This window comes from Sorex fumeus, unplaced genomic scaffold (assembly GCF_029834395.1).
Source record: "Sorex fumeus unplaced genomic scaffold, SorFum_2.1 ptg000041l, whole genome shotgun sequence".
Classification (NCBI taxonomy): Eukaryota; Metazoa; Chordata; class Mammalia; order Eulipotyphla; family Soricidae; genus Sorex; species Sorex fumeus.
In genome coordinates, this window is record NW_026606098.1 from 4,162 (window position 1) to 580,877 (window position 576,716).

The 576,716-nt window shown below is 41.9% G+C and overlaps 8 protein-coding genes across 9 annotated transcripts in view; 6 read left to right on the top strand and 2 right to left on the bottom strand.

Annotated features, from left to right (window-relative positions):
• Positions 1–38,777: 38,777 nt before the first annotated feature.
• On the bottom strand, positions 38,778–250,908 carry LOC130028783 (filamin A-interacting protein 1-like; the record flags this gene model as incomplete). Its single annotated transcript, XM_056119631.1, has 4 exons — positions 250,742–250,908; positions 49,158–49,413; positions 48,008–48,181; positions 38,778–38,956 (listed from the first exon to the last, which is right to left on the bottom strand). Coding segments are annotated over exons 2-4 (599 nt in total), but the record flags the coding sequence as incomplete, so codon positions are not given.
• A 143-nt stretch (positions 250,909–251,051) lies between these two features.
• CMSS1 (cms1 ribosomal small subunit homolog) lies at positions 251,052–332,143 on the top strand. The gene is made up of 10 exons (XM_056119477.1): positions 251,052–251,164; positions 289,098–289,204; positions 305,514–305,585; positions 309,086–309,215; positions 314,339–314,398; positions 315,501–315,603; positions 321,175–321,235; positions 321,664–321,751; positions 330,258–330,346; positions 331,650–332,143. The coding sequence occupies exons 1-10, from the start codon at positions 251,110–251,112 to the stop codon at positions 331,731–331,733; spliced, it is 849 nt and encodes a 282-aa protein (XP_055975452.1). The 5' UTR covers positions 251,052–251,109; the 3' UTR covers positions 331,734–332,143.
• Positions 332,144–340,826: 8,683 nt separating this feature from the next.
• Positions 340,827–370,315, top strand: LOC130028784 (cell cycle control protein 50C-like). The gene is made up of 7 exons (XM_056119632.1): positions 340,827–341,006; positions 343,226–343,336; positions 357,073–357,174; positions 358,623–358,710; positions 359,723–359,863; positions 366,071–366,280; positions 370,074–370,315. Exons 1-7 carry the CDS (start codon positions 340,827–340,829, stop codon positions 370,313–370,315), a joined length of 1,074 nt encoding a protein of 357 aa, XP_055975607.1.
• Positions 370,316–425,721: 55,406 nt separating this feature from the next.
• On the top strand, positions 425,722–506,876 carry TBC1D23 (TBC1 domain family member 23). Its single transcript, XM_056119305.1, has 19 exons — positions 425,722–425,886; positions 451,485–451,596; positions 455,074–455,179; positions 456,384–456,588; positions 461,643–461,766; positions 465,011–465,135; positions 465,220–465,266; positions 466,144–466,247; positions 466,711–466,833; positions 470,493–470,585; positions 472,392–472,562; positions 476,251–476,293; positions 479,007–479,113; positions 479,992–480,131; positions 481,116–481,160; positions 486,280–486,368; positions 491,876–492,011; positions 493,331–493,525; positions 505,083–506,876. Exons 1-19 carry the CDS (start codon positions 425,834–425,836, stop codon positions 505,162–505,164), a joined length of 2,100 nt encoding a protein of 699 aa, XP_055975280.1. The 5' UTR covers positions 425,722–425,833; the 3' UTR covers positions 505,165–506,876.
• A 5,263-nt stretch (positions 506,877–512,139) lies between these two features.
• On the bottom strand, positions 512,140–529,713 carry SETD4 (SET domain containing 4). Its single transcript, XM_056119633.1, has 10 exons — positions 529,635–529,713; positions 528,407–528,502; positions 526,057–526,094; positions 524,679–524,767; positions 520,184–520,595; positions 519,085–519,259; positions 516,714–516,795; positions 515,844–515,924; positions 513,431–513,554; positions 512,140–512,274 (listed from the first exon to the last, which is right to left on the bottom strand). Exons 1-10 carry the CDS (start codon positions 529,705–529,707, stop codon positions 512,140–512,142), a joined length of 1,305 nt encoding a protein of 434 aa, XP_055975608.1. The 5' UTR covers positions 529,708–529,713.
• A 10,960-nt stretch (positions 529,714–540,673) lies between these two features.
• On the top strand, positions 540,674–548,504 carry LOC130028699 (carbonyl reductase [NADPH] 1). 2 transcript variants are annotated; one of them, XM_056119528.1, is made up of 3 exons: positions 540,674–541,019; positions 541,687–541,794; positions 547,801–548,504. In XM_056119528.1, the coding sequence occupies exons 1-3, from the start codon at positions 540,731–540,733 to the stop codon at positions 548,235–548,237; spliced, it is 834 nt and encodes a 277-aa protein (XP_055975503.1). In that variant the 5' UTR covers positions 540,674–540,730; the 3' UTR covers positions 548,238–548,504. The 2 variants fall into 2 exon arrangements, with proteins under 2 accessions (XP_055975503.1, XP_055975501.1); XM_056119526.1 differs by lacking the exon at positions 547,801–548,504 and adding an exon at positions 543,982–544,685.
• Positions 548,505–551,543: 3,039 nt separating this feature from the next.
• LOC130028786 (carbonyl reductase [NADPH] 1-like) lies at positions 551,544–552,300 on the top strand. The gene has a single exon (XM_056119634.1). The coding sequence runs from the start codon at positions 551,544–551,546 to the stop codon at positions 552,054–552,056; it is 513 nt and encodes a 170-aa protein (XP_055975609.1). The 3' UTR covers positions 552,057–552,300.
• A 20,828-nt stretch (positions 552,301–573,128) lies between these two features.
• Positions 573,129–576,716, top strand: part of CBR3 (carbonyl reductase 3) — a 7,709-nt gene continuing 4,121 nt past the window's right edge. The window contains exons 1-2 of the mRNA XM_056119529.1: positions 573,129–573,598; positions 574,829–574,936. Coding sequence (XP_055975504.1) covers positions 573,310–573,598; positions 574,829–574,936 — 397 coding nt within the window. The 5' untranslated portion in view covers positions 573,129–573,309. The remainder of the gene's footprint in view (positions 573,599–574,828; positions 574,937–576,716) is intronic.

Sequence of the window (576,716 nt, forward strand, 5' to 3'; positions counted from 1 at the left end):
AGAAGATGGAACTTAGGAGTTCAAATAAAATTCTGTCCCATTTGCACCTCTATTGTAAATATGTAAATAATTAAATATATTATTTAAATGATAGCATAGCACGTAGAGCGTTTGCCATGCATGCAGCCGACCCGGGTATTCGATATTCCAAATCTCCCACTACTTGATGGTCAGACTTCTTCGTCAAGACCCTGAACCCTGGAGTGATAGCACAGCGGGTAGAGTGTTTGCCTTGCATGCGGCTGACCCAGGTTCGATTCCCAGCATCCCATATGGTCCCCTGATCACCGCCAGGGATAATTCCTGAGTGCAGAGCCAGGAATGACCCCTGTGCATCGCCGGGTATGACCCAAAAAGATAAAAAGACCCTGAATGAACGGTTTGAGGCTCTTTGTGTTCCTGGAGCGAGCAGACGCCATTGGGCTACACTAGCATGTGACAAAGATGAATGGAGATGTTACTGGCGCCCATGTGAGCAAACTGATGAGTAATGGGATGTCAAGTGATCAAGTGATTGTGAATATGTAAGATATTTAGCAACTGATGAGCTTGTCTGATGCTGTATCCGCTCAGGGTGTAGTCACTGGTCATATCAGTCTTGTAAACTTTTCTCTAATAACTATTGTTTGTATGTGTTTTCTTGTATTTCATATCTGATATGTATAGACTTTGATTATGGTTTCTTTTGCTCTAGGATAAACAGGAGATGATGCAGAATTTATGTAACTCATAGGCTATTTTTATATTCTTACAGCAAGAGGAAGTGAATAACCTTTCACATGTAGAAGTTTCCCATCTCGCGAAGTCTGTTTCAGCATTTCATTTAAAAGTTAATTTCCCGTTAAAATGTTGTTATTATATACCAAGCATATTCTCAAACTAGCATAAGGAGGTTTAAATGAGCAATCAAACCTAGCTCTAATTAGGTAAATACATTAGTATAGTGATATACTAAAGCACAATATTTAGCTCAAGATTTATACATAAACTAATTATTACAGCATTAAGTAGTATAGAACAACAAAATAGTATAGTATAGTACAGTTTATAAATGCAAACATTTAGTGGTTTTGTTTGTTTGGTTTCTTGGGACCACACTTGGCAGTGCCTAGGGCTTACTCCTGACTTTGCTTTTAAGGATCACTCCTGGTGGGGTTTGGGGACCACATGGGGTTTTGGGGATTGGCTTCATGCAAGGCCAATGCCTACTAGCTGAAATACTACTCTGGCCCAAATGTACAGAGTTTAAACTCCATCTTGGATCAGCTCTTTATGAACTGATTGTGACTGCACTTTGCTGTACTATCATTCTGGCACCAATGGATAGAATTTAAACTCAGTCTCAGATCAGCTCTCTATGAGCTGGCTGGAAACCTGTGTTTTACACAACACATGGTATGTATGTTTAGAGTTCCATGTTTCCCATATGGATTCCAGGTGAGTGCCTCCCTGCCATATCCATGACAGTCCTGGTCAACTTGCCCTAAAAACATACAGCAGAAATACCATCTTCACTCCATTGTTCATTGTAGTACTATTCATAAAAGCCAGAATCTGGAAATAACCTGAATGCCCAAGAACAGATGACTAGATAAAGAAACTATGGCATATCTATACAGTGTAATACTATGCAGCTGTTAGGAAAAAGGAAGTCATGAAATTTGCCTATAAATGGATGGATATGGAGAGTATCATGCTGAGTCAATTAAGTCGGAAGGAGAGGGACAGATAAAGAATCAATGCATTCATTTGTGGTGCATATTTATTTTATATACCACAATTATATATGTACATATACATATATATACATATATATGTATATAAGAAGACTAATATCCAAGGCCAGGGAAAACAGAAGCCAGGAGGACTGGTCAAAGATTGGAATCTACCACAAGTATGTGTAGGGCAGAGGTAGATAAGATAGAGAAAGGAGCAGTATGACAATAGTTGGAAATGATCACGATGGACAAGAACTGAGTGTTAAAAGTAGGTAAAAGGATACACAAAATAACCTTTCAGAATCTGTATGGCCACAATGCCCAAATGGAGAGAGAGAGAGAGAGAGAGAGAGAGAGAGAGAGAGAGAGAGAGAGAGGTTGATTCAGGTTTGGGGGGTGATGGAGGGAAACTGAGGACACTGGTTCTGGAAATGTACACTGGTGGAGGAATGGGTGTTAGAACACTGTGTGACTGAAATCTAATCATGAACAGCTTTGTAAGGGTCTATCTTACAGTGATTCAATAAAAAACAATTTTTTTTCATTTTTAAAGGAAAGAAAAAGAAAATTCAGTACTCTGGAAATACTTTTGCCCTCCAGGTGTCATCCTTTTGAGCAGAATGTGGGCTGGTTTTTATGCAGAAGGAGCATTTACAAGTCAGGTGTTCATTACCCAAAGAATGCCAGCATATATTTTATGTGTCCATGACAGTTAAACTTAATCTATTTCATCCCTAGCCCTCCTAGGTTCAAGCATGACAGCATGCTCTTTTAGGCAACTTCAGTCACCCGTACATATGACTGGAAAAGTTGAAAACATCCCTCTTGAAGGGATGAATCATAATTAAATTGCCTTTGCACTTGACTCCTTGCATTTTGATGGGCTGTTGCTCCGTAGGACTGTTATTTTTGCCACTTCTATAATATATGGTGGGTAATAGAGGCGGGTTCTCTGAACTTTTGTACTGTCTTGCTGTGTGCATGGGCCAGAACTTTGCATTGAATTCATTAACTAATTAATGTTGCCCATCTTTTCCAGAACTAAGTTCCTGGTAATGTTTGCCAGATATAGTTCAAGGAACTCAGTTCAGCGTTGACCTAACTGGATTTGATGCCAATGCCTTTTGACGTTGAGGTTGGTTTCAGCTAAAAGAGAATAATAATGCAAACCAATAGGAGCCTTCATTTCTTGCTACTGCACCTTAACACCAGACTTCAATGTTTATCCCATAAATCCCCTTCATCTTCGGTGGAAAACCCCTTCATATTAACTAATCTCTATCATGTTTTCCCCTCTTTACCTGGGCAATCAATCCCCTAGCAACCTGATCCCATGGAACAGGTGCCTTATTAGAAGGCTGTGACTAAATGCTGGGTAAACTTTTGCAGCGATAGCTAGACAGGAAAAGAATGTTGATATTTGGTGAGGGTTTTACAAAGGAGCCCCTCACCTATGTTTGATCTTGCCTGGATCTACCCAGATAATCTTGGTGTAGAGGAGGCATGTGGGTCGCTCTGGAAAAGGGAGCTGTTTGCTTCTACAGGGAACTTCTGTGGTTCCATATTCTAAAGCATGAGTCACGGATGTCTTTATGATTACACATCCCTCCTAGCATATGAGGAATAAACTTTAGAGAAAAGGAAGTTAAGAGAAAACAGAAGTGTGAATAACTGCTAATGGTTCTCTCTCCGGCTCCATTCCGTCTGCCATTTCATCATACATAAAGGGGGTAGTTCAGAGGTTTCTTTCCTGGCCAATAAGTGGCAACATATGTTTGAAACAGTAAATGGAAACTATAGGGAGAAAATGACTGGCATATGGCAAGAGCAAAGCAGGGGAAAATTTGTTGCCCTAATGTTAGCCACATAATTGTTATGTTTCTCAATAGAGGGGCTGTTTTGCTTTTAAATGTCTGTGTGCCCCTTCAGGATGGTGTCTGTGAATGGAATTTGTATATTTCCTTGAGGGTGTTTTTTTTTTTGTTTTGTTTTCTTTTGAATGGCACCTTCAGCCATTGTCACCCTGCAGAGCTGCAGAGGTGTTTTTGAGACATGTCCTCCAAAGGGAAAAATAGACCCTTATCTGGAAAGAAAGTCCCCTAGTAAAGTTGTAAAAACAAAAAGCAGGGAAGCACTAAAGAACAGGTATTTTGAAGGGTTAAAACAGTAATAGCTCTCACACCCTTCAGGGGTGTGTCTTAAAATGACAATACTGCAGTGACAGTGTTTGTGATTGTCATGGCAACTAGACCTTTGCTTAGGCAGTTGGAAATCCTACATTTAATCTTAAAGGGTGGGGCTTTGGTGTTTCCCCTTACCCCCCAAACTATGGGCTAATGCTTGTCTTCTTACAAATTAAAAATCTCCATTTTATTTTCAAAAAAATGTGTCTTAGTTATATTTTACTTTTAATTACTCATTACTTTTTTTTTTTTTTTTGCTTTCTGGGTCATACCCGGCAATACACAAGGGTTACTCCTGGCTTTGCATTCAGGAATTACTCCTGGCAGTGCTGGAGGATCCTATGGGATGCTGGGAATCGAACACAGGTCAGCCGTGTGCAAGGCAAACGCCCTACCTGCTGTGCTATCACTCCAGCCCCTACTCATTACTTCTTATTGATATATCATTGGCCTTAAGGAGTATAAAAGTTAATATTTTAGGGGATCCCATGTTTCTTTACTGCACCCACCAATCGTAGTACCAATTTCCCTTCCCCAGTGTCTGGAGGACCTTCCTTTTAACCCTCCCTTTATGAGTTTTTTTTTTTTAATTATTTCTGTGGGTCCATTCCCTGTGTGGACAGTGCGTGGCCCTGTAGTGGGTGCCTGGGGAGGGGGAACACTGAATCACATGGTGCTGAGGACATTGGGTGGGACTAGATCCTTGTATTTAAGCCCCATCCTTAGCCTCTAGACAATCATTTTTAGGCCTTGTAGACTGAGTTATAACCTGTATTAGAGAAGAGTAGTAGAGGAAAGAAACATGACTTGCTTTTTAAATTTTTATTATTGGTGGTGTATTTTTGGTGGAGAGTATGGATCACACCTGACAGTGCTCAGAGCTGACTCTTGACTCTGTGCTCAAAGATCACTCCTGTTAGGGCCTGGGAACCATAAGGGGTGCCAGAGATAGAACCCACTTTGGCCACATTCACAGCAAAAGCCCTACCAACTGTATTATCACTGCAACCCCATGATCGGCATTTTAATCAGCATTTTACTTCGTTTGCTTTATGTGTAAAGAAGATGATCAGCCTTTGTGGTTCTAAGATATAATGAACTGCTTATATAGGAATTAACTTTAGTTGTTCAGGTCACGAGGGGTAAAAATCAGTTGGTGTTCATACAGTTTGGACCACGATAATGTATAAAACTAGACTAAATGCAGAATTGATTCATATGAATATATCTGTAGACATAATTTAGACACATAAGTGCTTTAAGCCTATCTACCTTCCCTGCCAATAACCTGTTCTATTGTGATTGTCATATGGTATGATTGTTCAAATATCTGGTCTCATGCTTTAAAATTGGTAATCTGGAACCTTCCTCCGCCCCTCTCGGAGAGCCCGACAAGCTACCGAGAGTACCTCGCCCGCACGGCAAAGCCTGGCAAGCTACCCGTCATGTATTTAATATGCCAAACACAGTAACAACAAGTCTCACGATGGAGATGTTACTGGGCCCGCTCAAGCAAATCGATGAACAACGGGAAGACAGTGACAGTGACAATCTGGAACCAGAGCAGTGGTGTAGCAGGTAGGGCACTTTCTTTGCAGAGTCAGTCAGAGTCAATCCCTGGCACCCCAAATGGTCTCTGGAGACTACCAGGAGTGATCTCTAAGCACAGAGCAGTAGTAAACTCTGAGCATCACCAAATGTGCCCTCCTCCCCCACCAAAAAAAAAAAAAGTGGGGGGAGAAATATTTTGATCATCTGGCAGCTAGAATGTAGTACTAACCCTGGTTCAGATTTCTGGCATTACATATGGGTCCCCAAACATTTACCAGGGAACACAGAGCACAGTGTCAGGAATAGACCTTGAGAACTTCTGGATGTGACTCCAGAACACAAATAAATAATGATAACCTAAACGAAGTTCTTAGTTTTATACTTTTACTTGGCTGTAATAAAGTAATAAAGCGGGACAGGGTGGAGAGAAGACATGAATTTTATAATCTTCCAACTATGAACTTTTGTCTGTTCCACCGTTAAGAATGGTTTTTACATTTTTTTACAAAAGAAGACCATTTAAAGAATATTCTGTGATATACAAACATTATGCAAAATTTAAATGTTAGCATCCAGAAGGTTTTTTTTGGGGGGCGGGGTATACAGCACAGCCGTTTTTCTACACATCACCGGAGGCTGCTCTTCGCCACAACAGCGGAGATGTGTAATGGAAACAGGACAGACTGTCCTGGTCCCCAAGCTCTAGCAAATCTACTATTTAGTTCTTAATAGTTAAGGTTTACTGACTACTCTCTTTGCCAGTAGATAGAGCTCAAACTCAAGTCCCTCCTTCCAGAAAAAAGAGGTGAAGGAGAGACAACTAGAATGCCACTCTTAAATATCTCAATTCATTTGTGCTCATTTGGCTAAAACACAATTTTGAAATGTTGAATTTTCTCTATTCCTTTTTTTTTTTATGGGTTGGAGTGGTAGCACAGTGGGTAGGGTGTTTTCCTTGCACCCAGGCCAACCCAGGTTCAATTCCTTCGTCCCTCTCAGGGAGCCCGGAAAGCTACCAAGAGTATCCCTCCTGCACGGCAGAGTCTGGCAAGCTACCATGGCATATCCAGTATGCCAAAAACAGTAACAACAAGTCTCACAATAGAGACGTTACTGGTGCCCGCTTGAGCAAATTGATGAACAACGGGAGGACAGTGCTACAATACATTTTTTCTCTAGTTCCTTTTTGAACAGATGCTGGTCATTGAGTAGAAAACAGTTGGGTGACTTTTGATTGAGTACTGAAGTGATGTAGCTTCCACGAGGAGAATCTAGAATGGTTAAAATAGAAAAACACTGTTTCGTTCCTGAGACAAATGGGATTGCATGAGATCTGACCTATTTGTGGTTTTTATATCTGACCACTTAGAATTATAGGGGGGACTTAGGAAGGGAACCCTGTATAGTATCTCGTAGCTTTCTGCTAAAGAGCATTTATGGTTGTGGGGGACGGGGAAAGAGCAATGGAAGTATTCAGTTCATTTATGACCAAATAAAGTCTTGCTTGTCTTTAATTACTGAGGACTAGTCAGAACAGATAGCCTATGTTCAGTTTACATTCCTCATGGTAACATTAAACTTAGTATTCTGACTTTTTTTAACTCTCTTTTTTTGGTGGGGTTGGGCCACTGCCCCACACAGTGCTCAGGAGCCAGGGGCCATTGCTGTGACTCTCCGTCAACTGGGCCAACGGTGCAATGTAAGGGTGGGAGGAATCAGTGCTCCTCAGTTTCTGTGGTGTTGGGTATCACAGGGCCACCGGGCAGTTCTTGAGGGACTTCCTGGACTACTCCCAATGGCACTCAGTGGCCTCCAGGGCTGTATCTGGGGCCATGTGATTCTGGGGATTGAACTTAAGTTGGCCACATGCAAAATAATAGACTTAAATCCTGCATCTATATATCCTTGAATCCTTAGGTTTCTACAGACCAAAATGCCATTGCAAATTGAATGTGTTATTAAAACCATAGCATTCACATTTCACAGCCTACTTAACCAGTGGTAAAAGTTGTGAAATACTGATGCAAAGGAGTTCTGTGAGATTTTTGGAGATGGAAAAGACTTTCGGGCAAGGGGCAAAATAACAAATGACCTGAACCAGTGAATGTCAGGATGGTAACATCGGTTTTCAGAGTTTCTTTTCACTTGTTACTGTACTCGCCCTCACGTACAGTGACTATTTTGTGGTACGCATGATAGTCAGCAGAGGGGAAGGAGTAAGGAGCATTGAGCAGTGAAATGAGTCTTGCTTAGTCAGGCATTCTTCCTGGGGTTCTTTGGAAATTCATCCCATAACTTCTTCCTGAGTAAAGAGCCCATGAATAGTTTGGCACCCTCAGAAAAAGAAAAGTCAATGAAAGCTTTTGATTTTTACATTATTTATCCCCTCTTGCCCTCAATAAACAATATCCTTTTTATTTTATTTATTTATTTATTTTGCTTTTTTTGGGTCACACCTGGCGATGCTCAGGGGTCACTCCTGGCTCATGCGCTCAGGAATTGCTCCTGGTGGTGCTCGGGGAGCCATATGGGACGCTGGGAATTGAACCTGTGTTTGCCATGTTGGCTGCGTGCAAGGCAAATGCCCTACCCGCTGTGCTATCGCTCCAGCCCCAACAATATCCTTTTTAGGTTCCTGAAAAGAAGTTTTTCAAAGGCAGATTATATTTTCTGTTACCAATTTAGTATACTTCGCAGATGCTTTGATTATTTCTTTGCCATGATACATATTCTTTTAGACTTGAACATTACTAGTGTATTAGATTTGCAAATGGAAGTGACATATTTTAGGATCATGTGGGAAAATATTTCAGATTCTTTCTCTAAAGTTTTTTTAATCAGTTTTATTAATTAAGATATTAAGATGATCAAAGTCACTGTGTATAAAGGTTTTATTCAGTTGTTTTTGTGTGTGAAATCTGTTTGGTAGTAATTGTGATTATATTGTTTGTTTTTCCTAGAAGTTTTTCCTAACCCTTTTGGCCTTCTTCAACAAAAGACACTGAGCTAAAGTAAGAGGAATAATGTATATGTTCATGAAACTGCTATAATGAAGTTGAGACTTTCACCACATTTTGATTATGAATCCATTGTGATCACTTTACGACATCTTTGCTGCATACCCATTAGCATCCAGTGAGGAGGAGAAAGGTCCTGGAGCCAGAGTACGCTTTTTTTCTTTTCCTTTTTTTCCTTTTGCCCTTTTTGGCTTTTCGGGTCACACCCAGCGATGCACAGGGGTTACTCCTGGCTCTGCGCTCAGGAATTACTCCTGGCAGTGCTCAGGGGACCATATGGGATGCTGGGAATCGAACCCAGGTCAGCCATGTGCAAGGCAAACGCCCTACCCGCTGTACTGTCACTCCAGCCCCCAAACTATGTTTTTGATCTTGACCTTTCCGCTAGTCCTTCACCTCTCTATGTCTGTTTCCTGATGTACAAAGTGGATATAGAGTATCTTCCTTATAGCACTGTATTAAATGAGTTACAGCCTTTAATTGCTTAAAGTAGCACCCTCACGCAATAAGTATTCAACTAATTCATCTTACATATTCCTAACTCTTAACTGTGCTGTTCTCATTATATTAGATCTTTGAAATCCAGTGTTGTTCAGAATCAGTGTGGATGGTATTTTAGGACGAAATGAACACCAGTGTGTAAAAGTTTTTTGTGAAGTTAGGATGTAGCATGCATGTAGAACAGTGTTTAGTATAGAGCAGGTGCTTGGTAAATGTAGCATGAATTAAAAAATCAAATGCCATAGAAACATGGTGGTACCATTCTTAAGATTCATAGTGATTGAATTCTGGTCACCAAAGCCGTTCAACTTTCTTAGACTTAAGGGAGCTTGTTTCATTTGCAGGATATTGATAACATAGCACAGTGGGTAAGGCATTTGCCTTGCACGCAGCAGACATGGTCGACCCGAGTTCGATTTGTCTTACCCTCTTGGAGAGCCCAGCAAGCTACTGAAAGTATCTGACCCGCACGGCAAAGCCTGGCAAGCTACCCGTGACGTATTCAATATGCCAAACACAGTAACGACAAGTCTCACAATGTTACTGGGCCCTCTCAAGCAAATTGATGACCAATGGGAGGACAGTGATAGTGTCAGTGACAGTGACTTGGGTTCCAGCCATGGTATCCCAGATGGCCCCCAGATCATTTCCAGGTGTGGCCCAAAAACCAAAACACCACAAAAAAAAAAACAGAAACAAAACAAACAAGCACACACACACAAAACCCCAAGCGACAAGATACTGTCTTAAACACTTATTAAAATATTGATCGATTCATTTAACCTTTTCAGCAGCAATGGGTAAATAATATCCTGCTAAGCAGAAGAATAAGAATAAATGAAGAAACTGAATTTTGGAAGTTATTTTAAAGAAGTCAGGATTCAAACTCAGGAAGTTTTACTCTAGGGTTTGTGATTTTTACTCTGTTATAAATATTCTAGAATTCTTGTTATTTAGTTTGATCTTTATTTTATTCTTCTGATGTTATCTTGCCCGCACAGCAAAGCCTGGCAAGCTACCTGTGATGTATTTGATATGCCAAATACAGTAACAATTGTCATAATGGAGACGTTACTGGGCCCGCTCGAGCAAATTGATGAACAACGGGAGGACAGTGACAGTGACAGTGATGTTTATCCCCATCACCATAAAGTACCATTTGTGTTAGTTATTTCCTAGCCCTGCCTTTTTTCTTCTCCCACACTTAAACTGGGCTTTTTTTTTTTTTTTTTTGCTTTGGAATTAACCAAAAAAAGTTTAGCCTATTGATGCTTAGTGTTTAGAGATCCTGCTGTAATTGGGACACCTTAGACATTAGGCTTTTTCAAGGTTTTCTGATAATCTACTCTCTAGCTTTCAAAAATTAGATATGAAAGTTTTAGAACCACTGATAAGAGGGAAATGAAACTGATGCAGGTTCTAGAACATGCCTGATGATTCCAGGAGTTGATCAAACAAGTTGGCATTGCTTCTGATTGAGAATTATGGCGGCATATTAGCACTGCTGGGTGACAGTAGCATTGGAATTTAATTGTAATACTATTCTTTAAAGTTGTTTTGAAAAAAAATCAAGCAAACATTAACAATACCATAGTCATGGTGGCCTTCCATGCCCGTGACCATTTAAACTATTCAAGAAACTTGTTTGGATCAATGGCTGCAAGTGACAATAGGATAATACCTTCCTTTAGAGTGGCCAGCTTACTGCTCTAAGGAAAAGAGTAACCTGGCTTTATTCAACAGTTTAGCAAAATTTATATATATATATTTCAAATGTTTATGGTTTATCATCTCAAGATTAATGCCAAATCCTCAAAAATGTAGTGATGAGCAATGACTCATTTTAGCTCATGTCAAAACAATGTGCTTTTGTAATTTTCCTGTCCCTGGAGAAGCTATTAAACACCAAACAAAGTGCCTCAGAATGAAACTGATTGAGTGTTTTAAATTATGTAATTTTGCTTGGCTATTAGCCAGATGTTCATTGGGAAAACTGACTGCACATCGAGACCTGTGACTTGTATTCACAATGATCCTACACAGTTTACTGAGCTTAAATTATAGTGGTGCGTATTCTAAAGCTCAATAGCCAAAGCCGAGCTTCTTTGCATAAACAATTTGTGTAACTCCACTCTCAGCCAAATGGGTTTTCTTTGTTAAACTCTAGACAGGATGTACCTAATGGATAAGGTATTTTCCGCTGTATTATCTCCTTGATAAATAGCACAGATTCCAACAAGCTTAAAAGTTTAAGATTGGTTACATAGTACATAGGTAGGTAAAGAGATGACAGATAGGTAGAAAATTTTATAAAGATTTCTGTATAAGTAGTATCATGTATCTTGTCCCCTGTAGAGCATATTGTGCAGTATAGTAGGGATACACAAAGTATGTGTTGCTGATAAGAATGATAACAATAAACAAAACAAAAGTATGAAGAATGTGTTTTGATTTATTTCCTGAGGGTTTTCTGCCAACTCTAGATGAGATCTTTTTTTTTCTTTCTTTTTTTGTAATTTCTTTTAGATAAGATCTTTTGAGTCATTGTTACACTATGTTTTATTTTTTAGGAGCAAATATCTTCATTATTGGCTTACATTTACCAACTTACCTAATAAGAAAATTTACCATGTTAAATTCAACATTTTTCAGGCACACTTTTTTATCAGTATAATTGACTCTTAATATTAATAGCCAATACATTTTCAATATCATGTGGCATCTTTTTGAGTGGACCTTTGGGGTCATGTTCTGACAAACAAAAATATCCCATACTTATAATAGCTTCTGAGTACTCAATTAGTTCTTAGTATTTGATGGACTTGAACTGTCTGCTCATTCTCATTTCTTATGCAGTATGGAATGAGTTTTGTTTGGTTTTGAAAGCAGTTCCGTGAGAAGAACTGATAGTGAAAACTGAACACCTCAGGTTGATTCTCCAATATGGCGGTAGAACAAATTTTTTAATCTTCCTCTTTTTATAGGATATACATTTAAAAACTAACAGTATGAACAATTCTATGATAATTTAATAGTTAACATGAAATAGCGATAGCACAGCGGTAGGGCGTTTGCCTTGCACGCAGCCAACATGGCCAACCCGAGTTCGATTCCTTCGCCCCTCTTGGAGAGCCCGGCAAGCTACCGAGAGTATCTCACCCGCACGGCAGAGCCTGGCAAGCTCCCCGTGACGTATTCGATATGCCAGACACAGTAACAACAAAGTCTCCAATGGAGATGTTACTGGGCCCGCTCGAGCAAATCGATGAACAATGGGAGGGCCTTTACTTACTTACTTTACTATGAAATAGATAAATTCTATAAAACATACAGTTTAGTAAGCATGAGGAGAGGAAAATTAAGAAAAATTTAAGAGAAAATTTAATAGACCTACAAAATACAGAAATGTGTTTTATCCTAAACATGGGAATACTCGCTTTATGTTAAGAAAGTATTATAAGATAATGCTTAAGTATTTGCATAAATAATTCATATGACTACTAAATCTATAGATTTAGTAGTCATATGAATTGACATAGAACATTCCATATATATTAAACACTAAGTCATTATTGAAAGTGAATAAAATCCCTTAGTAAGGTAAGAATAAGCCAACCTTAATCTAGTAGAAGACCACCATAATCTCCATGAGTGAATGCCATACTCAATCAACCATTATTCTTGAAGAAGTTACTCTCACGAATGAGGACATCAGCAGTCAGTCCATTGTAAGACAGAAAAAACTCTTCACAGTGTCAAGAGTGGTAATGCAAACCACCTGGATGATGCAGTTTTGATCCAGTGTAAAAATCTTTGGATTATAATCAATGATTTCTACTAGGCACCAGACAGACAGAAGGATTAACAGATCAACAGAGGAGTCTTTGGCAAAAAGGGGTTCACACTTGATCAACGGCACACTTGTTGATGAGAAACTTAGCATATCCACATGTTAGGTTTACTGACATTTTAGTTACTTGTTTAAAAAAAATTAACCTGTATTACGTTTCATGCTAATACAAACATAATGATGAGGGAAGTTCTATATGAAGATAATCTAAAATTTAGATTTTCAAACTGCAAAGAAAAGTGTATTGTTACCAGCTGAATGGTAAGTCATGTGTCAAAGCACACTCTCACTCAACTCAACCTAGAGCTGTTAAAAGGAGTGGTCTCGAACAAAGAACCTTTACCCAAGACCAGTTCACTGAGGTGATATTGCCTCATACTTAGGAATATAGACAAAAGGTCACACTGCTAGATTCTGTTGGCCTCACTGCTTTTAGCTCTGTATCCTTAGGTACCTTATTTATCTTCTTAGGCCTTAGTTACTTCATCTGTAAAATATGCTGCTAATAATAGTACCGATCTCAGAGGGTTGTTATGAGGATTAAGGGTTAAAAGGACTTAGAATAGTGACTGGTAAATAGTAATTCAAATTTGACTATTAAGTGTAATTTATCATCTAAGTTTGCAAACCCACAGGCCTCTGCACAGCTTTCTGGCACCTAGCATCAGAAGTAGAGACCCTGATTGGTGAGATCCGTGACCTGACCTCCCCAAAGTCTTTGTTTCTGTTTTCACTAAGATACTTCACCTCTAAACCTATTCGAGGCCCTTTTTTTTTGTTCTCCAGACTGAAATAAAGATGAAGCTTTTGTCCCCTCGTAGTACAAGTTAAATCTACTTGTACCAATTTGTGTTTAATGAAAAACTCTTCATTCGTAATAGAAAAGTATGACTCTAAGTAATAGAAACAAGCCCCAGCTAATTGAGTTAAAGAAGATCTTTGGCCAGGAAAACTTAACTATTGAGATATGCATCTTGTTTTTTCCAAGCAAATGCTTCTGCCTCAGAATCTGAGTGGGCCTTAATCCGCTTACCTGATTTGAGCTGCCCAATTTTCAGACAAGCACTTTGCATTTCTGGCAGCGGTGAGTATGATGAATGTTTTTGTTATTGTTGCTCTTAATGGTAAGTGTGTGGTTTTTCTTTTCACTATAAACAAAGGTCTGTAAGAACCATAGGTCAGATTGTTTGGCCCATATAGTAATATTTTGTTATTTACATCGTTTGTTAGTGGTTCTGTCCCTAGTCTTGTAATAGCTCTTTAGTGGGGACAGAAAAATCATTGCCTTGGAATTTGGTGGAAATCCATTCATTTTCTGTCAGAGCAGATTTTTTGGCATTGGTATTTTCAATGACTAAATTAAAATAGAACCTTTTAAAATTTCGTGTGGTCCTTTAAAATAGGATATTCCAATTAAAGGAGGTCAAAGAGTCTTCCAAACAGTACCTTTTATTAGTCTGACATCTTCCTATTACATTTTTCCCCTTTTCTTTATGGCTGCTCCTTGCTTTCCAGGCAACCTGCCACTTCCTCTTATTTCACTCACTACCTGTATTGACTCCCTAAGCCTTGTCTTCCTGTGCCTTTTTTGTTTTTCCTTTCTCGGTCACACCCGGCCATGCACAGGGGTTACTCCTGGCTCATGCACTCAGGAATCACTCCTGGCGGTGCTCGGGCAAATGCCCTACCCACTGTGCTATCGCTCCAGCCCTCCCCGTGCCTTCTTGCTTCTTGGGATTTGCACACTCCGTCCTCACACTTCTGTCCATTTTCCTGAGCATCAGTTGGCTCTTTCCCCTCAATTTCACTGTTTCTACAAGTGACCATCCACTCTGTTCCCTTCTAGTCTCTGACGAACTTACCAAGAGGATATTATTAAACTCGGTGTCTTCACATCCTTCCCACTCTCTTTGGATCCTTGAAGTCTGGTTTCCCACTTGCTGGTCTATTGAAATTATTCTTCCCAGCAGCATTGGTGTTTGCATTATTAGATACAAAAAGGCTTCCTCCTCTGCTTTTCTACACAAGTTAACCAAGTTAAATACCTACCTATGGGGGCTGGAGTGATAGCACAGCAGGTAGGGTGTTTGTCTCGCACGTGGCTGACCCGGGTTCCATTCCCAGCATCTCATGGTTCCCTGAGCACCGTCAGGATAATTCCTGAGTATACAGCCAGGAGTAACCCCAGTGCATCACCAGTTGTGACCCAAAAATAAATAAATAAATAAATAAATAAATAAATAAATAAATCTCCGCCAGTGCCTTGAAATTCTTCTTTTTGCATCCAAGAGTCTGGGCTTTCGAAATTCTCCTTGTGTATTATAGACTACCTTTCTTGATAAGTTCCCTCTCCTCCCCTCCACACCTGGCAAGGCCCAGGAATTACTCCTGGTTCTATGCTCAGGATACTCCTGGCTCTCCACTTAGGATACTCCTGCCAGTGTTTAGGGGACCGTTTGGTATGCTGGGAATTAAACCCAGTGATCAAGGCAAGTACTCTACATGCTCTGCTATCATTCTGACTCCCTCTTACTTTCTGTGTTTTATTTATTTTTTAATTGGATCACTATGACACACACAATTGCAAAGTTTTTTTTTTAATTTTTTTTAAACATACAATGTTTCAACACCTGTCCCTTCACTAGCGGGCATTTCTTACCACCTGTGTTCTCATTTTCCCTCCCTGCATAATCCAGCCCTTTATTTTGCATATTACTACTCCCTTGGTTTTGCATTTTACTACTCCCTCTACTCTTGTTTCAATCTTTCCCTCCTCCTTTAATACTCATCTTTATCTTTAGTCATTTCTTACCTGAGTTCTATGTATTCCACAAGTACATTTCCAACTAGATATTGACCCATTTCTCAAGTGTAATATTCCAAAGCCAAACTTGTCTTCCAATGCCAATTGCTGTCATTATGCTGTCACGTAAGTGCTGTCTCTTATCACTGAGACTCCGTAGAGTAGCTGAGTTTAATCATTTCTACCTCTCACATCTTCAGAATGCAGAGTATGCTTCATTTCACAACTTCCAAGTATTTTTGTTCCTTTTTGCTGTCTTATTGAAATACAAATTAATCTTTGATTATGTACACAAATGAGCTGGAGCGATGGCACAGCAGGTAGGGCATTTGCCTTGCACGCGACCGACCCTGCCGACCCAGCTGACCAGGCCAACCCGGGTTCGATTCCTCCACCCCTCTCAGAGAGCCCGACAAGCTACCGAGAGTATCTCACCCGCACAGCAAAGCCTGGAAAGCTACCCGGGACGTATTCCATATGCCAAACACAATAACAATAAAGTCTCACAATTGAGACGTTACTGGGCCCGCTCAAGTAAATCAATGAACAACAGGAGGACAGTGCAGTGTTATGTACACAAATATCCAACATACAAGTTAGTGCATTTTAACATATGTCTTTAACAGATGAAAATACAGAACATTTCCAACTTTGTAGCAGGGTTTTTTGGTGTATGTGGGTGTGTGCCACCTTCAGTTGATACCCACTTTCTTTGCAGAGAGAAGAAAATGGAGATAGCCGCCATTTCTTTATCACTATATCATTATCATTAATTTTATGTATTACCATGAATCATTTTATTTATTTATTTATTTACTTTTACTTTTTTTGGATCACATCTGGTGATGCACGGGGGTTACTCCTGGCTCTGCACTCAGGAATTACCCCTGGTGGTGCTCAGGGGACCATATGGGATGCTGGGAATCGAACCTGGGTTGGCCGCGTGCTATCTGCTGTGCTATTGCTCCAGCCCCTTGATTTTGTCTTTTTATTTATTTGGGGGATGGTTGGACCACACTCAGCTATGCTCAGGGCTCACACCTGACTCTGTGCTCAGGGATCACTCTAAGCAGGCTTGAGAACCGTATGTAGTCCTAGGAATTCCCGAAGTCCCTACCCAGTATCCAGTAAGTCCCCTGCCCACTGTTCTAGCTCTCCGGCCTTGATGTCCTCTTTTTAATTTTGCTTTTCAAGCAGAATTTCAGTGTTATCTTATTATAGTTTTAATTTATGTTTCCCTATTATCAATAATGTTAAATTCCTTTGAGATAAAGGCCAGGAGGGTGGCCCACGGCTTGGAAGCCAATCTCATGTGCTGGGGGAAAAGGTGAGTGAGATGGAGAAGAGACCATTAAGCAAACGATGATTGGAGGGCTCACTCAGGATGGTCGATGCGTGCTGAAAGTAGGCTTTGGACCAGATATGATGACTGCTTGGTGCCTGTGTTACAAACCATAATACCCAAAAGGAAAAAGAGAGTAAGAGGGAATGTGTCTGCCACAGAGGCAGGGGATGGGTAAGGGTCGGGGTGGTGGGAGGGACACTGGGAACATTGGTCGTGGAAAATGGACACTGGTGGAGGGATGGGTACTCAAACATTGTTTGATTGAACCTTGCACTGTAGCACTGTCTTCCCATTGTTCATCAGTTTGCTTGAGCGGGCACCAGTAATGTCTCCATTGTGAGATTTGTTACTGTTTTTGGAATATCGAATATACCACGGGGAGCTTTCCAGGCTCTGCTGTGTGGACGGGATACTCTTGGTAGCTTGCGGGGCTCTCTGAGAGGAATGGAGAATCGAACCTGGGTTGGCCCCGTGAAAAGCACACGCCGTACACAATGTGCTGTTGCTCCAGCCCTATTTAAATATATTCAAATTATATTTGAATTACATTAAAATATAAAAATAAAGTATTTATATATAATTGAAACTTAATCACAAAAATTTTTAGACTGTAACTGTATCTCATGATGATTCATTAAAATAAAAAATAGGTGCTTTAGATCCTCTTTCATGGAACATCTAATAAGTCTTTGCCTTTTGAGTGCGGGGGGCACACTGGCTGTACTCAGAGTTTACTTCCCACCATTTGCTCTGGAATCACTTCTGGCAGTGCTCAGAGAACCATGTCCCATGGATAGAACTGGGTCAGCCATGGGTAAGGGAAACACCTGACCCCTGTATTATCTTTCAGACCCAGTCTCTGCCTTTTAAAATTGGTTAGTTTTCTTTATTTAATTGACTTTTATGTGTCATAAAACATATATATGTGTATATTATATATATACATATATATATATACTTGATACTGGTTTTTGTTGGTTGTATATATGGCAGATGTCTTTTCCCAATATGTAACTTGACCTTTCATCCAATTTATGCATGATCTCATGGAACAGAACTTATTTGAGTTTATTTTTAAAATATTTCAAAATATTTTTTGATACCTTAAATAATAAAGGTAGCTCAAATTCTCCCCTGACCTTGAACTTGTTCCTGACTCCCTATTTAGTACTTAACCCTATTTCTACCACCTGAAAAGTAGGTTTCAGCTCCTGAGATCCTGTGCTGGCTTTGTCACCTAGCACCTGGTAGGCACTCAGGGAGTATTTTGAAGTAATGAATAAATAATCTAGGCAGTGTGTTTCTCAGGAGCTAAGACTGTAAGTCTAATATTAAGAAATATTGATGTCGATTTGGTCATGCTATAACTATAGCCTAGCTAGGAACTGAAGCTTTTCCATTGTGAGGTTCAAACTCAGCAGTTATGAATCAGCAGATTTGCTGTGGTGTAACACTTTGGTCTTCCACAGTACAGCCCAAGGAAGGTACCTTGTACTAATTGCTGACAAAGTGAGATCATGACCTCATTTGACCATTGAGCAACAAGACTTTCTGCCTGCTATAGAGTGAGAAGAGGTTCACGTGGAAAAGGAGAAGCTATTTTCTATTCAAGGCAGATGACTTGGCTTGGACAACTATGTGACAACTGGCTTCCCTCAGGTTCTTTGGCATCTCAAAAGAACATTCGAACCATATTTGAGATGCCATTGTGTTCCTACCTCCAAATGCCACACTTGACGATTCTGATTCAGTGTATTTGAAGTTGGGCTCAGAAATCTTTTAATAGTTCCCTCCCCTGGCACTGTTGTAGGCACTTACTTAGGTTTGGAAATGCTGGCGGAGAAGGGTTAAGAGCTTTTATTCATGAGTCAGATAGACCTGAGTCCTAACACCTCTCTGTAATTATTAGCATTCTAATTTTGGTGTCTTTATATTTTAGTCTGATTATTGAGTATTAAGTGGAAAGTCACAATATCCACTTTAAAGATTATTATGAGGATTAAATGTGATAATCCATCTCATACTAAACAGTGTGTAACAATAAACACTAGTAAAATGAACTATTGTTATTATTACTAATTAGTAAGTTATTTTATGGGATCTTTGTTGGTATTGGTTTTCGTATAGAAGGCAAAATAAAATCTCCTGTGTCAATGAAAATCGGCTGTGTCGTATAAGGAGCTCATCTTTTCCTTACTGTCATTCTTATTTAATTTCAAGGGTTTAATGCAAACTGTATGTGGGATTATTCTAACAGTCCATTCCTTCTTCATGAATTATTTGCCAGTGAATATATTCTCTTTCTGTGTTTATCTGTATATGTAAAGTAGTATGGCAGAGAAATACCTAGAAATTTTAAGAATTGGGGCATGGATGTTGGAACACTGTCTGACTGAAACCCACACATGAACAGCTTTGTAACTCTGTATCTCATGGCGATTCAATAAAAGGGAAAAATATGAGAAAACAACAACAACAAAAAAGAATTGAATGTTGTATTGCAGTATCTCTTAAAAATTTAATATTAATGTGCCATCATTTATTTATATTATTATTATTATTATTATTATTTGCTTTTTGGGTCACATCCGGCGATGCTCAGGGCTGACTCCTGGCTCTGCACTCAGGAATCACTCCTGGCGGTGCTCAAGGGACCATATGGGATGCTGGGAATCGAACCTGGATTGGCTGCATGCAAGGCAAATGCCCTACCCACTGTGCTATTGCTCCAGCCCCAAATGTGCCATCTAAAGTCTAGAAGCTGAAGCCATGAGTTAAAGAAGATACTGAAGGACCAGGGGTGTGGGTCAATTATAGAACATGAGCACGACCCTGGTTTTGATCCCTAACTGGCTAGTAGTGACCCTAGGAGGAGAGGAAAGTGGAGAGGAGGGAAGAGGAAGAGGTGGGAGGGGAGGGAAGGAGATGGGGGAAAGGGAAAGGAAGAGAATTAGAGAAGTCTGGAAAGAGTACAGGGTTAAGGTACTTGCATTGCCTGTAGACAGCCCTTGTTCGATCCCTTGCCCTCCATATGGCCCCTGAATACTGCCACGTTTGGCCTCCCAAACTCCAAAGAAAGAGAATTGCAGCCAGTCACCTATTTCTGGTAACCTAAAATCTTGTCTTTTGGAAAATTTAAAAAATCTTATCTCTATAAAATTTTTAATCTACTTTCTTTTTTTTTTTTCTTTTTCTTTTTTGGGTCATACCCGGCGATACACAGGGGTTACTCTGCGCTCAGGAATTACCCCTGGCGGTGCTCAGGGGACCATATGGGATGCTGGAAATTGAACTCGGGTTGGCCGCGTGCAAGGCAAACGCCCTACCCGCTGTGCTATTGCTCCAGCCCCGAATTTACTTTCTTAATCAAAGAGAGAATTAAGCAGAGGTACCCTGAACTTGGGTTTGGTGATACTGCTTCCAAAATACCTTGAGGCTTGACACTGCTGTCTCCGTCAATAGGAAAAAGCCTATATTGTGTGCCAGAAGCAAGAAATATTGACATGATTGTGAAAAATAAAGAACACTCAAAACTTTGTGGGGATGCAAACTGGTCCAGCTCTTTTGCAAATATGGAAATTTCTCAAGATGCTAAAAATAGACTTATCACCTAATTCATTAACTCTATTCATAGGTATCCAAATAATATTATAAAAAAACACATGCAAATGATAAATGCTTACTTAATGTTCAGTAATACTTTTTTTACAGTATCACTTATGTGATAATTAAGTGATAACTAATAGTGATATCTAATAGTTATCTAATAGTTAACTAATAGTGATAACTAGTAGTTATCACTAATAGTGATATCAGTTCCAATTCATTTGATAATTTTCATTTGTATTTTGCCATATTTTGATTCAGGTTACTTTCAACTGCCCATTGAATTCTCAAATTGCCTAGAAAGCAGGTGAAATTTCTTATCTACAGACACTTTCACGTTAGTGAACCTTTTATAGTCAGACTTCATTTATCATCAGTAACAAAGGGCTGTCTCCATCTAACCAGAAGAGATGAGAAATGACAGTTCTTGAGGCAAGAAGTGTACTAAGGGCTGAAATTTAATTAAAAATAAGTTTGATTAGTTAACAATTATGGGCTTCATATGGGGTTCAGATTACTCTTGTTGCTCTTTCAAGTGTTCAATATCCTTAGTTATCAAGAACCCAGGAATTTGTAATAGAGTTGGTTTATATATCATTTCAACTCTGTGACTCATATGAACCTAAATCTTGTCTAAAAACCCGTATGGATTTCAGAGGCTTAAAAAGGATTAAAAGGCTATAAAATTTTAAATAACTTCAGCCAGTGAGCATGTTTACCTATATGTGTCATCAAACTTCTCAATTTTCTGGTTAGAAAACCGGTTTGGAGCAGCCTGACTCACACTGGGCCCTGATAGAATGCAAACACCTTCAGAATTCTCTTGGTGAGAGTAATGTAACAAAAACAGAGTACTGTCAGCTTTGAAAGCCGAAGTGTTTTATTTCTTTAATAAATCTTCCTATCACTATGAGTTTTCAAAATAAACAAACACCTGTCTTCACAGTTGTTAGGTGCTGGATGAGGTGGCCAAGGCAGACTCCAGTTCGAAGTACCCACTTGCTTCTCTTAAAGAAAATAATTTTTGAAGGTAGTCTTGGAAATCTTAGTCATTAACCCTTGGGTTGAAGTAATGCTCTGAGGTTCGAAGCATTATTCTTACGAGTACTTTACATTATTTATAATTCACACTTTTCTCACGCAGCTCAAATTGGTTGCCCAAATAGCTATCGATATTTTCTCAGGTAGCTCTTATGCAAAAAAAATAGATCGCAAAAGTATCTTTCCACTTTGCAGATGGAAACATCAGCAAATAATTCCACACACTCCTCCCTTTCATTTCTTTCTGCTGTAGGTGCAATTTTTACTACCTGTATTTTTCACTAGAGACACAGGTAGTGTCCAAAGACAGGATCCATAACTTATTTTTAATGTTTTCCCTTGTTGCATTCAGTGTTAGGTTAAATGAATATCAACAGAATGAATGGATGGATGACAGATGTCCCCATATCCTTGCTTTTGATATACAACAACAACAATCTTTCTCCCTTTTGTTCTCAGCAAATAGTCATAGAAATTATTAGCCAATTTCTAGCTACCTTTTTGTATGTGTCTGAGTATGATCTAGCATTAGGAAAAGCTTTCCTTATAAAGTTTTAAAATAGCTCACCATATTTGATGAGAAATATCCATTATCATTAATGGTGTTTTGGGCCAGGGAAGTGGTACTGCTCAGACCAGAAGTGTTGGAGTCCACCAGGCCACATCTAGAAGTCCTGGGCCATGCGATGTCAGAAATCTCAGGCACATGACATGTCCTCCAACCCTTTGAACTATCTCCATGTCCCTTTCTGGACAAATTTTAAATTGGATTGTTTTTATTTTTTTAATTGTTGAGTTGTTGGAGGTCTTCATTCTAGATACAAGGCCATTACCAAATATTTAATTTGAAAATAGTCCTCCCATTCTGTGTGCTGAATTTTCCCTTTCCTAGTTTTGTTCGTTGATTAACCTTGATTCTTAATTTTTATGAAGCCCATACAGTTTTTTTTTTTTGGTTTTCTGTCATTTTAGTGCCATACCTAAGGGACCATGTGTATAAAGAAGCTTACCTAAGTAGGATTGTAGAGATTTGTGTCTGTTTCCTCACAGAAATTTGTAATGTTAGACTTTATATTTAGATCTTTACCCCATTTTGAGCTAATTTTTTTATATGAGGTGTGAACTATAAGGGTCCAATTTTACTATTGTCAAGTATTCTGTTGTCCCAGACTCCATTTGTTGAAGACATTTTTTCTCTCTGCTAAATTTTCTTGGCACACTTATTGAAAATCAGTTAACCTTCTGCATGATAGGTGTTTTTGAGCTTTTAATTTATTCATTGATCTTTTTGTATATCCTTAGGCCAGTATCAATTGGTCATGATTTCTGTAGCACTGTAGTAAATTTTGAAATTGCTCAAGATTAATATTAAATCTTATTGGGCCTTTTTGTGTAAACTGTTTTGACTATCCTGTATCCCTCACATTTCTTATGAATTAGGATCCAAATATCAATTTCTGTAAAGAACTCACCTGGGATGTTGATAAGGATTATGTTAAATCTCAAGATCATTTAGGGAGAAATTATATTAACCTAGTTTTATCGTCAGATTTTCTCTTAACACTATTTTGATATTTTCAGAGAGTAAATCTTAAACTCGGGCGGGAGGGATGGAGTAGAGGGACAAGCATTCCCAGCCATGTTGAGTATTATGGGGCCACAGCCAGAAGTTCTGATGTCCCACGTATGCTATACCTAGCAATTATCAAAACATTATGTCGTGTGAATGGAACACAGGGCCACATCCGAGGCCTCCATATACATCTTTGTGTGTGTGTGTGTGTGTGTGTGTGTGTGAGTGAATATATATTTTTGGTCACATCTGGCAGTGCTCAGGAATTACTCCCGGCTCTGCACTCAGGAATCACTCCTGATAGTGCACAAGTGGACCATATGGGATGCCAGGGATCAAACTCAGGTTGGCTGCGTGCAAGGCAAACGCCCTACCCACTGTGCTGTCACTCTGGCCCGTCCATATACATCATTTGTTTTATCTTATTTCCAACTATTTTATTCCTGTTTCATGGTATTATAAGTTGAATGCTCTTAATTTCGAATTGGTTGTTCATTGCTGCTGTATAGAAATATACCGTATAGAAATACAATTGATTTTTCTAAGATTATCTTGTATCCTGTAATCTTACTGAGTTCATTTATTACTTCTAATGTAATCTTACTGAGCTCATTTATTAGTTCTAATGGATTTCTTAGGGTCTAATTATAGTCACTATTATTATCATTCTATTTGTTTAACTTAGAAAATAAAAATGTTCTGACATTGTTCATCTTTCAGCAATGGTTTTAATAGCAGGAAGGAAGGATGAGTGAACCAGAGAGAATTGTCTTAGTGCAGAAAGTGCTGTCTTAAATCGACGTAACAAGCCTTACCCTTGCTCTTTTTTTTTGATAATGTCTCATAATTGCGCCCCTTCAATCTCCCTTCTTTGGCATTAGCCGGAGATGTTATTTGAGATAGTAGCTGAGGTTTTCTCAGAAGAATTGCTCCTTTTTCATTTTTGCTGGGTGGTTCCCATGTGTTCCTTGAGGCATACTTGCTAATGTTTCATGTCAGCCTGTCTTTTATTACAGGCTACAAGTCTCAGCCCAAATCTCAGAGGGTAGAGGGAAAATTATTTTTCTTTGCTTATCCTGTACTTCTTGAGATCACTGCTGACATATAAAAATACAGTTGGTTTTATAATCATTGTATTTGTAAATCCTGACTATTTATTTGTATTTGCAAATCCTAAATATCCTTCATTGAAACATATTTCATAATGTAGCACTGTCCTCCCATTGCTCATAGATTTGCTCGAGCGGGCACTAGTAACGTCTCCATTGTGAGACTTGTTACTGTTTTTGGCATATCAAATATGCCACGGGGAGCTTGACAGGCTCTGCTGTGCTGGCGGGATTCTCTCGGTAGCTTGCTGGGCTCTCCAAGAGGGACAGAAGAATTGAACCCGGGTTGCCCACGTGCAAGGCAAACGCCCTACCTGCTGTGCTATCGCTTTAGCCCATTTCAGAATGTATTTCTGAAAATAAAGATTTTTAAATATATATATATATATCTCAATACCATTATAACACTGTATATCACTATCCTCCTGTTGTTCATCGATTTGCTCGAGCGGGTCCAGTAAGTCTCCATTGGAGACTTTGTTGTTACTGTGTTTGGCATATCGAATACATCATGGGTAGCTTGCCAGGCTCTGCCGTGCCGGCGAGATACTCTCGGTAGCTTGCCGGGCTCTCCGAGAGGGGCGGAGGAATCGAACTCGGGTCGGCCATGTTGGCTGCATGCAAGGCAAACGCCCTACCGCTGTGCTATCGCTCCAGCCCTTTAACACACTTAATCAGTAGGGATAATAGCTGAAATATTTCAGACAGTGTTCAGAGTTCTCCGGTAATCTCCCAAGTCAAGATTCAGGGCCAGAGAGATTGTACAAGGTTTGAACTGTTTGCCTTGCCCCTGGCATAGCAGAAGTGATCCCTGAGCACAGAGCCAGTAGTAAACCCTGAACATTGCAGACTAGGATCTCCATCTCTCCCCATAGAAAGATTGAAATATGATCATGCATTTTACTTTCTAGGACTCTCTAGATTTTTGACTTATAGATGCTTATGTTATAAAGTGTTGACATTTATAATTTTTAACTTTTAAATTTCTCTTTTCTGTTTTTTCCCCATCTGTTATTAATGAAGCCAGCTTATTTGTCATAGAGAGTTCTTGCAAAGTTCATTTCTCTGGTTGTAATCATATATCAGCATTTAAATCTTTAGTTTATTATATATATTCAAATTTGAAGAAATTTACTATTTCTTCACTAAAGTGTTAGAAAAGAGATGTTCACATCTATAGGTCTGTGTAAAAAATATTTAGAAGTGCAAATAAAATATAGCATGTTTTTATTCTTTTTTTAAATTTTTTTTTCTTTTTGGGTAACACCCAGTGATGCTAAGGGGTTATTCCTGGCTTTGCACTCAGGAATCACTCCTGGTGGTGCTCGGGGGGGGCCACATGGGATGCTGGGAATAGAACCTCGGTCAGCCGGGTGCAAGGCAGATGCCCGTCCCGCTATGCTATTGCTCCAGCCCCGCGTGTTTTTATACTTTTCATCAAGAGCAGGAGTCTTTTGGGGAGAGACCTTTCCACTAAATCCAGAAAAGGGCTACTGCAATTACCAATTATAATGCCCAATTATAACCTTGGAGAGATTTATACATTAATCTTTTTTTTTTTCTACAAATGTATGTTGGCAACTCTGCACTAAGCCAGGGGATCACAGAGGTAAAAACAACATGCCACTGCCCTTGAAGAGTCTCTAGAGCAAGTAGGGAAGACACAAAAGGTTTGCCCATCTTACTATCACTTCTTCGGCTTGGTGCCCGTGTTTATCCTTCTGACTCTGTACATATCTTCTATTATAAGTTTCTGAGGACCAGATGTCCTGTTTTCACCAATTCACGTGCTGTTCTTCAGAGCCATTCTCAGTCTGGCTTCTTCATTTTTGGATCAACTGTTTTGGATCAATTTTGGATCGTTTGAAACGATGTCTGATTCATGGGCAACTTGGAATTATTCAGAAAACTTAATGGCTGAACATTAACTTTGCAGGTCATTGGACTCTTCACTCTTTCTTCTCCGTGTTCCTGCACTCCTATCAGCCTGGTCCTGTCATTTACCTTACCCACATGATCCTTGAGGGCACTTGAGGCTGATAATCCCTCCCTATAGCCTTTTAGGTTCTGAATATGTTTTAAAAGAAAATGATGGCTATAGTGCATTTTAGAGATATTTTGAATAGGCTATGGTTTAATGAAAGCAGGATATGAGTATTGTTTCTGAAGTGTGTTTGAATGGGAGCTTATCTACATTATCTGTGCCTGTATCTTTCTGTATGTTATTTAATCCTCCCTGCTCCCATCCTTGTGTGCTATATATAGGAATATCTGAAATCGAAAGAGACTCACCATTGTTCTTTGAATCCTTTTGGTTGGTTTGGTGAGTTGTTGTGGCCCAGCCATGGGGCAAGAAAAGTTCATTATGAAACCACAAATCTCTTAGGATTTCAGAGATGCCTTTCTGGAACTGAAAGTGGGAATGAGTTTCCCTAACAAAATAAATCAGTCTGATAGAAATACACTCCGTTTTGAAGGAGTCAGGGAGACAACATTTAGAAATTAACTCTTCCAGTCTAGGAGAGAATTTAATTCTTGACATTTAGAGACTTTTGAGGGTGAAACTGGATCTCATTTCCTCTGCTTAGTTATAACTAAGGTATGCCTCACCTACAATTCAACGTAGATTAAAATGGACTACTTTTTCCACTTATAATATTTTTGTTACTTTGTTCTTCTCGGTTAATTAAAATCTTAGCTCTCAAAGTACGGCTGAGAATATGCCACTGAATTCCTCTGCTTAGAGAAGCATTGGGATTTCTGTGTGTCTCCACAAATAAGCAAACCTTCATTTGATCTGGGTACTAGATTGTGGTTGATTGCTATCATGTTTGAAAGGATGGTTAGAGAACAACCTGGGTGTTCTTGAGTAGATTATTAGCAGAGGTATAAATGGTGAACAAGTCTTTTTAATATAAGGTTATATGAAATAAAGCCCATGATTGCTGTGCCCTAGAGAGCAAAGTTTTTTTCTTTTTCATTGGCTCATATACTTGTTCCTCACTCTTGGTACTACTAGTAACTGTTCAGTTTTTGAAATTCCTCTGATACTTTAAAGAAAATGTTCACTAAACATTAAATGTTCTGTCAGCCATGTGTGATTCTGTGTTTTTCTCCTGTGTATACCCCAGCATATGTTACTAACGAACATTTGTTTGAATTCATATCTTTTAGAAATTTTTATTCTTAAAGCATAAAAAAAGTGATAGGGTAGTATAGGGATTAGCAAGTATCATTTAACTAGAATGAAGATGCATAATATAAAATGATGACTATGAATTAACATTTTTAAGAAGTGAAAATACACACTCAGTCTTATAAATGTGGCTAGTGTGTTTCTCTGAAACATTGCAAGATCTAAATTGCCTTTTTGCTGGGCATCAGCTGAATTCTTAATGGAGGAATTTGACAGAACGGACCTTGGATTCCCCAGAGTTAAACAAATCAAACTGGTTGGGACCATATAAGGCCAGTGTTAGGAACATGGGAGCTATTGACAGATTTTTCATGCAGCAGGATGGAAGAGCTAGAGTCTTGGATTTGGATGCTAAGACTTGATAAATTGTCTAGAGGGGGGAAGGCAATTTTAGGCCTTCAGAAAAAGAGCAACAAAAGCAGTGTTTTAGAAAAACCAGTGATTTAGGTCGTAAGAACTTGAATTACTGGAAAGGAAACTAGACTAAATTTATACTGATGAGAATAAAATATTCTTTTCAAGAACTGTTACATTTAAATATGATTTTGACAATATGCTTTTAAAGAATTTCTTTGAAAATAATTGCAATTATTACAATTAGCTTGGTCCTCCCATTGTTCATCGATTTGCCCGAGCAGGCCCAGTAACGTCTCCAATGTGAGACTTGTTGTTACTGTGCTTGGCATATCAAATGCATCACAGGTAGCTTGCCAGGCTTTGCAATGCGGGTGAGATAATCTTGGTAGCTTGCCGGGCTCTCCAAGAGGGGCGGAGGAATCGAACCCAGGTCGGCCAGGTCGGCTGTGTGTAAGGCAAACACCCTACCCACTGTGCTATTGTTCCAGCCCTTGAAAAATAATACATGTCTAAAATTTAAATTTAAATTAGCAGGGAAAATCTAATTCACATTACCACCACTCAGTTTACACATTTTCCAAAACATCATGTTAATTTGTCATGTTTGAATGCAAAATTAATCCCAAGCAAAGCTATGAAGAAAGAGTTGGGAACCTTCCTTCATTGTTCCCAGTGTTATTTGCTCAAGTGGGCCCAGTAACGTCTCCATTTTTTTTGAGACTTCTTGTTACTGTGTTTGGCATATTGAATACGTCACGGTAGCTTGCCAGGTTTTGCGGTGTGGGCAAGATACTTTCGGTAGCTTGCCAGGCTCTCGGAGAGGGGCAGAAGAATCGAACCCGGCTCGACCAGGCTGGCTGTGTGCAAGGCAAACACCCTACTGCTGTGCTATCGCTCCAGCCCAGTGTTATATGTGTGTATAAAACAAAATTTAGCTAGAGGCTTTAAAATCTTAAGGTTCGTAAGATTTGGGTGGGAGGGCAGGGAGCTGCCAGTCATCAAATAAGGTTATACATATATTGTATATAGTCTCTAGTTTAACTACTTCCCGCACCCAGGGTTCATTAGTTTTGACTAAGCAGTTCCATGTCTAAGAATTTAAAAAGAACAATCATGAAGGCATAAAAAATTTATTGAAGTAGGAGGCTATTCATCATAACAGTCTTTGTAAAAGATGAAAAAGTGGGAGGAATCTAAATGCCCATAGGAGGAAATTTGTAACTAAATTACAAATTTAGTTTGACACAATAGTCTTTGTGTGTTTTAAAATTATGGTGTCGAAAGTAGTTGATGATTTAGGAGCATGTTCATAATGTTTTGGTCATGAAGAAATCTTTTCAAAGTATGAATGAGAGAGGATTTTTGTTTTGCTTTGTTTTCTATCTTTTTTTGGGAGGGGGGCGAGGGTAGTAATGTTTCTTATTTTTTAAGCTTTAGAATCTTCTTTTGGAGTCATTCTTTACTCCTGTGCCTTGAAAAGAACCCAACCTGTATTAATATCTGCTCTCCCTGAGGACAGCCCCAAAGCTCTCAAGGTTATTTGGCTAACTCGAACAAAATTGGCCTGTAATATCCCATTCTCCCAAAATGAGCTAAGTGGCGAAAACTATTCCAGAAATTAATTTGTTATTAAACATGAATGGAAAATAAGAGATTCGAATATAGCAATTTTTCCTACATTTTAGTCGCTCAATCAACAAATATTTATTGAACTTCTTCGTGACCTTGGCCCTATGGTAAGAACTATAAAAACAGATCAGAAGTAATCTTTCTTATGTAAGAATATTTGATTTTTTCACAGTCAATGTAGGCCAGAAGATAAATGTGGGGGCCAGTGTGTGGGTCATTGGGAAGGCCACAGGAGCAGTGGACACTTAGTGCAGTTCAAAACCATCACAGGGGGTGGGAGATGTTAACTTTGTATGTGTGGTGAGCTGTGTTCCTAATAAAACTATCACTTAACATTTTTGCATTTCTAAGTATGATGGTTTCTAAAAGGGGGACATTGGTTTCCATGGTTTAAAAACATGTTTGTTGATCACTTTGGTGCCAGGCTTAGTTTTAGTGTGTTAGATCATTAGAACAGTGAATAAAATCCTTCTTCTGAAGAAAACAAGATAAAACCAGTCCTAGTGGTGATCCTTCATTTGTTACTCTGTATTCTCTGTTGTCATAGCACCTGCAACATTTAACCTGTTTATATCTGTTACTGCCATACTGAATGTTTTGCCTGTTGAAAGCCCTTCTGTATCAGCACATTTTAGCACCTAACAAAGAATCTAATTCTGGCCATCAAGATGTCCACTGATGGGACACAAAGTATTTAAATAAACTGCTTTGGGGGGAATAATGGCAAATTTTAAGAAAGAGGCAAATGCTTTCTGAGTGTTTCCTGTGAGCCAAGGCACATGTGAGCACTTTCTTTGCCATGTCTGACTTTATGATTGCAGTGATGTATATGTATATATTTTGAGTGCAGATGGTACCAGAACCGCACACATGCATGACATGCACTCTACAACTGACCCACATCCTACCTGCCTACCTGAGATCTGTGTTGCTTTTTTAAAGCAGATGGTGAAACTGAGACTTCCAGAGATGAAGTCAGATAGCTAGTGTGACCATATGAGAAGACAGTGGTTCATACTCGTGTTCTAACTCAAGTCTGTGTATTAACTTGAATCTACAAAAGGCCTTTCCCTGCAGTCATTTTCTTGTTATTTGCTTATTATTTCTGTGTGTCTTATGTGTCATCATAGCTGGCCAATGCTGTCTAGCTTTATCTTCTTTCTCAACTAAGGGAAGAGTACGTTTGCCAGCAAAGTTTATCTGTAAGTTGTAATTTCAGGATATAGTTTAATTCTCATATTCATCTTGATTTCCATTCGTATGGCAAACAAGTTCTCCTTGAGGTTCTCTTCTTCCTCTTTTTATTTTATAGTCCAGAGGGAAGTGAAACTTGAGATTGCCTTTGCACATTCTCTCTTTGGCTTCCCATTTAATAGGGTTGTTAAGTAGTAGCTTAGCACCAGTTAGTAGATGGATTAATCAAGTGTTCACTGTATGTCTCGCATTCTTCTAGGACTATGCTGGGACGCTGAATAGTTACAGTCTATAATACCCCTTTTGCCTGACCTTCCATGGTGATGTAATAATGGTGTCAGTATCACAGAATAAATAGCGAATTCCTGTCTGAATCATCTGCAAGTTATTTTGTGAGTACTTGTCTTTTCAACTATACTCTATTTGTGTCTTAAATCTCTCTGTCTCTGTCTCTCTCTGCGTCTCTGTCTCTGTCTCTGTCTCTCTCTCTGTCTCTCTCTTTCTCTCTCTCTGGCCATGCCTGACATCAGTGCTCAGGACTTACTCCTGCAGGGATTACTCCTGGTGGTGCTCAGTGGACCATATGGGGTTCCAAGTACCCAACCCAGGTTGGCCTTGTGCAAGGCAATGCCCTACCCACTGTACTATTGCTCTGACTCCATGTGCCTTAATTTTTTTTTTTTGTGGACCTTCAATTTTGCCAAGAAAAAAAAGCTTGAGAACCTAGTAGTAATTATAAGGAAGAATAATATCAACCATGATATCAAGAAGCTAACGTCTTGATTTTTAGGGGCTGATATTAATTGTGCTTAGGGTCCCTGGAGACCACTGTTACTGCATTATCTTTTCTGTAGTGTGAGCCTCACAGCTTACATGCTCAGGTCTTAGTGGTACTTAAAGGACATCAGGGCCACACTCAGAGGTAATTTGGCAGAGTGAAACATTGTTTGCTTGGGTTTGAACTCAGGACCTCACCCATGCTAGATGTGTTAAGAATGAAAATAGAAACTCAGATTTGAAGTGGTACTATCATTCTAACTGACCTGTTTCAATAGTTTGGGTTATGATCATGCATCACATATTCATTATTTTTATATCTGTAAGAGATAAGTCATATATCCCATTTGTTTTATATGTAAGATCGGAGAAATGAAATTTGTCCATAATGGTGTACTCACTGCAGATAAGATTTTCACATTAATGTTTCCCATTTCCAAGTCCCTGGATTGTTAAGTTTTCTTATAGATTACATTTATTTATTTGTTTATTTTTAGTGAAACTGAATAGTTTTTATTGAGTAAAATTTACTTAGATATAAAGGGAGAGAAGAGAGGAAATAGGTGTTTAAGTGAAAACATGGGCTTCCCCAGAGGCAAAGCGACACAGAGACGATCAAGCCAAGTATGTGTTCAGGGGGAATACAGGCTTGAGGGACAAGTCTAGGCTACTTTAAAATATTTGTATTATTATCTCGTGAGTAACAAATTACCTGATTATATATTAAATGCCCACAATTATTTGTAAAAGTCTAGCTTTCTAGGAAGAAGTAATCAAGTAGTGCCAGCACTGTGTCTGAATCATGATGTAGGAGAATGATTTAGTGATGTCTGCTGAAAGTGAAGTGATAGTGTATAGTCTTGAGTGGTTTGGGGTCTGCTTGTGAGTTAGTGTCTCTGCATCCTTGCCCAGATTCTGTGTTACGTCTGGCATGTATGACCATTGAACTGATCACCTTGTTACCCTGTGTAAAATGATGACACTAAACATGTTTTAGATGGAGGTCTTCATTTTGTTCTGAGAAAATAAAACTGAATACCCATGACAAAGGTCAAATGGACCCACAATCCATTTCCCTACTCACAAGACATAGTCTCTCGAATGTGTAATACATTTAACTCCTTGCCAGAAAACTGAAAGGAAATGATTGCATTTGAGTACAATGTATTCAACAATCGTTTAGTGTGCATGAAATTTAAAACTCCTGGCTTTCCAAATATGGTTTTCAGAAAGTAGATTCAGTTTATTTTATGGCATTATACCCATTATGTTTTGCTTTATGGGATATGCTTAAAAGCTGAGATTAAGACCAAAGAAACTAAAAATCCTAATGGTAATAGTCACAAGGTATTGAATTCTGTAGTAAAGTACTCTAGTTTAATATGTTTATTGATTTCTCCAGAGTGGTCTATTTTCATGAGCATTTTATATTATTATACTATTCATAACCATAACATCCTACCTTCTCTCTTACCCATCATTATCTCAAAATGCTTAAGGAACATAAAGAAGCATCTAAGAGTCCAGAGCAACTTAGTATAGTGGATAGGCTGCAAGACACACTAATTTATATATATGTATATATATATGTGTGTGTGTATATATATATGTATGCATATATATAAATTAGTATACATATGTATACATACTCTCGGTAGCTTGCCGGGCTCTCCGAGAGGGGTGGTGGAATCGAACCTGGGTCAGCTGGGTTGGCAAACGCCTACCCGCTGTGCTATCGCTCCAGCCCGGCAAGGTACCAAGAGTATCTTGCCCACACGGCAAAGCCTGGCAAGCTACCCGTGACGTATTCGATATGCCAAACACAGTAACAAGTGTCACAATGGTGATGTTACTGGTCCTGCTCGAGCAAATCGATGAACAATGGGAGGACAGTGACAGTGACAATGACAGTGATGTATACATACATATGTATACATACATATAAATTAGTGTATCTTTACTTGCAACCTACCCACTATATATATATGGGCTGGAGCGATAGCACAGCGGGTAGAGCATTTGCCTTGCACGAGGCCGACCCTGGGTTCGATTCCAACGCCTCTCTCGGAGAGCCCAGCAAGCTACCAAGAGTATCCCGCCTGCACGGCAAAGCCTGGCAAGCTCCCTGTGAGATATTCAATATGCCAAAAACAGTAACAACAAATCTCACAGTGGAAAAGTTACTGGTGCCCGCTCAAGCAAATCAATGAACAACAGAAGGACAGTGCTACGATATATATGTATATATATATATATATATATATATATTGTTATTGTTGTTTGTTTGTTTGTTTTTTAAGAGAGTATTCACAGCCTCCAGAAAGACTTACCATGTTTCAAAAAATCCTTTGGAAGTAAGTACTCTAAATATTTGCAAGGAGGGTAAAAAATGGTGACTTTTAGTCACTTTGATATCAATTTGAATAATTTGGCCTATCACAGCAGAAAAGTTGATCATGGAAATCTTTCTTCATAATGGTGCTTTATCCAAAAAGCCAAGGTGGATGTATCTTATTGTTTACAAACAACCTGAACAGCAAAGGACTTAGCACAAAGTATGCCATGGCAATAATTCTTAGAGTGTCCTAGTACCTTCACTCAAAGATTCCTCTTCTGAGAAAGCAATCAATTTAGTCTTACTTGTCAGAAAATAAAAGAAATTAATTTTTCCTGGGGCTTCCTTCTCAAAGTGTGGCTTTTGAGAAATTACCATTTAACCTTTTTCTTTATAAAATGGAAATATCAGTGCTAATATACTGGCCAAGATACTATGAAAAGGTATTTAATGTTTTCTAGAATCCCAGGGCTTAGCTATATTTTTGCACAGTTGACATAACATTTTTTGTTTTTCACTTTAGAGGTTACTTCAAGGCCAAAAATGTAGTACTATGTATGTTTGGTATTGATTGTTTTCTAAAAAAGGAAATTATAGCTTAGGGAAAAGGTTTTTTTTTTCATAGCCCTTTTCCATATTGAAATAGAAAAAGAAAGAACAGCTATGATATAAGCCTTTTTTTTTTCAGTAAAGACAAAATTCACGTTTCATTTATGGGAAAGTTTTGCAGAATCACACTGACGAAAAGTGATTTTTGCTTTGGCTTTTCTGTGAAGTTGTTGAGAAACGCCAAAAATTACTGGCAGTGCTTTTGTATAAAAACTTCACATGGATTGCATTTGTAGTTTTGCCAAGTACGTAACTCAGGTCATCAGTGACACACATATCCATGCATTGGACTTGGTCAGTGAACAGAAATCTGTCATGAACACTAGATATAATATTACATTATAGATAGACCAAACCACACAGATTACAGTGAGGTAAGCCTTGAATTGACATGCTTTGGAGTAGGGGCTCCTAATCCCTACTCCCATAGATGGGAAAGCCAGTTGTTTACTGATTTTGACAGCGACATCACTTGGCAAACGTTTTGGCGTACATTCAGTCTGTGACATCACTCGCCTTTAGGTTTTTCCACATGAAAAATGAATTCTCTGAAGAAAACATGGAAATTGAGCCTTAATTAGAAATCCATTATTATACCCTCTAAGAGGCCATTAATTACCTCACTCACATAAAATAAAAATTTTTGTTAATTTTTTGTTAAGTAAATATTATCTAACATTTGTAAGTGCAGTGCTAAATGTGCAGTGACTTTTAAAGTTTCAGTAAGATAATACTTCAAAGTTATCCTTACCCAAACTCCTTTTATGGAGCTTGTAATATTTTCTTTCTTTGTACTTTTGGAATCACTGATTGGAGGGTGGTTTACAGAACTATGATGAAGGAAGTAAATTCCTTATTACAAACTAGCTTTGGTTTTATGAGGGGGGAGTAGTTTTGTGCTTGAGAAGAAGTATTCAATAAAGTTGGAAGGACTCAATAAATGGTGTGTGTGTTGTCTGAGAATGACATGAATAGTATTTCCATCCTGTGTAAGCACCTCTTCTGTGTATATTGCCCTAAAGTTATTTGTTTCCTCCACTTCCTACTTAGATTAATGGTGTTTATTAATTCCTTTGATGCCCAAAGTCAGCTATGCCTTATGATGCCTGCAAATCTTTTACCTAAGGGAGAGGACTCAGGAGGACCCATGTCCCAATAATGCCAAGATAAGGGAATCATGATGTTGTACAGACAGAGCAGAAGAATGATCTGTACCATGTTGAGAATAAATAGGATTAACATTCTCATACTCAAAGTGCTCCATCTGGAAGCTGTTCTTTGGCAAAGAGAAAAGGGTGACTATTCTCGGATCCCTAGAATTATTGAATAGGGAATGGGAGTATTCATCACTTTTCCCTATTTTTTGGTAAGGGTTGTTCTCTTTCATTATTCTGCAGGATAAAAATGTTTTCTGTCCTTAATAATTGAAAAATACTTTTATTCAAGTTCTTTCTCTTAACCCTCTTGGATATATGCAGAAATACCGTTCTTAATGTAGCGATTCCATGGTTTATAATTTGCATTCATTACACTGTTTTTCTTTTCCTCAAATCTATGCCCTTATCCCAGTTGATCTCTTGTTCTCAATGTACATTTCATTGTACTTAACTCTCTTTTGCCTCTTGACATTGCATTGTTACTTGTGGATAATTCTCAGACTTCCTTCAGAAGAAGCAGGAGTATAGCAGTGACTATTAAACTGTGCCACCATCAGACCGATATATTATCACCTTAAATCTGTGTCATCTTGCATCATTGTTTATGTGGTACATTTCTTGATCAGGGATAGTCCACTCCTCTGTTCTGTGGTATGGAGCACTCACCATGGTTCAGTAATGAGAGATGATAGGAAGTGTCTGTTCCACAAAGGAGTGCCAAGAAAGTATGAAGGCCAAACTGTGGCTATGGGTGCCAAACCATTGGTTTTCAAAATAGTATTTTATATAACATTGACTCATTGAATAACAAATCTTATACTGCAATAGCTGAGTCAAACTTTCCTTGGGTGCCAGACTTCTTGTGTCCCTTTAATTTGCCTTGGAAGATATTTTCAAGTCCATGAGGGGCAGAGTAACTAAATCCTCATCTCTGTAGTGAGTAGAAAACATCATTATGAGTGTAGAGTAAAAAAACTGGATGTGAGGAACATGGATTTTTTGGCCTCCTGGCCCAGAGTATAGCATGAGGTGCACTGAAAAGAAATGCCCTGTTGGTGATCTAGATAAGATGCAAATTGTAAGCAATTACATAAAGCAGTTGAAACTACTAGTATTTTAGAAAAAGGAAAATCACAAATAAATTTTTTGGAATTTGTTGGAATATAGCATCATTAATTCTGTGAAAAGAGTAGGAATGGAATAACAGAATTGGTATGAAGATTCAGTATTCTTGAACATTGCCATAATTGGTTATTTTCTATTTTTTGCAGTATTGATATAGAAAGCTAATTGTTCTTTCATTAATATGGATATGCATATTTTTGTTTATAACAGAGGATGATTAAAGTAGAAACAAATAAGCTACTATGCATATAGTTATAAAATATTTACTAATTGATCTTTCCTTTTCTTCAGCCAAATTTCTCATATTGTAAGTTTACATTTTGAGCTTCTGTGTTCTCATTTCTTATTTAATCTTTAAAGTGCTATGATTTGGCTTTTCCCAACACTGTTTTTTTTTTTTGAAAGGACATTCCCCACTGTCTTTTTGGTTGCCAAATACTGGGACATTTTCTCGTCCTTTTCTGAATTATTTGGTGCTACTTGACTGCTCTATATTGCCTGAAGTTCTCTTCTTGTTTGGTTTCTTTTTTTCCTTTCTCTTCTGTTTCTTTCAGCTCTCTACCATTCTGCCTTTAACTCTAAAAAACTGCCACACATTAATTTTTTTTAAATTTTATCTCAAACTTCTCTCTCATCACCATACCAACACCTATAGCTTCAGTTTATACTAACTGCAACTCATATTCCCTGCCTACTGTTTTACAGACCTATTTTTCCAACTAGGTATTGTCTTCAGATATAGCTTTCTTTCCACTGGATCTTGGAAAATACAAGGAAATATCTTATATCAATATGTCTGAAACAGAATCGCCTCCTTTTAAATCATTCTTTCATACCCAAATCCTGCTACAACAAAATGCTGTCCCCATTCTTATTATTTTGTTCCTTGGCAAGTAATCAGAAGGGCATAATAAAAGATTCTTGTTTTCCTCACTCACTTTATAAGCAGTTCAGCTATACCATCTCAACTGGATAATATTGACCATACAACAATATTTTTTTTCTTATTTCCATTCCAAGCTTTCTCATCCTACAGACATTGAAATCATTGAATTTAAAGCATCTGATGTCTTCTTTGTTGTCTTACTGATTTTTTTTTGGTGGATTGAGGGTGTCTAGACACCACTCGAGGTGGTAATCTAGAGGCAGTCTCAAGGGCTCTAGAAGGCACTCCCCAGCGACTCTTTGTGGTTCATTGTGATGGACCAAAAGGTTGTAGGGCTGCTCGCATCTTCCAGAGCTGTGACAGCAACGCTTGGAAGACCCCGTGGTGCTGGGGATCAAACTGGCATTGTCTGCATGCAAGACATGCACCCTCACCCCTGTACTATCTCTCTGGCCTGCATCATGATTCTTCAATAAAGCATACTTGGGAACTGGGGTGATATTAGAGGATATCGGGTGTTTCAGTGGCGCACATGGGTTCAATTCCCAGCATCCTCTGTAGTCTGAGATCCCTGACAGGAGTGATCAGTAAGTGCAGACAGAGTCAGTAAGTCCTGAGCACTGCTAGTTGTTGCCAAAAAATTGAGAGAGAGAGAGAGAGAGAGAGAGAGACAGACAGACAGACAGACAGACAGAGACAGAGACACAGAAACAGAGAGATTCCCCTTCTTGCTTCTTTCCATTTGTCACTTGTTCCTTCTTGTCAACAATATAAAGTCCAACTACTTGTAGCTAGTCTTTGCTTTTCTCATTCTTCATTCACACCTAGTGTTGCAACCACCGGAAAAGCTTGGGTTCCTTTAGTGTACCTACTGCTTTCTTACCTCCATCCTATAAGGCTTATTTCTGTCCCTGCACTAGCTATAATTTCCTTGCCTTTGTGCATAGGGACTGGATCTCCATTTATTTCCTCGTTTGTTGCCTTTCACAAGGCTTTCCCATGAAGAGTTGGGTACCCAGCTAGATTATTCCCATGGTCCTATCACACTTTGTTATTTTTGCATTGTGCTAATAGTCTTAAAAGTCTCATTTTCCTCACTATAAGATTTTGGTGAACAGAGACTGTGTTATATTTGTCCTTGTGTCACTGTATTCCATAATGAGGAGTTAATAAGAGTATGCAGAATAAGTAATGTATTGTCTAAGGCAGTCTTACCTTTCATATTCCTGTTCTAGTAAACTTATGAACGCATCATTCTTCTCCATGTATTCTTTGTGTTTTCTCCTTTCTTCCTCCAACTCCAGTATGGTTTGTCTGTGAGAATTTTCTGCCATTAAAAGCTGGTCCAGGATTCGTCTGTATGATTCCTTATATCTTCCCATGACTTTGTCCAACTACAAAAGAACATGTGGTTATGTTATGTTAAGTAAAAATTCACACAATAAAAATTACTCATAGTGCTGCCACCTTTTACTCAGCTAAACATGTGTAGGTTTTTTCTTTCTTTCTTTTTACTAAGTCAGCAGTGGGTTTTAGACCTTATTTAGCCTCTATTACTTATTTTCCTAATTGAAAACCTTTTGATGCATTTCAACACCAATGTAATATTTTTAATGTAATATATTTAACTATCCTTACAATTTTCCTAGAGTGAATAATTGGTGCTTGTGGAGGTATCAAAACAATTTCCACATACCTCTTTGCTGACAGTTTCTCTCCACAGAAACCATAAAACCATAAAATAGGAATGATGGTAAGGGAGGGAATCCCTGTATAAATGTTTGATTCTGCCTGAGTTGAGCTATCTTAGATATTTCTCCTTCCCAACCCTCCATATATTACTCACCTGTATGTGCCTCTTGACTCGCATCTGCGGTCTGTTTCGCTATATTATGCATCAAGGTGTGTGTGTGTGTATGTGTGTGTGTGTGTGTGTGTGTGTGTGTGTGTGTTTAATCAATAATCAATTCTGATTGGGTATGTAGTGTGACTGTGACCAAATATAAGTGTCAATCCTTCCTGATTTCCATTTCCTTTTTATGTTTCTGTTATAAAATAACAGTGTGTGTATATATATATGTATGTATATATGTGTATATATGTATACATATATATATATATATATATATAAATGGCGCGCTTCTAATAAGATTTACTTGACAAAGAATCTAAGGCATAAAATGGCCAAGCCATTTCATAAAATGAGCATAACAAAGATAGCCCCACATCTGAAACCCAACTAATTCTCACTTCTCTAAATATTTAGGCTGATTGTCGAGTTTTCTAGTGTGGTTTGTAAAAGTGATTTAACACGCTTTTGAAAAAAACTTTATAATATCACTTTATAATATTGCCTGTTTCAATAAATGCAGTCAGTGCTTTGGTGGAAATGAAGAGTGCTTCAACAAAGCAACACAGTTGAACAGCCCCTGTGCTTTTGCATTGCTTGTTGGTAGTAGCTGTTAACTCATGATCATTTTCTGAGGGGGAAATTGTAAGTTAATTTCCTGGATTTCAAGTCCTCCAAAATAGTCAGAGAAATTCAAATCAGCCACTTTTTGAATTTGAGAATGACGTAGTGGCAGAATAAATATTAATTTTAAAAATTGCTAATTGGGACCAGAGAGATAGTACAGTGGTAGGTCCTTTGCTTTATTTCACCGTTTCAATTCCTAGCACCCCATAGCAGCTCCTGAACTCTGCCAAGTGGTGATCTTTCAGTGTAGAGCTAAGAGTCCTTGAGCACTACTGGGTGTGGCCCCAAACCAAATATTTAAATAAATAAATTGGCAGTTGACTTAGAAAGACATTTAATTTTTCACACATTCTGTCCAAATTAATAGGTTAGTAATTATTACAGTTTAGTAATCATTACAGGATTACAGTAATCATTACAGATATGTAACGAATTAGAAATGAAAAACTAAAGGAGGCTTGAATGAAAAAAAAAAAAGATTTTTATACTTGATCACTTTTTGTAACTATATGGGCATGGGCCCAGAGAGAGAAAACTCAAATCTTATTTAATCCACTATTGATTTTCATTGTTCTTTTTCACCCTTAGTTGTTTGCTTGATGGGTCTCTGGGTCAGGAAGTTGGAAAAGCTCCTTTCCCTTTATTAGTTCTGTGACTAATGGTCTCTGCTACTTCAGCCTCATCTCTTCCATCCTACTCTCTGCAGTGACAACCTGGTCTTCCATTTGTAGGTTTATGCTACTTTCCTCTTCAGAGCTAAAATTGTCTTTCACCCTCTAACCTTTTGACATTCAGCCCTATTCCTATTGAGACCTTCCTGTCTTTTTTGTTTTGTTTTGCTTTGTTGTGTGTGTGTGTGTGGGGGGGGGGGGGGGGCGGAGGGCATGTTTGGCAGTGCTCAGGTTTCCTGCTGGCTCTGACTCTGTGCTCAGGGATCATTCCTGTTCGGGCTTGGGGGACCTTTTGGGTTAGTGGGATTGAACCTGCAAATGGTCTTTCTACTATACTAACCCTCCAGCCCCCAGAACTGCCCTTCTTTCTCACCAAACTTGCAGCCATAATGGACTCGGGAAGTCTGTCAAACATTCTACGGTGCTTCACTCAGTTCTGAGAACTAGAAATCTTTCTCCTTTTCTACACCAAACTTACCCTGTTCTTTGTAGCTTTTTCTGATCGTTCTTGTTTTGTTTTATCAGTAGCATGCCTAATTTCCTAAGCTTTCCGTTTATCATATTCCAATACCCTTGAAAAATATCTTGAATTTACTGTTCGCTTTTTGGTGCAACCACAGAGAAACTCATGCTTGTCAGCAGCAGTAAAATTTAATTTAAAACAATTTTTTGGTGTAGGGAGAGCGTCTTCAGTGACTGTCAGGGGTCCAAGGCCACCCGGATGATGGAGAGGTGGCAGGAGAAGGCGGGGCAGCCTGTGTTACCAGGAATTGAACTTGGGCCCTGTCTCTTTCCAGGCCTGTGCTCTATCTCCCCAACTCAGCAGCAATGATTCTAAAACTTGAACAGTGATGGGAAAAGTTTAGTTGTTACCTTGCAAAGGGAAAGTTCCCAAAGAGTCACTAATTGTAGTTATTTCAGCAGATAATTGAAATTTTGGAGCACTTTTATTTCTCTATAATCATAAAGAATGCCTTCTGGAAAATATGCAAGTCATTCTCAATTCACTGTCTTCTCATTTCTGATCAACCAAACGAGGGCCCTGGTGCTTCCGGAACTAGCTGTATTTTCCACTCCCTATGTGCCTGAGCTTGGTCAGCCACTTCAGTATTTTATCCTTCAGGCATTTCCTTCATAAATTAAGTGCTTGGATTTGATTTCTACAATCAGTTCTAATACCACAGTTCTTTCAAGGCTACAGCTATGGGTTAACTGCTGTGCTGCATATACTTAGCACTGTGATGGGTTCCTTGAGGAATACGAGATAATTTGAAGTTTTGATGCCTCCACCCTGACCAGGAAGATAATATACCTGCACATGACACCATTAGGGACAGTTTAGGGGGAGTAGGGGGAGGGTATCATGTAGTGTTTAGGGACTATATGAACCACTCTTTTCTTTTTTTTTTTAATCTATTTTACTTGCAAAATGGATCAAGCTAGAAAAGATGAAATTTCTTGAGTGTTTCAGAGGGTGTTAAGGACAGAAAAATTTTGAAAGATGTCTTTTTCATGTTAGCTGTGCAATCACTTCTGCTCATTAATCCAGTCCTTAATGTCCTGTGTCCTGACCCTATTTCCAGACACAACTGAAATCCGTACCCAGGACAAAGCACAATGTGTTCCTTAGGTTAGATCCCTGGAGGTTCTTCTCTGATCCAAGTGCATAAAGAATCAAGGCTCTTTCCATTTTTTTGCTTTCAGTTACTTAACGTGTGTTTAGAAAAAAAAAATAATTACCTTTGTTTTATTACCTTCTGAATCACAAACCACCCTCATTTTTTGAGTTGAATCTTTGCACTGTTATTTTCTTTCTCTTTCTTCTTTACCATCGGCTCTTAGAAGATTGACCTCTTTTTTGTTTTTGTTTTTTGTATTACCATGAATATATGGATAGAGATTAAACTAATACAGAAGACAGAGAAATTATCCATTTTAGCGGACCCAAATAATAGAAACGATATTCACAAAATGCCTGTTCTTCCTTCACTTTTCTGAACCCTGTGTATGTTTGATTATAATACTGGAGTCCTAAAATAGACTTCCATCATCTCATTGCTTTGGTATCTTAGATTCAGGGCGGATGTTGAGGAGGGGGGAGTCGGAGGGGGAAGAGGCATGATTTCTTTACACTGTAGAGCAGTTGTAGACCCTCTGAAAGTTCTTGTGTGTCTTCATTGTCACTCTGAACAGTGATAGTCTTCTCTCCTTTTGGTCATCTACTAAGCCACAAGTCACTGGCTTCCAGTCTATCTTTCCACCCCTAGACAGGGTAACATACTGGGTGATTTGCCGGTTTAGCTGATCTCTCATAGGGCTCTTATGCTTCAGCAGCATCTTCCCTCTGCCCTCAAGGCACATGTTTGAAGCTCATGCTTTTTTGTTTGTTTGTTTGTTTGTTTGCATTTGAGACCATATCTGGCACTGATCAGGGATGACAACTGGCTCTGCATTCAGGGATCACTCCTGACATCCTGCCAGGGATCAATCCCAGTTTCACTGTATGCAAGGCAAATGCCTTACCTACTGTACTGTCTCTTTGGTCCCATCCCAGTGGTGTTTTGGAGGTTGGGGGTGGGGGCAGGAGGTGCAATATCTGGTAGTACTCAGAGCCTACTCTGGCTCTGCACTCCAAGATCACACCTGGCAGTTGGACCATAATGGTATGGCCAGTTCTCATGTTTCTTCTGCATTTTTTTTCCTTTTTGGGTCACACCCAGCAATGCTCAGGGGTTACTCCTGGCTTTTCACTCAGTAATTACTCCTGCTGGTGCTTAGGGGAACCATATGGGATGCTAGGGATTGAACCCGGGTCACTGCGTACAAGGCAAATGCCCTACCTGCTGTACTATCGCTCCAGCCCTTCTTCTGCATTCTTAACCCCCTCTACACACACACACACACACACACACACACACACACACACACAGTTTTTCCCCCATCCCTTTTTAGACCCGTACCCAGCAATCTTCGGGACTTACTCCTGCCTCTTTGCTTGGGGATCACTCTTGGAGGGCTCAAGTAATGTGGTACTGGGGATTGAACTTGGGTCAGCCAGCCTCCAGCCCCTCCAGCCCTTTTTGTCTTCTTCCAGACTTTAGCCCATTATGGTCCTCTCTCTCTCTCTTAATATTTGAAGCCCCCTCTCTCATCAAAGACATGGTCAATCCTGCATTTGAAAAAAGCACATGCATGCAACATATGCAAAACAGGAGGAGGAGTGTTTTCCATATGGCTTAATTTTTAGGGTTCTTCATCTCACAGTATCTTCCTAGGCCATACCTCAGCCCCAGCAGTGTGTTAGCTTTGTCTGATTGTGGCAGGAAGCTGCAGGGACATTGGCTGAACTGCAGAGACTCATGTCGACCTAGCCACATCTAGAGACAGTTTCCTCCATTTCCTGTTGTCTCTAAGAAATGCTAAGCTTGCCACCCTGGGTGAGAAACCTCAGCTGAGCCCAGGAGTGAGTGAAGAGATCACGATCCCCAAAGAGATCATGGCCACCCGTAGGAGCAGGTGTCTTTCTACCTGTGAAGTACTAGAGTACCGTTAACTTTGTTCTCACCTCCGCATGTTTGCTTAGGGTATAAAAAGAGAAATGAGCCCTCATTTGGTGCTCAATACTTTGGATGTGAATCCTGCTGAGCCTGTGCCTGTACTTCATAAAACTTTTTCCTGAAGCCTTTAGTGTCCTGAAACTCCATTCAGGATTCCCAGTACATAGTATTTTGTAAAATTTGTATTAGTAATGCATTTTTCACTTGTAATCTCACAAGACTGCCTTAAAAAAAAAAAAAACCAACAACCTCATCCTACTTTCCTTGCTAGGTAGTTTTGGAGAGCCTGTGAACCTTTCCAGTAGAGGGAAGTTTATGTGGTTCCACACTTATTTCCATAGTTAAGTTATTGCTAGCCATCTTGGTATAGGAAATGAGTCCAGAAATGTTTTACTGACTGCTGTACCATTTTGTCAAAGGTGGCAGACCAGAGATTTTATTGCAAAATGAATATGTCTTCTCATTCCCAATACTGGACACTTGTGGATAGCAGAAAAGTTTTAAAACATATGCAGCCAAAAGCTCTGGAACTTTCCCTTTAAGTTTCTGGCTTCAGGATTTCTCCATGTGAATTGCTTCCATTTCTCCATGCAGTTAAGAGTTCCATCTGCCTGTGCACTTAAGAGTGTGCTCACTATTTTCTCTAATGTTTCAAGTACTTTTAGTGATGTGATTTCATGACATGCAGCCCACCATGTTGCTGGAACTGGAATGGTGATGTTCTACCTGACTAATCCTGCTCATCCTGTGGATCTGACTTTCCTGATACTTCACCATAAGACGCCTGGGGCTTTGTGATTTTTAATCATGGAAGTGAAAAGAAGAGTAATTGTATGCTCCTGTGATCATATTTTATCCTTCATTCAGACATTGGGTGCTCTGAAGACAGGAACCATAAGATTTTTATACAGTAGAAATTACCAAATAATGTTTAAAACTTAAAGTATACAGTTGCAGAAATTATGAACTTGAAGAATAACACTGGACCAGAGAAATAGCTTGAGGTTCAGGGGTACATGACTTGCATGCACAAGACCCAGAGTTCTATCCCTGGCACCATCTGACCCACCAAACACCTTTGAATGTGGCCCTTGTGACCCACAGCACTGTTGCATCGCAGACCACAGCATTGAACTCTCTGACCCTTTTGTTTGAGTATCAGCAGCAGTGACCCTGGATCACTCTGAGGATTGCTTGGGAGGTGTTTATACACACACACACACACACACACACACACACACACACACACACACACATATATCATCATCATCATCATCATCATCAACATCAAGAGAAAACTTCCTTGTTTTTTATAGTACCTTTATAAATTCAAGGTCCAAGGTATTCTATTTTCCTTGATATCCTATTTTGAATAATAAAACTATATTAGAAATATATGAGAATTAAGACTACCTCTTTACTAAGATGAACTGGGTTAGTCAGGAATAGGTGATTGAAGCTGTAGTAGACTCAGCTTTCCTCTCAACAAACCCACTATACCAGTCCCCAACCCCAGCCCCATCCTTTGTTCTAGCTCACAGGCCTCCACCAGTTTTATTTTTATCTGAAGTCAGTTTTTCTACTATCTGATGTAAGTCAGAAGAGTTTGCTTTTCTAAGTTGTTCTCCTTAAAGTAGATAAATTCACTCTAGTTTGTCCGAGACATTGTGGGAATGTTTTACATTTTTCAAAAAGAACATTATGAGCTAAATAAAAGGAGGAAGAATAGAACAAAACAGAAGAAAAATAAACTTTTAGTCTTCAGATCTTTATTCTGATCTCTGTTGCTGCCACAAATGTTCTTCATGGGAATATTGTCCTCTCTTTTCTCCAGCCTTATCTAGGGAATCTTAATCAAATTTCTCCTGCACTCTTTATTCTCCTTTCACATGTTCCTTCCTGGCCAGAAGAGTGTAGGTCACTGGTTCATTAGATAGATAGAGTTAATGGCACTCACAGAATTGGACAGAATCGTGCCGTGAAAAGTAAAATCTATAAGGGGGGAATAAAAGTTGAAAGAAAGTGGACAAATCATATAGCTGAGAAAATTGAGAAGAGCCACCAAAGAAGGATGGATTTGTAAAGGAGCACCCCTATTTTGAGTACTTTCAGGGTGCATTTTGCAGAGTTTGGATTGCCAGCTTTGGCAGAGAGTCGGAGTATTTCCAATTTTTAACAAGTGTCATAGAACTATTTTGTAACTAAAACTTGTTCCGACTGATTTCAGCATAAGTCTGGGATCACTCTGTTCCGTTTCATACTAATGTGCCAAGCAGTTGTACCATTTATGGCATTTTGTTAGTATAGTCGCAGTGATTATTAATTTGCTTTTGTGCCTATGTGGGCTGGGAAGTTGTGTCTAGTGAGTGCTTTTTCAGTCACCGTGAGGGGAGCCAGGATATGGTTTTAACACTATTGACTTGAGTGCAGCTTCAGTTTCTCTTGTTTAAAATTTGGATTAAAACACAAGTCAACAGACTTTGGGTGGTCTCATCCTCACCCCTCTGAGAAACAGATCCATATAACCAAACTCTGTCACAGTTTGGCAAGACAGTAGTCTCCTCATGAGACACCCAAGATGAGAATAGTAAGGATAATAGAGGTCGATTCTGAGGTAGGTTGCCAGAACTTATGTGGGGGAGATTTGTCCAAAATTTGCTTTCATTCTCTCCAGCCTTAACTCAGGCTCCGAGTTGTTTCCTTTTAATAAAAATGAAAAATTATGAAATTTTCCATTGAGGCCTCAAAGGAAAATAGAAGAATAAAATAGGGATGCCAAAAAGTTTCAGAAAAAGTCTGCAAATAAAGAAGCAATCTGTGCCACATCTCGGGATAGTGGTGTCCATGTTGGACTGCTCATCTTTGCCATATTCATTCTTTGGCATTTGGTGGGGAAAGGTCTTTGCTGTCATTAAAATTTGGAAGGAAAAAGAGGGTATGTACTCATCTAAAATATATGCTTTGTAAAACTCTTGGATAGTGCTTCAGATCATTTCCATTCATGCTCAAAATTTCTATGACATAATACTTTAGTGTTTTCAAAGAAATTAACCTCTGTGGTTGAACTTTATCTGTTTTTTATTATAGCCTGAATAGTCTGAATAATCTTCAAGTCCCCCCAAAGTAGTGCAGGTTTGTGGTTAAGGGGAGGAGGAGGAGAAGGGTTTATCATGCATTCGGTAGGTCTTGGTCTAAAGTCAAGATATAAACCAAGAAGCAGAGAGATAGTACACTGGTTAAGGCCTTACATGTAGCCATTTTAATCTCCAGCATCACAAACAGTCCCCCAGGCACCATCAGCAGTGACCCCTGAGCACAGAGCCTGGAATAACCCCTGAGCACTGGTTAAGCCTACTGGAAAAAAAGGTAAACTAGTAAGGAACATCCTGTTCATGATTTGATTGGCCTTCTTTTCTTTTTCAGAGGATGTGTAATATTTTTCTCCTTTCAGTAAATATTAAATGACTTCAAGCGTAAAACTGTGAAGAATAAAGAAAATCTGTATATGCTGTGCTCATCTACCAGGTCCAGAGCTTGCCTGATTAAGTAGTTTTTTTCTTCCTTTCTTTTTTTTTTTTTTAATTTTATTGAATCGCCTTGAGATAGCGCAGATACTGTGAGCTTATCATGTTTGGTCCATTATCTACTTTCAGCACACATCTCCCATCCCGAACGATTCCTTGACTACGAAGGAGTCATTCCCTTTCTCCTCCCACGTGCATGCATTGATGGGATACATACCTCATTCATTGGTTTTTCATAGACGTCCTCTTTCCATTGGGCAGATTTTGCTTGAATAGCATCTCTCTGGAGAGCCTCCAGCACCTTCTTTGGAGTGACAAACCCATATTGAGCTTCCAAGGAAGCCAAGTCCACTTTTTCAGCCTTTAGAATGGTTATGATTTCATCTCGAGCCTGGAAGAATGAAAATCATTTCAGAAAGGTGACTATCTACCAACAATCTTGCAAGTACATCTTTTTTTTTTCTTTTTTTCTATTTGGGTCATACCCGGCGATATACAGGGGCTGTCATGGCTCTGCATTCAGGAATTACTCCTGGCAGTTCTCAGGGGACCATATGGGATTAGCCATTTTAATCTCCATTTTAATCTCTCTGGGAATCGATCCCCAGGTTGGCCACGTGCACCCTACCCGCTGTGCTATCGCTCCAGCCCTTAAAGTGCCTTTTAGTGATATTTAACTGTTTTTTCCCCTTCCCTTTCAAATATAAACAAATAATATCTGATTATAACAATTTTCATAAATGTGACAAAATCATTATTCCTCCTTTTTACACTTTAATTACACAATAAAATCTAAAAAAAGCATTCACTATACAACTTGGATAACTGTATTTTTCATTGTGTTTGACATGTAGATAATATGTACCTCTCAATGGACTGACATTTGCATTTTCAGGAGTAAGAAATACAGTTCTCCCATATAGGTAGCAATGGCTTTTGATTTTTTAACAGTTATTGGTGCCAGGACAAGTCTAAAAACTCATTGGCATGATGCGTGCAAAAGCCCCCGTACTATTTAAGCCAACCCAGAAATCATCTGGTACTATTGTGAGCCATACATGCTATGCACTGAAGCTCATGAACAGTAAGGGTAGAGGGTGTGACCTTTCACAATGTGCATGCCAGTCTCATGTCATAATGACAGCCTTCTTAGTTGTGATTAATTGCTCTTTGAGTTGGCAGACGAGAATTCTTTATATGTGTACTTATACTTTGTTTTCATGTACAGACAAGTATGAACCACAGGTGTCCATTTCTCTGGCCCCCCTACACACACACACACACACACACACACACACACACACACACCACATTCACGAGCAGCCTTTCCCTTGAAGTCTGCAGGAGAGAATTCCAACTCAGCCAACCTGCAGTTCTCCTTCCAGAATGCTGAGAAGAAACAATAAGTCGTCTCTTGAAAGATCTTCTTGTTGGTGACCGTTACCACCGTGTGGCTTGGGACTAGGAAGGATTGCGTCTGGCTCCCGCTGGGGGTCTTTGTTGGGCTGTGTCTGCTTTCTGTCTTCACATCTTTGGGAACTGTGCTCTTTAATTCGTCTGGGAAATGCCTCGTGAGCCGAGCTCTTCTCCCTGACACTGCTTCTAGAACGCATTCTTTAAGATCTGGAAGGAAGGAAGGAAGGAAGGAAGACATTTGTAACTCTTAATGGAAGTGGAGCTTTAATAACAGCTCCTATAACTTTTTTTTTAACAAGTCTGCACACTTGTTATATTTATGGCAGCCAAAGACTGCATCTCTCTGATGTCTAGAGTAAAAAAGGAGCATTAGCAGATTCATAAATCACAGACTTGTGTACACTTCTGTTTTAAAAATCAACATTAAAAAAATCGTTTTGCTTTGATTAAGATCATTTGTGGCTATGGGTAAACAAACAGTATTTGAAATCATCCACCAGTCATTTCACTTGGAGACTCCAGGTAGACCTCCAGACTGTTTATTTAACATCATTGTAATCTTAAATGTTTTTTGATATAATCGCAAAGTGGCAAAATTGGGAACGGTTTGAAGTTTTTTCAGATTCACATTTTAAAGTTTTCAAAATTTTCTTAGCCTTTGATGACTTTCAATAGAAGTGTCAGAACTCTTGGGTTATTTTGTTATGTCTTATTTGTTTGTTTTGGGGCCACACCAGGCGATGTTCAGGGGTTGCTCCTGGCTCTGTATTCAGGAATTATTCCTGGCAGTGCTCAAGGAACCGTATGGAATTCTGGGGATCAAACCCAGGTCAGTTGCGTGCAAGGCAAGTGTCCTACCCACTGTACCCTCTCCAGCTCCTGCATTATTTTGTTATGATAACAGAAATTTTCACTACACTTGATCTTAGCCAAAAACTGGAGCGATAGCACAGCGGGTAGGGCGTTCGCCTTACAAGCGGCCAACATGGCCGACCCGAGTTCGATTCCTCCGCCCCTCTCGGAGAGCCCGGCAAGCTACCGAGAGTATTCGATATGCCAGACACAGTAACAACAAAGTCTCCAATGGAGACGTTACTGGGCCCGCTCGAGCAAATCGACGATCAACGGGAGGGCCTTTAATTTAATTTAATTAATTTTAATTTAACAGAAATTTTCATCTGTTTCTTGGGTTTTGAGGATTTCATTTTTGTTTTTATTTTGTTTGGGGTTTGGTTTGAGGGCTGCGCCTGGTAATACTCAGAGGCTATTCTCAGATTTGTGCCCAGAGCTTGCTCCCAGAGGTGCGTGGGACGGGGCGGGGGAGCGGGGGGGGGGGGGGGGGTGTTAAACTCAGGTGTTCCATCGGCCAAACATGCATTCAGCCTCTTGACTCATCTCTCCAGAGTCTAGTTTTCAAGGAATGAAGACTGGGTCTCTGGCTATATGCCAAGCACTCTGCTAAAATTCCACACTCATTCTTTGGTAAGACTAACACTTACGTTTAGAACCTTCACCTCTAAAACAGGGACATTATTGACTATTATAATTGACCATTATGGAAACAATATAAAATAAATATCTTAGGGACACTTAACTCCACTTCTGATAATGTAATTGTACAGATTAATTTAAAATAGCAAGAAAAATGGTTACCACCATTGAGGTTCCTAATCTCAAGATCAAGTAACTGGGTGGCTGGAGAAGTGACAAGGAGGTAAGGTGCTTTCTTTGTGTGTGGCTGACTCGGGTTGAATTCCGGGAACCATATATGGTCCCTGAGCTTCCATAGGAGTGACACTTGAGCACAAAGCCAGGAGAGTAAGCCCAAAACACTGCTGGCCCCCAAACAAAACAAACAAACCAAACAATGGTCAAATAACTGTTTAGCTAAGAGTCTATTTCAAAAGTTTCCAAACTTTTTTGGCATATTGCCTCCTTTTCAGAAGCACAGTTACTCAGCACCTCCCTGGAAATCTACGGACTTTAAGTGAACAAAGTAAAAGTACCTCTGGATTGTGCCTGAAACTACCTTTGCCCTCCCTGTCCCCCTCCTCATTCGCGGGCTCCCTGAGAGAGAGAGTATCACTCACTGATTTACTTCAGTGATATGTTGGTGTAGTGCTGACTGGGGTTGCACACATGGTTTTGGTGTGCTAGAAATTACACACTTAGCTGTAACACTGGAATCACCAATATAAATGTCATTGAGATGGAACGTGGTATGTGGTGTGGTACTTGCTATCAGTCTTGCATATAACTCTGAGCTATCCCTTGTGTTCAGATATCCATGTTTTAATGATTGGGGTTATTTGCTTTATGATTTGCACTGGAGACCAAACAGAGAGTTGCAATATAAAAGAGTAGTTAGAAATATAAATTCTGGAACCACATTGCCTGTATTCAAATCTGAACTCATTACTCACTGGTTGTAAATTTTGGGAAAGCCACTTAAGATGGCGGTGCCTCTGTTTTTTCATCTCTAAAATGGGGTTGATAAGAGTAGTATATTTGTCGTTAAAGTTACTGTGAGAATTAAATCATCATGTGTCAGACATTTACATTATACCCAATACGTACCCTTTAAATATCAGCTTTTATTAGTAGTAGTTATAAATCTTTATTGCTCTCTTTAAAAATAATCAAAGTGTGGAGAATAGAAAGTATAGTGCAGCAGGTTGGGCACTTGCCTTGTACATGTCCAACCCAGGTCTGATCTCCACACCCCATATAGTTCTCTGAACCCTGAGCAGAGCCAGGAGTAAGCCCTGAGCACTAACAGGTAATTTGTAATTTAACATTTGAAGAAAAAAAGTCAGTTCCTCAGTTACCAAACAAGATATTTACCTGATATGATGTGAGCATAAATTTGGACAGAGAGCTATAGAGGGACTTGAAAGTATTTGTATTTGCTAGATATTCTGTTTAAAAAGTGAAAGTAGACTATAGACCAAACATGATTGCCACTCAATGCCTCTTTTGCAAACCACAACACCCAAAAGGAGAGCGAGAACAAAAGGGTATGCCCTGCCACAGAGGCAGGGTGGGATGGGGGGGATGGGGGTGGGAGGGATACTGGGATCCGTGGTGGTGGGAAATGGGCACTGGTGGAGGGATGGGTATTTGATCATTGCATAATCGAAACCCAAGCACAAAAATTTGTAAGTCTACAACTGTGCCTCATGGTGTCTCACTAATAAAAAAAAGTGAAGTGATTCTTACTTGAGCACTTTGCTGAGGTAGAGGTAAGGTAACTGTACATCAAAATCATAAGCATTAATGCATTTTTAACATATGACCCAAACTGTAATAATTAAATTTTTAAAGAGTTTGCCAAGGGGTAAAGTCAGAGGAATGAAGGTGACTTTGAGATAGTGGTAGATGAACACTGACAGTACACATAGGTGTGGAGTTGTAGCTATTTTCTGGAGACTGTCATTTCAAGCACCGAGTCAGAAGGAGAGGGACAGACATAGAATGATTGCACTCGTTTGTGAAAAATATATATAGATATATTTTTTTAAGTATGAGACTAATATCCAAGGGCAGTAGAAATACAGACCAGGAGGACTGGTTCATGGTTGGAAGCTTGCCACAAATGTCTGGGGGTCATAGGGCAGTTGGGATAGAGAAAGAACCACTATGACAATATTCGTTAGGAATGATCACTCTGGATAAGAACTGATTGCTAAGGTGTGATAAAGAGATATTCATGAAAACTTTTTAGTACCTATATTGCAAATCATAAGGCCCAAAAGAGGAGAGAGAGAGAGAGAGAGAGAGAGAGAGAGAGAGAGAGAGAGAGTGTGTGTATTCCATAGAGGCAGCAGGCTGGGGGGTGGTGTCAGAAGGGAAGCTGGGGACATTGGTGGTGGGAAATGTGATGGGTGTTGGAACATTGTATGACTGAAACCCAATCATGAACAGCTTTGTAGCTGCGGAGCTCATGGTGATTAAATACAAATAAATGTATAAAGAATAAAATCATCTTTGCAAACAACCCCTCCACTATTATAAATCATAGTGCTACATAAAACCCACTAATAAAGAACCTTAATAGGGTTTGCTTACATCCATAAGACATGCTTAAATCCATGCATTTTCTTGCATGAAACTTATACACCAGTAATAGAAACATCAACATTGTTTTAATTTTAAAATTAATTGAACTCATTTCCCCAGTTTTAGCTTGTTGTTATCACTTAGATGACCAGAGAATCAGAACAACTGAGAAACCTTGAAGGTTTAATAACCTTTGCTTCATCAAATCATTCATCTCCAACCAGCATTTATTTAAGACACAAAGTGCCTTCTAGGTTGCCTTCTGATGGTGTGACTTCCTGACTTTCTTTGGTATAAGTGCTATGCTTTTGCTCAAAAGGTTTATGGGAATACTTCCTAAAACTGGGGTCAAAAAGTTGCACTGAACTGGGCAAGTAAAAATATTTCTGTCATAAATCAGCTATGGGACTTAAGACACTTTAGACTTAGTACCTCAGTGTGTGACGTGAGGAGACGAGAAGGAGGCGATCTCAGCAACTGCCTTTCCCTGTCCTCTCACAGAAACTAGTATGACATGAGAGATTTGTGAGTTGCATCTTACAGGAAATTAACACAAGTCTAAATGCTATGTGTGGAGTTGCAGTAATTCTCTAATGATTTCTACAGGGGAGAGGTGACAATTAAAATTCACATATGGCGGTATTATTATTTTAGTGCTAGGGATTGAACACAGAACTGCATACATATGAGTTATGTACTCTACCACTACCACTGAATTATAAGGAGACTGATAGTCTCCAAGGACAGTCTTCCTTCCCTCCCTCCCTCCCTCCCTCCCTCCCTCCCTCCCTCCCTCCCTCCCTAGCTCCTTCCTTCCTTCCTTCCTTCCTTCCTTCCTTCCTTCCTTCCTTCCTTCCTTCCTTCCTCCCTCCCTCCCTCCCTCCCTCCCTCCCTCCTTCCTTCCTTCCTTCCTTCCTTCCTTCCTTCCTTCCTTCCTTCCGCCCTCCATCTCTCCCTCCCTCCCTCCTTCCCTTCTTCCCTCCCTCCTTCCCTTCTTCCCTCCCGCCTTCCCTTCTTTACCATACAAGATCATTTAGACCTTTTTTTTCCTTTCAGACATTCCCTCCCTTCCACCCTCTCTCTCTCTCCCTCCCTTCCTCCTTTCCTTCTTCCCTCCCTCCTTCCCGCCTTCCTTACCACACAAGACCACTTTAGACCTTTTTTCTTCTTTTCAAACATTCTCTCCCTCCCTCCCTCCCTCCCTCCTTCCCTCCCTCCCTCCCTTCCTTCCTTCTTTCCTTCCTTCCTTCCTATGGTTTTGGTAACTACGTCAGTTTTATAACAGTTTAGCTGCAGTGCCCTACCAACTCATAGTGCCCAAGGCCCTCCACCACTGTCCTTATGCCACCTCTCTCGTCCACCTCTTTCTTCACTCCCACAAGCACCCGCCCCCCTGCATAGTAATTTGTTTTGTAATACCAGGCCAAGAGTTTGTCATTGTTCAGTGCTGTCTATATACCACAGACTAATGAGCTCATGAGATCATCCAATATTTGTACTTCTCTTTCTGACTTATTTTGCTAAACATGACACTTTCCAGTTCCATCCACATTGCAGCAGGCTGTTCGGAGTTCATCAAAGACAGCAAAGGAAATAATTCTGGTAATAATTTTCAGCTGAGAATTGTTTTCTACCCTTGGCAAATCAATCGGTCTTGAAAGGAAAAATTTGAAGGTGTTTATTGTCCATATGTTTATTATTTACCTGGTTTGTCAGTAACACAACACCAACTGATGTTAGTGGCATCCTGCTTTGAAATTAGAGCAGCTTTTTAGAAACAATTTAAATAGTCACCTTCACAATTTTAGCAAGTTGTGTGATTTGTTTTCTCTGTTGCTTATTCTCTTTCTCGCTTTTCCACAGTACACACTTACTGATTATATATAAGGGTCATGCTGAGTATGGTAGTGATGATGATAATGATAGTTTATATGTATTGAGCACTTACTGCACATCTGACATTCTTCTAAGAATTTCACATATATCAACTCATCTGATTCTTACAGATCATCCCATGCAATAAGGAATATTATTTTCTTCATTTAGAGCAAGAATAACAGATAACTTAATAAAGGTTTATTTGCTGATAAGTGACAGAAATGGGATTTAAATCCAGGTAACCCAGCTATAGAACCTGCATTCTTCAAAATCACTTTGCTATGCCTCTATTCTGTGCCACCAGATACATTATAGATAGTGATGCAGACACATCTTCAAATTCTCATAGCCTTACTGAAGAAACTATTGACAAGTAGTTACCTCTCTCTTCCTTCAGGGACCATGGAAGAAGTTATTTATTTGAGAAATACAAAGGCATTCAAGAAAAATCTATTTTTGTAGGGATGTAACTTTGAAGATGGGGGAGAACTGTGGTTGGAATAGCCCAGTCATAAATGAACATATACTGTACATATAATTAGCATCTTAAATATTATGTTTACATACTTAAAAATAATGTCCATATTCTAGTATTTAATAAACTTGAGAAAACTAGATATGCCTTGCGAAAATCATATATTCTGTGCCCCATGAAAATAGTCAGTTATCTTTGATACACACTTGAAGAAAAAGATAGTTGCTTTGGCAATGGGAATATAGAATAATACATTTAATCTGTAATTGTAAAGTCATTAACAGAGTAGGTATATTTAAAACAGGTAAATAGTACATGCTACCGTATAGACATGCTATTATATACAGATAAGTTACCATGTGAGGGGATTATCCATGCATTCTAATTTTGCTAATCTCTATGACTCTTTTGGGATCTCTTGCCTGGTGTTTCTTGTCTGCATAATATATCATTCAACAAGGTGACTGGCTTACTCCTTCCACTTTAGTCTAACATAGAAAACAGGAAATAACTAAACTCAAATAAAAGGAACGAGGAGAGGTCACTGTGGAATTAAGATGTAGTTCTTCATCTTGTAGAACTCTAGACCCACCACAACCCCCATCTTCAAATTTCCATGAAAGTCAAATGCAAGTCTTTTTTTTAAAGGGGGCTAAAATATCCGCTGGTTCTTTACTTCTTGCAATTGCCTGAAAGTCTAAGGTTGTTTTTCTGAGCCCTGTGATACACTCCTGTGCTTATTCCACATACCCAAATATTCATAAGAGGAACAATAGTCTCCTGATAAGAATCATCTATTGATAAGCTACAGAAACGTGTTTACTGCTGCTTATCAATAGAAATTCCTCTGCCGCCATTCATTTTCAGTGAGGTATGTTTTGTAGAATTCCAGGATAATGTAAGCTTCCCTTTAAGAAGGTAATTTGCTGAGCACTGCTCATAAGTGATTGTGAGTTTAGGCAATACTTAATTGCTGCAGAAAACTAAATAGAGTTTTATACAAATCCTCGCTTCTCTTACCTTACTCTTTATGTAAGTTGGGCGAATTCTGCCAGAAGAATGTAAGCCATTTGCTAATGATGATATCTCTAAGCAATCATTTTCTTTTAAAAAGGACCAGGACCTGGAACTTTTCATACTGTTCATTCCTTTTAAGATAATTAGGGTTTTCTTGACCTTCTTGTCCTCTGTGGGTGCTGGTGCTACTGCACTGACATTCTTGCTGGCACTCACTTCTGATCTGTGGACAGACCCATCGTGTGCAGACTTCTGGTCTATGAGGAACGTGTGTTTCCATGTGTTTACAGTGGTGGAGTTTCCTTGCCTTTGTGCCAACAACCACAAAATGATCAGTAATGAGAAGTAATTAAGTATCGAGAGGAAGAAAACAAAGACCTGAATTTCATGATACTCTCATGCTTTGTATTATCAGTGACTTCATTGTTTCTCTTGGCAAATTTTTAATACATCTGTGCTTGGCCCAGGGGTGTGTACTGAGGAAAGAAAAATTTTGTAATAGCAACAGTGGCTTGGGATATTCAGGTTACTCAAAAATAAGAGGGACGGTGGCGGGGTGAGGGGGGTAGGGGTGAAAAGTTGCTTTTATTTATACTAAATAATGATGTCTCACTGTTTCATGAGGTGCCGACAGTGACATAATGCCCAATAGTTTTGCAGAGAGAAAACCTGCTTAGTTATCAATTTAACACAACCCAGTGCATTGTTATCCATTATTATTATTATAGTCATGGCAGAATGGCAGCCTTCAGGAGTGTAAAAGAGAGATAGACTGAGAATCAGGAAACCTGGCTTCTGATACCAGCTCTGCTTTTAATTAACTGGGATCTAGGTTGTCGTTTATAAAATAAGGCTATTAGTCTAGATTGCACCCATGAGATCATTCAGGATGAAACAAGGACCGGGGTTCTTCTCCTTGATCTCTACCCTGTACCTCACCCACCAACACATCCCCTTTCAGCAGGGTTTGGACCTGAGATTAGATGATCTCTGAAGCCCCGGGACTTCCCACTTTAGAATTCTGTGATTCTCTGTTGTCTTGTCTCTATGGAGACAAATACAGTGTACTTGGCCCTGAGAAGCCCATCCTGCTTTGTTTTCCTATGTGGTGACCTCTCTCAATTTTTTTTTTCTTGGGTTTTCAGCCGCTTGAAATCACGGTGGATCTTGGTAAGGATGGAATGATGCGGGAATAGGACAAGCAGAGAACATGTAATTATTTACTTACTTTAGTTACAGGAAATGGCCAGATGTAAATAGAGGTCTGTTTTATCACCTCTCACTAATGTATACACACACACTCCTTGTCAACTCTTACTACAAAAATTAAATGTGGGACCAGGAATATAGTTACCAGATGTTAGGGCCATGCCTTGCATGTCCCTGCCCTTGTTCAGTCCCCTGCACCTCATGTCCTTCCTCTCCCAGAATTGCTCTGGTTGCCCCCACTCAATACTGGGGTGGTCCTGATGGTCCCCTAAACTTGAGCATTCAAGCAGCTCCATACTGTCTGGCCCTTACATTGAACCACTTATCTAGTGGAATTAGAATTATCAGGATTGCCCCCCACCCCCACCCCCAGGTCCCCTGAGTACTGCCTTGGAAACCTCTAAAGAAATTGATTTGGTAGCCAAAAAAAAAAAGTGCGCTTTTCAAGCCTGCGGCTATGAGTTTAATCCCTGATGGTATCCCCTTTGTACCAAACACTGGTTTACTGATTTATCTGAAACACCTCCTGTGCCATAACAGAGTGTGATCGCCCATATACAACCAGAAGGCCCTAATGAGCACTGTCACGAAAGATGTGCAAGCACTGTGACCAGGTGTGCAACCCCTAGAGAGAATGTGTATAAGCAGCATAAGGACTGTGGGCAAGCACTACAACCAGAATGTGTGCTAATAACACAGCTAAATAGTGAGCGTGACCTGATGGTTAGCTGTGTAAACACCGCAGCTAAAGCATGCCTTGCCCAGTGAGTACTGCAACTGAATGCTGAGTAGCCACAGCCGGGCATGTGAGCTGCCCCTGTTCACTGCAGCAATAGATGCAGTGGAAGAGGAGAGGGCTAGAGGGATTGTACAAGAGGTAGTGCACTTCTCTGGCATGCAGCTGACCCAGTTTGATCCCTGGCATCACATGTGATGCCTTGAGCACCGCCATGAGTGACCCCTGACCACAGAGCTAGGAGTAAGCCCTGAGCACCACCAAAGGAGGCCCAAACTCCCCAACCCCAATAAAAAACAGTGGGAAGGGAGAAGGAAGAAGGTAAAAGTGAAATGTCCTTGATCGTTAACTTTTCTTTATCTTATAAAGATGAAGAAATAGGACAAGCAGAGAACATGTATCAGTATTGCTTATTCTACATAATATGTGTTGTTTAGATGTAAGGTTATCTCTACATACCTAGTTATTTTTATGTTTGAGAATAGAAAGAATATTTTGCGTATATAAAGGAACATCAAATACCCCAGTGGAAAAACTGATTTTGGTATGATCATTTGTTGTAATGTTGAAGTCGCCAATCAAAAATACCCATTAGAAAAAGGAAAATAATATTAATAATGTTAGTATATACTTGTTTAGTACTTATCAAATATAGATCTGTTCTAAATGTTTTCCTATGATTAACTCATTTAGTTCTAACCCAAACTTTTATCATCATTTGCAGAGGAGAAAACTGAAACTCATAGCTATTAAGTAACTTGATATAGGTTACGTTGCAAGAACATTACAGAACCAGGTTCTGTCTGGGAAGTCTGGCTTCAGAGTCCAGCAAAGTCCTATTATGAAAACCTATATAGTAAAGAAAAATCCCTGTAATAGTATTCAACAAACATTCATGAAGTGCCTCTGGTGTCAGGTTGTTTTTATGTTAGACTATTTTCATGCTTGAAATCATGTTCTAATTTTTGATATGGATGTAGTAAATTCTGGATATCCAGAATTAGATAAAAATCTGGATAAGCTATATTTACAATACCCTGGCCCACTTCTGCAATTGTTCCATTCAGTAAAGATGAACTTTTTCATACATTTCTTATCTACAGAATTTTGTTTGATTTTTTTTCTTTCTTACCTTTTTTTTTTTTTTTGCTTTTTGGGTCACACCTGGCTTGCTGAGGGGTTACTCCTGGCTCTGCAATCAGAAATTACTCCTGATGGTGCTCGGGGGACCATATGGGATACTGGGATTGAACCCGTGTCAGCAATGTGCAAGGCAAATGCCCTACCTGCTGTACTGTCGCACTGGCTCAGAAACTCGTTTGAATATACAGTTATTTTTCAGCTAAAATTTGCTTTTCCCAACCTCTTTACTGGCATCTTGGGATGCATCTTGGACTCCCAAGATGCCATTAAAAGAGTAGCACATCATGGAAAGAGTTTGAGATTATGGAATCATATGGGTGGACTTAAATCACAGTTCTAAAGGTTAGCTTTTAGACCTTGAATGAGTAACTAAACTTCACTTGGCCTTCCTATGTAAAAATGGAGATAATAGTAGTTGGTACTAAATTTATTTGTCATGAATTTATTGTTTTGGCAATGGGACCTATTCCTTCCTTCACCCCCAGTATTCCACAGAATTGGCTCTCAGTAGTGAATCATTGGCTCATGGGATCATGCATTCTTCAGAAGAGCTGATTGAGTCTGGGTGGAAGCTGCTTTGTGGTAGATTTATCTGTGAACCACTGACTAGAAATTTTGGGAAAGAATGGTTTTAAGAATATAATTATAAAAGTAACTAACATGAGTAGAACCCTTACCACACAATACTTGGTGTTAACTATTTAATTTAAAGAATTATAGCTTGAAGTGAAGGATGGAAAGGCCTTGATAAAGGTAAATTAAGAGTGGAGACTCTCAAGAAAATATTAAAGACAAATTAATATCAGCATCACAGTAGTGCTGCGCGTGTGTGTGTGTGTGTGTGTGTGTGTGTGTGTGTGTGTAGATGTAACACTAGGTTCCCAAGACTTATTGGAAACCTTCAGTAATGTCAGTAAGCTTTAAAAATGTTTGAGCATATGTAGACAAATCTTCTCTTCCTTCTTATTTCTCGACTTAAGTCCTCACACGCAGAAAATGAGCTGTGCTACTCTTATTTGACAATACCTTTAAAAATCATTTGACCTGTTATGTCTGTGACATCTTATACAACAGTGTCATTAAAACTCCATTTGGCAGGAAATTTGGGATGAATTGTTTTGTTGCAACATGGCGCGTAATGCAAGGCAAGTCTGCATTATCTATAGGCCACTCATCATCCAGGAGCAAAGCTGGGCGAGGTTAAGAACCTCAAATGTGAATGCATCTTGCTCCCATATTTTGCTGAATGTATGAAACAGTCCATCTGCTAGCTTTACATTTCCACTTGGATTTCCCTCTCTCTACATGGAACCTTTAAGCTATTACTTGCTTCCCTCCAGGGGGAATGGAAAGAGATGTAGTAAGATTATGGGGTTTTTAGCAGAGCTGGTTGAGCCCTTAATGTTAACTGTCTCATGGTAAATGTGATTCATCTATGAAAATACTGACTATAAATAGATGTTAATAGTGCCCAGTTGCAAAACAGCCAGATTGTGCTTGCATGGCCACATTAGGGAAAAAAATCTCGTTGAGTGTTTTATTTGGTTTCTCTTAAAATTAAAAAAAAAATTTAATGTTTCCTTTTATTACTCTAGTCATCCATATTTGAAGACACTAAATTCAGCCAGCTGCAGTAAAGCTAATCTGATGGCTAAAAAAAGACACTTGAAAAACCAGATAACCTAATTTAGTCATTGGCATGCTTTATATTTTTCTTCCATTTTCAGTAAAAGTCCATTGGACATTCCCTTAGTGGCGTTTTTTCCTTGTAGGGAGGACATAAGGCTTCAGAGAGGGGATTGGGAATGTAGGATTCAGATCCAGATTTCAGGGTTTCGGAATCCAAAGAGAAAGCCAAGTTACAGAAAGAATAAAGTCAGGTATGAGGGTTAGAGGGCTGTGTTGTCATCATGTCATCCCTCTCCTGTAGAACCAAACACACAGAATCTTTTTTCTTTTAATTGAATCACTGTGAGATAGTTACAAAGCTTTCATGATTGAGTTTTAGTTATAAAATGATCAAACACCCATCCCACCACCAGTGTACATTTTCCATGACCAATGTCCCCAGTATCCCCTCCCACTACCCCCACCTGACCCCACCCCCTGCCTCTATGGCAGACACTTTCCTTCTTACTCTCTCTCTTCTTTTGGGCATCATGGTTTGCAATACAGATACTGAGAGCCATCATATTTGGTCCTTTATCTACTTCAGCACACATCTCCCATCCCAAGCAATCCCTCCAACCATCATTGACTTAGCAAACACACAGAATCTCCAGATCACCTGCTCAGTTGTTCCAGAGCTCTATCCTCTGGATGTAGTTTCTTTTTTTTTTTTTTTTCTGCTTTTTGAGTCACAACCGCCATGCTCAGGGGTTACTCCTGGCTCTGCTCTCAACAGTTACTCCTGGCGGTGCTCGGGGGAACATATGGGATTCTGGGAATTCAACCGGGTCGGCTGCGTGCAAGGCAAATGCCCTACCTGCTGTGCTATCGCTCCAGTTCCAAGATGTGGTTTCTTTGCAAGCTGATATTCAACTCTCTTACCCTTCATTTATGCAGCTGCTGCCTCCAGAATTAATTCAACCAGGTCCTCTCCTCCTTACCACACTAGTGGGAAGTGCCCTGTTCTTTATTCCAGATAAAATAGTCTCACTTTCTTCTTCAGCTTCTTACACCATGTAGTTTTATCTTTTGTACCCAACATACAACTACACACACACAGACACACACACACACACACACACACACACACACACATACACACACACACACGGTTATTCCCCTACACCTCAAACCCACTTTTTGTTATACTAGTTTTTTTCTTAAAGAAATGCGTAGAATCTAGCATAAATTTCTGCCTATTAAACACAACTGATACCATGTTAGAGCATACAGGGACAATCTTGGCAGTCCTTAGGCATATTGACTGTTGGTTGGAATTTAATTTTAAATCCAGAAGTTTTAAAGGAGGTTTTTAAATGAAGATTTATTCATGTTTAGCTTAATGGGTAGTACTTATAGTACTTTTTAAACATTACTTGTTACATCAGTACATAGGCCATTGTTTTGCAAGAGAAGGAATCTGAAATTCACAAAGCTGAACTTTGGCTAGAAAACCTTGGGTCAGAGATGAAAACTTAGGTATTCTGATGTCTCTTTCTAACCTCAACTAGTTTAATCAAAATGGGCACTTTTAAAAAGTTTGAATGTTTAGTTTCTTGTTCACTTAGCTGCTTTGGTCAGAGACACTGCTAGGCTGTAGATACAGAATAAACAACCTGCTGATGAAGTCTAATAGAGCACACTTACATCATGGCTTTTCTTAGCTGTATGCGCTGAAGAAAGGACAAAAAGAAATATAAAAATCTCAGCATATAAATAGTTGACTTATCCAAGTTTTCCATTACAAATGAATGGCTCTTTAAGGATTCTTTTCTCATTTAAGGTTGACACAGGGCTGAGAATGTTTTCCAGATCTTTGTGGAATAGAACGTAAAAAAGAAATTTATTTTCGTGTAGTCCAAGTCAGCCTTAAATGCATTTTTAAGTGCCATGCTCCCAGCACTAGTTCAGAGCTCTTAAAAACCATATGATTCTTTTAACAGTTTTCAGAGTACATCATCGTTCATATTTCTTTCAACTCTGCTCCTTCTGGTTTTTCTTAGAAGTATGCTAATACTGAGGGAGTCAGTCTTCCTATTATTTTGAATTTTTGTTCCATCTCCTCTTGGAACTAGTTTCATCTGACCCTTTTGTTCTGCAGCTGAGGCCCAGTGAGGTTAACTGATTTGCCCACATCAAGTTGCCCCAACACCGGAACCCAGAACTGCCTACTGCTCTGTTGCTCTTTCTCCAGCACTACTGATTTCACAGGCAAACCCTTCTGTCTTCCAGTTCTAGAAAGAGGTACATCCTAAAAGATAGAGATCCGCTTTTCAGAGTGCACTTTCTTTGCAGGGGGAGAGGAGGCTGGGGGCCATACCGGCTATCCTCAGGGCTTCCTCTTGGCTCTACTCGGAGAAGCACTCCAGGCAGGCTTGGGGGACCATGTTTGGTACCAAGGATCAAACTCAGGTTGCCTGTGTGCAGGGCAACTACCTGCCCAGTGTTGAAGCACTTCAGCCCAGAGTACACATATTTTTATTAGGTTTCTCAACCTCTTAAGTGACAGCAGGTCATTCTGAGTGCCTTTGGCCTCCTCTTGACTAAACCAACCCATAAAATAAAGATGCTTCGAGTGACCTATTGTCACCTAATGGATTAGAGCTCAGATGTGAGCAGGAGATTGAGCAGGAAGGAGGTTTAGAGATCCAGCGTTCTCATCTTACACTCTAGCACGGCCTCTTTCCTTTCTCTTCTCTTATCTAGGGATTTATGGTGAGAATAGAGAGATTGCAAGTTAAAGAGAAAGTGTAGCAATCAATAAAGTCTTGGGGGCAGTAACACTTTATCAATTGAAAGTGACCTTTCAACCATGTCTCTTCTCCTTCCTACCATCTCAGGTTTACTGTTTCTCTTTGAAAAAAGTGTAACTCATATCTTCCTGTGCATATATGATTGACACATTGATTGACACATTGACTCTTCTAGTGGGGGAAAAGAATAAAACTAACTTTATAAAATACTATGCTCCCTGCTTTTTATTGTAAACATCTTTTGTTAAAATTCAGGCACAGGGGCTGGAGCAATAGCACAGCAGGTAGGGTATTTGCCTTGCACGCAACCAACCCAGGTTCGATTCCCGGCATGCCATATGGTTCCCCCAAGCACCACCAGAATTCCTGAGTGCAGAGCCAGGAGTAACCCCTGTGTGTTGCCAGGTGTGACCGAAAAGGCAAAAAAATAAAAAAATAAAAACCCTTAGACACAAGTGCTGGAGACATAGGAGAGGAGGTAAGGTTCTGTCTTGTGGCTGCAGTGGCCACAACCCTGGTTCATCTCCCTGGCATATAGTCCCTGAGAAGTTATTAAAATAAAATAGAACTTGGATACAGGACTTAGTAGTATTCTCCTTATTTTATAGGTAAAATAAAAATGGGAAACTCATAACTTAGTGTGGCAGAAATATAATATCAAGAGTGATTGCAGGGCTGGAGTGACAGTACAGTGGGGAGGGAGTTTGCCTTGCATGTGGCTGACCCAAGTTCAATTCTTAGCATCCCATATGGTCCCCTGAGCACCGCCAGGAGTGATTCCTGAGTGCAGAGCCAGGAGCAACCCCTGAGCATTGTTGGGTGTGACAAGACAAGAAAAGAAAAGAAAAAAGAAAAGAAAAGAAAAGAAAAAAGAAAAGAAAAGAGTGATTGCAAACACTTTAACTAATGTCCAGTGTGTTTGGGGGTACATTTGAGAGTGAAAGACTTAGGGACTTGGTGAAGCACATTAGATAAGTTGGAGCTTAGATTATAAGAAAAAGGTCATATGGACAAGTTGAAGGTAGATGGAAAATGTAGTCTGTGATGGATAGCAAATCATGACTGACACATGATTATGACTGAAGGAAATGTATTTACTGGTGAAAGATGATCAGAAAAAGGCAAATGATTGGTGTAAGCAGTCTGTTCACTACATAGCTCATATAATAGTGAAGATGATATAACCAGCTATTCTATATGTAACAGGGAATAATTAAGCAAATCATACAATATCTGCAGTCATTACCAATCAAACAACCAATAAAAATCAAGTTTCAGAGAGAAATAATATAAGAAAATACTTTCTAATGAAGCTAATAAATGGAAAATTATTTTACATATTCATTCACATTGCTTTTCTGTTGTCAAAACAATGGAAAGTTAACAGCTGGTGTGGTTGTTAGAGTGTGAGAAAAGACCAAGTGAATTTGATGGTGAACTATGTACTAGATGAACATAAGAAGTTACTACTTATTCCATCAGATGTAATAGAATGTGCTTTCTGTTTTTCTAGTTACACTGTGAAGTATGTAAATATGAAATGACATAATGCCCTGGGCACTTTCATTTATTTATTTATAAAGTGTTTGTTTCGGGGGTCATACATGGCAGTGCTCAGAGCTAGTCCTGGCTTTGTGCTCAGATATTACTCCTGTCTATGGCCATACCACCCTGAACACACCCAATCTCGTCAGATATCACTCCTGGTGGAGTACCATGTATCGTGCCAGGGATTTGAACCCAGGTTACTGTGCAAAGTGACCACCTCACCTCCTGTACTACCTTTTGTTCGAGCTCTGGGTTATGCTTTTAAATATTCCATCAAAATAAAGGTAGAGTCGGGGAGATCGCTCAGGTTATAGTGCGCATGTATGAGGCCTTGAGTTCACTTCCCATCACCACCCCCACACCATCACCACCCCAGGCCGGCACTGCCATGGATGGCTCAGTGGCTCTGAAGCACCACTAAGGCCCAAGTTCTGCACTGCTGGTCCCAAACATCAGCTCCACTATGCTACCTATACTGTCAGGCTGATAATCACTGGGATTAGCCCCTGTAAAATAAATAATTTTTAGAAATTAAATAAGGTCATCAGTAAAAGCAGATTCAGTGTGGGAAAGTAGGTTATTAAAAGAAGGTTATTCCCAGCAGGTTTTGACAGAAATTCCTCCAGATTTAAGTGTTAAAATTTTGGAATTTCAAAATCGCGAGGACACTACTCCAGCCACGTGACATATGTTATTCATAACCAGCAATAGAAAACAAATTGTCTACTGTTGCCTTTTCAGCAGATCTCAGTGTTGGGGTAAAATCCCAAATATTAATAGTGGGTCTGGTGTCAAAATATTGAATGTAATCAAAGTAGAGAGAGAGAGTAATGTGGAAATCATCTGCCCCACAGGTAGGAGGAGAGTGTGGGATGAGGGTATACTGGGGTTTTTGGTGGTAGAGAATGGGCACTTGGGAAGGTATGGGTGTTTCATTGTATGACCGAGTCTTAAACCCAAAAGCTTTGTAACTGCTCTCACGGTGATTCAATAAATAAAATTATAAAAAAGTAAGGTGGAGTTCATGCACCATTCAATCAGCAAATCAGTGGCTAAATAAATAGCAGTACTCCTATACATAAAAAAAATAAGGTTATTGAAGATATGTAATTGTTTCTTTGTGACACTAGGGATGGAAAACAGGCTCTTACATGAAGATTGAAGATGGGAAATAGCGTCACATGCTTTATGATATAGTCTTCTACTTTCCTGTATAGTTGTAAATGTTTACAGTAAAATATTTAAAAAGAAAGAACCAGGGACAACGATTTGGATATTCAAATTTTTAAAGAAGTGGTTCTCTTAAAAAAGGGAAAAAAAATGTCTGGGACCTGAGAAAAGAAAGTGCTAGTATTTGTGTCAGGCCAAGACAAAGAAGCAGAAGAATGAGCTATCTTTCAGGAACCAAATAAGAAGATGATTTCAAGGAGCACTGACCTGTTCATACTTTGATTTCACAACATTGCCAATGCACAGAACAGTTTACTATTTTATGTTGGGACATTCTCTATTCTGGAATATCTCTCAGCTGTAGCAAAGTCTGGTCTTCTGAAGGTGACTTTGACTTCTGATAACAGGGAAAAGTTCCTTGGAACCAAATCTATTGAATTTAATTAGAGTTTTGGTCAGCTACTAGTGTTTTTGGTTAGAGAACAAATTGTGACGTTTACTTGATAAGATTGGCCATTATATGGGGAAATTAAGACATTTCCAAAATATGATACTATTATGATATTTTTTCAGAATAAGCTTTATTAGAGAAACCTTCAGTAAAATTATACACTTGGACTTCCAACTCAGTAGTTCATCTACTTCAATTATTTATCAATTATTTGTGTCCTAAAGCTTTTGATTGTGTTCTAGAATCCCAATGAAAGCAAATCAATGAGAAATAGCATGGCATATGACTGGGAGAGAGCACAGCCTCTTGAAATATGACTGGGAAAGAGGCCAGCCAAGCTTTCACAGTCCTGTTTTCATTATTACATTCTATCTAGTTTAGGGTGAGTTACTCATTTCTTCAGGGCTCTTCAGAGGTTTTGAGATCATAAGCACAAAGTACTGTTCCCGTTGCCTGGCATATGACAGCATCACTGATTCATCCTGATGGAGATAGAATGATACAGTTTTATCTCTTGGTTCATCAGACATACCTTCCATCCTGGGACGTCAAATCAGATAAGTAAATAACTAATTGAATTTTGCTTTTTAGCATCATGAGGCAAGTATATTACTCATTCTTACCTTGCCAAAGGGGCCAGTTTTTTTAGTCATTGCTCAGCCTGTATCTTTAGAATGTTACTCTGTGCCTTGCCAAGGCAGGAGATTGGAAAGCCCAAGATAACAGAATTTGGCCAGAAATCAATGCCTGATGTTGAGAAGAGAGATGATAGAGGAACTCTGATTCCTGCCAGTTTGGAAGGATTTAATATGAAGTGATTGGCTTACTCGTCCAAACTGGCCATAGCTGTTGAGAATAGGTTGACCAAAGTTGCAGATTCAAAGGGATGTTTACCCATGCTGTGACTAGCCTATGCCCCCTCCACCAGCCAAGTGTTTTTACACCATTCTGTAACACAGTAGCAAAACAAAATTTACTCTCTGCCTGGTCAGGCACTCTACTAAGGTATTTTATACACACACTTGCCTTTAATCACTTAATCACTTAACTTCCCGTTAGTCGTCGATTTGCTCGAGCGGGCGCCAGTAACGTCTCCATTTGTCCCTGTCGCGTGCTAGTGTAGCCCAATGGCATCTCTTCGCTCCGGGAACATGGAGGGCCTCAAACCGATCGTTCATGATCTTCACGAAGAAGTCTGACCATCTGGTAGGTGGGCGGCCACACGGTCTCTTGACATCCCGTGGAATCCAATCAGTAACAGCTCTAGTCCAACGGTCGTCTTTAAATCTCATTACGTGACCAGCCCATCTGATTTTCGACACCTTGGCATATGAGACAGCGTCCCTGATCCTTGATCGTCGACGGATGTCAGAACTCCGTATTCGTTCTCTCATTTGAGTGAAACGTGTTATTCCAAGCATAGCTCTTTCTATTCTTCTTTGGGAGACCTGAATGGCGTTCTCATCTTGTTTGCGTAAGGCCCAGGTCTCTGAGGCATATGTTAATGCAGGAAGAACAGTGGAATCAAAGAGATGTGCCCGGAGCCGGAGGTTCTTCGTCCTCTTAGCTATTTCTTCGACGTTCTTGAAGGCGTTCCAAGCCGCTCTCTTCCTCCTGCGCAGCTCGGGTGCCAGGTCATTTCTCATGTTGACCTCTCGACCTAGGTACACATAGCTGTTGCATTCGGAGATGGTCGTTCCATTGAGAGCGAATGGGGCGTCAGGAACAAAGCTGTTTCTCATAAACATTGTCTTCGTGAGATTCAGCTGTAGTCCTACCTTTCCACACTCACGGTCAAAGTCGGCCAGCATTTGTGCCGCTTGGCTGATGTTTGGTGTTATTAAAACAATGTCATCAGCAAAGCGGAGGTGGTGTAGTTGCCGACCATCTATCTTCACTCCCATTCCTTCCCATTCCAGTCGTCGCATGATGTTCTCGAGGGTGGCACTGAAGAGTTTCGGTGAAATGGTATCACCCTGCCGCACCCCTCTCTTATATTAATATTAAAAAAAAAAGCCTTATCGGTTAGATGCTGCTATTAAGCTGTAGCTTATGGAAACCAAAGTTTCAGGAGTCAAGCTGCTTTCAACCACAGAACCTATAAGTGATAGCCAGGAATTCCCCTGCTAACTTTAGAGTCCATCTGTTTTTGCCAGCCTACTTTCTAATGCATGCAATTCTTTGTCATCAGTAACAGTGATTGGCTCTAAAAAAATGGGAAAGACTCTCAGCACTCAGGATTTAGCATTGACATTAGCAGAATCAAAAAGGTTAATGCCGTTTCACCAGTGAAGAGCACAGAGAGCATGGGGAAGAAAGAAAGAGCTCTCGAATGAGTTAAGTTTGGGATGAGGCTAAAAGTTAAGGTCATGCTGTTTATTGCTATCTACATTTTCAGCTCATTGTAGATGGCAAGGAAAGAACTTTAAAAAAGAAAAGAAAAGAAAAAATCGGTCTCAAGTCAAAAAGCAACAAGAAATCCAGATGTAGAAGTATGAACACTTATCTTTGGTAGTGTGGCTCTGCCTCGCCCCCCTGAGTTGGGGTCAAACTAGTATCAGGAAGAATAATCTGACTCATCTGTGGGACTTAAAGATACACGGCAAGCCAAACAAGGTGGCAGCAAAGTGCCAAAGGCAGCAGCACCATGGAAGGACTGAGCCACTCAACTCAGTTGAGGGCTAGAGCCATAACACAGCGGGTAGGACATTTGCCTTGCATGTGGCCAACCCGGGTTCAATCCCTGGCATCCCATATGGTCCCCAAGCACCATTAGGAGTAATTTCTGTGTGCAGAGCCAAGAGTAACCCTTGAGCATCGCTGGGTGTGACCCAAGAACAAAACAGTCAGTCAACTCAATTGAGGGAGTCTGTTGAAAAGGAGATTTGCTGGAGTCCTTGGGGGGAGGGAAGTGGGTTCACTGGGACTGAGCGTGGTGTTGGATTCATGTGTATGAGAAACTAGCGATAGCACAGTGGTAGGGTGTTTGCCTTGCATGCAGCCAGCCCGGCCGAGCCGAGTTAGATTCCTCCGCCCCTCTCAGAGAGCCCGGCAAGCTACCGAGAGTATCTCGCCCGCATGGCAAAGCCTGGCAAGCTACCCGTGACGTATTCAATATGCCAAACACAGTAACAAGTCTCACAATGGAGATGTTACTGGGCCCGCTCGAGCAAATCGATGAACAACAGGAGGACAGTGACAGTGACAGATTATAAACCCCTAAATCTTGATCAAGAAAATGCAACAATCAAACAGAACTGGCATCACGGTTCTGTGCATGGTGGCTTCTTCATCTCTTTCTACTCTTAATCTTTTCATGTGAGAAATTTTTACATGACCCGATGTACACGCATCATACATTGATAGTAATCATAACTTTATTCCGAAATGAACTTTCTGTGTATTCAAGACACTTAGTTCCAGAAGGTAGTCTTGAAAGGACCACCAAACCCTTTCTGGGGCGCTGTCTCCATTCTTTTCAGGGACTGGGAAAGATTGAGCTTGGGGTTTCTACCACTGTGTGTTAGAAAGTGCCTAAGGCAGCCAGGAGTGCTCCTTGACCAGGAGGGTGGCTTCTGCTAAGAGCAGTAGGTAAATAAATGGATGTCAGTAGCGTACAGTTAAGGGGAGGGAACAAGGAGTCATTCCCCCTCCCTTGAGCACAGTGTTGCTTTGGATGTTTTGGTAGTGATTGTGAAGCATTTACACACAGACTAAACTAAGCTCTTTGTGTTCTTTGCTAGGTGGAGAGCTTGCCAAGTCCATTTCAGCAGTTAGAGCCCAGCCAATTATTCTCTTGGCATTTAGGGGCTGACCCTGTTTTTGCCAGGGTTGGGGGCGAGCAGCCTGTTGACACAGGAAGGCTTTATAAGGAAGGAAAAGGAAACTTTCCCCTCGTACTTTACAAAATAGACGAACTGCTGGAGCCTGCGTCCCTACCTCCTGTGCGCTACCTCTTTTGGAGAGGCAAGAGAAGACTCCCTCATCCCTTGGGCTCCAAAGTATCACACGGTTGGGTCCCCACAGCCTGTGACTCATTCATGGCTCTCTTTACTTCTGCCTTGTTTCAACCCACCATGAAATTATGCGTTTCTTTTGTGAGTGTGTTCACGCGTATGGTCGACAGCTCTATTTTTAGCAATTACCTTTAGAATGATAAAGATCTCGAGATTATTTGCCCAATCTGTGATATAATCTATGTAAACTTTACCCTGTGATTCTCAGCCAAAACTTGAAAGAACTGAGAACTTTTAAAGTTGTTAAAGGGGGTCTTTCACTCCTTACCCAGAAGCTTTGGAGAAATTGAGTATGTGACTTGTCTCCAGACTAGCTGTAGGTACTGTTGTAATTGCTAGCATACTAGCCATTTAAGTGTTTTTTTGAATTTGTTAGTTTTTTTTTTTTCTCTATTAGAGGAAAAGTTACAACGACTATCAAGGGGGAGTTTGGAAACATTTTGCTGTGGAAAAGAGTTCTCAATCCTGGCGGAGTAAACAGTATTTTAAGGTCTTTATAGTAGTAGCTAAATGTAAGACTTCTGTTTTCTTGTTATTGAAACTTTCACTGGTGTTTCCTGATCCCCATGGTTTCATGTCTGCATCAGAATTCCCAGTTGGTTGCAGTTACAGCTGAGAAATTGGCTTAAGGCAATTGGCCTTGTAGCTTGTTGATCTTAAAAACTAAAGGATACTTTTTTTTTTTAAATGTCTTAAGAGACTTCATCATAGGCGACATACACTGGACTCTCTTCAGTTCAAGTTACTGTATACATCGTAATTACTTTCAGGTGAGAAGTGCTTATAGTTTAACTCCGTTGCAACTACATGCTGAGATCTGGAGTCAGTATTCTTATTTTTAGCCTTTAACAGGGACTGCTACTTCCAGTATGTTGGCTGTAGATTTTTAAGGTATTGTTTTAAAATATTTTTTTAACTTCATTTTTCTCTGGAGGGACTGGGGGAGGCATACTTTAATTTTTTAACTTAAATTTTTTAAAAATTATTTTTGTTTTTGTGCTGGATTATGTTATTGAGTATCAATAGATATCATTTGTTTTCTTGTTCCTTTAAAAAAAATTTTATTTTGGGGGCTATAGCCAGCTGTACTCAGGACTCACTCCTGGCAGTGCTTGGAGGACCATTTGTGGTGCCTGAGATCGACTTGGGTTAGCTTCATGCAAGGCAAGAACCTTATCCACTGTACAATCTCTCTGGCCCTGAGGCCCTGTTTTTGGAGTTTTACTACATCTCTAAGATACCAAGTTCCCAAGTGCAGGCATTTTCTTCCACAGAGGATGCAATGGGTTGGTACACAGGTACTAATAACCTATTTCTAATTTCTGATTTCCACTCTGAAGAACTTTTTTTCCTTCCTGCTTTTCTTTCTCCTTTTCTGTGAACATTTCCCTTTTTGCTTAAAAAAAAATCCTAACAAAAATTAACATACTTTATGTTTTGGAAATGGAGAGGTAAATTCTAAGAAGGAAAGCATTCTTAACTCGCCTAGGCGAAGATTTCTGCACTTAACCTTTCCTGTATAGCTGCATCCAGGCTTCTGTGTCTGATAACATCGCCATATAACATATATGGAGAATGTTCCCCAAGCTGTGTTGCTTGAGGAACATTCTCCAATGTCATTAGTCATTAGACTATAATCTTTAATGGCAGCATAGAATTCCATTGTATAAAGGGACCCTCTTGGGATACCTATTCCCCTGTAATGCAGTTTAGTTACCTCTCTTGAATTTTTTCTTATTGATATCCCTCCACTCTAATCTTAGAGGCCTGGACCCAGACTGGACCCTGTGGGTCCAGAAGGCATCCAGAGCTCATGAGAAACCTTGACCACTTGTCTGGACTGTAAGAAACTGGCTGGAGTCCATGAGAACTGTCCTTGGCTCAGAAAAATATCTATTTGTTGTTTTAAACTTGAAACTTTGGCCTCTGCAGAATTTAATCACAACTCATAATCGTTTTTCTACCTCCTCTCTAAATTCTTTCCCTATTACCAAACCAAAAATATGAAGTTGTTTTGAAAACATTTAAGGATATATATATATATATATATATATATATCCTGATCTGATAATGGTTTTTGTATAAATCATTAGACACTTTTAGTGGAGACAACTGTACCACCTTTTTCCCTGTCCTCAAATTTGAGATAGTTAGAAATGATACAAGAATTGGAATACGTATCTAAGTAACCCATACCAAACTGTGGAAGGATGTTTATTTTCAGAAATTTTCCACTTCATGGAAGAGAGGCTGCTATTTCGTTTATGGATTACTTCATTATGTAGCATTCAATTCAAAAAAGATAAGACTTGGATTTGGGGAGAATATTTCACAAAAAATGTAAAAGCAAAGCTGTATAGACAATATAGTGGTAAGACGCGAAATAACTTTTCCTGTTGGAGCATTGTGTTTCCGCCTCTGGAGTGAGTGTCTTGTCGTTTTAATAATACTTCTGTGTTACCCAAAGACCATGTGTGTGTAAAAGGACGGTTGCGGAGCAATAGGTCAAAAAGCAAATTGTTATATGGCTTAGGATTTGCAGAGAAGGATCAGATTGGCTTAGAAAGAGCTTCAGGGTCAGGAAAGCTTGGAGAGAGGTTTCCCCAGCTCCTTTCGGGCAGGCACTGCATGTGAGGTGGAGAGCAACACTACCTTTGACGCCGCCACATCTGCTCCGTGAGTACTCGTTTCTCACAACTGAGTGCTCTTAAGAGCCTGCCAAGTCTCTGATGATGTGTTGAGAAATTTTTAGCCATTATATTTTCCATAGCAATATAGTTTGTTGAATACTACCAGATAATATAAACGATGATGATTTTTACACTGTAAAAAGTGGGAGGAAGATTTCCTCAATGGTAAGGAAAGTCAGTTCCTCCTAAACTGAACCAAGTTCTGAACCTGTGACCAAAGTGATATGTCTTTAAGGGTATATACGACTAAAGAAAATTTTGCTGTTGTGAATTTTCTCATTCAGAACACGGTAAAACGAACAAGCAAGCACAGACACCTTAGGCTACCCCTCTCCCCAAGTTCTATTTTGACATTTGTGATAGCACAGCGGTAGGGCGTTTGCCTTGCACGCAGCCAACATGGCCGACCCGAGTTCGATTCCTCCGCCCCTCTCGGAGAGCCTGCAAGCTACCGAGAGTATCTCGCCCGCACGCCAGAGCCTGGCAAGCTCCCCGTGACGTATTCGATATGCCAAACACAGGAACAACTAAGTCTCCAATGGAGACGTTACTGGGCCCGCTCAAGCAAATCGATGAACAATGGGAGGACAGTGACAGTATTATTTAATTTGTTTTTAATAAGATGAACTTAAATAAAACCAGCTAATTGACAACTTTTGTTTTTATTTAAATATGCTTTTGATTTTGTCTAACTGCTCAGTTGCATAGCAGCACAGTTTAATTCTTTATTTGGGAAAGCCAAGAATTCATTCCTATGCCTGCTTCCACCTTAAATAGCCACTTCACACTTCATTCTTGGTGCCTTTCATCAGCTTAAAGAAAGAAAAACAAACAATCCAATAGCAGCCTTGGTTTCCTTCTCAGAGCACTAATATGGCTAAGGCTAGGTTTCAAAGTACTTAATGTTTTCTAAAAAGGTACAAAGAAGTACTCAGTGCTTATGTTAGCATTTCCTAATCAGAAAGGTATAACATAACTTAAAAGGTGATTAGAGTTACACAACCAAACATTCGTAGAGGTGCTTTCAGCCCTTCTGTCTTTAACGTCTGATTTTTTTACTTTTCAGTACTTTGGAGTTCTAAGAATCAGGGTAAGACTGGTTTCATAGGTAGAAATAATTATTTCCTTTGATAGCACTAATTTTTCCTTTCACAGTGATTGCCAGTGACTTTCTTAGCTGCAGGGTGTGTCCCTAGAATATGCAGGCTGGGAGGTGGGGAAGGTGCCAGGCTGATTTGTGTTGTTTGTTGCTATGTGTTGCCATGTTTTAACTTATAACTGTCTGTAAATATGCCATTAAATATTGTTCAGAATACCTTTGAATTCCATAATCACAGGTTTATCTCTCCACCTTTGACTTTATGAATTATTACCTGCATGGGAGGAGTGGTTATACGTTCATTTCAAGGTGTAAGTCATTTTGAGTCATCAGGTTAAAGAACAAAAGTCTGTATGAAGTACTCCAGCCACTAAGAAGCCACCTTTTATAATTGTAGATAAGACTTTTTCCATGTTCACTTCCTTATCTTGTTCTCTTGCCACTTGCCCTGGTTTCCTTGTCCCGTGACATACATCAGAAATAGACTGTTATTGAGAAAGGAAGAAAGTAATTTCAAATATCCTACTAGATGTCAGGAACTTGCACAGTGTTTTATTTAATCCTGATGGCAGCTCTTGATGGAAATCTGATCATTCTCATGCTTTTTGTTGTTAATGAGACCACAGCCAGCAGCTTGGGCCTGACGCCTTCTGGCCCCAGTAATTATCCCCAAAGCTAAGATGCCCAGGGTTTGGAGTCAAGAAGGCAATCCCAGTGGGGCCTTCATGGGCGGGACACAGGGTGCGAGGGATCAAACTTGGGACCTCAAATATGCCAGGCATGTGTTGACTCTGCTTTGAATTGTATCTCTGGCTTTGTTATCATTTTTATGAATGTGGAGGTCAGACTCAGAAAAATAAAATAACTTGCCCAAGGTCACATAGTTAATAAGTGGCTGACTCAGGGCTCACATGTCCTGTTTCTGGGGTTTTTTTTTTCTTTTCACTTTTCTGTTTTGCCTCCTGTTTTCACTAGTTTTTCCAGGTGCCTCTCCTTACCTTTCAGTATAAAATGTTGTTTCTGAAATGTTATCATTGAAGCTTAATATATTATCATTCCCAGAAAAAATTGAGTCTTGGTGAATAGAACTATCTACAAACTTTGTCTATCTCTACCTCCCCAGAAAGAGTGACAGAGCAAAGCATGAAATTCCCTTTATACATGTTTAATATATTACCATAAGCTGTTTAGTAAGTTCTTTTTTACGAATTTAAATTTATTTTTAAAAATTTCCCCTAGGCTTATTGAGATATAATCCACAAATAGCACTGTATTAAATGTATAAGTAATTTTTTTTCATTTTTGTTGATTCATCACTCATTTACAGTATCACAGAAATTCAGAGGTATAACTTAACACCTGTATATGTGTATAGGATTTGCTACACCCACCATCACAAACCAGCCCTCTATCCATTCCTCTAACCCAGCTCCTTTTCCCTCCCATAAGTACCATAGTTTCACCATGTCTTGGATTTAATTTTATTGGGTTCTACCTGTTTCTTGCTTGAGTTACTTCTATTCCATCTAGATGAAGCCATCCAGTAATTGTCTTTTGCTTCTTTATATACTTCACTTAGCATTATCATTTCATGAAATACCCATTTTGTTCCAAAGGGTGAACCATTTCATCTTTTTAATTTGTTGAGCAGTAGTAAGGTCACCCAGTGATGAATATTGTATTGATTCTATGTTTTGACTATTGTGAGTTATAATACTACTATGACCTTCAGAGTATATCTAGGAATGGTATAGCTGGAATGGCATTACCATTTTTAGAATATTTTTTATGAAATCTCAGTGGTATGGATTTATATCTCATTGTGGTTTTAATCTGCATTTCCCAAAAAGTAGGTATGTTGAGCATTTCTTCATGTGTGTATAGATCATCTGTATGCCTTTTTTGCAGAAGCTTTTAGCAGAACTTTTTGCTCCTGTGTTTGACTTACTTGCTTTTTCCTTGTGAAGTTCTGTGAGTTCTTTATATAATTTTGGGTTGTTTGTTTTTTTTTTTCAGTGCGTGAATTTTTTTATTTTATATATATTTTTATTGAATCACCATGAAATACATTTAAAAAGTTGTTTAAGATTGACTGTCAGTTATACAGTGTTCCTTCAATATACATTTCGGTTATACCTATCCCTACATTTCTCACCATCAATGTCCCCAGTTTCCTTCCTGCCCCTTCATATATTTTGGATGTCAACACCAGGCCAAGATATAAGATACACAAGTATCTTCGTTTTCCCTAAATCTTACTTCTTTTTCCTTTTCCACTTGAGTCATTGCTAGAATTTTATCTTCAATGTCATCACTCAAGTCTTTAGGAGATTAAGCTTAATTGTTGTGTTTCCCTGGAGGTTTGGGGATTTTTCATTGTGTTTTTCATATCTATTATCTCTGTTTCAATTTTTCTTTTGTATCTTCATTCTCTTTGGTGAAGAACTCCCTCTCCTGCATTTTCTTTCTTATTTCATTGGTACTGTGTTCTATGTCTGTGTACATTTGGTGTATTTCATTGATTTGCTTCAAAATAGTTCTTATCTTTTAAACTCCCTGTTTCTGGAGGAAGTTTAAAGATAATGTTATCTTTCAAACATTCAATTTTAAAATATCTTTAAATTATATGGCATATATAGTTCATTTTGGGGTATTTTAAGGGATATTTCCCTATTGAGATCTACTTCTTCATGTTTCATGGGGCCCACAAGTTATTCCTGGGTTTTGGTTTTTGGGTTTTTTTTTTTTTTTTTTGGCAAGGGTACAGGGAAGGGAGTTTGGGGCCAGCTAGCAATATTCAGGGGTTATACTGAAGTGCTTGGGTGGTTCTCTGGGTGAGACCATGGGATACCAATGATAGAACCTAGATCTCCCTCATGGAAACATGTACTTAGCCCATTGAGCCGTCTCTCCAGCCCCACAAATAATTTTTTTCCCCCTGTCCATTTCTATTAAGGTGCTGTGATTTATAATGTTAGTGATAGTTTCATGCATAAGCTGTCCCAACACCACACCCACCACCCACAAGTAAATTCTTTATTTTGTTTTGGTTTTTTTTGTTTGTTTGTTTTGGTTTTGGGTTTTTTTGCTCATTGAAAAACATGGTTAATGTTCAGAATAAAGCTATGGCTTTGGCTGAGGAAGGAAAGAAGAAAGGAAGGAACCAGGAAAACACAGAGGAAACTATTTCAGACAATAGTGGCTTGAGGGTGGGAACAATAGTCTCTTGTGAATTGTTAGGTCTGATGCTGTCTATAGTGTAACTGAGAACTTATTTTAAAAATAGGACTTTCAAAACGCTACTTGATCTGGCCTGCAATCTCACCGCATCTTCCTTCATCACCCTTCCTGTCGCTTCCCCCTCTGAATCCTAGGGCTTTGCTTACATTGTGTACTCTGCCTCAGGTCCCTAACCTCCTCAAGTTTCAGTCTTTCCACTCAGCCCTCAGCATTCTGTGCTAATGATGATTCCTCAAGAAGCCCTCCCTGACCTTTTAAGTAGGTCATTAGCCCCTTTATACTTGCTAGTAATAGCTTCACAACCTCCTTCTTAAACCCGGTGCAGTAGCAGTTTGAGATCCATCCATCCCAGCCTACCTCACTGGAACCTACTGTAGGATGTTCCCTGTTTGTCTGTGTCCCGTGTTTGGTACTCGCAGATGCTAAGCACTCAGTCTGTGGAAGAATGAATAAAATAATGTTTGTCTTCATCACCAAACGAAAAGGTATTGTTTTAGTGCAGTCTCCCTGATAAAACTCAGATGAATTTAGTCTCACAGAACTCATGAATTTACAAAACTCTACTATATTAAAAGGGAAAGATGGGGAGTTAGGAAAGGAAGAAAGTGATTGTGTGTCATTATTCCCTCCTGACCCTTCTCCCACCACACAGTTCCCACCAGGTTGGACTTAGCTATAGTATAAGTGTTTCTTAATGACATTTGGTGAGTAATTTTATTTACCAGGTACCATTACTTGTTGTGGAATCAGCAAACCTTTTCTGGTACACTACCAGATTACCAGAAAGTAAATATTTGAGGCTTTGTGCGCCATGCCACCACCACTCAGTTCTGTCTTGGCAGAAAGTAATTATAGAAAAATGCACAAGTGAATTGTCATGACCTGATTCCAAAAAAACTTCATTTACCAAGACAGCCATATTTGTCTGATCCCTGCCTTAGATGATGAGAAAGAATACTGAGGAAACCTATGAATAAGTCAGTCTGAATAGTGAGTCCCTTTCCTCTTATAAGGAATTTATTCACAGAACCATTATTACTCCAGTGAGATATGCATAACTGCTTAAAACCCGGGGTCTTCTACTTTGAAATTGCAAAGTAGAAGATATAGATATGGCACCAATACCAGCAGATTCAGAGAGAGTCATTTTGTTACATAGACCATGATCTCTGTGAATTCTCCATTGACTTTTCAGGCAATAAAAGGACAACTTCTCTTGGAGATAAATGTTGTGGTATCTGATCACAAAATTTGTGTCCTAAACCAAACTAATCACGGGGTAATTTCAGTGAAGTGTTTATCTTGAGTACTTTTATAATGAGGAAGTTACAGCGTGGCACTACAGAATTCACACATTTTTCTCAGCTCTTCATCAGTGTTTTATCTGTTCAAATTCAGGAAATAAAAGAACACTGGTGGATCCTACTTCCAGACCAGAAGTTTCCTATCACTTTTGTGTCAGGTTATAGCTAATCATTTATTTGTTCCTCTAACCTTGGTAATGCATCTACATTTCCCATGGACTTAGAAATCAGGTGAAAAATGAGGAAGTTTCCTAAAATGTGAAGTAAAGGGTTTTTGAGAGTCATTGGCAGTAAACATGACTTTATATTCATTTTTGTCAACATTGGTGTTGCATGAACATTGAATCCCACCAAGCAGCAGTTCTATTTCTATCTCATGACATACTTGATCATTTACCTTCAAATGGGCATAATCAAATTAAATCACTCTCATAGAAGGTGGCTTTAATCAGACCTGGTAAAGTACTCTCCTCTAAATAGGAAAATGCTATAAATAATACTGAAATATCTCTTACTCATAATTTCTACTAAAGGGTGCTTTTTGTAGGTATGATCCACAGTAATAACATTTTTAGGAATTCAGCTAATATTGATGGAGAATTGTCTCAGAAATGCACATTAACTAGATAACACCCTTTTATGGAAACCCTTGTTCTTTTCTTAATGCCCAAGTAATGTGCCCTTGCTGGAATCAGAAATCAACAAGGCACACCTTCCACACTGACTTAACCCTGTGGTTAACCAGTGCTTCCTTTCCCACATAGTAGGTTTCTTAAACTTCCCCGTTGTCTGCTTTCAAGTTCTATTCTTATTTCTGTTGCTTCTGAAGGACTACAATGTATATATCACAAAGAGGAAAAGGAAACAGCACCTGGTTTGTAGCAGCCCTAAGCTAAATAAAATCTTCATGAAGCATCATTTCATTTAAATGTTTAGTGACTAGGAGGTGCCTTTACTGCTCATAATATTTCATAGATGAGCACAGTGAAGTTCAGAAAGGTGAACGACTTGCCCTCTGTCACAACGCACAAGTAACAGAACTGGACTTTGAGCTCAGGCCATTGACTCTGTAGCCCAAGTGCCATCTAGTATCCTAGATGGTCTATCCTACCATGCCTCTAAGAAGGAACAGCAGCTTTATGTCAGATAGATTTTGGACAAGTCTCTCAAATATTTTTCTGTTTTGCCCCCAGACATACCCCATGAAGTAGCTACCATGTATATTTATATATAGACATGTAATGATGGTCACATATCAGTCCATGGAGAGTCAGCAGGAACTCAAGCCTCAGTTTCCTCATCATGAAATAGTAATTGCACTAATATTTTAGGATTATTTTAAGAACAAAATGAGATCATCTTTGTAGAGTGCTTACTTACCATAGTGCCCAGCACATAAACCATCAATAAATTTTAGCTAGAATGAGCACAACAAAGAAAGATCCTACTATTCCTCTACTTGACTATTGCAAAGATTCTGTTATAGCAATGGTGAACCTGTATGTCCTTCCTCACTTAAAGCAAAAAAGTGAGATGAAGTGCAGGATCACCTGTCCTTCATCACCCAAACAACGCCTCATATAATATTGAGGTCTCTTCTAACTCTGACAGTGCCATTTCAGGAGTGGAGTTTTTCTCCTTGAGGAATCTTGGGTCAGAACTCAAGTCCCCTCTACGATAATGAAGCGGTATGTTTACATGGAGGAAGGACAAACCATTAGCAAAGCTGAGGGCAGACTTTGACTTTTTGAGCTGTACATGACAAGTGTATAAACAATAAGGTTGATGAAGTATTTGCTTTTCTCAGAAAGATAAGATACAGTATTTTTCAAAGGTGGAAACAAAGCCTGGATAATTGATTTTTCTTTTTTTTTTTAACGAAGGTATTTAAGAAAATATTTGTTTTATGTTTGATGCCAGAATGCAGGTAATTATTAAACCAGAATTTTGTGGCTCAAATGGAATCAGAAAGCCATTTCCCCTAGAATAGTTTCCAGCAATTCTTGAAGACTCTAAGAAGACAAGATAGTCACAGTCAAACACTTGGTTACTTCTGAAAGTCTGTGAAAGATTTGTTTCTCTCAGATTATTGTGGAGTTCTCTCAGTCCTGCCTTTCGTGAAAACTACATCCTCAAATACTGATGGTAAAGATTTCCTGGTGCTCATATGTGGAATTACTTGGGTTCTTGTGGGATATTTTCATACACTTTCCTCCTTGTTGTGTCTTGGCAGGGTAGTAAATGGAATGCCAGTGGACTATTCTTCAAACTTGCTGTTTAAAATAGGAAAATGGCAAGTACTTTAATAACTCCCACTGGGAAATTGTACTAGTACTAACACTTGGATTAAATACACTATGTATACTCTTACATGTGTCCTTATGTTGACCTCTAACCTGGACCCGGCTCCATTACCTGATGGTATATTACTTGACCAACTTCCATACTGCACCCTGCAGTCTTTGGCAAGGATTGCACAGTACCTGGAATTTAAGAGTTGCTCCGTACATGTTCAGTGATCCGTTGAATAACTGACTTGGTGTGTTTTTAACATGTTTCTAGCTTCAATAAGAGTTTTGTTTCTTCTTGTTGCCTCTGGTTCCTAAACGATGATTCCAGCCTTTTCTACTCTCCTCATTTAGTATTGCCACCATTTCCTTGTCCTCAACCCATCCTCCACCCAGAAAATCTCTCTTTTACACACATTTTCTCTTCCTTCTATCATAATAAGAATGTTCCTCTCTGGGTTTCTGCATCTTTTCCTTCATGTGAGCATTTTTGGTGATGGGCAGCCCTTCTGGAATCTTCTCCATCATTTTACTCCTTTCCTATGTACAACTAAAGTTACTTCCTCCCTCGTGACTGCTTCTTTTTCTTTAGCAATATAGCATATCCAGTGATTTGCTACTAAAATCATCACTTCACCTGCTTTCCCTCTCGAGCTACCAAGTTTTCTACCATCTTCACATTCCCCGGACTCATTTTATTAGTCCTTTACCTTCCCACTCACCTGCTAACAGCCCAGCTTCTGCACTCAGCAGTAGCATCCTCTACTCAAAACTAGAAATTTCTTCATCTTCCTATCTTGACTTCTGCTAAACTTAATAATACTCCCCCCCCCACCTCCAGCTATTCAGGCTTGAAATCTTGTAATATTATTTTTCACTTCTCCCTTCCCAATTTTGTCCTTCTGTAAGTATAAAAGCATTTGCGTTTATATCTCTAAGGTTAGTGTTGTATGTGGCATGCAACAAAAGATATTGTTTACAACAGAGGAATGATGAGGGCAGAAAAATAGCCCAAAAGACTGAGTACATGCTTCCCTTACACGAGGCCTGGGTTCAGTCCCCAGCACCAAATGGTTCCCCTAACCATTTGGTTCCCCTAAGCACAACTGGGAGCAACTGCTGAGCAGAGAGCCACGAGTAGCTTCTCAGGACTACTGGGTATATCTCAACAAAAACACAGAAGAGTGGCTTGAAAACATTGATCAGGAAGCCAGGGATATGGCTCAGCAGCAGAGGGCTTGCCTCGCATATGACAGACTCTGGGTTTAATTCCCAGTAAAACACACACACACACACACACACACACACACACACACACACACACACACTCATCCAGGCATTTTGATTTGCAGGTTGCATTGAAACAACCAAAAGGTCCCAGTACGAAAACATGGAAAGTAGGAACAAAATAATTACATGAATTATATGCTTAATAACGTACATTTTAGAGTTCTGACTTCCACACATTCTCAACACTAACCGAGAATGCTTTACAAAGTCCTTATTTGAAGAAAGGCCAAGCAAGACATGGAATCAGAATGTTCTGGTTTTTCACAAATAATTTTTTTTAAATGCTAACATAAAATATGTATGTATGAGTGTGTCATCCTGTTTTTTTCTCCTAGCTAACACCATCAGAATTCTTTTAGGGATTTAATCAGTACTTTTAATCACTTCTTAAATTGGAATTTCCTCCCATATGAACCTCTGCTTAGAGGGTCAGCTTTGACTGGAAATTAAGCTTCTATAGTCAGCTTGCCTTCACTTTTCCTTTTCCCAAACTGAGCCACTATTCCCTGATCTCATTGTTCCTCTAAATTGTGACTCTGACTTTGGTCTTTTCTAAGAAAAAAAAATAATAAATCAGGTCTTAAAGAAAGTTTGATTTCAGTATTAGCGAATAGTAATACAGAATACTCAGTTCTCAAAGTCTGACTTCACTGCCCCTCTCTCAGCCATGATATCTGGAATCCTGCCTGTCAGACAGCTTATGAAGAAGTTACCAAGAATCTTCAGGAAAAGTGTTTGCTTTGAAGGGACTTGACCTTACCTGTTACTGAATTTACAGATAAAAGGAGACTTTTGGCCTAAGAGCTGTATCGTGTTATATATGTCACAGAAGGTTAGGACAGACCCCAGTAGGGAGTGTTCAGGCAGTGATATGTTCTCAACAACTCACAGGAACAGAGAGCATTTCAGAAAAGGCTTACATGGGTGACTAGAGTGATAGTACAGCAGGTAGGGGCTTGCCTTGCACATGGTCGATCTGAGGCCAATCTGCTTTGTAGTAGAGCTTGAGGTTGGGGAAGGTGATTCCTCCCATCTTCTTTTCCCCAAGAATTGCTTTAGCTTTTCGTGGGCGTTTGTTGTTCCATATGAACATTTCAGGAATGTTTGATCCATATCTTTGAAGAATTTCATGGGTATCCTTATAGGGATCACGTTGAATCTGTATAATGCTTTGGGGAGTATTGCCATTTTGACAATGCTAATTCTCCCCATGTTAGTTTCTCCCCATTGAGGATAATGCTTGCCATAGGCTTGTGGTAGATGGCTTTGACTATATTGAGGAAAGTTCCTTCAGTACCCATTTTGGTGAGAGTTTTCATCATAAACAGGTGCTGGATCTTGTCAAATGCTTCCTCTGCATCTATTGATATGATCATATGTTTTTTATCTTTTCTTTTTTTGATATGATGGATTATGCTGATTGATTTCCAAATGTTAAACCATCCTTGCATCCCCACTTGGTCGAGCTGTATGATCTTTTTGATAAGTTGTTGGATTCTATTCGCTATGTTATACCCTGAAGATTTCCAGGGCCATCCCTGAACATTGCTGGGTGTGGAGAGAGAGGTGAAGAGAGAGGGAGGGAGGGAGGAGAGAGAGACGGGAGGAAGGGGAGGGGAGGAAGGAAGGAAGGAAAATAGGTTGGTTTAAGTGACGCTTGACTTGGGTTCTTGTAAGAGAGCTGAAGGCAAGGGGGGTTGTGAGGCATAGAGGCTTGAGCCAGTGTGGGGTATTCAGGTAACTGCAGAGTAGATGGTGTGGCTAGAGCTTGGGTGGGGGTGAGGCTTGTGATATAGTGGAGTAGAGGCCTTGAGGCTCAGGGCACATCTAATGAACCAGAGAACGAATCTGCACTAGAATTCATCTAGCATTTTGAGGAAGTTTGATTTTATTTCAGGGCAGTAGAGAACCATCAGATCAGATGTTTATAAACAACTTGTTTTGTTTTATTTTATCGTTCTTTTAATTGGTAAGCTGGGGATAATATGTCTCCTATTACCAAGTCCTCGTGAATAAAGGTAAAGGTAAAGGCCCTCCCATTGATCATCGATTTGCTCGAGCGGGCCCAGTAACTTCTCCATTGGAGATTTTGTTGTTACTGTGTTTGGCATATCGAATACGTCACGGGGAGCTTGCCAGGCTCTGCTGTGCGGGCAAGGTACTCTCGGCAGCTTGCCGGGCTCTCCGAGAGGGGCGGAGGAATCAAACTCGGGTTGGCCATGTTGGCTGCGTGCAAGGTAAACGCCCTACCACTGTGCTATCGCTCCAGCCCGTGAATAATAATAACAAATTGTCATGCCCTGGTAAATATATGATCCTTCCCCCCCACATCAGGACAATTGTATTATAGATATTTGAATTAAACAAATGGAATAAGAAAGCATATTAGGGAGATGCGTGCTGAAAGTAGAGAAAGGACCAAACGTGATGGCTTCTCATTATCTGTATTGCAAACCATAATGTCTATAAGTAGAGGGAGAGAAAGAGGGAAATTGCCATAAAGGCAGGGGGAGGGATGGGATGGGGCGGGGGTGGGGGGTGGAGGGATACTAGGGACATTGGTGGTGGAAAATGTGCACTGGTGAAGAGATGGGTGTTTCGATCATTATATGACTGAAACTCAAACGTGGAAGTTTTGTAAGCTCATGGTGATTCAATTCTTTTAAAAAAGAAGAAAGCATATTAGGACATGACCTTAATTTTTTTAATGTGAGTTGATAAAACTTAAGAGAATTTTCACTCTCGGCTCTGCTAAATCATCCCAGGTAGCCCATCTGGACTGCTTCGGGGTATATGTGTGTGTGGGGGGGGGGGGGGCGAGTCCCCACAAGGCTGAAAGGCCCAGTGCCCCACCCAATATGCTCCAGCACGTAAAAGGCCCAGCATCACAACACCACAACTAATATCGAGAGACTCCAGTATGCTGAATAGTTCCAGTTCCAAGCTCCTGGCACGTGTGGCTGAGACTTCACAGCACTGAGAGCCCACTAGGAGCACAGCAAATTAGCTGAGAAAGCTGTGTAGACACCCCCTAAGCTCAGTGAATGAAAACAATAACAACTGAGCCTAGCTAGCACCAAACAGCTCAGTACCTCCTCAGACAATGACTTTAGTAACACCATTATCAGATACATGTTGTAACAAGCAAGCACTGTCCTCCCATTGTTCATCAGTTTGCTCCAGCGGGCCCAGTAATGTCTCCATTGTGAGACTTGTTGTTACTGTGTTTGGCTATTGAATAGGTAAGGGGTAGCTTGCCAGGCTTTGCCAAGTGGGAGAGATACTCCTGGTAGCTTGCAGGGCTCCCCAAGAGGGGCGGAGGAATCGCGGAGGAATCGAAGCCAGCTCGGCCAGGTTGGCCGCGTTCAAGGCAAACGCCCTACCACTGTGCTGTCACTCTAGCCCTGTAACAAGCAATATAAAGTAAATTATTTTGTCCCTGTTAAAGGGACAGGCATTGTGGGGGGTGGGGCAGGAAGGGGACATTGGTGGAGGGAAGGTCACACTGGGGGTAAAATTGGGGATGGGACATTGAATGCCTGAAACAACTCTCTTATGAACAACTTTGTAAACTATGGGATTTGAATAAAGTTTCAAACAATAAAACTCCAAAACTTTAGATAGTTCTCATTCCCCCGTAAATGTAAAGATTCTGGGTTTTTAATTTAAAAAAAAAAATCAAACAAATTTAGAGAAATTAGGTGACTTGGTTCTTATTTGGATTACTGTGTCTCATTTTTCTAGGTGTTAAGTCTTTTTGGGTCGGGGTCAGTCTTGTGATATAGTCGGATAAGGGCTTTGGACTCTTTTAAAGACACTTTAGAAATTTAGAGGAGGGGCTGGAGTGATAGCACAGCGGGTAAGGCGTTTGCCTTGCACGCATCCGACCCGGGTTCAATTCCCCGTTTCCCATGTGGTCCCCCGAGCACCGCCAGGAGTAATTCCTGAGTGCATGAGCCAGGAGTAAGCCCTGTGCATAGCTGGGTGTCACCCAAAAAGAAAAAAAAAAGAAAGAAATTTAGAGGACACATGTATGAGGAAGGGACATTATTTCTAACAGACTCAAAGATAGAACTGCTGGGGGCTGGAGGGTGGTGCTGGTGGTGGAATCTTGAGATGGGGTGGGGATGAATCACTTTCACATTTTGTGCTGTTGTGCATGCTTCCTTTTGGATGATGTCGTAGTTTCTGTTACTCATGTTATGTTTACTTACTGTCTAAATCCATGTCAATTTATGTGCCCTGGGCTCCGAACCACCGTTTATATATTTTTGTGTTGTTAATGTTTTTAATTGGTGTTTTTAAAGTAGATGTACTCTGTGTGTTTGGCAGTCCAACAAAGTGGAATGTGAAGAGGGAGATGATTTTTTAAAGTCACCATATAAGGTGAAAAATCCCTTTCTGTGTGGGTGCATGCGTGTGTGGATCGCAGGTTTTATCGGGCACGGTCTTCGTTAACATTTATTGTAACAGTTTACAGGGTGGCCCCTTGGGTCCCTCTGGATCATGCATAGCCTGAATGACGTAACCTTGGAAAATGCAATAAATCTAAAGTTGAAAGCACTTCTAATGGGAAGTTTCTTGAAAGTTGTAAAGTTAAATTGCCTCCTGCAGGATGAGGGTGGCAGAGGAAAGAAAGTCTGGGGCCCTGGATTTGCTTCTGGCCAGTCCTGTCCCCTGTATGGAAATGCTGGGCTTGGAGTTGAATTACTTTTTTTTATTTATTTGCTTGATATCAAATCCTCTTGTATTCCATGCCCTATTACCCATCCTATGGCAGTGCCCAGGGGGACATTAGTATGTAACCTTTGATCTTTTACATATCCACATTGACTGTTATCCTACAGATGAATACCCAGGTGCCCAGAAGCAGAATTTTATGAGTCACAGAATTTTAACTTTGCAAGGAAACAAGGCACCATCCAGTTCATTTCTCCCAGGCGTGTTAATCACTCCAATTATGTGTAGTTGAATATGGCTTAGACTTTCTCATGCTTTACAGTGTTTATCTCCCCCCCAACTCCGCCCCGTAACCCCCCTTGGCTATTGATGCTGTGGTTGAGATGGCCAGGGATCACACATGTTTCTGGCTGCGGTGCTCATAAAGGGTCACAGTTGCCTGACATACAGGATTGGAGCACTCCCTGAGGTTTGCATTCCTTTACTTGTGGTACTGTGGAGAGCTCGCGAGGGCTCGCATTCTTCAGCTGAGTTATGGGTGTCTGTAGTGCTCACACACAGACACACCAAGGGCCCTTTCTGGCCATGGCACTTGCACTGCTTATTAATTGGAGTCACTTAAGAGCTGCCAGATGCAAGCAGGGAAGCTGCTGTGGTCACGGCTGGAGCATATGGTGTGGGAAATTGTCCCCCTATAAGTAATAACCCTAAGGTTGGGACAGACCTCTGGGAAAAACTGTTTATTTAGATGTTTTAGAATATAGCAGGGCAAACGAAAATGTATCCAGGAAGCAATAGAACAAAACAGTGGATGGGTTGGAGCAATAGCACAATGGGTAGGTCATTTGCCTTGCAAGTGGCGGACCCAGGTTTGATCCTTGGCATCCCACAGAGTCCCCTGAGCATCACCGGAAGAGATTCCAGAGTGCTGAGCCAGGAGTAACCCCTGAGCATCACTGGGTGTGTCCCCAAAATGAACAAACAAGCGAACAAAAAAATATCAGTTTAGGATCTATTAGATGTAGAGGTCAACATGGGCAACAATAGAACAGGAAATAGTCATGATTTTTTGCTTTAAGGGTGCCTGCTGATCGGCTGTGTGAAATGTCCCAGCCTCTGCTCTCAATGTAAACACTGAATTTTGATGTGCTTCCTAATGTCTCTCACGATAAACAACGGCTTGTGTGTTGGGAACCAGGGTTGTAGAGCAATAATGTATTGAGTAAAAGGTCAGCCTTTGAGCTCACTGGGGGCTGCTCAGGGGACCCCAAAGTTTGGACAGCCTTTCTATGTTTGTTTGTCTCTTTAAGTGCCTGTTCCATTCTCTGCAGCCAACTCCCACTGGATGGAAGTTGAAGGAGCCTGTCTCATTGATTTTAGACATGTGACAGTGCTGAGGATTCAAACTCAGATACAGATTGCCAAGGGAAGTGCTATAAGCCACTCTGCTGGTCTTCCAGGCCCCTAAGCCCTCCAGAATCTTGGTCTGGGCATCATTTTCTGACTACCTAAACAGTCTTCTTGCTGCTCCTTACTAAGAGATTGTGTGTGTGTGTGTGTGTGTGTGTGTGTGTGTGTGTGTTGTGTGTGACTGTTTGGGTCATCCTCAGTGATGCTCAATAGTTACTTCCACCTCTGCACTGAGGAATTGCTCCTAATTGTGCTCAGGGGGACCATACGGCATGCCAGGGATTGAACCTGGGTCTGCTGCGTGCAAGGCAATTAATAATGCCCTTCCCACTATACTGTCACTCTGCCTCCTTCCCTGTTCCCTCCCACTGAGAGATCTTTGAAGACAATGGAAGTGATCGCACTTTTAGGTGTCAAACATGTGGAGGTGTATCTGTTTATTTTCTCATATCATATTTCATTTGCCTTCCTGTAGAACTCAAACTGTATATATAAGACCACTAGAAGGTAGGGACAGAGTGAGGATGAAAGCCTGCGCCCTCAGGGAACTTCTAGACTAGTAATAGTGACAAAGATTCTTTCAGGCATTCCAAGTTTGGTTTTGATGTTCGAAGACTGAGGGTGTCAAGAAAATTTTTAAAGGGCTGGAGCGATAAGCACAGAGGGTAGGGCGTTTGCCTAGCACGCAGCTGACCCAGCTTCAATTCCCAGCATCCTGTATAGTCCCCCGAGCACTGCCAGGAGTAATTCCTCAGTACAGAGCCAGGAGTAACCCCTGAGCATCACCGGTGTGACCCAAAAAGAAAAAAAAAAAGAAAAGAAAAAGAAAAAAGAAAAATTTTTTAGAGGATGCACCATAGAATAGAAGTCCACCAGTGTGCTATGAGTTACCCAAAGGAGTGTGATGCATGAGGAGCAGAGAGATTTCCGGCGGGGAGGACCAGCTGGTTGATAAGGTTAAAGGTAGGAGCATGTATGGAGTCAGGGACATAAAGGTGGCCCCGTCTGGGCACTCAATGGGGTGGTGGTGTGTGGGAATGATGATACCAAAGTGCAGGAGCAGAATTAGGCGGAAGGTGGGATGGGGAAATGAGGTCAAACATGGAAAGTGATGGATAGTCCTGATAGGAGTAATCTTTATTGTTCTTCTAGCTACACAGTAACTATGGGAAACGACAGACTTCATATGAAGTCAGGGTTTGGAAATGTTTTGCATTTTATGCTTGACTGGCAGAGAAAGGAAGAATTCAATCATTAGAATTGAGTAGGTGTGGCTCATTCAGTAGCATTTCTCTATCAACAACATACTTGGAGACAGGAGCAAAAAGATGTAATACCATGGCATGATACATTCTTATATGACATATCTCTGGTACTTAAGCTAATCTTTTGTTTTTCTGTTTGTTTGGTTTGAGTTTTTTTTATTTCCGAGGCCATGCTTGGCAATACTCTAAGGTTATTCCTGGCTTCAGGATCACTCCCAGCAATGCTCAGGGGACCATGTGCAGTATCTGAGATCAAACCAGGATTGGCCTCATGTGATGCCAGCACCTTAACCCCTAAATATAGCTTCCGGTTCCCATAAGCTAAATATTCTTATAGCTGAGAAAATATAGGGTACTTCTATTCATAGGACCCCAACTAATATAACACAATAGGCCTGACCCTACCTAGTACACTCACAAATTTAGTGTCCGTATTAACTCTTCATCCTATTATCCTGGATATATAGAATTTAAGTAATTTAACATGTGAAGATGTTAAAGGTGTACTTCTAAAGTTTTTATAATATTGCAGACCAACCTACATCAATGTAGTTTGTATAAAAAGACAGTTAACTTATTAGAAGTTAAGAGACTATCTGGCAAGAGGTAGAATTTGATTCCAGACCCTGAGAACATGAGGTCAGATTATTTTATAGATGAGAGAAATACACTAAGTCTGCACAATTAAAGACATCTTTAGGCATGGCTTATGATTCCTGCTCATCAGAACTGCATACAGCTAGTGTCGTCATGAGTAGTGTACATAAGCCAAGAATCCATGAATCCACATTTCATGCTTTAACCACTGGGATTAATTTGTGGAGGAAGTCACTCTCCTGACTGCCCTCAGTGGTTGGCCTCATTTTTACTAGTAGCTGTGACTGCCTGCAGCCTTATTTGTTTCTTTGTGTTTTATAAGTTTCTTCTCCCTGATTCCTTTTATTGTCAAGAGAACTTAAGCCCCTAAAAAGGTAGGGAGCACCAAATAAAGGGTTTTGGGAGGATCCTCCCAGGAATGGAGAAGCATGCTGAAAGTAGACTATAGACCAAACATGATTGCCAGTCAGTGCCTCTTTTGCAAACCACAACACCCAAAAGGAGAGAGAGAGAACAAAAGGGAATGCCCTGCCACAGAGGCAGGGTGGGATGGGGATGATGGGGGGTGGGAGGGATACTGGGACCCATGGTGGTGGAAAATGGGCACTGGTGGAGGAATGGGTACTTGATCATTATATAACTGAAACCCAAGCACAAAAATTTGTAAGTCTTAAAAAAAAAGTTAGGGAAGATAAATAGGGTAACAGTGAATCCGAGAAGATTTGAACTCTCCTTGCTTGCTTAGGCGTTGGTCTCATTCACGCTATTTAATGTCCCAACTATGAATATAAAGTGGCTCCAAATTTCTAACGTGTAGATTTTTTCTCTAAGGCCGACTGTACTCTTGGGTGTGGCTACACAGTGCTTCTTAGGAACAAAAGGGGCAAAGATCTGTGACAGGAGGAATGAAGTCATGAGGAAAGAAGTGAGAAGAGTGAGTGGATGCTTAAGAATTTAGCAGAGAACAGCACTCTTTACAATAGCCAGAATCTGGAAAAAACCTGAATGCCCAAGAACAGATGACTGGTTAAAGAAACTTTGGTACATTTACACAATGGAGTACTATGTAGCTATAAGAAAAGATGAGGTCATGAAATTTACATACAAGTGGTACTACATGAAAAGTATCATGTTAAGTGAAATGAGTCAGAGAGGGATAGACATAGAAACATTGCATTCATCTGGGGAACATAAGTAACAAAATAGGCAACTAACACCCAAGAGTGGCTGAGATTAGTACCAGGAATTTTGCTCCATAGCTTGGAGGCCAGCGATGCATGCTAGGGGAAAAGGGAGCTCAGATAGAGAAGGGAGCACCAAATAAAGGGTGTCGGGAGGATCCTCCCAGGATGAGAGAAGCATGCTGAAAGTAGACTATAGACCAAACATGATTGCCACCCGTTGCCTCTTTTGCAAACCACAACACCCAATAGGAGAGAGAGAACAAAAGGGAATACCCTGCCACAGAGGCAGGGTGGAGTGGGGGAATGGGGGGTGGGAGGGATACTGGGATCCATGGTGGTGGGAAATGGGCACTGGTGGAGGGATGGGTATTTGATCATTGTATAATTGAAACCCAAGCACAAAAATTTGTAAGTCTACAACTGTACCTCATGGTGACTTACTAATAAAAATAAATTTAAAAAAAAAAGCTTTGGAAAAATAGCAGAGAAAGTTGAATGTGGAAAGTAGAATTTGGGGGGGAACAAAAAAATCCCTTTGTTTGTGGGACGTGGCATGGGGATGGGGGGTGTAGCACACTTGGCTATGTTTGGAGCTTTCTCCTGGCTCTGTGCTTGGGGATCAGGTGGGGTTCAAGGAACCATGTTCAGTATGAAGGATCAAATACATATCAGCTGTGTGCAAGGCATGTGCCTTATCCACGGTACCTCTCTCCAAACCTGAATTGTTTGTTTGTTTGTTTGTTTTAGAGGAAGATTCTTAGTTCATTTCCTTCTCTCAGTCTTTGTTACCTGAACATGCAGCCATTTTGTAAATGACTTAAAATAATAAAAATGGTAAATGGTTGAATCTGAGCAACTAGGCATAACCAAGGTGAACCTGATCTCTTCATTTCACATGACTTGATTATTACCTAGCCCATAGTTAGTAGTTGAATGTGATCATTGTTCTGTTCAACTGATTAAATAAAAGCAGAGGTCATAGACTAGATCTGTAATACCAATATTCCAAGTATGAAATGTCACTGCAGTATTAAATCTGATGCTAATTCAACTTATTACAATTCAGTTCGGTGTTATATTTTGTTCATTACTGTTTATCTGGATTAGTGCTCTCTTTTGAAATTTGTATTTGGTTTTGTTGGGCCATCTGTAACTATGGTCAGGACTTACTCATGACTCCATGCTCAGGGATCATTCCTGAAAACCCTATGGGTACCCTATGTGGTGCTGAGGAGCAAATCTGGATTAGCCACATGCAAGGCAAGTGCCCTACATTCTCTACCATCTCTCTGGCCCATGGATTGGTTATCTCTTGCTGGATTGCCTGTTTCTTGGAAACTGAGGTCTTCTATTTCCCCTAAGGGCTTATTCACGTACTGGGCATATGATAACCACAGACTGAGAGGTTCTAAGTTAAACAGGCCCTTTCAAGGCAATTGGAAATCAGCCCATTTATTTTGACAAGTGAGTCAGTTCCTAGGTAAAGGAATCTGTGCATGGTTCAAAGTTGATGAGGATGTCTGAGCCACAAAATCTTGAGCTCTTGGTGCTTTATCAACGCTGACACATCACATGGAATGAGTGTGATCTATGCATCAGGCAGCAAAAGGAAATTGCTGTTCCCTAAACTAATATTTTCAAATTTATACTTCGCAGTATGATGTACGAGAGAAATTGGCATTGTTTGTTTAGGGCATGAAGGTAATTAGAGGAAGGTTCTGGAGGGCAGCTGAAGCGAGTAGTCTGCAAATCACAGGGATTGATCAGGCCCTACCGAAATGCCTTGTTAGTAAGATCTCCATGTGCCTCTCCTCCGCCACTTCCAGCAAGGAATGGAAAATGCTTTCCTAAGTTAAAGTCGAGTCACTAGGGCCCCTGTCCCACACAGCCACAGTGACTTCCCAATCTTTGAATGATATTATGCATGAAAACTGATTTTTTTTTTACAATAAAGAACCATGATTCTTTTCTGTATATTTTTCAGGGGATTGAAGTTACTTAGAAAATGTCTTCAATGTCTATAAACTAATTGTGGTGAATTAAATGTATAAAATAAATGTATACATAAAAGTACCTTTTAATCATTACTTTTAAAGTTTAATTTGATTCAGTAGAAAGAATATAATTTCTTAAGAAATCTTAGTTCTCTTAGCCAAGTACACTGTTTAGCCCCCATCCTATGAAAAATAACGTATACGTGGGCAGCAAATGGATTGTCACTGTCACTGTCCTCCCGTTGTGCATCAATTTGCTCTAGCGGGCCCAGTAACGTCTCCATTGTGAGACTTGTTGTTACTGTGTTTGGCATGTTGAATATGTCACGGGTAGCTTGCCAGGATTTGCTGTTCGGGCGAGATACTCTCGGTAGCTTGCTGGGCTCTCCAAGAGGGGCGGAGGTACCGAACCTGACTTGGCCAGGCCAGCTGCACACAAGGCAGACGCCCTACCGCTGTGCTATCACTCTAGCCCCAACAAATGGATTAAGGTTTTTGTTTGTTTTTTATTTTTTTTGAGTGACTCATGAATTTTTCTTATGTTTCTTAAATACTCCCTATATATGGTAGTGGTTTTATCCTTCCAATCAAGAAAGAAAGAATGAATTAAGGGTTTTTTTTTGGTGACTTTGGGAGGGGCACTGCTTCTTAAGCAGTGATCAGAGCTGGGAGCTGGGCAAGGTCCAAAGGATGCTGTATTGCTCTGGCTCTACAGTGTCAGATTACCAGGGCCACCCTGGTGATGCTCAAGGGCCTCCCGGACAACAGCCAGGGGGATTTAGGGGGTCTCCAGGGCAACCATCAGGGGACCATGTAATGCCAAAGATGGAACCCAGGCCTGCTGCCCAAACTCACTTTACTTTCGCCCAAGTGAGTTTTGATGGGGGCAGACTGCTGCCATGCCCAGCTGGGTTCAGTGCCACGTGCCCTGTGCTCCTTCTATCAGTGTAGCACAATGTTCTCTCACGGTCAGATCCGATTTACAGAACGATTCATGAAGTTAAGCTCCAGGTTTTTCCCAGACATTCTTTTCATTTAATCTTAACAGAGGGATTGATGTTTTTTAATAGTATCTTTCGCAGTATCTTTTAAAGCTGATAAACCATATTTTTTACAATTTTAAGTTCTTAGGAAAACTGTGTCTTGTGATTTTGGCTTAGCCAAATCCAGCAGCGTTCAGGGGCTACTCTTGGCACTGGTGTCCATGTGTTGCTTCCAGCATGGCTCAGGGGACCATATGGTGTCCAGGATCAAACCCAGGCCTCCTGCATGCGAAGCATGGCCTTCAGCCCTAGGCATTATTTTCCCAGCCAGAGAACTTGTTGCTTAGCGCAGAGGTCCATTAGGAAGACATGAAGGCAGGCTGCATAGGCTGGTGTGCTTAAAAGAGTTGGGAATTGGGGTGGTCAACACGCCCTGGGTATATCAGACTCCCAGCCAGGGACCCTACGTCTGTAACTTCCTTCCTACCTGAGGTTGCTGATGCTACAAATATTTCAAACTCTGAAAATGCCAGTGGCATGGTCTGCCTTGTTGAGTCTGTCACCCTATAAGGGAGCTCTCTGAGTAATCATAATAGCAATAATTTCATTTTATCAGATGTTTGTTAAGATGATAATTCACTTCTATTTATCTTGTGTAATTGGTGCATAGAATACAATTAGTGCTTCATCGACTCTCAGAGTGTCTAAAGTACACAAGTGATCATTTCAAATAAACTTTGGTCCCACTGCTTAAACATAGGAAATGACCTTGTTGTTCTTTTTTCAAACAAAGGAACTTTTGTTTGAAAACCCTTAATTTTCCTTCTCTCTTTTGGTGTTTGGGTCCCACCCCGCACTGCTCAGGAGCTCTTCTGCTGAGGTGCTCACGGGGGTCACTCCTGGCAGTGCTTAGGGCAACATGTGGTGTCAGGGATCGAATCGGGGGCTTCAACATCCAGCTTCAGTTCTTTGAGCTAGCTCTCCATCTCTTACTCTCTGATCTCCTTTAATTTTCTTACTTTCCTCTCTCTTTCCCTTCTTCTCAAACTAAGACCAGAATTCTTCCAGAGAATTGTGCTTGCTTGCCTGCCTGCTTCTTCCTCTCTCCCTCCTTCCCTCCCTCCCTCCCTCCCTCCCTCCCTCCCTCCCTCCCTCCCTCCCTCCCTCCCTCTCTTTCCCTTCCTTCCTTCCTTCCTTCCTTCCTTCCTTCCTTCCTTCCTTCTTTCCTTCCTTCCTTCTTTCCTTCCTTCCTTTCTTCCTTCCTTTCTTCCTTTCATCCTTTTTCTCTCTCTCTCTACCTCCCTCCCTTCCCCGCTCCCTGCCTCCCTCTTTTCCTTCCTCCCTTCCATGGTTATATAGAGCTTTAGGGCCTAGAAATAAATATAATTCAGTCCAGCAGAATCCTCCTTCTCCATAAAGGATTGCTATTGCACAAGACCCACCAAAATTGTTTAGAGACTTAGTCAGCCTCATCCTAATACATGTAGTGTGTCAAATGTGAAAAACGGTGTGGAGAGTGGAATCTTTGTTAAGTTACATGGGCCACCTGTACCAGAAGTAGCTGAAGAGAATGAATCCAGTGGAGCATACTGTGCTTGGACAACACAGCGATTTCCTTGGACTAAATGAAGTCAAGCTGGCAGGGCTGTGCGCTGCCTTGACCGGGAGCCCTAGACAGCAGTAAGGCAGAGTCTGCCTGGCTACACCTCTGCTCTGCCCCAGATGCTGCATAGGTGGAGCTTGGATCACTGCTCAGTGGCCACTGGATTCTCTTTTCATTTCCTTTTTGAGGAGGAAAAATTGATACACAGGACAGAGGGACAGAGCAGTAATGAGTCCCCCCCCCACCAAAAAAGGGGTTGGGGGGGAGCTACAGTATTCTGACTTTGTTCACATCCTTAGAGAAACTTGTTTAAAAATCTTGGATTAAGTTTGGCAATGGATACAAGCACGGGACTCTTGGACTGTGTTCTTGGCTCTTACTACTACCTCTGACTCGGGGCAAATCAGCTGACTTCTCTGCCTGTAAAATAATATTCCCTCTGACATTAATACTTACCTCATGAGGTTATCTAGGGGATAATGTTAGTAATAATGTCTTGTGTTTACATCATTCACTTCACAGAGAACGCAAAGCATTTTTATATACATTGGGAGTGAAGCTTCTTGTGAGAAATGAATGTGTTCATTTTTCCAATGTGAACTTGGGTCATGAGTTCCTGAATTTCACACACTGCCAGAGGACAGACATATGGTGCGTAGTGATCCAGTGTGGCAAATGAGACTTTGGGAATTCAGGAAACACAGTGAGTCCCCAGCAGGGGTAGGAAATCCTGTGTATGCCATCAGATTGGTCTCTTGGCATAGTGGAGGTTGAAGAACAGTCAGAAAAATTTTCAGAACACTCTTTTGGACCTTGTTTGTGAGAGAATGATACTGTACAAACCTTAGTCTTGAACCAGACAATTCTACCAAAGGATTCTAGAGAAAATTTCTCTATCATTAGCAAGGAGCAGGGAATGAGCTTTAAGACTGGCCCACATCCAAAAGAACAAAAGTAACCGGTGCTGGCGCAGATGTGGCGAGAAAGGGACCCTCCTTCACTGCTGGTGGGAATGCTGACTGGTCCAATCCTTTTGGAAAACAGTATGGACGATTCTCAAAAAATTAGAATTTGATCTCCCATTTAACCCAGCAATACCACTCCTGGGAATATATCCCAGAGAGGCAAAAAAGTATAGTCGAAGTGACATCTGCACTTGTTTGTTCATTGCAGCACTCTTTACAATAGCCAGAATCTGGAAAAAACCTGGTGCCCCAGAACAGATGACTGGTTAAAGAAACTTTGGTACATTTCCACAATGGAGTACTATGTAGCTGTTAGAAAAGATGAAGTCATGAAATTTACATACAAATGGTACTACATGGAAAGTATCATGTTAAGCGAAATGAGTCAGAAAGAATGGGATAGATACAGAAAGATTGCATTCATCTGGGGAACATAAAGTAACAAAATGGGAGACAAACACCCAGGAGTGGCTGAGATTAGTACCAGGAATTTTGCTCCATGGCTTGGAGGCCAGCCACATGTGCTAGGGGAAAAGGAAGCTCAGATAGAGAAGGGAGCACCAAATAAAAGGTGTTGGGAGGATCCTCCCAGGACGGGAGAAGCATGCTGAAAGTAGACTATAGACCAAACATGATTGCCACTCAGTGCCTCTCTTTCAAACCACAGGACCCAAAAGGAGAGAGAGAGAGAGATAACAAAAGGGAATGCCCTGCCACAGAGACAGGGTGGGATGGGGGGACGGGAGGTGGGAGGGATGCTGGGACCCTTGGTGGTGAAGGATGGGCACTGGTGGAGGGATGGGTACTTGATCATTGTATAACTGAAACCCAAATACAAAAATTTGTAAGTATATGACTGTACCTCATGGTGTTTCACTAATATAATTAATTAATTAATTTTTTTTTAAAAAGTAAATATAAGCACCAGTGCTGGGGAGACTTAGATATGCACTCCAACTTTTGGGGTATTTCAAAAAGGAAAAGGACTTGGAATGTGGCTCATTGGCAAAGTGCATGCTTTGCATGCACAACTATTGGGTTTAATTTCCAACTCTGCAAAAATGAACTGTGTCTCACTTGAAAGTGGGTAATTTTAGTGGATGGCAAGATGGTGGAGGGTGGTTTCCTTTCCTTTTTTTTTTTTTTTTTTTTTTTTGCTTTTTGGGTCACACCCAGGAATGCACAGGGGTCACTCCTGGCTCTGTGCTCAGGAATTATCCCTGGCAGTGCTCAGGGGACCATATGGGATGCTGGGAATCGAACCCGGGTCGGCCCCGTGCAAGGCAAACGCCCTACCTGCTGTGCTATCGCTCCAGCCCAGGGTGGTTTCTTTTGTGTATCACCACCACTGGTTTAATTCTCAGCACTGCATGACCCTCTGAGAATAGAAAGAATAGCCCTCACGCACAGCTAGATATGGCCTCAGCCCCCCATTCCCCACAAAAGGGGAAAGGGTACATCTAGCTGAGTAATACCTTTTTTTAAAAAAAATCTATGTACCATACAGTCTTTTCTTCAGTGGAGACATATAACTCTTGCCATGGTGATCCACAGAGGATGATGTACAAATAGACATTGTAGCACATCCCGTTCAGTGCGGGGATCAAGATCACTTTGCCTTTCTGGGAATTTAGAGCAGACAAAACTTCTAAAGTCTTAAAATTTGCAAAGAGCATGGGAAAGGAATTTGGGCTGGAAGATTAGAATGTTCAAAGGTCCCCAGTGTGTTTAGTCTTCTTCCAGCAGAAAGTGGCAAATTACAGAAAGTTTGGCATCATTATAGTCTCAAGCTTCATTTGGGGTCATAACAAGAAGTAAGGATTAAGGTGAAAGCATGCATTGGTAATGCTTTTTGCGGGGGACTGGGGATTGTTTGGTTGGGTTTTGAACTGTTGAATATTATTATAAAGTAGGGGCCATTAATGCATATTTTATGAACAGAAGCTAAATGGTCCGTTGCATTTATGTCCCTGTGAGCTATCGAAGTGCTAAAATGTGGCAGGCGTTCATGGTGTGAAAATAAGGGCCGGCAATGCAGATTCGAAAACTCACCCTGTATCAGTGGCGTTTGACATAAAAAAAAAAAAAGGATGAAATAGCACAAGTCAAGTATCTAGAATAATACTTGACTTGTCAGAGGTGAAGCCCTGAAGAATTCAAAGGAACAGAACTGAAGACATGAAACCCACTAGGGAGTCTGAACTAAAAAAGAGAGAAAAAAATTTTTTAATGAGACATTTACTAAGTCACCATCTTTTGGGCATTCAAGGGTTCATTGGTGATTTCCTCAAAGAAGTGTTTAATGCAGGGACCAGGGCAAAATCCAGAAGCTGGTTGTTGAGGAAATAAAGGGAGAAAGTGGAGACAGAAAACTTAGACCTCTCTGAAGGGGTGGTGGGGACATCTCAAAGACAAGCGTGCCTACCTTGCCAGCATTCATTCCCCGGTGCTGGGCAACAGAATATTCCATCTCTGGAGCACCACATGAAAGGCGTGTGAAAGTGCCACTTCTCTGGGGCACCACCAGAGCATGAAAGTGTCACAATGTGCAGTGTAAAAAGAATGTGCAGTGTATGTGAGTACAAATAAGCTGTGCGGCCAAGGGTGTGCATCACAACCCAGTATATGATTTCTCCCCACTCCATCCCCCTCAAGCAGCAATAGAAGCTGCAAAGGGGAATGGAGGCGGGGGCGGGTGGGAGAGGGGGGAGAGAGAGAACATGAACATGAACATGAACATGAAGATGATAGCTAGTTCCCAAAAGACAATTCAAGCTCAAGAGGTGGAACATTTAGATCTATAAAGGAGATGATCAGGGGCTGGAGCAATAGCACAGCGGGTACGGCGTTTGCCTTGCACGCAGCCGACCTAGGTTCAATTCCCAGCATCCCATATGGTCCCCTGAGCACCACCAGGAGTAACTCCTGAGTGCATGAACCAGGAGTAACTCCTGTGCATCGCCGGGTGTGACCCAAAAAGCAAAAAAAAAAAAAAAAAAAAGGAGATGATCAAGGGAGCTAGGTCATAGGAGAGAGGAAAGTTTGGAGCCCTGAGCAATGGACTGAGCCCTGCCCCAGAGAAGGGCTAGCGTATACTGCAAATTGGGGTTGAGTGCAAGGATTGTTCTAGAAATACCTTACAAGGGAAGTTGAAATATTATAGATGTGTTTCATTGAAGTACAGGATGATCTCATCTGCTGGGATGGCTTTTACTGGCATCTTGAGCTGTTGGCAGTTTGGAAACATAGCTTGGGAAAATAAGACCATGGAGGAGGAGCGGAGATGGAGTAACGCTGATGGCCTGATTGAGATTGAACCTTGCACAGTTTCTATCATGGTGCCAGACTTGGAACTTATTTTATGCAACTCTGCTCAGCAGCTGGATCACAGATATATAGAAAACATTTTTTTTTAATTTTATTGTCTGGGACTTGGGTACACTCTTGGTCCCTCGTATATGCTCAAAAGTGGCCCCTGGCAGTGCTTAGGAGACCATAGGCCATGTCAGAGATTAAACTGGGGTCAGCAGCATGCAAGGCAAACACCTTACCTCCTAAACCATCTCTCAAGGCTGAGAAGGTTTATTTTTGAATTGACCCTGTGTTGAGGATTTGTTAAAGAAATAAAGCAAACATGTGGAAGTCCCGTGTAGTTGAAGATGCCAGTGAAGTTTCATGAGTGATAAGTTCATTCTACCCCAGCATGGCAGAGGAGTGAAACAAAGATAGCGGAATTCAGAAACTGGTTTTTCTAAAATTATACGATAGAGATGGTGAGAGCAAAGGGAGGAGAAGAGGGGAAGAAGCAGGGTTTGTGGTCATTTGTGAATAGTAGATTGGAAGCAGCCCTTCTTAAGGATCATTTCTTGGATACAGCCTTGGATATTGGTGACTTAAAGGTGAAGAAGGTGAGGAATTGGATGGTCTGTCTAGATCAGTACTGAGGTCAGCCAGGTTGATGAGAGAATAAAGGATCTGTTAGGATCTGATTTTTAGGATCTGTTAGGCACTGTAGCCAAGTAACTTGCCCTACTTATGTACTAAATTGTGAGCCCAGATTCAGCTTCCGGAGGCTGCACTCACTGCCTCTCTCTCCTTCTCTGTTTCTCCTTCTTTGTCTCTCTGTCTCTCTGTCTCTCTCTCTCTCTTTCTCTCTCTCTCTTCCTCACGCCCCCCACCCCGTCCCCCTCCACTACCCTCTAAGTCTTTTGGTGTGAAGGTAAAGACTGAACTTGGCTCCACTGTAAATGAACCTGAAATGTAAAGGAGAGTAGTTCCCCAGCCATTCCTAAAGTCTCATTCCTCTTCTCTCTGCTTCTCCATCATCCTTTTCACGTGTAGTTTATCACTCCCAAACTTCCCAGGGGGCAATTACTTTCTCTTCTTCCTTACTTTATACCAGTGTTCCTGGCTTCCTTTTAGGCAGATTACTAGTTGACAAATGAGGGAGATGATGCTAAACATTACTTGTACAAGGTCATAGGAATCTGGAAAAAGCAAGAAACTCTGTCTATCCTGAAAATACTTGGGGGTTCTGCATTTGGACTATGTATTGGTGTTGTATGAGAAGTAGACTTTGAGAGAGAGAGAGAGAGAGAGAGAGAGAGAGAGAGAGAGAGAGAGAGAGAGAGAGAGAGAGAGGTAGTAGAAAGAAAGTCAGAAACTGGGATGGGTCTTGAAAGATTTTTTTTTTTTTTGCCATTTTCTTTGCTGTAGTCAGCTACCAAAAAATCCTAAGCAAAAATGCCACGAACTAACTATAGATAATGTTGATGAGTACGCAGTTAAACGGGGGGGAGATTAGGGGCAGGAATGAGCTCAGAAGCTATTCCAAACATCCAGGCACAGGAATTGGGCTCAGTAATGCTCATTTTTAGATATGTGATTAAGGTGGGGCAAGTATTTATAGGATACTTAATATCAAGAATTTTCAGTTTTGGGTGTGTTAGAGAATATGTGTTCTGGAACCTGTAACGGAGATCACATAAGAATTGACTCGGGAGAGACACACAAATGGATCTCGGAACCGCGTGGCTCTTGGCAGAAATGCCTCCAGACTTTACATTAGGCCACCTTTTCTGGGATACCCCAGATGGGAAAAGGTGTCATCCCTCTGCCTATTCCCTGGAAAGCCAGGTGGCCGCCATCTTCCAAAGCTCATTGGAAAATCCAGATACTGGCCAGCAGTGATGACACACACCAGACCTCACAGGATAAGGGAGGATCCAGTCCTTCTCCCCCACCATGAGGGGACCCTGAGATACTGCTCACGAATGGCCCAAGGCTATTTATTAAGCTCCATAATGGTCATGATCCCAGAGACACACAAAAAAAATCTCGGAATGAAGCAACTCTTGGCATAAATCTCTCCAGATCTAATTATTAAAGTTTTAGAATTCCAAGATCATGCAGCCGATCTTATGCTGTTCATAACCAGCAGTAGAAAGCAAATTGTCTTTTCGTTAGGTCTGAGTTTGGGGGAAAATTCCAAATGATAATGGTGGGACTGGTGTCGAAACATTGAATGTAATCAAAGTAAAGAGAGAGTAATGTGGACATTTATCTGCCACACAGGTAGGGGTAGGAGTGGAATGGGGGAATATACTGGGGTTTTTGGTGGTGGAAAATGTGCACTGGTGAAGGGATGGGTGTTTGATTATTGTATGATCAAGACTCAAACATGAAAACTTTGTAACTGTTCTCACAATGATTCAGTAAACAAATTTTAAATAAAAAGAAGTAAACAAGTTTACTTCTAAGTTATTTAGAAGGTTAACAAAAAATTGACTTGGAAAGAGACAAGAACCCCTTTTAATGTGTGTTGCATAAGAGATGTCTAGAAACATGTAGTATAGGGCTGGAGAGACAGTAAGGAGCTTAGGCGTGTGCCCTGCATGTGGCTGACCCCAGTTTGATACCTGATCCTACAGATGATGCTTGAGCGCCTCCCGGGTGAACCCTGAGCCTAGAATCAAGAGTAAGTGCTGAGCATTATTGGTTATGGTCCCCAAACAAACAATAGCAATAAAAATTCAGTGAAAATGTTGGTTTGGGATTCAGGAATCCAGCCTTACAGAGGCTGCAAGTGAATATCTGTTAGCGCTTGATTTTCCCGATCATTACTTCCCAAATTGCCACACTCAATATCAGTATCATGCCTGTAGCTACATTTTAATATGTTAGTACCTGAGGACTGGGACAGAGACCTACATGGACTGTGACTTTGGGCACAAGGCCTTTATTTAGCAAGGCCTCACCCTGTGGAATCAGAAGAAGGACACTGGGCTCAGTCAGGTGTACCCACTCCAGGAAATACTGCATTGCTCTTTTCTGAGAGCTTTATTTTATAGTCTCTGGATCTTGGCCATTGATGAGATTACATGGTACTGGGGGCATTTTGTGGCTGTGACTACCAAGCTACTGGAGAACTGGGGATCTGGGATCTTGGTGCAGTCCCAATCCAAGCAGGCTTGGAGATCTCAGCCATGGGTCCCACAGAATTTACTTTCCTAACTTAAATATGTGTAGTCCAGCCTGAAAATGTAAATTCGGTAAGTAATTAAGAGTATATTCAATAGATGGATAAAACGGTGAAATATAGGTAATAGCCTAGTTAGCGGTGAATCAACTACAGGCATTAAGAATATGGTGAACAAGTGAACTGGTTTTGACAGGAACAAAATAATAATTAAGCAGAGACCCCAAAACAAGTCTGCAATGTCGAGGAAAAACGTGTCAGAAAGGTCTTTTTATGGAGTAGAAGACATGGCTTTCACTGAGATGAAATGAACTTGACTGAGTTAAGTACCCTAGTACTGTTCATTTGCTGAATCACTTCAATTCCAGGGATTTGCTTGTGGAAAACTAATGCCATGGCAGGATTACCAGACTGTAAATTCATCCAGAAGTTTGATGATATCATAAACTGTGAGAAACCAATGTCCTCTGCAGCAGCAGCAGAACCCTCCCAGTTGGATTTAACACTGTTAATCCGTGCTAGGCCTTTCCATTAGTTATTACAATAATAATAGATTGGCGACCCTGCCCCAGTTTCTACCTCGAGTGCTGGCTACTGCTGGGCACAGCTGCTCTTGGTCTTTCTTTCCAGGGTAAATAATGGTTCATGTTTCATGAGATATTTCTATGCGTATGAAATAAGCCCATGTCACCACTCTGTTGGGAAAGATTGAAGTTTTGGGTGAAGCCAAGGAACGGCAATAAGAAAGCCAGAGGTGCCTGCTGGCTCCCATTGGTTTTCTTGCTCTTGAGGACAGTTAGATTGACTAAGTGTTAATGATGTGAATTTCCATGAGTGTAAGGGGAGGAAATTCTATCACTTGCATCTGTCTGATGCAGGTTTTTTGCTTCAGAACTTTCTCTTTCATGTTGAAGGTAAATATTGAGATCCTTTGTTGTGAAAGGGTAGATTACAAGGCAGTAAACACGAGTAAAGAGCAACTTTTGATCTTCACGTCCTTGGCAGTAAAAACTTAGACCCAGAGCAAGCTGGAGAATGTGAGGCAGCAACCATTAAAAGCTTCCCTTCTGTGGATCACAAAATTAGGTGCAGAACTATAGGGCTAATGAGTGGAATGCCACTTCTGAAGAAAAACATGGGAAAATGAGACCACCGGAATTAATAAATGTTTAGGATCGAATTTCAAGATCAGTAAATTGAGATTTAGGACAATTTTGTCTTAGATAGAATATGAAGGAAATATGAATGAGACTATGTCTGCTGGGTCAGGAGATAGCTCAGAGAGCTGGAAATCACACCTGGCATGCATAAGGTATTGGGTTTGGTCCCCCACACTATAAGGCTAACTGAGCACTGCTGGGTATGGCCCAGACACTACCAAGTCCAAGCAACACTGTAGCACCGCATTAACTGGCATGAGCATTTAACCATTAGGTCCACACAGTGAGGCCGATTATCACAGGGAGTGGACTCAATCCCCCCTGAGCACTCTTCTCAAAAAAAAAAAAGTTTCTTGCTTACTCTTCCTGTGAGCTCCATGAGGAATTCTAGTGTTTGAATTCTAATTTTGTAATTCAGGTTTCATACAAGGTCCATGAATAAATACCAGGGGTTTTCGTTATATACATTTTGAATAATGGTATGTTTTAGTACCTTAATTCTGCAAATACCATCTCAACATGAGTGTTAATTTAGTCTTTGAAGAATTAAGTCGTGGGGCTGGAGCAATAGCACAGCAGGTAGGGTGTTTGCCTTGCATGTGGCCAACCCAGGTTCAATTCCCAGCATCCCATATGGTCCCCCAAGCACCTCCAGGAGCAATTCCTGAGTGCAGAGCCAGGAGTAACCCCTGACCCAACCCCAGGTGTGCCCCCTCCCGAAAAAAAAGCAAAAAATAAAATTAAGTCTTATTTTTATATAAAAATATAAAATATACAGATATAATTACATATGCAGTATTTCCTTTTTTTATCCTGTGTATTTTCATTTGTGGTGTACAACCAGTGGTCCTTGGGGGCCTACTCTGTGCTTTGAGTCCTGTCCCATCCGTACTCAGCAGATCATATGGTGCTGGCAATCGAACCCAAGCTCCTGCATGCAACACATGTGCTCAGCCCATTGAGCTAACTCTCTGGCCCCATATTTTGATATTTGTAATTATATTGCCAGATTTTATTGGTAGACCTCTAAGGCCAGTCAGCTCTATTATGTGGAGTTTATCAATATTTCTGCCTCAGTTCTTTTAGAATTTATAATGCTGTCTTCCTTTACTTAGTAATGGACTTCCTCCTCCACACCCTAGTAAATGACTATATATATATATATATATATATATATATATATATATATATAATAAGCAGTAAATAAACTTGCACTTAAATCCCTTTTCAAGAACACAGCTTTCCCCAGTTTGGACAGTGGTGAGTTCTGACATCCTATAGAAGGTTCTGTTCCACTTTATCTAGGCCTGGTGCCTGGTGCCTGCGGTCTAGGGTGGGGTTTTCAGGGGAAGATATGCTAAAGTTCAGCTGTTCTTGACTGGTAATATATAATAGATAACTTATTAAAAAGATTCTGCATAGTTTTCAATCTTGTTTTATCCCACAGTTTATTATAGTCTACAGTTCCAAATACCTGGCCAAGTTGCTCTGTGATAAAAGGAAATGTGAAACTGCACACCATATTCCTTCCAAGCTTTAAGACCAGGAAGTGTCTCTGAATGTTTTTCAGATGGATGAAGGGACTGTGCTCCATTTTAATAGCCTTTTAATTTGAAAGTTGAACAGAATCCTTCTAATTGCTTGTAGGTATTGGACAATATGAATATTTCCATTGGATAATATGGCGAGGACAATTTATCACTGAAGGACTTGTCATTTTTATCTAAGCTGAGTAGAGTGCCAGTATATACAGTTTGTACTTTCAAGTACAGGTTGATTTATTATGGTGTGGACCTTCAGTTTTTAGAGAAGTTTATGAAACTAGATATTTTTGGTAACTTTAGTAAAGCCCATCCTCAACCCCCTTTTTACCTTTAAGACTATCACTGTTAGGTCAAAAAAATTATAAAAGTAGAATAAAAACCCCAAGTTTGGAGAAAAGAACATTCCCCTTCACGACATATAATAAAAGTGTATCTTTTTATTCAACTAAATATTTTCTCTCTCTCTCTCTCTCTCTCTCTCTCTCTCTCTCTCTCTCTCTCTGTGTGTGTGTGTGTAGTGCCAGGAATCAAACCCAGATCTTCACTTATGCCAGTGAAGTTCTCCTCAGGAAGCAAAAATAACTAAGAATGGGTGGAGATAGATAACAAGTTTGTCAGTTCTCTTTCTTCCTCTGGGCATTGAATCTGGTGTCTGCCACACATTGGTGGATTTAACCCCCATTTCTTGCAAACTCTGTTAACATAGAGGTTTACCTTTTAAAAAGTAAAAAACTGGAAAATGGTTCCATCCTCACGTATTGGTTAAAGCAAGTTCAAGATGATGGGAACATCAACTGGTCCAACCTTTCTGTGAAACAGTATAGGTACTTCTTTTTTTTTTAAGGGAAAAAAAAAGACTTGAGCTTCTATATGACCCAACAGTTCTGTTTCTTGGCAACTACCCCATGAGCTCAAAACCTCTATTTAGAAAAACATTTGCATGCCTCTGTTCATTGCAGCACTGTTCAAAATAGCCAAAATCTGGAAAGAACCAACGTATTCAAAATACTGTAGTACATATACAGGTACATATACACAGTGGAATACTACTCAGCTATTAAGAAAACATATGATCATGCAACTTGCTACTATGCGGATGGATCTGAAGAGTATCATGTTGAGGGAAGCCAGCAAGGAGAGAGACAGATATACAATGTGGTACATAAGAAAACATAGTAAGGAAATAATTTGTAAGAAAATTGTAAAGAAACACAGTAAGGACACATAGCAAGGAAATAAATGCCCAAAGCAACAGAAACTGACAACTGGTCTTTATGGAAAACTTACCACATCAAGAAGGCTGGGGTGGGGCTGGAGCAATAGTACAGCACTTAGGGCATTTGCCTTGCATGCGGCCGACCCAGATTCGATTCCCAGTATTCCATATGGTCCCCTGAGCATCACCAGAAGTAAGTCCTGAGTGCAAAGCCAGGAGTAACCCCTGTGCAATGCTGGGTGTGACCCCCCAAAAAAAAGGAAAAAGAAGGCTGGGGACCATAACCATACCACCGGACTCTGCCCCAGGCTGTTTCATTGGGGTGCCCCAGAGGGGGGTGGGTGAGACCCCTCCTCACCCCAAGGAACCCAGCCCCGGCAGCCAAAAACCTCCAGAACCCAACCGCCTCCACTCTGAAGGTGTTCCTTACATGCTCGGGCTGAGCCTCAAGTATGAGTGAACATATCCCTGGACCGCACGGCTGCATTTGTGGCCATACGACACATCATAAGACACTCCCTAACCATTCTCCATAAGTATCACACCACATTTGATGGGGTTCAGATAGTAGACAACAAGTGATAGAGGAAAAAATATATAATATGTGCATATATACATAGTTTCAGATATGTGTGTGTGTGTGTGTGTATATGAAAGCTCACATCACTCAACCTTTAACAACATGTTAGTGATATTCTAAATAATGTCTTAATGGCCCCTGCCAAAGTAGAACAATCTTCACCCTGTCTCCTCTATGCATACTTTTTTGTAGCATTTTCAGCGGTTTTTCCATAACAGACAATACAAAAGATATCATTTCGGTTGTGCTTTGGGGCAGGGATTGGGGCTTGGGGTGGAAACATCCCAAATTTGGTGGTGGGAAGGTGTCATGGTGGTGGGATTAGTATTTGAATATTAACTGTAATCAGATATTGTGAGCCACCTTATAAAATTTTTAAAAATTAAAAAAAAGAGAGAAGGCTGGGGGAAGTGGGAGCTAGTAGGGGTGGTGGAGTGGAACACTGGGTCAGTGGTGGAGGGAAGCAGATGCTGGTGAAGGGCATGGTGCTGGAAATGAATGTATGAAACCCTACCATTAGCGATAACTGCAAATCACAGTGCCGAAAATAAAATAAAAACAGGTTCTTGAGACGCAAACTATAACCATTCATTATAATCAGTACATATTAGTGCCTCTTCATGTTACAGTGATTGGGCAGGCCATCTTAGCTCTGTTGAGACAGTGTTACGCCTTTCGCGTTGTAGGATTTCAACTTCATCTGCTTGCACCCATTCAGGTTCTTCTACCAGATTTTTCAGGTGAAAGAGATTTCTCTGATTTGCCTGTGTATTATTTCATCCATTTGTGTGTGCGTATGTGCAGCAAATCAAAAAACAGGCTCTTTCAAAGTTCCAGGACCAATTCTAAAGCGCTAGAAATAAAGCAGTGAATGACTAAGACAGACAAAGAGCCTGGAATTATATATTCCTAGTGCAGGAAACTGACAGCAGACCGGCAAATAAATGCTGTAATATTTCAGATAATAATAATAAGTGTGGGGGGACAGGGTGACTAGGGTAAATACAAAGTAACCATAGTCTTTTGGGGGAGATGGAGGACTTAAGAGTTGGATAATCAAGGAAAGAGGCACTTCAGCAGCCCTGTCAATGACTCATGGCAAAGCCCATTCCAAGAGTAACATTCCTACTCAATTGTGGAAGTCAAATTCACGGTGAGTTGTAGGAGGAATTTAGGAAAACCAACACCATGTATTGTTCCAGCTAACAGTAATACAGTGTCTCTTTTAATAATAGTAATATAGTTTCTCTTTTAAAAGTGCTTAGAAAGTGGAGCATAGTAAAGCCACATAATCATGAGTTATTGTGCTCTTGGGAGAAAGTAGCACTGTCCTCTGCACTGTCCTCTAGTTGTTCATCGATTTGCTCCAGCAGGCACCAGTAACATCTCTCAACAAATTGTGAGACTTGTTACTGTTTTTGGCATATCGAATATGTCACGTTGAGCTTGCCAGGCTTTGCTGGGCGGGCGAGATACTCAGTAGCTTTCCGGGCTCTCCGAGAGAAGCGGAGGAATCGAACCCAGGTCTGCCGCGTGCAAGGCAGACGCCCTACCCTCTGTGCTATCGCCCTGGGAAGAAAGTGAAAAGATGAAAATGACTTGTTCTTTAGGGGGAGCAATAGCGCAACAGGTAGGGCATTTGCCCTGCACACATCTGACCCTGGTTCAGTCCGTGGCATCCCAAATGGTCCCCAAGCCCTGCCAAAAGTAATTTCTGAGTGTAACAGCAGGATTAACTCCTGAGCATCGCCAAGTGTGGCCCAAACCACCCCCTCTCAAAAAAAAAAAAAAAAGACTCGGTTTTGCTTATATAACAACACACCAGTTATACATAAAGAATAAAATAAATAGTAATGTGATGGGGTCCAGGTATTGAATGTGTTGGATAAATTATTATGCCGTGTTCAGAGCACATGTAGAGACACCAAGAATTTAAGAATGGAAACTTCAGACAGATTACTTCTTGCTGCATCTAAGCTTAATTACAAAAATGTGCAGTCTAACCTGGTGACTATTTTATCACTTTAAGAGAAGTCCTTTCATTGTCTTCATGGCCAAACTTAGTTTGCTGCAAGAAGCTTGCATTTATTTTTATTATTTTCTGTATAAAGTGTCTGGCGGGGGGCGGGGGGGGGGGGGGGGGGCCACATCGCAGGGATAGACCAGTGGTAAAGCACTCTCCTTCTTTGTATGAGGTCCTGGGTTTGATTCAATCACCACCAAAAGGGGGAAAAAAGAAATTTTTTTTAAAAAGATGAATTAAGTGCTTTTTCTGGTTGCCTTCATGATTTCACTCAGCAATTCGAATATAATGTGATTTTGTTGTTACTGTTGTTTACCCTAAGAGTTCTCTGGGTTTCTTGGAATAGTGATTTGATGTCTTTGATTACTTTTTAACATTTTTTTTTTTACTTTTGTCCCTTCAAACATTTTTCCCTACCTTTATCTCTCTTCTTTTGTGATGTCCTCTAGTTTCTGACCCGAACCACATCTTTCTCCTCGGACACATGGCCTGGCAATATGTTCTCTGTGTTCCGTGAGAGAGCTATGGAGATCAGTCTGTGTGTGGCCTTGAATACACCTGTGGGCATAATACTCAAGAGTCCTTTCAACTGGAGTCATAACTGTCTTTTGGAAATTCCATTAAACGTATAGTTGAATAATTCTGCTCCTGAGTTGTTCAGGAGAGAATATATGTTGCTGGAAAACAAACCTGGGTCAGACACATGCAGGGCAAGATCCCTACCCACTGTACTATCACTCCAGCTCATCTTTTTTTTTTCAATTTTTTTATTGAAGTACTGTAATTTACAAAGTTATTCATAGCACCCAACTTTAAAATCAGCCATAATCAAATTCCATGTGATTCCAAATTCCATTTCCCAACCTCAGCCCCATTACACCAGTATCAGAGATCACTCCTGCCTGGGCTCTGGGGCCATTGGGGTGCCAGGAACCCGGATCAGCCAGCCGCATTGCAAGGCAAACAACGTTAACTGCTGTTCTATCCCACTGGCTCCAGCTCATCTTCTTAACTACGTTTAATGTCCGGTGTCTCGAACTGTGTTGTAGCCCAGGTCAGCAAGTCAACATGTTTTGTTTCCCTGTCTTGGATCTCAGGCTGTTTGATCTGTGACCTTTGCTCTCCGTGTTCAAATAGCTTTTCGTCAGTTTTTCCCACCCCCCCCCCTTAAATTTTTCTTCTTTGGAGAACGAGTATGACATTCTTTACAGGCTTTCTATATGCTAAGTGGAATCATAACTTTTACTCCTGTGGTTTTTAAATTGTTCTATAGATATTCTTTAGGAATTCCACATTCATGCCATTGACATTTAATTTTTAAAAATAGTTGAATTGTCTAAATGTTGTAATAAAAATAGATCACAATAAAAGTCTTATGTGCCAGAATTAGGTTGGAAAACAATCAATTTATGTGAATTTCCCCACTTTCATTTTTTTCAGACTTTGTTTTTTTCGGGGGGTCCACTCTGGAGGCACTTAGGAGACCACATGTGTTGCCAGGGTACTCACCCAGGTCAACCATCATCGATACAAGTTCCTACCCTAAGTACTATTATTCCAGCTCTTTCAGACTTTGTGATATCTCCTGTCACTGGTGTACTTGAGTTTCTGGTAGCTATTACATTGAGTTGAAAGGATGTGGTTCTGTGTACCCCAGTCCAGTCCACACTTGTCTATATGTGCAGCATTGTAAAAGCAGGGGTCGCCGTTGCCAGGTGCGTTCGTGATACCTGTCCACTCTGCACACCAGTGAATTATTCAGTACCCAGTGAACAGCCCACATGCTGCCTCACAATGTTATGTCATTAGCACTATTAGTCTTGTGCTGGTTTATGCTTAAAAGGAATGTAAATGGTTTTTAAATGTATCCTCTTTTGATTTTTTGTCTTCATTTTTAAATTTGTGGTGTCATAGTTTATAATAGTATTGAAGTTGTTATTTTAGAGTTGTACATAGGTATTTAAATACCTACCAATCCTACTCTGAGGTTAAAAAAAAAACAACTTCTATTTCTGTTGTAAATCTTTGGATAATATCCTTAAAGGTTTAAGGGGAGCAAAGGAAGCTTGAGGGTGGGCAGAATGTGATACCGCCGGGAGTAGAATGCTTGATTTGAGCATGGCTGACCCGGGTTTGATCCCTGCACCCCAGTAAGGTCCCCTGAGCCCCACCAGGAGTAAGCCCAGTGTCAGGTGTGATCCTAAAACCAAAGAGAAAAGAGAAGAGAGCTTTTGTAATTTATCTGTATAAATGAAAATCTTCTCTAGTTTGTGCAACTACGATGAACTAAATAGAAATATGGAAATGTAGAAATAAGTGAAATAGAGGACAAATTGGAGTTAAATATCACTGTCATTGTCCTCTTATTGTTCATCGATTTGCTCGAGCGGGCCCAGTAACGTCTCCATTGTGAGACTTGTTGTTACTATGTTTGGCATATCGAATACGTCACGGGTAGCTTGCCAGGCTTTTCCATGCGGGCAAGATAGTCTTGGTAGCTTACCAGACTCTCCGAGCGGGGCGGAGGAATCGAACTTGGGTCGGCCAGGTAGAATCATCATCTCCCAATTATAAAAGTTCCTGTTATGGTGTGTTTATCATTAAACTCTTTATTTAAAACTATATCATATATTTATATTGTGAAATAAATGTTTAATCTAATTTAATCTATTTGGATACTGCATGATACTTGGTTGTCTTTTGGGGGGGGGAAAGTGGGGAAGGAATGATGACTCACACCAGTGGTCTTGCTCAGCGGCTGTTCTTTGCTCTGAATGATCCCTGGTGGTACTTGGGAACCATATATGGCACTGGGGGGATTTGAACCAGGGTCAGCAATGCATAAGACAAGTGACCTAACCATTATACTACCTCTCCTGCCCCATGGTACTTGGATTTTAAGAAGAAATTCCGCTGCCAAAATAGGACCCTCTACCCTCAACCCTAAAATAATTGTAATTGTGTCTGGTTTGGTGGAATAAATAATAATGATGATGAACACTTAAGTAGAACTTATGATGAGCCTCATACTTTACTAAACATTGTACATACTATTTTATTTAATCCTTTAGAAACCCTATGAAACAGGTGTTATTGTCATTCCCACCAGTCAGTTAAGTATTTAGGTAATAATACATGTGGTATATATGCCATCAGATTATAGATAGCAGAATCAGGATTCCAACCTCAATAGTCAGATTCCAGAATATTGCTTTCAAACCGTGAACCATGAATTACACTGGTAGTGTAATTCATAACTGTTAATGTGGGAGATTGAATTCATGTGAAATTTTATTTCTTTTTCCTAAGTGATATACGTGCCTTTCCATCTCTGTCTCTGCCACTCAATTTCTTTCTCTACCTCTATTTCCACTTTTCCCATTGTAGATTCAGTTTTGAATGTGTTAATTGCCTCAGGATTACTTATGTAAGTTAAAATGCTTTTCAGAATGTTGTAAAGTCCGAAAGTAAATGCCAAGGGACTGCAGCGCAGTTATTGAAAGCAGCAGGGTTTGAACTATTCTATTTTATTTTAGAAAGAATTTGATTAATATATATATATGTGTGTACATATATCAACTAAGTCCTATTCATTCCAATGCTTTCACTTGTTATTATGATCATTTCCATGCATTCTTCTTTGAACAGCTTTTTACTGGACACCCACTGTGTGCCAAGAGCACTAAGCAGATCAAGGGCTTTAAAATATGATCTCTTAGGAGTGTGCCCAGGCCACGGGTCTTGGTGCCCACATTTGAGACATATGTGCTTTTTTATTTATTTAATTTTTATTAGTGAGACACCATGAGGTACAGTTGTAGACTTAAAAATTTTTGTGCTTGGGTTTCAGTTATACAGTGATCGAATACCCATCCCTCCACCAGTGCCCATTTCCCACCACCACGGATCCCAGTATCCCTCCCACCCCTCATCTCCCCCATCCCACCTGCCTCTGTGGCGAGGCATTCCCTTTTGTTCTCTCTCTCCTTTTGGGTGTTGTGGTTTGCAAAAGAGGCAATGGGTGGCAATCATGTTCAGTCTGTAGTCTACTTTCAGCATGCATCTCCCATCCTGGGAGGATCCTCCCAACACCTTTATTTGGTGTTCTCTTCTCTATCTGAGCTCCCTTTTCCCCTAGCATGTGTGGCTGGCCTCCAAGCCATGGAGCAAAATTCCTGGTACTAATCTTAGCCACTCTTGGGTGTTCGTCTCCTATTTTGTTACTTTATGTTCCCCCAGATGAATGCAATCTTTCTATGTCTATCCCTCTCTTTCTGACTCATTTCACTTAACATACTTTCCATGTAGTACCACTTGTATGTAAATTTCATGACTTCATCTTTTCTGACAGCTACATAGTACTCCATTGTGTAAATATACCAAAGTTTCTTTTCTTTAACCAGTCATCTGTTCTCGGGCACTCAGGTTTTTTCCAGATTCTGGCTATTGTAAAGAGTGCTGCAATGACCAAACAAGTGAGATGTCTGAGATATTATATGTGCTTATTTAAGCAACATTCAAAATCTTTGCTGTGGAAGAAAAGTCCTAAAGAATAGCATTGATTTTAATAGTTAAACTTTGGGTATTAAGCTTTTAAAATGGATATATAAAGACCATGGATAAAGTCTTAAATTATAGAGAATATGCCCAATATGTGTGAGGTCCTGAGTTTGATCCCTGATATGCCATGGCCCCTCGGGCATTACTCTGCATAGTTCTGGTGGCCTCTGAGCATTGTCCAGCCAAGCAGCACTTGTGAGTTACTAAGAGCCTCCCATATTGCTGAATAGCAATGATAAAAAGGAAAAATATGATTAGCATGAAGAAATAAATCAAATTTTAATTTTTTTATGTAAAGCAGCATATCAGCAAAGTCCAGATCACTGAGACTTTTATTTAATCAAATGCTTGAATGGCTGGAACTCACAAGAACTTTAATTTTTTAATTAAATTAAAATTATACATTAAAAGTATATTGGCTCTATTTTTGCAAATATGATAGCATGGGAATGAGGGAAGACTACTTATAAGGTTGTCATGTTTTCTCTTTGTAGTTGGCAAGCATCATTCTGAAAGCCAACTGATGGTTGATCCTAGCTATAATTTCACAAAGGGTCAAAAGTAAATATTTCTCTAGAAATCTTTATTTTGCATAAAGATTTGAAATTCGAAATTTTCATATTTTAGAAAACTGGCTTTATAGCTTGAAATTCATACATGTTGAATAGTAACATTAAACATAGTATATATAAAAATAATTTCTTTCAAAGACTGTCTCTCTTTGGCATATGCTACATAAATTAAGGGCATTCTTTATACATACTCAGGCTCTCCCTATATTTATAGTTTGACCATGTCTTTTATAAAGTATACTTTGGTGATTAATGTTTTCCATTGGAAATTTTTTGCTGAAATTCTCTTCTCTAAATAGTGATAGTTATTTAATTACATTGTAAAAACCTTGTTGAAATTTTAAAAAACAAGTATCTTTATGGTAGCTGAGATATTTACTATATACAGCAATTCAAAATGCAGAGATGAAGTAACCTGGCATGAATTATACGTAGTTTTGTTGAAAGGGGCAGAGGGCTGCTGGTTTGTTCAGCAGCACAGCATGGATAAAAAATTCTGCTCCACACTACAGTTAACACTGCATTCCAAAGGAAAGAAGAAGCCAGTGAGGAGATTTAATCTAAGAATAGTATTAATGGCTTTATATGTTTAAACGTTTGTACTAACAGGGGCTGGAGTGATAGCCTAGCAGGTAGGGCGTTTGCCTTGCACACGGCCGACCCGGGTTTGATTCCCGGCATCCCATATGGTCCTCTGAGCACCGCCAGGGGTAATTTCTGAGTGCAGAAGCCAGGAGTAACCCCTGTGTATCGCCAGGTGTGACCCAAAGAACAAATAAATAAATAAAATAAATAAATAAAAGTTTTTACTAACAGCTGAATGGAAGGCAAATTAAGAGAATACAGAGATCTGAGATAGGAGAGACAATTTAAAGGTATATTATGGTTATGTTGCTTGATATGATAGACTGGTATAAACAAGAGTAGTAAAGTTGGAGAGGAGTAGATGATTGAACATGATGATGGTAGGGAAGATAATATTTATACAGCTAAATATTTGTGTATACATAGAATTTCGCATTTAAAGTCCTTGTTATCCCCATAAAATACATTTCAACAATAGTAGGTATTTGATTTCAGCATAAAACTTAAATGTATGGCATCAATAATAAAAAATGTTTCAACTCAAGAGTTTTTTATTTGCTCTATTCATTTTCCCATTTATTGAGATCGTATCAAGTTGCAAGAGTACAAATACTCATGTTTTTAATGTTGCAAAACTCACCCATCACCAAAAAGTCCGTATCCCTTTATCACAATCTACATGAAATAGGTTCATCACATTGTTAGATTAGAGTAATTAAATGGTTCTAAATATATGCATCTGTATATAGTTATAAAATTGAGTGTATTAGGCTAGTTTCTTTAACATTTTGATTTGATTTTTATTGCTGTTTACAAAATATGATTACACTAGTGTTAACTTATTATTTTGATGAACAAAGTTGTTGCACCTTCACCACTACCAAAGTGCCCAAGACATTCATTAACTTATTCACCTCTAATCCATCTCCTTCCTCTCATCCCCAAACTCCTTAGTAATCTCTTGCAAGTAAATGCTAAGTGTTTGTTCTCATTTGTTTTGGTTCGGATTGCTTGGTTTGGGGAGCACACCCAGTGATGCTCAAGAGTTACTCTTGGCTCTGCACTTGATAATTACTCCTAGAGCTGCTTTGGAGACAACATGGGATCAAACCCAGGTCAGCTGCATACAAGGAAAATGCCCTACCTGCTGTAGTATCACTCCAGCCTTGTCATTTGTGTTGTCTCTTCCCTGGTTCTGTTTCTCTACATTATACAGATGAGTGAAGTTATCCAGTATTGTTTTTCTCCTTCTGACTTGTTCAACTTAACCAACCATATCACAACAAGCTGCCAGGTTTCATCTTTTCTTAGAGCTGCATAGTATCCCATTGTGTAGTATTCAACAATTTCTTTATCATTCTTCTTTGATTGGACAATTGAGTTGTTTCTTTATCCTGGCAATTGTACTAAGGACAGCAAAGAACATTTTGTGCTTAAATACTTTTGAATTCTTGTTTTTGTAATTGTGGGATATATACCAAGAAGTGGGATTGCTGGATCATATGGAAGCTGTATCTTTTATTTTTTATGAAGTCTCTATTCTGTTTTCTATAAATGCTGAACCAAAAAATATTTCCACTTACAGGGAATAAAGATTTTTTTTTATCCATGCCAGCACTGGTTTTTTTTTTTTCTAGTCTTTTTGATATATGCCGTTTTCACTGGTGTGAGATACCTCATTGTCATTTTGATTTTTTTTTTAATTTTTATTAGTGAGACACCACGAGATAAAAAGTGATGATGAACATTTTTCATGAATCTATTAGTGGGTTGCATATAGTTTTCAGACACATGTCTGTTTATTTTTTGATGGATTTATTGGGGTTTTTTGGGGGGGTTGTGGAGGTTTTTTTGGTGTTGATGTTTGTATGTGCTTTCTGTATTTTGGACACAGCCTTTTATTGGATTATGTAAGGTTTTTATCCCATTTGGTGAGAGTCTTTAAATTTTGGCCCATGATTCTTTTGCCATACAAAAACTTTTAGTTTTATGGTCCCAGTTATTTGTTTTTATTGTCTTAGCCAGTGAAGTGAATCATTGAAGACACACGCATCTGAGGTCTGTATCCTGAAAAGTGCCAGTGTTTTCTTTAATTGGATTCTGATCTAACCTTAAACTCTTTAATCTGCTTTGATTGAATTCTTGAGTATGGTGTGAGATATGGATCCAGTTTCATTCTTTTTTGCATGTGGGTATCCAGTTGTACATGCACTATTTGTTGAAGAAGGTTTACTTGTATGTTTAACTCTTTGTTATAGATTAATAGGCTCTGTATCTGAGGGTTTATCTCCAAGCACTTAATTCTATTTCATTGGTCTGAAAATCTGTCCTGATTCCAAACCACTCTGTTTTGAATCAATAACATAACATCTTAACCAAGCTTATTTATCTTTCAAATTTTATCAGAAAATAATATAGCATTGTTGTTGTTGGAAATAGAAAGCTTCATTGGAAAGTAAGAGGGAAAGGAAAAGAAGCTCCCTAGCCAGGGAGAAACTTAGTTTAGGATTAAATTGGAGAATGTCATTTTTTTTTCTTTTTTGGGTCACACCTGGCAATCCACAGGGGTTACTCCTGGCTCTGCACTCAGGAATTACCCCTGGCGGCGGTGCTCAGGGAACCATATGGGATGCTGGGAATCGAACCCCGGTCTGCCGCGTGCAAGGCAAATGCCTTACCCACTGTGCTATTATTCCAGCCCCAGAATGTCATTTTTTTAATAGAGTTTAACACTGTTCCAGTGTAGTGGACTGGTGGGTGGGTTTCATTATTTACCAGTTAACTTACACTGTTTGATGGCCTAACCCTAGTCACTTATTTACAAGTGTGGGAATGGAGGGCTGGAAGGATAGCACAGTGGGTATTTGCCTTGCATGTGGCCAACCCGGCTGACCCGGATTCCATTCCTCCACCCCTCTCGGAGGGTCTAGCAAGCTACCGAGAATATCTCACCCCCAGGGCAAAACCTGGCAAGCTACCCGTGATGTATTCGATATGCCAAACACAGTAACAACAAGTCTCACAATGGAGACTTTACTGGGCTCACTTGAACAAATCGATGAACAAACGGGAGGACAGTGCTACAGTGCTATGGAATGGGAAGTATTCGTAACCTATCTTTTACTAGAATGCCAGTTGAAAGTCATTGACCTAAAAGATAAAGCTGTAGGAACTGTAAAAATGGCCAAATTTTGCATATGTAAAATCAGTCAAGTGATCCTCTTTGAGATTTTGTTTTGCCATTCGTCCTAATTCCAGCAAAGTCATCCTTTACATAAAAGAAGAATAGACATTTCAAAAAAAAAAAATCCTGTTTTAAAACCCTAGAAAAGGGGCCAGAGCAATAGTATAGTGGGTAGGGTGTTTGCTTGCACGTGATGGACCTGGGTTCAATTCCTGGCATCCCATATGATCCCCAAGTGCTGCCAGCAGTAATTCCTGGGTACAGAGCCAGGAGTAACCCCTGAGCACCCCTGGGTGTGACCCAAAAAGAAAAAAAAACTAGAAAAAGTTAGAAATAAATAGCATTCAGGGGCTGGAGCCATTAGTACAGCGGGTAGGGTGTTTGCCTTGCATGTGGTCGATCCGGGTTGAATTCCCAGCATCCCATATGGTCCTCTGAGCACTGCCAGGAGTAATTCCTGAGTGCAAAGCCAGGAGTAACCCCTGTGGATCGCTGGTGTGACCCAAAAAGCCATAAATGAAAATGAAAAATAGCATTCAAAGTTATAAGTTGCTACCAGATTTACCAGAGTGAAAAGACCCTAAAGATGCTGTGTGTCAGTAATTTGCAACCTCTAGTCCACAAACCCAAACTGGTCCACAATAGTTTCCTGCCGGTCCTTGAAAAACTTATTTCTGGTTAACTCACAGGGTTTTCAGCCAATCACCAGCTGTGGACTGGTGCTGATCCTCAGGTATAAAAAATGGTTGAAATTCACTGTGTTATATATCATGTTCACTTTTCTAATACATTGATTTCTATGTGATAGCTTATTTTCATGGTGATGAGCCAGCCTTTGAGACTTAATTACTCATAAGTGAGTATGGCTGATTTTTTCCTATTATTTATGTTTTTTTAAGACTCAGTCTCCTGTGAAACAGGAGAAAAATCCTTTATGAAAATTACTTGAAATTGGTAATGTTTTTGAAAGAAAACAAACCTGCCATAAAAATATTAAAGATCACCTGTATACATCAATACAAAAATAATTAAAATGTTAGCATTTCATCCTTGCAGCTAAACATTTATGAAGCACGAACAGTATTCATAAGCATGGTTTTTGTTAGTCCTTATTAGGATGTAAAGGTGAATGAAGCCTGGACCTTCCCAGCCCCCTAAAAGAAGGACAATTCAGGTAGTAGACAATGCAGGCTTACAAAGAGCTATAATGTAAAGGTTGAATTTGTCTAGGGCCCTAAAACATAGAGACAAGGAACTGTGAACTAACTTATTTTTAGCACTGTAGCACTGTCCTCCCATTGTTCATTGATTTGCTCGAGCGGGCCCAGTAACGTCTCCATTTTGAGACTTGTTGTTACTCTGTTTGGCATATGGAATACATCATCGGTAGCTTGTCAGGTTTTGCCATGTGGGCAAGGTACTCTCAGTAGCTTGCCGGGCTCTCCGAGAGGGGAGGAAGAATCGAAACCAGCTCGGCCACACCGGCCGCCCTACCACTGTGCTACTGCTCCAGCCCAACTTATTTTTAGTTGAGAAAATTCAGACCACTGTCTTAATAAGTTAAAGAATGGATAAGGTAATAATTAAGCAGCACTGGAGAAGAAAAAATTCTGAGCAAAGTTTACTTAGATTAAAAATGAGAAAGAAATACATCTTGAAAATGATGAAAATGCACACCAGTTGAAACATTAAGTAACAATGGTAAAGTAAAACAGTGAGTCTCACAGTACCTTAGAACTGTAGAGGTCTTAGAGATTATTGGAATTGGTTGAACACCGAGAGCAAGTGTCCCTAAAGGATTCTCAGTCAGTGGGCTAGCGCTAAATTGCCTGGATTTGAGACCTGAAGCTGGTAAAACTGTGACTTTGAACAAGTTATTTAAGTTTTGTGTGTTTTGCTTTGCATACCCATGTTATCTGAAACTCTTGCAGCAGATGTTTTGAAACTCAGGATTTTTAATTTTTAGAAAATTAACTATAGTGCATCAGCCATGTTAAATAATCCCCAAAAAGTTTGAGAAAGTGCCTCATAATCAGTACATTCGTATGTCTGTAGAAAGTAGTATGGTAAATTTATAATAAGTGAAATAAAGATTATCTGTACTCCTATACAGTTGGTTCACAGGCTTTATCCCAGTGAGTTTTTTCAAACATACATAATAAGTGAGAAAAAAAAACTTTCCTATTTTATAATTGTGGAGAAGGGATTAGTGGCCTTGTAGTAGGACCATTCTATGAGGCTGTTGAGAAGCAACTGTGACAATATATTTACAGGTCTTGCAGCTGGCCTTGCACTTGGTCCATGTCCATTGCTTCTCTTTCTGCCTTATTAGTTCCAAGTAGAGAGAGTGAGTGACTTGCCTGAGGACTCCAGCTATACCTCAGCCGACCTCAGGTGCTGCTTAAACTGATGCTTCCTCAGCCACGCTCAGCTGGAGCTGGGTAGCTGAAAGCATTTAAGACTTGCTGAGTCATGTGTTTCCTGAACATCTGGCATCTTTGTACTAGCAAGGCATGATGAAGGCATCAACTTCCATAGGATAGTGAGAGCAGAGAGATATTGGTTTTGCTAATGAGTTGTTGGGTTGAGGGAGGAGACAAGGATGATTTCAAGGTTTGTGGAACGAATGATCTGTGTTTATTTGGATGCTTTCTCCCAACAAAATCAAAACAGTGTCCTGTGCATTATTGCACTGAGCCTTGCAAGCTTCCAGTACCTGAGTGCGGTGCTTATAGTTGTTTAACACATACCCCTAGTTTCTACCTCTGTACTTACGTTTAACTGTGCTGCTCCACTGCCTCAAAGCCAACACTGCCCTAGCCTCATGGCAAAGTAATGTACCTTCATTTGTGGAATACAGAGTAGCATAATATGAGACTAACACTAAGGACAGTAGAGATAAGGGCTAGGAAGATCACACCATGATTTGGAAGTCGGCCCCATGTGCTGGTGGAAAAGGCAGTTAGGATGGAGAGGGGACCATTAAGTAAATGATGATTGGAGGGATTGCCCAGGTTGGGAGATATGTGCTGAAAGTAGACCAAGGACCAAACACGATGACCTCTTAGTATCTGTATCGCAAATCACAGTGCCCAAAATTGAAAGAGAATACGAAAGACTGTACCTGCCACAGAGGCAGGGAGTGGGGTAGGCTGGGGGTGGCATGGGGGGACATTGGGAACAATGGTGGTGGAAAATGTGCACTGGTGGAGGGAGGGATGGGTGCTCAATCATTATTCTAGAAACACAATCGTGCAAGTTTGTAACTGTATCTCATGTTGATCCAATAAATTTTTTATTTAATATAGTAAAAAGCTTATACATTAAATGTGAAAAAAAATAATGTCCTTGGTCTTTAGGATTAGGATAGGGTGTCACCTCTTCAGTGAAGCTTTTAAAAATTATTTTGGAGCATCCGAGCACTCTTCCTTCTGGTTTTGATGGCCCCTGTCACAGCATTTTGGCACACTGCTCTAGTTCCTTATCTGTATGTTCTGCCTCCCCAGTTACGTTGTTCTCATTAATCTTCCCGGCACCCTCAGTGGAGCATGGTAGGCACCCAATCCAGACTTAATGAATGTATAAGTTCCTGTTTTTACAAGTGGAAATTTATACTGTTTCAGTTATTTGTCTAAGATTCTGCAGATTACTTGGAACTGAGGCTTAACAACTTGACCCTGGCACCATAATTTGTGTTCATTAAGTCCCATCCAAGTGTGAACCACCAGCAGGACATGCTGGCATCAGCTGTTTAAATCAGATCTGCCTGAATCCAAAATCCATGCAATTTTCTCTCATATAGGTGGGAAAAAATGTGTACATAGCGGGCAGAGTGATAGCACAGCAGGTATGGTGCTTGCCTTGCACATGGCCAACACAGGTTCGATTCTCACCCCTAGCACTACCAGGAGTGGCCCCAAAACCAAAACAAGCAAACAAGCAAAAAGTATGCATAGGTGTTTTTTCACACATGGACAGCTGTAAATACCCTCATGTATATGAGAAGACATTGAAAAGCCAAGAATAATCTTCTGTTATGCTTTCTGACAATGTTTTTATTCTTTACAAATATTACCAAAATACAGTGGGTACGGCTTATACACGGCCCATGCGGCTGACCCGAGTTCGATTTCTCCACCCCTCTCGGAGAGCCAGGCAAGCTTCCAAGAGTATCTCGCCCACACAGCAAAGCCTGACAAGCTACCCATGGCGTATTCAATATGCCAAACACAGTAACAATAAGTCAAGATGGAGACAGCACTGGGCCCGCTTGAGCAAATCGATAAACAGCGGGAGGACAGTGCTTCAGTGCTACAGTGCTATTGTTAAATCATCCTATTTCTATATAGTTAACATAATCCTTAGTTTAAAACACTAAACCAATAATGTTTATCGATGATAAAATAAATTGGAGATTTGAACAGAAGTTGCAAAAAATCATCTTCAACTCACAGAAGTGCAGACAAGCTTAATTCTAGAAATTTTATAAGATATGATGCTGTTTCTAAAGTGTGCAGCGGTTTTGTTGTTCTTTTTAACCTATAATACTTTTTTTATGTTATCATTTTATCTTAAAATATCTCAAGGATTCCAGGTCTATTTTTACTTGAAGCCTATGAACTAGTTATTTCCAACTTCATTAGGACTCTATTCCCAAAGTCTCTGTGCTAATATTCTAGATTCTCCTCAGCTTTTCACAGAGCTAGCTTTTTCATGCTGTCTACCTGGCCTTCCTACTCTTAAATTTACTTGTCTTTTCAGTCTTCATGCAGTCCTTTTTCTTTCAACAACACTTAATGTTTTGTTCTAATACTAGTTGTCAATGCTTATTTACTGAATTGGAAAGAATCTATTCGTATGAATAAATTTGGGCTTAAATTCCTTAGGGTACTTTGATAATGTCCTTTAATAATATTATTTACAATTATATGATATATAATTATATTTCCCTCTCTTTGTTGTACCATAAAACCTTCTATCAGTCAAGCTTATAAATTCCTATCCTCCATTTAAATCTGGGGCTGTGTATTTATAAGTGCAACATTCTAATCAGGTGGTTTCCATGTTGTGTGCGGTCACATTCGACAGTGCTAAGGCCACGATGCTCAGCCTGTTGGTGCCTGATTGTGCTCAGGGCCGTATGACTATGCTTGAGGAAGGTATTTGGTGCTAGGGGTCAAACTCAGGGCCCTCACACCTGTAACGCATATGCTCTACCACTTGAGCCGCACCTCTGACCCAGTTCAGGTAACTTTTAAATCACTGAAGCATTTAACCCAAAATAAATAGGCCACCTTCTATGTCGATGACACTGTAAATGCCATATGGCATATTTCACAGAATCATTCTTCCTCATAAAAAAAAATTTTGCTTATAAATTCTGTGATGACAACTGAACAGCCCAACCCTATGAAATGATCATTAATTTAGAAATTAAAAATAAATCATGTAAAGTGGGCTTTCAGCTGAAAGCAGCTGTGTTAAGCATGTTTTATTTTCTCACATCAAAGTTACACATATACAGTGTTGTCTGAGAATGTGTAGCGCGGGTTTCTTTGAAGTGTGTTAGCTGTGCTCTTGCCACCAGTCTGAACATAAGGGAAGTCAGTGTTCTGTATCCATAATTGACATATCAAAAATAGCTTTCTGTGAAAGTGTTCAAAGCCTCGCCAAAGCCATTTTCTCACTTGCATTTGTGCCTTTTGAAAATAATTTCTCAAGGGAATTTTCCTCTGATTATCTGAATTATTGAGGTAACCATAAAAATATGACCTAACATTGAAATGGAAAAACTGAAACATCACTTTGTACATCTAGAATCTCTGTTCTCACTGGTTCAAAATAATATTCCTTATGACTTTACAGTAGTTACTAAGAAAAATGAAACTACTTTCACTTTACATAGTGAGAAGAACACAGAGGAGAGTAAACCATCTCTTGGAATATTAAGGTAAAGGTAAAGGCCCTCCCGTTGATCATCGATTTGCTCGAGCGGGCCCAGTAACGTCTCCATTGGAGACTTTGTTGTTACTGTGTCTGGCATATCGAATACTCTCGGTAGCTTGCCGGGCTCCCCGAGAGGGGCGGAAGAATCGAACTCGGGTTGGCCATGTTGGCCGCTTGTAAGGCGAACGCCCCATTATCAATGACAAAATGTAGAATAGTTTACCTCCTTTCGTTTCATCAGAAAACATGCTAGGAACAATGGATTAGAATTGAGTACCCATATGTAGCTGTTAGAAAAGATGAAGTTATGAAATTTACATACAATTACATGGAATTACATGGAAAGTATCACGTTAAGCGAAATGAGTCAGAAAGAGCGGGATAGACACAGAAAGATTGCATTCATCTGGAGAACATAAAGCAACAAAATGGGAGACTAACACCCAGGAGTGGCCGAGATTAGTACCAGGAATTTTGCTCCATGACTTGGAGGCCAGCCACACGTGCTAGGGGAAAAGGAAGCTCAGATAGAGAAGAGAGCACCAAATAAAGGGTGTTGTGAGAATCCTCCCAGGGTGGGAGAAGCATGCTGAAAGTAGACTATAGACCAAACATGATTGCCACTCAGTACCTCTCTTGCAAAACACAGGACCCAAAAGAAGAGAGAGAGAACAAGGGGGAATGTCCTGCCACAGAGACAGGGTGGGATGAGGGGGATGGGGTGTGGGAGGGATGCTGGGATCTGTGGTGGTGGAGGATGGGCACTGGTGGAGGGATGGGTACTTGATCATTGTATAAATGAAACCCAAGCACAAAAATTTATAAGTCTATAACTGTACCTCATAGTGTTTCACTAATAAAAAAAATTAAATTAAATTAAAATAAATAAATAAATAAAAGAATTGAGTACCCAAAGACAAATCCGCAAATCTATGGTCAAATAATTTCCGGCAAAGGAGCTGGGTACATGAAATGGAGTAAAGATAGTCTTTTCAACTAATGGTGTTGGGAAAACTGGATAACCTTAAGGAAGAAAAGAAATTGAGAGAACTAAGAAGAGGTCAGTGAGAGATTACAGGGGAGGGGTCAAGGACCTTGGGCATACACCTGGTGTAGAGGTGTGATGGATGTATGATATTGAAGCCACAGGACCAACAACACTGAAATCATGAGATCCGGACTACAACAACCAAACTTTAAAATGTACCTATCAAGGAGGCAGGCTGGGGATTGGGAAGTAACCCAGGGACATTGGTGTAGGGAACTTGACACTGGTGGTGGGATTGGTGTTGGAACATTTCATGCCTGAAACTCAACTATGAATAACTTTGAAAATCAGTGTGCCTTAATATAATTTTTTTAAAGTCAAGAAAAAGGAAAAAACCTTATATAGCATTATGTTCAGTCACCTAATATATTTCCTTTTGTTTCATGAATTAAGCTCAAATACTGTGATGTTAATTGGCATTTAAAAGGGGTATATAATAGACCAGAAAATATAGTACAGAGATTGAGGCACTGCCTTACATGTAGAAGCCTTGGTTTGGTCTTGGCACCTCAAGTTTTCCCAAGCAGAGCTAGGAATGATCCTTAAGCACAGGAGTACAGGAATACACCCTAAGTATTATCAGGTGTGACCCAAAAACAAAGGAAAAGGGTGGTGTCAGTGGGAAGAGGGTTTGAATACTCAGACATAAAGCACAGAGTAAAATAACCCTGAGTCCTACCAAATTCTCGGATAGTAAATAATTGATCCATTTTTCTGCAAGTTCATCAAGACTGGCATAGGGTGTTTTTTTTTAAGTGAATTTGGAATGTGATTGTCTCACATCCAAAAAATTCATTCATCTGTGAGTACCATTTTACTAGTAGCTATTCACTTATTTTTTTATGTAGGGTGCCCTGTCAAAGCAAATTAAAAGTTATATTTTGTCTTCCCCACAAGTAACCTCGAGCCAGAAATGAAAACCACATAATTTATTTTTAAGATTAGACCATTTATTACTGATAGATAATGGCAGGGCAGAAACAGAAGGCACCAGCTAGTCTGCATTAGTTCACGAGCCCTGCTTAACGTTTTCTGTGAAGTCTAAAGAATTGTGTGAGTCTGTCACTTAAACAGTTGATGAGTTTCTGATGTTGTTTGTGGTCTTGTATCCCTGGTCACTGTAATTCATTCTGTGCACTCCAAAGGGTCTTCTGCTCTTAGAGAGTCTTTGCCATCAATATTCCCTTTGAGTGCTCTTTAGGAAAACCTGGGCACCTTTGCCAATTAAACTAAGCCTCCTCTCTGACCAACTATTGAAGCCAATATGGGAGACAGGGGAGAGATGTATTATTGACATATGACAGATTTTTTTTTAAATCCTATTTTTTAAAATTCAAAATCCAGTGTGATTGAGTAGCTAAGTGAAGTATATGATAAGACTGTGAGTCATAATCAGCTAATACTTATTGAAAACATTCTGTGTTTCCAAACACCAGCACAAAGTACAGTGTTACAGAATAAAACTTGAACCATTCCTGTAGTCTATGCATATATGAGATAATGCATTTAGATCTCAGTGCCATACTTTAAGAGGGATATTAACAAATGACTGCAGCAATAAGGAATTTGAACAACTGGATTTCGGGGTTAAATAAACCTGAGGATATTGCTTTTGGAAGAAAAGATTTAGTGGGAACAAGATAACTTGTTAAATATAAATATTTAAAAGTTTTGCCACAAGGAAGGCCTGTGTAGTTAGAAATGACATAGCTAGGTTGGTAAGATAATGTCTTAAGGACGGAAATAGCCAAATCATCCTTTCTTTTTTTTAATAAAGTCTAAAATTTTTCTTCAACCTAATGAGTCTGAGGATCTTAAGAAACACTTCGTTTTGAAGACTTTTTCTAAAGTTCTATTGCCTGTATCTGTAAAACACGTTGAAGGCGAAAGCCATGTTAGCCACACACTCTCTTGTATCACAGTGCTTTGACATTAATCAAATCTTACGAAATAAAATTTATGCATAAACCAGTCAAGAGATAGCAATGTATTCACAAAGGATTCAGTTGCTGTTAAGACATCAAAGCTGCTTTCACGTGGTTTTGAAGTGTTATAAGAGAGCAGTAGATAGAAAATGAAATCATTTTCATTTAATGAGAGATAACTATCCTAATTATGTTGAAATTGTAGGTTATAAAGATAGATCTCAGTAGGATGAATGACAGATGGTACATACACATCAGTATGAAATCTGAATGTCATGTGAGAGCGAAGGGTCTTTTGTGAAGCTTGCTATAATGGCTTCATCAGTGCCTCTGCATTCATGGCTGAAAAATGTATTGTTAAAAAATAAAGAAAGGGGCTGGAGCAATAGCACAGCAGGTAGGGTGTTTGCCTTGCACGCGGCCAACCTGGGTTCGATTCCCAGCATCCCATATGGTCCCCTGAGCACTGCCAGGAATAATTCCTGAGTGCATGAGCCAAGAGTAATCCCTGTGCATCGCAGGGTGTGACCCAAAAAGCAAAAAAATAAAAAATAGAGAAAATAATGATGAATATTTGCTTGATAGATTTTTGTACCCTGAAAAAATAAGGGGAGAGCTGTAGAGATAGTATAAGAGGTAAAGTACTTGCCTTGCATGCGGTTGCTATGGCCACCATCCTGTTTCTATCCCTGTCACCACAAATCGTCCCCCAAGCACGGCCAGAAACGACCCCTTAGCACAGAACCAAGAGTAAGCTCTGAGCACCAACTGGGTTTGGCTCAAAACCAAAGAAGTAAAATAGTGGCAAAGTATATCGCTGGCCTAGATTATGTTTAAAATACAATTTGAGTAGTACTGAGAAAGGTTAGTCTTTCTGAACATTAACGAGGAAGATGAACAAAGAACAGCTACTGCTGTTGAAAGAGACGTTACTGGGGCCTGCTCAAGGCAATCGACGAAGTTGCAGCAATGACTGGAAATTGATTTGTATTTTTGCATTTTTTCGTGGGGAGAATTGCGATAATAGTTTGTAGAGGGGTAGAATCACGGGTTGCGGATTGGAAGACAGACACAGAGAGAGAAGAGAAAGTGTGAGTAATTGAGTCGAGTTGTCATGGGAATGGACCCAAGGACACAAAAAGTGGGGAACTAGTAATTCCTCTAGTCTAGTTTTTGTCAACAAGGGAGATGTGCACTCAAGGGACATTTGGCAATGCCTGATGGCAGTTTTGATGGTCAAAACTGGTGCTGGATGGTATTACAGCATCCAGTGAGTAATGTTGTTAAGCATAGTTGCCCTGGAAAGCTCCCATGACAAAGAATTATCCAGCCAAAATGTCTAATTCCAAGATTGAGGACCTTGATCATGTTCCATCAAGACAATATTGAAGGACTGTTCAAAGAAACACTTAGGTGTTAGAAATTTAAAGAATCTTAAATCCTTTGCCCTTAGTCTCAGTAAAATAGAAAGCCACATGCCTAACAAAACTCTTGGTTCTGTTATTAACACGAACCAAAAGTTAGAATTACTTTAACAAAATAGTCTTGAGATTTGGGTCATTTTTCTCATGGGTTTATGTTTTAAAATTTTTTTGAAATTCCATTTTAAATTGTGTGCATATGTCCTCTGAGCAAGTCAGCAAAAATGCTTTTATTAATATAAAAATAACACTGTAACAGTAAACATTTCATTAACTTGATCTGAAAAACAATAGGGCACATAGTTTTAAGACAACGTTTGCTCATCTCCTGTTAGACTCTAAAAATTTCAAGGATCCATTGTATAACTGAAACCCAAGCACAAAAATTCTCTACCTCATGGTGTTTCACTAATAAAAATTAAAATAAATAAATAAATAAAAATTTCAAGTGTCCAGAGAAGTGCCTCAGCAGTAGAGCATATACCTTGCTTGTGAGATCCTTGGTTTCATCCCTGGTACCACCAAAAAAAAAAAAAATTGACAATTGTGTTCTTTCAGGACATGAGTCTGTTTCTGAAGGATCACTATATTTTGTCGATCAAGTTCAAAGGTATACAAAGTGGCAACTAAAGTACAAAAGCAACATAACTAGAGAACTGATCCCACAGTTGAGTTGGTGGAATGCAGGGGGTGAAAGGGAGGAGCTTTGAGCTTCTTGGGGGAGGGAGGTGAATACTCTGGTGATGGTTGGGTTGTTGAAATTGTGTGCATGTCATTGTCACTGTCCTCCCGTTGTTCATCGATTTGCTCAAGTGGGCCCAGTAACATCTCCATTGTGAGACGTGTTGTTACTGTGTTTGGCCAAACAAATACCTCACGGGGAGCTTGCCAGGCTTTGCCATGCGGGCGAAATACTCTCAGTAGCTTGCAGGGCTCTTGGAAAGAGGCGGAGGAATCGAACTCTGGTCGGCTGTGTTGGCTGCGTGCAAGGCAAACGCCCTCTGCGATACCTGCTGTGCTATCGCTGAGAAACTATTATGAACAATAGTGTGAACCACAAAATCTCAATTAAAAAATGTAAAAGAAGAGCAGATTGTAAACATAAGCCATAATTGTCAACGCATACTGCATAGTAATACTGAATGTAGTATTATTCTATTTCAAAAACTTTTAATTTCTATGATAAAATGAAAAAGAATTGAGGGTTTTTTATTTTATCTCAATCCCAACCACACTTTTTTTTATAGAAAGCCGGGATTTTTTTCTTTAATATAAGAAAAGCTCTGTGTAGGAAAAGCTTTGATTTTGAAGCCATTTCTAAATCTTATTGGATATATTAAATTCATTTTTGACTTATAAGTAGGTGGTACAAATAAAATATAACATTTTATTTTTTTCCCTTAAACATGGAAAAGTAGAATAATATAAATTACCTCTGTAGTTTTTACAGAAGTAGTTTCTGCCATCATAACTACTTTAATGAGTCACTTGTTCTTGAAATTACATCTTCCATTTTGTAATTTGTATTATTGTTCTTTGTTCTTGAAACTACATCTTCCATTTTGTAATTTTTACTATTGTTCTAATTCTGTCAGGTGCCCTTTTTTTCTCCTGGCTTCTACTTTTTTTCCTAATAAAACTTTCAGAGTTCTAAGAAATTTTGTAACTTTATCTGTTTCTAAATTTTTATATAAACTTTGTTAGGAGTGTTGTATAACTTTGCTCATACCTTTAGAGCAAGTACATTTTCTAAAGGACTGACTTTAAAGTAACACTAGGTTTTCATTTTCTAAAATTGTTCAGTCTAATAGCAAGAGCAAACAAACTTGTCTATAACCCTCTTAAATATCTTTTTGATTCAACCTATAGTTATTAGATGCCTTCTTTATCACGAAGTACATTTAGTATTGTGAATAAAGAGTGAGAGAGTCTTAAAGTATCTCTAGTTGAGAGATCATCACATTTAGGCAAATTGTAGAAAGTATGATTACTTCTACATGATAGAATACAGCTCATGGTACCTAGATAACAGAGAGGAAAGGTAGCACTATCTGTCAGCACATCCCACCTCTGATTTAACTGTAATTGTATTTCTCTCCCTTTGGAAAGGAGGCCTGTACGTATCATGCTCCAGCGGCAAGTTCAGGGTAGGTGTGCAGTGGTATGTTGGATAGATAAATGAGTATATGAAAGAAAATTTCAGCAAACTGCCTGAACTTACTTAGAAGATCATCAATAAATTACAGTGATTCTTCAAGTGGTGGCAGTAGTGGAAAGGGCAGTTAGGATAGAGAAGGGACCACTGTGACAGTGATAGTTGGAACTGATCGCTCTGGACAAGAAGTAAGAGTTGAAAGTAGGTAAAGAGACAAACATGACAATTTTTTAGTATCTGTTTTCAAACCATTATGCCCAAAAGGAGGGAGGGAGAGAGAGAGAGAGAGAGAGAGAGAGAGAGAGAGAGAGAGAGAGAGAGAGAAGTGATGGCCATAAGACAGGCTGGGGTGGAGGTGGAGGGTGGTAGGAGGGAAACTGGGACATTGGTGGTGAGAAACATACATTGGTGAAAGGATGAGTATTGGAACATTGTGTGACTGAAACCCAACCATGAGCAACTTTGTAACTGTATAACTCATGGTGATTCAGTTAAAAATTAATAAAAATAATTACAGATTTTTGATTGCCTTAGCATCAGTTATCAACTTTATTTAGAGTTGGGTGAATAGGACTAGGAGGGGTGCAGATATGAATATATATGAATATGAGAGAAGGTATAATAACTGTACACCATTTAGGGTGACCTTTCCTTGCCTTAGGGATGTATTTTTGGTTCAACTGATTTTAACTGTGTTTTTCTGCAGCGGAGAGCTTGGGGCCTTTACTCAGTCCTTTGCTAAATACATGAAATAAGTCTGTCAACTTGATGGTTCACTTGCTTTACAATTGCCAGATGTTTGGTGGTGATGGTGGTGGAGGGAAGCAGACGGATTAGAAGATCCGTGTGTAACTCTGCTCAGCACTGAGTGGGAAATCCCCATAGTTTCATCACATCCCCCAAGCAATGCATCCAGTTAATCTCTATAAATTAAAATTTTAAAAGCCCCACACCATTTGAAAACTTTGTAAATCTCTTTCACTTCCAGACCAATTCCCTCTTAAAGGCTCCGTTCATCCTGACATCCATGTGTCTAGACTCTAGAACAGTGGTTCTTGGTCCTTGTTTTTGAAGAAAGAAAATGGAATATCAGGCAGCAGCTCCAAAGCCTTAGTAAAGAGTTCAAAACGGAAAACCACGTCATAGGACAGCCTGTAGGGCGAGTGCATACAGCCAACCCAGGTTTGATTCCTGGCATCCCAAATGGTCCCCCCCCTAGCACGACCAAGAGTAATCCCTGACTGCAGAGCCAGGAGAAACCCCTGAGTACAACATGTGTCCCCCCGCCCCCACAAAAAAAAAGAAAACTTAAAACTTCACACAGTGCTTGGGTTTTGTTTCCGGTTCACTGCCCTCTTTGTATCTCTCATGCTTTTAGCTAAACATCACCAACATCACCATCTCAGTGATATTCACCTAATCACTGTTTCAGAGCATTTCCTCTCTATCGAAATAGTTTGTATATTAATTTGTCTTTCTTATTTTTAAAATTTTGTTTCTCCCATGGGATTAAGAACTCATTACTGCATTATCCACATCTAGTGTGGAGTGATGTACGCTGATTATATGTGTGATTACTGATTGACTGAATCAATGGAACAGAGGGAGGCTAGCGGGGGAAAAACCAGCAGGTGAAAGTTTGACAAGAAGATGTAAAGAGAACATTTTTAAAGAAGTTAAAAGAGAAATCCTTCAGTGGATGATTTAAGTCAATGAGTAGTTCTAAATTTCAGCTGTGATTTTATAGATATGTGTGTATACACACTATGTATATATATATAAAGTATATATATAATAAAATTCAAGTAACAGGTCAGAGAGATCATACAAGGGGTAAGGTGCTTGCTTTGCATGTTGCCAGCCCCGGTTCAATCCCCAGCACTAAATATGGTCCCCAAGCACCGTGAAAAGTAAATCCTGAGCAAAAAGTGAGGAGGAAACTCTAAGCACAGCTGGATGTGGCCTAACACCCACTCCCCCTTCAAAAAATTTTCAAATAAGGGCCAGGTAGATACCTCAGTAAGATGGAGCATGTACGATTTCACATCTCCATTCCTGGCACCATTTGGTACCAGAAACTACCCATGAGCACTGAGCCAGGAATAGCCCCTGAGCACTAGAGGGTGTAAACCATCCCTCCAACAAATAAATAAATAAATAAATAAAATCTCTAAAAATAAACCTTTCTAACTCATTTTCTAAGAGCAACTATTTGTTTACAGTTTCATATTTATCAGATAAGATAATAATGTGCATACAAGTAATATACAGATTAGTTTTAAGAGAATTCAGCACTTTCAAAACTATTGCTCAGGTACAATTGTATATGAACAAGAAGACAAAATCTTTAGTTGCCCTATAGCAAGATACCTGAGGGTAACCTGATGACTTAGTGCAAACTACATTCTCTTAGGATTGCATATTAATGAGCAATAGATTTTTCCTCTCTTTTGAATTGTCTTACATTTCACGTACCCATATGTTTTCCTCATCTTATTATGCCTTACTATGACGTAATGAATGAAGATTAGTTATTCTAGAAGTTCTTCTCCCAAAACTGTGGCTTAGATAAGTTGTTTCAAGTAATAATGCATTTGTCACCTCCTTGCTTTACCTGCTTTCAGTTATTTGGAAACATACTAGATATGGAGTTAGCAGACCAAAATGGCCAGATCTCACTCTTGATTTGTTTTTAAGCAGTAAAGTTTCATTGCGACACATTAATAATTCATTTGCATTCTGCCAGTAACTGCTTCTGTGCTTTAATGGTAGAGGTGGGTATTTACAGCAGAGATATCTAGAATATTTAGATATATCTGTGGTTAAAATATTTAGAGATATCTAAAATATTTCCTCACAGTCCCTCTAGGGGAAAATTTTCTTTCCCTAGTTGATCAAAATGGTTATATATTATCATCAGAACAAACCTGTTGAGAATAAGAGGATGTGTTGATGGTCCTGAGTACTTTTACACTGCTAGCTAAAGAGAGTGCAGCAGAGAGCTGGAGTGATAGCAAAGCCGGTAGAGTGTTTGCCTTGCATGCAGCCGACCCAGGTTCTATTCCCAGCATCTCTTATGGTCTCCTGAGCACCGCCAGGAGTAATTTCTGAGTGCATGAGCCAGGAGTAACACCTGTACATCACCAGGTGTGACCCAAAAAAGGGGAGAGAGAGATAGAGAGAGAGAGAGAGAGAGAGAGAGAGAGAGAGAGAGAGAGAGAGACAGAGAGAGCATCTGCTTCTGTAAGAAGGAAGCTGGTAAGAGATTGGGTGCTGCAAGAGTGGGAAACTTTCCCCACATAGCCCCATCCTGTCTTCCTGATAGGTCACATGCTCTCCTTTTCTATTTGCTTCCCTCCCAAGGGGTGCAGTGCTTCTTACACAGGTGGCCAGGGTTTTCAGAGTACCTGTGGAGTTGGAGCCTGTGAATTTAAACCTGTCTGCTCTGTCTCAGCTGCCAAACTTCATGAATCATGTGTCTGAACAGATAAAGGGTGGGGTACCTTGCTGAATGCTGCCCCAGGTGCAGTGGAGTGACCTCCCTGCCTGCAGCCAACTCAGCATACGGCAGGAGACCCCACACACTGCCAGCCGCCACAGACTACAGTGTACTAGGTAGCATATGGTTTTCATCTCCCCGGGGCTTGTATCTTTCCCCCAGATCCCAAATATCCCCAATCTCTTCTCTGTGGATTCGAAACATATCTTCTAGTGATAGGTCTCCGAGTGTTCGTATTGGTCAGCGTGGCAAAGGGGTGGTGTTGTGACAGGCATAAAGTATGATGGCAGAACTGGCTCACCCACCCTCTCCTCCTTGCACTATTGGTCTCTAATGAGTGTCTCCTTCCTGTGGTGTGGTGGTGTATGAACTCACAAACTGGCATCACTTAGGTAAATCATGTGCAGTCTAGCCCTCGTGTGGTTTCGAGTCAGAGTTATAGCATTCCTCTTAAGTTATGAATTATTTGGAGCTTAGACTTCCCTTCTGCCTGCCCTCCCCCACCCCACATTGCTTTTTTTGCCCCCCTTGGAGATTCCTGTGGTTCACTAACTGCCCCTATAGAAAATAGGTTCGATATATTATATTCCCCGATGAGCGTTCTTTTATATCCCTCTCAGACTGAAGTATCTTTATAATCCCAGGTGTGGACATTCATGATTTTTTAAAGTCACCATACCTTCCATACCTTTTATTTTTCCTCTTGCTTTTACAGATTTATACCTACTTATACTCCCTAAAATCTCAGGGCTAGGACGAATGGATATGTTCCTGGGGCCCACTCGAGTAAATTGATGAACAACGGGATGACAGTGATACAGTGACAGTGATACTCTCTCATAATTTGGAAGGCAGATAGATGGAAGTAGCCAAAATTTAAATGACCTACATAGCTGAGAATAAAGAAAGCTGATTTTGTACCCCATTTGTACAAATAAATGTGTCCACTCCTTGGATGTGATGCGCATGATCCTTCCATGGTCGAACTGTAGAATTAGGAAGGACTTTGAAGATAAATTTAATTTTGAAGATGCAGATTGGCCTACAGACCTGGCTTGCCTCGTCCTTAATGAGGAACTTTGTTCTTTCGATCTTCAGAACAGATGTGTCTTAATCTACCATTACATTTCCCATTCCTAAGAATTCCCCCTTTGACACATGATTTAGAAAGAAATGCCTAAAACTTCAGTTTGGGCTCATGTTGCTTCCTCTGATGGTGTGTGTGTGTGTTCTGGGCTCTCTCTGCTGTCTGCAAATCAGACATTCTTTCTGGGTTGCATCACAGTCCAGGCTACATGATTGATGAAGAAAGGGCAGAGGAGAGTGATGTAATGGTTCTCGCAGCGTTTACCTGTGAATTATCTCTAGCTGTGTGCCGCTCAGTGTCTGTGTGACTCACGCACGGAGGCACTTGCCATCCCTCTTATGAGGCACTTGCTGTACCTCACACTTACCTCACCCTGTGTTTCTCTCCTTTTCTCCCCAAATCTGATTGAAAACACTTTTCTTTTAAGCCCATGTTTGTGAAGCTCTGAGTGGATTTTGTACCAATGACCATGTGGAGAAAAGAATGTTAGGACTGATTACATATTGACTAGGTTAATCAGCTTGATATCTCTCTCAGTTTAGATCAGTCAAGACTGGCACCTGCTAAAGAGCCAGCAGTATCAGTGCTGATAGGTAGTTTTCTTAGGCGGCTGTTTTATCTCTCACCTTTCAACACATTCACAGCAAACAAACCTGAAGTCAGTGCCTATCTTTGTCATTGATTCTGGTACTTGCTCTTACATGCTACTTTTTTTTCCTTTGTGGGTCACACCCAGCAATAGACAGGGGTTACTCCTGGCTCTGCACTCAGGAATTACTCCAGACGGTGGTCAGAGGATCATATGGGATGCTGGGAATCGAACCCGGGTCAGCCGCGTGAAAGGCAAACGCCCTACCCACTGTGCTATCACTCCAGCCCCCTACTTTTTCTTTTAAACCTCAAGGCTGTTACTATTTTTCACCATTTTACAGGGACCCTGATCTAGTTCACTTAGCTAGTACATATCAGAATTCAGACTAAAATTTAGTCTCGACACCAAGTACTATATTTACTTCTGTTACACAAAGTTCTTTGATTTTTGACTAAAAAAAATTTTTTTTACAAGAAACCTATTCTCTTTCTGTCGGTCACAGAAGCATGGCTGGGGCTGGTACTGCTTTGACCTATCACAGTGGTGGAACTCCCATGGGGACATGGGGTGCTTCCCAGGGAGCAAGCTGGGTGGAAGGCCTGAGTGGGTGCAGTCAAGACACAGGGTCTAGAGTCCTCTTTGCCAAAGGGGCTTCAGAGGTCTCCCTGCTGAGGTAAGGGACGTAACATTTGCATCGGGGGTGAACCCGCTGTGGTACAGCTGGTGGGGATCAGTGCTTTGTTCTTACTGTACACCCTGTTCACTGTCATGCCAGAACAGAACAAAAATAATAATAATAATGATAATGATAAAAATAAATCTATTCTCTCAAGTTGGTGTAGTATCTGTCTCTGTTCTCTGATACCAGAAATACTAGGTATCAAAGGAATAGGCATATAGGTTATTTTTCGCATCACAACATTGAAATACTGTGCTGGACTTATATCAAACAAACATGGGATCTGTCTGAATTCAACGGTACCTGCTTAGAAAATTAATTTTGAAAAGAGAAGAAATCATCATTTCCACCGTGCAGAAAAGTCTACTGAGATTTAGTGAGTCTGAACCTAGGATCTGTCTGAGATAGGAAATGTGTATTGATTTTTCTCTGTGTCAGTTCCCACATTCTCTCTCTCAGTGAGTCATCTTGCTTGCTTAGTATGCTTTGCATAGCATCCATCACAATGCAACCTAAGCATTCCACCTTTCATTCAACCAGAGACATGGTAATCTATACCATTGCCAGAGGAAAAACCCATCGAGTTTGGGCATACTGAGAGAGAGTTTGCAATTCTATAATGGGGAATTCTTGGGGATTTTCTGGGTAATTTTAATGCAACTTATTTTTTTCTCTTTACACATTCTTTTAAAATCTGACCTTCATCATGGAGAGTATCATGCTAAGGGAAATGAGTCAGAAAGAGAGACAGACACAGAAGGACTGCACTCATTTGTGGAATATAAAATAACATAATATGAGACGACACCCAAGGACAATAGACACAAGGGCCAGGAATACTGCTCCATAGTTGGAAGCCTGCCTCGGGAGCTAGGGGGAAAGACAGCTGAAATAGAGAAGGGATCACTAAGTCAATGATTGAAGTTCAAGGGATCGCTCGGGATGGGAGATGTGTGCTGAAAGTAGATAAAGGACCAAACTGATAGCCTCTCATTATATACAATGCAGACCATAATGCCCAAAAATAGAGAAAGAGTATGGGGAAAATTGTCTGCCATAGAGGCAGGGGGAGAGTTGAGAAGGTGGCGTGGGGGGGGGGGGGGGAATACTGGGGACATTGGGGGTGGAAAATATGCACTGGTGGAGGGATGGGTTCAATCATTGTATGACTGAAACCCATACATGAAAGCTTTATAACTGTATATCATGGTGATTCAATTAAGAAAAAAAAGAAATTAAAAAAAAAACTGACCTCCATGTGAAATACAGTTTTGTAGATTGGTATAGGCTTGTCCATGAGCAGTAAGGCAATTTTTTTCTAGATTAAAATGAAATTGTCTTGGGCTCAAAATCATAGTATATACTTGGTGACTAAGTAACTGTGCCATTTTCTGTGTTGTGCTGAATTAAAGGATTAAAACTCAGCATATTAAATGTGTTTGAAAGAATTGTGGAATATCTGAGACCAAGGGGCCAGAGCCATAGTACCACCACGGGAAGGGCAATTTCCTTGCAGGCTCTACTGTCCCAATGAGAAACACTAACTCATTCATAATATCAAACTCATCACATTCAAGGAAGTGGAATTACAACCCCCTTTCCCTCCCTTTCTTTCCTGTATTTGTGTAGCTAATTGCACCTAGCATTGTTGAAAGTAAAATCTTGTTGGTGATTTTTTTTTTCCTCTGAGATTATTCACTTTGTAATTGCAATTCAACAATTCACCATAAGCTACAGGAAGCTGTTTTACTTCTGTCCCCAAGACTCTTGGAGAGGTTGAAGATGAAAGGATAGAGTACTCGGTAGGATGGGGTTAGGGTTGGGGGTGATCTCTCTACCCAACTACACATGTATAAGAATCCCCTTAACTTAAAAATGTGTATTCCATTCTGCCCTAAATGACTAAATACAAACATATTATCAGCAGTAGCTCAAGAAATGAAAATATACATAAAAATATTAGCTCCCCTATGGATACTTTGTGACTCCTAAAACTTGAAAACTCTTATGAAGTTAAAAATTTAAGAGCCACTGACTGACTAAGAAATGTGTACATAGTGTAAAAAGAAAAGTCCTAGAAGAGTAACTTTCAACACATTGAATTTTGATTATTCTAAAATTTAATTTTATAACACATGGCCAGGCATGTTTATTTTAATGTAAATTTATAACCCCTGTGAAACTCTTCGAAGAAAAATTTCAATACAAGTTTCTTGCAGAATGTTAGCAGTAGTAATAAATTAAACACACTTGAGGATGAGGAAAGGAGATTGTTGTGAATTCAGAAAGGCTGTGTGTTTTGTGAAATTTCTGCAACTTTCCAAAAAGGGGAAGAGGTGAAAGGAGGGAAGAACAGAGAGATGCTTTTCCTTGCCTTTGAAGATCCGAATACTTTGTTCTTGCCTCCAACATGCAGCTGCTTCCGACTCACAGTCCTTTTGCCCCGGGCCAGCTGTGTCCCATTCAGTCCCAGCTCTATCACTGCTTTTTTTCAACCCTTACACACCATAACTAGAATAAAGAATAGTTGAGGGGAGTCGGGGGAGGGGAGGTTAGGAGGAACAATTTTATGAAAAATAGAACGATAGCTTTATAGAAAAGAGGAAGGCAAAATGATCGGGGATCTAAACAGACACGTTGGAATGGGGCAAGAACCAAGAGATCATATAAAGGTGAAGGCATTTGCCTGACACAGGGCAGACCTCATTTCAATCCCCAGCATCACATATGATCCCCTGAGCACTGCCAAGGAGTTATCCTGAGCACAGCTGGGTGTGACCCCCAAAACCAAAAATAAATAGATAAGACATTTAGGACCTTAGGCCAGGAAGCCCTGAGCAGTTGGCTGTTATACTTCCCAACTCTGAGATGTTGGTGCCTTTGAGAGTTCTCGGGATAGGAGCAGTCAGTCAGAGAGACTGACTGAGTACCATTGTCCCTTCCTTTTGAGAGAACCTTAGAAATGAATGCAAATCAATCTGTCCCCAGACCTTACCTGATCTTTCACTGTTTCCATTGTTATTATTGGGGATGGATGGGGAACACTCCACGTGTTACTCAGGGGACCATGTGTAGGTTCTACTCATAGAACCCAGGATTCCCAGATGCAAAGCATGCACACTAGCCTTTGAGCTATCTTAACGGCCCCTCCTAAAGACTCCTTTGTAAAAGTATTTCCTGCTTAGGAACTGCAATAGCCAAAATCTGGAAACAACCCAAGTGCCCTAGAACAGATGACTGGTTAAAGAAACTTTGGTATATCTACACAATGGAATACTATGCAGCTGGTAGGAGAGATGAAGTCATGAAATTTGCTTATAAGTAGATAGACATGAAGAGTATCATGCTAAGTGAAATGAGTCAGAAAGAGAAAGACAGACATAGAAGGACTGCACTCATTTGTGGAGTATAGAATAACATAACATGAGGCTGACACCCAAGTACAGTAGATACAAGGGCCAGGAGGATTGCCCCATAGCTGGAAGCCTGCCTCAGGAGAGGAGGGGAGAAGGCAGATGGAATAGAGAAGGGATCACTAAGAAAATGATGGCTGGAGGAATCAGTTAGGATGGGAGATGTGTGCCGAAAGTAGATAATGAACCAAACATGATGACCTCTCAGTGTCTGTATTGCAAACCATAATGCCCAAAAGTAGAGAGAGAGCATGGGGAATATTGTCTGCCATAGAGGCAGGGGGAGGGGGGGGAAGGGGGTATACTGGGGAGATTGGTGGTAGGGAATGTGCACTGGTGGATGCATGGGTGTTTGATCATTGTGTGATTGTAACCCCAACATGAAAGCTTTTAAATTTCTCATGGTGATTCAGTAAAATTTTAAAAAGAAAAGAAAAAAGAAAAAATATTTCCTTTACAAAGTCATGGGAGCCATTGTTCATTTTACTCTTCGTTTTATATTATTAAAACTCAGTTTGGAATGATGGGAATCCAGCTTGTTTAGCTTATGTCTTCTCTTCCCGTAAGAAAATTTCAATATGGAATGCTTAGTCCCAAGCAGAGCAGCTCCTTAAACTGCTACATAACGAGTTAAGAAATTTAACCAAGAGCAAATGTTTTTGATTATAGTGGGAATCAGATAGCCAAATTAATAGTTGCATCTTATTCACCAGGCATTCTTTATAGTAGACACCATAAAAACTTGCCTGAGTCACTTGGTTACTAACCTCTTTTAAGCACTTAAAATGGAGCTTTCTCCAATGCCTATTGTCAGGAATTAAAAATGAGGGAAAAAATGTTATTTTGAAAGTGTAGGTTTCTTTTTTATTCTTTGGTTTTGTTTTACACACTATTGGTCCCATACATCAGCATATTCATCTTCATAATGCTTTTGTATTTACTGATTTTTTTTACTGCCTTAATTGGTATTTTTTAGATAAGGTTGTTACCTTCTTGTGGCTCAAATTTTCCCTAACTCTGTTTCTTCTGTCCTTGGCATTTGTTCTCCTGTTGGGAGATGTTTGGAATGGGTAGAAAAAGTGATATCACCTATTACTTTCTGCTTTAAAAGCCTTATTTTTTCCTCTTCTTGACTAGGAAATATGATAACTTGAGTCCATCAGCTTTATTCTTTTTTTTAAATAAAACTAATATCAAAATACTTCATTGGCTAAAATTTCAATTTAACTAGAAGTATAAGACAGAGCTATGTCCACAAAGCTAATTTTTCATATGTTCACTAATCTATTTTGTATGAATTCACAAATTCTGGAATTCAGAATTATATATCTCCCCCTAAGAAAGTGTGTTGCAGTGAGAAAAACCAAATATGTAAGATTTAAAAGAAGGAGGAGGAGAAACTATAATTCTATAAGAGAATTGTTTTGCAATCAAGAAGGGATTTGAGGGCAGAAGAAGAGAGAAAGAGGACATGGAGGAGGAAACTTAAAGACAAAATACTCTCTTGTTCAGTGACTAAAGCACAGGGAGGCCTAAAATTGTAATTCAGGGGTAACCTCTAAAGTGATTGGAGGGGCTGGAGCAATAGCACAGCGGGTAGGGTGTTTGCCTTGCACGCAGCCAACCCGGGTTCGATTCCCAGCATCCCATATGGTCCCCTGAGCACCGCCAGGGGTAATTTCTGAGTACAGAGCCAGGAATAACCCCTGTGCATCGCCGGGTGTGACCCAAAAAGCAAAAAATTAAAAAATGAAAAAAAAATAAAGTGATTGGAGTCGAGGTGTTATATTGTATGATTAATTGTCTTTTGGCTGACTCTTGTGAACTATACTATAGGACTGACAGGAATCATTGGGGAAAAAAACATTTTATTTGGGGGCCACACATGGTGTTGCTTCGGGCTTACTCCTACCTCAGAGTTCAGGGTTTATTCCTAGCAGGCTTGAGGACTCATATGGGGTGTCAGTGATCAAACCCAGATCAGCCTCATGCAAGTTAGGCATCCTACCCACTGCTATACTAGTCTCTGGTCCCATTTTGAGGCAACAGGAATTAGTAAAATCTGGTCCCTGAAGGTTAGCAACAGATATCTGGTGATATCTATTGGTGAGTATATTCCCATTGCCTGGTACCCAGCTGCAGAGTGGGGTTATTGGTTTTCCAGTAAGTAGGCTGTATTCTAATTTTCTGGCACTTGGGGGAACCGAGGCCTTTCCAGGAATTAGAAGTTGAGGTTGGTATCCTCAGCACAATCTTGCCTCTATAAGGTGTTGTTTTTTTCACCTATTAAATTGGCATAGCATTGTCTACTTCCCTGATTGTTGAACTAATGTAATTACAGTAAATGGCTTCTGCTGCTAAAGATAATCTCTTTTCTCACATTTGGGGTTAAGTCTTTCAGTTAGACTGCTTAAGCAGTGAGAGGAAAGCGCCTTTCCCTGAAGTTAAGGTCTTTCCTGATAAAGGTAACCGCTCCACCCATTCTTCCCAATTAGATCCCATGCCAGCCATAGCTTAGACTTGAGATGATGCCAAAGTTTTTATGCCTTAAGGACTTGCTTGATAAAGGCTATGTGTGGAGAAAGGGGAAAACTTCCCAAACTGAAGTTCTAAAACTAAAATTTTCCAGGATTTCCATATGAGATGCAGCCAGGGCACCCTTCAATCTAATTGTTACCATGTGTTGCTGCCGTCATTGGTACCCTGCAATTCTCATTCTCCCACACTTCTAGAGATTAGAAATTACGGGCATTGCAAACTTGGTCAAGAAGGAAATTGACTCTAGCTGCAGCGAGTTTCATTTTTGACAAAAAGTACAATAGCAAAGTCGGGGAACTACTGTGGGATTAATATTGTGGTCTTTCCAAATTACTTCTAAGTAATCATTAGCCTGCTTGTCAGCGATATTCAGTGTTATACTTCATTGTTCCCTTAATATTTTGCATGTGTTTGCTAGTTTTGTTTTCCTTCTTGTTATAAGCGCTAGGTAAGAAAACAGTTGTTGTGTTGCTCTAAGTGGCTATACTGAGTAGTGCTTAGATGTCTAACTGAATGAATCAAAATGAATTCATAGATCTCTGGACATAGACAAGATTGATTCATAATTCTATAATTACATATTATTCAGATAATTTAGAAACTTGGGACACTTGTATGAACAGAAGGAATAAATATTTTTCTCTAGGTTAACAGTGATTTTCAAAACTTATGATATATTAGGCCTTTACCTTTATCATAAGTGCTAGTGAATTTAAAAAAAATTCACTGAATTCCAGTAGATTCAAAAAGAAAAATAAATTATCGTTGACCAATAAATGTTGAATTGTCTTATATTGAGTCCAAGTGACTGAATGTATCAAGACCTATCTTAATTTGACTGCTGAAGACAACTAGAGTGACAGGACTTTCACCAAACCTGCGATATGACTTTAAAATATAAGATTAATCTTCGGTTTATTTTCCTGTTGTCCTGAAACTAAATGGCTGCTAATATAAATTTTCATATAATTTCTCAGGGGAGAAATTAGGGTTCACAGAATTCATATTAATAACGATTAGCATTAAAAGCAGGAACAAGATTGCCTGTTTCTGCTAGCAACCCAAACAGCAGTCAGAGACATTAATGAACCATGAAACCAGAGAGCCGGGGTGATCGTGGGTCAGAGCTAGCGTACGTAGGCAAGCACAGTGGAAGGGAAACTTTCGTCACCTCCTGTACACCCGAGCCTGTTCTCTTGATAGCAAGCTCTTAATTTTCTCAGGTTGTTAATCTGGCACCTTTCACGAACATCAGTGTTCACTTTGAAAATAAAAACACTGAAACATCTAAGCGTCAAAAAGGAAAGAAAACTAACAGGGGAAATTACAGTAGGACTCGATATAATCACACCTTTTTCCGGAATCACATGAATGGAAGATATTAGAAAGTTTGCAGTTTTGACACTTTCTCTTTAAGGCAGTAATCAGAGGCCTTGGAAGAAGGAGGAGCATTCTATACTGACACAGTTTAGTTATAGTCTTTGTAGATACATGTACCCACATTTTCAAAATTGGCCTCTTAAGATATATTTGACAGTCAAATGATGTGAAAGTAAATACCACTTCCTTTCTCCATTGCCTTTGCTTCTTATTTGCCATTTCCCTCCTAACATTAATTACCTTTGCTAAAGGAATTGGTGTTTCCTGACCCAGTATAAATTCTGTTTATTTTGGACATTCTAATAGTTATAAAGATCATCCTTTAAAAAAAATAAAATCTAGTGTAGGGAAGAGTGTATATAATACCAAAATCTCACTTTCTCCTCTCTCTCATTTACAGGTAAGTCATCTGACTGGAGTGACATTTTATTGGATGGAATTTTCCATTTGGTAAAGTATTGCTATTTTTATCAAATGATGTATGCTTTTACTTTTACAATTTGTTAGTATGTATTTTCCACCAAAAACTCTATGTGAGTTTCTGTATAATCAGAGAATTTTTTGTTTGAATCATAATTGATAAGTTTTGCGGTATTTGTTCATTTTAAAAATACTATTAATAAATAGAGTGGACAAAAGATACCATTTTGGAAGTGCTTAAGCCAGGATTCTGATATATTTGGATGGTACTAAACCATATAGTTCATCAAAATATGATTGAAGCTTTCAAAAATGTGCACTATGAGGGAAGAAAACAAATGCATCAAATAGTTTTCTGATGTTTTGGTTGTTTCCAGAAGTAAAAAAAGTATGCATTTATGGTACTCTGACTACATGGTTAAGGGAATTGTGAGTCCAGCAATTCTTATCCTTGAGGATTGTTTCCTATTCTATAAAACTGGGCACAAACCAATCTACTATTGAGTAATAAGCAACCAGAGCCTATAAACCCTACTCTTTGTATCATGTCTTTTCTAGTATCTCTTACCTGTGAATTTTATTGTATGCTTTCTTTTGGGGATAAATATGATGAAAAATATAATTCAACCAGAAATATGGCTCAGTGGTAAAGCATTTGCCTTGCATGTTTGAAGCCTTTGGTTCAGTTTCCAACACCTCCTCTTCTCCCAGACACTTCTCCAAGTGACCTTCAAGCACCAAAGAGAGAGTATCCTCTGAACTACCAAAGAGGGAATATCCTCTGAACCCAGCTGGATGTGGCTGAAAACATACGTTTAAAATGTTATATCATAAAATACCCAGAGAAGGGTCCAAAAAAACAGTACGGAGTGCAGGCATACTCTTAGAATGCAGGCAACTTTGTTTAATCCCCAGGACTTCAGGATCCCCTGAGCATGACCAGGTATACCTGCAAGGCCCCTGAGCACTGCAGGGTATGCCCCTGCACCCCAAGACCAACTGGGTGGCCCAAGTCACCCCTGGTACTGCAATACTTGAACAGCAGTGCATCCTGGGGCCCTGATTGGATGATCACCTGGTTGACCCAGTATCATCAGGAAGGGCCTCCTGACCCCCTCTGGAAAACCAAAAAAGTTTCAAAAAAAAAAAAAAAGAAGATAGCTAGGGAATCAGTTCGACATACTATAACTTTGACTTTATTTCTCTATCATCTGTTCCCTTTCTCCAGTTCCAATTTTTCTATTTTATCAGTAGTGTTTTGAAGAATCCATGTAACTGAGTAAAGAGAAGGAGCATCTCAGAAGAAGAATCCTCCCTAATCTTATGAAGGCTGTGAGGAATTCGTGTTTCTCCACCCATGTCACATTAGACCCATTTCATCTCCATTAGATCCAAATCAGATCCATTTCCACTCAGCGAAACTGCCATCAGAAAGGATAGGGACAAATTATTTCACCAATCATAAAATGAGTCAGTATCAACACAAAGTCACCAGTGGTGAATTGATTTCTGGATTTACTAAACATACCCTCTGTGAGTCCCCTCAATTCAATAAGTTGTATATGCAGAGAATGTTTTGAATTGATTAGAAAACAGAGTGGAGACATTACTGGGCCCGCACGAGCAAAACGATGAACAGCGGGAGGACAGTGACAGTGACAGAAAATAGAGTGCTCAGATTCAGGGCAGGGAGCTCATTCAGTGATACTCAGGGCTTACTTCCCACTCTGAACTCAGGGATAATTCCGGGGTGGGGGTAGTGGAGCACAGGGAATGGTATGGGCTGCTGGGGATCAAACCCAGGTCAGTTGCATGCAAGGGTTGCACCTTACCTTCTGTATTATCTCTCTGGTTCTTTTTATTATTATTATTATTGAATCACTATGAGTTCAAAAATTACAAAGATATTCATGATTGAGTTTCAGGCATGCAGTGTTCCAACACCAGTCCCTTCACTAGTGTCCACTTCCCTACACTGATGTCACCAGTTTCTTTTACACCCCACTTTGGCCCTCCAAAATTGTCCTAGTGTTCCCTACCCTAGCTTAACCCTTTCACCCACACCCCAATGGCAAGCTTCCTACTGAAGACCAGGTCTCCTGCTCCTAATTTCAATTGCCTTTGGGCATTTGATGTTCCCCTATAAAGTTTCTTTATATCCCACATCAGATAGAGATCATTCAGTATCTATCCTTCACCCTCTGACTAACTCCACTTGGCATAATACTGTCTAGATCCTTCCATGTAGCAGCAAATTACATGCCTTCATCTTTTCTTATTGCTAAGTAGTATTCCACATACACACACACACACACACACACACACACACACACACACACACACACACATATCCAGTCATCTGTTCTTAGACACTTGAGTTATTTTCAGATTTTGGCTATTGCAGGTAGTGCTGCATTGAACATAAGTGCAGATGTCTCTTCTACATTGTGTTTTTGGGCCGTTGGGATATGTTCCCGGGAATGGAATTGTTGGATCATATGAAAGTTCAATTCCTAGTTTTTTGAGGAATGTCCATATCATTTTCCAAAAAGGCTGGCCCTGTTGACATTTCCACCAGTGGTGAATGAGGTTCCCTTTTTCCTTACATCCTTGCCAACACTGGTTGTTGTTCTTTTTTTACTTGTTTGTTTTTGTTTGTTTCTTTGTTTAGGGGCCACATCTGGTGGCACTCAGGACTTACTCTTGACTGTGCTTAAGGATCACTCCTGGGGGGCTCAGAAATTATATGGGGTTCCAGGGATCAAACCTGGGCTGGCAGCATGCAAGATAAACACCCTATTTGATGTACTATCACTCCAGCCCCTGTTCTTTAATAAGTCCCAGTTTCTGTGATGTGAGGTGATATCTCATTGTTTTAATTTACATTTCCCTGATGATTTGTGACACAAAGCATTGTTTCATATGTCTTTGGGCGTTTGTGTATTTTTCTTTGAAGAAGTTTCTGTTCATCTCTTCTTCATTTTTTGATGGGATTGGATTATCATTTTTTTTTTGTAGAGTTCTACTAATGCTTTATATATCTTGGATATTAACCCTTTATCAGATTAGTGGTGAGCAAATAGTTTCTCTCAGTCTGTGTATTCTTTGTATCCCAGTCATCATTTCCTTTGAGCTGCAGAAGGTTTTTAATTTAATGTAGTCCCACTTGTTTATCTTTGCTTCCACTTGCTTAATCAGCGGTGTTTCATCCTAAAAGATGCCTCTACTTTCAATGTTATGGGAGCTCTGTATCTTCTTCTACATACCTTATGGATTTAGGTCTGATATTGAGGCTTTTAATCCAGTTATTTTAATTTGACTTTTGTGCATGATGTTAGGAAGAAGTTTGAGTTGGATTTTTTGTTAAGTTTTTTTTTTGGGGGGGGGCGAGGGAATGTGGTCGACCAGCTTTTCCAACTCTACTTGTTGCAGAAGATTTTCATGCTCCACTTCGTAGTTCTGGCTCCTTTATCTAAGAGTAACTGAGAAACTGTCTCTGAATTTTTTTATTCTATTACATTGACCTGGGCTGGAGTGATAGCACAGTGGGTAGGGCTGCCTTGCACGTAGTCGACTTGGGTTGATTCCTCCACCCCTCTTGGAGAGCCTGGCGAGCTACTGTGAGTATCCTGGCAAGCTACCCGTGGCATATTCAGTATGCCAAAAACAGTAACAACAAGTCTCACAATTTGTTGTGAGACGTTACTGGTGCCCGCTCGAGCAAATCGATGAACAACAGGAGGACAGTACTACAGTGCTACATTGATCTGAGGGTCTGTCCTTACTCTAGTACCATGCTGTTTTAATTACTACTACTTTATAGTACAGTTTGAGTTTGGAAAAAATGATACTTCCCATCTTCTTTTTCTCAAGGATTGCTTTGACTGTGGGGGGTGTGTGTGGACGGGGAGTAGTATTGCTCCATATGAATTTCAGGAGTTGTTTAATCTATTTCTTTGAAAAATGTCATGGGTATCCTTCTAGAAATAAGGATAATCGCTGGTTCTTTGAGTTCTTTTCTAAAATAAACTACTTCTAAATAGCTGAACAATCTATTTTTTAATATCCTCAAATCTGAATCTCATCGCTTCTAGAAATTTGATGGCCCTTGAATGCTTATGTTAATAAAATAAAGGTTGTTACAGTTGTAACTGAGACTATAAAAATTATTCTCTGTCCTTCAGTGTCCCAACTCATCTGCCTTCCTTGAGCTGAAAGTCCCATGAAGTTAGGGGCGGTGTCTGCTTTTACTTATTGCTGCATCTCTAGCACTTGTCATATTCCCTGATACACAGCGGGCACTCATGGATATCCAATACTGAGAAAAGCTATCATCAAATGTGAAATTATCTGAACCACAAATTAACTTGTAAAAATTAGGCAATAATGAATATGTAATAATTGGTATAAAATTCTACTTTAAAAATAGGAGCTGGAGCGATAGCACAGTGGTAGGGCGTTTGCCTTACAAGCGGCCAATGTGGCCAACCCGAGTTCAATTCCTCCGCCCCTCTTGGAGAGCCCGGCAAGCTGCCGAAAGTATCTCGCCCGCACGGCAGAGCCTGGCAAGCTCTGAGGTATTCGATATGCCAAACACAGTAACAACAGGTCTCATGATGGAGACGTTACTGGGCCCGCTCGAGCAAATCGATGAACAACGGGAGGACCGTGACCGTGACCGTGACCATATTTTCTAACAAAATTTACACAGAAAATTCTCTGTCTTTCAAACAAGCATGCTCCTATTTATTTACAGTGTATGACATCATAAATCTTATTTGTAGACTAGAGTTGCTTGTATTCCTATTAACATCCTATTATTGATTAAAGCTGTGTAAAATAGCTGATTATTACTCAGAAATCACTGAACATGACCAGTCTTATTTTGTGGAAAATAGCACCCTTGGTGGTAAAGAAAAATCAACAGGAAGGATAATGTGATACTTTTCCTAATTCTGTTTTGATGAATATGTATTCAATGCCTGGTGTGTGGGTATCCAGGATTGTGATTCAATGGCAAGTAATATGGATCAGGGCTTTATAAGAATTACAAAACTGAAGTTATATGTTTCTCTATGGTCTGAAATTCAGTGTCTACAAAAAGAAGACAGAAAAATAAAGGCTTTGAAAACCCTTTCGGAGTATATATTTATTAGTGTTTTGCAAAGTGTGCTCTGTGGAACACAGTCCTTTGAGACATACTACCAAAAATCAAGTAAATTTTGAAAACATTGGGTCTGGAGAGATAGTACAATAGGAAGGGCACTTGCCTTGCACATAACAGACCTGAATTTGATTCCTAGTTCTTCGTACAAACCCCCAAGCACCGCCTGATTGACCTCTGAGCACAGAGCCAGGAGTAATCCCAATACTCCAGGTATGGCCTCAAAGCCAGAAATTTAAAAAAAAAAAAAAAAGATAGAAAAGGAAAGAAAAGAAAAATAATTGAATGTTCTGAAAAGGTACATATGTTTCATAAAAGCTCTAAAATGTCAAACACCGAAAGAAAAAAATAATAAGTTTTAGCTTTTTGAACCCATTTTACTAGGACTGCATTTTAAAGAAAACTAGAAACACCTTTCAAAGTTTGAAATTCAGTTATTTTAAAATGCTGTTTCCATTTCCTTTTTCTGGGGCTAGAGAGATAATTCAGTGCACTGATCTCATGCTTTTCATGCAGGAGGCCTGAATTTGATCCCCAGCACTGTATGGTCCTCAAAGTACTTCAATGGTTCTGTTTTTCAGTTACAGGAAGTCACTAGTGTGAGATTAGGGGCCAGAGGAGTGTGGTACAGGAAACTGTCTTGAAAACTCTTTGTATTATATGCAACGTTATTTTCTGAGTAATATCTCTGATTCAGTAATCACTCGGGGTAGTAGCCACACAAGCTTTTCTTATTCCCTGGAAAGCCTTACCATAATTGAGAATTTTGCTAGCATATCATGTACCTTGTAATTTTATTTTCTAAAATTATGTGGCATATAATGTCTTCATTTTTCTCATCTCAACTTTCTAAAGCGTTGTATCTTCATGGATTTTATTGTTCCAAAACTCTTTTCCTATTTCAGATAATTCTTTGAAAAGTAAATTCTTCAGTTCACTTTGCTGTGCTCCAAATTTACAATTTTTTTTAAAGCTAAATTTTCTCACTTATAGTCTGGTGCTGTGGTTTTCCAGTAGAATACAAATTTACAGCTGGAAGCTATAACTTCCCTAGGTTCAGAATTAAAAGAAGATAGATGCCTTCAGCATAGAAGCAGAATCGATTTGGTAAGCTCCGGGTATTTTGAAGCCCTAAATTGAAGCATATGAAACCCAGCATTGCTTTGCACATTCTTTTTTGAGAACTGTATTTGAGTTGGTTTTTTTTTACAAGACCTAAAACATGGGGGCCGGAGCGATAGTACAGCGGGTAGGGTGTTTGCCTTGCATGCGCCTGGCCTGGGTACAATCCCCATCATCCTATATGGTCCCCTGAGCACCGCCAGGAGTAACTCCTATGTGTAGAGCCAGGAGTATCTCCTGAGCGTCACTGGTTGTAACCAAAACAAACAAAAAAAAAAAAGACCTAAAACATGTAAAAATAAAGAATGGCAAAAGGTACAGCAGGGAAAAATAGAATGATAGGTAACATATTTTCAAGTAGTGTTAAATGTATAAGCATTTATTTTTAACGATTTTACTTTAAATTCACCAAGTCAGAATACATATTACCACTTACATAATAAGAGCTATTTTACTAGGAGGTAATTAATAACCTTAAGCTTCCTTCTTGCTAAAGGGCCCTCCTTTTCTTTTTACGGTCTGTTCAGTTGCCTAGACCACAAATCCCAAAGCAGAAATTTCCCCATTTACTGTTCTTCTCTAGAAAATTAGAGAACAGTCTTCCCAATGTCATGTCTTTCCTGGGCATTAAACAAAACTGGAGTTTCTAGTGACGTGCCCTAGATCTCTCATTATGTACAATAAGTTCATTCTTTGCTTTTCTTTTTAAGAGTTGATGCTTAACGTTTTTATTCCCTCGACTATATCCTTCCTGGTTCATTCTTTCCTTCCCAGCTAAGCATCTTTTTATGACCTGTGCTCCAGGAAATAAGCTAATAGTGCAAAGGATTAGGCAGGAAGTTTCCAGGGAGATGGAAGGTCTTCTCAAATTTCAAAATTGACTTGTAGGAGATAAACTACCTGTAGCATGTGTTTTACTTTGAAAATTTTAAGCATTAGAATAGCGGTCAGAGAGAAGTTGTTTTAAAGTCTCAATTTTGATGCATGATCTGCATTATGACATGAGTTTAGAAAAATACACTCTATAAAGCAGTCCTTTGAATAAGTTAGATGATTTTATATCGAGTGTCTTGTTGCCTGTGTTTAGTGGAGGAGCAGGCTGTACACAAGGGCTACTCTGGCTCTGAGCTTAGGGGTCACTCCTGGCAGTGAGGAGGGTAAGTATGAGTGCTGAGAATTGAACCAGGGTCTGCCGCAGGCAAGGCAAGCACCTTATCACTGGTACTATCTCTACAATCCAGTTCCCTATATTTATAGTATCTCAGAGTAAATATCAGAGTCAATCAATATAAATGACTTGCCAGTTAGAGAAATGATATGTGATGCTATGTGAAATCTTGTCTTTTGAATGGAGAAATAATAGCTTAGATATTATATATGTATGTGGAGGGGGTATCAGTCTGTCTGATTAGTAACAGAAAGGGAACAAAAAAGATAGATATGGTTATACTTGTCTTCTTTTTCTTTTTCATAAAGCACGTGCAGTAAACAAAAACATAGTAACTTTTGCATAGGGGTTTTAAATTTCAATGGAGAGGAAAGGAAAAAAATGGTATTAAGATAATTTTGGATCTCTCAGAAACCATCTAGTTCTTTGGACCGAGGTACAGGTGAGAGAATGATTGAGGACACAATTCTGTTTTGAAGAGAAGAGCAGATCTTTCCACTGGTTCTTCTACCCTTTACTAGACCTTGTTGATCCATTACCAAGTAAACACCAGAGCTTTGGCCTGTGCATTTTGCTAGTTCTTTTAGCTCTGCCCTCCTGCTTGACATGGTATGGCCCTACTCATATAATCATTCATTCAGAATGACCAGTAATTCCAGTAGTTATAAATCCAGTTATAGGGTCACTATGGGCTGGAGCAATAGCCTTGCGTGCAGCCGGCCCGGCTGAGCCGGGTTTGATTCCTCTGCCCCTCTCGGAGAGCCCGGCAAGCTACCGAGAATATCTCGCCCACATGGCAAAGCCTGGCAAGATACCTGTGATGTATTCAATATGCCAAACACAGTAACAAGAAGTCTCACGATGGAGACGTTACTGGGCCCATTCGAGCAAATTGATGAACAATGGAAGGACCATGACCATGACTGATAGGGTCACTGATTTGGGGAAATTCTCATTCATCATCTTTTTGACCTGACAATTCAAAAATGTCGCTCTCGGTTTATAGCTTTGTTGTCTTCACGAGTACTTCCATAGCATGAACATACTTGAGGAATAGTCAGAAACTTGTCAAGCACAGGAGAAAGGAAAGTCAGAGGGATTCCATTCTGTATGAATCAGCTGCAATAGGTAGAAAATCCAAGAATCTTTTTCTTCAGTGATCATTATTTATTTCCATCATTTGTTCCCATAGTTATTTTCCACTGGCCAGTCTCATTTTAAAAGCTCTTTAAAAAACATCAGCGAGTGAACCTTAAGAGACAAAGAGAATTGAGGTGCTACACCAGAATCTGAGATAATTTAAAGTTTTGGACTGTGGTCCCACCTCTGAGATCATGCTTTTTTTTTATTACACAGAATTTGGCCCAAGATCTGACATGTGATGCTTTGTAACCATTGTAAAGGCAGTGCAATCTCTTGCTTTCCAGTGTTTTCCTTGCATTTTTACTGTTGTTAGAGTAAGCACACCTTCTTGTGGGTTTTGGATTTTTATCAGTTTTGAAAAAAGGGGAGATGAAGAAAAAGGCATTGGTGGCAAAGAGAAGGTAGGTGAAAATGGAATCGTGGCAGGTGAAAGTGGAGTCTGTACTGCTTTTTAGCTTAGGCTAGGTGGTTGGTTGTGGATGTCCCTGTTGTGCTGGTAATTCTCCAGGTTAAGTCGTATTCCTTATTTTTCTATAGTGCTTGTGAAAATGCTATGACAACTGGCTGTTTTTTTTTGCAAACAGAGCCTGGCTCTCTAGAGACAGAGTGTCCAAAAATCAAACATGGATGGCAGCCATTGGCATGCTAAGGAGGCAGAGACCACAGATTGTTTTCTCAGTGGATGAACAAGCTTAAAGCAACGTAAAGTTAATTGAAGAATTCCTTGAAAGTGAAGTCAGACTAAAAGAAATGCTCTGAGTCTGTAATTTACTAAATGTGAGCAATCTATAACTGGTGGTAGTGAGACTAAAAGACTTTGAGGGGGGGGAAAAGAACATTTTTGTAAACAGATCTGGCTTGTATTATTGCCTCGGCAGTTTTAATTATTTGCTCTAATAATGTCGATCTGCACAACAATCTCTAATTAGGTAAAGCTTGATTTATGGAGTTGGCCTCAAATAAACCATGATGTCATGGGTGGCTCCAGAAAATTGCAGGCCTGGTCTTGCCATTGAAAACTATTATTTCTACCTAGGACTTCTAACAACCTGCCTGTCTTATTACTCAAATGAAATCAAAGCCAAATCCTATGTTCTCACTTGTGGTGTCCATTGCCCGGGTAAATTCAACACATATTATTATTTATTAAAGTATTTTTCAAATGTATGTTTTCAGAATGAGGTGACAAGGGCAGAATTTCACTACTAGCACTAGGAAAGAGCAGTTTTCTTCTCGGGGACCTTAGTAAAGATGCTGCAAGCCTTTGCAGAAGTGAATTCATTCACTTTTCAGTTAACAAGCTTCCAGGTCCAGGCCGGACTGTCAAAAGTAGGATCCATGTGTATCAGTCCCTCCCTCTTTCCCTTCTTCCCTTCCACAACCCTCCTTTCCATCTCCTCTTTCCCTCCCCCTCCTTAACCACTTCCTTGGGAAGCTGTTTCCTAGTCATCATTGCCAGTTTCATCTGGTTTTAAATAAGAGCACAACGTTTCACGTGGTTCTAACTCCCTTTACAGTTGCCGTGGAAGCCTTGATGTACGGCCAAGGTCTTTTCTTTGATTATAGGTCTGCTGATTATAATTTTCTAATTTTTTCTTGCATTAATTATACCTAATGATCACATTTTCTCTGGTGCCCCATTTAAGTTTTGTTCGAGTATAAAAAGGACTTTAGAAGTCCTAGCATTTTAGAATGTGTTTTTCATTCTTTTCGAATGGTCTTACCTACGTTGGCCTTGATAGCCATTCCAAATTATTTACCCCTATTGAGTCTTTTCGGACTGTTCCAGGTACTTGTAAAATAGGCAACTCTTACTTTTCACTCTTGTGGTTATTCACTTGATTAAATATATCGTTATAATAACCAGGCCAGCAGGCATAAACAGGATTAGAAACAAATGCATTTCTTCTGACAATTGGAGATATGTTGGAATAAAGTCTTCTAGCTTTATTCATTCAGCATTCATCCTACATGGCTCCTTCCTGAATTAAAGAAAAGTGACAGAACTGGATAAGATGAACTTATTTAAAGGAAATACTGAGTCTACTCTCCTCATCCTCTTTATTTTAATGAGACCTAAGGTGTTCACATGACTTGCCCAAGATCCTGAAACCAGTCTGTAGCCAAGTTGATTGTCTCTATTCCTGTTGTATCACAGCTTCCCTATGCCACCAGAGGAGCCAATATTGTAGTTCTCCCTGTGTTTGTCTTGCTGCAGACTAAATTTGATGCCGCTGCTTTATTAGAGTGCACTTTGGACTTGTTACCATCAAGTCTCTGCTTGACCTTACTTTGCCCATATTTTTTGTTGTACTAGTGAACACATCCTGCTTTAAATTCTTCTCAATCTCAAAACTTATCTTTATCTATAATAGGTATGTATCATTGTGATTTCAAATGACCAACCATGATTAGATAAAAGAGAAAAAGATTTTATGGAAGAATAGTTCTATACCTACAGCCGAACTTGTTCTCCTCAACAGTCCTTACTCTTTGCGTTGTTCTCCCCAACAGCCCATTTCTGTGCTTCTAACGGATATGTGAAAGGGGAGAGACCATGCCTTGAAACTAGGGGGAGAATCCTTAGAAGTCATTTTAAGTGTACCTTTTCACCAAAGTATCAAAGTATAGATAGATAGATAGATAGATAGATAGATAGATAGATAGATATGCATACACACATACACATATGTATTGCACATGCATATTCTTTACACACATATGTGATGTTTGTCAAGCAAGTTAGAAATTGTCACCAGCCACTGCAACATATGGACTCCCTTCCTTTTGTTTGAAAGTCCTTGTGTCTTACTATGACCACTAACTGTATTTATTTGTACCAGAAATAAGCTTTGGGTTACCTAATATTGTCATTATCAGTCGATGACTGTTTAATAAATTTTCTCAGGTCCGTTCATCTTTTAAAATATATATTTTAGGTATAGAAATAAAATGCCAAATACTCATTCATTTCGCTTTTGCCTTTGCAGCCTTGCCAAGTTACTATCACATTAAAATGTACAGTGTTTTTCATTTCAAAAAATTAGTCCGTACACTAATTGCCATTTTTATAAAAGCTAGTTTTTTACTTGCGCCTCTATGTTCTAATCATAAAAAAATTAAAATATTGAACAATTTACAATATCCCATAAGTTATTGAATAGAGCTTTTTTTGGTTCGATGTCTGAGAGCAACTAAAACATTTTTCAGGGTTTGTTTTTGATTTGCCTTAACTTCAGAAATCTACAAGCCAGGGATTTATTTCCTTAAAAAGATTATAAAAAAAAAAAGACAAATGACAAACCTGGAGGAAAACCAGACAAAATATTAATAAAGCTTTAATTTAAAAAAAACTTTAAAGTACAAAAAAATGAAAGGATTATATACTTAATGTTGGCTATATAGAGGCTGAAAGGGAATGTTCTGAGTCTTGAGAACATTTGAGAAAGCAACAGCAAAGCAAAATCAAACTATAGCCATAAGTAATCTGGAAAGCTGAAGTAAAGACCAAGTGTTGGAATGACATTTAAGTCTTGGAACATTCAGAGACAACCCAGGTATGACATAAGTGAAACTGTAAGATGAAAAACTTCGCTTTTTTTTAAGTAGTTTTCTCACAACTGATTTTCATTTCAGTAGCATGAAATGGACGTTATAGACATAGAGAAATTTAAACTGGAAAGGATCTCAGAGACTCTATTCTGGTGAGGAAACTTAGACCCAGAGAGTGCTAAAGATTTAGTATCTTACATCTACAGCCATTGTAGAAATGAAATTGGGATTTGGTACTCCTATTCTTCTTAGTGTCCTTCCCTCCTCTCCTCCCTCCCCCCCATAATTCTGGGCATTATATGACTGTATAGTTATTGGAGTTGTACCAAATGGAATGAGCTGACTTGGGAAAAGAAAGGCGTTTTCTGCCACCAGAAGTGAGTGATTGGGAAGAAACTGAACAATGGCTGTGACCTGCATATGGAAATGAAACTTTTCCAACAAATTTCAATAAATTTAGATAATTTTCATATCATTTTAATAGGATAGTTAAAATAATGACAACTCAATTATTTGTCATCTGCACTAGTCTTTTTGCAAAATGTATTTTCCCTTTGGAAGAATCAATAACCTCTTCCATAACTGCTTAGTAGTAAGTAAAGTATGACCAAAATATATGCCAGGGCTCCCAAGTTTTGTTCTTCAGTGGAGTGGTAGATAAATATTGTACCCACAACCAATTTAACCTTCTCTATAACAGCTGTGTAGTGAGCAATGGGGAGATCCATGGCAATAAAATGATTAGCTTTCCTGTCCTGCAACAAGGACTTGGAGTGTCAAAAGTTTTGGCCAATTATAACCAAATATAATTTGGTTATAACATATATATATATATATATATATATATATATGGCTGGAGCGATAGCACAGCGGTAGGGCGTTTGCCTTGCACGCAGCCAATATGGCCGACCCGAGTTCGATTCCTCCATCCCTCTCGGAGAGCCCGGCAAGATACCGAGAGTATCTCGCCCGCACGGCTAAGTCTGGCAAGCTACCCGTGATGTATTCAGTATGCCAAACACAGTAACAACTAGTCTCACGATGGAGACATTACTGGGCCCACTCGAGCAAATCGATGAACAATGGGAGGACCGTGACCGTCACTTAGCTGTGCTGAGCATCACATGTCTGTCAAGTAATAATAATATGTATATTAAAGCCTGGCAAGCAACCCACGACGTATTCAATATGCCAAACACAGTAACAAGTCCACAATGTTACTAGGCCCACTCGAGCAAATCAATGAACAATGGGAGGACAGTGACAGTGATGGTGAATAAGAAGAGGCTGCTAAAATCTCAGGGCTGAGATGAATGGAGACATTACTGGCACCCGTTCAAATATATTGATGAACAATGGGATGAGAATGATACAGTGATACAGTGATAACCAAATAAAGTATGATTTTTAAAGTGAAATTTACTGTACAACTATAGATATTCTTATAAATAGGAATACATAATTGCATAAAATATAAAATTCTTGAGCTATGGAAGTTATATATATTTATATCTCAAGTGATGATTAACTATGAATTTAAAGTGATCTGACTGTCTTGTCTCCATTTCTTAGTCCAGTAATAGATTGTTTAGGTCTTTTTCATTGAATCACAATGAGATACACAGTTGCAATGTCGTTCATGGTTAGGTTTCAGCCATGTAATGCTCCAACACCCATCCCTTCACCAGTGCACATTTCCCACAACCGATGTCCCCAGTTTCCCAACGCCCTTCCTTTATGGCAGTCACCTCTCTCTCTCTCTCTCTCTCTCTCTCTCTCTCTCTCTCTCTCTCTCTCTCTCTCTTCCCTCCCACCTTTTGGGCATTATGGTTTATAATACAGTTTCGAAAGGTTATCAAGTATATATAGCTTATTCTACTTTCAATACTCAGTTGCTGTCTAAAAAAGATCATAGAAGTTATTTTTCCCAGACATAACTGTTTCTAATTATATACATAATAGAAAATTTTTTTTAAAAAAACAGGTGATTCAGTCTCATATACCCTTACTACCTCCATCCCCCCCCCTTAAAATTGAGGGTGAATTATTCATTGTATTAGATATGTGGTCACATGGGGATGTGCTCGTCTTCATAGTATTTAAACTGTAGCACTGTGGCACTGTAGCACCATCCTCCCGTTCATTGATTTGCTCGAGCGGGCCCAGTAACGACTCCATTGTGAGACTTATTGTTACTGTGTTTGGTATATCAAATACATCACAGGTAGCTTGCCAGGCTTTGCCGTGCAGGCGAGATACTCTTGGTAGCTTGCTGGGCTCTCCGAGAGGGGCAGAGGAATCCAACCCAGGTCGCCCGGATCGGCCACGAGAGCCACGTGCAAGGCAAACGCCCTGCCCACTGTGCTATCGCTCCAGCCCGTATTTAAACTAAGTTTTTTTCATTTATTTTTAATGAAATTTTTGTTATTGTTGTTGTTGTTGTTGGACAGGAGAGGTAGTACAGCAAATAGGTCATTTGTCTTGCATGCGACCAACACCGTTTGATCTCCAGCACCCCATATGGTCCACCTGCCCAGCAAATAATTCAAGGTTCTGAGTACCACCAGGTGTGGACCAAAAACAAAACTAAACTAAATGTTATTGTTGTTCGGGGCCATGTGCAGTGGTGTTCAGGAGTTGCTCTTGGTGGTGCTCAGAGGACCATTTCATGTGCTAGGGATTGAACCCAGGCCACCCACATCTAGCCCTTTGTGCTATCTCTCCAGCCCTAAAACTGGATTTTATACTTTCCCTGTAGTCCTGTCAGAAGATTTCCAATATTTTTATTTCCCATACTCCTACTGACCCTGGATTAATTTTGAAGTTAGGGTGAAGGAGGTGGTAGAGTTTCCATTTTTATCAGAGTGATCCATCCAGTGATGCAGTGAGGAACTGACTCTTTTTTCCAAACCAACAAGGGAGAGCTGGTTTGATAGGACTGGAGGAGTTGAGTACATTAATTGTCAAGAACCCACAAAGCAAAATGTGAGGCCCACAATTCTTTTCTTTCTCTCTTTCTCTCTCTCTTTCTTTCTTTCTTTCTTTTTTTCTTTATTTTCTTTCTTTATGTTTTTATTAAATCATAAACAGTTTCAGAGTTATTCATGATTGGGTTTCAGTCATACAATGTTCCATCACCCATTCCTCCACCAGTGTACATTTCCCACCACCAATAATGAGTTTCCCACTTTCTACTCCTCATCACCAGCCTGCCTCTACCTCCATAACAGGCTCTCTCTCTCTCTCTCTCTCTCTCTCTCTCTGTCTTTCTCTTGCTCTCTCTCTTTCTCTAGCTCTTCCCCACCTTTTCCTTTGGGGCATTATGGTTTGCGATACAGGTATGTTAAGGTTATCATGTATATCCCTTTACATTCTTTCTGTACTCAGTTCTTATCCGGAGTCATCACTTCCAATGGTCATTGTCATTGTGGTTTTTTTCTCTATCCTAACTGCCCTCTCCCCTGCCCACCACTTATGGCAAGCTTCCAACCATGGACCCATCTTCCCAGTCCCCATTTCTATTGTCTGTGGGTACATTCTGTTAGGCCCACATTTCTTGACTGTAGTGTCAATTCAGTCTTTGGCTATTTGGATCCACCGCAGTTGAAGAGTGAAGCTCAGTGCTATTCCTTTCTGTGTCTGACCAGACAGAACACGCAGTGTATTTCACATGCATTGCCTCATCGCCTCTCAAGAGAAATACCTTCTAGGGGAGTATTGGCATACTTTTCTTGTAAGAAGTCAACTAGTAAATACTTTAGGCTTTGCCAGCCATGTGACCTCTGTCACAACTACTCAGCTTTATCATTATGTATACATAATGTATGCCAAAGGTGTGACCAGAAAACTTCTCAGTGTAGCACAACCCCTCCACCCCCTATTCCTGACCACCCCTCCCCCCAGAAAACAGTTATGGAAGCTAGTATAGGCATTAAGATTCCAACCTTGCATGCTTCCAACCCTGTCCAATCCCCAGCACTGCATGCTTCCCGGTTCCACCAGAAATGACCCTCAACCTGCACACAACTGGAAATAGCACTTGAGCACCACCAGGTATGGCCCCAAACTTGCCCGTGCCTCCCAAAAAAAGGGAATTAAAGGATTTCCGAAAGATTTTAGTTGACCTTTGAGAAGAAACGTGGAAAGAAGAAGAGGACATGTGCATTAGAGTTTGTCATAAACTATGTAGACACAGGGGCGAAAAAGTGGGGTGAGAGACAGTGGTTCTCTGCTAGGGTCTGAAGTCGTGATACTGTCTGGGCCCTGCAGTGCTGGGGATCATCAGGATCACCCCAGCAGTGCTCAGCAGTCCATGTGGAGCTGGGGATTAAGCCCTAATCAAGCACGCACCCAGACCTCTGTACAGAAGAACTTTGTGTTCGGAATGGCAGCTAGTGGTTTGTTATCGGTGTTACTGTGCCCCCGTCTGAGAAGGGGCGGAGGGACCAAGCGGATTCCTCTTCAGCATAAGCTCATTCATGACATGAAGTACTCAGCGAACATGCTTTTTCACATGCTGAGTATAACCATAAAAATCTCTATTTTTAGGCATTAAGGCTCTATTGATAAAGTGTAAAAACCTTATAAATTCAAAATCCATAAGGAACTCTTTTATTTTTTAATGGTAGGAATGATTTACATGTAGTTGAATACAACTTTTGTTTCTCTGTAGGTCAGCCACCTACCACAGTGATATAAGGGACAATGTGGTTATTGATAACGAAGGGCATTATTGTTGTTCTTCAGTTCCTGTCTATTGCCATCTACCTTGCATTATCTCATTTATTCAGTGCACAACAAGACTGCATGTATATGTGACTCTTCTATCAGGAGGACAAACACACACACACACACACACACACACACACACACACACACACACACCCCAAATAGCAGCAACAAATCCGAGGCTTCCTGACAGAAAGGTGTCTTTTTTTCCTGTTTCCATTATACCATGGGCAGGAGATAAAAATGGTGATCAAAACAAATAAGGAAATAAAGCAAAACCAAACAGCAGCATTTGGGCAGGGCGGGGGTCGAGGCGGGAATCTTAACTCTAGTGCTGCCTCTGTATGTTTTGTTACTTTTACTCTGCAGGGTTATTGTCCAATAAATATATATATGTCTATAATATATATATATATATGTATATATAAGTTTGCCCCTTAAGCCCTTAAAAAACCAAACCCATCATGTGGCTTCTGTGTCCGTTCATTGTTCCCAGTTTCTAGGCAGGCTGCAGTCTTGAACTATTCACTGTCTGAACTTGCCCTCAAAGAATTTTTCCCCACACCCTACCTCTATCAAATGACAACCAATGAAAAACCCACAAGCCCTGCAGCTGCAGCTCTGGAAAGCGTCCATCAAAACCCTCATTCCCTCATCCCCTTTGAAAATCCCAGTTCCTAGAGCTCACTGTTATTTTCTGGACCGTCATGACTAATGCTGGTAACGTTGTAAAACGTCAACAACAAACGCTGCCTGTAACAGCTAGATTCCTTAGCGGGAGCTATGTGTTAACTTACCTCCACAAAGACATTGAATGTCCCTCAACTGCTCGATCCTGAAGTCTTGCCCAGTAACCCGGGAAGTAATATTGGAGTGAGAGCACTGTAAGAATCAGTATTAAAACCGAACACTTGAATGAATTTCATAAACTACCTCTTTGACGAATTAGAAATGATTAAAAAAAAAAAACACCTTAGGGTACCAAGTACATGGAGTGACTTATTCCTGTCCCCTAAATTTTCTTCCTTCCATGTGTGGTTTGTAGGATTCCAAGGTCAAGTATCCAGTATATCTATCTCAGAGGAAACAGTTTCATTTCTCCTAGATGTGGAAATAAGTGCAAAAATGGCTGTTTTATGTAGGACTGATGATACCAAAGTCCAGGTTTTTGGAGTCTTTTCCTATGTGAATCATATTATTTAATCCAGATTTCTTTGAAACCACAAGCAGACACACAGTGTGGATATTTGATTGAAGAAATATGTTGGTATTATTCATCCTGCCATGCTTTATTTTATTTACATTAATGGCCCATTAATGCATTGAAGAAAAAAAGTATATTTGCATTATCATCCATTGAAATTGTCAAGATTCATTGTTGGTAATTCTGAACAAAACATTCCATCAAGAGATAATCTCAGCACAAATGAATCTTGGAAGAGAGCAACACGCTGCAGAGAAGTCTCCCCACCCCGTGCCAGGCTGATTTGACCAGGGCACCTCGAAGGGGGTAGGTGTGTCCTTCCACTTGCCCCAAAAGAGCCCCAGCAGCTGCAGACCTCCAAAACTCATTTTAACTCCATTTCTAGCACCCAATGAAAAAATTTTAGAATCCCAGGAGTGTGGCTGCACAACATCTCATGTAATTATGCCACTGATATACCCAGAGTAGCACATCACATTTGATGGGGTATAAGGCAGAAGGCAACCAGTCTTTATTATATATAGGCACACGAGACTCAAACTCTAACATGCTAATGGTGTCTATTACAGGGACTTAATGACTCCAAAATGAGATACAACAATTTTTACACACTGTCCTCTAAGGAAACCTTTTTGAATGATTTTTAGTCAATTATTCATAACAAGCAATACAAAATAAATTATTTAGCATCTGCCTTTAGTGCAGACTTGGGTGGTGCTGGGAAACTCAAAATAATGGTGGTGGGTAGGTGTAATGGTGGTGGGATTGGTGTTGAAATATTGAATGTAATCAATTTATGTGAACAACTTTTTGAAAATAAAATTTTTTAAAAAGACACTCTTATGGTCTGTAAATATCACAGTATTTAGTTTTACAAATTATCTCACAAACATGACATGGAACTTGGGGGGGTGAGGGGAAAAAACTATAGCCAGGAAACAAATAATGTGGTAACGTACCCCTTACTGGAGAAAATATTTCCTCATGGTAATATTTAGTCTGTATTTATTTACAATATGTAAGTTATAGAATGTTAGCATCCTGGTCATGCCTGTATATATGTAATGGAAAAATTTACTAGCATTTTTGTGCTAGCTTTAGTGAGGAATGCACCTTTTGATTCAACAGTTCTTTGGGGGGTGGGGGAGAAAGGTTTCATTTAATTAGAATACCGCAAAAGATTCTTTGCTAAAATTCTATAGAAAATTATCTGCGACTTCAAATCCCATCTGAATTGCCTGGATTTTATCTACTTAAGTATATTTTCTTATTGGTAAAACTGAGCATCACCTTTTTATTTGTAATTTGAGAAAATGCCTGTTATTTAAGCAAGATCTCTCAGGTTTATTATGGGATTCATTGCGGGAACGCCCTCACGATTTAAGAGATTTTGCTTGAAATACGTTAAGAATATGGTGTTAAGGATATCAGTGTCAGTTTTCCTAGCAAGAAAAAAAAAAAGAGAGAAGAGTGGAGAAGCTGATCACTTCATTAAGGTAGTAGCACTGTAGCCCTGTCCTCCTGTTGTTCATCGATTTGCTCGAGCAGACACCAGTAACGTCTCCATTGTGAGACTTGTTTTTGGCATATCGAATATGTCACGGGTAGCTTGCCAGGCTTTGCTGTGCGGGCAGGATACTCTGGGTAGCTTGCGGGGCTCTCCTAGAGGGGCAGAGGAATCGAACCCGGGTTGGCTATATGCAAGGCAAACACTCTACCCGCTGTGCTATCGTTCCTTCCTGATCAAAATCCCCATCACAAAATAGAACATCATGAGCCTATTGCTGCTATGTATTCAGAAAGTCAGTGATATGCCTGTGTCCCAAAATGCATGATCAATTTAATGTGAAAAAATATATAGCAGCCCAACTTAATGATACTTTTCAAAAATGTCAGTGCTCTAAAATGCAAAAGGACCTATTTCAACTTCAAGAAAATTAGAGATTTGATGTGCAATCCTGGCTTGAATCCTAACTGGGAGTAAAGACTAGCATAGGCTTTATGCATTAATAGGAAAGATTTCTAGGTGGGTTAAATCTATAAGGCATCAATATGTCCTGGGAGATGGCTCTGAGGGCCTGGAGGACCCCTGAGCTCAATCCCCTGCCCTTTGTGGTTCCCAGCATTACCTAAATTCCCCCCCATCACCCCTACCAGCACCATCACAGGATAGCCCATGAACACCACCGGATGTACCCCCACTATAAGGAAAATAAGATAAAAGCAGGTTTTTCTTTAAGGATAAGGATATTTTAAAGATAAGGATAGGATAATTTTTATTGAATACCACCATTTGCACAGAATAAAAGAAGGAAAGAAAATATGTGCTGTATAAAATTTAATTACCTGCATATGTCTACAGTATCTCTGAAAAGAAACATATGCCCTTAAAAATACCTTCGGAGATACAAATCTGGTGTTGGGGTACAAGTGTCTCAACTTTGGCATTAATGGATATTGAAAAAAAATACCTAAACTTTATATAATTACATTTGTAATAGAAAATACTTTCCACACTGTTTTAGTGATACTTCCACACCTTTTGCTATAATCATGGGAACAATTATGCATTTTAGTTTGAGTTAGTCTGGTTCATTTACTAATTAGATCTCCAAAAACATGGCTAACATATTTTCTTAAGTATTCTTGGGCATAGGAATATGAATGGATACACATCTTGCCTACTGAGGGAACATTAAAGAGATGGAAAGGATAATGTGCTTTCAGCAGAGTGCCATCAAAATATCAGAATGGTTTACAACCCCATAAGAAATAGGAAATTAAATCTTACTTCAAATTAAATAGTATAAGATTCAATGATGTGATCAGATGTGGAATACAAAGAGAATCTCAGGAGTGTCAGAAACCAAATAACACCTAATAATTTAGAAATCCAATAAAAATTTTAGGAATCCAATAGAATCCTTCCCAAAGGTGATATTTTAATGTATCACCAATTTCTTAACCAAGATCTCAGTACTTCCCTTAAACAGGATATTAAATGTCTCGAGTAAATTTTTCCCTTAATGTTCTCCTTGTAATTAACAGCTTTTATCATCAGTCCACCTGCATTTCATAAACGGACAAATAGAACCATTCAGAATATTCCCTTTTTCCTTCCCTGCACCTGCCAAAGTCGTATGCAAACCTAATCCTAAAACAGACGCCGACACAGGTCACCCCTAACACTGTAGGTTTTCATTTGCAACATAAAATTAAAGCAAAGTTCTCTTTTGCATATTTCATGGTCATTCTGTTTAACTCCCTCTTTTTAAAAAACCGTGATTGTTTCCTTTAATAAAAAGACTTGTTCATTCATTCCATACTTAATGCATACTTAAGCTCTTTCCACTACAAATTATTTGTATAATTCCAGTAAATAACAGTTCATTTTAATAGAGAAACATAGACAGATGTTACAGTGGTTTGGGAAACAACTTAGGTAGTATCCAGAAACATCTGCAGATTTTTCCAGCAGTCTGAGTAACTAAATTGTGATTTGTACAGTCTACTCTGCATCTGCTCTTTTCTCACTTCCTTTCTCCAGCACATCTAGATGATTTATAAACTGAGGGTTCTCTAGGCATATTCTGACAGTCATGGAGGACTATCAGGGCTGACTGTACATTCGTTACCCAGCGCTGTCATAAAACACCTCATCAGATGCTCAGTACTAAGAGAATAGCACTTGGAGAGCATGTGCTGGGAACTGCGTGGAATTCGTTCCTCTTCTTGGCCGATTTTGATCACTTCTCAGGTGATAGGACTGCTAGATTGCAGAGAGGAATTTTGTGGACATCCACATTGGTAGACATTCTTTCAAGCCTGAGTTATGCATTTAAAGAATGATGTATATGCTTGAGGAAAGAGAGTGTAGCTCTGTCTTTTAAAAATGAAATCTCATTCTCCCCAGTGAGAAAGTTTTCATAATCATTCTATTCAGTTCACTATGAATTTTTGCTGAAATATACTGTCATAAAGCATGCCAGAGCTCAAGGTTCACCAAAGTTTTCTTCATGTGACCTGTTTCATTTTCCATAGACACTTGGATGGGATCAGAGAAAGGTGATTCCCCAGGTTTTATTTCAGCTCAGATATAACTAAAGGCAGGTCATCATTTGCTGCCACCTTTATTCTGTCTGCTTCTCCTCCCCAAATGGCCATTTGGGGAAAAGTTATAGGACATACAAAATGATCTGCCTACATTGCAAGTTCATTTTGAAAATGGCTTTTTATGTGTGGTTGACAGTTTCTTTGGAGAAGCAGAATTATGATGGAAACAGTGTGACATCCTAAGCTGTAACAAATGAGCTGTTCTTGAAGATCTATGTAACTTCCCGTCCATGAAGCTAAATATTTACTTTCCACATGATTTAGTGAGCCTTTGTTCCTTTCCACACTGGGCTTTTTCTTTCAGTGCATCTCTTCATCCCCAGGCTACTTTCTTGTAGCCTTGTTATATCAGTGTTTTCTGATGGTACAAAAAAGCAGAGAGTGTGAGGTCAAATTTTCCATTACATACCTCAACAGGAATGCCAGGGAACCTAGCCAAACTAAGTCTACAAAAAAAATCAAAATTACAGGAAAGATGATTCATTAATCAACAATTGCTCTACCAAAAAAATAGAATTCATTGTATGTATTTGCTTTGGGGGAGATTGGAATGAGGGAAAACAGCCGGGCTTTGGGGGTGAAGGGGTATTTTTGTATGTATGCAGCATGGTGTAGGTCTACGAGGGCTCTTTTAAGCTGAAAAATATCAGAGCAAGAATAACTCACTTTGGGCCTTGATTTCTCTCGATTTCTTTTTTATTTATTTATTTATTTTGGAAATGAAAATACATTATCGGCTACCCCCAACTACAGTTTGGTTTGGAAACCAGTGGCAATTGAAAGATACTGTAGAAGAACACAGCCTGCAGCTCCAGAACTGGGAGAACATGAGTCACTGCTTCCTTTGTTGTCTCTGCTACCTGGTCTTTGTCATTCCCATTTCCCCACCATAGGTCTGTTTGAGCCTTAGTTCTTTCTCTTTTGCCACAGTTCAGGGTCGCAGTCTTTCCCTAAACTTGTAACAGCCCGGTAAAATGCTCAGCTTCAGTCTTTAAAGTTAATAAATATTGAAAGGAGCTTAAAAGGACAAAAATGCATAATACTGGAAAAAAGCAATTGCAAAAGTTAGAAAGCGCCCCCAAGCTTAAACCAAAAGAATTTGTGCATCTCCGAATTTATACCGCTAGGTCTAGCCCCAAAACAAAAGCAAACAGACTACTAAAAGTTAATACCATAAATATCAAACTGCAAATGAATTTCTTTAGTATTTTAATATGAAGACCGTCCAGTATTCTTTATGACTGATCACTAATAGGTAGGGTAAACTCTATTACCTGTTTTTCTTTTGAGGAGGGACCTTTTTTGGAGGGAGAGGTTGTACCCTGTGGTTGTACCCTGTGGTACTCAGGACTGGACTTACTCCTGGATCTGCACTCAGAGATCAGTCCTGGTCAGCTCAGGGGACCTTATCGCCTTGTCCACTGTGCTATCACTCCGGTCTCTATTATGTTTTCTTATCCAGACCCCCAGCACCATTGTACAATAAAACATTTACAACAGTGACCTACTAGATCCTTGTGCATCTTCTAACTTGTCAAAGAAAGGTGATGTTTAGGTACTGCTTCATATTACTACTAGTAGTAGTTTTATTTTATTTTGATTCTTAGAGTATTAGTGCTCCATGTTTGATTCAGATGGTGTTAACCAGAGTAAATAATCAGAACAATCCCAACCATAATGGATGATGGCAGATTTTCAAAAATAATAATAATAATCTTTGATCCTTTATGAAGAACATAGGATTAAGTAGAAAAGTAAAAGTGGTGCCCCCCACACACACACACACATGCACACTTTTTTTTGGTGAAAGCACTGATAACCGAGTTGTTACTGTTATTTCATCTACATAAATGCACAGCAACATAAGAAACTGTAAACATTTTTTTCAAGGATGATTTTTTTTACTGTGAGAAGCTAGGTTCAGTTCAAGAAAAGAAATGAATTGAAGGAGTAGGAAAGACATTCCTAGTCAACAATTAGGACAAATGTGATGCATCCACACTCATTATAAGAAAATGCGAAGTCCTGTGTTTTTGAGAAGGAAGCTGGAATGCATGAACAGAACCAAAAAGATACAGGCCTAATATGGCCTTGTGCTGCTCAAATACCTCTGTGTTCATCTCTCCCCACCTCTTCCGAGGGTCAGTCACAGACCACCCACTAGAGAATGTTTTTTGGATCATCCTAATGAAGGGAAACATCCTAAGTCTCAGATGAAAAGGAATTACTCCCCAGTCATCAACCCAGAGAAGCTTTTTCCAGGCATTTCCAGTAGTCCATTCTTTATTCTGCTCTATTTACTCTGTCCTCTCCACACCCATATACATACACAGGAGTAAGGGAAGGAAAAATGACACAGGCAGACTTCCACATCTGGTAAGTTTTTCCTCCTTAAAAGACTTGTATCTTTTCCATGTCTGCTTTTGCTCTTTTCAACGGAATGAAAAGAGTGATTCCTTGCCTTTTGAATATCATTTTGTTTAAGCTTACAGCAATTTAATCTCTAATAGCTCTTTCTCTCATCCGTACACTCATTTCTCTGTTATGACTATTCCTCCAGACCAGTAAATGTTTCTTATATCACATAGGCTATAGGAGACTATCCCTTCCCATCCCCCATGCTTGCAGACTCAGCCTTCGCTATTCAACCAAACATCCAGTCATTCATTTGAGTCAGTTTGGACTTTGAGAGTTGGGAAATTTATGTCTTGAAACTCATGATGTCTGGAATTTATTTAAAAAAGAAAAAACCAGAACCTCCTGCTTTTCAAGATTTTTAAAAGTAACATGCTCTGGGACAAGATCAATTTGAGTTCAAATCCTGTGACCTTGAGCAAGTTACTTGCCTCATATGCTCATATAACAGAAACTGATTAAATGTCTTCTGTAAACCAGGAATTATGTTGTACATGATGGATGCAGTTGTTTACCAGACAGACTTGGTTTTTCTCCTCATCAAGTTTATACCCCAATTAGGGAAGCCAAAGAAAAACAAACATTTGAGTAAATTTTCCATTACCATAAGTATAAGGGAGAAAAAATATGAAGACTCTAATAGTTAAAGGAGCAGGAAAGGTTATTTTGTCGAATAATTTTTAAGCTGAGGTTCAGAGAATAGATTGGAGTTAGCCAAAGAGAAAGTATGAGAACAACACAAACTGATAGCCAAGACCCAAAGACACTAAGGAACTGAGTATAAAAGAAGAATAAGAGCATCCCATTCAGATTGAAGGCAAGTGGATGAGTATCCAGTCAGATTGGAGGCCAGTGAATGAGAGGAAAGTGCTCTTGTACACATTGACTACCCACAAGAGTTCTGATCTCTTCTGATAGGAGTGAGAAGCCACTAGGGGAAAAAAAAAATTAATGGGAGAAAAATAATCACATTTTGTCTCAAGCAGCCGAAATGGGTTTTTTTTGTTTGTTTGTTTGTTTGTTTGTTTTTGTCACACAGTGGTTTCCGGGAATTCTTGAAACCTGTGACAGAAATGTAGTTTTCCAAGTGAAATGTCATTGAGGAATCCATGGAGAAATTGATAGGATTCAAGAAAGACTTTGAGGATAGAATTTGTAAGAGTTTGGGACCCTGGAGTGGTGACATTACAGAAGAGAGCAGTGTCACAGATGAACTCCCAATCTCTAGACACCAGGTGCTATTTCCTGATGTGAGGGAAAACTTTGGAGGCTTAGCCCAGGCTGTGTGGTGGGATGGGGAGTCAGTATAAATCCCAAGTTCAGTTTGGGGCACATTTGATCTGTGACAATTTCTCTTACTACTGTGTCTGGTAAAACCTCACACCCGTTTCTCTGTGGTGGCTTGGCACTGAGTGCCAGAGAGGAGAGTAAAAATAGAGTGTAGTGAAACCTGCAGGAATTAACAAATATATAACGGCACATCTATGTCAACAACAAAGCACTAGCTTTTATTAGTACACTCAATTTAGAATTTAGTACCCTCAATTTAGAATTCCTGTCCTAATTTTTACTTTCTAGGCAGCCCTCCTATTGGAAATAATACCGGCTCCCTGGGGGTGGAATTGTGTTGGGCGGGGGGATTGGTCTGCATTTTTTATTTCAAAAGTGGGACGTTTGTGGCCAGCTGCCTTGTGAGACTGCCATCAGGCTCATCTTCGCGGCAGGTCCCACTCATTGTTGCCCAGGTCCCTGCGGGGTTGGGTAAGACACACATAAGTGTTTGGGTAACGTTATTTTGAGGAAGGCAAAGCCTTTACATTTCCAGACAGCCCCTTTGCTTAGAGTGTGGGGCGACCACAGAACTGTTAACGCGTTGCACATGTCAACCAGGCATCCTGGGCTTCTTGGCGTTACTAAGATGATAATGACCCTGCCTGCGTGGGGGTGCCGGCCCTCCCTGCAGCTGGTGTCCTCTGTGCAGGGATGAGGTCATTTCGTTGGGTGGGGGGAGACGGAACTGCAAAAGATGAGAGAAGAGTAGGGGAAGAAGCCGTCATGTCTGCATTCTTGATGGAAAAACAGAAACATATTTGCCACATGCTTGCTTGATTTTTTTTTTTTAAGCAGAGGGAACAGAGCAGAGAGATGATGAGAAGCTGGAAGAACTGGGTCCCCCCCAAAAAACTGTACGGTTATCAGCATTTGCAGTAACTGTCTAATCAGATGTTTAGAGAATGATAAGCTCATGAATCTCATCTCTAGCATATTCAAAACTTCTCAGGGAACTCTGCCAGCAATTCAGAGCTCTGTGTATCTACTTTAGGGTTGTATTTAAGAACCTAAGGCAAGACCTACTGCCCCTCCTTCTGCTGCCTCAAGTGCATCTGAAAAAGAGAGACTTAGAATGACTGTTCCTTTAACAATGTCGTTTAAGGCATCAGATCATTCTTCATGAGCTTTTTTCACTGTCATCATCCCAAAACAAATAGCATTTTTTTTCTTTTCTTTTCTTTTTCTTTAAATTCTAACAGCAGGAATCTAGCCAGCACACCAAAGGAAGATTTCTAAAAGCTTGTATGTGCAAGGACTATACATTCCCAGGGTTTGGGCTTGTTGTTACAGTTGGTTGTTGTTGCAAGTGGTTGTTATTAAGGTTATTTTGAGGGAAAGGAGTAGTAAAAGACAGCTCACTTTGGCGAAAGATGCAGACAGTCATTAGCCAGGCACTGTCAATGATTTGGCTATCAAGAATGGAGTCAACTCTGAGGAAAATAAGAATACTAAAAATGCTCTCATGATGTTTGGGAACCCTTCAAAGGCCAGGCTGAGTCTGATAAACCTTTACATCGCCAGTGCCTTCAGGAGGGCCTGACACAGTGTAAGTGCTCAGGGAGTCTCTGGTGAGTGTGTAGTGGCATTCTGTCCAGGAGGAGCTTAACTCTGTTAGTGGGTCCATGCGTACTTAGTTTTTCCTAACAGCTGGACAAAGAGGCTGCTTTTTTTTTTTTAAGCATAATCTTGAACTCTTCTGACCTCAGTTTTCAAGATGCAGTATAAAGAATATTGATCTAGAGGCCCCCAGATCTGACCCTTTGACAGAGCCACTGAAACTGCTTGGCCTTGATTTTTCTCATCCATGAAATGGGGCTGCAAATCTTTTTACTTCCTACCTCCTGAGATAGATCTGGTCATGAATCCTGTCAAGAAAGCAACTAGTAAGAACTGTACAAAGTGAGATGTTGTTGTTGGCTTTTTGTTTGTTTGGAGAATATTATATCCTAAAACATTTTTTTGAGAAAAATATTTTTCAGAAGCATGTTTATTGATGCCGTTGTTATTTGGTCATTAACCCATTTTTTAAACTTACTCCTACAAGCATTTTAACCCCTGTCCTATCTCAGCTAGCCTTTAACTCTGAATTTTCTATGTTAAAAACCCAAAACATGAGATTTCTCTTCAAAAATCCCATTATTATAAATATCTTCTGAAATGAGCAAGTGTTAGGATGCTACAGACTGTGTGTGATTCAAGGTCAAGAATCAAAAAACTTACAGGTAGCACCTGTAAGTTTTTTGCCTGCAATTTGACCTCTGCAAAAAGCGATTCAACAGCAGGTATTTGTCAGAGGATAGGAGAATTTTTTTCCTGGGAAAGAAGCAACTTGTCCATGGAGTCAGGAAAGAAGGCCTTAGCCACTTTGGAGCCAGGGCCGCAATCACATCCTTTCACGCCTCTCAAACATCCACTTCTTTGTTGCTAAAGTGACAGACCAGGGCTGGAATGATAGCACAGCAGGTAGGGCGTTTGCCTTGCACACAGCCAACATGGCCGACCCGGGTTAGATTCCCAGCATCACCATATGGTCCCCCGAGCACCGCCAGGAGTAATTCCTGAGTGCATGAGCCAGGGGTAACCCCTGAGCATCACCGGGTGTGACCCAAAAAGCAAAAACACTAAAATAAAGTGGTGGAGCATGCACTCTGCAGCTCTGTGGCTCAGCTTTGCTGCTCTCCCTAAAAGATATGTCGAAAGAAGGGGAACATTTTTATTTATTTATTTTGATTTATTTATTATTTTTTGGGTCACACCCAGCAAGGCACAGGGGTTACTCCTGGCTCATGCACTCAGGAATTACTCCTGGCAGTGCTTGGAGGTCCATATGGGATGCTGGAAATTCAACCCAGGTCCTCTGCATGCAAGGCAAATGCCCTACCTGCTGTGCTATCGCTCCAGCCCTGAGGGCATTTTTTATTGAATCACTGAGAGATAGACCCTTTCAAAGCTGTTCATGGTAAGGTTTCAGTCAGACAGTGTTCCAGCACCCATCCCTCCACCAGTGTACTTTTCCCAGCACCAGTGTCCCCAGTTTCAAGGAGGGCAGTTTGGATTGTGAAAATGACGGGGTGAGTGGAGAACGGTCAGGTAGAGATAGACTGCTGGTGGTTAGTGGATGCAGGGAGAGCTGCAAGTGAGTGTCTCATGAAAGGAAAAATCTCCCTTTACCATAAAAAACATATTGTCATTCATCCCACTTCCAACCCAAGAACACTGGGCTGAAACTGTTTGTTTTTTTAATCACTGTGCGGTACAGTTTTAAAAAATTCATATTTGAGTCTCCGTCATACAATGATCAAACACCCATCCCTCCACCAGTGCACATTTTCCATACCAGTGTCCCAGTATACCTCCTCCCCCACACCGTCTGCCATAGAGGCAGGGGGAGGGATGGAACTTTTTTTTTTTTTTTTTGCTTTTTGTGTCACACCCGGCGATGCTCTGGGGTTACTCCTGGCTCATGCACTCAGGAATTGTTCCTGGCGGTGCTCAGGGGACCACATGGGGTGCTGGGAATCGAACCTGTGTCAGCCATGTTGGCTGCGTGCAAGGCAAACGCCCTACCCGCTGTGCTATTGCTCCAGCCCCTGCGGATGGAAAAGGAAAGGGGCTGAAGCGACAGCACAGCGGGTAGGGTGTTTGCTTTGCTCGCGGCCAACCCAGATTTGATTCCTGGCATCCCATATGGTCCCGCAAGCATCGCCAGGAGTAATTCCTGAGTCCATGAGCCAGGAGTGATCCCTGTGCATCTTCGGGTGTGACCCAAAAAAGCAAGCAAAAAAAAAGTGAAAAGGAAAAATTAATACTTGACTGCCTAGGACAAACTGGAAGATATGGCCCAACTAGCCCACTTTTGCTGCCCTTGTCTCTTCTAGCCCCGCCCAGCGTCATCAATGGCAAGATCTCTAGTTGTAGTGAGCAGACCCTGGGGAAGGAGATAAGCCCGGATCACATCCATTCCGTGGCCTCTGTTTTACCAGGAAAATCTGCGGTGCTGTTTAAGTGACCTCATTTATCCATTCCTGAATTGGGTTAAAATTTAGCCCCCCAAGTCCCCTCCCCCGTTTCTCCCCTTACCTGCACCCCCAAGACCTCTAATCATTTGCTTTACCAGATAAAACTGTGGGTCGTGCAAGAGTGCCAGCTGTCTTGAAGGAAACTTCGGAGGGAACCAGCTACTAGATGGTTCGATTAGTGTTTCACCCCTATACTCGGGTTTGATTCCTCCGTCCCTCTCGGAGAGCCCGGCAAGCTACAGAGAGTATCCTGCCCGCACGGCAGAGCCTGGCAAGCTCCCCGTGGCGTATTTAATATGCCAAACTCAGTAACAACAAGTCTCAACAATGGAGACGTTACTGGTGCCCGCTCGAGCAAATCGATGAACAATGGGAGGACAGTGCGACAGTGCAGTGCTACCTGTAGCCCCAGCACCTCAGGTGCTGCCAACATCCAAGTGTGAAAGCTGCCTGCAGCATTTGTTCAGGGCTGGTGAGGCGAGAGGCCGGGAGAGTGGAGCCAGCCCCTACTGCAGCTGCAGCTAACCAAAGCAAGCTGCCCACACAGACCGCTCACTCTATTCCAGGGGCCACCCTGAAGCCAGAGCTGCGGGTGCGAAGTTATTGTGACACATCCCACCACAGGGCGTGAGAGGAGAAAGAAACTGCCTCTAGTGGAGCAAGGGCCACGGGATTCTTAGCCAACTTCCTTAGAACGTCCATGTCCAAAGCTAGAGCAAAATCCGACTCAGGAACTCTTCCCACTCAGCTGACGCCCAGGAGCGCTGGCATCCACGGGGGTTTTGTCTCCGAGCTCCCAGACAATGACCCAAACTGGGTTCCCAGAGTTTCCTGTCTCATCCTAGGTTATCTTCTCCCAAGATCCGTGTATTGCTGCTTCCTAACTGCCTTTTACTCTTGAAGGAAGAATCTGTTGTGCAGAATTGTATAAGGCTTGACATGATGGGTTAGACTAATTGCTTAAATATGAACTTGGACAATTGTTGAAAAGCATCTTTGTTTGTGTCATGGAATGAACGTTACCACAGACACAATGGTCTATTTTCAATTATGCCTTGAAGAGAATAAAAGAGCAAAGCGAAGTAATAAATAAATAAATGAGTCAGGCCTAAATATATAAGGCCAAAACAAAATTTGATGTCTAAATTCAACTGAAAAGAACTGTAGAAATTTACCTCTATTGTTGACAGTTCTCTTTCCGCTTTTGTTTCCTTACCTTTTCATCTTCTCATTTGAAATTTAGCCTTTGGAAACATGCGACTTACTCTTTGTTATAGGAAAATGGCAACTATAAGCTTCGGTAGCAAACATGCTAAGCTCTTGTCTTATTTACTATTGCTAAAACAGGCCTCTGTCTTTATACAGTTGTCTTCCTGCAATGCATTTGTGTCTAAATTCCCTCTCGTAAGGACAGTCATTAATCACTGAATTATGCACACCCTATGGCCTCATCTTGTTTCCAAATTTCTAAGTAGAGCCATCATTAAACAAAGCATTCTCGAATTTGTTTGCTTGGAATATGGATATTTGTTTTTATTATAATAGCTCTCTTACCTGGAAGTCTAGCCAGAGACACCAAAACCCTAGCTCATCAATTCTTTGGACACTGTAGCACTGTAGCACTGTCCTCCTGTTCATCGTTTTCTCGAGCAGGCATCGGTAACGTCTCCATTGTGAGACTTGTTGTTACTTTTTTTGGCATTTCGAATATGCCACAGGGAGCTTGCCAGGCTCTACTGTGCAGGCGGGATACTCTCAGTAGCTTGCTGGGCTCTCCAAGAGGGACAGAGGAATCGAACCGGGGTCAGCCGTGTACAAGGCAAACGCCCTACCCGCTGTGCTATTGCTCCAGCCCTCTTTGGTCACTACCATAGTATATGATGCATATATATAATTTTATAAATTGATCCTTTAGGTCAGGTTTGTTCTTTAGAATTTATATGTAGATGCCGGAATCAAAGCAATCACATATCAGTGGCTTCAAGCTTTTGACTCTGGCTAACACTTGACTTCGTCCCAAATTTTATTCTTTGTTTTTTGTACATCTGGACGTTGGACTTAAATTTGTGTGATATTTTCCCCAAGGCATTAGCTATGAAGAGTTATATTATCCGATTTCCTAAAAACATTTGAGCCTTTCTGGTATTCTAAAGCTTGCCAAAGATCATATATTTCTATGCTTTCAAGCTAGTACATGGTTTTGTGTGTGTGTGTGTGTGTGTGTGTGTGTGTTGGGAGGGTGGGAGTGTTCTTTGTCTTTGTTTTGGGGACTCACGTGGTGGTGCTCAGGGGTTACTCCTGGCTCTGGACTCAAGAATTACTCCTGGCAGTGCTCGGGGGACCATCTGGGATGCTGGGGATTGAACCCAGTTCAGCCACTTGCAAGGCAAAGGCCCTACCCATTGCACTGTTGCTGTGATCCTCAAGAAAGCACATAGTTTTAATCAGAAGTTGCACTTGTTCTAAGAAGGGGGCCCAAAATAAAATCACAAATTACCCTAAGCACCATGTGCCTGCCAGAAATCATTTCCTTTGGTCTTAGATATTTGGATTTGTTTGTTTTTTAACCCTTCCTTCCTTTGTTGTCATGACTGGGGCCCTCACTCTTTAACTGTAGTATTCATGTACTCCTGGCCGCGTGCTAGAGATCACACCCTCTGTTTTCGGGCTAGAGCTTCACCCCAGGACTGTGCTTAGTACATGTAGGTACAATGGGATGCCTCATTCACTTGTGTTACTTGTCTGACCCTGGCTGGCCTTTGCACTAGCCCTGTACTTAGGTACATATTTTAATTTTCTTCCTAACATGGTTCACAGATTTTTTTTGGTCTTTTTGGATCACACCCGGCGATGCTCAGGGTTGACTTCTGGCTCTGCACTCAGGAATCACTCCTAGTGGAGCTCAGGGGACCATGTGGGATACTGGAAATCAAACCCAGATCAGCCATGTGCAAGACAAATGCCCTACCCGCTGTATTATTGCTCCAGCCCCATTTCACAAAAATCATATGAAGCACACTGGGGCAAATGACGTCTGAGTTATGGTTTTCCTTCCCACTGCTTTTGGCAACTTACCCCAATTACCTGCTAAGGTCAGGGGAAAAATACACACCTTTAATCACACTTTTAATGCTTCTGGATTCCATGGCTTCTGCCCATCCCATTTTTCTTTTTATCTAATTTGAATTCAAGAGTTTTCAAAATTTCAAGGGAGGTCATTGGAAATTCAGTCTCATGTTACTCTCTCTCTCTCTCTCTCTCTTTCTCTCTCTTTTTTTTAATTGAATCACCATGAGATAGAGCGTGACAAAATTGATCATGATTGAGTTTCAGTCATACAATGTTCCAACACCCATCCCCTCACCAGTGTAATTTCCCAGCATCAGTGTCCCCAATTTCCCTCCCACCCCTTTAAACCAGTCTACACCCCAGCCTGCTTTTATGGCAGGCACCCTTCTTCTCTTTCTCTCTTTCTCTTTCTGTCTCACATTTTAGACATTATGGTTTGCGATACAGATGCTGAAAGGTTATCATGGATATCCCTTCACCTACTTTCAACACTCAGTTCTTGTCCAGAGTGATCATTTCCAACTAGTATTGTCATAATGGATCTTTCTAACTACCATTCATCTCCCACACCATTGACCCACCATTGACCAGTCCTCCTGGCCCATTTTCTCTGGCCTTCGATATTAGTTTCATAAAGGTAAAGGTAAAGACCCTCCCGTTGTTCGTCGATTTGCTCGAGCGGGCCCAGTAACGTCTCCATCGCGAGACTTTGTTGTTACTGTGTTTGGCATATCGAATACTTCACGGGGAGCTTGCCAGGCTCTGCCGTGTGGGCGAGATACTCTCGGTAGCTTGCCGGGCTCTCAGAGAGGGGTAGAGGAATCGAACTCGGGCCGGCCATGTTGGCTGCGTGCAAGTTTCATACTTTTTTTTTAATCCCACAAATAAATGCAGTCATTCTATGTCTGTTCCTCTCCTTCTGACTCCTTTTATTCAGCATGATACTCTCCAAGACTATCCATTTATAGACAAATTTTGTGGCCTCATTTTTCCTAACAACTCTGCAGTATTCCATTGTGTAGATGTACCAAAGCTTCTTTATCAATATGTCTGTTTGCGGGCACTTGGGTTGTTTCCAGATTCTGGCTATTGTGAATTGTGCTGCAGTAATCATGTTACTCTCTTAAGTTTGGATTCCTTTAATATATCATTGAGCCTTTCCAGAAACTCTTGAATGCCCTTTTCTAGCTTCTGAAGCCCCTTTTTGTCCTTCTTACTCAGCATTTCTATTTCCATGTTCTGTCTGGCCCACAGTTTTTAACTTTCAAGAGGAAATTTTTTGGAAATCTTCGATTCTTACTAGGTCTTACCAGACCTTGCCTTCTAAAGCATCTCTGGACAGCCTCTATAAGAGACTTAGGGTTTCCCAGGGGAAAATTATATTCATACTGACTCATGTGGCAGCATGTTCTCAGCAATTCGTGGAGCATGCAATCATGCCATGGCCATTACCATTGAGGCTAAGAGCCTCTAATTTGTCTTACTTCAAATATTTGTAAACCCTAAAGACCCCAACTTATCTTGATTTTAAAACTTCTTGAATAATCTTTCTGATTATAGCAGCAACATGTTTATTGTAAGGAATGTGGAAAATACACAGAGGCAAAAATAAGAAAAGTTTTCCATAACTTCACCACCTAGAGATAACCATTGCTAGCATTTTTTTTACGTTTTAATGCATTCCTTTCCTGGTTTCTTAGTTCTCAAGCACTCTTGAGACAAAGATAGTGTTGTGATTATCCCAAATGTTAGAGAAAAAAAAGGAGTTACATAACTCAAGAAAACTTTAGCCTTAAACATTTCAGACTGTTTTCAATATAATACACATTCTTGTTTGCTTTAGATTAAATCACTTTACCCTCCATAGTATGATGGATTTATATTTGTTATGATTACTCCCAAGGAGTACAAGATTCTCTTTTCAGTTTCCTCATGTATCTGGTTGGATAGATTATATCATAGACAACCCCTGTGTGCAAAGCCCTGACTTCGTTCTAGGTGTTTGTTACAGATAGATTCGTGTCTCTCCCGCCATACCACCATTGAATGCATACTTGAAACCTTACCTCCCTTTTCATAATATTAGGTGATGGGATCCCTTTCTAGAGGTAAGGGAAATTATATGAGGTCCTCTTGCTGCCCTCTACTTGTAAGTGTAGAAGTCAGCAGTCCGCGTTCAGAAGAAGGATCTCATCAGAACTTGGCCATTCTGGCTGGAACTACGATTTAAAGTTTCCTAAACAGTGAGGGGAAAAGTTTCTATTATTTATATGCCACTCAACTGTAAGGTATTCTGTTACAGCAGCCTGGCCTAAATAAGACTGTATGCAAGAAAGGAGATCATGACTGATCTGTAGCACTGTCCTCCTGTTGTTCATCGACTTGCTCGAGCAGACACCAGTAACATCTCCATTGTGAGACTTGTGGTTACTGTTTTTGGCATATCGAATACGTCATGGGTTGCTTGCCAGGCTCTGCCATGTGGGCAGATATTCTCAGTAGCTTGCTGGGCTCTCTGAGAGGGATGCAGGAATCAAACCCTGGTTGACCACATGCAAGGCAAACGGCCTACCCGCTGTGCTATCACTCCAGCCCTGGTATAGCTAAATGCTATGGATAGCATTTTTTTTTTTAAGATTTATATTTGCTCAAATAGTATGTGGATTCCAGTTAAGTGATAGATCATAAATGTTGTTTATGGACCAAGGCCTTAAGTTAGAACTTGAAGAGGGAAAAAATGAGATTATAGAGGAAAGCTGTTTTATGTATTTTACAATGGAAAAATATTAGTGTATCAAGGATTATTAATCACTGAAAATGTAGCAGTACTCTGACTAGAAGCAAAATCTCATTCTCATTTCTGGGACTTCTCACATTTCCAGTTGATGAGCTGACAAATCTCCAGTGAATCATTCAGTATGTTAAGCATTCTAAACCTCACACCTACTTTAAAAAATTGTATGAAACACAATGAAATACTACTCAGCTATAAGAAAAGATAAAATCGAGCAATTTGCTGCTACTGCTACTGCTGCTGCTGCTTGGATGGAACTGGAGGGTACATGCTGAGTGAAGTCAGCCAGAAGGCGAGGGAGAGATGCAGAATAACCCCTCTGATATGTATGTAGGTGCAAAGAAACACAATGAGGAAATAATAAATGACCAAAAGCAATTGAATCTGAGAACTGATATACAGAACTGACCTTACCATGGCAGGGCAAAGGGCAGGGTGGTGAGATCTCTGGAAGTGAAAAACTGAGGTATCATGAAAGGAAACTCTGGTGGGGGTACAGTGGTGGAATATCGTATACATAAAACGTTATCATTGACAGCATTGTAAATCACCGTGACGGAAATTTCTTTAACTTTTAGTTTAAGAAATGTTTTTTCAAAAATTTTGCTTAGTAAATAACTTAGAAATATCTATTTTAAATAATGTTTAAATTTTAAATAATGCTAGCTAATTAATAATGAGCACTGTCTTCCCGTTGTTCATCGATTTGCTCAAGCGGGCCCAGTAACGTCTCCATAGTGAGACTTGTTGTTACTGTGTTTGGCATATCGAATTTGTCACGGGTGCGGGCGAGATACTCTCGGTAGCTTGCGGGGCTCTCTGAGAGGGGGAATCGAACCTGGGCTGACCAGGTCGGCTGCGTGCAAGGCAAACGCCCTACCCGCTGTGCTGACATTCAATATTAAAATAAGCAAATTACAGTTACTGAATGCTTACTAGTTGGTACAAAAAAATAAGTAAAGTTCCTAATATATTCTCGTTGAGCTAAATAAAGATATTCTGACCTTTTTGCATCTAGGTAAAAGGTGCTTTTAATACATATTGGCTTATGTGTTAGAAATTAATAAATGTGTGATAATATAATTAGCAAAGCAAAAGTTGAGATTATAGTCATCTGTAACAAATGTTTCATTGCATTTGAACATCGATACAACCAGGTGGCAAGTTTCTACCAAAACATGAGCACGTGTTCTGTCCCCCACAGTTTGGGGTCACTCTGTGAGAGAAACTGGTGATTGGGTGACACAGAGTGGCAGGTTGTTAGGGCAAGCTCTGGAACTGGAGTCTGAAAAACTCTGGTGCTGCAGACCCTACATTTATTTCTCTCATCTTTGCCTGTCACGTGGTCTCTTTGCTTCTCCAGTTGACAAGATGAACTCTGAAGACTCTTCCAGTTCTAATATTCTGAAACCCTGTATTCTGCAATTGTCTGTCCTTTTGCAAGAAACTATAAATTTGGTGAGATGTTACTTGAAGTCAGATGCTAGTTTAAAGAAAGATGATACATTGCTAGGTCTGAGTTTCTTGTTTAGCTTTAGTTAGGCATGTCTATTTCAGATACTCCTTACATCATCAGAGAGTAGAGCCAATAAAAGCCCAGACCTCTTAGACTGTAGAATTGGCTTATAAATTGGAGTGGACGGAGTAGCTGCAGTTTTTTCAAACTCTGAAACCTTACATGTACTTGGGTATTACTAAAATGCCTTCATTTTTTGTTCTGCATGTTGTTCAAGTTTTCGTGATATATCCCTATAAAAGTTTTCTGGCCTCCTGCAGGCAGAGAGCATGCCTTTGGTTATCTGTTACCAGTTAGCTCAGTTGATCAAAATCCAAGAGTGTGGGATTGGACCCCAGATGGGACCGTTGGCTTCATACTGAGCAGCCCCCGCCCTCTTAGCTAGTTCAGAAATGCATGCATTGGATCACAGAAGGGAGAGATGTGTGCAGGACTTGCTCCCCATATCCCATCCAACCTGCTGAGAAAATCACTCAGAACCATTGTTCTTCTGACAGGAGTCACTGACCCCACCTTTGTTTAACATTGTCAACTGTGAGCACAATGCCAAGTCCATTTATTTAGTCCTTAAAGATCTTGATGACCTTTCTTCCAGCTGAACATCTTAATCTTTCTACATTGTGAACGACTCCTGTTATTAGGAGCTGACTCTCAGCACAAAATTGTGTGGGGTCTTGGTTGCCTTGTCTCACTCAGGCTTCAGAGTAACCTCACACAGTATGGACTGTTTTTAATCTTCCTGATGCAGGTGAGAAAACTGTGGATGGAAGAATCTGACTGCCCAAGAATCTCAAATGCACAGACTGGCAGTGCCAGTACTCAAATCTAAGTCTGCCTGACCTCAGACAGAACCTGTGAGCCCTACAATTCTACAGCCTTCCTTAGGATCTGACTTTCTTAGGATACTACAGAACTGGGGATTTTCAAAACTTTGATAAGCCTCTCCTTACGAAAACAAAGTTTGCATAATCTTCTCCTGACAAGGGTATATGGATTTTTAAGTGACAATTTCTAAAAATAAAGAATAAGGTCACCTCTTCAGAGAGAGAAAATCTGAGTAGTCGTCAAGTGAGACACGTGTCTGTTCTTGGCTCTTTCTCCGGGTTTCCCGTTAGTGACCTCCTTTCTGTCCAGTGACTAGAGATCACCATAAGCTACACTTAAACCTTTGCGCCGCTTTACCTCCATTAAGACAAATCCGCAGAGAAAACAAGTTCCAGAGTAGAGGCCCCTTCTCAGCTCATCACCAGCACAGTTCACTGTATGTCATCATAACCTGGCGGCATTCGCAGAGTAGTGAGACGAAATTTTCCTGGCCTGCTCTGCAGTGAAATTACAACGACTTTCAGAAGGAAGAAATTTTACCTCTAACCCCCCGTGAGTTAAACCCCTGGCATCTCCAGAGCCACAGTTTCATCTTTAAAGTTTAAAGTTGAGCCATTGAATGGTGTGCTACAGCTTTCCTCCGCTCTCTGAAAGTAGAATGTTCTTAGTTGGTGCGATTTCATAGCTTATTTGGAGGGGTGTGGAAATGATGTTGCCCTTAATGTATATGGAGTTGTTCTGAGCCTTTCCAGATCCTGATCTTCCTGATCTGCTCAACTCCATTTCTGTTCTAGTGCAGAGGTTCAGTTTGGATGGCATGCCAATGGCATGAGTCCGATTTAGGAAAAGGCCCTACCTTGAAAATACTCATCTCTTCCAGTGGGTTTCTTTTAAGATTTTGCATACAGAAATGAAAACAAGACTGACTTGAGGGTAATTTTTCTTCTATCTTGTCAGCAATACCAACTAAGTCTTCTAGCTTCATGGCTTTCCTTGAAATAAAAGCTTGATCGGCTCACTTCATAATTGGCATAATCACACATTTATTAATTTCTAACACATAAGCCAATATGTATTAAAAGCACCTTTTACCTAGATGCAAAAAGGTCAGAATATCTTTATTTAGCTCAACGAGAATATATTAGGAACTTTACTTATTTTTTTGTACCAACTAGTAAGCATTCAGTAACTGTAATTTGCTTATTTTAATATTCCTTCGATCGCCATATTTCTCTGTTCTAGCTTATGAGATAGTGTTAAAGGCAGAATACCTCTTAGAATTTTCTTTGGGAATCATTGGAAATCATTGTTCTTTGAAGTTATGAAAGAACAAGATCTTTCATTTCACATCCTTTCAAAGACACTGAAAAAATATCACACTCTTGTGTTTTATTTTCTGTGTGTTTGTTTGGGGATGGGTGGGTGAGGCCATATTCAATGATGATATTCAATGATGCTGTCTTATTGCTCTGTGCTTGAGTCATTCCTGGCAGTGCTCAGGGGACCATATGTAGTACCAAGAATAGAATCAGGGTTAGGGACACACGTGGTAAGTGCCTTACTCCATACTATCTTTCCGGCTCCTAACTCTTACGTACTACCCTTGACCTCTTTTGATTCACAGCTCTTTGATGCATCACTTTCATCTGTTTTATTGCTGGCTTTCTTCTTTCCATTCAGGACTCCTTATTCTTAGTGCCTATTTGGAAAGAGTAGTGTGCTAGACCCGGAGAAAGTGAGGAGATAAGACCAAGAAGGGGGTCAGGAGGGGGATCTTCTCCATGTGTAGAGTGTAGTCAAGGGATGCACATTAATAGCTCCAAAAGACAGGAAGTTCCAGGAGGAAGTAGGAAGGGTCAGACACAGGAGCATCTGTGACTGCCAGCATTAAAGTATGACTCTAAAGGGACCAGTCTTTCTGCTGCTCTACCTGATTGGGACTGCCCTGGATTCCTGACGCAGCATTTTAAGGCATCCAGTTTTTCAGAAAGGGAAGTCAGAAATCCAGCTCTTAATTTTGTACTATCTTCTGACTTGAGAAATGCCGGCAACTAGTTCATATTCTTCAAAAACATTATCTGTGCCAAATGAAACGTGTTATATGAACTGCGTTCAACTCATAGGCCTCCAATTTGGGAAACTCTGGTCTAGTTAGTCAATGAAGTAAACTAGACATGCATGAAAGCACTAATTTGTTTTGGTTTTGGTTTTGATTTGGGTACCCCCAGTGGTGCTGAAGGGTCTTCAGGGCTACACCCAGTGGTGCTTAGGAACTTAGGTGGTACAAGGAGATTAAATCGGGTCCCTGTACAGTATATGGGCACACACTCCAGCCCTTGAAGCTATCTCCCTGGCCCTGAAAACTTATTTTTAGATGTGACCCACCTGAATGAGAGTGAGCCCTCCTAAATGACACAAAGAGTTTGTGCTAGAGGAGTTCAAAGAAAGGAGAAGGCAGAGGATTAGAGAGATGGTGGGGGGGCGGGGGGGAGATGACAACCAGGAACTGTGACCCTAGGTGTGCCATACATGTCGAGGGGATATGAGGAAACTGGAGTAGGTGTGGATTGAGCATCTTGGAGATTGATTGAGGCTAGACAATATCAGAGACAGCATTTGAACTCAAAGGACTAACTCGGGAACCCTTCAAAACCTTGTATTTTTCATTTTATTGTGGTCAAATATAGAGAACAAGGGTCGAACCAATAGTAGAACAGGTAGGGCACTTGCCTTGCATGCAACCAACCCAGGTGTGATCCCCTAGCATCCCACAAGGTCCCCGGAGCCTGCCAGGAATGATCCCTGAGCACAGAGCCAGGAATAAGCCATGAGCACTGCTGGGTGTGGCCCAACAGCCAACAATTTTTTTTTAATAATAGAAAACAAACACTCAGTTCTAACCACTTGGAGCTATACAATTCAGTAAAATTAAGTATATTCACATTGTTGTACAACCAAAATCACTGTTTCATCCTCACAAATTGAATACCTTCATTTTTTTAACTTCCTTTTATTTATTTTTTTTATTAGTGAAACACCATGAGGTACAGTTATAGGCTTACAAATTTTGTGCTTGGGTTTCAGTTATACAATGATCAAGTGCCCATCCCTCCACCAGTGCCCGTCATCCATCACCACGGGTCCCAGCATCCCCCCCCCCATTCCATCCCCCCTGTCCCATCCTGCCTCTGTGGCAGGGTATTCCCCCTTGTTCTCTCTCTCTTCTTTTGGGTACTGTGTTTTGCAAGAGAGGCATTGAGTGGCAATCATGTTTGGTCTATAGACTACTTTTAACATGCTTCTCCCACCCTGGGAGGATCCTCACAACACCCTTCATTTGGTGCTCTCTTCTCTATCTGAGCTTCCTTTTCACCTAGAACGTGTGGCTGGCCTTCCATTCATGGAGCAAAATTCCTGGTACTAATCTCAGCCATTCCTGGGTGTTAGTCTCCCTTTCTGTTGCTTTATGTTCCCCAGATGAATGCAATCTTTCTGTGTCTATCCTGCTCTTTCTGACTCATTTCGCTTAACATGATACTTTCCATGTAGTACCACTTGTATGTAAATTTCATAACTTCATCTTTTCTAACAGCTACATACTACTCCATTGTGTAGATGTACCAAAGTTTCTTTAACCAGTCCTCTGTTCTTGGGCACTCAGGTTTCTTCCAGATTCTGGCTATTGTAAAGAGTGCTGCAATGAACAAACAATTGCAGATGTCATTTCGACTATACCTTTTTGCCTCTCTGGGATATATTCCCAGGAGTGGTATTGCTGGGTCAAATGGCAGATCAAATTCTAATTTTTTGAGAGTCGTCCATACTGTTTTCCAAAAGGGTTGGACCAGCCGGCATTCCCACCAGCAGTGAAGGAGGGTCCCTTTCTCGCCACATCCGCGCCAGCATTGGTTGCTTTTGTTCTTGTGGATGTGGGCCAGTCTCTGTGGTGTGAAATGATATCTCATTGTGGTTTTGATCTGCATCTCTCTGATGATTAATGATGTAGAGCATTTTCTCATGTGCCTTTTTGCCATTCGAATTTCTTCTTTGCGAAAGTTTCTGTTCATTTTCTCACCCCATTTTTTGATGGGGTTGGGTGATTTCTTCTTGTGGAGTTTAACCAGTACCTTGTATACCTTCATTTTTTAAAACTTTTTTATTGAATCACCATGAGATAGATCCTTACAAAGCTGTTCATGATTGGATTTCAGTCATATAGAAATACCTTCATTTTTAACCATCACTCTATGTTATTTTTCTAGTAAGCTTAAGAGATCTCTAAACACCTACTATTTGAGATTACCCTGTTGTCACAAACTACTTATACCTTTTAAATCTTACAGGTGTATTAAGACTATACTCACCACCTAGCTTCTGCCACTGGCTCTGTCATGATCAGCCCTTAGCGGGCCACACTCAGCTCAGTAATGCAACTATCTCTCCCCAGAGATGTGTGGTGGCTGATAGCTACCTCACTTATCTCTGCTGCCTTCCTTTGATTTTGATTCTCTGTTGCGTCTTGGTTTAAAAAATACCTTAAAAGGAAATTCAAAGGCAGATAGCATAGCCCTGAGGAAATCTCCCATCTCTTTACCACCAGAAGAGGTTGTATCCTCGACCTTGGCATTCACCCTACCTAACCCCAGCTTGGTGCAAGTCTCATGCCTTCAATCTAGATTCTTGGCACAACTTTCTTCCCAACTCTCAGTTGCTGGTTATACTGGACATCAGGTGATATGACCCCTATTGCTCTAACTTTAAACTTCTTCTAAATGGATAGATAGACCTTTTGTTTCAGCAGGAGAGGAAAACATAGAAATAGGTGCTTTCTTTGAGTCAAAAAAACAAAGAAATTCAAGCTAGAGTAAGTGTTTCTTTATTATTATCTTCCTTCTTGGCTGGCATCCTATTAGCTGCTAATGTGTGTTTCATTACCTGCAACTGTTAACTATTAAAAATTTGAATCCTTGCACCTGAGAAATAGTACAACACCTCATATAGTCCCTTGAGTGTCACCCAGAGAGATCCCTGAGCACGGAGACAAGAGTAAGCCCTAAGCACCACAGGATGCAACTCAAAAAAGAAAATCTGTTAATCCCAAGACTCCACTTCTTTTCTGCTGGTTCACACATAACCCCAGTATTTCTTCATCTTTTTTCCATTTTCCTAGTTAAAAAAATGTTTTACAGAAAATATGAAAGTCTGCTTTGTCCTTAATGATTTCAACGAGGCATTATGTATCTGAATGGTTTATTATTGTATGTTTGAGTAGCTGTATTATACTATTCAGATAATTAGCATCACATACTGTATTACTATATATTATATACACATTATTATGTGTATCACTATTTCATAATATATTTTTATAAATTATCTGTAGCATATTGCTATAATTCAAAGAGTGATGTCCCTTAACTTTCTCATGGTAAATTTATATATTTATTGGCAATCTCCCCGTGGCATACCCAATATGCCAAATACCAGTAACAATGATGGGTTTCATTCTCCTAAGCTTGAAACAGCCTTGAATATGGTACTTTTTAAAAATCTCAGGGCTAGGTCGAAGGAGACATTACTGGGGCCTGCTCGAGGCAATCGACGAACAATAGGATGGTCGTGATCTGATTTATATATTCTATATAATATATGTATGTAATATGTGTGATATTTATATGATACACATATCTTTAAAGGAACTTTCTAAACCGAACTTAAAGCTCCTGGACTCAGCCTTCCAGAAACATATTTCTTCTTTCTCGTTTTCTATGCCAGTCAAATTTATTGGGAGTGGGGGGGTGTATACCCACTTCAGTGATATTAATGTTAAAAAGTTCTAATAAACCCCTACATTCGATAGCCTGCAAGTTGTAGGCTATCGAATGTAGCCTGCCCACAGGGCAGAGTCTGGCAAACTCCCCGTGGCGTACCAAATATGCCAAATACCAGTAACAATGATGGGTCTCATTCTCCTAAATAGCCTTGAATATAATCTCAGGGCTAGGATGAAAGAGACGTTACTGGGGCCTGCTCGAGGCAATCGACAAATAACAGGATGATGAAATAAACCCCTACCATCGGACCAGCCCCATAATCACATTTCTAATGTTCAGAGATGGATTCAGTACTCTTTTGTGCACTTTGACAATCTTTTTTTTTTTTTTTTCAAAAATCTCACTAGCTAGCTGTGTTCTTTGTTTTGTTTTGTTTTTCAATTGATATGGTCATAGGAGAAGAATTCAGCCTGCATGAATCTTCATCCTAACTCTGGACTTCAGAGCACAGTGAACTAATTTTCAAACAGCACCTTATTTCTTCTGTCTGTAATACAGCTCCAGTTAAACAAAGGAACTGACTTGTTCTGTTCATTGAAGTATGGAGAAGAAACTTCATCAAATATTCAAATCTCACCCTGAGTCCTTTTCATCTCTGTCTCAAACACTGTCAGCTATATTGTTGCCAGGACTTTATGCTCTTGTCCCCATTTGGAAAAGTTGCTTCTACTCCTCCTCTCAAATCTCAGTTTTCTTTTAGAGCAGATAGAAGATCCTTGTTCTGATTTGGCTTTATTTGGTTTTAATCTCTTTTTATTTTAAGAGATCTCTGACGGATGGGGATTTGGGAAATGAGTTTAAGTCGGCTCTGTGCTTTTAAGGGCTATCTTTCCTTCTAAAGTTATTTGGTTTTCTTCTGAGAGTACTTGGGAGTTGGTGTATTGGGAAGATAGAGGATGTATCAGAGTAAACATTTCATGAGCTTCTGCTTTGCAGTTTAACTTACTAAGTAGGCAAAACCTCTGAGTATTTCCTGTGTATCTTTAAAAAAGACAAATTTATCACCAGCTACTCAGCTCTATTGCGTCTTTTTCCAACCAATGCCTCCCTCCCCCAACACACACAAACTGAGAAAAACATATATCCAGTGTAGGTGTTTGCTAACATCATGCTATTTAGATGTGCTATAACCTATTGGGAAAATGGTTTTCATGTATGCTTTGACAAATGCAGTCCAATATTTAATGCCAAGGACTTAATTAGAGACCTTTTGGTTCTCCAGGGAATGGAAACCCCTGAAATGGAGGAAGGAGGGTTCTGGCAAAGAGCTTGGAAGATGCATAAGGCCCTAATGGAACTTGTGATTTACAGTTGCTGATTTTCTTCAGCCTCGGATTCATTGAGGGCATGTTGGCAAATCGTACTCATACATGGAAATACTTTTAATAAGTTTTGTGATACCATCTACCCCTAAGACTAATCTTGGCAAACAGCTCTTGTTTTTTTTTTTTTTTCAAGAAATTCAACAGTTAGGATTACATGTTATTGGTAAATTATAGGGGGCAGAGTTGAACCAGAAGAAGCCTAAATAAACACACATGTATTCCTGCTGCTGCCCTGTGCACCATCCATCTACTAACGTATATTGGGGTGTGTGTGTGTGTGTGTGTGTGTGTGTGTGTGTGTGTGTGTAGGAAAACATCTCTAGACATTGTGTAATACAAGGGAGAACAAGACAGTTTGCACATGGGGTCAGTGTAAGAGGGTTGAAAGCCGTGAGCAAAAAATGACATAAGGTAGGGCATGGAAAGTTACATCATGGAGATCTAGGTTGGGAAATCGACATGGTGTGTTTCATATATATGAAATATTTTATATATATATATTATAAAATTACTCATTACTCGTCTTGTAAAGAGTACAAGTTGAGTAAGGAGAGGCTGCTAAAATCTCAGGGCTGGGACGAATGGAGACGTTACTGGTGCCCGCACAAGTAAATCGATGAACAATGGGATGACAGTGATACCGTGATATATATACATATATATATATTTTTTATAATTCTATTCTCTTTCCCTTTTGGTTGCTCTTATAACTTCTGGCACTGCAATGGCCTGGAGTCACCTACACACACTTGGCAGGGGTCTCGCTGGTGGCCCTACTTTAGTTTGGGTGCTTGCTCAGTGCTCACCATAGGCTGTGTCCCTGGCTGCAGTTGCTCCCTCGGGGGGTCAAGGGAGCGCACACCTGGCTCTGGCGCTCACACTTCTGTAGTCACAGGACTTGCCAGGAATCACACACTTTTGTCATGGTGCTTACACACCCCTGAGTCAGAGATCACACATTTTGTTTCGGGGTCACAGAGTAAAGAGCAAAGCTGGCAGGATCATAATCACTGCGTGGAGGTGGCTCAGGGGATCAGACTTAGGTGCCCTGCCTGCAAGGCAGGCATTTTTGCCACTGGGCTGTCCCCATGCTGCGGGTGTGATTTTTTTTCAGTGGCACTTAGGGACTTCTCCAGTACTCAACATGTAGTCTGAGAACTGATTCTGTGGGTATCAGAAATGCAGAATCTGTTAGACCAAACATAATGGCCACTTCCTACCTATATTGCAAACCATAACACCCAAAAGAAGAGAAAGAGTGAAAGGGAATGTGCCTGCCACAGAGGAGGGGCCAGAAGGAGGGGTACAGGGAAGGTGGGGGGAGGGATACTGGGAACATTGGTGGTGGAAAATGGGCACTGGTGGAGGGATGGGTACTCGATCATTGTATGACTGAAATGTAATCATGAAAGTCTGAAACTCTGTAACTGTATCCCCCGGTGATTCATTAAAAAAAAAAAGTTTTAAATTTAAAAAAATAAAGTAAGGAGGAAAAAATGCAGAATCTAAAGTCCCACTCCAGACCTACTTAATCCATATTTTCAGGGGAGAAGGGAGTCTTGGCAAGATGCATATCCCTAGGCTTTTGGATTTTAAGAAAGATTTCCAGGTACTTCTTGTGACCTTTCAAGTTTGAGGGGGATTGTTCTAAACTTCTGTTCCTCGGGTATCTATTCCTGAGGGGTGGGCATCATCATCCAAGTCCGGGGTGAGGAGAAAAGTCTGTGAGATTAAGTAGCTTGAGCAGAAGTTGTGCTGCTAACATTATAGTGGTCTAGATTCAATCCCAGTTATTTTCTCTATTAATAGTTTCTCTATGTTGCCATTTGCCAAAAGTCATTCTTCTAAAGATTTTTTTGTTTGTTTGTTTACTGGGATGGGAAAGGAGGTTGAATTGGGCCACTTCTAGTGGATCTTGGACTATTCCTGGCTCTGTGGTCTGGAGCGGTCCCCGATTGTGCTTGGAGGACCATATGTGTGGTGCAGAGATTCAAGCTGGGGTCCACGTCATGCAACGCAAGTGACTTTACCTCTTGAACTATCTCTCTGGCCTCTCGTCACTGCCATAGAGCCCCATAGTTGTCATCATTGTGTTTTACAAATGATACTTTCATTTGGTTTTTCTTGCCATATTCACTATATCACTGGTCATCCCATTGTTCATCTATTTGCTCAAGCGGGTGCCAGTAACGTCTCCATTCATCCCCACCCTGAGATTTTAGCAGCCTCTCCTTACTCGTCTTTCCCAACGGTGCCATATTGGAGGCTCTTTCAGGGTCAGGGGAATGAGACCCATTTATTGTTACTGTTTTGGGCATATCGAATATGCCATGGGGAGCTTGCCAGGCTCTGCTGTGCCTTGCCATATTAATTATCATCAAAGTACTACATTCTTCAATCTGGTCTAAGTCCACTAGCATTTCAGCACATGTTCACATTTAGAATAAGGAAGAAGACGTGGGGAGGGGCACATCCTTTGTGCTGTTAGGGGTCATTCCTGCCAGTGTGCTGGGGACCATCTGTGGTGTTGATGATTGACCTAGGGTCAGCCACATGCAAGGCAAACGCCTTACCTCCTGTACTATCTTTCTGACCCCAAATACCTTGTTTTTGAGAATGAATTTATCTTGATCAAATACCTGTTTATTGTCTAGCTACCATTTGCCTCACACTGTGCTTGGCACTGTAAGATATAGATGCTCAGAATTGAGTTCCTGGACCAAAAGGATCACCTGGAAACTTGTAAATTTGCAAATTTAGGTTCCCCACCCTGGGTTTTCTAAGTCAGAAACTAGGTGTGGCCCAGTTGTCTGTTTTTGTTTTGATTTTTTTGTTTGTTTGTTGGAGGAAGGGGGGGCCACAGTTGATGGTGCTCAGGGCTTACTCCTGGCTCTGTGTTCAGGGATCACTCCTTGTGGGAATCAGGGGACCATATATGGTACCAGGGATTAAACCTGGGTCCATTGCGTGCAAGGCATGCACCCTGCCTGTCTCCCTGGCCCCCAGTATTGTGTTTTTAAAAGTAATTCAGATGACAATTGTACAGTTTGAGAACTATCTTTATAGGAGCTAAAGTGATCACCTTTACTCTCAAGGAGATGGTATGAATGTTATCTTGCCCACCTGTCTGCCGGTGGTTAGTTTCCTATGGGGTTTTCTGACGAGACGGTCATGATTTTGCTTTACTGTATCTGCAAGATTCAAAAATGCTTTCTGCAGGTTCCTCTGGGCCCCCCTCCTCCCATTTCCTCTTTTAATGAGAGCCAATCATTCATATATAAAACCACTTACAGAAATTTTAGTGTGTTTCAGATGGCAATTACACTTTTTCTCTCTCTCTCCAGGGGTCTCAAGTGCACAGAATCCTTACAAAACTGAATTGTTTTGTTTATGTAGGCAGTCATTTGCCATGTGGTAAACTTGAAAATAGACTAAATAAAGGGTTCGGATGGTGATGTCATGGGGAGGGATGATTAAAGCAAGGATAACGCAAAAGGCTGTGTGCTTCTCAGGCAGCCCCAGACCAGGCTCGCTCTTGAAATCCTAGGGCACGGTTTAAAGATTTTTGAGCAATTCTATTTATAGCCAGTCGTTCCTTGGTTTCTCTCAGGATATTCTGTTTCAAGAGAGATCTGTTGGTCTTCTTCAGACAGATGCCTGAGAATGTGTGTGCCACGCACATGGCCTGCTCTAGCATGCCATATGTGTAGCAGAGCGGGCCTGCACTGCAGTGGGTTAAGTGTCCCGGGTAGCAGTCACCTAAACTACAGGAGTCTTATCCCTCTGCTTCACACTCAGATCTCACTTTTCAAAGCAGGCACAATTCCCGTGCCCACAATTAGCCTACATTAGAGAATCCCTACACAGAATTATTCTGACCTTCCTGCCCTTTCCACATTTGCATATCTGTTACTCAAATACAGATGTATTTCATGTCAAGTAAGCCCTAACAGGGAAGGAGTGCACATGACTTTCTTACCTGTCGGTGTCTATTTTGCAGGGGTTTTTGTGAGGGCGGGGGAGGGGGGAGCGGAGGTTTTTTGGGTTTTGGGTTTTGGTTTGTTTTTTGTTTGGGTTTTTTGTTTGTTTGCTTTGGACCACACCCAGCAGTGCTCAAGGTTTACTCCTGGCTCTGCACTCAGAGATCACTCCTGGCTGGGAGACCATACATGAAGCCAGGCATCAAACCTAGAAGAGTATGCTGGTTTTGATAATGAGCTCATTAGCTAACTTTGAAATTGTGTATGGTGCACTACTTGGTGTTGAATGGCGACTTAAAATACAATCCTTGTATTGGACTATTGAATGCCTGTAACAGATCATCATGAACAACTTTGTAAGCCATACTGTTCATATAAAGTGTAGAGGGGTGGGATTTACATATGTAGGCCTTAACGTATGTCATGTAAACTCCAAAATATATTTGCACAGAATTTCTTTAAAAGTTTCATTAATGACAGGTAGCACTGTGTCACTGTAGCACTGTCCTCTCGTTGTTCATCGATTTGCTCGAGCAGGCCCAGTAACGTCTCCATTGTGAGACTTGTTGTTACTGTGTTTGGCATATCGAATACGTCGGAGGGAGCTTACCAGGCTTTGCCGTGCGGGCGAGATAGTCTCAGTAGCTTGCCAGGCTCTCAGAGAGGCGGAGGAATCAAACTCGGGTCGGCCTGGCCTACCGCTGTGCTATTGATGCAGCCCTAGTGACGGGTAAGAACTGATTATTACCATTTCAGGCTCATTACCATAATGAGATCCAAGTATAAAATAAAATTTAATGCAATGTACTTTAGATTCCAGAGTTGAAATTTTATGTAAATGAGAATAGTCATTTTTTAGTATATTGTATTAAATGGTTTTAATTTCCTTATTTGCATAGGTTAAAATTAGACAGCAATCACAAATTGGCTCTTACTGACTGATCATTGGCTCTTTCTGACTGATCATTCTATTTGCTGTTTCTTAAAGTTTTGTTGGAACAAGTAAAATACGGTAAATTTGTTATGTGCCTAAGGGTGCGTGTTGGGATTTGTAAGGAAACTGGGAGGACAGGTGAAGGGAAGGTCACACTGGTGTTACTGAAACACCAAATGCTTGAAACAGCTGTATAATGAACAACTTTGTAAATCACGGTGTTTTCAACAAAAATGAATCAAATGAAATACAGTCTTCATGTGTCTACTCAGGCTGCTATTTCAAAAATTATCCAAGATGGCCACTATGAAAATCCCAGCATCCCATATGGATCCCAAGTAGTTCCTGAGTACAGAGCCAGGAATAATTCCTGAGCTCCCCAGGTGTGCCCAAAAACAACCAAAAAAGAAGTTGCTTTTATGCAATTCCACAATGTTACCATAAACACAACTGGATGGATGGATGGATGGACTGGACAGATAAAATTTTAAGATAATTTTTGACACAGCAATGGCATTTTTTGAAATATTTATACCAAATAATTTGTAAGGGATATGCTCAAGGATTTAGTTACCAGATTGCTTTTGAAAATATTGTTTATAATGTTGAAGAACTAGAAACAGCTGCGTAACACTGCATGAGTATGACTACCTCCCACCACTCCACTCACCCTGGAAACCCCATCCACTTTCACTCCTCTCCACTCTATACAACAACTCACCCCATAAGAAAATCAAGACTAGCGATGTTTACTAACGTGCGCAAAATTTAAAAGAAAAAAAAACACAAATATTTCAATCTTTTAAAGCATCTGTACCACTCAGAGTTTGCCTCTTTTTCATTCAAGACTGATTTCTGTGGGTTTACATCCTTATCCTTCATTCTGAAATACAGAAGGCTCCCAATAGAAAGGATTGTTAAGAAGTTTTATACAAACTCATTTGACAACATAACCTGATGTGAATTGACATAAGTCCATTTAGTCTTCAGCCATTTAATGTGACAATTTGCATATATTAGTGCTAGAACAGAGATTTGACTAGCTGGTGTCCCGCCAAGAGCCTGCTGTGCTCTACATACAGTAGTGGTACCGTTTTTTCTTTCCAAAATTTGAAAATTTTTAAAATGCAAATACTTCAAAAGTTTCAGATGCGGAATTTTGGGTCGATAGCTTTCTTCTCCAGCAAGAACTCATCAACCTAGGTGAACAATAGTTAGGATACAGATGAATTTATTTTTTAACACTTTAGGTTTGGGGCTTAGTGTTTTAAGTGACAGTAGCTATTTCTTAGCTGCAAGAATTTCTTAGGTGAATGTTTACTATGTTGGTGACCTTACTAATGTTCTTCTAAAAGCGTTAACCCTAAGTGCCTTCACTTGGAATGCCCTTGCTGTGCCCTAACGAGAAAATAGTCCAGCTCTCAAGGACTGACCTATTTTAACAGGCATGTAGCCAGTCAGCACAGTCAGCATGCAAGGCCCGTATTTTATGTTCTTAGTCCTAATGCTCTTTCTTTCCTGTTGGACATTTGAACGGAAACGCTTATCAGTGGACTGCGGGATGGCTTGCACTGCAGCTAAGATGAGCAGGGTTGTCTACCTCTCTGCGAATTTGCCACCAAAAAAAAAAAAAAAGGCCTGTTAGCGTTCTCTATATAGTGAACATTTCTTTGAATTTATAGATTAAGACTCAGTTCTGCAAGACCAAGTTTCCGCTCTCTGATCCTCTGATCCCGTCCAGCAGGTGGCGCTGTGAAATAGAGCTATGACGCCGGGAGCTGCCTTTCCGCTCCACACACCCATTTAGAACCTTAGCGACTTTGACGCTTTAGAGTGTATCAGTTGAAATACTTAAAATTCTCCTAAGTGTCCACGCTCTTAATTTAGTTCCACGTCTGCTGCTAAGTTCCTGCTTCCTTTAAGATCAGCGGTGTCAAGAACTTACTCGATCTGTAACGTTTGCTAGAATCCTGCTAGAATTTGCTAACCTCACAGAGGCCCTTTACAAAGGATGCAGTTCTCTTTCTGCACCTGGATATTAGAATGGATCCTTTCTTCCCGTGTGAGGGGACGTCAGACTCTCCACTTACGAAGGCTTATTAAGCCGCCTGCTTGGGAAAGGATCCATTAACCACTTGGGTGAATTAACTAATATGTGTGACAGCCTTCTCTAAGCCACTACATTAAATCTAAGTTACTGCATCCTGGGCAAGTAAGTAGTTAAGAGAACTGGAGGAAATAACGAATTGTCTCTACAGACCTTCCTTTTTGGAAAGAAATTGCTTTTGTCTTTGGTGCTTTGTAGTTCTGTGAGCACGGCCCATTGATTCCATGTCACCATCAAAAGACCCACGTCTCCTTCAGGGTTGCGGTCTCCTGGGGTACCAGACAGTTTATGCTCATAAGAACTTTCACTTCTTTTTCATAGACATTAATAGTTTCCTGGCACTGCCTTTCAGGAAATGTCGTCATAGTCTAGAGGAACCAATAAAAATACAAGTAACCTGTTCTGACAGATCTCTTCTCTGCCAGAAGTTGCAGGATTGGGAAGGCAAGCCTGGCAGACCAGTCCACTTGTGAGGGTGTAAGGAGAATTGATGGATTTGCCATTATAGCTGGTTATATGCCCTGGATATAAGATGCAAAGAGTCTCAGGGCTGGGATGAAAATACAGCAGATTTACCTTGCACATGGCAGACCCAGTTTCCATAGCACTGGGTCATGGGGTCCCCCTGAGCCCACCCAGAGTGATCCATGAGTACAGAACCAGGAGGAAGCCTTGTACACCAGTGGATGTGTGCCTCCCCCACCACCACCACCACCGCTACAAAAATAAAAAACTCAACAGGCTTTGCATGTGAAAGACTATTTAATCCCCAGCACTGCCTGGTCCTACAGCTCCCCTTTGCCCCCAAGAGAAATTCCCAAGCATAGACCCAGGAGGAAGTCCCCAGGAACACACTGAGTGTGGCCCCCAAATCAAAAATATCAGATGAGATTATAAAGAGGTTTGACTTGCACTGATCTTGTTTTGAATCTCAGCATCACATGTGGATTCAGAGGCTTCCTGGATCCTTTCAGAAATCGCTTCTGAGCACAGAGCCTGGAATAGCCCCTGGCATTGTTTGGTTGTAGCCTAAAACACCCTCTAATTCTCCCGCCCCACACCCCCGCCCCTACCCACACACAACTCAAAGTAATTCTACCTCAATGCAACAGACATTTCAAAACAAAACAAACCAAAAAATCCTTTGATAGAACATGGTACATGGAGATGTTTTTCCTTCTTGTTTTCCTCATTTCTTCACAGGATTTTCCTTCTAATTTTAAATGTAATATTGGGGAGGGGGGTGATACCCACGGTGATTTGGGGACCGTGTAGTCAGGATCCAACTGAAACTCCCACCTGCAAAACATGAGCTCCAACCCTTGGAGCCATCTCCCGGCCCTCAAACACAACCCCTAACTCTTTTGATCCTTGAATCGAAAACTCATGCATTACAAATTAACAGTGTGTGATTATTCTTGCACACATGGCATTGCCATAATGTATGCAGAAAAGAGCCATGGATTTAGATAATTATTACCAAATGCTTAACACTAGATGCTCTTTACTCACCCCTGGTATGACCAGAGCCTGGTTCTGAATCCCATTAATGTGAAAAACATTTCATATTACACTGGGGTATGAATTGAAATCAGGGTGGGGTATTGTTTTGGAGAGAACAGTCGATTGTTTCTTCTTTGCAAGTGTTTGAGAGAAGTTGATCACCCTAATACTAAAACAATGTGTTAAGTGTAAAACTGATAAGAGATATCAGATATTATTGTCTCACCTCTTCTGACCAGTGAATTCAAAAGAAATTTTCTCATGAATGCTAATTTTAAATACTCTGCTTTTTCCGTTTAGGCCTAGAGTTTAAAATCATATTCCTTTACTCTCCTAGTCAGTTTAAGTTATAACTAAGTATAGTGCAAAGCTTGATCTTAAAGCTTAACTTTGGACCAGTTTAAGAGAATGTGTAGGGACCGGCCAGAGTGATAGTACAGTGGGTAGGACATTTGCCTTGCACATGGCCAACCTGGGATCAATCCCCAGCATCCCATTTGACCCATCCAAGCACCACCAGGAGTAATCCCTAAGGCTGAGTCAGGAGTAACGCCTGAGCATCACCAGGTGTGACCCAAAAAGTTTTGTTTTGTTTTTTTTTAAAGGCACTGCACTGTCCTCCCATTGTTCATCGATTTGCTCTAGCGAGCCCAGTAATACCTCCATTGTGAGACTTGTTGTTACTGTGTTTGGCATATCGAATATGTCACAGGGAGCTTGCCAGGCTTTGCCATGCAGGCGAGATACTCTTGGTAGCTTGCCAGGCTCTCCGAGAGGGGCAGAGGAATTGAACCCAGGTTGGCCTGGTCGGCAGCATGTAAGGCAAACGCCCTACCCGCTGTGCTAAGAATAATAATTAATAATAATAATAATAATAATACTCTATCCAAGCTTATAATACGTGCCTGAGGGAATAGGGGAATTAGAGAGCTATTATAGGGATTAAGGTGCATACCACAGCATTGTCACTTGAGCAGGGGTCATCACTGGGTACAGCAGGGGTCTCAACATAGACATTAATAGTTTCCTGGCATTGCCTGGCACTGGCTTTAATATGACAGGGCCTGAGTGGTGCCGCATTCTTGATCCTCACTCCTTGGGCCTCATGTTGTACTTCCAGCTCAGTTGGTATAGAATTGGCCAGAGAGCCTCCTGAGCACTGCTTGAAAGACACCCCACCCCAAACCTCCCCCCATAAAAAGAAATATGAATCAAGATTTAATGCCAGCAATGTTGTCTTTTTTCCTCTGTGCACTTTTCCTTATGAAACATCCACCTAAAGAAATCCCATTATTTAGAAGAATTTTTGTTTTTCAAGTTAAATTACCCTTTACTAAATGGAATAGTATTTCCATTTTTCCTTTGTAATGTCACGTCCTGAGTGTTATCCCTATTTTATTTTATTTTTTTAATGTAGGAGTACTGCTATTTATTCAGCCACTGATTAGCTGACTGAATTGGGCATGAACTCCACCTTACTCTTTTTTTTTTCATAATTTTATTTATTTATTTTTCTTCTTGTATTTATTTATTGAATCACTGTGAGAAAAGTTACAAGGTTTTCAGGTTTAAGTCCCGGTCATACAATAATCAAACACCTTTCCCTTCACCGGTACTCATTTTTCATCACCAAGAACCCCAATATACCTCCCTCCCATCCCTCCCAATGCCTGTGAGGCAGATGATTTCTACTTAACTCTTCTCTACATTGATTACACTTATTATTTCGACAAAATATACACCATTATTGTTTAGAATTCCTCCCCCCCAACAATCAGAATTGCTGAAAAGGCATTGTGAAATACCTTTTTTTCTATAGCTAGTTATGAGAATCATATAATGTTGTGTGGCCACAATAGCGGCCGCACGATTTTGGTTTTCTGCAAAGAGCCAGATAATTACGAGATTGGTTTCTGTACGTCTGGTGTTATGGCTGTGCCAGAGAGCCGCTCATGGAGGGGCAACTCATGACCTCAGTAGGGTGTGAAGGACGAGCTGGTACCGCCCCCCTTTCCATGAGACTGCAGTTGCCCCATCACTGCGGGCTCATACCTGGCTTTCCTATAAGCTCTGAGGCGGCAGCCACCCTGCTGCTGGCTGGGGGGGGGGGGGGGGGGGGGCAGGGGGGGGAGGGAGCAACACCCTTTCCCTCCCAGGGAAGCATGGCACCATAGTTTAATGCATGATCCATTTACTTTTCTGCTGCAAGCTGCCGGGCTCTGGACTAAGTCCAGGCTCATACCTGGTTTTCCAATAAGCTCTGAGGTGGTGGCCACCTTGCGGGGCGGGATGGGGGGCGGAATATCCCTATTTTAGACACACCGCTATTTATAGTGAAGAAGTAAGGGGAAATGGGTTTTATTCTGATTTTCTCTTTTGCCCATCCATTTAAAAAAAGAAGTGTTTCCTCCTCCTGTGCCTTTGTTACTGTTCATAGATATAAGTGGGGTCACGCATGCTTGGTTGTGGTGCTTACAGGGTGTCATGATGCTTATACAACTTTAGTCTCAGTGCTTTTTTTTTTCTGTCTGCTCCATTTCATTAGGAGTCTGCTTTTGTAACACACCTTACTAGACATGATGGAGAAAATGTTACTGTCAGGAAGAAAATTGGGAATAGGGACCGTGACTTCCTGTTCCCCAGGGAACAACAGCCTCAGTGAATATTCAGTCTTGCCATCTTCCTACATCCTGACCTGAGATAAGAAGCCAATGTGGGTATTGTTTTCTCTCTAAGTCCACCCTGGTCTCAATATGTCCACAAAAGTTAGCTTTGAAAAAAAAGGATGAAGAAAGTTCTGGAAAACCCAAGGAAGGCTGTGAATCTTCCCTACTCCTGCTTCCTTCCTGTCAGAGCTACATTTGATGCCCAGAAGCTGACCCTTTCTTGGGCTTTCTTGCTCCATGTTCCAGCATTCTCTCACCCAGACTCCAAATCCCATTTCCTTGCAAAAATTACCTTTCTACAAATAGTCCATGTCTAGCTTCTTTTCCTGAATTTCATTCCTGTCTCCTTTGCCTGACTGTTTCTTGTCAGCTAGTGCTGACATTTCCTCCTGAATAGCCTCTATAAACTGATACCTTTCACCCCACTCCAGGTAACCTAAGCTCACTGGGTCAACGAAACTATTTCCCAGATGTGAATCATTTGTCTATCAATCACATAGCTTTGCCAGAAAAATTCATTATATTTGTTAATTGATTTCTTGATCCAGGGGCTGAAACAAATTCAGAGAACTCTTACCGGCAGAATTTCCTTGGACCATTCTCGTCTATGGCAAGTTAAATTTGTAGGTGTCGGCATGAAACTGTCATTGCCGATGGCCTTAAAACTATAATTATTCTATGTGAGGAAGTCAGACTTACCACTATATTGAAGACAGTGCCCCTATGTAGTGAGTGCTGAATTAAAGATCATCTCTAATCATAGCCACTCCATGTGTTAAGATCTAATAACACAGATTTATTTTCCCAAACACGGATTATTCATATGGGAATGGAATGAGCCTAACATTAATGGGATATAACGTTCTTAATGATTACCTGCTCCACTTCGCAATCTATATTTTAAATTCAGACACAAATTCAAACCTGGGTATGTGAGCTCCAGTTGAAGCGAGCTTAGGACTCAAATGACCACTGGCTCCTGCTGGCTGCCTGGCATCTCCTCTCCCTGTGAGCCTAACTCGTTCCTAGTTTTCTCTGTGATTCTGCTTTTATCAATTCATCATTTTGAATGAGGTGGGGAAAAAAAAAGTTTTACTGAGCCCTACCTGATAACAAAATGGAACAAACTTCCATTTCACTAAAGTACACATTTAAATAGAATAACTTATTCTGCAGCTTCCCAGAAAATGTTAGAATGGGAAGATTAGGGTTTGGGAGAGAGTCATAGGACCTTAAGTCAAAAAAAAAAAGTTTTTTTAAAGTTTTAGACACTTAGTTCAAATAAAATGCCCACAGGAATTAGGACCCACGTGGAAAGTGAATTCAGATAGCAACTATCTTCAATTGGTATGTTTTGTTCAGCTTCTTAAGGTCCAGGAAGCTTTCAGTGCCTCTCACTGACTTCAGGGGATGGATCCTGCAAAATAAGTTGAGTCAGTGTTCACTGCAGTATTCAAAAGGAAAAGAGGAACCCTTGCCTCCCATTTGACACCCCTAAGATTTGGAGCCAGAAAAATTTGATAACAAAGCTTTTCTATCCTTTAATTCTTCTTATTGATTCTTGCGTCTCTTTTTTTTTTTTTTTTTCAAAAACTCAACTTCAGCATTACCTTTCCCCACCTTGGTTGCCCACCAGTGTTCTCACAAACAGAGGAAGTCATGGTTTCCTTGTTTCATTTCTTGGGAGATTTTACGTGCTGTGGGTTCCACTTTACTTTTTTCAGTTTTACGTGCAAGTAAAACCAAGTCAAGTCATCTTCCACAGTTCACAGAGAAGGGGATTTTGGTCCCTCCGGCCCCCTGCCTATTTTTTTTTTTGACTTCCATCTTCCACAACTGGAAAATATGAGGCAGATCCTGTTTATGTATGCTGTAACCTCAAAAGGAGCTGATATGCTGTTGTCATTAAAGAAGAATCCAGAGCTGTTTATCCTGCAGTGAAGTCACAGAGCTCTAAATCAGAAAGACCCCCTGGGTCTTCCAGGCTGATTGTGAGAACTCTTTGCTGTTCTCCTAAGGGGTTTCCAACATCACCAAGCTATATACATGTCTTTTGAGTTTTCGTGAACTACAAGACAAATTCTTCTATAAAGTGAATATAAACATCACTTCAAATGCAGAGGAAGAATATAAGGAACTTCAAATGTAATGGTTAGAGTCTATTCTTTGCTCTGTGCTCAGGGGACTGACCATAAGCAGTAATGGGGACCGAACCAAGGTCACAGCCAAAATTCCTCATGCAAAATAGTTTCTTACCTTCTTTATTATATTTCCAGGCGCCCTTTATGTCTTCATCTTACAGGAGCAGAAGATTTAGGATAATGAGGCAGAGGTTCTGCATTTTCAGAAAGCTCTTTAGAGATTAAAAAGGTGCAGATTTTATTCTTTGAACTTCTCTTCTTTTCTTAAACTCTGTCTCAATGGGGGCTTTATTCTACTTTATGAAAATTCATTGTTTTCCTAATAATTGAAGTAAAATAATTTATGGGCCCTTATAAACCAAGGAGTCAAAATGGTGGTAGAATTCGAAAACTGTCATGCAGGTAAAGGGTTAGAATAATGGTAAGGTCACGTTAATTTCTTTAAAATTCAGACTGGGGATTTTTGAATTAGTGAAGCAATAAATATGAGGCCTGAGAAATTTCCAGAAAACCTTTTGAATATAGAATATCATGTGGTTTTGTCTTTTTTCTGTTTGGCAGTGTACTTGGTATTTTAGAAACTAGTTAGGATTGGAGCATTATATTCTCTCAGTAGTATCATTTATACAGAGGGGACATTTCCATCTTCCCATCTCTTGGTTCTTTCTTCCAATACGCAAATTCTGAGAAGCAGACCCAAAGGAGGCAGAGTGAATCCTAAAACGATCTCCCTCAAGATGAATTCAGACAAGGCCCAGGGGATTAAGTTAAACTCGCTGAATAATTTAGGATTTCTTTGGGGGTAGGTGGGAAAATGGACTCAAGGGCTTTCTGTTCAGATTATGATTTAAGTTCATTAAGTTCATGTAGCTGTTCTATCATCTCAACCAGAGGCTAATTAGTCATTTATGACTCCTATTCCTGTCTGAGTATTTTCTTTCAGCTTCCTGCCCCAGTCTTTGTTCTCCATTCTCTTATATCTCCCCTCCTTTACTACCAAAGAAATGAAGCAACGTCTAGCATTAGAATTCCGTTCTCAGGAAAACTGTGACTTATGAGAATCAGGCAATTTATAGATTTGCGGAGCTTTTCATCCCAGAAAGACAGTGGCTTCACCCCAAGAACCAGAATTTATTACTGCAACTTATCACTCTAGACTTTAAATAGAAAGAGGCCCAGAACCCTGTCAGCTTCTCAGGCTAATCCTTGAATGCTAGGGATTCAGGAGCTGAGTAAGAGCTGAGAAATCATCATTTTTAACAAGCTCTACAGGCAATTCGGAGTTCAGTGACCTCCACATCCCACTCCGAAAGCTAGACCATCTCTAACATTCCTCTTCTAAAATTCTGTGATCATCAGTCTTCTTTCAACTATGTGGCTTTGTATAGATGGATACTTAATATAAATTCACTTTTTTTTGGTGTGGATTATGTGTAAGGAAAAAATGTGTTTCTTAATTATCTTTCCTGGAACAAGTAAGAATGTAAACAATAATTTTGATCAGGGTCACATTCCTCATTTTTGTCATTGCTCACCAGAGTTTTATCTGTTTCATTCTTTAAATCTCTCATCATATGCCTATTTTTGTGGTGGTGGGGGGGGGGAAGTCTTCCCTCCAGAGCTTCTCAGATGCTTTTCATCATTCTGATGGAATGTTTGAATTTAAAGCAGAAGTTCAGATTCTTACACTCACCATTTTAATTACCTCCTGTGTTTGCCGATGACCTCCCAAGCAAGGTGACATAGATTTGAATCTTTTTTCTTTCTATGCATTTCAAAATCCCATCTATTCCATGTGTCACAATGTCCAACCAGTTCTTGGTTTGAGAAGTTTGTTTGTTGGACTTTTTTGTTTGGTTGGTTTTTGTACCACACCCAGCAATGCTTAGGGGTTATCCTACTTCTGCACTAAAGAATCACTCCTGGTGGTGCTCAGGGGACCATATGGGATGCCAGCATCAAACCTGGGTTAGCCGCATGCAAGGCAAACTCTCTCTCTAATGGACTATCTCTCCAGCCCCAGTTGATTTCTGTTTGTAATCTTGTTTTAGCCACTATGATGTACATTACTGTCAATCAGACGGTGTGTCATATTTCAACCCCACAACCCCTACCAGAATGTTTGCTTTTCTCCACTATTCTATCTCATTCAGTAGATTTTGACCTCATTTTGACATTGTATCCATCCAGAGAATGTCAGTCTTCTGAGTTATTTCCCCCTGGATATTTGTACTTAATTATATTTTGCCAGACTGAACTTGTGGTGTACTTTGCTCTGTTTCTAATCTCCTCATATCCATGAATATTATTGAACCTCACCTCTGTCTCTCCTACCACTTCCTCACTTAGTACCCTCTGGCGAACTTATTACTGTAATGTCCATTAGTTTCCAAGTCATTGAAAAAAGTGTTTAATGAGATGGTAGACAGTCTGGGCACTGGGGAGGTCTAGCGTTTGCAGTTATACCAATTTTCTTCATGACTTCATGACTTAAAATTGTTAAAGATATAATCAGAACAAAGGGTACTTTTCAAAGTCAGGGTCAGACAGGAGATGCCTCTTTGTGGAAGATTCTTTTGCTGTTTAGTATGAAAAATAAAAATTTCTCATTTACTTAAAGAGACCTTTCAATACCAGAGTACACTTACATAAGCTTGTTTGCAAATTCCGGCTCGCTCGGTCTCCCAAGGTAACAAGACAGCTGTGTTTTAAAATTTGCATCCTTTAAAAGAAGAGCGGATAGACCTTATCTGACATGCAAAGACCTTGAGGAAACTAGACTTTCATACTTTGTTCACAGGCTCTTAGATAATGACTGAAATATCCTCATACAGAGAGTCTCTCTGCCCTTACTTGTGTGAGTTCTTTAATAGTGATGCATAGTCTTTTTAAGACACAAGCAGAGGTAAAACCAAAGTCATCTATCTGAGAAGTAAAGGAGAAAATGCTTTACTTCACTGAAGTGTTTCAAGGTAGCAATCAGATTGAGAACTAATAGCAGTTAAATAGCAGGTAATTATTTAGCTGCATGGTCTTTTTTTTTTTTTTTTTTTTTTTAGTGACTCACCGTGAGGTGCAGTTACAGACTTACAAACTTTCGTGCTTGTGTTTCAGTCATACAATGCTCCGGTACCCATCCCTCCACCAGTGCCCATTCTGCACCACCGATGATCCCAGCATCCCTCCCACTCCTCCCTCACCTCATCCCCCCCACCCCATCCTGCCTCTGTGGCAGGGCATTCCCTTTTGTTCTCTCTCTCCTTTTGGGTGCTGTGGTTTGCAGTAGAGGTATTGGGTGGCCATCGTGTTCGATCCATGGTCTACTTTCTTAGCTCTTTCTTAGCTGCTTGGTCTTGGTTGGGTTCAACCTTCAAGGAGTTTATAATATAAGAGGTTAATGCAAGGCCATGTGTATTTAAGATAAGGAGGATTTAGGTAAATGAAGAGGGAGAAGAGTAACATTCCAGGTAGAGGATAACCTTCATCCTGAGGATTAACTTGGAATGTAAATAACACAAACTAAAGTTCACTAAGAGTAATAAGAAAAAAAATTTCTAAGGAGTTGTTAAAACAGAGGTTCGAAAACCCACTTTTATTTATGTACACCCCAAACTATGATGTCAGTAGAAAAAAAGGCAATCAAAAGATTACTAATTGTATTAACAGTATTGAGTTCATCTATTTATTATTTTAATAACTTTATAAATTGAGCATTTAAATACACGCTGGCTTGATAACAATTTTATCTCCGCATTTTAGGAGACAAACATTTTAGCAGTGTTGGGAGTAAATTAAGCTCTGTTTCTCTGTTGGAAATACTAAGGAAACAGAAAAGGAGTGAACTTTTCAAACTCTCGGAGTATAGAAGAAAGCAAATAATGGTTCCCTGTTGTTGAAAACCCTACCAGAAACACAGCCTGTGATATCTAATTACTTGTTTTTTAGCCAACAGTTGATCGATCTTGAGCGAATCTAGAGAACTTGTCTTCATTCTTCTATTAGTTGGAGAATTTAGAAGAGAGATTACCGGTTCCCAGGGTCTGCCTAGCAAACTCCTCCCAAACCGCTCAGTCCGCTCAAGTGTTTTGAAGCTGCAGTTCATTGACTGGGCTCAGCTTAGTAGTGGCTCTTCTCCACTGCCGTGGCTAAGGTCACTTGCAGCAGAATTCAGCTGTGAGTTTAGCTGAGTATTAAGTGACCCCTCGTTTGGAAGACCTCTCTCCCCAGCCCCCTCAGAATCCAGTTTGTGCAGATTTCTTTGCAGCATGGGGACTGGCTTCCAAGAATGCAAGTGAAACTGTCAGTTTTTATTTAAGACAAACTTATACCTGAAAGTGGCTGGGGTCATTTTTGACTCTGTTAGAGAAGTCACAGAACTAGTCAAGATCCAAAGAGGAGAGGAAATAGATAATACCTTTTGACAGGGTGACTAGTAAAGAATTTGTGACTCTCTTTTAAACAGTTCCTTAGTAAATATTTGTTGACTGATTGTGTGACTATTGCGTTTGAAGTTCTTTTTAGCTTCATTGCATTTAAAGTGTTTATATTAACTTTGCAGAAGAATTTATCTTTTAGCTCATAGAAAAATAAAAGATCTATATATAGAATTATTACTATATAATTATAACTAATATATTACTTGCTCTATATATACAGTTATATATATATATATATAGAGAGAGAGAGAGAGTGTGTGTGGGAGGGTCCCAAGAATTAAACCCAGGACCTCAAACAAGGCAAATTTTTAAGGGTGCGAAATAAGAGCAGTCTTTGAAGCCTTATTTTCTCTTTATTGTGGTATCCTATTATTTTATATGAAATTATGTGAATTCCCAAAATATTATCTAATTGGGGATGGGGGCAGAGAGATAACTTAGGGTAGGATGCTTACCTTGCATGTGGTAAACCCTAGTTTGATATCTGGCACTGCATGTGGTTCCATGTGATACCTAAGTGATACCTGAGCACAGAGCCAGGAGTAAGCCCTAAGCACTGTTGGGTGTCCACCAAAAGTGGAAAAATAGAACAACAATTACATACCTATGTTCACATTGTAGAATAAATGTTAATTCCATAATAAAGCCCATATTAAGAGTGGGGATGGTTTCTGCCTTTTAAAATTTCTGTGGCACTCTATTCTTATGGTAATCTAAGATACATCAAGTCTTATTGCTCCATTATTTTAAAAGAATTCTCAAAGAATAAAATAGACATGAATTTGCATGTGTGAGTCCCTGGGTTTGTTCCCCAACACGGGTGTCCTGCGACCACCACCACCAGAAAAGTAGATGTAGATGTTAGTGTTCTTTTTCTACTTTTATTAACGTATAATGGTATCTGGTATATTATATTTACAAAGATCCTGGGCCATGTTGAAAAACATCAGAAATGCAAAGGAAATGGATCCAGTAACTCAGAAATCACTATGAAAAATTCAATGCACCCATAAAAAATAGCACTAAATTGCCTTGCTTGCAGCCTGCCCAGGTTCAATCCCCAGTACCATATATGGTTCCCCCAAGCCCTGCCAGGAGTGATCCTTGAGCACAGAACCAGGAGTAAGCCCTGAGGTGTGTGGCCCAAAAAATATTTGGGGAAAAAAATTGTAACACTGTCTCAACTTTGGTCTTCCACGGCCACCTTCAATCTTTTCTCCACCCTTTTCTGGATTAAGCCGGCCACTTTTCATAAACCTCTACTAAGCTATTTTTTTTGGGGGGGGGGATATTTTGTATAACTCAAGGACTAGAGTTCTCCCTAAACCAATTATCTCTTTGTAGAAGATTTTTCCATCGTCATGTAGGAAATATCAAGTGCAGATTCCTATAGTATCCCTGTATGATTTCAGTTCTATGGTGAGTAATGGAGTCCAGAATCTGAATTTGCCGTGAGGTGAGGCAGATATGGGGTGATCTTTGGGCCACGTTTTGAGAAATCCTAATGGGAGATACTTGTCGCCTTTTTCTCCCACTGGCAACAAGAAACAGTTGAGATGGCAAGGAGACAGTTTATGAGTTCGTGAACAATTTGAAACCAACTCATTTCTTGGGCATTATCAGCTAATTCTTTGTTTGCATTGGAGAGCTGGGAGGCATGTGAGAATAGAAATGGAATGTTATCACTTTTCACAAGTCAGTTCTTACCCAAATAAGGCATGAGTTGAAGTTGAATTTTCTTACTTGATCCTATTTTCGGATACTTGTGTATGCTTTCCTGCCATGGTTACCAAAGCAGTCCATCTGAAACTCACTCTCATTCCTATCCCAAAGTATGAATTTATAACGTAAATTGGTTTGGGGGTCTGTGTTTGCAAAAGATAGAGTCACATTTTTCTGTCATTATTTATTTAACCACTGTCTGCTGAGCAACTTGGTATGAAGAAAACATTGTTCTAGAAACTGTCACCAGCCAATGTTATATGCACTAGACTTGTTGATATTCCAAGCCTCATTTGATGCTTCCTCAGAAAAAGTGCTCAGGTCTTGCATGATCTATAATCCTCTAAAGATGGGTCTTCATGTACACCTCCAAAAGTCTTTTTCTGGTCTTTATTCTTTTTTTTTTTAAATGAAAACCCTTTAGTACAATTTACATTTTTCACAGTCTTTGCCTCTGTCTTCTAACAATCTGAACCCATCCTGGTTGCAAATACAAAAACTCTTTTATTTCAGCAGTGGAAATGGAGACCAATATATCACTGTTCATTTAAAGCAATTTATGTGTCACCATTTATTATTATGCAGCAGATATACTAATAGTTTATGTCCTTGGAAATATAAAACAGTATTCTTCAAAAGCATGTATCATACTCTTGGTCAAATTTTAATCTTTTCTCTCAGTACCAGCCTCTTTAAAGGTCTGGATGAACTTTGCAGCCCTTCTCTTGCATGTATTTGTCTAGACAGATCTCTCTGTAAGTAGCTCCAGGATTAACAGCTCATGTAGATCCCTGGTTTGAGGTAAGATCTTATAGCCTAGCTCTGGACTCTAATTGTTGCCTCCCTGAAACTTAAATACCAGGATAATTTGATTTTAGGAATTTAAAAAATAAAAATTTTTGTGACCACCACAAAACATTCTCTTAAGTAGTAAACTCTTAATATACACTAATACAAAACCACAGAATGTTTACCAGGACAGCCAGGCCAACTGTTTCTATTTATGTCTTTTTGTTTATTTGTTTGTTTAATTACCAACAACTTCTCTTAGCTGTTTTAGAGAAAGGTTTATCAGTAGCCACACTACTGACATTTTGTGCTAGATTGATATTAATAATATAGGCCGGGAAGAGCTGTCTGTGAATTATAGAGCCTTAAGATCATCACTGCCTGACTCTACTAGATGCCAGTAGTACCCTTCCATTGTCAAGGTCAAATGTCTCTAGATATTGCCAGATATCTCCCCGGAAAGCATCCCACTGGTGAAGAGCCAGCTTCTGGCTTAGATGACACTTCATGCCGTATGAACATATTGAGACTTCCTGCTATTCCCTTTCCCATCTCTGAAGAATATTACTCATTTACTCATTTCTGAAAGGATAATGATGTAAGGATTACATACTTCTGGACATTTTGGGTCCCACTAAATCCTTAGAATGAAGTTGGACAATCTGAGAGCCTCTTGATTCATTATTTTGCTTATAACAAGTCACGATGATTATTATTAAACTAAAATCATATATCAGAATGTTGCGTAGATATATCATATAAACATATGATATTATCATGTATAGATAAATACAGGATAGTAATATATCTTATTGTGGTATATAATTCATAAAATATGATGTATCCTATTTAACCTGCTGGCTAAACTGGGCATATGAAAAGTAAATGCTGAGACCACTCTCCGCACACCTGAAGGTACCAGCAGAGGAACAAAGGCAAGCGGGTCCCAGAGCTGAGATCTCCAAGCCTACTTGGATCGGGGCTGAGCATCCTCCACCCAGATCCTCCGAATTCCAGTAGGCGGGGGTCACACCCACCAACTGGCCCCCTGGCGCCGTGTAATCCCATCAACGGCCAAGACTCAGAGAATATAAAAACCAGCTCTCGGAACCGCGCGGCTGTGAATGCGGCCGTGCGACATCTTATTATGACTTCTTATTATCTCATTCCTACTTTGGACAAACTGGCAGGCTACCGAATGTAAACTGCCCACACGGCAGAGTCTGGCAAACTCCCCGTGGCATACCCAATATGACAAATACCAGTAACAATGATGGGTCTCATTCTCCTAAAGAGCCTTGAATATAGCACTTTCTTAAAAATCTCAGGGCTAGGATGAAGGAGACGTTAACTTATAGAGACTCCTGAAGGTCCAGAGAGATAGTACAGGTGGTGAAGCACTTTCCATCCACCAACCTTCGTTAGATCCCTGGCAGCACATATCCTTCCATGATCATCTCCAGAGGTCTCTCCTGAGCACAGAGCAGGAATAGCCCCAGAGCACTGCTGAGTATGGCCCCTACCCAGCTAAAAAAAGAAACTTGTACTCTTGGGAGGAAAAATGTCATCATTGCAAATGATAAAACTCACTGTCATTGAACATTTAGCTTAGTTACCCTAGTAATAGTTGCTGGTTTTCACTTTCTTCTATCAGTGAGATGGTCATTTCAAAATACCTTGGTTATGTCCCTAGTATCCAAGCGAGGTATGAGCCAACTACAAAAGCCAACTACAGAAGCAAGAGCAACATAGCATCTATATTTCTCTTGAGAAGAATGCAGCTTGGGGGGGGGGGGGGACAAAAAAGATCTCCCGAGAGTAACTTTTTTTTTATAGTCAAGTTACTACAAATTCTTTTTCTTTGGAAAGACTTTATAGATGCCACACAAACACCACCATTTTTTCCTCATTAATTTATTGTTACGTGTCCTGTTTCTGTGAGGTCCATAAATGTCACCAAATCTGCTTGTCAGCATGAGTCAAACGCTCAACCTTGTTGAATTAAGACACCGCCGAGTTTGAAGATTTAATTCACCCGTTGGGGTCTATTGAGTATTGCACATTCCACAATCCATAGAATTAGCTTGCCTGTGGTTTTATAAGAAGAATAAATGGAGATCTCTTGTCCTTCGGGTTTTATTTAATGTTTAGAAAGGTTCAAGTTGGATCTCCTAGCTAGATTTATGAAAATGACATTTCTTTACCAAAAATTTAGAAATCTCAATGGTTCTGCATGATTCTTACTGTTTTTAAGGAAAGACAAATTGGCAGTTGGTACCTAACAGAGTCAAGGTTATCTATAAAATGATTCAAAGAGAATTTTTACTTCACCTTAAAATGCTTGAACCTGTGGATACCTTTTTAGAAATTTTTTTCTAAATAGATAATGGTCAATTAATGACCATTGACCAGGGCTGGAGCGATAGCACAGCGGTAGGGCGTTTGCCTTGCATGCAGCCAACATGGCCGACCGGAGTTCGATTCCTCCGCCCCTCTTGGAGAGCCCAGCAAGCTACCAAGAGTATCTCGCCCATGACGTATTTGATATGCCAAACACAGTAACAACAAAGTCTCCAATGGAGACGTTACTGGACCCACTCGAGCAAAATCAATGAACAACAGGAGGACAGTGATTGACAGTGATTGACAGATAATGGTCAAAGGATTAATTTAAATAAGCAGTTCTCTTAATGCTTAAAATCTGGAGCAGCAATATAAACATTATCTTTAAAGTCAAATTCTCAACAATCCCAGAAAATTTTCCTTAGAAGCATGCTTCAGCTCCTGTGAAACGTTTAGTCTACACTTGCTGTCACATTTGTAAAAGGTGTCCTAGAATAATGAATCTTAATTGCTGTTTCAACTTAAAAAAATAGATATAAACATTGTCTTTTCTTTTTGCCATAGATAGATGTCCTATAGTATCTTCTGGCTAATCATATTAAGGTGTTAGAGCATTGATATCTAAATAAAAAGGATCTGCTTTAAACCTGCTTTACAGACAATATACACCCAAGTCTTAGGTAACTTGTTTCTTTCTTTAACAAAAATTATAATAGGGGTAATGTTTACATACAGTTCCTAGTTACTCTGCTACTTTCATGCCAATGTTCAGCTTTAAAAGAAAACCCTAGGTAGATCCTGAATCCCACGTTAATTGCTACATGTCTGGACATCTCAATTCCACAGTATACCCCACTTAACTAAAAGCTCCTTGCTGTGATTTCATGCCTTTAGCTGTATTTTTTATTTTTTTGGTGTTTAATTGAGATAGCATCAGTTTACAAGAGTGTGTTATTGGGGTACCGTTTCATGGCTCTTCGGGGTATGTATCATCACACCACAATCATCATTAAATTACAGTATCCTTAACCACTGTTCATTGGACCTCGACCTTCTCTGCCCCATATCAAAACCATAGCTCAGAGGACTGACTCTACATATCTATTCCCTTGATTTGTCTATTACTTGCCTTTCTTATTTTATAGCTCATCTCTGAGTGAGATCATTGATACTTCTCTTTTCCTTCTAACATATTTTACCTAATGATTTCTCCCCAGTCTATATATATATTGGATAACTTTAAATATTTTACTTTTTTTCTTTTGGCTGTGTGGTATTTCATTTGTTATTCATAATTTTAATGCTAACCATTTGAAATTATTTGCCAACACTTAAAATGGTTCTTTTAGTCTCTTTCAACTTTTTCCCTACTTCAATAGATAGAGTTGAGTTATTGTTTTATTTTTAATGCTACACACATAAAGCTTTGCAAGTATAAGCTCAGCTCAACCTAACTGATTAATTTGGTCCAAAATATGAATATTGATCAAGATGAATATTGCAAATTCACCTTCTGAATATGATTATTGATCAAAGTTCCTTGCAAGTTCACATTTTTGGATCTACTTTTCAGATATGTAGAAAACTCAAAGAAAATTGTTAAAGCTGTTCAAAAATTCAGAAATTTTCATTGCGGTTTTTACACTTAGGCCTTGCAAATTTTATAAGATTTTATGTCCCCAACCTAACAGTGGAAGCTGTAACTGTTTCGAGTATTTGTATGTTAGAACTCTGAATCTATAACAAGATGTTAGAGTTTCTCATGCTGCAGGGCTTATGAAATCTAACTTCTTGTGGTCATGTGACTTTTCTGAACTGTTACTTTTCATGATAATACAGTGAGGAGGGGGGAAAAACACATAGATTTTCTTAAAAGGGAGCATCCACTGAAAAAATTGGAAGACATCATTTGGGAAGTAAGAACCATATGTGTCTATTCAGAGAAGCTTTATAAACAGGAACTGCTGTGGTTTTACTCTGTGTAAGGGATTCGACCTCAAACATTGTCAGTTAGAGAAATCATCACTTATACATAAACACAAGCATATGGGCACACAAAAGGAGCTCACTCTTCCTATTTAGAGATGCTCCTAAGGATGAAAACAGAATATATATACATCAAAACTTAATGCTCAGTTGGCTCATGTTAACATCCCACAGGAGCTTACATTGTCTATTTTTACTAGACTTGACAGAAAACAAATTTAAAGGATGACTTTTTTAAAGACATTATTATCCTGCTTAGATTGGTAACTTAATCACTTATATTTGTTTATAATTAAGAAGGTAATCCCAGTAAATATGGATTATAGGAAAACTTTTATTTCCTGTACTATAAAGATGTCATTGTTTTTTCTAGCTTGCATAATATTTTATGAGCTATAATTAAAGTTCTTTTCCTTTTTAGGTGTGATAAAACTAATTTACCATTGGGTGAGAGAGAGATAGTATAGAGAGTAAGTTGTTTGTCTTGCATGCAGTCTGAGTTTGGGTCCCCCAAGCCTGAACAGGAGTGAGCACAGAGCTCAGAGTAAGTCCCTGAGCACAGAGCTCAGAGTAAGTCCCTGAGCACAAAGCTCAGAGTAAGCCCCGAACACTGCCAGGCAAGACTCAAAAACAAAAACAAAAAAAATGAATTTATACAGCTGTATATATTTTAGGGTTGCATCTTCATACTTCTTCAAAATTTATATTACCAGACCACAGCCACCACTGAATTCTCCTTCAGTACAGTTCTTTAGACACGTCCTCTTTCTACCCATCCTCCCATTCTGCAGTCCCCGTTGACAGGTTTGTTTTTATTGGATTTTTATTCTGTTTTCCTGCATCCCTTCTCTACATCCAACATCTGAGTGAGTTTATCAAGATTTACCTTTCTTCTGGCTTACTTCATTTAACACCCCCCTGCTCCCACTCAATTCCAGTGATATTGCAGCAAAAGGACAGATTTCGCCTTAATAGCTGAGTGGTTTTTGATTGTGTATATACAGTTTCTTTGTCCATTCTTTTATCTTGGTTATTTGCCTATGCTGGCTATTATAAATAGTGCTACAGTGAACATAAGTGGGATTTATATTTTTGAACTTATGTTTTTATGTTCTTTGGATAGATGCCTTGGAGCGGAATTGCTGGATCATGTGGTAAATCTATTTTTTATATTTTGAAAAAAACTCCACATACTTTTTCATAACTGCATCATTTTACATTCCCAACAGCAGAATGTCTACAGCCTTGACCATGCTTGTTTTCTTGGGCCTTTTTGATATAGATTATTCTTATAGGTGTGAGGTGATTTCTCATTGTCAGTTTGATTATAGTGACTTAATATATACATGGTAATGAACAGTAAAGCAATGATTCACAACCCTGGCTAATCAAAAGAATTACAATAGGAACTTTCAGAAAACTATTGATGCCTGGTCAATGGAACTAGAGGTGATTCTGCTATCCTCTAGAGTTGATAATCATGTACCAGAGAATATTAATATTCAGGAGAACTTATTTTCAGTATGTTATATAACTATAAATTACTGAGAATATTTCACAACAGGCCTTATAGTGCTTTTTATCTTCTTTAGAATTTCATTTCTTGCTATATTTCTTCATGTAACAGAAGTAGGGGATGAATGAATATAACTGCATGCAGGTTATGTGGCCCATTTGAGGCGATGCCTTTTATTATTATTATTATTATTATTTATTAGTGAAACACCATGAGGTACAGTTGTAGACTTACAAATTTTTGTGCTTGGGTTTCAGTTATACAATGATCAAGTACCCATCCCTCCACCAGCGCCCATCCTCCACCACCACGGGTCCCAGCATCCCTCCCACCCCACATTCCCCCCATCCCACCCTGCCTCTGTAGCAGGACATTCCCTTTTGTTCTCTCTCTCTCCTTTTGGGTCCTGTGGTTTGCAAGAGAGGCATTGAGTGGCAGTCATGTTTGGTCTATAGTCTACTTTCAGCATGCTTCTCCCATCCTGGGAGGATCCTCCCAACACCCTTTATCGATGCCTTTTTAAAGAAATTATAACTGCTCAAAACTGTACAGCAAAGTTGCTTCCCGCCTTTCTCTCAGAAGCAAATATGTTTCCCTTCCTTTCTTATCACCAAGCCCCCCTGAGTGATTTTCTTTTCACATGTCAGCACAACCCTACGATGTGGACAAATAATATCTTTATACAGAGACGATCCAGGTCTCGTGAGGGAACTAAGCAAGCACCTTTCATCCAGCTGAAATGTTTCTGAAGTATTCTCCAGTCAAATATAGCTCCACATTTTGTCGTTTTTGTTAGTCACTTGGGAATCAGAGGTATGCATGTTGATGACCTCTTTCTAAGTGGTCAAATAAAAGAAATTGCATGTGTCTTTTATTTATTAGTCTTTCTCTGGAGATCTCCGCTAGCAGGAAAGGGGGTGAATTTTTCTTTCTTCCTTTCTTTTCATTTTCTTTTTTTTTTCTTTCATGAAGAGTCATAAACTCCCACGTTAGATTTTAATGGATAATTTAGCTCCAGGTTAGATTCTTTGGCTTAAATGTCATTACTTTTAATAGAAAAGGTTGAGTGTTTAGTCATTGAATAAGTTAATCAAATGATTGCTATAGTTCAAAAGTACATCTGCAATTGGATAAAATATGATTCGTATTAGAGAGCTAAACTTGACATTTGGTTTCCCCCAGGTTATAAAGTGGCTTTTAATGAAATAAATGTGTACCTTTCTGCAGCAAACCTGTGTTAAGCACGTAGTTTTGTTGTGTTTCCTTGCTGGCAGTGGAAAGAAATCTTTGACCTTCGCAGTTTTCTTTGGCTGCTTCCTTTTATTTGGTCCAAGGTAATTAACCTGTTGAGCTGATTAGCAAAACAATTTGGAACCATTGTCAGCAAGACAGATGAAAGGGACAGACATTCTGTTGTGCTTATTTTCAGTTGAGCATCATTGAGTATATTATTTCAAGTGTTGTTACTGAGAAATGCCTTTGACTCAACTTGCTATATGTAAGTTTCTGTGTAGCTCTATGAGTAACTTTGTGTAAGGCCAAAAAGCCCTACGCATGTATAGTTTTCTCACTAATAACAGTACTTGATACCACGTTGATATGAATGATTTCTTAAAGATTTTAAATAATTCATACCCACTAGGCTAAAGTCTAAAATAGAACATCTGTTCCTTTGAATCATTACAGTCTGTTAATTTAGAACTTTAAAAACATTAGTAAAAATAACCACAGGACTGAAAACAATGGCAACCCTTTTGTTTGTTTTACTGACATAAAACTTATATATCATAAAATTCACTTTCAGCAGTGCTCAGGGGTTAGTTCTAGCTCTGTACTCAGAGATCACTCCTGGTGGAGCTCAGAAAACTATATGTTGTAGGGGAAGTGGGTCAGTCTCCTGCAAGATAAGCACCTTATCCATTGTATTATCTCTCCAGCCCCTAAAATTCACTTATGCAAAGTTCTATGATTTCGGGAAATGTGTACAATGATATAGTCTCTGCAGTCAACATTCAAAACACTTCCATCATGAGAAAAAGTGCTTTTTTCATGCTTTCTTTTAATCAACCTCTCTGTCCACTGTCTACTCCTGGCAGTCACTTTGTTTTCTCCTTGAATTACACTTTTCCCTGAATGTCATGTCAATATACTCATAGCCTGGTGTGCGTGTGTGTGTGTGTGTGTGTGTGTGTGTGTGTGTGTGTGTGTGTGTGTGTTGGAGGGCACAGGGAAGCTTATTCCCAAGCTGCTTTCAAGGGGATTGGGATCTGTTCTGGCTATTCTTAGCTAACCTGGACGTTCTCTTGAATTCCTAAGACCAAAGATGCTGCGATCCCAGGCTCTCTGGTGCTAAAGGCCACCAGAGCAACCCAATTCTGAGACTCTCCAGGGCTTTACCTGGTCAACCACTTGCTTTTTTTTTTTTTTTCTTTTCTTGAGCCATAATGTTCTTGAGAGTCTGCTGTAAGCAACAGTAGTTTGTTTCTTTTTGCCATTTGTGTAATGTTTCATCATTCAGGTGTAGTAGTTTTGATTTAGGGTTTCATCAGTTTCATCATTCTGGTGGTTGTACAGGAGGATCTAGGTCTTCCTCCTGACACAGAGCAGTCTGTAGAGGGGATTAAAACAAGTGCCTTACACATGCAAGGACTGTTGTTTTACCACTAGAGTCACAGGCCTGACCTTGTTTGTTATTATTGAAATTCGAGATTTATTTGTATATTCTGCGTATGTCTTTTTCACTTATGTCATTTGCATAGTTTTTCATCTCTTGGCCTGAAACCTTCCTTTTCTTAGCAGTATCCACCGCATGAGGTGTGTGTATGTGTGTGTGTGTTTTTTTCCAAGTGTCAAGTCCACTTTGTCAATGTTTTTATATTTTTATTTTTTTGAAGTAAAACAGATTTTCTTTGGAGGTCTTGAAGGGAAGCAGGGAGAGAAAGTGGGAGAGAGTGGAGAGTAATGTGCTCAAGAGAGACAGGCCTTCTCCCAGGGCAGAGAGAGCCCCTACACACATCCCAGCATTAGACATGAAAGCATGAAAGTCCACATCTCAGGAGGGGAGATTCGGGCGACACATGTGCTCAGGTACCACATGTGCTCGGCCACATGGGCACAAGCGGCACATGGGCTCTGGCAGCATATGCACACGTGTTTTCACTTTTTGATTGGACTTTTGGAATCAGTCCTAAGAAGTTTTTAGTGAACCCATGGTTACAAAGATTTTTTTTCCCCCCACTTGGAAATATTTTTAGATTTTTAAAGTAAAATTCTCAGAACATTTTTAGTTTTATTTTTGCGAGTTTATTGAATGGAGGAGAAGTTTCCATTTTGTCTCTGAACATCCCTTAGCTAAATCAAAACCCTGATTTGACATAGGCAAAATAGCTTCTTATCTGAAAATAACAGGGTTTGTAGTATAGCCTGCAGCTGTAATAGAAAACATCACACTATTGACAGAGGGTACTCAAAGTTAAAGTAATATGGTAGAATAAGTTCTTATTGTCAAAGGAAACATATTAAGAAATAGCTAAAACATAGGTAGATACTTTCTGGTAGAGAATTAAATTCTAAAATCTAGATCATCCCCTTATATGATATGTGTCCTAAATATTGATACTTAGAGAAAACAAACACTTTACATATTATTCATAATAAATAGCCCCCCAAATGATTATATTTTTCAATCTTGGAACATAACAGTTTCTACAGAATCTCATGTGAACACCTAGTTCTTGCTCTTCTCTCCCTTCTCGTGTTTTTTTCTGCTTTTTTTTATTTGTACCCCTTACTCTTCTGTTCCCTTTCTCATTCTGTCTTGTCTTCCTGTCTTTTTTGCCCAGAATTACTTTTCTTTCTATGTTTTCTTTGTCTGCTTCACTTTTGAAGCCCCTTAATTCATTACAATGTGAAATGTTTCTTTTCTCTAGGTAGTAGTTATAAGTCGAGTGTTTTATTTCCCTTTTGTCACTTAAAGTTTATTTTTATTTATTTTCATACCTGTAACTCAGAAATGTTTTTAAAGCCCCAATTAAGTCACTACTCATATGCGTGTGAGTAAATCCTAGTTGACGCTCCCCTGAACGTCTTTGATGAAATTGGAACGTTTCTCACTTCTGCTCTATAAAGCACCAGTATGAGAAAAGCACATCGAGTTCTTTTATCCATTTTCCTGTCAGCATAGTATCCCAGATTAAAAATATATTTAATAAACGTTATGTGGAGCGATAGCACAGCGGTAGGGCGTTTGCCTTGTGCGCAGCCAGCCCGGCCCAGCTGGATTCGATTCCTCCGCCCCTCTCGGAGAGCCCAGCAAGCTACCAAGGGTATCTCACCCACATGGCAAAGCCTGGCAAGCTACCCGTGACATATTCAACATGCCAAACACAGTAACAACAAGTCTCAAAATGGAGACTTTACTGGCCCCGCTCGAGCAAATCGATGAACAACGGAAGAACAGTGTTTGTTTGACAGTGTTGTGATGTTTAGAGAAGATGATTGTGTTGATAATTTAGCCCTTGTTCTTAACAGCTAAAGGAAATGTTGTGGTATTCTTGACTTGCTTTCCAATTTTATGACCTTATTTGATCCATGGGAATTACACATTTATTAGGCTTTTCTTACGTTTACCTAAAACTACTATATGCATATCCACAAATTTAACCATTAAGGAAGTTTGTGAGGTTTTCAGTTCTTTCTACTCAAAATGACAGATTCTGAAAAATAAATTTCTTCTTTAGTTTTACTAACTTTGTACAGACACTCAATTAACTTAGTTAAAAGCTCTAAGAGGCAGGGATGGAGGTATGAGGAATTTTCTGCACTCACCTATATCAGGTGAAAGCCTTGTCAAGCAAATAAACATATGAAGTGGGAAACATTTCTAAAATAATAATTTTATACGGGTTGGGAGGAATACTGGGATCAGTGGTGGTGGAGAATGGGCACTGGTGGAGAGATGGGTATTTGATCTTTGTATGGCTGAAACCCAAGCACGAAAATTTGTAAGTCTACAACTGTACCTCTTGGTGTTTCACTAATAAAATTTTAAGAAAAAAAAACAAATAAAATAATAATTTTAAGTATAATTAAGCATTATTTACTATAATTCTTTATATGGTAGTCTGTGACTGAATTGTTTTATTTTTGTCTTACCTTTGTAGGGAAAGATATCTTAGCCATAATTTCAATTATGCAGAGTTAACTGTAGTTCACAAATATTATGTACAGCAAGACATTTTCCTCCTGGGTGATTTTTTAAAAATGCATGATTAACAAAGTTTCTCATAGTTGAGTTTAAGACATATAGTGTTCCAGCACCAGATCAATGAATGTCCCTTCACCAGTGTCCCCAGGTTCTCTCCCACCTCCTTGGCATGCACATTTTTTAGGTTTGATAGTATTAAGTTGGATCTCGTATTTCCAATGTTGCTGGTTTTGTTTATATAGCTATACCACTTCTCTGGGCTGGAGCGTTAGCACAGCGGGTAGGGTGTTTGCCTTACACACAGCTGACCCGGCCAACTGGAGATCAATTCCTCTGCCCCTCTCAGAGAGCCTGGCAAGCTACTAAGAGTATCTTGCCCACATGGCAAAGCCTGTCAAGTTCCCTGGGACGTATTTGATATGCCAAACACAGTAACAACAAGTCTTACAATGGAGACAATACTGGGCCCGCTCGAGCAAATCGATGAACAATGGGAGGACAGTGGACAGTGGACATCTACATCCTAGATGTATTTAAGACTCTTGACCCTGGCCCCATTGCTTCTGTTCAGCTTCTTATTTCCCTCCTCAATTTCTATTCGTCTCTCCTTCTCCCTGTACTCTAGGATTACGGGTGATCCAAGCAATCCCCCTTTCATATATTACATTTCCTCACCTATTATTCCATATACCACAGATAAGTGAAATCATCCTGTGTTTGTAACTTCTTAATTTATTTAACATGATATCTCTGAATTCCATCCATGTCGCAGTGAATTCCATGATTTCATCATTCCTCACAGCTGCATAGTATCCCATTGTGTATATATACCACATCTTTATAATTCATTCACCTATCATTGGACACCTACGTTGATTCCATATTTAGCTGTAATTCCAAGTGCTGCAGTGAATAGTGGTATGCCTATATTCTTTTAAATGGATGTTTTTGTATTTGGGGGAATGTTTCTGCATCCTGGATGTTTTGTATTATGTACCCAGAAGTGGGATTGTCGGGTCATATGGCCATCCATCTCTTAGTTTAGTGAGAAATCTCTATATTGTTTTCTATGGAGGTTGAACAGAACTGCATTTTCACCACAGTGAAGAATTCCTTTCCACCATATCCCCGCCAACACAAGTTGTTTCCCATGTTTTTGACATGTGCCATTCTTACTGGTGTGAGATGATATTTTATTGTCTTCTTGATTTGGATTTCCCTAATTATAAGTGATGACATTTTTTTATTTGCCTATTTGCCACCTGTTAGTCTTCCTCAGAAGTGCCTGCTCATTCCCTCTCCCCATTTTTTGATAGGGTTTTTGAATTTCTTTTTGATGATTTTTTAAGTACTTTGTATGTCCTAGATATTGAGTGCGAATATTTTCTCCCATTTGGTTAGCTGTCTTTTAGTTTTTTAACACATGTTTATTTTGCCATGCAGAAGCTCTTTAATTTGATGTGTCCCGCTTATTTATTTTTGATTCTGTTGCCTTTGCCAGTGTTATTCTATCAGCAAAGATAACTTTAAGGCCCAAATCTTGGAGCATTTGGCCTATTTTGTCTCTCAGTGTACTTGATAGATTCTGTTCTGATTTCCAGTTCGTTGACCCAATCAGTTCAGCATACTTATGGGGATTTGTCATTGGATATTTTATTCTGATCCATTGGTCTCACAATCTAATCTTATTTCAATACCGGGGTGTTTTGAACACTATAGCTTTATAGTAGTACAGTTTCTAGTTAGGTAATGAGATTCTGGCCAGTTTCTTATTTTTCAGTATTGCTTTGGTTACTACGGGTTTTTTAATGATTCCATACAAACTTTATTATTGACTGTTCTAATTCCTTGAAGAAAATTGTCTGAATATGGATAGAATTGGGTTGGGTCTTTGTAGTGGTTTTGGTAGAATAGTCATTTTAACAATATTTATTCTTTCAATTCATGAGCATGAAAAACGTTTCTATTTCTGAAGGTCTTTTTATGTCACTTTCTTGAGTGATTCAGTGTTTTTGAAGTATAGATCTCTCACCTTTTTTTGTTAGATTGATTCCCAGATACTTGATGCTTTGGGACAGTATTTTAAATAGAATAAATTCTTTCTACTCTGATTCACTCTTTGTGTCTAGAAATGATATCAATTTTTGTGTGCTAACTTTGTAGCCAGACATTTTGCTGTCTTATTTTTGGTGAACTCTAGGATATTCTATGTGTATTATCATGGCATCCACAAACAATGATAATTTGACTTCTTCTCTTCCAATTTGGATTTCTTTTATTTCTTTTTCTTGCCTGATGACTGTTGCTAGGAGTTCTAATACTATATTCAACAGAAATGGAGATAGTGGACATTTTATAGCAAAACATTTTTGAAACACCATTTTCAAATAATTTTTATTACAGCGTATTTTTATAATTGTGATATTTTATTGTTATTTTCCCCCTTGCTGTGCCTGATTTATAAATTAAATTAGGTACTATCAACAGTTTCAGTCATCCATTGGCCATACTGGAATATATCCCTACAGACAAGATAGGTTTATTGTAATGTATTTACAAATTTCATTAGAGGATCATATCAAGTAAGAATTTGTTGTTCATGGAGCTGGAAAGACAGCACAGCAGATAGAGTGCTAGCCTTGCACTCGGTCTACCCAAGTTCAATCCCCAGAATCCATATGGTGCCCCAAGTATTGTCAGAATTCCTGAGTGCAGAGCAAGCCGTAACCCCTGAGTATCAGTAAGTGTGTAACCCAAAAACCACCCTCCCCCCTCAAAAAAAAAAGTTTATTGTTCCTTAATATTTGGCAAGAAAAGACACCCAGTGGATAACTGAAGATCTGGATAGATTGTTTAAATATCAGATGCGGTAGAAAAAGTTGGTTCAAAGGCTGAGCAAAGGCTTTGCACATCAAAGGACTAGGTTTGATCCATGACACCACATGGTCCCCTGAGCACTGCTACAGGAATATAGCCCCTGAACAGGTGTGAGCACAAAACTAAAACCAATGAGTCAACAAGTTCTTCACTTGTTCCAAATAAAACTCGAGTGTGGAAGGCACACTTACCTTTCCTATCCCATCCCTACCCCAAAACCAGCCAGTTTTTCTCACTACAAGCAAGACTGGGTGTGGCTGCAGAAAACCTTATTCCTGTTTTCAAAGCTCATTACTCCACCGCTGATCCCATCTTTGTGGTCGCCGCACTTGAGTGCCTTTCCACAGGGCCTGCTCGAAACAGTCACTCCCTGGACTTGGGGACACTCTGCGGGTGCCACTTCCAGTAAAGCCCCGGGCTCCTGTGGCCACAGGAGACCCCACCGCACAGCTGTTTGCTATTGTTCAACTCAAGATCCAGATTTAATTGTCCTGCTCTTCTAAGCCTTTAAGATAGTCAAGGGAACATTAGCTCACTGAAAATAATTAAAAACACCTTTGGAACAGTGCGGCTGGAAATGCAAACATGAGAGTCAGTCATGCTGATCGCGGTTTTTCGGGGAAGAGGTTATGTCTCTCTACCTTGTAACATCATCTAATAATTTTTGAGAAAGCCATTCCACCTCAGATTTTCTGAATCATTGACTTTCAGAGCGAAATAAGGCCATGGAGATGTGTAATTTTCCCAGGGCCTCCTGGATGGCGGGTTGTAAAGCGTTTCAGGATCTTGTCTGGGCTCTGGGCGCCGACAGCCTGGACTTTTCCAAAGCCCAGCACCCGCTGGGGACTGCAGCCCTCGGCACCTTCCCTGCCTCACTCCAAGTGTGAGTTTTCATCAAAGGAAGAATGGAGTTGACATGACCTGCCCTTTTACTCAGAGAACCTTGGAGGAGTTACACAAGTTGTCTCATCCCCATACTCTCTCAGGAACCTCTCCTGGTTCTGAGAAGCAAGCTTCGCCAGGAATATGGTATCTCTCATCATCCCCAGAGCTCATCTGCGTCATTCCATGCTCTGTTGTCTAAAGCTTATTTCACAGAAATGTCAGCTAGTTGTAAAGATGCAAAGCATCTTGGGCTTCAGAGTGAGATATTTGGAGACTGTCATCCTTGGGGCCCAACCTTTAAAGGGAAGGCAGATATGGTGGGAGAGACAAATATAGAGGTGTTTGTATACCCGTTGCAGTGATTAAATTTTTCCAAAGCAAAGTGCTTTAATACCCAAGAATAGCTGAGATCAGCACCAGGAGGATTACTCCATAACTTAGAGGCCAGCCGGGTATCCTAGAGGAAAGGGCTATTCAGATAGAGAAGGGAGCACCAAATAAAGGATGTTTGGAGGATCCTCCCAGGAGGGGAGATGCATGTCGAAAGTAGACTATGGACTGAACATGTTTGCCACTCAATGCCTCTTTTGCAGACCACAACACCCAAAAGGAGAGAGAGAACACAGGGGATTGCCCTGCCACAGAGACGGGGGGATGGGGGGATGGGGGTGGGAGGGATATTATCCATGGTGGTGGAAAATGGGCACTGGTGGAGGGATGGGTATCTGATCATTGTATAATTGAAACCAAAGCACAAAAAATTGTAAATCTACAACTTTAAAAAAAAATAAAATAAAATAAAGGGGAAAAAAAAATTCTAAAAAAAAAAAAATAAAATAAAATAAAATTTGTAGAATGTGATTGGAGAGACCTTATATGCATCATAGGATTGCAAATGATGTCATGAGATTAGAGCATCTAGTTTTGAAGATAGGAGCACGTGGCATGACTTCTAGTCGCAGACTATTGGGTACAGGATTAACATGCCTTGACTTAAGTTCCTACTATTTTTTTTTAATATTGGCACCTTAATTTTACAGGTGATCATTGAATTTACGACTTTTGTTTTTTTATTTAAATAGTTAAAATTTTTTAATTAAAAAATGAATAAATCCTGTCCAGATTTGAAGATATCAAAATTCCTGTTTGAAACAGAAATTTTGATATCTTCAAATAAACTTGCCTTTTATTAAATAAATAAAATAAACTTGCCTTTTATTAGGTAAATGACCTCTCTAAAATGGAGGAAATTTAATACCAGAAAACTATTGATTTTATGCCATTATTTCTACACACAAGCTATGTTCCTCTTTGTGACCATTTTCCAACATTTTCTTAAAATAGTATTCTAGGGACCAGGGATATTACTCATTGGCTGAGCATATGTTTGCAAGAAGATAGCGTGGGTTCAATCCCTTGCACTTCATGGTCCCTTAGTATCTCCAGGATGGCCCCTGAGTACTGCCAGGTGTGGCCCCCCAAAACAGCAGATAATATTCTATGTCCAGAATCTTTTCTCATTAATCAGAGATAAATTGTTCCGAATCCATATCAGATCTAAGAAATATTGAGATTTAAACTATATAAAATGTGGTGTTTAGTATCTAGGGCCAGATTCCTTAGCTTAGATTCTTAACTGTAACAATTGTGTTCTAAAGCTAGTGGCTTGATCTCTTGGGTTTGCTAGCACATATGTAAAGTGAAGATTAAGATATTAATATCTACCTCACAGATAGGTAGTCTTTACAGTATACTTTGAGCCAAAGTGGTTCTATAGGGTTGTAGGCCACACCTGGCACTTGCCTTGGGTTGGCACTATAGGGTTGGCACTAGCCAACCCCAGTTTGATCCCTGGCACCACATATGTCCTCTGAACACTTCCAGGAGGATTCCTGAGCAGAGAGCTAGGAGTAAGCCCTGAGCATCTCTGGATCTCACCACAAAACCTACAAAACAACAGCAACCAAAAAATAGTAATAATTAGAAAAAAAATTTTATTTCACACTTTAAATTTGAAATCTGAAATTTTCATCTTGTTTCTAAGCTTACTCTTGGTAATGAGAGATAGAAAAGAAGTGATAGTTGTTTATAATAGACCTTGGGTAATGTAAGTAGAGCTATTTTTAAATGATACCAGAGGGGCCAGAGCTATAGCCTGCCTGGGTTAGATTTCCAGAATCTCATATGGTCCCCTGAGCACCTCCAGGAGTGATCTCTGAGCTTAGAGGCAGGAGTAACCTCTGAGCATTGCCAGGTATGGCCCAAAAATGGAGGGGGGAGGAAGAGTTGGGGGAGTGATGGTACCAAAGACACTACAGTTGGAAAAAAGTACCTTCGTATACGTACTGAACCAAGCAGCAATATAAACCCTGGAGAAATTGCAAGGTAATGGACGTCCTGATTGCAAGGGATGAATACTGGGAATTTTTTGTTGTTGGAATCAATTATTGTGTATAAGTAACAGGAGTTTAGGCTTAGCACTGCGCAGACCTTTTCTTTAGCCACTTACCTTATCTTCCTCTTTTCCTACCATAAAATTCCACACTTGTTTTTTTTCACTCACTAGTGACACTTTTTTTAAAGCTGAATCTGTTCGCTACATATTGCAATTATTTTATCTCAAATAAATGCCTTTTTACTTTGCCTTTTTAATGGTCACCTGAATCTTTATTTTACTATATGATTTGGTAAAAATAAGTTTAACCTACCTCATTGAATAACTCAGTGAGAACTCGAACAAAATGACAAAATAAAAGTTTTAAGTAAGGGCTGAGTAATTTGTCATTCTCAGAAAACTTATAGCCAACATGTGAAAGAGTCATCATTCAACTATTCAACTATTCATCATTCAACTATTCAGCTCTGCTGTTAAGAGTTCAGAACTGAGGGGCTGGGGTGGAGAGATAATGCAGCGAGTAGGGCATTTGCCTTGCTTGCAGCCAACCTGGGTTCGATCCCCAGCACCCCAGATGTTCCCCTGAACACACCAGAAGTGATCCCTGAGTGCAGAGCCAGGAGTAAGCCCTAAGCATTGCCAATATAGACCAAAAAGAAAAAAGGAATTTAGAACTGAATTCACCATTCAGCTCTCAGCACTAATTTCATTAAAGTGGATATGAGACAAAGAAAATAGGATGTTTTTGTTGGTTTTTGGGCCACATCCAGTGGTGCTCATTATTTCCGCACTGCTCTGCGCTCAGAGATCACTCCTAGCAGACTCTAGGGACCATATGGGATGCTGGGATCAAACCTGGGTCTACCATGTGCAAGGCAAACATCCTGCCCACTGTACTCTCTCTCTTGGCCCCCAAAATAGGACTCATGCTACTTGAAAATGTCCCAGTGAAAACACATGTCCCTAAAACCTGTAGTGTTTCTAATTATTATAATATCTTTCAGATCTAGCAAATTTAGCTCAAGACAAGCTATTATAACAGTTTGTCTTGGGCAGCAGTGTGCCTTTTCTTAAGGTAAAAGGGCTTTATTATGAATGTAAGTGGGTTCTCAACCTATTTAAAAATATGTAAAAATTAACATGTACATAAAGTTAAGACTAAGTTCTATAAAATATCCTTGAATGTGCACATCTTGCAATACATATTTGCATATCCAGTTCATATAATCAAATTTGTATAGCAAAAGTTACAAAGATTAAATAAGTGAACATATGGTAAGCTCTTAGAACAATGTCTTGGTATCTCATAAGCACTATGCAAAAGTAAGTCATTACTTTTAATATTTTTAGACTCATTCAGAGAGAATTGTGAATAAATACTTTTGAGTTCCTACCCCGTCTTCAAGACTTATATTTCTGCAAACAGAATTCAATGACTGATTATCAGGAAAATTTGTTCCTTCAATACTAGAATCCCAATTTCATTCTTTTCATGAATCCAACTTCAATCTAAGTATAACCGCTAGGACATTTTGGTCAGTTTCAAGAAAAAAAATGGACCTTTTTTTCCATTTAGTTTGGTTATCCACATATATGTTATTAGGATGCACATAACTTTTTTTTTAAATTTTTATTAGTGAAACACCATGAGGTATATTGTAGACTTACAAATTTGTGTGCTTGGGTTTCAATTATACAATGATCCCGTACCCATCCCTCCACCAGTGCCCATTTTCCACCACCACAGATCCCGGTATCCTTCCCACCCCCATTCCCCCATCCTTCCCCCTTCCTCTGTGACAGGGCATTCCCTTTTGTTCTCTCTCTCCTTTTGGGTGCTGTGGTTTGCAAAAGAGGCATTGAGTGGCAATCATGTTCGGTCTAGAGTCTACTTTCAGCATGCTTCTCCCATCCTGGGAGGATCCTCCCAACACCCTTTACTAATACAAATAATTTTCTTTACTTGTGGGCCTAGCCTGATAGTAAAGACCCCTTAAATTGTAGAATCCTGCAATTTCCTAAGTACCATGAGAATTATTGGATAGCTGAGGAAATAGAATACAGAATAGAAAATACTGTATGTGCTAGGTTGCTATTTGAAAAATCTAATAAAAATATAATAGCAACAAGTATATAGACAAATGACTGCCTCTTGACTTTGCAGTAGTTTGTTATTGACAGGTCATTATCCTTTTCTCTGCTGCTTGAAACACAGTTTACTAAAAGTGTACCTGTATGTCTCCTGGCTGTTAGCAGATCAATACCAATGATAGGTAACAAAAATAAAGTACGTATTAGTAATGAGATTCTTCAGTGAGAGATATTGAGGTAGATGTAAACAAATTTCTCTCTCTCTCTCTCTCTCTCTCTCTCTCTCTCTCTCTCTCTCTCTCTCTCCCTCCCTCCCTCCCTCCCTCTCTCTCTCCCCTTCTCTATCCAGAAAATCCTATTTATGGGGGGCCAGAAGTCAGAGCCAGGAGTAAGCCCTGAGCACTGTTGACTGTGGCCCAAAAAACAAAACAAACAGAAAGAAATCAAAACAAAAAATCCTGCGTATGGACTGGAATAATGTTACAGCAGATAGAGCGCTTGCCTTGCACATGGCCTACCTGGGTTCAACCCCTAGCACCAAATATGGTCTCCTAAACCCTGCCAGTAGTGATCCCTGAGTGCAGAACCAGAAGTAAGCTCTGAGCACTGCCAGATATAGTCCCAAAACAAAATAAAACAAAAACTCTGTATACGATTCCCAACTTTACCATATTTCCTAATCTTTGAATTTAGGTAAATTATGGAACCTCCCAGGGAATTTTTAATATATAATATAGTATGGATTTTATAGCCTCTGAGTCTTGGCCGCTGATGGGATTACACGGCGCCAGGGGGCCAGGTGGTGGGTGTGACTATAAAATCCAGATCCCGGACGAGAACAGTGCAGTCTTTTGCCCCTGCGCCTAGGTGTCCCTCGCCGGGACCCCTTGGAGGGGAGCGGGTTGAGCTTTCCTCCCCGCCCCGACCAGGGCTCCGGCAGCCGAAGACCTCCAGGACCAGCCACCACCATGCTGAGACCACTCTCTGCACACATGAAGGTACTGGCAGAGGGACAAAGCCACGCGGGTTCCGGGGCTGAGACCTCCAAGCCTACTCGGATTGGAGTCGAGCATCTTCCATCCAGATCCTCCAAATTCCAGCAGGCGGGGGTCACACCCACCACCTGGCCCCCTGGAGCCGTGTAATCCCATCAGCGGCCAAGACTCACAGACTATAAAATCCAGATCCCGGATGAGAACAGTGCAGTCTTTTGCCCCTGTGCCTGGGTGTCCCTCGCCGGGACCCCTTGGAGGGGAGCGGGTTGAGCTTTCCTCCCCGCCCCGACCAGGGCTCTGGCAGCCGAAGACCTCCAGGACCAGCCACCACCATGCTGAGACCACTCTCCGCACACATGAAGGTACTGGCAGAGGGACAAAGCCACGCGGGTTCCGGGGCCGAGACCTCCAAGCCTACTCGATTGGAGTCGAGCATCTTCCATCCAGATCCTCCAAATTCCAGCAGGCGGGGGTCAAACCCACCACCTGGCCCCCTGGCGCCGTGTAATCCCATCAGCGGCCAAGACTCAGAGACTATAAAATCCAGATCCCGGATTATCAAGAGTTTTTTATTATGACATCTTATTATCTCATTCCTACTTTGGACAAACTTGCAGGCTATGGAATGTAGCCTGCCCACAGGGCAGAGTCTGGCAAACTTTCCGTGGCGTACCAAATATGCCAAATACCAGTAACAATGATGGGTCTCATTCTCCTAAAGAGCCGTGAATATAATCTCAGGGCTAGGATGAAAGAGACGTTACTGGGGCCTGCTCGAGGCAATCGACGATTAACAGGATGATGAAATGAAAAAATGAAATGAAATATAGTATGTAAACTCACACAGGAGCACACACACTGCGGCGGTGGCTCTATCTCTCCCACCGCCCGCGTTCAGTAGTCTCACCCTTCTCCCACCCCGGGGAGGTCGATGGCAATGGTCAGGCGGAGGAAGGAAAGAGAGCCAAGCTGGTTGGTATTAGTCGCAGTTTATTCCAATCCTCTCTCCATCCACACCAGTCTCCCTTCTCTGCCTCTGCTGCTGCTTCTCCTTCCTCCCCCATGCTACTTCATTCTCCTTCTCCATCCCCCTTCATCCTCCTTCTGTTCCTTCTGATCCTCTGCTTCTTCCTACTGAACCCCTTCTGAACCCCTTCTTCACCCCAGCCCACTCCTACAGTCTAGTTAAATCCCAAAGCATGAGGGATTGGGGTAATAATTACACATAGGTGTGGTCACAATCAATAGGGGTAGAAATCTTAGCCTCAGGGAAGGCTGCTCCTAGGACAGATCCTTTCTCAGCTGGAGGACCCACCCTAGAGCAGAATCCCATGGGTGTGCCTCTCCTCTCCTTGTCCGACAAGCATATAAGCATATATAATATAAATCATTTTGTATGGATACAGTAAGAAATATCTTAAACTTATAGAATTGCTCTCCTAGGGCCATCTCGATCTCAGACTACAGTGCTCAGGCCAGATAGTCTTTCCCACCCCTAGCAGGATCCTAGTCTCATCGTTACTTTTGGATCATGACAGCATTTGTCTATGATCAAACTCTTAACTTATAGTTAAGAATCATGGCACTTTGGCCTGGCCCATTTCGATGCCAGGGTAGCTCACCACTTGCCCTGGGTCCATTCAGTCCCTCGTCGGGACCCTGCTTTTGGGGTGTTAGGAACTAAGGGCAACTGAGGCTTAAGTCGAGAAAGCAGATGCCTGGGAGTGAATAATATTCAAGGCCAATTAAATCCTAAGTTACAAAGCATAATGTTAACAGTCTTCCTGTATCTATACAAAAAGGATATTGCTTTAAAATAAACTGTTCATAAGGCATAAGGAGAGGAGAAAGGCAATATTTCACTCATACATATAAATCATAGATTTCTGGGAAATCTAACCTTACAAATTAATAGAGTCTGATTAGGGGGAAAGCTGATTAACTGGGTGGGGAGGAGAGCATAGGGAAGACTGTTTACAGATAAACACAATGGAATGGGAAGTGCCTCAGGAGCACTGTGATGGGTGTAACCAGATAAACCTAAGCTTCTTGTGGAAGAACAAAGCAATGTCACCCTACAATATAGTGATTATATTACTTCATAACATTTTTAGAATTAGATAATTATGTGTAAATATTGAGCATAGCACCTGGCACATAGTAAAAACGAGTAAATATTTTACAACTGTCACTTCTTTTTATCAATAATCACTGAACTTTGCCTCTTAATGCATATCCTCTTGTTACAGGCAAAGGGAACTTTCCCATAATATGGAAACTTCTGTATGTGTCTCTCTTTAATATTGGAGTATAAGCCCCTAAAACCTTGAAAATGTAATATTTGTCAGTGTCTACTAGAGCCATTCTTTTCTAAAGAATGTTGAATTTCACAAAAATCACTTTTTATACAGAGGTGGAAATTTATCATGAGAAGAAACCATTAGCTATAATATTTTATTTAAAAATTACTTTCTTAAACTAGCAAAACATTTTAAAGATTGCAAATGGCCCAGATAAGAAAGATTTTTCATTTACTACCTGAAACCAGATACTTGGCAGTTTGTCGTTGTAAATCAGTTAAGAAATGATTCCAGTTACGCACTTACTGGATTCAGTCATTTATGGGACGTGACATAGAGTGGTTCAGGAAGCAGATTTTTGCTTTGCCAATTTCAGGGCTCTACTTGATAGATCAAAAGGGGATTTTCAAGTTTCTGCCAATATCATTTTTCATTGGTAACCCAGAGGAATTTTGAATTATCATTTTATGGGATTTATCAGGATGCTTAATTCCAAGATTGAATTAATCAGAGAACACAAGATTGAGTTTCTGTGTTTTCCAGGTTTGAAACGTATTTAATGTGGGTAATAGACTGAACATTTGTCATATGAGTGTTCACACTGGGGGTAATGAAATACAGCATTACATAATTCTTTTAAGAAGATCCTGCAAGTTTAATATACAGTCTCATAACAGGAAACCCTTGAAGCACGGGGATGCATAATCCTCTCAAATCTGTTCACATGTACATACGATGAATAAGCTGTCATCTTTCCAAATGGTCTAGAAAGTTCTCGCAGAAAGCAAATATATCAAAGAAAGGAAGCTAAGGAAGGAAGGAGGCTGGTTGGTTTGTTTGTTATTTTTTTTGTAGTGTGGTGGATATGAAGTGCCTCGATGCCCTCTAGGTGTTAGAACATAGGTGTTTGTTGTGGTCTAACCAATATGTCACCTTATATAAGTCACTCAATTTTTCATATTTATACAGAACAATTATACATATGTTTCTATCTTTCTAAGGTGATGGTTAAATAACACAATGGATGGAGAAGCATACTGGAACTTATTTTTTTAAAAAAACTATAAATAAAGAGATAGTGCAGTGGGTAAGGTGCTTGCCTTGCACACATCTGCCTTGGATTCAATTTCTAGCACCCCGTACAGTCTCCCTAAACCCACTAGGAGAGATCCCCAAGGGCAGAGCCAGGAGTAAGCTCTGAGCACTGCTGGGTGTGGCCCCAAAATAAAAGAAAAAAGTCCTATAAGTATATCGTGCTATTCATTCTGTCAGAATTTATTAAACATCTGGTGTCCCTTAGGGACAAGAATAAAACTTCAAATAAGATATAGTCACTGGAGAGAGAAGAAAATTGCCAACCATACAGGCAGACTAGTGGTGGGGGTGGAAGGAGGGAAACAGGGGGCATTGGGTGGCGAAAAATGTACACTGGTGAAGGGATGGGTGTTGGAACCAAACCATAGTCTGACCAAAACCCAGTCATGAACATAACTTTATAACTGTGTATCTTACAATGATTTAATTAAAATAGAGAGAGATAGTCACAAATAAACTAATAGTTGGCCAAGTAGAGATAAACACATGAACCACTTACATATTATACAGGTTCCCAAGATAGAGTCTTCCTACTCGTACAACTGAATGACTGAGGTGAGATGTGTTTAGTTTTTGAGTCATCTTGTGTACAAAGATCATCCCTGTTTAAGTTGAGGCTACCCACAATGGGGAAGGAATTTGGAGGGAAGGAATGGTTTGACTCATTTGCCAAAGTGCTTATGGAATAGGTGGAATGAAGAGGAGCACAGTTGGTGACAGAGCTGGGCTGAGACTTGAGGGAGAAAGGATTTTGATCTGATGATGGGAAGACTGGGCCTCAAAGAGACGCTCCTCCAGGCTTCATGCTTGGGTCTTAGGAACAGTCTTCTCTCAGAGACTTAATATGTTAGTATGTCCCAGAGGAAAGGCTAGACTACAGTTGGACAGGAGAGGGGGAAGGAGTCTGTGAGATGAGTAAGGATGTATAAGTTCCAGTAACCTTAGCGTTTGTCACACATTCACAGAGTACTGGATATGCCAGGTACTGCATATGTATTGCATTTAACTCTGTGTGTGTGTGTGTATGATTAACCTCAGAGGAGCATACAGACTTACCATTATCATATGGATTTAAGGGATAAGAACTTGAGGCACAGATAGGCCTCACATGTCATTCAGGGCCACACACAGGTCCACATTCAGATCACTGAACTCAAATCTAACTACGAAGCTGTACTTTTGCTTGTGTCTTCAATGAGCACTGTTGTAATGATTTGGAGGGAAGAGAACAAAGGGAAGAATGCAAGAGAGAAAGCAAGCTTGTTTATGAATCTATATGTAGTCAGTGATTGGTCAGAGCTGTTAGAGTTTTTTTGCTGTTGGCTAGGAAAGCCAGTACCATGTAGAGGAGTCACTGAGACCTCTGGTAGGGTTCAAAACCTGGTGAAGTTAGTGATTGCCTTACAGGTTAAGGTAGAATGCTGCTATTGAAAAGCACTATCCCAGGTAGTTACAAAGTAGATATCTTTCTTGATTTTGCTTCCTGGAGGTGTTTGTGGTTAGTCTTTAAGCCTCAAGCAGAGATGACTCTGGCCTCTTGGTTACATATAGGATGGGAGCGAATCAGATTTGAGGTACCATGCCTATAGTTCCTCTGGATCTCTGTGATTTGGTGCAAACTAGAATCTTCATTAAATAATGGTGAAAAAGCAAACATATAGATGAGGGAAGAAATATATTTTTGCTTCCTTGCCATCCAGGCCTGGATGAAAGTAAGGTACCACTTTACTTTCTGAAGGAGTTAAAACAACAGCTGAAATGCCAACACCCCAGGACACGTGAGGAGAGGTTGTGTGCTGACTGTGTGTGCACAAGCTAGGACCAGAGATTTTTCTGGTAGCTACATTTAATATTTGGGGGGAAGAATCAACCCGGTTCTGCAGCCACATCAGTAATCTCCGGCCCTAAAGATCTCCCAAAGTTATGACCTTGTTTTCAGTCAAGTGCTTCCATTGGAATTTTTGATTGTGCTGAAAACAAATAGGGTCTTGAAAGTAGCATATGTGCCATCTGATCCATCATAGAAGGATTAGGGGTGGTGAGAGGAGACATAAATGTTCCCAGCATGGGACTAATGTGGAAAGAGAAGCAGAAACAGCCTCTCAAGCCTTCAGTCAGGGCTGCCTGCATAAGAGATTGTTGTAAATTTATTTTCTTTTGCTTTGACTCACACCAGGTCGGAACCTCCTAAGCCTCTCTTCATGTTCTACCCTATTGAGCAGTTTTTGTTTTTCTACCTTCTACTAGACCATTAACTTCCTCAAGGGCAAGAACAGTGCCAGTTTCCAGTCTGTCTTCTCTATGATTTTTTTTTCCTTTTTGGGTCACACCCAGCGATGCTCCGGGGTTACTCCTGGCTCATGCACTCAGGAATTAATCCTGGTGGTGCTCAGGGGACCATATGGGATGCTGGGAATTGAATCGAGCTGGCTGCATGCAAGGCAAACACCCTACCCGCTGTGCTATCGCTCTAGCCCTTCTATGATGTTTTCTATTCTTCAACTACTTAGTGTTTGATGCAAGGAACAAACCCAAGACTGCTGATTCCACTGAATTATTAGCACTTAATTGGCTACCAAAGACAGCACCTTACAGAGCCGGATTGCTCTGTTTTTTTGCAACCAGGGATTGTAATATTTAGTGTATATTAAAAGTTTTCTACAATGACTGGTATTAGTAGTGAGATATCTTCTGTTTGGGGAATGTTACTAAGCCATCTCATTAAAAATAGCCCTTCCCTCTCCCTCCAAGGTCTGCCAGGGTCGAGTAGATTGGCAAGGGCAGTTCAGAGGGAAAAGCTGTGTAATGCCTTTAGCTTGTTGCCATGAAGGTGCCAATGGGGGAGGGAAAATGTGGGTGGTTGGAGTTTGGGATGCTGAGTGCTGTGAAACCAGAATAACAAACTGATGGGGGCTGGGGGGAGGGAGGAGCCCATAGACTTTCTTAAATGCCTCCCCCAATTTTGGTATATTCTTGGGCACTTAGTGACCCTAGGCTAGAAGATTGCTTTTAAGCCAAGCAGTCTATCACGTGAGTAGAGGAACTGTCAAACTCAAGAGAAGGTTCCTGTGACAATAGCAGTGGGAATGCTGAGAGGACAAGAAAGACACCTGGATCCAGAGGCCTGAAGATCCAGAGGGAGGAGGTGGATGAACACCATTGGTTCTTTGAAGGCTATTGTTGGCCCTTTGGGGACTGCCTGCTACCTGCACAGTAAAATTGGGTTTGTTTAGTTTTTTTTATTGTCTTTTGTTGTTGTTGTTGTTGCTGCTTTTTTATTATTACTATTGAATCACTGTGAGATGGATTCGTACAAAGCTGTTCAGGATTAGGTTTCAGTTATACAGTATTTCAACACCCATCCCAACACCAGTGTACATTTCTAAGCACCAGTGTCCCCAGGTTCCCTCCCATCAACCCCCATCCCACTCTTAGCCTGCTTCTATGGCAGGTACACCTCTCTCTCTCTCTCTCTCTCTCTCTCTCTCTCCCTCCCTCTCTCTCTCTCTCTCTCCTCTCTCTCTCTCCTTCTCTCCCTCCTTTTGTGCCTTGTGGTTTGCAATACAGATAAATGAAAGTTTGTTGTGTATATCCCTTCATCCACTTCTAACACTCAGTTCTGTCCAGCAAGATCATTGCCAACTATTATTTCATCCTTGTCTCATCTCTAACTTACCTACCTTCCGCCCCACACACACTTGTGGTAGATTCCAACCATTGACAATCCTCCTAGCCCTTGTTTTTCCTGGAAGTGAAATCGTTTTTATTCTTTAACTTTTGTAATAGCTAGACATGACTACACAGTTTTACCAAAGATGTGAGTTCTTTAGGGGGGGGGGGGGTTCCCATAAATCTTGAATCGGGATTTTTTAGGAAAGCTGGAAGCACCGATCTGGCAGGTTCTGTCCATTATTGGGCAGAGTGCTGAAGGACCAAAGCTGGGCTGGATGGAGGGTGGGGTGTTGATTGCTGACAGGTCTTAGAAGCCCTCAGATGGATACTCCCAGCAACAGATACACATGATGCTTGGAGAAATGTACCTTGGATGACATCAGAGTTTGATCTTACTGGCTTCGCAGTAAGTATTTTGTTCCAATAAAGATGGCTCTGTCTCCCTTCACGCCCTACCGAGGCCACCAGTTGCCCCCCACTAGCGGCTCTCCAGCACGGCCACGACTCCAGAGCACAGAAACCAATTTCTTAACTATCTGACTTTCAGTAGAAATACTTCCAGGGTCAATAAGTAAAATAGCAGAAATCCAAAACCAACATATAATTCTTGAACCCAGCTGTAGAAAGCAAATCACTTCACAATGCTTTGTCAGCATGTCTGATTTGGGGGGGGGGGGGGGTAAACTCTAAATAATAGTGGTGAATCTTTTATTGAAACAGTGAATCTAATCAAAGCAGATAGAGTGTTAACTAGAATTCATCTGCCCCACAGGGACTGGGAGGGGTGGGGGGTGGGGTTTTATTGGGGTTCTTCATGGTAAAAAATAAGTTTTGGTGAAGGGAAATGTGCTTGATATTTGCGTGACTGAGACCTAAACCTGAAAGCTTTGTAACCTTTCCCATGGTGATTCAATAAATAAATAAATAAATAAATTAAATTAAAAAAAAAAAAGATGGCTCTGACTCAAGGGCAGGAGGGGATAGATGACAAGGGTCTGGGATACTCTGCATTCTCAAGGTCCCAGCTTCTATCCCCAGTGCTGTACCGAACCATCCTGCCTGCTCCCAAACAGCTGCAGTGTTAACACAGAAGTTTTCAGTGCATACAAGTATCAGTTTGCACCCCTATTTGCTTATAGGCCAAGTCATCAAGTTCAGCCTCCGTCATGATCTGAGATGTGACTGTTCATTTCCCTAGAAATGAGTGCAGCTTCTCTGGGTGTGATTGCGCTGGGGCAGGCTGGCCTTCTCCACTCAGCCCTGCACCCACCAGGCCCTTCGGCGGGATGAGGACTGCAGAGAAGTTTGCTCAGTCATTCTGACCCTTGCCTGAAGCAAGAAACAAGACCAAATGGACATAGTTTTGGTCGCACAGAGCCTGTTCACTCCATTGGTTGTCTTTGTTTATTCAAGAACTCTGAGCACTCCCCCACCCACCCACCCAACAAGAAATACGAACCACATTTTGTTTGAGATACTCCAGAGAGATGTAGCGATGTGGTTACCATTTTATAAACTTTTAAACAAAACTGTGAGCAGTTCACAACTTTGTTTAAAGAACAATGGCTTAGTTCACAGGCTTCTCTTCTCACCACCCCAGCCTAGACCACAGCGAGGAAGAACCAGGTTCAGAGGGCAGAGCTGGTCTTGACCCGGGACGGCTTTTGCAAATCCCAGGAATGACCAAGCTAGGGGTATGGGGCCTCTTTCCATTTTGCAAGCATGCCACGAATTTGTCCCACTGCTCTGGTGAATTGCCCCATTGTTCTGGTGATTTGCAAGACTATCTGCTTGCTAGCTAGTGAAAGAGAAATTCAGGAAATGGGAATCAACAGTTACCTCCATTTTTTTTTTCTATACTCAGAACTGAGAATCACCATTAGCATAGCTGGTTTTCTGCCAAACTCTTGCCATCCTTATTTCTGTCTCTATAGCCACTTTTCTCTGTCATTACCACAGACTCACCTGTGCTTTCATTCTAATGGGTTGGGTTTTGTTTTGTTTTGTTTTGTTTTATTGCTTTGGGTGCCACCATGGCCGCACCCAGTGGCAGTGGGGACTTAGGGGGTGCTTTGTGGTACCAGGGACCAAAGTCAGGGCTTTGCACATGCAAGGGATGTGCTTTTCCACTTCAGCCACATCCTGGTCCCTTATAATCATTCTATTAAAATATTTGCCTTAATTTAACATTCTTCTTATAAAGTGACTCATGCTTATAGGAAATTTCACTTATGAATTGTTTATACTTATAGCTATAGCTATTGTTCTTTGGCCTTATCTTGGAAAATGTTCATGGAAACACTTAACAGGAAGTACTGTTTAAATCTCCTAAACATTCTCTGAAAGCATATAAATATTTATCCATTTTTCCAGCTTATTCACAAAGCAGTTTAGTAGATCATTGTTCTATCAAATATTAAAATCAAAAAAACCTACTGGAGCTGAGAAATTGTAACTTTGGAGGTGGAAAGGCTTTGGTTTCCAAATATATTTTTAAGAAAGTGAAAATTGTAGAATTTTAGATTGATAGAATCCTTTTGGGCATATATATTTGAAAACAATTTCAGAACACCTCCAGGAAGAACTTTCTTTTGGATCAATTACAATTCCCATCCTACAGCTTCTTAGCTTAAAAGACTGATTAAAATATTAGCCAATTCTGGGGGGAGAGGGAATTCCAGGAAGACTCAGTAATCATTGCAAAGGGCAGTTAGAGGGCTATAAGATTAACCGTTTTAACCTAAAACACACCATTTCTTCTGTTTACTTAAAGCAATACTGACAAGCTACTTCCTGGAGATTAATGACAGACTGAGTTAATGGGCTGAAGGGAGGTCATTAATCCTTACACAAAGGTAGTCTGGAAAGTAGGAATGAAACACAACTTCTAGGTCAAGGTGCTGCCTTCCCAGGAGACATTTCAGGGGATTGGTTCCCTTTTCAGAAGCCCATCTGTACTGCTTGTTGTCACCCTCCCTTCTCTCAAGGTATACTTGAGCCTGAGAAATGCAATTAGGTCTTTAGAAGTGGCTTGTAAACTCTCCTCGCACCAAACCAACCTCTATCAATGAGTTTCCTCTTCTTCCTCTTTCTCACTTAAACCCATCGTAGACATCATTCATTTCAAGTGACTTCTCACCATGATACACATTTATTTGGTGTGAAAAGAGAATTATGCCTGAGAACTGTACTTGGGCAGTCGAAACATTCTCTCCTATGGGGTTTCGACTGGTTACAAGTTGTGTAATATCGATGGGTTATGCGGAAAATAGGAAACTACTGTCGGTGGTATGATAGTACCTCAGTAAATCAGAAAAAGGTCAGCTCATCAAAGGACACAGGTACCAATCAGGAAAGCTAAGTCCATGTGCAAGTTTCGAAACAGCAAAAATCCCCCAGAGATGTGCACTTGCAGGTGACAGTGTCAGACTTTGTCGAAGCTCAGTCCTCCCCCAGGTCTTGGATGTGATGTAGGCAGGTAGATTAGGGAAGCCCCCACTCCCCCCAACACACACACACACACACACACACACACACACACACACACACACACACATCATGGCAATGAAATTTCAGGAAGTAATAAAGCCACTCCTAAATCTGACCCACCTTGTGGATACACAAAGCAAGACCTAATTAAGACCTTCTCCAGCAACAGACCCTGAGGAGACCTGAGCCCTTGCTACAGAAAGAACCTGAAATGCCTGAAGGGAATTTCTTGAGAATGCTCAATTCCTTCCATTAATCCAATTAACCCTCAGCTAGCCCAGACCAGAGAAGGCTGGACCCATCCTCCAAGAGAAGATCCAGCAGGATCAAAGGTCAACAAAAGGAGTTTCAAAGACCACACCCAATTCTACCCCCTTGGCAGCAGCTCTAGCAACTCTTACTTAGTTAGAAAGCCCCACAGGGGAGTGGCTTGGAAAAACCCTATAAAAGCCACCTGGAACAAAGGGAGGGCAAGCTTACGCTGCCCGAGCCCTTGTGCTTATTACGCCCCTGTGCCTGAGCACATGTGGCGCCAAGCACATGTAGCACCTGCATCCCCTTCTTGAAATGTGTTCTTTCTTGTCTAATGCTGGGGTGTGTGTAGGGGTTTCTCTGTCTTTGGGGAAGCCGGGTTCTGTCTTAATCTCTCTCTCTCTCTCTCTCTCTCTCTCTCTCTCTCTCTCTCTCTCTCTCTCTCTCTCTCTCTCTCTCTCTCTCTCTCCCCCCACTTTTCTCTTCCCCCTCCCCTTCAAAACCTTCAAATAAAATCTGTTTTACTTCACTGCTCATCTACTCCTGAAATTCTTTTCTGCAAGGCGAACCCAGTAACCCTTGGTCACTGGTGGCAGAGGCGGATAGGGAGAAAGTGACCGTCTTCCTTCTTCCTGCTTCACATAAGCCACCCAAGCAGTCCACCGACATCAGGTGGAACCCATTCTGCAAGCTCACCCAACTGGAGCTCTTGCAATGGTCTTCCTAATTGGCTCGATTGATTAAACTCAAAATCAGGCAGAATACAGTGTGGGACCAGAAAGACTCGGAGAGGGACTAGAGCTATAGCACAGCAGGTAGGGCGTTTGCCTTGCACGCAGCCAACATGGCCGACCGAGGTTCGATTCCCAGCATCCCATATGGTCCCCCAAGCACCGCCAGGAGTAATTCCTGAGTGCATGAGCCAGGAGTAACCCCTGAGCATCGCTGGGTGTGATCCAAAAAGAAAAAAAAAAAAAAGGACTCAGAGAGAGTGAGAAACGTGGCTGATGATCTGGAGCCACCCACTGAGGGACTATACCAAAAACTATTCTTTGGCCAAAGATTAGTTAAGGGCTAGAGTACGTACCTGGGCAGCATCTTCTGTAAGACAGTGTCTTTGGGGAGGACTTTAGGATCCAGAAGCTTGCACATCATCCTGTACTAGAGTCCGTTTCACCCTTCTTGCTTCTGTGAATGCCTGCTTCACTTGAAACTTACTAGATAAATTACATCTCAGTTGATTCACTCAAATGATATATCACTGATACTTCCAGCAGTTCAAGGCCAATACTCTGAATTGTGTTTTCGAGACTTTTGGAAAAGTTCTCCAGAGATCATTTTTGCTGATTTTGTTTTTAATGCTAAAAGAAACTTAGGGAGCAGAAATGCTTTCTGCTCAGAATAAAGGGTCGAAATGCGAAGCCCTTTCAAATGGCAACCGGCATTTTATCAGGTGCATATATCTAATTTAATTTTGAAAGCATTCCATCCTTGTGGATTTTGTGACAAAGCCCAAAGATGGAAATTTGTAGCTACCAGTTCAAACTTAACTACTGTTTTAGGGCTCCACGTGAAGATGAAAAGCTTTACTTTCTTTAATAGTCTTTTTGAAAATCCTTATGTATTTAGAGATTAGTTCCAGTAGATCGTGCTGGACCTTTCCAATTATCTTTTCACCTGAAATTGCCTTGTACAAATGAACTATCCAGATGTGAAAGGAAACGTAATAATAGAATTATGTGCTGAAATAGCTAGATTATTTCAGTCGTGATTGCAATTTTATGATACCATCTGGGAAAATTGCTAAATAGTATGAATTGGGGATAAGCCTATTTTTCTCCCCTCAGCAAGCATTGGCAGGAGCGATAGCACACCCGGTAGGGCATTTGCCTTGCATGCGGCCAACCCAGGTTCGATTCCTTCGACCCTCTCGGAGAGCCCAGCATGCTACCAAGAGTATTCCGCCCGCACAGCAGAGCCTGGCAAGCTCCCCGTGGCGTATTGGATATGCCAGACACAGTAATAACAAGTCTCACCATGGGGGCGTTACTGGTGCCCGCTTGAGCAAATCAATGAACAACAGGAGGACAGTGCTACAGCAAGCATTATGGCCTCCGTTGGTAGTAATTTAAGAGCAGTAGGACAGGGAAATGTCCTCCATGGTAGACCACTTGCCTTGCATTAAGAGACACTGGGTTTGAACCTCTGAACCACAAAAAGAGAGAATGAGAGAGAGCAAAAGGGAAGAGGAGCAGTGGAACCCCCGATTATGTGAGAGCTTAAACTGAGGTTTTCTTTTACACATTTGGTATATAGTACATACAATTTCTAAGAAACCTGAGTTAACAATGGATTATAGTAAAACTTGCTATTTTTGTATACAAATGCTATCTTTGCAAATTAAGAAAGAACAAATAAACCCTTTAAAGTTCCTTGTCTTTAAAAAAAAACTAATCTACTGTTAAAATTCATCAAAAGTACTGTTCCCTAAATAATCACTGCCATACCAGAAATATTCTGTTACCCATTCTAGAGTAATTTGTACACATTTGGGAATTTTATTGTCTTCTCAGAAATCTCAGGGCTATGGAGCCATAGATAGTTAGATTTTGAATATAGAAATTGCTGGATAATTTCAGGGAAGGCAAGGAGATATTTCTTTTTTTTTTTTCTGCTTTTTGGGTCACACCCGGCTATGCACAAGGGTTACTCCTGGCTCATGCACTCAGGAATTACTCCTGACAGTGCTCAGGGGACCTATGGGATGCTGGGAATCAAACCCGGGTCAGCCACATGCAAGGCAAACGCCCTACCCGCTGTGCTTTCACTCCAGCCCCCAAAGAGATATTTGTAATTTTACATAAATTGAGGAAATTTTATGGTTAAATTCATTTTTTATTTTGGTTTATTTGATAGTTAAATTTTAATAATCCATTTTTTTGACTTTTTCTCTAATGCCCAATTTTTTAAAAATTGACATTTTAAAACTCAGAGCTATGTATGAGCATGTAGTATCTAAATCAGTGATTCTTAAGGTACCAAAGAAAATATATTATTCAAATTTTAATTTCCTTAGTTTCTGGATGACATTTCTAGCCCAAACCTTCTTCATTTGTTCTACGGACTCCAAAGTTTTATGTCTGTATCTTGTAGAATTTATCAACTTTGGAGTCTTTGTAACATTTATCAGCTTATCAGAAAACTTGGAGTACTACGTATTTTTTTAGGCCCAAACTAACAAAATACGTAGTGGAGGGATTTTTCTGCATTCATAACAGTAATAGTATTAGTGCCTGGTTCTTGTACACTTCCTATATACCACTAACTATAGTTCCCTAGTTTTATATTTCTCCTTTATTGAACCTAACAAGCCAATGCAAGTATCATCTCCCTTTGGTGACTGAAGGTTTTGAAGAGGTTCGATGGCAATCATTTGCTTTTCTTCTTTAATATAAAGTTATTTTTGCATCGGTTGGAAGGAAATACAGTAACAGGTTTTTACATTCTGAGCTACTAACTGCACCTGCTTCGGATCTAAAACTGAAGTAGAAAACACAAGGCATAACCCCACATGCTCCCTGATCAAATGCAAAGATTCCTAAAATAGGTTTGTAGAAAAGATGTTCCAGGCAGCTGGAAACCAAGGACTTGGTGTCACTACGCGCAACCTGGCAGTTTAATAACATGGCTCAGATGCAGCTGCCTCCTTTTCTCTGTTACAAGGCCAGGAACGGTCGGGAGGAGGGGGGTAGTGGAAAGGGGGGAAAGTGTTGGGGGTGGGGGTAGGGAGGGATTATGCTTTTTTCTCCAAATTTGACTCTTCCGATAAAGGGTTCTCAGATCCATCCTGAAGATCTACAATGAACTTGAATCACCAAACAATGACAACCAAATTTAGATATGTGCAAAATGAATTCAATGGAAAACTGGAAGAGTGAAATGAAGACTTTTAGTATCTGTTCGCAGCAGGCCAGGTCACTCTTTCAAACTCCACCAGAAAGACTGCTCTGTCCCATCTGCCTTTTTGTTTGTTTGCCTGTTTATATGTGTTATTTGCAGTGCCAACACTGAACCAAGGTCTCTTGCATGCCACGCATGCATTTTTGCAACCAAGTTACATCAGTCTGCTAGTCTGCCTGTCTTGTTACCCTCTCAGTTAACCATTCTTACATCTTTTGCAAAGGGATTTTTTTTTCATAATGTTCTCTCTTACTCGTGATCAGCTGCCCTCTCAAGGGTCCATTTATGTTTCTACCAGAAGGTGGATTGACTAAATAATTGGTTTGATTTAATATGGCAGATTTTTTTTTTTTACTGCCAGTTTGGCATTCATCAGCCAGCAGTTTAAAATTTCTTCTGCATTCACATGAAGGTAAACATACTAATATGTAATACTGTTCTTGTCTTTCAAAGACAAGAACAGGAGGTGGAGTGATAGAATAGTGGGTAGGGCATTTGCCTTGCATGAGGCTGACCCAAGTTCTATCCCCGGCACCAGATCTGGTACCCCAAGCACTTCCAGGAGTAACTCCTGAATGCAGAACCAAGGGTAGTCCCTGAGCACCACCAGATGAGCTCCAAAACCAAAAAGAAAGGGAAACATAAAACAAAACAGTAGATTATGTCTCTTTCAGCAACTCTGATGCTCTTTAGAGATCCAGAGGAAAGAAGTGTAAAGTGAGTACTTAGGAGGAAAATGGGGACTGGAGTGAGGGGAGGGGAGTAGGTATGAGCAGGGTGGGGGCAGTACAGAAACTTTTCAGTTAGCTGCTGCCACTTCTAAAAGTAGGTTGGAGCTACGAAAACTCAATACTCACTTTGAACACTCATTGCCTCTAGTTTGATATTTGAGAAATTACTGAATGAGATTGTGCATCAGAGAGAAAATTAGCTAACTTCTAAAGTCTAGTTTGGTCTTCTGAACATGAAATGATGTCTTTCTGGGATTAAGGTCACCTTGGGATCAACTATCTGAGTTTCCTTTTTTTTTTCTTTTTGGGTCACACCCGGCTATGCACAGGGGTTACTTCTGACTCATGCGCTCAGGAATTACTCCTGGCAGTGCTCAGGGAAACCATATGGGATACTGGGAATCGAACCCGGGTCGGCTGCATGCAAAGCAAATGCCCTACCCGCCATACTATTGCTCGAGCCCCTATCTGTGTTTCCTAAACCACGTAAAATACTTGAAAACTACCAAATGACATTTGTGTTACAATTAATGCCATCAGACAAAGTTTCCTCCACCAAGGTCAAAACACATGAGTTATGGCTATTCTTTGACTTTTCCTCCAACTGTTAAATTGTCTCTACAGTCAGATATTATAGATGCATATTCAACTTCCATCTGCTTTGAACTTCAACTGGCTATGAGAACATATTCAGATTGTGTGCCAGTGTTTCCTTAGGGACTTTCTGTCTGACCCACTTCTCAAGAAGCAAGCATGAGACTTTTGATATCATGTTTACTTGATACCAAAAGGTATATGACGTTTTTGTCCAACATCTGTACCTTAGAACAGAAATGTTAGCATTCCTCAAAGTAGGTCAGAGTGTTGCAATACAATGTATATTCTCATCTGATTATTTGATTTTTGAAACTATCTCCACATATTGCAGGCAAAGAATAATTCATTTCAAAATAGAAATTTTAAAAAATTGGATTAAACTTTTTATCAGAAATGAGAGGAAAAACACTCACTGTGGTAAACATAAACAATATACAAATTCAGATAACTAGTAATTGACTCCCCTATGAATAGTCCTACAATCCGGGTTTGTAGAAATCATGTTTGTCTTATTCACTGCTGGGTCCCTAATAACCTAACACTTGGGTACACACACAGTAGGACTTGGCAGATAGTAGGCACTCTAAAATATTTGCTGAATGAATGAATAAATGGGCAAACAAACTAAGCCCTTTACTATAAAAGTGTTCCCCATTATTACAGTGGATCAAAAAATATTGTGCTCAGCATGACCATTTTTTTCTTTAAATGTTTTTACCATGACATTTTTGAGAGATGACAAAAGTATTATAGTGATAACAAAAAGTTTGCTTTAGATTGACATGAAGAATAATATGGACCCTTCTAAAAGAAAAATTATAAGCCCCTGTATTTTTCTTTTCTTGGATTTATAAGAAACTCTTAGCAAGCTGCAATATCAGTTTCCTACTATGTTTTATCAATTGCACCATCATGATTTAGACCACAATGAAGTAGCTCTATATCCAAAAAATAGTCTCACTTACCTAAGACCAGTTCTTAGCAAACAAATTCATTACTTCAGTAAGTTTACATTTTTTAAAAAGACAATTATTTTAGCAGAAGCTGAACCTAAAAAAATTTTTTCCTTCCCTTTGTTAATGCTTAAGAATTTCTTTGCCCCAGAATTTTTATAAAGCGTTTTCTTAAGAACCCAAACCCTCCATTCTTTGAGGAAATCAGATTAGACCTGTCTTTATTTTATTTCATTTTGTTTTGTGGGTTTGTCTGGCAATGCTCAGGGATTACTCCTCGCTCTGTGCTCAAGGGTCACTTCTGACAGTCCTCAGGTGATCATATGGGGTGCTGGGAATTGAACCAGGTCAACTGAGTACAGGCAGGCACCGTACCCACTGTATTATCTATCTCTCCAACCCAAGAATAGACCTGGCTTAACTGGCCAGTCTGTTTAAGTAAGTGGAGACAGCTATGAAAATTATTATTGCCTTTAGATTCACAAAAGTCATCAGCTCTTATGCTTTTTTTAATTCAGCATACTTGTAATTTCATACTAATATCCACTGACAACATATTATAGAGTTATGTTTGCTTGGGATATTTGTTTTGCATAGATAGAAGATTAGTATATTAGATAGTATCATCACCATGTGACCTTTTCACTTGAAGTTGCAGAAATATTACCGTTGTTCAAAAGAGTTCTCTCTCTCAAGTAGTATGGTAGTCCATGAGCCCATTACACAAATTACTACACACATGTCATATGGTGAGTGTAATTTAGCAATATTTGTATTGTACCTCTTGAAATTCTTCCTGAGCCTTGCACAGATATTTTAAAACTACATTGTGAACACCAATTATTATGAAGAGTTAAAAAAGCATGATAACCCAGTCATTTTTCTAAATTTGTTTCTCCTTTGAATGGGATGCCGAGTTCAAAACTGTGCCATCACGCTGAACATTGAATAATACTCACTTCCAGTGAGCATGTACAGTGAGTAAAACAATCTTCGATAAGATTAACACCAATCTAGCACTATTCCCATGAACATGGAGATGTGATGCACCCATGAATACCAAATCATGATAAGAAGTTTTTAGAGATATGAAGTGTTTCTTAAAACCATTCAGGTGCTGGAGAGGTAGTAAGTATAGTGGGTAGTACACTTGCCCTTAACATGGCTGACCCGGGTTTGATCTCTGGCATCCCATATGGTTCCCCGAGTACCACCAGGAGTGATTCCTGAGTGCAGAGCCAGGAGTAACCCCTGAGCATCACCAGGTGTGGTCCCAAAAATAAAAAAATAAAAAGTAAGCATTCAGAAGCACCTCTCAATAATCAACTTCTATTTTATGGCCCCCATTCATCAGTCTTAGCATAAAAGAATTAGAAACGAATTAGGATCAAAGGTTTTTTGCTTTCTTTCGAAGACTGCAATCTAGTTGCCCTTCGTAGATGCTGGTTTCTTCCCTCTTTCTATGAGAAGATAATTATTCCTCTCCAAAGTAATATATCTGGTATTCATATCCATTTTCATCACATGGTAAAAAATCTTGAAGTTACATATTGATCATCCACAAAATGAAATTATTAGCAAAGAACAGCATTTCTACAAGAATTTGTTTTACTTTGAGAGTAGCAATTTAAATTTCCATCATGTTTTTTTCTTGCCTATGAATTTAGCAACTTGCCAGTTGTACTTCTCTGTTCCAAGTGGCTCTTACACATGTTAGTTATGTCACCATCTATCATAAATTCTTAATCAAGCCTGAGGTTGACTGCCTCCCCTTGTAGACTGTCCAGGTGACCTGGAAAGTGGTGTTAGCAACTTTGGATGTTCCATAACACATCCCCAAGCTTCTTCTCAACAATGACAGGGACACTTACCTTACTGCTCAGCTAAACTTTGCTCGACCACACCCCGCGGTTCCCTCTTCTCATCCCCACCAAAATCCAATAGTGGAATCCAGGGACCAACAGCAATGTTTTCTTCGTTTCTTTTTGGACACTCTCTCAGTTTCTGTTTTGTGGGCTTCAAAGTCACGAAGGGTTTGCAACCAGGGACCACTCACAGTTCTGCACTGGCAAGGAAGTGGGGAGCCCAACAATGATTGGGCCCAAACACTAAATAAAACCCTCCTCCCTCTGCGGACAGTGTCCTTCATACTCTGAAGACAGGCGACTTTGCTGAATGCCTCAGTCCACAGCTTGCCAGTCTCCACAGAAGAAAGGGTCTCACTCCACCAGGCCGCGTGATGAGACAACTCAAAAGCCGGGATCCATCTGTCCAGTGCAAACAGATAGAGACAGGTATAGACTTTGTGAGTGTGACTCTGTGTGTGTGTGTGTGCGTGTGTGTGTGTGTGCATGTGTGAGTGTGCGCATGCGTGCTTGCATGCCAGTGCCCAGCAGCTGTTGTCCAGATTAGAGGACATCACTCTTTGGCAGGCGTTTCTGAAACACTCTCTGGGGTCATTTTAAATTCATGTGCACCTCTGAGGTGAAAGAAGAAACTTCCCAGACATAACCTAAGTCTCCTCAAGTCGGGGCCTTGTCACTGCCCCAACTACATGCTGTCTGAGCTACAAGCAGCTAATGTCAACATTTAATTTTTTTTATGGTTAGTTCTTTTATTCTGGGCACTGTTCTTTACAGACTGTTGTTAGTAGGGTTTCAGACATGAGCTATTCCAGCACTGCCCATGTGTCCCCTCCCTCTGTTATCGGCCCAAGGGCCCTCACGCACCCTCCCCACCCCAGTGGTAAACTTCCTACTTCAGACAGGATCTCTATTTCTGTCATCTTTGGGTATTTGTTATTCTTCTATTCTGTTTCTTCATAGTCTTCATCGAAGAAAGATCATTCTGGGTTTCTTCCCTCTCCTGACTGATTTCACTCAACATGATAACTCTCCAGATCTATTCACCTATAATGCCAGCATCGTAGGAATGTTCCATGTCCCGCATGGATGCTAAATTGAACCCCATTCTGTACCTTGCAACCCTGAACTGATACAAGCCTTCTTTGAGATTTAAGTAATGAGGGCATGACCTTTCATTTGAAAGTCATAACCCAAGGCCCTCTAGTGATCCGCTATTATTAACATGTTGAACTGAACTTGAATGCTGTCTGTTCCATTCAGCTTCACTGAGACATGAGTGAAAAGTACTGAAGCCTATGTAGAGCAACATCCAAATGATTGAGTGCTATTGTTGTGATCATGTTTATGTTTATGTTTATTGTCGTTTTGTTTAGGGTATGTTTTGGTGTTGACCCAGCAGTGCTGAGTGCTTGCTCTTGACTCTGTGCCCAGGGATCATTTCTGGCAGTGCTAGGGGACCAGATATAGTGCTAGAGATGTAACCCATCTCCATAGGGTCACCTGCATGCAAAGCAAACATCTTACGTCTTACCATGTTAGTGTCTCTCCAGCCTCATATTATTCCAGTTGTTGTTTCTTTTTTTATGTTATGCAGGTGATTAAAAAAAAAAAAACAACAACAACAGTACTCATTCCTCAAATGGCTAAAATTGGAAGAATCTCATTTTCTTCAGTGCAGCAGCACTTGTTTCAGTTGGAAGAGGGGGGACAGGAAGGGAGAGCTTGTTACTTTTCCCAGTTAGTTTTCAATCAGAACCTTCCTCAGACAAGCCCATCTCTTCCCTGGGACGCAGACTCTGTGTTTTCTTTTTTTTTTTTTTCTTTTTTCTTTATGGGTCACACTCAGTGATGCTCAGATTATTCCTGGCTCTGCACTCCAGACTTATTCCTGGCAGTGCTCGGGGAATCATATGGATGCCAGGGATTGAAACCAGGAAGGCCACATGCAAGGTAAACGCCCTACCTACTGTACTGTCGCTCAGGCCCTCTGCGTTTTCTTATTTAATTCTTACAGCATCTCCTTAAAGCAGTACAATTTGGGTGATCAAACTTAAAATGCTAATGCTTAGAACGATTGAATAGCTTCCCCCTTGTTTCATGGCGGCCAACTAAGTCTGGGAAAGCAAAACTGGGTCCGTGCTATTTTGTTTTCTCCTTAACATGACCGTTGAACCAAGTTAAAATTCACAGGAAAAAAGAAGAAAGATTTCTTATATACTCTTCACCCAGGTTTTTCAATTTCTCATGTTTTACACATTTTCTTTCCCCATTTTATCTTCCTTCTCCTCCCACTTCCCCTCTCCTCCCTCTTTCTGCACCCTTGTGCTTGTATATATTTGGATATATTTTTTTCTGGGGCTGGAATAGCACAGCGGTAGGGCGTTTGCCTTACAAGCAGCCAACATGGCCCACCCAAGTTCGATTCCTCCGCCCCTCTTGGAGAGCCCGGCAAGCTACCAAGAGTATCTCGCCCGCACGGCAGAGCCTGGCAAGCTACCCGTGACGTATTCGATATGCCAAACACAGTAACAACAAGTCTCATGATGGAGACGTTACTGGGCCCTCTCTAGCAAATTGATGAACAACGGGCGGACCGTGACCGTGATGTTTTTTCTGAATCAATTTATATATATTTAAGTGTTAGTATTCAGAATCTCCCTTATGTAATTGCAGTAAAATCAAATTCAGTTACTTGGTATGGATACAGTGTGACTTCCTGTCGTTAATGGAGCTGGTGTGGGGGGTCCCAGCAGTCCCAAAGACTACCAGCTCCTCCCTGCACGGGCTGAGGAGGAATTGTGCAGTCCTGGAACTGAAGCCAGCCAGAGTGTCACACCTACAGGACATTTGTGCCACCACTGTTCCACATCCCCTGCCCACAATAATACTCTCTAATGCATAGTACTTCATTCATCTTTTTTGACAAATGTCTCAATAATATCTTTTATAGGAAAAACTGTTATTACATCAGTTCAGGATTACATGCTGCATTCAGTTGTCACTTCTCTCCTTCATTCTTGAATAGTCTTTGTCTTCTGTGACTTGCTACTTTTGAAGAGTAAATCTGGGGGGCAGGGGTTGTTTGGTCGGTTGACTGGTTTGGTTTTAGACCACAAGGGCAGTGCTCAGGGTTTACTACTGGATCTGTGCTCCTGGCAGGTCTCAGGAGACCCAGGGGGTGTCAGGGGTTAAGCCCAGGTTGGCCAGATGAAGGCAAGTGCCCTACCTGCTATGCAATCTCTCCATCCCCTGAATAGCAAATTTAGTAAAAACATGCCTCATTTTAGGTTTGTGTGACATTTCTTCCTTGAGCCCTGTGGCTTGTGACCAGAATACTATAGAAGCAAGGTTGTATTCTTTTGTTGTAGAGGAGATGCTTATATTGAGTTGGTCCTGTAACCAGTCTGACTTCAACTCAGTCCTTTTCAGCTGTGAAGTTCCAGTTTTTCCCTTCGTAACTTATGCTTTGTAGGAAGACATGTTGAGTCTGTGTAAATACTGGTCATAAACAAACTTTCTACTATGAGGAAGCGCTCCCCCATTTCCTCTACTTCCTTCTCTATTTATGTTAACATGTGTTTACGGATTTCTGTTTTATTTCATGAGTTAAAATCCTCTAATATAATTATTTACTTTGTTGCCCAAATGATCTCTGTTTGAGGAACCCCTTCAATTTGTCTGTTGTGTCTTTTCATTTGTTTGTTTTGACAAGATCTCATGATTTTCTGAGGACTTCCTTGGCATGATCGTCTTGTGCTTTCTCTCAATTCTGCAATTACCCACATCCCAGGAGACCCGAATCCACTGTAGAAAATAATATAGAGTTCCGGGTATTGTGTGCTCCGTGTTTCTCGGGCCTCTGAGCCAAAGGAGCAAGAGCATGCGGACGCACAGGCACGTCTGGTTCTCTGTATTCAGTGCTGTAATGCCACATTAATAGTTTCAAGTCTGACCTAGCGCTGTAGAGACATTCTAGCTTTTGCTCTCTCAGCTCAAGAGAAATAATCAGGCTATTATTCATATATTCATATGCTTATTGGATATCCCAAGGGGTGTACGTTCAGAGTCAGGAAAGGGGAACTTTAGTATTCAACCAGAGAAGAAATTTGAGCGTAGGTATTTCGTCGTAAAATTTTCTGGTTTAGTTCTCTTTACTACCCTTTTCCTTTTTGTCTCTATTGTTGTGATGACTGGGGAATGCCTACACTTGCTATGGTTCTCACACACTTAGTTGTGGTACCTACTGAAGGTCACACACTTGCTTTGTTGTGGTGCTTGCACATATATTCCCTGGGGGTTATGATGTTCACACATGTGTTGGTTGTCATGCTCTCGGGAACCGCATCCCTCATTTCAGTGCTCACATGTCTGACTGTTGCACAGAGGGTATCCCATTCTGTGCAGCACGGGGGGTTTCACACAGCAAAGTTTCTGGGACTGGGATCAATGCATGTGGGCATTATTGGGGATCAAACTCAGAGCTTCATACTCACAAGGCAGATGCTTTTTACCACTGAGCTATCCCCAAAGCCCCTTGGATTTGTCCTTGCTTAAATATGTCAGTCTGATGAGTGGGCAGGTAGACCCAGACAAGGTTCTGGTGTGGCGTCATGATCAGGAACGACATCCTGTTTCTTGGAAGTGCTAGGTTGCAGAATCAGCCTATCTTGTTTTTACCTCGAAGACTCACCATGGCAGCATAGAGACAAATGACTCAAGGAAGTTTCCACAACTCTTTCCATGTTGATAATTCACTTCCCCAGCAGTGAAGGAAACCTGTTCTCTGTTAGGTATCATCAAACTATTAGCTCATTAAACTGTGTAGAACTGGTCTTTTCCCTTGCTTTCTGCTTGCTCAGTCTTCATCATCTCTTCCACCCTAATTTCAGTCCTAGTTCTTCAAGGTAAAGAAAGAGAAAAAATGTTTTTTTAAATTAAAAGTGGAGGGAAAAGGAAGAGGATAACACTATTCTCTTTATTTCTAGGCATCTGAGTCTTCATGACAAATGATCATGCTATCTCTATAATAAGGTCATGGAACAAAGTTCAATTTTATAGTAGAAGAAAAAAAATTAATTATTTATGCACCCATTAAGTTCTTTAGTGCCCACTTTGTTTCCAGCATTTTGGTAAAGTTTGCTGGTGTTTACCCTTACCATATATGATGTAGTAGATTGTTTCTACGTACACGTAACACTTTTTGCCAGTATTATATTAAGCACTCATCTTACTTAATTTTAGTTCATGCAGCAGCCTTGTGGGAGAAATAGTAGTTTATCCTATTTTATAGATGAAGGAACTGAAGATCTGAAAAATAAAATAACCTTTCTGTGACAGCTGAGCTATTTTGTGGGATATCTAGACTTTGAATTTAGATTGGTCTGAATCCAGAGCCTGAGCTTTAAACTTGAGCTCTCTGAGAACCAATCCATCAGAATGGATTGCAGAAAGACTAATGATCTCCCAGATCGTGATTGGAAACTCTTCTAAAGAGCTGTCCACTTGATACTTGACCCATTAACTAACTATACCTTGAAAGTACAAGAAATATGGCTGACACAAGTTAAGTGTTGAAATTATGAAAATCATATTGAATTTCAAAGATTTATTGCAAAGAAATATGTAAAGTATTTTATTTTGTATATTGATTGATCATATGTCAGAATATGTTGGATATATTAGATTAAGTAGAATAATATATTGAGAGACTTTGGGAGTGGTGGATTACACCTGGCAGTGCTTAAAACTTACTCCTGGCTTTGCACATAGAAATTATTCCTGGCAGACTTGGAAGACCACATGGGATGCTGGGAATCAAACTCAGGTATGCCTTGTGCAAGGCAAATGCCCTACCCACTGTACTGGCCCCACATTGAGATTATTTTTATCTTTATGATAACCAAAAAGTAGAAACAACTCAAATGTCCATTTGCATGAAAAAGATAAGCTAATTGTAATAAATACCTTCAATGGCATGTTATTGATCATTCTATAAGGAATGTGAAGACCTGGAGAGATAGGACAGAGGTTAAGGCTCTTGCCTTGCAATCAACTCACCCTAGTTTAATCTCTGGCACCATAAAAGTTCCCTGAGTACTGTCAGAAGCGATTCCTGAGATAGAGCCAGAAGTAAGCCTTGAGCACAGTCATGTGTAGCCCCAAAGCCAAAAATCATCATAATCTTGGCATTAAGTTACCTACCAGTGCTGTCAGTGCTGATCTCCCATTGTTCACCGATTTGCTCAAGCGGGCACCAGTAACGTCTCACAACAAATTGTGAGACTACTTGTTACTGTTTTTGGCATATCGAATACATCATGGGTAGCTTGTCAGGCTTTGCCGCACGGGCAAGATATTCTTGGTAGCTTTCCGGGCTCTCCGAGAGGGGCGAAGGAATCGAACTCAGGTTGGCTGCATGCAAGACAAACACCTTATCCTCTGTGTTATCGCTCCAGCCCAAAGAGGTTTATCCAAGGCGCGATTATTGCTAATTGAAAAGTACCTACCTAACTTGTATTATATCTCTTGTAAGAGAGCATTGTTGCAGGATTATGTTATGATTACAATCAAGTAGCACTGTAGCACTGTCCTCCCGTTGTTCATTGATTTGCTCCAGCGGGCCCAGTAATGTCTCCATTTTGAGACTTGTTGTTACTGTGTTTGGCATATCGAATACATCACGGGTAGCTTGCCAGGCTTTGCCGTGTGGGCGAGATACTATCGGTAGCTTGCTGGGCTCTTTGAGAGGGATAGAGGAATCGAACCCGGGTCAGCCACATGCAAGGCAAAAACACCCTACCCGTTGGGCTATGGCTCCAGCCCCACAATCATTTTTTCCTTTTCACGTAGAAATATATTCTAATGCGCTGTCACAGGCTTAGATTATACTCTTTTTTTTTTTTGCCTCTTGTTCAATCAATGTTGAAAGAATTAAAGGACAGATGAGAGCAGAGAGGCTAAAACTCAGTGATAGAGCAATTGCCTTACACGTGTGTGGCCCTGGATTCAATTTCCAACACTGCCCCCCCCCCAAATTATATTAACAAATCACAAATCATCCTGTTAATTGTCGATTACCTCAGGCAGGCCCCAGTAACGTCTCCTTCATCCTAGCCCTGAGATTATATTCAAGGCTCTTTAGGAGAATGAGACCCATCATTATTACTGGTATTTGGCATATTGGGTACGCCACGGGGAGTTTGCCAGACTCTGCTGTGTGGGCAGGCTACATTCGGTAGCCTGCCAGTTTGTCCAAAGTAGGAATGAGATAATAAGATGTCATAATAGGTTCCAGGAGCTGGTTTTTATAGTCTCTGAGTCTTGGCCGTTGATAGGATTACACGGCGCCAGGGGGCCAGTTGGTGGGTATGACCCCCTCCTACTGGAATTTGGAGGATCTGGGTGGAAGATGCTCGGCCCAAATCCGAGTAGGCTTGGAGATCTCGGCCCCGGAACCCAAATTATATTGGTTATATTAAAATGTAATTACATTTGTGAAATATAAGTAATATAACTTTGTTTTTTTAATCATTAATAGTTTTCCATTTGTACAGTTTCCCTGGATGTGTAGTTCAGCACTAGTATAATTGTCTCTGCTTAAGTGTATCCTAAAATATGATCATCATAAATTCCATCTTGACTAAAATTTCCTTGGGCCTATGCAACTGATATTAATCTGTCAATTAAATTTTAAAATTGAGAGGCCAGAGCAATAGTACAGCAGGTAGGGCGTTTGCTTTGCACGCAGCCGACCCCGGTTCAATCCCCAGCATCCCGTATGGCCCCCAGCACCTCCATGAGTAATTCCTGAGTGCAGAGCCAGGAGTAACCCCTGAACATCACTGGGTCTGACCCAAAAAGCAAAAAATAAATAAATAAATAATTTTTTTTTAATTAATCCTCAGGGAAACTGTCCCTCCTACTACTGTGCATAGCAAATGGGTATCTGCTTGGGGAGGAAATTGATGACAGTTTGGGGTTGACTGATACAAGTCATTCTCCTTTGAACTAACTGGAGGAATTTTGAGTACATGGGAACATAAGCAGAAGTGCCATAATGGGTGACAAGCAACCAAATAAAGAAATGCCAAGAGGAAATATATTCTTTTAGTAGTAATTGTCTCTTTGACAATGGCCTTTGTTTACCACCTCTGAAAGTTTGCTTGTGCCCTGTGCTAAATTCTTACTGTTATAGTCATAACATAACATAACTATAGTCATAGTTATCTGTGAGCGATTTAAAGACCACTAGTACCAGTCCTTGGGAATATGGTGTGGTTTAAACCAAGTTGTATTTTTTGTTTTTGCATGTATTAATAGTAAAAAGAAACATAAAGCTCTTGGTCACAGAGCTGCATCACAAAAAAATCAGAAATCATGTTCCAAGGATCTTCTTTACGTTTTCTTGTCTCAGATTCCAGACCCAGTTCTTTGAACTAACCTTGCTCCACCCTGGGCTGGATTCTGTTTCTTCACAGTGCTCCCACGATCCCAGAGCTTAACAACATTTTTTTAAAAATTGTATTAGTGAAACATCATGAGGTACAGTTGTAGACTTACAAATTTTTGTGCTTGGGTTTCAGTGATACAATGATCGATTACCCATCCCTCCACCAGTGCCCATTTTCCACCACCACTGATCCCAGTATTCCTCCCACCCTTCATCCTCCCCATCCTACCCTGCCTCTGTGGCAGGACATTCCCTTTTGTTCTCTCTCTCCTTTTGGGTGCTGTGGTTTGCAAAAGAGGCATTGAGTGGAAATCATGTTTGGTCTATAGTCTACTTTCAGCATGCATCTCCCATCCTGACAGGATCCTCCCAACACCCTTATTTGGTGCTCCCTTCTCTATCTGAGCTGCCTTTTCCCCTAGCGTGTGGGTTGGCCTCCAAGCCATGGAGTAAACCTCCTGGTACTTATCTCAGCTGTTCTTGGGTGTTAGCCTCCTATTTTGTTACTTTATGTTCCCCAGATGAATGCAATCTTTCTATGTCTGTCCCTCTCTTTCTGACTCATTTCGCTTAGCATGATACTTTCCATGTAGTACCACTTGTATGTAAATTTCATGACTTCATCTTTTCTAACAGCTACATAGTACTCCATTGTGTAGATATACCAAAGTTTCTTTAACCAGTCATCTGTTCTCAGGCACTCAGGTTTTTTCCAGATTCTAGCTATTGTAAACAGTGTTGCAATGAACAAACAAGTGCAGACATCACTTCGACTACACTTTTTTGCCTCTCTGGGATATATTCACAGGAGTGGTATTGCTGGGTCAAATGGGAGCTCAATTTCTAATTTTTTAAGAATCATCCATACTGTTTTCCAAAAGGGCTAAACCAGTTGGCATTCCTACCAGCAGTGAAGGAGGGTCCCTTTCTTGCCACATCCGTGCCAACACCGGTTGCTTTTGTTTTTTTGGATGTGGGCCAGTCTCTGTGGTGTGAAATGATATCTCATTGTTGTTTTGATCTGAATCTCCCTGATGATTAATGATGTAGAGCATTTTCTCATGTGCCTTTTTGCAATTTGGATTTCTTCTTTGAGAAAGTTTCTGTTCATTTCGTCGACCAATTTTTTGATGGAGTTGGATGTTTCCTTCTTGCAGAGTTCAACTAGTACTTTGTATATCCTTGATATCAACCCCTTGTCAGACGTGTACTGGGAAAATATCCTTTCCCATTCTGTAAACTGTCTTTGTATTTTGGTCACTGTCTCTTTTGAGGTGCAGAAGCTTCTCAGTTTAAGATAATCCCATTTGTCTATCTCTGTTTTCACTTGCTTGGCCAGTAGCATGACATCTTTGAAGATACCATTAGCTTCAATGTCATGGAAAGTTTTGCCAACTTTGTCTTCAATGTACCTTATGGATTCAGGTCTGATGTTGAGGTCTTTAACCATTTTGATCTTACTTTTGTACATGGTGGAGCTTAACCACATTTTCCCCTCAATCCCACATTGTTGCCATCACCAGCATGCTCGTGTCTCCCTCCCTAGGCTGAGAGTTCCTGGAGCGAGATTGCATCTTCCAACCACTGTAGCTGCAACACAGTCAGTGACTATAAATGTGGAATGAATGAAGAAAACAGCACTTAAAAATAATCTCTTAGCACATGGACACAGAAAGAGGCATCCCTCGAGTAAAGCACTTGAGAAATGTTTCTTAGTGCACAGGACAGTAGAGGAAAAGAAAAACGGACTGTAGAATAGAAACTCATCCGTCATTTTTTAATTCCAGGGCTTATTTTGTTTGTCTGCCTGCTTACTTATTTGTTTGAGTTTTTCGTTTCATTGTGGTTTGGGTTTTGGCCCACACCCGGCTAAGTGGAGCTTACTCCTGACTCTGCACTCAGCCATCACTCCTAACAGGCTTGGGGAACTATATGGGGTGCCAGTAATCGAACCCAGGTCAGCCACATTCAAGACAAGCACCCTACCTCCTGTACTATTGCTCTGGCCCTCAATTGCAGACTTTTAGATCTTTATTCTCACAGACATTTTACCTGCGGAAAAACTGAAGGATTTAACTTTCACATATCCTCTCTGTTCCCTAAGGTGTTTCATTTGTAATTTTTTTTCTCTTTTTGGGTCACACCTGGTGATGCACAGGGCTTACTCCTGGCTCTGCACTCAGAAGTTACTCCTTGCAGTGCTCAGGGGACCATATGGGATGCTAGGAATCAAACCCAGGTTGGCCGCGTGCAAGGCAAACGCCCTATCCACTGTGCTATCACTCCAGCCCTGTAATTTTTTTTTTTTTAAGAGGTGTGAACTGCCACATGCTGATGTTGGAATAATGAAAGCAAAATGACCAACAATGACTAAGGAACAGGGAGTGAGCTGGAAGAGTCCTTACTTTTATAGTAAAGCCAGAAGGACGCATGCCTTGCTTGCAGCTAACCCGGATTTGATTCCTGGCTCCCTGAGCCCTGCCAGAAGTGAGCCCTAAGTGCAGAGTCAGGGACCCTGAACACCACCAGGAGTGGCCCCCAAACAATGACCAAAAAAAAAAACCAATCAAATCCAAAACAAGATCCAAAAAAAAGAGTCCTTTTTTAAATTTTAATTATTTTTTTAATTGATTCACTGTGAGATAGACCTTACAAAGCTGCCCATGATTAGGTTTCAGTCATACAGTGTTCCCACACTCATCCCTCCACCAGTGTCCATTTTCCACCACCAATATCTCCAGTTTCCCTCCTACCACTCCGTAACCCCAGCCTGCCTCTATGGCAGCACTCTCTCTCTCTCTCTCTCTCTCTCTCTCTCTCTCTCTCTCTCTCTCTCTCTCTCTCTCTCTCTCTCTCTCCCTGTCCTTACTTCTAAAAGTATCAAGAGAACCTATTTAGAAGACCTGATATAATGAGGGTTGTCCGTCTCTTTCTTTAAATCTATCTGTGGTATGATTAGGCATAGTTAGGATTTTATGTATTTCTAACTTCCTCACCCTACTCACACCCATCCCCACCCCAAAAGAGAGGAAAACATCTTTTTGACCTATAGATCTTGTCACTGCAAATAATTTCCAATTTCTGTTTCTTCATTTTGTTTGTGGGGTGGGGGAGGAGGCTCACACCCGGCGATGCACAGGGGTTACTCCTAGCTCATGCACTCAGAAATAACTCCTGGCGGTGCTCAGGGGACCATATGTGATGCTGGGAATTGAACCTGGGTCGGCCACGTGCAAGGCAAATGCCCTACCTGCTGTGCTATTGCCCAAGCCCTTTCTTCATATAATTTAAGAATGCTAAAATAGTAGGTACTGGCTGTTTTAAGTCTAAGGCACCCTCAAGTGCTTTGATGTTATTAAGTATGGTAATGCATTTTTCCTGGCCTAACTCACATCGCTCAATACCTTCCTTGCCATGTGTCATGGGGGGTGGGGGGGGCTCTTTTCACTTTTGCATCTATACTGCTTTTCCAAACAGGCATAGGTTTCCTGAAAACTTGAGAAAAAAGAAAAAGGGAAATTCCGGCTACATATCAGATTGAACTATTGTTTTAGTTTGAAGTTCCTTTGTAGACAGGGAAACACGTGAGTTAGAGGTTGCTTCTCATTGACCTGCTTTTCTCTAGAAATGTCATTTCAGGGCCAGGGAGATGGTTCTGAGGACAGGAGCACAGTGGTTGGCATGAAGGAGTCGTGGGTTAGATCCGAGCACCGCACGGTTCCCCGAGTACTATGGGGAATACCACCTCCCTGGCCTGATGGAGTTTCATTCTGGTCTTCTTTACCTTCCGAACTGCATCTTGTATAAAGGTGTTATGTCAGCAGAGAACCTAAATTTTCAGCCCGTATATTTCTTTGGTTAATTGAGAGTAAAAGGCTATAGATATAAAGATATAGATACTCGTCTCAGATATTTACCAACTGCCTACATTAAGCCCCATACCATTCTAGAGCTTCATGCTATAAGGATAAATTGCTGCAGTCCAGGGATATAACTAGGGTAGAATGTAACCTTCACAGGTAGAGGGCTCTAACTTTGAATCTAGCACCACACACAAAAAATAAACAGTGGCCTTCCCTGAAATTTACAGTCTAGTAGAAGCACAAGTCAGAGTTCCGATTGGGTATGTTTTAGCAGAAGTTTATGCTGAGGAAGGTGTAGTGGGAATCCCAGAGGATTTGGAACCAAAATCTAAACTTTCCTGGGACTCTGGACTATTTCACTAAAAGGGTACTTAGATTTCACCTCTAAGTGATGGTAGTGGGTGGTTGTTTGGGGGCCATAGATCTTACTGCCCCTGGCCGTGGGCTCAGAGATCACTCCTGGGGAGCTCCAGGGACTGGACAGATGCCAGGGATTGAACCCAAATGCCCTATGGCTGTTCCTATCGCTCTAACCCACCTTCATGTAGTCAAGATTTTAAATGGCCGCTTTTATTTCATTACTAGATTACTTAGTGCCCTTCCTCTCCCCGTTCACCTCCACCATCACAGAAAATGCAGAAATTTAGGAAAATGTTAGTTCTAAAGGTTGAGCACATCAGAAAGGGGTCGTGATCTAGCCAACACACAGCTGGAGCTATCCCGGTCTCCATCTCAGCCTCCCTTTCCAGTGTGGCACGTCTCCAGGAAGTCTGCCAGGCTTGGTTCTCACTGACTGAGGAATATGACTAAGTTAGAGTTTGGAGGCTCAAGGTCTTCCCCTTACGTGACAGGGCAGGGCCGTAAGGCAGACACCGGCTCCCGAGATAACTTCTGAGTTTCCAGGAACTCACGCATTTGGCATTTCATATGCCTTGGCAACTTGCAGGATGTTCTACTTGGTCCAGTTTCCCAGTCACTTCCCAGGGCTACGCTGTGCGGCGTCTCGTTAGTTTTCTGGTGCTTGCTTTTGTAGTTTTTCTTTTACAAAAAAATAAATAAATAAATAAAAATCCTGATACATATAGCAAGTCTGCTTTCAACCACAAATGTCTTTGAATGAGAAAAGGCTAATCCTCCTTTATTCAAAATGCATTGTATGCCAAACCTGGTGTTTTAAAGCAATTATTTTTAAACTTGTTAATTGTAGCCATAAGGTTGGTCTCCATTCTTTCAACCTCTCAAAAATCCAGCAGGGTGGTCCTGGTTAAAATGAATACATGGAAAAAACCTCCAGCTGAAATGCAATATTTAGGGTAGTATAATAGTATTTATGTAGTAAAAACATACAATAAAACAAGAAAAGATGATACTCATTATCTGTGGGGTTTTTTTTAAATTTACCTTTTGCAGTTATATCACTTCATCCATTCAACAGTTCACTTAGTACATTTCTGCTGTGTCCAGATACTATCCAGAAAACCAGGAATGGTTTAAAAAAGCAGATGTTAAATCAAGCATATTGTTCAGTGGTCCAGCACATGCAAAGCATGTAAGGGACTCTGGACTCAACCCCCAGCTCCCACCAAAACTCCACCCAAAAAGTTAATATTGGTTTCTGCCCTCTTGGGATACTTCACGGTCCTCCCGTTGTTCATCGATTTGCTCGAGCGGGCCCAGTAACGTCTCCATTGGAGACTTTTGTTGTTACTGTGTTTGGCATATTGAATACATCACGGGGAGCTTGCCAGGCTCTGCCGTGCCGGCGAGATACTCTCGGTAGCTTGCTGGGCTCTCCGAGAGGGGTGGAGGAATCGAACTCGGGTCAGCCATATTGGCTGCGTGCAAGGCAAACGCCCTACCGCTGTGCTATCGGGGATACTTAGAATTTAAATTATATGGGAGGGGTAAAGTCAAAACATGTTAACAAATAAAACAGAAGATTATATCATGGTGGTGCTTTGATAAAATGGAAAAAAAAAACAGAATAGAGGTGAATGGGTCTTCTTTGGACATCAGAGGAAGTGACAATTGAACTGAGACTTGAGCTAAACTAGAAAGAACAGACCAGAGATGAGAGATCTACAAGCATAAAGACTGTGAAGTACAACAGGAATTAGCAAGTTTTTGGAAGCCTGGAGTCAGTGTGGCTGGGGTATAGAGAACCAAGGAGGAGAATAAGGGGAGAGAGAGAAAGGTTACGTAAAGGTCCAGTTATTGGGACCTTGAGATTTGTGACAAGTTTTATTCCCTGTGGCCATGTGCAAGGCAAGTGCCCTACCCACTAATCTCTCCAGCCCCACCTCTATAGAGATTATTTGTGGAAATTACCAGAAATAGACTTTTTGTTGTGTTCAGGAACCATACCCAGCTCACGTGGGTAGGTCGCCAGTGGGTATGACTCTTGGTGGTGCTTGGTCAACCACGTGGTGCAGAAATTGAACTCAGGCCTCCTCCCTGCAAGGCAGGTGCTTTAGCCCTTTGACCTATTTCCCTGACCCTCTATTCATGATTCTAAAAGATCTGTCTCACTCTCATGTGGAGCTTGGAGCAGGTCCAAATGAGAATTGGTAGATTGGTAGACCCAACACCGCCCAAGCAAAAAACTGCCACAGTCTACTATGGGGTCATTCTAGACTCTAGGCAATCTATAATTAATTTTTCCTCCCACGGCTTTTCTTCTAAATACCCAAACAATTTTTCTCTTCCTGATGGTTAATAAAAGAAAAATTAAAGCACAATAATTTTTAGGTGGACCACATAGTCAAGAGAACCTATTCAGGCTGGGTTTTATCCCTCTCACATTTCACTGATATCCCATGGGTTGATTTCATTTTGTAAGTTGATTAAATTTGTGCCAGTGATTTCTTCCCACTTTAAATTCCCATTGCTAAATTGACTTGATTGGCCCATACCACTTGGATTCTCAGTGGTATGAGTTGTAAAGAAGACCCATGGGGTCCTTTTTCTTTTCAAAGGTTGGACTTGTCTGTAGGTTATCATGACTTTTTTTTCTTTTTGGGTCACACCCAGCGATGCTCAGGGGTTACTCCTGGCTTTGCACTCAGGAATTACTCCTGGCGATGCTCAGGGGACCATATGGGATGCTGGGAATCGAACCCGGGTTGGCCTCGTACTAGGCAAACACCCTACCTCCTGTGCTATCACTCCAGCCCCTATCATGACTCTTAATTGGTGTTCGGCGTTTTTTTGCCCCCTTTGGATTGGTGGTCGAGGGGTGGCGGGGGGCTGCACACATCCAGCTTCGTTCGGGTCTTACTCCTGGCTTTGCACTCAGAGATCACTACTGGTAGGACTGGGGAGCCATATATGGTGCCAGAGATCAAATCCAGATTGGCTCCTTGCAAGTCAAACACTTTACCCACTGTAGTATTCCTCCAGCCCCTGAAGTTAGTATTTTCAATCTATGTACAGTTAAAGGTTGAGTTAAATGACTCTCTGCTAGAATAAAAGGTGCTATGTACATGTGAAAAGGTTTTTAAGAGCATCTGGTTAGAGTTTAATGTGGCCAAAGAACATCACTACTTTTCTCGTGTTTTAGCATCTCGGATATGGCTAAAAGTGTGCTTTGGAAATTTTCCAAAATAAAAACTCCTGAGGCGAGAGGAACTTCAGCCCCAACAATGGCTTCAAAATTGGAAGTTGGAATGGCAGCTGCTTTTTCAACTGTCTTAACTCTGTCACCAACACTATTTTAATTTGATTATATGTGATAAATTAGTTTCTGACCATTTAACTGCACACTGTAGCCATTGGCATCAGTCTTTTTCACCGTGTGTTGATTTGGTGCCAGAAATGGTAATGATGAATGGAATGAAGAAATGGGAGTACTAAGGCTCTCCCAAAGGTTTGTCTCCCCACCATCCAAACTGGTGAGCCTGTTCTCGACAGCCTCATATAATTAAGGGATTGCAGGATGTCAGTCTTAGAGTGTATGCCTCACTGCATCATTATCCATCATCATTATCCAGGGGCCAGTAGCTTACTTGAGCATCAAGAACCATTTCACAGGGGAAATCCATTCTCAACTGGTAAAGGACCATCTGAGAGTCACATGGGAATGGAGGGACCAGCACTCCCCACGGAGGTAATAGACATAATACTCTCGGTGCAATGTCTAGCAGAGAGCATCACTCAGCATGTTGATTATTCATGTTACTGAAGGCAGTGGTTTATAAATTGACTACAGATCTTTTATTTCCCAATAAACCTATGTTAACTTGAAAATATCTTAAATCAGAAATACACTCAGTCCTCCTAACCTGCTAAACTGGATAGCTTAACCTTACCTTAAAGGTTCTCCTAATGTTTTCTTTCTTCAATTGAGCAAAGGCATCAAGTACAAAGATGATTTTTGTTAGAATAAAGGTGAAGTGTCTCCTATAATTTATTTAATAGGATACTGAAAATAGACACAGTCCATCAGGTATAGACTCTTTGCCTACCTGAGCAGATGCTGACAGAAAAGTGATCACTCACTACCCAGCATCCCAGCAGTGACTTTCCCTCCACTGTCCTTGGCCCAGAGGAAGTTCAAACTCTAAAGTTCATCTTCTACTGCGTGTGTCTGGTTTTTGTACCATTATAAAGTTGAAAAAACAGCAGTTGAACCCATATAAATAAGTTAGGGGTATCTGTAAATATACCTGAATTTCACAAGGTAAGGTTTCAAACTCAAAGGTTTCAAACTCACCTGTTTCATTCACCCTTGCCATCTCCTCTAGCGCACTCCTTTGGTCACTGCCTGATTTGCCCCCTTTTAGAAGTAAGGACTCAGAGAAAGAGACGGGGCGGGGGCGGGGGGGGGTAGAGGGGAGGGGAAGTGTCTGCCATAGAGGCAGGCTGGGGGGTGGATAGGAGAGAAACTGGGGACACTGGTCTGGTGCTAGGAAACATACACTGGCTGAGGATGGGTGTTGGGACAATGACTAAAACCTAATCATGAACAGCTTTGTAAGGGTCTATCTCACAGTGATTCAATTTTTAAAAATTAATTAAAAAAAAAAGTAAGGACTCTCCTTTTTGGATCTTGTTTTGGTTTTTTGGTTTTGGTTTTGGTTTTGGTTTTGCCATTGTTGGGGGGCCACACCTGGCGGTGTTTAGGGCTCCTGGCTCTGCACTCAGGGCTCACTTCTGCCAGGGTTCAGGGAGCCAGGAATCAAATCAAATCAAATTTTAATTTCATTATTCCACATCACAATGTGGCAGTTCACATCTCTTCTACTGCCCACTCAGGTGTCTGTATTGTGAGGATATTCAGAAGTCCAAAAGATGCTTCCATACCTGGATCAGTCTAACTAAACCATTCATGCCCTGGATACTTCCACTCTCTCCTGCACAGGACGGTTTGGTTTCCCTCACCTCACGGCTTCTCAGGACACAATAATAGCTCAATTAATTTTGTCCACCACTGTCTGCATTGCTAATGTGTGATCTCAGGTGCCTCCTTTTACTAGGCAAGAAAGATCATGACTGAGTCCAGCCCTCCTTTAGAGAGGCAGCAAATTATCACTGCGATTAAGAGCCTGAGAGACCAAAGAGTTGCTATTTCTTTTCTTTTTTTTTCTTTCCTTTTCCTTTTTAAACAGTAGTTTTAATGTTGGGGTCGGTCTTTTTTTGTGGCTTCCTTCCATCGGCCTCCCAAACCCACCCTTGGAAGTCAAGGCCGGACATCTCCGTGAAGATTGTAATGGGCCGAGTAATTAGCAGGCTGAATTATGTTTGTGCTGTAACCTGACTCTAATCACTGACCTCAGAGAATTAATTTCATCTGATATAGCACCTTCACTGTGTGCTGGCTTCGAACTTTCCACTCCCTTTCAGCCAGATTGCTTTTTCTATTTCTGGGACTTGTCACGTCGATGAGTCATGTGGCCCCAGACTCTTCCTGTGCATGAAAGGGGCATTCCTGACTTGGATATGTTTTCTGCATATATAAATTTTAAACGGGAGAAACGCTGTTCATTCCTTGGCATAAAACTAAGGAAAACTGGAGAGTTGAGTGAGGAAAGTATAAAATAGCCAATATAAATAAATCCTGGGGCCTGAATGAAGCAATACGTACAACATAGAAAATGCCACTGCGGAATAATGCTTTCTGTATTAAAAACAGCCATTGTAAGGAACTTTAGATGTAAATAGCCATGCTAACATTTGCCACCAAGTCCTAATCATGGACTTTAAACAGGCACACACAGACACGCACGAAATCAAACATGGCTAGGGAGACGTGCTTGTCCTATACAATGGTGGTTGAGTTTTTTGTCTAATCCTGTATCAAATGTGGAAATAGTCATACTGCCTTTACCCCCCTAGATGCTGGAACTATTTTGGCAACTATTACGTTCACAGGGGTCCACCTGCTTTGATTTCTGTAATTTGCTCCATGTGTTCAGAACAACGGTATACTTTCTTGTTCCTTGAACCATGCACGATAGGTCCTCTTGTACACTGAAAAGGCAATATGAGAACCAGATTCACCTGTTAAGGCTTTGTTCAAAGCTGTTATTAGAAGAAGTTGTATATCATGAGTTGTGTTTTAGTTGTTAAAAACCTAAACTTGTGGGGCCAGAAAGATAGTACAGCAGGTAAGGTACTTGCCTTGCCTGCAGCCAATTTGGATTCCAACACAGGCACCACTTATGGTCCCTCAGCACAGCCAGGAGTGATCCTGAGCACTGAGCACAGAGTAAGCCCGGGGCACTGCTAGGTGTGACTCAAAAACAAAAGCAAAACAAAATTGTAATTTTTTTGGGAAATCAATTTTTCTCTTTACTGTGTATGTGTGTGTGATAGAGGGAGGAGAGAGAGAGAGAGAAAGAGAGAAAGAGAATGTGTGTGTGTTTGTGTGTGTGTGTATGTGTGTGTGTGCCTATGTGTGCCTCTGTGTGCCTCTGTGTGTATGTGACAGAGAAGGAAGGAGAAAGAGAGAGAATGTGTGTGTACTGGGGACTGAATCCAAGGCCTCACACATGCCAATGCTCTACTGCTAAGCCACATCCCTGGCTATGTGGATATTGTTCTGACCTCTAGTTGGGTATTCAGAAAAATGACCAGGTTTTCATTTAGGTTTTCACATAGGCTTCTAGAAACATAAAATAAAATTTTTGCTTCAGCAGCAACAATCTTTTAGGTCATTGTCCCATCTTTATTATAACTCTTATTGATTTCCAGTCTAATTTTTCTTTCACTACTCACTCATATAATTTTTTTTTTTTGGTTTTTGGGTCACAACTGGCGATGCTCAGAGGTTACTCCTGGCTCTGAACTCAGGAATTACTCCTGGTAGTGTTCAGGGGTCCATATAGGATGCCAGAAATTGAACCTGGATGCAACGCTTGCAAGGCAAATGCCCTACCCACTCTACTATCACTCTGGCCCCTACTCACACCTACTTTTTTTTTTTTTTTTTTTTTTCCCCTTTATTTTATTTTATTTTTTTTAAAGTTGTAGATTTACAATTTTTTGTGCTTTGGTTTCAATTATACAATGATCAGATACCCATCCCTCCACCAGTGCCCATTTTCCACCACCATGGATAATATCCCTCCCACCCCCATCCCCCCATCCCCCCGTCTCTGTGGCAGGGCAATCCCCTGTGTTCTCTCTCTCCTTTTGGGTCACACCTACTTTTAATTTATACTCTATTACAATTTTTCGATAACCGTTCCTGGTGCCTTCCGTTATTTCTGGAATAAGATGGCCTAGAATGAACCACTAGGTATTTTTCTTTAACTGAAAGAAGTTATGCAGAGAGGTGGTGCAAGAACAGAGGCAAACAGAAGACAGGAGAACTAGACACTATCAGTAACTTCACCTCCCTGGGCTCTGCCATTTCCTCATCTGTAAAATGCTACCCTCCAGCACTTTGGTGGAGCTAAAACTTATGCTTACATGATAAATGTGAACACACTTTAATAAGAGTTCTGTGCAATTTTATGATGATTATTTTTTAATAATTTAAATTTTAATTTAATTTACTTTTAATAAGTTTTATTATGATAGTTCACCAATGCTAAACTCATGACCTAGTCTTCATGACAGTCCAGTTACAAAGAGTGTCCTGGAGACAGTGTTAGTGTCATGTACAGGGACCTGGGCTTTGCAGAAGGCCTTCTGGAGTTCCCTCCAGCGGAGCTATAATCCTTAAGAGCACCACAAATGGCTCTTAAGACTTGAAGCCTGATAAAAGTTTCCTACGTGAGCTAGTCCTGGAACCAAGAAATGCAGCTCATCAAAAAAAACCTGGAAAGTTTACAATAGGCAGAATCTGGAAAAAACCTGAGTGCCCAAGAACAGATGACTTGTTAAAGAAACTTTGGTACATCTACACAATGGAGTACTATGTAGCTGTTAGAAAAGATGAAGTCATGAAATTTACATACAAGTGATACTACATGGAAAGTATCATGCTAAGCGAAATGAGTCAGAAAGAGAGGGACAGACATAGAAAGATTGCATTCATCTGGGGAACATAAAGTAATGAAATAGGAGACTAACACCCAAGAATCACCAAGATAAGTACCAGGAAGTTTACTCCATGTCTTGGAGGCCAGCTGCATGTGCTAGGGGAAAAGGCAGCTCAGATAGAGAAGGGAGTATCAAATAAAGGGTGTTGGGAGGATCCTCCCAGGATGGGAGATGCATGCTGAAAGTAGACTATAGACCAAACATGATTGCCACTCAATGCCTCTTTTGCAAACCACAGTATCCAAAAGGAGAGAGAGAACAAAAGGGAATTCCCTGCCACAGAGGCAGGGTGGGATGGGGAGGATGAAGGTTGGGAGGGATACTAGGATCAGTGGTGGTGGAAAATGGGCACTGGTGGAGGGATGGGTACTCAATCATTGTATAGCTGAAACTCAAGCACAAAAATTTATAAGTCTGCAACTGTACCTCATGGTGTTTCACTAATAACAATTTTTTATAAAAATTGAATCACAGTGAAAAAAAAAAGACCTGGAAAGTAACCAGTCAGCAATATCAAATTATCATGTTTCAGGACATTGAGCAAAAATCACTCCACTCTCTGCACATTACCTTTTAGACTTGAGAACCCCGAGGGTATACAATATCCCAATTACAAACTTACAGATCCATCATTTTTCAGCCTTTTGGCTAAGAACAAGTGTAATACAAGCTTTATAACCATCATTTATGGCTTACCCAATTCCCAAATTAGCATCTTTTTGTCAGGAGAGGGTGATATTTGTAGAATGGGGAACATAGAGGCAACCCTTGCTGATCACTGCCCAGTAGCTGTTAATTCATGTTTTTGTTCAACACAAATCGAGGCAGATGAAGACTGAGGAGCACAGTCCAAATAATCCTTCTTTATCATAGATAGACCAAGTAGCTGCTTAAACAGATCCTGGTCAGGTAAAACATAGGACCATTCTCCAGCCTGATTCCCCAGCATGACAGCCCAGCATCTAGGACGAGTGAGAATCCAAGTCATCTGTGTCAAATGTGTCATCCAATTTAAAGGACAAGGGACCTGGACCAGATCAGGCACCTTGCCAGATTTCGGTTCTGAAAAATGGAACCAATAGTGAAGATGAACTAAATTGTCCACATTAAGTTTAGTGTGGGACCATTTGCAGAGGGAAGGGGTGATGTGTGCAGTCAAAGCACAGTCCTTTGCATCTGCTTTCCATAGTACCCCAGTGTATACCTCACCCAGTAGCCTCTTAAGTCTGCTACTTTGCCCATGTTGTTTTCATATATTCTTCCTTTCCCAGTCACGCACTGAACTACTGTCCCTTCAACATCAGGATGAGAATGACTTCCTTCTAAAGTCCTTCCTTGATGCCCAGTACCAGCCCTCATCCTGGCAAAATGTAGAATACTGCCCTTGTAGTTCCCATGCCACTGCCGAATCTTTAAATTATTTTTGCCATGAGTTACTGTTAAATATTACTTTTATTTCACTAAGAAACCAGAAGGAAAATGATAACATATGGGGCATTAATATTATTTATATATGTATATTTAACTCTAAATTCCATCAGAAATTCTGTCTTGGAAAGGTAATGCAAGCCTTAATGTAAATTGTTACAGAGGTATAATTTACGTGTGTAATTTTCATGTGTCAGATCTTATGTGTTTAGTCAGTTTTAACCAAGACCTAGAATGTTGCAATCACACGTGAGAGTCCAGAGGCCTCCTTCCCAGTTAATCTATACCCCTAGCTCCACCAGAAGCAACCACTGATGTGATTCTGTCACCTATATCAACGTGGCTACTCTAGAAATTCCTGAAAATGGAATCATAGAGGATGCACTTCATTGCACCCTTCTTCTTCCACTCAGTAATACTCTTGGGTTAAGCTCTGTTGCTTCATTTATCAGTAGCCCGTTCTTTTACTTCCTAGTAATATTTCATTGCATAAATATGCCAGAGCTCATCTACTCTTTTTTCTTTTTGGGTCACACCTGGCAATGCACAGGGGTTACTCCTGGCTCTGCACTCAGGAATTATTCCTGGCGGTGCTCAGGGGACCGTATGGGATGCTGGGTCGGCTGCGTGCAAGACAAATGCCCTACCCGCTGTGCTATTGCTCCAGCCCCTCATCTTCTCTTTTGATAGGCACATAACACGCTGTACTTTTTTGGTTTGATTTTCAAATTACCGTATTTTAAGCTTAGCCTTTTTTCTACTGCCGTGCTGGTGTGTGGATGTATATGCTGTTGCAACCCCTCCCCGCAACAGTCAAGCCACAGACTCCCTGCAGCTTACGTAGAGAAAATAATCCCCTTATAAAAGTTTCCCATCACCACCACCATGTTCCTGATAACTTTATATCTGCTCTTCATCAGTAACCTCTCAGGTGTGAATTCAGATTCACACCTGTTCACTAGATTGACAAGGACCTCTATTCATCTTGATTCATCTGGCCTTAGTTCTGGACTTGGTACATAGCAGGTGCTCATTAAATATTTGAAGGTTGAGTACATCAGGGTCCATATAGCCACATAGTACATTTTTCATAATTTATGGGAGGGAATGGGAGGTATAAAACAGTTAGGAAACTAACTGTTCTTTTTAAGAAGTCTTAGGTTCTTCTCACAGCAATAATGATCTCATGATTTTAACAAATTCTAAAGAGTGCTGTCTGGTAATTGCAACCTGAGAGAATATATTAAGTCACGCAAAATGAGCAATCTCTCGTAAGAGGTTCAGTGAACATTTAATTATACCAAAAATAGTAATGCTGGTTAAGTTTGAACATGGAAATTAAAAGGGAAAAGGTTATAAACTTGATTCTTTGTTACCTAGTTCTAAATATATTCCAAAAGTCTAAAATTCTCCCCCAGAGCCTTTAATACATTTTCCAGGTATTCTTAGCTCTGTAAGAACCCTCTGCATCATATTCAGAGGAGTTGAATATTACACTGTTACTTTCAGCTGCAGTTTCAGCTTGCATGTTTTCCCTTAAGGTAGTGTCATCTTTTTTCTTAAATTTGTTTTACTAAAGTATTATTGCAAGTGATACCAGGTTCTTGCAATTGTGCCTCCTCTGGAGTGTATTCATTTCTTTTCAGCCTCAGCTCTGCTTTTCTTTCTCCCCCTTCCGTGTTTATTGGTGTTTCCTTTTCCATTAATCATAGTGGTGAAATAACTCAGAATCCATCCCTCTTATCCTTTTAATTTCACCCACCAGGACATTATCTCTTACAAACTAAGCCCTGCGCCAACTCCCTGTCACTTGTTTGGAGAAAATAAAATTTCTCCATTTGCTTAAGTTGTACCCCTGAGCCCTATTGCCTGTTCTCCTTTTTAAAAACAGGAATGGGGAAACAGCTGTTTCTGAAATTCCTATAAAGCATGTTCTGTTTTACAGACCACGCTGGACAGCTCTATTTTGATGTGTGCAATATTACTTGGTTCTTGAGATTGTGAATTTCTTGGACCTGAATTTCCTTCTCACATTGAGGAATGAAAGATTAACCCAGCTGGATGTTACACTGTGTTATAAAGGCCATAAGGTCTTCTCTATAGTTTTTGGGAGGGTAGCTACTGAAAGGCTCACGTGGACGAAATGACTTCTTCCTTATGTAATGGACGAAATGACTTCTTCCTTCCAACAAAATTTATAACTGTTGAAACTGATGTGTGGCCATTTAATTCAGTGTACCAGCCAATGTTGATTGAATGTTTCTGCCAGATTCCATGGCGCAGGATGAACTTATAAGGATGAAAGGCACCCCCTGCTCTCAGATGGCCCACGGTCCTGCAGGAAGGCCAGATCATGATCACGATCATCCTGTTGTTCGTCGATTGCCTCGAGCAGGCACCAGTAACGTCTTCTTCATCCTAGCCCTGAGATTTTAAAGTGCCATATTCAAAGCTCTTTCAGGGTTAGGAGAATGAGACCCATCATTGTTACTGGTATTTGGCATATTGGGTACGCCACGGGGAGTTTGCCAGACTCTTCCGTGTGAGCAGGTTACATTTGGTAGCCTGCCAGGTTGTCCAAAGTAGGAATGAGATAATAAGATCATTCCGGGAGCTGGGTTTTATAGTCTCTGGGTCTTGGCCATTGATGGGATTACACGGCGCCGGGGGTGTCAGTTGGTGGGTGTGACCTCTGCCTACTGGAAGATGGAGGATCTGGGTGAAGGATGGTCAGACCCGATCCAAGCAGGCTTGGAGATCTCAGTCCCGGGACCCGCATGCCTTTGTTCCTCTTCCGGTACCTTCATGCGTGTGGAGGGTGGTCTCAGCATGGTTGTAGCTGGTTCTGGAAGGTCAGATGAAATGTGATAAGTATCCTAGCAAGGAATGCCTGATCTGCCACAACTCCCCCACGGAGTTGGCAAATGAGGTCCCATAGATGCCTGCTTTTATGTATAGTTTTACTATGACATAACCATACCATCATTTTACATATTTTCCAAGGGTACTTCCATGACTCCATGACTCAATGCGTAGCTGTAACCAAACTTTGGCTTCAAACCTAAAGTAGTATCTGGCTCCCTGATACCTTAAACCTAAACTATTATCTGGCATTATCTGGTTTGTTTATTTCTTTGTTTCAGTTATTTTTTTTGTCACCGTGAGATACGCAATTACAAAGTTGTTCATGATTGGGTTTCAGTCATACAATGTCCCAAAACTGGACCTTTCGCAAGTGTACATTTTCCACCATCAATATCCCCAGTTTCCCTCTCTCCATCTCCCACCCCAACTAAGCCTGCCTCTATGGCAGGCACTTTTCTTCAATCTCTTTTCTTCTGAGCATTGTGGTTTGCAATACAGATACTGAAAGGTTATCACATTTATCCCTTTACCTCCTTTCAGCACTTCAGTTCTTGTTTAGAGTTATCATATCCAACTGTCATTATAATAGTAGTCCCTTCTCTATCCTAACTGCCCTTCCCCCCACCAACACTTGTGGCAAACTTCCAACCGTGAACCAGTTCATGAAATTTACATACAAGTGGTACTACATGGAAAGTATCATGCTAAGCGAAATGAGTCAGAAAGAGAGGGACAGACATAGAAAGATTGCATTCATCTGGGGAACATAAAGTAACAAAATAGGAGACTAACACCAAGAATAGCCGAGATAAGTACCAGGAAGTTTACTCCATGGCTTGGAGGCCAGCCGCACATGCTAGGGGAAAAGGCAGCTCAGATAGAGAAGGGAGCACCATATAAAGGGTGTTGGGAAGATTCTCCCAGGATGGGAGATGCATGCTGAAAGTAGACTATAGACCGAACATGATTGCCACTCAATGCCTCTTTTGCAAACCACAGCACCCAAAAGGAGAGAGAACAAAAGGGAATGTCCTGCCAAAGAGGCAGGGTGGGATGGGGAGGATGAAGGGTGGGAGGGATACTGGGATCAGTGGTGGTGGAGAATGGGTACTGGTGGAGGGATGGGTAATCGATCGTTGTATCACTGAAACCCAAGCACAAAAATTTGTAAGTCCACATGTACCTCATGGTGTTTCACTAATAAAAATTTAAATAAATAAATAAATAAATAAAAACATGAAGGGGGAAAAAAAATGCAGAACTTGGGCTGAAGCCATAGTAGAGACAGTGGGGCATTTGCCTTACACATGGCCAACCTGGGTTTGTTCCCTGGCATCCCTTATGGTACCCCAAGCACCACCAGACGTGGCCCAACAAAACCCAAAAAAAGCACACCTTTTTCCAATATCCTTTCTTTTCTAGATATTAATATGTCCTATAATACATATTAAAATGTTATAAGATGTCTTTTACAATATATTCATAAATAAAAAGTTTTAGAAATTATCTTATGATACAACAACTAAATATAGTGGTGACAATGGATGGTGTATTATATGGCTGTTAAAAATGTCATAGGAGACATTTGCTTGCAGGAGACCCAAGTTTAATACCTGACACCACATGGTCAGTCTCCCAAGCGCCTAAAGACACCCATGCACAGCAGGTCCCAGGGACCACAAACAAATCAAAAGATGAAAAGTATTTGTTTATGATGTGTAATTCCGGATCTAAAATTGTAAAATTTTAATATCTACACACACACACTCACACACACACAAATATAAACATAACAGGGAGACGTAAATATGTCAAAGTTTTAGTAGTGGGTTTCTTTAAAGAGAGGCTATCTTTATAATGCTATCAATTTTTGTTTGTTTGTTTTTGCTTCAGGCAGGAGGGTACAGCAAGATGGCATTTGCTTTGCACACAGCTGACTCGAGTTCAATCCCAGGCTCCCAGATAGTCCCCCAAGCACTTGCAGGAGCAATTTCTGAGTGTAGAGTCAGGAGTTAGCCCTGAGCAAAACACAAGCCTTGAGTTTTGTTTTTATTACAAAATAATATATATAAACTTTATTTATATATATCAATGAATTACTGTGAGATACACAGTTACAAAGTTGTTCATGAGTAGGTTTCATTCATACAATGTTCCATCACCCATCCCTTCACTAGTGTACATTTCCCAGCATCAGTGTCCCCAGTTTCCCACCTGCCCTCATTTTCCCAGCCTGCCTCTGTGGCAGGTACTTTTCTTCTTTCTCTCTGTCTCATTCTCTCCCTGCCTCTCACTCTCTTTCCTACAGAAGCCTTGTTTTAGTCCCCCTTATCTAACTGTCTTACACAGTTAGACAGTTTTATCCCATACCACGATGTAAGACCTATGAGGAATGGTTCTTACAGTCACAAATCTTGCTCTTCATATTCCCATGTAATTGATAATATGTTGATAAGCCTGGATTACTGGTAGGAAACTTGAAGGAGGAACAAATGGAATTGTCAACTAATTGATCTAAATCTGTCCTAGAAGGTAGTTAAGTTCTGACTTATCCATGAAGAAGATCATTAAGAAATTCAACATTCCAAAGCAGGACCTGGAAGCTTTATAACCACCTTCAACAACACACAAATATCTTGTTGCACAAATACATTTTAAACAGACGTAAATTAAGTAATCTAATAGGTAATCAGAGTCTCTGAAAAGGCTGTTGGGCAATCTTAAAGCACCACCTTGCTTTCCCATCCTAACGTTTCTTTTCCTTGGGATCACACTTTCTAACATGGGTGAGTGGGTGTCAGAAGTAGCACCTTTGTGGGTTTTCCCCCCATGAAATTCTTGGTCAGGCACATGATGTAACGCTATACCCTTATTAAAGTCACACTCAGTTAGATTTTTCAAGACGTTACTCTATCCCTATCCATTTCAGCATCCCACATCACTCTGGAAATTTGGACATGTTCAGAGTATACTGCATTCTTCGTAGAAATTGGCCTGAACCATAAGAGAATCGTAGCTCTGTGACTTCATCAGTCCACAAATGAGAAGGCTGTGATATATAAAGTAAGTGATTTTCCCAAATCACACAAGTTGGGACTGAAATTGAAGCCTTTGAAAAGGGCCTCCCTCATGATTCTAACCCTAGTACGTACCAAAATGCGTGCTAACAGCTGTTAGCAGTTGTACCAGAAAAAGCAAGGTCAGAGGTCAAATACGCCTGAGAATGATCTCACTGCTTTTCTACAGTTGGTGAGTGGTAATGCATGCTAATATTATTAAAGGATCCCCTCATTATGACAGATACAAAACCAGATGGAATGTGGGGATGATAAGCATCACCAGAACTGGCCTGACCAAACCAGGGCCTGGTTTTACCCCAGTTGAAATAGAGAATGAAGATGGGGTAGGTGAGGCAGAATTACGGCCAGTTTTCTGAACTAACTACATGAGTTTGGTTTGGTTTTTCTTTTGGAGAAGGGAAGAGGCACATATATACATTACATAGGTATTCAAACAGCAGAACATGCATTATTTTGTTAAGTTGGGCTCTACCCACGAAACCATGTACATCCATGACCTGGAGCTCTCCCTCATTAAACCTCGGTGAGGGACTCAGTTTTCAACTCAGCAAAATAGAAATGATACTAACCAGCTCCTCTCACATTGGAGGTTCGGGAATTAAATAAGTTATAGAAACTATTTAATACAGTGCTCTGCTAAGCATGAGGATTATGTGGAAGTTATTATCACTGTTGTTTGTTGCTACTCCAGAAATAATTTACACAGCTACAGTTCTAAATGTGTCAAGTCTGACCATTCATTTTATTAAGACCCAAAATTCTACTACCAAGTCTCCAACTACAAAGTTTGGTATAAAACTGCTAAATTGAACTTAGTTTGAAGGTTGCCCCAAGTAAGTATGTAAACATTCCAACATTTCAAACAAACTAAAAAGGAAGACAAGTGGGGTTCTAGCATAAGTCTAGGTCCTGCTGCCCCAACTGCTTTATCTTTTATTTCTTTCCGTTAAGCTTAAGGATCACGGTCACGGTCCTCCCGTTGTTCATCGATTTGTTCAAGCGGGCCCAGTAACGTCTCCATTGGAGATTTTGTTGTTACTGTGTTTGGCATATCGAATACATCACGGGGAGCTTGTCAGGCTTTGCCGTGCAGGCGAGATAATCTCGGTAGCTTGCCAGGCTCTCCGAGAGGGGCGGAGGAATCGAACTTGGGTCAGCCATGTTGGCTGCATGTAAGGCAAACTCCCTACCCGCTGTGCTATCGCTCCAGCCCCAAGCTTAAGGATAAAGAAATAAATAAATGGAAAAGTCTGAGTGGGTTGGAACACTTATTTCCTATATATTGTAGTATATGGAGAGATTATTCTGGGTAATCTGATTATTTTACATTAAAGACCCCATCTACTAACACTGAAGCTTAAGTGTCTGGATGCTTTGCTTCTCAATGTAAAATAATGGTTCCTGAGGAAGCTTCCCTTGGAACTATTATTATTATTATTATTATTATTTAAAATATCACTAATCTGGAATAATTGATATTTACAAAGAACCATCTGCTGACATATAATAGACAAAGAACCATCATATAGTTGGCAATAATTAATTTTTGCATCTCAGATTGAAGAGGTGAAATATTTTTTTTCAGTCGTAGATTTTTCAGGTGATCTCTTTAGTCTGAGTGCTTTACTTTCTTCCAGTTTTAGGACCCATCCGGGGATTACATTGCAGAATCTTGCTATCTTATTTCAAATTTTCTAGCCTTTTTTTTTTTTGTAGGAACTGGCAATATATTTTGTAAGCAGTCTAGATCCATTGCTAAGGATATCTTCAGCTGGAAAAAGTAGGAACAGGAGGGCCAGAGAGATAAAACAGGAAGTTAGACACTTGATAGAAACCAGATTTTAGATGCTTGATGGAAAAAAAGAGCTGCCAAGCCTAAAGGAAGAGTTGGGATTCTGTACAAAGTGAATAAGAGATACACTTACACACAGTTCATTATTTCCTGGTATGGCCCAATTATAAGCACCCCCCCACCCTTCTTTTGGTCATGGTAAAGCTGCAGAATTTTTTTTTCTTTTTGGGTCTCATCCAGTGATGCTCAGGGGTTACTCCTGGCAGTGCTCAGGGGACTATATGGAATGCTGGGATTCGAACCCGGGTCGGCCGCATGCAAGGCATATGCCCTACCCACCGTGCTATCGCTCCAGTCCTTAAAGCAGCAGAAATATTTTTGATAAGTGTGCAGAGTGGTCAAGACTGGAACATGCCCACTGTTAGCACAGAGCCATGAGAGCCCAGTCCTTCCTTGGCTGCACTCCTCACTCCTTGCTCCTGTCCTCCCCACTGCCCGCCTTCCCTGCCAGTGTTCAGTATTCTGTTTTGTTGGTGTGACCTTATGACCTGCTCCAAGTCCAGTCTTTACATAGTACTGTTCCTTGGATGTGGGAATTGGCTTTTTTTTTTTTTCTCAGTGATGCTGGTGGGAGTCCCTTAATGAGCTGGGAACATAGTTCTTAAAAAGTAGTTCCCAGTCCTGCTTCTTCTGGCCAAATAAAACATTCTGGCACCTAGGGATGAGTAATTTTAGCAAAACATTTAAACTGTTGAAGTATGACTGTGCCTCCAGAATTCATTTTTAAGTTGTATGGTTAAATTTCCCAGAGAACAGCTCTTAGTATAGAACCTTCCCCTAAGATAAGTGAAATTGAATGTAAACAAGGTGGATTTTTTCCAGCCATGTCACAACATACAATAAAGGGGACAATTCAGCCAGATTATACATACAATACTTTATCCATAACGTAAATAAAACTGATAGAATTACTAGAAAATGAACCAAAGAGATAGTACAGTAGTTAGTGCCTTGCATGCAGCTGACCCAAGTTTAATCTCCAACCCTGTATATGGTCCCCTGAGCAGTGGCAGAGGTCATTCCTGAGCACAGAGCCAGGAGTACCCCCTGAGTATTGCTGGGTATGGACCAAATATCCCCCAAAATAAAAGTAAATTACTAGAAAACATGTCACTGTCACTGTCACTGTCCTCCCGTTGTTCATCGATTTGTTCGAGCAGGCCCAGTAACGTCTCCATCATGAGACTTGTTGTTACTGTTTTTGGCATATCAAATATGTCACGGGTAGCTTGCCAGGCTTTGCCGTGTGGGCAAGATACTCTCAGTAGCTTGCCGGACTCTCGGAGAGGGGCGGAGGAATCGAACTCGAGTCGACCATGTTGGTTGCGTGCAAGGCAAACACTCTACCCTCTGTGCTATCGCTCCAGCTCAAGAAAACATGAATAAATTTAAATAAAAGTGCAAAATGTTGATGTCCACATCAATAATAGGTAAGACAAAATATCACAAATATCACTATCACTGTCACTGTCCTCCCATTGTTCATCGATTTGCTCGAGTGGGCCCAGTAACGTCTCCATTGGAGACTTTGTTGTTACTGTCACAAATATAGACTTGATAAATATAGCAAGTTTATAATCATAGAGCTCTCTGCATCTAACAGTTTAAAGACTATATATTCTGTTCAAAACACTTTGAAGCTTTTGAGATTTTTTTAGCCATGCCAAAAGTTTATTTTCTTATTTTGATTCATTAGTTTACAAAAATACAGAAATAGAGTTTCTGTTTGACCACCTCTTTGCATCTACACCCAAAACATAAAAACATTCATTCAAAAGGATATATGTCCACCTGTGTTTATCACAGTGCTTAGTATAATAGCCATGTAAAGAAAACAACCCAAATCCCAAATGCCCAGTAATAGATGAATGGACCAAGAAGTTGTGGCATATATATATATATATATATATATATATATATATGAATTTATACAACTCTAAGATAAATCCATCCAGTTTCCACAACGTGGATGGAACTAGAGGATATCATGCTGAGTGAAGTCAGTCAGAAGGATAGGAATAGATACAGAATGATCTCTCTCATATGTGAACTTAAAGATACATAACAAGGTAGCAACCATAGGCTACAGGCAATAACAGGAGAACTGATTCACAAAATTGAGTTTGTTAGGGTCAAGGGGACAGAGTCCAAAATGCGAACAAAGAAGTTCTTTATTAGCGCCAAGCACATGTACTGGTCCACCAGGATCCCCTGAACAGAGGGCGGCCTCGTCTTCCTGCAAACGTTCCCTTTTATTCCTTAACTCGGGTTCGGACCTTCCTGCCTTGGGTTGGCTCCCTCCCAGGACCCTAGGGCCATGTTTTTATCTGATTGGCTTATTCCTTCCTTGCAACCTTTGCCCGTAAAGTCAGGTTTTTCTACCTGACTTCCTTTCCCCCCTTTTGGGTCCTTTTTATGGTCTCTGTACTGTTGCTTATTCTTCTGCTTTTACATGCCTTCCCAGAACTTATGCCAGTGGTTGTCTCACTAAGGTTAAGAATAAACCCGGATAACCTGTTTAATAAGCCTGTTCATTGTAGAGCCATTATTAACATGGAGTCCCTAGTGTCAGTTCCTGCAGCCTTTCAGGTTGGAGTGGGGGCGGAGGAGGAGTTGAGAGTGGGGGCATTGGGTACCTTGGAGGAAAGTGGCGAGTACTTTGGTGATGGGCGTCCTGTAGGAATCAAGTACACTGGAATTATGTACATGTGAAACCATTAGCATATTACCAATTACTGTACTTTGAACAAAACCAATGGTTAAATAAATACATAAAAATTTTATAAGTAATTTAAAAATCAAGTGTACCAAGTTGGGGAGAAAAGATGGGGGTGGAAGGTGCCTCAAGGGAGACATTGGTGGAAGGACACAGACACTGATGGTGAGTGTGGGGTTTGAACATTATATGCCTGAAACTCTTATTATTAGCAATATTGTAAATCCTAATGCTTAAATGAAAGATTTTTAATGGAGGGCTGAAGGGATAGCTCAGAGGACTGGAGGACATATTTGCATGTTCGGGTTCAGTGACCAGAGTGCATGTCCCTGAGCACCACTGGGAGCAACTCTTACCTCATTCCCCCCCAGCACTGAGCCAGGGGTGACTCCAAAATCAAAAATAAAATAACAATAGAACTAAAATGTATTTATCAAATGGACTATCAATACCACTAATATGCATTTACCTAATGGAGATGACACAACCAATTCAAAATTACATTTGCATCCTTATGTTCATAACATTATTATTCACAATTTTCAAAACATGGTCAACCCAAAACTCTCCACGACATTGAAGCTAACGGTATCTTTAAAGATGACACACCACTGGCCAAGCAAGTGAAAACAAAAACTTCTGCACCTCAAAATAAAGAGTGACTAAAATACAAAGACAGTCTACAGAATGGGAAAGGATATTCACCCAATACCCATCCGATAAGGGGTTGATATCAAGGATATACAAAGCACTGGTTGAACTCCACAAAAAGAAAACATCCAATCCCATGAAAAAATGGGGTGACAAAATGAACAGAAACTTTCTTAAAGAAGAAATTTGAATGGCTAAAAGGCACATGAGAAAATGCTCCACATCATTAATCATCAGGGAGATGCAGATCAAAACCACAATGAGATATCATTTCACACCACAGAGACTGGCCCACATCCACAAGAACAAAAGCAACCGGTGCTGCCGCGGATGTGGCGAGAAAGGGACCCTCCTTCACTGCTGGTGGGAATGCCGACTGGTTCAGCCCTTTTGGAAAACAGTATGGACGATTCTCAAAAAATTAGAAATTGAGCTCCCATTTGACCTACCAATACCACTCCTAGGAATATATCCCAGAGAGGCAAAAAAGTACAGTTGAAATGATATCTACTCTTGTATGTTCATTGCTACACTGTTCACAATAGCCAAAATTTGGAAAAAACCCGAGTGCCCGAAAACAGATGACTGGTCAAAGAAACTTTGGTACATCTACACAATGGAATACTATGTAGCTGTTAGAAAAGATGAAGTCATGAAATTTACATACAAGTGGTTCTACATGTAAAGTATCATGCTAAGTGAAATGAGCCAGAAAGAGAGGGACAGACATAGGAAGACTACACTCATCTGGGGAATATAAAGTAACAGAATGGGAGACGAACACCCAAGAATAATTGAAATAAATACCAGGAGGTCTGCTCCATTGCTTGGAAGCCTGCAGCAAATGCTGGGGGACAAGGCAGCTCAGATAGAGAAGGGAACACCAAGTAAAGGATGTTTAGAGGATTTGCTCCAGATGCGAGATGCGTGCTGAAAGTAGACTATAGACCAAACACGATGTCAATAGCTCTATTGCAAACCACAACAGCCTAAAGGATACAGAGAAGAAAAGGGAATGCCCTGCCACAAAGGAAGGGCGGGGGGGGGGGGGGGGGGAGGGCTACTGGGAATCATTGGTAGTGGAGAATGAGCACTAGTGGAGGGTTGGGTACTCAATCATTGTATAACTGAAACCCAAGCATGAAAGTTTGTAAATTTACAACTGTACCTCATGGTGTTTCATTAATAAAAATAAATAAATAAATTTAGGCAGTAAGGTGACCCCTGCCTCAGAGCTTATTGGAAAGCCAGGTATGAGCCGGCGGTGACAGGGCAACTGCAGTCTCATGGGAAGGGGGATGGTACCGGCTCGTCCTTCACGCCCTACCGAGGTCACGAGTTGCCCCCACGAGTGGTTCTCCAGCACAGCCATGGCTCCAGAGGCAAAAGGACTTAGTCCAGAGCCCGCAGCTTGTGGCAGAAAAGTGAATGGACCATGCGTTAAACTACGGCGCCATGCCTCCCCAGGAGGGAAGGGGTATTACAAGGCAAGGTGGCCCCCGTCTCAGAGCTTATTGGAAAGCCAGGTATGAGCCGGTGGTGACAGGGCAACTACAGTCTCATGGGAAGGGGGTGCGGTACCGGCTCGTCCTTCATGCCCTACCGAGGTCACGAGTTGCCCCCCACCAGTGGCTCTCCGGCACAGCCATAACACCAGAAGCACAGAAACCAATCTTGTAATTATCTGGCTCTCTGCAGAAATCCAAAATCATTATATGATTCTCATAACCAGCTATAGAAAACAAGGTATTTCACAATGCCTTTTCAGCAATTCTGATTGTTGGTGGGGAAATTCTAAACAATAATGGTGTATCTTTTGTCGAAATAACAAATGTAATCAATGTATAGAAGAGTTAAGTAGAAATCATCTGCCTCACAGGCATTGGGAGGGGTGGGAGGGAGGTATATTGGGGTTCTTGGTGGTAAAAAATGAGTGAAGGGAAAGGTGAAGGGAAAGGTGTTTGATTATTGTATGACCAAGACTTAAACCTGAAAGCTTTATAACTTTTCCCACAGTGATTCAATAAATAAATATAAGAATAAATATAAGAATAAATAAATATAAGAATAAATATAAGAATAAACAAATAAATTTTTAAAAATCATACAGCTGAACCTAGAAAAAAAACATGGTCAGTCTAAATTGTCAGCACATGGTTGGACAAAGAAACTATGGTGTGAATACTCAATGGAATGCCACTCCGTTGTTTTAAAAGATGAAACTATGCCCTTTGGGGCACACTGGATGGATCTTGAGTGATTATGCGACATACATAAATAAGGAAGTTTAAAAACAATTATGGGATGGTTCAGATGTGGAATTTGAATCACCAAGTTGTTTCTTCTTTCCTTATAGTTCTTCGGATCATCCAATAATTAAGTTAGCATAATCATTAAGAAGAAAAAAATTTCACTTATAGATATTGGATCTCAAAGATAGTATGCAACAAAAAGAAGTGACAAAAGCAGGCAGCTTTCATTCCTGTTAGACAAACAATACATTTATGAGAAATTGTCAAAAGAAACAGGTTTTGCTTGGTGAAAAATTAGTGGGAAAGCTTTGTTTATATAGCCGTCCAAGCCCTGAATTTCCTATCCTACTAATAAATTCTTTTTCTCAGTTCCTGAAGGCTACCTTTCACATGGGAGATTTATTTCCCTCTTTTAAGCAAACAAAGGAATATTAGAATGCCCTTACACCTGTAATTTCAGTTCAATTCAAATTAAGTAATTTCAATCAAAATAAATTAATCAAAATAAGTTAATCTGCCAAAAATGGCATATCTGGGATTACCTGTTTTGTTCTTTTCAGAATCCTTGCCAGCATTTGGGGTTGGTGCTGTTTTTTCATGTTAACCATTGAGACACTTAGTGATAGCTTATGTAGGTGTGTTGAGGTTTTTTTTTTTTAATTGTTGTTGTTTTTGTTTTGTTTTGTTTTTGCTTTTTTGGGTCACACCTGGCATTGCTCAGGGATTACTCCTGGCTCTGCACTTAGGAATTACAGTATTCAGGCAACCTTATGGGATGCTGGGAATCGAACAGGGTCGGCCGTGTGCAATGCAAACACTCTAAACGCTGTACTATCACTCCAGCCCCAGATTATGCAGTTTTAATCTACATTTCTGTAGTAACTAATGCTCTAATGCTGCAGAAAATATTTTCATATTTTGCATGTTCCTGTTTTTTCAGTGTTGAATTTTGAGAATATTGTATAGTGTTGTGCCCGCTCGAGCAAATCAATGATCAACGGGATGACAAGTGATACAAGTGATTTATAAAGTTCATATACTGATTATGATGTCCTTTTTGTTTTGTTCTGTTTTGTTTTTTCTTTGGGGGCGGGGAGGGGTCACACCTTGCAATGCACAGGTGTTACTCCTGGCTCATGCACTCAGGAATTACTCCTGGCAGTGCTCACAGGACCATATGATTTCCTAGGAATCAAACCTGGGTCGGCTGCATGCAAGGCCTACCCACCGTGCTATTGCTCCAGCCCTATCATGTCCTCTGTGAGGAAAGTGATTTGCTTTTTGCTTTTTGTTTTTGTTTTGTTTTATTTTGTTTTTGACCACATCCAGTGGTGCTCAGAACTTACTCCTGACTTTGTGCTCAGGGATCACTCATTGGAGGCTCAGGGAACCTTTTGGGGTGCCAGGGATCAAACACAGTTTGGCTGCATACAAAGCAAGCACTCTAACCACTGTGTTTTTGCTTTGTTGGGTTTTTTTTGTTTGTTTGTTTTTCTTTTTATGTTTTGGGGCTATACTGAGCAGTGCTCCAGGCTTGGCACTCAGGAAACACTCTTGGCAATGCTCGGGGAACCATATGGGGTACGGGGAGTTGGACCTTGATCAGTCGCTTGCAAGACAAATGCCTTACCTGCTATAAATATATATATATATATTTATATATATATATACACACACACTATCTCTCCAGCCCCATATCTTCATTTTTAATAAGTGTAATTTCTCAGTTTCTCATTATATTGGTTATAATTTTGCTAACAAACTAAGGAACTGTTGGGGCCGTAGCAATTGTAGGGTGTATAGGGCATTTGCTTTGCATATGGCCCACCCAGGTTCAATCCCTGGCATCTGTATGTGCCCCTGAGCCCCACCAGTAGTAATTCCTTAGTGCAGAACCAGGAATACTCTCTGAGCATCACTGGGTGAGACCCAAAAAATAAAAAATAAAAAAAAAGAACTCTTTAAGTCTTAGATCCTGTATATTTTCTCCCCCTGTCTCAAAGTTTTATTGTTTTACTCTACGTTTAAGCTTGTGATCCATTTTGACTTAATTTTTATGTAAGGTGTGAAAATTAGGTTTGTTTGGAGCTAAATGGGAATTCTGACCAAGGTTGATCGCCAAATTTCTTCAAAAGAGCTTAATGAACCCCCACCCCCAAAAGTAAAACATTTGGCGTTTTGTGATATTTAAAGAAAGAGTTTATATTTTTTTTCAGTGTGAAAGATTTTTAAACTTCAAGATAATTTTTCTATAATCCCTATCACAAGCTCTTAAACATTCCCCTGGGGCCCACAGCTGTCAACACTGACTGCTTCTCAGAGCAGGCCAGGGCAGACCTTGTTCAGTTAGCTCAGAGTTGGCAGGTGTGTGGCCTCTGGCAAATTGCTTCACCCCCCTCTGAACAGCTTTCTTATCTGAAAATAAATGATATAATACCTGTAAAATCTGTCTGACTGATCCATAATTAAACATGCTCCAATGTTAGTTATCTGGGCAATCTTCAATTTGCAGCTTTGCAAACTGACTCATCTTGGTGCTTAAACCTCTGTTTTCGTTTTGGATGGTTTCCTTAAACTCAACTTCCTAGAGGTGAAATTACTAATTCAAAGGATAAAACCTTCCAGAAAGGCAATACCAAGATTATGCTAGCAATGATAGGGAAAGGGGTGAGGTGGGAGAGGAAGGGACTTTTCTGATTTGTAAACTTGTTTCTCCCAGAAGCCCCAGATGGTGAAGGAGAAGCATCAGACAATGGAGGAGGAGAAACAGAAATGATGCAGCAGGAGACAACTCCAGTTCCTGCCCCGTCAAAGAAACCCAGTCAGGTGACAGTCTCAGAGAACTGATGGATTCTGAAATTATCCTGGTGTACCCATCCCTAGCATTGCCTGTGCATTAATGTGGGTGGGTTTATCTGCTTTGAACAAACCATGTGTCATTAAGTATTAACCAGCATGATTTCTTCGCCCCCTGAATTTTCTTTTCACAATATAAATGATTTTTATAGTAATGATATCTTAGATTTTGGTGTCACGTTTTCAGCAAAGATCTAATCTCTTTTGGGTACAGTTCCTATGGGAAGACAAATAGGATAAAGTAGGCTAGATTACCCTTCACACTAGCCCTTGATGCAGTGCCATGTCATGCTACCAGAGACTGTTGGGCCCATGTTTCTACCCAGCATGTGTTGTTATATGAAGTCTTTTTTTATTTTTCTTTTATTGGAGCGTTCGGGCAAACCTGGAGATAATCAAGGGCTATTCCTGGCTCTGTGCTTCGGAGTAACCCCTGGCGGTGCTTAGGTGACCATATGTCTCTATATGTTTCCAGGGATTCAAACCAGGATTGGCAGGATTCAAGATCTTAACCCCTGTACTATCTCTCTGGCCCAAATTTTATTGAGGAATCTACTTCCTTTGCATTACCAGTGGCTGAGTAAACTTCACTTCCTGCATCTGTTTACCTTTCATTACCTTCTTTTTGTTATTATTATTTTTTATTGAATCACCATGAATTACCAAGTCATTCGTGATTGAGTTTCAGGTGTACGGTGCTCCAACACCAATCACTTCACCAGTATTCATTTTCCTCCACCAATGTTCTTAGTTTCCCTCCACCTCCCAGCCTGCCTTTATGGCAGGGACTTATTTCTTTTTCCAGTTGGGCTCAGTGGTTTACAGAACTGCTACTGATAGGGCATTCTGCATACCACTTTACCTCCTTTCAGCACCCAGTTCTCCTTCCCTCTATCATTGTCATAGTGGTCCTTTCCCTGACCTAACACCTCCCAAGTCCACTCCCACCCCAGTAGCAAGCTTCCTACCAAGGATCAGTTCTCCTGCTCTTTATTTCTGTTGCTTTTGGACACTAGTTATTCATTTACTATGTTTCTGACCCACTTAAGAGAGGCATCATCCTGTGTCTGTGTCTATCCCTCTGACAAGCTTCACTCAGCATATCTCCAGATCCATCCACATAGCAGCAAATTGCATGCCTTCATCTTTTCTTATGATCAAGTAATATTCCATTGTGTGGATGTGCCATAGTTTCTTTATCTAGTCATCTGTTCTCGGGCACTTGGGTTGTTTCCAGATTTTGGCCATTGTGAATAGTGATGCAGTGAACATAGCAGTTCTGATGTCTTTTCGCATTGTTTTTGGACCCTTGGGTTATATTCCCAGGGGTGGAATTGCTGGGTCACATGGAAGCTCAATTTCAACATTTATTGGCACAGAATAAGCACTAAAATATTAACTATTTTAGGGGCTGGAGCAATAGCACAGCGGGTAGGGTGTTTGCCTTGCACATGGCCGACCCAGGTTCAATTGCCAGCATCCCATATGGTCCCCCAAGCACCACCAGGAGTGATTCCTGAGTGCAGAGCCAGGAGTAACCCCTGAACATCACCGGGTGTGACCCAAAACGAAAAAAAAATTAACTATTTTAGTTAAATATATTTCTGGTTTTACATTCATTTTTTTTCTTTATGAGAATAGGAATGCAGGAAGACATACATATCCATTATGCAGTCATCTTGCTTTCCTTTATAACCATTAAATACTTAGCTTCAAAGTCTCCAAATGAGTATTGTCACATAGTACCAGGGATTAAACCCAGAGCCTCACACACAAGAATTATGTTCCATCACTTGAGTTACAACCACAGCCCCCAGTTTAAGTTTTAATGTTCTTTTAAAGATCTATAAGTGAACATGCTTAGCTTTGTATTTATTTCACCAAGGTGGAATAAATCTCCCATCAATCACACAAGAGCCATACTTGGACATTTGGCTATGATCAGTGCCCATTTGTAGAATCTGTAGAACTTATTTCCAAGTTTCTTTCCAGTTCTTCCTCATTGTCTTTCTTTTTCCTGATTTTCTCCCCTGATTTTATTCTTGCTCACTTTTCACTTTTGCTAGAATCACTGGGGAAAGAAGAAATATGTATCAGTAAATACTTCTTACCTACATCTTAGCTCTCCATTTATTGGTGGTATTATTCCCCCACTTTTGCATTTCCACCTGATTTTTTCTTTCTTTTCTAAGTATTTGGGATACAATTGACAATGCTTGGGGGTTATTTCTGGCTCTGAAATCATGAATCACTCCTGGCAATGCTATGGAGAACATATGAGATGCTGGAGATCGAACACATGGGTCGGCCACATGCAAAGCAAGCGTCCTACTCACTTGTTCTGTCTCTCCAATGCCTCCACTTGCTTCTTAAATTCCTACCTCCATAATCCTTCACAGCCCTCAAGTTAGATTAATGACTGGGAGCCATAGGAATGAAAAGTGACATTCTTCACTTCTTGGGATTGACCTATCTTCAAGTGCCACAGGTTTCAACAGTAGAAAAAGATCGATGACCGTGGGGCTGGAGCAATAGTACAGTGGGTAGGGCATTTGCCTTGCATACAGCCAACCTAGGTTCGATTCCCAGCTTCCCATATGGTCCCCCGAGCACCTCCAGGAATAATTTAGGAGTAATTCTTAAGTGCATAAGCCAGGAGTAACCCCTGTGCATTGCTGGGTGTGACCCAAGATCGATGACCGAGCACTCAACCCCAGGCACTGTGCAGGGCACTATGAGCCCAGTAGCCCTCCCTCATTCACAATCACAGTTTACCACGAAACCCGATTCATGCTCAGAAAGACATATTCCATGCATCATGGTCCTCTTGATTGACTGAACCCAGTTCAAGAGGCTGTTGCTTTCCAGTTCCCATTTCTCCTACCTTCTTCTTTCAGCTTGTGAATTTAAATTCACCATGGGTTATGTGCTTTACTGTCCACAAGCCATTGCTCCTTGCTGCTGGGGGGAGGGGGACATGGAATGACTAGTGTGAGAACCTACTGCAGCCTAATTTCAACAGTTTCAACTTACTTCCTCTTGTTCTTATCCACATTGCTTTGAAGAATCAAGAAGTAGGTAGAAAAAATGCTGTCCATTTCTCTGTTCATTTCTACTTCCTGATCTCCATTTCTCTGGTCAGATAATTTACAGAGAAATCCCTGCCTCAGAGTATTATTTGAATAGTCTCTTCATGAGGCTGTCACCATGTCTCCACTACACCTAACATATGTCCAGACTGACTCTGCATTCTTTATTCCTCCTTTGGGTGGAGTGCACACAAGCTGGAATCTCCAACTAGTTCATCTCATGAGGGCCAGACTGTTTTTGTGTTCACTACACAGCAATGTTTCTTTTCTTTTCTTTTTTTAAATTTTATTGAATCACGGTGAGATAGTTACAAGCTTTGATGTTTGGGTTACAATCACACAATGATCAAACACCCATCCCTCCACCAGTGCACATTCCCCACCACCAATATCCCTGGTATACCCCCCCCTTCCCACTCTCCTCTCTGCCTCCATGGCAGACATGATTCCCCATAATCTCTCTCTACTTTTGGGCATTATGGTTTGCAATACAGACACTGAGAGGTTATCATGTTTGGTCCTTTATCTACTTTCCCATCTTTTTCTTAGTGATCCCTTCTCTATTCCAGCTGCCTTCTCCCCTTTGCTCATGAAGCAGTCTTCCAGCTATGGAGCAGTCTATCTGTCCCATGTATCTACTATCCTTAGTGTCAGCCTCATGTTCATGTTATGTTGTTTTATACTCCACAAATGAGTGCAGTCCTTCTATGTCTGTCCTTCTCTTTCTGACTTATTTCACTTAGCATGATACTCTCCATGTCTACCCATTTATAAGCAGTCCATGACTTCATCTCTTCTGATAGCTGCATAGTATTCCATTGTGTAGATGTACCAAAATTTCTTTAAGCAGTCATCTATTCTAAGGCACCTGGGTTGTTTCTAGATTTTGGCTATTGTGAACAGTGCTGCAATGAACATATAGGTACAGATGTCATTTCTACTGTGCTTTTTTTGCATCCTCAGGATATATTGCCAGAAGTGCTATTGCAGGGTCATATGGAAGCTCAATTTCTAGTTTTTGAAGGACTGTCCATATTGTTTTCCAGAAAGGCTGGACTAGTGGGCATTTCCACCAACAGTGAAAGAGTGTCCCTTTCTCCCCACATCCACGCCAGCACTGGTTGCTTTTGTTCTTTTGAATGTGTGCCAGTCTCTGTGGTGTGAGATGATATCTCATTGTTGTTTTGACTTGATCTCCCCAATGGCTAGTGATGTGGAACATTTTTTAATGTGCCTATTGGCCATTTGTATTTCTTTTTTTGAGGGCACTTCTGTTCATTTCTTCTCCCCATTTTTTGATGGGGTTGGAAGTTTTTTTCTTGTACAATTCTACTAGTGTCTTGTATATCCTGGATATTAATCCCTTATCAGATGGGTATTGGGTAAATATTCTTTCCCATTCTGTGGGCTCTTTCTGTATTTTGGTCACTGTTTCTTTTGAATACTCAACAATGATTCTCACCATGAGTAATTTCCCCCAACTTTATTTTCTTCCTGTTCCCCCATCTCACTAGTTGTTTTCCCTAGTCTCCCACCACCCCACTTGCACAGTATTATCTATGGCCCCTTCAAATATCCTTTGGGCCCACCATAGAGGCCAGTTGAAAAATGCTGTATTACAGTTCCTAGGTAGGGTTAAGCACTGGTCTCAGGTGAGATTAGTAATTTGTTTTATAATAATAGCTGTTTTCCGCCCCTCCAAGATTAAAAAAAATAAATAAAAAGAAAGGAAAAGATTCAATCTCTTGGACCCTATGCCCCAAAAGGAATGATATTACCTGATACCTTTCCCCCTTCCACCAAAAGAACATTAGAAAAGAAATTAATTTGTGCTATGGAATTTGAATTATTTTCAAAGTTGCTTAATGGCTTTGCTGTTCTTTAAGGCTATTTTTGTGCTTGCTTGGGAGTATTTTTTGGATACTGTGCTGCCAAATAAAATATATATTTAGGCATTCATATCACCAGGTGAGAGTAAGTGTCAAGAGATGGTATTCCCTCCTTTGAATATCTGAATCTCACATTCCTATTACTGATTTCATGCCTCCTATATGTCTGGTATTCAAAAAAGAAGATTCATAACTTGAAAAGTTTTTTAGCTATGAAACGACATCATCTCTAGCAACCATTGCACATCTAAATAATTGTCCTTGGCCTGTTCAATAATGTGAGCATAAATCAATATGTGATGTGCCAAGAGTTTTTTACTCCCAGATAAGCTTTCCAAATAAATGATAAATTTCCCCACTTCTAGAGATTGCATCATCCCTTTCTCTCCCCCACATCAAGGATTCCAGAGCCAGGCCTAGTGACTTCAGGATTATGGCTCCCAAATATAATCCCTCATGAGTAATTCTGTGACTTTTCACTCATGCATTCATGATGTCAGTAAACTTTCATGGATTCCATTACCCATCCTTTTCCCCTCAGACTTCTTATAGCACCAACTTTTTCTGAAACTAACTTATTGATTGTGATCCCAAAACAGTTTTCAACAAGACTTCTTATTTAGTACTCTCCTTACTCCCCTTTCTCCAATAATATATTGTATTGCGGCTTTCTTTCTTTCTTTCTTTCTTTTTTTTTTTTTTTTGCATTCGTTATTCTCTCATCTCCAAGATTTTCCTTGGTGTTTTAAGAGAAAATAAGACTGTGTCCAATTCACCTCCTGACTTACTTTCTTCCCTTCCACACTGGTGTCTCCATAGTAGCTCAAAACAGAAAATGATTCGTTGTCTCATAGCTTTTGTTTTCTCACAGGCATGATTTAACATGGTCCCTCTGGCTCTCTGGCTCTCATCAGATGCCAACCCAGTTCTGTGCTGGAGTTAGGAGACACAACTTGGAGAATTCTCCTCGGAACCCATTCACGTAGATGTTGGCAGGCCTCACTGCTTCACATCATAAGCCTCTCCACTGAGTTGCCTCATACATGGCCTCTGACTCACTGAGGCCACATGATCCAAGAAGCAGTGAGCAAGAGTACCCAAGACAGACATCACAGTCTTTTTATAACCTAATGTCAGATCTAACCTCTCTTGACTAGCATATTCTACCAGGAACAAGCCAGCAAATCGAGTTCGCCTCAGGAAGAAGGGTTGATATCAGAGGACAGTGATTGTTGGTAACTATCTGAAATGTGGCCACCATAGTCTGCCCTCTGGCCTCCAGTGAGTCACATCCACCCCAGAAGCAGAATAAATCCACCTCTCCCCAAGACTTGCAAAAGTCTTCTCCCGTCACAATATGAGCTCAGATTCCAGAAAGCCATTGTCTAAATTAAGGGACAGTTGAGGTTCCTCAGTTTCTTATGTATAATTCTTTTGAGTACATTTTGTTTCAAGACATAAAGTGAGAGTCAAGTTTTCTCTACCCCATATACTCAGCACAAAGTAGTGGGAAGAACAATCTCTGTAGACATTTCTGGTCAAAGAAGAGCCACTCGTATATGTTGTTCACAGCATTCTGAAAGTGGTGGGAGGGTTTTATTCGTTAGTTTTTTGGATTTTGTTTTTTCATTTTGTTTTTTCGTTAGCTCAAGTCTTGGGTTTCTTTGGTGCTTCTTGAATCTGCAGTTGGGTTTTTTTTTATTCTGCCCTCTTAGTCTATCCTTGTTTATTATTTCAATTGTTAATGAATGGTACAGGTGTTTGCAACTAAGCAGCTCTTTCAGCAATTTTTTTTATTTTATTATTATTAATTTGTTTTTGCTTTTTGGGTCACACCCGGCAATGCACAGGGGTTACTCCTGGCTATTCACTCAGGAATTACTCCTGGTGGTGGTGCTAGGGGGACCATATGAGATGCTGGGAATCAAACCCAGGTCGGCCACATAGTGGTGCTTGGGGGACCATATGGGATGCTGGGAATCGAACCCGGGTCAACCACATACAAGGCAAACGCCCTACCCGCTGTGCTATCGCTCCAACCCCCTCAGCCTGATTCTTGAGAGCAGAATTGAGGGTTCAAAGGCCACTATCTTTGCAGTCGTTTGCGTCTCTGACTTTCTCAGTCAAAACTAAAGGCATTTCTGGATATATAACAGCTTTAAGAATTTGGTAGAGGGTCGGAGATAGTACCAGGGTTAAGTGGCACGAACCTTGCCTGCTCCTGGCCCAGCTTTGTATCTAGAAGATACTGCAAGGCCAATACACTTCCAGCATGGTTGTCTGTGCCCTGGTGGCCCTCACATTGCTCAAGCAGTGAATCGTCAGGCCCTGGTTGATCAACTATCATCTTGAGTGTCTCCAGGGCCTCCTGAGCACTGCTTGGAAGCCCACCTCCCCAAATAGTAGACTTTTGTGGATATGTTGTGATTCTTCTAGGAGTTAAACAAAAGTCAAACCCACATATCTTTTTTAGATAAATCCTTCTGTGTCACAGACCCTGCTGTGACAACTGAGGAATACGATCCCTTCAACTGGGGCTGGAGAAATAGCTCAGTGCATTGAGCATGTACTTATGCATGCGGGAGGCCAAAGCTTTGAGCCCTTGCTGTCCTTTTCTAACACTGCCAGGAATGATCCTCAAGTAGCACTATCAGGTGGGGCCTCAAGACATAACCAAAAGTTTTAACTTCCTAAAAATATGTTGGAAAGAATTTCTTTGGCACACCTTTATTTTTTATTTTTTTATGAGCTTTTAATATGATTGAGTAGTGCTCTCAGGTACTGCCTAGTTTTTTTCTGAGGCCTTAAATAGATTTTTCAATCACATCCTTGATTTTATTGAAAGTCCTTAGAACTGAACTCCCTCCCTTTGATTTGTCTATAAACCACAAGAAGAAATGTTGATACTTTCAACACTACTTGTAAATCTTGATTATCTTTTATTTAGCATTAGAGGCACGAATTTCCTGTTTTTCAGATAGCAGTAGACAACAATGTTGCTAAACTTTCTCTGACAACATTACAGGGATTTTCATTTCTCTAGTTTCCCATAAGATTTCTTCACTTTGAAGAATACAGTCCAAAAATTGTGATGTGTTTGGGATCATTACTCAATGGATAGACATGTCATAAACCATTCTAGCTCAGTCTCTTATTAATAATAAGTCTTAAAAACTTCATATATTGTGGATGGAGAAATAGCACAGCGGGTAGGGCATTTGCCTTGCACGCAACCAACCTAGGTTCGATTCCCAGTATCCCATATGGTCCCCTGAACACCGCCAGGAGTAATTCCTGAGTGCAGAGCCAGGAGTAACCCCTGTGCATCGCCAGGTGTGACCCAGAAAGAAAAAAAAAAAAACTTCATATATAGGGGCTGGAGTAATAAGCACAGCTGATAGGGCATTTGCCTTGCATGCGGCAAGGACTGTGGAGAGTGGTCTTCAGCATGGTGGTGGCTGGTTCTGGAGGTCTTCGGCTGCCGGAGCCCTGGTCAGGACGGGGAGGGAAACTCAGCCCGCTCCCCTCCAAGGGGCCCCGGCGAGGACAGCCAGGCGCGGGGGCAGAAGACTCTGGGAGCTGGGTTTTATAGTGTCTGGGTCTTGGCCATTGATGGGATTACATGGCGCCAGGGGACCAGTTGATGGGTGTGACCCCTGCCTACAAGGCTTGGAGATCTCAGCCCCCGGACAACAGATTAGGATAAGCGAGGTGACTCTCTAAAACTAAGGAGAGAGATTTCTGGGAAACTAAAGCATTCAAGTCTGTAATATTTTATTATCTAGCCTAGCAGACCAATATACTCAGCAATAAAAAAAGGAAAAAGGAAAAGGGACTATTATAATCAATATGGGTGCAGCTAAAGAACACTGTGCTAAAGGAAAAAGGAACCTTTAAACAAAAGAGCATTTATGTTCTGATTTCATTTACATGAAATTCCACCCGGGGCCTGTCTCCCAAGCATGGGACTGAGTTTAATTTCCAGCACTGCCCTACCGGCCCAGTGTGATTCTAGTGAACCCACAAAGTGTCATAACACACTGTGATCTCTGGTGCACTTCAACCTTTGGTCATTGCCGCAACAACAAAAGGAAGGGTAAAAAACAATAAAAGAGGAAGAAGAAAGAAAAGGCGTTCTAGAATAGACAAAATCAATTTTGGGGTAGAAATGTAGCTCACTGCTAAATCACATGCTCTGCATTAGTGAGACCCTGGGTTTGATCTCTGGTACTGTAAAACCAAGCAAAAACCAAGCAAAAACTAAGCAAATAAACACTACTCCCCCCCAAACAAACAACAGGGCAATCAAGATGAGGTAATGATTAACCCCACCCTAAATAACTTCAATTAACATATTTCTTCAAATACAGTTACATTCAGGGTTAGGGTTTCAATTTATGAGTGGGGGAAAGGGTGGTCACCATTCAGTCCATCAGTTACATAAGTAAACCAGAGTTTGTTTATTCATTCATCTGTTGATGGATGCCAAAGGCTTCTTCCTGCATCTACTGGGAATATTCAGAGAGAAGTTTTTTCATGAAAAGAGGTGTTTTATTTCTCCTAAGTCTGCTGAAATATCCCAGAGCAGCATCTCCAAATTCTACAACACTGACATCTCAGTAATGGTACACCAGATTGGATAGAATGTAACATAGAAGTCAGCCAATCACAGCTAACAACATTGACACAGAAGGCTTAACTTGGCTGCATCAGCTTATTAAACCCTCAGACAAGGACTTAAGTCCTCATGGTGAACTACAACAATTTTCACAAATTTTCTTCATCAAAAACATTTTTTGATCATTCTGTTAACTATTTAGTGTTAACAAACAATATGGAATAAATTGTTATGGGCTTGCTGTGGGGGCAGCTTGAGGGATGGTTGGGAAAATGGAGACCCTGGTGGAGGGAAGGAGATAGTGGTGGTGGGATTGGGATTGGAATATTGAATGCCTGGAACAAATCATCATGAACAACTTTGTAAACCACAGTGTTTAAGTAAGTGGGAGGCTGGGGGAAGAGTGAATTGCTGAATCATATTTAGTTCTGAAAAAACTGTCAAAATTTTTTTCCTAAGTAATTGTACCATTTTTCTCTCCATCATCCATGTATGAACATTTCTGTGGTTTTATATTCATGTCAGCATTTGGAGTTACTACTTTAATTTTAGACTTCCTGGTGGGTCTGTATTCGATAACTTTTAGCCCCACCAAAACTGAGATTGGTTCTACATTATTTTTTTCTACGTTGAACATGCTTACTTGGGTTATAATCAAACACGCCTTTATGTTTTGGGATGTTGTTTTTGGAGGGGGCTTGGTTTTGGTTTTGCTGTTTTGAGTTACACCCTACCCTGTTAGGTCCTCAGGGGTCTCTCCCTGCTATGGGACATAATCTCTGTGCAAAGCACACACTCCAACATTTTGAGTCATCTCCCTGACCCCATTAAATATTTTTAATTTTAAAAAAGTAATGAAAGTATTCTCCTTCCCTATCCTTACCTGAGATATTTCTACAGTAGGAACCACCTCCGCTTTGGGTGTTTTTTTGTTTTTTTGTTTGTTTGTTTGTTTGCCACCCTATAGTTCCTACTGTTGGATTTTTATTTGTCTGCTTTTACATGATCTATTACCTTTATGAGGTAGAATATAAGGACATAATTCTCTCAGCTTCTCCCATTCCCTCGCCAGCTGCCACCTCACTTGCCAACACGGTATCACATTTTGATTAAAACAGATGTCACTATGTCATTATTTTCACTATGCAAATATTCTCCAATGTGAGAAATAAAATAGGAAGCTATAATCATCCCTCCTGATTTAAATATAACTTTATTTTCATGGCATTAATAATTACCTCATTTCTTCATCTGCCTAGCTCGCTGTATGGTTAATTATTTCCATATGATCCAGCATCTTTTCCACATGGCCATGAATAATATTTTCCATATGCTCAAATAGATCACTTATTGTTCTTTCCTGCAAAGCTCCATATCCTCGTTCCACTCTGAAATGATTTTTCTCTAGGTCTGCGAATCAATTGAGATTTGTCTTGACTCCCTCTTCAATACTTTCCCAGTCTTCTTTTTCACTGAATTTTGTCTCTTACTTTCTTAGCTTAGCCCTTTATTTTGCTGTGATACAGCCAATAGTGTCTGTGTGTAGGAAGTAAAGTTTCTTGAGACCTTAAGTATCAGAAAATACCCATATTTTACTCTTACCTTGATTGACAGTTTGGCTGGATATAAAAGTCTAACTTGCATATAAGATTTCCTCATAGTTTTGAAGGCATTGTTTTATTCATTTTTAGTATTTGTTATTAGTGGTGCAAGGACTGATGCTGTTTTTTCTGACCATTGGTATTCTGTATATTATTTTTTTAATCTTTTGGACTTTTTAGAATTTTTATTTGTAGTGTTCTAAAATTTAAGAGCCATGTGTTTTGTTATAGGCATTTCTCACTCATTTCATTGTATACTTAATAGGCATTTAATCTGCCATATTATATTCTTGAAAGTTTTGGTTCTGGAAAGTTTTTCTTGTGTTCATCTTTTGGTCACTTTTGCCCAATTTTTTTTCTACTTTTTAAAAATTTATTTATTTTGAATACCCATCCCTCCACCAGTGCCCATTTCCCACCACCACGGATCCCAATATCCCTCCCACCCCCATCGCCCCCCATCCCACCCTGCCTTTGTGGCAGGGCATTCCCCTCTGTTCTTTCTCTCCTTTTGGGTGTTGTGGTTTGCAAAAGAGTTAAGCCGGATTTTCAGGGAGAAACATTGGATGATTTACTTTCCATTGGTCACTTTATGTATAAGGAGATGCCTGGTGCCCGCATGCCAGAGCTGTGCTTGTAGAGGCTCATGGTCACTGGGGTTCCATCTGGAGAAGGCGGGATGCAGCACCTACCCCATCTGGGACCTCCCGGTGATATCAGCTCTGTTTGGAACATGGAGCATTCTCCGGAAGCTGTGGGGCCCTCCAGCCGGTTTTCTTCTTTGTTGCTGTGTGCTGTAAGATGGCACTGGGGGGCTCACTTTTTCCCAATTTTTAAAAACTTTTTAATAAATTTGAGACACAATGAGTTACAGTACTGTCAGGGATAGTGTGTCAGTGACCACCAGAGCTCAGCTTCTCTCCATCATTGTCTTAGTGTCACCCTCCTCTATAACCCTTGTCTTCTATCTTCATTGTCATTGCTATCATCATCACACCTCCATGTCCCACCCTTGGCATGGTAAACTCTGTTCAGTAGACTTGAGCTTATACAACTGTAGTGCAGTTAAAAAAAAAGGGGGGGGTCTGGAGTGATAGAACAGCAGGTAGGGCGTTTGCCTTGCACATGGCCGACCTGGGTTCAATTACCAGCATCCCATATGGTCCCCTGAGCACCACCAGGAGTAATTCCTGAGTGCAAAGCCAGGAGTAAACCCTGTGCATCGCTGGGTGTGAACTAAAAAGCAAAAAAAAAAAAAAAAAAAAAAAAAACTGGAGTGCAGTTTTATATGACCACTTTTTTCTGTAATAATTTTTTATTGGAATATTGTGTCTCAGTCTGAATCTTAGATTCTCTTCACTTAATCACTTAATCACTTAACTTCCCGTTAGTCGTCGATTTGCTCGAGCGGGCGCCAGTAACGTCTCCATTTGTCCCTGTCGCGTGCTAGTGTAGCCCAATGGCATCTCTTCGCTCCGGGAACATGGAGGGCCTCAAACCGATCGTTCATGATCTTGATTCTCTTAGAATTTTAGATTCTCTTAGAATTTTTAAATAAACTTTTATCTTTCTGGAGATTTTTCTTTTCAAGCTTTTTTTTTCCTTAAAATTTCCCCCACCTTTCTTGTCTCAATGCTTAAATATATTCTAGTTATTCACTTTTTTTTTTTTTTTTTGGTTCATGCCTGACAATGCTCAGGGGTTGCTCTTGGCTGTGCACTCAGGAATCACTCTTGACAGTGTTAGGGGACCATATAGGATGCTGAGGATCGAACCCACATCAGTCACATGCAGGGCAAATGCCCTACCCCCTGTACTATCACTCCAGTCCAATTGCTGCCTTTTTTTTAATAGTGTTTTGTTCTCACTCCATGGTTGTAAGCTCTACCCTCATTTCACCAAAAATATGTGCAAAATTGTTTTTGAAGCACCATTCATTTTACCCTAGAGTTCTTTTCTCTTTCTATTGTTTATTTACTTTCATATTAGACTTTCCTTAGCTATCTAATGAACCTTAACTGTATGTTCAAGTAAAAAGAGATGTACAAAAAACTTGATGGAAATTTTGTGTGCATAAATTGATCAGTGGACTTCATGGTAGGATGATAGCATAACAGGCTGAAATTTTATTGTGGACCCTCTTTCCCAAATGAAATAAATGTGCCTGTCTAGAGATGTCCTGAAAGAAGGACAGATAAAGGAATCTGGTTTCAGTCACTAACTCGTTTCATTATGCTAACTTTTTTCTCTTTTTGTGTCACACCCAGCAATGCTCAGGGGTTACACCTGTCTGCACTCGGGAATTACTCCTGCCAAACACCCTACCTGCTCCAAACCCCCTCCCCGCATTGTGCCAACTTCTTGGTCCTCTTGTTCACTAAGAGAATAAACCCTAGGAGAGCTAGGTGGAAAAAAGCAGAAATATGATAGTTGCTTGGCTGCCTGGGTAGGAGATAGAGTCCCATAGAGGTTGAAGAGGTAAATATAAACTTTTGGCAAGCCTTTTTCTTTTAAACCTTGTACTCTCTATAATATCTAAGTCTCCAACTGCTAAGCCTTCTCAGTGTTCAGCAAATCAATCAGACTTGCTTTTCATTGGCTTTCACTACTCCAGAATCCAGGTGCTAGTTTTCTCTTCTAAATCACTTTCCCTTCCTTCAGTTTTAACCACTTTCCATGAATGATTGAAATAGCACCGCTACTATTGTCTTCTATCCTAGATTATTGGTCCTTATTTCAATTTCCTTTATTTTTAGGCTAGCTAGTAATATTTTTGAGACTGATTTTCAGTGTCTGTCCAGAAGAATCTTAAAGGATATAATTTTTTTTTTAACAATTTAAGGAACTGAAACCATGTCCCAATCTCTTTACTCAGACCCTTACTTTTTTTCCTGGCTCACCTTTCTTCCTTCTCTCTCTCTCTCTCTCTCTCTCTCTCTCTCTCTCTCTCTCTCTCTCTCTCTCATTTTTTTTGAAATATAATTGCTCTGAATTTCTAGACTACATATTTAGACTTCCTATTTAAAATTACTATGTTTCATATAAAAAAACATTATTTATAAATTGTCAAAGACTTTACTATTGAAATCAGTTCCCAAATATAGTTGGCCTGGCCTGATCCTTTCACATCTTACCTAGTCTCTGGGGTAACATCAGCATTCATAAGACAGATATCTGAGCTTTAGAATTTTGAATTCTATTTATTTGCATTTCTTAATAAAGCAGTTACCTCTCTGGAAGTTGACATAAAGTTGGCTTCTTTATTAGCACCGTACCTTAACCAATTAATAAGACTTCTCCCAGAAAATAAATATCATACTGCATTTCCTTTAGGATGATCTAAGAAGTTTAACCCAGCCTTTAAATCTGATGTAGTATCTTGACTAAAGCCATTCATCAGGCATGTTTATTTTTTTCCTATGCATGATTCAGAATTACGTTTTTATTTTTTCTTCCAGAATTGGAAAATCCATAGCCTTATGATTGAGCTCATTTCCAGATTAATTTCTGTCGAGCTTGAGTTAATTGGCTTTGTAAACCTAGTATAAATTCAACCCTGCTTGGAGAACATACTCAGAAGAGTACCACCAGCTATGAAATAAGAAAATGGAATAGGTTTCAACATTTGTTTCCCTAGTACCTAGATATTGGTGACAAGATACTTAAGTATGCCTTGAGGGATCTGCTAATGGTCTCCAGGCCCTTGCCTTAGGAGCATGAAATGAATGTTGGCCTAGTCTAAAATTGGATTCTTATGACCATTTGGCAGGTTCTATGATATATTAGTGGCCTTGGCCCAGTTTCTCATTGGCATGTACCAGCATCAAGTTGGCATGTATCTGCATCCACAAGACAGCTTAGCTTTCTAAATAGGAGAGGTCATAATACCTCTTTTTAACTATGATGCAATTCCTCTTTGTAGGCTTTTTGTTTTTAACTGAGAAGAAGCTAAATTTTAGGATTTCCATTTTACTTCAATCCTGAACCTTTTGAATTTATTTCTCTATAAACGGAAACATCATCTGAAATGACTGGTCCTGGCCTTAAGTCTTGAAGAAATTATGCAGCTTTCTGTCTATCTCTCTCTGGCTTTAGGCCACAGGCTTCTTAATCTGTAGGCAGTCTGCAAGGCTTTAGTAGGAATCTTCATCTGTAATCATTTTAAACAGACAGTGGAGACAAGATTGTTTTAGTTAGCTTACCAGTTTGAACTGACTGCTACTCTCTGGTTGGAATGGAAACTAAGGAAAACTCAGAATAAGTTTTTGCTTGCATTTTTATCTTACTTGGTAACTTGTTTGAAAATGTTGCATAAAAGATCCAGCACAGGAAACATTTTATATTCCTGCTTATGATTAACAAACATGGAATCTGCAGCATTCTACTTTATAAATCAAGGTCATAGTCCAAATTTCCTGTTTTTCTACATTAAAATAAAACTTGAGTGTAAAAATAGCTACAAAATATATAGGGTACTCGGGGTCAAGACAACAGGCAAAATCAATTAGGGGATCATGATGCTGAAACTTTATGAAATCATCAGCAGAAACATTCATTTTGTTTTGTTAATATAGATAAGGCAAGTAGTGCAGCTGGTAATATAAAAATAGAAGTTAAAATACCCTACTTCTGATTTTCTATGCTGTTTGAGAAGAGGAAAGTAATAAATAATACAAAATAATAAACCAGTAACTTGGAAATAAAGGCCCACGTGTAATTGGTTCTTGGAAAACACCAGTCACACTGGTCAAAGACTTTCTTACCACATCTTAACTTTAATCACATTTACTATTGCCTGTGATTTACAAAGTTGACCACTGTCTTCTGTCTTTAATACACTGTACTACTACCCCAAATATACACTTACTCACACTTTTTGACCTTTGTCCTAAATTTTGTACACTTTCTCAGATTCTCATATCCTGATCCTTTGGATAATTGCTTAAAGTGGGTCTCCCAGCTCGCTCTGTTGGCAGAATATTCCTAACTCTGAAGAATATATGTATAGACAAAAAGTATTTAGGAATTCGTTCCTTTTTCATCATGCTAAAATTAAAGTTGTCCAATTTATGTGTCTTTTAGCCTAAAGAATGTTTCTTGATACCACCAAAGGAATCAAAAGAGGCTACTACCAAGACCAAGAAGAGGAGAAAGGTAATTTTTATTTCTTCCAATGGTATGACTCCATATGGTTTCTATCACACTTTTATTCGAGATGCAGAAGGGGTAAGATTCAGTGAGGTGTAGTGACTTTTCTAAGGTCACTAGTAATCAATGTCCCTAGTGGAGCTGACAATAACATTTCCCGACTCCTGTTTCAGGGCACCAAACATCTTTGTGACCCATGCTCTGTGCTCATTGTGGCTCGAAGTCAGACATGAGTTTCTGATTCCAAACATTTCCTGAAACCCTCTTGCCGTCTGGTCCTTCTGACCCTGCTAAGAAGTTGCCAATCTCCTTTTCTTACTCATTGAAAATTTAAAAGCCTTATCTTAGAATAGTCATAAAAAGGGAAGTAATAAGCAGGTAAAAGTGGTGGAAGGCAATTTCTGACTTCAACTTGGAACTCAAATTTAATTTTGCCTGTGAGCATATGGAAGACTCTTTGTTCCTTCGTAAACTTCCATAAGGCTCGACGTTGGAGAAAATATGGTTGGCTTTGACCTTCTGCCACAGTTGTGAAAACAGCAGTATAATTCTCTCCCTGCCAAAAGGGGTCTACTGCTAAAGTCAGCAGAGAAAATATGATTAGAATTAGAGGAAAGAAGATGGACTCAAACCAATTACTGAACAGCAAGCTTTTAGAAAACTGAGAGTGTATTTGCATGCATATGTTTTCTTTGCTCACCAATGGCCAAATAGGAAGATGGGAGATGCCAAATTGGCTGAGGTTTGGCAAGTCCTTAAAGAAGTGATTTTAACTTCTCTTTGATAGTTTGTACACTAATGGCCTTCAGGAGTGTTAAGTTCTTGGTGGCTGAAGGTCAAAACTCTAGCCAGTTTAGCCTTGGCTGAGGTCATGCTAAAATGTGCCCACTGATGACATAATTCTAAAAGTTAATTCATTTGACAGAACTTTGACCATTCTTGGCAGTGATATAGAAATGAGAATATCATGGAAAGAGGAAAAAAATCAGGGGGGAATGGGGGCAGGAAATAACTCTTTCTGAATCTTTAGTGAAACATGAGAAGGAAATGAGAATGGAAGTTTATGATGAAAACTAAATGGATGATTGTATGTTGCTTGTACATTGCAGGCACTCAGTAAATGCTACACAAATGAGTCCAAACCAACATCGGCACTGTAGAGTACTTCTGGTTCTACTTTTATAATATCACTCAAGATTGTCTCTCCCAAGACTTGAGAATTAGACTTGAGAATCGAGACTCTAAATATCCTTGTGCAGTGGGCTTCTCAGCTTACATTATTCCCGAAAATTTTACTTTAATCCTGGAAATGTAAATTTCTGGTAATTTTACTTTAATCCTGGAAATGTAAATTTCTGGTGAAAAGTGAGATGTAGTACCTTCAAAACTAAAATAAGCAAGGAAATCTCAAAATTCTACTTCCATTAACACAAATTGTCTAAGGCTTAAAAAGAGGCTTCCACAACAACAAGGTTTATTGACTTTTTTTTTTTTCCTTTTTGGGTCACACCTGGTGATGCACAGGGGTTTCTCCTGGCTCTGCACTCAGGAGTTACTCCTGGCGGTGCTCAGGGGACCATATGGGATGCTGGGAATAGAACCCGGGTTGGCCACGTGCAAGGCAAACGCCCTACCCGCTGTGCTATCTCTCCAGCCCTGGTTTATTGACTTTTAACAGACAGTAATACCTTTCTATGGAGGCTTCTGAAAAATGTTTATTTACACAAAGAACCATAAGAAGCTATTTAAAACATCCATTTATTTTTGAAGCAATACAGGCATAACTTAAAAATACTTCAAGTTTAGCCACAGATAACCACAATAAAGAAAATATCACAATAAAGCAAATCTCCAGTGCATATAAAATTTATGCATTATACCATACTCCAGTTTATTAAGTGTGCTATATCATTATGTCAAAAAAGTGTACATACCTTAATATAAAAATTAAGAGTATTAAAGATAGGAGTTAGGGGCATAAAGCTTTCATGCTAACGACCCTAGTTAAGACCCTCTCAACACCACAGAGCCTCCCAAGCACTGCTGACCAAGTACTGCTATTGACTAGACTGGTCTGTGGGACCCCTGGAGTACTGTCTCCAAAAATACTTCATTGCTTCAAGATAACTAGGCATTATCTGAACCTTCTAAAAGTCATAATCTTTTTGACTAGAAGAAGGTCTTATTAAATATGCAGTAGCCTAGGACACCCAACTTAATGAGAGAGAATAGTCATACTCAACACATCAGATAAAGGGTTAATATCTAAGATCTATAAAATATTCACAAAGATAAATAACATCAAGAAAATGGAAATGGATCAAGAAAATGGATATTGGAAATGAGTTGACACTTTCTGAAGAAGACAGATGGCCAGTAGATATACAGGAAAGTACACATCATCACTTATTATCACAGAAATCCAAATCATCAGAACAGTGAGATATCATCTCACACCAGTCAAAAAAAAAAAAATGAACATTCTATGTTGGTGTGGAGGTGGTGAAAAAGTAACTCTCCTTCACTGCTGGTGGGAATGTTGTCTGATTCAACCTCTATGAAAAAACAGTATAGAGAATTCTCAGAAAAGTAAGAATAGAACTGCCATAGACTCAACAATCCTCTTCTTGATATTTACCACCAGGACATAAAAGCATTCATTCAGAAAGACATATGCACACTAAGCACAATAGCTAGGATATGGAATCAACCTAGGTATCGAAGAACAAATGAGTGGTTAATGAAGGTGTGGTTCACATAGAATTCCTGTGTACAGTGGAATTCTCTGTTGCTGCAAGGAACAAGAAAATCATGCAATTCGATGCAACTTGGATGTAACTACAGGATATCATGTTCAGTGAAGTGAGTCACAAGAACAAATACCAGATAGTCTCACTTTCTTCGGTATTTAGAATAACAGGATGAGGGGACGCAAGTTAACGAAGGGGCTATCCAGATTATCCCTGGCCCTAGATTTTAGAAATGAGGATGTGGAAAGGAAAAACTTCGGGGATAGGGAATAAGAATAGGAAGACAAGAGATAATAGAGGCCCTACATCAGGGCCTCGGGTGTGTCCATGGTGTGGAGATGTAGATATATTTAAGGAGGAACAACGCTGTGTAAGCATGAGAGTCAAACTGCAACAACAAAACTTAAAAATGTGTTGGTCAAGGAGGCAGGCTTGGAGATGGGAAGGAACTTGGGGACATTGGTGGATAGAAGTTGACACCAATAATGGGATTGTCATTCAAACACTGTATGCTTCAGCTATGAATAACTGCAAATCATGGTGCCTTAATAAAAAAAAATATTTAATGCAATAATGTGAGAGATGATAAAATAAGTTCTGCCTGTAGTTATATCTAGAAAGTATTTATGATGTTCTTAAGTATTAATAATCACTGTCATGCTCGATTATTATGAAAATCTATAACAAGTAACCAACATATCCTAAGCCTAATTACATTCTAAAAATCTCTAATTTGACTCCCTTTTCATATCTTAGAAGAAAATTACTGATATTCTTGCAAAATCAGAGCCTAAACCAGGGACACCTGAAGACCTCCAGAAGCTGATGAAGGACTATTACAGCAGCAAGCGTTCAGTGATTGAACTCGAAGAACTAACATTACCAGGTACAGCCAGAACTTTACTTTTCTTCCCACCCACCCCACCTTCTAGCCCCCCATCTAGTCTGAGGCGAATCCTTTTGCAGAATATATTGCTTAATTGATAGGACGTTTCCTGATGAGGAGGTACAAAACACCTATATAGTTGTATGTTATGGCTAGACATCTCAGTTAGTATGTGAATACATTTTCCACATGCTAGTATGCTTTTCCTCAACTCAGTACTTTTAGCAATATAACAATTTTTACAGTGAATGATACCTGTTCGATTAATAGCAAAATGTGTAATTGCATCTGTTTTTCACAGCGGGTAGAGGTTTGCCTTGCACACAGCCGACCTGGGTTCGGCTCTGTCCCTCTCAGAGAGCCCGGCAAACTACCGAGAGTATCCCACCCACACGGCAGAGCCTGGAAAGCTCCCTGTGGCGCATTCGATAGGCCAACAACAGTAACAAATCTCACAATGGTGACGTTACTGGTTCCCGCTCGAGCAAATCGATGAACAGTGGGAGGACAGTGCTACAGTACGGTGCTATTCAAAAGACGTATTATTCAGTGTGGACTTTTAGCATATTTTTCAGGAAGCACATAGTGTCTCTGATCAAGATAGAAGTTAAAGTGCACATTTAAATATATACCCTGGGGGGAGCCACGATGATAGCCCAGTGGACTGGAGCACATGCGCAAGAGCCCTTAGTACAGTCCTCAGCATTGTATAGTTCCCCCCTCCCCAGCCCCCAAGAACTCCTGGAAGCAGCGAAACAGCCCCCAAACTGGTGTTACAGCAGAGCTATTTTCAAGGTGTGATGGAAGTTTGGGATTTCCTGGGACTGGGTGGTCACTTTTCCCTTCCAGTTCGTTCTGTGGGATTTGAAGAGTATTGGGAATATTGCTACTCTATGAGCTTGTGAACATCCTAACTCTCAGGATTCTCTAAAACTGTTGAGTCAGAGGTCAAAAGAAATCTTCCAAGGAGTCATTCCCGGTTCCACAATGAGTTACATTAGAGTGTGACTGCATTCAAGGTCAGTAACACAGTCAGGGAAGTTGTGTGCTTTGGGTTTGGTTTAGGGAAGAAGGAAGGCATGGAAAAATACCACCAGAGGGGGGTGGGGAACAGGTTTTCATTTGCAGTCAAGAAAGTAAGACCAGGCATTGCCCAAAAGCAGAGATAGACAGAGAGCTGAAAAGTTCTGACATAGAAGCAGGGGCAGGCAAGGGGAGTGTGGTAGGTGGTGATGGGAGGGAAACTGGGGACACTATCACTATCATCCCCTTGTTCACCGATTCGCTTGAGCGGGCCCAGTAACGTCTCCATTCGTCCCTGTGATGTGCTAGTGTAGCCCAATGACATATTGGGGGCTCCTTTCAGGATCAGGGGAATGAGGACCACTCGTTGTTACTGTTTTTGACATATCGAATACACCACGGTTAGCTTGTCAGGCTCTGCCCTGTGGGCGGGATACTCTCAGTAGCTTGCTGGGCACTCCGAGAGGGATGGAAGCTTTTGGGGCAGCCTCTAATCACCTCTACAGGTGTGCCTAGTCAGGCCCATTGGCGGGTATGATACTCTCAGTAGCCTGTCGGGTTCTCTGACAGTGAGAATAAGTATTCGTGGCCGCATGCTTCCAGAAGCTTGGTTTTAGTCTCTGGATCCTGGCCGTTGATGGGGTTACACGGCACTTGGTGGGTGTAACTGCCTAGCTACTGGAAAGTGGGGGAGCTGGGTGGAGGAGGCCCAGTCCCGAACCGAGCAGGCTTGGAGATCTCAGCCCCGGGTCCCGCACACCTGGGTTCCTCTGCTGGTTCCTCATCCAAGCGTGTGGAGAGTGGTCTCAGCATGGCTTTGGCAGGGTCCCAGAGGTCTTAAGGGGCCTCCTCCAAGGGGCCCCAGTGAAGACAGCCAGGCGCGGGGGCAGGAGACTCTGGGGACACTGATGGTGGAAAATGTATGCTGGTGGAGGAATAGATGTTGGAACACTATGACTGAAACCTAATCATGAATCGCTTTGGGTCTATATCACAGTGATGCAATAAAAAAATCTTAAAAAGTAAAACAGAAAGAAAAGAAAGTAGGACCAAGAGATGGGATATTGCTCAGCAATAGAGCACATGCCTTCATGTGTAAGGCTCTGGGTTTGATTCTGGCACCAAAAAAGAAAAGCTATCCTAAAACATAGTAAACTAAGCTCTTGTGAAGTCGTAAGGAGGAAAGCCCATCACTACACTGATGAAACCAGACACAAAGGCATTCCTTGCCGGGTGAGAAGAGGGCCACTTCATGACTTATTTGAACATGTGCAAGAAGGTACCTAAGTATAAGGTATATGTAACAGAATATTATTCCTATGGAGTTTACTAAGTTGGTTTTGATTTAAGGTTGTTTGTGTCTGTGGGGCAAGAACATGTCTTTTCAATTAATATTGTGCACTGTGCATTGTTAATGTCATAACACATGGGCATTTAATTAGAGTTTGGGGGCAGGAGTTGCTTGGAGCCAACTCAGCTGTGCTCTAGCGAGTGGTAGTGTGGTTTAAATCATACTGAATGCCTGTGGGCTGGCTGCAGCAGAATCACCCAGGAACTTGGAAAGCAGATTCCCAGGCCCACCCTCAGGAGTTCTGACTCATTTCTCAGAAGGAAGGCCATCCGGGAATCTGTATCTTTGCTATAAGTTTCCAAGTGAGTGTAATTATATACAGACTTGGGAAATTACAAGTCATAAAGACCATCAAAGGTTCCACAACAGCATTGAAGGCAACATCTTTGAAGTTATTCATATAATGTGAGCTGTACATGCTGGATCACTATATATATTTCATTTAATTTCATGATACTTTTATCCTAGCACTCTGTTGTGTTTATCACTAAACTTCCTCATAGAGAGAGAATTAGAATGATAGTGGTTTTATTTATTTATTTATTTATTTTAATTTATTTACTTATTGAATCACTGTGAGAAAAGTTACAAAGCTTTCAGGTTTAGGTCTCAGTCATGCAAATATCAAACACATTTCCCTTTACCAATACTTATTTTTTACCACGAACCCCAATAAAACCCCACCTCCCACCCCTCCCAATGCCTGTAAGGCAGATGAGTTCTAGTTAACACTCTATCTACTTTGACTAGATTCATTGTTTTGATAAAAGATGCACCATTATTATTTAGAGTTTACCGCCCCCCCCCAAATCAGACATGATGAAAAAGCGCTGTGAAATGATTTGCTTTCTACAGCTAGGTTCAAGAATTAAATGTAATAGCGGCCACGCGGTTTTGGATTTCTGCTATTTTACTTATTAGCCCTGGAAGTATTTCTACTAAAAGTCAGATAATTAAGAGATTGGTTTCTGTGCTCTGGAGTCGTGGCCGTGCCGGAGAGCCGCTCGTGGGGGGCAACTGGTGACCTCGGTAGGGCATGAAGGACGGGCCGGAACGCCCCCCTTCCCTTGAGGTTTTCGTCACCCCCAGACCCCCAGCTCATACCTGCTGTCCACAAGGCTCCCATGCGGCCGCCATCTTTCCAGAGAGGAGAAGGCGAATGGGGCAACACCCTTTCCCCTCCGGGCAGGCATGATGGCGCGGATTAAGGCATAGTCCGTTCGCTTTTCTGCTCCAAGCTGCTGGTTTTCTGCATTAAGTCCTTGTGCTTCTGGGGCCGTGGCCGTGCCGGAGAGCCGCTCGTGGGGGGCAACTTTGCCCTCTCCTCTCTGGAAAGAAAGATGGCGGCCACATGGGAGCCTTGTGGACAGCAAGTATGAGCCGGGGGTCTAGGGGCGACGAAAACCTCATGGGAAGGGGGGCGTTCCGGCCCGTCCTTCACGCCCTACCGTGGTTTTATTTTTTAATACATTTTCAGGCTCCTAAAATGACAATTCTTACACCATGGTTCTCATTGACTGAGCAAGATACCTGATTTGATTAAAATAATTTATATAATCTTTATTGTGTCATTCTAATGAGTTATATTTTATTTTGATCCATTATTTCTACTCTTACCAACCCACGTTCCAATTTCCTTTCCACACAGGTATTCACTCTAATGTGTTAATATACTGGAATTTTTTTTTCAATCGCCCTGATTTGCAATACTGTTGATGATGAGGTTTCATGTATACTATGTTCCAGCACCATATCCTCCATCACAGTTCCTCCACCCCCAATACACATTTGAAACATGTATTTATTCTTGTAAAATGTCATGATGCTATGTGTATACAATTTACCATTGATTAATATACATTTTTGATGACTAGTGAGTTTGAACATTTCTACATACATTTGCCTTTATAAATTGCTTATTCCATACATTTGAAAAATAAAGATGTTCATGGGACTGGGAGATAGCTCAAAGGGCTGGAATACAACATGTCTTGTGTGCATTAGACAGTGAGTTCAATGGAATGGCACATCATGTCATGGTATGTCACCCAGCCCCACTAAGCCCCCTAAAGTAGACCTGCTGGTCCCCAGCACCACAAGGCCTGAACATTGAACCAAGACCCCTAAAAAACTACTTGAAAGGCCCCTCAAAATCATGCAAGCTTTTTCACTACTCTAAGACATTATAAATAATATTTACCTGTTGCTAATACTGCTATTTTGCTTGATTGTCTTTTTTGTGGTGCCAGGGATCAGTTCAAAGTTTCATATATGTTAGACATTTGCTGTACCACTACCACTGAACTGCATCCTGGCCATCAGCAGCTGCTGTTTTAAATAAGATAGCACTTTAAGATATTTAATAAGCTCCAAATCATTAATGTTTTACAAACTTGTTCAAGAATACACAGTTCACATTTAATCTACTTTGATAATTATAAGGTAAAGTAAGGTAAAGGCTCTCCCATTGGTCATCGATTTGCTCGAGCGGGCCCAGTAACATCTCCATTAGAGACTTTGTTGTTACTGTGTCTGGCATATCGAATACATCACGGGGAGCTTGCCAGGCTCTGCCGTGCAGGCGAGATACTCTCGGTAGCTTGCCGGGCTCTCCGAGAGGGGCGGAGGAATCGAACTCGGGTCGGCCATGTTGGCTGCATGCAAGGCAAATGCCCTACCGCTGTGCTATGTATTTGTAAAATTCGTCACAAGACATGTTTTTCAAAAAAGCATGTTTTCAAATTTCTAGATTGCTGCTTCCTCAAGGCGAATGATTTGACTCATAGTCTCTCATCTTACTTAAAAGAAAGTAAGTAAATCCAGAATTTTTTCAATTATTTAACTTGTTAATCCATTAAAATATAAGGTATTTAAAGTAAAAACATTTAAACTACCTTTAATATCAAAAGTGTAAACCTTTTGTGAGTTTTAAATGTCGGTGTTTAAGCTTCATCTTTATTTCTATTTATTGATTTAAATTGTTTTGCCTTGACGTTGGGGAATTTGAGTTTGGGCCTCATTCTTATTTTATAACATATATAAATATTTGTCCAGGAATTCATAAACTAAGTATTGTGCTAGTTCCAAGTCTCTCTACAGGGACAGGGACAGGGATGACTCTCTGGGACTTGATTTTGTGAGTTGAAAGACAATGAAGTTGAACTATGTGATCTCTCTTCAAGTTATGAGATTTAGTAATTCTGTTCATATGTTCAGTTTATCTTTTCAGTATGAGTTCTGTAGAGCTAGTAAAACTAGGTTATTAATACTGAATATTTATTTGTTGCCAATAATAAAACAGTTGAAGTATAGAGACTTAGCTTTTCTTTTTCAAACTCTAAAGAATTCTGACAACATCCAACCTGAGTTCACAAACCTTTCTCAACCCTTAATCCAGCAAACACAAAAAATGAGGGAGTCAATCTCACCAGATGATAAACTTAAAAAAAAAAGAGAAGGTATATAAGTGCGTAGAATAATTGTCACTGTTTAACAAATTCTTGCTCTTATTTAGATGTCATTTCTGTTTTATATTTTCTACAATGTCCTTTTAAATATTCACAGTGTTGAATCAGTGTTTTTTACTGATTTAGTCAACATTACCTTCGATCATCAAATATAAAATATTGAAAATATATTGTTGAAACCCTTGTATTAAAATCCTAATAGTCACATTGCTATTGGCATACTGTGTCTTCTGCTGCAAGTTAATATTTCATCTTAAATCTAAGATCCAAAATAGCCAGAGAATAGTGTCTAAACACTATTCTAAACCTGTTCGTTGTATTTTATTTTACTGAATACAAACAAGTGAAAAAAGAAAACAGAGGAAGAATACCCAACTTTGGAGCATGCTATTTTGCTGTTTTTAGAGTAATCTTTGCTTTTTATGTTCTTTTTTTCCCCCCCAGTCTGCCCTAAGTGGGTAAAACTTCGGAAAAACCATAGTGAGAAGAAATCCGTCGTGATGCTGGTGATCTGCAGCTCTGCTGTCAGGGCTCTGGAGCTCATTAGGTTGGAACCGCCACCTATTCAGTTTCATCAAGACTTTCTTAATAACTACCATGTGCCAAGATGATATGCTCACATCCTGTATACGTAGCAATGAACAAACTGAATCTCCTCCCTCGTATAACTTGCTTTCTAGTAAAGGCAGCAGATGGTGTCAGGTCAACCAGAAACAAAAAAGCATAGCAAAAGAATAGAATTGGATAGGGACAACTTTTGAGGATGGAGATAGGGCTTCAACATAGTTTCTTTGTCGAGGGGGGGGTCACAATTCAATCCATAATACAGAAAAAAGAGAAAGTGAGTATAGTACCATGCTATGTGACTTTAAACACTTTCATAACAATATTTTAATGAGGCATGAGGGACCCTGGAAACTTCTCCATGGTAATGATATTTGATCAGAGACTTGAAAAAGTGAAGGATACAATTGAACAAATACATGGAAAAAAGAGCTTCAGACGGAGGGGACGCTAAGTGCAGAAGGCCATGAGAATGGGTGCCTTTAGAGGATTTTATTTTTGTTTTTGTTTTTATTTTTCTCCTTTTTGAGTCACACCCGGCAATGCACAGGAGTTACTCCTGGCTCATGCACTCAAGAATCACTCCTGGTGTTGCTCAGGGAACCATATGGGAATGCTGGGAATCGAACCCAGGTCGGCCTCATGCAAGGCAAACGTCCTAGCCACTGTGCTATCACTCTAGCCCCAACCCTTGGAGGATTTTAGCAGAGGAGTCAGTCACATCAGTTGAGCAATCATTCTAAAGGATCATTTGGTTTCTCTGTGGCGAATACACATTGCCAAGAGTAAGGGTGAAGCAGGAGAACATAAGAGCAATAACCAGTTAGGAGTGAAAATAGGGTCTTTCTCTTCCAAGCCCATGCTCTTTCTTACACATGTATTTCTCTCTTCTGTTTTTTCCACTCAGGAGAATCACTCTCTTTCTCTCCCCCTGACATCTTTCTAAGTAAAACTTCTTTCAATGAAAACTCTTGTTTCACAAAAAAAAAAAAAAGAAATCACCATCACGATCATCCTGCTGTTCGTCAATTGTCTCGAGCAGGCACCAGTAATGTCTCCTTCGTCCTAGCCCTGAGATTCTAAACAGTGCGACATTCAAGGCTCTTTCAGGGTTAAGAGAATGAGACCCATCATTGTTATTGGTATTTGGCATATTGGGTACGCCACGGGAAGTTTGCCACACTCTACCGTGTGGGCAGGTTACGTTTGGTAGCCTGCCAGGTTGTCCAAAGCAAGAATGAGATAATAAGATGTCACGCGGCCGCAAATGCGGCCACGTGCTTCCAGGAGCTGGGTTTTTATTGAAAAAGAGTAAAAAAGAGTTTTTATAAAAAAGAGTAAAAGTGGGGTTGGTGGTGAAGGAAGGGTGAATATCTAAAGGAACAGGGGCCAGAAAGATGGAACAAGGTGCAAAGCACTTTCCTTCCCTGTGGCTGATCCCGCTTCAATCCCCTGCATTACATCTGGTCTCCTGAACATAGAGACAGGAATAAACCTGAGCACCATGGGGTATGGCCAGAAATGTCCCTCCCCCCCAAAAAAAAGAAAATAATAGAAACTTAAAGAAAATAATAACCAGAAAAGATAGACTATGAAGACATAAGTTTGCCAAAGCCTATATGAAGAAAATATGACATAAGAGTTGCAAAAGATCATGATCAAGCAAAAAATATATATACCAAGTTCTTGTATAGAAAGACTCAATATTGTAAAGTTATCTGCTTTATCTAAGATTATCTGTAAATTTCAGAGGTTTACGGTAAAAATTCATTAGACTTGTTTTTCAAACTTGATTAAATAGAGGTTAATATGAAAAAAACAGAAGAAATGTAGCCAGGGAAATTTTTTTTAAATTTTTTTGTTAGTGAAACACCATGAGGTACAGTTATAGACTTATAAATTTTTGTGCTTGGGTTTCAGTTATACAATGATCAAGTACCCATCCCTCCACCAGTGCCCATCCTCCACCACCATGGGTCCCAGCGTCCCCCCACCCCCCATCCCCCCTGCCTCTGTGGCAGGGCATTCCCCCTTGTTCTCTCTCTCTTCTTTTGGGTACTGTGTTTTGCAAGAGAGGCATTGAGTTAGCTAGGAAAATTTTTGAAATGAATATTAATGAGTAGATACTATGTCTGTAGTATTATCAGATTACAAAAAAAATCTTGTTTATATATACACATGTATATAAAATTTGACTTTATATACATTGTATATTTTCTATTTTTAATGTATGTATTATATATAATACATATATGTGTGTTACAAATTGTTCATAATTAAGAACAGTTTGGAACTGGTATATGCATGTCATATCAGCAGTGAAACAAAGTTTTACTGCTTTCTTTAAACGTATTTGCATTTGACATTATAGCCTGCAATGAAGGTGACAAATCATTAAGCAAAGGTGGATTATTCAGTGAATGGTAGTGGAACAAATGGAAATAGGTAACTCTGGAAAACCAAAATTGAATTTGTTTCTCATCTCTTATACCAAGATAAATTCCATTTATATACTGAAATTTTGAATGTGAAAATTATGTTTTAAAGGAAACGCATTAGTGTTTACCTAATTACTTTCACATATTTTATCACTTGCTATGCATTTTATAGAATCAACAAAAAAGGCTCCCACAAACGGTTTAGCAGTAACATTCACCTTTCAGCGGTTACATTCATCTTTTTAATGCCATAATAGTATAATGGCATTTACTAGTACTAGCTCACTCCCAAGCCCTGGCCATGCTTTGACAGGAGATGAAGCAAAAGAAATCCAACTCCTCAAGAAACTTGATCAAATAGACTAAGTTGCAAATATAGATGTTTGGTAGTTATTTAGCATCTTGTTTTTTAAATGAACAAACCTAAGCATGAATTTAGAAAATTAGATGTTCAGCTCTGTTAATAGCCCTTCAGACCCATCTTTTCCCAGAAGGTACACACATTAAATTTTATTACAAACTTTGTTTTTCCAACATTTTCATTTTAAATATAATTGAACTTTTTTAAAAAATATTTTTATTTTTTTATTTATTTTTTTTTTATTAGCGAAACACCATGAGGTACAGTTACAAACTTTTGTGACTTAGACTTACAAACTTTTGTGCTTGGGTTTCAGTTATACAATGATTGAGTACCCATCCCTCCACCAGTGCCCATTCTCCACTACCAATGAACCCAGTAGCCCTCCCACCCCCATCCCCCCCCTTCACCCTGCCCCACCTCTGTGTCAGGGCATTCCCTTTTGCTTTCTCTTTCCTTTAGGGTGTTGTGGTTTGCAATAGAGGTATTGAGTGGCCATCATGTTCGGTCTATAGTCTACTTGCAGCACACATCTCGCATCCCGAGCGAGTCCTCAATATAACTGACCTTTAAGACTCCAACTGCTTCTAAGCAGCTGTTCTTGCTAGTTCTGAAGTCATAGGGATTCACATCAACTTCTCAGCGTTTTAAAAACTATCATTAGGTGCTCATGTCAGATTCAAATGCTAGTAGCAAAGCGGTTGGCCTGGAGGTGGCCTCTTAAAAACAAGCTGTCAAGCTGACATGAGCTTTTCCTAAACATAAATGCCTTCTTGGAGGATATAAAAGCACCATGTTGTCATACTTGATTTGCCAGTTCTCAGGGTTCTTCTGTGCCCCTAGTAATATTGTGTTTTATTTCAAGGCAAAGTGATCTGCAGATGATTTTTTTCTTTCTTTTTTTTTTTAATTTATTTGGGGGTGAGGTGGGAACTATGCCCAGCAATGCTCAGGGCTTACTCATGGCTCTGCTCTCAGGAATTACTCCTGGAAGTGCATGAGGGACCATATAGGATGCCAGGGGGTGAACCTGGGTTGGCCACATGCAAGGCAAACACCCTGTCCACTGCACTATCTCTCCAGCCCCAGTGCAGATGATTTCTGATCAGGCACAAGTTTATTCAAAGACTAATGTGAGATAATTCTAACTTTCATAAGAAAAAATCTCTTCTCTCAAGAACCCTTTGACACAGAGGGTTGGGCATTTTGCCTTGCACACTGCTGACCTGAGTTCAGACACAGATTTGATCCTTGGCCTCTCATATGGTCCCCTGAGCCACTCCAGGAGTTACCCCAGAGCATGATCAGGTGTGGCCTCTAAACAAAAAACAAAAAGGAAAAGGAGGGCTGTACAGATAGTACAGTGGACAGGACGCTTGTCATGTATATGGTCACCTAAGCCCCACCAGGAGTGATCCCTGAGCACAGAGCCAGGAATATGTCCTGAGCACATCTGGGTGTGACCCAAACAAACAAAAACCAAAAAAAGATAGTAAGTACTATAATTATTTCAATAAAATAGAGTTCTAACCAAAAAAAAAGTGAGATAAAAATTTATATAATGATAAAAGGGTCAACGTAATAGGAAGACATGATGGTTATAAGTATTTATGAAATCCACATAGCAGCATTGAAATAAATGATATATGATATATGAATAAATAATTTACATGAAATAAGTCAGAAGAAGACAGTCTATGACTTCACTCTAGCGGTGTACAAAGAAAATAAACAAATAGATGAATTAAAAGAAACAAACTTGGGCTGGAGAGATAGCACAGCGGGTAGGGCGTTTGCCTTGCACGCGGCTGACCCGGGTTCGATTCCCATCATCCCATATGGTTCCCTGAGCACCGCCAGGAGTAATTCCTGAGTGCAGAGCCAGGAGTAACCCCTGTGCATCGCCGGGTGTGATCCAAAAAGCAAAAAAAGAAAAAAAAAACTTTTGGGCTATGAAACCAGTTAGTGGTTATGAGAAGGGAAGACTGGGAGCTTAAGAGTACGTTGGGGTCGAGGAGACAGTTGTATACAGAATGGAACTGGATCTTTAGTGGCAAATTTAATGTCATATATATGCTGATTTTCAGTGATACACGTTTGAAATTTATCTCATGTCATAATATAACATTCAAAAATCAAAAAGACTAAACAATCGCATATATATATGTACATATATATCATGTTTATTTATATCCTAAAGATTGGGAGCTGCTGTAATCGAAAGACATAGACTTCTCCCAGTCATCTCATTCTTGCTCCCACACACACCCACTTGCCCATGGCAGCCACGGACCTTTGTGAATATCCTTGCACCCCACAAGCACCACCTAACATTACTGCTTTAACATAACGTCACAACCAAATTTTATATTCGAATGAGAGCTATTTAGCGGAGTTTGGAGAAAAACTATCTGCCAGGTATCTGAAGTACAAAAAATCAGTATTATAAATGCAAGACAAAATCATACACTTCAGTTCTCAAGGAAATCTAAGTAAACTTAACCTTGAATTTAAAAATTAGAGGCTAACTTAGACTATATATATATACATATATATATATATATAATATGTTCAAGTTCATTCCAAAGATAGGCTAACCTGAAAACTTGAGGATTTTTTTTGTGTGTGTACATATATGCACATAAATGTGCATACGTATGCACATAAGTAATCAATTCTTTTGAGTAAATCAGTATGTAATACTAATTAACATGACTAGAATGAGTTTATATACTAATCTATTCCTTTTCTTTAGATCCATGACAGCATTCAGAGGAGACAGCAAAATAATAAAATTATTTGCAAAACACATAAAGGTATGGAAGGTCTCAATTCCTAGTGGGAGGAAGTATAGGGTTTAAGGGCCACATTGAACCTTTTTCCTTTCAGCCCCTTCTCCTTAGAGTCTTAGCATTTACTATACGTGTGTCAATGCCTCATTGTCCAACACTGAACAACCATTATGGTCTTCTACATTCTCCACCTCAATTGGAAATCTAATTCCACAGAAGTCACTATTCCTGCATGTTTTAAAATACCTGTACAGAAGCTAAGATTCTGAATTCTAGGGAAATAATGTTCTATCTTAACCTTAACATTTTTTAGCTTGGAAATTGATCCACAGCAAGTGTGGCCCCATTGCTTTTGACTTTCTTAGCAGCCTATAGATAAAATGCTCAAAATCGACCTAGGATCGTATTTTTTGTGACTCTTCTTTTCTTTCTGCCCTTTTATCTTGGAACAGGTCCAGGAACAAGTAAAATTGCTAGAGAAGCGTATCATGCACGTGGGGGTAGGAACTCCAGGAAGAATTAAAGAACTTGTTAAACAAGGTATGAAAAAGACAGTGATTCCCCTAACTACAACTGGGAGTTTGGGAAGCCGCACATATGAGGTACTGAAACCAGACCTCTGTGTTTATAAAGGAGGGTGAAAGAAAAGAAATCCTTAGTTCCAAAAGCCAGTCTGTAGGTCGAATGTAGTAGGGACTGACAGGAACAATTGCAAACTACAGTATGTAAATACACCACTAAATACACCCAAATTCCAATTGCTTTGATCAGGTTAGTAGTACCATTGCCTCACCTCCTTCCACAAGTTTGCTGTTTCTGGCAGATGTATTGCTTGAAGGGTTAAATTTTTTCCCCCTCTCACTTAATGAGTCTTCGTTCCTTTTCATTTCATTTTCATTTCATCATCCTGTTAATCGTCGATTGCCTCGAGCAGGCCCCAGTAACGTCTCTTTCATCCTAGCCCTGAGATTATATTCAGGGATCTTTAGGAGAATGAGACCCATCATTGTTACTGGTATTTGGCATATTTGGTAGGCCACGGGGAGTTTGCCAGACTCTGCCCTGTGGGCAGGCTACATTCGACAGCCTGCAAGTTTGTCCAAAGTAGGAATGAGATAATAAGATGTCGCGCGGCCGCGAATGCGGCCGCGCGGTTCCGGGATCTGGATTTTATAGTCTCTGAGTCTTGGCCGCTAATGGGATTACACGGCGCCAGGGGGCCAGGTGGTGGGTGTGACCCCCGCCTACTGGAATTTGGAGGATCTGGGTGGAAGATTCTCGACTCCAATTCGAGTAGGCTTGGAGGTCTCGGCCCCGGAACCCGCGTGGCTTTGTCCCTCTGCCAGTACCTTCAGATGTGCGGCAGCCGGAGACCTCCAGGACCAGCCACCACCATGCTGAGACCACTCTTCGTTCCTTAAGACTTGCATTTCAATTGAGGGGTAGTATATAAAGTATGTTTTGAAATGAAAATGCAGTTTCTATTTATGAAATAAATACAGATATTCTAGGATATTTATCCTAGTGCTTTATCTAGGAAATATTCCAGAAACTATAGCTTATTGTTTTGTTTTGGGGGGCCACATCCAGCGATGCTCAGGGCTAACTCCTAGCTCTGAGCCAAGGGATAAGTTCTGACAGGTTCTGGAGTATCGGGGATTGAACTTAAGTCATCCACGTGCAAGGCAAATACCCTACCCACTGTAATATTGCTCGAGCCCCACAACTACCTTTTTTTTTTAATAATTAAGTTTATGAAAGCCTAAATAGCCTAACAGGAGAGCCTGGCAAGCTACCCTTGACGTATTCGATATACCAAAAACAGTGACAGTAGCAGGTCTCATTCTCCTGATCCTGAAAGAGCCTCCAATCGTTGGGAAAGACGAGTAAAGAGAGGTTGCTAAAATCTCAGGGCTGGGACGAATGGAGACGTCACTGGTGCTCACTTGAGTAAACTGATGAACAATGGGATGACAGTGATACAGTGAAGTGGCCTAAAGTTCTGCTAACCTCTTGATGTTCTGATTACCTGTTTTACCTGCCAGAATAATTAAAGATTTCAACACTCATTTCCAAATTCCTTTAAGTATAAGAGAATGTTGCTTTATAACTATCAAGTTATTTCTGGATATATATATCTAAAAATAGTGTGTTCAGTATATTGACAGTGCAGAGATGAGCATTTATCAGAAAGCAAAGGGAAACTAAGAATACTGGTATTTCTCTCCAGATGAAAACCATTCAGAGTTAAATAAACCACTATAGATAGAGGTCATTGCTAATTCAAAAGTAACAAACTTGGAATTCCCAGACAAGCAAAGGAAACAAATGCTTTTTGTTTTGTTTTGTTTTGTTGGTTTTTGGGTCACACCTGGCAATGCACAGGGGCTACTCCTGGCTCATGCACTCAGGAGTTACTCCTGGTGGAGCTCAGGGGACCATATGGGATGCTAGGAATCGAACCTGGGTCGACTGCGTGCAAGGCAAACGCCCTACCTGCTGTACTATTGCTCCAACCCCGGAAACAAATGCTTTTTAAATTCCCACTTGCACTTGGTGCAGTCCTAGATTCCTTTACAATTCCTATTCAGTACTCACAGAATCCTTGTAAGTTCGCATCCTCATTGAATAGGAGAGAAGACAGGTCTCAGGGTATGATGGTTCTCACAAGAACTCTCAGTGTAGGCATCCTTGATTCCAGAGTCTTTTTCCCTCAGGGAGTACCTGACCAGTGGAAAAGATAAATCTATATAAAAATTTTGAAAACAGGGGTGGAATGATAATACAGTGGGTAGGGCGCTTGCCTTGCGCATGGCCAACCCTGGTTCATTCACCAGCATCCCATATGGTACCCACAAAGGTCTGCCAGGAGTGATCCCTCAATGCAGAGTCAGCAATAACCTCTGAGCATTGCCAGGTCTGGCCCAAAAACAAAAAGAAAAATCTCTAAAAACATAGGACAGTGAACATTGAATGCCAGTGAGCACTTTGAAATTCTAGACAAGTTGAAATAAGAGAGAGGTTGTTGTGGCCAAATCTGCAGGGAAGGGATTATAAAGGGAAGATCTTTAGTGATCTTTGAACTAGGGGAGGATTATAGCTAAAATGTGAAAACAACATTCACCAGGAGAGCACTGAATCGCAGGAGAACTAGCAGGTAGTTAGTCTTATCTACAAGATAGGATAAGACAGGCAATATTGGGTTGAAGAGTTCCCGTTACTTTGAGTTTTGAGTTCCAGACTCAAATCCCTGCCTCGGAAATTTGCCAGCTCCATGATCTTGGGAATTTACTTTGCATGTTTATTTTTCTTTTTCTTTTCTTTCTTTTTCCTCTCTTTTTTGTAATTGAGGCAACATAGTTACAATAGTGTTGACATTTAGGCTTTGGGAGAAGAAAGTTATTGTACCTGCACCACCACTAAAATGCCAAAGACCCTCCATCACTGTCCTTATGTCATTTCCAAACTGCCTCTTCCTTTCTCCCCACCAAGCTCCCTCCCTTCAAGCCTCTGCCCCCATCACTTGATAATTTCAGTGCTGTGGTCAAAGTTCAAGGGTTTGTTATCATCAGATACTGTCCATTCTTAGCATTGTTTCTTTATATACTCATTTGAATAAGACCATCCCACTGACTTATTTGTCTTTTTGTTTAGTTTTGGGGGTCACACTCAGCTGTGCTTAGAGCTTGCTCTTGGCTTTGTGCTCAGAGATTACTTCTAGAGGGCTTGGGAGACCATATGGGGTACCGGGGATTGAACCTCAATCAGACACATGCAAGGGAAGCACTGTATCCATTGTACTGTCTCTCCAACACCTTATTTTTTTGTCTTAACATGGCACCTTTTATCTCCATCAACATTGTAACAAAAGACAGTGTTTCATCTTTCCTTATAATGGTGTGTATATGCCATCATTTACCTGTTCATCTATCACTGGACATTTGAGCCGTTTGCATATCTTTGCTATTAAATAGCACTGCAATGAACAAAGGTGTGCATGTATCTTGTCCTATTAGTGTTTTGATAAGTATCAGGGAGTAGAATCTCTGAGTCATATGAGAGATATATTTTTAATTTTTTGAGAAGGCTCTACAGCGTTTTCTTAGTGGACAAATAGAGGGCATTCCCAGCAACAGTGAATGAGAGCTCCTTTTTTTTAACCACATCCTTTTTGACCCTGCCAACACTAGTTGTTTTCAGTCTTTTGATATGTGCCACTCTTGGTGACACCACTGAGATGTCATGTCATTATCATGCAAATTTGTATTTCCCTGATAGTAAGTGATGAGGAACTCTGTCACTTTCTTACTGGTTATCCTGAGTTTCTCTTTTTGTTTTTTTTTTTTCTTTTTGGGTCACACCCGGCAATGCTCTCAGGGGTTACTCCTGGCTCTGCACTCAGAAATTACTCCTGGCGGTGCTTGGGGGACCATATGGGATGCTGGGAATCGAACCTGGGTCAGCTGCATGCAAGGCAAATGCCCAAACTGCTGTGCTATCACTCCAACCTCTATCCTGAGTTTCTATTGCTGTCTAAAATCTTTTTAGGTTAATTTACTCCCATTTCTTATTTTTGGTTGTTTTGTTTTATTTTTTTTTCCCCCAGTGGACTCAAATCATCAAACACACTTCAAGTCTGTACAGCAGACCATCACACCTATAATTTCCTCTATGAATTTTATGAATTCAGATGTAATCTCAAAGTCATGAATTCATTTTTCCACCAACAGCACACTGTCTATTTTGAGTCCCTTTAGCTCCCAATCTCTTTCTCAGGTCTAGTGATATGGGGTTGTCCTGGATGATGCTCAGTTGACCTTGCATATTAGGGATCAATCCCAGACTTCCTGCATGCAAAGCATGCACTCAGCCCACTGAACTATATTCCCAGAGTTTTAATAAGATCCCATTTTTAATAAGATCTCACATATAAATAATAATGTGATATTTGTCCGTGATTAACCTTTCACTTAGCATAATGCCCCCAAGATATATCCATGCCATAAGTGGCAGGGTTTCCTTCTTTTTATGGGTGATTAACATACCTCTGAGTGTGTGCTTGTGTATGGTTGTGTATGTGTGTGCATGTTAAATTTTCTTTATCCATTTATGATGGATGGTCATGGTCCTCCCATTGTTCATCGATTTGCTCGAGTGGGCCCCAGTAACATCTCCATCATGAGACTTGTTGTTACTGTGTTTGGCATATCGAATACATCACGGCTAGCTTGCCAGGCTCTGCCATGTGGGCGAGATACTCTCGGTAGCTTGCCAGGCTCTCCGAGAGGGGCGGAGGAATCGAACTCGGGTCGGCCATGTTGGCCGCTTGTAAGGCAAACGCCCTACCGACTGTGCTATCGCTCCAGCCCTTATGATGGACATGTACATTATTTCAATACCTTGGTTATTATAAATAATGCTGCAGTGAACATTTCTGCCCAGAGTAGTGGAAATGCTGGATTATATATAGGCAGCGCTATTTTAACTTGTTTCATTTTCAAAAACCTACAGTTGTTTTCCATTCCCACCAACAATGCACAAGAGTTTTCTTTTCTCTATTCTCAGTTCTCCCTTGTCTTTTTCATAATAGCTTTTGTTACAGGTGTGAGAAATTGCATTGTGGTTTTGATTTGCGTGTCTCTAACGGTTAGTCATGTTGAATACTTTCTTATACTTTTTCATGTCCTGTTTGCCATTTGAATGTCCATTTTGGAAAAATGTCTGAGACAGAGGATAAGAGTTCAGGCATTGGCCTTGCATCCAACTAACCCTCATTCAAATCACTAGCACCACATTTTGTCCCCCAAGTATAGCCAGGGCTCACTCCTGAGCACATAACCCCTAGCAGAAAAAAAGAAAGAAAATAAAAATGTTCAGTTCCCCTGTTCATTTTTTTTTCTAAAGCACCATGATTTACAAAGCTATTCATAGTTGGATTGTAGACATACAATACTGCAGCAAATTCCCACCACTAGGATCAACTTCCCTCCACCAATGTTCCCAGGTTCCCTCCATATCTCCCCCTCTCCAGCCTGCTGTCTTGACAAGCACCTTTCCAAGTTTGGTTGTTGTTAAAGTTTGCGTCTCTTGATTTCAGTGTTGACTCTGTGGTTTGGATATCTGGCTCTATCATTCCTTACACCATCTGTTTAAAAAAAAATTCCACTTTATTTAAACAAACATTGCAAAGTTTACAAAGGTGTTCATGATGTAGTTGTTACATATTCCATGATGCAGTTGCTACATATTCCATGATGCAGTTACTACATATTCCATGATGCAGTTGTTACAAAGGTGTTCATGATGCAGTTGTTACATATTCCATGATGCAGTTGCTACATATTCCATGATGCAGTTGCTACATATTCCATGATGCAGTTGTTACAAAGGTGTTCATGATGCAGTTGTTACATATTCCATGATGCAGTTGCTACATATTCCATGATGCAGTTGTTACAAAGGTGTTCATGATGCAGTTGTTACATATTCCATGATGCAGTTGCTACATATTCCATGATGCAGTTGTTACAAAGGTGTTCATGATGCAGTTGTTACATATTCCAATCCCAACCCCACCACCACTGTGACTTTCCCTCCATTGTCCCCATTTTCCCAACTCCCCCTGAAACCTGCTCCTGTAGCAGACCCAAAGTAATTTATTGTATATTGCTTCTTACCCTAAATGGCTAATGGAATTATCAAAAAATACTTCAGTAAAGGAAAATTTGTGAAAAGTGTTATATCTCATCATGGGGCGGATTTACCAAGCTGTTGTTGCTAGTTGAGCCTTCTGTGTTAATGTTTTTATTAATCGAACTTAGTTGGTGTCTATATTACATTCCTCTTCAATCTGATATGTTCCTACTGGGATGTTAGTATTGTAGAGTTTGGAGATGTCGCTTCAGAAAATTCAGAACACTTAACTGGGCAGTAGGGGCTGGAGCGATAGCACAGCGGTAGGGCATTTGCCTTACAAGCAGCCAACATGGCCGACCCGAGTTCGATTCCTCTGCCCCTCTCGGAGAGCCCAGCAAGCTACCGAGAGTATTTCACCCGCACGGCAGAGCCTGGCAAGCTGCCCGTGACGTATTCAATATGCCAAACACAGTAACAACAAGTCTCATGATGGAGATGTTACTAGGCCCGCTCAAGCAAATCGATGAACAATGGGAGGACCGTGACCGTGATAACTGGGCAGTGAGCTTGCATGTGGGCAGCTCTGGTGGAATGTGGGTGTGTTGGCCAGGGCTTCTGAAGTAAGGGGTGGATGTGGGGATAGAAACGATTTCTCCCACCACCACTCCGTGAAGGCCCAGAGTTTTCAGCCAAAAAAATCCCCTGGTGTACCTGAAATTTTCACCAGTTTGGTATCTCTGTGAAGCTCAGTTGTGAGGTGGTGGGGTTTTGCTGTAGGCATGGCAGTAACTGTTGGAGTGTGAGTGCAGTTGCCAGGGCTTTGGCAGGGTAGGAGCTTGGCCTGCCCGGCTTCTGAGATTACCCTGAAGATCTCAGCCTGGGATGGCATATCAGAGGAATTTTTGCTGCTAGCTGATCTCTTTCAAGATTTCATCAGGAGTCTCTGGAGCAGGGCAGATAGATGAGCTTCCATGGGGTGGGTGTGGCTGCTGGGCCTTTCAGAAGTACTGGAGGGGAGGGGGTAGCCTATCCTCTTTCAGAGAAGGCCCAGAGTTTTCAGCCAAAGGATACCTGCATAACACCACCTTTGCACTTTAATCCCTTGAACTGGACCCTGTTGCTTCTCATCTGTCCCTACTTCCCCACCCCTTCACTATTCCCTTTTTTTTTTTTAAGACTGATTTGGTTTTTGGTTTTATGCTACTGAGTTGTATGAGTTTATATATATATATATATATATATATATATATATATTTTGGATATTAACTCCAAGTCCTGTTGTGTTTTTGCAATTTTACTATGGTAGAATATTAGTGTTCTTGTAGTTTGCTATTATAAATAATATTACCATACTTGCCTTCCAAAGTATTAAAATTTCTAATGTTTAATGTTTGTATTTATGAAAGTGGCATTATTTTATCAAAGATGCATTCTAAAGCCCCTATTTTATAAGACCAAATTTCTTTCAAGGAGCTATTTGCTCTTCTATCAACTGTCATTTTTAAGGGAAGACTATCAGTGGTCTTTCTTAATTTATCCATTTTAATTTTGCAGAAAGCGTTTTACATCAGAAACATTAGAATAATAGACAGCATGAAAATGTCTTTGGGGTAGAGAGGAAAATATTAAATCACACAATAAAGTTGAAGGGAAGTGCTTCAGGGTAAATGAACATTTGTTTCCACGAGTAATATGTAACATCTTAGGGCAGAACACAGGGAACTGGAAAAATTAACTGTGTCCAAATCTAAGGTTTCTGAAGAACAGACCATCTCTGAGGTCCCCTTCAGCTCTGCATTCTGCAATTGTCTTTAAATAGTCAAGATTCAAGTAACTGTCTCTGGATATGCAGGGAAAGAGCAGGGACAAAGTCCAGACATGGTTTTTCAGTCTTCTTAAAGGATTGAAAGAAGCCAGCTAGAGCCCATTCATCTTAGCTTGCTTTTCTGCCTAAAATTAATCCCCAACTTAGCCCCCAACTCTGTCCTTATACTCTGCCCACTCACCTTCTCAAAGCTATGCAGATGCCTTTATACTCCATTCCTCAGCAGGACCACTATCCCAAACTGGGGTGCATCTTAGTAATTCCCTATCAGGAAAGAGATTTCTGCCTCTTGGCTTTGCAGTGGAGACTTCAGCAGGATTCCTTCCCAGCAGTGAGCCTTTGGTGAACTTAGCAAAGCAACTTCTCTGCTTTCCTGGGTGTTGCTGGTAAGATTATTAGGAGAACAAGTCTCCGAGGGATGCATTTGCTTCCTATAAAGCAAAGGCAGCCCTTAATGTGCAGAGATCAGTTGCTGGGGGAAAGAGAAGAAATGAAGCAAAAAGCAACCAGGAGAGTAAAAAATTATCTTAATAAGCTTATGTCATGAGGTTTTTACTGCAGCAAGCCTCTCACTGTCTCTTTCAGGTGGCCTTAACTTGAACCCCTTAAAGTTTCTCGTTTTTGACTGGAACTGGAGAGATCAGAAGCTGAGGAGGATGATGGACATTCCCGAGGTACTGTGTAATCATCAGTTGCCTTTCATCTTTCCTCTTTTCAATTGGGACTTGAGTTCAAACACAGTAATAAAGCCTTTGACATGGAGAGCCAGCACATTCTAGGCTTTGAAATGATTTCTGTCTTTTAACTCTGAAGTAACTACAGTTATAGGGGCCATCTTATCCCTTGCACATAACTGTATCCTTTCCATGTGTCTTAGGGATTGGCTTTGTTTCTTCATTAAACACCCAGTGGCCTCTGCCCCACTGGCAACCACATCTATGCAGCACCTTTGATAAATAGGACAAGCTGGAGAACTTGGCACATTTTGTCTGCCTTTTTCTTTTTTAGAGACAAATCTTTGCTTTTCATCTTTATAAGTGCACTTGGAGGTGGGGGGCATACTTTCCCCATTGCCAGCGTCTCCATCCCTCCAAAAGACAAATTTACAGGACTATTTCGGCTTTTGTGGGTAGGCAAACTTTTTAATGACTCCATGGGATTAGTCTGATTAAATGGCTTTGTGGGCATGTCATTAAATTAGCTCATTATTTATGAAAGTGTCCATTGTCATCAGAATGTGAAAAATTCATTTGCCACCCACCTTGTTATAATGGGGCTACTGCTTAGAAGTAGCTGTTGGAGAGAAAAGGATTTGTATTGTAGTAAACATGGCCAGCATTCACTCAGAAGGAATGAATCGTGACCAAAACTATCAAAGAAGGTTGAAACTGCCCCTCCAAATATGCTGCATAAATTTAGACACCTCAATAAATGATGTCCCGAGAACAATCAAGTCTCTCTCCTCTCTGTCTCTCTATCTCTCTCTCTCAAATAATTTTATGTCAAATGTCAATCACATAAACTCATATTTGATTACCTCAGCTATAATGTTAAATCTGAGCAGTTTGTCGCTAGTATTCTAGTTGTAATAATAAGAAAGTGTATCAAAATAAAATTTTGTCACCTATAGTTATTTCTACTATGTTCATCTCATTATTATCAACAATCCTATATTGAAATATTGTATATAACTTAGGAATGTTGTGGACATAGTAAAACACTTCTATATAATTTTATAATGTTTTATTTTAAATGACTGCAAACAAAAGGCATTTAATGAAATTTGTGTTTTATAGAGTACCTCTTAAATAAATATACCTACTCTGAATTAAATGTGATTTTGATTATACCAGCCACATAAAGATCAAGTTCAAATAGTTCAAGTTATTTGCCAAAACCATTTCTTCTTAATGTTAACTGTTTTCTTTTTCTTTGTTGTTTTGTTTGTTTTGTTTTGTTTGCTTTTCTCTTATTTAGATAAAAAAGGAAGTTTTTGAGCTTCTGGAAATGGGAGTCCTCAGTCTGTGCAAGTCAGAATCTTTGAAGCTGGGTCTTTTCTAACTCTGGGTCCTACTGAATATTCCAGTTTTCATGTGTTATATTTCATTTAATGGCTCTGGTGCATTTCAGATACTCACTTCAGATCCGTTCTTATTTTACTCTCAACTGGATCATCGGATGATCATTGGGAATGTTTGATGGGAATTTGCGGGGGGAAAGACGAATTTGTCCTTTACCAACTCTTTGTATAATAAAGTATAATTGACTCTTATGTGCTTTTTACTGAGGTTTGTGTGTGTGTGTCTCTTCACAACTAGATGGTCTTTGATATTTCTGCAAAAGAGAAAATGTTGGGCAAACCTAGGCAAGCCCCTTGTATCTGTGGACCTCAGTTGTACCAGCTGTGTAAAGGGGATGATTTCTCACAGACTGCTAAGGATTCACTGTGATAGTGCATGTGGAACTTTTTTGTAAACTACAATAGCTTGTTCATGTTTAGAGGCAGTAGAAATAACAGGAAGAACTTTAAGTGCATGTGGCATTCTTTTAAAAGACTCAAAGGTAATGCTGAACAAGAGAGATAGTACAACAGGTAAGGTGTGTTCCCTGCATGCATCCCAACCCTATCAACCCTATTTTAATTCCTGGCTTTGCAGATGGTCCCTCCTGAGCATTGGAAAACACACACACACACACACACACACACACACACACACACACACACACACACCTACCTATAACTACAACTACCTTACTTGTTTTTTAACTTCTTATTTTGAAAAAACTTCAGAATTTATTTTAAGTTATAGGTCAAAGAGATAATTCAGTGGTCGACAACACATGCTTTTGCTGCAAGATGGCTTGGGTTCAGTACTTTGCATCACATGTCCCTGACCAGTGGCAGAAGCAACTCCCCAACACGAAGCTGAGAGTAGCCCTTGAGCACCACAGTATGTGGCCCCTCCAAAACTAATAATCATGGTCACGGTCCTCCTGTTGTTCATCGATTTGCTCAAGCGGGCCCAGTAACGTCTCCATTGGAGACTTTTGTTGTTACTATGTGGCATATCGAATACATCACAGGTAGCTTGCCAGGCTCTGCCGTGCAAGCAAAATACTCTCGGTAGCTTGCCAGGCTCTCCAAGAGGGGTGGAGGAATCGAACTCGGGTTGGCCATGTTGGCTGCATGCAAGGCAAACACCCTACCGCTGTGCTATTGCTAATAACAACAATAATTAAGGGTTTTTTTTTTTTATGTAGGAGTACTGCTATTTATTCAGTTAACTGGTTAGCTGATTGAATTGTGCATGAACTCCACCTTACTTTTTTTTTATTTTTTATAATTTTATTTATTGAATCACCGTGAGAGCAGTTACAAAGCTTTCGGGTCTAAGTCTCAGTCATACAATGAAACACCCGTACCTTCACCAGTGCCCATTCTCCACCCCCAACAACCCCAGTATACCCCCATCCCACACCCTCCCACTGCCTGTGGGGCAAATGATTTCCACATTACTCTCTCTCTGCTTTGATCACATTCAATATTTTGACACCAGACCCACCATTATTATTTGAGATTTTACCCCAACACTCAGATCTGCTGAAAAGGCAACAGTAGACAATTTGATTTCTATTGCTGGTTATGAATAACACATGATGTCGCATGGCTGCAGTAGTGGCTGCACAATTTTGAAATTCCAAAATTTTAACACTTAAATCTGGAGGGATTTCTGCCAGAACCTGCTGGGTTCCAAGGTTTGCTCCTGAGTCTCTGGGATCATGACCATTAAGCAGCTTGATCAGGAGCCAGAAAGGCTGTTTGTGAGCAATGGCTTGGGGTCTCGTTGGGGTGGGGAGGACAGGACCGGCTCCACCCCCATCCTGTGAGGCCCAAAATGTCTCATCACTGTGGGCCCAAACCTGACTGTCCAATGGCCTCTGGAGGATGGCACCCACCAGGCCACCAAGGGGAAGCAGGCGGAGGGACAGCACCCTTTCCCCACTGTGGTGGCCCTGCGACAGTAACCTACTGCAGGGTCCAGAGACATTTCTGCCAAAAGCCACTGGATTTTGAGATTTGTTTCTGAGTCTCTGGGATCATGGCCGTTAAGCAGCTTGATCAGGAGCCAGAGAGGCCGTTCATGGGTGATGACTTGGGGTCTCGTTGGGGTGGGGAGGACAGGACCGGCCCCACCCCCATCCCATGAGGCCCTGCGTGTCTCGTCACTGCAGGCCCAAATCTGACTGTCCAATGGCCTCTGAAGGATGATGGCCACCAAGCCGCCAGGGGGAAGCAGGCAGAGGGACAACATCCTTTCCCTCCTGGGGTGGCCCGGCAACAGTAACCTACTGTGGGGTCCGGACGCATTTCTGCCAAAAGCCGCTGGGTTTCGAGATTTGTTTCTGAGTCTCTGGGATCATGGCTGTTAAGCAGCTTGATCAGAAGCCAGAGAGGCCATTCGTGGACGATGACTTGGGGTCTCGTTGGAATGGGGAAGACGGGACCGGCTCCACCCCCATCCCATGAGGCCCAACAAGTTTTGTCACTGCGGGCCCAAACCTGACTGTCCAGTGGCCTCTGGAGGATGGCGGCCACAGGGCCACCAGGGGGAACAGGCCAAGGCATGAAACCTATTCCCACCTGGTTTGGCCCAGCACAGGTAACCTACTGCAGGGACCGGACGCATTTCTGCCAAAAGCTGCTGGGTTTAGAGATTTGTCTCTTAGTCCCTAGGATTATGGCCATTAAGCAGTTCAATCAGGAACCAGAGAGGCCATGCCTCCAATTATATAGCTGAGCCGGAGGTGGTTTGTGGGTGTGTTTCCCACATACCTAACTTTTGGCCGTTTACTTTCTTGGTAAACTTTGCCCCAAGTTTTTGGGATTTGGCCAATGGCACAGAAGCAATTTTGGGGTATCTGGAAGTCTGAAGGCGCCATCAGGCTGCTGATGCACTCACCTCACAGGTACAGATTGACCTGCTGGCGGCACCATACCCCCTTATGGGTTTTTTTTTAGTTGTAAAAATAATACAGAGATTTCCCATGTCTGCTTTTTCAAGTTACCCTAAGTGTTACCATCTTATATAATTTTGAAATTCACCAGTCTTTCCACTGATGCCCATTTTTCTGTCCAGGATCCAATATTGGAGAGAGGTATCATATCTGCTTTATTTCCTTGAAGCAATGAGAGTTCCTCAGTCTTTCCTTGCCTTTCATTGGCTTGACCTCTTCAGGTGTCAGAGACTACTACTCCATTTAAGTATGTCTATTGTTTTCTCATTGATTGAGATTTTGCACTTCGAAACCAAGAACCAGCAGACACAATGTGTCCTTGTGGCATCATCTCAGGGAATATGAAATATTGGTGTATCTTACTCTGGGGTACATCAATCTAAATACCCTATTTGAAAATTGACTGATTTTCTCCATTGTGTAATACTGTCTTTTCATTTACAGTTAATTTATACCTTGGAGAAAATACTTTGAGGACTCTGTGAATATTTAGTTTTTCCTCATAGTTTACCCACGAATTTTATTTATTATTTTAATTGTGGGGACCACACCTGGCTGTGATCAATGCTTACTCCTGACTATTTTCAGCGATCACTCCTGGCAGTTGCTTGGGGTACCATATAAAATGCAGAGAATTGAACTGGGGTCAGTCTCATGCAGGGTAAGTGCCTCAACCCTGTACTCCCTCTCCAAGCCCTAGCCTACTCCTCTTGCACCATCTGTATTTCTTATGGGCAACGTTATTACTGCTGTGATTTATCTTTTTTTCTCACTGCTTCTACAATTTCTAAAAATAGAATTCTTAAAGAAAGAGCAGTCTGGGTAAGAGATTTGGCCCAAGTGGTAGAATATATATCTCACATATGTAAGGAACTTGATAAAACCTCTAGCCCTGGTGACACTACTGAGTATGACCTACAATAACAAAAAAGAAAGAGCTGTCTCTTCCCCCACCCCATCCTGTTATTGACATGTTTATTCAATTAGAGTAATGAAAATCTGTGGATAGTTCTTTCATTTTATAAAGTATGTGGATTAAAGAAGGTTCTACATTTTGTGAGAGTAGAAAATGTCTTCACGTGACATGGTCATCTTACAGGCTGTTGAAGTTCAACAAAAGAATTACTTTTGTCTTGTGAAGATGTGGATAGCAAAAAGAAGAAGAAGAAGAAGAAGAAGAAGAAGAAGAAGAAGAAGAAGAAGAAGAAGAAGAAGAAGAAGAAGAAGAAGAAGAAGAGGAGAAGGAGGAGGAGGAGGAGGAGGAAGAAGAGGAAGAGGAAGAAGGAGGAGGAAGAGGAAGAAGGAGGAGGAGGAAAAGAAGGAGAAGAAGAAGAAGAAGAAGGAGGAGGAGGAGGAGGAGGAGGAGGAGGAGGAGAAGGTCTTCATAGTCTTCAGTCCAAACCTATCCCTGTCATGTTAATGAGTTGCTAGAAACAGCATAAGATAAAGCTTTGACTGTGTCCTACAACTGTAAGAGTAGGGAATTTTAGAATAAGAAATTAAAAGAAACTGGAGAGGTGGTACAGGGAGTTACAGAGCTTGCCTTGCACATGGCAAACCCTGGTAGATTCCGTGGAACCACTTATGTTCCCCCCAAACACCACCAGCGTGAGCCCTGAGCACAGCCTGGAATAGCCCTGAACATTGCTAGGTGTGCTCCTCTGCCCACACACTAAAAAAAAAAAAGAGAGAGAGAGACAAATAATTTCTGATTCTTACATCTTCACAAGCGCAGATAGCTCTGACCAAATTAATTCTGAAACTCAAGGAATTATTAAAGTTATAAAGTTTTTCTAGCACAGCGGGTAGGGCGTTTGCCTTGCACGCAGCCAACATGGCCGACCCCAGTTCGATTCCTCCGCCCCTCTCGGAGAGCCCGGCAAGCTACCAAGAGTATTCGATATGCCAGACACAGTAACAACAAAGTCTCCAATGGAGACGTTACTGGGCCCGCTCGAGCAAATCGACAATCAACGGGAGGGCCTTTACCTTTTTACCTTTTACCACTTAACTAGATAGAAATCAAGCTATTTAACTAAAAATGTTAAATATTTTTAACTATTTTCTTTATGTTGTTAAGAAAAACATTTTCTTTCTGGAGTTCGTGGGTGGGGGGTGGGGGGGGAAGCATCCAGCAGTGCTCAGATCTTACTCCTGGTAGTGTTTGAAGGAGTATATATGATGGTGGGGATCAAACCCCCATTTTCTTTCTGAACATGTAATTTACCTATATCAACTAAGCAACATTTCCAAGAACAGGACTGGTCACTCAGAGGAATCTGATATTAGGCTCCCAGGTCTGTGTGCCTTGGTATGGCTCCAAGTAACCTCTTTTTAAAAATTCTCTATTATCAAATTCTGAATTAATTTCTTAGCAGTGAATATTTCACTCCAGTTATAACCCAAGACTGTTGGGTTTTGGGGGGCGGGGGTTGGATTTTCTGGTTTGTTTGTTTTGTGTGGATCAAATTCACTTATTTTTCACTCATTTAAATAAATTTCTCAAGAATTTAGGAATCTTGCTTACATATAATCTTTCATATTTGATCAGTGAAATAGGCCTGAAACGTGTTATTATTCACACTTTGTCGATAATGAAGCTGCATCTCAGAAAGGAGACACCCAAGGTTAGGTAAGCTGCATCTCAGAAAGGAGACACCCAAGGTTAGGTAGCAGAACCAGAGACCAAACCCAGCTATCCCATATTCACCCTAGTACAGGAGTCACATACCTTAGGGAAATTAGGCCTCTACTCAAATAAGAAAACGCACCGTTAGTGATATATAAAATTCTGTATTTGAATATTATAAACTTTCAAGTGAGTTGAGAGTCTAGCAAATCATGTTCCAGCAAATCACTTTTACACATAAGCAACTTCATTTGAGGCCACACACAGGAACTGAAAGATCCATAGTTTCATTCTCCAGGACCCTGACATGCTCAGCAACCCAGAGGATAAAGAAAAGCCATGGAGCAATAGTACAGCAGGTAGGGCGTTTGCCTTGCACGCAGCCAACCCAGGTTCGATTGCGGGCATCCCATATGGTCCCCTGAGCACCACCAGGAGTAACTCCTGAGTACAGAGCCAGGAGTAACCCCTGTGCATCTCTGGGTGTAACCCAAAAAGCCAAAAACAATAAGAAAAGAAAAGCCATGCAGAATGAAAATTCATCTACTCTATAGCTAATTTAGCGATATTGTTCTCATCTCTTTAATCCTAAAATCTGAGCCAATTTTTTGGCCACTGGTAAGGGAAATGAAATGCATCGCGTGCCTTCCTACTACAAGCACTTCTTAATATCTTGTAGATTAATCTGGAAGAAATTATCAAGCATGACTTTGTAAGAAGACACATTGGTAGTTTGAGGCATGTATACTGTGATCATAATACAAACCAATCTACCAAGCCCCAATTTACATGCCAAAACCGAAAAAACAAAACCATTATAGGTATTAGGTATGTTTGAGTGTAATTTACACATGTAACCACACCTGATTTGCGTTAGTATTTGGGACACAATGGTTAATAATAATAATGGTTAATAAAAGGCGATGAAATAGAAGCAAATGCATATATACAAAATATCTGGAGATGACTGTGGGCATTTAACAAGAAATGAAAGCAAGGGAATGACCATTCTGTAAAATTTCTTATGATAACATAATGCAATTATTGTTGCCAAAATTTTATTTTGGGTGGACGGGGGGGGGGGGAGGGAAGGGGGGGAGGTGCAAAGAAGTTGAACAACACCAAGCAGTCAAGGCATGCAGCCCATCCTGGCTTTCCATATGGCCCCTGAACTCCACCAGGTGTCACTCTGAGCACTGGAGGAAAAAAAAACATGCTAGAACTACAACTATCTTTAACTATCTTTTCTCTTTAATTTCTTATTTTGAAAGAATGTCATCATTTTTTTTTAAGTTGTAGTTCAGTGGTTGACCACACATGCTCTTGCTGCAAGATGGCTTGGGTTCAGTGCTTGGCATCACATGTCCCTGAACAGCGGCAGAAACAACTCCCCAACATGACTAAGAGTAGTCCTTGAGTGCCACAGGATGTGGACCCTCCAAAACTATTAATAACAATAATTAAGGAGATTTTTTTAAGTTGTAAAAATAATAGAGATTTCCACATCTGCTTTTTCCAGTGACCCTGAATGTTACCATCTTACATAAGCATAGTACAGTTATCTCGACTTCAGAAATCAGCTTTGATTGAGACAAAATAGTTAGCCAAATTACTAATTTTCTTTAAAATTCACCAGTCTTTTCACTGATGCCCATTTTTCTGTCCAGGATCCAATGTTGCAGAAAAGTATCGTATCTGTTTTATTTCCTTGAAGCAATGACAGTTCCTCAGGCCTTTCTTGCTCTTCATCATCTTGACTTTGAAGAGTACTATCAGGTATTTTTATAGACTGTTACTCCATTTGAGTTTGTCTATTGTTTTCTTATGATTTGATTGAGGCCTAATCAGTTGAAAGCCTGACTACAACCAAGGAGTGGATAGTCTCTCTCCTCCCCCACCCAGTAAGAGAATTTTGCCTTCCAACTGAAACAGCCTTTCCTGCTGATGGCCTTTCCAGTTCTAAAGCAGTTTTTGATCGTCCTATTTAGACTAGGAAATCAACTCTAGATTTGGGTCTTGCCTACCTCTTCTAAATCACGTGAGCCAAGTCTTTGAGATAATACGCAGTTCAGGATTTTGGTTACTTTGGTTTTTCTTTTTAAAAAGAAATAACTGCTTGTGATTTGTAGCTGTAATGATCCTTTTGGTAAGGGTTAGCTAGGTGATTGAAGTCTCCTCAATATTAATGTAACTAGATTGCAAACATACCTGATGTTTTGTAGACCAACTCTGCTCATGTAATTTAATTTCATAAGATATTACTGCTTTTTAAACCCCAAGCTCCTGACCACATTTGTCTAATAAAGTAAATAGTGGATGTGAAAGAGAAGCACTCACTGTCATCTTCTGAAACAGTCTGGTTCCAACAGCCATTGGAGTCACCACCTCCAAGCCAGATTCAAATGGTATTCTGAAGAGTTCCCACTGGTGCTATGATTTTTTTTTCCAACCTTGCAAGTATTGGGTTTGAAACCAGTACAAGCAGTATTTTACATTTTACATTTTTCAAACTAAGTATGTTTGCCAAGTCATGACCATCTTTAATATAAAAACAGTCTAGTGTGACTTGCTTTCTTAATTTTCACCAAAATAATTAAAAAAAAAAAAAGGAAGGGAAAGATTAGCAACACACATGCTGGGCGGGGGGGGGGGGGGGGGGGAGGAGGGCGCTAATCCTAACTTTATATCTTAGAACAGTCTTAGAGAAGAGAAAGTAACTATTAACTGCCTAGTGAAAATTGTTAGTGGACTTAGAATAAATGGGAAAATCTAAAACCAAACCAATAATAATACCATGCTCCAGTGTTGAACATGTTATTGATCTTCTCCTTTCTTTTGCATCATATAGGTTATTCCAAAGCACATGTTTGGGGGAAAAGTTAGAAAAGATGTTTTTAATATGTTTTTTAGTATGTATTTCTTAAAGATGGCTTATTATAAATTGCTGAGATTAGACATCTGTGGTTTTCAACTGTTGACTTCTCTCTTAACTTCTCTCTTCATGATTACAAAGAACATTTAACTTTAATCTGAGAACATTTTTCCAATTTACTTTATATTCATCCGGTGAACAGTCAGTTATTTTTCAAACTGGCAGACTTGGGGTTTATTCTTTTTTTTTCTAATGTTGACCTCTAAGTACTTGGGCAAGTTCTTAAAGATAAATCCATTACCCCTTTCAGGAAGGTCTCACCTCGCACTAATCACTACATCCCAGAAAAAAAGCTGGTTGTAATGCTTCCTAATGTTACCGTGTGTCATTTTACACAGACCCTGCTGTGGTCTGGTCTTTTTAGGCAAGACATGTGGCACAAGTAGACTTAGCAGTGGCTAAGTCTGGTTAAGTGACTATTCTAGGACTGTAACTGTACTAACTTAAAACTAACTTAACTGTAACTACAAAGGAAGGTTTGCATTACTTCCTAGTTTAATATTATCATTTTATGGTATTACTATTTGTAGTATTATAAATGTCTCAAAAGTATATCTGAGTCACCTACAGAACCAGTATGAAGATAACCCAGTCCAAATTGCCAGACAACACTGCCTTTAAACAGCAGCAATTGCCTGCCTTCCGGATACACTACTCAGCCAAGAGACTTCTCCTCTCCTTTTATGCTGTCGGGATATTCTGCACTTGCATGGGCATCATCCTTATATTGTCTGCGAAGGGCATCACAGAAATAGAGGTTTGTCACATTTGACATTGTAATGTGATTTTTATAAGAGTTTCAGCTTTGGGACTGACTTGGTCACATTTGAAAACAACCCTGCAAGAGGAAACCAAATTTTATCCTTTTTTTTTTTTTTAAAGCTAGTGGAGACAATGCCTTTTAGCTAGATGGACAAAGCCTTGATGTTTTCACCAATGAAACTGTTTTCCCTATACCCTCGTGAAGACTAACTTTCTCAACTGAGTCAGCTCAGCCATATTTGTTTATTGGGGCCTGCCAAAATTAGATGCTTGTTATGTTGGCAGAAGACTAAGCAAAGAATTGAGAGGCTGGACAAAAAAAGATGAGGCTAAATGAATGCTAGATACCAATGAATCATATCAATAAAGCAAATGAGGTGGGCCAGAAAGATAGCTCAATGGGCTGAGCATCTGAGCATGTACTTGGTGTGGGAGAGGCCTGGTATCACATGCCCCGCTCCCACAAGTTCCTGGAACTTGGGTGTGGCCCAAACCTTTGGCCCAAAGAAAGAAACTGATAAAGAATGAGGACTAAAGATACCTACTTTCAGGGATGCCCCACCTTCAAGCCGTGTGTTTTACATGTGGCAGATCCAGGTTTGATGTCTGACACTCTATGTGGTCACCTGACAGGAGTGATCCCTGAGTGCAGAACCAGGAGTAAGCCCTGATCACCACTGGGTGGGTGTGCCCCACCCCACACCCCCCCAAAAAAAATACAACCTGCACAAGATAATAGTTTATCATGCACATAATTCCAATACCACACCCACCACCAGATCCGTACCCCCTTCCTCTCTCAATGACCCTATGTGGTATATAAATGTAATTGTATATGAGGGGGGGTGCCTTTCCTAGCTCACTTTCAGCAAAGATGATAATATTTTTTAAACAGCCAGCTAGATTTGGCCTGTAGACCAAACTGTGTGAACTTCTACTGTAGACAACTAATTAGGAAAGTTTTCCGCTATTGTCTAACTATTTCATGTGTTTTATCATTTAAGTTCATACTCTGTTATAATGAAAAATTTATCCTAAATGCTTGGTATGTCTATTTCGGGGTTTTTTTTAATGTTAATTTTTTTCAGTGGTGTTAATTGAGATACTGTGGTTTACAAATTGTTTGTTCATGATAGAGTTATTTCAGGCAGATGATGTTCCAACACCAGTACACCACCAGCATCCCTTTGCTGCCTGGTTCCTCCTGCCCTTTCATAAGCTAATTATCCCTAAAAAGTGTGGAGGGGGGCTGGAGTGATAGCACAGCAGGTAGGGCATTTGCCTTGCATGCAGCCAACTGAGGTTCAATTCCCTGCATCCCATATGGTCTCCCTAACACCACTAGGAGGAATTCCTAAGTGCAGAGCCAGGAGTAACCCCTAAGCATCACTGGTGTGACCCAGAAAGCCAAAAAAAAAAAAAGCGAAGAGGGGGAAAAAAACAGAAATTGCAACAATACCCCATAACAACCCTAGGAATCTGAGTGCAGTGCTCCTTAAAGCAGAGGAAACTGCACAGACTCCAGGCCTGTACCCTGCTTCTGACTGGCACCCCTCCCTTTCTTTCTGTTCTAATTGCATTTTCCTATAACTGGTTCTCTCAGCTAAAGCTCACAGGATTTGTCCATTTGGGATACACTCCTTTTTCATTTTTTAAGAGTTTACTTTGCCATTATAAACAGAATTTGACTGATAAGAAACAGACTGCAACAGCATTTTAAAATGAGAACTATTTCATGTATGTCAATAGCTCTGCATTTCAGGAACACTTCCTATGTGGTTTTAATCTCCGGACACAGAAGAATTTGCTGGCATAAGAATTGGTCATACAATAAAAGCAGTGAAATGACTTCTCCATAAAGCTGACTGGACTCAGGCTGTGAGCCCAGATCTCCTGATTCATGAGCTAATACCTTCCTGCAACACCTCCTCATTGATGAAAGTCAATGGCTTCATCACAACAGGTTACATAAATATGCCATCAAAATAACGACTTCCTGGTCAGCAGTACAATGCTGCCAGGTTCAAATGGAAAGACCAAGCAAGCCCACGACCCTAAGTGTCTGCAGACACACTCATGCTGAACAAAGACTGCAGTTATTCATGTCCTTGCAGATATGTGCGGGGTCCAGACAGCTTGAAGACTCGGGACTTGTATGTGATGATACGTTCTCATGTAACTTTATAATGACTCCTTGTTCTTTCTGACTAACAGGTTAATTACACAGAGAAATGTGCAAATTGTGCGACCTTGCGGGAAAATGCCCGTAATTTCGAGATAGAATGCCACTGCTCAATCCCCTTTTCCCTTCCCAAGGCAATGAAGGTAAGTGGAATTCAAGCACTTTCAATGAGCTATTTGACATTGGACACGAAGAGCATGATTTCCAGCAAAAGCTTTTAGAATGTAAAAATACAAAACATGAACCAGGGTAAGGGCAATGGATCTCAAAGTGTTGAGCATTTAACCAATTCTCCCCTACCACCACCACCACCCCACACACACCTCTTTTTCTTTCAGAATTTTATTCTTTGTTTTCAATTTCCAGTTTCTTGCCCTATCAAAATTTATAGCATAATTCTTCTTTTTTTTTTTTGTAAATTTTTATTAGTGAAACACCATGAGGTACAGTTGTAGACTTACAATTTTTTGTGCTTGGGTTTCAGTTATACAATAATTGAGTACCCATCCCTCCACCAGTGCCCATTCTCCACCTCAAGTGCAGTGCTCCCAGTATCCCTCCCACTCCCCCCCCACAAAGCCCGCCGCCATCGGGACCCCGGCCTGGGATGGGGTATAGCATAATTCTTAACATCAAGCAGATTTTATTCCAAGTAAGAGTATGACAGGGGGTTGTAGATGGCATTGAACCTAATCACTCACTTGATAGTGAGAAAATGAGTGTGCTGAGAGATGAAATTACTCGGCCAAGGTAACGTAGCAGTGTCAGGAGGGAGGTTCACACATCTGGTGGAACCCTCCTTGAGTCTCTCCCTCCAAGTCATTCTGTATGTGCAGTTGCCTAATTCTTTTTTTTTTAATTTTTAAAAAATTTTTATTAGTGAGACACCATGAGGTACAGTTGTAGATTTACAAATTTTGTGCTTGGGTTTCAATTATACAATGATCAAATACCCATCCCTCCACCAGTGCCCATTTCCCACCACCACAGATCCCAGTATCCCTCCCACCCGCCATTCCCCCTATCCCACCCTGCCTCTGTGGCAGGGTATTCCCTTTTGTTCTCTCTCTCCTTTTGGGTGTTGTGGTTTGCAAAACAGGCATTGAGTGGCAATCATGTTTGGTCTATAGTCTACTTTCAGCATGCTTCTCCCACCCTGGGAGGATCCTCCCAACACCCTTTATTTGGTGCTCCCTTCTCTGTCTGAGCTCACTTTCCCCTAGCATGTGTGGCTGGCCTCCAAGCCATGGAGCAAAATTCCTGGTACCAATCTCGGCCATTCTTGGGTGTTAGTCTCCTATTTTGTTACTTTATGTTCCCCAGATGAATGCAATCTTTCTATGTTTATCCTTCTCTTTCTGACTCATTTCGCTTAACATGATACTTTCCATGTAGTACCACTTATATGTGAATTTCACGACTTCATCTTTTCTAACCACATCTTTTTTTTTAATTTTTATTAGTGAGACACCATGAGGTACAGTTGTAGACTTACAAATTTTTGTGCTTGGGTTTCAATTATAAGGTGACTGATTCCTGGCCTAGGCTGTCAGACACTGTTCAAAATGCTTGAGAAACATTAAGAGAAATTTGTATTCTTGGGCTGATTAAAGTCTAAGTTAGTTCAGGCTCTCTGAGAAGCAGATGCCAAGATGGTTATCAGACATACAAAAGATTTATAGGGGGATTTGATGGCAGGGACAGCCTGTGAGAGAAAATGAAAGCCATGCAAGTCATGGCCTTGGAGCAAACCCGGCTGCCAGACCATGCCCTACGGGGTTCCTTGAAGTCGATCAGAGAGGCAACTTCTCAGGGTCTCCACAGTCTTACCTGAATCACGTGAAGAACTGACTTCTTTTAACACTCTCAGCCCTCTTTTGGACTCTGTGCTTCTTCCCCATCAGAAGACCCTCTGCTTCATCTCCCATTTCCCCTTCATACATGAATCTAACTACAGACATGCCCTCCCCTAAGTTTCTCATAGAGTTCATGCTTTGCCTGCAGGATGCCAGATTGGGTTCCAGGAGCCACATAGTCCCCTGAGAATCACTTGGAAACACCCCCCCCCCAGCACTGCCATATGTAGATTCCCAAAACAGTGAACAACAACAATGCTATGGAGGGCCTCGTGCTGAGTGCAGTGAGTCAGAAGGAAAAGGACAGACATAGAATGATTGCACTCATTTATGGGATATTAAAGGAACACAGTATGAGACTAATACCTAAGGATAGTAGAAACATGGGCCAGGAGGATTGGTCCATGGTTGGAAGCTGCCTCGAATGCTGGGGGGAGAAGGCAGTTGGAAGAGAGAAGGAACACTATGAGAGTTGGAAATTATCACTCTGGGTAAGAATGAGGTGCTGAAAGTAGGTAAAGGAACAAACATGGTAACATCTCCATACCTGTATTGCAAACCATAATGTCCCAAAGGGGAGAGAGACAGGCAGAGACAAGAGAGAGAGAGAGAGAGAGAGAGAGAGAGAGAGAGAGAGAAAAGAAAAGTGCCTGGGGGTGGGTGAGGGTGATAGGAGGGAAACTGGAAACATTGGTAGCGGGGAAATGTACACTGGTGGAAGGATGAGTGTTGTGACAGTGGATGACTGAAACCTGACCAAGAACATCTTTATAACGGTGTATCTCAAGGTAAAAAAAAGAAAAAAGAAAGAGAAAGAAGGAGGGAAGGAAGGAAAGGAAAGAAAGGAAGAAAGAAAGAAAGAAAGAAAGAAAGAAAGAAAGAAAGAAAGAAAGAAAGAAAGAAAGACCCATCACCAAACTCTTTCCCTCGCTCCCTTCTCATCCCAGCCTGTAGCATGGATACTGTACTCCATCCCTCTCTGAGCTGTCCTCCTACACTTCTTGTTCTCTTTTTTTTCTTTTTCTTTTTTTCTTTTTGGGTCACACCCGGTTATGCTCAGGAGTTACTCCTGGTTCATGCACTCAGGAATTACTCCTGGCGGTGCTCGGGGGAGCATATGGGATGCTGGGAATCGAACCTAGGTCAGCTGCATGCAAAGCAAACGCCCTACCCGCCGTGCTATTGCTCCAGCCCCCACACTTCTTGTTCTCTATATCACTCCAGTTCAACTCCCTACATATCTAGTAGCAGAGTAACCTCACTTCTTTTATATCCTTGGGTTTTCTTCCTTTCAGTCAACTGTTAAATGCAAAAGAAATTCCCAGTCCTGCCCATCACCTTCAGTGAGAGAGCAGCCCTTCAGATTGCTCTTCTGCCACCCAAGACCAAATGCTTCTCAACTTTAACTCCACAGAGGACATTGTACTTCTGCCAAACCAGCTGACTTTCTTTTCCATAAATGCCTCTCTCTCTCTCTCTCTCTCTCTCTCTCTCTTTCTCTCTCTCTCTCTCTCTCTCTCTCTCTCTCCTCTCTGTGCTTCTCTTCTTTGTCTTTCTTCCTTGTTCTCTTCCTCCTCCTCCTTCTTTTTTTTTTTTTGTCTTTGTTCTGTCAATTGGGGCTGGAGTGATAGCACAGCGGTAAGGCATTTGCCTTGCGCTCAGCCAGCCCGGCCAAGCCGGGTTCGATTCCTCCGCCCCTCTTGGAGAGCCTGGCAAGCTACTGAGACTACAGAGAGAGTATCTCGCCCGCACGGCAGAGCCTGGCAAGCTACCCGTGATGTGTTCAATATGCCAAATACAATAACAACAAATCTCAAAAAAAATGGAGACGTTACTGGGCCGGCTCGAGCAAATCCATGAACAACAGGAGGACAGCGTCCTGTCAATTATAAGATCTCACTTGTTTCAAAGCATTCCCTGAGCCTCCTTTCACTCATGTCCCCAACAAGAATTTACCTACCCATGTCTCTTGGGAGTGCTGTTTCCCTTTCTCTGACCCACAATCACTAGTATTGCATCTTATAGACTATTAGGATCTGGATTTGGCTGTACGTGCCACATCACTACTGTCCACCCACAGGCATCTGCACTGCAAACAGACCCCTCTTAAAGCAACTATCCATGCTCCAATCTGAATATCTCTTGTGCTTAGATATCATCTTTGTTTGCCTTTAAAAGGAATGAACTTAGAGCCAGGAATTTGGCTTAGCAGTTAATCACTTGCCTTGCTGTGTGAGGCCCTAACTTCCATCCCCAGACCCACAAAGATAGATAGAATTAACTCAACAGTTCTCTTCTCTTACATCACCAATTCTCTCTCCTGCATCATTCTTACCTTCACCAGCACATAAACCTATTGTTTTGTCTCTTAAAAACAAAAGCAGGAGCTGGAGGGAGAGAGACCACAGCAAGTAAAACACTTGTCTTGCATAGGGCCGACTTGGGTTCAATCCTCAACACCCAGCACAGACCCTGAGCCCAGTCAGGCGTGGTCCCTGAGTGCAGAGCTAGGAGTAATCCTGTCTACTGCCAATGTGCCCCCACCAACAAAGCAAAACAAATTTTTTTTTAATTTTCCCCATTTGCCCAATTCTTTCATTAGCAGGAAAACTCAGAAAAGTTGTCTGTCATGCTTATTTCTGATTCCTGTCTTCTCATTCTCTTGTAACCCACTCTAATCAGGTTTTTGTCTCCAAAAGTCAGTGAAATTGTGAGGTTATCCATGCTTCTGCAAATTACCAATGACTACAGAGAAACCCCGAAGTCCGTTCTTAGTGCTTGTCAAATCTCTGGGTGGAGATGCTCATTTCCCCTCCTCGACATTCCTTTTTCAGGATAATACAAGTATGCTTTCAAGAATAATACCATACTCCTGGGTTGCCTCTTAGCTTTCTGAATGCCTTTTCAGTTTCCTTGTTTTCTTCTGTTTCCTCCAAGCTCTTTATGTTGCCACCTAAAGGACTTTAGTCTTTTTCTCCTCTCTATATGCAACTCTCTATATATAACTTCCTCGAAAATGTTATCTATCTTCTGGCTTAAAGTGCCCTTTGATGCCAGCAGCTCTGATTTGTATCACTAGTTCAACTCTCTCTTCCACTATGCATACTTGTATTTCCAGCTTCCTTCAGCAAGGGGATATGTAATAAATATTTGAAGTTCAACCTTTCAAAATTGTACTCCCTATGTCTACTTCTCCCACTTTATTGAAACCCTCCGTCCCTCCAGAACAGAAACTGTTTTTCACTCTTGACTTTTCAATCTCAGTTTTCTTTTATTTCATATATATATATAATTGTATATATATAATTGTTATTATATATGATATTAGTGAAACATATATAATATTAGTGAAACTAATATTAATATTAGTGAAACACACCATGAGGTACAGTTGTAGACTTACAAATTTTTGTGCTTGGGTTTCTTTCAGTTATACAATGATCCAGTACCCATCCCTCCACCAGTGCCCATTCTCCGTCAGAGTGGCCGAGATTAGTACCAGGAGTTTTGCTCCATGGCTTGGAGGCCAGCCACACATTCTAGGGGAAAAGGGAGCTCAGATAGAGAAAGAAGCACCAAATAAAGGGTGTTGGGAGGATCCTCCCAGGATGGGAGAAGCATGCTGAAAGTAGACTATAGACCAAACATGATTGCCACTCAATGCCTGTTTTGCAAATCACAACACCCAAAAGGAGAGAGAGAACAAAAGGGAATACCCTGCCACAAGGCAGGGTGGGATGGGGGAGTGGGGGGTGGGAGGGTTACTGGGACCCGTGGTGGTGGGAAATGGGCACTGGTGGAGGGATGAGTGTTTGATCATTGTACAATTGAAACCCAAGCATAAAAATTTGTAAATCTCCAACTGTACCTCATGGTGTTTCACTAACAAAAATCTCAGTTTTTGATTACTTGCCTTCTTACCCCCTCGTGTCCAATCCTTCTTGTTGTTGGGCCTTCAGAAGACATCTAGAGTCTGCCCATTACTCTCCACCCGTGCTGCTACTGTTCCGTTCATACTACGTTCAACTCTTACTTGATTTTCTGCAGCAGTCTCCTACCTGCTTTTATCCATATCTCAACATAGCAGTTAGAGTAAACATTTTTTTTTAACTTGCAGGGGGACAAAGTTGGGCGACACCCAGCACTTCTCAGCAGGCTCTAGGGGCTCTGTGCTCAGGAGTAACCCCCGACAGTGGTCAGTGCTGGTGATCAAACCAGAGTTAGTTGAAGTGGCTGCATTCAAGGTGTCTTACCTCCTGTATTAAGTCTCCAGCTCTAGGAGTGAACTTTTAAAAATTTTTTATTTTGTTTGATCACTTGATCACTTGACTTCCCGTTAATCGTCAATTTGCTCGAGCAGGCGCCAGTAACGTCTCCATTTGTCCCTGTCGTGTGCTAGTGTAGCCCAATAACGTCTGTTCGCTCTAGGAACATGAAGAGCCTCAAACCGATCGTTCATGATCTTGATGAAGAAGTCTGACCATCTGGTAGGTGGGCAGCCACGCGGTCTTTTGACATATTTACTTATTTTGTTTAATGTTGAAAACAGTCACAACTATGATACAATTCTAGAGTTAAAACTGATTAGATGATAAAGCCCCACTATTAAAATCAATAGCACTCTAGCACTGTCACTGTCATCCCATTGTTCATCGATTTGCTCGAGTGGGCACTGGTAATATCTCCATTGGGAGACTTGTTGTTACTGTTTTTGGCATATCAAATATGCCACAGGGAGCTTAAAAGGCTCTACCATGTGGGCGGGATACTCTCGGTAGCTTGCCAGGCTCTCTGAGAGGGATGGAGGAATCGAACCCGGGTGGGCCCTGTGCAAGACAAACACCCTACCCACTGTGCTATCGCTCCCAATAAGTATAAAATTATTTTATGTTAAAATTGTTATATCTAATGATAAGGTTGGTTGCTAAGTCCTTGTCTAATAATTGTTAGGTTGCTTGTTACTAGTTGATCCTTTTGTGTTATTGTTTTTGTTTGTTGAATTAGTTGGGTTCTGTCCAATCTGGTTCCATCTAATCTGATTCCATCTAATCTAGTGTGCTCCTACTGGACTTTTAGTATTGAGGAATTAGGAGGAGTCCATGGTTCTGGGGTCCAGAGACTTCAGGATCTATAGTCTGGGCCAATGGGCTGAAAAATACACACATATATGTATATTTTTTATTGAATCACCATGAGTTACAAAGTCATTCATGATCGAGTTTCATGTCTACAATATTAGATACCAATCCCTTCACCAGTGTTCCCAGTTTCCCTCCTGGCCCCCAGCCAAAAAAAATGTTTAAGCTTTTTCCTTTTTCCTCTTCCCACTTTTAGGCACTGTGTTTTATAGTATTGCTACTGATAGGATTTTATGCACATCACTTTACCTCCTTTCAGTACCTAGTCCTAGTCCAGAGTGACCACTTCCCTCTACCACTGTTGCAGTTGTGCCTTCCTGGACTGTTCCCTCCCGCCCCAACCCAGTAGCAAGCTTCCTACTGAAGACCATTCTGCTCTTCATTTCTATTGCCTTTGGGCTTTATTTATTTCCCCCAGGGTGTTTCTTGATATTCTGCACATGGGTGAGACTATTCTTGTCTGTCTCTCTCCCTCCGATTCATATTGAAAGTAAGTTTTTAAAAGTGTATGAAGTGTATGTTATGCCATGTTATTCCTTTGCTCAAAAATCCCTACAGTCAAATCCCTTCCTCTTCTGCTAGTGAAAAAAAGCTGTTCTAAAAGGCCAGTATGATCTGATTGTTGTGTTTTGTTTTGGGGGCCACACCCAGCTGTGCTCAGGGCTTTTTCCTGCTCAGGGATCACTCCTTGAGGGCTCTGGGGACTGTTTGAGGTGTCGGGAATCAATCTGTGTGCAAGGCAAGTGCCCTGCCCATTGTACTCTCTCCAGCCCCTGAATTCTTATTACCTGACTTCTTCCTCCCCAACCTCCATTCTTTCCCCCACCTTCACAACCAGTCCAACCTCCTTGTACTCTTCATTTCCCCAAACAAGTCATCCTTTTTTTTTTTTTTTATTGAATCACTGTGGGAAAGGTTACATAGCTTTCAGGTTTAGGTCTCAGTCATGCAAATATCAAACACATTTCCCTTTACCAATACTTATTTTTTACCATGAAGAACCCCAATAAAACCCCACCCCCCACCCCTCCCAGTCCCTGTGGGGCAGATGAATTCTAGTTAACACTCTATCTGCTTTGATTAGATTCATTGTTTCAATAAAAGATTCACCACTATTATTTAGAGTTTACCGCCCCCCCCCCCCCGCAAATCAGACATGCTGAAAAAGCATTGTGAAGTGATTTGCTTTCTACAGCTGGGTTCAAGAATTAAATGTTGGTTTTGGATATCTGCTATTTTACTTATTGACCCTGGAAGTATTTCTACTGAAAGTCAGATAGTTAAGAAATTGGTTTCTGTGCACTGGAGACGTGGCCGTGCTGGAGAGCCGCTCGTGGGGGGCAACTGGTGGCCTCGGTAGGGCGTGAAGGGCGGAGCGAAACGCCCCCCTTCCCATGAGGTTTTAGTCGCCCCCACACGGCTCATACCTGCTGTCCACAAGGCTTCCATGCGGCCGCCATCTTTCTTTCCAGAGAGGAGAGGGCGAATGGGGCAACACCCTTTCCCCTCTGGACAGACATGATGGCCTGGATTAACGCATAGTCCGTTCACTTTTCTGCTCCAAGCTGCTGGGTTCTGCATTAAGTCCTTGTGTTTCTGGGGCTGTGGCCGTGCTCCAAACTTAACTCTGATTTTCAGGGAGAAACGTTTGGTGGTTTACTTCCCATGGATCACTTTGTATATAGAGAGATGTCGCGCGGCCGCATAAGCGGTCGCGTGGTTTTGAGGAAAATTCCTAGTTCCTGCATACTCGAGCTGTGCTTGTAGAGGCTTCTGGTCACCGGGGTTCCATCTGGGGGAGGCGGGATGCGGTACCTACCCCATCTGGGACTTCCCGATGATCTCGGCTCTTTTTGGAACCTGTTTTTTTTTTTCCTCCAGTAGCTGTGGATCGCCCCCTCCATGTGTCACAAGTCATCCTTTTGCCTTGCTCTTGTATCTTGACTTACTTGCCTACCTCCTTCAAGTGTTGACTCAATTCTCAATTCAAAATGCTTACACTGGGCCACCCCATGTCACAACACAACCTGCCTATCAACTCATTTCTGCACTCCTGATCCAAGTTAACTTGCTATAACTTTATTTCTTTCCATAGTACTTATTAGTTTCCATAATGCTATATAAGTTGTTTATCTGTCTTTGTTGTATTTCAATTGTCTTTAGCCATGTGTGACTTAAGGCAGGTGCCTAATCAAGGTTTACTGAATGAATACATATATCTTTGCTTCCTCTGTAATATAAGCACAGTATAGTTACATTACATGATAGATATGCAGAATATAGGCTGAAGTATTAAATAAATGGGGGAAATTACTGAAATATCTGACTTTATGTTTTAGGAAACTTCAGCTTTTTGATTCTGTTTCTTATTTCTCCCTTGATTACTAATGAAAAAGTTGGCATCAGAAATATCTTGAATACATCTTCTAGCTCTAATAATTTTTAAATAGCAGATATAAGTAGCATAGAAGTTACTGGATTGTTCTTGGCTTATAAGTGTAACCTATGTAAAATCAGCGGGGAAAGTTTTCTGTTATACAAATACAGTTATACTTTTATTTGAGGTCAAAATTCTAGTTTTCTACAACAAAGCCTTTATTTTTGCCTTTCTTCAACTTAATATTGTACTTTTGTAAGTTTTTTTTCTCTTTTAGTTGTTTTTTGAAGAGGAAGGGGAAGTAGGGTACTTAAATCAATATAAATATATTCTCTCACAGTCTGGAAGTCAGAAGTCTGAAACCTAGGTGCCAACAGAGGTGATTCATTCTTGGTGACTGAGAGAGCTTAAATTGTTAGAGAAAAATGTCCAGAAGATAAAACTCCAACAAGACTTCAATTCCTGTTTGTCTGTGCCCTTTGAAATCCCAAAAGCGAATGAAGTATTGAGATCTGCTAATGATCTCTTTCAGGCAAAAGTGTTATCTTAAAAATCTGACCAACTGAGATTCTGAGATCCTGGCCCTTGTATGCCTCCATCAAAAGGAACTTTTATTTCATCTCTCTCTCTCTCTTTCTCTCTCTCTCTCTCTCTCTCTCTCTCTCTCTCTCTCTCTCTGTTTTCAGCCTTCTTTAACCCTAGCTAATGACATGCACTAGGGAGTCTTTCTCAACTGGGAGCCCTATGACCAACTGTGGATTGGTGACCAATTGTCCCTGTGGACACAAGGAGTCATGCTGTGAGTTTAGGAGACCAACCAGTAGGATGGGGATGCAAAAGGAAGGAAACAAAGTTGGAAGGGGGCCAGGGTGAGAAAAATATTTGAGAAATGGGCTGAAGTGATAGTTCAATGGGTAAGGCATTTGTCCTGCTGACCCAGGTTTAATTCTTGGCATCCCATCTGGTCTCTCGAGCCCTGCCAGGAGTTATCCCAAGCACAGAGCCAGGAGTAACTTCTGAGCACTATCAGAAGTTGTTTTTGTTAGCCCACAAACAAAAAAAAAGTAAAACAAATAAAAGTAAACAAATTGAGAAATACTAGCTCTAGAAGTATTACTTAAACTTTTCAACACTCTTCCCAACTCTTCCAATAACCACAAAGTATTGATTTTGGAATTACAAATGCATTTTAGTAGGTTGATTTGCAAATACTAAATTGAAAAATAATGAGAATTGTGGGGCTGGAGTAAAAGCACAGTGGGTAGGGCGTTTGCCTTGCATGCAGCTGACCTGCTTTTGATTCCCAGCATCCCATATGGTCCCCCGAGCACTGCCAGGAGTAATTCCTGAGTGTATGAGCCAGAAGTAACCCCTGTGCATCACCGGTGTCAACCAAAAAGGAAAAAAAAATAATAATGAGAATAATGAGGATTGAAGCTAGGGCCCAAGTGATATTACAACAAGTAAGGCATTTGCCTTGTAGACAGCTGACCTAGGTCCAATCCCCAGCACCCCATATGGTCCCCTGAACCCCATTAGGGATGATCCCTGAGCACAGACCCAGGAGTAAGCCCTGAGCAAAGCTGAGTGTGGCCTCCCTCCCACCTCTTCCTCCTCCACATACACACGAAGAGGATTACAGGCCAGAGAGATAATACAGTGTTAAGACACTTACCTAGTTTCAAATCCCCAGCACCATTGTGGTCCCCAAGCATCATCAGGAGTGATCCCTGAGCACAGGAGTAAGCACTGAGCATTGCAGGGTATGCTCACCCCAGCCCCCAAAAAATCCAACCAAAATACTAGGGTAAACACCAGGGCCTTCAGCTTGCAATTAGCACTCATTACATGCATGCAAGGCCCAGATCCATATGAGACCCTGCCTTCCATATGTAATCCTGCACAAAGTGTCACTGAATTTAAAAGAAGAACCCCATAAAATGTTCTGTGCCTTGTGCCCCCAAGTAATCAAAATAAGATGATGCTCTCAGAGGCCTGTTATGCTGAATTTATGGCAAGAAATCATGAGAGGTTGTTCAAACACTGCCTATTAATATAAAACTAACAACAAAGTTAGATTTTCTTTTTAGTTCCCAGGAAAATGTATGGTAAATCTGCAGATTTCATGTCTTCTTTGTTCTGGGGAATAGCACTATAGCACTGTCCTCCCGTTGTTCATCGATTTGCTTGAGTGGGCCCAGTAACGTCTCCATTGTGAGACTTGTTGTTACTGTATTTGGCATATCGAATACGTCATGAGTAGCTTGCCAGGCTTTGCTGTGTGGGAGAGATACTTTTGGTAGCTTGCCAGGCTCTCCGAGAGGGGCGGAGGAATCAAACCTGGGTTGGCCGGGCCAGCTGTGTGCAAGACAAATGCCCTACCCACTCTGCTAATACCCACAGATATTCTCCTCTGGGTGTGGAGCTGTATCCAGTCATTTCCACTGCACGTACATCTCTCCCTTCACACCTGCCTTGTGTATGGTGTTGTAGTCTGCCTCTGTGTCATGACCACGCACCTTCCCTTTTCAGTGTTCGAAAACACTTTGATGATGAAGTTTCTTATGCTGTTTCAGGCCACACTAATACCTTTCCCTCTTACTCTGAGTCTCACCTGGCTACCAACTTACATTGGGCTAGACTTACCCCCTAAAAGGTTCTTAGAGTAAGATTGAAAGTCTTTCCAAAATGCTGCTATTCCGGGCCAGAGCCATCGTACAGTGGGTAGGGCATTTGCCTTGCATGCGGCCGATCTGCGTTCAATCTCAGCATCCTATATCGTCTCCCAAGTACTGCCAGGAGTAATTCCCAAGTGCAGAGTGAGGAGTAACCCTTGAGCATGACCCAAAATGCAAAATAAATAAATAAATATTTTTAAATGCTGCTATTCCATGTCATAAGAGATTCCATTGATTCAGAGAATTATAAAGGAATCCTAAAGTATTGCTAATACTAAATATAGAACTTGTCATATGGATACACTCAAAAATGTTAAGCCTTCCACATGAAAAAATGCTCCACATTGCTAGTAATCAGGGAGATGCAAGTCAAAACAACAATGAGATAGCATCTCACACCACAGAGATTGGCACACATTCAAAAGAACAAAAGCAACCAGTGCTGCCGTGGATGTGGGGGAAGAGGGACTCTCTTTTGCTGTTGGTGGGAATGCCAACTGATCCAGCCTTTCTAGAAAACAATAGGAACACTCCTTCAAAAATTAGAAATTAAGCTTCCATATGACCCTGCAATACCTCTTCTGGGAATATATCTCAAGGATGCAAAAAAGCACAGTAGAAATGACATCTGTACCTACATGTTCATTGCAGCACTGTTCACAATAGCCAAAATCTGGAAACAACCCAGGTCCCTAGAACAGATGACTGGTTAAAGAAATTTTGGTACATCTACACAATGGAATACTATGCAGCTGTTAGGAGAGATGAAGTCATGAAATTTGGTTATAAATGGGTAGACATGGAGAGTATCACGCCAAGTGAAATGAGTCAGAAAGACAGGGACAGACATAGAAGGACTGCACTCATTTGTGGAATATAAAATAACATAAAATAAGGCTGACACCCAAGTACAGTAGATACAAGGGCCAGGAGGATTTCCCCATAGCGGGAAGCCTGCCTCATGAGCGGAGGGGAGAAGGCAGCTGGAAAAGAAAAGGGATCACAAAGAAAATGATGGCTGGAGGAATCGGTCGGGATGAGAGATGTGTGCTGAAAGTAGATAATGAACCAAACACGATAACCTCTCAGTATCTGCATTGCAAACCATAATGCCCAAAAGTAGAGAGAGAGTATGGGGAATATTGTCTTCCATGGAGCCAGGGGGAGAGTGGGAAAGGGGGGATATACCAGGGATATTGGTGGTGGGGAATGTGCACTGGTGGAGGGATGGGTGTTTGATGATTGTGTGATTGTAACCTAAACATGAAAGCTTGTAGCTATCTCACGGTGTCTCAATAAAGTTAAAAAAAAAAAAGTTAAGCCTTCGTCTTGTTGGATGTAGGTCTTTATTGTTTAGGAGATAGAGCATTAATTATGAACAGTCACATTGGAATCTTCCATTTGCATGATACAGTCTGTTAGTAAAGTACATACCAATCATACAATTTTAAAGCCAATTTCAAATGACCAATGTATTTGATCACTTTGATAATTCTGTACATAGACTAATATGGGGGGAGGGGTATTTGGGATCACATCCAGTGATGGCTATTCCTGCTTGGTGTCCAGAGTCTCTCCCAGCAGTGGTGAGGGGGGCATGCAGTGCCAGGGATTGAACCTGGGACCTTCCACATCTAAAGCCGTACATTAGCCCTTTCAGCTATATCCTCACTCCCAACACTGAGTTTTTAAATGATTGCTTGGATTTCTATTTAATATTTAAAAATACTTAATTCCCATCAATGTCTGTACTATGTTTATAATTTCCTACCCATGTTTATTTTTCCCCATTAACTTTTCTCGTTCTCTTCTTGCTTTTATATTGCACAGGGTAATGTTTATATGTACTACAAATTGTATGGTTTCTATCAGAATCTCCATCCCTATATTCAATCCAGAAGTAATAAGCAACTGTTGGGTATGGATCTGAAGGTAATTAAAAATAGATCATTTAGTTTTAAAAAAGGGATTAAAAAATAAACTCAAAAGCTAAGGGTTTTCAGGACAAAAATGCACATTTCTTTCTTGCATAAATTATGACTTTTCCAGATTACTAGTGAAATAATGGTCATGGTCACGGTCCTCCCGTTGTTCATCGATTTGCTCGAGCGGGCCCAGTAACGTCTCCATCATGAGACTTCTTGTTACTGTGTTTGGCATACCGAGCATGTCACGGGTAGCTTGCCAGGCTCTGCCATGCGGGCGAGATACTCTCGGTAGCTTGCCGGGCTCTACAAGAGGGGCGGAGGAATCAAACTCGGGTCAGCCATGTTGGCGGCTTGTAAGGCAAACACCCTACCACTGTGCTATCGCTCCAGCACAGTGGTAGGGCGTTTGCCTTGCACGCAGCCAACATGGCCAACTCAAGTGCGATTCCTCCGCCCCTCTCGTAGAGCCCGGCAAGCTACCGAGAGTATCTCGCCCGCATGGCAGAGCCTGGCAAGCTACCCGTGACCTGCTCGGTATGCCAAACACAGTAACAAGAAGTCTCATGATGGAGACGTTACTGGGCCCGCTCGAGCAAATCGATGAACAACGGGAGAACCGTGATTTGTGATCCCATCCCGATTACTGCTGTTGTAAACATTTTTTCACTTTAAAACAATAAAATGAATCATGCTCAATTCAATAGTTATCATTTCATTCACTATTCATTGTAATAGTAACTATGTTTTGTCTATGATTTCCTTCTTATAACAGGAATATTTGAAACTAGACAAGTTAATTGGGACCTACTTGATTAAGTAAAATTTTTGGCTTAGCTTTTCAGACCAAGGATTATGAAATTTTCCTCTTGGTAGGTGATACTCAGCATGCTAGGAAGAAAAGTTTGAAGGAAACCTTTTTTTCCTACTGATGTTATTATTATGAAAGTGATAACCAAATGATTTTTAGGAATCACTAATAAATAAATAAATCACTAATAAATAATAAATAGAATAAAAATCTATTCTGCTATGCAGGTACAGATTCTCTATAATGGTATCTTATTGTAGACTTCACAGTTTGCTTACTTTCAGAACATAAATTATACTTCAACTGAAAAGTGTTTCTAAAATGCATTACAGTGCAGATTTAGTGAAGTATTTCACACATGGGCCAGGTAAAGTGATTTCCTACAGATTTATTTGTAGCCTATATGTTTTTAACATCATGGAAAAATGTGTGCACACATACACAAACATCCACAACACAAATATTTCCTAGTCTAAGTCAGTCAGAAGCCCAGAGAAAATAGCAGTCAAGATTTTCGTAGTCTGTTCCAATAAATCATCTGACTTATTAGTCTTATAAGTTGACTTATATTTCCAGTGTTCTTACTTTAATCTCCAAAACAGTTTACCAAAACATCTCTCATTTCTGTATCATCTTGAATCCAGAACGTTGATGACTGTTATCCATTCTATTATTCTGACAATGGGGTCCCCATTGTTCCTTGTGGTGCAATTGCCAACAGTATGTTCAATGGTAGGTGATTTTCCTCCTCTTCTTGTATTCTTTCTTTTGTGTATAATGGGGTGAGGATAAGGTTACAGGGATCAAGCTGAGGGTGTCATAAAGACAAATCACATACTCCACCATGGAGCTATGTCACTGTCTCTCACTGTCCCATACTTTGATAAGTATGTAAAATCTTAAGGGTCCAGGAAATCACTTCCGTAGCTAAGTTCCAGTTTTTGACGTTTTCTTAAAAATACACTTTTCTACTTCATTTGCAAGTCAGCTCTCCCATCCTAGATATATTAAATAATAAAGGAATATTAGTTAAATTTTAAGCATAACAATGTTATTCAATAGTTAGTTCCTTGTTTGGGGACTGTCTTGCATGCAGCTGACCTGAATTTGATTCCTGGCATCTCCTATGGTCCCTCAAACCTGCCAGGAGTGATTTCTGAGTGCAGAGGTAGGAGTAATCCCTGAACACCACTAGTTGTACCCCTCCTTCACAACAATTAGGGTTTTTGTGACAAAATGATGATCTTTATTGATAGATCATACAGAGAGAAGGCACTTGTCTCATAGACAGCTAACCCAGGTTCAATCCCTGCCACCCCAGATGGTCCCGCAAGCACCACCAGAAGTGATCTCTGAGCACAGAGCTAGGAGTAAGCCCTGAGAACTGCCACAAGTGACTTGAAAACAAAACAAAAAGATGTTATTTCAGTACCTATGGCAGATTATATGTTAAGAATCTGAAAAAAATCTAGGATTATTTTCCAGTCATTTCTGGTTCTGCACTATTAAATATGTATATACATATATATATTTGTTTGGGGGTCTACAAACAGATATTCCCAATACAGCACTCAGGGGTCACTCCTTGGGGTGCTCAGGATGTCATATAGTGGCAGGAATCAAACTCTTCACTCCAAAATACAAAACCTGCTTAAGAAATCTCCCAGACTCTGATTCTACACTTTAAAGGTTTACAAAACATGTTTTGTTGACATCTCTACCACAATTTAAATTTTCCTTATAGACACCATTATTCTTTCATACAACCATAACTCATCTATGCATATTCAAGTCCCAATGCTGAGGAATGGAATTACATGGTGGACAGATAGATATGTGAAGTTTCAGAATCCACCTTCTAGTAATCTTTCTGAAGCATTTAAAGGTAAGGGCCATAAATTAGCTAATCATTCTAATCTCTTTATAGAAACTTTGTTTTTTTATGTCTTGGGAAATATTTCTGATCAATCCTTTTTTCTTTCTTACTGAGCTCTTATTTGGTCTAATTCTCCCTACCTATGTGCACTTCTGTCTGATATGTTTCATTGAACGGAAATAGATTCTTCCAGTTTACCATTAGAAAAAAGAAATATATTTTGTTTTCTTAAGGAAGGAAATTAATAGTGTTCATATATAAGAAATACCTTTGTTTTTAACACTCACTATACAACAAATATATCAATAAATATTAGTATATAAACATTCCCCTTGGAGAGCCAAGGAAGCTATCGAGGGTATCCCACCCACACGGCAGAACCTGGCAAGCTCCCCATGGCATATTCGATATCCCCAAAACAGTAACAATACAGGTCTCATTTCCCTGACCCTGAAAGAGCCTTCAATACGGCAACATTGGGAAGGACGAGTAAGGAGAGGCTGCTAAAATCTCAGGGCTGGGATGAATGGAGATGTTACTGGTGCCCACTCAAGCAAATCGATGGACAACGGACAACAGTGATACAGTGAAACATTTAACACCTCTGTCAGAAAGATGGCTTAGGACATGTCACATACATAATTTATAAATAAAAATATATGAATAATGAGGAGAAACATAAGATATTGCTCTTAGAAGAAATCAAAAGGATGGTATATTGAAATCTTATCATTTGGTACAACTTGGATGAATCTAGAAGGCATCTTGTTAAGTGAGATAAGAGGGAAAAGAACAAATGCCAGATTATCTCTCATATTTAGTATGTAAAGGACAAAGAAGGAGAATGGACACTAGAAAACAAACTATTGAACTCTGATAACAGAACTGAGGTTACCAAAATTCAAGTGGAAAGGATGGGGAGGGCCTGCAAGGGGTGAAGTGAAGAGCATTAACACTACTGTGAAAGAAGGAAGGAAGGAAGGAAGGAAGGAAGGAAGGAAGGAAAGAAGGAAGGAAGGAAGAAGGGAGGGAGGGAGGGAGGGCGGGAGGGCGGGAGGGAGGAAGGAAGGAAGGAAGGAAGGAAGGAAGGAAGGAAGGAAGGAAGGAAGGATGAAAGAAAGAACAGGGGGGTTGTTTTGTTTTGTGGCCACACCTAGCATCAGGGCTTACTCCTGACTCTGTGCTCAGGGATTACTCCTAGCAGAGTTCCAGGGACCATGTAGGGTGCTGGGGATTAAACTGAGGCCAGCCTCAAGCAAGGCAAGCATCTTAACACCTACTCTATCCCTCTGGCCAAAAAATTATTGGTTTTGGGTTTGGGGTTAGTGTGATTTTTTTTTTCAGCGAAATGCAATTTTTTGTAACTGAAAGCAATTTAGTGAGGGAAGAGAAATGAGGAATATGTGTTCAAGAGAGAACATGGGCTTCTCCAGAGTGGAAAAGAGCCCTATTTGTTGGTTTTGTTTTTTTCAAGAGATGCTATTAAAAATGTAGGAGAAAGAAATATAAGCAATGTGTTAAGAAATTTGTTGTTTTGTCTATCATTAGGGTGTCTACATTGACAATTTACATGATTTCTGGATTTAGAACAGATGAACAATACTTTTGCTCTTAAACTTCCATGGAACACTCATAGACAATCTTTCTTAAATTAATTCCCACTTATTTTATATTTTGATGTTATAGTAAGTTGAATTGTATTTCTAATTTTTGCCAGTATTATAATTGCGTGTGGAAATGCAACTGATTAATATAATCTTCATTATATCCTATTGCTTTTATAACCCCACTTATTATTACTAATAGTTGTTTTGTAACATAATCATTATTTTTCTGTTGTTACATTTTTTTATAAGGGGGCTAAGGAACCCCAGGTGCTACAGTAGGCCTTGCAATGCCAGAAATTGAAACTTGGGTTCTGTGTATGTCAGGAGCACATGCCATCCCCATAAACTATCTCCCTGATCCTAACCATTATTTTTCGTAGTTGTATACTCAGGTTGCTTATGAAACAGGCAGCTAGAGGGGCACCTCTGGGGATGAGAGTCTCAAGAAGTAATAAAACCAAGATGTGATCTAAAAATGTTACTCAGAGGGCCAAAGCGATTGTACGGCAGGTAGGCCACCTGCCTTACACACAGCCAACCTGGATTTCATCCCAGTTGGAACCACATATGGTGCCCTGGGCACTGCCAAGAGTGATGTTTGAGCGCAGAGCTAGGAGTAATCCCTGAGCACCACCGGGTGTCAACCCAAAACAAAATAAAACAAAAGTTACTCTGTCACCAGCCCAAAAGCATGAAGGAGGGGCCCCACCCTTTGTGGGTGCAGATACTGAGGCCATGAAGACTTAACTGGAGCCAGTGCCAACATAGACACGGCTGAGCCCCTCTAAGAGGAGAAGTTTCAGCAGGAACAAAAGATTATAGAAAGAACATGAAGTAAGAACACCAAAAGTTCAAAGCTCTTCCCCTCACAGTTTGGTGAATACCCATGTAGAATCCTTTCTTCCCAAAACCTGCTGAGTCTTTCTCCCTCAGAAGTCCTTTATCATTTAAACACATTCCTCTTTCTTTTTTTATCTATCCGTCTCTTTTTCTCTCTCACACAGATACTTATTCCCCTGCTTTCTGCTTGTTCTGATGCACTTGAGGCAGAAGTGACAGTGGCAGATCTCTGTTCGTTCGCAATTCCCAGGTTCTTCAATATTTCCAAGAATGAAAATATTGAGTAGCCATGACATTGAAGCTAAAAGCATCTTTAAGGATGAAACAGCACTGACCAAGCAAGTGGAAACAAACATAAACAAATGGGACTACATTAAACTAAGGAGCTTCAGCACCTCAAAAGAAACAGTGACCAAAATACAGAGAGAGCCCACAGAATGGGAAAGAATATTTACCCAACACCCATCTGATAAGGGGTTAATATCCAGGATATACAAGACAGTAGAATTATGTAGAATAGCATTGCCACAGGGAGCTTAGGTTTATTGGTTACACCCATCACAGTGCTCCCAAGTTACTCCCATTCTTCTGTATTTATCTGTAAACTCTTCTCTGTGCTCTCCTTCCCAATCGGCTAATCACCTTTTCTCCCTGATCAGATTCTGTTAGCTTGTAAGATCAAATCCTTCTAAGGACACTGAACTTGTATTGTAAATTATATCTTTTGCATAGTTTACCTTAAAGCAATGTCCTTTCTGTATGGACACAGGAAGACAGTTAATATTATGCTTTGTAACTTGGAAGTTGATTGACTCTGAATAATATTTACTCCTGGGTGATCTGCTTTCTTGACTCAGTTGACCTTAGTTCCTAGCACCCCCAAAGCAGGGTCCCGACGAGGGACTGAATGGACCCAGGAGAAGCTGTGAGTACCCTGGCATCGAAATGGGCCAGGCCAAAGCCCCACGATACTCAACTATAAGTTGAGGGCATGATCATGGACAAACGCTGTCATGATTCAAAAGTAAGTAACGACAAGACTAGGACCCTGCTGGGGCAAGGAAGACTAACCTGGCCTGAGGACTGCGGAATATATAGTGAGATGTTCTCAGGAAGAACCAAACTGTAAGTTTATATCTCTTACTATGCTCATACAGAATGACATTGCTAGAAATATTGGAAGTAGATTTACTGCAACTATTTAAGTGGATTACTAGCTGAGGAAAGAACACACCCTCACTGGGATTCCACCCTTGAGCGGATCTCCTAGTAATCTGGAGTAATCTCTTTAGATGAGATTTTATCCTTGAGTTAATCTCCTGGAGGAGTGGTCTTACCTCTCTTTGTTGATTTGCTAATGTTCAAACCACCTTTGTGTCACCATCCTACATCATTGCCATATAAACTAAGACTATAAGCTCTGGCTCTAACTCGGGCTTCAGAGGACAGAGTCAGAGGTGAGAGGGGCTCAGGCTTGAGAGAGAGAAGCAGAAGTGGAGTGAATATTGGAATAAACTACAGTTGATACCGACCTGCCTGGCCCTCATTCGTTCCTTTGCCTACCTCACCCGTTGACCTTCCTGGAGTGGGGGGAGCGACGTGAGACTACCGAACGCAGGCAGCGGGAGAGATAGAGCGCCACCGGACTTTTGAAAAAACACAGAATTATAGCACTGTAGCACTGTCTTCTCGTTGTTCATCGATTTGTTTCAGCGGGCCCAGTGACGTCTTCATCGTGAGACTTATTGTTACTGTGTTTGGCTTATCAAATACATCATGGGTAGCTTGCCAGGCTTTGCCGTGCGGGCTAGATACTCTCGGTAGCTTGCTGGGCTCTCCGAGAGGGGCGGAGGAATTGAACCCGGCTTGGCAGGACTGGCTGCGTGCAAGGCAAATGCCCTACCACTAAAAAACCTCCAACCCCATTAAAAAATGGGGAGAAGAAATGAACAGAAGCTTCCTCAGAAAAGAAATACAAAGGGTCAAAAGGCACATGAAAAAAATCCTCTACATCGCTAATCATCAGGGAGATGCAAATCAAAACAACAATGAGATATCATCTCACACCACAGAGACTGGCATACATCAAAAAGAACAAGAACAATCAGTGCTGGCACGAATGTGGGGAGAAAGGGACTCTCTTTTATTGTTGGTGGGAATGCTGACTGGTCCAGCCTTTTTGGAAAACAATATGGACATTCCTTCAAAAACTAGAAATTGAGCTTCCTGCAATACCACTTCTGGGAATATATTCCGAGGGTTCAAAAAAGTATAACAGAAATGACATCTGCACCTGTATGTTCGTTGCAGCACTGTTCTCAATAGCCAGAATCTGGAAACAACCCGAGTGCCCGAGAACAGACGACTGACTAAAGAAACTTTGGTACATCTACACAATGAAATATTATGCTGCTGTTAGGAAAGATGAAGTCATGAAATTTGCTTGTAAGTTTGGTCATTGCTTATAAGGATGGTCATGAAGAGTGAAATGAGTGAAATCATGCTAAGTGAAATGAGTCAGAAAGAGAAGGACAGACATAGAATGACTGCACTCATTTGTGGAATATAAAACAACATAATATGAGACTGACACCCAAGGACAATAGACACAGGGGCCAGGAATATTGCTCCACAGTTAGAAGCCTGCCTCATGAGCTGGGGGAGAAGGCAGCTGGAATAGAGAAGGGATCATTAAGTCAATGATGGTTGAAGGAATCATTCAGGATGGGAGATGTGTGCTGAAAGTAGATAAAGGACCAAACCTGATAGCTCTCAGTATCTATATAGCAAATCATAATGCCCAAAAGTATAGAGAGATAATGGGGAAGATTGTCTGCCAGAGAGGAATGGGAAGAATTGGGAAGGGAGGGATACTTGGGACATTGGTGGTGGAAAATAAGCACTGGTGAAGAAGGGATGGGTGTTTGATCATTGTATGACTGAAACTCAAACATGAAAGCTTTGTAACTGTTTCTCACAGTGATTCAGTAGTTAAAAAACAAAGAAAAGAATAAAAATTGGAAGAAAAATAAAGAAATATTGAGTAATAAAGATTCTCAGACTCAGACTTGGAAGCTAGAAAACTTTATTGGAAAATAGAAGGAAAAAAAGGAGCTCCCCAAGGGAGGAACTTAGTATAGGACTAAATTAAAAGGGAGTTTTGTGTAACCCCTTTTAAAGGCTCTCTGGTCAATTGAATTTCTATCAATTTACAGATGTTACAGAGGATAAAAGGAAGGAATTCCCACCCTTTCGGTGAGAATTTTACATCCTATAGACCCTTTAGGTGGGAGTTTTACATTTCTTATCAATTGACAAACATTCCAGAGGATGTAAAGAAGTTACTGGTGTGTAATCTAGCCATTTGCCTCAGGAACTGTCACTCCCCCATGAGCCTAAGCTCTAGGGTAGAATTTTATGATCCTGGGTAATTCCTAGAATGTTACCACAGGACCTTGGGGATGAAGTGTATGTTAGGTGGATGGGGGAAGAGTGAAGCTTCTGGCAAGAGAAATTGTGGCTTCCTCTCACAAGGGGAAACTGAGGCTGCCTCCTTCAATACTACCTCCCTGGCCCTTCACCACCAACCCCCACTTCACTTTCTCAAAAAACATATACACAATTTTCTTTTCTTTTTTTTTCAAAAAAAAAGATCTAATAAGTGTTTGCCTTTTCTAAAGAATAAAAAAGTTACTTTGTTTTTCTATTTTAAGGAAATCTGAGGTGGGTAGGTGATTTTCATCAAACATGCCTGTCATTTTCTTCCCAGGAACTGCAAAGCCCCCAAACTGGCGGAAGCCTATCTATGAACTAGATAAAGAGAAGCCAGAAAACAATGGTTTCCATAATGAGGACTTCATCGTGTGGATGAGGACAGCTGCCTTTCCCACTTTCAAAAAACTGTACCGTCTCCTCAACAGGACTGGATATTTTGTTGAAGGCTTGCCTCCTGGTAATTATAGTTTCACTATAAACTACAGTATCCTTTTATACCGTTCTTCTTTCTGAGGAGGAAGAACTAGTTATTGATATAATTCATTCCATATTATTCTTGCCTACCCAATATGGATATGTGTATATGTATGGGCATAGATGTAAGATTTCTTAAGGTGACACTATCACTCTATCACCATATAGTTGCTATTGATATGTAGTCAAATCTGTGATTTTTTTAAAGCAATAGTAGTTAAAAACAGTATGAGAAAAGTTGGTATGACATGTAGAGAATTATTTCTGTACACCATTTCCTCCCCCCCAAAAAAATTGACAGTAAGCCTAAGAGACTCCTATCTCAAGAACTGATGGGAATCCCATTGGATAAAATAAGATAACAAAGAAGACCAAAGAAATAGAGAACTAATGAGAAGTATTTGAACATGGACCAAAATACATAAAACAAGAGCAACTATAGACGCTTTCATTCTAGCAAAAGATCCCAGACCACAGACTAAAGCGATAGGACAGCAGATAGGGTGCTCTCCTCAAACCTGGGTCCAATTTCTAGCACCCTGGTCCTGAGCCCTGCCAGAAGTGATCTCTGAGCACAGCGCCTGGAGTAAACCCTGAGCAGAGCTGGGGGTAGTCCCCAAACCAAAATCAACAAACATAAAAGTATCACAGACCAAGTTATCCTAGATTCCAGGGCACCAGCCTGAGGAGAACCGTGAACTCTGTAATGAGATGGAATGCTATGGCCCCTGGGGGACGGGGGCGGGGGGTGTGGGTGCAGGGGGAGAAGCCAGCAGAGTCAGGTGATGAGCACGTGATCCATTTAGGATGTTTGATGATGAGAGTCTGAAATTTGTCTTACTTGAAAATACACGTGTAAGTCTTGATTTCAAAATGAAAGGGCATTGCTATAAGAACACCAAACCCTATCATCTTTGTTAAGAAATTATGTGTTTCCATACAAGTTGCCCTATCTGTGGTCTTGTGACTTAAAGTCTCTTCCCTACTCTCTCTGGAGCATAATTATCTCGAAAGCAGGATTTCCCGAGGGAATCACACACCACTGAGATGTCAGCCAGTTCAGGCACCAGCAGCAGTTCAGGCCTACTAGCTGGGAGTTTTTTGTGCCACTCTCCCTTCAGCAAACCAGACGCTCTTCACACCAAATTGTCTGCCTATTTCACTACATGTGTGTCCCATCTTTTCTTTTTTATCCCATTGAGAGTAAATTATGTGGATCTCTCCATGGAAAGAAGGAAGTGGGATGTGTCCATTCAGATCTGCCTCCTTTGAGTTGGAACCATCTCTATTCTTAGCAATTCCCCCCCCTTCCTTCCTTTAGCAGAGTCTCTAATTCTATTAAATGAAATAAAAGCCCCACATACCCCTCCTTCTCTCTTCTCCTCTTCTCTCTGTCTCTGTCTCTGTCTCTGTCTCTGTCTCTCTCTCTCTCTCTCTGTTTTTCTCTGTTTCTCTGTCTGTCTGTCTGTCTCAATCTTTCTTTCAATTTTGAGTCACATTGAGAAGGGCTCAGGGGATCATTCCCAGCACTGTTGTTACTCAAGGTTCAGTCCCTACAGTGCTCAGGGGTGCCAGGAATCGAGTTCCCTCATGCAAAGCATACACTCCAGCCCTTTGGGCCGTATCACTGACCCAATAAATTGTTCCCTCATTTTTATTTATTTATTTTTCTTTGCTCGAGCGGGCCCAGTAACGTCTCCATTGGAGACTTTGTTGTTACTGTGTCTGGCATATCGAATACGTCACGGGGAGCTTGCCAGGCTCTGCCGTAAGGGCGAGATACTCTCGGTAGCTTGCAGGGCTCTCCGAGAGGGGCGGAGGAATCGAACTCGGGTAGGCCATGTTGGCTGCATGCAAGGCAAACGCCCTACCACTGTGCTATAGGGCATTTGCCTTGCGCACAGCCAGCCCGGCAGAGCCGGGTTCGATTCCTCCACCTGTCTTGGAGAGCCAGGCAAGCTACCAAGAGTATCTCGCCCGCATGGCAGAGTCTGGCAAGCTACCCATGACGTATTCAATATGCCAAACACAGTAACGACAAGTCTCAAAACGGAGACGTTACTGGGCCCGCTTGACCAAATCGATGAACAACGGGAGGACAATGTTTGTTTCGTTTTGTTTGTTTTGTAGACAAAAGCCACAGCTGTTGTTACAACTATAGAATTGAAATTCATTAAATAACAAGGCTTCAATAGTAAAACTGATCAGTTTAAAAAGAAATCATTTTCTCTTTTATGCAGCATTACAGGTACAAACTAAAGAGGAACATTTTACAAACATAACCTCTGAAGGGAATTTCAGCAGTTCTTCTTCCTCCAACAAAAGGGGTGGAGGGGAGAGTTCTTGTGAACTTGGATCTTGTGATTCGATCTCTGTCATTGCCCTACCACTAAAGCACTTACAGTTACAACAAAAAATGGGACTGAAGGAGGGCGGGGCAGAACCTTCATGAACTGCTGTGTTCACATTGTCATACAGTAAGTTTGAGATTAAGGGTAAGAACAAGAGAATCCTTCTTCCGAACATGGGAGACACTGTATTTCTCTCCTAACATGCTATCCATAGGTGACTTCACTCACAGTCATACTTTAACTGATGATCTCCAGTATAAATTCTCCACACAGAACTTCCGTCTTGAGCTTGAGACTCTAGATATGCACTAGCTATGTTGAGCCCTGGTGTGAGTCAGGCCAACTAGCCTCAGAGCCTGCCGACTTAGCAGGGAGCCTGAGCTGCAGAAAATACCTACCACTTCTCAGGGAGAAAATACGGTCCTTGTCAGAAAGAAAACACCCTTCTTAATAGAGGGGGAAGGCAGGCGGATGACTCAGGGTGACATCCAAGATCCTGATGACAAAAAGGAATTTTTATGTAAAAGAAAGAGAGAAGATGGTCTCCTAGCCATTTCTTTGTGCCTTTAAATAGTGTGTTGCCAAGTGATTTGAGGCGTTTTAAGAGCTTTGCCGGGAAATGCTGCTGTCCCTGTGCCGTTGCTATGAGAAGTCTTTATTTGTTTATTAGTTTGGTTTACAAAAGGCACCAGATGTTTTAAAACCTCAGGCCACATGCATAATCAAAATGACATCATTAACATACTAACGATAGCAAATCCACATCAAACAGTTTTTCCTCAGCAGTGAATCCCATTCTGGCCTTTTCAAAACCCAAATGAACACACCACCTTTGGTTTTCCCACCAAAAAAAGGAAAAAAAAAAAGTTTTACCATCTGCCTCTTTTTTTTTTTTTTTTTTTTTTTTTTTTGGTCTTCACTCTTAAAGAATTTCCCCTGAGACAGGAATCCAGACCTTTGCCCGGGAAGGACTTGACCTTACCCTGGGTCTCCTGATTCATCAACATAAATTTCGGTTTGCTGTAAAACTATCTGTGTTCTTTTCATTTCCTTTTGTTCATTACTTAGTCATCTGGTGCTGTGTCAGATTCTCTTCCATAGATTACAGCTATGCAGAGAGGAGGTTGATTTTTACTAGCAGATGCAAATGAAATGCTTGGTAAAAATTGGACCAAAGCCACAGGGTTAGCTCAAAGGTTTGTATGCATGAGCCCCAGGTTCAATCCCTGGCATGGCATGTTCCCCAAGCATTGCTGGAGTGACCTCCCAACACTGCCAGGTGTGACTCCATACCAAAAGAAAAAATTAAAACAGATGAAATGGAATATTTAACCATTTTAATTTAAATGCAGCGTCTGTAACTTCATATGGTTTAATCTGAGTGTTGCAAACAAGGATATGTAGTTGCAAAGTGATGCAGTGCCAAAAGAGATCCTTGACAGATCTTCTTAGACTTTCCAGTCACCATGTTTCATGGAGAAAAGGCCATTGTCCTTACCAACTTGACATGGAGTGGCGGCAAGAGCTTCTTCTTAGGCATTGCTTACACAATGACAGGAACCATAACGTGTTTGTCCACCATTACCATGACAATGATACACTTGAGGATTAAAGAAAAGAAAGTGTTACGGCAACAGCATAAAAAAACTAAAGACTGCGAAGAAAATGAAAATGGAAGTAATAAAGGTTTATAAGTCTCAAAATAGATCGACTTTTTTTTTCTTTTTGGGTCACATCTGGCGATGCACAGGGGTTACTCCTGGCTCTGCACTCAGGAATTACTCCTGGCAGTGCTCAGGGGACCTTATGGGATGCTGGAAATCAAACCCAGGTCGGCCACATGCAAGGCAAATGTCCTACCTGCTGTGCTATTCCTCCAGCCCCTAGATCATGATCACGACGATCACGACCATCCTGTTGTTTGTCGATTGCCTCAAGCAGGCCCCAGTAACGTCTCCTTCGTCCTAGCCCTGAGATTTTTTAAAAAGTGCCATATTCAAGGCTCTTTCAAGGTTAGGAGAATGAGACCCATCGTTACTGGTATTTGGCATATTGGGTACACCACGGGGAGTTTGCCACACTCTGCCATGTGGGCAGGTTACATTCGGTAGCCTGCCAGTTTGTCCAAAGTAGGAATGAGATAATAAGATGTCACGCGGCCGCAAGCAGTTCTGGGAGCTGGGTTTTATAGTCTCTCTGAGTCTTGGCCGTTGATGGGATTACGCGGTGTCAGGGGGCCAGTTGGTGAGTATGACCCCTGCCTACTGGAATTTAGAGGATCTGGGTGGAGGATGCTCAGCCCCGATTCGAGCAGGCTTGGAGATCTCAGCCCCGGGACCCACATGCCTTTGTTCCTCTGCCAGTACCTTCATGCATGTGGAGAGTGGTCTCAGCATGGTGGTGGCTGGTTCTGGAGGTCTTCGGCTGCCGGAGCCCTGTGATCAGGGCAGGCCCCTCCAAGGGGACCCAGCAAGGACAGCCAGGCGTGTGGGCAGGAGACTCTGCGCTGTTCTCTTCTGGGAGCTGGGTTTTATAATCTCTGAGTCTTGGCCGTTGATGGGATTACACAGCGCCAGCCCCTAGATCGACTATTTTATTTCTTCCAGTGGAACTGGACTGATTGAAAAAGTGCTATCCCATATAGATAAATGAGAAAGTTTCAGAATGAAGAAGTGAAGGAGGTGAAGGAAGAAAAGGTGGAAGAAGGGGGAAGGGGAATCATTATATATAGAAAGAGGGCCTCATAATGGAGAAGATAAATCATCTTTGAATGCTAAACCAAGTCTTGGGTATTTATTTGAAGCCCTTATACCTGAAGACAGGTAAATACATCTGAAAGTGCTATCGCCAGATAATGAAGTGCTGGAGCAATAGTACAGGGGGTACATTTGTTTTGCACATGGCCAACCGAGGATTGATCCCTGGTATCCTATATGGTCCCCAAGCACTGCTGGGAGTAATTCCTGAGTGCAAAGCCAGGAGTAACCCCTGCCTCATCTCACACCCCAAAAAGAGTGAGTTAGTGAATTTCCCTAAGATTAGGAGAAGGCTCCTATCATGTCTCTTTACTGGCTGTTTAAAATCATAATGGATTTCCAGCAATAATTACTGAGCATTAAGTTGAACAACGAGGATAATTTTTTAAAAACTGACTCATGCAATGTTTCTTTTCTGTGGGTTATTACTAAATTTTCTCTTTTGAAAACAGGAGCCAGAAAGGGCAGTTGGGATAGAGAAGGGATCACTATGACAATAATTGTTGGAAATTATCATTCTGAACAAGAACTGAGTGTTGAAAGTAGGTAAAGGGATAGACCGATAACCTTTCAGAACCTGTAATGCAAACCATAATGCCCACAGAGTGGGTGAAAGAGAGAGACAGAGACAGAGAGTCAGAGAGAGAGAGAGAGAGAGAGAGAGAGAGAGAAGAAAAGTGCCTGCCATAGAGGCAGACTGGGAGTGGGAGGTCAAAGTAGGGAAACTGGGAACACTGAGGGGGTGGGAAATGTATACTGGTAAAAGGATGGGTGTTGTTGGAACATTGTATGACCAAAACCCAATCATGATCAACTTAGTGACTGTGTATTTCACAGTGATTAAATATTTAAAATATTTTAAATAAAAAATAAAACCAAAAACAAATAAATAAATAAAAATACAGGTAGAGGGTAGAGAGCTAATACAGGGGTTAAGGCACTTGCCTTGCATGTACCGTTCCCAGTTCAATCCTGGTACCACATATGGTCTCCTGAGCCCTGCTAGAAGTGATCCATAAATTTAGTACCAGGAGTAAGCCCCGAGCACTACCAGTTATGGTCCCAAAGCCAAAATAATAATAAATAAATACAAAGTAAATAGTGCTGGATAGATAATACAGGGGGTAAAGCACTTTCCTTACATGGGGCAGCCCAGTTCTATTCTAGCACTGCTTGGTCCCCTGAGTGAAGCCAGATGTGACCTAACTTACTGACTACATATTTTTAACCATTTTTATTGAGGTACTAAAACTTATAATACTTTGGTCCTATTTTTCATGCATCCATCATGCAATACCATTCCCATTATCAGAAAGTCAGCTTCCCTCTCCCCAAATCACTGTATCACTCTCATCCCATTGTTCATCGATTTACTCGAGGGGCACCAGTAATGTCTCCATTCGTCCCAGCCTTGAGGTTTTAGCAGCCTCTCCTTACTCGTCTTTCCCAATGATTGGAGGCTCTTTCAGGGTCAGGGGACTGAGACCCATTATTGTTACTGTTTTTTGGCATATCGAATACGCCACGGATAGCTTACCAGGCTCTGCTGTGTGGGAGGGATACTCTCTGTAGCTTGCCAGGCTCTCATATATGTATATATAATTATTATATATATATAATTTGTTGCCTATTGCCTACTGTCGGAACCCCATCAAATATGGTGTGGTAATTATGGAAAATGGGTAGGGAGTGTCTTATGATGTGTCCAGATATATGTTCACTTATATGTGAGGCTCAGTCCGAGCGTGTGGAAAGTGGCCTGGAGCATGGTGGCTGTCGGGTAGTGAAGGTTTACTGCCAGGGCTGGGTCCCTTGGGGCGGGGAGGACCCTCACTCACCCCCCTCTGGGTCAACCTGAGTGAAAACAGCCTGGCACGGAGTCCTCCCCCCAAATAAAAAAAAAAATCAAAGGTGCCCTGAGTACCTAAATGCAGCAATCTTTTAAAAAACAAAGTCAGAATATTCCCTGAAGTTATTCATGTACAGCAGATAAAGAGTAGAAGGGACTAATTCTCAAAAACTGTGCTTTTGTGGCACAAAAGAGTTCTCCAATTTATATTGGAATGATATATCCTAGAATGTAAATGATGGCATGCGTTTATGATACTCGATTTATATGTATTGGAGGGTCTGTCTGAACAAGTCTGAATTCCTGCCAAAGGTCACTTAAAAGAGATTTAATGAAGCACTTGGAGGAGCTGCCAAATCATATATCCCATACATTGGGATGCACCGTAGCACTGTCCACTGTCCTCCCATTGTTCATCGATTTACTTCAGCAGGTCCAGTAACATCTCCATTGTGAGACTTGTTACTGTGTTTGGCATATTGACTCCATCACGGGTAGCTTGCCAGGCTTTGCCCTGCGGGCGAGATACTCTCAGTAGCTTGCCGGGCTCTCCAAGAGGGGCAGAGGAATTGAATCCGGGTCGGCCGAGTCGGCCGCATGCAAGGCAAACACCCTACCGCTGTGCTATCGCACTTTTAAAAACTTATTTCTGGAGCTAGAGAGATAATGCAGGGGGTCAGGTTCTTGTCTTGCATGTAGGCACCCCTGGTTCAATTCTGGGCTGTGTATGTGTATGGTCCCCTGAGCCCCGCCAGGCATAATCCCTAAATGCAGAGCCAGGAATAAGCCCTGAAAACTGCTGGTTGTAGCCCCAAAACAAAATATATCACTATCACTATCACCCCATTGTTCATTGGTTTGCTCAAGCGGGTGCCAGTAACGTCTCCATTCGTCCCTGTCACCTGCTAGTGTAGCCCGATGGCATATTGGGGGCTCTTTTAGGGTCAGAGGAATGAGAACCATCATTGTTACTGTTTTTTGGCATATCAAGTACGCCACGGGTAGCTTGCCAGGCTCAACCATGCAGGCGGGATACTCTCAGTAGCTTGCCGGGCTCTCTGAGAGGGATGGAGGCTTTTGGGGCAACCTCTAATCACCTTTACAGGTGCTCCCAGTCAGGCATATATGTGGGCAAGATATGGCTGCCAGGTTAGGTCAACAACAAGCTTCCGGGAGCTTGGTTTTATAGTCTCTGGATCTAGCTACTGGAAGATGGGGGATCTGGGTGGAGGAGTCCCAGTCCCGAACCAAGCAGGCTTGGAGATCTCAGCCCCGGGTCCCACACACCTGGGTTCCTCTGCCGGTTCCTTCATGCATGAGGTTCTTCCTAGCATGTGGAGAGTGGTCTCAGCATGGCTGTGGCTGGGTCCCGGAGGTCTTCAACTGCCGGGGCTCTGCTCAGGGAGGAGAGGAAAATTCAACCCGTCCCCCTTCCAAGGGGCCCCAGTGAGGACAGCCAGGCATGGGGGCAGGAGACTCTGCGTTGTTCTCCTCCAAGAGCTTGGCTTTATAGTCTCAAAATAATTGTTTTATAGTAAACAAAATAATAAGTTTATGCTATTTTATTACTGAGGTGGAGGAATCATCCTAGGAATAGCACTGTCCTCCCATTGTACATTGATTTGCTCAAGCAGGCACCAGAAACATCTCACAACAAATTGTGAGACTTGTTGTTACTGTTTTTGGCATATTGAATATGTCATGGTAGCTTGCCAGGCTCTGCCATGCAAGCAAGATACTCTTGGTAGCTTCCCAGGCTCTCCAAGAGGGGTGAAGGAATCGAACCCGAGTTGGCTGCATGCAAGGCAAATGCCCTACCCGCTGTGCTATCGCTACAGCCCATTATCAATAACAGTAAAAGTATTTATAAGCCCGGGCCAGACCTATGGTATAGAGTGGGAAGGGCGCTTGCCTTGCTTGTAGCTGACCCAGGCTCAATCTCCAGCACCCCATATGGTCCCCCCAAGCCCACATGGAACAATCTGGAGCACAGAGCCAGGACTTAAGTCCTGAGCACCACCGGGTGTGACCCCTAAACAAAAAAAATCTTGTAAGCTATTTTAAGTACTGGCAAAAAAAAAAAGCTGTAAATAGTACCCCGTAAATTCAACTCTGAAAAATCTCAAAGTATATTTTCTGAGAACTATGAATCGACAAAACATTTTTCGCTGTGGTTCATCTATTTTGAAGAGGCTAAACCAAGTCATTAACTCTGTTGATTAACAAGGTACTGAATGTGGGGCCAGAGCGATGCTACAGTGGATAAGCCTCTTGTCTTGCACACAGCTCACCCGGGTTCCATCCCTGGCATTCTATGTGGTCCCCCAATCACCACCAGGTGTGATCCCTGAACCCAGAGCCAGGAGTAACCCAGAAGGCCACCAGGTGTGGCTCAAAGCAAGGTACGCATAACCTTTTTTTTTTCCAAAAAAGAAAAATACACAAGTTTCAATGTATCTAACTTTATTCCAAAGTAAGAAATATTTTTTGTTTTTTCCTTTACAGTGCTTGGGGGACCCTATGCTGTGCTGGCAATGGAGCCAGGTGAAAAAATGTTTTTTTAAAGGAAAATTGTAGCACCAACATAAAGTAGTTCATTGTTGCAGTTTTCTGCATTCACCAAATCCTCCCCCAAACAAAATGCTTTCAGGGAGCAAAGCATCTTGGAATTCCTCACCCGTTCTCACTTTCCATCTGTGGCCAGTCGCCTCTGATAACTGGGTATGTTAGGAAGTAAATGGCCACTCCCCTCCCCAATGAGAGCTAGCTACACCCTCGTCTCCAGAACCTGGGAATGTGAACTCATATTAGCACTCATCAACCTTTTTGCACTGTAGACTGTCACCTGTCCTACATGTTGGTTGATGAACCAGCATTAGGACCAAGGTGGTAGACCAGTAAATTTTAACATTTATACACATAGACCCACATTTGTCCAGGACTAGTAATGAAAAAGCACTCACTCACTGCCTTATATGTCAAAACAGTCTTTGCAGATGTGATTAAAGTATGGACTTTGGAATGGGAATTTTATCCTGGATTATCTGGGTGGGCCTAGTGAAATAGTGTTTTTATATGGGAGGCAGGAAATCAAAAGAGCAGTGGTAGTGGAAGCAAGGGGTCAAGATTATGCAGGGGGTGGCATGCTTCAAAGAATGCAGAGTGCCTGGAGACACTGAGAATAGTAGATCCTTTCCCAAAGCCTCCAGAAATCCTATTAATACGTTGATACGAGACTTCAGCCTGCCAGTACTACTATGACAATAAATTTCTGTTGTTTTAAGCATTATGTATGTGGTCATTTATTGTAATAACAATAGGAAACTAATATACCAGTGGATGGTAATTCTCTAGTCATCCGAACAATTATTTTTCAAGTTACTGTAACCAAGCCAGAACAGAAGGCTAGAAAGGACAGAAGACATACACTGAAGCAGATCTACAACTTCAGATCTCAGATCCCTTTAGCCACTCTCCACAGTTATTGTGACAACTGAGGGGGAAATAAAAGACATAGATCACAACCTTGTTTGCAAGCTTACAGGATACTGATTTGTGTGTGTGTGTGTGTGTGTGTGTGTGTGTGTGTGTGTGTGTGTGTAAGAGAGAGAGAGAGAGAGAGAGAGAGAGAGAGAGAGTTTAGGGGATCCTGTTCTATTTCAGATTCTCCAGAGAAAGAGAACCATTAAAACAGAGAGTAAGGATTTATTTTAAGAACAGGCTCACGTGATTGGCAAAAATGAAAAAAAACGAATGAAGAAAGTTGGCAAGCTGGAGCCTCAGGAAAGAAGGAAAGAGTTACAATTGAAGCCAAAAGGCGGTCTGCAAGAAAGCCAAGGAGAGTAGAGGCTGATGAAGCCTGATGTCTGTTTGCTGAAGATTTCCCTCTTGCTCAGGTTAATTAGCCTTTTGCTTTACTTGGGATTTTAACTGATTGTAGGAGATTCACTGACATTATGGAAGGTGATCTGTTTTTCTAGAAATATCACTTGAAATGATCTTCTCATCCAAATGAGATGTAATGCCTTACAGAGACATTCAGCATGAAATCTGAGAAAATACCTGTAATCACATTGACACATAAATTAACCATCATAGGGGGTGGCCGCATGGGAGCCTTGTGGAGAGCAGGTATGAGTCGGGGGTGGGGCGTGACTGAAACCTCATGGGACGGGGGGGGGGGGGGGGGGGGGGGGGGGGGGGGCGTTCCGGCCCGTCCTTCACACCCGACCGAGGTCACCAGTTGCCCCCCACGAGCGGCTCTCCAGCACGGCCACGGGCCCAGAAACACAGAGACCAATCTCTTAATTATCTGACTCTCAGTAGAAATACTTCCAGGGTTAATAAATAAAATAGCAGAAATCCAAAACCGCACAGCCGCAATAGCGGCCGTGCGACATCATTTAATTCTTGAACCCAGCTGTAGAAAGCAGATCATTTCACAATGCTTTTTCAGCATGGCTGAGTTTGGGGGGGGGGGGGTAAAGTCTAAATAATAATGGTGCAACTTTTATCAAAACAACAAAGCTAGTCAAAGTAGACCGAGTGTTAACTAGAATTCATCTACCCCACAGACATTGGGGGGAGTTTGGGGGGGATTTATTGGGGTTCTTCGTGGTGAAAAATAAGTATTGGTAAAGGGAATTGTGATTGATATTTGCATGACTGAGACCTAAACTTGAAAGCTTTGTAATTTTTCCCACAGCGATTCAATAAACAAATAAATAAATTTAAAAAAAATTAACCATCACAGGAGTAATGGCTAACTTTTCCCCAAAAGTTCTCTTTATTTCACTTGGTGCTAAAGTTGTATTAATGGGAACGACTTATACAGAACATTTATTTACAAGAAACAAACTATACAAGAAAAAGAATTGACCAGAACTCATAAGAGAATGGTGCATATCAGTCCCTTTTGCTTCTCCACAAGAAAACATGTCCGAAACTGTTTATCTTCACAAGACCTTCAACTTTCAATGAAATCTGGCACCTACCTTCCTTATTTCAATTAGGGGAAGAGCATCAATCATCACTGATGGCAAAATTCTCGCCCATCATGGGGAAACTTGACTTTTCTCACTTCTCTTTCCCATATTTTCCTCCTCACTTATGCTTGTCTTCTACATTTTTCTAATTCTTCATTCTTGTGTTTTTGTGAACAGATTGGTAAAGATTGGGGCAAAGTAGACCCCACTCTACTCGTTCTTCAGTAACAAGCTGGCGAGAGAAAAAGCATCAAGGCAAGAGAGACAGATAATACAAACTGAGTCTCGATGTGCTTATGAATGTGTGTGAGATTATGACTTTTGAAGTGTTTCGATGGAGGTGTGTATGCTAAGTGTGTGGGTAGAGGCAGTAGGTATAAAATTGGGTAGAATACAATTAGGGACATATATAAAAATACATTTTAAGTTGAGTTGGAGATAAAAGTGCAGAATTAAATTCAAACCTGTGTGACAAATTCACAATGCCATTGATGCAAAAAATCAACAGCTGTGGCTCTTGCTCTAAGGAGACTCATGAAGAGAGAGTGAGAGAGAGAGAGGGAGAGGGAGAGAGGGAGAAAGAGAGAGGATGAGAGAGAGGATAGAGAGAGAGAGAGGAGAGAGAGAGAGAGAGAAGTAAGTGCCTGCCATAGAGGCAGGCAGGGGACAGGGAGCGGGAGGGAAACTGGAACTATTGGTGGTGGGAAAAATACCCTAGTGAAGGGGCAAGTGTTGGAACATTATCTGACTGAAATACAATCATGAACAACTTTGTAAATATAATTATTGAAAAAAAGGGGGGGCTAGAGCAATAGCACAGCGGGTAGGGCATTTGCCTTGCACACGGCCGACCCAGGTTCGATTCCCAGCATCCCATATGGTCCCTTGAGCACCCCCAGGGGTAATTCCTGAGTGCAGAGCCAGGAGTAACCCCTATGCATCGCCAGGTGTGACCCAAAAAGCCAAAAAAATGGGGGAGGGAGTAAAAAAGACTTTTTGTGCATATCCTGGTTTCTGAAACTGTTGGTCACAATCCCACATGAAATCACATAACTGAAATGTGGTAAAGGTAAAGGTAAAGGCCCTCCCGTTGATCGTCGATTTGCTCGAGCGGGCCCAGTAACGTCTCCATTGGAGACTTTGTTGTTACTGTGTCTGGCATATCGAATACTCTCGGTAGCTTGCCGGGCTCTCCGAGAGGGGCGGAGGAATTGAACTCAGGTCGCCCATGTTGGCCGCTTGTAAGGCGAACGCCCTACCCGCTGTGCTATCGAGTGTTGCAAAAATTTTTGTCTTAAAAAAATGTATGGTTTATTTCCAAAAAATAAAAAAATAGACTCATCTCACAAATCTTTGTGCCCTTCACAATCTGTTTGCCCTTGCTCCACACAGTTGAGTACACTTGCCTCCATTTACTTCTCTAGGCTCCCTGAGCTCAATCTGAGCTCCCTGAAGTATAAGAAATTAACCTCCAATGGGGGGTTACATGGCTTTCAGCCCCTGTGAATGACCCCTAAGTTCATGCTGGTCAGGAGAGGTGTTCAACTGCATCGAAACCTTCTGACTTGGACACAACATCATTTCTCCAGCCTACACGGAGGCTGCCTAAATGAAGGCTGGATTTTCATCTGGTTTGTTTCACGGTAGACGTTTTATTAACCAAATGCTAATAAAAAGAAAACCAGCCTCAGACAACTGCTGGCCATTTTCCTTTGCAGTGTTTCCAACAAAATCCCACAATGTTGCAGCCTGCGGTTGCCGACATTTTTGTCTCTAGATATTCATAAGTGATAAGATTGCAGAGCACATGTCTCCTGGCTTCTCCTCCGGGTACTGCACTAGTCCCTTTTTCTGGAGGCCAGGGAGTCACTCGGGTGCTTAGCAGGAGTCCTTCTCATCAGCACTGGCTCACAGTCCCACTTCAAACCAGCATTGATCAACAGAGCTTAGTTAGACCTTTGACATCTTAATTGCCACCAAATACGATTCTACAGATTTCATTCTCCCTTTATCCTTTGGCAGTCCTAATGTTTCACTGGCACTTTTTGATTAAATAGTATTTCGGAATATGTCACAGCCCCCATTTTATCTCTACTTCCCAGCCCCAGACCCGTTTAAATGCCAATCTGGTGAAATATTTAGAGGCAAACAAGGTAAAGATGTACCTTGTGTTCTTCTAATACAAGGACAGCAACTCAAAGAGCGGCAAGAAGAGCTCCACTGAGGCACTGAAAAACTTCCTACAGAGCAGCAGGCTGACACAATATCCCCAGTCTAATCCTGTGGCCGTCCATGGAATGATTCAGAGCCATTCTGAAAAACTTAGAAACTCTTCAAAATTCGGGGAGTAAAATATATGGGCTTATAATGAATCTTCCCCTTTTGATTAGTGTTGGAGCCTGTGTCCTGCTTCCAGCAGCAGGATCGAGTTTTCTTATTCATTTTCACCACAGTTGAAATGGAAAAACTGAAGTCATTGCTTCTGATGTCAGGAAACATCTTGTGGTGCTCGAGGAGCCAGCAGTCACTACAGACCGTCCTGGGGTGCCTTTTGCAACTTTTCTATTGAAAGAGTTTCACTGAAACTGATGATTTTCACTGCCGGCAGACATGGTGAAAATAATCTCTATTTTAAAAAAATTGTTTTCTGCTTTTCTGTTTCTAAAGCTTTCTCAGTTTCTGATTTATGACCAATATCTATGAACTGGCCAAAAATATGTGTTCCTCATTCTGAGGTCAAGAAAAATTCCAAATGGTTTGTCACAACTAGATCTGCAGAACTTCAAAAAGGAGGTGGGGGTGAAAGAGACACAGTGTTTTTGTTTAAGGAAAGGTGAGTTTAGATTTCCATCTTTTTCCCTTTGCTTTTGTCTTTTGGGCCATACATTGTGGTCAAGGCTTACTCCTTGCTCTGTGTTCAGGGATTATTCCTGGCAGGCTCAGGGGACCAAAGGGGTGCCAGGGATTGAATCTGGGTTGGCTGCATGCAAGGCAAACACCTACCCACAAACTACACTATTGCTCCAGAACCTCCATCTTTTTTTCTAAAGTTGGAAAATGAGAAAGGAGACATGAGAGAGAAGGTGAAAGAAAAGAGACAAGTAGAGGATAAAGCACTTTTGGTGCCCAGGCTAAGTAGATAAGTTCAGGTGCCCTAGGTCTAACCCTCACAAGGCAAAGCACATCTGTTCATTTGTATCCACCCCACTACCACTCTGCCCCAGAGTTACTTCTGGTCTCCTTCTTTTTATCTAGAAGGGATATAGCTCAAGTGGTAGAGCACCTGCCTAACATGTGGGGCCCTGGTTCGATCTCTGGCAACCTTTCCCAACCCAGCATTTTTGGGTGTAGTTTTAGTGGCCCACAATGACCACCAAAAAAACAGCTTCTACCTTAAAAGATCCCCAAATTGCCACTTCATGTGACAAAAACTAAAATATTAGGTACATATAGTGCCTTGAGATATAGGAATTGCCAAGGGACCTAGTTCTAACCAAGGACATAAAAGAAAGTTCTTCTGAGGAGATTTAGGAGAAGCTTTTTCCTACCAAGACAAAAAAGGAAGTGCATTTAAGAGTACTCCTAGCACTTTATTTGCTCTCTGCTTCCTACATATGAATACAGTTGGACTTCTGAGTACTATGAATGCCTAGGCTACATCATTACAACCAAGAGATCCAGCAGGAGGGCCTGTCTGGCATGCAACGCCATTAAAAGTGTGTAAGGGACTTAAACAGATACCATCAAAAGTCATATGGTTTTTATGCTTCATTTTGTTTTGTTTCTTGACCATACCTTGCTGTGTTCAGGACTTACTTGTGGCTCTGCTATCAAGAATCACTCCTGTCGGGGCTCTGGAGGACCATATATGTGCGGGGGATTGAACGCAGGTGGGGAGCATGCAAGGCAAGCACCTTACTATCTCTCTGGCTCCCAAGTCAAATGATTTTTGATAAAGATGTTGAGGGACAAAGAAGCATTTTTTAATAAATAGTTTGGGAAAAGTAGATATAATACCCAAAAGAGGGTTCTTTTGTTGTTGTTTGTTTGATTTTCTTTTCCAACTTACACACAACATTTTACACAAAAAAGGGGTTGGAGCAATAGTACAGTGGGTAGGGCATTTGCTTTGCACACGGCCAACCCAGGTTCAATCCCCGGCATCCCATATGGTCACCCAAGCACCGCCAGGGGTAATTAATTCCTGAGTGCAGAGCCAGAAGTAACCCCTGAACATCGCTGGGAGTGACTGAAAAAAATTAAAAATAAAGGCTATGCTTAATTCTTTTTGGTGGTGGAGAATGGGCTCTAGTGAAGGGATGGGTCCTGTCCTGTCCTGTCCTCCCATTGTTCATCGATTTGCTCGTGCGGGGCCCAGTAACATCTCCATTGGAGACTTTGTTATCACTGTGTTTGGCATATTGAATATGTCACGGGTAGCTTGCCAGGCTCTGTCATGCAGGCGAGATACTCTCGGTAGCTTGCTGGGCTCTCCGAGAGGGGCGGAGGAATCAAACTCGGGTCGGCCATGTTGGCTGCGTGCAAGGCAAACACCCTGCTCAAACATTATTTGATTAAAAGGTAATCACAAAAATTTGTAAAAAAATATTACACAAAATGGATCAAACACCAAGGTATTAGAGCTAAAATGCTTAGAAGATAACACTGTGGGGGGGGGGGCCTCATTATTATGGATTTGTCAAAGACTTGTTGGAAAGGACTCCAGAAGCACAGGCAACAAAAGAAAAATGGATGCATGGGAATCATCAAACTCAAGAACTTTTGTCCTGGACCTGGGGAGAAAGTTCAGCTATACAATTCCTAGCATGTACAAAGCCTAGAATTCAATCCCTGATACCACATGGTACTTCAAGCATCACCAGGTATAACTGTGGTTGTGCCCAAGGATTTCTGGACCTGAGCAGCCCTGTATAAATGGAGCACCGAACTGTCAGTCCATATGCCCAGATAATCAACAAAGAGCAGTGCTCTGGATCCCCTTGTACAGCTTGGGTTGGGGGCTATAAAATAAGAATTTTTGCACACCCATAGATGCTACCAATAGAGCTAGAAGGTAACCCCAGAGTGGGAGAAAATATTCAAAGCATAATCTGATAAGGAATTCATATCAGAATATACACAAAACACACACACATACACATGCACATACATACATATATATTTAAATATACAGATCAAAGAGATTGTATAGGCATTGACTGCTAACAACCCCAGATCCATTCCAGCATTGCATATGGTCCCCAAAGGGCTGCCAGGTACAAATCTCTAAGCAGAGTCAGGAACAGCCTGTGAGCACTGTAGAATGTGAACCATAGAATAAACAGAACAAAAACTATAGCTCAACTACAAACAACAACCCAATTAAAGATGTGCAAAGATCATATGAATATATATGAATGTGCATGTGAATAGATATCCTCAAATAAGATTTATTAAATGACCAATAAGCACAGGAAGTTTCCCTTTTTTGTCTGTTTTTTGTTTGGAGGTCACATCCAGCTGTGCTCAGAACTTACTCCAGGCTTTCTTCTCAGTGATGTAGCTCCTGGTGATGTAGTTCCTGGTGTAGCTTAGGGGACCATATGTGGTGCTGGGGTTCAAACCCAAGACAGGAGTATGCGAAGCAAGCTCCCTACTCATGGTGCTGTCTCTCTGGCTCTCCAAAAGCACATGAAAAGGCACTCAATTTCCTTATCCTTAGGGAAATTTAAAACAGTGAGACACTACTTCAGAGACATCAGATAGCTATTATTTTAACAAACCAGCAAAACCAAAGAAACCTGAAAAGCAAAAATGTTGACAGTGTTGTAAATAAAGTAGAACTCAATCATAGTGAGAATGTAAAAGTGGTGCAGTTGCTGTGGCAAATGGTGCTGTGATTTCTAAAACATAAAAAAATTACAACACAATCCAGCAATTACACTTCTGGGTATATACATAAAAGAAGTGAAAGCAGGAATTCAAACATACTTGCATACACGTGTTCATAACATCATTATACACAACACCAGAGAAGCAATCACAGTGTCCAACAATAGAATAACAAACAAAACATTTGCATATCATGTAATTGTACTTGTATACAAAACATGATTATATATTATTCAACCTTAAAAGCAAATCAAAGACTAACTCGTGATGCATGAATGAATCTAGAAGGCACTATGCTACATGAAATGAACCAGTTATTAAAGGACAGATATTTCATGAATTCTCTCATGTGAGATACCCAGAGTGGTCAAATTCGAAGACACAAAAAGTAGAATGGTGGTTGGTGGGAGCGGGGAAAAGAAGGAAAAGCAAGTTGGTACCTAATAGTCATAGAGATTTCATATCCAGAAGATGAAAATCTTCTGGAGATGGATGGTGATGTTGGTTACACAATGTGAAGATGCAGTGTCATAGTGTACAATGCCATAATGTAGACTTAAATGGTTTACAGTTTTTTATGTGTATTTAATCACAGTATCAAAATATTTACAAGGTCGGTCAGTGTGCCTGGAATTTACAATGGCGGATAACAGAAAGCCTTAGAAAAATGCTGATGATTAGGAAGGAAGGAAGGAAGGAAGGAAGGAAGGAAGGAAGGAAGGAAGGAAGGAAGGAAGGAAGGAAGGAAGGAAGGAAGGGAGAGAGAGAAAGAAAGAAAGAAAGAAAGAAAGAAAGAAAGAAAGAAAGAAAGAGAGAAAGAAAGAAAAAGAAAAACACTGATGTGGGAAGTATACTGTGTGAAGAGTAGTGACTGTTCCCAGCAAATATCCAGTGGCCACTCCCAGTGATGCATGGAGGATCCTGTGATAATGAGGCTCCAACTCAAAGCTCCTGCTTTCCAGCTATTTCCTGGTCCACCCCAGCTGCCCTTCCCCTGCCAAATATTGAAAGTTTGGGGAGGTAAATCAGATGGTAACAGGACCCAAGCGAGCATGTGCAAATTCCCTTCTAGGCACTGCATGCATCCACTCCATAGCCCTCCAGCACTGCTGCGTGGTACTCCAATGACTTCCGAGCACTACAGGGTCTCAGTACCATACTGTTGAACCCGCATTGCTGGGTCTGGTATTATCAAGTGTGGCCCCTCAGTAACCCCAAGAACCAGTGGGAGTATCACCCCTGAAACATCACAGATTGCATCATTGAAAGTGAATTTGTACATACGACATTAAATTCCCTGCTGCAGGGGCTTAGAGATAGCAAAACAGGTAGGGTGATTGCCTTGCACATGGCTGACCTGAGTTAGAGCCTCAGTATCCAATATGGTCCCAGAGACCTGCCAAGAGTAATTCCTGAGTGCAGAGCATAGAGTTACCCCTGAGCACCGCCGAGTGTGGCTCAGGAACAAATCCAAAACAATTTTTTTTAAGAATTCCCCACTAGAGAGATAGAGAGGGTGAGAAGAAAAGAACCTGCCATAGAGCCATAGAAGCAAATTGGGGTGGGGAGTTGCAGGAGGGAAACTGGGGTCATTGGTGGTGGGAAATGGACACTGGTGGAGGGATGGGTGTTGGATCATCATATGACTGAAACCTGATCATGAACAGCTTTGTAATTATGCATCTCACGATGACTCAATTAAAAAAATAAAAATAATAAAAAAATCCCCACTACAGAAGGTTTTTTTTTTTTTGGTGTGGCTTTGTTCCATGTGCTTAGCATGGAAACAAGTCAAATATCAGTAAAGATGGAATGATGACAGCAGCACTTTCAGCTACAGTATCTTCCAACAAGTTAGAACAGCATGCAAGTTAGGCAACATTTCTGTCTTGCTAGCTTCTTTGGATATTAGTGGGGAGTTTTAACTAAGGTTATTGAGTTCACTAAAACAGCCTTAAGTTCTTCAGCCACAGACATGTCACTACAGGGTGATGTCACTAACAGTACCAAATAGAACTCTGAGATGCTCTGTAGATAGCATCTTGATACAAGGAATGCATTCTCCCAGGAGCACACTGGAGCCTCCACATGGCCCTTCAGAAGACACTGACTTCTTTGAAAGTAGGACTGCAAGATCCACTGGACTTCAGGCAACTTGCAGTTACAGATTCTTCTGAATTCTCTTTCTCAAGAAAGACTAAATAAAAGAATCATCCAAAATAGAATCTGTTACATACCGATGCCATGAAGTAATAATTTTGCAGGCGCATGAAGTAGAGGGAAAGCAGATAGTCTAGGCCTCTTTTAACGTAATTTATTGGCTTCTAGAGACTCAAAAGCTGTGGAAAATTTTCCTCTTCTACAAGTATACATTAAAATATATAGACCTGTTGGAATCTTAAACTAAAATAATGGTGAAATCCCAGGGTCTGGACTAGCACAGTATACGAAAGGCGTTTCTGGCTTCTTTCAGCTCCAGCCAGGTCAGATACCAACAGCCTCTAAGTTAATACGCAGACGGTCTGTATTTCAAGAGTTTTTTCTTTGACCTCTTTCTGTCTACAACATAAAATAGCATTGGTGTCAGGGAATGGAATGGTGATGGTCAGCCTATAGTTCCCTGTAAGAGTCACACAAGTAAGAGTTTCCCATATGAAAATCATGACTGAGGTTAATTCTTGATCTCTGGAATTTACAATATGTTATCCTCAAGACAGCAGGCTTCTTCCGAGTCTTTTATAAATTAGTCATGTATTTTGTGAGATCAACCACATCCTTGGAAAAATAACTGCAGCCGATCCAAGAAATTTGGCCTCTTTTTTGTGCTCTCCAGAGATAGTTGTGTGAAAGTTTTAGGAGCAATAGCTCAAGCAGAATGTTCTCTGTGGTTAGCAGAGCCCCAAATTTGGGTAAGATTTCACTTGAATATTCATTGGCTTTTGCAGTTTACCAAAAGTGAGAAAGGATTTCTAATTCTATGGGATCAGACATCCCACCTGAAACTAAAATGGAAAAGATGAACTGGTTCATGGAAAGGATATTGTGATAAACCTAATATTCTGAGACCACTTTTATAAAGTACCTCCTTTTTTCATTGCTCATTTCCCTTGTGTTTCGTGAGTAATATTTTCAAATATTTAATAAAGATTTATCTGTCAGCAGCTCAAGCCAAAGCTTCTAGAGGAACTGGTATGCCATTTGGCAATTCCAAGTTCATCAGGCTTAAAGAAGTGAAGGAATAAAGAGGAATATAAAAAGCAAGACATCAACTGGGCACAATATGAAGCCAATCACACAATGGGATTAAAAAGAACTAAGAGAGGTCAGATGAATGGAGATTTTTAAACAACCTTGGAGTTAGATTACATATGTAGAGCGGAAATGAGCTTATGAAAGAATATTCAACACCTTATGGCAGGGCAGTGCAGTCATTTGCAATAACAATGAGTTGCCACAGTCCCTCAGAATAACTAAAATCCAAATCCTGATAATGCCCGACACTTATAGTAAAAAGATCAGGGGTTATGAGAGGTTTGTGGGAAGGAAATAGGAAAGTGAAACAATGTATTTTTGAGGGTTCTATGGGATGTCTTTGCATTTTCCACTGCAATTTTCTATAAATTTAAAACTTTTCTTATAGTTACTAATTAAAGGGGAAAAGCTTCAAGAGGCTCTCTCCTTGCATAAAGACAGAAGCCACGCAGAACTTTGCATCTTTCCAGTCATGACGTTTATCTGTGTGATTATTAAGTGGGAATTCATTAAAGAATTTACACCATAATGAGGTTTCTCAAAATAAGATCCAAGAACCATCACTATCGAAATCAATCAGATTGAAAGTTAAATGCAGATTCCTAGGCTCTGGGCCAGAACTAATGAATCAAAATTTCTTGGTATGAAACCTGGAAAAACACTCCAGTATTTCTTATGTATTTTAAAATTTAAGACCCATTCTAAAATTTAAGACCCATTAGTCTACTCTACCAATCTGTTAAATTGTTGATCTATTTTTGCACATATTGGAGGAATGAAAAGAAAATGTTCCCTAAAGAAAAAGTATATTAGTGGTCTCAGAGCTTAAACATTTTTTGTTAGATCGTAGAATAGACCCACAATTGTTGTGCTATTGGACCTAAATGGGTTCTCTAATAACCATAATCATTACTAAAAACAGATCTCCACCAGTTTCTCTCCTCTAGCCTACATTTCTCCTATTCCCCAATGAAACTCTAGCAGAATTACTCAGAAAAGCCCACGAAGTCAGATGCAAAGAATGAAAAAAAAAAGGAGGGTGAATTCTGTTCTAAGTGTTTAGGTTACTTACTTTGCATAGGAAATTAGATTTACATTTTAAGTGAATGTATTTGGTGTGGACTAAATTTTCCTGGCCTGTGGTGTAGAGTTGAACTACTCCAGATTCTACAAATTGGGAGGAATTTGTCTCTGTTGTCTGCAGAACTAAGATAATTAGCATTTCTGAGAAACATTCAAGAAAAATTAGAAAATTTTTATACAGTTTGATAATTGGGCTTATTTTTCATTCCATTAGAGGACATAACAAAGGCCTCCCCAGAACATAACGACAGGTTAAGGAAAAGTTGTAAGAAATGAAGCCACATTCAGTGTGCCACCTTCAAGTCTCCTTAAATTTGGAATAAGACAAAACTAGTAAAATAAAATTGACAAACATCTTGCATTTAAAGATAGATGACTTGTGAAAAAAATCTCAAATGAGAAAATACAAGTATTGGCAAATACTTGTAAACACCAGGTGTCTCAAATTTTACTTCTATAGTGTACAATAGATGTTCTTGACCATTGTAAACACAGATAATAGTATAACTTGAGAAAAAATAGTCACCTTTACGAAGGAAAATAATTTTATAAACTTTTAAAATAATCTGATTTGACTGAAATAAAAATCTTAGAATCTAGATTTTAAAGAAGACTGTTGATTCTAAAAATCATTTAATAAGGAGCAATTAGTCTCTTTAAGATAAAAAAAACCACTAATTAACTATTCTGAACAATTGTTTGGTAGTGCCTATTACTAGGTAACGCCTAGTAATGTATGTATAAGCTTTAACCAAACACTCTTGCCTTTAGATATGCCCAATAGAAATGCATTTCTCTGTTCTCTAATTCATAAAGCCAGAAGCAAACACTATCCAAACACCCATCAACAAGGAAACAGATACATCTGTGATTGTTTCATAAAATTTAAATACTAAGTTGTAAGAGAAAGAAATAATTCATATCACATACAATAATATAAGTAAATCTTGTAAATATAATGACAAGTGAACAAATTCAAGCATTAAAAAATACACACTGGGGCTGGAGTGATAGTACAGAGGGTAGGGTATTTGCCTTGCATGCATCTGACCTGGGTTTGATTCCCAGCATCCCATATGGTCCCCAGAGCACCACCAGGGGTAATTCCTGAGTGCGTGAGCCAGGAGTAATCCCTGTGCTGGGTGTGACCCAAAAGGCAAAAAAAAAATATACTGGATCTGGGGAGACAGTATACTGGGGTGCTTATCTGACAGGTAGCCAGACTGAGTTTGATATCTGGCACCCCAAATGGTCCCCAGGCACTACCAGGAGTGATCTCTGAGCACAGAGCAGGAGCACTGCTGGTGTGTTTCCCCACTCCCCCACCCCCGCATCAAAAGTGCACACACACACTGTGTAAATCCATTTATATAAAGTTTAAGAATAGGCAAAATCTATAATAGAGATCAGGATAGTATTCTTTTGGCAGTAGTGTTTGATTGGGTACAGAGGATATTTCTGGAATATGAACATTCTGTTTCTTGTCTTGCATGAGCATATTCAGCTTTTAAAAATTCATCAAAGACTTGGGGGATGGAGCTCAGTAGTAGAAAACATGCTTGTCCTTCACTTTGGGTTTAGGTCACTGGTAACACACACGCACTCACACAACACACACACACACACACCCACTCAATATACTTAATACTTCAAATATGTGCATTTTTATCTATAATATACTCCAATAATATCTTGTTTTTAATTTTTTAAACCTCTTAAAAATTTTGGGACCACAATGGGAAGTGTTTGGGGGCTATTATGGGCAGTGCTCATGGTTAGTCCTGACAAAAGGGACCAAATGGTACTGTGCAGGCTATTCAGCAACGTGTGTTTCCTCCAGAGGGCATGGTGGATCCTTGGGTCAGTGGACAGCTGGGCCCTACCAAGATATAGTATACAGAGCATGTACTGCAAGCTTTTCTTCTGCATTTCTGGCCAAGAATTGTCTTTATATTATTAATATTATTAGCATTGGTTGGTGTGCGGGGGTCACACTCACCAACTGGCCCCCTGGCGCAGTGTAATCGCATCAACGGCCAAGACTCAGAGACTATAAAACCCAGCTCCCAGAACTGCATGGCCGCACTGGCGGCCGCGCAACATCTTATTATCTCATTCCTACTTTGAACAAACTGGCAGGCTACTGAAAGTAACCTGCCCACACGGCAGAGTCTGGCAAACTCCCCGTGGCGTACCCAATATGCCAAATACCAGTGACAATGATGGGTCTCATTCTCCTAACTCTGAAAGAGCCTTGAATATGGCACTTTTTAAAAAAATCTCAGGGCTAGGACGAAGGAGACGTTACTGGGGCCTGCTCAAGGCAATCGACGAATAACAGGATGGTCGTGATCGTGATTATTAGCATTGGCATTAGCATTAATTTTTATTGAATCACAGTGAGATACACAGTTACAAAGTTGTTCATGATTGGGTTTCACTCATAAAATGTTCCAACTCCTGTCCCTTCACCAGTGTACATTTCCCACCATCAATATCCCGAGTTTCCTCTTCCCCCCACACCCTCCACTGCCTGCCTCTATGGCAGACACTTTTTTTCTTTCTTTTCTTCTTTCCTTCTCCTTCTCCTCCTCCTCCTCCTCTCCTCTTCCTCCTCCTCCTCCTCCTTCTCCTCCTCCTCCTCCTCCTCCTTCTTCTTCTTCTCTCTCTTCCATTTTGGGCATTATGATTTGCAATACAGATAATAAAAGGTTATCAGTTATCAGTTCTTATCCAGAGGAATCTTGTCAGACTAGTCCCTTATCTGTCTTAACTGCCCTTCACTCCCTACAAATTTGTGGCAAGCTTTTAACCATTGACCAGTCCTCCTGACTCCTGTTTTCCCTATCCTTGGATATTAGTTTCATGCTATGTTTTTTATATCCCACAAATGAATGCAGTCATTCTATATCTGTCCCTCTCCTTATGATTCATTTTACTCAGCATGATACTCTCCATGTTCATCCATTTATGGCAAATTTCATGACTTCATTATTCCTAATAGCTGTGTAGTATTCCATTGTGTAGACGTATCACAGTTTCTTTATCCAGTCATCTGTTCTCAGGCACTCGAGATTGTTTCCAGATTCTGGCTATTATGAATACGCTGCAGCCCTTTGAGTTATCTCCCCAGTCCTTGTTTTAAATCTTAGTTGATACACGAATCTTAGGAAGTTGTCAAAGAAGCTATTAGGCTAAAATACAAAACTATTATTTATAAATGAACAAAATAAGGTATGAAAGTAAATATTTTTTGAAACTGCTTAAGTTAGACATTGTTAATCAGGACTAAAATAGTGCTTTGTTTCATTGAAGGAAAAGAAATTTGTGCATTGTATTGATTGTACTTCTCTTCCTCTACACTTCTATATGTGTATAAAAAGAATGAGTATAGTGTACATCGCCTCTTTTAGTAGATAAAAGCATAGAAACTTATTATTATAACTGTACAAAGGAGATGACTTTATAGTCACTCACTAGTAAATTGTTCTTAAAATTAATAGCTAAACACATCTTCAAGTAAAATCTATATTTTGTAAACAAATTCAAGACAAAAGTATTTTCATGAGAGGAGACCTGAGTAAGACAGTATTGAATATCATTTCACAGAATTAACATAACTACCAGAGTTAATGCAAATGTGAAGCACAAGAGAAGGTCCTCAACAACTGTCTTAATGTAAGTCAACAAAGACCCATTTTGCAATCAGAAAAAGAAGATAGAAGAGAGAGAGTGTGTGTGTGGTAAGAAAATAACCAGATAAGCTAGACGCCTAGCATTAAATGTCCCTGGAAGCACCATTAAGTTAAAAAGTTAATTTGAAAATGAAATTATAATTTATATATATATAAAAAGCAAAACCTCTCAATAAGGAATCACAGCAAAGCTTTAAAGCTTTACTAGCTTAAGATTTAAAGCTATAGAGTTTATTCATTTTATTATTTAAATCATTGCTTTTCTGACAGAAAAGCCAATCACTGTCACTGTCACTGTCCTCCCCTTGTTCATCGATTTGCTCATGTGGGCCCAGTAACATTGTGAGACTTGTTACTGTATTTGGCATATCGAATACCAAATACGTCATGGGTAGCTTGCCAGGCTTTGCCTTGCAGGTGAGATACTCTCGGTAGCTTGCCGGGCTCTCCCAGAGGGGTGGAGGAATCGAACTCGGGTCGGCCATGTCGGCTGCATGCAAAGCAAACGTCCTACCCGCTGTGCTATCACTCCAGCCCTAGAAAAGCCAATAAATAAGTAAAATCATCCTGTGTGTGTGTTTAATAATTTTTTTTCTGCCTAACTAGGTCTTCACTTTTTAAATACAATAACTATCTTTATAATTCCTTTCACATGACTATATTTATATTATGATTATTCTAAAGTCTATAATTTCAGGGTGATGTTTCTTTTTAAATTAAAATGACTATGCATGTTCTGAAAAGTATTTGCAAGTAATAAAAATATATCAAATGAAATTTCTATGCCTTTCCACTCCTCTTAGGAGTAAGCACTTCAGAGCAGCCCCGGGCTCATCCAACAGAAGAGACCAGCAGAGACACAAATGTCATCTGTTCATTCTTTTTGTTTTGGGGGGCCATACCTGCAGTGCTCAGGATTTATTCCTGGCTCTGAGCTCAGGGGTCACTCCTGGTAAGTTGGGGACCATACAGGATGCCAGAGATAAAACCTGGGTCGGTCTCATGCAAGGCAAGCACCCTACCCCTTGTCCTATCTCTTCTGCAAGCACTGTTTGTTCAAGCACCCACTTTTTCACTTGTATCATGATGCATACATAGCTATTGGCTTGTGTTTTATTACTCTTCCTTAGCATTTTGTTGCAAACATTTTTCCATGTTTCTGAAAAATTCTTGGTAGTTACATAGCATTCTTTTTTGTGAATGTAATAATCAAGATGCTTAATTACAAGTGACTGACATGCAACTTAAACTAGCTTCAGAAAAGTCTTGAGAGTAAGGTGCTTTCCTGGTGTGTCCCCTCCAGCTGCCCCCCACCCCCACAAAAAAGTCTTAATGGTCTGTGTATCTAAAGTAGGCATTGGAGAAAGATACGTTAATGAGACTAGACCAGATTTCAAACAACGTTTCCAGCTGAGTCTGTGCTCTTCATCTCTTGCCTCTGTTGTCTGTTGTTGGCCTTGTATAGTCATACTGTCAGCAGGCTTTCTACAGATGACTGACAATACTAGAGCACTATTTATCTCCAAAAGTGAGTGTGGGTCTTCTTAACCAATTCTCAAGGTACAGTTCTAAGAAAGGACTGTTAATGGCTCATTCCTGAAGCAATCACTGCTTTTGTGGAGATGGAACAATCTGATTTGTCTCTCTGGGACCCTGTCTCCATCAGGACTTTCATTTTTTGGTGGGGGGCATGGACAGAGAAGGCACAGAGTGTGCTATGAAGAAACATCCTGGGCAGCCCAAAATAGCATCTTTACAGACACTAAATCCTGAACTTTGAGATTGTTTCTATGCTTTGACTATGATTTATTTCCTTGAGAATATCTTCAAGGATGTTACTATTAAAGGATTTTCTCTTTATGAAAAATTCTTCAGAGTGGTATTTCCGGATCAAAGCCTATTACACAAACATTCCTATGGTTCTTGATGCATGTTGTCCTATTGCTTTCCAGAGGAATTGTGGCAAAGAAATACCTTATAAAAATGAGGCCCTATTAAAACTTTTAAAGGCTAGTTATTAATTCCACAAATATTTTCCCAGCTCCTATTATGTGCTAGGCACTATATTTACCCACATGTGGTATACAGCAATGGAGTCAGCAGCATTCAAATTCAACCCTCCTAAGCTCTTTGTCCACATTATAGCAAGAAGAGTATGCATTACCTTCTGTTCAGTGTCATTATGGATTTGGGGCCAGGGGACAAATGTTTCTTTTGAAACTTATCTATCAGTTATCATTTTTTAATAAAGTGCTTTCAGTCATTTTCAGTTACTCAGATGATTGCTTTTATTCAAAAACTTTATTCAAATTTAACTTGATAAAGACACTGTAAATTTAATATTAGGCATCATTACCCACCAGCTAGTTTCTTCATCATGAGATTCTGTTTGCTCGTCTCAGAATGCTATGCTCTCTCCTCAAGATCATAAAGGAATAAAGGTGGAGAATGAGAGGATAAGGAGAGCAAGAGCTTAAAGAGTAACAGGACAGGACTAGAGAGATAGTATAATGGGAGTTTGCCTTGCACGCGGCCAACTTGGGTTTAATTCCCCCATCACCCAAGCAATCAGAATGATCCCTGAGCACAGAGCCAGGAGTAAGACTGCAGCACTTCTGGGTGATCCCCATAAAAGAAGTGTAGTGAGAGGTTAAAAGAGCCAGAGGTATATTGGAATTGTTAAATATGAAATGACATAAACAGAAAGTATTATTAAAGCCAACAGCTACTGCAATAATATGCTTTTCTCACATAAAAAAGAAACAAAATGTTTCACTATAAGATATAAAACTGAGTGTTGAAATCCTATGACCACTTTGCAATTTGTAAAATTTGCAAAATCTGTAAGAAACATTTCTGAAAATGCCACTTCCTTTATAAACTCTTGTTAGATTAAGACCAAATCTTAAACATATAGATGGAAGTACCAGTTAATAAAAACAAAATGGACAAATTCATATAGTTGCTAACTTGCCTCCATATGTAAATTCAATTAGTGGGCATAAATTTGTGAATAATGGAGTATGTATATTCTTTATAGGCATTAGCAAGGGCTAAATTTTTTTGCGGTTGGAGCCTCAAAGTGTTTTTTCACCCCCAGGACTGAAGACAACCTTTAGATAAGTTAATTCAACTCCTTCATCTTACAGACTATTTCAGTTTCATTCCTTTAACAGAAATTTTGTTTCCATTTCCTTAATACATATCAATTTTTTAAAAGACATGTTTGCTTAATTCTCCTTGGCAATGCTGTGGCTGTTTTTGAAAGGTACATAACTAAGGAAACCATTAGTCTTATTATGGAGTGGACCAAATTGTTTAGGAAAAGATTTTCATCATGTAATCACAAGATTTAAAAATAGTTGGCATTTATATTAAAAGGTTCATAAAATGCTTCGTGAATGAAAGTCTCATTAATCTCGAAAATGCATTCATGGTTGTTTGTTTCCATTATAAATAATGGTGAGATGGAAATTCTAGAATCTCAGCTGTTTTGTTCAATTTTAAACATATGGTTCAAAAATATCCATACTATAGAACCACGAGATTTTTAGAAGTTTCTTTCTTGTGTTTGGCACATCATTTACACTCAAACGGTTTCAGTTGACTAAAAGTCAGATTTAAGCAAAAAGAAAATTAATCAAAAGCTTAATTATGATTTTCTGCCAAGTGTTTTTCTTTGTTTGTTTAACTTACACCTTATCATTTTGTCATCAGTTAGTATAAGCAAGTATTGGCTATTCTTGTTTTAGTGGTAATAAAACAAGAAGGCTTATGAAATGCAAATGATTCCTAAATAATGCCCAAATATAGAAATATCTATTAAAAGTCATGGATGACCTCAGCTAAACAAAAATTATAATCAGTTGTTTGAAGAAGAAATAGAAACATTGTGAACTAGCTAATTACTCTTCTTTTGTTATGTATAATCTTTAGAAGTAAACAAAGCAAGTGACAGTTATAATTTTTTTTGAACTACTTATATTTTATTTTTTTAATGAATCACCATGAGATTCAGTTACAGATTTTCATGATTGTGTTCCAGTCAAACAATGTTCAAATACCCATCCCTCCACCAGTGCCCATTCTCTACCCCCAATGTTCCCAGTATCCCCCCACCCCACCCCACGCCTTCCCCTTCCCTGCACCTGCCCCTGTGCAGGAACGTTCCCTCTTACTCTCTCTGTCCTTTTGGGTGTTATGGTTTGCAATACAGGTATCAAGTGGCCATCATGTTTTGTCCATAGTCTACTTTCAGCACACATCTAATATCCCAAGCGATCCCTCCAACCATCATTTATTCAGTGCTCCTTTCTCCATCCAGCTACCTTTTCCCCAGTGCTTGAGATCGGCTTCCAAGTCGTGCAACAGTCCTCCTGACCCTTACTTCTACTGTCTGTGGGTGTTAGTCCCCTATTATGTTACTTTATATTCCACAAATGAGTGCAGTCATTCTAGAATGTATCACAGTTATAATTTATACCACAACTTTGATTGAAGTATGGCATAGGATCATTTTCTTCTAGTTAAAATTTGATCATTAAATTATGTGACTTTCTGCAGTGTGATTGAACCATACGACACAGCAAAAGTCATACAGATGTTGGAGCTGGACATAGATTTGAGTCTTGTTACTGACCCTTTCTTAGTTGTGTCAGTTTCTAATTTGATCCCTCACCTAACTTTCCTTGAACATCATTTATGTATCAGAAATCACCTGGGGAGTGAATATGGAAAACTACAGAAATGAACCATATGTAACATTAGCACTCAAGGAATTTATATAAAGTGTCAAGGAATAGGTAACAATTCTACAAAGCAGGACTACTAAAACCTATAAAATGGAAGTGGTTGAGAATTAAGTAGACATGTGAACTTGTCCCTAGCAGGAATAGACATTATTGCCAAACAGACAAAAACAAATAGTTGTTTTTCATTCTATTGTTTGTTCATCAGTATTTTGTGACCAATAAATTCATCATATAGTTCTGGATGTTGAACAAGAGTTACACTAGCACACAGCAGCTCAGCCTCATAGATTGCTATAGAAATGTAAGAAGGAGAAGATTGGAAGTGAGCATAAGGTATAATGAGACAAAAGAGAAGGAAGGAAGGAAGGAAGGAAGGGAGGGAGGGAGGGAGGGAGGGAGGGAGGGAGGGAGAGAGGGAGGATGGAAAGGAGGGAGAGTGTTAAAGAGACTGCTTCCAGCAATTAGCTGCTTCACAATAGAGTCTGTGTTGGAGCTGAAGTCTTCATGGGATCAACCCCCAACCAATGACTGGTGAGGCTGTGGTGTAAAGAACCAGCTATTCTTTATTCAACAGGTTCTCCCCGAACTAGCCCTTTGCTCTGGTGCTCCCTGTTGGGCTATCAGAAAAAGTATGGTTGTCTGACCACTCCCCTCCTCAATTCTGCTAGCTCCTTTTCTTTAGTTGTTGTCATTTTCCAGAAAATTGATGGCACTTCTATCTCTATCTCATCATATGCTTCCAAAAGAATCCACCAATATTATCTCATCTTAGTCTTAGGAAAGCTGAGGTGGTAGATATAGTAGAAACATCCATACTTTGCTTGACAAATGGAAGAACAAATATAAAACTTTTTTTCTTCTTTTCAGTTTGTTTGTTTGGGCGCCTGACCAGCTGTGCTCAACTATTTGTGCACCACTTCTGGTGACACTGGATCATTATTCAATGCTGGGGATCAAACTGAGGTTGGCTACGTGCAAGCAAGTGCCTTACCCACTGTACTATTTCTGATTCCCTGAAAAATACAGAACATTTAAGTAATCTGTTTACACTGCTAACTTCTGCTAAAGCCAGATTACAATGACCCTTCACAGTTTTTTTGAGCCTAATGCTTTCTGACATAGTGAAGTTAAGAACAATAATGATTGGCAACAAAACAAGGTGAGGGAAACCAAATTTTGGTATCTGACAAGATTTGTAAAATTTAGTGGAAGATATAAAAGTCAGAGTAGGGAAATGCAACTCCATACATAAGCTGCTCATTCTGACTAAACAGGAAAGTCATGAATAATAAAACTTGATTTGTATCCCATTCTCATTGAAAGAGATTTTGGTCTATTTTAACGCAATCTTAATAATGTTAGTAAGAATCTTGTTGTATTCCTTTGCTATCAGTGGATCAGGCCAGAGTCAAGGAAGTCACACATCAAAGAGAAACAGTATAATACTAGTTAAGATAAAATTTGCTGTGTTACCAGAAAAATATGACATAACATGTACAGTAAGTCTTCTGGAAACATATTGATAATTTCTTACCATTTAAAAAATTTTAAATAATAATAAAATGCAAAGTTTATTATCAATAAATAAAACTTGAGAAATATATAAAAGTATACAGAAGATAACAAAGATCACCCATAACATCACCGCTGGAAAGGCTTAAGGTGGAGTCTGTGTATTTTGGCTTTAGATCTTTTTGCCTTTTACCTGTGTATACACATCACTGTCACTGTCACTGTCCTCCCGTTGTTCATCGATTTGCTCAAGCAGGCCCAGTAACATTGTCAGACTTGTTGTTACTGTGTTTGGCATATGAAATACATCACGGGTAACTTGCCAGGCTTTGCCATGGGGGCAAGATACTCTCGGTAGCTTGCCGGGCTCTCAGAGAGGGGCAGAGGAATCGAACTCGAATTGGCCAGGGTTGGCCAGGTAGGCCATGTGCAATGCAAATGTCCTACCCGCTATGCTATCGCTCCAGCATATATGTACATTAATTGCCTTATGCTAATCTTAATACAACACCACACCTCCTCTCATGTTTGGAAGTTGGAACTGTATGCTTCAACCAGGAAGTTCATGTGATTCCAAGAGTAAAATGTAATAAAGTCAGTGAAATCCATCTTTTCTTTTCAAAGTGAATAAACAGTATAATAAAATGTGAAATATCTTCTCAGAGCTCATAGACTCAGAGCCCAAATTCAGTTCTTCTACATTTATTTTAGTGCTGAATCCTTGGATACTATCACGGATTAAAAAAATTGACTAAAAGGTCATTTGGACACTGCTAATCCAAGAAAGGTCACCTTCAGAACAACATCCAGATCATAGAAGGCTTCCAACACCCCCTTACTTCTGAGGTCAAGTATGAAGGCAGGCTGAGCAGAGTCAGCTTCTTGAAATAACCCTGGACCACAATGAAACCCCCTGAGAAGATCAGGACAAAACCACTGAGGTAAGAAAAGCTTTGAACAAGAAAGAACGAGGGCCGCTGACATTGTTCCATGTTGACTCATGACTGGGAAGATTCTCAGTTGCTGGAAGTTCAAAGTAGGGGCAGTATATCTCTCTCCTAGAAGTTACTCATGAAGTGACACATGCCTGGAATTGCTTAGTATTTGCTAAGGTGATTTCATATGCTTTTATGTCACACAAGCATGTCTGGAAAATGTCGCAGATATAGGTGCTGATGCTATAGAAATTGGTTTTTATACAACACTTTAAAGCTTGAGATGGTAAAAAAAAAAGTATAGAAACATGAAATTAGAATCATCTCATCAGCTGGTGAAGTACAATATGTATCCACAGAATTAAATATATTTATAATGAAAGGTCAAAGTAGTCTTCTGAACGCTCTATTATTTTGCACCTAGCTTGTCACTGGATCTTTTTTTAAATGACAGGAGCCTGACAGCCAACTTGAGTCAACTGCTCCCCATTAGAGTTACATGAGTGCCACCTAGTGTCACTTGGTAAAGCTGAAAGTGGCCTTCTAGAAGAACAATACACCTCATCTCAGGATTTAGACAACCGAAGAGCGGTGATGATTTTAGTAGATCGCATCTGATAGTAACTGAACCAAGACTAGGAATCTGATATATTTCTTCAGTCTCCTCAATTGAAGATAACCTCTGAGGTTTGAGAATCTGTTGTTCTAGACACTGGACTGAACTGGAAGGGCTTAAGGTGGAGTCTGTGGTAACAGGTGCTTGTAGGCCTCTCTCGGGTTTTCCCCACCCCCACCCCTAAACCCAGGGGGGAATCTTTTTAAATTTATATTTTGTGGGCCTGGAGAGATAGTATAGCAGGTAAGGTTTGCCTTGCATGCAGCTGATCTGGGTTGGATATCCAGCATCCCATATGGTCCCCTGGCATCCAATATGTCCACAATCATCCAATATGAGCACTACCAGACATGATTCCTGAATGTATTACCAGAAGTAACTTCTGAGCATCACCAGGTATGGCTCCAAAACAAAAAACAAAACAAAATAATTAATTACAAGAAAGATTTAAAAATTAATTAATTACATGTATATTTCATGTTCTAGTTTGGAAGAGAATGAGTCACTGTGCTCAAGGCTTTCTCCTGGCCCTGTGCTCAGGGGTCACTCCTGGCTGTGCTCAGGGGAGCATATGTGGTGCTGGGTTCAAACAGGGTCTGTTGCATACAAAACCAGCTCTTTAACCCCTGTACTACCATTCTAGTACCCTGGTCTAATTTTTATTCCCTTCTTTCGACTAACTTTACATTTTATTTGTTGTTCTTTATCTAGTCAGTGAAAGTGTGAGGTTAGCTTGTTTAACCTTTCTCTTCCTTCCTGATGTAAGCCAATATTGCTATGAACTTCTCAGTATTGTTTTTGTTGTACTATATACATTCTGATAGATTGTCTTCATTTTTTTTTTTTGCTTTATGGGTCACATCCAGCAATGCATAGGGTTTACTCCTGGCTCTGTGCGCAGGAATTACTCCAGGCAGTGCTCGGGGTACCATGTGAGATGCTGGGAATTGAACCTGAGTTGGCCATGTGGAAGGCAAATGCCCTACCCACTGTACTATCACTCCAGCCCCAGTTTGTCTTCATTTTTGTCTGGAGGAACTTTTAAAATTTCTCCTTTGGGCTGGAGAGATAGCACAGTGGGGAGGGCAGTTGCCTTGCACGCGGCGAACCTGAGTTCGATTCCCAGCATCCCATATGGTCCCCTGAACACCACCAGGAGTAACTCCCGAGTGCAGAGCCAGGAGTAAGCCCTGTGCATCGCTGGGTGTGACCCCAAAAGCAAAAATAAATAAATAAATGAATAAAGTTAAAAAAAAACTCCAACAGAAAGTTAAAAAAAATGCCCCCTTTGACTTAAAAAACTAGAAATTGAGCTCCCATTTGATCCAGCAATACCCCTACTGGGAATATACCCTGGGGGCCCCAAAACACAGCAGAAAAACCATCTGGCACTCTTATGTTCATTGCAGCACTATTCACAGTAGACAGAATCTGGACACAATCTGTGTGCCCCCAAACATACGAATGGATAAAGAAACTAAGGCACATCTACACAATGGAATACTATGCAGCTGTCAGGAAAAATGAAGTCATGTAATTTGCCTATAAATGGATGGACATGGAGAACATCATGCTGAATGAAATGAGTCAAAAGGAAAGGGACAGATATAGATTGACACATTCATTTGTAGTATGTAGAAATATATCTAGTAGAATAATAATATCTGTGGCCAGGGAAAACGGGAGTTAGGAGGACTGGTCAATGGTTGGAACTAATCAAAAATGTGTATGGGGCTGAGGGTAGGTAAGATAGAAAAGAGATTGCTATGATGAGAATAGAATGATCATGCTGGACAAGAGCCGAGGGTTAAAAGTAGATAAAGGATATTCTTTTTTTTTTTCTTTAGTGAAATACCATGAGATACAGTAGTAGATTTACAAACTTTTGTGCTTGGGTTTCAGTTATACAACGATTGAATGATCCACCACCAATGATCCCGGTAGCCCTCCCACCCCTCCATCCCCCCCACCCCACTCTGCCTCTGTGGCAGGGCATTCCCTTTTGCTCTCTCTTTCTTTTAGGGTATTGTAGTTTGCAATAGAGGTATTGAGTAGCCATTGTGTTAGGTCTATAGTCTACTTTCAGCACGCATCTCACATCCCAAGCGAGTCCTCCAAACATCCTGGTAAAGGATATTCTTGATAATCTTTTAGTATCAATATTGCAAACCACAATGCCTAAAAGGAGAGAAAGATATATATATATATATATATATATATATATATATATATAGAGAGAGAGAGAGAGAGAGAGAGAGAAAGCACCTGCCACCAAGGTAGGCAGAGTTGATAGGAGGGAAACTGGGCTCACTGGTGCTGAGAAATGTACACAGATGGAGGGATGGGTGTTGGAACACTGTATGACTGAAATCCAATTATGAACAGATTTGTAATGGTCTATCACAGTGGTTCAATAAAAAGTAAATTAAATTAAATTAAAATTTTTCTTCTTTGATTTTTCATTGACCCAGCCATTATTAAACTACATGATTTTTTAGTCTCCAAATATTTGAATATTTCTCAGTTTTGCTTGATTTCTGGGGCTGGAGCGATAGCACAGCGGTAGGGCATTTGCCTTGCACGCAGCCAACATGGCCGACCCGAGTTCGATTCCTCCGCCCCTCTTGGAGAGCCCGGCAAGCTACTGAGAGTATCTCGCCTGCACGGCAGAGCCTGGCAAGCTCCCCGTGACGTATTCAATATGCCAAACACAGTAACAACAAAGTCTCCAATGGAGACGTTACTGGGCCAGCTCGAGCAAATCGATGAACAACGGGAGGGCCTTTACCTTTACCTTTGTTTGATTTCTAGTTTATGTGGTCTAAAATGACACTTGATATAAACTTCACTCTTCATGATTTTATTGACATTTGTTTTCTGTTCCAGCAAAATGAGACATTTGCTTTTGTGTCTTGTGATCTATCCTTGATAATACTCTCTGTGCCTTAGAGAAGGATGTGCATTCTGTGCTTTTGGGAGACTGTAAAGTCCTGCAAATGACTATTAATTTTTTTTGCTTACACCTGGCGATGCACAGGAGTTATTCCCGACTCTGCACTCAGGAATTACTCCTGGCGGTGCTCAGGAGACCATATGGGATGCTGGGAATCAAACCCAGATCGGCTGCGTGCAAGGCAAACACTCTACCCACTGTGCTATCACTCCAGCCCTGCAAATGGCTATTAAATCAAACTTCCCCAGTCCCTCATTTAAGGCTACTGTTTCCATGTTGATATTCTGTCTGTCTGATATTTCTACACACACACACACACAAACACACATCATGAGAGAGAGAAAAAGAGAGAGAGGAGAGAGAAGTTCTTGTTCTCACACAGTGCCATAGAACAAACACAGGGCTCCCACATGCAAAGCAAGCACTGAAGTTCTTTGAGAAATCACCCCAATCTGTAGCTGCTTTGTATTTTTAATGCCCTTTCATTTGTGCATATATGTTAACAAATGTAAATCCTTTTGATAGATCTGTATCTAATTGTTATACAATGTCTATTCCTATCTCATTACTTTCTTATTTGGAAATATATTTTCTCTGATAGAAGTGTGACGCTCTTCCATTTTGGGCCACAATTTGCCTGTATGATGATTTTTCTAACCTTTTACTTTGCACCTATGCTTACCATTTACACTCAGGCATCCATCCCTTGTAAAAAGTAGAAGTTTGGTTTCTGTTTACTGATCCACCTGGCCACTCTGTGTATTTTGATTGATGAGCTCAGGCAACTGAAATTTAGTGAAATTATCTATATCAAAGAATGTATTGCCTTTAAAATGTGCATTCTGGGTATTTTTGGCCCTTTGTTTCTCTGTTCTCTTATCCCACCCCACCCCCATGCTGTAATACCAACCTTTAGGGTAGCGGTCAGGTTCTATTTGCCTATTATTTTTGGTTTCTTATTATTGGTCTTGAAGTAGCCATAAAGTTTACTTCTAGAGTTCCAAGCTTATATCCCAGGAACCAGAGAGATATTTCAAAGAGCTCAACAAAATTGGAAGATGGTTAAAGTTCATATGGGGATGATGTGCTAATTATGGCTATTTTTAGAGACTTTCTGCCATCTTGCTAACACATCCATCATTTTCCTTTTTAAAAAACTTCATATAAAAAAGGCATCATTCTGTGACACAATGTTTAGTTTTATCTCATTCGATTTGTTTTTATTTGTTTTGGAGCCACATTAAGTGGTTCTCAGGACTTATCTATGGCTCTGCACTCAGGGATCACTCCTGCTGGTATTTGGGGTCGAGGTACTGGCATAGAACCTGGTTTGGCCACATGCAAGGCAAGGGCCTTACCCACTGTACTATCCAGTCCCCACTTCATTCTATTTTAGCATCAACATGTATTTCATTAGATATATGTACCATTCTGAGAATAACAATGATTAGGTTGACTCAAATTATTTTTTGCTAAAGGCAGGGAGGGTGCTCCTGGGTTCTATTTATCTATTCTGGAGTAAGGCCCCTGGCTCAAAACAATTTTTAAAAACAATTTTTTAAATTAAATTTCAGTGAGATTCAGTTACAAAGCTTTCATGATCAAGTTTCAGTTATACAATGTTTCAACACCCATCCCTCCATCAGGGTACAGTTCCCACTATCCAGTATCCCCCATATCCCTCCTGCCACCCCACCCCCAAGCCTGCCTCTTTGGCAGACACTTCTCTCTCCTCTCTCTCTCTATCTCTCTCTTTCTCTATCTCTCACTCTCTTTCTCTATTTCTCTCTCTCTCCATTTTGGGCATTATGGTCTGCAAACATACGGAGAAGCCATCATGTTTGGACCTTAGCCCACTTTCAGCACACATCTCCCATGCAGAGTGATCCCTTCCAACCATCATTGCCATAACAGTCCCCTCTCTGTCCCAACTGATCTCTCCCCCAGGCATCGAGGCAGGCTTCCAACCATGGACCATTTGTCCTGACCCTTGTTTCTACTGTTCTTGGGTGTTAGTCTGACACTACGTTGTTGTTGTTTTTATATCCCACAAATGAGTGCAATCATTCTATGCTGTCCTTCTCCTTCTGACATATTTCACTTAGCATGACACACTCCATGTTTATCCATTTGTAAGCGAATTTCATGACTTCATTTTTCCTAACAGTTCCATTTTGTAGATGTACCATCATTTCTTTAACCAGTCGTCAGTTCTCAGGCACTTAGGTTGTTTCCAGATTCTGGCTATTGTGAACAGTGCTGCAATGAACATACAAGTGCAGATGTCATTTCTGCTGTGTTAATGCACCCAGAGGATATATTCCAAGAAATCATATCAAAATCGATTAAAAACTTCAATATCAGACTTGAATCCATAAGGTACATGGAGGAAAACATAGGCATAACCCTCCATGATATTGAAGCTAAAGGAATCTTTAAAGATGAAACACCACTGAACAAGCAAGTGAAAGCAAAGATAAACAAATGGGACTACGTTAAGCTAGGAAACTTCTGCACCTCAAAAGAAATGGTAACCAAGATACAGAGACAACCCACAGAATGGGAAAAATTATTTACCCAAAGTCCATTAGATAAGGGGTTAATATCCAAGATACATATGGGACTGGTAGGACTTTATAAGAAAAAAAACTTCAACCTTATCAAGAAATGGGGAGAAGATATGAATAGAAATTTTCTCAAAGAAGAAATACAAATGTCCAAAAGGCACATGAAAAAATGCTCTGCATCATTAATCATGAGGGAGTTGCAAGTCAAAACAACAATTACACAACATAGACTGGCACACATCAAAAAGAATAAGAACAACCAGTGCTGGCGTGGATGTGGGAAGAAAGGGACTTTCATTAATTTTTGGTGGGAATGCCATGGGAATTCCTCAAAAAAACTAGAAATTGAGCTTTCATATTACCCAGTAATTCCAGTCCATTCTTGAGCAACGTCTGGGGATTCTTGGCCAGCTGGGCTAGCAGTTCAATGCTAGGGCTAAAATAATTCTCTTTCTCAGCCGGAACCCTGGTTCTAAGTGTCAGATACAGTACACCCATTTCTGTCAAATCTCGGGTCAGTGGATCCTCTCCTAGGGGCTCTGCTTCTTCCGTGGTCACTATCATTTACTCTCTTGTATTTCCATCAGGAACAATATAATTAGGCACTCTGACAGATAAAATCTATCTCATGATCTCTCTATTCCCACATATTTCCACAATCTTTCTCTCACTTTTGTTACTTTCCCCCTAGCTCTCTGACAATATCCCAGTTTATATGACTCTTGCCTAATCTCCATGTCTCTGATCTCTTTTTCCTTTAATTCACATTGAACTCAATTAAACATTAATCTTTGAAAAACTCCCCTTGGATCATATGTTTCTCTCTTATATGAGAATCATAAATGGTTCTCCATTCCCAGCCAAATCCTGGCTGAGCTATCTTTTCAGTCATCGGCTTACTCTTCACACTAATAACAGGGTTGGTGCTTTTCTGTACTTGGCCATGCAGTGCCTCCCTAAAGTTTTGAGAGAGAGAGAGAGAGAGAGAGAGAGAGAGAGAGAGAAGAGGAAAGTGACTACCATAGAGACTGGGGACATTGGTGGTGGGAAATGTACACTAGTAGAGGGATGGGTGTTGGAACACTGTATGACTGAAACCTGACCGTGAAAGCTTTGTAACTCTGTATCTCATGGTGATTCAATTAAAAATAATAATAAAGTTCTTCCCCATATCCCTGCCTCTGACAGTCAGAGGCAGTCTGTCTACTTGACTGAGTCATAAAAATATCTGGGGGTAGACTGGAATGATAGTATAGCAGGTAGGGTGCTTGTCTTGTACACAGCTCACCCAAGTTTGATTCCCAGCATCCCATCTGGTCTCCTGAGCACTGCCAGGAATGATCTGTAGTGCAGAGCTAGGACTAACCCTGAGCATAGTTGAGTGTGACTCAAAAAATAACATATAGATGCAGATATGGACATACAGATAGATATAGAGATATGTCCGGGGAAAGAGCTTTTAACATGAAGGGAATGGTATGGTTGCTGATAATGTAGAGTCTTTATAGGACACTGCAAAGAACAACCAAAATTTAAACACTTAGTCATTTGACTTGAGAAACTTTTCCTCTATATCTCTCTCAGGCAGAATTACTCATTTCTGTGTCTTGCTACCACTTCTCAATTATTGTATTTTCCATACTTGTTTTACTCATGGGTGCATAATTTTTTTCTCCTGCTAGATATGAGAGCATTGGAACTAGCTGTCTATCCAAGGGAGCCATAAAATACCTGGGGAAAAGAGCTTTCAGGATGAAGGGAATGGTGTGATTGTAGCTTATGCAGTAATTTTTTTTCTTCTTGGGTCACACCTGGCGATGCACAAGAGTTACTCCTGGCTTTGCACTCAGGAATTACTCCTGGCAGTGCTCATGGGACCATATGGGATGCTAGGAATCGAACCCAGGTCGGCTGCATACAAGGCAAATGCCCTACCCACTGTACTATCACTCCAGCCCAGCTTATACAGTCTTATAGGACATTGTAAAGACTAAGACAACTTTAAACACCATTGAATATGAACATAGGCCCACTCTCTGCTAACAGATTATTGTCAAATGTTTCATACAAATAAACACCTTAAAAAATAATAAATTTTATATGTCAAAAATTATTTGCATCAGGCTAAAAATGATGACACAAAATTTTGTCTCTCTCAGAAATTATCTTATTGAGTAACCATCCAATTGAGTAACTGTACTTACTTGTGATAAAGATCCTAATGACCTCATCATCTTTTCTGTGTTTTCATGAACATATCTTTCTTATTTAATTAAAACATAAGTATGATTTCTACTTTTTTGGGAGGGACACCCCTGGAAGTGCTCAGAGCTTACTTCTAGCTCTGCACTCAGAGATAACTCCTGGTGGTGTTTGGGGGGACCATTCATCTAGAATGCCAGGGATCGAACCCAGGTCGGCTGTGTTAAAAGCAAGTGCTCTACCCATTGTACTATATTTCCACCCCCTCATTCCTACTTTTAAAGAGTTTTTTAAATCATGAAAATAGAAAACAACTTGACATATAACTTGGGTTTAGATTTCTTACTCATTGATTGCTAACTCATAGAGTTGTTGGAAGGAGTAAATGAATTAAAGGAAGTACTAAGAACGATACTTGACACCTAGTAAGTATGCTATAGTACTTTTTATTTCTAGTACTTTGATGTATTATTTTTATAAATAATTTACGTGTATGTATACACTTCTTTAATTTACTAATACGACAAATTATAGCTACATATTAAGTACTATGATATGACAGTCATTGTAAATGTTGAAGGCGTATTAAGCTAGTCCCAAGGATTTGATATCTAGCAGAAAAAATAAATATATAAACTCATAAGTAAAACAAAGCATGAAAAATCAATAATTGAGCATATTTAAAGAGAAGTGGTAGTAGCAAATGCAGAAGCAAGTAATTATGCTTAAGAGAAGTTACAGAGAAAATGTTGCTCAAGTCAAATGACTAAGCATAACCAGTTGAAGGAAATTCATAGGGTATCACAAGATGAGGAAATAAGCTTTAACAAAGATTGATAGTAATAGAGCATCAAAGCATATTCGGGATCTAAAAATATAGAATGGATGAGATATATTATTGGAAAAAGAAAGTAATGAGATTATAAAAATTGGAATTTGGATATTTGTATATAGATGATGACAAGCACTTAAAGGATTTTAGTAGAATCCCATTTTTAAAAAATGTGTTGCAAGAGGCAGAAATTCAAATACATCTGAGGATCCAACAACTAACAAATGTATAAACTTGGGTTTGATTTAAAGTGATGAGAGAAAAGAAATTCAAGTGATCATCAAAGACTACTTTGAAAGTCTGTATGCCACGAAACACGAGAACCTGGAAGAAATGGATAAATTCCTGGATTCCTACCATCTCCCAAAGCTGAATCAAGAAGATATAGAGTACCTGAATAGACCTATTCACATCAAGGAAATTGAAACTGTAATCAAAAGTCTTCCCAAAAACAAAAGCCCAGGCCCAGACGGATTTACTAGCGAATTTTTCCAAACATTTAAAGAGGACCTATTGCCAATTCTTCTCAAGCTTTTCCAGGAAATTGAAAAAACAGAAACTGTCCCAAACAGCTTCTATGAAGCCCATATCTCTCTAATACCAAAAGGAAACAAAGACACCGCAAGAAAAGAAAACTACAGGCCAATATCCCTGATGAACACGGATGCGAAGATTCTCAACAAAATACTAGCCAATAGAATACAACAACTCATCAAAAAGATCATACATCATGACCAAGTGGGATTCATCCCAGGGATGCAAGGATGGTTCAACATTCGGAAATCAAATCAACATAATCCATCATATCAACAAAAGAAAAGATAAAAATCATATGATCATATCAATAGATGCAGAGAAAGCTTTTGACAAGATCCAGCACCCATTCATGATGAAAACCCTTGCCAAAATGGGGATAGAGGGGACTTTCCTCAATATAGTTAAAGCCATCTACCACAAACCTACAGCAAACATCATCCTCAATGGGGAAAAACTGAGACCCTTCCCCCTAAGGTCAGGGACGAGACAAGGATGCCCACTCTCTCCACTACTGTTCAATATAGTACTGGAAGTACTTGCAATAGCAATTAGGCAAGAAAAAGATATTAAGGGCATCCAGATAGGGAAAGAAGAAATTAAGCTCTCACTATTCGCAGATGACATGATACTATACTTAGAGAACCCTAAAACCTCTACCAAGAAACTCCTAGAAACAATAGGCTTGTATAGTAAAGTGGCAGGCTATAAAATCAATACCCAAAAATCCATGGCATTCCTATACGCAAATAGTGAAAGAGAAGAAAGTGACATCAAGAAAACAATCCCATTCACAATTGTGCCCCAGAAAATCAAGTATCTAGGAATCAGCTTAACTAAGTAAAGGACCTGTACAAAGAAAACTACAAAACGCTACTTCAGGAAATAAAAGAGGACACGAGGAAATGGAAAAATATCCCCTGTTCATGGATGGGGAGAATCAACATCATCAAAATGGCAATACTTCCCAAAGCACTGTACAAATTCAATGCAATAACTATAAGGATACCCATGACATTCTTCAAAGAAATGGAGCAAACACTCCTGAAATTTATATGGAACAATAAGCCCCCACGAATAGCTAAAGCAATTCTTGGGAAAAAGAAAATGGGAGGAATCAACCTCCCTAACTTCAAACTCTACTACAAGGCAGTAATAATTAAAACAGCATGGTACTGGAACAAAAGCAGAGCTGCAGATCAATGGAACAGAGTTGAATATACTGACATTTCCTCCCAAACATATAATCATCTAATCTTTGATAAGGGGGCAAGAAAAGTGAAATGGAGCAGGGAAAGCCTCTTCAATAAACTGTGCTGGCAAAATTGGACGGCTACATGCAAAAAAGTGGGCTCAGATCTCTGCCTAGCACCATGCACAAAAGTAAGATCAAAATGGATTTACGACCTCAACATCAGACCAGAATCCATAATGTTTATTGAAGACAAAGTCGGCAAAACTCTCCATGATATTGAAGCTAATGGTATCTTCAAAGATGTCACGCCACTGGCCGAGCAAGTGAAAACAGAGATAGACAAATGGGACTATCTTAAACTAAGAAGCTTCTGCACCTCAAAAGAAACAGTGACCAAAATACAAAGACAGCCTACAGAATGGGAAAGGATATTCACCAAGTACACATCCGACAAGGGGTTGATATCAAGGATATACAAGGTACTGGTTAAACTCCACAAGAAATCACCCAACCCCATCAAAAAATGGGGTGAGGAAATGAACAGAAACTTTCGCAAAGAAATTCGAATGGCAAAAAGGCACATGAAAAAATGCTCTACATAACTAATCATCAGAGAGATGCAGATCAAAACCACAATGAGATATCATTTCGCACCACAGAGACTGGCCCACATCCACAAGAACAAAAGCAACCAATGCTGGCGTGGATGTGGCGAGAAAGGGACCCTTCTTCACTGCTAGTGGGAATGCCGGCTGGTCCAACCCTTTTGGAAAACAGTATGGACAACTCTCAAAAAATTAGAATTTGATCTGCCATTTGACCCAGCTATAGCACTCCTGGGAATATATCCCAGAGAGGCAAAAAGGTATAGTCGAAGTGACATCTGCAATTGTTTGCTCATTGCAGCACTCTTTACAATAGCCAGAATCTGGAAAAAACCTGAGTGCCCAAGAACAGATGACTGGTTAAAGAAACTTTGGTGCATTTACACAATGGAGTACTATGTAGCTCTTAGAAAAGATGAAGTTATGAAATTTACATACAAGTGGTACTACATGGAAAGTATCATGTTAAGCGAAATGAGTCAGAAAGAGCGGGATAGACATAGAAAGATTGCATTCATCTGGGGAACATAAAGCAAAAAAATGGAAGACTAACACCCAGGAGTGGCTGAGATTAGTACCAGGAATTTTGCTCCATGACTTGGAGGCCAGCCACACGTGCTAGGGGAAAAGGAAGCTCAGATAGAGAAGAGAGCACCAAATGAAGGGTGTTGTGAGGACCCTCCCAGGGTGGGAGAAGCATGCTAAAAGTAGTCTATAGACCAAACATGATTGCCACTCAATGCCTCTCTTCCAAAACACAGTACCCAAAAGAAGAGAGAGAGAACAAGGGGGAATACCCTGCCACAGAGGCAGGATGGGACGGGAAGGATGGGGGGTGGGGGAGGATGCTGGGACCCGTGATGATGGATGACGGGCACTGGTGGAGGGATGGGCACTTGATCATTGTATAACTGAAACCCAAGCACAAAATTTGTAAGCCTATAACTGTACCTCATGGTGTTTCACTAATAAAAAAATAAAAAATAAATAGAAAAATGTAAAAAAAATAAAGTGATGAGAGAGGTGAGGGAACACACTGAAAAGTATTGAAGTATATTTAAGAGCAATTACAATTTAAAAGTTATTTCAGTACATCTGACCTGAGGCCTGCCAACTTGAATGAGTTCAAAAAAATTTACTGCTTAAAGAAGGGAGAAGGACATGGTGGAGACAAATCAAGGAAACCCATATCAAAAACAGGATGAAAGAGAGAGAGAGAGAGAGGGAGAGAGAGAGAGAGAAACTGCAAGGGTGAAAAAGGACCTAATTTGAAAAAATGTAGGGAGGGAAAATCCATAAGTTTTGATAATCTCTGAGATAGAGGAACTAGAATAATTCCCACATTTCTTGTTTACATGACTGAATGAAACCACTCAACAAACCATTCACCTAAACAGAAGTGACAGGACAAGATTGGTAGATGGTAGAGATCATTGAGTTCAGTTTTAGAAATGTTGACTTTGAAGCATTTATGGGTAATTCAAGTATAAGCTTCAAATAGAGGGTTATAAGCTGCAAAGTTCAAGAAAAAGGTTTCAGATGGATATATGGATATGAAATTTATTTGTTATTGGTTGAAATTAACAACAGGGTATTATATAATACTGACCAGGAAACAGTGGAGCAAAACTATAGAGAATAAATCATCTTAAAAGTTCATGCTTTAACATTTGTGGTCATTTTCATACTCATTATGTTCTTATAATTCCTTTATTTAATTTTGTGTTCTTCTTATGTGAATTTGAGGTATAGACATAACAGTGATAAGATGCCCAATTTGACCTGGGCATTAAAGAAGTAGTCAGAAATTAAAATGCATCCTATATATTTTTACTTTTTGATAAAAGCATACACAATGTAAGGTATTCATTCAGTTACCTAAGTCAAGAAGTTTTCAACCTTTTTGTGCCTGCAGATATACACCAGTTCATAGATCAGCAGTTGAATATCATTGCCTTGGGTAATTGTTTGGTAACTAAGGTTTACTGATTAAGACTTTCCTCTAAAAGAAAGTGTGGGTACAAGCGGATGAGACGAATGGAGAAAGCTTATACCTAATGAGCCACAGTGCTAATTGTTTAAGGATACTATTTACAGGTTCATTGTATATGTATGTGTGTGTGTGTGTTTGTATGTGTGTGTGCTTGTCATCTTAATAGTGTTAACTCACACAAAGCAAAGATTTTTAACTCAGACGACTTCTAGCTGACATACTGTTTAATAATCCTGTCTCCAACTAGCAATGACTTGACTTTAGTAAGATCCCTTTCTTTCTAGAATATTTGGGAATAAATTTGGAATGAAAAAAAGGATACAAGATCCTTTATTAAAGTACAACTATCCCAAATCCAAGAAACTGTCAATTCTTATCCAATTCTTACTTTAGGTTCTTCTATACAACCTATTAAGAATCAACACCAATTAGCAAACACAGCTACTAGAATAATAATGGAAAAATAAAATTTTTAAAAAATTTTTATTTGGAAAAAAAAGAAAGAAATAAAAAAGGGGGGCGGCAGGGGGGGTAAAAAATAAAAAAATAAAATTTTTATTTGATGTTCTGTGTCATACAATTGTGTTCATTTAGACTGTATTTGTGGAGGGGCCAGAGAGATAGTGCAGAAGGTCTGGGGCTTACCTTGCACACTGCTAACCCGGGTTCAATTCCTGGTACTACATATACTCCCTCATCACCCCAGCCCAAGTACTGCCTTGAGTAAACCCAGAGGAGAGCAGGGCATGACCTCTCAAAATTAATTATAAATAAACTCTATATGCATATTTACTTCATACTATGATACATTGTCTATTCACATAAAATCATTTCTGCAATAACCTGTGTGTTGTACAGATCAGCTGTATTCAATGTGGCTTGACTACCCAAATGGCAGAATCACTGGCAGTCACCTTAGAATCTAATTACCGCTTACATTGCCATTCAGTCTGGTTCTTTCTTCATTGTCCAGTTAAACTCTCTGAAATCCTAGTCCACATCATCTCTGCTCTCCATAAGCTCTACATTCCCTGAACTTGTGAAGAATAATTAGCAGGCACTGACTCATGCAGTACATTATGTTATTTATCTCTCAGAATAGCAAAGGTTTTTCAATTATTTTGTGGCCTCCACTCCACCAAATGCAAGGGCTTAAAGTATAGATGGTGCTCAAAATTTCTTGTTATTTAACAACATTGTGAAGTTTCATTTATTCAGCTATGTGAGTGTTTCAGAATTCTAAACTTTTCCAGGATGTTCCTTGTTGTCATACTAGGACAACTACTCCAATAATTATTAATATTATAGTAGTCACTTTCAACTTTGAAGTGCCATGGAGAGGGGGCGGGAAGCATAGTAAAGCTGGTAAGATGCTTTCCTTGCACCTCGCCAACCCGGTTGTGATCCCCGACATCTCATATGGCCCCCCCAAAGTACCATCAGGACTTATTCCTGAGTGAATAACTAAGAATAACCCCTGAGTATTGCAGAGTTTTCCTCACTGCCCCAAAGACAAACAAAAAAACATAGTACAGGGATTAAGGTATTGCCTTGTATATGACTTACCCTAGTTTGCACCACCTATGTTTCTCACTAACTGAATTTAGGAAATTCTATTTGAAATCCTATGCTTCTATATACATTTATACTACATTAGCAGTCTAGGGTTTTGAGATTAATTTTTTACACAAAAATTCTGACAAAGCTCATCTAATCTTTGATAAGGGAGCAAGAAATATGAAGTGGAGCAAGGAAAGCCTCTTTAACAAATTGTGCTGGCAAAACTGGACATCTACATGCAAAAAAAATGGGCTCAGATCTCTGCCTAACACTATGTACAAAAGTAAGATCAAAATGGATTAAACAAAATGGATTAAAGACCTCAACATCAGACCGGAATCCATAAGGTACATTGAAGATAAAGTTGTCAAAACCCTCCATGACATTGAAGTAAATGGTATCTTCAAGGATGTCACACCACTGGCCCAGCAAGTGAAAACAGAGATAGACAAATGGGACTATCTTAAACTAAGAAGCTTCTGCACTTCAAAAGAAACAGTGACCAAAATACAAAGACAGTCTACAGAATGGGAAAGGATATTTGCCGAATACACATCCAACAAGGGGTTGATATTAAGGATATAGAAAGTACTGGTTGAACTCCCCAAAATGAACAGAAACTTTCTCAAAGAAGAAATTTGAATAACTAAAAGGCACATGAGAAAATGCTCTACATCATTAATCATCAGGGAGATGCAGATCAAAATAACTATGTGATATCATCTCACACCACAGAGACTGGCCCACATCCAAAAGAACAAAAGCAATCGGTGTTGGTGTAGATGTGGTGAGAAAGGGACCCTCCTTCAGTGCTGGTGGAAATGCCGAATGGTTCAGCCCTTTTGGAAAATAGTATGGACGATTCTCAAAAAATTAGAAATTGAGCTCCCATTTGACCCAGCAATACCACTCCTGGGAATATATCCCAGAGAGGCAAAAAAGTATAGTCGAAGTGACATCTGCACTTGTTTGTTCATTGCAGCACTGTTTACAATAGCTAGAATCTGGAAAAAACCTGAGTACCTGAGTACAGATGACTAGTTAAAGAAACGTTGGTACATCTACACAATGGAGTACTATGCAGCTGTTAGAAAAGATGAAATCATGAAATTTACTTACAAGTGGTACTACATGGAAAGTACCATGCTAAGCGAAATGGGTCAGAAAGAAAGGGACAGACGTAGAAAGATTACATTCATCTGTGGAACATAAAGTAACAAAATAGGAGACTAACACCAAGAATAGCCGAGATTAGTACCATGAAGTTTATTCCATGGCTTGGAGGCCAGCCGCACACGCTAGGGGAAAAGGCAGCTCAGATAGAGAAGGGAGCACCAAGCAAAGGGTGTTGGGAGGATCCTCCCGGATGGGAGATGCATGCTGAAAGTAGAATATAGACTGAACATGATTGCCACTCAATGCCTCTTTTGCAAACCACAGCACCCAAAAGGAGAGAGAGAACAAAAGGGAATGCCCTGCCACAGAGGCAGGGTGGGATGGGGAAGTGGGGGGTGAGAGGGATTCTGGGATCAGTGGTGGTGGAGAATGGGCACTGGTGGAGGAATGGGTACTCGATAATTGTATAATTGATACCCAAGCACAAAAATTTGTAAGTCTACAACTGTACCTCATGGTTTTTCACTAATAAAAATTTTTTTTAAATTCCCACAAAGCTACCTTCATAAATAATTATATCCAGGGGCTGGAGGGATAGTACAATAGGTAGGGTATTTGCCTTGCATGCAAACAACCTGAGTTTGATCTCTGACATACCATATGGTCCCGCAAGTACCACCAGGAGTAGTTCCTGAGTGCAGAATCAGGAGTAACTCCTGAGAAGCAATGAATGTGGCCCCCAAACAAACAGAAAACAAAATACATCCTCTCTCCCCAAAAAAACCCTTATGTCCAGCTAGGAAATGTTCTATAGTCCTTTAGTAGACGAAGAAGTGAAACATCTTTGAGAGTAGAAAATTAGCATAAATTGAGAATAAGTATTTTCCCCACATTAATTAAGAATTTCAGGGGCCAGAGTGATAGCACAGTGGGTAGGGCGTTTGTCTTGCATGCGGCTGACCTGAGTTCAATCCCCGGCATCCCATGTGGTCCCCCAAGCACTGCCAAGAGTAATTTCTGAGTGCAAAGACAGGAATAACCCCTGAGCATTGCTGGGTGTGACCCAGAAGCCAAAAAAATAATAATAATTTCAATGGTGGGGCTGGAGCAATAGCACATCAAATAAGGCGTTGCCTTGCACGCGGCCAAACCAGGTTCGATTCCCAGCATCTCATATGGTCCCCTGAGCACCACCAGGAATAATTCCTGAGTGCAGAGCCAGGAGTAACCCCTGTGCATCTCCAGGTGTGACCCAAAAAGCAAAAACAAAAAAAAAATTTTCAATGGTGGGCCAGATAATCTCATCATCGGCCACCATCCAGATCACATGGCTACTTCTCCTGTGAGGGAGCATAACATGAGGCCCCATAGCCAAGCCCGGACTCTCTGCCAGCCTGTTTCACTTGAGGTGCCCCAGATGAGGCGGGTGAGAGCCCTCTCCGCCCCAAGGGATCCAGTTCTAGCAACCGAAAACCTCCACAACCCAACCGCCGCCATACTCAAGGCCACTCCCCACACACTCAAGCCAAGCCTCACCTATGAGTGAACCTATTCCTGGACAGCGCGATACATTATAAGACACTCCCTATCCATTCTCCATAATTACCACACCATATTTGATGGAATTCAGACAGTAGGCAACAAATCATAGAGGGAAATATATATATGCATATATACATATTTTCAGATATATATGTCAACTGTCAACTGTCCTCCCATTGTTCATCAATTTACTCAAGCGGGCCCAGTGATGTCTCCATTGTGAGACTTGTTACTGTGTTAGGCATATCGAATATGTCACGGGTAGCTTGCCAGGCTTTGCCGTGTGGGTGAGATACTCTAGGTAGCTTGCCAGGCTCTCCAAGAGGAGCAGAGGAATCGAACTCGGGTTGGTCAGGTTGGCCTCATGAAAGGTAAATGCCCTACCTGCTGTGCTATCACTTCAGATCACATCACCCAAACTTTAACAACATGTTAGTAACATACTATAGAATGTCTTAATGGCTCCTGCCATAATAAAACAATCTTCACACTGTTTCCTGTATGAACACTTTTTTGTAAGCATGTTCAGCAGTTCTTCATAACAGACAATATGAAATATATTATTTCTATCGTATTTTGAGACAGGGATTGGGGCTTGGGATGAAAACATCCCGAATTTGGTGGTGGGATGGTGTAATGGTGGTAGAATTGGTGTTTGAACACTAAATGTAAACAAATATTGTGAACTAACTTATAAAATAAAAAAATTTTAAAAAGTATTTTAAAGGTGGGAATAGCTCAAAGGACAGGAGCACATGGCTTCATTTGCATGAGCCTCAAGTTCAATGCCCAGCACTTCATGGTCACCCAAGCACTGAGAGCCCTAAGCACCAAGTCATGAGAAGCCTCTTAGCACAAGTTTGGTCCCCAAACCAACCAAAGAAGCAAAACCAAACCCAACAATTTTAATACTTTGGAAGGCAAGTATGGTAATATTATTCTGTACCAGGGGTGCTGCAGGCCTTGTGGTACTTATGGGCCTTTAGGGCCTAGTACAGGTAAGTCACATGCTCCAGCCTTTTGATATATTTCCCCACCACCCTGTAATCCCTCAAATGATTTAAATTATGAAATAATATACTCCAGAAAAAATACTAAGCACCTATATAGCCACTTCTCAGTTTTTAAGAAATATGATTTTAGGAGCCTGAGTGATAGTATAGCAGGTACGGCCCTAGCCTTGCATATGGTCGACCTGGGTTAAATCTCTGGCAAGGCAACCTCACCAGGAGTGATCCCTGTGTGCAGACAGGAATAAGTCTTTTTTTTTGTTTGTTTGTTTTTTGGGTCACACCCAGTGATGCTCAGGGGTTACTCCTGACTCTGCACTCAGGAATCACTCCTGGCAGTGCTTGGGGGAGCATATGGGATGCTGGGAATAGAACCCAGGTTGGCTGCGTGCAAAGCAAGCGCCCTACCCGCTGTGCTATCACTCCAGTCCCAGTAATAAGTCTTGAGCATGGCTAGGTGTGACCCAAAAATGAGAGGGAGGGAGAGAGACAGGGAGGGAGGGAGGAAGGAAGGGAGGGAGGATGGAAGGAAAAAAGGAAGGAAATAAGGAAGGGAGGGAGGGAGGGAGGGAGGAAGGGAGGGAGGAAGGAAAGAAGGGAGGAAGGAAGGAAGGAAGAAAGAAGGGAGGAAGAAAGAAGGGAGAGAGGAGGAAAATATTAAACGTATAACTAAAGCCATTTGCTCCTATCCCACAAATGTATATGTGGAAACTGCAGAATTTGGGGCATAATATGACTGTTAAATCCCTTACAATAAGACACTTGCCCAAACTTTAGTGGAGTTTCTGGTAAAATAAAGTGTATGTCTAAGAAGATCTTATCTTCCCATCCTTCCCCTCCATTAACCTAGTTTTCTTTTTTTTTAAATTTTTATTAGTGACAAACCAAGAGGTACAGTTGTAGACTTACAAATTTTTGTGCTTGAGTTTCAATTATACAATGATTAAGTACCCATCCCTCCATCAGTGCCCAATTTCCACCACCACGGATCCCAGTATCCCTCCCACCCCCCATCTCCCCCATCCCACCTTGCTTCTGTGGCAGGGCATTCCCTTTTGTTCTCTCTCTCCTTTTGGGTGCTGTGGTTTGCAAAAGAGGCATTGAGTGGCAATCATGTTCGATCTATAGTCTTCTTTCAGCAGGCTTCTCCCATCCTGAGAGGATCCTCCCAATACCCTCTATTTGGTGCTCCCTTCTCTATCTGAGCTGCCTTTTCCCCTAGCATGTGTGACTGGCCTCCAAACCATGGAGTAAACCTCCTGGTACTTATCTCAGCTATTCTTGGGTGTTAGTCTCCTATTCTGTTACTTTATGTTCCCCAGATGAATGCAATATTTCTATATCGATCCTTCTCTTTCTGACACATTTCGCTTAGCATGATGCTTTCCATGTAGTACCACTTGTATGTAAATTTCATGACTTCGTCTTTTCTAATAGCTATATAGTACTCCATTGTGTAAATGTACCAAAGTTTCTTTAACCAGTCATCTGTTCTCAGGCACTCAGGTTTTTTCCAGATTCTGGCTATTGTTTTTTTTTTCCCCCCTTTATTTTATTTTACTTTTTTTAAAGTTGTAGATTTACAATTTTTTGTGCTTTGGTTTCAATTATACAATGATCAGATACCCATCCCTCCACCAGTGCCCATTTTCCACCACCATGGATAATATCCCTCCCACCCCTATCCCCCCATCCCCCCGTCTCTGTGGCAGGGCAATCCCCTGTGTTCTCTCTCTCCTTTTGGGTGTTGTGGTCTGCAAAAGAGGCATTGAGTGGCAAACATGTTCAGTCCATAGTCTACTTTCGACATGCATCTCCCCTCCTGGGAGGATCCTCCAAACATCCTTTATTTGGTGCTCCCTTCTCTATCTGAATAGCCCTTTCCTCTAGGATACCCGGCTGGCCTCTAAGTTATGGAGTAATCCTCCTGGTGCTGATCTCAGCTATTCTTGGGTATTAATCTCATACTTTGTTACTTTATATCCCCCAGATGAATGCAATCTTTCTATGTCTATCCCTCTCTTTCTGACTCATTTCGCTTAGCATGATACTTTCCATATTGTACCACTTGTATGTAAATTTCATGACTTCATCTTTTCTAAGAGCTACATAGTACTCCATTGTGTAGATGTACCAAAGTTTCTTTAACCAGTCATCTGTTCTTGGGCATTCAGGTTTCTTCCAGTTTCTGGCTATTGTAAAGAGGGCTGCAATGAACAAACAAGTGCAGATGTCACTTCGACTATACATTTTTGCCTCTCTGGGATATATTCCCAGGAGTGGTATTGCTGGGTCAAATGGGAGCTCAATTTCTAATTTTTTGAGAATCGTCCATACTGTTTTCCAGAAGGGCTGAACCAGTGGACATTCCCACCAACAGTGAAGGAGTGTCCCTTTCTCGCCACATCCACGCCAGCATCGGTTGCTTTTGTTCTTTTGAATGTGGGCCAGTCTCTGAGGTGTGAGATGGTATCTCATTGTGGTTTTGATCTGCATCTCCCTGATGATTAATGATGTAGAGCATTTTCTCATGTGCTTTTTTGCCATTCGGATTTCTTCTTTGAGAAAGTTTCTGTTCATTTCATTGCCCCATTTTTGGATGGGGTTGGATGTTTTCTTCTTGTGGAGTTTAACCAGTATTTTGTATATCCTGGATATCAACCCCTTGTCAGATGTGTATTCGGTGAATATCCTTTCCCATTCTGTAGACTGTCTTTGTATTTTGGTCACTGTTTCTTTGGAGGTGCAGAAGCTTCTTAGTTTAAGATAGTCCCATTTCAGATTCTGGCTATTGTAAAAAGTGCTGCAATGAACAAACAAGTGCAGATGTCACTTCGACTATACTTTTTTGCCTCTCTGGGATATATTCCCAGGAGTGCCATTAACCTAGTCTTCATTAAAACGCTAGAAGGGGGCTTTCCAGAAGAATTAGTGGGCTTTATTATTTGGGGGGGGCGTTCCAGAACAATTTACTATTATTTTTCCCTCATCAACACTTGATAAATGTCCTTGACCTCTCTTCCTTGGAACATTTACTAGAAGATTGTGAATTTGTATCTCTTTTTTTTTTTTTTTTCCCCTTTATTTTATTTTATTTTTTTTAAAGTTGTAGATTTACAATTTTTTGTGCTTTGGTTTCAATTATACAATGATCAGATACCCATCCCTCCACCAGTGCCCATTTTCCACCACCATGGATAATATCCCTCCCACCCCTATCCCCCCATCCCCCCGTCTCTGTGGCAGGGCAATCCCCTGTGTTCTCTCTCTCCTTTTGGGTGTTGTGGTCTGCAAAAGAGGCATTGAGTGGCAAACATGTTCAGTCCATAGTCTACTTTCGACATGCATCTCCCCTCCTGGGAGGATCCTCCAAACATCCTTTATTTGGTGCTCCCTTCTCTATCTGAATAGCCCTTTCCTCTAGGATACCCGGCTGGCCTCTAAGTTATGGAGTAATCCTCCTGGTGCTGATCTCAGCTATTCTTGGGTATTAATCTCATACTTTGTTACTTTATATCCCCCAGATGAATGCAATCTTTCTATGTCTATCCCTCTCTTTCTGACTCATTTCGCTTAGCATGATACTTTCCATATTGTACCACTTGTATGTAAATTTCATGACTTCATCTTTTCTAAGAGCTACATAGTACTCCATTGTGTAGATGTACCAAAGTTTCTTTAACCAGTCATCTGTTCTTGGGCATTCAGGTTTCTTCCAGTTTCTGGCTATTGTAAAGAGGGCTGCAATGAACAAACAAGTGGAGATGTCACTTCGACTATACATTTTTGCCTCTCTGGGATATATTCCCAGGAGTGGTATTGCTGGGTCAAATGGGAGCTCAATTTCTAATTTTTTGAGGATCGTCCATACTGTTTTCCAGAAGGGCTGAACCAGTGGACATTCCCACCAACAGTGAAGGAGTGTCCCTTTCTCGCCACATCCACGCCAGCATCGGTTGCTTTTGTTCTTTTGAATGTGGGCCAGTCTCTGAGGTGTGAGATGGTATCTCATTGTGGTTTTGATCTGCATCTCCCTGATGATTAATGATGTAGAGCATTTTCTCATGTGCTTTTTTGCCATTCGGATTTCTTCTTTGAGAAAGTTTCTGTTCATTTCATTGCCCCATTTTTGGATGGGGTTGGATGTTTTCTTCTTGTGGAGTTTAACCAGTATTTTGTATATCCTGGATATCAACCCCTTGTCAGATGTGTATTCGGTGAATATCCTTTCCCATTCTGTAGACTGTCTTTGTATTTTGGTCACTGTTTCTTTGGAGGTGCAGAAGCTTCTTAGTTTAAGATAGTCCCATTTCAGATTCTGGCTATTGTAAAAAGTGCTGCAATGAACAAACAAGTGCAGATGTCACTTCGACTATACTTTTTTGCCTCTCTGGGATATATTCCCAGGAGTGCCATTAACCTAGTCTTCATTAAAACGCTAGAAGGGGGCTTTCCAGAAGAATTAGTGGGCTTTATTATTTGGGGGGGGCGTTCCAGAACAATTTACTATTATTTTTCCCTCATCAACACTTGATAAATGTCCTTGACCTCTCTTCCTTGGAACATTTACTAGAAGATTGTGAATTTGTATCTCTTATAACTCAGAAGCAACTTTCTCAAGGACCTGAGCGCCACTCCTTTACAATGTAATCCTGGGGAAGGGTAGAGTCCTCCCAGTCTGAGAAGATACTTTTTCAAAATTTGTCATCCTGTACACACAGCAACTCTAATAACATTAACACTGACCATTTCTTTGTAATTTTTCACTCTTACTCCAGTGTGTTGCCTCTTCTTTCTCTCCCTTTAAACTATTTATTTCTGCACAAATCAGAATGGAGCCCAGCTCTTTGCCTGCTATAGGTAGTACTTGTAACACCAAAGAAAAATGATATCATCCTTTACCTAATCTAATCTAATCTAATGTTTTATTCATCCAATATCATTTTCTTTTTTCATTTGCATTTTGTGATTAAAGTGATTTACAAAGTTAATAATAGTTGGGTTTTAGGCATATGCCAACATCAATTCCACTACCGGTATCAACTTCCTCCTCCAGTGTTTCCATATTCCACCCCTCCCCCCAATCAATATCATAATTTAGTTTTCTTTAGTGATACTGTTATATGCAACTCCACTTCAGAAGTGTTGATTTCAAAGGCAAACAAATCATTTACCTTGTTTTATGCTCCTGAGTTTGTGTTCACCCTATAGACTTGGGAATGGCCAAGTGGAAATAAGGGGCCATATTTTTGTGATGATAAGGATCCGGCTTAAATATGTAGGTTAATGTGACATTCCACGCAGAGTGAAGTAGAGGTGGGATGGATGTAGAAGAAATATAGCTCTTCCTCCTTGAAACTCTTTTTAAAGCGGTCTAGATTTCTAGAGTTTTTGTGTTTGCTGGTGATTTTGGGGCTACATCCTGCAGGTGCTCATGTCTACTCCTGGCAGTGATAGTTGGTGGTGGTGCTGATGTTGGTGGTGGTGGTGTTGGTGGTGGGTACAACAAGGCAGTGCTGGGCACTATCGACTACAAAAGCATTTATGTTGAGCATAGTTATGCAGATTGGTTGAGCACATCCTGCTCTCAGAACACCATACTACTCTGGGCACAGTGGGAACTCTGCCCTCTATGGAAAATCACATCAGGAAAAAGAAGTACAAAATCGTGATCGACAATGCTGCAACTGTCGGCCTCAAGCAAGTCCCTCTGTTCTAAGGCCATCTAATGCCTCAACTCCGGTGCAGACTCTCTCCAGCTTCCCTGCTGCCTTCTTTTTTTTTTTAAATTTTATTGAGTCACCGTGAGATAGTTATAAGCTTTCATGGTTGGGTTACAATCACACAATGATCAAACACCCATTCCTCCACCAGTGCACATTCCCCACCACTAATATCTCCGGTATAACCCCCCTTTCCCACCCTCTCTCTGCCTCCCTCCATGGCAGACATGCTTTCCCCATAATCTCTCTCTACTTTTGGGCATTATGGTTTGCAGTACAGACACTGAAAGGTTATCATGTTTGGTCTTTATCTACTTTCTGCACATATCTCCCATCCCGACCGATTCCTCCAGTCATCTTTTTCTTAGTGATCCCTTCTCTATTCCAGCTGCCTTCTCCCCTTTGCTCATGAGGCAGGCTTCCAGCTATGGAGCAATCTATCTGTCCCGTGTATCTACTGTCCTTAGGTGTCAGCCTCATGTTATGTTGTTTTATACTCCACAAATGAGTCCTGCTGCCTTCTTACAGTGTATTCCATATGCCTGTTTCTGGCCTCCTGTAAATCCTTTTCCCAACCATCCTGCTCCCAAACCAGCAAAGACCACCGGGATCGAATCTGCCTCCTATGTGCAAATAAAGTGCAAGCTAGCTGTAGGAGCCTTCTTTCCAGACCAGAAGTTCTAGAACTCTAACTTAGGACTAAACCTTCCAGTTCGTTAGGAAGACACAGTTATTAAAACATGACGCTGGAACATACTTCCTTTACTTTTGTGAAAAGTAGCAGACCGAAAGCCATTTCAAAATAGGACCAAAGAAAGCCACCCCAGAAAGAACTGCTTTACTGTCCTCTTTAAATGGAATCTGACCCTGGACTCTGCCACACTGCCAACATTCCAAGAAGTCAAGAAGAAGGGTTATATCCTGTTTGGAAGAACCAATAAACATGAACTTTCACCTTCTACTTTGTGATCCCTCCACCTGATCATTTTAAATGACTATGTGCCTCTCTCATGTGACCATGACCACATCTTTCCTTCTCCTTCCCTAAGAACCTTACACCCACTCCATCCTTCAACACACACACACACACACACACACACACACACACACACACACTTGAGCCCCTCCTGGGGACTGGTTCGTGCCTAAATCTGTATTTAAATTGTAATTCTTTGCTCTTCCCAAATAAATGCATCTTGGCTTGCTTACACTTCTCTTACTGAAGGCTGACACTCCCTCCCACCCGCCTTGTCCCATTTAAAAAAAATTTTTTTATTAGTGAAACACCATGAGGTACAGTTGTAGACTTACAAAGTTTTGTGCTTGGGTTTCAATTATACTATAATCAAATACCCATCCATCCACCAGTGCCCATTTTTTTAAGTCTTCAGGCTCAAAATATTTTTCCTCCACTTCTACTTTTTGAGGATGCCCTCCAAGGGGGGGGGGCACGCCCTTTTCCTTACATCCCACTCTTTTCCGTCAACTCTATTGTCGCTGAAGGAAATGACTTAAGTGTGGTTATCTCGTCACACCGCCTTCCCGGGGCAACTTCCATCTCCCCTTCCTCTTTCCACGAGTTACCCCTCTCCATCCTGCCGGCTAAATTTGAAGCCAAGCTGGAAGGGAAGAAGCGATGAGTCGTTTCCCCCCGCCTCCCCCACTCCCGCCCCGCCCCTAAGAAAAGCGACGCTGGAGACCCAGGAGCCTCCCCGGGGTCCGCGTGCCCGCACCAGGCCCCGCCCCCTGCCGGGCTCCGCCCCCGCCCGGCCCGCGGCATGCTGGGACATGTAGTCTTTGACATAGGGCGGAGGAGGGCGGGGAAACCCAAGCGCTTTCCACTCAGTCTCCTCCCCGAAACTGCCTTGTCCACCTGGGGTCGTCGTGGTGACGCCGCCGTCCTCCCCAGCGCCTGCCTCCCCCCCTTCCTTCCTTCCTTCCTTCCTTCCTTCCCGAAGAACCGTCCGGGCCGGCCGAGGATCTTTTTACGACACTGGCTCTGCCCGTGGGTCTCGGCGCCACTTTTCGGCAAAGTGACGTGGACGTCAACAGCAATGGCGGAAGGAGAGGAGATTCTGCCACTGCCAAGCCCGAGCGACGACGGCTGGTGAGTGAGAGAGCCCGGGCGGATTCTCGCTCCCGGGACTCGGCCCCGTCCTCAGCCCACCGCCGGCTCCCCGGGGCCCACGCCAGGCGCCGGCGGGGGGCGCGAGGGCCGGTCGGCGAAGGTGGCCGGCAGCCCTGCTCCGCCCCCTCTGGCTGGCCAGGTCCCCTCCGAGCGCACGGGGTGGGGGGCTCAGGCGGGACGCGAAGGGACCTGGGGCGTCTGTCCAGCTGCTGGGCCACGGTTGGATGTTATTTATCCCCCACCCCCAACCCCTGCTTCTCCGGGCATTCGAAATCTGCCGGAGAGGGTTGGCTTCGGGGCTGGCGTGGGTCGGCGTCCCCGGACCGGAGAGTTCAAGTCGGCCGGGGAGGAAGTTTGGAGGATGCAATGTCCCTCGCTCTGCAGTTCGGACCCTCGGGCGTGGGAAAAGACCCCTGGGAAATGATCGCGGCCACCTCGGCTGGAGGGTTCTGGAGCTGACACACCCGCCCAGGCGTAGTGAAATGTTTCGTCCAAGTTTTTTTTTTTTTTAAATATATATACACACTTCATTTGGCTCTCCCCACAGTTTGCACCAGTTGTCACTCTCCCCCGCCCCCCAAGTCTTGCCTCTTTTCCTCCTCGGCTCCGCCTCCGCAGTTCGGTGGTCCCAGCTTCGGGTTTGTTGTTGTTTTGCGAGAGGTGCGGGGGATGGAATCCAGCCGGGTCTCCCTACTCTCGTACTCCCCCGCAAGTACGAGGCTGGCGCCCTGCAGCTGCTGACTGAGCCTCGCCCCCAGCCCCGGAGTTCCTGGGTTTTGGAATGCGGTGGTGAATGGCATTTGCTCTTGGGGCTCCCAAACCTATTTTGCGTGCTTTCCCGATTCATAATCCAGGCTGTGGGGAGGAACGCTAATAAAATTATTGGTGGGTGTCAGTAAACCCTGATGCCTGCATCTTTGGGAAACGCTTATGCTTTTGAAATGGTTTGATATCCGCACTGCACATATGGGGACAGCTTCATAAGAAAAATTATAAAAAAGAGGAACTTTTGGATGGGGTTGCTGGCGACAGAATCCAAGGCCTCTTCCACATGCAAGGCATGCCAGAGGAAACAAACTTTTAGCGGCTTGTCCAGGAACGAGTAAATCTAAAACTACTAGTGCATCCTGACCAGGTGTAGTAAGTAGTTTCAGATTTACTTGTTCCACGCGTTGTACGCCTGCAACTCCTTGGCACTGGCTAAAAGTAACACAGGCATTAGTAGATGTGAACTTTAGTCTCTAAGGAGAAAAATGAAAACGAAGAATTGTGAATATAGTCATCGGGAAATTAAACTCACAGGCTAAATAACGTCACCCTAGTGCACTTTAAGGTGTAGAAGGAAAACTTCTGGTGACCTAGTTTGTTTCTGTCCTCAGTTCCATTATATGGCACAACTGTGACAGGTATATTTCTTAAGAAGATAAGATTGGTCCAGTTCTTTATGAGTGTGAATAAGAGAGGAGAATTGCGGGACAAGGCAGAAACGATTTATTTCCACTTGCAGTTATTGGGGGAAGCTCTTTGGAAGCAGATGTGTTGAAACTAGACTTTGAAGAATGACCGGGAATTGGTCTAGCACTGCCCAGTGCAAGCCATATAAGTTTTCCAGTAATCACCTTAAATACTAAAAAGAAAGGGGTGAAATTAACCTTGTTTAGTTCTACTTCATCAGTCTAAAATAATATGTAATCATTGTTTATTTTTTAAAAAAAAGGAAAAATGCTAGATAATTTTACATTTTTTTTTCTTTTTGGGTCACACCCGGCAATGCTCAGGGATTACTCCTTGCTGTGCACTCAGAAATTACACCTTGTGGTGCTCACGAGACCATATGGGATGCTGGGAATCAAACCCGGGTCGACCACGTGCAAGGCAAACGCCCTACCCGTTGTGCTGTTGCTCCAGCCCCCTTACATCATTTTTTTTTTCCTACCAAGTCTTCACAGTTCCCATTTCCCCTCCATCTCAGGGTGAGCTAGTGATATATATCAAAAGTCAGTCACACGTGGCCAATGACCAGCATGTTGGATGGGGTGGTTAGCCTCTTAATGGAAGAAGCCTGCAAATAGAAGACCAATGATTTGTCTGGAGAATAATGCCTAGAATTCATGCAGTTTGTTTTCGGTGAATTGTTGGATCATAAATTGCCTGTAATCAGCTGAATAAAGGGGGGGGGGGATGTTTCTGGATCTAAGGAGTCTTTGAGATGTTCTTAGGTGCGAATTGTGAACTGTCTGGTACACACGGGCAAAAAAACGGAAAGAATAGTTGCTGGATGGACTGAGGGGATGGTCTGGAAGGCAGGAGGGCATGCTTGGCATGGGGGAGCCCCAGGTTTGATGCCCCTAACTACGTAGTTCTCTGAGCACTCCAGGAGTAACCCCACCCCCACCCCTTTTTAGCATTTTCCCTAAAACTACATTGCTAGATGTAGCATATTCTCTTCTAGGGTTGCATTGCTAGAGGCAGCATGCTCTCTTCTAGGGTTGCTGTATTTTGCTATGCCTTGGCTTTCCATTGATATCTCTGTACTTTCATGAACTCAAGAACTCTCAGGTGTTCTGTCATTTGTGCTCTCCCTTCATTCTCTCTAACCTTTCTCCCTGTTGTCGGGTTCCCTGGAAGTGAGTTTGAATAGAGACTAGAAAGACATTCACTATTGGGAACGTGGGTTAGTTAAGCCTCTGCTCTTAGATCTTCTTGGTGAAAGGGATGTTATAAAATGGAGGAGGCTTTACTTTTTTTTTTTTTTAATAAAAATGCTGTTACATTTTAATTTTAGCTTTTCCAGATGGGAGACTGTCTTGTGATACATGTCTCACAATACTCAGTGTTAGTGACTTAGGGTTATTCAGTTTTCAGTTATATATGTGTTTAAAACTAGACTCCTGGGCCGGAGCTATAGTACAGCAGGTAGGGTGTTTGCCTTGCACGTGGCCGACCTGAGTTTAATCCCCGGCATTCCATATGGTCCCCCAAGCACTGCCAGGAATAATTCCTGAGCGCAGAGTCAGTAGTAACCCCTGAGCATCACTGGGTGTGACCCCCAAAGCAAAAATATAATAAATAAATAAAACTAGGCTCCTGGTCCTCTAGGAATTTGTTGTCTAGTTAGTGGAGGCAAACTTATGAGCATTGGTTACTGTTCAATTTTTGGTGCTATGGTGAGACCTTATGCTTATCTAAACTGATACAGGGTAAATTTGGTGCTATGAAAAGGTTCTACACAACTGTCACTTTTTGTAATTTTATCCCCTTATTTCTCATATTCTGTCAGTGGTATCTTCCAGGTTATCCTTAATCTGTGAAAAGAGGGGTTGAACTTGTAAAATTCAGGGTGGGACCTGAAGATCTTAAAAGTAGCTGTGACTTTTACTTACTGATTTTCAGTTATGTGCTTCATCAGTGCTTCCAAATTTCTAATTATATGTTGGGATTAAGGGTTTTGTTAAAATGAAAACTCTCATTGAGTAGATTTAGAATCTGAGATTCAGTTTCTGACAACTAGGTTAGTCCTTCTGATTCATGGGTCACCCTTTAGCAGTGTTATAGATCCTAGCATTTTAAAGTAACAATGATTTTTTTCAAATTAATTTTTATGATTTTATTATTAACAAATGTTCATACACTCACTTTATGTACCTGTATCCCCAGAGTCAACTGAAAACTGTACAGGTCAAAGAGTGTCTAGCATGGAAGAAGTTTAAGTATCCTTGCTCTAGATGATATATATATATATACATATATATATATATATCAGAATGAGCTGGCCAGAGGAATTTACTCCTCAGTAGTTTATATTGTATGTTATACTGAATCACCTTAGACTACAGTATCTGGTTGAGTGATTTATCATTGCTCTTTAGATAGTGAACTTCTCAAGGGCAGTGACTAATAGTGGGCGGCTGTTATGGTCCAAATGTATGAATACATACTTTTGTAAAATCATGTGTGATAAAATACCAAGCTGTCATTTCATGTAAAGATTCTGACTTCTCTGTTTTTGTTGGTTGCGTAATTGTCTGCTCGTGTAAGACTCACCTTTTATGGAAAGTCAAGGTTATCAGAAACTGTCTCAGCTCTTGAGCTTCTGAAACTGCAGCCATGTCAATTCTAGTGGTATGGATAAATTCACATAAAAGTATGTTGGTTATGCTTTTATTTGTTCTTGTGGCTGCTTAGTATTCTTCTCTCTGTCTTTCTCTCTGTGTGTGTAACAGAGAGAGAGAGAGAGAGAAGAGAGAGAAAGAGAGAGAGAGAGAGAGATCTTTATCACCACAACTTCTTTTATCCATCAATGGACATTTGGATTGTTTCCATTGTACTAAGTGCTTCAGTGAACATAGCTGAATTAATGGTTTTGTGTTTTGAGGATAGATGACAAAAAGTAGGGCTTGGATATAGCTTGAGGGTATCATGTTGAGCAAAGTAAACTAAAAGGAGAAGGACAACGAGAAGGACAAATGACCTCACCCATCTAAGGTATCTAGAGAAACCAAACAAGGTTTTACCAATTTACCAACCTACCAACACATTACCAGTTGACACATGCCCTTGACCCAGGATTACAGCATTGAGAATATCAAATGTGGGGGGCGGGAAAAGGGGGTGGACGGGGAGAGGAATGAGAAGGTGGATTGAAAGTAACACAGGGAGATTGGTGGGGAGGGTCTTGTGTACTTTCGTGATGGTGAGATAAGGGTATACACCAAAACCATAGTTGTCAACACTATTGTAAACACATGGCCTAAACTATAGTAATTTTTTAAAAAAAGAAAACAACCCATGAAGGTCCTGGGTACTTGGGTGGTGACCAGTAACTGTACATCAAAACATAAAATGCATTAGCACTATTGTAAACATCATCTAAATTATAATAAAAAGAGTTTTAAAAATTAAAGAAAAATGTTTCACTTATGGGAACAGAGCATTAGCTCAACAGACTAGAGTGCATTCTTTGCATTCAGGAGGCTCAGGTTCAATCCCTGCTCCCTCATGGTACCTTGAGACTCACAGAATGTGACCAAAAAGAACAAAAAATTTTATTGTTAGTTTGAAATAATTTAAACTTAATTGGAAATAAATCTATAAATCTTAGATACAAGTTTTTAAAATCCATCCCAGTTCAAGTATTGCAGTTCAGAGATCAGTTCCTCTCAGTGTCGAGAAACCAACCTTGGCTTGACAAGTAATCTCATTTCCTGATTTTTTTTTCGTCTGAAATAATTCCTAAAAATCTAAAGTCAGGATTTAAAAACTTCTTTTAGTTGTGCAACAACTGCTGTTATTCTGGATTTGTTTAGTTAAAAAAATTCATTCACTCTTAACTTCATTTTTATTAAAAAAAAAATTTGTCGAGGGTGGGGGACACCCACCTGGGGATCAAACTGGGGTTAGCCAGGCACAAGGCAAATACCTTAACCCCTCTGTAACATTTTCCAACTTTATGGGAAAATATCTTTTCCCATCATGTTGACGTTAAATTTATGATTTATCTTATTGCTAAGTTTTCTTAACTTATTGCTAGAACACATGTCTCACCTGTGTGAAAGTGGGAGAGTCTCTGGGCTCTACCCTAGCTCTGCAGTGAGAAGGGAGGGGGACAGTGAAAAAGAGAGAGACTTAAAGCTGTTCAGGTATCAGTTATATAAAACAGCATCTGTTGAATTTTGAGACGTGAGTAGGAATTTTTTGAGGATTGGAACTGGAGAGATAGTACAGCGGGTAGAGCGCTTGTCTTGCACATGTCTGTCCTGGGTTGGATCCCCAGCACCACATAGTACTGCCAGGAGTGATCCCTAAGGTCAGAGCCCCCCGCCCCCCCCCCCCCCCCAAAAAAAAAACCCTGGCCCAACAAACATTCTTTTTCAAGTTTTGGGCGGTTTATAAATTGTACTTTTAGTGCTTCCTGTTTCATATGTATTGAAGTTTGAGAAAAGATGAAAATGCTACTTAAGTGATTGTAGGGGCCAGAGATATATTGTAGAGGGTAGGGCACTTGCCTCGCACACAGCTGACCTGGTTCCATCCCCAGCACTCCCTACGGTCCCTTGAGCACTGCCAGAAGTGATCCCTGAAGACTGAGCCAGGAATAAGTCCTGAGCACCACCAGGTGTGGCCCAGCACCGTTCCCTGCCCTTTCTCCCCAAAAACCAACAGCAAAAACAAACCAAAAGAAGGGATTGTAATTTTGGAGTCTACTAAAGTAGAATCAATAAAGAGGGGGTAATGGGAAGCTGGAAAGATAGCCCAGCAGGCTGGAACACAGTGTGTAGGCCCTGGCACTAGTAAGACCCAAGCAGCACTAGTATGATCCCCAGAGCAACAACAAAAATCTAAATAAAAGAGAAGGGAACCTGTTGTTTAAGAATAATATTAACAACTTAAAATTCAGGATAGGGTAGATAGAGATGCAGAGAAAAATGGACCTGATTGCTTTGAATTAGATTTTTGTTTGTTTTTCTTCCAGGTAGGGCTGGAGCAATAGCACAGCGGTAGGGCGTTTGCCTTGCACGCAGCCAACATGGCCGACCCGAGTTCGATTCCTCCGCCCCTCTCGGAGAGCCTGGCAAGCTACCGAGAGTATCTCGCCCCCACGGCAGAGCCTGGCAAGCTCCCCGTGATGTATTCGATATGCCAAACACAGTAACAACAAAGTCTCCAATGGATATGTTACTGGGCCCGCTCGAGCAAATCGATGAACAACGGGAGGATAGTTTCTTCCAGGTCTCCCAAGCCATACCTGGGGAGCTTAGGGACTGTTCTCAGTGATAATACTGCTTGATTTTGTAGCCACAGTGAGAGGGCAGTCAGAAAAAATTAAAATGACTTATTTTGGCTGGAGAGCTAGCACAGCGGGTGAGGCATTTGTCTTGCATGCGGCTGACCCAGGTTTGATTCCTTCGTCCCTTGCAGAGGGCCCGGTAAGCTACTGAGACTATCCCGCCTGCACAGCAGAGCCTGGCAAGCTCCTTGTGGTGTATTCGATGTGCCAAAAACAGTAACAATAAGTCTCACAGTGGAAATGTTACTGGTGCCCACTCGAGCAAATTGATGAACAACAGGAGGACAGTGCTACAATGCAGTGCTATTTTGTTTACATCAATGTTTTTATTGTAATTCAAATTTTATCATTTTTAGAGGTAATTCAACACAATCTAGGATTTTTTTAATGTTTTAATATCCATGGGTTAACAATAATTGGTTTTCGTAGGGCTGGAGTGAAAGTAGAGTGGGTAGGGTGCTTGCCCTGCACACAGATGACCCATGTTCAATTCTTGGCACTCCCATGTGTCCCCCAAGCCCACCAGGAGTGATCCCTGAGCATGGAGTCAGGAGTAAGCCTAATCACCAATAGATGTGACCCCCAAACAAACAAAAAGCCAAACAGTAAAAAGAATTCTCGGTTTTTGCATGCTAAAAAAGGTCAGTTATTAATTAATTATTATTTATTTGTTTGGTACTCATTGTAGAGAGTACAAATGCATTCCCTATTTCAGTAGTCAGGCAGATCGGTAACTTTGATGCACCCAGTTGCATGTACTGCAATACATAGTGAGTTCCATAGCAGCTGCCTGCATGACAGAATTGATAGAATACACCCAGCAAATGACTGCTGCTGCTTGTGCTGATACAGCTTCTCTTTGGTATAAATTAAAGGCAGCATCCTTCCTCATATATCTGAAAGAAAATAGTGTTAGCAAAGCATTCACACATTCAACAAACATTAACTAAATTCTAGTTATATTCAAGCCAGCAGACCTCAGTTACCTCCACTACCTCCACTACCCAGCTTCCCCCACGCTTGAGGATGCTTTCTGGACCGCGCGGCTGCTTTGCGGCCCACATAATAAAACACTTAATACAAGATTACTGCACCATATTTGATGGGGTTCAAATATGGTTTGAACCATGGGAACACCAGCAAGGATTATTAGAGGCCACCCTAAAAGCCTCTATCCCTCTCAAGAGAGCCTGGCAAGCTACCGAGAGTGTCCTGCCTGCACAGCAGAGCCTGGCAAGCTATCCATGGCGTATTCGATATGCCAAAACCACTAAATACAATGGGTCTCATTCCCCTGACCCTGAAGGAGCCACCAATACGGCAGCGTTGAGAAGGATGAGGAAGGAGAGGCTGATAAAATCTCAGGGACAAACTAGGCTGCCAAAACGAAGGACAAAAATGACTGTCTGTACTTTCAATGCCAGTGCACATACGCAGGCATCGGATGCATCCATTGAGGACCTGATGGTGCAAGCACGAAAGATAAAGTACGACATCATTGGTCTGACTGAGACTAAAAGGCATCAATCACATCACACTGTTTTCGACACTGGAAAAGAACTGTTCCTTGGAACATGAGACAAAAGAGGCATTGGTGGTGTCGGCGCTCTTGTCAATATAGATTTGGCCATAAACATTGATTCATTAGAATGCCTAAGAACCCAAATCGGGCTATTACACTTAAATAGATGTGGCTCACTGCCGGCAGTTTCTATCTTTGTTGTCTACGCACCAATATCCAATTATGATGAAGGAGAAATTGAGAAGTTCTACATGGAGCTGGAGAAGTTCTATAAAGACCACACCTTCTACAAGATCATTGTCGGTGATTTTAATGCCAAGATAGGACTGGAAGATCCTTTTCTAAACCCAGCTTGCTCGCATGATTCTCCTTTGAAAAGGATTCAGCACGATCTACCATATCCACATGATAACCAAGCTCATTAAGGTTTCTTGGGAGTTCAAGATGCCGTTCTGTCTAACGTTCATTGATTTAAAGAAGGCCTTTGATTCTGTTGAGACTGAAGCGGTCATTGAAGACCTAGCCAAACAGGGCATTCAAACTCAATACATCAGGATCCTCCGTGAGCTGTATTGCGGATTCACTACGAGGATCTCACCATTCTACAGGGAGGTGATCATTGACGGTGATACCATTTCATCAAATCTCCTTAGTGCTACCCTTGAGAACATCATGCGATGACTGGAATGGGAAGGAATGGGAGTGAAGATAGATGGTCGGCAACTACACCACCTCTGCTTTGCTGATGACATCATTCTAATAACACGAAACATCAGCCAAGCGGCACAAATGCTGGCTGACTTCAACCATGAGTGTGGAAAGGTCAGACTACAGCTGAATCTCACGAGGACAATGTTTATGAGAAACCGTCTCGTTCCTGATGTTCCATTCACTCTCAACGGGACAAACATCTCCGAATGCAACAGTTACGTGTACCTAGGTCGAGAAGTCAACATGACGAATGACCTGGCACCTGAGTTACACAGTAGGAAGAGAGCAGCTTGGAATGCCTTCAAGAGCATCAAAGAAATGGCTTAGAGGACAAAGAATCTCTGGCTCTGGGCACTTCTCTTCGATTCCACTGTTCTTCCTGCATTAACATATGCCTCAGAGACCTGGGCCGTATGAAAACAGGATGAGAATGCTATTCGGGTCTCCCAAAGAGAAATTGAAAGAGCTATGCTTGGAGTATCACACTTCACTCAAATGAGAGAAAGAATCCGGAGTTCCAACCTCCGTCAACTATCAAGAATCAGGGACGCTGTCTCATTTGCCAACGTGTCAAAAATCAGATGGGCTGGACACGTAATGAGATTTAGAGATGACCGCTGGACTAGAGCCATTACTGACTGGATTCCCCAGGACGCCAAAAGATCGCATGGCTGCCCACCTATGAGATGGTCAGACTTCTTCTCAAGACCCTGACCAATCGGTTTGAAGCTGTTCGTGTTCCTAGAACAAGCAGAAGGCATTGGGCTACACTAGCATGAGACAGGGATGAATGGAGACATTGCTGGCACCCACTCGAGCAGATCGATGAGTAACAGGATGTCAAGTGATCAAGTGATTCAAGCTGCAATATAATATTTTAGAAAAAAATTGAACCAGATTTAAAACCAAAACTGCATAGTTCTGTCTTGACTGGGCACCTCACTCTTGTCCTCATTTTAATCCTACCAGGAATATGTGAAACTGCCTTCTCAAATTATGTAAAAATGGGTGTTTGGGAAATTACACACTGAAGCTGATTAGAATAGCATTAATGAAGAGGAAATGTGCTTCAAGTGATTTATTTAGGTGTAGAGAATTACAAATGGAAAACAAATTGGTCCCTTATGTGAGGCTCATTAGATCAAATTGTTTCTTGTGGGAATGCAGTAGGATTAAGCTAAGGTCCAATTAAAGGAAAACCTATTTCCTAAAATGTCATGCATATTGTTCTTAGGGTTCTGTCCTTTGACCCACTGAGAAAATGGCAACTAAATCTTCCTTTTTCTTTCTTCTTTTTTGGGGTGACAGAAAGGGCACACCCTATGATGTTCAAGGGTTTTACCTGGCCCTGTGCTCAAGAATCACTCTTGGTGTTGCTCCAGGGACTCTTTGGAGTGCAAGGAATCAAACCTTTGTCAGTTGTGTGCAAGGCGAAAGCCCTATCCTCTGTGGTATCTCCAGCCCCAAGTCTTCCTTTTTCTTGAAGGTGAAAGGGTTTTGTTGTTGTTGTTTATGTGTTTTTCAAGTAAGCTAACATATCATTTAATAGTTGACTGGAAATGCTGTAGTGTGTGCTTTTCTCATTTTAAATTTTAAAGTAGTTGTTACATAAATTTAATTGCTGTGGTGATGTTTAATTTCGTTAAGAAGACATGATGATAATAATAGGTATTTGCATACAACTTGATTCTTTTGTTTGTTTTGGGGCACACCTGGCAGTACTCAGGACTTACTCCTGGCTGTGCACTCAGAAATCATACCTGGCGGGGCTCGTAGGACTGTAAGTGCTGTTAGAGATCCAAGTTGGGTCTGGTGTGCTGCCCCCAAGGCCAGTGCCCTACCTGCTGTACTTTTTTTTTCTTTTTTTTTATTTTCTTTTGGGTCACACTCAGCGGTACACAGAGGTTACTCCTGGCAATGTTCGGGTCCATATGGGATGCTGGGATTCCAACCCGGGTCGGCCGCATGCAAGGCAAACGCCCTACCCGCTGTGCTATCGCTCCAGCGCCTGTACTACCTCTTTCACCTGAAGCTTCATCTCTTTTTTTCCCCAAGCTTCTCTTTTATATAATGCTTATATATACTATTTTATTTATTTGACTCTTTAAAAGAACTATGAGGAAGGGAAAATAAGAATTATTTTCATGATCTTTATAGATATTAGAAGCTTGGGTGTGGTCAGGTGAGAAACCCAATTAATGGAAAATTTGTGAATTCACACTTCTTTTTTGCCCTGCGCTCTTCCTAAAATTGATTGTATTATGTATTCAGATGACAGACATCTCAAGAGAGCCCAATTAAAAGTAAGTTAATTCTGTATTCAGTCAGCCATGTGTTTGGAAGGACGATATTTTAAAAATATGCATTGTTGAACAAAGGTGTTTGTTATCTGTGGTGCCTGTAAGGGCTTTAAGGAAATGTAGCGTGTTGTTTGCTTGTTCGTTGGGCCACACCCAGCAGTGCTAAGGGCTCCACCCTCAGGGATCATGCCTGGTGGGCTCAAGGACCATATGGGGTGCTAGGGACTGAGCCCAGACTGGCTGTGCGCATGGCAAACACCCTACCTGCTGTACTATCCCTTATTTATTGCTCCTATGCTAGCCCCCTGTTTGATTTTTGAGCCATGATGGGCAGTGTTCAGGGCTTACCCCGGGTTTGCACTCAGGGGTCACTTCTCAGCAGTGCTTATACCTGGGATGGAACCAGGAGGGGGGCTTGGGCAAGCAAACAAGGGCCCTAACCCTTGTTCTGTGTGTCCTGTCCTATAAGAAAGGGTAAGCTGGGTAAGGCCTTGTCTTTTGATCTACAGGAAGGGGCAATTCATTCTTAATATGATGGGATGGGATATAGAACATTACACAGTAACTTTGTATACTGTTGATTTTCCTAGTTTGTTCTCACATTCCTTACCAGAAATCCTTACATGAATTAGTGTTTGATCTTAAGATACTATGTTTACGTATATCATCTAGACCTGAGCTTCCCACATTTACCTTGGTCCGTTTGGTCCCTTAAAAAAAAAAAAACTCAGTACCCTGCTGGAGATGTATCTTCAAGTTCACTGTGTCACTGTTATCACTGTCATCCCCTTGTTCATTGATTTATTAGAGCGGGTGCCAGTAATGTCTCCATTAGTCCCAGCCCTGAGATTTTAGTAGCCTCTCTTTACTGATCTTTCCCAGTGTATTGGAGGCTCTTTCAGGGTCAGGGTAGCTTGCCAAGCTCTGCCGTGGAGGCAGTATACTCTATTTCTCTATGATTTGTTGCCTACTGTTTGAACCCCATCAGATATCATGTGGTAATTATGTAAAATGGGTTAGGAAGTGTCTTATGATGTGGCCCACGATCCAGGAATAGGTATCTTCAAGTTAACAAGTAGACAATGCCCAGCTGCCCTCCCCCGCCCTCCTGCCCCACCCATTGTTCCCGCAACTTCCCCCGGGGGGGGGGGGGGGCTGTTATACCCCCTTTGAGATATCCTAATATATGCCAGACCCTCTTAAACTTTTCCGCCTAAGAAATGGCCCAGGATAAAGAGCTTTATGAAATAGGCACACAACTCAAGCATTTGCTGAAAACGTGGCAAAGATTAATTTTCAAATGAGTTAAAGATTTTTGTGACACTGCCCCTCCCCCTGCCAGTTTCAGTATGTGCCCCCATTGCTGTCATAAACTCACAACTTAAGCTGGGATTTAGACATAATGTTATGTATTTAAATAAACTTAACATAATAAATTTCACATTAAGTGTTTATCAATATAACTACTAAACTATTCCTATACCTGTATAAAAATAATTTATTTTGATTTATTCACTTAGTCTGAGTACAATATTATTTAATTAGAACATATTAGTTGCAGATTTAATAACTTTTATCATCTCAGTAATTTCTAAATTTTCTGTTGCTTTTATTTATGGATGCTAAAGAAATTGAGGCTGGAGCGAAAGTACAGCAGGTAGAGCGTTTGCCCTGCATGTGACTGACCCAGATTTGATTCCTCAGCACCCTTATGGTCCCCCGAGTACTGCCAGGAGTAATTCCTGAGTTTAGAGCCAAGAGTAAGACCTGAGCATCTTGGGGTGTGGCTCAAGAACCAAAAGAAATAAGAAACATGCTTTTAAAGTGACTCTGGTGTGTTTATTTTTTCCCTTTAAAGAATTTATTTGTTTTGAAGTATGAAAGTGACACATCAAAGGATGTGTTCATCTAAGTATGTAATTGGAATGCCAAAAATTCTTTTTTTTATTATTTAATTTTTATTAGTGACAAACCATGAGGTACAGTTGTAGACTTACAAATTTTTGTGCTTGGGTTTCAATTATACAATGATTAAGTATCCTCCACCAGTGCTCATTTTCCACCACCACGGGTCCCAGTATCCCTCCCATCCCCATCCCCCTCTGTGGCAGGGCATTCCCTTTTGTTCTCTCTCTCCTTTTGGGTGCTGTGGTTTGCAAAAGAGGCATTGAGTGGCAATTATATTTGGTCTAGAGTCTACTTTCAACTTGCTTCTCCCATCCTGGAAGGATCCTCCCAACAGGAATGCCAAAAATTCTTGAGATTTATTTTGTAGGTTTTATCTTGATTTAAACACTGACATGAAAATTAGATTCTCTTTTAGAAAAGGATGTGAATTAATTTTTTATTTTTATTATTATTATTGCTTAAGTAAAAATTTCTGAGATTTTCCTTAATAAAGGATTTGATCTACACGTGCTACGATCAAAGTAACTCTATGAAGATTTAAAACATTTCCATTTGTAGTTAATTCCCATAATTCACAGTATCATTTTTGTAATCACTGTCTTCTTTGCCTATGCAGAATACTGAAATGTTACAACTATCATTTTTGTTTGGCTTGTGAAGTCAAGAGGGCTAGATTTCCACCTGTACTTGGCACGAGATCATGGTTAATCACAAGTTACAGAAAGGATTACATTATTTGATAAAAGGGAAATCACTCCAGACTACTTTCTTGGGTCTTATCCTAATAAAAATAATATTTTTTGAAGCTGGTGAATGGGGTGTTTGTTCCCTTGACATTCAAATTTATGACTTATTAAATTGCTGTGGTATGTGTCTCATTCTAACAAAAAAGACAGATAAGTCCATGATTTCCACGTTATCACTTGTGCTTTCACAGACTTGTAAGCTGTCATAGTCATTTCTCACTGTGCCATCATGTCTTTTGATTTTAGAAGTTACGATAGTTTGAGGCTGGTATTTAAAAGTAAGTAGTGGGGAATGGGCAGAGAGATAGTACAGAGGGTATGATGCTTGCCTTGCTTTTGGAAAATTTGATCCCCGGCACCCCATATGGTACCAGAGCCTGCTGGGAGTGATCTAAGTACAGAGCCAGGAGTAAGGTGTAATCCAAAAACAAAAACGAAAAGACCACAGAAGGTAAGTAGTAGGCTGGAGAAAGAGCTCAACAGATTGAGTAGATGCCACACATACCAGTAGGGGAGACTCAGTCCCCAGCACTGCTGACCCCCTGAGTCCCATCACCAGTGAGCTACAGAACACAGAGCCAGGGTAACCGCTGAGCACTGCCGAAAGTGGCCCCCAAACCAAAATAAATACATAGATAAATAAAGATAGTTTGCAGAATATGGGATAATGTCATTGAACTCTATATCTAATCTACAGGTGTTTTGTAACAAAGTTTCTGTTAGTTTCAGTTTCTGTTAGTTGTCTCACGGTATATTCGAAACCTGAGGCATTTGGGTGTGGACTTCAATTTGTAAACAGCAAGCTAACAATATTGACAGACCAAGTTGAGAATAAGCTTTGATGCTGATGTCTCATAACCTGGACATTATGAAATAATCAGAACTATAGTGATACCAAATAGGTCATGAAACCACAGTGCAGCACGTGCACCTTTCCATTGCTCACAGTGACACAGTTTGCTCCTGCTTACAGCTAGTTAGCTAGACATTCTAGAATTTTAAATAATCAAAGGCATGTGCTTGTGTATTATATATGTGGGTAAACTAATCTATTCATGGTTTAATCATGTTCATAGATATTGACATTCTATAGCAATATGAACAGACTTCATGTTGCATTTAAAGAGAAAACACTAAATTTTGATAGTTAAATTTTAGATCAAAAGGGACTAAAGCTCTACAACCTTAATCCATACTCACTTAGATATTTTATTTATTTATTTATTTATTATTAGTGAATCACGTGAGTACAGTTACAGACTTACAAACTTTCGTGCTTGTGTTTTAGTCATACAATGGTCGAGTACCCATCCCTCCACCAGTGCCCATTTCCCACCACCAATGATCCCAGTAGCCCTCCCACCACCCCCACTCCGTCCCCTCCAGTCCATCTTGCCTCTGTGCAGGGCATTCCCTTTGGCTCTCTCTCTCTCCTTTTGGGTGTTGTGGTTTGCAATAGAGTTATTAAGTGGCCATTATGTTCAGTCTATAGTCTACTTTCAGCCCGCATCACCCATCCCAAGTGGGCCCTCCTAGCACCCTTTACTTGGTGGTCCCTTCTCTATCTGAGCTGCCTTTTCCTCTAGCATGCGAGGCTGGCTTCTAAGCTGTGGAGTAATCCTCCTGGTACTTATTAGATATATATATTTTTTTGGCTTTTTGGGTCACACCCAGCAATGTACAGGGGTTACTCCTGGCTCTGCACTCAGGAATTACTCCTGGCGGTGCTCAGGGGACCATATGGGGATGCTGGGAATTGAACCTGGGTCGGCCGCGTGCAAGGCAAACGCCCTACCCTCTGTGCTAATTGCTCCAGCCCCATCAGATATTTTTAAGTATCAGTACAAATATGCATGTTAGTCTCATCTCTAAGAACCCAATAATTTATATTAAGGTAGTGAGAAAAGATATATAATTATTTTTACTAATACCTTAAATATGTTCAGTGGTTTGAATGTGACTTAGTAACTTTGCTACTACAGTTGTATTAAAATATTTCTGGAATAAATGGGGGGGAAAAAAGGAATAGATTCCAGAAAAAGCCACTCTTATTCAGTGGTTTTATTGTTTTTATTAAGCACTGTGATTTGAGGCTGCAGAGATAATACCCCGGGTAGGGTGTTTGCCTTGCACATGGCTGACCTGGGTTGGATTCCTTGCACCCCAAATGGTTCCCTGAGCCCTGCTGGGAGTGATTCCTGAGCACAGAGCCAGGATTAACCCCTGAGCATTGCCAGGTATGGCCCCTGCAAAAAAAAAAAAAAGAAACCGTGATTTGCAGTTATTCATAGTTGAGTTTTAGACATGGAACGTTCCACCTCCAGACCCATCAGCAGTGTCAACTTCCCTCCACCAGTGTCCCCCGGTTCCCTGCCCTATTGTTCTCCAGCCTGCTTTTTTGACACATTTTTAGGGTTGGTTGTTGTGGTTTGGATCTCCCGCTTTCATTGTTCAGTGGGATTTATATAGAACTTGGGCTAGAGCCTTGGAATCAGCTAGAATGTCATTGTCACTGCCACTGTCCCCCGTTGTTCATCGATTTGCTCCAGTGGGCCCAATAACATCTCCATTGTGACACTTGTTACTGTGTCTGGCATATCAAATGCGCTATAGGTAGCTTGCCAGGTTCTGCCGTGCGGGCAAAATACTCTCGATAGCTTGCCAGGCTCTCTGAGTAGGGCAGAGGAATCGAACCTGGGTCGACCAGGTCGGCCACAAGCAAGGCAAATGCGTTACCCGCTGTGCTATTGCTCCACCTAGAATGTAAGCTACATAAAAGTGTGGACTCAAAACCAAAACGTACGTGTGTGTGTGTGTGTGTGTGTGTGTGTGTGTGTGTGTGTTGGAAGTGGTGGGATGGATGCTGGGAAATGAACTGAGGACCTCACCCATATGAGGCATGTGCTTTTAGCACTGTGCAATGTCCTGGCTCACAAAGTGGAGTTTTTGTTCACGGCTAGGTGTGACTGGTGTGACATGGGTACTCAATGTATGTTTATTGGAGGCGTAAGTGAAAGAATACTTTAGTGTTGGTGAGAGAGGAGAATTACTGGAAACTGAAGGAGTATTTTGAGGGAAGAGTAAATAGGGCTGGAGCAGTAGCACAGCGATAGGGCGTTTGCCTTGGACAGGCCAACCAGTTGACCCTGGTTCGATTCTTCCACCCCTCTCGGAGAGCCCGGCAAGCTACCTGTGATGTATTCGATATGCCAAACACAGTAACAATAAGTCTCACAATGGTGACATTACTGAGCTCGCTCCAGCAAATCGATGAAAAACAGGAGGACAGTGACAGTAAGTAGGCAGATTATGCAAAGAGCTTAAGGACTGGAAAAGATGGCTGAGGACCTGGAGCCCGTTTTGAGTGCTCCTGGATTTGGGTGAGAGAGAAGAGAGTATATGGAGAAAGCTCAAGGCCACTGCTTAAGGGAGCTGAATTGTGAAAGGACGGAGAGGTGGGTTTTTTTTTTAAAAAGGGACTCAATCAGTCACGTATGGGCTCTTTTAAGAAATGTGGAAATGTTTGAGGAAAAAACGATCAGTTCTTTATATTTTTTGATGCTGAAAGGCTCAAATAGTAACAAACTGCTCAGTAAATCCTCAGACAGTAACTTTTATGACATCATTGTAAAATACAATTTTCACAATTTTTCTTTTCCTGAACATTTTTTTGGAGGGGGTATAATTTCATTTGCCTCTTGTCACAAGTAACATAAATGAATTATTTTGTTCATGCTATGGGGTCAAGCTTGGGATGGGGGCGGGTGAGAAATTAGGAACATTGGTGGAGGAAGTTCACACTGGTGGTGTGATTGGCATCGGAACATGGAATAGGCATTGGAACACCGCCATACATTTTGCTGTTGTCTTATTTGCCTAGGGATCTTTGTCACGTGCACCTTAGAATAGTTCAGTGGCTAAGGAATCTTTATGGAAACTGTCTCAAAAGAGAAAGTTGGAAACAACCATATCATGAACCATGTTATGAAGAACTTTGTAAACCACGATATTTAAATAAATTTTTTTAAAAAATTATGGGGCTAAGTAGATAGCTCAGGGGTCAGGCAAGTGCAAGATCCATCCTGGCACCACATACCTACCTTCCCCCGCCCCAACATCTTGCTGGAGGCTTTCACTACTGAGTCTGGTCCTGGGGATCCTTGAGTTCTAGAATTGAAGCAAGTTTGCCAGGAATCATTGGGAGTGGCCCCTGGGTCCTCGAGCGCTGCTTGCGAGACTCCCCTCAAAAATGCTTTCAGTTAGTGATCCTGCATTTAGATTTTCTCTTGTCCTCTTGTTCCCTCCCAGTCCCTCCATACATTTTGCTATTGTCTTATTTGCCTCGGGATCTTTGTCACGTGCACCCCAGAGTAGTTCAGTGGCTGAGGAATCTTTATGGAAACTGTTCCGAGAGAGAAAGTTGGAAAGGACATATGCAGGCAAGCTGTTGGCTTTAAGAGGGCGTGGAAAGGGTCATGAGAGGGATATTCTGGGAGAACAGAGGAGAATCTGTAGGCTGTTTTGATTATGTGGTGCCTGGGACTCAGACCAGGTAACTGGTGAAAATATTGAGTTTGTATTTTTGGGTACCCAAGCTGTTAAGTATATAGAATCTGAAGTCACCTTGTACAGATTAAAATTTTCTCTATGATAGGTTGTCCCTAAGTCTGTGCACTTTTTTAAAAAATTTATTTCTTTTGAATACCCATCCCTCCACCAGTGACCATTTCCCACCACCACGGATACCAGTATCCCTCCCACCCCCCAATCCCCCTATCCCATCCTGCCTCTGTGGCTGGGCATTTCCTTTTGTTCTCTCTCTCATATTGGGTGTTGTGGTTTGCAAAAGAGTTAAGCCTGATTTTCAGGGAGAAACATTGGATGATTTACTTTCCATTGATCACTTTGAATATAAGGAGATGAACATGCACTTTTAATTCTTTGCTGCTTTTACAGTCAAGCTGCCTTGGTAACAGTGAGGAGTCTGTTCCGTTTCCACTCTGGGACTGCTCTCACCCGTAGAAGTAGAGGCAAGGCAAACACTTGTTTGTCAAGTTGAAAGCAAAGGGAGCCAACTTTTATCTAAAAAGTGGAGGGAAAGCACCCTGTTGGGGTTCAAGTGTTTATTTGAGGAAAAGAGGGGAAAAAAAGATGGTCGAGAAACCTGCAGCCCTATATTTCCTCTGTAGAGTGAGGTAATCCCTCATGGTGAAGTGGAGGGGCAGAGAGTCTGAAGAAAGCCGGGAATAGAATATTTTCCGGCAGCACTGACAAAAGATGGTGCTTTTTTGGTAGCATATGAAAGCTGCACTTGTTTCCCCTTTGAAGTCCTGATTGAGCAGGGCTGGAAAGAACAAAGAAAGCAGAATTGGTTTGAGTATGTTAGGAAGATATTTAAAGTTGAGTCATAAAATTGAGGATGGAAAGTTAACCCACCTGAAAGTTCTCCTAACCATCCTGTGCTACTCTACCACTCTGTATTTTTAGCTTCTTCCATCTGGAGCCAGGGGAGGACACAGGGGCCTTCCCAAGTTAATTTTCTTCCCTGCTAAAAAAAAAAAAATAGAGCCAAGTATTTTTACACCTTTTTAACTTCTCATTGTATCATAAATGTAAAAAGTTAGAATACATTTTATTACTATGGGTAGAATTTATTAATCTTTTGTTATTCATTGGGCTGGAGCAATAGCACAGTGGGTAAGGCATTTACCTTGCAAGCGACCAACATGGCTGACCCATGTTCGATTCCTCCACCCCTCTCGGAGAGCCCGGCAAGCTACCGAGAGTATCTCACCCGCATGGCAAAGCCTGGCAAGCTACCTCTGATGTATTTGATATGCCAAACACAATAACCAGTCTCACAATGGAGACGTTACTGTGCCTGCTCGAGCAAATCGATGAACAATGGGAGGACAGTGACAGTTATTCATTATGAGAAAATAAAAATGAATATACTAGATGATAACTCATGCCTCATTGGTTTTTTTTTTTCCATCCTATTACCATGCAGCTACTTAGCATGTTAAGCAAAGATAAATGTTTGAGGTAAGAATAATCACTCTTATCAGTGTGTGGGGCAGGAGCAGTACAGCAGTTATCGCTTGTACAACAGGTAGAGCACTTGCTTTGCATGTGGCCAACCCAAATTCAATCCCCAATATCCCATACGGTCCCCTGAGCACTGCCAGGAGTAATTCCTGAGAGCAGAACCAGGTATAGCCCCTGAGCACCACTGGGTGTGGCCCCAAAACAAAACAAAGTGAAAAAGAATTATCACTTTTTATTTCTTCCCCTTAGAAATGTGTGCTCATTTCAGAGAAAACAATATTAATACCTCCACCTCAAAACAGAACAAACAAAACAAAGACAAATGAAAACTCTATAAGCACACCACTAAAAATGTATTTTTGTTGTTGTTTGTTTTGGAGTCACACCCAGTGGTGCTCAGGGCTTACTCCTGGCTCTGTGCTGAGGAATCACTCCTGGTGGGTTTGGGGGGCCATGTGGGGTGCCAGGGATTGAACCTGGATCAGCCACATGCAGGCAGGCACCTTACCTGCTATTCGATCTTTCCAGTCTCCTAAATAGTTTTTTTTATACCCTTCCAGTGTGTGGGAAAGAGAACCCAGAATGCTTTTTCTTTTAAATATTTATAATTGTGTGCAAATTTTTTAAATAAAAGTTTGTATGCTAATTTTAAAACTACTTTTAAAAATACTACATGTCCTTAATATTTTAATCATCTTTCCATGTCACTGGTTTTCATAGTTCAAAATTATCCATCTGCTGATTTAAATCACTCCCTCATTTTAAGACTGGTACATTATAGTTTTTCATAGTTAATAATAGGCATTGCTTTGAACATGCTGTGAATGAATCAATGAAGAATGAATCATTCTTCATTATTACTTGAAGGGAATAATTGTCAAGATCAGATCCATAAACACAACCGTAAATAATTCAAGCACTATATATGAATATCATGTGCTACAAATACACTCAAGCTGTACTGACACAATGTAAGAAAGTCTCTGTCCCCTCTTCTTTCTCTTGTTCAAGGCACATATTAACTTTTTAATCAATTAATTTTGTTTTAGGGCAACAGCAGCAGTGCTTAGGACTAACTCCTGGTTCTGCACCCACGGCTCACTCCTGGTGGGGTCTGGGTGACCATATGTGTGTGGTCGCAGGTCAGCTGTGTGCATGACATGTGCCTTTCCCACTATGCTCTCTCCAGCCCCAAGTATTGACTTTTGCACGTAGTAATTTTTATTTTTTTTAGTAGTTCAGGTAACATGGCTATAACACTTACGGCTTTGATATGCACAGTCACTGCTCCTCAGGGACACCAAACTGCACAAGACCCTCCACTACTGTCCTTGTGTTACTTCTAGTTAATGGCATAATAGGCATCCCTCCTCAAGCTGATGGTAATCTGAGTTTTGTAATCTGATGCCAAGGGTTGGTCATTCCTTTATTTTGCTTGTATACCACAGATGAGTGTGAATGTCTGGTATTTGTCCTTTTTCCCTCTGACTTACTTTGCTTAACATAATACCCTCCAGTTCTGTCCAAGATGCAGCGGACTGCAAGATTTCGTCCTTATTATAGCTATGTAGTATTCCATTGTGTATGTCATACCATAACTTCTTTATCAATTCATCTGCTGTTGAACATTCAGGTTGTTTCCATATCCTGGGGATTGTACTAAATAATGTTTATTGATTATTTTATAACCCCAGGCATTTTTGTATTCAGATAAGTGGGGAAGATTAATATGAAAAATATATTAAGTATCTAAATAACAAATAACTGAGGAATGAACGATGTGGTATTTATTTTTTCCTAGTGGTACATTTTCTGCAACTTTCAGGAGAGAAGGACTGGGTTTAGAGATCACAGCAGCTGGGCTCAGAGGTTATTCCTAACTGTGCTCAGGAGGACCCCACACATTGCTCAGCAGGGACCAGTATCGTGCTAGAGATTTAAGCCAGGGTCACCTCAAAGACTTACTAGTCTATGAAATTCAGAAGTTTCCAAATTAAATTTATTAGTTCTAGAAGCATTTAGAAATGCCTAGTTTGATAGTACTTAAAAATGTATGCTTCCCCTTAGGTTGCATTATACAAGTGCATTCATGTTCTAGATAGAGGACTCATTTGGTTGAGGAAGAAAAATTTGATTCATTTGCTAACTTGAATATGAACACTAAATTTCTAACAGGTTTACTCACAGTGTCTTGCTGCAGTTCAAAAGTAATGTACGTTACCATGCTTGTATTAGGTGTTGTGGCCACAGAACATCAGGTAAGGGGAAATTCTTTAGGCTTTAGATAGGTTTTGAAAAGATGTCATACATAGAAAATCAGAAATCTGTAGTAGTACTACTCTAACACAGCTTACAGTTTCAGTGTAACTACACTGAAAAGATTTCTGCATCATTCAAATACCAAAGCTTTGGATCTGCTCCTTTCTAAATCCTCTGTGCAAAGTAGACTAAATATAGAGAATCTTTTTTTAAAACAGAGTTTCCAAATTTATTTGACCTACTGTTCTCTTTACAGTAAAACAAAAATCAGTGCCCTCTCAAAGTCTACCTTCTGGAGCAAATAAGCAAAAGCACCCTCCAATTTCACATGGGCTGCTCACTTCACCTGCACCCCCCACCCCATACCCCGTCATCCCAGATTTACCACACCCCACCCATGCCCTACCCAGGATATATTCCAAGGTAGACAAGGTGAAAAGGTACACAAATGGGATACACAGGAAACAAGGTTTGAAGAGGATCATGGTTGAAAAAAGGTTGAGAAACACTGGTTTAGAAGAAGGAAAATCTGCAAGCCATCGAGTTTATGTCTTTTGTTAGGAATGTCATCCTTTTATGATGACTTGACTTCACTGTATTCAGCTCTTTTACCACTTTTGACTACCACATTTGTCCTGTCTGCAGAAGACCTGATGATCAACCTTTGGAACATTTTGTTGAAAACATAGCTTTACCTTTAAAAATTATTGAATTTCTGAGAGGGGCCTTTTACTAGGTGAGTTCGAGCATTTATGTTTCTCCAAAGGCATTCTGGCTCCTTTGAGCCCAGCACAGTTGTGATGTCCCGGTGACAGCATCAAAGAATCCAAAGCAGCTGTGTCAACAGAGATATGTTTATACGTTGTTAGGATTTTTAAAGTATTTTTAGGATTGGGTACTTTGCCCCAAACGAACTTTGTTGTCTGGAATAGTCAAGACTTTGACAAAGTACTTCAAAAAGAAACCAAGGATTTTCCACTGGGGAAAAAAAAGAAGAAAAAGAAGAGGGAGGAGGAGGAGGAGGAGGAGGAGGAGGGGGAAAGAAGAAATTGTGCTGTTTTAATTACGTGATAAAATAATTCCAACTCAGTCGGTGTTTGTAATTTACATGCGTAATCATTTAAACTGGAATTACTGATTCCAGTTTAAATATTTTTTTACATTTATTTATTTATTTTTTGCTTTTTGGGTCACACCCGGTGATGCACAGGGGTTACTCCTGCCTCTGCACTCAGGAATCACCTCTGGCGGTGCTCAGGGGATCATATGGGATGTTGGGAATCCAACCAGGGTTGGCTGTGTGCAAGGCAAACGACCTACCCACTGTGCTATTGCTCCAGCCCCTTCAAATATTTTTAAAACCTCTGTTTTAAGAAAAGATTTCTCCCCTACTTTGAACGTGCAGTTATCTAATATTGAGAAGCAAATCATGTGTCCAATGGAGTATGATTGGGTGAGTTCTGATTTTTCAATCATTAATTCCAGTTTAAATGATTTCATAGTTTTCTTAATTTGTTTCATGGTTACAAACTATCTTTCAAGTTCAAACTGGCTATCTGGTACATGTTAGCCAGAATAGAGTGTAGAAATGGGTCTAAGCAGAACAAAATTTTGTTTTATTTTGGGGCCAAACCAGCTGAACTTGGGCCTTACTCCAAGATCTGCTCAGGGATCACTTCTAAAGGGCTCAAGGACCATATCTGATACCAGGGATTGAACATGGGTTGGCTGCATGCAAGGCAAGCACTCTGTCTGCTGTATGATTGTTTTGGCCCCCAAACAAAAATCTTACTAAAAATATTTTTATATGGTTACTAGTTTTCTTTTTAAAATATATATATCATGCTCTTATCTGTCTCAACTCAAACAGAGCAGTGGGTTGCAGAAGACGATTTAGTTTTTATACCTCTATTAAAGTCTTTGTCCATATATCAAATGAAGACTCATAGGTACTGGGATCTCTCTTTAGTCATAGGAATTTATAATAATTTTGTTATAAAATCTTTCAAATATAATTACTACTGTTCTGTTGACCATACAGTCCCAAATGGTTACATTTTTATTGAATTGCTTTCTCAGGAGGGCAGTAACTTAGGCAATTTATACATTTAAACCAATATTTTTGGAATCCTGTCAGTAGGGAAGAGATTTACATAGTTTTTTGGAGAGAATTAGTATGGGTCTAACTTATTTTCTTTAAAACCACAGAAATGTGACAAAAACTTGGCTTTCTGATCAGAACGGAATACTCTGGTTTTCAGGCTGCTAAGTTTAGAATTTTAGAAATTGGCTGAGTTATGAATTTTATTTATTTTTTTATTGTATACTAAAATTATTGATTGACAATTGTATAGAGCTTTTGAGAGTTCTTGGGGGAATTTGGCATTTTAAATTACTATTTCTGGCTAAAAACCAGTTCATATCTTTGTGTAAGTCATTTTTTGCTTATTTATTGTGGTACCAGGAATCAAACCCAGGATCTCATGCATATGAAAGTTCCTTTAATTACTATTTTAACTGTGTGCTATACAAATACAAATAAAATTGATGTCACGCTTGTTTTTCACCTTAAATGTAAGGCAATAACTGCTTGATGTGGTGTTATTTTCCTTTCATATATAATAGTGATGTCATCAGAGCTTTTCAGGTTCCTCTAATGTCTTATTTCAAGTTTTTCATCTATAAACTGTCACAGGAATTACTTTACTTACTTACTTAAAGAAAAAAAAAGAATTAAAGGAAAACCCTATGACATGTTTCTAAGAAGGGATTGGAGAGATAATACAGTGGGTAAGACACTTGCTTTAGATGGGATTGATCTGAGTTTGATCCATGACACCTCATGTGGTCCCCTGAGCCACCCCAGAGTGAGCTCTAAGACAGTAGTAAGCCTGAGCATTGCTGGGTGTGGCCCCAAAACAAAAGAAGTTTGGAACCGTGTTCATATATAGGACAAAGTTAATACTTTATAAAGTGTGAATCATTATTACTTCCGTGAATTACTTCTGTTGTCACTGCTTGTCATTACTGTCAGCCTTCTTGCCCTGTTTTCTCTTTTTCGTTTTCCTTAATCTTTGAAAACAGGTAACTGTGTTTTTTTAGAACTAAATACAGAATGAGAGTAAACTGAATGAAACCTGAGATTCCCTTTTAAGAAAGCAAAATACCTTGGCATTATGTTTTTCTTAGACACAGCATCATGTAGACTATACTTAAAAATGAATCCGGAATATAAAATGTGACAAGTAGAGTTTCTCTTAGTTAATAGGAATTTTCTTTTTGTTTGTTTTGATTAGGGAAAAAGATCTTGAAGAAGCTCTGGAGGCTGGTGGCTGTGATCTTGAAACTTTAAGAAATATAATTCAGGGGAGAACCCTGCCTGCTGACCTGAGGGCCAAAGTCTGGAAGGTAACCAGCAACTCAAAATGAAATTATTTAATAATAATAATATTGTAAAATGTCTATTTTTAGTTTTTTCTCGTTGTAGGATGTTTTGTTACCATATGATAGCATGCACATTTAGAAAGTTTATCAAACAGAGCAACTTAACTAGATTGTGTTTCAGTAGCATTTAGGATATTAATTTAAGTTTTGAAAGGCAGGATTTTCTTGGTAGCCATTGGAAGTAATGTTTATTAACATTGTTTAGTGAAAATGGAGACTAAACCATTGACCAAATAGAGTGTATAGTTGTAGCTATAGACTTACTTTAGTGATTTTTAAGAAAGGAGACAAGAAATAGATCTTTGGGTCTTATAATTAAAGTATTTTTCTTCATTTCATTTCCCTCTTCAACTGTTCTCTAGTGCACATGTATTATTATTATTTTTGAAAACATATAACAAAGCAGAGGGTAATAAAGATCACCTGTCATCTGTCACATATAGTGCTTATTTTTGCTTCTTATCCTGTACACTACTTCAGTTAGTATAGCTGAAATGGAATTATAGTAGTGCGTAGCATTTTGAATGTTTTATTATTGAACTTTAAGATGCATACGGAAGTAAGCACTGGAGAGATAATACAGTGGGTAAAGTGCTTGCCTTGCATGTCCTGGTTCAATCCTTAGTACCCTGTCTCGTCCCCCAAGCCCTATCAGGAGTAAATTCTTAACTAGTACAGTGGGTATGGCCCAGAAAAAAGAAAAAAAAAGACACAAAAGTAAAAAGATTTGTGTGATGAACTCCCATGCAGCTGTCACTTAAATTTGATAGGAGCAGTTGGCCAGTTGTTTTCTTAGTATCACCATTCCTACCTCCCACCCTCTGGATTATTTTATTCTACTTTGCTGGAGTTTTATTTGTAGTGCTGGGCATTAAACCCAGATCTCAGCATATAAGGCAAGGGATACACTTTTTGTTAGTTTCCTCTGGGTTTTAAAATTTTATTCTGGGGGAGGGTAGTTTAGGCCCCTTTCTGGTGGTACTTAGGGCCTCTTTCTGGTTCTATGCTCAGGGTGGTGCCCTGGGGACCATTTTTATGTGGTATCAGAGATCGATTTAAGGATGGTTGCATGCAAGGCAAGTGTCTTACTTACACCCCTGTACATCTGGGTCCCCACTAGATTATGTTAAAGCAGATCCTTGATGGCTTACTAAAATACTTTAATATGCTTGTTTCAGAGATGAGGAATTGAAGGCTAGGGATACAGTTCAAGTGTTGGGCATGTGCATAGCATGCCAGACCATGAATGGGATTCCCGTCACAGCACACACCCCACTCCACCTCCCACCCAGCCATCACCTGGTTTGGCCGTGATGGTCCCTGAGCACTGCTAAGCCCAAGCATCACTGGCCAGAGCATCATAGCGCAGAAGGGAGTGATTCTGGGTCCCAGAGCGATGCTGGGTATTGGTATTGCCCCTATAAGCAAACAAACACAAATTATTTTTTTAAGATGAAAGGTAAAGACTTTTATTTTTTTTAATGTATTTTATTTTTATTATTATTAGCACTGTAGCACTGTCCTCCCGTTGTTCATCGATTTGCTTGAGCCAGCCCAGTAACGTCTCCATTGTGAGACATGTTGTTACTGTGTTTGGCATATCGAATACTTCACGGGGAGCTTGCCAGGCTTTGCCTTGCCGGGGAGATACTCTAGGTAGCTTGCCAGGCTCTCTGAGAGGGGCGGAGGAATTGAAAGCTGGGTCGGCCGGGCTGGTTGCATGCAAGGCAAACGCCCTACCGCTGTGCTATCTCCAAGAGCCAGAGTATCTCGCCCGCACAGCAAAGCCTGGCAAGCTGTGACATATTCTACATGCCAAACACGGTAACAATTGTCACAATGGAGACGTTACTGGGCCCATTCGAGCATATCGATGAACAACAGGAGGACAGTGGACAGTGCTACAGTGCTACTACATGATGAATCCCTTTTCTCTGATTTGCCTGCTCTGTCACCCCTTCCTTTCTGGCAACCACAAATTGTATTATTATTATTATTATTATTATTATTATTTTGCTTTTGGGTTACACCTGGCAATGAACAGAGGTTCCTATTGGCTCTGCACTCAGGAATTACTCCTGGTGGTGCTCAGGGGACCACATGGGAATGCTGGGAATCAAACCCAGGTTGGCCGCATGCAAGGCAAACGCCCTACCTGCTGTGCTATCGCTCCAGCCCCAAGACTTTTAGAATAACCATAATTTAAGGAACAGTTACTCCTTAGTGTGTCCTGACATCTCTGTGGGGCAGGGAGACCCACATCTCATTTATAAGGGCAACAGTCCCTTGCGGGACCCTTCACTCTTCATGACCTAATCACCTCCCAAAGGTGCTGAGGTGATTCAGCTGTCATGCAGCAATTTATACCACTGCTTTTATGCAGTCATGAATAAAGACATTCCCAGATAAGATATGATTTCTTTGTTATGGTTTTTAAAATGAATAGAAGTCTAGTTTGTTTTATATTAAGTTATACCTTGGAGCGATAGCACAGCGGTAGGGCATTCGCCTTACAAGCAGCCAACATGGCCGACCCGAGTTCGATTCCTCCGCCCCTCTCGGAGAGCCCGGCAAGCTACCGAGAGTATTCGATATGCCAGACACAGTAACAACAAAGTCTCCAATGGAGACGTTACTGGGCCCGCTCGAGCAAATCGACGATCAACGGGAGGGCCTTTACCTTTTATACCTTGATGATAAGGTAAAAGTTTCAGATAATTTCACATGATTTTCAGATAAATGTCAAGCTCTCACTTGAAGGTGTTCAGTTGCCATCACATGGGAAGTCAGACTTCAGCACGTGATTTAGAATGGGGAGTAGGAGGTGGTGGCACACAGATGTTTAGTCTATAGTATTAATGGTGCTGATTTGAAATTCATTTTCATATGTAAGTATGTCATTTTTTGGTAATTCTGTTTGTTGGAATGACATGAAGCTGTAAAATGTAATGTGATGGGATTAAAAGTAACTATGCTGTTTCACTGTGTTATGGCCAAGGGCACAGCGTTTGTGGAATGTAGATAATATTACTGTTTTCAGGCTACAGCATATTTTTCTTTTTTTTTTTCCTATATAGTTCTCTCTTTTTTTTTTTTTTCATTTTTATTAGTGAAACACCTTGAGGTACAGTTGTAGACTTTCAAATTTTTGTGCTTGGGTTTCAATTATACAATGATCAAGTACCCATCCCTCCACCAGTGCCCATTTTCCACCACCACGGGTCCCAGTATCCCTCCTACCCCCCATCCCCCCACGCCACCCTGCCTCTGTGACAGGGCATTCCCTTTTGTTCTCTCTCCTCTCCTTTTGGGTGTTGTGGTTTGCAAAAGAGGCATTGAGTGGCAGTCATGGTCTAAAGTCTACTTTCAGCATACATCATATTTTTCAAGAATGAAATGTAGCATGTAAAACTAGTTGCTTTTTTAAAATCTTTCTTCTAGATTGCTTTAAATGTTGCAGGAAAAGGTGATAGTTTGGCTTCATGGGACGGTATTTTAGACTTGCCAGAACAGAGCGCTATTCACAAAGATTGCCTGGAGTTGATTGGTAAGTTTAATAATTATTTTCAAACAGTGACCAATTTTGGAAATAATTTTTGGGTGGAGGAATCCAAAATGCCACTCATTAATTACAGTAATTTCTTTGTTGTAAGAATTTTTCTTCAAAGATTCTATGAAAAAAATTATTTTTGATATTTCAAGAAAGAGAACCTGGTTTTCAGTGGATCTTTTGCATTACAGTGCACTTGTATTTGGGGGTGGAAGGGTCCCACAAAGAATTGTTGCTGCTCAGGGGCTGTTTATGTTTCTGAGGTCAGGAGTGCCCTGGTGGCTTGGAGGGAGGGGTCATGGAGGGGGACAGTGTGTGGTGAGCATTTTTGGTGCTGGGGATTTGAACGGAGAAAGTCTGCATGCAAGGCAAGCACCTACGCTCCTGTAGTATCTGTGTACCCCTGCATTTTGTTGCAGTTTTTAAAGATCTGTATGATAGTATACAGTCCTCAAATTAAAGGGTGTCTTCTTTAAAGAGTTCATCTATAAATTATAATGATCTGCTAAAGGAAAACTATAGGGAGGATTAGGGACATGGCTTAGTCTTGCATGTATGAGACCCTGGGCATGGTTCCCACCACTGTCCCCTCCTGCCCAGCCTCCCCAAAAGAAGGTGGTAAAGAATGTGTGCATAGGTTTCCAGTCACCCCACGAGGGCATTTTCAGTATTAATTTCATTTTTCTTTTTTAGTTCATCTATTGTTAATTGGTCTATTTTTGTTTCTCTTTCTCATATTGAAGTTAAATTATTTTGTTTACTAAGCAAGGCATAAATATTTTTGCTGGTGTGGGCCAAGAAAAGGGAATTTGGTGTAGAATGAATTCTTCCTCTTTCCTTGATAAAGTTACAGTGGCAGCTCTCCATCATGGGTCAGATGATAATCTGTTGTTTAGAAAGCACTTTTTTGTTTACCAGAAATATGGATTAAACTACCTTTCCGACCCCTGTGCTTCAGATCATTCATTTTTTTAATTCACACACACACACACAAGTTCAACTTCAAATCATCTAATACTGAATAGTTATTACTGAAAAGTATATGAAAAAATTTACTTTTATGATGTTTTATTTTGTTCTTTTTATCCTGTAAATGTATTAATATAGTATTGTGTCTTTGTAAACAAGTATTATGTCCAATAGTTATTTGACTGAGCTCTAACAGGTCCTTGGTAACTTTATTTTGATACTTATTTTCTAGACCAGCTTTCAGTGCCAGAAGAGAAGGCAGCAGAATTACTTTTGGATATTGAATCTGTAATTACCTTTTATTGTAAATCACGTAATATTAAATATAGCACATCCCTTAGCTGGATACATCTTCTCAAACCATTGGTGCATCTTCAGCTGCCACGCAGCGATTTATACAACTGCTTTTATGCAATCATGAATAAATACATTCCCAGGTAAGGTGTGATTAATTGTTACGGTTTTTTAAATGAAGTCTATTTTGTTTTATATTAAAATTTATTTGATGATAAAGTATAAGTTTCAGATAATTTTCAAGGTTATTTGAGCCATAGTTATTATTTGGCTTCGTTTTTTGAGAGACTCTCAGACCTGGGAGACCATTAATTTTTTTTTTGTCTCTGTAGATTCACTTATATTTTTATATAAGTTGAATCATAATATGTGATCTTTTGTGTTTTTCTTTTATTTAGTTTTAAAGAGGCATCGTTTTATTTCATATTTGCTTTTTTCCAGAGTCATATTTCATTGCTTTATTTTTGTTTTTAATTTAATTTTTATAAAGTTGCTCACAGTAATTGATTACATTTAATATTCGAACACCAATCCCACCACCATTTTACACCTTCCCACCACCATATTTCAAATGTTTCCATCCTGAACTCCAAACCTTGCCCCCAAAGCAGCACTGTGGCACTGTCCTCCCGTTGTTCACCGATTTGCTCAAGCGGGCCCAGTAACAGCTCCATCATGTTGTTACTGTGTTTGGCATATCGAATATGCCACAGGTAGATTGCCAGGTTTTGCTGTGCAGGCAAGATACTCTCGGTAGCTTGCTGGGCTCTTTGAGAGGGGCGAAACCCAAAGCAAAACTGAAGTAATTTATTTTGTATTGCTTGTTTTAAATAATCCATTTAAAAAGATCCAAAAAAGTTTTCTTAGAGGAAAGTGTGTAAAGATTGTTGTAATATTTCATTGTTTTTAGTTATTTGTTTAGTAGCTGAAGGATTGTTCAATTTTGGCTGTACTAAATATTTGCTTGCACTTTTTTTGGGGGGGGGTCACTTACAGTGACAGGAATTACTCCTGGCAGTGCTTGGAGGACCATGTGGGATACTGGAGTTTGAATGTGGGTTGGCTGAGTGCAGGGCAGATGCCTTCCCCGCTATACTATCTCTCCAGCCCTTTTCTGTGTATATTTTTATGTAGGCATATAATTTCATTTCTTTTGAGTATGGATCTAGGAATATAAATTGCTAGATCACATGGCAAGTCTACATTTAACTTCTTGAGAAATTGCCAGAATTTCCACAATAACTGCATTACTTTACATTCCTACCAGTACTCAGTGAATATTCCTATTTCTCTGTGCTTTATACTTGTCAACTCTTATTGTTGTAATTGCTGTTATTATAGTCATGCTAATGAGTATGAATGTGCTTAATATCAATTTGTATATCTTTGGGCAAGTGGATTATTTAACCAAATAACTTTTTAGATGTATGGGTCCTTAAAATTTTGAATAGGAAGTTTAAATGTCTAGGTAGAGCCTAGGTATACATTTAAAATCTGTCCAGGTAATTGCAACGTACTCCACTTTCAATACTTTTTGTCTAGTTTAGGTAACATGGTTATACTTACAGTGTTAATGTATGAAATTACTGCAGCAACCACTGCCAAAATGTCCAATACCTTCCACCACTTTCCCTGGAGATGGTAACAGTTTTACAGACTTTTTTAAACACAAGGGAACTAGGCAAGAAGACAGTTGTTCACTAATATTAGTGTTTGGTAGCTCCAGGAATTCACTCTGAGTACCGGGTACTGAAGCCCCATTAATAACTTCTAAGTCTGGAAGACTTTTACTCTCAGACTCCCGCTGTCTGTAAGTAGAAGTTTGTATTTGATATTATTTGGGAAGTTACTTTTTTTTTTTTTTTGCACGGGGGAACTCTTAAAACTTTTCCATATTTGGGGATGGAACTATAGGACAGCAGCATCCCTGGCAAGGTCTCCCAACCCAGGTTTGATCCCCAGCATCCCATATAATCCCAGAGCACCTCCAGGAGTATTTTCTGAGTGCAGAGCCTGAGCATCGCCGACTGTGACCCAAAAAGGAAAACAGTTTTAAAAAAAACTTTTCCATATGAAATAATGGTGATTATATTCATAAATCCAGAAAACAATAACCTACTAAACTATGGCAAATAGGAATATTCTGCTTTTGGAGAGTGGAGGAAACTTGTATTCTAAAATGTTCATCTGTGGCCTTCTCAAGCTTGTAGCTCTGCTGAAAGGTATTCCCAATTAGCTGTGGAGCTAACCTGAAGCGTTCCTGGAATGTTCTTTTAATTGGCAGGGAAAACAGTCCTGGACTTCTTCAGGGAATCCTTTTGGGATCCCAAACTTACCAAAATAGTCAGAGGGTCTCAGACATTCCTTCTTACTTGAATTACCTGGAGAGTGTTTAAAATTCCTGTCACACCCACAAATGACCTCTCTGGCTCCTGATCTGGAAAGCAGTTTGATAATTGCTTAACAGCCATGATCTCAGAGACTCAGAAACAAATCTCGAAACCCAGTGGCTTTTGGCAAAAATGCGTCCAGACTCCGCAGTAGGTTACTGTCACTGGGCCACCCCAGGGGGGAAAGGGTGCTGTCCGTCCGCCTTCTCCCCCTTGACGGCTCGGTGGCCACCATCCTCCACAGGCCATTGGACAGGCAGGTTGAGTCCACAGTGACGAGACACACAGGGCTCATGGGATGGGGGTGGAGCCAGCCCTTTCCTCCTCACCCCAACAAGACCCCAAGTTGCCACCCACAAATGGCCTCTCTGGCTCTTGATCAAGCTGCTTAACAGCCATGATCCCAGAGACCCAGGAACAAATCTTGGAACCCAGCAGGTTTTGGCAGAAATCCCTCCAGATTTAATTGTTAAAATTTCAGAATTTCAAAATCACATGGCCACTAATGCAGCCACACAACATCATATGTTACTCATAACCAGCAATAGAAAACAAATTTCTACTGTTGCCTTTTCGGCAGACCAGAGTGTTGGGGTAAAATCCCAAATAATAATGGTGGGTCTGGTGTCAAAATATTGAAGGTGATCAAAGTAGAGAGAGAGTAACGTGGAAATCATCTGCCCCACAGGTAGGGGGAGGGTGCGGGATGGGGGTATACTGGGGCTTTTGGTGGTGGAGAATGGGCACGAGACTTAAAACCCAAAAGTTTTGTAACTGCTCTCATGATGATTCAATAAATAAAATTATAAAAAATGAAAAAAAAAGTAAGGTGGAATTCATGCGCAATTCAATCAGCCTAATCAGTGGCTGAATAAATAGCAGTACTCCTACATAAAAAATTAATTAATGGGGGTATGGTGCCGCCATCAGGTCAGTTTGTACCTGTGAGGCGAGTGCATCAGCAGCCTGATGGCGCCTTCAGACTTCCAGATACCCCAAAATTGCTGTTGTGCCTTTGGCCAGACCCCAAAAACTTGGGGAAAAGTTTACCAAGAAAGTAAACGGCCAAAAGTTAGGTATGTGGGAAACACATCCACAAACAACTTCTGGCTCAGCTATATACTTGGAGGCAAGGCCTTTTTGGTTCCTGATTGAACTTCTTAATGGCCATGATCCCAGAGACTCAGAAACGAATCTCGGAACCCAGTGGCTTTAGGTAGAAATGCGTCCGGTCCCTGCAGTAGGCTACCGGTGCTGGGCCAACCCAGGTGGGAATAGGTTTTGTGCCTTGGCCTGTTCTCCCTGGCGGCCCAGTGGCCGCCATCCTTCAGAGGCCACTGGATAGTCAGATTTGGGCCCCCAGTAACGAGACACACAGGGCCTCACGGGATGGGGGTGGAGCCGGGCTTGTCCTCCCCACCCCAACGAGACCCCAAGTCATCGCCCACGAATGGCCTCTGGCTCCTGATCAAGCTGCTTAATGGCCATGATCCCAGAGACTCAGAAAGGAATCTCAAAACCCAATGGCTTTTGACAGAAATGCGTCCGGACCCCACAGTACGTTACTGTCGCCGGGCCACCCCAGGGAGGAAAGGGTGTTTTCCCTCCGCCTGCTCCCTCTTGGCGGCTTGGTGGCTGTCATCCTCCAGAGGCCATTGGACAGTCAGGCTTGGGCCTGCAGTGATGAAACTTGTTGGGCCTCACGGGATGGGGTGGAGCCAGGCCTGTCCTCCCCACCCCAACGAGACCCCAAGTCATATCACCCACGAACAGCCTCTCTGGCTCCCCATCAAGCTGCTCAACGGCCATGATCCCAGAGACTCAGGAGCAGATCTTGAAACCCAGTGGCTTTTGGCAGAACTCCCTCCAGATTTAAGTATTAAAATTTCATAATTTCAAAACCACATGGCCCTACTGCAGCCACACAAGATCATATGTTATTCATAACCAGCAATAGAAAACAAATTGTCTATTGTTGCCTTTTCAGCAGATCTGAGTGTTGGGGTAAAATCTCAAATAATAATGGTGGGTCAGGTGTCAAAATATTGAATGTGATCAAAGTAGAGAGAGAGTAATGTGGAAATCATCTGCCCCATAGGTACGGGGAGGGTGTGAGATGGGGGTATACTGGGATTTTTGGTGGTGGAGAATGGGGACTGGTGAAGGTACGGGTGTTTCATTGTATGACCGAGACTTAGACCCAAAAGCTTTGTAACTGCTCTCACGGTGATTCAATAAATAAAATTATAAAAAATGAAAAAAAAAAGGTGGAGTTCATGGACAATTCAATCAGCTAATCAGTGGCTGAATAAACAGCAGTACTCCTACAAAAAAAATATAATAAAATTCCTATCATCTTTCTAACTGTTGATGTTTTAGACCAGACCATAACCACGACAATATGTCATGTGAGAATGAGACTCGCTTCCATATTTTTTTAATTTGTTCAGGAGATTTTAGTGAGCAGTTAGATTTGGGAGCGTCAGCACTAGTAGTCAGCAGAGCTAGCGTCCGTGCTCTTTCAGCGGGGCCTTGGGCCCTTCCACTTGCATGCTGCCTGGTTTCATCTGGAGACAAGCCCTCCAAAGAGGCTGTGTGCCTGCTGTTCAGACAAGTTCCTGATAAGACAAACCTGTTGAAGGTGTTAGCAAGAGAGTTCTGCCTGGGTCGACCAGGTGGCCTTATAGTTTATCCTGTGGCGTTTGGGTGTTCTGGGGCTGAGGAGAGTATGTGGACATTTCAGGAGGATTGGTTATTGACATCATTGCTTCTAACATATTAATCAAGAAACCTTTTTTCTCTTCTAGGGATTGTTCCATGAAGGGGAGGCCATTTCATCTTTTCCGATTACTCATCCAGTACCATGAGCCTGAGCTCTGTTCTTTGCTTGATACAAAGAAAATTACTCCAGACTCCTATGCACTCAACTGGGTAATAAAGTGAAAGTAGGAACACTTAATGAAAAATAGACTTACGTAAATTATAGTTAGGTTTTTTTTTTAAATACCCAAGGAAGAGAAAAGAAGTACTCAAGTATAGACTGTTGCAATTTAAACCAAAAGAGTAGAATTATCCATGCATCAAATTAGCATTTTTTACTCTTTAGTTGTTTTACTGTAGGTTATTACTATTGTTTCTTATTCTTGGGCCACAAAGAGTGGTACTTGGGGGTTAGTGCAGGGGTGGCCAGGCTGCCTGTTACAAAGCATGTGCTCTGCCCATTGAGCTATCTTTCTGGACTACTTTAGATCGCTTACTGTGAAGTTTGATCTTTTGTTTTTTAATATGTTTTGTTTGATGTTTAAACATGTGTGACATTTACATATGCATAGATTATGTAATATTTGTATAATAATTATGAACACATGCATATAATATATGTAAATATATGATCTATATTAACTCACTTGAAAATTTTGTGAGATTGCCAGGAATATAGCCAAAAGGGGTGGGGCACATGTCTTGCATGTAGAAGGCCCCACGTTTGACCTCAGGCACCACATGTTTTCTCTCCTCCACCGGCTTTGCTGTGTATAATAGCCCTATTGTCCACCAAGTTGGGGATACCCCCTAAAATAATTTCTATAAAAGGTGATAGCCAATCATGAAGAAAGCCACTTAGGATTATAAAATTACTAGTATAAAACTAATATGAACCTAGTATAAAAAACTAGTATAAAATAATATGAAGTACATTTCAGTGCTCTTGTCTTTTATATTTATATTTTCCATGGGTCAGCAGGTCTCAAACCCTTTGGTCTCAGGACCTCTCTTCTTCATTTGCTGAGAAACAATAGTTTATGTGGATTATGTTGATTAGAGATTGAAAGTAAATTTTAAATATTTATATATTTATTTAGAAGTAATGTTCAATCCATTACTTGTCAACATATCCTGAACTTTTTAACAAACAATATTTTTCAAAAGAAAATTAGGATAATAGCATTTTATTTTCATAAATCTCATATTTTTGCAAATCTTAATTACCCAGATCACCCAGGAAGATTCTCATATCTGTTTCTGTAGTCACTTTGTAATGATACTTAAATTTTTTAATTTTCTGGAACTGGAGCCATAGTCCAGCGGGGAGGGCACTGGCCTTGCATGCAGGTGACCCAGGTTCAATCTTTGGCATCTCATATGACCCCCTGAGCAAGAAGTTATTCCTGAGTGTAGAGCCAGGAGTAATCCCTGAGCGTTGCCAGGTGTGACCCCAAAAGACAAAAAAAAAAAATTAAAAAATTTTTTTAATTTCCCTATTGTAGGAAATGAGTATGGGAAACCGTAATTCAATCTAAGTATTATTATGAAAAACAACTTTGATCTTACTGATTCCCCTGTGTATCACCTTGGGACTTTGAGGGTTGCTCAGATACTGAGAACTGTTTAGGTTAACTTTAACATCTCTCTAAAACAGGAACTGGAGAGATAGTGCAGCAGGTAGGATTCTGGCCCTTGCATGAGACTGACCCAGATTCGAACCCGCCCCCCCAGGTCCCACCAGGAATGATCCCTGAGCACAGAGCCAGGAGTAAGCTCTGAACACCTCTGGGTGTGGCACCCAAACTAAAAAGAAATAAAATCTTTTTAAAACAACAATTAAATGCCAAAAGAATGTTAGAAGAAGGTGCTAGGATAATGTATATTTAAAAAGTAACTATCTTGGGGCTGGAGCGATAGCACAGCGGGTAGGGCATTTGCCTTGCAGGCGGCCCACCCAGGTTCGATTCCCAGCATCCCATGTGGTCCCCTAAGCACGGCCAGGAGTAATTCCTGAGTGCATAAGCCAGGAGTAACTCCTGTGCATCGCCGGGTGTGACCCAAAAAGAAAAAAAGAAAAAAAAAGTAACTATCTTAATTATGTGTTACCTGACGTTTCTTGAAAACTCTTTCTCTGTCACTATTAACTGTATGATTTAAGATGTGACCTCTGCACTTCAATTTCTACATCTGTAAAATGGGAAGTACTTCTCATCTTAGAGGGTGAAAGGTTAAGTTCTATTGCCGGAACTCTTAATGTTGGTAGCAAAAAAAATTTTAATTGATTACTGAAGTGGCTGAGTTCTCATCAATCAATAACCCAGAAGTTCATTATTTTATTGATTTAGCCATTGATTAGCAATTTTGTGAAAATTCTAAAAATTCAGATATATAGCTATAAACCTCCTCATTAAAGACTCACCTCAGTTTATTCTTGCTACCAGATTGTCTATAGAAATGGATGTTTTTAAATCCTGAGATAAAACTAATTCCCAAACTTTGAGAATCTATAACTGAGCAGGTTTTGGGTGTTTTTGTTTGTTTGGTCTTTGGTTTTTGGGCCACACCTGGTGGTGTTCAGGGCTTATTCCTGACTCTGCTCAGGTATCACTCCTGGCAGGTTTGGAGGAACATCCTAGGTGCCGAGGATTGAATCCAAGTCAGCTGCATGCAAGGCAAGTGCCCTACCTGCTATCACTACTACTGTCTACTATCACTCTGGTCCCCTAACTGGGCAGTTTTAATAGAAAACTGCGTTCTAGAAAAATTTGGATATTAACAGTAGAAATAGAAAAATATGGAGAGTCTTGAAAAGTATTGAGGGATCTTGAAAATTCACTTACTTATTTCAAAAGATATATAAGACACAAGCTTTGAGAGCATTTTTACGTTTATTTTGTTGTAATGTTTCACTAAGTGCTCTTAAATGATCATGTTTGACACTCACACCTTCAGACTGTCATAATCAGTCTGTAAAATAAGACTGTAATAATCATGCCAGGATTCTGTGAGTAATTAGATTACGGCAACTTTAGATACCTAGGTTAATGGTTTTGCTCTTCACAAACTGTAGAGGATGAGCAGTAGTTGTCCTCTTTTTTTACTTCCAGAAGTAGAAATGCTGACTGGGACACAGTGGTGGAGCACATGCCTTTTACATGTGAAGCCCTGGGTGCGATCCCCTGCATATTTGCACACACAAAAGAAAACATAGTTAATGGAAGTCTTAGAACTTAAGTGATTTGCCTTAAGTCATACAGCTAAGTTGTCCCATGTGCTTGGATCTATATTGCACAGTCTTAATCTTAAGGTGCACATTAAATATTAGGTATAGGTGATTTGATTGTGCATTATTCTAGTACACTTACATGTTATTTCCAATGATTTCTTTTTCGCACTCATTTGTGTTTTACAGCTTGGAAGCCTTTTCGCCTGTTACTGTTCCATTGAAGTCACCCAGGCAATATGGGATGGATATCTACAACAAGCAGACCCATTTTTTATTTATTTCTTAATGTTAATAATTCTTGTTAATGCAAAGTAAGTAAAAAGTTACTTAAATCTGTCTATTCTCAGGAAACTCTCTTAATACTTACTATACATATTCTTTTTTTTTTTTCACAGAGAAGTTATTTTAGCACAGGAGTCTGACAGCAAAGAAGAAGTTATTCGTAAGTATTGTTTAATGTAGAGAAAACATTTCAAGATCCTCCGTTTTCTAAAACACAACTTCCTCATCTATAAATGCATGAGATTAGGACAGAGTTTCTTACGTCATTAACTCAGTTCTTGTCCAGAGTGATCATTTCCAACCTGGTTTTAGTATTTTGGTCCCTTCTCTGCCCTCCGCCCTCCATGTACTTGTGGCAATTTTAAAGGAATCACTGGGACCAGCGGGATAATTCTGTGTACTGGCTTTGCCCTGTACAGAGTACACACTTTGTGTGTGGGCTCCCTGGCCTTGATTCCTGGCACCACATCGTCCCCTGAGCTCTGCCAGAAGCAACCCTCAGAACAGGACTGAGAGTTGCCCCTGAGCACTGATGAGTTATGATCCTGAAACAAAAAATAATTTAAGAGGCATCACCAGTAATGGTCCATTTATAAGTCCTTTTCCCCATTCTGGGGAAACCCATGTTCTCTCTTAAACATCTCTCTCTCTCTTTCTTTCTCTCTTTTTCTCCCCCCTCCCCCCTCTCTCTCTGTCTTACTCTCCTCATCCCTCTAAATTTCTTTCAATAAAACTATTTTGCTTCAAAAATATTTCATTCAGGGCTGGAGTGATAGCATAGCAGATAGGGCGTTTGCCTTGCACGCGGCCAACCAGGGTTCGATTCCCAGCATCCCATATGGTCCCCTGAGCACCACCAGGAGTAATTCCTGAGTGCATGAACCAGGAGTAACCCCTGTGCATCCCTGGGTGTGACCCAAAAAGAAAAAAAAAATTCATTAATGTAGTTTTTATTATGTTGACATTATTTCAATTTTTACACATAATACCCATTATTCTTCACAAACAGCTTTTAAAAATCTGTGATTATGTTTCAGAATTCTTGGAAAATACTCCATCCAGTTTGAATCTAGAAGATATAGAAGACCTTTTCTCTCTGGCTCAGTATTACTGCAGTAAAACACCAGCTTCATTTAGGAAGGTATGAGAAAGAAGTTACTATTGAGTATTATACATTTGCACATTGTTTTAATGCTTATGTTGTATTTACTTGAGTTAAAATACTCTGGCCAGCTGCGTTGAATAACTCAATTGATGGGCTTGTATTTAGAATACTTGATGGAAAAGAATTTTTTCTTTTCTTCAGATATAATAAATAGACAAAAGCAGTTGCTATACAACTTTCGTTTTTCTTAAAATATGAAAAGTTGAGGGTAACCATTTTTGGTGATTTTGCATTTGTGTGAACTTGGACAGGGACTTTTTATGTGACCTTTGCATGTAGCTTTTAATGTATTAGATTTGAAATGATAGATTTTAGTAATCATATGTCTCAAGGATATCATGTAATTTTTACTTTTTATCATGATTTATTAAAGATATTTATAGGAAGAAAATACATCATTTTTCTTCTTAATGTTTTAAAAATCATCCTCTTCAAACAGGATAATCACCATCTATTTGGCAGTACTTTGTTGGGGATAAAGGATGATGATGCAGACCTGAGTCAAGCTCTTTGTCTGGCTGTCTCGGTATCAGAAATCCTTCAAGCAAATCAGCTGCAAGGGGTAAATTTTTTAAAAATTCACAATTTTTCAGGGACTCTCCCTTTTAAATTCCCACATGTTTTGATTTCCTCAAAAATGATATACTATAATGTAAAATCTTAGCACGCTGAAGGTTGTGTGTTCACGGGCTCTATCTCACCACCCGCGTTCGGTGCTCTTGAGCCGCTGTGTGTGGCCTGGATCCGGATGGCTGTTGGCCAAGGGCAGACGAAGGAGGAAATGAGAGCCTGGCTGGTTGGTCTTAGTTGCTGTTTATTCCAATCCTCTTCACTCCTGTCTCTCCTCTGTCTCCACTTCTCTCCTGGGCCCCAGTCTGGAACTCTTTCTCCTTCTGGCTCTGGCTGTGGATCTCTGGAGCCCGAGCTCCCTTCGATCTTACAGTCTTAGTTTATATAGCAGTCACGTAGGGCGGTGACACAAAGGTGGGTTGAACATCAACAAATCAACAAAGAGAGGTAAGACCACTCCTCCAGGAGATTAACTCAAGGATAAAATATCATCTAAAGAGATTACTCCACATTACTAGGGGATCTGCTCAAGGGTGGGACCCAACGAGGGTGTGTTCTTTCCTCAGCTAGTGATCTACTTAAATAGTTGTAGTAAATCTACTTCTAATATTTCTAGCAGTGTCATTCTGTATGAGCACAGTAAGAGATATAAACTTACAGTTTGGTTCTTCCCGAGAACATCTCACTACATTCCATAGTCCTCAGGCCAGGTTAATCTTCCTAGCCCCATCAGGGTCCTAGTTTAGTCATTACTAAGTAATGTGATTAATGACAGCATTTTGGATCATGACAGCATTTGTCCATGATCATGCCCTCAACTTACAGCTGAGTATTGTGGCACTTCAGCCTGCCCCATTTCGATGCCAGGGTAGCTCACAACTTCCCTGGGTCCTTGTCGGGACCCTGCTTTTGGGGTGCAAGGAACTAAGGACAACGGAGTCAAGAAAGCAGATGCCCAGGAGTAAATATTATTCAGAGTTCAAACTCCCAAGTTACAAAGCATAATATTAACTGTCTTCCTGTGTTCATACAGAAAGGACATTGCTTTAAGGTAAACTATTCAAAAGACATAACTTACAATACAAGTTCAGTGTCCTTAGAAGGATCTGATTTTACAAGCTAACAGAATCTGATTAGGGAGAAAAGGTGATTAATTGACTGGGGAGGAGAGCACAGAGAAGTAGTTACAAATAAACAAAGGGAGTGACTCAGGAGCACTGGGATGGGTATGACCTGATAAACCTACCTACCTGAGGAAGGATAAAACAGTGTTACCCTACACTATAATAATGTGTCTGTTTTGCTTTTTTTTTTTTTTTTGCATAATTTGTTAAATCTTCTGTCCATATGGCACTTTTTTTTTTAAATAAGGTTTCTGGGCCATACCTGACTGTGCTCAGGGCTTATTCCTGGTTCTGCACCCAGTGATTACTCCTGGCAAGCTCAGGGGCCTGTATGGGGTGCCAGGGATAGAACCAAGTTCCACTGCATGCAAAGCAAGTGCGCAAACCACTATACTATCTTGCCAGCCCTTTAATAAGGGAACTTTATTTTAATATGGGTGGGGGGTGAGGGGACACTCCTAGCAGTATTTAGAGGACCATATGCCATGCCAGAAATTGAACCTAAGTTGGCCACATACCAGACAAGTGCTTGTACTTTAAAATATCTTGTGCTTTTTCTCCAGCTTAATTCTCAGTTTTTTATTTCAGTGCTTTATTTTCTTTTGTTTTTGTGCCACACACAGCAATGCTCAGAGGTTACTTTTGGCTATGCAGTCAGGAATGACTGGCAGTGACCCCCCTATACTATCGCTTGGGCCACTCCATGGTCATTTTAAAATGATCAGTTTGTGTGTTCTTCAGCTTTCAGAAATTTAATTTTTTATGCCAAATTTTTTATGTCAAAATCTTTTTTTTAATATTTTGAGAATTGTATAAACAACTTAAATGGAAAATTTTATCATTTCACAATTCTGGGTACTTATACAACTAAAGTTAAATGAGTTCTAATTTGTGATGTAAAGCATATTCTTAAGGAATTGACAGACTCTAGAGAGTTTTCTGTCTTCATCACTTTACCAGTGCTACTCTTTTTGTTTGTTTTTGTTTTGTGTTATGGTGCTAGGGACCAAATTCGGGATCTCAAACACAAGCAAGTCAAATGTTTTACCACGAAGCCACATCCCAGTTCTTGATATTTATCAATATCTGTTCATTCGTTATTACTATTACTACAGGTACCCCATTAGCTCTAGGTCTGTGGATTTGAAAGGTGAGTATCTTCAAGGTGGAAGACGAATGGACATGTAACCACACCCCTTTCACAGTAGTCTTTCTCAGTTGGACTTATTTACATATGCAAACCTATTCCATATCTTAAAAAAAGAAAACCAACTGCAGGGAGGGCAGTTGCCCTTGTACACGTCCAACCCACGTTCGGCCTCTGGCATCCCATGTTGTCCCCTGAGCACCAGCCACCAGAAAGGATTCCAGAGCGCAGAGCCAGAAGTAACCCCTGAGCATCACCGGCTGTGACCCAAAAAGAGAAAAAAAGAAAGAAAAAAGAAAACTATCTCTTTTTTTATTAATTAGTTTTATTTGTTATTTATTAGAATTATTATTTTTGAAAAACAAGTGAAGGGTTGGAGGGTTAGCTCAGTGATCTGGGTGCAGGCTTTGTCTGCAGGAAACTTGTTTTCTAGCCTCTGCATCTCACGGTGTCCCCCAAGCAATGTGGGGAGTGACTCCCCACACACACACACAGTACCCAGTACTAGGACACAGTAGCCCCTCACCATGCTGAGTGTGGCTCTCAAGTAAAAAACAAAATAAAAACACAAATTTAAAGGCTGGGGAGAATTCGGTGGACTGACGCATGCTTTGCATGGCAGAGGTCTGGGTCCAGTCCCTGCCTCACATAACTGAGTACTTCTGGGAGCTACCCCTGAGACCTGAGACAGGAGGAGCACCTAACTACAGCTGGGTGTGACCCCCAAACAAACGAAAAGAAAATATAATACAATTTAGAGAGACTCATGCAAACTTAAGTTTAAACAGCACTGCAGAACCTTCTCTCACCACCAAAAGGCATTTAGGACTAAAATAAATGTACTTGTTGATTAATTGACTATTTACAGGAGAAGGATTATATCGATATTTCCTTATGATGATGTAATTTTTATAAAATATCTAATATGGTACATACTTTAAAAATTAAATTCCAATATACATACTTTTAAGACTTGCCAGTCAAAAGTAATATATAAAGACTGAAGAGAGAATACAGAGGTTAAGCACTCACTTTGCTTGTGGCCAACCCCATTTTGATCTGGTGAATCATTTAAGGTCCCCTGAGCCACCATTCAGAAGTGAACCCTGAGCACAAAGTAAAGAATCAGCCCTGAGCATCACTAGACGTGGCCTAAGGCCCCTTAACCCTCACCCCCACTCCCCAAATATATAGTTTAACTGTAAAAAAATGAATGAAATGGTTTAAACTTGAGGATGTTGTAGTTTTCTGATTAGATCTTATAATTCTTTGTGATTTTCTTTTTTTTAATGAATTTGCTCCTGCTACTTTGGTTAACTGTTCAGATGATATCAAGTAATGACCCTAATGGCAAATTCTATACTCTTGTCTGCCTTTTAGGAAGGAGTCCGGTTCTTTGTGGTGGATTGCCGTCCTGCAGAGCAGTACAATGCCGGGCATTTGTCAACTGCTTTCCACTTAGATTCAGATCTGGTTAGTATCAGTGCTCACCAAGAAAATAAGAAAAATAGTTTTTCCTTTTTATTTTTGTCTCCCTTTCCCTTATTATTGTTGTGATGATTGGGGTTCTACAGTTGTTTATGGCACTCCTGAAAATAGTTTGGCCCCCAAAGAGACCAATACCAGATGGGGGCTGTTTTTCTTTCTATATTGGCAGGGAGTTTGGGACCAGGGAGGAAGCTCCGTGTGTTGGAGTGTGTGCTCTGCATGTGGGAGTCCTGGATTCATGCACATCATGGCGTGGTTCTGCCTCACCACCAGGGAGTTGCCCCTGAGTACTGCCTGGTGTGGCACAAAAATGGGAAAAAAGAGGAGGGAATGCCTGCCCTTTGGAGACAAGTATTGGGTCTGGGGGAAATAGCGTAGAGGACTGGAGCACGTGCTGGCAGGCAGAAGGACCTGAGTTTGACCCCCGAAACAGCAGGTCTCACGTGTAGCCCTGATGGCCCCTGCGCCTCTCTGGGTGTGTCCCTGCTGGGCCTGAGGAGTGCCGCATTGCCAAGCCCAAGCCCAGAATGGGGAGCCTGCACAGGTGGGCACAGTCTGCCGGAGTGGCTCTAGGGGCCTTCTGAACACAAGATACCCTTTTGATATCATAAAGGAGAGATGAAAGCACTGTTACCGATGACTAGTCATTGCTTAGCATTGTGATGTCAGTGAATTCTACACTTACCTGTGAGCTGCCGCAGCATTTAGATTAGTGTCTCGCATGGAGTAAGTACTCTTTAAATATGAGTTCACGTTAGAATTGGGTAAGGATTCTTAAAAGTTTTTAGTAGAAGCTTTTTTTTCCATCATGAATAGTTATGTTTATAATGACTTCTCTTAATTGAGGTGGTAGCTGATATAGAGATGCCCCATTATCAAACTAACTGTTTGGGGGTCAGTTTAGTTGAAGGAATGAATGAGATGAATTGTCAGAGATGCTTAGAGCAGTGTTTTAGAGCTGGGTATAATACTATCTAAGCTGTTCTCGAATTTACCAGGGCCTCAGGGGTAGGGAAGGCAGGAAGAGGAGAAATTCCTTTACAATTTTCTAACCTACCCTTCTTTTCAGTTTAACTGAAAAAAGTTGAAACTAAGGCTAATGTAGAAAGTAAAAGGACCTAGGTAATGTTGAGAGCAAAACTCATAGGAAATGGAGAACAGCCAGAGTCTGTGTTTAGAGAAAGGAAAACATTTTTATTGCTATGAGATTTTTTTCTTTTTCTTTTTTTTTTTTGTTATTGACATTTTTTTTTAAATTTTGGTGGTGCTAGGTATTGAACCCAGGGCATCACACCTGCAAGGTAGTGCTCTACCTCTGAGCCACATTGCTGACCCCTTATGTTAACTATTTAAAATTTTTTTTCCTTGAAAAGGATTTCAAATTTTGAAATTGTCTTTGAAATAGAGGCTTGCCATGTTTCTTTTTATTTATATTTTGTGTTGCTTTTTTCTATTGTTGGGGTTTTTTTGTTTGTTTGTTTGTTTTTTGTGAATGAAACTTAGAAAGATGTGAAGGAAGAGAAAGAGAGGAACTACATGTTCAAGAGAGAACACGCGCTTCTCTAGAGAGGAAAAAGCCAGCAAAGGGACATAAAGACAAGCAGTAAGCAAGGTAGTCCTCAAGGGAGAACAGGGCCTTGAAGAGCAAGCCCAGCCAGGTGAAGGCCTAGTGCCAAGCAAGTGAGATACATGTTCACAGGGGAACCCAGGCCTGAGAGAGAAATCCAGGCTTACTGTATTTAAAACCAAAAAAAAAAAAAATTTTTTTTTTTTTGTTTTTTGATTGTTTAGATGCTCCAGAATCCATCTGAGTTTGCACAGTCAGTGAAGTCCTTGCTTGAAGCACAGAAACAGTCCATTGAATCTGGCTCCATCGCTGGAGGGGAGCACCTGTGTTTCATGGGCAGTGGCCGAGAGGAGGAAGACATGTATATGAACATGGTTCTGGCGCACTTTTTACAGGTATGCTGACTGATCATTTCAATCTGCTGCGTTATCATGATCACCTTTAAGAAATTGTTAAGCTTGGGGCTGGAGAGAGAATAAAGTGGTTAAGGCACTGGTCTTGCATGCAGCTGACCCCAGGTCATCTGCATCTGGTCTTCCCTTGCCCCCAGCCCCCACCCCCACCATCGCCAGGAATGCTTCCTGAGCAATGAGCCAGGAATAATCCCTGAGCACCCCTGAGTGTGGTTCAAAAAATATACACACACACGCGCACACACACACACACACATGCACACATACACAGACACAGTCAAGTTTAGCAGTTTTTTTTTTTATACATTTGTCTTTATGTCTTTCCAGAAATGTCATCCTCTTCATTTTTCTTCCACACTTTTATGGTGTATGTTTTTTTATGCTTAAGCATTCAAACCATATATATGGAATTTATTAAAAATTGTTCTTGAATTAACATTGCATTAGAATTAGACTTCACTTGTACATTATTCTATGGCATTTGTTTTTGCAAAAGAAATAGGAATCAAAATGGTTTGTTTTTTTTTTCCAGGTAGTTAACCAATTGCACTACTGATTGATTGTGATTTTACTCAAGTTTTTTCTTCTCTAGCTTCACTCAGTGGCAGTTCTTTGTTTAGAACAATAATTCTTTAGAGCTGGCGAGATAGTACAGCAGGTAAGATGCTTGCTGTGCATGCGGCTCACCTGGGTTCCACCCCCAGTATCAGATATGTCCCCCGAGCCAGCCAGGAGTGATCCCTAAGTGCAGAGCTAGGAGTAATCCTGGGCACAGCCCATGCAGTCCAAAAATGAAGTGGTAAAAAATGTTGCTTTATTTGTATTGCCTTTAGAGTTTTGTTTTGTTTTGTCTGCCACACTCAGCAGAGGTCAGAGGTTCTGTGCAGTTCAGCTGAGGGGGTCACTCCTGGCAGTGTTCAGGGGATGATGCAGTACCACACATGGAACCTGGGCCTTCTATGGGCCAAGCATGCTCCAGCCCATTGAGCTGTCTCTGGCCCCCTTTTAGGTATTCTTTGGTAGTTTATCTGTCAGAGTCCTGATTTTTCTAGGATCCAACACTGTAGAATCAGCAGACAGCAGGCAAGTTGTTGGAATTAATTTGGGTTTGTTTCTTTTGTTTTCTATTTGGGAAGGTGGTGCTGTGTGTCATATATACATGCAAAGGGCCAAGTACATGCAAAACGTGCTGGCCATTGAGCCTCATTCCCGGCTCACCAGTCATGTATTTCACTGGGAATGTGGTTTGAGAAAGTGTAAAGCGGCATTTCTCACCTGGGGACCACGTGGACATACGGTTCGCACAGGATATCCCAAAGGGGCCACAGGGGAAAATTGAATGATTGGGTGGCCATGTCAGAAGATGAGGCCAGAAGGACCACACAGAGGAGGTAAAATTGAGGGGCACAGTCAGAAAAAGGTTGAGGCTTGCTCTTCAAGCCCATGTTCGCCCTTCAACACTTATCTATGTGTACTCCACTCCAGAAAAGCCCAAGTTCTCTCTTGGACATGTTTTCATCCCCTTGTCTCCCGTCATGTCTTTCTAAGTAATTGCTATTCAATAAAAACTATCTTGCTGGGGCCGGAGCTACAGTACAGTGGATAGGGCATTGGCCTTGCACAAGGCTAACCTGGGTTCGGTCCTCAGCACCCCAGTGGTCCCCTCAGCCCCACCAGGAGTAATTCCTGCGTACAGAGCCAGAAGTATCTCTGAGCCTTGCTGGATGTGGCCACAGAACAACAACAACAAAAAAAAAATTAAAAACAAACGAGAAAACAAAAACTATCTCGCTTCATCCAAAAAATAATAAAAAGAACAGAATCCAAGAACAGAATCCTTGAAATAAAAAATCAGAAAAGTAACATTGTCTTTAGGGAAGATATTATAATTTTTTTTATCTTATTAAAGGACAGATTTTAAACTGTACAGAACAAATATAGGGAACTAGGAAACATAGAGGCAATTATACAGAACAAATGTAGGGACATACTTAACATACACATTTAATTGGCCTATTCTAGAAAAACTTCAGATGACAATAATTTGGAACATTAGATTTTTAAAATACAAGTTAAGTCCTTGGTGTATTATTGAACTTCCCCCTGATATTTATCATAGATATCATAAAGTGATGTCACAAATTCAAAAATAGGAAGAACTGGACATTATAAATTCTTAGAGGCATAACCATGTTATTATTCTAACCACATTATTGTTATTAGACCTTATTACAAAAAAAATGGTTTTCAAATTTCCTGATTTTCTCAGGATCATAAACAATACATTACACTTGATTTATAATCTTTTAAGTTTTTTAAATTCATAGACTTCCTTTCCTGATATTTTTCCTTTGCATATATTTGTTGAAAAGAAAACTGTTTCTTTATGTCAGAGTATCGCTTTGCTATAGAATTTTTACCCATAGCATTGTCAAAATTGTGTTGCATATCAGAATTAGTCCCTATTTCCTGTTAATCGGTAATTTCATCCAGAGACTGACTTGATCAGATTACTTTAAGAAGAAACAGGAAATCCTGGATACTGTGTACTTTCATTAGGAGGTAGAGATTTCCCAAGGCGAGCTCTCTCCCCTCTCTCTCTCTCTCTCTCTCTCTCTCTCTCTCTCTCTCTCTCTCTCTGTCCCCCTCTCCCTCCCCCTCTCCCTCCCTCCTTTCCTCTCTCCCTCTTTCCCCCTCTCCTCTCTCCTCTCTCTCTCCGCCTTATGGTTTCCAATACAGAAGGTGAAAGGTTACCAGGTATATCCCTTTACCTGCTTTCAACACTCATTTCCTGTACAAAATGATCTTTCCCAGCTATTACTGAGGGGATAGTCCCTTTTCTATTCTAACTGCCCTTTGACCCCCCCCACCCCCACCCACTCTGTGGCAAGTTTCCAACCATTGACCAGTCCTCTTGGCCCCTGTAATGTCTTTCTGTTTATCATTGATTACATTCATTCTTTTTAAGTCATTTTAAAAATAAAATTATATCAATTCTTTTTAATAATTAAGTGTGTATTATTTACTTTTATGATTCTTTTGTATAAAGGACACAAGGCATTTTGGTTTTGGTTTTGAGTCACACCAAATGTGTTCAGGGTTTACTCCTGACTCCATTCCTGGCAGGGCTCAGGGAACCAGAAATCAAACATGCAAAGCCAGGCGCCTTCCCCACTGTACTTTGTCACTCCAGCCCCAATGCAAGGCATTTTGAAAGCTTCTAAAACCATCCTAATAAAATTATACTCATTCCTAAAATTCAGTTTCACTAATTTTAGTTTGACTCCTTATTTCAGGGTTAGAACTATAATACAGATAAAACCAGTCTTGTAATTGCCATAAACTTACTTTTTTCCCACCCCAAGTACCACATTAGTAATAAAGTACAAAATGTCAAGGAAGGGGCGGAGCGATAGTATAGGAGTGCATTTGCCTTGCACACAGCTGACCTGGGTTCCATCCCCAGCATGCCATGTGGTCCTCCCAAGCACCGCCAGGAGTGCAGAGCCAGGAGTAACCCCTGAGCATCACCAGGTGTGACCCAAAAAAACAAAAGAAAAAAAAATATTAAGAAAGAAAATAACCTTATAGCTCAATAATAACTGTTTATAGATCATAGAATTTAATTATATTGTACTTTGTAATAATATAATTTTTATGCTTATTACAGAAAAACAAAGAATATGTGAGCATTGCCAGTGGAGGATTTATGGGTAAGGTTTTTGTATGTTAATCTACATACATTTCCCTCTACTTTTCAAAGGAAATATCACCAGAGTTGCTTTGGAGTATGCTGTCTCTTCAGTAATACAGTATTTTCAGAAAAGCTTCATCAAGCAGGACAAATAGAAAACATGCAAACATAGCAGTCAGTAAGAATGAGCAGATACTTAGTGAGAGACTAAATAGATATGTTTAATTAGCATATCTTGGCAAAATGGGCTTTTTTTTGTTTTGTTTGTTTGGTAAAGATCCATTAAAAACATCCATATGATCTGTCTCTACAGAGTGGGAAGGATATGAATAGGAGGAATGCTTTTAACAGAAAGCAAATACTCAGATCAGAGAGATACTACAGAGGTTAAGGTGTTTGTCTTGCATGCATCTGACCCCAGTTTATTCCTCTGTACCTAACATGGTCCCCTGAGCACAGAGCCAGGAGTAAGTCCTAGGCACTGCCAGTTGTAGCCCCCAAAACAAACCAAAATAGCAAATACCCTTCATACTATTTGCTTTTTTTGGTTTATTTTCAGCTTACTTAAACTGCTTGAAAATATCAGCTTCTAAAAAATATGGTTTTGACTAGTTTCTTAACATGGTTTTTGCCTTGGAATAAAAAAAGCTGGTGCTTATAAATGTGCAGATTAAGTATCTGGTAATCTAAGTAGTAAAATAATTGAGGTATGAATGGATATAAATAATTGAGGTATTAAAATAATTGGCAAAAATTCCACAAATATTTGAGGATTTTTGTAAAGTTTTCGTAAATTTTTTAAATTTTTAAATAATTTTTTTTAATTTTTAAAAATTAAAAAAAATTTAAGAAAAATTTTGTAAATTTTTATAAAGTCAAGGTGACCCTGAAAGAGCCCCCAATATGCCATCAGGCTTCACTAGCAAGTGACAGGGATGAATGGAGACGTTATTGGCAGCCACTCGAGCAAATCGATGAACAACGGGGTGATAGTGATAGGTCAGGGTTATAAGAGTTTAGAAGAGCCTGTATTTTTCGGAGGGGGGTCATACCCAGCGATGCTCAGGGGTTACTTTGCACTCCTGGCAGTGCTTGGGGGACCATATGGGATGCCACGGATTGAACCTAGGTCAGCTATGTGCAAGGCAAACGCCCTCCCCAGTATACTATCGCTCCAGCCCCAGAAGAGCCTGTCATTTTACCAACTTAAATGTATACATGTACAACTAGTAGATAAATAGCTTCTTTTTTGGAGGGAGTGAAGGCACATCCAGCTGTGTTCAGACCTTACTCCTGGCTCTGTGCTCAGGGATCACTCCTGGCAGAGTTTCGGGGATGAAAAATCCAGGCCATCTGTGTGCAAGGCAGGAACCTGGTCCCCGATTTTAGCAAAATTTTCCCCCAGTCTTGGTTCATATAATGTGACATGAGTTAGAAGAACATATACCAGGTCACCTGATGTACATGTGTTACATAAAGAAACAAAACAAAGGAGTGAATGATATATAATGCAACTCCTTGGACTTTGAATACAGAACTGAGTTTACCAAGCAAGGGTGGAAGAGAGAGAGGCAAAGTAGAAGGTGACATCAGGAAAGTGGTGGCAGCTTTTTGATCCTCTGGTGGTGGTGGAGGGGCAGTAATTTTGTTCACCATGAGTATGAATGCTTAATGCTATTTTACCTGTGTTACCTAAGCTGTAATAATTATATATATGTACGATAGCACAGCGGGTAGGGCGTTCGCCTTACAGGCGGCCAACATGGCCGACCCGAGTTCGATTCCTCCGCCCCTCTCGGAGAGCCCGGCAAGCTACCGAGAGTATTCGATATGCCAGACACAGTAACAACAAAGTCTCCAATGGAGACGTTACTGGGCCCGCTCGAGCAAATCGACGATCAACGGGAGGGCCTTTACCTTTACCTTTACCTTAATAATTATATATATATATAGGTAATGACCCCAAAACTTAACTTCATCCAAGAACTAGATTTCTAAATCCCTGTGGATTTCCAAGATGAATTGAAATTATGAATAGGAAACTTGATATGAAAGACTAGATGTATTTATTGAAAAAAACTACGTATAAATAGACCTCTACAGTTCAAGCCTGTGTTGTTCAGTTTTATATAAGATAGTGGTATATGTCTTGTCAGTGTTGTTTATGAGGAATTCTGACAATATAATACAAAACCTCATTATTAAATTTGTCCTCAAGTTTCTGAAGACCATTCTTTGGATAGTCTTGGTTTTAGAAACTTTTTTTAAAACAGTTCATTTTCCAAAAGTAATGCCCCATAGCAGCTAATGCCCAATATTCCTTCTGTATTATAGAAAGATTAATTGGTATCTCCCTGTGGTAGAAAAAAAAAAGGCCACTATAGGTTTTTAGTAGTCCTTTATGTCATAAAAATGTTGAGATCTGTTAATTCTTGAAAGATTACTCTTCAAAGAGGAAAACGTGAATCACACACACACACACACACACACACACACACATTGTTTTCTTAGGTTTATTTAAGAAGTTTTATTCAGAGAGCGCTTTAGAAGAGGAAGATTTTCTATAGCTTAGAGTCTTTTACTCTTTTGAGAAGGTGTAGAAAGAAAATTCATGTTTATATCCTTGGATCCTTTTCCACTTCTCAATAACGTGTTTATTTCTCTTTGGTATAAGTCCCCAAAAGGTACTTGCCCAGTATGTCAGTCTTTGCCTCCTTTTTGTTTATCTCCAGCATTGCAGCAGCATCTGGCAGACATTAATGTGGATGGACCCGAAAATGGTTATGGCCATTGGATTGCTAGTACCTCAGGCTCTAGGAGCAGTATCAATTCTGTTGATGTAAGTGTGTGTGTAGAACATATTGCCAGATTTGGGCCGGGGTGATAGCACAGCGGATAAGGTGTTTGCCTTACAGGCGACCAACCCTGGTTCGATCTCCAACATCCTCTGTGGTCTCTGGAGCGCCACCAGGAGTAAGTTCTGAGCACAGAGCCAGCAGTAACCCCTGTGCATAGCTGGGTGTGCCCCCCACCCCCCAAAAAAGACCCCAAACTAAAAGAACAGCAAATACATTGCCAGATTTAAATAAATGCTCAATTTGAATAAATGCTCAAGAGAAGATGATTGCTAAACTCCCACAATAAAAGAAATGGAGTTAAAGTATTTACAGATTCATAAACTGAAGAATATTATTAGGTTTTTATCACTTGAAGACAGTTTTCTGTTCCAGTTTAAATATGAATGATGATGGTTCTGAATTCTGTGATCAGCTGGAGCTCGCAAGTGAACAGGTTCTTGGAATCTGGGCCAGGAGAAAACTCAAAGAAATCCAAAAGAAAGGGCAGGGATATTTGATTTCTTCCCTGTATGTGGGCTTGTATATGGTTACCTTCTTGCTATGTCCATAAATAGCCATTTTTCTTTACTGTGTATCCTTGATGGCTTCTCTCTTCTGATAAGATACCACTCATTGGGCTAGTACCTACCCGCCCATCTGAGTAAATTTGTTACTTCTCTAAAGTCTGTATAGTCACTTTAATAAGGTATACTGGTACTTTTAACTTGTTTAAAAATTAGGAGTTTTAACAAGTATTTTGGGACGAGGGAGGACACAATTCTATCCATAGCATCTAGTTCACATTTAATAATAGTGTGTCTGCTAATTAATTGTTTGAATAGCAGTTAATTCATGTGTAAATTCTTACTTTTTTTTTAAGGGTGAATCTTCTAATGGCTCAAATGATAGAGGAATGAAATCACTAGTAAATAAAATGACTGTTGCTTTGAAGACAAAGTCTGTTAATGTCAGGGAAAAAGTTATCAGTTTTATTGAAAATACATCAACTCCTGTGGACCGGTGAGTTTCTTACAACAAATGAGTAATCAAAACTAAAACAAAGCATTTTACCGTAAATATTAATTGAATTGAGTGGGAATTCGTGCATTCTTTCCAGGCCTCTCTCTTGGACTAGTCGTGGCCGCCTTCTTGCTATGTCCATCCACAGCCTCAGAGTACTATATCATTGCTACGTTTCGTAGCATGGACATTGACATTTTTATTTTTAAAAGCAGTCAGTAAAATTTTTTAAATTTAATCACACTTTCCTGTTTTACAGCAGTATTAACATTATTTTATGCTTATGATGCTTCTGTACCATGCCCACCACCAAAGTGGCAATAGCCCCCACCTCTGTCCTCCGTGTCTCTGCCCCATTTCCACCTCCCTTTGCGTCCTCATTTCTGAGACCTGTTGACAGGATTTCAGGATTTCCAGTGACCATTGTTTCTTTATTTTTTATACTCTGCACATGAGCAAGATCATGTTATTTGTCCTTAAAACTCACCTAGCATGACATTTTCCAGTTCATCTAAGGTGAAATGAAAAACAGGGTTTTGTCTTTTTTTGTAGCTGAGTAGTATTCCATTATCTATATATGCCACAATCTCTTTATCCACTCATCTGTAACTGGCATTTGGGTTGTTTTCAGATCTTGACTATTTTAAATAACACTGCAGTGAACGTGAGCGTGAATATGTCTTCATGCATTAAGGTTTTTGTGTTCTTGAAGTAGATGCTTAGTGGTGTCATTATTTATTGACTGCTTGAAAATTCATTCATTTTAAAATATTAAAATAAGTGGTAATACTAAGTTGAAAAGACTATTGGCTTTGTTGATTACTTGACATGGGCTTTTCTTTATTTTTCTTTATACTTGGATGATTTTATCATTTTATGATTTATACCCTGGGCTTGAAAAATTGATTATGCTTTAATTTTGTCTTAAAGATGTTGGTATTCTTATAATCATTTTATTCTGTCCTCTACCTCAATTTGCTATAGAATGTCTTTCAATCTTCCTTGGCCAGACAGAACATGTACAGAGCGGTAAGCCAATGAGTAGAGCAGCTTTCTTGGACCATCCTTTTCCTTTAGCATGCCTCATGCTGTCTGTAAAGCCTCATTACTGCCTTGGCTAAAATTTCAAGCAACTCTTTCAAATGCTTACCATTTCTCATCCTGCTTCTTAAGAGTGTGTTATGCTGATTGATCTGCTTTTTGTTTTGGTTTTTTGCTTCATCATTTAATTTTTTTTTCCTTGAATGCTTTATAATCTCCCATTCCTTATATGAAAGCCAAATACTTTAAAATCCTTATCATCATAAAACCCACAGTTTTTATTCTGAGATAGAGGAATAGTGACACAAAAAAATACAGTCCCAGATTTGGTAATATATTTAAGAATCTCATTTTCTTCTGTCTCCTTTCCTAACAGTAGAGACTATTAATACCTATCAAAAGGTAGCTCATGGTTGGGAATTTTGGTAACATTTTTAGATTTTTTTTCTTAATGATATATGTGCCGTTAGGTGAGTGAGCATATTGAGATGAGTTTCCTATGAGCCATTTTTCTAGGGTTGTCTCTTTGATTAGACTTATTTAGTGCATCGATATGACATTGCAGTTTTTACTCTTAAAATTTTTTAGTTTAGGGGGGCTGGAGCGATGGCACAGCGGGTAGGCGTTTGCCTTGCACGCAGCCAACATGGCCGACCCAGGTTCGATTCCCAGCATCCCATATGGTCCCCCGAGCACTGCCAGGAGTAATTCCTGAGTGCATGAGCCAGGAGTAACCCCTGAGCATCGCCGGGTGTGACCCCAAAAAAAAAATTTCCGTTTAGGATATCAATTATAGTAATATATATGAGTATTTTAAATCTAGTCAGACCTTGAATGTAAGTTAAATTTTAGAATTATGTAGCTGATTTTTCCTCAGATGAGATTTCTTATTTTCTGTGACTAGAATTAGCTTTTTTTTTTTTCCTTAAAAAAATTTTTTTGGACCACCATCAGTGGTGTGAAGTACATATTCCAGTCCTAAAAGAAGTAGCTTTTAAAGAAACTACAACAATAATTTACTGAGAAGTTTTTATTTACAAATGATTGTTTCTGTAAGTGTGGATTGTTGTTCTTTTATTAGTACTTATTCTAAACCTATTTTCAAAGAAACCGATTCTTTGTTGTTCTTTTATTAGTACTTATTCTAAACCTATTTTCAAAGAAACCGATTCTGTTAAAATTATCAGCTGTTTGTGAATCATCTTTGATTTTTCTTATTATAGGACCATTTAATTAATTTAATTTTGTTTAACTCTGAAGTTTTCTCCCAAATTCTTAATTAGGGGCTGGAGCAATAGCACAGAGGGTAGTGTGTTTGCCTTGCATGTGGGTTACCCGGGTTCAATTCCCAGCATCCTATATGGTCCCCTGAGCACCGCCAGGATTAATTCCTGAGTGCAGAGCCAGGAGTAACCCCTGTGCATTGCCGGATGTGGCCCAAAAAGCAAAAAACAAAGCAAATTTTTAATTTAAAAAAAAGTCTTAAAATTATCTTCTCTGCAGAGTACATCTTGTACACTACTGTCTTCCTCTCTGCCTGCTGAGCTATGGAAAGGAGCATTGCAGAGTACATCTATTTAAAATTTTATTTGTTATTTTTACTCTGCCTCTTCCTCCCCCTTCTCTTCAGTGTTGTTGACCTTGGTTGTCGCAGTGGCCGGGATTTGCTCCCACTCCTGGCCATGGTGCTTCCAGATTTTCAGCTGAGCTCCCGGGTACTTCGGTGCCGGTTCTGGTGCTTGCACACTTGACAGCCTTCCTTTAAGTGTGCTGTTTGCCCACCTCTCTCCAGGGCACACACCCCTGGTGGAGGCACATGAATTACAGTGGCAGCATTTGCCAGGGATCACTGTGGCAGGAACACATGTGTTTGCCAGAGGTGGCACTTTCTGCCCTGACACTCCCACATCCTCCTTCTGTTTTGTTTTTCTGCTCGTTTAGGGGCCACACCCAGCAGTGCTCAGGAGTTACTCCTGGCTCTGCTGACTGGGCACTTAGGAATTAATTCCTGGTAGGTTCAGGGGATTATACGGTGCGAGAATCAAACCCAGGTGTAAGGCAAATGACAATTGTTCTCCCTACTGTACTGTTGTTCTGGCCCCTCAGCCCTCCCAGGGGGTAAATTTCTGTGGCACGCTCACAGACCTGGGTTGGGTACAAGGCCAGTCCCATACCACAGACTTGCCAGGATCACTCATGGTGCTTCTGGCTAGGTGACCATTCCCTTGCAAAGCAGCTGCTCTAAGCCCTTTTCCATTCTTGCAGGTCCCAGAAACATTTGTTTTGAAAACAATTTGGTTGGACTGAATTGGGTCCTTCCTTCCTTCCTTCCTCCCTTCCCTCCCATCCTCCTCCCGTCCTCCTTTCCTCCCCCCTCCCCCCTTCCTCCCTTCCCTTCCTTCCCTCCCTTCCTTCCCTTCCCTTCCGTTCCCACCCACCCTTCCTCCCTCCTTCCTTCCTTCTCTCCTTTCTTCCTTCACTCCTTTATTCCTTTCTCTCTCCCTCCCTCCCTTCCTCCCTCCCTCCCTCCCTCCCTTCTTTCCTCCCCACTTTTTTTTTTGTGAAACATAATTTTATTGAAGGACATTTACTTAGAGAAATGTGAGGGAATAGAGAGAGCAAGCATGGGTGGGGAAAGGAGGGAGAGGGAGGGGGGGAAGAGAGAGAGACAGAGAGAGAGAGAAGAGCAGGCATTTGCTTTATACCTATCTGACCCCAGATTTGATACCCAGCACCATATGGTCCCTGACCCTGCAGTGATCCCTGAGCACAGAGTCAGGAGTAACTCCTGAGCACATCCAGGTACAGCCCAGGAGAGAGAGAGAGAGAGAGAGAGAGAGAGAGAGAGATGGGCTTCTTTCAAGTGGAAAAAAGAGGATAAAAAGAGATGAATATGTCTTCAAGAGAGAATATAAACTTGGATAAAAGCCTGAGTTGGATTTCTTTCAGAGCTCAATAAAATAAATCCCAAACAGGATAAACTATTTTATACATGTTTTTGTTACTAACTTTGATTTTAGAAGTATTAATAAACTTTAAAAAAGGAGTTTAGCCATTTGATTTTATTAATTTTAGCCTGTCATTTAAGAATTATCTTCGTAATCCTTAGAAATTTTGTTTATATAAACTGCATTCCATTATGGGCTGGAGTGATAGCACAGTGGCTAGGGCGTTGCCTTGCACATGGCCAACCTGGCCGACCTGAGTTCGATTTGTCCGCCCCTCTCGGAGAGCCCAGCAAGCTACTTGAGAGTATCTCGCCTGCGCGGCAGAGCCTGGCAAGCTCCCCGTGTCATATTCGATATGCCAAAAACAGTAACAACAAGTCTCACAATGTTACTGGACCGGCTTGAGCAAATCAGGGAGGACAGTGCTACAGTGCATTCCATTGTAAATCTAGATAATAATAGATGACTTGGTTATTTTGGAGGAGGGGTTGCTACTTTATTCACACTTGCATTCAAGTTCAAACTGTAAACATTTTTGTTGCTTTCTCTGTTACATTACTCTAACCATGCTTTAGTATCAGAAAACCAATAATTTATAAGCTAGATAGCACTAAAATATTTTCAGGCAAAATGATATTATCTTTCTTATTGCCATTTGTGAAAAAGCTGAATCCGAGTTCAGTAGGTGTTTAGATTATTACTTTCTTTTTCTGTTGACTAATGAAATTAGTTCGGTGGTTTACAGGATAATTTTATGTTACATATGTTTAATAAAATCATCAATTTTGTGATTTTAATTTATGACTGGCCTAACTTATAATTCCCAAAGAGTGTTATACTCTCAGCTCTCTTTTGGTTTTTCTGTTGAGAAGTGTTGATTTGGGAGAAGTAAAGATTTAAGTCTATTTCAACAGTTATGACATAGTAAGATTTTTGTTATTGATAAGTATTCTCTAAAATACTTCTCTAAAATACTGATCTCTTTTTCTGGTGAGAAAATTTAATTCTGCGAATAAATAAAGGCATATTGATTTAATTTTTTTTCACATTCGGCTATTTCTGTGACAAAGGAAAGGTAAAGGTAAAGGCCCTCCCGTTGATCGTCGATTTGCTCGAGCGGGCCCAGTAACGTCTCCATTGGAGACTTTGTTGTTACTGTGTCTGGCATATCGAATACTCTCGGTAGCTTGCCGGGCTCTCCGAGAGGGGCGGAGGAATCGAACTCGGGTCGGCCATGTTGGCCACTTGTAAGGCGAACGCCCTACCCGCTGTGCTATCGCTCCAGCCCAAGGAAAAATAGATAAAAAATAGATAATAGTTACCATAGATAACTTATTATAAGCAGTAATGTCTTCTCCCCAGATATATGAAGTATTTTGTTTCTATTTAAATTTTACTTCTTGGTTTTGTAATTACCTTAGAAAAAAAGTAATGAGGTACAAAATTTTTCTATTAAAAAGGTGTTATTCTGTAGAACTTGTCAAGTTTGAGTTTACCTTTTTTTTTATATACTTTGGTTACTTGAAAAACAAAGACAGGTTTACTTTATAAAGACATATTTACTTTATGGTCTATACTAATTTAAAAGAAAAACATTAGTTTCTAGTAAAATATTAGTTTATCATTAAAAAAGTGAGATGAGACTGGGAATGTGTTTCAGTGGTAGAGTACGCAAAGTGAGGAAAAATCTAGATATCTACTCACACAGCACCTTGAATATTTGGTTCTTTAATCTGTTTTGTCTAACAGACGTGTATGTAGGAGTTGATGTAGTTCATTGTTTTCAGAATTTTCTAAAATACTGACTAAATTCTCATAATAATCTTGGAGGATAATGTTATTGTCACCCTTTTTACAGTTGAGAAGCACAAAGTGATTAAGTAGCTTCCCTAAATCCATACAAAACTAAACATTGGTTTTAATATGAATATTAAAACTTTAATATTCAGTTTTACTTACTTGAAAGCATTCAGTCTCTGTCTAGTTCTAATGCCACTGTTGCTAACAATTTCTTTATCTTGTTTCAATTTCCTTAACATAGCTGTCTTAAAACTGGGTTGTGCCTGGGAAATTATATTTTGTTTGGATATTCATGATACTTGATAAACTTCAGTAACTTCTGAAGTGATCATTTCCTCCTTAAAATTCTTTGAATATAGGCATGTGAGCAGCAGCGACAGAGTAGGCAAGCCTTACCGTGGTGTAAAGCCTGTTTTCAGCATTGGAGATGAAGAAGAATATGACACAGGTATAGTAATAATACATTTACCTGCAGACTGCTTTCCTTGCTCACTGTATTTGGTTGCAGAGATCATTCAAAGACTACCTGGACAATTGCTTAAACACACGCACACACACAAATACACACACAGATGCAGTTCTGTAGAGGAGATTCTGTAGAGGAGCTTGGAGATTTTGTGGGTTTTTTATTTGCTTATTTGCTTTGTTTTGGGGGCCAGTAGTGCTCAGGAGTATCCCCTGGCAGTGCCCGGAGTACCATATATAGTGCTGGTGATCTAACAGTTTGGCTACATGCAAAGCAAGCACTTAACCATCCTGTACTGGCTCTCTGAGACATTTGTTGTTCTATTTAAAAGTGGTTTTACATAATGCACAAAAGAAAGAGGAGCGAGAGAGCAAGAAGGAAAGTGCCTCCCATAGTCTAAGCGAAATGAGTCAGAAAGAAAGGGACAGACATAGAAAAATTGCGTTCATCTGGGGAACATAAAGTAACAGAATAGGAGACTAACACTCAAGAATAGCCGAGATTAGTACCAGGAGGTTCACTCCATGGCTTGGAGGCCAGCCACACATGCTAGGGGAAAAGGCAACTCAGATAGAGAAGAGAGCACTGGAAGGGTGCTGGGAGGATCCTCGCAGGATGGGAGAAGTATGCCGAAAGTAGACTATAGACCAAACTTGATTGCCACTCAATGCCTCTCTTGCAAACTACAGAACCCAAAAGGAGAGAGAGAGAGAACAAAAGGGAATGCCCTGTCACAGAGGCAGGGTGGGATGGGGGAGATGGGGGGTGGGAGCGATACTGGAATCAGTGGTGGTGGAAAATGGGCACTGGTGGAGGGATGGGTACTCGATCATTGTATCACTGAAACCCAAACACAAAAATTTTTTAAGTCTACAACTGTACCGCGTGGTGTTCCACTAATAAAAATTAAAAAAAAAAAGTGCCTCCCATAGAGGGAGGCTAAGGATGGAAGCTAAGGGGATGGTGGTAGGGAAACGGGGGGAGCGGGGCATTGGTGGTGGGAAATGCACCCTGGTGGAGGGATGGGTGCTGGCGCATTGTATGACTGAAGCCCAATTAAGAGAAGCTTTATAATGGTCTATCTCACTAATATCCAATTTAAAAAAAAGTTTTTTAAGAAAGGTAATGTGGAGTTCATGCCGAATTCAGTTAGTGTAATCAATGGGCTGACTAAACAGTAGTACTCCTACATTTTAAAAAAAGTGGTTTTAGACATCATAATTGAGGCCAACTAGAAATCCAAGCTGAAGTATTGAGTAGGCAGTTGATTGTTGAGCAGGCAGTCTTTAGTTGAGAAATCCAGAGGTTTGATTTGGGTGATCGGAGAATTTTAAAAAAAAAATTTTTTTGTAATTGAATCACTGTGAGATAGACCCTTACAAAGCTGTTTATGATTAGGTTCTAGTCATACAGTGTTCCAACACCCATCCTTCCACTCGTGTACGTTTCCCACCACCACTGTCCCAATTTCCATCCCATCACCGCCCCCCGCAGCCTGCCTCTGTGGTAGGTGCTTTTCTTCTCTCTCTCTGATCTCAGAATTTTTAAACTATGATAATTTAAAGTAACATTTAAATCCATGGAATTGTATGCCAACCCTTTTGATCTACCCACCTAGCCTACTTGAACTGAAGTTCCAGGAATTCTCAAATTGTGACATCTGAGAACAACCTTTTGAAACTGGAGGCAATATTTCAGAGAGCCACAAGATGGGGGTATTGTACCAGGGAAATTCATCAGTGTGGGTTTTTTTTTTCTTGTGATAAAATAAATAACAATTTATTAGTTTAATTATAAACCCACTATATATATATCCTTGTCAATTAACCTAAATATTAATATGTGCATTAAATAAAAAAATCATAAAACAGTACTCTTGAACATGGGAGAGAAAATACACCTAAATCCCATCTTTTCTACTTAGCAACTCTTCAGTGACTTCCAACTCAGCCCCATATACCACCTTAATTCTCTGTTATATAAAATTAAACCATAATTTATTTAACTGGTCTTTCCCCTTAACACTGGTAGTTTTCTAGTTTGGGGGATTTTTTTTCTCTTTTAAAAAGCACTGTATGGTTTTTGCAAGTATATCCAAAGGGTAATTAGTTCGTGGGTGCTCCCAAAGAGTGCTCAGGAAGCTTAGTGCCCCTCCTGGGATTCTCTGCTCATCATCTGGCAGTTCAGTTCTAGAACTGGATGTGGTGCTGTGAGTGGCTGCTCCACGCTCACAGGACCACGTGGTACTAGAGGTCTAATTGGGATTACCTGCATGCTAGGCAAGCAGCCTGACCCCCTTAACTATCTGTTTGGCCCCCCAATGGGTAAATTCTTTGCCATCAGTTGCTAGACAGCATTTGACATTTTCAAATACAGTTTTCTATGTGCAATTTCAGTTTCTTCCCCACTTTCGCTGTTTTTCTGTTATCCAACAGTCTTTCTCTCTGAATATTTCAGTTCTCTCTTTAACAAAAGGATCAGATACAAGTAACATGATATATAGCATTTATATATATACAAATTTTTTTGGAAAATTGCTTAGTAATAAAAATAAAGCTAGTGTGATACGTATCATGGAATAAATATATTTTGATTTGGAGTAGGATAGCAATTACATTGCTAATACAATTTGATAGTCTTCCTATCAGTATATTATTTGATAGATTGAATGTAACTGACTTAAAATGCAAAAATCACTACTATTATTTTTTGATATGCATATATGTTTAAAAAAATATCTTTGTATAACTGATTACACCAGAGTGTTATAGTCACTGTTTCTTGGTGAAAAAGGAAGGGGAGTGTGATTGGGAAGAGTTACGTGAGGACTTCACTAATTAAAGTGAGCATATAGTATATAAAGTATGTATTCAGATAAAGATAAGATAGATGATTGGAAGCTACACCACCTCCACCTCGCTGATGTCATCGTTCTAATAACACCAAACATTAGCCAAGAGGCACAAATGTGGCCGACTTCTACCGTGAGTGTGGAAAGGTCGGACTACAGCTCAATCTCACGAAGACAATGTTTCCATTCACTCTCAATGAAACAAACATCTCCGAATGCAACAGCTATGTGTACCTAGGTCGAGAAGTCAACATGACAAATGACCTGGCACCTGCATTGTGCAGGAGGAAGAGAGCGGCTTGGAATTCCTTCAAGAGCATTGAAGAAATAGCCAAGAGGATGAAGAACCTCCAGCTCCAGGCACATCTCTTCCTCCACTGTTCTTCCTGTATTAACATATGCCTCAGAGACCTGGGCCCTACGCAAACAGGATGAGAACACTATTCGGGTCTCCCAGAGAGGAATTGAAAGAGCTATGCTTGGAGTATCATGCTTCACTCAAGTGAGAGAAAGAATCCGGAGTTCCGACCTCTGTCAACGATCGAGAATCAGGGACGCTGTCTCATTTGCCAAGGTGTCGAAAATCAGATGGGCTGGACACGTAATGCGATTTGGAGACGACTGCTGGACTAGAGCTGTTACCGACTGGATTCCACGGGATGTCAAAAGATCTCGGGGCCACCCACCTACGAGATGGTCAGACTTCTTTGTCAAGACCCTGAACGATCGGTTTGAGGCTCTTGGTGTTCCTGGAGCAAGCAGACACCATTGGGCTAAACTAGCACGCGACAGGGAGGAATGGAGATATTACTGGCGCCTGCTTGAGAAAACCGATGAATAATAGGATGTCAAGTGATCAAGTGATATTCAGATAAATGAGATTCGTTTTATTATTTTTTATTGTTTAACAGTTCATATTTTTTATTTTTAAAAAGTGGGTAATCAACTGTTGAGACTAATTCAACTAAAATTGGGGGGAAGTTGTTTTCTATTCCTCACACACAAAAAAAAAAAGACTAGATTTTTATTTATCTCAAGATGGATGTTTGGTTTTGTTTGGGGCCACATCTGGCAGTGCTGAAGATCAAACCCAGGACTCCTTATGCCAAAGCAAGTTCTTAAGCTATTTGTGTCACCTCCTTGAATATATGTATATATATATATATTTTTTTTTTCTTAATTTGCTTGTTTTCCCTTAGAACTAGAAACCTTGCACTGGAGAGATAGTGAAAGGAATTAGGATGCTTGCCTTGCAAGCAGCATCCCCGGCACCCTGGATGTTCCCTGGAACTCTAGGTTGTGATCCCTGAGCCTAGAGCCAGGAGTGAGACCTGAGCACTGCTGGGAGTGTCCCACAACTTAAGGAAAAACAAAAAAACTAAAAACCAGCAAGAGGAAAAGAATTCTGCCATCTGCCATCTTAGCTTTGAAATAGGCACTCTTTTTAAAAAAATGTTTGTAGAAATTCTGTTATTGGCACCTTTCCGTGCACACAATTCTAACAAGACAGGGTGCTTATTCTTAAATCATTCAGGCATCTCTCTTCAGAGTAGTCATCATAAGTCTAGTTATAGGTCATAGTTTTGTTATCAAAATTTTTAAAAAGTTTAAATTTCTTAGTTTAATCTTTTAAAGGGGCTGGAGCGATAGCACAGCGGTAGGGCGTTTGCCTTATAAGCGGCCAACATGGCCGACCCGAGTTCGATTCCTCCGCCCCTCTCGGAGAGCCCGGCAAGCTACCGAGAGTATCACGCCCGCACGGCAGAGCCTGGCAAGCTCCCCGTGGCGTATTCGATATGCCAAACACAGTAACAACAAGTCTCATGATGGAGACGTTACTGGGCCCGCTCGAGCAAATCCATGAACAACAGGAGGACTGTGATCCGTGATCCATGAATCTTTTAAAAGTCTATAATGAGAGAGAGAAAGAGAGAGAGTATGAGTAGGTACAGTACGTAGGGTGTTTGTTTTGCACCCCATGAGGTCTCCTGAGCCCTACCCAAAGTGATCCCTGAGTGAGAGCTAGGAATAACCCCTGAGCACCGCTAGACGTGGCCCCAAAATAAAGTGCTTTCTCAACATTTTTACCTTTTTTTGTGTCATTTTGTTTTGGGGCCACAGCTGGCTATGCTCAGGACTTTTAACTCTGTGCTCAGGATGGTCCCCAAGGATTGAACCCAATTGGCTGCATGCAGGGCAGGCACCTTATCCACTGTTCTGTCTATAGGGCCCCTAACTGACTTTCTTAACATCTGCGTGATGCATCACAACATTTCTATATTGGCACTAAAGAAATAATGACAATAAGGAAATAATGGTAGCAGGATTAGACTTAATTCCTCTCTATCCCCATGTTTAAGATACTACTCAAGTTTTTCCCCCAGGCTTTTAAGAAATATGTAATTAAAGGGATAAATTCTTTTTTTTTTTTTGACAGGTGTGGGGTACTGGGGGAAGGACTGATTGTGGGCCAACCCGGCAATATTGGGGGCTACTCCTGACTCTGCTGAGGGGTCACTTTCAGTGGTGCTTGGGGACCCAAGTGGGGACAGAGATCTAACTGGGGCCAGCGGTATGCACGGAAAGTGCCTTCCCTGTATTATTTTCCAGGCCTCCTAACACTTTAAATTCTTTATAGATGAAATCGACAGTTCTTCAATGTCAGATGATGATAGAAAAGAGGTTGTAAACATTCAGACTTGGATAAACAAACCAGACATCAAGCATCATTTTCCTTGTAAAGAAGTGAAAGAAAGTGGACACATGTTTCCTAGGTACTTTTTCAATGTCTTCTTCAGAAATTAAATTGAAATTTCATAATAAAAATTATTTTAAATCTTAAAAATAATTTAAGTAGCATAAAACTAAACTACCGAAGAAACTCCAAGTATAATGAGATCATTTCTTTTCATTAATTTGTATTATATCTCTATAGGTAAAAATATGTGATATTTTATTTTGAAAAATGTGATAAAAATGTTAAAAGTCACAGTACACTGAGCATCTTTTTAAGTCTTACTAGCTTTTAACTTCTACACTTACCTCTCTCTCTAGTTATGTATATATTTATATATACATGTATACATACACTTTCTTTTTGTCACACCATTCAGAAGATACAGGTATGATCCTTCACCCTAACTGGGCTGTATAAATCTCCCAAGACTTTGATTATTCTTGTACACAACCCCAATTGTATCATCATATTTTTAAAACCTTAATAATCATATGTCATTCAGCATACCGTTTTTTTTAATTTATTTTTTTAATTATTATTAGTGAAACACCATGAGGTACAGTTGTAGATTTACAATTTTTTGTGCTTGGGTTTAGATTATACAATGATCAAATACCCATCCCTCCACCAGTGCCCATTTTCCACCACCACGTACTCAGTTTTTTCACAGTACCTTGAAGTGTATTAAAAGATACTAGACTATGGGTGCAGGAATCAGTGATGGTCCATACATTTGCAGTTAGTGACTGCATCTCATTTTCACCAGTGTGCAACTGGACAACCATTACCATTGCTTCCTCATTTTCTTACGATGCATTAATTCCTTGACACTAAACATTCTGCAGAATGACCCATATTCTAAATTTGTCTGATATTTTTTTGTTGTTGTATTACATGAGGGTCTTCATTATATTAAAGATAAGCTGTTACATAGGAGGGATGTTAGTTGATCTATGCCATTTTTGCCTTCAGGAATATTAATATGTAAGATAACCCAAAAATGATTAGTTTTTGATACTTGATATTAGTTTTTGTACTTGATAATTGTATATCAGGTACATATTTGTGGTGTGTTGAATGAGAACAGCTTATGAATACAAAAAACACTGTTAAGAGTCTGATAGTATATTTTATATGCTATGTAGAATAGAATAAAAATGTATGAGCTTCCATGGCTAATAGAAAATTAAAAACAATTTTGATAGCTTATTTATTTATAGTGACCCTATGGCTATGTTCTAAATCAAAAGTAATTTGTCTGTAGTCAAACACTTTTTATAGTTGAGATGTTGAAGTAACAACTGTTTTGAATTAACTGTCTTAAATATTCTTTTAAATTCTTTTTTCACACTCTAGTCATCTGTTGATTACTGCAACACATATGTACTGTTTAAGGGAAATTCTTTCACGGAAAGGACTGGCTTATATACAATCTCGACAAGCACTAAATTCTGTAGTTAAAATTACATCCAAAAAAAAACATCCTGAGCTAATTACCTTCAAGTATGGAAACAGCAGTGCTTCGGGAATAGAAATCTTGGCAATTGAAAGGTAAGATTTTCTTGGAATGATACCTGATTTATTGGTTTCATTATTAAATTTTGTATATGTTGAGGAATGGGTAGTTAAATATATATGTTGAGGAATGGGTAGTTAAATAGGATACTCAAATGTTTGCTATCTTTTCCCAAAGCATTTGTTATGTGACTTTAGTTATAATTGTATATGAGTTCAGGAGGTAATATAGCTGATTTCATCTTTTTTTTTTTCTCTTTCGTTTTCTGGGACACACCCACCTCGCCAGAGCTTACTTCTGACTCTGCAGTGCTCTGGCTTAGCGCTCAGGAATCACTACTACTGGGGATCAGGGGACCACATGGGGTGTTGGGGAAAGAATCATATAAGGCAAGCACCCTGCCCACTGTATTTGTTAGAAGAGTCAGTAAGAATAATCTATGCTAGTATGGACTAAGTATGGTTTGCAGTTAAATAAGAAGTTTGTCTCAGAATGAAATACAACATTTTAATTTTTGTATTTAATCTTTGTCTTTTGATTTTTGAGCCACACCCAGCGATGCTCAGGGGTTACTCCTGACTCTGCTTAGGAATTGTGCCAGATGGTGCTTAGGAAACCATCTGGGATGCTGGAGATTTGGCTGTGTGTGAGGCAAGCACCCTACCTACTGTACAATCTCTCCAGGCTCTTAATTTTTTTAAATTTAGTTTTAAAAATACTATTATTGAGGTAACATGGTTGATGTTTTCGATGTACAAACTCACTGTACCGTCAATACCATCAAAGTGCCAAGACCCTCCAACAGTATCCTAGGACACACACAACAGTGTCACTTCTGGATTGCATTGCATTTGGATAAAGCTGTGGCTAGGGTGGGCATATTATCAATATTCTTCCAAGCCACAAATTTTTCATTACTGTGTCCTTTCATGTTTCTTTTAATAGTTACTTGTTGTTTTCAGTGTACAAGTCTTTCACCTTCTTTGTTAAATTGATTCCTAGATTTGTACTTGATGTTCTTGGATAAATTATTATATAGGATTTTTAATTTTTTCTTTCATTAGTTTATTGTTTGCATATAGATATACAACTGAATTTTGTGTGTTTTTATAGCCTGTTACTTTATTGTTTTGGTTGTTTCTGAAGTTTGTTTGGAGGAGTCTTTAGAATCTGTGTATATTATAATGTTATCTTCAAATAATGATGATTTAATATTTTTTCCATTTGAATGCCTTTGGGTTTCTTTTTCCTACCTGATTGCTGTAGCTAGGACTTTCTGTACTGTGTTAAATAATAGTGATCAACATTGACAGCCTTGCCTTTTGTATGATCTTAGAACAAATGCTTTTAGGGGGCTAGGGAGATAGTACAGCTGGGAGCAATACCTGAGTGTAGAGTCAGTAATTAGACCTGAGCACCTGGGTGTGGCCCCAAAGCCAGGTGTGGCCAAAAAGCAAACACGCACAAAAAGAATTTCAGGAGGAGACAAATAGTGAAAGAGTTTTCTTTAGAGATTATGAGGAAGGAAAGGGATAAAGAGTAACATGTTCAAGAGAATGCAGGCTTCTCCAGAGGGGAGACGGCTGAGTCCACATCTCAGATGGAGCCTCACCCCCTCCGTGCCCCCCATCTCCAGGGGAATCCCTGCTCGCCTTTGAAGAGTGGGTTTAGAGGATTTCTCCCAAACTGCCCCCATGCAGGGCTTTCTGTGTAAAGAAGAGAGTGTTGCTATGGATTGCCATGGGGAAAACCCTGACATTTTTGCTAGTCTACAGTCATATTCTTATCACTCTGTTCCTGCTGGAACTTCTCTCCGGAAGGGGCAGTCCAGCCTTATCTGGCCTGGGCCAGTTCATCTGCCCTCTTCCTGGGTCTATGAAATACGTCTGGCCATAATGCTTTTTGCTACTTCCGGGTTAGGAAGAGAGGAGCTTCTTTAACTCTTGGCTTTTTCTCCCCCTCCCTCTTCCTCTTCCTCCCCCCCTCCTTCTCCCTCACCCTCACCCTCCTCCTTGCTCTGCACTCAGAAATTACTCCTGGAGGGCTCTGGGGACCATTAATTACTTCTTGAGAGCCCAGTGTCAGCTCTAATTCCTCCCGGCTGCTGCTTCTGTCCTAAATGAATAGCATATGAATTAATTCTAGACTTTCTGGGTTCAATAAGAAATCTGTGGTCAAAATGGGGTGCCATACAATAGTTCAAAAGGACAAAGTTGAAACTTTGTCACAGGAGCTGTTCCACACTTAAGAAAGCCTATAGGCAAGAGTGAAAGCCATAATTTAAAAAAAAAAATTTTTTTTAATTACAGTGAGATACACAGTTGCAAAGTTGTTCACAATTGGGGTTTGGTCATATAATGTCCAACATCTGTCCCCTGTACATTTCCTTAGTTTCCCTCCTGCAGCCCCTTCTCTCCCACACCCCACTCCCCCCACACATTTATTTTTTTTTCATTTTTTATAATTTTATTTATTGAATCACCGTGAGAGCAGTTACAAAGCTTTTGGGTCTAAGTCTCGGTCATACAATGAAACACCCGTACCTTCACCAGTGCCCATTCTCCACCCCCAAACAACCCCAGTATACCCTCATCCCACACCCTCCCCTTACCTGTGGGGCAGATGATTTCCACATTACTCTATCTCTACTTTGATCACCTTCAATATTTTGACACCAGACCCACCATTATTATTTGAGATTTTACCCCAACACTCAGATCTGCTGAAAAGGCAACAGTAGACAATTTGTTTTCTATTCCTGGTTATGAATAACATATGATGTCGCGTGGCTGCAGTAGTGGCTGCACGATTTTGAAATTCTGAAATTTTACACTTAAATCTGGAGGGATTTCTGCCAAAACCTGCTGGGTTCCAAGATTTGCTCCTGAGTCTCTGGGATCATGGCCATTAAGCAGCTTAATCAGGAGACAGAAAGGCCGTTCATGGGAATGACTTGGGATCTCGTTGGGGTGGGGAGGACAGGACTGGCTCCACCCCCATCCCGTGAGGCCCAACAAGTTTCATCACTGCAGGCCCAAGCCTGACTGTCCAATGGCCTCTGGAGGATGGCGGCCACCAGGGCCACCAAGGGGGAGCATGCAGAGTGACAACACCCTTTCCCCCCTGGGGTGGCCTGGTGACAGTAACCTACTGTGGGGTCTGGATACATTTCTGCCAAAAGCCACTGGGTTTCAAGATTTGTTTCTGAGTTTCTGGAATCATGGCCGTTAAGCAGCTTGATCAGGAGCCAGAGAGGCCGTTTGTGGGCGATGACTTGGGGTCTCATTGGGGTGGGGAGGACAGGACCAGCTCCACCTCCATCCCATGAGGCCCTGCGTGTCTCGTCACTGCAGGCCCAAACCTGACTGTCCAGTGGCCTCTGGAGGATGGCGGCCACCAGGCCCCCGGGGGAACAGGCCAAGGCATGAGACCTATTCCCACCTGGGTTGGCCCAGTACCGGTAACCTACTGCAGGGACTGGACGCATTTCTGCCAAAAGCTGCTGGGTTTCGAGATTCCTTTCTGAGTCTCTGGAATCGTGGCCATTAAGCAGTTCAATCAGGAACCAGAGAGGCCATGCCTCCAATTATATAGCTGAGCTGGATGTGGTTTGTGGGGGTGTTCCCCACATACCTAACTTTTGGCCATTTACTTTCTTGGTAAACTATTCCCCAAGTTTTTGGGATCTGGCCAAAGTACAGCAGCAATTTTGGGGTATCTGGAAGTCTGAAGGTGCCATGAGGCTGCTGATGCACTTACCTCACAGGTACAGATTGACCTACTGGCGGCACCATACCCCCCCACAGAGACATTTCTTGACATAATTTCCGTAATACTCTTTTTAGGGTGTTATTAAATGACCCCCACCTTTCCTGTTGCTAGGGAGTGCCAGCCTGTGGGGCGTTGGTAGCCTTTAAGTCCTGAGTGACTTTATTAGTGAGAGCATTCTTTTGTCCCTCTGTGGTGACCTGGATGATCCAAATGGAGGAATTATTTCCTCAGTCACACTTCATACTTCTCTGGCTTCTTCAGTACAGGAATGCTTCTACCCACCAAGTGTCAGGTGTCAGGAAGAACCAATAAAAATATTTGGGTTTTTTTTTTTTATTGTTTGCTTTTGAACCAGGCTCAGGGGTTTCTCCTGCTCTGCACTCAGGAATTACTCCTGACCGAGGTGGGGGTGGGGGGGGAACCATATGGGATGCCAGGTATTGAACCCAGGTTGGCCGCGTGCAAGGCAACTGCCCTACCCACAGTACTAGTGCTCCAGCCTCAGAACCAGTAAACATCTGTACCTGCAGCGTGGAGGCATTTGTGTGACATCCAGCTGCCAGTCCTCCTGGGTTAGTTCCTGGGTGCTGAATAGGTGGTGCCAGGAGAGGAGGCCCAGGATCTCACTAGGTCTGTTAGCACATAGCATGGCTTGTCCTGTTTGGCCCCTTCCCAGGGAAGATAGTTTTCAGTAACATTGTTAAGCATCTCTTCTGTGTGGGAAACTTCATGTAATTCTTTGCATTGGACCAAATTGTTTCTCTTTGGAAGCCGTGTCACAGTGCCCGTTTTCCCTGTCTCCAGAATCTTCTTTCTGACTTAATAGAAAGATTCTCTGGATGGGATACAAATCACGTAATTTCTGTTTTCCTACATATGGCATCTGCTTATCTATTTCCCTTATCTCATTATCTCCATTTTTGATGACCTGCAGTGCATGACTGCTATTTCTTTGGGGGTCTGCAGCTGCCTCCAATAGCTTTAAATTTTTTTCTTTATGCTTTTTTTTTATTATTATTCGTTGAATTACCATAAGATACACAGTTACAAAGTTGTTCATGATTGAGTTTCAGTCTTAGAATGTTTCAATACCAATCCCTTCACTGGTGCACATTTCCCACTGCCATCAGTGTCCACAGTTTCCCATGACACCCCACCTTTACTCTACCCCTGCCTCTATGTCAAACACCTCTCTCTCTCTCTCTCTCTCTCTCTCTCTCTCTCTCTCTCTCTCTCTCTCTCCCCCCCCCCTTCCTCCCTCTTTCTCTCCCTTTTGGAAACTGGTTTGCAGTACTGTTACTGAAAGGGTATCATGCCTATCACTTTATCTCCTTTCAGTACTCAGTTCTTATCCGGAGTGACCATTTTCAACTGTCATTGTCATAGGGATCCTTCTCTGACCTAATTGCCCTCCCACTTTGTGGGAAGCTGTGTAAACTCACACAAAAAGAGGCACGGCACACAGCAGCGGTGGCTCTATCTCTCCCGCCACCCACGTTCGGTAGTCTCACCCTTCTTCCACCCCGGGGAGGTCGATGGCGATGGTCACGCGGAGGAAGGAAACGAGGGCAGGCTGGTTGGTATTAGTCGCAGTTTATTCTGATCCTCTCTCCATCTACGCCAGTCTCCCTTCTCTGCCTCTGCCCCCTTTGCCCATTCTACAGTCTCCTTATATCTCCCTCCATGAGGAATGGGGGGAACAATTACACATAGGTGCAGTCACAACCAATGGGGATAGAAATCTTAGCCACAGGGAAAGCCGCTCCTAGGACAGATCTTTTCTCAGCAGGGCGACCCACCCTAGAGCGGAATCCCAAGGGTGTGTTTCTCCTCTCCTTGTCCGACAAGCATATAAGAATATATAATATAAATCATTTTGTATGGATACTGTAAGAAATATCTTAAACTTATAGGATTGCTCTCCTAGGGCCATCTCGATCTCAGACTACAATGCTCAGGCCAGATAGTCTTTCCCACCCCTAGCAGGATCCTAGTCTCGTCGTTACCTTTGGATCATGACAGCATTTGTCTATGATCAAACTCTTAACTTATAGTTAAGAATCGTGGCACTTTGGCCTGGCCCATTTCGATGCCAGGGTAGCTCACCGCTTGCCCTGGGTCCATTCAGTCCCTCATCGGGACCCTGCTTTTGGGGTGTTAGGAACTAAGGGCACCTGAGGCTTAAGTTGAGAAAGCAGATGCCTGGGAGTGAATAATATTCAAAGCCAATCAAATCCTAAGTTACAAAGCATAATGTTAACGGTCTTCCTGTATCTATACAAAAAGAGCATTGCTTTAAAGTAAACTGTTCATAAGGCATAAGGAGAGGAGAAAGGCAATATTTCACTCATACATATAAAATCATAGATTTCTGGGAATCTGACCTTACAAATTAACAGAGTCTGATTAGGGGGAAAGCTGATTAACTGGGTGGGGAGGAGAGCATAGGAAGACTGTTTACAGATAAACACAATGGAATGGAAGTGCCTCAGGAGCACTGTGATGGATGTAACCAGTTAAACCTAAGCTTCTTGTGGAAGAAGGACAAAGCAGTGTTATCCTACAGGAAGCTTCCTAGCATGGACCAGTCCTCCTAGTCCCTATTTCTGCTGTCTTTGAGTATTATTCTCATACTTCACTTTTTTTTTATATCCTGCAAATGAGAGCAATCATCCCACATTTGTCTCCTCTCCCTCCAACTCATTTCATTCAGCATGATAGTTTCCATGTCGACCCATGTGTAAACAAATTCCATGACTTCATTTTTTCTTAACAGTGTTTCAATGCACAGTGTTTCATTGTATATATAGATATACCATAGTTTCTTTATCTGGTCATCTGTTCTTCAGCACTTGGGTTGTTTCCAGATTTGGGCTATTGTGAATAGTACTGCATCCTCATGTTTTATTGGACTATCTTTAGCTGTTAGGTCTCTCCTTTCTTTCTACATGTGGCATGAGCTTATAGGACTAAGACTGCTTAGTAAGAATCAGTATCTCTAAGTCCTGCAACCAGTTAGCAGGCTTGGGCGAGAGCAAGTAGTTCTGCCTTTTGAGTTGAAGTTCCCCGAACAGGTTCTGGCTTCCTCTATCCACTATTCCACTGTCACAACAGTGTATTTATTCATCTTTTCAAGCCCCTTCATGAAGTCGGCTACTACTGTCAGCAAAGTTTTGTCTAGATTATTCAGGGGACAGTTTAAATCAGGCCTTCTAGAATATACTTGTTTAATTGCCTCTGTAGAACTACAGTCTGATTTCTCCATAAAGGCAATAGTTATGAATTGGTTTTATTTTCACCTTTTCCTTTAATTTGCAAAACAGCTTTCTTCTAATAAGCTTGGCTAGTTGTGTTGCATAAACCCAGCAAGTTCAGAGAGTGCTCTATTTGGAGGAACCCATTGCTTGCTGAGAGGCCCTGGGGATTTTCTAAGGATGCAGAGGGAGGGTTAAGGGAAAGACGGTGGTAAACTGGCCTGGGAGTAAAATCTCACGAGAATATAAACTTTATATTCTGACCAAGCTACAGAGACACTCCCCAAGCGAATATACTTGTAAATTTCCACAGGGTTCCTTCTCCTGTAAAATTTCTCCTTCACTTTTCAGTGACTTGGGTGAAGTGGGGAATGAGGGAGGTAGGTAGGCCGTACTTCTCCCCCTCAGCCTACCTACGCGAGTGGGGGAAATGCCTGGCATAGGTCAGGACTGGTAAAGTCAACCACAAACACCCACATTGCAAGGATGCTAATGTGCCACCAGCCCCACAAGGAGCGGTCAGGCTGTGTCTAAACACCATTTGTTCTGAGTGACATAGAAACCGGTTACTGACAGGCTGGAGCAAGGAATTGTTCTTTGTAGGAGAAGGAAAGTCAGTACTAACCAGCACAGATATTCCAGGTATGCCTTTCTTCATACCAACAATCTCAGAGAAATGAAATAGTGAATCAAAATACTTAAAATAGTTTCCTTTATTTTAGACTTCCTGAAGTCGCTCATTCTCTAAGCCACGTGTACCAGGAGTAGCACACTATATTTGATGGGGTCGCTGTCACTGTCACTGTCCTCCCGTTCATCGATTTGCTCGAGCGGGCCCAGTAACGTCTCCATTGTGACAATTGTTCCTGTGTTTGGCATATCGAATACGTTACGGGTGACTTGCCAGGCTCTGCCGTGCAGGCGAGATACTCTCGGTAGCTTGCCGGGCTCTCCAAGAGGAGCAGAGGAATCGAACTCGGGTCGGCCATGTTGGCTGCATGCAAGGCAAACGCCCTACCCGCTGTGCTATCACTCCAGCCCATTTGATGGGGTGTAAAGTAGAAATTTTACTTGATTCAAAAATATATTAGCACCTGTAGCAGCATGCTAGTAATCTCTTACACAAGAGGTTAATGTCTCCAGAGTGAGATATAACAATCCTCACACACTTCCTCTAAGGAAGCTTTTTTGGATCATTTTTAGTGGTTTCTTCATAACAAGCAAACAAGCAATACAAAATAAATTATTTAGGATTTACCTTTTGGGCAGGCTTGGGTAGTGGCGGTAAAATTCTAAATAATGGTGGTGGGAAGGTGTAATGGTGATGGGGTGGGGTTTGGAATATTGACTAATAAATTATCACAAACAACTCTATAAAAATGAAAAAAAAAGTTTACTTAAAGAAATGATGAGGGGAAAGGAAAAGAGAAATATATGTTCAGGAGAAGGAGTTCTCCAAAGGGAAAAAAGTCTCTCAGCTTATTTACTTCTATCCTTCTACTGATGTTGCATTCAAGTTCATTGATTTTTATATACGGAACCATCTATGCATCTCTGAAATAATTTCAACCTGATTGTGCTGTATGATCTTTTTCATGTATTGTTGATTTTTGGTTCACTAACATTTTGTCAAGGATTCTTTGCATTATGTTCATCAGGGAAATTGGTTGGCAGCTTTTTTATTGTCTCTGGCTACTTTTGGTATTAGGGTAATGTTGGTATTATTGAAACTGTTAGGTAGAATTTCTGTTTATTTGACTTTCTGGAAGAACTTGAAAAGGATAGGTTATTGGAACTTTGGAGGTTTGTTAGAACTCTTCAGCAAACCCATCTAGAATTTTATTTAGGGGAAGATTTTGTTAAATTACTATTTTAATTTCCTTAGTAGACTCTAGTCTACTCAGGTTTTCTGCGTCTTCCTCACTCAGTCTTGGAAGTTTTTTGACTCTAGAAATTCACCCATTACTTTTAGGTTCTCCTTCTTAGGTTGCATGAGCTTATTTATAACAATTTCTTAGCATCTTTTGTATTTCTGAAGATATCTATTGTAACTTAATTTCTGGTCTGAGTTTTCTTTTTTTCTTTTTCTAAATGAATATATGAAAGGGTTTTTCAGTCTCAAGCTCCTGGTTTCGTTGATCTATTGTATGCCCTTAAGATATTTCTTATCTCTGATGTAAAGAAGCCTGTATTACTATGAATTTCCTTCTTAGTACTGATGTTGCTGTGACCTATAGATTCTGATAGCTCTTCATTCTCAGTAATTTCCAGGAGTCTTTTTATTTCTTCTTAATTTTCTTTTTGACCCAGTGATTGTTCAACAGTATGTTGTTTTGTCTCCTTAAGTTAGTTTGTTTTCCCAGCTTTCTTTTTATAGTCAGTTTCCAACTGCAATAGCCTTGTGATCTGAAGAGGGAGTTAGTTATGACTTCTGTTTTCACAACTTTATGGCCCATGTGCACTGTAAAGGAATATTCATCTTTGAGGGACAGGGATTCCTGCTCTTCAATTCCTCGTTTAGGTCTTTTGTGTCCTTACTAATTTTCTGTCTGATTGATCTGCTCAGTGATGGAGTGATATGTTAAAGTGTCCTCCTGCTGTTGTGTTTCCCTCTGTTATTCCTCAAGACTAGTAGTAGTTTCCTTAAGAACTTTCCTTCCCCTTTATTTGGTGCATATTTTGTTGATAAGAGTCAGTTTTCTTGATGTATTGATTTCTTAATGCAAATGTAATGTTTGTAATGACCTTCTTTAGATTGGATACCTTTGGTCTGTAACAGTTTAGCCATTCTTGCTTGTTATGTTTGTTTTGGGTCTTTTTGGGTTTAAGGCCGCCCTCATCTCTGCACTTAGGTCGTACTTCCAACATGGTGCTTATGGGCTGCTTCTGGCAGTGCTGGGGACCGGGTGGTAGGGGAGGTTGAAGATTGTAGTTCTAGTTGGCAAAGCATGTGCTTCAGCACTTTGAGCACTCATACCCAACACATATCCTGAAAGATAATAAGCTGTGTGGCTGTTCTGTGCTTAAATCAATTCTCTGTGGTAGATGTTAATGTTGTTTCTAGTTTTTCACTATTGGCATTTTTAATGAACTTTCCTTTAAACCTGTTTACATACATGTTCAGTGAATATTCCCAGAATAAATTCTCCCAAATAAGTTCAGTGGATCATAGGGTGCTATCTATTTCTCATTTCATTAAAAATTGATCTTAATCAGAGAACATTTGAATTGTGATTCTTTCATTTGTGCTTCAGATTATTTTTAGAGGTTTTCCCAAGCATTTTTCTAAAGAAGTGTGAAGTTTTTATATGTTGCTTAGAATGCCTTTTAAATTCAGAATTTGGACAGATAAGTTAGCCAGAGTTCACAGGTCTTTGTTTTTTTTGTTTTTTGTTTTTTGTTTTTTGTTTTTGCTTTTTGGGTCACACCCAGCGATGCACAGGGGTTACTCCTGGTTCATGCACTCAGGAATTACTCCTGGCTGTGCTCAGGGGACCATATGGGATGCCAGGAATCGAACCCAGGTTGAGCCATGTGCAAGGCAAACGCCCTACCCGCTGTGCTATTACTCCAGCCCCGTCTTTGTATTCTTAATATGAGAAAATTTATTTTGTGGGTGGAGGGTGCCCACAACCGGCAGTGCTCAGGGGTTACTCCTGGCTTTGCACTCAAGAATTACTCCTGGCAGTGCTCAGGGAACCATTGGGAACCCTACCAACTGTATTACTGCTCTGACCTGAGACATAGGCAATTTATATAGTATCAATTTACATTAGATTTTACAGAAAATGAGCAATATTTTAATATTCCTGGAAAAGTATTAATACTTTTAGTATTAATAAAGTACATAATTACCATGTTCTTTATCCTTTTAAAATTTAAGATGCTACAATACTCCATTTCATATATAAATTTGGAAAAATTATACCTATTTTACATATGAATCTGTGTTACTAAATTTAAATTACTTGTTCAAGGCCAAAAATCATTGAAGTTGTCATTTTCTTAACTATTTGTTCGAATTATATATGTATTGTGCAGAAGAATGTTATATATATCTTGTATTTTTTTATTCATTTATATTTAATAATGGTTCAAGGAACTACTTCTGATTATAAGAAAAATGACTTTAAAGCATATTTGGGAGGCAAGAGAGACAGTCTAGAGGGGAAAGTACTTTTTTCATATGGCTGATTTGGGTTCAGTCGCTAGCCCCACATATAATACCCTGAGTATAGAGCTAGGAGTAATCCCCGAGCTCAACCAGGTATGCTCACCTCCCCACTTCGCCCCACAAAAAAAAAAAAAAAAGGTTTTTTGAAAGAAAAATATAAAGATCTCAAGTTCAAATGTTTAGCTTTAGAAAGAAAATCTAGAAATATTTTTAATGTTTTTGAAAGATGTAAACATCTAGTTTTTTTTTTTTCAAAATATTTTTAAGAATTGTTAAACCAAATTAAGAGGAATACATAGTAAATTAAGGAAAGCTACCAGTGAGAAGCTCTGACATCTGGATGCGTCCTGACGGGAAAGGATTGTGTTAATATGTATGTATTTTCCCCCATAGGTATTTGATTCCAAACGCAGGAGATGCAACCAAAGCCATAAAACAACAGATCATGAAAGTTTTGGATGCTTTGGAAAGTTAATATACCAGAGAAGTATTTAAAAGGAATTAAGGCAACCAAAAGAAACATGGACATATTTTCCTGACTGAATATTAACTGGAGACTTTTCATTTGCTCATGGGTAGCAGGTCTAAGAAAGTGTAAATGATTATACTTTAATTGAAAAACAGATTTAAGAAAGTATAAATTACTATAATCAATCTCTGGACAGTTGAAAAACATTTTTAAATTTTATTTTGCATATTTGGTTTTGTAAAACGGTTTATTATAAAGGTCAGTTACTAAATGACTTCGAAGTAACTGACCCTGTGCCCTTATGAACCTGAGGGTATAGAATGCAGTTCTGTTTTGAAGAGCTGTTTTAAGGGAATATGCATCACTTTCAGATTTCACAGTGAACTTATATATACATATTTGCAATGTCTTCACTGAAATAGAGATAGAATTAAAGAGACCCCCTTAAATACTACATTATTTACTCACTGAATAGTATCAGTAATGAAAAAGTATTACATAGGTTAATTAGCTTGCTATTTCTTAAAAAATAAAATATTTTTAATGAAATGGATGAAGACTCCAGCCAACTCAGAAAAGCAGTCCAAGCTAGTAAAATGTTGATACATCAACTTATAAATCTTCTTCGTACCATGTACTAATAATTTGAACACTGAGTGCTTCAAATACTAAACTTCATCCTGTGGTTTCTAAGGAGCAGTGAAACGCATTATATTAAGTAGATAGGCACAAGATTAAACATTTTGGTAACAGAATTGTATTTGTAAAAATATCATTGGTTTTTATTACAAGTGGAATATTTGATATGGAATATTTCAAAACAAGTGTTGATCATACACTGACTTATTCTCTTTGAGATTATGGTCTGTGACCATACTAATATCCACTTTAAATAAAAGCCAAATAATTAAAGAATTACATAAACTATGGTTGTATTTGTCTTATAACTTTCTGAAATTTCATTTTCTTCTTTTGGTTTTTGTCTTACTAAAGTTCTAGAGGTTTGAAACTTTTTATTCTCTTAAAATGACAAAACCAGAACGTCTCAATTTAATTTATTAAGGTCCATATTAGACTCATTTGGTAAAAGAAATCTGGAAACACAATAAAATCTACAAAGTAACTTTTTATTGTTTTTGTTTTGGGGTCCACCTTGCCATGCTCAGGGGTTATTCCTGGCTCTGCACTCAGTAATCACTCCTGGCATTGCTTGGAGGACCCTATGGGGTGCCAGAGATCCACCCAGGTTGGCCACATGCAAGACAAGCACCCTATCCACTGTACTATCTCTCTGCTATCTACAAAGTGACTTTTTGTGAAGAATCCCTGGGAAGTCGCAATTCTTCACAATCTACCACGTTCTAAAATCTAATGGATTTTTCTAAGGGGTGTTAAAAGAGATACTTAGGTCTACCTTGTTTACAGTCATTTATTTTAGATTACTTAATGAAAATCAAGTGAATAAAAGGCAACATAATTCAAGATAATATTCTAATATCTAATAAAAAGTTTGAGTGGTTGAAGACATTTGCATGAAATTGCACTTTGTGCAATGCTTGATATTTATAATTCTCCTTGCAACTGTTGTATTGTATTTTTTCCTTTCCTCATCATCCCCTTTAGATCCCCTTCCCCCCCCCCATATCAGCCATGGGACTTTTTCATAATACTAATGTAAAAACGTTTGTGTTACTGTTTATAAATTACAATTGTAAATAAACCAGTACAGTTTGCTCAAATCGTTGTTCTTAATGACAATGTCTCTTCTTTCATTTGTAAACCTCTATAAATACCCCTGAATTCTCTGTACAATTGTAAATCTTTAGATAAAATTAAGGTCAGTACTCTCAGTGTTATTTAAATACTCAAATTTCAGGTTTGTATGTCTTAGATTTTTGTTTGTATCTAGATGAGAAGGGAAAAGGTCACTTAGTGACACTGCATTCCACACGTAGTAAATTATTCACCACTTTGATCTACTCTGAACTTCAGTTCCTCATCTTAATTAACATCACAGTTACTAGTCGTGAATAGTAAAATACATTTCATTAATTGTCCTGACTCATACTCCCCTCACTGGCCACTCTTATTCACTGTTGTTGAATATCTACCTCTCGTTGGCTATCAGGGAGTTTAGAGGTTGGGATTTTTTTTGGTGTGTTCCTAAGATCTGAAAACTGAAACTCAAAGACATTGATTTAGGGGCTGGGTAGATAGTTCAGGGGTTAGGGATACATGACTGACGTGTGCTTAGAGCTGAGTTTGATCCCTAGCACCCACATGGCTCCCAAGGCACCAATGGCTCTGGTTAGCTGCGGGGCCTATTCACTGCTGTAGAGCCAGCCCCTAGCACTGAGCCACCAGGCCTGGTAGGTCTAATTTCCACTCTCCCCTCAGAAGAATTTAGTGAAAAGGGATAACCATATGTCTTCATCCCCCATTTCCTGGGACCTATAGCTTTTTAAGTCATACATTTGATGACATTTTCCCACCGTTGGTAAAGCATGTTTTCTAGTAGGGCGGATGAGTTTGTACCAAGATACTCAACCATATTTGCCTGTTAAGTTTCACACATTACCTCAAAGCCTGATATTCTAAGTATAAAACGAGCTGCCAGAGATGAGCAGATCTAATTTTTATGCTACACTGATTAGTGCTAGGGGAGCCCCACCCAGCTCTGTGCTTGGAAGGAACTCTTGGTCCTCTGCGAATGTGGTCCCGGGATCAAACCCAGGCAACATAAAAGCACTCAACCCTTCGGACTGCCGGGCTGGTCTATTTAGAATCGAAGTGGATGTTGGAAAATAGTTGCATAGGTTAGATATGTAACAGAAGTAATATTTAAACATTTCCTTGAAGCACTCCTTATTAAGTCTGCAGTTTGGAGGGTTTTAGTATTAATCTATAGAATTGTGCAACTGTCATCACTGTTTATTAATTTTGAAATGCAGCATTTCATTATTCAAGAAACTCCATACACATTAGCAGTCATACTACACACATACATACCACCTGCCCCATTACATCCCCCACCCGTTCTCCCCAGCCCTTGGCAACTGCTGGTTTATTTTGTAGATTTCCCTGCTGTGGATATTTCATGATGAAAGGAAACAAAACTTGACTTTTGTGTCGACTTCTTTCACTTAGCCTGATATTCACAAGAGCTCTATGTTGCAAATGAATTTGTGTTGTGTATTAGAATTTCATTTATTTTTAAGGTTGAAAGTTTTTTTTTAAGAAGTCACTGTCGCCCCCCCAGAGGCTGACGCACCCTTTTGCCAGCAGAGACCTGCCTCTGAGGAAGGTTTGGAAGCGAATAAAGTTTTAAAAGCCAGGGAAAAAAGAAAGTCACTGTCACTGTCCTCCCCTTGTTCATCGATTTTTCTCGAGCGGGCTCAGTAACGTCTCCATTGTGAGACTTTGTTGTTGCTGTATTTGGCATATCGAATACGTCACGGGGAGCTTGCCAGGCTTTGCCGTGCAGGCGAGATACTCTCGGTAGCTTTCCGGGCTCTCAAGAGGGGCAGAGGAATCGAACCCGGCTCAGCCAGGCCAGCTGCGCACAAGGCAAACGCCCTCTCCGAAAAAGCAAAACAACTAAAGGCCAGTGAACTATTATAGCCGTTAGGGGGCGCTTGTCCCGCACTAGACAGGGCTTTGGATCCCCAGCACCCCGTATGATCCCCAGCCCCTCCAGGAGTGATCCCCCGGAGAGAGTAAAGTGGAAATCTGCCACACAGGCAGGGGGAGGGGTGGAAGAGGGGTATACTGGGTTTCTTGGTGGTGGAAAATGTGAACCGGTGAAGGGATGGGATCATTGTATGACCAACCGAGACGTAAATTGAAAGGCTTTGTGACTGTTCTCATGGTGATTCAATAAACTGTCCAAAAACAAACACTGTCCTCCGGTTCATAGATTTGCTCCAGCGGGCCCAGTAATGTCTCCATTTTGAGACTTGTTACTGTGTTTGGCATATTAAATTGTTGTTTCTGTGTTCGGCATATTGAATACATCACGGGCCTGCGGGCAAGATACTCTCGGAAGCTCGCTGGGCTCCCCGAGAGAGGCAGAGGAATCAAACCCGGCTCGGCAGGGCTGGCTGCGCGCAAGGCAAACGCCCTACTGCTGTGTTATCACTCCAGAAGATGTGGTCCAGGCTCATATTCTTTCCAAGCAGAAGAATTCCCACTTCAAGTGTTTTCCTACACTCAGAACATGCCTTCTTAAAGTTGCCTTCTTATCATTCTCATCTTGACCATTAAGATGACAATATTGAGGCCCAGAGCTGTATCACAGCTATAGAGCATTTGCCTTGCATGCAGCCAAACTGGATTGAACCCCAGGCATCCCATATGGTCCCCCGAGCACTTCCAGGAGTAATTCCTGAGTGCAGCGCCTGGATTAACCCCTGAGCATCGCCGGGTGTCACCCAAAAAGAAAAAAAAATTCTCTATTTTTTGTTCGAAATAAGTATCTCAGAAGCCAGGATAGCTTGTTGGGCAGGAGGACATGTTTTGCATTCAGGACGCCCAGAATTGATCCCTAGTACCTGAAGTGACCCTCAAGCACTGAGCTGGCAGTGACGCCTGAGCACTAACTGGTGATGCCTCAAAAGAAAACTAATGAGTGTCCCAAATAAATCAGACAAAATTGGCCAGTGACCAAACTTTGATAAAATATTACGTGTGTGTGTGTGTGTGTGTGTGTGTGTGTGTGTTTGTGTACAGGACCATGGTGGAAGGAGCATGAAATACCAAAGTCCAAAAACAGACAGGCACATATGTATACACATAAATATGTATATGTATAATATAGTACTGCACTGTCCTCCCGTTGTTCATCGATTAGCTCGAGTGGGCCCAGTAAAGTCTCCATCGTGAGACTTGTTGTTACTGTGTTTGGCATATCGAATATGTAACGGGTAGCTTGCCAGGCTCTGCCATGTGGGCGAGATACTCTCGGTAGCTTGCCGGGCTCTCTAAGAGGGACAGAGGAATTGAACCCGGGTCTGCCAGGTTGGCCGCGTGCAAGGCAAATGTCCTACCCGCTGGGCTATTGCTCCAGCCCTGTATAATTAAGCTTTAAAAAAAAAACTAAGCTTAATTTGTTATACTATATTCTTTCTCTCTGAAGCGTGTGACCCAAAAATAAAACAAAGTCATAACTTCAGCACGACTGCAACCTATGACGCCCAAATAAATAAATAGTAAAGCAGCTCCTTCTCAGGCTCAGAGGCTCAGAGTAACAAATGTAGGGTACATCCGGGTCGCCTGGGAGCTTTAAGATCCACAGTGGCCTGGACACGGCAGACCAATGAAATAAGACCCTGCTCCCCAAGGCGCACTGGGGCTCACTGGTCTGCTGCCCTGAGCCACTGCTGGTGAGGGAGAGAGGAAAAGGCAGGCACCAGCGGAGACACGGTGACTGGAGGGGGGAGGGTACACCCGGGGCACATGGTGTGGACAGGACAGGCACCAGGGGCGATGGAGTGGACAGGAGGTGGCACCGGGAGGTCTAGAGTGGACAGGGCAAACACTGTTGGGGACACAGGAGCCTGACACCAGGGACAGGGAAGCCCAGCCGGGCAGCGTGAGCCATGCAGGGACAGTTGAGTGTCTCAGAGCGATGGGCACTGGGGCCGGGCGCAGGGGCTGCCCTACTTTCTCACCAAGTGAATGAGGGGAAGGGTGAGGCCCAGAGTGGCCAGGAGGGCAGCCCTGACCCAGGATGGGATGGGAGGACGCTGAGCGCACGCTGGACAGCACCCTGGCCTGGGTCCAGCACCACAGGGTCCCCTGAGCACTCTGCCAGAGACTCCAGAGCATCGAGCCATGAGCATCCCCCAACCCAACACAGCCCCCGAATGAAAGCAATGGCCCTGTCTGACATTGGCCAGCGGCCTGAGTGGGGCACGTGCTCAGACGTGACGGCTAGTGACGCATCCCCTGCCCTCTCTCCAGGGCCTCCCAAACACTGAGGGGCATGAGAGGGCTGGGGGAGGTGTCCCCCCACCAGGGCCAACATGGACAAACTGGTCGCTGGAGCATAGTCGAAAGGAAAAAAAACACACATGGAAAGTCTGTATGTGAAATCCTTTGATTACATAAAAAAGTAAAAAAGGGAGGAAAACTAGCAGGATAGAATCACACACACACACACACACACACACACACACACACACACACACACACACACACCATGGCCCCAACAGCAGCTCGAGCAACAAGCAGAGGAATGAGGACACGGGCACACACACACACACCCATGAACACACACACACACACACACACACACACACACCCCCATTGCCCGAACAGCAGCTCGAGAGACACCTCTGCACAGGAGCAGAGGAATGAGGTCAGGCCCCCACTTCTCTTTCCCCAAGAGAAGCAGACAGGAAGTGACCAGGTCAGGGCTGGATAGTCTCTCCCACAAGCACCCTGTGCTACTCAGGAGCGAGGGCCATGCCCACCAGCCGTGCTGCTGGGTAGGGGGCGAGGGGCGCATGAGGCGGAAGTACACGGGCACCTCCATTCCCGCCCCCTCCTCATCTGCAGGTGGGAGGTCGGTGAGGCTGGGGCTCAGGGCCATGCCCCCCCGCCTTCCCCGCTGTCCTCTCTGCCGAGGATCCCTCCAGGCTTTGTTCTGGGCGTTAGGAGCACCTCCAGGAGGGCATTCGTTGTGTAGCTTCACTGGCAGCTGAGGGAGGCAGGCCGTCTGGTCATCTGCCCTGTCCCCAGAGTCCTGAGAACTGCCGCCGCTCCATCCCCCAGACATGCCGCAGTCAGGTCAGGACGGACTGCAGGGACCAACAGGCAAAGGCAAGGTCGGTGACAGTGACAGCCGCAGTCAGCACGGTGACCCAGAGCCTGAAGGAAGTGGAGCCCACCCCTCCCTCTAGCCCCGGCCCCAGCCCCAATCCCCACACTCCTCCCCAACTCCCTCCCCATGGGGGTTCCTTCCCCATGCCCCCAGGGAAGTCACCTCAGCGCTGCCTGCAGGCCAATCAGGGCCTCAGCGGACGCCTGCAGCATCTTCAGCTCTTCTGCCCAAAGCATCTCCACCAGCGTCAGCTGGCCGGTCAAGGCCACGTCTTGGTCTTTCTTACGAGAAACCTGGAAGTCAGTTCCTGGTCATTTTATGAGAGCAAGAGATGCCCAGCAAGGCCTGTCCCCTTGGTCACCCCCAGTTCAGCTGGGCGCGGTGACCATTTCTACAGCTTCTTCCTCTAACCAAATAGGGACACTGGGCCCGGGACCCAAGATTCAGCACCAACCCTGGGTCTCTGAGTCGCCCTGTTCCTGAACATCTCCTCAGAGGACCCCACAGCACTTTGGCATTTCAACTGGCAGAAAGTCCCCAAGTGTAACAAATACATTGTTACACCTATTTCTCTATTCCCAGGAACATTTTCAGGCAGAGAATTTTTTTTATTTGAATCATTTACAAAATAAGAATAAAGGGGAAGGAATACTTAAGAGTATTTAAAAATCTATTACAGAGGCTGGAGAGATAGTACAGTGGGGAGGGTGCTTGCTTTGCACAAGGCTGACCCAGGTTTGATCCCCAGCACCCCATACGGTCTCCCGAGCACTGCTAAGAGTAATTCCTCAGTGCCGAGCCAGGAGTGACTCCTGAGCATCGCCGGGTGTGGCCCAAAATAAATAAATACACAAAACAAAACCAAAAAAAAAACCCTATTATTACATACTAGCACTAGTTATGTAGTAAGTACTTAAAAATCTATTAAGAGAGGCTGGAGTGATAATACAGCAGGGAGGGCATTTTCCTGGCATGCGGCCGACCCAGGTTCGATCCCCAGCATCCCATATGGTCCCCCAAGTCCTGCCAGGAGTAATTCCTGAGTGCAGAGCCAGGAGGAACCTCTGAGCATCACCGGGTGTGACTCAAAAAGAAAAAAAAAAATTAAGAATTCAAACAATAGTTTCACCTCTTAAAAGCTACAGGCGCAATAGTAACAGGCAAGTAGAGATGACGTCGATGCCGTTTACATGACTGTTCATAAACACTGAGTCCAGCGTTTTGGGGAGTGCTAGTCGTCTTAGGTACAACTGAGCGTGCATTTGTTTAAAGAAGGTAGATTTCTGGGGTGGGATGCGGGGTGACTGTTGATTTTTATCCCCTAGAAACAGAGTGACAGGCCAAATAAATCCCAGAGCCTCTGTCCTGAGTTAAGATCTGGATGCCCTACCCAAAACGTGCCCACAGTGACCTCTGAGTGCAGCACTGTCAGGCGGGGCAGGCACACACCTCCTGAAGCCCCACGGCGCTCTCCTCCAGGAGACAGCGGCAGACTTTCTGGGCTACGTCCAAACTCATCTTCTCGTTGGTATCAGAAATCCTTTCCCCAAGAAGTACTTTCTTCCAGCATGTACTAAAACCGAAATATTCAGTGAGATCCCTTTAGCTGGCCCCCCAAATTACAGGTGGCTTCCCCAGTTCCACCACAGACTATTTTGTCCCAGAAACATCACACAGCTGACACCGTGGCGGACTCCCCACACTCTTCCCACACGAGGGGCGCCTGTGCTGGAGCACACAGGGACCGAAGGAGCGGGGTGGAGAGTAGGGAGGGGAGCACCCCTGGACACAGTGTGGAGTAGGGAGGGGAGCACTCCCAGGGCGCTGTGTGGAGGAGGGAGGGGAGCACTCCCGGGGGATAGTGTGGAGAGAGGGCAGTGTGGAGTAGGGAGGGGAGCACCCCCAGGGTGCAGTATGGAGGAGGGAGGGGAGTACTACCAGGGTGCGGTGTGGAGAGTAGGGTGGGGAGCACTCCCGAGGTGCAGTGTGAAGAAAAGGGAGGGAGCACTCCCGAGGCATGGTGTGGAGGAGGGAGGGGAATACCTCAGGGCACAGTGTGGAGTAGGGAGGGGAGCACCCAGGGGGCATAGTGAGGAGGATGAAGGGGAGCACTCCTGGGGCATAGTGAGGATTGAGGGGAGCACTCCCAGGGCATAGTGTGGAAGGAGGGGTGCATTCCCAGGGGGCAGTGTGGAGAGCAGGGAGGGGAGTACTCCCAGAGGATAGTGTGGAGGAGGGAGGGGAGCCCTCTGGGGTGCAGTGTGGAGAGTAGGGAGGGGAGCACTCCCAAACACAGTGTGGAGAGTAGGGAGGGAGCACTCCTGGGGCAAAGTGCGAAGGAGGGAGGGAGCACTGCCTGGGCATAGAGTAGAGGAGGGACGGGAGCACTCCCAGGGCACAGTGTGGAGAGCAGGGCAGGAGCTGAGCCCTGGGTCTGACTGACCTCGCACCCTGTGACTGGGAGCCCCGTCTGCAGCCACAGAAGCCAAGTAGGAGGCAGACCGGGAAGAGGGCTCAGGGCCCCACCGCCTAAGGACTTGGGTACCCCAAAGTGCTCCTTCCCTTCCGGCGAGGTCCTGCTGAAAGGCTCAAGCCCACCACGAGCTCTGGACCATATTCCCCAGACTCTGCCCTCTTTTCCTCCCGGGTTTCTCCAGTCCCACCCGCTATGCCCTTATCTCACGCTACGCCTCCCCAAACCCTGTTCACCATCTCCCCCGTGGCCCCCGTGGAAATGCCTGGGAGATCACAGGAGGGACCCACGGCAATTTCTCCTTCACATGGGCCCTGGGGTCCGGCCCTGCAGCCCCATCATCCCAGGAGGTGCCTTGAGGGCGAGGGGAAGGAGGGAGCAGGCAACATCTCACTGCAGACAGCACAGACCCGCCGGGTCCGGGTCCAGGGCCTGAAGGGGTAGAGTCAGTCCAGGAGGCCAGAGGAAGCGGGGGAGGGCCAGAAGCGGAAAGACTGAGGGTGGGGGGCTGCCCCCTGCGATGGGATGTACTGGGGTCACTCCGAAACTCAGAACAGTGGACAAGTCATATGCACAGCCACAGACTGAAGGTTCCGGCTGAAGCTCAGGCGCGGACAAGCTCTCAGGACAGAGGCAGAAACGAGAGTGCACGCAGCTGGTCAGGTGCCGCCAAGGAGCCGTCCCCGAAATCGCGTTCTCTTCTGTTTCAGTCAAACCCAGTGTGTTCAGGGTTCACTCCAGGCTCTGTGCTCAGAGCTCACTCCTGGGAGGGTTCGGGGGACCCTTTGAGGTGATGGGAGCCGGCACGTGCAAGGCAAACGCCCTCCCGGCTGTGCTGTCCATCCAGCTGCGGTCCTGAGCGTTAGCCCGGCACTGGGACTCACTCCCTGACATCCTGACAAGGGCCGGGTGGGTGTGAGCAAACCTCTTCCCTCCACGCGGGCTCCCGCCACCCTGGAATCTGAAAGGCACTGACCAGGCCGGCCTCCCTGCCCGCCCCGGGACACATTCAGGCCTCTCCACCCTCACGGGCACAACTGGGACCCTGGCAGGGAAAATGACCGACTCAGAGGCTCCCGCCTCGCCGTGCCAAGGCTCTGCTTCCTTAAGAGCTGAGCCTACACCACCGGCTGGGGGTCACCACCCAGGTAACAGCTGGGTGGAGGCCGAACGCTACTGGGCCTGACGCTCCTGGGCCCAAGTTCTCCGAAGATGGCTCAAAAGCCCTCAGGGCAGGCGCGGGGATGACTGAGAAGTCTGGCGCTGCCGTGTCATGACAATACTGAAAGAAGGAGCGAGCCAGGACCCAGCGGCCTCCCTCCCTCCTCTCAGGCCGGGCCTCTGCCCACCGCCTCCCCCGGCCTGGACTCCAGACCACACGGGACTCACAATTCTCCTGCACGCAGACACAGCAGCTTCAGAGCCGTGAGCAGCCTCCACGACGCCCCATCCCAGCCGAACGTCAGGTCTCTGCGGAGGAGAAACAGCATCACCTCCGTACCTGCAGGCCCCGGGCCCACAGCGACACGGGCAACATCTGGCTTCAGGCTCTCGAAAGGGATCACAAATCACCTTCACTCTTTGTCACAAAGTAAGAAAAAGAAGTCTGGACGTGGGCAAAGCCCGAGGGAGGGTGGCCCAGCTCACCGGGAGGGGGAAGATGAAGAACTAGGGTCATCCTGAGGCCACCCCACAGCCCCCCACTGCTGTCCAGCGGCGGGGGGATCATCAAACCTCCCTCTCTCTCATAAAGAAAATCGTCACAGGAGGCCCTGCACCATCCTTTCCATTCGGTGGGGAACCCCCTGGCTTCGTCCTCACCCGGGGCCCTGTGCCTTGTCACGGGGTGACCAGGACCAGCCAGCAGCACCCACCCAGTCCCCATGGCACAACCAACCTATTCCGCACTCGGGACCCAGTAATATCTCAAACCCGTATCACAGGGACCCAAAGAGGTTTCTCTCTGCGGCGAGGACAGGTTTGGGCCACACCCAGCCGTGTTCAGGGGCTAGTCCTGGTGCTGGGCCCGGGCATAGAACCCGGTCAAAGGCTGTGGCCCCAGACCAGCTCTCTGGCCCCCAAGCGAGGTTCCCTCAAGATGGTCTTACACAGCCCACCCATGAAGCACAACTCACGATACATAGTAAGGGCTCCAGGGACCCTGGCCCGCTGCGGGCCAGGCCCCCCGCTCACACGCCAGAAGCCCCTTCAATGGTGAAACCCCCCAACAGGAACATCAAACGAGAAAAACACACTTACTCTGTGAGGTTGTGATCCCGCAAAATGGAAATCTTTTTGTTCATCTGTTTATCTGCTGATGGAAGATATTTAACAAGTGTATCTGCATTTAAGAAGAAAAAGAAAGGAAAAATAGAAAGAAAATCAGAGAGATTTAGGATGTCACTGCAAGGGGGAATCTTTCCTTCCCAACTCACTTCCTCTCCTCTTAGTATCGATATAGACAGATACACAGTGGACTGGAACCCACACCAAGAAAAAAAAATTCTAGTCTTCAAGTCAATAAAATCATTATTGAGCCCTTGAGAATCTGTAAGAATTTCATGAGGAGTCAGAGCGATGGTACAGGGGAGGGAGTTTGCCTTGCATGCGACCGACCTGGGTTCAATTCCCAGAATCCCATATGGTCCCCTGAGCACCGCCAGGATTCCTGAGTGCAGACCCAGGAGTAACCCCTGAGCATCGCCGGGTGTCACCCAAAAAGCAAACCAAAAAAAAAGAAAGAAAAGAAAAGAAAAGTTGTGCTAACTATTCTGACGGTGGGGATATGAAAGCCACCAGGACTCAGCATGCGGCTTGCCGCTGGCTGCGACTCCCGTATCCGTTCCAGTCCAGGATCTTGGCTGGCATCTACGCTGCATTCCCACCTAACTGGCTGCGCTCCTGCTGGGCAGCGGGCCTGGTGGAATTTGGAGGTGTCGTGCTCCGGGAGCTACAGGACCTGAAGCACTGGGATGACTCTTGGCCTTTCCCCACTCCTGAGGGGTCCCCAGAGCATTCAGTCCAAGGACCCACGCACCCGCGAGTTCCCAGGGCTGCGCGTGCCTTCCTCCCATGATCAGCCGTAAGGCTGGGTCGCTGTTCACACGGCAGAGGCTGTGGGAGGCGGGGGGCAGCTGCCGGGGCTTCCGTCAGTACTGGGGGGAGGCTGCCCAGCCCATCTGAGAAGACCCCCGAGTCCCCTGCCGGGAAAAGGGCTTGCCTAAGCACCCCTCAGCACGGCCCTCTACAGGAATGAGAGGAGAAGCAGTCCAGCTAGCTGGCTGCTGGCACAGCAGTGGCTGTGGGGCTTGGGGGTGGCCACCGAGGCTTCGGCAGGGTGGGCACGGGGCCCAGGTCCCTCCTGCGGGAGCCCTGAAGTTTTCAGTCCACAGCAGCACCCAGTGTTCCGTGAGGCCCTGGGATTTGGCTGGCATCTCCGACAAGACGAGTCGTGAAGCCACGAGGCCGGGCCGCTGCTTACAGGCAGGCAGCTGGGTGGTGTGGGTGTAGCTGCTGGGGCTTCCAGCAGTAAAGGGGGGGGGGGGGCAGGAAGGATAGGGAAAGGCAGCAGGTACTTTTTTAACTTACTGCTCTCTAATCCTAGCTTATTAACCCAAAAAAAATCTCGGTATGAAGCCAAGTCTCAGTACAAAAATGTCCTTTTCTTGGCACCCAGCAGCAGTACAACTGTCCTGGGCAGCTCTCCTCCCCTTCCGTCCTGTGCATTGACCCCAGCAGAAGCCCCCCCACCCCACCCCCGCTCGTACCCTCAATAGAAAGCTTCCTGGCTGCTACTCCGGCACCGAAGTGAGAGGGGACCAGAGCCACAGCACGGCAGGCAGGGTCTGTGTTTTGCACGTGCCTGAGCTGGGTTCGATCCTCAGCACCCCAGAGGGTCCCCTGAGCACCACCAGGAGTGATTCCTGAGCACAGAGTCAGGAGTGATCCCTGAGCATCGCCGGGTGTGACCCAAAAACAAAAGACCCCCCCAAAAAAATATTAAAATGAGAGTGATCCTCAAGAGAAAGAGAACAAAGAGGAATGCCCTGCCACAGAGGCAGGGTGGGGTGGGAGGGATGGGGGGTGGGAGGGATACTGGGATCCATGGTGGTGGAAAATGGGCACTGGTGGAGGGATGGGTATTTGATCATTGTATAATTGAAACCCAAGCACAAAATTTGTAAGTCTACAACTGTACCTCATGGTGTCTCACTAAAGTAAAGTAAAGTAAAGTAAAGGCCCTCCCATTGTTCATCAATTTGCTCGAGCGGGCCCAGTAACGTCTCCATTGGAGACTTTGTTGTTACTGTGTCTGGCATATCGAATACTCTCGGTAGCTTGCCGGGCTCCCCGAGAGGGGCGGAGGAATCGAACTCGGGTCGGCCATGTTGGCTGCGTGCAAAGCAAACGCCCTACCCGCTGTGCTATCGCTCCAGCCCTGGTGTCTCACTAATAAAAATTTAAAAATAAATTTAAAAAAATAAAATAAAAATAAAAATAAAGAGAGAGAGAGTGATCCTCAAGCGTAGCCCACCCAGAGGAGGTCTGTTTCAGGCTGTGCCGTTCCAATGACGACTGAAAACCAACCCAGCCCAGCCCAGAGGAGACACGAGCACCAGGTGACACAGACCCAGGGTGACAGGGACACTGTCGTGTGGGTTGTGGGCCGCCACGAAGCCATACTCCAGCAGCAGGCACCGGTTGTCATGCGGGCCATAGCAGATGAAGACCTCCTCGCCCCGCCGGCAGCCAGGGGCCGCGCTGATCTCGTACCGGCGTGTTTCCTCATTAAATGCTGCTTTTACCTGGAAATGGGAGAGGGTGGGCTTGACGCGGCTATGTGGAGAACAGCCCACCCCCCTGCAATCCAACACCCTCAAGGCACTGACTGCATGTAGGCGCGGCCTCTGGGCAGCAGGACACCAGCAGGGACCCTGCTGTGGAATTTTGGGGCCCTTCCTGCTGCTTACTAGGTAAAGGGGGACACACCCAACCCTGCCCACATCACCCCCCCAAGGGGAGGAGGTCCAGCACCCCACTGCAAACTAGTGGGGGTCAATGGTGACAGGTGAGAGCCGGCCACAGTGCCCCTGCAGTCCACGTCCTTTAGGTCTGGGCTGTCAATGTCCTCCAGTGCAGCCAGAGAGTAAACAGGCAGGGCCTGACCCTGGCCAGAGTTTAGGGGCACTGAGAGCCCTCGCCGCCCCCACAGGAGAAAGTCGGGCCATGGGGACTGAGCAGGGCCTGCGTCCATTGCTGCCCCAGCCTGTCCCCTACACTGCTGCCTCGCTGAGCCTTCATCTGCGCAGCACGGCACTTAGAAAGCACCTTCTAGAAGACAAGCGCACACAGCATCGAGGCCCTGCGGTGGGGGGGCAGGGGAGGGAAACCACTGGGGGGGTCCCATGCTCCCCTTTCATGACGGGCACGGGATGTGCCTCCAGGGCTCCCCGAACAGCACAGGGGAAGGGCAGGCACCTCCAACGCTGGGTCCCCCTCCCCCACTCCCCGCGACCCCACAAAGCAAATCAGCTCCAGGGCACACAGTAGAAGAGCTAGGAGGGGACCTGGGGGACCCCGACGGTGGGACTCTGCCTCCCCCACCCCCGTTTGGCGGCCACACACCTCCCACCACAGCCGGGCCCTGAACTGGGCTCCAGGTCACTGGGGACCAGTGGGAGTGGGGAGGAAGGGTCGGAAGGGCAAGTGGGCGGGCGGTGGCCTGTCACCTGCACGTGTGGACTGTGGTTCAGCAGATCCAGGAAGGGGGCGAGCGCCGAGCAGTCGCCGGGCCGCTGCCGCAGGTACACGGCCCTCGTGTTGACCGTGCACCAGGCCCACAGGAAGGCGCTGGGGCTGAAGACGTTCTCCACGGCCTCCTGGGGAAACAGCGGCTGCAGCGACGAGAAGAAACCCCTGGCGGCCGTAAACATCTCCCAGACGCGGGCCCTCTGCTCTGCGGCCTGGGCCCGCAGTGGCTTGGGAAGAAGGTCCACCACCTCGGGCTCCAAGCACACCGGGCAGGTGTAGGCCAACGGCAGAGTGTCCAGGTAAGGCTTCCAGGGCGACCGCTCCCCGGCGTGCTTCTCAGAAACCAGAAAGGTGCACAGAGTCAGCACAGGCGACGGGGGAGGCTGCCACCTGTGAGAAGAGCCAGATTACGCAGAACTGTCTGTACTCAAGATGTGGAGTGTTGCGAATACACCGGCTATTGCGGTTCCACTCGCGAGGGGTGGCACCGGGTCCCCCGCACAGTCCCAAGAGTTCCATTCATTTCTTTTTGCTTTTGTTTCTGGGTCACACCTAGCGATGTCCAAGGGTCTCTCCTGGTTCAGTGCTCAGGAGTCACTCCTGCTGGGCACAGGGGACCATATATTGAACCCAGGTTGGCCGTGTGCAAGGCAATCACTTTACTGCTACTCTATGGATCCGGCCCATCCCAAGATTTCTTAATGCATCGAGCAGGTACCCCTCCCTCCAGGAGGACCTCCAGGGCCAGAGCCCTGTATACAAGTCACCCGCAATGAGTGACAAGAACAGATTCACCAGCCCAAGTTCCAGATCTGTTGGCAAGAGATCCTGATTGGCAAAGGGACCAGCTTCCAATTGGCTCTCCGCTCAGAAAGCTTGAGATGGACAGCCTCTTGTTCCCCCTGGATAAGGGCAGAAAACTGGGAGGTGGATACGGTTGATTTGATGGACAGAACCTAGACCTGCCCCATCCAATACAGTAACCATGGGGTATGGGTAGCTCTTTCCACTTTAAGAGGATGTGGGGGTCCAAGAGGTGCACAGGGGGTCAGGGGTGGCACCCAGTGGCTCTGGTCGAGGGCCTGAGGGGACAGTGCTGCTAGGGCTACCCCAGGGGCCCTGGGAAGCCACATAGTGTGCAGATAAAATCCTTGTTCTCGGGCTGTGGGGGAAGTGGAAGAGGCAACCCAGGTTCAATCCCCAGCATCCCATATGGTCGCCTGCGTCTCTTCAGAAACAAGACCTGAGCACAGAGCTAGGAGCAAGGCTGAGAACTGCCAGGTGTCACCAAAAAAAAAAATCTGTATGTAAAGAAAAGTGTGTGTGTGTGTGGGGGGGGGGGGGGGGGGGGGAGGCAGGGTTTGGTAGTGGAGAGCCATCTCCATGGTAGAAAAAAAAAAGAGATGGGGACCATGAACTGACTCAATTCAAGTCAGATCAAGAGACAGTGGACGTTTAATTCGGAACTGAAGAACTTAATAAATAAGCACATCTGAGGGGGTTCGAGGTACAGGACTGCACGAAGGGAAAGCATTCTGACAGAGGAAATTCCCTGGGGGGATTAACTCAAGGAGATGCTCTGTCTGGGACTAGATGGAGAGATTTGCTTGGGGAGTGACATGCATCTATACTGCTCTTCTCTTTCCCTTGCTGCTAGTACATATTAAACTATTAACTTTACTTCCTATTAATGTTTGCAGTTCTTATTAATATTTGCAGTTATTTGGATAAACGCAGTAAGAAACATAGATTCCAAAACTTAGTTCTCTGGGCTCTGTGAGCTGAGGTTAAAAGTCGACTGGGCTTTTACCATAAATCCCAGACTAGTGGTTTCCCAGGGCCCCTGGGGTAGCTCTAGCTTTAGCTTTTCCTACCCCATGGGGTTCTGTCTTTTAGGTCATTATGGCTCATATCAAGACTGTGCTTTATATATTTCCAGACTGTCCGATATGGAAGCCAGGACAGCTCCGCTGCTTGCCCCCGGGTACATCCAGAGATTCATTCAGTGGGATCCAGCTTTTTGGAGGATTAAGAACAACAGCGACAGGGGCTGGAGCGGTAGCACAGCGAGTAGGGCATTTGCCTTGCATGCAGCCAACCCAGGTTTGATTCCCAGCATCCCTTATGGTCCTCCAAGCACCACCAGGAGTAATTCCTGAGTGCATGAGCCAGGAGGACCCCTGAGCATCACCGGGTGTGACCCAAAAAGCAAAAAAATAAAATAAAAGAACTATAGCGACAGAAGTCTAAGTCAATTAATTATGACAGGTGCCCAAGAGTAGATAAAGTTCGGAGTCAATTAACTCCCCAAAATTAGGAGCACAGCATTAACGGCCTTCCTGTGTTTAAGCAAAGAACATTGCTCTATAGGCAAATATGAAAAGGTTATAGAGGAAACAGAAAAGCAACTCATTCACTACAGATACAAAGTCAGAGTTACCAGAAGGTTTGACTTTATAAGGAACCAAGCCTGACCTGGTGCATTCAGTAGCTGACAGAATGAGAGGTGAAGCACAAGGAGAACGTTGAAGATAAACCTGGGGGATTAGGAGTGCTCTCACGAGCACCGTAAGCTTCTCTGGGCTTGGGGGGCGGGGAGGAAAAGGGGCAATTCAAAACACGTGGGGTTAATAGCCAACATCTGTACTCTCTCCCTGGCCCGGTCCTCTTTCTTTAAAGTTCAACTCCTTGTATAAGTCACATTTCAAGAGTTGTAAGTGGCCACAGCAACCACCCCATGCGTGCAAAACTATCTCTGCAAGTAAGTTCCACTGTTTGGTACTAAGCTAGACGGAGAACTGAAAATGCTCATGCTGCGCTTATTACTACTCCACAACTTTTGTCCCTAAACTGACCCATCCTATTGCAAATTAATTTATTTGCTATCAACAGGAGTTCTTGTTCCATAAATATATTTAGAAAAGTTTCCACCAACAGGAGATCCAAACTACAACCACAGAATCGGAAACTGTGCCTGTCAAGGTGTGGGGAGGCGGCGGGGGTCGCTTGGGAGCATTTGGTGGAGGGGCACTGGCGGTAAGGTTGGAGCTAGAATATGGCATTATATGTCTAAAGCTCAACTACCAGCATCTCTGTAAATCACAGTTCTTTACATTTAAAAAAAATTAATAAAATTTTTGTTTTTGTCAAATAAAACCAAATCCCTCAAAGTTCATTCCTCAAACGTTGAGGAATGTTTTTATTTAGTAAAAATAAAATGTATTTTATTTAGTAAAAATAAAACGTATCCCTCAAAATTCAGATAACTGTTTCACCGTATGAACAACTGTCCTCCCATTGCTCATCGATTTGCTCGAGCAGGCCCAGGAACGTCTCCATTGTGAGACTTGTTGTTACCGTGTTTGGCATATCGAATACGTCACGGGTAGCTTGCCAGGCTTTGCCATGCGGGAGGAATACTCTTGGTAGCTTGCCAGGCTTTCCAAGAGGGGCGGAGGACTCGAACCTGGGTCGGCCGGGAGGCAGTGCGCAAGGGAAACACCCTATCGCTGTGCTATTGCTCCAGCCCATATAGTCTCGCAAAATTTCAGTAGCATACAGAAAATGTTTCTCGTGCAAGCATCCTTCCTTGCTTCAAGAAACAAACATGGAGCCAGAGAAACAGTACAGCAGGTGGGGATCTTGCTTTGCATTTAGCCAACTCTGATCCCTGTACCACATATGGTTCCCCGAGCATTTAAGGAGGGATCCTGAGCACAGAGATAGAAGTAAGCCCTGAGCACTGCCTGTGTGGCCCAAAAATCTCACACACACACACACACACACACACACACACACACACACGAGGGGGGAAATTCTAGAATTTACCCTGGTTAAGAAAGAGCACTATCATTCAATCCTCATCATTTAAGAAACCTCTCCTCCCTCTGTGCCCAGAGAACAAAGCCTCCACTGTAATATAATCTGCCGGAAAAAAAATTCTGACCTCCTGAGTAATGGACCTCCCCTCTTCTCCACAAAGTAAAACTAACTCAATAGCTAATAGTACAATTAACGGAGCAATAGAATAGCAAGTAGGGCATTTGCCTTGCACACAGCCGACCGGGGTTCGACTCCCTGCATCCCTTATGGTCCCCCAAGCAGACCAGGAGTGATCCCTGAGCGCAGAGCCGGGAGGAAGCCCTGAGTACCCTGGATGTGGCCCCAAAACAAAAAACAAACTCATGCTGTTAACAGTTCTGTGGAGGTGAAGAAAAATCAAGCAAGTAAAGGGAGAAACCAAAAGGAGCGTCGCTGACTGACGAAAGATGGGGACCAACAGGCTCACACGACACTCCCCGCTTTGTCCAGGTCCGCCAGAGAGAGGTCAGGATTCCCACCCAAACCCCACAAAAGGCAGTTTACAGTGAGTAAAGAACATCTCCGAGGCCAAGCAGACCCTTCCGTCCTTTCAGACACGAGTCCCTCTAAGGGACTGTGCCTTAATAACCCGGTGCCGCCGGACACACTCACCTGGCAATGTACGCTCCCAGGTAGCTCCTCATCACTGTGTCCGTAGTGAGCAGGCAGGTCTCGGGCAGCGAGATGACCACCTGTCCGTCCTGCCCGAGAGAAAGCCCAGTTTAGAACGCCTTGGGGAAGCGCCACAGGCCAGAGTCTGGTCATGTCCGCAATCCACTGACCTCTCCTGGCGAACAGTACACAACACATCCAGCAACTACCAAATCTCACAGGACACTCCAAACAAAAATTATCCCAGTTACTGCTATCCCCCCGGCGAGGGGGCGGGGGGGGGAACGGGGACGGGGATGTCTTTCTCCTCCCCAAACTTTGCTGCAGAGCAGTGAAGAACATCTCCCCTTGAAATCATCTGCCACAGAGGCAGGGGGAGGGTTGGGATGGAGGGGGCGGGGATACTGAGGACATTGGTTGTGGAGAATGTGCACTGGTGGAGGAATGGGTGTTGGATCATTGTATGACTGATACTCAAACATGAAAGCTTTGTAACTGTAGCTCATGGTGATTCAATTAAAAAAAAAAAAGAATATCTCCCCTCAAAAAGAAGTAAATAAAAACACTGCCCAAATGAATCAAGCAAGCGTAGTGCTGACAGTGTGTGTGGGGGTAGGGAAGGGGGAGAGGGCAAGGGGGCTGGAGCCACAGGATGGCGGGGAGGGCATAGCCTTGTACTCAGCCACCCTGGGCTTAGGAAGTTGGTATTTGATGGTGGCTTCTGCACCCCTAAAATTCAAACATCTATTCTCTTGTGAACCAACATTACTTCAGTAAAAATTAATTTATAGGAACAAAATAGGTCCCCGTGTGCATAGTTTTCTGTGCCAGCCCTGGCCCTGGCTCAACACCCCTTCTCACACCCCTCACAAAGCAACCCCCCTTGGAGGGCCTCGGGCCAGGGGCCAGGGGCCAGGACAGGCCAGCACGTCCCTCCCAGCTTGAAGCGCTCATGCCCACGGTCCCAGGTGGGTGCAATGTACACCCAGTCTCCGTGGAGGAGGAGGTCTGCCCTTCCTCAGCCCCGGTATCCATCCTGCTGCCCGGATTCCTGGACTCCAGGCCCCCGCTGGGAGGTGAACACTGAGCTGGCAGAGGTCTAGGCTCTGATGCAACGAGACACCACACCAACCAGGCTGCAGACAGGAGCAAAATTAACCTCTGTTCCACTTGAGCACTCCTTCCTCTGGGCTTGTTCTCCCATAAACAGCAGAGCTAATCCTAATGGAAGTATATTAGATTACATGTATGAAGCACGTGAGACATGCCCACATGCACACCATGCTTCAGTATCTTCCATTCCCCTGTCTGGAACCACAAAACCCAAACAGTCCAGAAGGCTGACCCTGGGCTTCAAGGTGGAAAGAGAAAGTCTTACCCGCAGGGATGTTCTGCTCATCAGCCCTCTTCCAGTACCTAGGAAAGCAGAGAGAGGGAAAGGGGTAAATCCCACGGGTGGTCAAGAGCATAGCCCCCAGGAACCGGGACAAAGGGTGTGAATGAACTTCAGAAGCACTTGAAACCAGAGCCAAGTGTGTCCTTTGCCTCCAGGCAGGGAGGGGGGATGCCAATCTGGAAAACGTCCCCATCTCCTCGGGGACTGACACTCGTTGACGGACAGAGTGGGACCTAAAGCCAGGTCCTAACTTTCCAAATACAGACCATCCTGGGCTTTTACGGGAAGCCCGTGGTATGCAGGCTCCTTCGGAACCGGCCAGCTGGTGTGGAGACCTGCTTTCCCCGAAATGGTCTGAGTCTCCGTCTCCCTGACTCCACCCCCCACTGGCCATCCCCCCAGCCGGGCAAGCAGCTCTTCGATGGCTGCACCCAACTGGCGGCTTCAGGGCCAGCGGCTCCCAGGAGCAAGGCCGCAGTCAGTCCACTGCTGTTCCAGGTTGATGGGAGGGAGGGCTCCCTCCCGAGTCCTGACATGGGGAACGGGCGCATCTGATGTGATTTGATGTCTCCCCATCCAGGGACACACTGACTGTTCAGACACATGGTCTAGGCTTACAGAACTTGGTGCCACCCCAAGAGAGCACAGTGGTGCCAAGGAAGCAGGCGCAGGCAGGAAGCCTGGGTTCAAGGCCCCCGGGCACAAAGCCCAAATCAGCCACCAGATAAGGCCTAGTAAACACACAGAGAAATAATTTATTCAGTGTGACAGCATCACCTCTGTGGGTGAGAATCAATTACTAACTGGAGAGTATTTTCCCCCACTTCGGAGTCATCCTCTCAAAGACTCATTTCCTAACGTATGTGGAAATTCTCCCCAAACGTACATTATGAACTAGACTTGGATGATGCTTTCCTGCCATTTCTACAGCATGGAATTCTAGTATCAGGAAGCAGACCACAGCCCTGAAGACCAGCTCCAGTGGGCCAGGACGTAGCCTTTGGGGATCTAATCATAATAAAGCTTAGTAGATTCCTCGATGCAGGGCACAAGTTGCCTTGCACACGGCCAACCAGGGTTCGATCCTGATCCCCGGCCTCCCATATGATCCTCTGAGCACTACCAGGAGTGATTCCTGAGAGCAGAGTCAGGGATAACCCCTTAAGAATCACCAGCTGTGGCCCAGAAACAAAAAGGAAAAGAAAAAAAAAAAAAAAACTTCTGCTACCAAACCTACCTGGGAAGTCCAGATCGACTCACCATTTTGGTTGTAGAAAGAAATATTTTGACAGTTCCAAAAAAAAAAAAAAAAAAAGGAAATATTGACAGTTCCCAAAGGACAACCTATTTAAGGGTATAAAGACTGAATCCTCTTATCCTCTTGCAAAGATCAACCTCCCAAAGCTTAGCACATTGTAGCAGAATCCAGCACACGTTCCTGCCTATAACACACTAAGAGGTGACAGAGCATGCGGAATGTTTACTCTGCATCAAAGGTCTGTGCCTCCCACCCCAATTCAGGGCTGAACCCCAACCCCCTGATGGAGCCTCCCAGAAGTGAGTAGGTCACAAGGAAAAAGCCCTTAGAAGACACACAGAGCTTGCTCTGTTCTGCGTGCAAACACAAAACAAAGATCTTTTTTGGTTGTAGTTTGATTCGGAGGCAGGGGGTAGGGTGGGGGTTCCCACACCCATTGATGCTCAGGGGTCACTCCTGAATCTATGCTCAGGAATCACTCCTGGTGGTGCTCAGGGGATGATAGCAGGATGCGAGGGATAGAATCCAGGTAAGCTGCGTGCAAAACAAGCGCCCGTCCCGCTGGATCATGGCTGCAGCCCCACGATACAAAGATTCACAGGCCAGGAAGGCGACTCCCTATCAGAGCACCTGCCAACACCTGCTCCTTCCCTCAGGCAAAGGAGCTCCAGGCTCATTGTGGTCCACGCCTGCTCTAGGTGACCCAGGGACAGCAGGCCCTATACCCTGGGGAGGGGCATTGGCCACAGCTAACCCATCTGCTTTAGCTCCCCTGAGACCAACAGCGTGGTCCCATTTCCACAAACATCCCCTATAAGTTGTTTCCAGTTCTAGGTGGCCTGCTTATTTCCAGGCCTGCCCATCATCTGATGCCTGGCCATATTCAACTTCCCCTTCTTTGGACAGAGTGACACCATAGGCTGGTTTAGGACCCCAATCTGGAAAAGCAGAAAGTTGGACAGATACATGACATTGAGACGCTCCCAGAGAAGGGACAGCCTGTGTGTAAGAGCTCCTCCAATACCCCCCACCTCAGCCCACTTTTCTCCCCTGAGAGGTGGGCCAGGGCCTCACCTGGAAAACGAGCCGGTATTAAGTTTGTATCTTCAAACTTCCGGTCTTTCAGCCACTTCTTAAGCTCAATAAATTCGGGCTTGTGGCTCTCGGGCACTAAGCAAGAGAGAAAAGGAGGAAAGAAATGGTGAGTCGAAGCACTGTATAATCACATCGCTTTTGAAAAAAAGATTAATCTCTGGTGAACTGTCGCCGTCAGTTATGAGAGAAAACAATTTATTTTTAAATACGTGAATAATGCAAACCAAAGGGGGGAAAAAAAACACCCAGCCAGCCATAAACTAACTTTTGTTCTTGGTATCTCTCCTCAGCAAATCAAGAGCAAAGGAAAGCTCCTCAGCCTGATAAAGAACAGGGTTTTTTGGTTCATAGTCTCAACTGTGGCAGTGGCCTTCCCGAGTATATACAAAAATCAAAATCAAGTTATAGCTGACCTTGAACAGTGCAAGCTTTAGGGACACTAACAAAGTCAAATATTCAATTTATTTTCTTTTAGTTTGATTCACAGTATTGTTAATGTTCAGATTTCTTGCAGGCAGCATCCCAACCTCACACACTCCACCCAAGTGACTGCTTCCCCCACCGTAATCTCTGGGCCCCACCCGTTAGGGCCCCCAAAAAACACTCACAGTCATTCTAACTCCCCCAAAAGATAACTGCCAACAGCTTGCTGCTGACCTTACCCAGTAACAAGTCAACATGTGCTCTGCGTTATCCTGTGTTTCTTCAAATAAAGCCCCAAGAAAGGGAATCCTTCAAAATGCCCTAAGGATTGAGCCCAATTTATCGATTGCCATCCTGTCCAGGTTGGGCTCTACTGTATCTGAAATGATGGACTTACATCCAAACATGCAAGCTGCTGGAGTTCAGGACCAGTAATGGAAACCTGGGCTCATACCCCAGAGAGAACACAGCTGAAGCATGAGAAAGAGATTCATATCTTCATTCACAGAGATTCATAGATTCATTCATACAAAGCATGAGAAAGAGATTTGTATCTTCATTCACAGAGAGCTTCATAGATTCATTCATATGAAGCATGAGAAAGAGATTCTCCTCCAGGGTTTAGAGGGAAGGAAATGGGCCTGCTGGAAAGAGGAGTCTTTAAGAAAATATTCGCTCTGATCCTTGCCCATGACCCTTTGAACAAAACCATGTGTGTCCGCTAATTCCCTTCAACAAAGGAACCCTCTTTTCATCACTGGCACTCAGAGAATCATGAGTATACCTCCTCTTGATTCAGAACTTCTGAGAAGCTTCTGTCTTCTGACCCGGCTGGTTCTTCCTCTGCCCTTCCTCATACTAAAGCTCAAGTTTCTGTTTAAGTGTCCCACAGAAGTTTAAAGGGTTTCCTTTGCGTTTCATTCCAGTCAGTAATAACAATCATGGTTCTTTGTACCTGTAAATATTTAAACATACAAACATTCAGTAAGCCAAATAAAGTGGCTTTCTATATGCAAAACAAAACATTACATGAGCTTAATTCCTGACCCCTGGCACAGAGATTAAAATCTCTCTTTATCCCCCTAACAATTTTGTCTGGAGATCCTACTGAATGCTAACTAATGAAAACTACACTACCATGTGCACTGGTGACGAACGCAAGTCAAGACTAGCGATACTACGGCTCCACTCTCACTGTACTTTGCATAAAGAGCAGCCATGAAGCCCTCATCAACGAGGAAATCTTAAAAGGAGAGGGAAAAATAAAAGAAAGCTTTCAGTGAGAAAAAAATAACAGGATTCTTAACTCACTATCATTGGATAAGGGGTAATAGGGGTGGAAGTGATAGCACAGCGGGTAGGGGTGCTTGCCTTGCACATGGCCAATCCAGGTTCACTCCCAGCATCCCATATGGTCCCCCAAGGTCACTAGGGGGTGATCCCTGAATGCAAAGTCAGGAGTAAGTCCTGGGTGTGGCCCCCCCCAAAAAAAGAAATATTAAAGAAGAAAATAATGAGAGTTGTGAAACATGGTCACTGTCACTGTCCTCCCGTTGTTCATCTATTTGCTCCAGCGGGCCCAGTAACATTGTGAGACTTGTTACTGTGTTTGGCATATCGAATACTTCACGGGTAGCTTGCCAGGTTTTGCCGTGCTGGTGAGATACTCTAGGTAGCTTGCCGGGCTCTCTGAGAGGGGCAGAGGAATCGAATTCAAGTCAGCCATGTCGGCCGCGTGCAAGGCAAACACCCTATCCACTGTGCTATCGCTCCAGCCCAAGTCAATTATCCCTTTGGAGTTGTTTTGGAGCACATCCCATAACCATATAAAACAAGAGTGAAAGATATTCAAAAACGTGCCAGGGGAGGGGGCTTTTGCCAGGACTTTTGTATCCTACTGTGATTCTTGGGGGGGACACCTGGGGACTGGGAGCATCAGGTGCTGTGCAGATGCTCAAGTCCTGCGAGGCTAAGTGAGCCCATCGCACCGCACCAGAGATCCACCACAGGCCCATGATTCTCAGGGATAGGGCTTTTCTCTGGGTGGGGAAAACCAGTTCCCATCTCTACTGAGTCCAGGTTCCCTGTCTCTCTCTCCCTCTCTGAAGTGAGGAATGTCAGAAAACAGAGCACAGAGCAAAAGTTTTATTTAAGGAAAATGAGCCACATCCAAAGGAAACACCAAAACCAAAACCAGAGCTTCCTCGGGGAGGGGCATGCCTGGAACAGCTCTGGAATCTTCGTCAACAACAGAGTCTTTGCCAAGCTGCCCTAACTCGCAGCTCTGTGCAGATAGCAGGATGCCACAGCCTTGCACATGTTGCCAACGGGGATTCACAACCCAACACCGGAGAGTGTCCCCCAAGCCCCCCACCTAGGAGTGATCCCTGAGCACCGCCCGGTGTGGCCAGAAAACAAGGCAAAGAGAACTGTTGCGAAGGCACCGTCAAAGGAAGAACTCCTGAGGTCTGGTTTCTTTCCCTGAAAAAACCTGCGCCTTCAGCCCAATTTTAGCTGGGGGGGGGGGGGGGGGGGGGGGGGGCGGAGGTCCTAGTTGCAGCCTGTGAATATCTTCCAGATGATAGGAGGGTCATCAAAGTCCTGCGCAGTATCATGCGCGGCCTCTGATCTCCGTTCTTCCACGCAAACAACCAAACAGAAGACCCATTCCCACTGCCTGCCCATCCCCAAGCTCCCGTTACCCGGGCAACGGCCGCGGCAGCTTCTGTTACCCGAGCAACGGCTGTGATAGCTCCCGCCCCGGAAGTCGCCGGCACAGCGCGGGGCGGGGCTCGGACCTCAACGTGGCGGCGGGCCGCGCGCACATACAGTCAAACTCCGCGCCACAGAAGAACACGGGTTGCAAGAACACTGCCGCAGAGGGAACGGCTCGGGGATCTCCAGGCCCACCTCCCGCCGCGAACCCTCACGAACCGACAGCGCTCAGTCACCGCGCGCGGCCCCGCTTCCGTCCGGAGCCATCGCCGCCGGCGCCGCGCGCGCGCGCAGGCGCATCCCAACCCCGGAAGTGGGTTGGGCGGCGGGAGCCGCGGGCGCGCGGCTGCCTCTCCTTGCAGTGTCGCCGCGCGCCGCTAGGGGCGCGCTCAGGCAGGCCTCCAGGGTACGGGCTGGCGGTTCTCCAAATGCCCTTTGACCCCTGCTCAGCCAACCTAGGTCTACTTCCTCCTCGCGGACTTCTGGGCAGCCTTCTGGAAAATTCCATGGCTATCCTGGCATGCCGCCTCCCGCAGAGCGATGAGATTGAGTTTCTCACACTCACACACCCCTTGGTGATGGATTTAGTGACTGTGGGATTCTGTAGTGGAGAAACCTGGCACCTAGTGCACCCCCAAACCTGAAGCACCCAGTTCCTTCTTGAGCAAAACTTGACACCAGCAAAACAGGTTACCGAACACCTGAGCAGCGTCCACGGCCAGAGAAGTGGACCTGAGAACCTTCCAGGCACTGACGGGATTGAAGGGGCCGGAACCGGGGTACACGATGCTCTATGGCAAATGTTGGGACAAAAGTGATTTTTTTTTTTTGCGTGGTTGTTTTTTAGGGAGAAAAGAGAAAGCCAAATAAAACACGGAGCTTAGTCATACTGCTAATCATTCCATGGAAGTTTGAAATGCACCTGTCACTGGATTGGTGTTGGAATATCATATGCCTACAACTGGACTAGTCAATAACTTTGTAAATTGTGGTTCTTCAAATAAATATCTTTTGGGGAGTCACACCCTGCGATGCACAGGGGTTACTCCTGGCTCTGCACTCAGGAGTTACTCCTGGCAGTGTGCAGGGGACCATATGGGATGCTGGGAATCGAACCCAGGTCGGCCGCATGCAAGGCAAACGCCCTACACGCTGTGCTATCTCTCCAGCCCCATCAAATAAATATTTTTAAATATTGCCATTGTATGATTGGTTTCTTAGTTGTGACCAAGGTAACCCAAGCCCCGAAGTATTAATAATGGGTGTTTAGGGATTATTTTTACTACTCTGACAGCTTTTCAGTGAATCTATCCTAAAATTTAAAGTTTTTTGAAAATAAAGGGTGAGGGGAGCTGGAAAGAGATTTGAAGCCATGATTCAGTGATGTCAGCAAAGATCAAGACTTTTTCCACCTTCAAATAAAACTGTGTAAACTCAAAAAAACCTCTGTGGCTGCCTTCTATCTCTCCCACTGCCTGCGTTTGGTAGTCTCACACCGTTTCCCCCACCCCAGGGAGGTAGATGGCGTTGGGCAGGTGAAGGAAGGAACAAGGACCAGGCTGGTTGGTCTTAGTTGCAGTTTATTCCAACCCTCTCTCCATTCATATCTGTCCCTCTCCTCTGCCTCCTCCATGCTACTTTATTCTCCTCCTTGATCCCCCTTTATTCTCCTTCTGGCTCTGGAATCTGGATCCCATTTCTCCTTCTCCTTCTTCTGGAGTCTGGCTCCTGATCCCCTTTTTCCTCCTTCTTTGGAGTCTAAATTCTGATCCTTCAGCCCACTCTTACAGTTAAATCCCAAAGCATGAGGGGTTGGGGTAACAATTACACATAGGTGTGGTCACTGTCAACAGCGGTAAAGTTCTTTCCTCAGGGAAAGCCACTGCTTCTAGGACAGATACTCTCTCAGCAGAAAGACCCACCCTAGAACAGAATCCCCTGGATGTGTTTCTCCTCTCCTTGTCCAACAAACATACAAGCATACATGATATAAATCATTTTGTATGAATACAGTAAGAAATACCTTAAACTTATAGAATTGCTGTGAATTGCTTCCGACACTACCTCCACTACCCAGCCACCGCCACACTCCAGGACGCTTTCCAGACACATCATAAGACACTAAATACCCATCTCCTGGAATTGCTGTACCATATTTGATAGGGTTCAAATATGGTAACACCTACGAGGGTGATTAGAGGTCGCCCCAAAAGCCTCTATCCCTCTCGGAAAGACTGGCAAGCTACCGAAAGTTTTCCGCCTGCACGGAAGAGCCTGGCAAGCTATCCGTTGTGTATTCGATATGCCAAAACCAATAATTACAACTGGTCTCATTCACCTGACCCTGAAGGCTTCACCGACATGGCAGCACTGAGAAGGATGAGAAAGGAGAGGCCGATAAAATCTCAAGGCCGAACTAGGCTGCCACAATGAAGGAAGACAAAAATGACCGTCTGTACTTTCAATGCACGTATGCTAGCATCAGATGCATCCATCGAGGACCTGATGGTACAAGCACGAATGATCAAGTACGACATCATTGGTCTGATCGAGACAAGAAGGCACGAATCTCACCATGCCGTTTTCGACACTGGAGAAGAATTGTTCCTCGGAACATGCGATAAAAGAGGTGTTGGAGGCGTCGGTGTCCTTGTCAACACAAACTTGGCCATGAGCATTGATTCATTTGAATGCCTAACAACCCAAATCAGACGTTTACATTTGAATAGATGTGGCTCACTGCCGGCAGTTTCTATCTTCGTTGTCTACGCACCAACATCTCATTATGATGAAAGAGAAATCGAGAAGTTCTACATGGAGAAGTTCTATAAAGAAGACCACACCTTCTACAAGAAGTTCTACATGGAGAAGTTCTATAAAGAAGACCACACCTTCTACAAGATCATTGTGGGTGATTTTAATGCCAAGATAGGACCGAGAAGATCAGCTGAAGAACTTCACATTGGGACCCATGGCCTAGAATGGAACGAACAGGGTGAGAGACTGTCTGAGTTCATCATGTCGACCAAGACAATTCATGGTAACTCACAGTTCCAGAAGGCAGAATCTAAACGTTGGAATGGGAGTCTCCTGGTGGATGATTCCACAACGAAATAGACCACATCATATTCAATCGACAGTTTTGCCTGACTGATGTCGCTGTTGTCCCAAAATTCCAAACAGGATCAGACCACTGTCTCCTTCGTGAAAAATTCTACTTCACAGAGCGGGGAGAAAGGGCTGCAAAGTTTAAAAAGAGAATTCCCAGAACGACCACCAACTGGGAGCTCTTTGGCACTATTGCGGCAACAAGGGAAGATGCCATTGTTGACAATATTGACGAGGAATACGATCGACTGGTTCAGCACCTCCATGATTGTGCGAGGAACGCCAAGAGAGAGATAGCCACAAAAAAACGCCTGTCTTCGAAAACTCTTGAGCTTATTCGCCAACGCAGTTTGGCGCATGCCTCAGGCAACCGCAAGCTAACTTCCGAGCTCGCAAAGCAGTGCAGAGATGCAATCAAGGAAGACCTCAAAGAGAGAAGAGCAGAAGTGCTGGTAGATGCGGCAGAAGCTGGGAAAAGTATTCGTAACGCCCGCCTGTCCTTCGCCAACTACAAGACCAAGATGACTGCCCTCCGACGTTCTGATGGATCCATCACATCCTCCAGAACGGCAATGGAGAAGATTATCCATGACTTCTACTCAAATCTCTTCAATAGCCATGTCCACTTGCCGACATACCAAATTCCACAGGATGGATATATCGTTCCCAACGTTCTCCCTTCCGAAATCCGACACGCCATTTCATCGGTAAAGAAACGAACAGCACCCAGCCCAGACAAGGTCAGACCTGAACACCTGAAGAACCTGCTGTCAGTACTCATCAATACACTGTCTCGGCTCTTCACACCCTACCTATCTGAATGCAAGGTTCCGTCCCAATGGAAAACCAGCAGGACCGTACTACTGTTCAAGAAGGGAGACATCCATGACATTGGCAACTATCGCCCGATCTGCCTATTGTCTGTCATCTACAAGTTGTTCACTCGAGTCATCCTAAATAGGATTGGCAGAACACTAGATGAAGGACAACCATGCGAGCAAGCCGGGTTCCGCAAAGGATTCAGCACCATCGACCATATCCACACCATAACCAAGATCATTGAGGTTTCTCGGGAGTTCAAGATGCCGCTCTCTTTAATGTTCATTGATTTAAAGAAGGCCTTTGATTCTCTTGAGACGGAAGCAGTCATTGAAGCCCTAGCCAATCAGGGCATTCAAGCCCAATACATCAAAATCCTCCGTGAGCTGTATTGCGGATTCACTACCAGGATCTCACCATTCTACAAAGAAGTGATCGTTGATGTCAAGAGAGGGGTTTGGCAGGGTGATACCATTTCACCGAAACTCTTCAGTGCCACCCTCGAGAACATCATGCGACGACTGGAATGGGAAGGAATGGGAGTGAAGATAGATGGTCGACAACTACACCACCTCTGCTTTGCTGATGACATTGTTTTAATAACACCAAACATCAGCCAAGCGGCACAAATGCTGGCCGACTTTGACCGTGAGTGTGGAAAGGTAGGACTACAGCTAAATCTTACGAAGACAATGTTTATGAGAAACAGCCTCGTTCCTGATGCCCCATTCACTCTCAATGGAACGACCATCTCCGAATGCAACAGTTATGTGTACCTAGGTGGAGAAGTCAACATGACAAATGCCCTGGCACCCGAGCTGCGCAGGAGGAAGAGAGCGGCTTGGAACGCCTTCAAGAACATCAAAGAAATAACTAAGAGGACGAAGAACCTCCAGCTCCGGGCACATCTCTTTGATTCCACTATTCTTCCTGCATTAACATATGCCTCAGAGACCTGGGCCCTACGCAAACAGGATGAGAATGATATTCAGGTCTCCCAAAGAAGAATTGAAAGAGCTATGCTTGGAATATCACGTTTCACTCAAATGAGAGAAAGAATCCGGAGTTCCGACATCCATCGACGATCAAGAATCAGGGACGCTGTCTCGTTTGCCAAGGTGTCAAAAATCAGATGGGCTGGTCACGTAATGAGATTTAAAGATGACTGCTGGACTAGAGCTGTTATCGACTGGATTCCACGGGATGTCAAAAGACCGCGTGGCCACCCACCTACCAGATGGTCAGACTTCTTCATCAAGATCATGAACAATCGGTTTGAGGCTCTTCATGTTCCCAGAGCGAACAGATGCCATTGGGCTACACTAGCATGCGACAGGGACAAATGGAGACGTTACTGGCGCCCACTCGAGCAAATCGACGACTAACAGGAAGTTAAGTGATTAAGTGATAGAATTGCTCTCCTAGGGCCATCTCAATCTCAGACTGCAGTGCTCAGGCCAGATAGTCTTTCCTATCCCTAGCAGGGTCCTAGACTCGTCATTAATTTTGGATCATGACAGCATTTGTCTATGATCAAGCTCTTAACTTATAGTTAACAATCGTGGCACTTTGGCGTGGCCCATTTTGATGCCAGGGTAGCTCACCGCTTGCCCTGGGTCCATTCAATCCCTCGTTGGGACCCTACTTTTGAGGTATTAGTAACCAAGGGCAATTGAGGCTTAAGTCGAGAAAGCAGATGCCCGGGAGTGAATAATATTCAGAGCCAATTAAATCCTAAGTTACAAAGCATAATATTAACGGTCTTCCTGTATCTATACAAAAAGGACATTGCTTTAAAGTAAACTATTCAAAAGACATAAGGAGAGGAGAAAGACAATATTAACTTACAATACAATTTCAGTGTCCTAGGAGGACCTGACCTTACAAATTAACAGAGTCTGATTAGGAGGAAAAGCTGATTAACTGGTTGGGGAGGAGAGCAGAGAAGTAGTTACAGATAAATGAAGGAATGAGAGTGACTCGGGAGCACTGTGATGGGTGTATCCTGATAAACCTAAGTTCCTGTGACAAGGGAGAAAGGACAAAGCAGTGTTATCCTACAAAAACCAACCTTAAGAAGTTTGTTTCCTTTCTATGGATGGGGGGATGGGGGTAGGAGGGATACTGGTACCCATGGTGGTGGAAAATGGGCACTGGTGAAGGGATGGGTACTTGATCATTGTATAACTGAGACCCAAACTCAAAAATTTGTAAGTCTACAACTGTATCTCATGGTGTTTCACTAATAAAAAAATAATAATTAATTAATTTTAAAAAAAGAAGTTTGTTTCTTTTCTATCTTTATTCTCAATAAACTCGCTTTGCAACTTGGAAACTCAAGCAAACATGGGGCCAAAGCAATAGTACAGCAGGTTGGACGTTTGACTTGCACACAGCCAGTCAAAGTTCAACCTCTGGTATCCCATACAGTGCCCAGAAGTGTTTCCTGAGGGCAGAGCCAGGAGCAGTGAACACTGAATATCATCAGATGTAACCCAACAAAACAAAACCAACCAAACTAACAAAACGGAAATGCAAGCATCCAGTAGCCAATTTCCAGTGAGCCAGGAATCCTCCAGGCCCACAGAGCTGCACTCTCATCACTGAGACTGAGAACTCTTCTTATGAGCAACATACCTCACGTGAGTGCATTGAAGAGAGGAAGAAAGGGGGAGGGATGGAGCCTCTGCCCCTACTTTCCAGAGGGCACTCTTTAAGTTCTGGTGTCACTTGTCACTTTTAATCCAAATAGTCTGAAGTCCTTATTTATATTTTTTTTTGCTTTTTTGGGTCACACCCAGCAATGCTCAGGGGTTACTCCTGGCTCATGCATTCAGGAATTACTCCTGGCGGTGCTTGGGGGACCATATGGGATGCTGGGAATCGAATCTGGGTCGGCCATGTTGGCTGCGTGCAAGGCAAATGCCCTACCCGTTGTGTTATCGCTCCAGTCCCTGAAGTCCTTATTAGCACAAAGTAACCAAACTAGAAGAGCTTGACTTCTCTCAGGGAACAGGGGATGATGTCACCCAAGCTACTCTGTCAGGTCTGTTTGTTGGCCTAACTCCAGAGAGACCGCCTAGATTTTGGAGAACTGGCGTCTCATACAGGCCTGGTTAGAGCCTGTTTCACAAGACATTGCCTTATGCCAGCTACACTCCTTAGCTTGTAGTCCCTCCCATGTTTTAGCCAGAGTGGCTTAGCAACCTGCTCCAAATCCAGCTAGGTCCAGGGTGTGACTCCCAAAACAAAAAGGTATAGCGCTGTCCTCCCGTTGTTCATCAATTTCTGAAGCGGGCCCAGTAACATCTCCATTGTGAGACTTGTCGTTACTGTGTTTGGCATATTGAATACATCATGGGGAGTTTGCCAGGCTTTAATGTGTGGGCGAGATACTCCTGGTAGCTTGCCGGGCTCTCCGAGAGGGATGGCGAATCGAACCTGAGCTGACTGGGTTGGCCGTGTGCAAGGCAAACATCCTACCCGCTGTGCTATCGCTCCAGAGATAAAACAAAAGGTATTGAAGCTTATTTACACATATATTTTCTTCTATTCTTCTGCTATCCCTCTATTCCCAATATACTCTAAAACTTAAGGAAGATTCTCTGCAGGTTGTATTTTCAAAAGGCTTTACTAACATTTTGTTTTGTTTTTGGCCACACCTGGTGGTGCTCAGGACTTACCCCTGGCTCTGTATTTAGGGGTCACCAAGGCTAAAATTCTACTTGTGTTGTTTGAAATTCACATTAAAGAGGCGTTTGTCACTAGTAACTACCGTAAGAGGCAGAAGAGAAAAGAACGTTTAGCGCCCTACCCCACTGCTGGAAAATGGTATGAAAGAAGGGTCATGAGGGGGTACAGCAGGTAGGGCATTTACCTTGCAAGTGGCCAACCCAGGTTCAATCCCAGTTCCCCAGATGGCCCCTTGAGCACCACCAAGAGTAATTTATGAGTGCAAAGCCAGGAGTAACTCCTGAGCACTGCTGGGCATAGCCCCAAACAAACAAGATTTTAGACATTTTTTTAAAAAAAGTAAAGAAGTGAACCCTCAGAAAGCTCATAAGATACAGTGTGGTGGTATAACAAGTTTCCTAGGCCTTTTTGTTTTGTTTTGGTTTTTTATTTGTTTGTTTTGGGGTCACACCCAGCAATGCTCAGGGGTTATTCCAGGCTCTGCACTCAGGAATTACTCCTAGTGGTGGTCAGGGACCATATGGGACACCTCAGATGAAACCCAGGTTGGCTGCATGCAAAGCAAACGCCCTACCCGCTGAGCTATCGCTCAGGTCCCTGCTTTGTTTTTTCAATTGTTTTTTATTTTGTTTGGGGGCCACAAGTGGTGGTGTTCAGGGCTTCGCCCCAGTTCTGTGCTCACAGCACCCGGGATATGGGATGCTGCAGATCGAACCTGGGTCTGCCAGGAGCAAAGGAAACGCCCTATGAGCTGTACCATCTCTCCCATTCATGCTTCTTCACTTTAAAATGTGGATATTATTGTTTTACTGAAACTCAAACATGAAAGCTTTGTAACGATAACTCAAGGTGACTCAACAAAAATAAAATAAAAATAAAATAAAATGTGAATATTGTCATCTTAGAAACTGCTCTCTGTGACGCTACTAGCAAGCCCCCTTACACCTAAACACTCCAGAACCCGGCTAAGAGCCAGGTGCCCTGCAGGTGCCCCGGAGGAATCTGGATTTGGACAACATTTCCTATTAGTATGTAAAAAAAAAACCCACGCTTTGGCGGGAGTGTGGCAGAAAGCAAAACGCACTGAACCGTTACCCTGCTCTCCCCGCTTATCCCAAATCTAGGGTTAGAGTGAATCTGTTACAAACAAGCAAACAAAAAAACAAAAACAAAAACATGGGTGGGTGCAAAAATAACCCCATTTCTTCCAACATAACTGCATGGATTAATACTAGGCTTACAAGCTCGGCTTCATTGCAATCACACAGGCGATCAATAGTAAGCTCAGGGAAGCCGCCACCGCGGGGAAACCGCCTTTGAACCGGGTTAGGGGTTCAGCAGCCTGTGATGGGCAAAAACGGATTGAGCCACCTTCGAACTGGGTTAGGGTTCAGCAGCCTTTGACCGTTTGGGGGTTTGCACAGTCACGCGCCGCAACCCAGCCCCGGGGCGTGACCGCGCCTGCGCACTGAGCCCGCCAGCCCGCCACTCCCCGGCCAAGAGGGAGCGCGCAGTCAGTCCGAGCCGAATCGCTCCTGCAGGACCATGTCGGGCTCCACGCGCGTGGCGCTGGTGACGGGCGCCAACAAGGGCATCGGCTTCGCCATCACGCGCGAGCTGTGCCGGCAGTTCTCCGGGGACGTGGTGCTCACGGCTCGGGACGAGGCCCGGGGCCAGGCGGCCGTGCAGCAGCTGCAGGCAGAGGGCCTGAGCCCGCGCTTCCATCAGCTGGACATCAACGACCTGCAGAGCATCCGCGCGCTGCGCGACTTCCTGCGCAAGGAGTACGGGGGCCTCGACGTGCTGGTCAACAACGCGGGCATCGCCTTCAAGAGTAAAGAGGCCCGGTGCTCCCGGGGGAGGGGGCGCCCCTGCCGCCACCAGCCAGGGTGGAACTGGAGACCCGCTGGGACCCCAGTAACCTAGCGGGAGTGGGGGTGGGATGCTCCTTAGAGCCTTCGAGATGGAGGCGGGGTGAGAGATGGGATGAAGCTGAGCAGACTCCCCAGGGCTGGCCTGGAAATTTTCCAGCCTGTTTCATGGCTTTTTCTCTCCTTGGACTTGAGAGCAATTGGATGAACTGTTCATTTTTGTTTATTTTTAATTTTCCCCCCTCCCCAATAAGTCGGGACAGTACAAAACAGAAGAACAGTTGTTTTTTTTTTTTTTTAGTTTTTTGGGGTTACTCCTGGCTCTGCACTCAGGAATCACTCCTGGCGCTGCTCGGGGGACCACCTGGGATGCTGGGGATTGAACCCCGAATCAGCCATGTGCAAGGCAAACGCCCTACCTGCTGTCCTACTGCTTCTGACCCGTGGAAGAACACCTGTTAACGTCAGCAGTCAATTGTGGGCATCGGTCACTCCCCTGTCCCCCTGTCGCCCCATTTCATCCAACCTTAGGAAAATGCCTCCGGTATCATTTGCCCACATCTTCTGTCGTTCTGGGGACTCATCCTTTGCCTTCCATGTGCTAACTTGACTTTCCTTCTCCCCTCAAAGTGAATGACACCACACCGTTTCATATCCAAGCAGAGGTGACAATGAAAACAAACTTCTATGGCACAAAAGATGTCTGCGCGGAGCTGCTGCCTCTCATGAAACCCCAAGGTGAGAAAGCCCAGAGTCCCGTTTCTGGAACCATCTAGCCCTAAACTCACTGGAGGGACTCCCTTGTCTGAACCATGGAGCTGGTCCTTGCACAGCTGACTTATCCCACAGGGTTTCGAGGACTTACTTGCTTGCTCTGTGCGCCTCCTGAGTGTGTTTCCCTGTGGTCCCATCTCTTCTGCCTTTCCCTGGCTCAGCGTCAACCTGTCCAACCTGGTGGAACTTCTCTATGCCAATTCATTAACATTCCCGACACCTTTTTTTCTGCCTCTGATCCTATGGGGGTTTCTTTCCATCTACTCTATGATCATAAAATAGGGCCTGAAAGTGATGATTCATTTTTGGCATTCGGGTTTCCAAACGCGCAAACATTCATATATAAGTGGGATTAAAAATCACCTGTTTTTACAACTTCAAGCGGTCCCCAAGACCACCCATAAATTCAGATTTTTACCAGGAGACTCAGAATTCAGTGAAGCCCAGCCTCTCAGCACCCTCAGGGTGACAACAAACGGTGCCGCCTCTCAGGACAGGGTCCCTGAAAGCCCCCGCATTATGCTTCAGGTTTTCCTCTTAAGCGAGGGTCTACGGACAGCGCATGTGTGTCCCAGCCTTGTGGGCCGGTGCCTCTGGGAACCCCCCATCGGGGAGCTCTCCCAAGCTTTACTGTCCAGTGTTTCTGTTGAGGGTGGGGCATGACCCACCTCCTCCAAAGGACCACCAGAGAGCAGAGAGCCTGAGCCCGTGGACTGTAAATGTGTTGTTCACTCTTACATACCCTGACCCCAGAGTCCCAGATAAGCAGGACAAGCAAATCTTACAGGAACTTTTTTGGGATATATTCAGCAACCCCAGGCTAAGATTCAGCCCCTTCTTGGGCCAAGTTAATCCTTTATTCTCAGGGGCCACCCTGACCCTTAGGAGATCTGTGCCAGTCCACGCCAGTTTTGCCACATGGTGTGGAGTTATAACCCACCCCATCAGCCCTGAGGGATTCTGACCTAAAGACCTAAAGTCTCAGTAATAGTTTCCAGTTTACAGATGGTCCCTGCTTTCTGTGTCCACAATTACAGCCCTGCTCCTACAGCATCGAGTAGGAAAAAAGAAAGTTGAGGGGCTAAGGATGTAACTCAGTAATAGGGCATATGCTCTGTAGGGTATGATCTGGTAGGTATTTGTGGGGTTGGGCATACACCGGAGTGTTTCCAGGCTAGAGCCATAGTACAGAGGGTAGGGGGTTTGCCTTGCACATGGCCAACCTGGGTCCAATCTCCAGCACCCCTGAGCCTGCCAGGAGTGATCCCTGAGTGTAGAGCCAGGAGTGTCCCCCAAAAAAGGGAGCATCGCTGGGTGTGGCCCAAAAAAAGAGGGAAAAATAGCATTTTCATATAAATTAATGGCAATAAGCCAAAATATAACCCACCAAATCCTGCAAAATGGGAATGCCCCATTTTCTGCTGTTGGGAAGCCTGTGGTCCATGCCTCAGCCCCTCTTGGGCGCTGGCCTGCCAGATACAAGCCATTACTCCAAACCTGAGGAACCCCAAACAGTAAAAAACAGTGGGCAGTTAAGCCCACGTCACTGTTTACCCTCCTAGGGGTAGCCTTTTAAGCCATCTGTATTCTTTCAGTGCCAACAGCCATCCATAAACTAACCAGTTCTTTGTTGGTCACCTGAAAATGGCCTGGGGGCTGGAGTGATAACATAGCAGGTAAGGTGTTTGCCTTGCACGAGACCGACCTGGGTTCAATTCTCAGAATCCTATCTGGTCACCCGAGCACCACCAGGAGTAATTTCTGAGTGCAAAACCAGGAGTAACCCCTGAGCATCGCCAGGTGTCACACACACACACACACACACACACACACACAATGGCCTATTGGGAGAATCCAGGTGGCCTGTAGTTTCCTGACAGCCCCGAAGGCTGCCCTTGGGAGGAATAGGCTCTGTACTCTTGAGAGCACATCATTGCCTGTGGAACTTCTGGTGCAGTACTCCCCAGGGGTATGAATCCTGAGGGCGTCACCCATGATGATGTCGGTGGTCCATGTCTGAGGTCAGTGACACGACCTCTGTTCACAGAGGGTCTCGTGAACCCAAGCTGTCAGTCATGTCTCATCCAAATGGGCATTTCCTGGCCCGTTAGATCCCAGTGACCTTAGTGCCCAAGGACACTGTCTTTTCAGGCAGGGTGGTGAATGTGTCCAGCATGATGAGCCTCATGGCGCTCAAGAGCTGCAGCCCAGAGCTGCAGCAGAAGTTCCGAAGCAACACCATCACGGAGGAAGAGCTGGTGGCGCTCATGAACAAGTTCGTGGAAGACACGAAGAACGGGACTCACCAGAAGGAGGGCTGGCCCAACACCGCCTACGGCGTCACCAAGATCGGCATCACGGTGCTGTCCAGAATCCAGGCCAGGGAGCTGACAGAGCAGAGGAAAGGGGCCAGCATCCTCCTGAATGCCTGCTGCCCAGGGTGGGTGAGAACCGACATGGCTGGGCCCAAGGCCCCCAAGAGCCCAGAAGAAGGAGCAGTGACCCCAGTGTACCTGGCCCTCCTGCCCCCAGATGCCGATGGCCCTCACGGACAGTTTGTTATGGAAAAGAAAGTGGAGCAGTGGTGAGCAAGGCTGTCCACTCCAGCCATGAGCCCCAGCCAAGAGCTGTCATGATTGGACAGGTCTGCTGACAAACATAGGTCCATTCCCACAGACAAGCCTCCCCGCCACCCCAGCCCTGGCCTCAGTCAGAACCTCTATTGGGTCCACAGTGAGCTGCCTCCTGATTCTGTGATTTCTTTTTTTGTGTGATTGCTTCTGCGGCCAGCGTTTGAATCAGTGACAGCTGTGAATGAAAAGCAACAGATGAATAAAGGGTTCTGTGTAAATGTTCACATGTGCAGGTGGTTGGTATGCTGAAGAATCCTCGAGATCTAGCAGAACTAAAAGGCCACGTTTCCTGCTCCCAGGTTATAGCAGTGGTTTCTGGCTTACTCCTCATGCTCAGGGATCACTCCTGGCAGTATTCAGGGGACATTACAGGATCAAGGGGGTCAAACCAGGAACCCAGGTTGGCCACATGTCAAGGCAAATGCCTTGCCCACCATGCTCACCCTGGCCCAGTAAATTTCTTTTTTTTTTTTTCTTTTTGCTCTTGCGTCCAGCAGTGCTCAGGACTTACTGGATCTGTGTTCAGGGATCATTCCTGGTGAACTCAGGGGCCTATATCTGGTGCCGGGGATTGAACCTGGGTCAGCCACATGCAAGGCAAACACCAAACCTTCTGTACTATTGCTCCGACCATCTCTGGGTATTACTGACACCTAGAGGTGTCTGTTTCCCATGTCTTAAGCCATCGGCCGCTGGCAAATCAAGGCCAGTTAATCTTGTTATTAAAAATGTCTGGTTCCCCTGGCAACAGGCAGCCTGGTTCCCAGAGAAGTCAGGACCCGGGGACACTCCCTATGAACCCATTGATCTCTAGTGGTCAAGGGGCCATGACAGGGAGACACCAACACACATCAGCAGTTGCAGCATGAAAGGAGCCATAGAAACACACAAACCAATGCTCCGTAGCTGTTCGGGCTGCCTGCTTAATTGGCCAACCTCTGAGGAAACATGAAAAATGACCTCTAGGGAAGCAAGGCATGTGGCTTGGTCTCTCAAAATACCAGACTTCCCCCGCCACTGTCCCAGTGTCCTTCCCTCATCCTAATCCCTGCACCACCACATTCCTGCCTTAAAGACCAGTTCTCACTTTCCCTTACCTTTGTGCATGTGCTATTTATTCCCCTACTTTGTTTCTCTCTAGTTCACACTGAAGCATCCCTCAGGGTTTCGAGGACTTGCTTGCTCTGTGTGCCTCCTGAGTGCATTTCCCTGCGGTCCCATCTCTTCTGCCTTTCCCTGGCTCAGCGTCAACCTATCCGACCTGGTGGAACTTCTCTAGGCCAATTCATTAGCATTCCCGACTCCTTTTTTCTGCCTCTGATCCTATGGGGATTTCTTTCTGTCTACTCTGTGACCATGAAATAGGGTCTAAAATTAACGATTCATTTTGGAATTCAGGTTTCCAGATGCGAAAATAATGAATCATACATAAATGGGATTAAAAATCACCAGTCTTTACAACTTCAAGCAGTTTCCAAGATCACCCATGAATCCAGATTTTCACCAGGAGACTCAGAATTCAGCAAAGCCCAGCCACTCAGCACCCTCAGTGTGAAAGCAAACAGTGCCCTCTCTCTGGACAGGGTCCCGGAAAGCCCCCGCATGATACTCCGGGTTTTTCTCTCCTGAGAGGGTCTATGAACAGCACATGCATCTCCCAGCCTTGTGGGACAGTGCTCCTGGGAACCTCCCATCAGGACTTCTCCCAAGCTTTACTGTCCAGTGTTTCTGTTGAGGATGGGGCATAGCCCACTTCCTCCAAAGGACTGTCAGAGAGCAGAGAGAGAGAGAGCCTGAGCTCGTGCATTGAATGTAATTGGGCTGTTCCCAGTCTTAGATAACCTGACCCAGAGCACCAGATAAGCAGGACAAGTAAATCATACAGGATCTTTCTTGGGATATTTCCAATAACCCCGGGCTAAAGTCCAGCCCCTTCTTGGACCAACTTAATTCTTTACTCTCAGAGGCCACCGTGACCCTTTTTTCTGAACTCTCTTAACAACAGAAGGATTATTGAGTCATCTGCAGTCCATATAGAATTTTGTTTTGTTTCGAGTGGGCGGGTTGCATATAGAATTTTGTTTTGTTGTTAGGGGACGGGTTGGCTGCTCACCCAGCTGTGTCCAGGGTTCACTTCCGGCTCAGTGCTTAGGAATCACTCCTGCTGGAAGCTCAGGGGACCCCTGTGGTGCCAGGGATTGAGTTGTGTACAGGCAAGCACCCTGCCTGCTGTGCAATTTCTGTAGGCCCTTGGTACAGAATTTGTGTAACAGCAGATTTACCAAAAATATAGCAGTGGAGGGAGGTGCCGTTATACAGTGGAGGTACATTTTAAGGACTAGGCAAAGCTTTATGGCTTCCTATAACGCTCCTACATTCATTTTCACATTTGTGCTAAGTTCATTCTCCCCTGGATCTACTGCTGGGTCCTTTTTTTAGTATAGAAATATATGTGCAGAACTATTTGGTATTGTTAAGAGATCTGTGGATTCCTCTTTGAACTCAGGTAGGAGGGCTGTGAGGGTGGTTCAAAGGACTGGAACACGTGTGCTTTGCATGCAGCCATCCTGGTCACCACAGGCCTCCATCCCCCGCCCTCTCCAGCGCTGCCAGGTATGAGCCTGGTGAACCCCAAGCACAACTGGGCCCGAGCACTGAACTGTCAGTTTCTCGTAGCCAAGCCAGGAGTGATCCCGAATCCCACTAAGCATTGCTTGGGAGGTCTTACCTTTCCCCCAAAGAAAAAAATTTTGAGAGTTTATTGGAGGAAAATAAAACAATATTTGAATGCCCCATTTCCTGCTAACGGGAAGCCTGTGGTCCATGCCTCTGCCCCTCTTAGCCACTTACCTATCAGATATAAGCCATCACTCCAAACCTGGGGAACCCCAAACAGTAAAAACAGTGGGCAGTTAAGCCCACGTCGCTGTTTACCCTCTCTAGGGGCAGCCTTTTAAACCATCAGTTACTCATTTGTTGCCAGCTACCATCCATAAACTAACCAACTCTTTGTTGGTCACCAAAACATGGCTGTCCGAGAATCCAGGTGGCTTGTAGTTTCCTGATAGCCCCTAAGGTTGCCCTTGGAGGGACAGTCTCTGTACTCGTGAGAGCACATCATTTCCCGTGGAACTTCCCGTCAGTGCTCCCCAAGGGCATGAATCCTGAGAACATCTCCTATGATGATGTCGGTGGTCCTCATTTGAGGTCAGTGACATGGCCTCTGTTCACAGAGGGTCTCGTGAACCCAAGCTTGCAGTCATGTCTCACCCAAATGGGCATTTCCTAGCCCTTCAGATCCCGGTGACCCCTGTTCCCATGGACACTGTCTTTTCAGGCAGGGTGGTGAATGTGTCCAGCATGGTGAGCCTCCGAGCGCTCAAGAGCTGCAGCCCAGAGCTGCAGCAGAAGTTCCGAAGCAACACCATCACGGAGGAAGAGCTGGTGGCGCTCATGAACAAGTTCGTGGAAGACACGAAGAACGGGACTCACCAGAAGGAGGGCTGGCCCAACACCGCCTACGGCGTCACCAAGATCGGCGTCACGGTGCTGTCCAGAATCCAGGCCAGGGAGCTGACGGAGCAGAGGAAAGGGGCCGGCATCCTCCTGAATGCCTGCTGCCCAGGGTGGGTGAGAACCGACATGGCTGGGCCCAAGGCCCCCAAGAGCCCAGAAGAAGGAGCAGTGACCCCAGTGTACCTGGCCCTCCTGCCCCCAGATGCCGATGGCCCTCACGGACAGTTTGTTACGGAAAAGAAAGTGGAGCAGTGGTGAGCAAGGCTGTCTGCTCCGGCCATGAGCCCCAACCAAGAGCTGTCGTGATTGGACAGGTCTGCTGACAAACATAGGTTCATTCCCACGGACCAGCCTCCCCGCCACCCCATCCCCGACCTCAGTCAGAACCTCTATTGGGTCCACACTGAGCTGCCTCCTGATTCTGTGATTTCTTTTTTTGTGTGATTGCTTCTGCGGCCAGCGTTTGAATCAGTGACAGCTGTGAATGAAAAGCAACAGATGAATAAAGGGTTCTGTGTAAATGTTCACATGTGCAGGTGGTTGGTATGCTGAAGAATCCTCGAGATCTAGCAGAACTAAAAGGCCACGTTTCCTGCTCCCAGGTTATAGCAGTGGTTTCTGGCTTACTCCTCATGCTCAGGGATCACTCCTGGCAGTATTCAGGGGACATTACAGGATCAAGGGGGTCAAACCAGGAACCCAGGTTGGCCACATGTCAAGGCAAATGCCTTGCCCACCATGCTCACCCTGGCCCAGTAAATTTCTTTTTTTTTTTTTCTTTTTGCTCTTGCGTCCAGCAGTGCTCAGGACTTACTGGATCTGTGTTCAGGGATCATTCCTGGTGAACTCAGGGGCCTATATCTGGTGCCGGGGATTGAACCTGGGTCAGCCACATGCAAGGCAAACACCAAACCTTCTGTACTATTGCTCCGACCATCTCTGGGTATTACTGACACCTAGAGGTGTCTGTTTCCCATGTCTTAAGCCATCGGCCGCTGGCAAATCAAGGCCAGTTAATCTTGTTATTAAAAATGTCTGGTTCCCCTGGCAACAGGCAGCCTGGTTCCCAGAGAAGTCAGGACCCGGGGACACTCCCTATGAACCCATTGATCTCTAGTGGTCAAGGGGCCATGACAGGGAGACACCAACACACATCAGCAGTTGCAGCATGAAAGGAGCCATAGAAACACACAAACCAATGCTCCGTAGCTGTTCGGGCTGCCTGCTTAATTGGCCAACCTCTGAGGAAACATGAAAAATGACCTCTAGGGAAGCAAGGCATGTGGCTTGGTCTCTCAAAATACCAGACTTCCCCCGCCACTGTCCCAGTGTCCTTCCCTCATCCTAATCCCTGCACCACCACATTCCTGCCTTAAAGACCAGTTCTCACTTTCCCTTACCTTTGTGCATGTGCTATTTATTCCCCTACTTTGTTTCTCTCTAGTTCACACTGAAGCATCCCTCAGGGTTTCGAGGACTTGCTTGCTCTGTGTGCCTCCTGAGTGCATTTCCCTGCGGTCCCATCTCTTCTGCCTTTCCCTGGCTCAGCGTCAACCTATCCGACCTGGTGGAACTTCTCTAGGCCAATTCATTAGCATTCCCGACTCCTTTTTTCTGCCTCTGATCCTATGGGGATTTCTTTCTGTCTACTCTGTGACCATGAAATAGGGTCTAAAATTAACGATTCATTTTGGAATTCAGGTTTCCAGATGCGAAAATAATGAATCATACATAAATGGGATTAAAAATCACCAGTCTTTACAACTTCAAGCAGTTTCCAAGATCACCCATGAATCCAGATTTTCACCAGGAGACTCAGAATTCAGCAAAGCCCAGCCACTCAGCACCCTCAGTGTGAAAGCAAACAGTGCCCTCTCTCTGGACAGGGTCCCGGAAAGCCCCCGCATGATACTCCGGGTTTTTCTCTCCTGAGAGGGTCTATGAACAGCACATGCATCTCCCAGCCTTGTGGGACAGTGCTCCTGGGAACCTCCCATCAGGACTTCTCCCAAGCTTTACTGTCCAGTGTTTCTGTTGAGGATGGGGCATAGCCCACTTCCTCCAAAGGACTGTCAGAGAGCAGAGAGAGAGAGAGCCTGAGCTCGTGCATTGAATGTAATTGGGCTGTTCCCAGTCTTAGATAACCTGACCCAGAGCACCAGATAAGCAGGACAAGTAAATCATACAGGATCTTTCTTGGGATATTTCCAATAACCCCGGGCTAAAGTCCAGCCCCTTCTTGGACCAACTTAATTCTTTACTCTCAGAGGCCACCGTGACCCTTTTTTCTGAACTCTCTTAACAACAGAAGGATTATTGAGTCATCTGCAGTCCATATAGAATTTTGTTTTGTTTCGAGTGGGCGGGTTGCATATAGAATTTTGTTTTGTTGTTAGGGGACGGGTTGGCTGCTCACCCAGCTGTGTCCAGGGTTCACTTCCGGCTCAGTGCTTAGGAATCACTCCTGCTGGAAGCTCAGGGGACCCCTGTGGTGCCAGGGATTGAGTTGTGTACAGGCAAGCACCCTGCCTGCTGTGCAATTTCTGTAGGCCCTTGGTACAGAATTTGTGTAACAGCAGATTTACCAAAAATATAGCAGTGGAGGGAGGTGCCGTTATACAGTGGAGGTACATTTTAAGGACTAGGCAAAGCTTTATGGCTTCCTATAACGCTCCTACATTCATTTTCACATTTGTGCTAAGTTCATTCTCCCCTGGATCTACTGCTGGGTCCTTTTTTTAGTATAGAAATATATGTGCAGAACTATTTGGTATTGTTAAGAGATCTGTGGATTCCTCTTTGAACTCAGGTAGGAGGGCTGTGAGGGTGGTTCAAAGGACTGGAACACGTGTGCTTTGCATGCAGCCATCCTGGTCACCACAGGCCTCCATCCCCCGCCCTCTCCAGCGCTGCCAGGTATGAGCCTGGTGAACCCCAAGCACAACTGGGCCCGAGCACTGAACTGTCAGTTTCTCGTAGCCAAGCCAGGAGTGATCCCGAATCCCACTAAGCATTGCTTGGGAGGTCTTACCTTTCCCCCAAAGAAAAAAATTTTGAGAGTTTATTGGAGGAAAATAAAACAATATTTGAATGCCCCATTTCCTGCTAACGGGAAGCCTGTGGTCCATGCCTCTGCCCCTCTTAGCCACTTACCTATCAGATATAAGCCATCACTCCAAACCTGGGGAACCCCAAACAGTAAAAACAGTGGGCAGTTAAGCCCACGTCGCTGTTTACCCTCTCTAGGGGCAGCCTTTTAAACCATCAGTTACTCATTTGTTGCCAGCTACCATCCATAAACTAACCAACTCTTTGTTGGTCACCAAAACATGGCTGTCCGAGAATCCAGGTGGCTTGTAGTTTCCTGATAGCCCCTAAGGTTGCCCTTGGAGGGACAGTCTCTGTACTCGTGAGAGCACATCATTTCCCGTGGAACTTCCCGTCAGTGCTCCCCAAGGGCATGAATCCTGAGAACATCTCCTATGATGATGTCGGTGGTCCTCATTTGAGGTCAGTGACATGGCCTCTGTTCACAGAGGGTCTCGTGAACCCAAGCTTGCAGTCATGTCTCACCCAAATGGGCATTTCCTAGCCCTTCAGATCCCGGTGACCCCTGTTCCCATGGACACTGTCTTTTCAGGCAGGGTGGTGAATGTGTCCAGCATGGTGAGCCTCCGAGCGCTCAAGAGCTGCAGCCCAGAGCTGCAGCAGAAGTTCCGAAGCAACACCATCACGGAGGAAGAGCTGGTGGCGCTCATGAACAAGTTCGTGGAAGACACGAAGAACGGGACTCACCAGAAGGAGGGCTGGCCCAACACCGCCTACGGCGTCACCAAGATCGGCGTCACGGTGCTGTCCAGAATCCAGGCCAGGGAGCTGACGGAGCAGAGGAAAGGGGCCGGCATCCTCCTGAATGCCTGCTGCCCAGGGTGGGTGAGAACCGACATGGCTGGGCCCAAGGCCCCCAAGAGCCCAGAAGAAGGAGCAGTGACCCCAGTGTACCTGGCCCTCCTGCCCCCAGATGCCGATGGCCCTCACGGACAGTTTGTTACGGAAAAGAAAGTGGAGCAGTGGTGAGCAAGGCTGTCTGCTCCGGCCATGAGCCCCAACCAAGAGCTGTCGTGATTGGACAGGTCTGCTGACAAACATAGGTTCATTCCCACGGACCAGCCTCCCCGCCACCCCATCCCCGACCTCAGTCAGAACCTCTATTGGGTCCACACTGAGCTGCCTCCTGATTCTGTGATTTCTTTTTTTGTGTGATTGCTTCTGCGGCCAGCGTTTGAATCAGTGACAGCTGTGAATGAAAAGCAACAAATGAATAAAGGGTTCTGTGTAAATGTTCGTGTGTGCTGGTGGTTTGTATGCTGAAGCAGCCCTGAGATCTAGCAGACCTAAAGGTGCCTGACCAGCCGACAGTCGAACGGGTCAAGAGAGTAGGTGAGGATCAAAGAAACTGCATACAAGTGGTTGAGAGGGCTGAGTTCTCATGAAACAGCAGCATTGATCTTTATTTCACACAGCCTTTTATACATCTCTATCAGGAACTTGGCAGGTAAAATCATCCATTAGAATTACAAAAAAACGTATTCCCAAGATCATACATTTCTTTGATTACAACAAGTATAGGAAGTATAGCACTGTCCTCCCATTGTTCATCCATTTGCTCGAGCGGGCACCAGTAACATCTCACAACACCAGTAACATCTCACAACAAATTGTGAGTCTTGTCATTACTGTTTTTGGCGTATTGAATACGACACAGGTAGCTTGCCAGGCTTTGCCGTGTGGGCGAGCTACTCTCGGTAGCTTGCCTGGCTCTCTGAGAGGGGCAGAGGAATCGAACCCGGGTCAGCCATGTTGGCCACGTGCAAGGCAGATGCCTTACCGCTGTGCTATTAGATCAGCAACTGGAAATAAGAATAAAGTACACTGAAGAACACTCTGATCCTTCCTGTATTCTTTTCATGGTTTACCAAAGGTGTAATTTCCTACATATGCCACAAAAATCACAATACATCCATTTCTCATTAACTTCTCTTGCAAACTGAGGATGGTGAAGTATTAACCTCTATAGGACTGGTTTGGCCTATAATGACTACTCGACGTATTAGAGGTGGTGGGACTGAAAGCTATGCCAAGTACTCTTGGCCCTCTGAGTAAGGCAGCTTCCAGGGGACATCCACTTAAGGACCCTGCATAAGCAGGCAGCTCCCCACATAAAGGGCCACGTTTCCTGCGCCAAGGCTATAGCAATGGTTTCTGGAAGACATCGCTTCTTAATGCATGTGGGCCTGAGACAAGTACTGTTATAAATACTGATATGTAAATGTTGTGGGATAGGCACAACCCTGCAGTGCTTTAGGCTTACTCCTCCGTGCTCGGGGATCACTCCTGGCAGTGTTTAGGGGACATTAGGGGGTGCTGGGGATCGAACCAGGTGCCCACCATACTCATCCTAGCCCAGTAAATTTTTTTTTTTTTTTTTTTTTTTTGCTCTTGGGTCCAGCAGTGCTCAGGACTTACTCCTGGTTCTGCATTCAGGAATCATTCCTGGTCAGACCAGAGGATCATATGGGGTGCCAGGGATTAAAACCCAGGTTGGCGGCCACATGGAAGGTGGGTGCCCTCTCTGCTGTACTACTGTTCTGCTCCCCGCTTTTTTAATGCTAGAAATACTGTAGAATATTTTTTTAGTTATTTATACTGATATTAATGTGCACATTTGTGTGTGTGTATATTTCTTTGTGGGTTTAGTTTTGGGCCATACCCAGCTGTGCTCAGAACTTCTTCCTTCCTGGATCTGTGTTCAGGGATCGCTCCTGGTGAACTCAGGGGACTGTATGTGGTGCCAGGGATTGAACCTGGGTCAGCCACATAAAAGGCAAGCACTAAGCTTTCTGTACTATTGATCCGGCCATCTCTGGGTATTGCTGACACCTAGAGATATCAGTTTCCCACGTCTCAAGCCATCAGCCGGCTGGCAAATCAAAGCCAGTTAAGCATAGTGGGTAGGGCGTTTGCCTTGCATGCAGCTGACCCGGGTTTGATTCCTCTGCCCCTCTCAGAGAGCACGGCAAGCTACTGAGAGTATTCCGCCCACATGGCAAAGCCTGACAAGCTACCCGTGACGTACTTGATATGCCAAAAACAGTAACAACAAGTCTCACAGTGGAGATGTTACTGGTGCCTGCTCAAGCAAATCGATGAACAATGGGAGGACAGTGCTACAGTGCTTAGAAATGGTAGGTTCCCCTGGCGACAGCCCGGTTCCAAGAGAAGTCAGAAGGGGGTGGGAGGGAGCACTCCCCTCGGGCCCAGCAATCTCCAGTGGTCCAGGGGTCGTGCCAGGAAGATGCCAACACATCAGCAGCTGCAACAGGAAAGCAGCCATAGAAATACACAAACCCATGCTCCATAGCTGTTCAGCCTGCCTGCCTTAGTTAGCCATCCTCCAGGGACACATGAAAAACGGCCTCTAGGGAAGGAAAGCAACTGGCTTGGTCTCTCAAAATACCAGACTCCTTGGATAAGATCATCGCAGGTGGGACTGTGAGTGTCGGTGTTTCAAATGCAGCCTGAGAGAATGAGAGCGTGGGTGACTGGCTCAGTGGCTGTGGCTTGGAAGGCTTGGGTTGTCGCTGCACTGTAAACTCCACAGGTCCTTGTGGAAGGAAGCATAAACTGTCATGAGACGCACACCCTTAATCAGGCAAAGCGAAACAGAGATGTCCTCTCCACTTAATATGGTGATCGTTGAGCCGGAGAAAGCACAGTGGGCAGGGCACTTGCCATGCAGGCAACCAACCTGGGTTGATTCCCAGCATCTCATAGGATCCCCCTGAGCACCTGAGTGCAGAGCCAGAGGTAACCCCCTGAGCACTGTCGAGTGGACCCCAAAACCAAGGAAGATCCTCGTTGAACCTAATTTGATGAGAATCTCTAGACTAGGCCCTCTTCAGCTTCCCCTCAGAAACGCACCCCGGCTGAGCAGTGCCAGAAACAGCTCAGATTCGTGTCATGACTGATGTTGGATCTTTTTTTTTTTCCTATTCTCATGCATTGAGAAACCTTTCACTGTGGCCAATTTTTCTCACAGCCCCCATATTCAGTTATGCAACCCCGCGTGGGGTGTGACCCACAGGCAGAAGTAGCTTCATGGAGGAGGCTTTCAACACCTCTGTTCCAGAGCCTCAAAGACAGACATCTGGGGCTGGAGAGATAGCACAGCGGGTATGGCGTTTGCCTTGCACGCGGCTGACCCGGGTTCAATTCCCAGTATCCCATATGGTCCCTTGAGCACCGCCAGGAGTAACTCCTGAGTGCAGAGCCAGGGGTAACCCCTGTGCATCGCCGGGTGTGACCCAAAAAGCAAAAAAAAAAAAAAGACAGACATCTGGGGACAGCAGTCCTGGCTCTGCCATCTTTTCCTCATGGCCTTGAACAAGAGGATTTCCAACTTAATGTGCTTCCCTCCACTTGGTTTGCACTTTTTACCAGAAGGAGGGACACGTATGTCTTTATTGCAGAATGAACACATCTGCCTGGGGATGCAGCGGCACCTGACCACTGAGGCCTGGGCCAGCAGGTGGAGTCTGAGGGCAGTCCCCAAAGCACCTGTGTCCAAATCCAGAATGGGGACACTAGAGGGACTGGCTAACTGGCTAACTCCCGTCATCCCCAGGGACCACATTCGAATTTTTGCTTTTTTTTTTTTTTGGCTTTTTGGGTCATACCCGGCAATTCTCAGGGGTTACTCCTGGCTCTACACTCAGGAATTACTACTGGCAGTGCTTGGGGACCATACAGGGTTCCAGGGATCGAAGTCAAGTCAACCTCATGCAAGACAAATGGTCACTGTGCCCTTCCTGCTCTGACTGGGGGCTCCCACTTTCCTGCCTGAAACCTAAATTCAGACCTCCTCCAGGTCCTTGAACAAGGACCCACCCTCTGCCACTCTGAGCCTTAGTCTCTTCCTTGGGACCAAGGAAAGTGAAAGCAGAATCTACCTCTTAGGGATGCGGCGCCTTCAGCAGACCAGTTTACTCGCAACACTCAGGGCCTCATAACCAGAGCCAAACTGTGCCGATGGGTCTGATTTGTGTGAGGCCTCAGTTTGCTCACCTGTGAAGTGGTCTAAGGATCTAAGGCAGCTCCAGACACCGCCGCTCAGGGTGGTGGTGCAGATTAAAGAAGATAGCACGCGAAATGTAGACAGCTGGTGCCTGATAATGGTCACACCAGTCCACTTCCTGCCTCTTCAGTCTCTTCCTCCAACCACCTCCACCACCCTCCTCCTCCAGATGGCTAACACATTCGGAAGGAGCTGGAATGAGGTGAGAGAATTTAATTTCTAATCGGTGCTGTCCAGGACTGCCCCTCCCCTACCCCAGATTGGGGGGGTGGGAGGGGGGTACCTAGGGTTTTGCTGGTTTTTACAGTGGAATGCAAGAACCAAATGTGCAGTAGGGGAACCAGGCGTCACAGGATGGGGACAAGAATCGGGATAAGGACTCTGGGATCGGGCAGCAACCATAGGAAGGCAGCTGGAAGGGGACAATAGTCAGAATGGGGATAAGTCACAGGACATAATGAAGGTGACACAGGACACAGCAGCATGGAGAGAAAGAAGCTCCGCTCTCACAAGTGCCCATGAGTGCGGCCCAACCCAAACCCAGCTCCCAGGGACCTCAGAGAAGGGCTCCTTCAGCCTGGAGGGCTGTGCTGGTGATTAGCGATCCCCGCCCACCACCACCAGACCCAGAGTCCCACACTCACAAGGCGTCCATGCTACCACTGAGCTCCCTCCCCGGCCGAGATCCCTGATCTGCTTTTCTGGTTGGCCTCACCCCTCTCCTCCTCTCCGTCAGTACTGCCGCCATGACCGGAACCATACGTGCCCCTCCCCAGGGTCCCCACAGGGTCCACATCATCAGGTCGTGGCACTTGCTTTTCAGCAGGATGGGGGGAGCCTTTGTTTTCAAGGTGAGGTTTGTGGCCCAAGAGATAGTACCGTGGATTGGGCACTTGATTTGCACACAACCAAGCCGGGTTCGATTCACAGCATCCCATACATTCCCCCTGAGCATGACTAGAGAGACCCCCTGTGTGTTGGCAGTCTCCCTGGCACAACCCTTGACCTAGAGGTCGCTGGGCCCTTAGGGAGTGCCCCAGGTCCTGACTTCCCTGGGAATCAAACTGCTGCCAGGGGAATCTAACAGTTTTTCTTTTTGGGTCACACCCAGCGATGCACAGGGGTTATTCCTGGCTCATGCACTCAGAAATTACTCCTGGCAGTGCTCAGGGGACCTGGCCGCGTGCAAGACAAACACCCTACCTGCTGTACTATCGCTCCAGCCCCGAATCTGACATTTCTAAGAAACACATTGATTAATTGACCTTGATTGCTGGTGGCCAGTGGCTTCAGCTGTGGGAAACAGACATCTCTGGGTGTCGGCAATACTTCAACCTCGCCTCTGCCTTAGAGCATCGAGGACAAAGCTCCAGCAGCTTCTTCCTAGTCATAGCAACACCCTGCCTCCATCCACCACCTGCTTGTAGGCATCCTCCGTCAGCTTCTATTTAACTATTGCCTTTCCTAATAAACTTTGCCCTGTGACTCTGAGTCTATGGCCTGTGTGGATGGCCATGCTGTGCATGCAGTCTTTGAGCATCTGTTGCTCTAGACCAATGGGTAATCTTCGGTTTCCCAGGAGCTACCAGATAACAATACCTGTGTACTGTCAGGTGCAGCCCAAAAAATAATAAATAAATAAATAAAAGTGAGGCTTAGGTACCAAAAATGGATCTGTAGTGTCACATGGAAACCCTATTCTTTTTGGACAAGTCTTCATTCTGTTCTCCACATTTTTTGGGGGGGAGAGGGGTCACACTCAGCACTGTGTTTTTTTTTGTTTGTTTTTTGGGTCATACCCAGCAATGCTCAGGAGTTACTCCTGGCTCTGTGCTCAGGGATCACTCTTGGCAGCGATCAGGGGTCCATATGGGATACCAGGAATTGAATCCAGGTCAGCTGCATGCAAGGCAAATGCCCTACCTGGTGTACTATCACTCTGGCCTCTTTCATGACATATTTTTTAAGACACAAATCAAACTCTATTGAAATTAATATGGAAAATAAAACCCCTAAAATACTCAAAGCAGGGTCCAGAGCGATAGTACAGCAGATAGGGCATTTGCCTTAGCATGCAGCCAACCTGTGTTCGATCCCCAGCATCCCATATGTTCCCCCAGCACTGCCAGGAGTAATTCCTGAGTGCAGAGTCAGGAGTAACCCCTGAGCATTGCTGGGTGTGACCCAAAAAAACAAACAAAAAAAATACTCAAAACAACCCTAGGGTTAAAGAAGATGGAAAGCTCCTTCCCAAATTTTAAATTATACTATAAAACTGTAGTACTTAAAACAGTGTGCAATGGAAAAAGAGAAACTCTCAGACCAATGGAATAGAATTGAAGTCCAGAGATGGATCCCCAATTATATGACAGTTGATCTTCTATAGAGGAGCAAAAACTATGAAGTGGAAAAGAAAATGGCACTGAGAAAAGTCATCAATCAGATCCAAAAAATGAACTCAGATTCCTTTCTAACACCATACACAAGAATTAAATCTACATGAATGATTAAAGACCTCAATATTAGACCTTAAACCAAAAAGAACATGGAGGGAAAAGAGAGAAGAGACTTCATGACGTTGAATCTAGAGGTATTTTCAGTGATACAAAACCATTGTCCAAGCAAACTGAGACAAAGATAAGCAAATGGGACTCTATCAAACTAAGGAACTTCTGCACCCCAAAAGAAACAAAGGCCAGAATAATAAGACACCCCACAGACTGGGAGCGGATATTTTTCCCACCACCCATCTTATAAAGGATTGATACCCAATATAAATAAAGCACCAGTAGAACTCTACGAAAAAAATGGAAGATATATACATGAGTTTTGGGAGCCAGAGCAATAGTACAGCGGTGAGGGCATTTGTCTTGCATGCAGCCGACCCCGGTTTGATTCTCAGCATCCCTGGGCACCTGGTCCCCTGAGCACCGCCAGGAGTAATTCCTGAGTGCAGAACCAGGAGTAACCCCTGTGCACTGCCGGGTGTGACCCAAAAAGGAAAAAAAAAACTAAGCTAAAACTGAGTTTTTAAAAGAGATACTATGATTTCAGGAAGTGCCTCTCCAGATCACTGTTCCAATCTCTTTTCCTATGTGCTATCACCTCTCTCCTGGTTGTGTGAGTTAAAACGGGAGTGATCAGGAGGCATGCAGTGGGGGGATATTGGAGATAGTGAGGAACTGGAAGTGGGGGAAGAGTTGAGTGTTTAAGGGAAGCGCTTACCCCATAGACAGTCTTTCCAACCACCCCCTTCCCCAGACCCTTTTTAATAAATGTTGTCCACTTGGTTCTCTCTTCCTGAAACAAACGTTTGAGGCCTCCAAAGACCATCAGGAGGTTTTGTAAGAAACTCACAAATCGGGGCTGGAGCAATAGCACAGCGGGTAGGGCGTTTGCCTTGCACGCGGCTGACCCAAGGTTCGATTCCCAGCATCTCATATAGTCCCCTGAGCACTGCCAGGAGTAATTCCTGAGCGCATGAGCCAGGAGGAACCCCTGTGCATCGCCAGGTATGACCCAAAAAACCAAAAAAAAAAAAAGAGAGAGAAACTCACAAACCAGGGAGGTGAAGGTTAATAGTAAAAGCGAACGTTTCTCAGGTTCTTACTTGCGTGCCTCTGGTATTTGTGCATATTCTGGCTTAGCCGTTAAGTATTATTTCCTTGAATTCAGGGCACTGTCCATTTGACAGAAAGGAGACAGGAATCTATGTAGTAGATCACAAAGAAATCCGTGCCACTGACCGCTGGTCTTGCGCTGAGGCTCACCATGAGCCACCCCATGAGGGGTTCAAGGGGAACAGAGCCGAGATAAGCGCCGCGGCCCCAGCAGGACTCACCAGAAGGAGCACGAGGGCGCCATCTAGAGCCCGTCCTGGGCACTGGACATGCAGGCGGAATCCCCAGGTCCTTTCTTTGCTTTTTAAAAATATTTTATTTTATTTTATTTATTTAACACTGTAGCACTGTCCTCCCGTTATTCTTCGATTTTCTCGAGCGGGCACCAGTAATGTCTCCTTGTTGTTACTTGTTTTTGGCATATCGAATACGTCACGGGTAGCTTATTATTATTTTTTTAATTTTATCAAAGCACTGTGCTTTACAAAGTTATTCATAGTTGAGTTTTAGACTGTGCACAGCGGTAGGGCGTTTGCCTTGCACGCAGCCAACATGGCCGACCCGAGTTCGATTCCTCCGCCCCTCTCGGAGAGTCCGGCAAGCTACCGGAGTATTCGATATGCCAGAAACAGTAACAACAAAGTTTCCAATGGAGACATTACTGGGCCCGCTCGAGCAAATCGATGAACAACGGGAGGATAGTGACAGTGACAGAGTTTTAGACACACAGGTCTCTCCACCAATGCCGACCTCCCTGCATCAATGTCCCCGGGTTCCCGCTCATGTCCTCCCACCCACAGCCTGCCCTCTGGACCACTTGACCCTAACCTGCATCTTCCTGGGTTTACTTGTGACAGTTTGGGTCTCTTGGTGTCAGCGTTGTCTGCTCTGTGGAGAGATATTTGGCTCTATCATTCCCCAGCGCCACCTCTGCACCTCACTCCCCTGAGCTGGTCCCTGTCGCTTCGCATCTTCCTCTTCTCCCCCTCCCTTCCACACTTTCCCAATTCCATTTTTTTTCTTTTTGGGTCACACCCGGCGATGGACAGGAGTTACTCCTGGCTCTGCGCTCAGGAATTACCCCTGGCGGTGCTCGGGGGACCATATGGGATGCTGGGAATCAAACCTGGGTCAGCCGTGTGCAAGGCAAACGCCCTACCCGCTGTGTTATCACTCCAGCCCCCCCAATTCCATTTTTTAAGAAAATATATTTATTTTCTTCAAGGTACCATGGTTTACAGTACTGCTAACAGCAGGGTTTCATGCATGAAATGATCCAGCACCTTCCATCCAAGGGTCTGCTTCCGGCTGCCTCCCCCCCCACACACACACACACATCTTCCTTCCCTCATCCTAATCCCCGCCCGCCCCATCCTGCCCCTAGGCCTTCAGCTAAAGACCAGTTCTCACTTTCCCTTGTTTTGGGGCATCTGCTACTTATTCTCCTACTTTGTTTCTTTCTATTCCGCACCTGAGAGGGATCGTTCTGCACCTGTCTGTCTCCTCTGACTAACCTCAGCTTAATACTCTCCAGATGCATCCATGCAGCAGCAAATCGCATGATTCCATCCTTTCTTCTCGCTGAGGAGAATTCCATGATGTACAGGTTTCACGGTTCCAGAGTTCGGCTATTTTGAATAGTGCTGCAAAGAACACAGAAGTTCAAATGTTTTTTTTTTTTCTGGATAAAGTTTTGGGGCCCTCTGGGTAGAATCCAGTTGCAGGGACCCAGACAATAGCACAGCAGGTAGGGCATTTGCCTTGCATGTGGCCAACCTGGGATTGATGCCCAGCATCCCATATGCTCCCCGGAGCGTTGCCAGAAGTAATTCCTGAGTGCAGAGTCAGGAATAACCCCTGAGTATCACCAAGTGTGACCCCAAAAGAAAAACAAAATACCCGAATGGCTGGTGCAAGCCAAGCTAGGCATCAGGAATGGCACACAGTCACTTTCCAAGACTCCTTGGTACAAAAGCGCCACACCTCAACCTAAAAACAACAACAGCAACAACTAGACCAGTCTTATCACGGATACACAAGAAGACAAAAATGCACGGATGAACCACCACTGAGCTTAGACTTTTAATGCTTTCTTTGCTAATTTCAAATAAACAGATGCACACTAAGAAAAAATGAACAAGAGAAGTCTCCAGCAGAAAGCCAGCCCCCGCAGCCCCTCCCACACTGTCTCCCTGGAAGCAAGCCCTGATCCCGTTTCTTCTGTGCTATTCCAAAGATAGTGCAAGTAAAATTTTTCTATGCAAAATGCTAGCTCGCTGTGGAGGCAGAACACAGTAGCTCCCCACAACTCCAGATCCTCATCCCTGGCACCTATAAATCAATTCTCTGAGGCCTGAGCAGCTGCGTCTAAGGGTTTGGCGGTCCTGGGTGGTCCAGATGGGCCCACTGCCAACATGCTAATCCTAACACTGAGTTTCTGCTGGCTGGGCGGGAAGGAGGTATGTCTGTGGAAGAAGGTTCGAGACACCACAGTGCAAGCCAGGAGTGGGCAGCTGAAGAGGCATTGGCTTTAAGCAGAGAAGCCCATTTGGCCCTGGAGCCCATAGAAAGGAGTACAACAGAATTTCAGCCAGGGCAAGACCTGGTTGAAGGGACTAGGGAGAGAGGACCGTGGGGAGGGAATTTGCCTTGCATGTGGTCAACCCAAGTTCGATTCCCTGCACCCACATGGTCCTCTTGAGACCCACCAGGAGTGATCCCTGAGTGCAGAGCCAGGAGTAATCCCCGAGCAATACCCGGCATGATCGCCCCAAGCCAAAACAAAACAGGAGCTGGGTTTGGAGAGGAGAAGGACAGAGAAGAAAAGGAGCAAAGTGGGGTGGGTGGGGAGAAGAGAATAGGAAGTAATGGGGGAATAGCCATCAGGGCTTCGGTTATACCCGGCATATGGGCGAGTGGTACAGCCGAATATCCAAAACACAGACTCAGCAACACTGAAAACATGAGATCTAAGCTGCAACCACGAAAACTTTGGAATATATTAATTGACCAGTGGGGATAGAATAGGGTTGGGGTGGGGAGGGAATCTGGGAACACTGGTGCAGGGAAGTGACACTGGTGGAGGGATGGGGGTTGAATTATTGTCTGCCTAAAACTCAATTATCAGTAACTCTGCAAATCACAGTTCTTTAATAAATTTTTAAAAAATTTTTTTAAAGGACTGCATCAGTTTTCTACCTATAGAACTGTAACAGGATACACTGGCAGTATTCAAAAGCACCATGTTTGTGATGACCGATGGCAGTGAAAACTAGAAAACTCTTTTTATTTTCCAAAATATTTTTTTTGAGTGATGCTCAGAGGTTAGTTATGACTCTGCACTCAGGAATTACTCCTGATGGTGCTTAGGGGACCATATAGGATGCTGGGGATTGAACCCAGGTCACTCACATGCAAGGCAAATGCCCTACCCACTGTCCTATCACTCCAACCTTTATTTTTTTTAATTTTAATCACCATGAATTATAATTACAAAGTAATTCATGATTAAATTTCAGGCGTACGTGTGGGACTTGTGACCGAAATCTCCAGGCTCATAGGGAGTCAGAATGGGTGACCTCCCCCATCTCCCTGTGCTTCTGGTAGTCTGGCAGTCATACCCAGCAACTGTCTCTGGTAAATAAGCTAAATAATCTCATTAACAGCCATGATCCAGAGACTCAGAAATAAATCTCTCAGAAGAGAGCACGTGAGCAACACACCACAAAGATGCCTCCAGACCATGAGTCTCATTGGGGCAACTCGGAGGGGGGGAGAGGTGAGTCCCCCTTTCCTCCTCAATAGAGCCCCAGCAGCCCAAAACCTCCAGAACTCACTTTCTGCCATGCTCATGGCCAAATTCCTGAACTTCTCATACTCTACACCACTGATGTTCCAAGACAAGGACTTAATGACTCCAGACTGAAATACAACAACCTTCACACACTTTTCCCTAAGGAAGCTCTTTGGATCATTTTTAGTGGATTATTCATAACAAGCAATACAAAATAAAGTATTTAGGTGCTGCTTTGGGGTAGGATTTGGGGCAGCAGTGTGGAAACATTTGAAATATAGTGGTGGGAAGGTAAAATCATGGTGAAATTGGTATTGGCATTTTAAATGCAATAAACTATTGTGAATAACTATAAAAATAAAAAAATTAAAGTTTCAGACATACACAACTAACTCTTGGATAAGTTGGAGATAGGGGTAGGGAACCCCAGTAGCCCAAACTATGCATGTGCGCGCACACATGCGCACACGTGTGTGTGTGCGTGTGTGTGTGTGTGTGTGTGTGTGTGTCCTTCCCCCATCCAGGGACTCAGTCAATAGATATCCATGGATATCCATGGATGCAGAACCAGGGAAACGTGTTGTTAGGCATTAACCAGCCATTTTGTTCAACAGTTGCGTGCACAAGTTCTGATGGTACCAGTTTTTCTCACTTGATATCGTTTCAAGTGTGTCTGCCCCTTTCTTTTCTTTTCTTTCTTTCTTTCTTTTTTGTTTTTGTTTTTGTCTTTTTGAGTCACACCTGGAGATGCTCAGGGTTATTCCTAGCTCTGCACTCAGAAATCATTCCAGGTAGTGTTCAGAGGACCATATGGGATGCCAAGGATCAAACCCAAGTCAGCCATGTGCAAGGCAAACACCCTCCCCACTGTACACTCGCTCAGTACCCAAGTCCCTTTTATTTTAGAGATGCCACACCTGCTATTGTTCTGTTATTTTTCTTTCTCCTTTGTATTTGGTCTTTTTGGTTTTTGATGTGCTTTATCATTTTTTATCTTTATTTTTTATTGAATTACCATAGATACACAGTTATAAAGTTGTTCATAACTGGGTTTCAGTCAAACAATGTTTCAACACCCATCCTTTCTCCAGTGCACATTTCTCACCACCAATGTCCCCAGTTTCCCTTCCACTCCCCACCCCTCAGCGAGCCTCTATGATACACTTTCCTTCTCTCTCTCTCTCTCTCTCTCTCTCTCTCTCTCTCTCTCTGTCGGTCTGTCTCTCTCTGTCTCTCTCTCTCTCCTTTTTTGCAATACAGATACTGAAAGGTCATCATGTATGTTCCTTTACCTCCTTTCAGTACTCGGTTCTTGTCCAAAGTGATCATTTCCACCTATCTTTGTCATAGTGGTCCCTTCTCTATCCTAACTGCCCTCCCCCTCCTCAATTGTGGCAAGTTCCCAACTGTGAACCAGTCCTCCTGGCCTTCATTTCCACTGTCCTTGCTTTTTCATTTTTAGTGGCTGCATAACACACCACGTTGGGGATATTTCACTGTTCTGTAAAGAGAGTAAGTGAGCTGTCTGGATCTTGTGTAAGCACACTATAAACAAATTTGTAAACAAGGACTCCTGTTTTTTTCTGGCCAAAGCACAAACAGGTGCCCAAATGTTTGTGTGTGTGTGGGGGGGGGTGTTTGGTTTTGTTTGGTAGGGGTACCCCTGTTCATATATGCTCAAGCTCACCTCTGGCAGGACTCAAGGGACCCTGTGTCTTGCGGGGGGTAAAATGGATTGGTCACATACAAGTCAAGCACCTTTCCCGCTATGCTCTCTCTCCACTCCCATGAGCAGATGTTCATAAAGCTCTTCCTCCTGATCACAGCATGCGTGACATCACATGATCTCTGAAAGGTGAGAGCGGCCAACACCAGCCAAGAAGGCTTTCATTTCCACTGGGGAGGTCACGCCCAGAGGTGCTGAGTGCTCCCTCCCAGCCCTCAGCTCAGGGCTCACTTCCTAACCAGAAGAGTTCTACCCACCCATCCTGCGCAACATGACTACAAATGTCTCTGGTCCTGGTCCCACATGCCTGCTTCCTGCTACCTCAGTTTTCAGCCCATGGCCATCGCCTCAGAGTGCAGCCAGTCACTTTCCCATCCTTCCTTAGCTTCCCCACATGTGACCGGGTGATGCTGGCACTCCCCACAGCAGCCTCGGTGCAGATGAGGGAATTTCCTCTTCCTCTTTCTAGCGGCACCATAAGTGCTGCTAAATCTCAAGTAAGTACACTATAAGCAAATCTATAAAGCAAGGACTCCTGGTTTTTCTAAGAGCACGCGCAGGTGAGATCCAACCTCTCTAAAACTTGAACCACCCCAAAAGACCTGCATGGGGCTATTACTATGAACTGGATGTGGTCCCCAAGCCAAATGAATTTATTAGTTAAATGAAACACCCAGTACGGGCTTCTTTGTTACAGCAGCTGCCAGAAGAGGAAAGGACTTGTGAGTGTGGCCAGTAGAACACCAGGGGGCGCTGTCTATCACTGAGTATGGTCCGCCTACGTACCCCTGGCCCCCAAGTGGTTCCCCAGCTTACTGTGGTTAGATTGATGATCTTCCTGCTTTAGGGGCCTGAAAGCCAAACATACTCAGGAGAAACCACACTAGGAAACCATCCCATAGTGATGGGCAGCAAGTCATGATTCCCGGTTCAAATTTTCTACTTACGATCTCAATTGGCAGTGGAGTGTTGGCACAGACCCCCATGCGTTGGCAGACACACAGAAATTTACAGAGAACTGGACCAAGCAATAAGATAGCAGGTAGATGGGGTATTTGCCTTGCATTCGGTCTACCTGGGTTCTATCCCTGGCATCCCACATGGTCCCCCGAGCTCACAGGGAGTGATTCCTGAGCAGTGTCGGTGTGACCCCCCCCCCAAAAAAAAATCACAATCAAAATCACAAATCATCCTGTTATTCGTCGATTGCCTCGAGCAGGCTCCAGTAACGTCTCTTTCATCCTAGCCCTGAGATTATATTCAAGGCTCTTTAGGAGAATGAGACCCATCATTGTTACTGGTATTTGGCATATTGGGTATGCCACGGGGAGTTTGCCAGACTCTGCCGTGTGGGCAGGCTACATTCGGTAGCCTGCCAGTTTGTCAAAGTAGGAATGAGATGTCATAATAAGATGGCTGGTCCTGGAGGTCTTCGGCTGCCGGGGCCCTGGTCAGGGCAGGGAGGAGAGCTCAACCCGCTCCCCTCCAAGGGGCCCCGGTGAGGAATAGCCAGGCACGGGGGCAGGAGACTGCACTGTTCTCCTCCGGGAGCTGGTTTTTATAGTCCCTGGGTCTTGGCCGCTGATGGGATTACACGGCGCCAGGGGGCCAGTTGGTGGGTGTGACCCCCCGCCTACTGGAATTTGGAGGATCTGGGTGGAGGATGCTCGACTCCAATCCGAGTAGGCTTGGAGATCTCGGCCCCGGAACCCACGTGGCTTTGTCCCTCTGCCGGTACCTTCAGGTGTGCGGAGAGTGGTCTCAGCATGGTGGTGGCTGGTCCTGGAGGTCTTAGGCTGCCGGGGCCCTGGTCAGGGCGGGGAGGAAAGCTCAACCCGCTCCCCTCCAAGGGGCCCCGGTGAGGAATAGCCAGGCGCGGGGGCAGAAGACTGCACTGTTCTCCTCCGGGAGCTGGTTTTTATAGTCTCTGGGTCTTGGCCGCTGATGGGATTACACGGCGCCAGGGGGCCAGTTGGTGGGTGTGACCCCCGCCTACTGGAATTTGGAGGATCTGGGTGGAGGATGCTCGAGAAAAAAAAAAACTGAAAAAAGTAAAAGGAAAGAAATTTTCAGAGAAGGTCTTACAGGTCATGCTGGAGAGAACGAACCTTGGCATTTTTAAATGAAGGGACAAGCTTTAATTTATCTCTTCTAAAAATATACATCACAGGTATGTAATGTATGGGACTGGAACGATAGCACAGCGGTAGGGCATTTGCCTTGCGCACAGCCAGCCCAGTCGAGCTGGGTTCGATTCCTCTGCCCCTCTCGGAGAGCCTGGCAAGCTACCGAGAGAATCTCGCCCACATGGCAAAGCCTGGCAAGCTCCCCGTGACGTATTCCATATGCCACAGTAACAACAAGTCTCACAATGGAGATGTTACTGGCCCGCTCGAGCAAATTGATGAACAACGGGAGGACAGTGCTAATAGGAAACAGTGCAGGGCTAAAAATATACAACCCAAGTAAAAGAAGAAGAAATGGTGCCCAGAGAGCTGTACAGCAGGTGACCCAGGTTCAATCTATACACCACATAGGGTCCCCAAACCCTGCCAGGAGTGATTCCCCAGTACAGAGTCAAGAGCAAGCCCTGAACTCCACAAGATAGATAGCCCCTCCCAAAAAAAATAAATAAAATTTAAATGTTCAATCATGATGATCTTCATGGGTGATCTGTGACTTTGCAACAACCTGGCTGGGAGCAGAGTCAGAGAGTGCTCCCTTCACCCCACCCCATCATTTTGCACCGTGGAATTTTCATACCTGGGGGGGTCAGAGCCCCAACAACATCTCCAGGATGAAAGCTGTCTTCTGTACTTGTACAAACAAAGCCGATTGCTATCCAGGGTGGTAACTATGTTAGAGTCACCAGAATGTACACAAGCGACTGCCCCCACCTTGGTGACACTGTGTTAAGACAACAATGATGGAGTCCCCAGAGGAAGCAAAGGGCACCCACATTTCTCAGCCCACGTGCTTCTCCCAAGACCCCCACCCAGCCCCACCCTCAGATTCCTACAGGTGCCTTTGGGTCTCCAGGGGTCTCCGGTCTCCCCAAGGCCACATACAAACTGGTTCAAACCACATTTTTAGGGATTGAGCCGGGTTTACCACCTGTCACACACACCTTTTCCCTGAGTCATTCTGAATCTTGGTGTTTGCTGTTGTTTTTTTTCTTTAATTATCATACATGATTGAACAAACAGAAATGGATCCAGGGAACCCAAGGGACAATGACAGGAGTGTTATGGCCAGCCAAGCATGCAAAGTCCCGAGGACCAGAAGGGAGAAGGGGACAAGACCCCTCAAAATGGAGGAAACACCATTTTGTCCATAAAGCAGTGAGGGTGGTTCCAAACCGTCACATGCAGAAAACCAAAACTCACCTCCAGTCTTAGCGAAATCAACTGGAGATGCACAGAAGACAAATGACAGGCCAGAAGCCAAAATACTCATGGAACAAAACGTGGGGGGAGTTCTCCTGTGACTCTGAACAGCATGTTGGGGATAGGACACCTCGATAGGACACAGCGCACACAGGTGAGAAAGACGATCTGTGAGATGGCAGGAAACACAAGCCGCATGTCAGAGGGACTCAGCAACTGAAATGTAAGGTATGTCTGCAGCTCTGCCACCAAGGCAGCACCATCAACAGCACCATCATCTGATCTTAAAAAGGGCAATGGACCTATGTGGGGCATCATCCCAATGGACCCACGTAGGGTATTATCCCAACGGACCCAAGTAGGGTACTAACCCAACTGGCCCACATTGGGTATTATCTCAATGAATCCAAGCGGGGTATTATCGCAACCAGATCACATGGGGTATTATCCTAACCTGCTCACAAGGGGTATTGTCCCAAAGGACCCATGAATGCTATCCCAAAGATATTCAAACTCACTAGGAGAAACACTGGGAAAGGCATTAATCAGAGGAAAGCAAAACAAGAAGCTGGCAGTCCATCCTGTCAGCATGGCCCTTGGCAAACAGACACTCAATAACAGACTGGCAGGGATGCGGAAGAAGGGAATTTAGGTGCACAGTGAGTGCAGATGTAAACATGCATGGCCCTTCAGGTAAACAGTGCAGGGTCTCCTCCAAAAATAAAAACAGACCAACCATAGGTGCAAGGAACTCCACTCTGAGGATGTCCCAAGAAGACAAAAGTGCCGTGGAAAGGGGCTCTGCAAGCCCACGTCACAGCCACCTACACCAGCCAAGACACGGATGCAACTGAGTGCCCAGAGGGGAGCCTGAGTAAAGGAATGGGGTGCGCACCTAAAGGAACACCATCCATCCAACAGCCAAAACCCTGCCATGTGTGACCACGTGAGCGGGTACCAAGGGCAAGAGGCTCAAACCATAAAACCGCTCAAACCGAGGCCAAGAACAGGAAAGGCAGGGAGCCTGTGACCTCGTGTGTGTGTGTGTGTGTGTGTGTGTGTGTGTGTGTGTGTGTGGTGGCATCTGAAACGAAGAAACAGAACAAGCTGGCAGTTGTCAGGGGCGGGTGATGAGAAGGAGAAGGTGAAAGTTGAAAAAGGCCGGGGACAAAGGAAGAATGAGGGTTTTGGGGACAGCACAACCATACCCAGCTGTGCTCAGGATTTACTCCTGGCTCTGGGGCCACAGATCACTCCTAACGGAGCTTGGAGGATCATCTGGGTGCTGGGCACAGCACTCAGGTCCCCTGGAGCCAGGAGAGCACATGCCTTCCCCGCGGTACCATCTCTCAGGCCCCCACAGCCCCACTGCCTTGCGTGTCTGAAAGTCACTAAAAGGAGGAATCTTAGTGCATCTGATCACAAGAGGGAACGTGTGTGTGCGTCTGACATGACCAGGCCAAATCACCCTTGCTGTGGCCCTCACTTCCCAGTGTCCGTGCCAATGTCATTTTGCCTGGACTTACTGCTCCCTGTGGAGTCTCTCTCTCTCTCTCTCTCTCTCTCTCTCTCTCTCTCTCTCTCTCTCTCTCTCGGGCTGCAGGGACAGGCCACCTCCTGGATGGGGCCACCGGAATGTGGCACTGAGCAGACCAGGCTGGAGTGCCCGTTTGGCCCTGACAGTGAAAGTGTCGAGAACACTGACCTGGCATGGGGGGAGGCTTGCTGGGTGCCCATCTCAGACCCAGGTACCGAGGAAGGGGCAGCTCCACAGCCTCCACTTCCTCATGTGCAGAATGACCAAGTTGGCTCATGATTTTGAAGAACCGAGCAAAAAGCCAGCCCTCAAGACGTACCCCCGACAGTCCAGCACTTGCTTCTGTGACTCCACAGTTGCTGGAAGTGGCGGCATCTACTCTGGCAAGGGGAGGCTGACCCAAAAAGGACGCCTGGCTCCGTGTCGGTGAACCACCATGGAAACAGTGGCCCGGGGCCCACCCTCCAGCCTGAGTGTGTGGTCCCAACCAGGTTTGCATCCTTGCATACCACATATGCCCCCAACGGACCCCCTCCCCCCATACCAAGCTCTGCTCAGAGGTTCTCCCCACTACTGATGCATGCAGCAGTCCTCAGTGACCACGGAAAGGCACCATTCTTCAGCCTTCGCTGAAAGAAAATCCAGCCACGGTGCAAAGGGATAGGCCTTTGCAGCCCGTCACTCAGCTTCGAGGCTGAGTGGGATGCAGCCCTCACACACAGCAAGGAGACCAACAGGGCCAGTTCATAGGCGGAACCAGGAGTGGCTGCAGGCAAGGGAACAGAAAGGAGGATGTGCTGGGCCTTGGGGACTTTTTCAGAGGACATGGCATCTCAGACACGCACAATTGGGAAGCTTCCGGGTACCCGTGGTTCAGTTGCCCCCTTCAGGGGTGCGGCAGACCAGCTGTTGGTGACCCTCACAGTAGTCAGGATGACAAAGCCACATGTGTCCCCACCTCCATCAAGCACCAGCAGATGGGCCGCAGGTGACACAAGCGCCCTGCCTGCTGTCCACAGCTCAGGCCTCTGCAGCTTTTCTTCTTGTTGAGAGCACAGATTCGAAGTGGCAGAGCTATGAATGGCTCCAAACGGTCAGGGAGCATTTCAGTGCCTCGATCTTATTCGGGGCTCTCAGATTCTCAGGGGCATGCGAACAAATGAACACAGGATGTGTAGCCCCCTAGAAGCCAACGTGTCAGTCTTTCTTTTCATTCCCTTGTGCAGTTCTGGGGATCAAACTCAGGGCCTCACACATGCAAGGGGCATGCATGCTCTACCACTAGGCCAACTCCTTGGCCCACAATGCACCTGTTTGTTTGTTTGTGGGCTTGGGGGCCACATCCAGTGGTGCTCAGGGGTGCCCCGTGGTGGTGCTCTGAGAACCATATACAGTTTGAAACAGAACCCAAGTCAGCTGCATGCAAGGCAAGCACCTTCCCCTGCTTTCTCTCCTCTCTCTCCATCTCTGTGTGTGTGTGTGTGTGTGTGTCCCCTTCACATGTCTTTTGCAGACCCCTGAATGTACATGTCTGTACACACTGTGGGCCCTTGCCCTGACAGTTTCTGAAACATGAAGGATCCTGGCCCCACAGAATGAAATCAAAGCCAACTGGTCTTTGATTTTTTGTTTGTTTGCTTTTGGGTCACACCTAGCCATACTCAGGACTTCTGATCCTGTGCTCAAGGATCACCAAGCATCACTGGGTGTGCCCCCCCCAAAAAAAAACAATAAATAAATAGAGTTATGAACCTGTGCGGGTTAGGAGGCAATGCTACCGAGGCACCCAGAAAGCAGGGAAAGCAGGTGTCTGCTTCCCACCTGCCCAGGCGGGCGAGAGGTGAAGTCAAGGTGAGCGGCTTGGGGAGCGCCTCCCGGTCTGCAGAGAAGGCTGAGTCACCGTGACAGGACTTTCCAACCCCTCACAGTCCTTAACCAAACACACTCCAGTTTCACCAAAGAAGGAGGCGGGAGCACGAATGGGCAGACACACCCTGTCACGCCTCAGGGGTGCAGCTTTGCTCTCAGAATTGTGCTGTGGGCACACAGGTTTTCCCAGCAGAAAAAAGAGAAAGTCATCAATTTTATGCTTCCACTCGGGCTCGGACAATCTTTCACATGCTTAGGCGTTAGGTCAGGTTTGAACAATCATCTTCCGGGAGAGACAGTGAGAGGGTAAGTGGCTGGCTGTGCAGTCCAAGGACCCTGATGTGTGGTCCCTTTCACTGTTTCGGGTCCCCTGAGCAACTCTAGAAATGATCCCTGAGCACCTAAGTTAGGAGTAAGCCCCGAGAACTGCTGGTGTGGTCCGAAAGCCAAATGAACTATAGAATGATATGAAAGACAAAATCAATAACCATATGCCAGTGTCATTGTGGATTGGCAGCATCAGCATCAACTCAGGAGCGCCCCGGGAGTCCCAGGAATATGTGAATATGTGCCCTGGTCCACACAAAAGGGGAAGGAGAAGAGCTTGAAATGGAAACAGAAAGCACATTAGCCTTTGCAGGCTGCCACTGATGTAGCACTCTCTCTCTCTCTCTCTCTCTCTCTCTCTCTCTCTCTCTCTCTCTCTCTCTCTCTCTCTCTCTCGCTGTCTCTATTTCTGTCTCTGTCTCTGTCTCTCCCCCACATCATTTTGTGGTACCCCCGCGAGACCTCCCATTTCCATCCGCCCCAGGATGGATGGTGGTGGGCGCACGCCCAGCATTACTCAGCTTTTGTTTTTGTCCGGGTTGGCCGCAGAAGGGCTTCCTCCAAAATAGTTTATTCAATTCTCACGCATCTCTCTATACTATCTACCCATCACGGCCGGGTGAGAAGAAACCCTTTAGCACCCCGTCGACCGCCCCCCCACCCACCCACCCAAAGGCCAAAGCCAAAGCGGCTGGGCGCGGGGAGCGGGGCGGACCCGCAGCGGGGCGTTACGAAACCTCGGGGCACCGACGGCCCCTCCTCGGAGGGGAGGGACCGAGGCCCGGAGCCTCCTTCTCTTAAGTCTCAGCCCCCGGGAGCCAGAGAACCCGATTCCGAGCGGCCGCAGCCCCCGGGGACGGGCGTCCAGTGCAAGCGCGCGAGCCGGACACTCACTCGGCCGCTGGGCTCCGCGCCCCCCACGCCCCCCGCGCCCGACGATGTCTTCCTACAGCCGCGTGGCGCTGGTGACGGGCGCCAACAAGGGCATCGGCTTCGCCATCGCGCGCGAGCTGTGCCGGCAGTTCTCCGGGGACGTGGTGCTCACGGCTCGGGACGAGGCCCGGGGCCAGGCGGCCGTGCAGCAGCTGCAGGCCGAGGGCCTGAGCCCGCGCTTCCACCAACTGGACATCAACGACCTGCAGAGCATCCGCGCGCTGCGCGACTTCCTGCGCAAAGAGTACGGGGGACTCAACGTGCTGGTCAACAACGCGGGCATCGCCTTCAAGAGTAGGTGCGGGGGAGAGTGGTGTGGAGGGAGGGGGGTGTCCGGGGACGCTGGACCCTCCGCGAGGGACGTGCGCCGCCGCCCTCGCCGCCCGGCCCGGCTCCCCTTTTCCGTGCCCGCCGCCCCGAGGACCCGCTGCCGGGCAGAGCGCGCCGCGCCCGCCGGCCTGTGCGGGCCTGTGCCCAGCCGCCGGCCCTGCGCGGAACTGCCCGCCGCCACAGTTGGCCAGAAAAATCCATCTCCCGGGAGAGCGCGAGAGGACCACGCCCTGCCAAGTTCATCAGTTTTCCGTCTCGGGCCAGAAACAAAGTTGCACTTGGCTGCAGGGCCGGGGATGGGGCCGGCCGGCCAGGGCGCGTGCGTGGGGTTCGGGCCACCGGCGCGCGGGGGGTCTGGGCCTGGAGGCGGGAGGGGGCGCAGAGTTAGATAGGCCCGGACCCTCCTCCCCCGGAAACTCGCGCCTTCGCAAACAGACGCACGGGTTCGAGCGGCGTTTTTCTTCGCACCCGGGGAAAAAGAAATAGTCGTGGGGAGGGAGGGCATCCCGCGGAGCCCCGTTCCAAGGGGAAGGACGCGCTGTGCACGGGCGTGGGAAGAAACAGACAGGCGGAGCGTTTCCAGCCGACCGGGAAGGGAAACCTGAGCGGAGCTAGGAAAGGGAGCCCAAGGGAACCCCAGGGAGCCCCAGGGAGCCCTGGATCCTGGGCACGCGCCTCGCCCCCTAGCCCGCAGCTCAGCCGGCGGGACTTTCCAGGGTGCGAACGCGGAAGAAGGTGGGAGTGCCCGGAGCTTGTGGATTGGTGGACGCGCCGCCGCTTCCTTTCAGGGATGTATCCTGGAGAGACCCTGAGGGGCTCCGCGCGCGGGCTGGGCACGGCCACCTGCAGCCAGTGCCCAGGGCCCAGGGATTGCCTTCCAGGCTTCAGCAGCAGAGGCCGGCGCCCGGCCTCCCCGCGGGCTCCCAGCCAGCAGTCACTTGGAGCTCAGCCTCCGGACAGTGACAAGCTCTGGAAGCCCCCACCCCCAGATCTGAGCGCCCCGCATTCTGGGGATGGGGCCCAGAAGGTTGTGTCCCAGCAAGCCCTGTGGGTGATTCAGACAGCGCACCTGCCGCTGCTCTCGCAGTGGCTTTCAAACCCAGCTGCCTTCCCGGAGGGCAGCGCCAACGTGCCACCCGCCCACCCCACTCCACCCCAGCCCTGATGTTCTGTTTGTCACCTCTTTTTTGAAAGCCAATGATCCAACACCCTTCGACATCCAGGCAGAGAAGACACTGAAGACCAACTTCTTTGCCACCCGGAATGTTTGTACCGAGTTACTGCCCATCATGAAACCGCATGGTGAGTCCAGGCTGTGGGGGTGCAGGCATCAGAGAGGGGTGTAGAGGGGAGATCACCTTGCTGGAATCACCCAGGATGTGTGTGTGTGTGTGTGTGTCCTGCAAGAAGAATCAGAATGTGTGCATGTGTGCATGTGTCCGGCAAGAATCAGAGAGAGAGAGAGGAAGAGGGAGCGTGTGTATGTGTGTGTATGTGTGTGTGTTTGTGTGTGTGAGAGAGAGAGGGGGAGGGAGGGAGGGAGAGTGTGTGTGAGAGAGAGAGGGAGGGAGGGAGAGGGAGAGTGTGTATGTGTGTGTGCGAAAGAGAGAGAGAGAAAGAGAGAGAGAGAGAGAGAGAGAGATTACATTGCAGGGATCACCCAGGGATGCTATTTCTCTGTAGGAAGTAGGAACACAGAAGCTCCATTATTTTTCTCATAGTAACTGGCTTCTCTTGCTATGTAGCATCACTTTGCTATAAATAATGTATGTGGTGATGCCAGTTCCCTCTGGAGAATAAGGTGGTTGAGTCCCTACAAGTCCCTGACAGTGTCTTGTTCTTTGAGCTGCCTTGGTAAGACCTTGTCCACATTCCCAGGGGTGCTGGCCTAGTGGACCCACACCAAGCTCTTCTGGGAGATCGTATTTATTTGCAAATTCTCATGAATGACTATCCCTACATCCCTTTCTTCTTGGACTAAACTTGGCCTCATGGACTTAGAAAATCCTAAAGAAATGTCTTGGTTTTGGAGGTATCTTGCCCCCACTCTTGAGTCTTTGGTAAATGACTTTCAGAACTTTCCCCACAAATATTTAATGCATGCCTGCTGAATGCAGGCCTTGTGCTGGGCTGTCGGGCAGGAGCGCGGCCTTTGGAGGAGGAGGCTGTGGGTGGAGGGATGGGGCGGGGGGGGGGGGGGTGGGGTGGAGCTGGGGGAAGCAGGAGGTTTGCGTCCTTGAAGATCGCCTTCCTGAGGAATCTCCTGTGATTCTCAGGAAGAAAGACTGTGAATCAAGAGCCTCTCCAGGGCAGAAATCTTAAACTGGAAAGAGATGCAGGGGATTCTCTGGCTTGTCCCGTTCCTGCCAGGAACCTCCATAGTCATTCTCTGGCCTTGGTGCCCAGGAAGAGGGTCCTGGAAAGCTGTAGGGAGAGACATAGGCAAGTGGCCTGTCACATTCAGGAGCAGAGGAAGGGCCCAGGACCAAGCCATGGTGCTCTTGAACACAAATCGAAGCCAATACAGTTGCATCTTTTTGCTACTTTTTTATTTTCTTTTTGAGTCACACAAGGCGATGCTCAGGGGTTACTCCTGGCTTTGCACTCAGGAATCACTCCTGGCGGTGCTCGGGGAACCATATGGGATGCTGGGAATAGAACCGGATCAGCGGTGTGCAAGGCAAACGCCCTACCTGCTATGCTATTGTTCCAGCCCCTACCTTTTATTTATTTATTTAAAAAAAAAAAAAAGGAGAACCACCGTATTTTCTTCTTTTAATTGACTACATCTGGGCTCTTTCTAGGTTAGTACACAGACTGTGTCTTTTGGGATTTGGAGGGGGAGTTCACACCTGGCTCACTTCTTAGGGTTGCTTCCCGATGATGCTCAGTGGGATTATGTGGTGCTGGGGAGCAAACCAGTCTTGGTCGCTTGCAAGGCAAGAGTCTTACCCTTGGAGCGATAGCACAGCAGTAGGGCATTCGCCTTACAAGCGGCCAACATGGCCGACACGAGTTCGATTCCTCCGCCCCTCTCGGAGAGCCTGGCAAGCTACCGAGAGTATCTCGCCCATACGGCAGA

Bases quoted from the DNA above. Each gene is read 5' to 3' on its own strand.
- CMSS1 (XM_056119477.1), top strand. From the start codon at position 251,110: ATGAGACAACTCAAAAGCCGGGATCCATCTGTCCAGTGCAAACAGATA. The intron at 251,165-289,097 runs GTATAGACTTTG...TGTTTCTCCCAG, and splicing joins GTGCAAACAGATAGAGACAG to AAGCCCCAGATGGTGAAGGA. The intron at 305,586-309,085 runs GTAATTTTTATT...TTCATATCTTAG, and splicing joins AGACCAAGAAGAGGAGAAAG to AAGAAAATTACTGATATTCT.
- LOC130028784 (XM_056119632.1), top strand. From the start codon at position 340,827: ATGAAGATAACCCAGTCCAAATTGCCAGACAACACTGCCTTTAAACAG. The intron at 357,175-358,622 runs GTAATTAAAAAT...TCTTGAATCCAG, and splicing joins TGTTGGGTATGGATCTGAAG to AACGTTGATGACTGTTATCC. The intron at 359,864-366,070 runs GTAAGGGCCATA...TTTTCTTCCCAG, and splicing joins TCTTTCTGAAGCATTTAAAG to GAACTGCAAAGCCCCCAAAC.
- TBC1D23 (XM_056119305.1), top strand. From the start codon at position 425,834: ATGGCGGAAGGAGAGGAGATTCTGCCACTGCCAAGCCCGAGCGACGAC. The intron at 425,887-451,484 runs GTGAGTGAGAGA...TGTTTTGATTAG, and splicing joins AGCCCGAGCGACGACGGCTG to GGAAAAAGATCTTGAAGAAG. The intron at 465,267-466,143 runs GTAAGTATTGTT...ATTATGTTTCAG, and splicing joins CAGCAAAGAAGAAGTTATTC to AATTCTTGGAAAATACTCCA.
- SETD4 (XM_056119633.1), bottom strand. From the start codon at position 529,707: ATGAGGAAGGGCAGAGGAAGAACCAGCCGGGTCAGAAGACAGAAGCTT. The intron at 524,768-526,056 runs GTAAGACTTTCT...TCTCTCGGGCAG, and splicing joins TGAGCAGAACATCCCTGCGG to GACGGACAGGTGGTCATCTC. The intron at 512,275-513,430 runs GTGTGTGCCTGC...ACTGACTTCCAG, and splicing joins GCGCCGTGGGGCTTCAGGAG to GTTTCTCGTAAGAAAGACCA.
- LOC130028699 (XM_056119528.1), top strand. From the start codon at position 540,731: ATGTCGGGCTCCACGCGCGTGGCGCTGGTGACGGGCGCCAACAAGGGC. The intron at 541,020-541,686 runs GTAAAGAGGCCC...CTCCCCTCAAAG, and splicing joins CGCGGGCATCGCCTTCAAGA to TGAATGACACCACACCGTTT. The intron at 541,795-547,800 runs GTGAGAAAGCCC...CTGTCTTTTCAG, and splicing joins GCCTCTCATGAAACCCCAAG to GCAGGGTGGTGAATGTGTCC.
- LOC130028786 (XM_056119634.1), top strand. From the start codon at position 551,544: ATGTCTCACCCAAATGGGCATTTCCTAGCCCTTCAGATCCCGGTGACC.